Source organism: Oryx dammah, unplaced genomic scaffold, assembly GCF_014754425.2.
Source record: "Oryx dammah isolate SB20612 unplaced genomic scaffold, SCBI_Odam_1.1 HiC_scaffold_27, whole genome shotgun sequence".
NCBI lineage: Eukaryota > Metazoa > Chordata > Mammalia > Artiodactyla > Bovidae > Oryx > Oryx dammah.
The window spans coordinates 17,452,313-18,029,028 of record NW_024070211.1 but is presented as its reverse complement, the minus strand read 5'-3'; the positions used below and the strand labels follow the sequence as shown (position 1 = coordinate 18,029,028).

Sequence of the window (576,716 nt, the reverse complement as noted above, 5' to 3'; positions counted from 1 at the left end):
CCTTGTAATATGCCATCTGCAAAAGTGGAAGGACAGAAAGAGAGGCTTAAAAATGTATCTTCCCAGGTGATATGAATTTAATTTCAATCAAAACATCCATAGATATTTTCTAATTATTGAAATAAATTGATCAAATGCAGGACTTATCTATGAGGACCTGTTAAACCTGTAGCCAAAAGTCTAAAATAAAACAAAAATCCTAATAAGAATTATATCTTTTCACTACTAAGTCAGATGGCCCTGCCCACCAGAGCAAGATCCAGTCTTCCCCACAGCCAGTCCCTCCCATCAGGAAGCTTCCACAAGCCTCTTATCCTTATCCATCAGAGGGAAGACAGAATGAAAACCACAAACACAGACAACTAACCAAACTGATCACATGGGTCACAACCTTTTCTAAATCAATGAAACTATGAGCCACCCTGTGTGGGGCCACCCCAGACGGGCAGGTCATGGTGGAGAGTTCTGACAAAATGTGGTCCACTAGAGAAGGAAATGGCAAACCACTTCACTATTCTTGCCTTGAGAACCCCATGAACAGTATGAAAAGGCAAAAAGATATGACACTGAAAGATGAACTCCCCAGGTCAGTAGGTGCCCAATACTCTACTGGAGAAGAGAGGAGAAATAGCTCCAGAGAGAATGAAGAAACAGAGCCAAAGCAAAAACAAGGCCCAGTTGTGGATGTGACTGGTGATGGAAGTAAAGTCTGATGCTGTAAAGAACAATATTGCATGGGAACCTGGAATGTTAGGTCCATGAATCAAGGTAAATTGGAAGTGGTCAAACAGGAGATGGCAAGAGTGAACATCAACATTTTAGGAATCAAATTTAAATGGACCAGAAAAGAAGAATTTAATTCAGATGACCATTATATCTACTACTGTGGGCAAGAATCCCTTGGAAGAAATGGAGTAGCCCTCATAGTCAACAAAAGAGTCCAAAATGCAGTATTTGGGTACAATCTCAAAAATGACAGAATGATGTCTATTCATTTCCAAGGCAAAGCATTCAATATCACAGTAATCCAAGTCTATGTCCTAATCACTAATGCCAAAGAAGCTGAACAGTTCTATAACGATCTACAAGACCTAGAATTAATATGAAAAAAAAAAAGACGTTCTTTTCATCATAGGGACTGGAATGCAAAAGTAGGAAGTCAAGAGACACCTGGAGTAACAAGCAACTTTGGCCTTGGAGTGCAAAATGAAGCAGGGCAAAGGCTAACAGAGTTTTGCCAACAGAATGCACTGCTCACAGCCAACACCCTCTTCCAACAACACAAGAGATGACTCTACACATGTACATCACCAGATGGTCAATACTGAAATCAGATTGATTATATTCTTTGTAATAGAAGATGGAGAAGCTCCATACAGTTAGCAAAAACAAGATTGTGGGCTGACTGTGGCTCAGATCATGAACTCCTTACTGCAAACTGCAAACTTAAATTGAAGAAAGTAGGGAAAACCACTAGACCATTCAGGTATGACCTAAATCAAATCTAGATTATACAATGGAAGTGACAAATAGATTCAAGGGACTAGATCTGATAGACAGAGTGCCTGAAGAACTATGGACAGAGGTCCATGACATTGTACAGGAGGGGGTGATCCGACTCATCCCCCAGAAAAAGAAATGCTAAAAGGCAAAATAGATGTCTGAGGAGGTCTTACAAATAGCTGAGAAAAGAAGAGAAGTGAAAGGCAATAGAGAAAAGGAAAGATATAACCATATGAATGCAGAGTTCCAAAGAAGAGCAAGGACACATAAAAAGCCTTCCTCGGTGACCAATGCAAAGAAACAGAGGAAAACTATAGAATGGGAAAGACTAGAGATCTCTTCAAAAGAATTAGAGACACAAAGGGAACATTTCATGCAAAGATGGGCACAGTAAAGGACAGAAACGGTATGGATGTAACAGAAGCAGCAGATATTAAGAATAGGCAGCAAGAATACACAGAAGAATTATACAAAAAAGATCTTCATGACCCAGGTAACCACGATGGTGTGATCACACCTAGAGCCAGATATCCTGGAATGTGAAGTCAAGTGGGCCTTAGGAATCATCACTATGAACAAAGCTAGTGGAGGTGATGAAATTCCAGTTGAGCTATTTCAAATCCTAAAAGATGATGCTGTGAAAGTGCTGCACTCAATATGTCGGCAAATTAGGAAAACTCAGCAGTGGCCACAGGACTGGAAAAGGTCAGTTTTCATTCTAAACCCAAAGAAAGGTAATGCCAAAAAATGGTAAAACTACCACACAATAGCACTCATCTCACACATTAGCAAAATAATGCTCAAAATTCTCCAAACCAGACTTCAACAGTATGTGAACCGAGAACTTCCAGATGTTCAAGCTGGATTTAGAAAAGGCAGAGGAACCAGAGATCAAATTGCCAACATCCATTGGATTATAGAAAAAGCAAGAGAGTTCCAGAAAAACATCTACTTCTGCTTCACTGATTATGCTAAAGCCTTTGATTGTGCGGATTACAACAAACTGTAGAAAACTCTTAAAGAGATGGGAATACCAGACCACCTTACCTGCCTTCTGAGAAATCTATGTGCTGGTCAAGAAGCAACAATTAGAACTGGACATAAAACAACAGACTGGTTCCAAATTGGATAAGGAGTACATCAAGGCTATATATTGTCACCCTGCTTATTAAACTTCTATGCAGAGTACATCATGCAAAATGCCAGGCTGGATGAAGCACAAGCTGGAATCAAGATTGCTAGGAGAAATATCAATAACCTCAGATATGCAAATGACACCACCCTTATGGCAGAAAGTGAAAAGGAACTAAAAAGCCTCTAGATGAAGCTGAAAGAGGTGAGTGAAAAAGCTGGCTTAAAACTCAACATTCAGAAAACTAAGATCATGGCATCCAGTCCCATCACTTCATGGGAAATAGATGGGGAAACAATGGAAACAGTGACAGACTTTATTTTCTTGGGTTCCAAAATCACTGCACATGGTGAGTGGTACCATGAAATTAAAATACGCTTGCCCCTTGGAAGAAAAGCTATGACCAACCTAGATAGCATATTAAAAAGCAGAGACGTTACTTTGCTAACAAAGGTCTGTACAGTCAAAGCTGTGGTTTTTCCAGTAGTCATGTATGGATGTGAGAATCGGACTATAAGGAAGGCTGAATGACAAAGAATCGATGCTTTTGAGCTGTGGTGTTGGAGAAGACTCTTGAGAGTCCCTTGGGGTGCAAGAAGATCAAACCAGCCAATCCTTAAAGAAATCAGTCCTGAATATTCCTTAGAAGGACTGATGCTGAAGCTGAAGCTCCAATTCTTTGGCCACCTGATGCATGGAGCCAACTCAACAGATAAGAGCCTGAGGCTGGGAAAGATTGAGGGCAGGAGGAGAAGGGAATGACAGAGGACCAGATGGTTGGGTGGCATCACTTACACAATGGGCATGAGTTTGAGCGACCTCCAGGAGATGGCGAAGGACAGGGAAGTCTGGCATGCTGCTGTCCAAGGGGTTTCAAACAGTTGGACACAACTGAGCAACTGCATGGCAACAACCAAGGCAGATAGTCATTTCTTTGGAACGAACTCTCAGAGATTATGTAGAAAACAGTGTTGGAGAAATAATCTCATTTAACCCACTCACAGATTTGAGAAATTATTTCTGAAGCAATAAAGGCAAAGAACCCAAAGCCTCAGGGCCAGGTGTCCAGGCTCCTGCTCCAGGGTGAGACTCAGGGAGTTTCTCAGAGTGTCTGCCACCACATGCTCCACCTGCCCCAGAGCCACCCAGAACCCCTGTGACAGGTGGACACCTAGGCCCCATCCCAGGCTCCTGAATGACAGTCGATGGAAGCAGGCCCAGCTTTACTGACCAACAGCACTCTCCAAGGAGGACTAATACACATGGAATTTAGTGCCTCTGTGATCATACCCTCCTTCATGGATCACAGCCTTGTCATGGTGAAGGAGTTTGTGTAACTCGATGAATCTGTGAGCGAAGCTGTGCAGAGCCACCCAAGACAGATGGGTTATAGTGAAGAGTTCTGATGAAACATGGTCCCCTGGAGGAGGGAATGGCAAACCACTCCAGTATTCTTGCTGCGAGAATCCCATGAACAGTGTGAAAAGCCAAAATAGATATGACATGGGAAGATAAGCCCCCTAGGCTGGAAGGTGTCCAATATGGTTTTTCAAGTAGTCATGTACAGATGTGAGAGTTGGACCATAAAGAAAGCTGAGCACCAAAAAATTGATGCTTTTGAGTTGTGGTGTTGGAGAAGACTTTTGAGAGTCCCTTGGACTGCAAGGAGATCAAACCAATCAGTCCTAAAGGAAATCAACCCTGAATGTTCATTTCAAGGACTGATGCTGAAGCTGAAGCTCCAATACTTTGGCCACCTGATGGGAAGAGCCAAGTCACTGGAAAAGACTCTGATGCTAGAAAAGACTGAAGGCAAAAGGAGAAGAGGGCAGTAGAGGATGAGATAGTTAGCTAGCATTACTGACTCAATGGACATGAATTTGAGCAAACTCTGGGAGATAGTGAAGGACAGAGGAGCCTGCCATGCTGCAACCCATGGGTTTGCAAAAAGTCAGATACAACTTATTGACTATTGAACTTATTGACTTATTGAACAACAAAATGATCATACCATGAAAGCTCCAAGAAAAACACATAAAAACAAGACAAAGCTATGGGAAAGCAACTTTTGGAAATGAGAAAACAGTATTTCTTATTAGAATACAAATTATCCTAGACTTTTTTCTGACAATTTTTTACATGTTGAAATGTCTTCTGAGGAGACCCAAGGACATTCAGTAAAGAATAAGAACACTGAAGGTAATTTCTAAAGATATTATAAAACTAAAAATAAGCTTTTGAGGCTTTATCTTGACATCCTGAAAGTGGCTAATAGCAAAGCTCTTATGAGGCTGGGACCTCAGGCTTCATCCACACAAAACCTGAACAGTTGGCCAAAGGATGGGGATGGAGCCAGGAAGTGAAAACAAGGCCTCAGACCCTCAGGACTCAGGAGCAGGTCTCTGACGGCAGCCTGGTGTTGGGCTCCGGAGTTCCCAGAACTTGCAACTTTTCACCAGTTAAGTAACAGAAACCACAAGTTCTGGCTTCCTCCTCCAAGGCACAGCTTCAGTTTGAATCTGGATCTTAATTACCAACAGGTATTTATGAAAGAGGCCTTGAAGAAAAATTACATCAGCAGACGCCCCCATGCCCCACACCAGCATCTATTTCTTTTCACAGCCTGTGCCCTCTTCCAATGTTCCACCTACACTACAGCACCATGAGAACCATGCAGAAGCTATTTTATTTTCTATTTTACTGAAATATAGTTGATTGACAATGATGTGTTAGTTTTGGGTGTACAGCAAACTGATTCACACACACACACACATACATACATAAGTATATAGGTTCCTTTCCATTAAAGGTTATCACAAGATATTGAGTAGAGTCCCCTGTGCTCTACAGTAGGTCTTTGTTGGTTATCTATTTTATATATGACTTCAGTCTGACTCTTTGTGACCCCATTGAGTGTAGCCTGCCAAGCCTCTCTGTCCATGGGATTCTCCAGGCGAGAATACTGGTGCAGGTTGCCATGCCCTTCCCCAGGGGATCTTTACAACCCAGGGATTGAACCAATGTCTCTTATGTCCCCTGCATTGGCAAATGGGTTCTTTACCATTAGCGCCACCTAGGAAGCCTGTTTTATATATAGCAGTGTGTATATTTTAACCCCAAATTCCTAAATTATCCCTTTCACCCCCCATCACCTCTGCAGAGGCTATTTTAAAAGCTTATAAGACCAAAAAAAAAAAAAGAACTATAAAAGGCTAATATGGACCCAGGTGTGTTTTCACAAAACAAGGTCAACTCCGCTTTGCTCCTATTGTGGCTGGTCTTCGTCTTCTCAGCTCTAAGCTCTGATCTGCACGTTTCAAGATTACACTACAATACCATACTTCCCACTCACAGACTCATAGCTTTGTTGAAAGGATTAATATAGAATTCTGCCAAATTATTTAAAGATAAGTGAACAGGGAGCAAAATATTATCATTAACTGATACACGAAGAGAAAGTAGCTCAGCATATCCCATAGGGGGGAAAAAAACCTTCAGAAGAAACACTTTTTTCTCTGCTTCTGCTTTACAATGAGGTTCAAGGCAATTTCAAATATCTATGATAATTTCTAGAATCAAAAGACAATTCCAAATCAATTTATTTTTACTATGTTTCTCCATCATGGTCAACACAGAGAGAGAAGAAATATCACAACATGCTCTCAGCCTCTGAGGCACTAATTGTGTCAGAACAACGTATGTATGATGGAATGAGGCCACACCAGAGACTGGATGTCACAGACAGGTCCCTGGGATTATGGATGGCTCACTGGGCGGTGCTGAGGACCCAGGAGAGGTTGGAGACCAGGAATACCTGGCAACACCTGTCTCCAGACTGGGTGACTTCTCCTGGCAAAGCTCATCAGCCTGGGTTTGGAGCAAGGAAGGTTAACATCTAGACAGATGTGGGTTGTGATTTTGCTGAGCTGGTGCAGCAGAATGTCCAAAGGAGTAAGGATGCTGAGAGCATTGGCAAGAGGTTGGGTCAAGTGATGGATCACGGGATTCTAGCTGGCAGGTGGGAAGGGAAGATAGGAAAGAGTTCTCTGGAGTGTCTGGGAGGAACTAGACAGGAGAAAATGAAGACTTGAAGGCCCTGAAAGGGTCTCTCTCCTTCCAGGTCTCTCATATTGTATGTAGGCAGATTCTTTACCACTGTGCCACCAGAAAAACCCCAGCCCAGAAACATGTAAGTTTCTTTCATGTTCATTCAATCAAATATCTTCTAGGTGCTGACCTTCACCAGGCCTGTTCTGCATCCAGAACAGGGTTGCTGGAGCCTCTGCCCCTCATGCTGCAGGCTTCTCTTAGCATCTAAGACACCACGTGCCACATGCAATGGGAGAGGGCACAAACCACAGACACATGGGCCTGAAGGACAAGTTGGGAAAGAGGGCTAGGCCTCCCCCAGGTAATCAACCAGAAGCAAACTATCCTGAGGAAATCTAGTCCTTTCACCACTTTCCAGGAGACCAAGGGATAAACCAAAACCTTGGCCACATGGCTTTTAATCCTTTTCCTATATGAAATGAAAACATCTCCTGCCATATTAACCAACAAGAAATGTCACAGGCAGCAATTTCCAGCCTCCAAATGTGAATAAGGGCTCTCAAAACTGGGATCCAGCTAATGCTGCTACCCACCACAGTGACTGCTGAGGAACTGGGGAATGCAAGAAGCAAGGTAGACAATGAAACAGGGCTGGTCACAGATAGCTGAGGGGTGTATGAAAGGAATGAATTCAGTGAGCCTAGAGGCTTGCATCTTCACATACTTGTTCAGTCACTCAGTCATGTCTGACTCTTTGCGACCCCATGAACTGCAGCACGCCAGGCTTCCTGTCCTTCACCATCTCCCAGAGCTTGCTCAAACTCATGTTCACTGAGTTGGTGATTCTATCCAACCATCTCATCCTCTGTCATCCCCTTCTCCTCCCGCTTTCAATCTTTCCAAACATCAGGGTCTTTTCAAATGAGTCAGTTCTTCCCATCAGGTGGCCAAAGTGTTGGAGTTTCAGCTTCAGCATCAGTCTTTCCAATGAATATTCAGGACTGATTTCCTTTAGGATTGACTGGTTTGGTCTCCTTGCACCCTAAGGGACTCTCAAGAGTCTTCTCCAACTCCACAGCTCAGAAGCATCAGTTCTTCAGTGCTCAGTCTTCTTTATGGTCCAACTCTCACATCCATACATGACTACTAGAAAAACCACAGCTTTGACTATATAGACCTTTGTCAGCAAAGCAATGTGTCTGCTTTTTAATTTGCTGTCTAGGTTGGCCATAACTTTTCTTCCAAAGAGAGTTAAAAGTGTCTTTTAATTTTATGGCTGCAGTTACCATTTGCAGTGATTTTGGAACCCAAGAAGATAGTCTGTCACTGTTTCCATTGTTTCCCCATCTATTTGTCATGAAGTGATGGGACTAGATGTCATGGTCTTTGTTTTTTGAGTGCTGAGTTTTTAGCTAGTTTTTTCACTCTCCTCTTTCACTTTCATCAAGAAGCTCTTTAGTTGCTCTTCACTTTCTGCCATAAGAGTTGTGTCATCTGTATATCTGAGGTTATTGATATTTCTTCTGGCAAACTTGATTCCAGCTTGGGCTTCATCCAGGCTGGCATTTTTCATGATGTACCCTGCATATAAGTTAAAAAAGCAGGGTGACAATATACAGCCTTGACATACTCCTTTGCCAATTTGGAACCACTCCACTGTTCCATGTCCATTTCTAATTGTTGTTTCTTGACCTGTATACAGGTTTCTCAGGAGGTAGGTGAGGTGGTCTGGTATTGCCATCTCTTGAAGCATTTTCCACAGTTTGTTGTGATCCACACAAAGGCTTTAGTGTAGTCAACTTGAAACAGAAGTAGATGTTTATCTAGAATTCTCTTGCTTTTTCTATAATCCAATAGATGTTGGCAATTTGATCTCTGGTTCCTGCCTTTTCTAAACCCAGTTTGAACATCTGAAAGTTTTTGATTCACATACTATTGAAGCCTGGCTTGGAGAATTTTGAGCATTACTCTGCTAGCATGTGAGATGAGTGCAATTGTGCAGTAGTTTGAGCATCTTTGGCATTGTCTTTCTTTGGGATTGGAATGAAAACTGACCTTTTCCAGTCCTGTGGCCACTGCTGAGTTTTCCTAATTTGCTGTCATATTGAATACAGCACTTTCACAGCATCATCTTTTAGGATTTGAAAAAGATCAGCTGGATTCCATCACCTCCACTAGCTTTATTTGTAGTGATGCTTCCTAAGGCCCACTTGACTTCACCCTCCAAGATGTCTGGCTGTAGCTGAGTGATCACACCATCGTGGTTATCTGGGTCATGAAGTTCTTTTTTGTATAGTTCTTCTGTGTATTCTTGCCACCTCTTCTTAATATCTTCTGCTTCTGTTACGTCCATACCATTTCTGTCCTTTACTGTGCCCATCTTTGCGTGAAATGTTCCCTTAGTGTCCCTAATTTTCTTGAAGAGATCTCTAGTCTTTCCCATTCTGTTTTCCTCTACCTCTTTGCACTGATCACTTAGGAAGGCTTTCTTATCTCTCTCTTCTGCTATTCTTTGGAACTCTGCATTCAGATGTGTGTATCTTTCCTTTTCTCTTTCACCTTTCACTTCTCTTCTTTTCTTGGCTATTTGTTAAGACTTCCTCAGACATCCATTTTGCCCTTTTGCATTTCTTCTTCTTGAGGATGGTTTTGATCACCACCTCTTATACTGTGTTATGAACCTCTGTCCATAGTTCTTCAGGCACTCTGTCTATCAGATCTAAATTCTTGAATCTATTTGTCACTTTCAGTGTATAATTATAAGGGATTTTATTTAGGTCATACCTGAATGGCCTGGTGGTTTTTCCTACCTTCTACAATTCAAGTCTGAAATTGGCCATAAGGACTTTATGATCTGAGCCATAGTCAGCTCCCAGTCTTGTTTTTGCTGACTGTATAGAGCTTCTCCATCTTCAGCTGCAAAGTATAATCTTCCCATACATAGAATGCTAAAGTCCTTAACTTGATATCTGATCTTTGATGCTCAAACTTCTTGCTCCCTTTATTGCAAACATGTGTATAGCCTGACTTCCTCCCTGCCTCCTTAGAGTAGTTCTCTCAGAGCTACTAATATGATGTCTCCCAGGCTTGGAGTCCTAAGCATTCCCACCAAATGACTCTCTACCTTCAGGTTGTGACTATATTTTTTCAGTTCAGTTCAGTCAGTCAGTTATGTCCAACTGTTTGCAACCCCATGGACAGCAGCATGCCAGGCTTCCCTGTCCATCATCAACTCCCCAAGCTTGCTCAAACTCAAGTTCATCGAGTCGGTGATGCCATCCAGCCATCTCATCCTCTGACTATATTTTTGGTCGACACCTGTTAGCACCTGAATCTGAATCTCCACTTCCACTTTCCTTTCCACGCCTTTACAAAAGCCACAGTGAGCAGATGACAACCAGGGCTCATGTGCCCAATAATCCCACCGTGAGTGTGGATTATTTCCACCTGCTAATTTTAAGACATTACAACAAGAAGGTGACTAAAAAAAGTCCCACCAAGTGCAGGCTAGCACCCAGCTTGGACTGCCAAGAAAAGTCTATAATAAATAATAGTGAAAAAAAAATCCTGATATGGAAAAACACTGTAAACACAGATGGCTCACTATGTACAATAAATAATGAGATCCTGGTTTAATTCAGAATCCCAAACATCAAAACTGGGAAGTCAGATAACCATCCACTTCTATCTGTGTTTTGCTGATGCCAAGCAAGTGCATTATGCTTGTATCTGCAATTGTGCAGTTGACATAATTTACAAGAGAAAGGCCTGAGCCAGCCATCTCTGAGTTACTAATGGGATGGACGAAACATCTGACAGTTGCTTGTTATGTAACATTACACTCGAGTTTTCTGAAGGAATAAAAAAAGAATTAACAACATAAAAGCAATCACATTCATCAAGTATTTTTGTGCATCCATTTAACACCTGCTGACTGAACACTCTATGTGCTGGGGAACCAGACAAGCTCCCCGCCCTCATGCAGTAGCCCAGAGGCAATAGATAAGTCATAAATATTTAGTACCAAGCAATGCCAATAAGAGGGCTTCCCAGGTGGTGCTAGTGGTAAAGAACCCACCTGAAAATACAGGAGACATAAGAGACACGAGTTCGATCCCTGGGTCAGGAAGATCCCCTGAGGAGGGCATGGCAACCTACTCCAGTATTCTGGCCTGGAGAATCCGATGGAGAGAGGAGCCTGGTGGGCTACAGTCCATAGCGTCTCAAAGAGTTGGACACACTGAAGTGACTGAGCATGAGCACATAGTGGTAATAAGAAAAAAATAAAACAGTGGGGAGAGTTGGTTGGAGGGTTCCAGAACTGTCTCTCGTAGGGGTTGGTGTGTAGAGAGAGCTGAATGTAACAGTGATTTGGAGATGAGCAATTCAGGCAGTGGGAACAGCAAGAAGGATCTGTCTCACTGCTATAAAACTTAATCATTGCAAAATGTTTTATTTCAACCATAATTGAAAAAGACACATGTACCCCAATGTTCATGGTAACACTATTTACAATAGCCAGGACATGGAAGCAACCTAGATGTCCATCAACAAAGGAATGGATAAAGAAGCTGTGGTAGATATACATAAGAGAATATTACTCAGCCATAAAAAGGAAAGTATTTGAGTCAGTTCTAGCGAGATGGATGAACCTAGAGCCTGTCACACAGAGTGAAGTCAGTCAGAAAGAGACAATCAAATATTGTATATTAACACATCTCCACGAGCTTCCCTGGTAGCTCAGCTGGTAAAGAATCCGCCTGCAATGCAGGAGACCCCGGTTCGATCCCTGGGTCGGGAAGATCCCCTGGAGAAGGGAACAGCTACCCACTCCAGTGTTCTGGCCTGGAGACTTCCATGGACTATATAGGCCATGCAGTAGCAAAGAGTTGGACACGACTGAGCAACCTCCACATCCATATTATTCGCATTCATTCACATGGGATCTAGAAAAACGGTACTGATGAATCTACTTCCAGGGCAGGCTATATAGACACAGACGTAGAGCAAAGACTTGGGAACACAGCAGGAGAAGGAGAGGACGGGACGAATTGAGAGAGTCTCACTGAAACACATACATTACCATATATAAAACAGGCAGCTAGTAGAAAGTTGCTGTATAACAAGAGAGCTCAAAACGGTGCCGTGACAACCTGGAGGGGTGGAATAGTTCAAGAGGAAGGGGGCATATGCATATTTATGGCTGATTTACGTTATTGTACAGCAGAAACCAACACAACATTGTAAAGCAATTATTCTCCAATTAAAAAAAAATTAAATTTTTTTACTCAAAATTCAACTTCCCCACTTGTATCTGCTACATTAATATTAAAACATACATTTGAGAATATCCACATCATTGCAGATGGGTATATAAACTAGGAAACACTTGGAGAATGCAGTCTGGAAATATGTATCAAAAGCTATTACAATTATCATAATTGTATGATTCAGTAACTCTGTTCCTATGATACGATAGAAATGCATTCAGAAATGTGCACAAAGATTTTTATACAAGGGTATCTATGACAATCTACATCAAAGCTATCTATAACTTATAATAGCAAAAAAATCAGGAATGACCTCAAGGTGTAACAACAGAAGAAATGTTAAATGGTTACAACAGCGTGTAATGAAATAGCCAATAATTAAAAAGCAGGCTTTCATACAAAATTTAATGAGATTCAGAAATGCTCACGAGAAGTTGAGGGGAAAGGCAGAATATAAAATCATATAAATGATTCCAACTTGAAATCAATGATATACTTCAGTTCAGTTCAGTTGCTAAGTTGTGTCCGACTCTTTGCAACCCCATGAATCAGAGCACGCCAGGCCTCCCTGTCCATCACCAACTCCCGGAGTTCACTCAAACTCACGTCCATTGAGTCAGTGATGCCATCCAGCCATCTCATCCTCTGTCGTCCCCTTCTCCTCCTGCCCCCAATTCCTCCCAGCGTCAACTCTTCACATGAGGTGGCCAAAGTACTGGAGTTTCAGCTTCAGCATCATTCTCTCCAAAGAAATCCCAAGGTTGATCTCCTTCAGAATGGACTGGTTGGATCTCCTTGCAGTACAAGGGACTCTCAAGAGTCTTCTCCAACACCACACTTCAAAAGCATCAATTCTTCGGCGCTCAGCTTTCTTCACAGTCCAACTCTCACATCCATACATGACCACTGGGAAAACCATAGCCTTGACTAGACGGACCTTTGTTGGCAAAGTAATGTCTCTGCTTTTGAATATGCTATCTAGGTTGGTCATAACTTTTCTCCCAAGGAGTAAGCGTCTTTTAATTTCATGGCTGCAGTCACCATCTGCAGTGATTTTGGAGTCCAAAAAAATAAAGTCTGACACTGTTTCCACTGTTTCCCCATCTATTTGCCATGAAGTGATGGGACCAGATGCCATGATCTTCATTTTCTGAATGTTGAGCTTTACATACATATATATATAAATAATATTCTGGGGAAAACATGCTAAAAGGTGATTACCTCTGACTTTAGGAGATTACAAGTGATTCATTTTCTTTAGAGTTCCCTAAACATTCTCTTTGTTCCACAAAGAGCATGATTGACATTTATAAGGAAAAAGCTAAAGAGATAAAAGTATACAGTGTTATAGCTTTAGATTTTTTAGGTAAAAAGAGGAGCTCACAGTTAGAAATGTGCTAGGAAAATATTAAAATGTCCTCAGGAAAACATAGAGTGTAATTTTAGTGTATTGGGGAGGCACTGAGTTCTTCACCTCTATCCTTGAGTTTGGATTTTTCTCTCTCATTTCTGATGCTGTTGCTTTCCCGTCACAGTCCTGTGGGCATCCTGAGGTCACTCACTGCATGTGGTTCATAGTAAATGCTCAATAAACGCCAACTGAATCATGTAAAGTTCCAAGTTGGAAGTAATCAGTCCTACTATTTAGAATCTTTTATCCACTGTCTAAATGGAGATCATTGTTTTGCATTTAAGTCAAAGCATATACTATTCTTAGAGAAACACTTAAGTTGTTTTGCATCAGATTCAGCATTTAGGACTTTCTCTTTGCAACATCTTTGAGTGCCTGGAATAACTGCAAGCTTTTTTGTGTTACGAGTAGGTTCTGTACTGAGTCTGTCCAAAGGCACTGTAGTTAGTCCGTTTCTTCACATCTTTCTTCATTTCTTCACCTCAGAGATATCAAACGACTTAGCTGTTTTAGAATATCTCATTTTTCTAAAGAATTCTCTTTTTTCAGTCTTGAGTCTTGTGTTGGGAATGGTAAGGGTATGCCTAATAGTCATTATGATAATGAAAGAAGTTATAGCAACTACTAAATGGTAAACAGGCTTTCCTCATGGCTCAGCTGGTAAAGAATCTGCCTACAATGTGGGAGACCTGGGTTCAACGGTAAACATCACTCCATATATATGCTGTGATTATCTGGGACATTATTTCTTTCTGATTCAAATATAAAAGCTAACAGACCTTTCTTTGAAAAGTAGATTTTGCCTCATAATAACTCATCTCCTATATACTCACTGTTCCAAATACTTTTTTTCATTAATGTGCAAAATCTTCCTCTGTTGAAAACGTGCTTGCAATTAGAGTAGGCTTTTTCCCTCCCAGAGATAATATGTCCCTGCTAACCTGTGTCAAGAGGCCAAAATCCATGAATGAAGTATACACTGTCCTGAACTCATTAAACTGAACAGATGGCTGACACTTGGAATTCTTCCCAGTAACAGAGACCAGAAGAGAGGAGGAGGTGAGAAAAGTCTAGACCACAACTACAGGTTAAGAGGGTCTCGGTTAACACTCTTGACTCATCTAATCCTCATCTAATCATTTCAGGATGTATTTCTATTGCAATCAGAAACAGCATTTTCTTATTTTAAGGTTAAAAAGAGCTAACAGCAAAGACTGAGTACAAAGATGCTTTGTAAGCTTAACTGTACGTTTATACACTTATCAGTATTATTTATTAAAATGTTATCCTCCACAGGAGGGAGAGCATTAGGTATGTAAAAGCAATACTTCAAAATGAATTCTATCCGGTTATATGCAGATAAATGTTTAACAGTCAACCTTTAAAAAAAAATCCTGCTTTAAAAGATTTCCAATTTCCATGGTGTAAATACTCCCACCATGTCTAATTTTCAGCTAGCAATGTGATGTCAATGAACTCCAGCTTGTAAGGAGACATCCGGGATCATCCTTGCAAGCCAGTAGCAGCCGGCTCCAACACACCTTTGGCTTTAGCTAAGAGTATCTCTCATAGGGATGTGAGAGTTGAACCATAAAAAAGGCAGAGCACCGAAGAACTGATGCTTTTGAACTGTGGTGTTGGAGGAGACTCTTGAGAGTCCCTTGGACTGCAAGGGGATTCAACCAGTCCATCCTAAAGGAAATTAACCCTGAATACTCATTGCAAGGACTGATGCTGAAGCTGAAACTCCAATAATTTGGCCACCTGATGCAAAGAGCTGACTCACTGGAAAAGACCCTGATGCTGGGAAAGACTGAAGGCAGAAGGAGAAGAGGGCAACAGATGAGATGGTTGGGTGGCATCATCAATTCAGTGGACACGAACTTGGACAAACTCCAAAAGACGGTGAGGGACAGGGAGGCCTGCATGTACAGCAGTCCATGGGGTCATGTAGGGTTGGACATGACTTGGTGACTGAACAACATCGTGGAACTACACCAGGACTACAGCAACTGAGACCATCAAAAGGAGGGAATATTTACATCCTTCGATGTGATGATAGAAAATGTCTAATACCTGAAGGTCACTACACTTTATATGCAGTAAAGGAGAATTGTCCTTAACTCTTTCCTTTCTGTTCTCCTTTTTCACGCCTTAAGGAAGTGCATCAAAATCAACAGTTCAACCTCCAGATGATCTCCATACCCACAAAACAAAGTCACTTGTTACCTTCTCTCCCACATATGGTAACTAAAAAGATTCCATCAGCTACAGATTCAACTCTTATAACTTCCCCACTTCTGGTGAAGAATGCAAATATCCCCATTAAGTTATTCTCTGACACTCATACTGTAGTGTGAATAAAGCATCTGAGAAGGGGTTTTGAAGGCAGTTTAGAGGGGACATAATAAAAGAGTATCTTCTACTCTCTGCTTTAATGGAGACCATCATCACCAAAGAAAGGGAAAATTTTAGAAATGAAAATGTATTTCCCTATTTGGTAATCTTGCCTGGGGCTGCTCCTGAAAAGTGGCTTCACCCTGGTGGCTCAGATGATAAAGAATCTTGCCTGCAATGCAGGAGACCCAGGTTCGATCCCTGGGTTGGGAAGATCCCCTGGAGGAGGGCATGACAACCCACTCCCGTATTCTTGCCTGGAGAATTCCACGGAGAGAGGAGCCTGATGGGCTACAGTCCATGGGGTCACAAAGAGTCGGAAACGTCTGAGCGACAAATACTTTCACTTTCAGTTTTGAAAAGCAGCATTCCCCCAGACCCTGTCAGAACAGAGCTTCTTGGGTAGATATCAGGCTTGCAATGCCAGATTTCTCTGGAAAAGAGGGACATACCAGCCCTTCCCTCCTGCTACTGTTACTGAAAGGTAGGGGTCTGGCTGCTCACCACTCAAACGCCAATAAACAAGCCAGGTTGGGGGAAAGGAAACTTGACTTTATTTCAGATGCCCTACTGGGGTGGGGGGAGGGTGGACATCTGTCCAAAGGCCAACCCCCACCACTGACAAATCAGTGGGCAAGAGCCTTTCTTTATAGGCAGAAGAAGGGGGCTACATGCAGAAACAGCACAGTTGGCTGTCACAGTCACCGTGAAATTGGTCATCAGTGGTCTGACTAGCAGCATCTTGACTGTTCTAGTTACAGTTAATCTTCAGGTCCAGGGTCAGTTTGTTTCCATTTTCTGAGGCTGGTTCTCAGAATTGTGACACCTTATGTCATGGTTACAGTCTGGCCATCAGGTGGTTAACTTCTCCACCTGGGGTTTCAGTATCTCTAAGACAGTTCACAGGATATGGCTCAGAACATTATCTATAGCCCATGAGGGAAGTATAGGTCCAAGTGGTTCAGATGGTAAAACGTCTGCCTGCAATGCAGGAGACCTGGGTTCGATCCCTGGGTTGGGAAGATCCCTTGGAGAAGGAAATGGCAACCCACTCCAGTATTCTTACCTGGAAAATTCCACAGATGGAGGAGGAGCCTGTTGGGCTACAGTTCATGGGGTTGCAAAGAGTTGGACATGACTGAGTGGACTTCACTTTCATGAAGGAACTAAAGGTCCTAGGTTATGCTTAATGACTACGTTATTATTATTTGGTCTCCTCTGACTGTTTTCCTGGTGGCTCAGATGGTAAAGAATACGCCTGCAATGTGGGGGACCTGGGTTCGATCCCTGGGTTGGGAAGATCCCCTGGAGGAGGGCATGGCAACCCACTTCAGTATTTTTGTCTGGAGAATGCCCATGGACAGAGGAACATGGCAGGCTACAGTCCATGGGGTTGCAAAGAGTTGGACACGACTGAGCGACTAAGCACAGACTGTTTTCCTTTGTTTTCACATGTTCTCACTTCTCTGCTCAAACTTGTTCTTTGACTAAAGCTTTCCACAGACAAAAGGCAGGCAGAAGACATGGAGAGGGGAGGCAGGGGCAGGCAAGGACCATAGGGTCCTGCTCTGTTTCATGACCCTCCATGAACCCACCACTTGAACATTGCTTTCTGTGCCATTTGCTTTACCTGGTACCACTCTCTTGCCAGAATGCACTGTACCTGCCTGCCCGGAGTTACCCACCATGGTCCACTGTGACTTCCAGTTGGTGCTCGCCTCATCTGACAGTGTCTGATCACTGAGTCTCTTCTTTTCTTCCCTGCTTGTATGGAAAGGCCCTAGGACTGGTCACCATGGACAGCTGTGAAATGCTTTCCGTAGAATCTCCAGTGAAAGTCGCTCAGTCGTGTCTGACTCTTTGCGACCCCATAGACTATACAGTCCATGGAATTCTCCAGGCCAGAATACTGGAGTGGGTAGCCTTTCCCTTCTCCAAGGGATCTTCCCAACCCAGGGATCGAACCCAGGTCTCCAGCATTGCAGGCATATTCTTTACCAGCTGAGCCACCAGAGAAGCCCAAGAATACTGGAATTATCCCTTCTAATCTCCAGAGCTGGGGATAAATACAGGGTATAGGGGACATGTAATGGTCTTACTTGCCTCTCCTCCATTTGTCCATCTGCCATGAGCACCAAGATTTCCCTTGGGGAGGCTCAGTGGATAGTTAGTCTAGCCCTAAGTCTGGTCTATGACATGGCAGACCCATTAAGTCTTTCCCTAATTCTAGTCGTGAGTCAAGGGACTCCAAGACAGAGCTGAATTGTCCCAAGGGCAGCTTCAGGAAAGGACACTTCCTGCATCCCCATGCACCCTGGCTCCCCTTCTTGCCAAGGTCAACCACTCAGCTTCATTTTCAACTCTGAGAGTGGCCCTGCAGTCCAGGGCCTTAAATTTTCTTTCCTTAAATTAACAGATTCCTTTTTCCTTAACAGCAGTGCATTTTCACTGCTTGTAACCAAAAGACTTCTATTGACATAAACTCATTTATGAATGAGTCCTGGACAGATGGGGTAAACGAGAGTGAAGTCTTAATCATCCATGTTTTCTTACAGTTCTCAGAGGACCCCTGAGTGTCTTCGTCCCTGCTGTGGCCATGAGCAAGCCCTGGAACCAATCTCTCTCTCTCTTTTTGCTCTGTAGAATCTCAAGACACTATCTGGGTCTCAGAGAAAGCAGAACTGCAGGAGGAAACCCCTTTTGGGAAGCAGAGGTAGAGAAGGAGCCATTCAGATCTGTTAAGCTGCAAGCCCCTCCCTTGGCTGCCTATTGCAGTCTGTCTCAGGTTAACTCAGCACGGGGCAAAACAAGAGAATAAACACACATTTCACCAGAATAGTGATCGAGGAGTCTTTTATTCCCAAACCATAAATAAGCACAGTATCAACCAAGGGGACTTCAAGGACCTTCTGTAGGTGACACCTCAGAGTAAATCTCTGAGTTTCAAAGGGGATTATGAGGAAGCAAAGAGTAGTCAAATGGAAACTTGACATGGAGCAACATACAGGTTAGCACGATCCATGGGGACAGTTCTAGTGTCCAAGCGCCAACAACCATGTCTAGTGCCAACAACCATGATGCTCTTAAGATTCAGCGTTATAGCCATAAAGCAGCAGTAGGGACAATTAAATCAGGCACCCTGATGGCAGAGAGAAAATCGGTGGGGAGTATCATGGATTTGTCTCAATTAGAAAAGGCAAATGACAGGCCTTTGACATCTGAGCTATTACTGGTCATTACTGCAGCACTTCATTAAAAGGAAAACTGTACTCAAAAGAGATTTACTTCATGATAGAATCAAAGCGCTAGAAGAAACATCAAAAGAAAAATGGAGCCCTGTCCCCTGCAGTCAAGAACGATTTGAAATTAAGTCAGTGAGAAAGGCAGCAGGAAACATGAGGTCTTAGATCAGAAAAAACCTAAGTTCAGTCTCAAGTTTGGCCTCGACGAGGCAGGTAGGCTGAGCTGGTTTCTCAACCTCTCCAAGTCCCCTTTCCCACATTCCTCATCTGTGAAATGAATAAGACCACCACTTTGCAGATTCACTCTGCAGGATACAGGAAATAACAGGTAAAGCCAATTTTCATACGAAGTTCTCCATGTGATCCGGTGGGGGCACCAGGCCTTCCTCAGAACACCACAGAGGGGATGAACCAAGGACCACCTGCACACCAGTAAACCAGTCTCCTCAGCATTATGTTAAAGAGCGAGATGGGAGAAAAGAAGAGCAGTCGCTGTTACAAAGAGCCATCAAGTGGGGGTGGGAGAGGAGCCATGAAAAGGAGGTGACCCGGCCCTGCAGCATCTCTGGTGACAGAAGGAAGCTCCAGGCAGAAAGCAGCATGTGAAAGACAGCAGAGAGCATGAGCTCAGCTGAGGGGGCAAAAATCCATTTTTCTCAGCCTCCTATCTTGTGTGTTTTGCAGTCGTCAACGTTGAGCTTGCAGCGTGTCTAAAAATAGTTCTTCACCTGCTGCTGCTTTTTCCATGGGTTACAAAGGCTATTGTTTATTTCAGCAGATGGAAGAGAAGCTGTGAAAAGCTGTTCACAGGGTGCAGAAGGGAGCACACAGAGGCAGGGGCCCAGGGAGTATGCTAATGAGTGGGGTCGGGACGATTAGCGCCATCGCGAACACAAGATTTTTCTTCTCCCGGAATCTGTTAGAGCTTAAGCATCAGCATGCTAATTTGGACCTGCGTCTCAGTGGGCACGCCGCGAGCATGTCCATTAGCTTTTGCAGGCTTCCAAATTGCACTCGGAAAACCCAAGGTTTCCTTTCATGTGTCACAGAGTAACTCAGAAGCTCCTAAGAGCCTGAGAGTCAGAGGTCTGGGGAGAAAAATCATTTGTCATTTCTGGCTCTGGGTGGCAGCGCCCCTGCTGTTGACAGCTGCCACCCATTCTGGATGGAGCTGGTACCCGAGGCTGAAGCATCTCTGGGGGGAGAGCAGTGGGAACGGTCTTTGCTCTCTGCAGCCTCAGAGTCACCCATGAAAAGTACTGAGGTTTTTGTTTCAGTGGTGTTGAGAATGTTGGCGCCAAGCCCATCAGAAGCTCATGGCTTCCCTGGAGCCACTTGCCACGAAAATAAAAAAGTAAACAAATGCTCCATCTAACTTTCTCTGTGGAGGGCCAGTATCTTCCATGTGCTCTTTTCATAAATATATGAACCAAGCCATGCTTGATCACAAATTGTGATTATCACCCCACTGTCAATAGCTCCCTACCAAACCCAAGTGTTTTCCGCTCCTTCCCCGAGCAGTTCAAATTGACGAGAAAGAATATTAACTGAGGCTTATTTTACACTAAATTAGCTAGCAAAACAAACACCCTCCCCATCACCAAGCAGTAAACAAAGGGGTAAGGCCAGCTCCTGTTAAGCTTCCAGAAATCCACCTCCTGAGACTGACTTCTTTCCTTTTCCTGCCGTTTCTTAACATTCACAGCCACACACGTGCTTCATAAGCCTAACACCATCTGGTTAGTCTAAGAGGAAGTAAACAGCAGAGGGAAAAATATGAGGCATTAGGACTGGCTAATGGTTGAAAATCCCCGCTGTACAATTAGCCATACTGCAGAACACCAAAGAAAAACATGAACGAAAGTCATGAGGAAGCATTGCAAGGTTGCCCTAAATCCATATTTAGAGGGAGTTTTAGGGAAAGAATATGGCAGGGGTTGGGTTTTACCTTGATATGTGTTTATTACAAAGACAATAATAATGCCTAAGGAGACAATGAGTCGTTTTGGAAATCCCATGCCGAAAGTAATTTTTGTCTGGTTTGTTGACAACTACCAGTCGTTGCAGAAGTTGATCCCTTTCCCAAGATGGCCCTGACTTCCAACCATCTGACCCTTGAGTACTATTAAGCTTATGGGCTGGATGAGTCTCAGATTTTGGCTTTTGGTTTTTGTTTTGGCTGTACTGGGTCTTCCTTGCAGCCTGCAGTCTTCTCTTGTTTTGGCACTCAGGCTTATCCCTGCAGCCTGTGAGCTTCTCTGGTTCTGGTGCATAGGCTCTTCAGTTACAGGTTGCAGGCTTAGTTGCCCCTCGGCAAGTGGGCTCTTAGTTCCTGGACCAGGGATCAAAACTGCATCCCCTGCATTAGAAGGCAGATTCTTAACTACTGGGCCACCAGGGAAGTCCCTCATGTTTGGGATTGGAATGCTGTTGTTCAGTCACTCAGTCATGTCTGACTCTTTGCAACCCCATGGACTACAGCATGCCAGGCCTCCCTGTCCCTCACTATCTCCTGGAGTTTGCCCAAGTTTGTATCCATTGAATCAGTGAAGACTCTTGAGAGTCCCTTGGACTGCAAGGAGATCAAACCAGTCAATCCTAAAGGAAATCAACCCTGAATACTCACTGGAAGGACTGATGCTGAAGCTGAAACTCCAATACTCTGGCCACCTGATGCAAAGAGCCAACTCATTGGAAAAGACCCTGATGCTGGGAAAGATTGAAGGCAGGAGAAGGGGATGACAGAGGATAAGATGGTTGGATAGCATCATCAATTCAATGGATTGGAATAGAAGGCTCCAATCCCTACAACAAGACCAAGGAATTCTTAGTTACAGAACTTGCCATCAAATTAACACATTTCACAGCTTTGAGATTAAATCAGTATGTCCTAGGAAACCACCTGAAACTCAGCCTAAATATATTACTGAGGTCATATTAACCAAAACACCAGCATGTCACTTCACAAAGTGAAAAATTTAGTTTGAACCCAACTGGAATGTTGAATTTTATAGTCTCAAATTCTATAAGGAAAAAAAAATCTACATAAAGAAATAGCAGCTGGCAACTTGTAGAAGATCTTTCAAATTTGGTACTGAGACAGATTTAAGAGAATGAAGAATTTACTGACCTAGTTCTAAAACACTGCCAAATCCCAGGACATTTCCCCATAATTGAGTGGCACTCACTGAAACTTATACTGGATCCATTATAACTATAAGCAACAACCCTCAAAGCTGCAAAATGTCTTCAGTATAATAAAACCAAGCACAATCAAGAATAATCAAAAAGAATGGAATCAAATATATAAAAAACAGCAAAAAGAATTCTTAAGTTTAAAAATTAATAAATAAAAAAAGGATGTAAAAGAAATGAAATCAAAGGAGGGACTATTAAAAGTAGGAAATAAAATGTTAATAACTAAAACCAGAAAAGCATCTTAAAGAACTTCTCAGGGGAAGGAGGAAATAGTCATTTAAACACCATCAGATCCAGGAAAAGAAATTTCCCAAGGTCTTCACAGTCCTAAGATCTAGGATCATAGAGACAAAAAAGAGGCAGTTCAGAAGGTCTAAATGAGTAAGACAAGGAATATGTTATCATGGCAGACAAGGTATTCACAGCACAGGAGTACTTTTGCTCTTTCAAAAAAAAAAGTAATTTGGTTTCATTTGGGGTACAGGAAAAGGATGAAAAGGTATACTGGGGTGCATTGAATGGTGGCCCCCAAAATGCTATGTCCATCTCCTAACTCCCAAAACCTATAAATTGTGACCTTATTTGGGAAAAGCGTACTTCAAAGGTAATCAAAGATCTGGAAATAAGGTGTGTCCTAAATCCAGTGACAAGCTAAGAAAAGATGAGATGAGATGAGGGGAGTGGGCGGGGGAGACAGGCAGAGACACAGGAAAGGCCATGTGAAGATGTGAAGACCCATGCAACGATGAAGGTTCAGAGTAAGTTATGCTACCAGAAGCCAAGGGACTCCAAGAACCACCAGGCCCTGGAAAAGACAGAGGAGGATCCTCCCCTGGAGTGTGTGGAAGGAGAGTGACCCTGCCCCATGTATATCTGGCTCCTGGCCTCCAGAACTATAAGAGAATCAATCTCCATTGTTTTGAGCCACCACACTTCTGTGGTGGTTTGTGACTCTGCAGCCCTAAGAAACCAACGGGCCTTCCCTGGTGACTCAGTGGTAAAGAATCTGCCTGTCAAAGCAAGAGACATGGGTTCAGTTCCTGGGTCGGGAAGGTCCCCTGGAGAAGGAAACAGTGACCCACTCCAGTATCCTTGCCTGGAGAAGTCCATGGACAGAGAAGCCTGGCGGACTACAATCCACGGGGTTGCAAAAGAGCCGAACACAACTTAACGACTAAACAACAGGAAACTAACACAAGCACCTTAGCTATTAATTACGTACCAAAAAGCCATCCTGTGCCTGTCGTTACCATCTATGATCCAGTGGGAAGCAGAAATCCTAGTGGCTGGAAGCAAAAGCTTTCAGATTAAGGAGACCAAGGCTGAATCCAGATTCTGCCAATCACTCGCTGTGTGACCCTGGACATGTTTCTTAAACTCTCTGTGCATCAGTGTCACCTCCAAAATGGTGAGTAGTATAAACAGCCCCTATCTCACAGTGTTGATGAGAATAAACAAAATCATCACTGCAAAAGTGCATGGTGCAGGGGCAGATGAATGGTGAAATACAGTTCCCGCGACTGACTCAGTGCCATACTCCTGGATGTGAGCACTGGGGATTCATAAATAAAATGAAAGCTCACTGTTAATGACATCTATCTCTTTGAATCTGTTCTTCTCAGCAAACTTCTTGTCAATAATTAAAACAATCCCACAGTCTTCATATCCACACTTCTGTTTATAATACTTAAAATTATCAGCTTCACTCTCACTATCACACCTAAGCACTTATTCATTAATTCTCGCAGGAGGAGTTTAATTTCAGGAAACATGTTTTTGAGATGTTTCAGTGTCCTGGAGTTATGAAACGATAATGTGATTTATTTACTTTCTGAAAACAGGAAGGCAACAAATTTTCAGTTTCAACTTTACTTTGTTGAAGTAACAAAAGTCATTATGATCCTAAAGATATTTACCCTATGATATTTGATCATGGTTAGCTAGGTAACAGTCACCATTCATTCAAATGTTTGCTTAGTACCTACCGTGTGACAAGACCACAGGACACAAGATTGTGATTTTTAGAATGATATTATTTTTGGAAACATACTTCCTTCAACTAAGCTTTTGTGTACAGACTCAAAGGAGCTTCTCCATCTCAGAGTTAAAATACTTGCCTGGTGTGACAAGCAGTTATACATAGGCTAGTCAGCCCCTCTGCTAAATTCAGGAGAAGGGAGAAATTCATTTAAGAACTGGAGTCAGGCTTGCTACTCCCTAATTTTGAGGCATGCCTGCTGTGTTAGTCAGTTCTCCAGAAAAACAGAACCAATAGAAGAGATAGATAATAGATAGCTAGAGAGATACGTGATATAGATAGATAACAGGTAGACAGACAGGTGATCGATAAATAGGTAGGATATATATGTGATATAGATAGATACACAGATAGGCCCCATGGACCCCGGTAGCCTGCCAGGCTCTTCTGTTCATGGAGTTTTTCAGGCAATAATACTGGAGTGGGTTGCCATTTCCTCCTCTGAGGGATCTTCCCAACCCAGGGATTGAACCTGAATCTCCTGTGTCTCCTGCACTGGCAGGGGAATTCTTTACCACTGCACCACCTGGGAAGCACACACCATATGTGATATAGACAGATGGATAGATAATAGATAGGTAGATAGATATGTGATACAGATAGATAATAGGTAGATAGACATGTGATAAGTAGGTAGACAAATATGTGTTAGATAGAGAGACAGATAGATGTAAGAGGAGATTTATTACCGGAATTGGCTTCCGTGTTTACGGAGGCTGAGAGGTCTTCTGACCTGCCATCCATAAATTGGAGACTCAGGAAAGCAGAGGTTTAATTCAGTCGAAGTTCAGAGGCCTGAGAATCAGCAGAACCAACAGCATAAATCCAAGTCCAGAGGTCCCAAAATGGAGTAGGGGAACCATGGTGTAAGTCCGGGTCTGAGTCCAAAGGCCCAAGAACCAGAAGATTGGACGTCCAAAGACAGGAGAAGCTGGACTTCCTACCTCAAGCTGAAAGCGAATTTTCTGTTCCTCTACCTTTCTGTTCTATGTGGGCCTTCAACAGATTGGACAAGGCCCACCCACACTGCCTCCCTAAATGATATGTTTGTACTCAAAGTCTACTGATTCTAACGCTAATCTCTTCTGAAAACACCTTCACAGACATACCCAGAAATATCTTTATTTTTTTCCCAGCTATCTGAGCATCCCTTTATGTGTTAAGTTGACACATAAAACTAACCATCACACCTGCATTTCAAGTAAACTTCATGGTAGTTAATAAAATACAGTTCTTCATTACAGCCTTAGAGACATTTAAAATTTCCCAAGCCAATGTTTGAGCAAACTCTGGGAGACAGTGAAGGACAGGAAAGCCTGGTATGCTGCAGTCTATGGATCATAGAGAGTCAGACAAGACTTAGTGACTCAACAACAATAAGCCAATGATTAGGGACAAGAAGTGAAAAAAAGAAAACACTGAATTAAATTGGAATGAAACAGAATGCTGCTGAATCAAACACAACCAGGTGAAGTTCTAGGAAGACCTCATTCTTTCTGGTGGGAGAGAAATGTTCAAGTTACCTTAACTGTCTGGTAAGCCCAGCCTTCACAAACATATAGGCTATAGATGTGAAGGAGTCTGATTTGACTGTTTCCCTTCTCACTCTCCCTCCTGAATTCATCACCTTAACAGAAGCAAATTTTATCCAGGTGTCTTCTGAAGCAGTTTTCATTTTGCCTGAAAATGTCAGAGAAGCCAGGATACCCAACTGACACCATTGGTCTCATTTGATCTGGTTCATATGCTCTGACCAGGTGGCAGAGAGGTAAAGAATCTGCCTGCCAATGTAGGAGATGCAAGAGACGCTGGTTTGATCCCTGGATCAGGAAGATCCCCTGGAACCCACTCCAGTATTCTTAGCTGGAAAACTCCATGGACAGAGAAGCCTGGTGGGCTATAGTCCACAAGGTCACAAAAAAAGAGTTGGACACAACTGAGCAATTGAGCACACACACTCTGACTGAGGATGCAAGCTGCCCAGTATCTTGGAGTTGGGTGTTAATGAACATGTGCTTCCTTCTGAAGAGCCCTTCGCAGCATTCTCCTACAGCTCTGCAAGCCCAAGTAGGACCTCTCCACGGTAACAGCCTGACTGAATCTTGGAACGATGCTTCCAACGATTCATACAAGCTAAAAATGAACACACGTCATTCAACACGAATTCACTCACATGAATTCATTCATTATAAGACTTTATTAAGCACTAACAATGTGCCTGTTATTAAAGGGTATTTAGGAAAGGAGGAAGGGTTTTATTTTCCAACTGCCCATCAGAAAGACCTTTGATAAACCCAACTTATTGACTGAACAACAACAACAACCCCCTAATCTAAAAGACAACCAATTCAAAGAATCAGTACCCAGACACCAAAAATCTAATCAGAAAACAGCTTGCTTTGATCCCCTATCTTTCTAGTTTTAGGAACTATTAGAAACATTCTGGTCAACTTCTAAGACTATCTTAGTTTGGGGGGGAAAAAAAAGGGCATAACTTCTGTAGTTCAAATTGCACAGCACGTCATTGAAAATGAAATAGTAATGGAAGGTTTAAAAAGTAGACCTTAAAAAAAAATAGAGGCCGCAAAATTAGCCAGCTTCCTACTGAAAGAAATGTGCTACATTTTTTTTTAACATCACTTCGCTACATCTGAATTTTGTCCTGAAGGATGCAGTGACCTACACAGAACTGACACTCTCATTATCAGAACTCTGCAGCCCCAGCACTGGCCGTCACTGATGAAGAACAGAGAGACATCCTGGAGTTGCAAAGCTAAACAAGGTTGTGTTTTTTGTCCTGAGACAAGGATGGAGTGTCCTTTCAAGGTCTCTGAAACTAGAATTCAGTAAACAATGGAAGGGGGCGATAGAGAACAAGATGGTTGGAAGGCATCACTGACTCAGTGGACATGAGTTTGAGCAAGCTCTGGGAGATGGTGAAGGACAGGGAAGCCTGGCGTGCTGCAGTCCACAAGGTCGCAAAGAGTTGGAAACGACTGAGTGAGTGAATCCTAAACACTGGAAATGAGGACCACGTGGAAGAACTAATTTTTAAGCCATTAATCTTCTTTCTAAAAGGGTAAATTTATTTCTTTACATACTCACTATAGACACATGTGTAAAAATTACTAAAAACCTCAAGAAGATTCTGAAAAGCTTATGTTTGCACAAAGGATAGCTTCATATCCGACTCAGTGGTGAGTCCGAACTCCTGACACTTGTAAGCATTTGCTATTTATGTAGGACAGAAACATTTGACCTAATTTAACCTCACAATGATATAAATACTTCTAATTTGTAGTTTGGTCACAAGATGTGAACTCTGAGTCCTGGACCTTGAGCCCAAAACCATGTGACATTGAACGAGTCAATATTTTTACCACTCAGATCTGCTATGATCTGATCTCAATGAGCATTGCTTAAACAGTCACTTTGAGAGACTGATATGAGTTATAGATCATCTCCACACAGACATTAAAGTTTACCATCAATTCTGCGATAGTCAAAAGGAGCCACAGATGAAAAACAACGTTATCTAAACAATCTCTATGATCCCTGCAGAGCTGAAGTGTTATTGTTATTCAGGAGGGCAACCCATTGTATAAGTTATTGTGTATGTTATATATTATATACCACATAGCAGAATAAATGTTAACGTCTGTTGTTCAGTCACGTCCCACTCTTTGCAACCCCACAGACTGCAGCAGGCCAGGCTCCACTGTCCTCCGTTATCTCCCGGAGTTTGCTCAACTTCATGCGCATTTAGTCATTGATGTTATCTATCTCATCCTCTGCCGTCCCCTTCTCCTTTGGCTTCAGTCTTTCCCACCCTCTGAGTCTTTTCCAATGACTTGGCTCTTCACATTGTGGCCAAAGTATTGGAACTTCAGCTTCAGCACCAGTCCTTCTAATGAATATTCAGGGTTGATTTCCTTTAGGAATGACTGGTTTGATCTCCTTGCAGTCCAAGGGACTCTCAAGAGTCTTCTCCAGCACCACAATTTGAAAACATCAGTTCTTCAGTGTGCAGCCTTCTTTACCATCCAACTGGAAAGCTATGACAAACCTAGGTAGACTATTTAAAAGCAGAGATATCTCTTTGCCAACAAAGGTCTATATAGTCAAAGCTATGGTTTTTCCTGTAGTCATGTACAGATGTGAGACTTGGACCTAGGTTTTATAACCAGGCACAAAATGGAAAGCTGCTTCTCTAAATTTTTGGCATATCAGCCTGGAAAAAAAAAAACAAAAAACCTAGTCACACTGTACAAGGTTCACTGCAGCAGAATAGTACATGCTAAGGCTTTCCATGGAACCCAAGAGCCATCATATATTGACCCTAAAGTTCCAAGATCAAGAATTCTCAAACGCAGAAAAGGAGATCTGATTTTAACTGACTGTTCAGAATTAAGCTCTTTAAGGACAACCCAAATAAAGATGAGCTGGATGACAGTCCTCAGTGAAACGTAAAATATCAAAGAGACTAAAGAAAAGACTTCATAAGAAAGACATTCATGAAAAGAAACCGAATGTTAAGAAAACAAGCAAATATTTGATTTCTAATGCAGCATAAAGTCAAACCCACCAAAATTAACCTTAAAATCAGAGCAACTAACATAAGACCGTGGGAATGCAAATGTATTTTTTAATTAAATGTTTATGTGGAACATTCAGATGCCATAACTCCATAGTGACCCCCTCCCCCCACTTTGAGAAAAGGGGAGGAAATGTGTGATCTATTGGTGTTAGGGTTCATGACTCATAACTGAGAGAAATGTGATGCTCAAAATCCTCCAAACTAGGCTTCAGCACTATGTGAACCAAGAACTTCCACATGATCAAGCTGGGTTTAGAAAAAGACAGAGGAACCAGAGATCAAATTGCCAATATTCATTGGATCATAGAGAAAGCAAGGGAATAGAAGCAGAAAAAAATCTACTTCTATTTCATTGACTACATGAAAGCTTTTAACTGTGTGGATCATAACAAACTGTGGAAAACTCTTAAAGAGGTGGGAATACCATACCATCTTATCTGTCTCCTGAGAAACCTATACACGGGTCAAGAGGCAAGAGTTAGAGCCTTATATGGAACAACTGACTGCTTCAAAACTGAGAAAGGAGTATGATAAGGCTGTTTATTGTCACCATGTTTATTTAATTTACATGCAGAGAACATCATGTGAAATGCCAGGCTGGATGAGCTACAAGCTGGAATCAAGATTGCCAGGAGAAATATCAACAACCTCAGGTATGCAGATGATATCACTCTAATGGCAGAAAGAGAAGAGGAGCTAAAGCTCCTTTTGTTGAGGGTGAAAGATGAGAGTGAAAAATCCAGTGTAAAACTCAGTATTAAAAAACTAAGATCGTGGCATCCGGTCCCATCACTTCCTGGCAAATAGAAGAGGAAAAGATGGAAGCAGTGACAGATTTCCTCTTCTTGGACTCTAAAATCACTGAGGATGGTGACTACAGCCATGGAATTAGAAGACAACTGTTTCTTGGCAGGAAAGCTATGACAAACCTAGACAGTGTATTAAAAAGCAAAAACATCACTTTGCCAACAGAGGTCCATATAGTCAAGGCTATGGTCTTTCTAGTAGTCATGTATGAGTTGGACCATGTGAGAGTTGGGCCATAACGAAGGCAGAGCACTGAAGCATTGATGATTTCAAACTGTGGTGCTGGAGAAGACTCTTGAGAGTCCTTTGGACTGCAAGAAGATCAAACCAGTTAATCCTAAAGGAAATCAACCCTGAATATTCATTGGAAGGACTGGTGCTGAAGCTGAAGCTCCAGTCCTTTGGCCACCTGACACAAAGAGCCAACAAAGACCCTGATGCTAAGAAAGATTGAAGGCAGAAAGGAGAAGAGGAAGACAGAAGATGAAATGGTTCGATGGCATCACCAGTTCAATAGACATGAACTTGGGCAAACTTTGGCAGATGGTGAGGGACAAGAAGGCTTGGCTGCATTCTGTGGGGTTGCAAAGAGTTGGACATGACTTGGCAACTGAACAACAACAGCAACAGTTGAGAGAAATGAAACTCCATATCTACATCCTCATGGTGCCATGCCAAGATCTAGACATGGGAAAATTCTGGCTTTTTTTGTCCATGACATCAAATAATTTGTTAGACTGATTTTTAATCCAATTAATATTTGGTTTAGCATCATATAGCTACAGCCAAAGACTTGTAATAATCAGTTGCACTAAATTTGGTCCTATTTGTGTCAATTTTGTAAGAGTGTACTATTCCCCAAAATGCTAGGTTGACAAAGAAAATCAATAACCTCATTGGATAAAGAAGGGCACAATGTCATCAGAGGAACTAGGGCAGGACTTTCCGAGTCAGCACAGAGAAGACATCCAAGGCCACTTCTGGTAGGGATGCAAGCTATAGTTAGTTCACTGAGGCTGAGACCTGGAACAGTGCTATCTAAGAGGGCACACGTTTGACAAACAAAGGCAGACCCAAGGAGAATGACAAGTAACTTCAATGGAGTATCATTATCTGCCAAGCACCGTTCTGAGAGGTTTGTATGTAATTAATTACTAATTATGTTGCTCCCATTTCTAGATGAGGAAATGAAAGCATAAAGAGGCCAAATAACTTACCCAAGTTCACCCAACTAGTAAGTGGCAGAGACAAGACACAGAACCAGGCAGTCTAGGTTCAGAGTCACTCTTACACTATGGGAATGACTCTGAGGCAGGAAGTAAACACTCATTTCATCTCCTCTCCCAACTCAGGGCCTCCAACCTAAGCTTGTCTCATAATCTAGGACTGGCTCAGCCTCCTAAAAAACCAAGGACAGTACAGCTCTCCGTCACCTCTGCTGATCACAACAGTCACACCAGACTAATCAAGTTAACAGAGCTGAACCAAACCAGGCTTCAGGTAATCAAACTTCAAAACCTGTTAAGTAAGATGCAAAAGCAAACTCACCTGTGAAATAAGGTAGACTTTTCAGAGTGGGAGACCACTAACATAGACCAATGCACTGACATTGGATTGAACTAAAATAAGAAACCTGGGCTATCTCTGCAGCTGCCTCCAGCTACAATCTTGGTCTGTTCTTCCTGTTCTGGACGTTGTCTTATTAGCCTGTAGCATGAGAGGGTGGAACCAGATAGTCACTAATATCCCCTCCAAAGCTAAGACTCCACAGCACCTCCCCAGGGCTTTGCCTTAAGGAGACACTGGATCCATTGAACCAGATTGAAAGCAACCTTCAATTGCTCTTTCCCTATCAGAATAGTTAGCTTTGATCAAACACAAAAGGAAAATGCCACCACAGTTTAATTCTTAGCTCTTTCTTTGATCTACCAAAAAAAGGAAGTGCAATGAAGAGTGTAATTGATTTGTGACTTTATAAGCACAAGCTTCCCCCCAATTAAAGCACTATTCTATGTTACAAGTCAATCAAAAGGAGTTTTCACCTAATGTTAAAAGTAAATACACTTGTATCATTCCAAAGTCAACTGTTTTCTATTACCTGATTTGGTCCCAGGACTGATAATGGCATTCACTTCCTGAGTACACCACCAAACCAGTCATCACTTACCTAAACAAAATGGTTTGTATGTTGCATTCTTGGGGGAATTACAATTTGACATACTTGGACCCTGCATAGACAACCTACTGCTGCTGCTAAGTCACTTCAGTCGTATTCGACTCTGTGTAACCCCATAGACGGCAGCCCACCAGGCTCCCCCATCCCTGGGATTCTCCAGGCAAGAACACTGGAGTGGGTTGCCATTTCCTTCTCCAATGCATGAAAGTGAAAAGTGAAAGGGAAGTCGCTCAGTCGTGTCCGACTCTTCGCGACCCCATGGACCGCAGCCTACCAGGCTCCTCCATCCATGGGATTTTCCAGGCAAGAGTACTGGAGTGGGGTGCCATAGCCTTCTCTGCATAGACAATGTAAATGGGTGCAAAATGAAGCCTCCGTGTCTCGAGAAGATTTCACTTTTCATACTCATTTTTCTATAAAATTTTTAAAAGTAATACCAATAAGATGAAATCTCGCTTGTATTGTGCAAAGCAGAAGTGCCATCTGTTTACGTCTCCCGTTGCTATCTAGCATCTTCACTAATGCAGTGCAGGAGATTAAGTGACAATGTATCACAGAACATTCCTTTTAGAGAAGAGTTAAGATTGCAGCCATGAAATTAAAAGACGCTTACTCCTTGGAAGAAAAGTTATGACCAAGCTAGATAGCATATTCAAAAGCAGAGATATTACTTAGCCAACAAAGGTCCATCTAGTCAAGGCTATGGTTTTTCCAGTGGTCATGTATGGATGTGAGAGTTGGACTGTGAAGAAAGCTCAGCGCCAAAGAATTGATGCATTTGAACTATGGTGTTGGAGAAGACTCTTGAGAGTCCCTTGGACTGCAAGGAGATCCAACCAGTCCATTCTAAAGGAGATCAGGCCTGGGTGTTCATTGGAAGGACTGATGCTAAAGCTGAAACTCCAGTACTTTGGACACCTCATACAAAGAGTTGACTCATTGGAAAAGACTCTGATGCTGGGAGGGATTGGGGGCAGGAGAAGAAGGGGACGACAGAGGATGAGATGGCTGGATGGCATCACCGACTCGATAGACATGAGTTTGAGTGAACTCCAGGAGTTGGTGATGGACAGGGAGGCCTGGCGTGCTGTGATTCATGGGGTCGCAATGAGTCGGACATGACAGAGCAACTAAACTGAACTGACTGAAGGTGTAAGGAGAGTATTGAGACCAGGAGATATGGTTTGTTTTTTAATTTTTCACTGTGAGTTACAGGAAGTTAAAAAAATAGGTCTGCAATATTTCCTTAGCAATATGTGATGGTCAGCTTCCATTCATAGCTACTGATCTCTACAGTGGATCCTATCCTTTTTGCACATGCAGCCCAAGTGGAGACAGGGGATTGGTAATTGCTGCCTATTTGAAACACAGCTTCAACTAGAAGGTAATCTCCAAGAATAAATTACCAAGAGATTCCATCAGAGCTCTGGGACTCCATAAAAATATCTCCATTTCTGACCTCCATATTCAAAATGCATCTGACATTGAAAAAAATCCTTTAACTGGCATTGTACCAGTAATTGCTTCATTGTCCCTGCTCATATTTCGGTTCTTGCCTTGCATCGATGCTGAGGGGGATTCATAAAACCATATGCATCTGTCTTTTTTTTCAGCTGCAAAGATTTCTATTCAATGCTGAATTATTCCAAACTGAATAGGAATGTCCTCCCAAAGTATACTTTGAGTAAGCAATTTGCCCAATGTCAGCAGTCAAAGAAAAATTGCTAAAATAAATACAGCTTTCACTAAGAACCATTTTACATACACTGGTGGGATGCAAGTACCATTCAGAGCATCAAGAATGGTATGGCCAACAACTGAACTAGAAGACACATCCTCTGCAAAGAGCCCCACTCTAGAAGCAGCAATAAAAAACTGACCAAAAAGGGACTTCCTGGTGGTCCAGTGGCTAGGACTCCACACTTCCAATGCAGGGGGCCTGGGTTCAGTCCCTGTTTAGGGAACTAGATTCCACATGCCACAGCTAAAGATCCCCATGCTGCAAGTAAGACCTAGCACAGCCAAATAAATAAATAAATACATAAATATTAAAGAAAAATATGAAATATTTTTTAAAAAACTGACCAAAAAGGCTAGCTTATTCCTCTGCAATTTTTTTGGAAGAGTTGAGAAGGATGAGTGTAGGGAGGTCCAAGGCCAGGGCAGTTGGACCAGTGGCGGGGTGGGGAGGATATATATTTACACATAGCTGATTCACTTCATTGTGCAGCAGAAACTAACACAATATTGTAAAGCAATTATACCTCCCCCCACCAAAAAAAAGACGAGCTCATTATGCTTGTCCCAGAGAGGCACATGGAAGCACAAAGGAGCTCAGTAATTTAACTTTAAAATGATAAATAAAGGATCTAGAAATTGATCCCAACATCCATGGTAAGTCTATTTCACACTGTCTTCCTTTAAAAAAACTGGCATCCAAAGTGAAAACAAAGCATTCTGCAAAGATTAGTGGATTCTTTTACTGGATCCAACCAGCCCATTCTGAAAGAGATCAACCCTAGGATTTCTTTGGAAGGAATGATACTAAAGCTGAAACTCCAGTACTTTGGCCACCTCATGTGAAGGGTTGACTCATTGGAAAAGACTCTGATGCTGGGAGGGATTGGGGGCAAGAGGAGAAGGGGACGACAGAGGATGAGATGGCTGGATGGCATCACTGACTGGATGGACGTAAGTCTGAGTGAACTCCGGGAGATGGTGATGAACAGGGAGGCCTGGCGTGCTGCGATTCATGGGGTCGCAAAGAGTCGGACACGACTGAGCGACTGAACTGAACTTACTGGGTAGAAGAAAGGGTACTTTCACATCACTCTGGCCTGAGGCCACAAAGTCATGCAATGAAAAAGCACTGGGCCTGGGTCAGGACACATGGTATCTTACTCTGTCTTCCCAGTTTCTTGGCAATTCCCTTTAAGCACTAGTAATATATAATTTTTAACTTCTAAAGAAATGAAAAAGAAAATGAAATTGAACTCTGGGGGGGAAAAGAAAGCTACATTGAACTATTTAGTCCTCTGAGCAAACTTGAAAATTCTTTATCAGATAAAATAGTAACACAATACTCCCCTCCTTCTGTCAAATAACTCAAGCAGCTTCAAGTCAGGTTCTTTAATTTGTGGACTGGCTCCCTAACCAGCTTCTCGGGTCACGTTTTCTTGGCGACCATGAACCTCACTAGAGTGGATTTCCTCTTGTATGAGAATTGATGCTACTGTCCATCTAGACCAGATTCTGAAAGCCTGTGAGCTAAGAAGCTCTCATAAGATGACCCAAGTGGAGATCCTAAGAAAAGTCATCAAGGTGAGAAAATGAATTCAAGACAACAAGTCTTGCCAGATTTAAGACACTCATTAAAGAAGGATCCAAAAGAAGAAAGTCATAGTACCAGAAGATTCTAGGCAAGCCAGTCACTGTTTTACGTGTTGATCACCAACTCCATGAGTAGTCAGGGCAGGCAGGGGACAGAGCTGGCCAGCATAGCTGCAGAGCACCACAAAGAGCAGAGGAAACAGACAAGTCATCAAAAACAGAAACAGAAAACAGCCAACAGTGCCATGATTTTTTAAGTGATTCTCTAAAGCATCTACTGAAAGTGAAACTGCTAGGCGCTAAGTCGTGTCCAACTCTGTGAGACCCCATGGACTGTAGCCCGACAGTCATGGAATTCTCCAGGCAAGAATACTGGAGTGGGAAAAGAAAAAGAACAGAATACTATAGTGGATTGCTGTTCCCTTCTCCGGGGGATCTTCCCAACCAAGGGACCAAACCCGGGTCTCCTGCATTGCACACAGATTCTTTACCAACTGAGCCACCAGGGAAGCCCAAAATTAGAAAATAAATATAATATGGGGGCAATATGTAATTAACAATGTAATAAAAATTTGAATATGTAATTAAATGTTGACCTCAAAATAGTTATAATACAATGTTAAAAAATGCCATGTCAGTGCTTAGCCTTTTCACCCTACTCAGCACTAAATATAGGCTCTATTCTGACTTCAGATCCAGCTCTGCATTTCCTTAGTGGACTATCTATATCAAGGTAAAGATGACACATGATACATTGAGCAGTTTTTATCTGATTGAAACTCCAGTACTTTGGCCACCTCATGCGAAGAGTTGACTCATTGGGAAAGACCCTGATGCTGGGAGGGATTGGGGGCAGGAGGAGAAGGGGACAACAGAGGATGAGGTGGCTGGATGACATCACTAACTCGATGGACACGAGTCTGCGTGAACTCCAGGAGTTGGTGATGGACAGGGAGGCCTGGCGTGCTGTGATTCATGGGGTCGCAAAGAGTCGGACACGACTGAGCGACTGAACTGAACTGAATCACATTCACCAGGAGAGATACAATTTCCTCAGCTCTGAACTCAGAAGAAATTTCCAGGTGTAATCATTATATTAAATACATTTAACATGATGGATAACATCCACAAAACTTGTTTTATAGAAAGCAAAAACCCATAAGGCTATTTCTTCCCATGACCTTCAATAAAAACTGAGGGCATATTTGCAGCAACAGGATGGACCTAGAGATCATCAAACAAAGTGAAGTAGACCAGACAAAGACAAATATCATATGATATTGCTTATACATAGAACCTTTAAAAAATGGTACAAATGAACTCATATAGAAAACAGAAATAGGCTCACACATATAGAAAACAAATTTATGGCTACCAAAAGGGGAAAAGGTGGGGGGGGGACAAATTAGAAGTTTGGGATTAACATATACAGACTGCTGCTGCTGCTGCTAAGTTGCTTCAGTCATGTCCGACTCTGTGCGACCCTATAGACGGCAGCCCACCAGGCTCCCCCGTCCCTGGGATTCTCCAGGCAAGAACACTGGAGTGGGTTGCCATTTCCTTCCCCAATGCATGAAAGTGAAAAGTGAAAGTGAAGTCGCTCAGTCGTGTCCAACTCTCAGTGACCCCATGGACTGCAGCCCACCAGGCTCCTCCTTCCATGGGAGTTTCCAGGCAAGAGTACTGGAGTGGGATGCCAATGCCTTCTCCGATATACAGACTACTATATATAAAATAGATAACCAACGAGGGACCTACTGTATAGCATAGGAAACTATCCTCAGTACTTTGTAATAACCTATCAGTTCAGTTCAGTCGCTCAGTTGTGTCCAACTCTTTGCGACCCCATGAATCACAGTACGCCAGGCCTCCCTGTCCATCACCATCTCCCGGAGTTCACTCAGACTCACGTCCATCGAGTCAGTGATGCCATCCAGCCATCTCATCCTCTGTCGTCCCCTTCTCCTCCTGCCCCCAATCCCTCCCAGCATCAGAGTCTTTTCCAATGAGTCAACTCTTCGCATGAGGTGGTCAAAGTACTGGAGTTTCAGCTTTAGCATCATTCCTTCCAAAGAAATCCCAGGGTTGATCTCCTTCAGAATGGACTGGTTGGATCTCCTTGCAGTACACGGGACTCTCAAGAGTCTTCTCCAACACCACAGTTCAAAAGCATCAATTCTTCGGCGCTCAGCCTTCTTCACAGTCCAACTCTCACATCCATACATGACCACAGGAAAAACCATAGCCTTGACTAGACGGACCTTAGTCAGCAAAGAAATGTCTCTACTTTTGAATATACTATCTAGCTTGGTCATAACTTTTCTTCCAAGGAGTAAGCGTCTTTTAATTTCATGGCTGCAATCACCATCTGCAGTGATTTTGGAGCCCAAAAAAATAAAGTCTGACACTGTTTCCACTGTTTCCCCATCTATTTCCCATGAAGTGATGGGACCAGGGGAAAGAATCTGAAAAACATATATAATATGTGTGTTTAACTGAAGCGGGCTTCCCAGGTGTCACAGTGGTAAAAAAAAAAAAAAATCAGTCTGCAATTCAGGAGAAATGGGTTCCATCTCTGGGTTGGGAAGATCCCCTGAAGGAGGAAATGGCAACTCACTCCAATATTCATGCCTGGAAAATCCCATGGAAAGAGGATCCTGGCAGGTTACTGTCCCTGGGATGGCAAAGAGTCAGACAGGACTGAGCAACTGAGCGCACACACATAACTGAATCACTTTGCTGTACATCCGAAACTAATACAACATTGTAAGTCAACTACACTTCAATTTAAAAAATTTAAATAAAACTTTAAAACCCAAGGGCATAATGGTAACCTGATTCTATTAATACAATTCTATTGGGAGCTAGAAAAATACCGGGTGCATCACTTTATAGCTCTGAGACTTGGTACAGGAACAGCTCCTTCTAACATCTGCCCAGAGTGAGACAGCAGGTGACTCACCACAGACATCACCAGCAGACACCTGAAAGGAACTGACCAAATGCTAGTCGTCTGAGGACAAAGCCAACAAATGTTTCGTTTGGGAAGGAACATTGTAAGAGTCACCTTGACGGAGGCCACCTGATATCCTCAGGGAAACGTGTCACCAGAGAAGCCTGGTGATTAATCTAAGACTATCTCCAAAATATCTCCATGTTGTGTCTGATGCTCAAACAAGCACTCAGCTGCCCTTGACTTGTCTTCTACATCAAACACGGAAAAGCTTCAAGGGGCAGGATGACCCAAACTCTATTCTGTCACAAACGGCCCAGAAAATGACTCCTGTCCAATATTTCCTTTCAGCAGGACTGTAGCAACCAGGAGTCATCAGCAACAAAATGCCCACTGGAGTCACTGCCAACTGGAAGTGACCACCCAGCACTGTCCTTCGAGATGCAGAGCCCAAACGAGCACTGTGGTTTGACCGCTCTATGAAGTGACACACAACAACCTGGGAAAAGGAAGCAACAGATGAGCCAGCAGAGAGCTTCTGACAAACCCATGTCTTCAGTAACGCTGAGTATAGCGGGGCTTTGTTTGGGGTTTTTAATTATTTATTTATTTTTTATGTATTTGGTTGTGCCGGGTCTTAGCTGCAGCACGTGGAACCTTCCATCTTTGTTGTGACGTGTAGAATCTTTAGTTACAGCATGCGAACTCTTAGTTGTAGCGTGTGGGATCTAGTTCCCCAACCAGGCATCAAACCTGGTGCCCCTGCATTAGGAGCCCAGAGGTTTAGCCACTGGACCAGTAAGGAAGTCCCTGAGCATAAAGGTTTTAATTGAAAAGTTCATGGGAACAAAGAGATACCTTTAATGACTATTACAGAAATTGTTCAGGGTCATGTACATGGGGGTGCCCATGTTTAACACTAGCATTTTTCTTAATTGTTTCTTTGGTATTATGCTTTCACAATTTAGGGCACAGTTATACCATCATACATACCCCAATAAGTGACAGCCATGTCAGAGTTCTGTGTCCCCCAGGCTTGTCTTCTGCCTTTTCTGACAAGGGTGTTGTATGTTAAAATGACAGCTGAGATACTTCCATATGGCTTAAACATTTTCAGCAACACAATTATATTAAGTGTATAAAAAAGAGAGAGAGTAAAATGTTAATGTAATAAGGAAAGAGGTGGGAGGAAAGGAAGAAAGAAAAGAGGAAGAAGAAGGAAGGAGGAGGTAGGTGGGCAGGTGGGTCTGGAAAAAGCAGAGATGGGTCACTGTCTCTCAGTCAAGGTGACTACAAGCTCTGGCCTCCACACTGGAATGTGAACAGAGCAGTCTGTAAATGTGGCCACAGAGGGGTCCACAGGAGATGACACGTCATCTGGGGACCCTGAACTCAGAGAACTGACGCCATCCTGTAGCCAACAAAAGACATGTGCTGGAGCATTGAGTGTTTCTGAAGCCCAAACTATGCCAAACGGTGTCCGTCACTTCATCCAGACTTAGTGTATTTTACAGAATAGAGAGGATTTGAGGCCATGCTCTCGAGATGGTGTCCAGCCCCCTTCAGACACAGGCTCTCCAACCAGAGGAGGCAGCTGTGAGAAGCACTGCTCCTTCAGTGGGTTTGGCCTCGAATGAGACGCCTCCTTGAGAGGCTGCCCCAGGGGTGGGGTACAGAGCCAGGATGCTCTCACATGGCGTTAATCTGATCTGCTTTCGTACTCGTCCGAGGAAAGAGTGTCCAGGCAGACCATGCATGACTTTGTTTGCACAGAAGGTGAAGGAGCAGCTTCTAACACCTCGATTGGGAAAGGGTACACGGTCTCCATACCAAACAAGAACAGACCTGAGAAGCAACTGAGGCACGAAAAGGAAGAAATGGGGGAAAGATCACAAAATTTCTTATTAATTTGTATTGGTCATTACAGAGTATTGAGTAGAGTTCTCTGTGCTAAAACAAGGGTCCTTGTTATTAATAGTTGGCTCCTCTAGTGGGTCAGCAATAAAAAATCCGCTTTAAGTGTAGGAGATGCAGGAGACCTGGGTTCAAACCCTGGGTTGGGAAGATTCCCCTGGAAAAGGAAATGGCAACCCACTCCAATATTCTTGCCTGGGAAATCCCAGGGGCACAGGAGCCTGCTGGGTACAGACCATGGGGTTGCTAAGAGTCAGACACAACTTGACACTTACACAACAACAATTCCAGCTAGGCTCATTCATCTCATGGAGAATGCCACCAAGACTCTAGAGAAGGAGCTGGTGTGCACCCCTGGAAAAATACACCTGCGGCATTCAAAACATCAGATGAGCTCGACTGTGGGAATGAAACAGATATTCCATGGGGCTCCCCAAGGAACCAGAGCCTTATAAAGAGAAGTCGATGTTATTGCATGAGCCACGCATATCTAAACAGTAGGCACCATCAATTTTGCAGTAAAATTTTATAAGAACCACAAATGCACTAAGAAAAAAAACTCTTACACCAGAAAGTCCAGAAGCAGGCTTGTGTTTAGCACTGCACTGTCCACTAGAACTTTCTGTGGTGATAGAAAGATTCTACTACTCTGCACTGTCCATATGGTAGCCACCAGCCACAATGGCTATTGGGCTTGAAGTGTGGCTACTGGGACTGAAGGACTGAATTTTCTATTCTTTTTTTCCAGCTAAGTTCAGTCGCTCAGTCAGGTCCAACTCTTTGCGACCCCATGGACTGCAGCACGTCAGGCTTCCATGTCCATCACCAACTCCCAGAGTTGGCTCAAACTCATGTCCATCTAGTCGGTGATGCCATCCAACCATCTCATCCTCTGTCGTCCCAGTCCCCTCCTGCCTTCAATCCTTCCCAGCCTCAGGATCTTTTCCAGTGAGTCAGTTGTTCACATCAGGTGGCCAAAGTATTGGAGTTTCAGCTTCAACACCAGTCCTTCCAGTGAATATTCAGGACTGATTTCCTTTAGGATGGACTGGTTGGATCTCCTTGCAGTCCAACGGACTCTCAAGAGTCTTCTCCAACACCACAGTTCAAAAGCATCAGTTCTTCAGCACTTAGCTTTCTTTATTGTACAACTCTCACATTCATACATGACTACTGGAAAAACCACAGCTTTGACTAGACGGACTTTTGTTGGCAAGGTAATGTCTCTGCATTTTAATATACTATCTAAGTTGCTCATAGCTTTTCTTCCAAGGAGCAAGCATCTTTTAGTTTCAAGGCTGCAGTCACCATCTGCAATGATTTTGGAGCCCAAGAAAATAAAGTCTGTCACTGTTTCCATTGTTTCCCCATCTATTTGCCATGAAGTGATGAGACCAGATGCCATGATCTTAGTGTTTTGAATGTTGAGTTTTAAGCCAATTATTTCACTTTCCTCTTTCACTTTCATCAAGAGGCTCTTCAGTTCCTCTTCGCTTTCTGCCATAAAGATGTTGTTATCTGCATATCTGAGGTTATTGATATTTCTCCCAGCAATCTTGATTCCAGCTTGTGCTTCATCTAGCCCGGCATTTCACATGCTGTACTCTGCATATAAGTTAAATAAGCAGGGTGCCAATATACAGCCTTGACATACTCCTTTCTCAATTTGGAACCAGTCTGTTGTTCCATGTACAGTGCTGTTACTTCGTGACCTGCATACAGATTTCTCAAGAGGCAGGTAATGTGGTCTGGTATTCCCATCTCTTTAAGAATTTTCCACAGTTTGTTGTGATCCACACAGTCAAAGGCCTTGGTGTAGCCAATAAAGCAGAAATAGATGCTTTTCTGGAACTCCTTTGCTTTTTCGATGATCCAACGGATGTTGGCAATTTGATCTCTGGTTCCTCTGCCTTTTCTAAATCCAGCTTGAACATCTGGAAGTTCTCAGTTCATGTACTGTTGAAGCCTGGCTTGGAGAATTTTGACCATTACTTTGCTAGCATGTGAGATGAATGCAATTGTGTGGTAGTTTGAACATTCTTTGGCATTGCCTCTCTTTGGGATTGGAATAAAAACTGACCTTTTCCAGTCCTGTGGCCACTGCTGAGTTTTCCAAATGTGCCAACATATTGAGTACAGCACTTTCACAGCATCATCTTTTAGGATTTGAAATAGCTCAACTGGAATTCCATCACCTCCACTAGCTTTGTTCGTAGTGATGCTTCCTAAGGCCCACTTGACTTCGCATTCCAGGATGTCTGGCTCCAGGTGAGTAATCACACCATCGTGGTGAGTGATCACACCATTATTTTTTACAATTAGTTTAATATTAAATAACCATACACACGTGGCTACTGTCTACTGTACTGGACAGGCCACATCTGATGTCAACTGTGAAAAAAGGCACAGTGAAAAAGACTGGCAAAATGTGTGAAATGATAATAGTGGTTACCTGGGGGCTCATTTTGTCTTCTTTTTTATGCTTTTTCTATATTTCTAATTTTTTTCTTATTGGAGTGTAGTTGACTTACAAAGCTGTGTTAGTTTCAGGTGTACAGAAAAGGGATTCTGTTTTATATGTGTGTGTGGTGTGCGTGTGTTCTGTTTCAGATTCTTTTCCATTATATGTTATTACAAAATACTGAATATAGTTCCCTGTGTTATACTGCTGTACAGCATAGGAAACTATATTCAACAGCATCTTGCTTATCTGTTTTATATATAGTAGCATGTATCTGTTAATCCCAACTCCTAATTTGTCCCTCCCTTCCCCTCTCCCCCTTGGTAACCATAAGTCTGTTTTCTGTCTGTGAGTCTATTTTTGTTTTGTAAATAATTTTGTTTGTCTCATTTTTTTAAGATTTTTTTTTTAGAACATGGTCTAACACCATTGCTCAGTTGCAAAGTCACGTCTGACTCTTTGTGATCCCGTGGACTGAAGTCCGCCAGGCTCCTTCTGTCCATGGGATTTCCCAGACAAGAATACTGGAGTTGTCATTTCCTTTTCCAAAGGATCTTCACAACCCAGAGATAGAACCTACATCTTTTGTGTCTCCTGCATTGCAAGCAGATTCTTTACCACTGACTCAAAACCAGATAAATGAAAAACCAGATACTACAGAACTCCTAGAGGAAAACACAGGCAGAACACCCTTTGACATAAATCATAAATTAGTAATATTTTGGAAGATCCATCTCCTAGAATAATGGAAATAAAAATAAACAAATGGCACCTAATTAAAAGCTCCTACACAGCAAAGGAAACCAAAAACCAAAATAAATAAATAAATAAATCATAATCAAATTTTTAAGACTACCAATGGATGATGAAACCACTGCTGCTGTCCACGTAACCATCACTCACCGAGAGGCAGGTTCAGATCCACCTGGAGTCCATAGTGCTCCAGCCACACTGGATTTCCTTTGAGCACTTGAACATGCCAGGCCTGTCTTATGTAAGCCAGCCAAGCTTTCTCCTGCTGTAAGCAACATTTCCAAGTCTCCTCTCTGGCTCCTTAAAATTCGCTTTTCAGGTTAAACGCCATCTCCTGCCAGTGAAGTCAGCCAGTCCCCTACCACATCGCCAGTTCACTTCATTCTCTGCACTGCACTATCTGCTATTTTCTAGTTTATTTACGTGTTTACTCTCTGTCTTCCCTGAACTAGAAGATAAACTCCAAGAAAGCAAGAGTCTTGTCTGTTCTGCTCACTGCCCTCTGCCCACCACCAAGTACAATGTCTGCAACTTATTGGTTCTCAATCAATATTCACTGAATGAATGGCTACAGTCTCCAGACTTCATGGAGAACTCTGTTTTTTAAGACTTTACATGTGAGAAATGGGTGGGTCCTGGGGTCCAGCTGCCAGGTTCAATCTGGGAAGATAATCACTACCTCTTCTCCATATCCGTTTCTTTGTTTGCTGCTCAAGTAATAAAAGTAATATTACTGGACAGGGGCTGGACAGTATTACTTGGGGGCTGGACAGTAATAAGAGACCTTACCAAGCTGTGAGAATTCACATGAAATAACAAAGGTAAAGCCCTGAGCCCAGTGTCTGACACAGACATGCTCAACATCAGCTGTTACTAGACTTCAAAACTCTCTGCTTTGTGGGAGGAAAGTAAGACAAATTTGCAGAAATCGTTGGTAAGAAGAAAGGGAATCAAAACTTCAAGCAGCAGCTTCTAAGGTGACTCCTTCTGATTATTGTCTATTGGCATGAAATGAACCAGGCCAAAATCAAGGCTTAAAAAAATGGTAACATTGACTTTGACCACATATCTATGATTTGAATCAAGCTCAGCAGAAACAGCCCATCTCTGCTCTACTTGGCATCAGAAGTCAAAGCTAGGCTGGCCTTGTATGCAGACTCGCTCATCTCATGACCTGGGACATCTCTCTCGGTCTCAGTGTAGTCTCCCCAGCATGGCAGACTCAAAGCAGCCAGACTTCTAAGATAGCAGCTGAGGGCTCTAAAGGTACAGAGAGAGAGAAAGACAAACAGAGAAGAGGTGGAGAGCTGTGTGACCTCTTCTAACCCAGAAGTCACACTCTCTAAACAGAAGCAGTCACAACGCTTGCACATGTTTAAGGGGAAGAGATATGGACTCAACACCTCAATGGAAGAGTGGCACATTTCTAGAAATATCTATGGGACCAGAAATATTGTTGCGGCCATTTTTGGGAAAGACCATTTCCCAAGATTGCCAACTATTTGCTAAATATTCCTTCACCCAGTGGCCACATCTTTGCAAAAGAATCTTTTGGGAAAACCCATCACTGACCCCTCTAAGCTGATCTCAGGCGCACGATGCCCAAGGAGATGGGGGCACCAATGCCCACTGCTCAAGTCCATCATGAACCACAGAGAGTTGTGCAAAAAGTGACAGACTGAGCGGGAACATCCTGCCCCAGTGCTGAGGTGGGCACGGGCAGCTACCTGCGGGCTGGTGCCCAGGCTCCCTTGCCTCTGACCGCAGGGGCACTGGCTGAGCCCACAGGGAAGGAGGGAGGAGGCTGAGGGAAGGATGTCTGTTGGGCCAGCTCCCCCAAGCAACTCTCCCCAAGCTGTCTGCCTCCATCCATGAAGGGCTCTCACTCCATAGCTTTGGTCTCCAGGTTCAAGACTGGCTTCTCCCTCCCTCACCCCTCAGACCTGTGACAATACAGCAGCCATCGTTAGCCCTGGGGCACTGCAGCGGCCCCTGTGGCTTGTTCTACATCTTGCTCACTTCCATGCAAATGGCTACCTTATTAAACTCTTCTCAAAGTGCACAAACTCGAGGAGGTCATCTGTTTCCGGATGTGCCCCGGCCTTGCCCAGACCCTTCTCCTCTGAACTAGTAAGTGGTCCAAATCCCTCTTCCTTCTCTGTGCTCCACTCTTTGGAGGGGTGTTCACCAGGGTTATACCTTAATCAGGTCACACCTGCTCATTTATCCATAAATAACTTTGAGCACTAACAGTGACGGCAACAGCTAGATTCGGGGGTGAGGGGAAACCTTGTGGATGCCTACTTTCATGGAGCTTACCATTCACCTGCCATGTTGGGTTTTATTTGGCCAATATATGTCAAGCAGCCAGAAGAAGTGTCTAGTTTCCAAAGCACTGAGACCTAAGGTATTATGACAGACTTTATTTTCCTGGGCTCCAAAATCACTACAAACAGCGACTGCAGCCATGAAAATAAAAGATGCTTCTTAGAAGAAAAGCTATGACTAACCTAGACAGCATAGTAAAAATCAGAGACATTACTTTGCCAACAAAGGTCCATCTAGTCAAGCTATGGCTTTTCCCAGTAGTCATGTATAGATGTGGGAGTTGGACCTTAAAGAAGGTTGAGTGTCAAAGAATTGATGCTTTCAAACTGTGGTGCTGGAGAAGACTCTTGAGAGTCCCTTGGACTGCAAGCAGATCAAACCAGTCAATCCTAAAGGAAATCAACCCTGGATATTCATTGGAAGGACTGATGCTGAAGCTCCAGTACTTTGGTCAAGATGAGAAGAGCTGACTTATTTGGAAAGACCCTGATGCTGGAAAAGACTGAAGGCAGGAGGAGAAGGGGGAGACAGAGGATGAGGTGGTTGGATGATGTCACTGACTCCATGGATCTAAGTTTGAGCAAGGTCTGGGAGATAGTGAAGGAAGGGAAGCCTGGCGTGCTGCAGTTCATGGGGTCACAAAAAGTTGGACATGACCAAATGACTGAACAGCAAAGATAACACAGATTGCCAATGGTGACCTCTGCCTTTAGTTGTCACCTTCAGAGTGACATGGCACTAGAAGGGAAGCTAAGAAGTGAAGGACACTCACAGCCATCGGCATCATTATCTGCCCATAAAGCTCATCTTTTATGTAAAAATCACACTATCCTGGAAAGTGTTGATCCTGTTACACTGTTCAAACCCCAGGTGGCAATCAGGGGATGGTTGACACAGAGAGTGACATCTGTGAGTCTTCATGTTGGTTGGGGTGGGGCCAGCCAGGGCTATATGAAAACAAATCTAATTTGAAAGTACACTGGAGGGTCAGTACACACTATGCTATACAACAGAAGTCACCAACGACACCTTCCTCCCATGAGGACAAAGCAGGCTTACAGAGGAAGCTTTATTGTTTTCCCTGGGCCAGTCAGAGGAGGAGCTTCTGAGCTGCTGTAGCTGATAGATCAGCCTGATAGACCCAGCTCCACTCTCTGCCTTTTTAACCCCACAAGTCCCACTCTCTGCCCCTTCCACATCCACGATCTGCCAGCAAATGTCAGCTCTGATCCTGGGCCTGTATTCACCGTGGTCCAGTTCAGAGAACCTGTGGACACGGAGCTTATCTCTACTGCCAAGTTTCTGCCTCAACACTGTCCAGAAATCAGCTAAACTTCAAGGTGGCACAAAGCACAGAGGATGGGCCAGAGGAGACAAAAGACGCAGGCTCTGCTGACTTCTTGCTTGCCGTGTCCCTCCATAATCAGGAAGCAATCTTGTTATCTCATCAAAGGGACGGCACTCAGGTCTCACCTCAGCCATCTCGGTTCACCCATCAGGGAGGAAATGACTGATGGGCTCCTGTCCTGGCTACTGCTCCACCTGTATCTCCTCTTTACTCTCTCTTTTTTTCTTTTAATTTTTATATTTGCCTACGCTGGGTCTTTGTTGCTGCACAAACTTTCTCTAGTTGGGTTGCCATTTCCTTCCCCAAGGGATGTTCCTGACCCAGGGATCAAACCCATGTCTCCTGCATTGGCAGGTGGATTCTTTACCACTGAGCCACCAGGGAAGCCCCATTTGTATATATATATATATATATTTTAAAAAACTACTTTGGATTCCAGAAAAACATCTACTTCTGCTTTATTGACTATGCTAAAGCCTTTGACTGTGTGGATCACAACACACTATGCAAAATTCTTCAAGAGATGGGAATACCAGGCCATCTTATCTGCCTCCTGAGAAATCTGTATGCAGGTCAAGAAGCAACAGTTAGAACCAGACATGGAACAACAGATTGGTTCCAAACTGGGAAAGGAGTATGTCGAGGCTGTATATTGTCACCTTGCTTATTTAACTCCTATGCAGAGTACATCATGAGAAATGCTGGGCTGAATGAAGCCCAAGCTGGAATCAAGATTGCCGGGAGAAATATCAATAACCTCAGATATGCAGATGATGCCACCTTTATAGCAGAAAGTGAAGAGGAACTAAAGAGCTTCTTGATGATGCCATCCAGTCCCATCACTTCATGGAAAATAGATGGGGAACCAATGGAAACAGTAACAGACTTTATTTTCTTGGGCTCCAAAATCACTGCAGATGGTAACTGCAGCCATGAAACTAAAAGATGCTTGTCCTTGGAAGAAAAGCTATGACCAACCTAGAGAGCATATTAAAAAGAAGAGACATTATTTTGCCAACAAAGGTCCATCTAGTCAAAGTTACGGTTTTTCCAGTAGTCATGTATGGATGTGAGAGTTGGACTATAATGAAGGCTGAACACTGAATAATTGATGCTTTTGAACTGTGGTGGACGACGGAGGATGAGATGGTTGGATGGCATCACCGACTCGATGGACATGAGTTTGAGCAAGCTCCGGGAGTTGGGGATGGACAGGGAGGCCTGGCATGCTAAGCCCATGGGGTCGCAAAGTGTCAGACATAATTGAGCAACTGAACTGAACTTGGATAAAACAAGCTAAGGTAAAACCCATAACATTTTCTGAACAGAAACAAATGCATTGCATTGGGAGGGGTTGTTCTGCGACTTAAGGATACTTGGAGAATTCAGGTAGCGGCAACTGAAAAGACTGGGCAGACGAGGCTAAGGAAATCAGGTCACCCAAGAGGCACTAACGAGCAAAGTGGTGCTGCAAAACCTAGACCAGCATTGTTCAACCAGAAGGCGTCAAATTCTGCCAGCCACCTCAGTTCTGCTAATCCCGAATCGTCTTTGGAACTTAAGGCCTCAGAAAAAAAGGAATATCAACATATTCCAGCAGCCACAGGCCATACGTCACACAGGTGCCCTGTACAGAGATTAGGAGGGGAAGTGATTGACAGAAAGATACCAACAGTCACAGTTAGAAGGATATACAATGTGATTGTTGGGAAATGATGCAGATAGGCATTGAGAGCTCTTTCAAATGGATCCAGGGAGCAGGCAGACAGAGTGCATACTATTCTCAGGCAGAGTGACAACTTTCCAGGCTCTCCAAGGTTCCCTCCACAGCCTGTGAGGATTTCAGTCTCACACCACACTCAGCGTGAAAGATTCACCGTATATGAGAACCCCCCTTCCTGAATACTCCTGATAGCACCACTTCTCTGCCCACCAGGAACAAACTGCCTGCCTGGAGTCTATTCCCGAGCAAGACTATCCGAGGAGAAAGGAGGGGGAAATTACTCCGATATTTAGGATGCAAATCATCTTTCACTGTAATTTCTCCCTAAGATAGTCCAAGAATTCATCTTCACATTCTTCCTTAAACAGTAAGGTACGTAAGGGGAGAAGGAATGAGTAGTTATAAAAGGTACTAAATGAGACTTCCCTGGTGATCCAGTGATTGAGACTTTACCTTCCAACGCAGGAGGTGAGGGCTCCATCCATGGGCGAGCAGCTAAGAACCCACATGCCTCGCAGCCAAAAAACCAAAAACACAAAACAAACAATACTGTATCAAATTCAATAAAGACTTTAAAAATGGTCTACATCAAAAAGAAAAACTTCTATAAAAGATAATAAATTATATTTTAAAACATATTTAATATGAAAACATTATTATAAAAAACTTCATTGATCTTTAATTTCACCTGTGCAAAGTTTCTCATGGGAACGTCTCTCTCTACTAATCCTAGCCTAGTCCATGTTTTTTGAAAACTGAAAACACAATTATAATCATTTGTTAAAGCTCCAACTCTCATATCCATACATGACTACTGGAAAACCATCCATACATGAGTACCAACACAGAGTCTGACAGAAATAGTTATCTCAGGTATAACGGGTACTTCATCCACAGAATCTTATTGTCCAGACATTCATCTAGGCAGAAAGATTCTCAAAACCCACTAATGCCTTGTTCCGCTTGCCTAATGGTTCATCTGGTCTTGGATCACATTTGGCAACTGTCTTCACGTTTCCTTTGACTCTTCTGCATTTGCTTGCCCATCTGCCATTCACTCAAAACTGAGCTTCATTATGTGGCAAATTAGTCCACTGATCACCTGTCCCAATATCTCTCACACCGAACCTGAGGCCGATTTCTTTGTTCCTCAGGAGCACAACTGGCCCAAACCCTCCCACATTAAAAAAAAAAAAAAAAAAAAAGATAGGGTGATTCCCTTTCAGTCTAGAGGGTCCCGCTGTGCAATGAAAGCAACCTGACTCATTAGAAAAAAGGGCTGTAAAAGTTAGGTCTCAGATTTCCCTGGTGGTCCAGTGGTAAAGAATCTTCCTGCCAGGGCAGGGGACATGGGTTTGATTCCTGGTCCAGGAAGATTCCATGTGCCATAGGGCAACTAAGCCTCTGCGCCACAACTACTGACCTCACACTCTAAAGCCCAGCAGCTGAGCCCTCCTGCTGCAACTACGGAAGCCCGTGTGCCTAGAACACAAGCTCCCCAACAGGAGAAGCCATGGCGATGAGAAGCTCATGTACCGCAACTAGAGAAAGCCAGAGCACAGCGATGAAGACCTAGCACACATAAAACTTAAAAAAAATTTTTTTTGTTAGGTCTCCTCCAACTGCAAAGAACTGGAAGACATCTGATTCAAACCTTCATAATCATGAAGCACATGATCATGAATGATTCTGGATTCATTCACCAAATCCTAAAATACTAGACTATGGGGGCAGGCACCCTGTACAACTTCAAGAATAGGACAAATAAAGGGAAACTCAATGTTCACATAGAGTAATAACAGTATGAAACTCATTCATCTCAAGATGTGGTCCCAGGTATGTAAGATAAAGGGCTAAGAAAGAGTCTACACATTTGGCATGATTAATTGTTAATAGTAATTGATATGGGTGGCTATTCAAAAAGACCTCATCTGTAAAGCCATCTCAGAGAAGAGAGCATCCTCCCATGGTACATCCTTGGGGGTCCCGTTGGCCAACTCTTATGTTAAATGGTCCATGGATCTCACTCATGCTGATGACTCCTGTGTCCTACATAGCAAACTGGATGCAACTGGTAATCAGGAATGACTGGAGAAGAACCACTGACCCCCAGATGCCCATGTCATTGCCAATTTCATCCTTCATTGGAAGCATAGGTATCACACGAGCGCTGAATCTGATGGGCTGGCAACTTGGTCCAACACTGGAACACTAGGCAGGCTAAAGCCTGCATCTTCCCCACCAAAGGTAAACAGGCAATTTCTATGTGCCCTTTCAATCAATGCTGTGTACCAGTGGCTACAAAATTAGTCAAGGGACTTATTTAACTTTTTGACAAAACTAACTTTTCATACAGCTTATCTTTCTCAGCAATATCATTTCTCTTGAACGTAATAATCAAACAAATTCCTTTTCCAACAAGTGTACAAATTGGACAATGTGAGAACAGAGAACAGTTCCAAAAGACCAGTGGATATTCAGGCAATGAATATCCAATTAAACCTACTATGTGCTAGGGCACTGTGTGAGTAGCTGAGGATACCTTATGAAGACTGCCTTTGTGAAGAGGTTAGCTTGGGCAGGAGGAGTGAGAGTGGGGAGGATGGGCAGGTATCAAGGAATTGAAGAAACTATTAATCCACAACATAATAGAATCTCCAAAGGAGAGGTATACATAGTGGTGTGCCAATAAAAGCTTAACAACCAGCTTTCTGGGAGAAAGGAGCACTGATCTGAAACCTCTGCAAATTTCCATGGTGCCAACAGTCCCACCATGGCTGATTTCAAATTACCAGCATGACATCAAGTGACTGGAAAACCTAACAGTCAGCTCTCAAAGACTGGCACACTCCAGCTCCAAAAAAACCACTGATAAAATTATGAGGCAATTGACCTGAACAAGTACACAAGAGGCTGGAGAAACAATAGACCATGCTGAGATTCTAACACAAAGTCACAGACCCTAAACATCCCATGCTTGGTATCATAATAGTGCAACAGTTCACTGGATGCACCTGGGAATATTAATACCCACAGAAGAACCACTGACTCTCGGATCACAGTGGGAGATACAATGACAGGTCAAGGGCCATGCTTTCTCCACCCTGGTGTTGCTCCTTTACGTCAGTCATGTTCTAAGAAAAGGAGTTTGGTCCCTCGTAGAGAAGAGCATCCAAACTCAAACAACCAGGTATCCTATAGATTACACAATTTATAGTAAATTCCTTCCCGGTTATCTGTGGATGACCAAAAACCATCTCGGTCATTTATTAAGTAAATCCTATATCCGTCACATAGTTACCCAACTCAGTTCCTGAGTCCTGGGGAAGTCATGGAACACCACCTGAGAGGAAAGAGACTCAGCAAGTTTCTCTCAGAAGCCTTATTCTTTCAAACTTTGGGAATCCTTATCCCATTTCCTCATTCAAATTCAGTGGAGTTCATTAAGCAGGTTATGGAATATTACACCCTCCACTAAAACCCATGCATCACATAATACATTTATAATTATAAAAACACAATTATATATATTTTTTTAGTTTAGCAAATGTCATCTCAAGAAATTGGAAACAGGCACGACAGATTGCCAGATGCTATGCACACATTCCAGAGAAAATCATGTTAGAGGGGAACAGAAATCATCCAAAATGTAAGCAAGATGAGGGGTGGGGAGCTGGCTCATGAGAAGAGAGAGTTCCAAGAATCGCAAATCTAAAGGCCACGGCTAAAGGCTACACCGTGTTTAGAATGAAAATGACATTTGAACAGGTGAGAACATATTTCAAGACTAGTTTATACATTTATCCTGCACTCTTCCCCCCAACCCCAGCATAAAATTCAGCAGACTCTAGACTGAAATTTCCTAAGAAACCTTACACATAGAATTTTTAAATTAAGACTTGGTTAGTATTTATTCAGCTCTCAAAAACTTCAGCATAAAACTCAATATTTTCTAAATACAGTTCAGTTCAGTTCAGTCACTCAGTCATGTCTGACTCTTCACAACCCCATGGACCACAGCACGCCAGGCCTCCCTGTCCATGAGTAAACTCATGTCCGTTGAGTCAATGATGCCATCCAACCATCTCATCCTCTGTTGTCCCCTTCTCCTCCTGCCTTCAATCTTTCCCAACATCAGGGTCTTTCCAAATGAGTCAGCTCTTCGCATTAGGTGGTCAAAGTATTTGGAGTTTCAGCTTCAACATCAGTCCTTCCAATGAACACTCAGGACTGATCTCAGTAACCAAGGGCAATTTTCATTTGCCTAAGTTTGCTTATTGAACTGTAGCCGAATATTTCATGGAGGTCATTAAAATATTCAGGAAGATGTTACTGATCTTATTTTCAAATACTTCTTACTGATATAACCAGCTAAAGAAAGTGAAAGTGAAGTCATTCAGTCATGTCCGACTTTTTGCGGCCCCATGGACTGTAGCCTGCACCAGGCTTCTCCCTCCATGGGATTTTCCAGACAAGAGTACTGGAGTGGGTTGCCATTTCCTTCTCTAAGCAAGTAGCATTTGAAAAGTTATACCAGTCACTTCATCAAGTAGGACAGAGAAAACAGTGAAGAAATGAATGAGTAATGGCAAGAAAACCAGCCACAAGGAAAGGTCAAGACCCGATAATCAACAAAGATGGAAGACTAATTGTAAATGTAACTGCTTTCCATTAGACTGAACTACAAAAATGCAAAGATGGGCAACAATTTCCAGACAGACTAAGGAAACAAATCTATTTTGTGAGGTAACTAATTATTTAACATCTTAATTGCAGGATATAATAGCATGAAGTTTGACTCATATAATAGCTAAACAAGTACCAAAAAAAAAAAACAATCCAGACCGATGACAAAGTGTCATCAACTGAATTCCTGCTAAGTACTAGTGGTTCAATTGGTGGTTTTTACACATAATTTAAGTCTTACACCACCTTCCTAGACACATAGTTACTCCCATTTTATGGATTCGGAAAATGAGGCTTGGAAGTCTTCGGTCATCTGTCAGTGGTAAGTAATTTTAAAGTCTGAATTCCAAAGTGGGTATTCTGACAGTTTGCTATCTCCTCTATAATTAGAGCTCTTACTTTTAATAGTTATCTAGTATTTGCCAAGAAATCACAGAATCCATAAATTAAAAATGTCAAAGAGAGTGTGATGTAAAGAAGACTATGATTTCCTCAATTTGAAAATCCGTTGTGCTTAAATTTTTACATTGGTTGTTTAGAAATCAAAGCATGTTTTCCTAAAGAGGAAAGGGAAGAGAAATAATTGGGTTATCAGATTAGTCCAGGAAAGCTAAATTTGTAATGATGATGGTGATGGTAATGATCGTGATGGTGACGATGGTGATAGTGGTGACGGTAATAATGATGGTGATGATGGTAATAGCGATGGTACCATGATGATGATTTGGTGATGATGGTGATGGATTAGAGTGACGATGATAACACTGATGGTGATGGTGATGGTGGTGACGATATAAGCATGTCTGTCACTCACCCTGTGCCAGGCACTCTGCTAAGTACCCTTTCTAACCACACTGCCTATCCTCAGAGCCCTTGAACATATACATGACCAGCGATCCTCAACCAGAGGCACTTTGCAATGTGTAGGTATGATTTTTAATTCTCATGATGTGAACATATCAGGAGAGGGAAGGAGGCATTTATTGCCCAGAGTCTTGGAGGCCGAACTCGGAAAACAAGCAGGATGGTTCTGGTGGACTATTACTGTGAAGGCAGTCAATGAGCCACACTTCCCACAACCGAGGCCTTGTGTAGACCCCTCCTCTTTAGTCTGGACTGGAGCTCTGATCTGCCTCGACCCACAGCCTGCAGTGGAAGTGACACTGTGCCAGGCCTGGGCTTCCACTTTAAGAAGCCCCAGAGGCTTCTGCATTTCTGCCCTGGGGGAAGCCAGCTAAAAGTCCCACTCCCCTGGGCCTGCCATGCTGTGAGAAGCCCAATCCACCTCACAGAGAAGTCACGTGGAGGAAGACAGAGGTCTCGGCTACAGCCCACAGAGCATCCAGCCAAAAGCCAGCACCAACCTGCCTTTCATGCAGTCACATGGCCCTGCAATGATTCCTCCAGCCCAGTCAGGCCCAGTGGACACCCTGCCTGAATTACATGTTCGTGAGCAAATCAATAAAACGGTTGTTGAGTTAAGCTACTACATTTTGGGAATCATTTGTTTCTCCACAATAGATGATCAAAACAATGATCGCTGAGCCCCCAGACCCAAATAAGCCTCTGCTTATCAGTGGGGGTGGTAAAAGATGGCAGGAAAGAGAAGGGGTCTCTATAAACTCTCCAAAAGCTCCCCAGTATCTTTAGGATGACATAAAAAATTTACAAAGTTTCCATCATTTGACCACAAGGCACTTCTCGGATCCCATCCACTACAGAAGCTTCCTGTTTAAGAGAGATGCTGTTGTTTTTCCATTTTACAGATGAAAAAACTAAGGCTGACTGAGTTTAAGAAACCTGTCCAAAGCTGCCCAGAGAGTGACAAGGCTGCCCTGGGACCTGTCTAACTCCTGGCATACGGCCCCCAGACCTAGTTTTCATAGGCCACAATCTGCAGGGGAAAAAAAACAAACAAAAAAATCTCCTACCAAATCTGGCCTTCATGATTATGACCTACTTAGAGCCTATGGTTCATCACAAATCAAAGCATCATGGGCTATTTTCCAACTGAAACTAATTTAAAATAATTTACTTTTTGAGAATTATAATGAGAATCCACAGTTAAAGATAATTTAGATAAAAGCTGTTCCCGTGACCTAGTAAGAAAATAAAGAGACTGAGCATATGGTTTGGAATAAATGTGATTCTCTAGAATGCAATCGGGATAATCACTGAATTATTATAATCATCCTGGGGCATGTTTTTATCTTTGTTGATTTGTTCCTATCCACAAGGGCTGTGATTGGGCAATAACTCAACAAGTTTAGAGGACTCTGGTCTTCAGTTGCCTAGCAACCCACAGCTCTGAAGAGACTGAAGAATGACGGGTTCATTGGTAAAATAATGCTGTTTTCAATTCAACAGTTATTTGAAAGTTTTAGAATTATTAAAACTATTCTGTCTAAATAAAGTATGTAAATGACTCTTCCACAAGACCCATTGTCATTTTTATTTCCATCCTACCCTGAATTTGGAGTTAATCACTAAATGGATGATGCAATTTTACTAATTTGAACAAAAATATGATGAGAACAGTGTTGAACATGGCTGTTTCAAATGCTGAATGTCATTGTTCCTTTGCTAGCAGAGCTCTCAACATTGTTGGAAAAATTGAAGGAAAAGATGCGTGTCGATGACAAAGGCAATGCCTGTCAAGCTCACCCAGCGAGGTTAGCTGTTGTCACCACCAACATTCTTTATAAAAAATATATATACTTATTTATCTGGCTGCATTGGCACACAGTTGCAGCTCATAGGATCTTCACTGCACAGTGCAAGTTTCTCTAGCTGTGGCTCATGGGCGCCAGGGCATGGGAGCTTAGTAGTTACAGTACACAGGCTTAGCTGCCCTGCAGCATGAGGAATCTTAGATTTGCAACTAAGGATCCAAACCAGGTCCCCTGCATTGCAAGGAGGATTCTTAATCATTGGACCACCAGGGAAACCCCAATCACCATCATTCTTATCTCAGCAAAGAAGAACAGATCAACTGGCCTGTACAGTTCAGTTCAATTCAGTTCAGTCACTCAGTCGTGTCCAACTCTTTGCAACCCCATGAATCGCAGCACACCAGGCCTCCCTGTCCATCACCATCTCCCGGAGTTCACTCAAACTCATGTCCATTGAGTTGGTGATGCCATCCAGCCATCTCATCCTCTGTCATCCCCTTCTCCTCCTGCCCCCAATCCCTCCCAGCATCAGAGTCTTTTCCAATGAGTCAACCCTTTGCATGAGGTGGCCAAAGTATGGAGTTTCAGCTTTAGTATCAGTCCTTCCAATGAACACCCAGGACTGATTTCCTTTAGAATGGACTGGCTGGATCTCCTTGCAGTCCAAGGGACTCTCACTTCTCCAACACCACAGTTCAAAAGCATCAATTCTTCGGCGCTCAGCTTTCTTCACAGTCCTATACAGAGAACTTAGCAAATAACATATATTCCACAATAAGCACTTGTCCATTCATTCTGGTGATTGTAAATCTAAGAGTCAGTTTACACACTCTTCATTCATTCATTTATGATTTATTCATTCAGCAAACAGTCATGCAGCAACTTCAGGTGCCATGCACAGAGCAATCACTCCAGGAGACATGGCAACCAGCCTCAAGGGAAGATGAGAAACAGGTAAACCAACAGTCTCTCAGTCATGATGAGAACTGTGATATGGGAGGCTCAGAGGTAAAGAATCTGTCTGCAGTGCAGGAGCCCCAGGTGATGCAGGTTCGATCCCTGGGTTGGGAAGATCCCCTGGAGGAGGGCATGGCAACCCACTCTAGTATTCTTACCTGGAGAATTCCATGGACAGAGGAGCCTGACGGGCTACAGTCCATGGGGTCACAAAGAGTCAGACATGACTGAAGCAATTGAGCAAAGATCTCTATAAAGTGGTCAGAGGAGGACTCTTTCAAGAGGTGCTATTTAATAGTATCTGAAGGAGAGCCAGCCCTCTCCTTGATAGAGTCAAGGAAAGAGAAGTTTTCTGGAGGAATGTCACATACAAAGAGCTGGGGCAGAAAAGTGTGTTGTGAGTCTCTCCCAAGATGGAATGCACGTAGTAGGCACAGATTGGAGGGAGGCAGGAGACGGAGATGGGCCTGTGTCTTCATGAAATTCCAAAAGTCCCATTTTACCAGCAAAAAACCACCCCACTTTCACTCCGTGCAGAGTGGAACCTACAGGTGGGAGGTTGCTGTGCACGTGGCATGGCTGTTGCCTGCCCTCCATCCCCATTCCACCCCCCACCCACCCAGTCAGCTGGGCCCGGCACCCAGGTTCCACGCCAGCTTTCACCAGCCTTGGGTACAGAGAGGCAGAGTCCAGGAACAGCCAGCCAAAGATATGAGTCTGGGCCAGCTCAAGCTGGGAGGAGGGAGCAGGCAGGAACTCCAGAAATTCTAATAAACCTACAGAAGCAAACCCCTGGGTTTCTGCTCTGGTACCACATTCTGAGCCTCACTCGGCCCACCCTCCGTGTTTGTTCAGAGACCAGCAGACCCCTTCTAACCACCGACCAAGAAACCCAGCTGCAGGCTCCCATTCAACTAGAAAACAAAACCCTGTGAGTGGAGTGAGTTGGTGGCTTAATACCACCCCCCCCCCACTCCCTAAGAGTCTAGACAAGGACCCTCTGGAAGTCCTAATCCAAACAAGTGACTCTAATCCTGGAAATCCCAGTCACACCAATATGTTAGGGAGGAATAACTTTCATGGACTTTGTCATCAGCTCCCTTCAAATCACAATGAAGTATCAACAGACACACTGCAAAACACCCAAATTTCTAAATAACTGAGAGGCACAGAGTTCAACTGGTTTTATAGTCAGTCTGTCCAAAGACAGCGTGTGTTTCATTCCAGTGTTATTTTATGTGCCTTAAACTAATTATGACCACAGCACTGGTTCAACTTTTCTTTTTTTTTTTTCTTTTCCATTTAATATCTTAAGTACAAGTTATCTTTAAAAATACCTTTTGCAATGTCTGGGGCTTCCCAGGTGGCTCAGTGGTAAAGAATCTGCCTGTCAATGCAGGAGACACAGGAGATGAGTTTGATCCCTGGGTCGGGAAGATCCCTGCAATAGGAAATGGCAACCCACTCCAGTATTCTTGCTTAAGAATTCTATGGACAGAGGAGCCTGATAGGCTACAGTCTGTGGGTCGCAACTGAGCACGCATTTGCAATGTCTATATAAATCTCCATCACAGAGCTACACCATTACTGAAACAATCTCTTATTAACTTGACACTTTGGAACTTCCCTGGTGGTCCAGCGGCTAAGACTTGGAGTTCCCAATGCAGGGGACCCAAGTTCAATCTCTGGTCAGGGAACTAGAACCCACATGCCTCAACTGAAAGACTGCATGTGCCACAACTGAGACCTGGCACAGCCAAATACATATAAATATTTTTCTAAAACTTGACATATAGCCATTTTCTAATTTGGGGTTATTGTAAATAATGCTGTGAGGACTCTCTGTTTATAAAATTTTGTTCAAATTTCCAACAACTTTCTAAGAACAAACTCCTAAAAGAGGTAATACAGAGTCAACAGACATCAAGATTTTTGATCCATATAGTCTAGTTGCTTTCCAGAAAACTAAACCAGTTTTTACAACCCAACATCCAAAAAAGTGCTCATTTCACTTCTAGGGATATATTTTTAATGCAACTTGAAATTATTTTAATCTGTCACAATATTTTAATATCAGTAGCTGCCAAATTGAATGATAAGGCTAATAGAATAATTTCCCATAATGTTTGTATATCTGGCACTGCTTTGGGCCAAAATGATCTCCAGATGGATTCTCAGTCAACTTTATCTTAACTATCATCATTTCTTTCCTCCTTTTCTGTCCTCTTAGTCTGGCTGGTAATTAAAATTGGCCAGCAAGAGTTTGACAACTTTTAGTCGTGATGTAGAATCTATGCCAATCTTCCACCGTAGTAAACTCACATCAGCAAACACGTGGCCTGAAAACATCTCGTCTCTCATAAAATTTACATAAATAATAGTCTTCCCTAATGTATTTCACCAGAACAGCACAGGCAGGGGATTGTGAGCCCCTCCTATGACTAGAGACACCAAAAGGACCTTCCTGGAAAAGTCTAGTCCTGTCCCTGTATAAGCTGGGTCCTGTTGAGTCACCTTGAAGCCCAAACTTATCTACACTAGCAGGTAACCCCTCCCACCCTGGATTCTCTGAAGCAAACATCAGGTGAAGTATGACTTTCATGCAACTTTGAACTTTATAGCTTTGGCTACATTGAACAGGCCACTTTCCTCCCCTTGAATCATGGAAATGAGTGAAGAAGATGGAAATTTCCCCCGTGTTGACTTGAAGACTGAGACGCAGCAAAGTGTGAGTTGCTGCTGCAGCCACTCCCACCCTGTCAGGACCGGCTTTGGGGTCCTGGGATCCTAGGTCTGTCATTGTGGCAGATGCCTCTAAATGCTGGACTCAATTGTCTCTAGGAGCTTGACCCCTGAGGCAGCAGGATGAATCCTGAATGAAACATCATGTCTCGAAGACTGACCTTTAGCACGTATGAGAATTTCATCTATAAGACCGGTTCCTGGGAGAGATCAGAAAACATGTGTCAGCTGAACACATATTTTAAACAGATTCAAGAATCCAAGCTGAATATATACGCTGGAAGCTGAAGGTCCCTGTGTTCCCCCTCTTCCCCCTGCTTCACCCTCCCCACCTTGGCCTTGGTTTAGAGCTATCTTCTTTCACCTCAGAGGGAGTTAGTCGATTCCTATCTTGCTTCTAGCAGGTGGCTTTGGCAGAGCCATGACTTTCTAACGATGCAAAAGTTTAGACATATTTCTCCTGTGAAAACCCATTTAAACATATGCAAAGTTTAAAACCATTTTAAAATGTGTTTCTTCACACAATTTATCTTAGCCTTAAAATATCCTGGAAGAAAAGAAGCAAGATGACAGTGTTCACATCAGCATACCAGCAAACGCTGGAGATGTAACCTGGCAAAAAAACAAGCCAGAAAAAAAAAATGTTGGTCCCATTTAATTCAAATTGGATGAAGAGGAAATGCCACCACCTACCAGTGTGAAACTCTCTTGGCACTCCCTGCCTTCTGAAAGTGCATTCACAGACAGGCATACTATCATTAATTGGAGAGACTGGGCCAATGGAGGGGACAGACACCACCAAAGGCCCCCTCTGGCCCCACTGGACAAATGTAAGAGCTCCTACCACCAAAACGATCACAGCCTTCAATGGAAACTTGGAGAAGCTGAAAGCACTGATACGATGTAACTAAGACCCAGAAAGGTTAGGTGGTTTCCCACTGCAAGCTAATGATGGAATCTAGCCTCCTTATGGGCTTCCCAGGTGGCGTAAATGGTAAAGAATCCACCTGTGGAGGAGACACAAGGGACACAGGTTCAGTCCTTAGGTCAGGAAGATCCCCTGGAGAAAGAAATGGCAACCCATTTCAGTCTTCCTGCCTGGAAAATTCCATTGACAGAGGGACCTGGCAGGTTACAGTCCATAGGGTCACAAAGAGTCAGACATGAATGACTGAGTACACACACGCACACAGCCTCCTTACTCCCCACTAAGAATTCTTCCTAGCTTACTACCCTGGTACCAAGACTAAAAAGTTTGTTCTTCTGTTCAAATGCAGGATTCCTAATGGAACAACCGTTGGCAAGCATAACTGGAGTAATTAAATTTGAAGGCTGCAATTATTTTGCATCAGTGGGGTCATTGTAGTCTTAAGATGTTTACAAGTAAACCTTCCAAAGCATGTTAAGCCCCATGTTAAAGCTTCTCTTCAACGCTCAGATATCAACTAAGTACTCAACAGTGCAGCCAACTAACTCCAGTAATTTCCCCAAAGAAACATATGCAAGACGAGAATGTGTCATGTTGATTAATCATTTGTCAAGTTTTATAGAAAATAATGCATAAAGGGAATTACCAGACAAAGCCCAACTGATCTGATTCAGACAACAGTATAACAAATATCTTACTTTCTCTCGAGCAACAAAAATTGAAATTTGGAACACAATAAAGCAATGGAGCCAGTATGAAGCCTTGAGAGACATCATTACAGATCATGTAGGCTCTAGCAAAATGCTTCATTTGTGCTATAATATTGGCCCTTATGAAAGGCCAGAACTGTTCTTATCAGTGGAAATACTGAACCATAAAGCACATATTCAGGATTCAGTTTGAAGACAACTGACTTTCCACCACAATGATTCTCATTTAAAGTCAACACGAGGGTGACAGAAACAAAGAAAAGTCATCTTCACCAATCCACTCCAATCACCCTTGCAGAACAAAATAAACAAAAACAAACTTCTCTTCTAGTTGCTTCTAGAGGGGTCTCAAAGAAAGGAACCAGGAAAAGTATATCCTTTGATTCTTTTTAGAAACTATATTGGATGATTCTGCAAATATTTGAGTCCACTTTCTACAGGTATTAGAGCAAAATGCACATGGAAATTTATTTTTGAAAAAGAAAAGAAAGAAACAATTTAGGAAATTTTCCTATAGAGAAGGAAAGTTCCTGGGCTGGCAGATGATGGATCAAAGCCATGTGTTCAGTTGGGACCTGAATCACTGTCACCTTCATAGCAACCAGAAGAGATACACTTGATGGGGTCTAATTTAGGGCTGAGGGTAACAAGGCTCAGAGACAGCATGTAACTTGCTCAAGGTCACAGAACCAGGATGAAAATCCCTGGATCCAAAGAGTGAAGGGACTGAATACGTAACGCGGAATCCTACGGCTGGATAAATAAGAGGAGAGGACAAGAACATAGAATCACCAATTTAATTTGATCATGGCAGACCTGAACTACCACAATTTTCAGGGAAGGCTTACTTTGTCTTGGAGCAGACCAACACAAGCGAAGAAACCAAACCAAGCTCTCAACCAAGAAAGCAGAAGAAAAGTGATATTCCAGAAGGGAGAGGAATGACTTGAAAATGTGCTATGTAACCAGGCCAGTGGTCCTGGACCATAGCTGCCCTTCAGAATCACCTAGGGGGTCCTTCATCAAAAGGCCACCCAGACACCACCCCCATCCCATGATTCTGATATAATAGGTCTGGAGTAAGGTCCAGGCATCTGTACTTTTTTAAGAGTAAATAACATTTTTTGAGCATTTAGTACACAGATATTTGCATTTTTAAAGATCCCCTGGTGGTGGTCGTTTAGTTGCTTCCGACTCTTCCGACTCCATAGACTGTAACCTGCCAGGCTCCTCTATCCATGGAGTTTCTCAGGCAAGAATACTGGAGTGGGTTGCCATGCCCGCCTCCAGAGGATCTTCCCTACCAAGGGATCAAACCCGCATCGCCTGCATTGTAGACAGACCTTTACCACCTGAGCCACTAGGGAAGCCTCATCCAATATGTAGCCAGGGTTGAGGAACACCGATGGAGGAGGCAAGATGTTTTGTCCCCCTTTGCCTACAAGACAAAATATGCCTTACGGATATCCCTGAGTCTCAAGGAATGACAGACTTTTGCTCTTCTTTGGAAAAATCATTCCACCTCCCTGAACCTGCTTTAACATCTGCCCAATAACAACCAGGTGCAGAGAACACATCTAATTCATCTCGGATCTCCCAGTGCCAGGGCCTGGATGGAATCAGAGTTTGATAAAATACTTTTGGCTGAAGTGAGGAAAGTTCATTTTCTTTAAGTAAACTTTTTTTATTTTAGAATACTTTCAGATTCACAGGAAAGTTGAGAAGAGAGCACAGAGAATTAGCATACACTCCATAACTTGGTTCTTTTATCACTGATATCTGGCATTAGTTTGGTACCTTTGTCACAATAAATGAACCAATACTGACACATTATTACCAACTAAAGTCTATTCTTTATTCAGGTTTCCTTCGCTTTTTCCTAATGTCCTTCTCCTATTACAAGATCCCATATTACAGGTGGCCTTTATGGATTCACAGGCTCTTCTTGGATGTGACAGGTTCTTTCCCAGACTTTCCTTGTCTTGATGACTTTGATAACTTTGAGGAGATTTTGTAGAATGTCCCTCAATTAGGGACATTAGGACTTATCTTCCTGCTGATGTCAGAGCCACAGGAGTTGCGAGTTTTATCCTTGGGTCAGGAAGATCCCCTGGAAGAAGAAATGACAACCCACTCCAGTATTCTTGCCTGGAGAATTCCATGGACCGAGGAGCCTGTTGGGCTACAGTCCATGGGGTCACAAGAGTCAGATATGACTAAGCAACTGAGTACACACACAAATGTTTCTATCAAGGACTTAACTGCCATTTTTATCACAATTGAACTGGGATTGTGGATTTGGGGAGAGGAAACCTGTAGGAGTAAAGTGCCATTTTCATTACATCATGTCAAGGGTTGTTGCTGTTGTTCAGTCTCTAAGTCATGTCCCACTTTTTTTCACCCCATGGACTGCAGCACGCCAGGCTTCCCTGTCCTTCACTATCCCCAGGAGTTTGCTCAAATTCATGTCCATTGAGTTAGTGATGCTATCTAACCATCTGTTCCTCTGCCACGCCCTTCTCCTCCTGCCTTCAATCCTTTCCAGCATCAGGGTCTTTTCCAATGAGTTGGCTCTTCACATCAAGTGGCCAAAGTATTGGAGTTTTAGCTTCAGAATCAGTCCTTCCAATGAATATTCAGGGTTGATTTCCTTTAGGATTGATTGGTTTGATCTCCTTGCAGGCCAAGGGACTCTCAAGAGTCTTCTCCAGCACCACAGTTTGAAAGCATCAATTCTTCAGCACTCAGCTTTCTTTATGACCCAATTTTCACATCTGTAAGTGACTACAGATTGAAGGTGGGAGGAGTAGGGGGCGACAGAGGATGAGATGGCTGGATGGCATCACCAACTCAATGGACATAAGTTTGAGTAAACTCTGGGAGTTGGTGATGGACAGGGAGGTCTGGCGTGCTGTAGTCCATGGGGTTGCAAAGAGTTGGACAAGACTGAGCAATTGAACTGAACTGTACATGACTACTGGAAAAACACAGCTTTGATTATATGGACATTTGTCAGCAAAGTGATGTCTCTGTTTTCTAACATGCTGTCTAGGTTGTCATGGCTTTTCTTCCAAGGAATAAGTGTCTTTTAATTTTGTGGCTGCAATCACTGTTCGCAGTGCTTCTGGAGCCCATGAAAATAAAATCTTCTACTGTTTTCACTTTTTCCCCAGCTATTTGCCATGAAGTGATGGAACTGGATCCCATGATCTTAGTTTTCTGAATGTTGAGTTTTAAGCCAGCTTTTTCATTCTCCATTTTCACCCTTATCAAGAGGGTCTTCAGTTTCTGCCATGACAGTGGTTCCATCTGCATATCTGAGGCTGGATGAATCACAAGCTGGAATGTCAAGGGTGCATGCTATTACCGTGACTTATCACCACTGCTGATGACCTTGATTGCCTAGCAGAGCGTCTGGTTGCTCTTAAGATCGCTCATTCACCTGATCTGCACAGTGTATTCTTTGGGAGGAAGTCACTCTATACAGTCCACAGTTAAGGAGGGGGGATTAGGCTCCCTCTTTAAGGAACAGTATATCCATAAACTACCTGCAATTCTTCCACAAGGGAGAGTTGTCTGTTCTCCTCCATTGATTGATGGATTGCTCTGTGGTCCTCTTTTCTAGCCAGTTATGCTAACATCTCTCCCACAAAACAACAAGCTGTCTCTCTGTCCTAAGAAGTGGCCAAGCCAGAATCTGGGTCTTCTGATGCCAAGTCTCAAGCCTCCTATGACATCAACCACTGACCTGTTCCAGTCCCTGAAATAATCAATCACTCTTGCTTCAGAGTCCATAAACTGATGAGGGGACTTCAACTCATTATTGCCTGTGATCCTTTTATCAATTTAAATATCTGTGTCATCAAGATGAAATGCATATCAGCTAAACAATTCTGAACAGCACTAGAACACCAGATATCGAAACACATGCACATTTTCTAACATTGTGTGTGTGTGTGTGTGTATGTGTGTGTGTGTGTGTGTGTGTGTGTGTAAGGGTGGGTGTAAAAATAGATACTGAGAGTCCTCCTAAAACATAGAGCACAATATTTTGAAACTACCTGATCCACATATGCTCTCCAATCTAAGATATTAAAATCACTTTAAAAAAAGAACAATAGAGATTAACATGGCAACAAAATTTACACACAAGCATCATAAAAATTACCCTTCCAGGAAGTCCCAAGGAGACAGAATGCAAAGAGGCAGACAGGAGGAATTCATTTTTGGAGAAACACCATTCAAGTATGAAGAATCATCACAAAGAGAAAGGCAGCGGGCATATTGGGAGTCCATTGACTTTATTCTCAACAGCTATTACCCCTTGTTCTGAGAACAGTATACGATTTCCTTAAAAAAGCATTCCTTCCAATCTTGGTCCCCAAAGTCTGACTAGGGTCCTGTGCTGGACATATGACCCAAGGCTGGTCAATGCTCAGAATCTAATCTCTGAGCCACAATGATTGGCTCAGAGACACACATTTGACCTATGTCAATCAACCAAAGCTAATTTCAGGACTTTCCCAAGCAACTGGAAAAAGAGGCTCTTTTGTCCCCTTGGGGTCACTGGCAGTAAGGATGGTGTGAGCCTGGAGCTGCCAGAGGTCACCATCTGGAATCTGAGAATAAAGTCAAAACGGAGGAAAGTGGGGCAGAGAGATAGAGAGACTCATGGCCCAGATGACATTATTTGAGCCCCTGATACCATAGTGTCTACACTTTTCAGTCCCATGAAACTAGAGACTTGCTTTCTTGCTTGAGCTATCTGAGCTTTCTGTTGCTTGCAACCCAAGGAGTTTTAATTAACACCTGCTACAAGTGTGAAAGAATCTTGATCTGGCCTGGTTTTCAAACCTCTCTCATCTTCATTTTTCTCATCTATAAGATAAGAACCTCAGACATAATCACTGAAGTCCTTATAAGAGTGCTTAATACATTCCTATTTAAGACTATGAGCTTCCCAGGTGGCTCAGTGGTAAAGAATCCATCTGCCAATGCAGGAGACTCAGGTTCAATCCCTGGGTTGAATTTCCTCCTTCCCCTGGAGAAGGAAATGGCAACTCACTCCAGTATTCTTGCCTGAAAAGTTCCAAAGACAGAGGAGCCTGGAGGGCCACAGTCCATGGGGTCCAAAGAGTCGGACAAGATTGAGCAATTGAGCATGCACACACACAATTATGTCTACTTAGCAAAACATTTAATTGTACTTCTGGTCTACTCATACTCATGAAAACATACAAAATTCACAATCATCTTAAAATTAGTCATTTTACTGGCTTTTAGCTATGGTTATTCAAATTACTGAATTTTGTGAATTACAAGTGATTACTGCAAGTTAATTATTATTCTAATAGAACTCAATTTATTTTTAGAGGTTTTCTATCAGTTAAATTACAAAATTACACTTTTAACAATGATTTCCGAAGGTGTTAGGCAAAAGCATTAAGCCATGCAAGAAAATTGTTTCTGATCCAGATGAAAATGGTTTTATGTTGAGGCCATCTTAAAACAATGGCCTGCTTGTCTAAGATATCTCTTAATTGCCAAAAAATAAAATGATACAATGATTACAGTGAGTATTTCACCATTTTAAGTCTTCAACTGAATGGGATAAATTTCAGTACTGAGCTCAACATCATGTATAATGAATTTTTCTATACACTGAAGGATGAGCAGTAGACAGCTGTGGTAACAGGAAGGCAACACTACATATGTAGACAGGGGACTCCAGGATCAACCCAGCCACTGTGTGGCCTTGGGTAAATCACCACGATACTCTATCCACTCGTCTCCTCACCTATCAAGGAAAGGAAGTGCCTCCTCCAAAGAAATGTGAAGATTAAAAACACATAATACAGAGAAAGGAGCCTCACACACAGCCAGGCACATAAGTAGCTGAATACTGAATGTGAATCTGAATGCCCGTAAGAACCTACATACACGCTTATGGGCAATTCCCACCATACTTGCCCAGAGGACTGTCCTTGTGATTCCAAATGTCTAAGCTTAAACTCTTTGGTGAAGAGAGCCCAGAGATGGGAAGTAAGCAATATTCGACTCCTGACTCTGACATTCGTCTCTTTGGTCTTCACTTTCTTCTGCAAAATTAGAGAAATGGCCAAGATGAATTCTAGGATGGTTCCAAGCTCTAGAAGTCTGCAAAATGTGTTGCCATCTGTCAGTTTGAAAACTCGTGAGCTTCCAGGGTGAAATCTGAAACTAGCCCCTGTAGAGTGAGGACAAGGCAGACCCCTGTGGATCAGCAGGTGGCAGATCAAATAAGCAAAGGAACTTACTTATGAGGTATATCTTGGGCATCACAAGACAGATTTCTATCCCTGCCCTCCAGAATCTCAAAATTTATGTAGAGGTTCAGCCATGTCTCCAGTCCAGATGGTCTCAACAACACGTTGCTCTCAAGGTCATGTCCTTGAAGACGGCTCTCATCATGGTAATGGCGGGCAGAATGCACACTCCAAGGATGAGATGGGATGGGTGAGGAGCTACCAATTGCTCAGGGTAAGCTGGAAAATCAGCTAGCAGTCTGATTCTCATTGACCTCCTCCAACACCATTTTAATCAGTGCCCAGAAACTGGCTTTCCTGGTGGCTCAGATGGTAAAGCATCTGCCTGCAATACAACAGACCTGGGTTCGATCCCTGGGTTGGGAAGATCCCCTGGAAAAGGAAATGGCAACCCATTCCAGTACCCTTGCCTAGAAAATCCCATAGACAGAGGAGCCTGGTAGGCTACAGTCCATGGGGTCGCAAAGAGTCAGACAGGAGTGAGTGACTTCACTTTCACTTTCAGAAACTGCCAGTGAAAGGATGAGTTCCTTAGATTACTAACCTTGCTTTGAAAGACAAAGAGCATCATCTCCTCCCCCTCCCCCAGCATTCTACAAAAAACGTGTTTCAGTGTCCGACTGTGAGTAGGTCAGGCCTGGAATATTCCAAGTCATGGAAATGGAGGGACGAATGGGAAGCAGATGGTTAGGCTGAGCCCTTGACCTGAAGATTCAGTTTGTTTTATGAGCTTCTCTGGGCCACAAACTATCCAGAGTTGCCAGAACTGCCAGCTCCTTGAAGGTATTTGTTTGCTTGTTTCTTTGTTTAGGGTAGAAGGCTGTGCACCAAGGGCCATATTAAGCTTTGTTGTTACTTTTTAGTCATGAAGTTGTGTCTGACTCTTTGCAACCCTATGGACGGTAGCCCTTCAGGCTTCCTCTGTCCATGGGATTCTACAGGCAAGAATCCTGGATGGGTTGCCATTTACTTCTCCAGGAGATCTTCCCAACAAAGGAATCGAACCTGCATCTCCCGCATTGGCAGGCAAATTCTTTACCACTGAGCCACCAGGGAAGCCCCCATATTGAGCTTACAGAACACCCAATTCTCACTCCTTTCTAAACCAGGCTGCCCGAATCCCAATCCCTGAGGATATTACCTAGGTTCAGGCTGGAGGAAACAAAAAGCCTGGCAGTGGTTGCTAAGCAACGAGTGATCTCCAGCCTGCAGCCCTGCAGGCCCATCACCAAGGGCAAGGGGTCCAACCTCCTTGCCCACTCAAATTTCTCATTTATACTGAGCTCATTAAAAAACTAGCTATGTCAGTGCTCTACATAAACTCACAGGAGCTAGCTCCTTAACAAACAAGCATGCTCAGATGATACAGCAACCCACCATGAGGACCAGAGAGACTCCACACCGTGCCACACCAGGCACACTGCATGTGCCCCATGGGTGCCAGGGCCTAGAGAAGGGGACTGAACCAGGCATGTGAAGGTCAACCAACCAGATGCCAAGACCATCCTCAAGCTGTATGTGGCTACTTAGGATCTGGATGGCCCTGCATTATTATTATTTTTTTTTTTTTTGCACTTTCTGGCCTCAATTTTCTTCTCAGTGAAGTGAAGCAAGAGGACCAATGACATCTAGAGCTGCTTATTCACAGTGGTTCCAGTTCTCCTGGCCAGCTCCCTCCTTCTCCCAAAGGAGTTCAGCAGACACAGGTACTAGAATGAGGCTTGATCGCTGGGGTCGACGAGCAGGGCTCGGAGCCCGGGCTGAGTCAGAAGACACAGCTCCCCAGTGCACGTGTCTTCCTGGGAGGGAGCCCCAGACACTGAGCTCTTTCGGGAAGAGACAATGGCATGGGCAAGCAGAATGTCATGAAAACTGGGGCCACAGACCAGGCTGGGAATGGACTACCTGCGATGCTGTGTGTCTGGGCAAGGACAGAAGCAAGAAGACATCAACCCTGGCATATAAGATCCCCTGGAGGAGGGCATGGCTACTGACTCCAGTATTCTTGCCTGGACAATCCCATGGAGAGAGAAGCCTAGCAGGCTACAGTCCAAAGAGTCAGACACAACTGAAGCAACTTCACATGCACTCAAGTACAGCACAGGGAACTCTACTCAATATTCTCTAATGGCCAAATGGGAAAAGAATCTCAAGTGTGGATATATGGATATGGATATGGATAACTGATTCACTTTGCTGTACATGTGAAATCAACACAACATTATAAATCAACTGTACACCAATAGAAAAAATTTAAGCCTCTTCCAAACATGCAAAACCTCTCAAGGGTCCACTGAAGGTGAGGGAAGCAAGGAAAACCTCATGTAAGAGATTTTTTTAAAGGAGTCAGCACACTGAGCATAGTTTTTAGCCCTCTTAAGGCTGAACATAATGATTTTTTTCCTTAGAAAACAAAAACAAGAGTGATTTTTCTTTCAGTCAGTATAGCCCCCAAATTTCCATCCTACCCCCATCCTACTCCTTCTTTATAAAAGAAAACATAATAATATTAAATTTACTTCTCTCCAGCTGAGAGTTTATTTTAAGCCTCATAGAAATGCTAATATGAGTTCTCATTTCTCTGTCTCACTTATTATTTCTCTCATTATGAAGCTTTTCTACAGAAATAAAAGAATTCCCTTTTGCACAACCAAAAAAAACCCAATGGCCAGTTTTAAAGAGTGAAAATGAAGATAGAGGACCACAAAAATTCCTGGTCAGGAAAAAAAGGGGTTGTTCTCAAGGGAAAAAGTGCTAAATATATAACATGAAATTAAAGCATAAGGGAAATTTGCATTTTGCTGAATATTAAGATGAGTCTTTTTCTGCCCAAGCCTGGATAGAGAACACTTTTTGAAATCAGACCATTACACCATCAAGAACTTCTAAGAAATACTCTGTTATCCAATAATGCCGTTAAAATTAACTTGGTGATTTTAACAAAATACTAAGAAACCCATGCCAATTATTAAAAGGGAACTTTGCTGAATAGTTCTTTTTTAAAAATGAATGAAGCATGTTAATAAAATGGTTGCAGTGTTTCAGCTTCAAAAAAAAAAATCAAGACAAATTATAAGTATTTAAATATGATTTAGAAGATCCATGCCAGCCTTTCTTAAAATAGCCATAAACTAGGGCTAGTTATGTTTAATTATACATTCTAAAAAGACAATAGGATCAGTCCTGTCAATATAAATCTTGGCCAAAACAGAATTCTTTAAAAGCAAACTCCTGGTTCAAATTAGGCAGTTCTCAAAACATTGTACAATATAGTACTGGTATCAAACATTAGAATTCTAATTAAAACCTATTGACCATGATGAACTTGGATTTATAAAGAAGGACAAAAAATGATAAAATTCTAAAGGGCAAAACAATGAGCATAAATAGAATCAAAAGAGAAAAGATAAGTAGGGGAAAATATTAACAACACAAAGGACAAAGGGCTGATTTTCTCATTAACAATGAGCTACTGCAGATCAACTTTTTTTTTTGGCACACCAGACAGTAAGCAGGACCTTACTTCCCTGACAAGATGTTGAACCGATGCCCCCTGCATTGGGAGCATGGAGTCTTAGCCACTGGACCACCAGGGAAGTCCCACAGTAGATCAGTTTTATTTATTTATTTTTTTTAGTAGATCAGTTTTAAAAATGAACAACCCAAAAGAAAATCAGGCAGAAATAAAAATAGGCAATTCATTTAAAAAAAAAAAGTTTTCTTTCATTCACAATTTTTAAAATGCAAAGAGAACCAGGAAGACACCATGTTTTATCTATCGGTTAACACATAAAAATAAATCAAAATCTGGGATACCAGGATTAACAAAAATATACATGAACAGGCATTCTCAAATGCTGTGAGCAAATGAGCAAAACTGTTCAATCTTTTTGGATGGCAATTTAGCAATATTTATTAAAATGCTTAATATATGTAACTTTTGACATACATATACATATATATACACACACATATGTCATTGCATATAATTATGTACTCACATATATAGTCATTGCAACATCATTTATAATGGAAAAATGAAAATAGTGCATTTTAGTAAAAACTGAGCACATAAATAATCACATAATGGAATATATTTATCCATCAAAAAAGACCAAGCTTGCTTTCTGTTTTAAGACATGGTAAGATTTTCACAATAGATTAAGAAACATATCTGCAGAATAGTATGCATAAGATTATTTCTTCTTTATATAAAATAGCTGCATGGATATATGAGAATTTACATATGCTTCACATATGCATATATGTACAGAGAGGACAATGTAAAACTACATACCAAAACATGAACAATAATGACTGCAGAGGCGTGAGACTAGCAGAAGAGGTGGGAAAAGGGTAAGATAAGTTTATCAGTGGCCTTATTGCCTATATTTTTACACATTTTTAATGTCGTAACACAGTTTGACAGTTGCCCTTGAAAGGGACCATGAAGATGTAAAACTGTGAGCTAAGTTATTATTTTAAATGCAAGCTAATAAAATTGGCCTTGTGTAACTATTTGGCAAGAATTTAAATTGTCATTGAGGAACTCTTCAGAGCAAAGCTGGGAATCAGAGTAGGGATTAGTTAGGATTTTCAGGTAGGGTTGTCAGACTAAACAAATTAAAACTACAGAACTCCCAGTTAAATTTGAATTTCAGAAGAACAATGTGCGATACGTGGGACACAAAGGAAACAAAATTCATTTTTATGTGAAATTCAAATTTAACTGAACGTCCTGTATTTTACCGGGCACCCCTATGTGGGAGCTCCTTCGTGGTCCCAGAGTGGTTCTTGGTACATGCTTTAGTCCACGCCCAGAAGTTCCTTGTGCATTTAACTAGTTTCTTCTTCCTCTGTTCCAGTAGTTATTTTATTTTATTGGCGGAAGACTTCTTCAAGAGTCTCTAGGAGAACAACTACATACAAAAGTTGGAATCTCAAGACATCGACATACTCTTGAAACCATCTGGAGGTTCCAGGTTAAGAACCTTAATTTCTATCTAGATGTGACATGCTATCCTGAGTCTTGCATTTCATGTCTTCTCAACAAATTTAAAGGACTCACACAACCTGACCTCAAGGCTTACTCTAAAACTACAGTAATCAAGGTTGTATAAAACTAGCAGAAGGACAGATATACAGAGTCAATGGAATGGAATAAAATATACCCACATATGTATATTCGAATGATTTTCAACAAAGATGCCAAGATAATTCAGCGGAGCGTCTTGTCAACAATTATTTCTGGAACAACTGGATATTCCTATGCCAAAAATAAATAAAAGCTACTCATACACTAAATCATACACAAATACAACTATTATCTCTAAATGGGTCAAAGGCTTAAATGTAACACCTAGAACAATACAAGTCTAGAAAAAAATATAGGAGAAAAATTTTCTGCCCTTGGGTTAATCAAAGATTTCTTACATAGAACAGAAAAAGAAGCACAAATCAAAAAAGGAAAAAATTATACATTACATTCCATCAGTTCTAAAAACCTGCCCTTCAAAAGACACTGTCAAGAAAATAAGAAGACAAGCCACAGATTAGGAGAAAATATTTGCAAATCACATACTGACTAAAGGATTTGTACCCAAAATATAGAAGGAATTCTCACGACTCATTTGAACAAATATTTCATCCAGGAAAAGGTATGGATGGCAAACAGCACATTAAAAAATACTCAATATCATCCATTGCTATGAAAATGCAAATTAACACAGCAGTGTGATACTGCTACACACAGGTATTAGAATAGCTAAAACCTAAAGCACCAATGATACCAAGAACTGATAAGGATGCAAGCAACTGGAGCTCTCACTTAATGCAAAGTCACATGCTGGGAACCAGCTTGGCAACTTCTTGTAAAGTTTAATATGTCCTTACCATGTGACCCAGCAATCCCACTCCTAGTACTTACCAAAGAGAAATGAATACCTGCCCACTTAAATGTAGATGAATGTTTACAGCAGCTTTATTCATAATCACCAAAAACTGGAAACAACCGGAAAGTCATCAACCAGTGAAAGGGTAAATGAAACAGCGGTGTATCCATACAGTGGGATACTACTTAGCAGTAAAAAGAAAAACTATTGATGCGTAGAACCTCAGAAGCCTTACACCAAGTAGAAGCAGCACGCCTATTGTGTGATTTAATTTATATGATGTTCTGGAAGCCACAGATCAGTGGAGGCTGGGGATGGGGAGATGGTTCACCACAAAGGGGCAAGCTGAAATTTATGAAGGTAATGAGCTAGTCTATATCCTGATTATGGAAACAGCTATACAACTATACTTCAAAAATCATAAAACTGAATGCTTAAAAGGGTGAATTTTACTGTATGCAAATTATACCTTAGTTTTTTTAATAGAGTCTGAAAGCCCTGCGTGTAAGGAATAATCAGGAAGGTCAGTTTAAAGTTAGAGAGTTTGGTTGTTTTTTTCATATTTCCTATATCTTCCCTTTCTTGGGTAGTATATGGAAGATATACGTAGCATTTTCTTATATTAATACACTTCACTTTGCTTAAAAATTAAGGATGCTGTGGGAGAGACAATGATACAGCCTTAGGATTGGACCCTAGAGCCTGGCTACAAACACCCCCTGAGAAGAAAAACTGTGGAAGGACTTGGCAAGGGGGACCAGGACCAGTCTTTAGCTCAGTCAAATAAAAATGGAAAAGTAAATTCTTTTCACCAACGTTTATGAAAATAGTCAGTCAACCTCTCCCTATGTCATGGGCCAGATAAATATTTTCAGCTTTGTAATCCATCTTGTTTGTTGCAACTAGTCCACTCCGCTGTACTTAAATGAATGGACAGTACTTAAACCAATGGGCGTGGCTGTGTTCCACAAAGCCTGATGGATATTGAAAATGGAAATTCATATCATTTTCATGCATCCCCAAACCTTATTCTTATTTTTGTTTCCAATCATTTTAAAATGTTAAAACCATTCTTGGCAGGGGGCCTGTCTGCTGTAGGATGCCTAGTGCTCCTGGAGTCCTGAAGCTGGCAGTCCTGTCTGGGGTCCTGTTCTGCCCTCACTCACCCTGGGGACCATCAGTGGCTGACTTAGAGAATCCCCTCCTCTTAAAGACAACTGCACTCCGACTCACATTGTGATTGTTGACTAAAGATAGGTCAGTGTTCAAATGAAGCAATGAATGATTCCATAAAAGGCTAGGCGGCCTGCGCATGCTCAGGCCACATTGTTCTCTGTTGTTTGGCACCTACCTGGTAAGGGGGCTACAGAGGAGAAACTAACAAAAGTGAATGCAGTGGGGAGTCAGCACCAAAATCAGAGCTTTCTAGTATCTGATATATCACAACCAAAGAAAAGAATCTCTACTGGTGGAATTTTAGTCTTTTTTGGAAATCAGGTATATATATATATATATATATATATCTCCAAGGGAATAGCATGAAATAAACAAGATTCCTCTTACAGATATACACAATGGCTACTAGCTCTTAATAGGTGTCTCCTCTGGGCCAGTCACTGGGCTGGATACTTTTCTAATCCACAACAAATCTCAAGGTTGGCATTGGGATCCCATTTTCACAAAAGAGAAAAATAAAGCTGCAGAAAAATGAATTACTTATCCAAGGACCTTCAGAGTCCACCCTAGGTCTGATTCCCTCACCTGGACTCTTAACAATCCAGCACATGCCAGCTTCTTGGAGACTTCAAGTCCACTTTAAGATGCAAAATCTTTGTCATTGGAGGAAAGCATGAGCCAGAAATTCCAGGCCATGTGAAGCTAGGGGCTTTTGGATGAGAAGGTCCAAGAGCAGGTTGGGATTTGTACTCTTTTTCCCTGCCACATGCCACATGCAGGGCAGGCTGCAGGGGAGATGTCCAGAGTCTAGAGGGGGCTTCTCAACCCTGGTCCTACAGTGGAATTACTTGGAAGACATTTTAAAATCCCAGGTGCCCAGACTCCACCAATTAAATCAGAACCTGGGGGTGACAGTAGAGGGATCCAGGCAGTCATTGATGTTAAAGCTCCCAGGTGACTCTAACATGCAGCCAGAGTTGAACACCAGTGTAAATAAATAAGGAAGGAGGAAATATAAAGAAATTCTAGGGACCTCCCTGGCAGTCCAGTGGTTGAGACTTCGCCTTCCAATGCAGGGGGTACAGGTTTGATCCCTGGTTAGGAAACTAAGATCCCACATTCCTCGTGGCCAAAAAATTCAAAATATAAAACATTGTATAAAAAATATTGTAACAAATTGTATGTAAAATATTGTAACAAATTCAATAAACACTATTAAAAATGGCTCACATGGAAAAAACAGATAAAATAAAATTTCTCTTTAAAAAAAGCTTTTTAAAAAATTCTATCCACAAACTTTACTGTGCTGTTGGACTTTCTGTTTGGGGGGCAAATTTTGGACGTTCCTGCCTCTGGGTTAGGCAGCACTGACCTAACACTGACCACAGCCGTCTCCTGAATCAGTAAGAAGATCTAAAAATATAACTCAGCCATTCCGTTTTCTGACTCAAATACCCTTCAGCTTCAGATAGGTTTTCTTTCCTGTTTGATGCCTGAAATGAGGGCATAAACAAAAGCACTTTGGATGGTACTGTGTCACATGAGAAGCTTAAGCAAAGAAGCTAAAGACAGAAATGCATCTTTGTCAGGTGGCCAAGCTGAGAAAAATGATGTTTCCTAAGAATGCACCAGATAGACCAAATAAGAAATCACTCCATTTTCATAACGCCAAGAAAAACAACTGTTTCTTTCCTTTCTTAAAATCACTCAAAGGATTTAGATGAGCTTTATCTGTTTGTTTCAAAAGAAAACTTGAAGTCACTGAGAATTTTCTGAGAAATTGTCTCTTTCATAATAAAAAGAACCAAACATTTATCAAATGTTCAGCACAATGAATTTTTTCATTCTAAAAACTGAGGTTGTAGTATAACTCATCCTAGTAGGGAGAAAAAGTTGTCTGTTGCTTGAAGGGAAACAATCACAGACACCGAATAGATTAGTGTAATCATATTTTATATGAGAAACATAATCTTTCTCCTAGCAGTATACCTTGTTTTTATGCAACATTTTACTTTTTTACTCAAAAAATTTTGAAACAATTTGCCCATACATCTTTATAGTTATTGAAAAAAAATTCACAATTTCCCATTTATTAACTGCACCTTTTCTAAAAAAGAAAATAAGACAAGCATTACTAGCCCATTTTGGAGATATGAACACTGAACTTCGGAGATGTTCAATTTCTCTCACAAGTTCACAAAACATGAATACCTGTAGAGAAGTCAGAGGAAGGAGCAATGTCTCTTGACAGCTGACACAGAACATTTTGTACAATCACAATGTGAACTGCTGCACTTGCATGCATGTGTGTGGATCTGTGCAAAGAGTTCAGTAGAGAAGGCTGATGCTGTGCAAAGTGCTAGAATCCCTGGTTGTTTGTTAGCAAACTTCAATCAAAAATTCATCAGAAGCAGAGCCATTATTTCAAGTTAGTGTGTTTAATCAAAGAGAGGATTATAGAATCAGCTTAGTGGGTAAAACTGCATAAAAAGCAGCTCCAAAAACTCCTTTTTCCTCCAGCGGAAGAAACTGACACATTTTCATTTTAATCCCAAAGGGTAAGATTCCCAGGGAACATGACAAGAAAAAACAAACAGGTGTCTGCCTGTTTGAATATTTGACAAAGAATCCTTTCATTAAAATAAAAAAGCTTTCCAAGCAAAATAACACAGCTTTAAATAATCCTTACATGTGATGGAAGGCTCAGTGGAAGGGAGGCATTCCTGTACCACTCATTGAAAAGAAAATTTGGCCCAGCAGCTGCCACCTGTGATACCTGCCTGCTTCCCCAAATGAACCAGGAAGGCAAGAACAGCAGTTTCAATAATTTTTTTTTAATTTGAAGTTTTTTCAAATCCATCAGAAATACTTAGGTGTCTTTTATGTGGTATCCATATGCTTTCATGACAGCAAAAAATAACTTCAGCCAGGCAGGACCTATGATTCTAACTCTGCAGGAAGATCCTGCTTGGTAGGCAGCACAAGGAGAATTTTCTGTGTCTTTATCAGTCCTGAAGCTTTTCGTTCCAGCTGGGCACAGCCATCTGAACTGTGTTTCAGAGCAAAACAGGGTGTTTTAGAGGAAAGCCAGACTCAGAAATCACTCCATCCCCTCTTCACTGATAAGACTCAAAGAGGTTATGGTGCTAATTTAAGGTCACATAGCTAAAAATAACAGGGACAAGACTGGACTTTCATCTTGGCATCCTTCAGACTCTACAGCTCTATTAATAACATCAAGCCAGCCACCTGGTTCAAATCCTACACTGACTAGCAGGGTGACCTTGGGGCAGTCATTTAACTTTTCTGCACTTCATCTAAATAATGGGGATGGTTCTAGCTCCTAGCTCACAGGACACTAGGAGAACTCGGGAGCTACACCTGTAAAGCCCCTGGAATAGCACTGGCACATAGCAAGTACTTGAGAAAAGAGTTTGCAATCGTCATCATCGTCACCACGTCTCTGCAGGTTGGATATCCATATACATCTTTAGAATCCATTGGATCCTTAGGGTTTCATACTTTTCAGTCTGTTCTAACACTTTAAAAAAGATGTATCTTAAGATGTATCGCAAGTCTGGACAGGGTCTTGCATGGCTTGAACCTCTAGCCAGTACCAATGGAAAGAGCACCTAGGCCATCTTATCAGCTTGCCTCCATGTGGGCAGAAGGGGAAGAGGGACAGATGACGCTTGACAGCAATCAAATATCAAAAAAACAGAATCAGACCATTCATCACCAACCCTATGAGGCAGATCCCATCCTCAAAGACGAGGAACCTGAGATGTGGCTTAGATCGCCTGTAACAGGAGGTTCAGTGGGGGCAGCTCATCTTCAAACCCACAGATTCTCCTTTACATTATTCACACCACTTCCCAGAGCCTGGGTACTTCCGTCACCAGCTGATACCAGAAGCACTGCCTGGAGCCATGGCCTTGCCCGAACATCAGCCAAGTGACCACACAGAAGCTGAAGACAGCCTTACTCCATTTTAAGCCCAATTAGTGGTTCATGGCTTTCTTAACCTTGCAACACATACCCAAAATAGAAGGAGAGGGAGGAGGGAGAGGAGAAGAGAAAGAAAGAAAGGAAGGAAGGAAGGAAGGGAGGGAGGAGGCAGGGAGGAAAGGAATCTCAGAGTTAGGTTCGGTGTTTCCATTGCTGACATTATTCTCTGTAGCTGGGGGAGGGGTGACACTTGCTGTCTAAAGAATTCTCTTCACGTACAGGTAGAATTCCATATTCAATTTACCCAGCAAGCATGCCGGTCTGTTTCAGCAACCATACGGTCTGCAACCGCTAACATCCATTTCCCTTATCTGTAATTGAGTATGTGTAAGGGGCTTTTTCCTCTGTTTAACGTCTCTATTCAGATTGCCGTTTTCCCCCTCAATAGAAAATGAGTCTCGAGTGTTACTGCAAGATAATGAAAGATTAAGTTAGAATTAACAGGAATCCATTTGTTATGGGTTTATAAGACTCCAAATCATCTCAGTTAAGTTCTCCTGGGTAACCAAGTCAGATCAGGTTCCAAATTTGCTAAGCTTTCCTGTTAGAATTACAGTAACTCCAGCTCTCTTCAACTCAGAACTCTGGACACCCAGTACAGCTTCTCCTCACATTCACACAGCTAAGAACTTCTCAGATCAGAGCTAGAGATCTGACTGTTTAGACCAATTGTTCTGCAATATTTGTGCATCAGTTCATGACTCGTCTCTGAATAAACGCTATCTATGTCAAACCCCACTTTAGGACAAAAAATATTTATGCTTCTCTGTGAATCATCTTTAGGAAGAACTAAAGAGGTTTTTCTCTCTCTTAAAGATTTCTTTTATTTTTAGAGTTACCAAAAGAATAAGTCCCAGAGTTGGGTTAAATTCCCTATGTTCAGTCTTTCCTCCCATATACTTCAACTGATGTGCACTCTAACCTACCTTCTCCTGTGCCTCGCTACTACACTCTGAGTCCAAATCAACTATTTCTTTCAAGGACAGATTTCAGACATGGAAATGTGAGAGTGGCTTGATGGAAGCAATTAGGCACCTCATTTCTCCAGTAAACACCACACACATCATCAATCAACAGGGGAGATCAGTGAGCAGGATTTCGTCCTAATGGCTCATTTGGCTCCAACTGGCATCTCCCCAGAGTCCTCATTCCCCAAATTTACTCCCAGGTTCATTCACACACTCATCATTATCCCCTCTTCATCCTATCCTTATCTCATCAGCTCATTGGAACCAGCTAACAAAGAAGAGCCCAAAACTGGAAAGATAGGGTCAGCTTGACAATTTGCTACTACCCAGAAGGAAAAAAAAAAAATTCTAGAAAATAGCAAAAATTGTCTGTCAAGGTCAAGCTTCTCAGTCCTATTCACCTCTAACTAAAAAATATTAAAGCCTAACCCACCCTATCCTATCAAACCACATCATACCACATGTGGCCTCTTCATCACAGGAACGAAAGTGCATCTAAGCATTCTCAAAGTAACTTTGGGGGCATTCTATCAGATTTACATGAAATAAACTCCTCCCCTCCAAGTGGAGGGAAGAAAGCATTTGATTCCAATTATGTTCCACGTTCACTTGGTTTAATTTCATCACTTCAGATAAATCCACTCTTTGCCCCTACCTTGGAACCAAGACTTGGGGGTTTTCTACCTGCACACCCAGGGCTGCCAAGTCACCTACTGAAAACGTTGGTGTGAAGAGTTCAGTAGGTTTCACCGAGCTTTTAACATTCTTTAAACCAGCCTCGTTTATTATCTGCCAAATTCTCGAAATCCCAAACCCACAGGCAGTAGCTGGCCATCTCCCGTCCCTCGCCTGGCCCCATGCTTCCTCGAAGCTTCCCTAAGCCTGGCTGCCTGCCCTAAACGTGCGCCTCCAGGAGAGTCGGCCGGGAAGGCTGCGTACCAAGCCCCACTCGCCACGTCCCCTCGAGTGTTTCCTACGGCTCCAGCACTTCCTCCTGAGCTCAGAAAGGGCTGGCCGCGAGGAGGCAGCTGACCTCTCGGGATCCAGCTGCCTTGTCAGAGCCCTCAAGGGGATTGGAAAGGAAAGGAAATGCCCGACCACCGGGCACGGAGCCTGCCACTCCCTGGCGGTCTTACAGCTCACCCTCAGGTCCAGAGGGACAAAGAGTAGGGGTCACCTAGACACGAACATCCCTCCAGGGTCGCTCACAGGCTGGCCCTTCTTTGCTGCCAGGGAGGGCACCAAGACCCGGCTCTAACGGAGGTGGCTCGGCCCGGGCGAGAGGGGCGCGCCACTTGGCGGCTCACGGTCGTGCCAGAAGTATGAGGGCCAGAGTAGCCACCAGGCCCTGGAACGGAGCGTCCCGAGAGTCCCGGGCTGGCACGGCCGGAGAACCAGGATAGGCAGAGAAGAGACGCTTGCAAGGTCGGCCAGGGGTCCGCGTTCACGCGAGCCAAGAGGCCACTTCCATCGCCCACCCCGAAAAGGGAGAAGCTTGGGTCAGGTCCCTGGAGCCCCGCACTGGACACCGCGCAGTGGCCCGCGCCGCGCCCGCCGCGTCCACTCACCTGGCAGTTGGTGCCAGAGACCCCAGCGGGGCAGGTGCAGCTGTAGCCAGGCTCGCCGGCGGCGGCCGGGGACTGAGAGTCAGGCGCAGGGAGCTGGGAGCACACACCCCCGTTCTGGCAGGGCTGCGCGCTGCATGGCCCGGGCACGGGCAGGGGCGCGGCGGGCACTGGGCTGGCCAGGCAGCCGCTGCGGGGCCCCGCGCCGAGTAGCAGCAGAAGCAGCAGGGCGGGTGCCGGGGTGCGGCGGGGCGGCATGGCCGACGGAGAGGGCGAGGGAGCGGGAGCTGGGGCGCGGCGGCGATGCTGGCGGCGAGAACACAGCTCGGTCCGGCCGGGCGCCTCCTGCAGATGCGGGATGAGCGGTTCCCGGGGCAACGGCGGGCGGGGCCTGTGGGCGGGGCCAGCGGGGGCGGGGCTCCGGGCGGGAAGGGGAGGGAGGGAGGTGGGTATCCTTCCCCGCAAAACCAGGAGTTGGGGCAGGCGGAGCAGAGAGGCCGACAGGGGGCCCCCAGCCACGAGGGGTGGGTCAGAGTCGGGGGTGTGTCCAAAAGCGGCTCTAGGGGACAGCGGTGGTGATGCGGACCTGGCGGGGAACTCGGAGGGGCTCGGGAAGAAAAGAGGGGCGGACGGGGTCAATGCCAGCGCGGGGAGGACTTTACGGGCTTCCAGGTGCCGAGCAGCGCGAGCCCGCCGCGGGGCGAGCAGGTGCCGGACTGGCCGCAGCCGCCCGCGGCGCCTCGGCGCGGAATCTGCGAGGCCGTAGCAGGGACCGGCCTTACCTCGTTCTCGGGGCTCCTTCTCCACCCCATCGCCCGCCACAACACTCCCCGCGACACACACAGCCCTCCCCGCGCCGCCTCCCAACCCCGGCGCTCCGACACCCGCAGATCGGCGGGGCTGGTTAGAAAGTGACCTTGCGTTCTGCGCAGCGCTCCCCGGGGCCCCTGTCCTTGGTGCTGACCGAGAGCCTTCCCTTTGCCGAGGGCGGAGCCGGCCGCGCCGCTCGGAAATGTCTGGCTGTGGCGTGGGAGAGCTGAAAGAGGCCTCGGGATCAGGGTGTCCAATCCTGCCTTTGAACCGAGGAGGAAACTGAGGCCTAGTCGGGCTGGACTAGACCCCAGTGGGTCACTTGACTCCCAGCCCAGGACACGGTCGGTTTTCTGAAAGAGCAGTTCAGAAGTGCAGGTTCGCAAAGGTCCTGCCAGGGTTTACTATAGAGCCCTGAGTAAAGGGAATGTTCCTCCCGACCTACTTGGGTAGGGGGGACGGAGAGGGGAGGGGGAGGCTCCTCTAAACATCCGAGTTAGGCTGACTCGTGCTTTGACCGCTGGGCGGTCAGGATCCGCCGAGGAGATGAAGCCCACCTTGTCTCCCCATCTGACCTTTCACAACCTCTGCTACGGATGGGCTCCCAGGAGCTAGTCACCTTGTCTTTAAGGTGGCCATGTGAGAAAAGAAAATGGGACCCTCTTGGATTAACAGGATTGCCCGAACTGAATTAACAGTTCAGGCAAATTTTCTAGACCACACAAATAAAGTTTTGCAAAAGCTGAGCAAGTAAGAAAGTAGAGATGACTCGTGAACCCAGCATGAAGTTTCCACAGTTGAGCAGCCAGGGGCTGATAAAAGTCTCCAGTGAAAATAGGAGCCAAACTGCCGGCCTCTCCCCAGCTCGCTCAGACACAGGAGCAAGTGTCAGGCAGTTGTGCTTTAAAAGGTGTCTAAAATCCATGTGGCCATTACAAAACAAATCACTGAAACCCAGACTAATCTGCCTGCAGCTGGAGAACTCACACCTCCAAGTGGACCCAAACAGTTATTACATTTCCCTCACACCTGCTGTCTTCTAGCCCAGACCTCCTGGTTTGTTTGCTTGTTGTTTTTTTTTTAATCTTAATTTTGTGCCGCACCAGCACCCTCTGCTGGTACTCCTCTCATCATTCAGGTGTTTCGGTGCCGGTGGAGTGGCGGTGGAGTGACGCATTCTTTCCTGAAACTAACTCTTACCTTAAATTCTGGAATGATGAACTAGTGCTGCTCATTCCTTTCCATCAACACACACACACATACACACACACACAATGAAGTGTAAGGTTGTGCGCTAATTAAAATCACACTTTAGTTTGCTATATTTTTGCCTAACCAACTCTCTTGGGGGTGAATTTCATATCACTTTGAACTATGAAAGAAGTAACTGGTTTTATTTTCTGGGTGCTGATTTCTGAATTTTCAAGCTAACACTGAACTTTTATAAAAATATATTCTCTCTGTCTTTATCTTTAAAGGCATATTATGAAAGAGACAGTACAAGACCATTTTTATCCAAGTTAAAAAAGACTAAATCCAGCCCTCTTGATTGTAAGAGGAACTATGCAATTATTTCTGGACAGCAAAACATGGTATTATGTGCCCTGGCTGCAAAACATCCACGCACTAAATACCATGCAAGTGTTCACTGTTATTATTGCTGTTGTCTCTCGTGGAGAAATGGGTCTTTTCTTTGGTTCTGAAGGTTGATTTGGTGTTTGGCTGACAGTTTCCAACCATTGGCAAGACCTCTAAATACCTAACCAAAGAGCCCAACTAATATATTACTATGTCTTATTAACATAGTTATTAAAACAATGCTGATTCTATGTTTAAACAAAAGCTCAAAGTTCAATTATCCAGACCTTTGGTTCATATTATTCCAAACTTAAAAACATCTAATCTTCTCACTAGCTCACCTTATTTCCTTTTTTGATAGAGATCCTACTTTAATAAGTCAAAGGCAAAATACCCAAATAACATATCTAGATTTCAGCAAACCATGTGATAGAATTTCCCAAGACCCTCTCATGGAGAATGTGGATTTGAAACCATTGAACAACTGTAGTCTGAACATACTAGTCAGCAAATCACTACCAGGCTAGAGGAAGTTTTTAGGGAAATGCCATAGACTCTCAAAATTTGGCAACTAATACAATTCATATCCGAATCAAGATATAAAAATATTTCAACCAGTTAAAATACTGAACTAAAATAAAGAAAAAGGAATATTAATGAATGACTGTGTGTTTGGCCTTAACTGCTATTTGCCAATACTTTTACCTCTATTCCTTCCAAGAACTTCTTTGTGGGGTTGTACTTTTCAGACCTCTTGCAGTTAGGTGTAATCACATGACTTGTCTTGGCCAATGAAATGTGAGGGAAAATAGCACACACCACTTCCAGATGGAAGCCTTTAAAATCCAGTGGAAATTCCCTGGCATCCAGTTGTTAAGACTTGGTGCTTCTACTTCAGGGGATCCAGGTTCAATCCCTGATAAGGGAACTAACATCCTACAAACTGACATGTGGCCAAAACTAAAATAAAATCCAGTGCATGACTCGTAACCATGGTGACCCTTAAGATTCTGAAAGTTGGAGACTGTGTCCCTGAGCAGGGGCAAACGTGAAGCGATGGGGACCTGCAATAGACATTGTGATGTAAGACATAAGCCATTGTAGTGTTAAGCCCCAAAGTCCCAGTGATGTTAAATAACTCCAGACCACACACAAGAAAATGTCAAGGCAGAACTGACTGTTACCAGTCGGGCCATGCAGCTCAACCAACTATCTTCAGTGTGATCTTTCTGCAAGATAAAAGGCTGCATCCAGTTATGGATTCCAAGGTCTCTGAATTTGATGGAACAGAGACATTTTTAAGAAACAGTTTGGCTCATTTCTTTTCCAGAGTGATAGCTCAACTCAATATACTTTAGATGTTATAAGAATGTTACAAACCCATGCACACATGATGCTTTTTATTTTTTGCCTTTTGTCACAACAGGAGAAACACATCTTCCCAGGCCAGCCCAGGTTCCTAGGCAGCCATCTGGGGATCACTTGCCTCAATGAGAACAACACTCATTGTAATAGTGAGGTTCCCAGGTTCCGAACTCCAGAGCATCCTGTGGGAATGCTAACCTGACATATGGTGTGATGGTCCATAGACTCAGAATCTTGTATTTAGAACAATCTGCAAAGGTTACCTGGTATGACCTCCCAGGGTTTGAACTAAGGTCCAAGCAGGAACACTTATGTGGGGTGGTATATCACCTTCAGCTCACCTGGAGCTCCACAGGCACTGACATACAGGCATAGCTCATTTCATGAGTAAGTAAAGCACTTTGCTTTACTGTGCTTCACAGATACTGCATTTTTTACAAATTGAAGGTTTGTAGCAACTCTGCTTCGAAAAAGTCAATTAGCATCATCATTTTTCTAACACACTTGCTCACTTCCTATCCTTGTCACACTTTGGTAATTCTTGCAATATCTCAAACTTTTTCATCATTGCTGTGTTTGTTATGGCGATCTGTGATCAGTGATCTTTGATGTTATTACTGTGACTCACCGAAAGCTCAGATGATATTTAGAATTTTCTAGCAACAAAGTATTTTCAATTAATGTATAGAGGTTTTTCTTAGTCATTATGCTATTATACACAACAGACTACAGTATAGTGTAACCATAACCTTTATATGCACTGGGAAACCAAAAAATTCCTGTGACTTACTTTATTGTGATATTCACTTTATTGTGGTGCTCTGAAATGGACACTCAGTAGCTCCAAGGTGTGCCCACATGCATCTATTAATGATTAAGCATTTACCGCCTCATTCAAGGAACCAAAGTTTTCCGCAGTCATCAGCAAGTTGGACCCTATGCCTCTCTCTGCACCCAGAGTTGCCTGTCGATGGTGACGTCATTACTGCTGCCTCTTTCCACTTTCAGTTACCTGCTAAGGGTACACAGTACATTCTTGCCCCCTGCAGAGGGTGGGCCTGGATGCTGGATTGAACCTGGAGTCAGCTTGAAAGAAAAAGTCAGCCCCACAACCCAGACAATGGACACATTGCCTGGTGTCAATGTTCTGCCATAGAGAACAGCACCAAACTGCCTACTCCGACCAGAACAGTAGTATCAGGACCCACAATGATGTTGAGCAAATTAGGCTCTTTGACCTTCAGATGCCACGTGATATGGAGACAGAAATGCCTTTGCTGGAGGAGGTCAGTAAGAGGATGTGACGCTGATTGAGCAGAACAGGGCAATGGCTCCTTACTCCCTCCTATCCTTGAAGTATATTTCCCCACAAGCCCACAGGAAGCCACAAAGTCTCATAGACAGAGACTTGAGAGAGGAAAGTGCTGTTTGAGATCAGCTGGACCAAATACGAGACTGAACTGAGTTAAGGCCTCTGTATCAACTTGGAAGATTCTAGTGGTGGGTGCATGGATCTACTTGGTCTTGCAGTGCCCAAGACATGCCTCATATGTACCTTCTCTTGCTTATTCACGTTGCCATTGGCCAATCCAGAGTGGTCCACCTCCACTCCTTTCTCTGCTTTGCCTTGCCCTCTGGGTTATAGGACCAGTTTCACATTTCACCCAAGAAGTCCCTGATATTTTGAACCAATATTATACTTTATAAAGATGTTGGGAGAATTAAATGGGATGATAAGAGCCATTAATGTGGTCAGTTCAGTTCAGTCACTCAGTCGTGTCCAATTCTTTGCGACCCCATGGACTGCAGCATGCCAGACTTCCCTGTCCATCACCAACTTCTGTTAATATGGTACCATTAATATGGTAATGAGCATTAATATGAGTATGTTTCACATATTACCTCTTTGAATCCTAATGCTAGCACAATGAGGTACAAACCAGGATTTGTGCCCAATTTTAAAAGGACAAAATTGAGGGGCAATGAGATTAAGTAAAAGATCTAAAGACTTCTGCCCAGGGGTGCAGCACATGAGTTCGGTGCTGATTAGGGCCAACTCTTCCTCATGGTCGTGTCCAGGTGGACAAGCTCAGCTTCTTCACTGACCAGTGCAAGCCTTTCAGAAAACTTGATGAGAAAGCCTCACTGCACTAGGACCAGAAGATTTAGAAAAAGATCTAAAGTCATACAAGTAGAGTGGCCAGGACTCACAGAGAGGATTCTGGCTAAAGAGCCTGCACTTTGAAACTGCACTCTGTATCTGCTATATGAATCTCCTGCAGTGCAGGTCTGATACAGGGTAGATACTACCATGTAAATATATATGTGCATGTGTGTGTGTGTGTGTATGCTGTGCTGTGCAAGTCACTCAGTCGTGTCCGACTCTTTGTGACCCCATGGACTATAGCCTGCCAGGCTCCTCTGTCTATGGAATTCTCCAGGCCAGAATACTGGAGTAGGTAGCCGTTCCCTTCTCCAGGGGATCTTTCCAACCCAGGGATCAAACCCAGGTCCCCCACATTGCAGGCAGATTCTTTATTGTCTGAGCCACCAGGGAAGCCCATACACACACACACACACACACACACACGGTATACGGGCTTCCCAGGTGGTGCAGTAGTAAAGAATACGCCTGCCAATGCAGGAGATTCAAGAGATGCGGGTTCGATCCTTGGGTCAGGATCCCCTAGAGGAGGAAATGGCAACCCATTCCAGTATTCTTGGCTGAGAAATCCTATGGACAGAGGAGCCTGATGGGCCACAGACCATGGGGCTGGAAACAGTCAGACACGACTGAGTGACTGAGCACACACACAAACATATATGGTGTATATGTATGTACACATGTATATATGCGTGCATCTGTGATGTGTGTGCATCATATCTCTATATTGTGCATGTTTCATATACAGATGTGTGTGCATGCTAAATTACTTCAGTAGTGTCTGACTCTGTGGCCCCGTGGACTGTAGCCCAGCGGGTTCCTCCACCCATGGGATTCTCCAGGCAAGAACACTGGCGTGGGTTGCCATTTCCTCTTCCAGGGGATCTTCCCAACCCAGGGATCAAACGCACGTCTTTTAAGTCTCCTTCATTGGCAGGCGAGTTCTTTACCACTATCACCACCTGGGACGTGCTCACGTGTGGATATTCGATGTGTATCATGTATGTGGTGTCACGTGTCTATGATTTATGTACTATATGTATGTACCATGTGTATGTATGAGTGAACATGTAATATGTGCACAGTGACCGCTGGGCTTTGGTTATTGTTGGCGGAGGCTCTGCAAGGGTTAGTCTGTTGCTCACTTGCTTTCCTTGTAAGATGCACTACCGCTCCTGCCTTGCAGAGTCATAGGATGTGAAAGCGGGATGGGACTTTGACCATCTTTCCTGAGGAGTAAGATGAGACACAGAAGAAGTGAGCCACTGCTCCAGACTGGGCAGCGCAGAACCCGAGCGAGACCCCAGTCCTCTGCCTTCCACAGCATATGCTCTTGCAGTAAGGCGCCTTCTGCCTTTCCTCCACTCTCAGTATTTCCTGCTTAAATGTGTGAAAGCAAAAGTCACTCGGTTGTGTCTGACTCTTTTGTGACCTCATGGACTGTAGCCTGCTAGGCTCTGCTGTCCTTGGGATTTCCCAGACAAGAATACTCGAGTGGGTTGCCATTTCCTCCTCTCAGGGATCTTCCCAATCCAGGGATCCAGCCTGGGTCTCCCGCACTGTGGGCCAATTCTTTACCTTTTGAGCCACCAGGGAAGCCCATTTAAGAGGCAATCAAATCAAAAGGCAATGTAAAAATGTACTACTAACTACATGGGAGTTTTAAGCGCCATTGAAGAATCTTCACAAAGGATAAGTATGATTTGCGTACATTCCAGTCATAAGTACCAGAACCACTTCTTACTCTTTTAATTAGTAGCACCCTTTTTGTAATTAGTCATTGAAGTCTTTTAGCATATGTGCTGTGTGCTTAGTCGCTCAGTTGTGTCCGACTCTTTGTGACCCCATGGATTGTAGCCCACCAGGCTCCTCTGTCCATGGGGATTCTCCAGGCAAGAATACGGGAGTGGGTTGCCATGTCCTTCTCCAGCGGATCTTCCCAACCCAGAGATCGAACCCAGGTCTTCCATATTACAGGCATATTCTTTACCATCTGAGCCACCAGAGAAGCCCATTTTAGCATATATATCCAGGTTATTTCACTCTGAATTATCATTGAACAATTCCTAAATGCCATGTTTAAGATATGCTCACATTTACTTTCTTCCCACTAGACTTGTCCTGATTTGAATTAAACCACTATTCTAGCAGCTGTTTAAAACAGTTTTAATTTCTTTTACATTATTACTCTAATATTGATTTGATCTAGGGCAAGTTTAAATGAGAAGTCTTGAGTAAAAACACAGCAAGGAAGTATATCTTTCCTCTATAAATATTTCATAAAGCACTTCAACTACCACCAAATGGAAATCAGATCTTTTCACAAAGACCCCTGAGAACATGAGAATTATGTTAAACTCAATAATTGTTTTTAGTTTCAACTTGCTGTTATTATGACAAATGTACCATACTGGAAGACAGGACTGTTTTCAAGAAGGAATCCACATCTCCTGGCTTGAAAATCAAGAGGTTCAATTCCAAACCTCCCCTTTGCTCCTAAATTCACTCCAGGACCATGAAATAGAACACCATGATATAGCTCTAATGCATTCCCCCTTGGCAATGCCCACACTGGCTTTGCTGACATAAAAAAACACTTCATATTTTCAGTTCCATATGGAAGATTTTTTTCTTAATGACTTAAACAAATTAGGAGAAAATGTGTAGTATTCCCTGTTTTCATCTCCATCATAAGACTCTATCAGACTTTTTGATCTTTGAAAATCTAATAAGTGAAAAAAAATCTCAGTGTACTTTTCAAATGTATTTCTCATCATGAATCAAACTTAACATCTTTTTGTATACTTCAGAGACATGTGTATTTTTTTTTCTGTGAGCTGATTATTCTGAGAACCAAAACCATCCACCTTCATACACAGCTTGAACCTGAGATGAAACAACCCCCGCACACATATACACACCCTACAATCGCAGTGTAGACTCCACAGACTTCACTAGTCCTCTGTCTTCCCTTGCATTGCTTTACTATTCCAAGACATGCCTTTCCAGGCGTTATCCATTACAGAAACTTCTTGAAAAATCCATCTATTCTTTAATAAAAACCACCAACACTTCAAGCTCTAAAACCCTTTGCCTCAAAATACTCGCCTTGATGCTTCCACCTACCCAAATCCTGGTGTATCACAAGTCTCACTCAATCCCCACTAAGCGCCTTCATTGAAAGATTTGCCTTAAACCAAACTTTAAATTTGCTGCAGAATCCAGCTTTTCCTCTCCCCGTCTAAGACCATTGCCAACACTCTGCAGTGCAGTAAACTCAGTCTCTGAACCACTGCCTATTCTATTGTGTTATTATCTTCTTTGTCTTTATTTGTAGGAGCTGGTTCATGAAGCCAAAAGAAACCCAACTTGGCAGCAGGAACACGAAAAAGAGGGAACTAGAAAGAAACAGGATTGTGGACCACAATTTGGAGCTTGGGTTTTTTTTTTCTTTTCTTCCAGAGGGGAAGCCAAGGAATGATACAATTGAATTAGCATTTTAAGAAGATCAGTGTGGATGGAGAGACTAACTGCCAAGGAGAGTAGACAGGAGAAGTGCTTCTTGTTTGATTGTTGTTATTTAGTCGCTAAGCCATGTCCAAATCTTTTGCAACCCCGTGGACTGTGGCCCGCCAGGCTCTTCTGTCCATAAGATTTCTCAGTCAGAAATACTGGAATGGGTTGCCATTTCCTTCTCCATGGAGTCTTCCTGACCCAGGGATGGAACTCACGTCTCCTGACTTGGTAGGCGGATTCTTTACCACTGAGCCACCGCGGAAGCCCCAGGGTAAGCAGTAGAGGGCAGCTTAAACTAGGAGCATAGCCGTGGAGATGGAGAGAACAGTTAAATTTGGGATGTATTTGCAGCATGGAAGACAATTTAGATGCACTGGCTGGGGGTTGTGATTGAGAAAGAGGAGTCAATGATGACCTCCAGATGTGGGTCCTGAGTGAAGTGAAAGTTGCTCGGTTGTGTTCGACTCTTTGCGACCCCATGGACTATACAGTCCATGGAATTCTCCAGGCCAGAATACTGGAGTGGGTAGCCTTTCCCTTCTCCAGGGGATCTTCCCAACCCAGGGACTGAACACAGGTCTCCCACATTGCAGGTGGATTCTTTACCAGCTGAGCCACAAGGAAAGCTAGATAAATGGAGTTGCCATTTCCTGAGATGGTGAGCAGTTAGGGGAAGCAATGGGCAGGGGGGTGAGGGTGTTGTGATGGAGGTAGAGTAGATACTTCTCTAGGGGGTGGTTGGGCCACCTTTACCAGCAGTGTTGAGTGACAAGTGATGCTGCTGCTACTGCTACTGCTAAGTCGCTTCAGTCGTGTCCGACTCTGTGCGACCCCATTGACAGCAGCCCACCATGTTCCCCCATCCCTGGGATTCTCCAGGCAAGAACTCTGGAGTGGGTTGCCATTTCCTTCTCCAATGCATGAAAGTGAAAAGTGAAAGTGAAGCCACTCAGTCATGTCCAACTCTTAGGGACCCCATGGACTGCAGCCTACCAGGCTCCTCCATCCATGGGATTTTCCAGGCAAGAGTGCTGGAGTGGGGTGCCATTGCTTCTCCAGACAAGTGATGAGTTAAGCTAAATAAGGGTTGAGCTAAATAAGGACATAGCTAAAGGTTAATTTCTATCTCATGTCCCGTACATAAAGTGTTTATCTACTTCTGATTATTTTATCAGTAAGGATAAATTTGACCCTTGAATTACTATTTTAAACCCACAAAATCATTTTATGAGGTCCACATAGTACTTTCCTATCACAAATTTCCAAAAATCGTGCCAGGGTTCGGACTCATGTCCTTACCCAACAAGCCTTGTGCTCTTATCAAAAGGACAGTGTGTCCCTTTGCGTATCTGTTAGAAATCTTTTCAAAGACACTAATGAAATAAGAGGAGGTTGATTTGGGAAGAAAAAAAAAAAGAATCTAGAAAATCTTAGGTTTAACTGCTCTCCAGGTAAAATCAGCAACTCAGAAGATGGCTTGTGCACATTCTGTTTTTGCTGACAGTGCACAAGAGAAGGCAGACTTATTTTATATGGAATCTAATTAAGTTATAAAGAAAAGCTAAGGGGTGGGTAAACGGCAGGAGTTTTTCTCTGTGAGTCTTGAGTGCTCTAGCTTTCCTGGGCTGGCGTCACTGCCTGGTCATTAGCTCAAGCACTAGGTCCGAGTCACCATCGATGTCATCACAGCATCATGTGACCTTCTCTGTGTCAGGGGATAGAACGTAGTCCCAAGCATCCATCAAAGATGTGAATATTAAAGAACATTAGCATAACTGTGAGCCATACCAACTGTGATATTTTTCTCAAGATTAAACCAATTTATTTAGATACAGATGTCACAGACTGATTAAAAACTACTCAGTAGCAAAGATTCTATTTGCTGCCAAGATGGAAATTAATAGGCACAGGCCAGACAACATTTATATGTGCGTGACAGCTCGTCAGAGGCACACAGCACACGCTCAGTCATTTTTCTGAATGTACAAATTAGCCCAAGGTGAGCCCGCCCCCTCTTCTACGGAAAACTGCTTAAACGAATGCTCATAATTTCAGCTTTTACTACACTGCTTTATGAAACACTCAGGATTTTGTATCATCGTCCTAGTTATCAACTACGATGAATTTTTAGAAATCCAGTATTTAGGAATGCTCACCACATAATCCAGGGTCCATGGGATATTTTTTAATTCCAGGAAAAAAGAAAACCAAATTTTTTTTCTTGGTGCTGACTCATGCTTACATTCTGGGAATAAATCCCAAAGGACCATGGATGGAACTAAATGCTTTCAAACTGTAGGGTTTGAGCAGGGCTCGGGGATGATGGCTGGGTTACAAGGTGAGCTAAAGGTGAGGCATTCAGGAGACAAAGAGTCCAACCAAAAGGTCAGCTCACGTATAACACAGGGAGCTCAACTCAGTGCTCTGTGACAACCCAGAGTGGTGGTTATGGGATGTGGGGTGGAGGGAGGTTCAAGAGGCAGTGGACATATATATATTTATGGCTGATTCATGTTGTTGTATTGTTATTGAAAGAGTGTGTGGGTTCTGGTTGCTTGCCGCTCAAAAGCCAATAAACAGGCCAGGTGGGTAGAAAGAAAAGTTTGCTTTATTTCAGATGCTGGCAACTGAAGCAGGGGGAGGGTGGCAGATGTTTGTCCAAAGGCCACTACCCCCCAGTGCCCCGCTCACCAACAAGCAGGGGGGTGAGAGCGTTTATAGACAGAGTGTGGGGTGGGTGGTGCTGCCTGCAGAAACAGCACAGTCACCTCTAGCAGTCATCTTGAAACTGGTCACTAGTAGTCTCATCAGCACCGAAAAATTGATACTTTTGAACTGTGGTGTTGGAGAAGACTCTTGAGAGTCCCTTGGATGGCAAGGAGATCCAACCTGTCCATCCTAAAGGAAATCAGTCCTGAATATTCGTTGGAAGGACTGATGCTGAAGCTGGAACTCCAATGTTTTGGCCACCTGATGCAAAGAACTGGCTCACTGGGAAAGACTCTGATGCTGGGAAAGATTGAAGGCAGGAGGAGAAGGGGACAACAGAGGATAAGATGATTGGATGGCATCACCGACTCAATGGACATGAGTTTGAGTAGGATCCAGGAGTTGGTGATGGACAGGGAGGCCTGGCGTGCTGCAGTCCATGGGGTCGAAGAGTTGGACATGACTGAGCAGCCAGACTGAACTGAACTGAGTCTGATCAGCATCAGCTTGGCTGTTTTAGGTACAGTTAATCTTCATGTTCCAGGGTCCATTTGTTCCCATTTCTTTACTTCCAATTCTCAGAACTGTGGCAGCTCATATCCTGGGTACAGCCTGGTCATCATGTAGTTAACTTCTCCACCTGGTGTTCTGGTATCTATAAGACAGCTCACAGTATATGGCTCAGAATGTTGTCTATAACCCTTGAGAAAGAACTAAAGGTCCTTGACTGTGTTTAATACTTACATTATTATTATTTAGGAACTTCCCTGTAGATCATATGGTAAAGAACCTGCTTGCAATGCAGGAGACCCGGGTTCAATCCCTGGGTTGGGAAGATCCTCTGAAGAAGGGAATGGCAACCCACTCCAGTATTTTTTTGCCTGGAGAATTTCATGAACAGAGGAGCCTAGTGGGCTACAGCCCATAGGGTCGAAAAGAGTTGGACATGCCCGAAGCGACTTAGCAGGCACACATTAAAAATTTAAAATTTTAAATTAAAAAAATTAAAAAATCAGAGGAGAATTCAGAAAAGGGGAATATTCCAAAGGCCAATAAATATGTGAAAAGAGGTTCATCAGCATTAGTCATCAGGGAAATGCAAATTAAAATAAAAAATCTTACACATTCCACTGGAATGGCTAAAATTAAAAAGACTGACAATGACAAGCATTGACAAGGATGCAGGGCAGTGAGGACTTGCAGACGCTGCTAGGGGGACGTAAATTGGTACGACCACTTTGGACAACTTTTTAGTGGTACTTGCGAACATCAAACACAAACATTCCCTGGGACTTGGCCATTTCACTCCACGATTTTACTCACATCCCACAGAAATACAGATCAGAGGCTCCAAAAACCATCATTGCAACTCTGTTTGTAATAGCCCCAAACTGGAAACAACCGAAGTGTCCATCCAGTAAATAAATGAACAAATTATGGTATATTCATTTCCTGAAATAAAAATTAACAAACTATAACTCCATGAAACAACATAGTTGAATCTCAGAAAATGTAGAACAAAATTAATACATAATGTTAAAAGTCAGGGGTTTCCCTGGTGGCCTAGTGGTTAAGAATCTGCCTTCCAATGCAGGGGACAGGGATTCAGTCCCCAGTCAGGGAGGATTCCACATGCTATGGAGCAACTAAGCCTATGCACCACAACTACTGAGCCCCAGTGCCTAGAGCCCGTGCTCCAAAGCAGAAGCCATCGCAATGGGATGCCCACACACTGCAACTACAGAGGAGCCTGAGTGCCCCAGTGAAGACCCAGCGCAGCCAAAAATAAGTAAATAAATACAGCTTAAAAAAAAAGTCAGGTTAAGGGCGTCTGGGTGTCTTTGCAGGGAGGGAAGAGCTGACAATGGGAGGAAGGAATATCAGCATTCTGGGAGCTGGTGTTGCTTCCATTAAAAAAAATTTTATTTATTTTTAGTTATTTAGTTGCAACGGGTTTTCTTTGTGGCATGTGGGATCTAGTCCCCTGACCAGGAATCGAACCCAGGTCCCCTGCATTGGGAGCTCAATGTCTTATCCACTCGACTACCAGGGAATTCCCTGTAGCTTCCATTTTTATGTGGGCCGTGGTAACTTATGTGAGAATTCATGGAGCTATGTCCCCTTATGATTTGTGTACTTCTCTGTGTGTTCATTTTACTTTGATAACAATTTTTTAAGTTTAAAAAAATTGGAGGGAAAACCTATAAAGGGCAGTTTCAGGGTCCTGTAGGAAAGCCCCAATGACCACACAGATTTTTCCCTATTTGTTGAGCCTTCCGACTTGACCACTAGATTCTTTCCTTTAAACTGTGTCTCTATGCAACATACATGAATTCAACAAATTGAGAACTGCCAGAATACAAAGATGAATATGATTGATTTAAGAATTCACACCCTAAGGAGGCAGAACTGCTTTCTCATCCCACACTCTTCTGAACATTTTACACACATCTTCTCATGTAATCCACATCTTCTCTTTCATTCTCTCATTAATGAAGTTTGTAAGTCAGTGGCAGAGCTCATACTCAAACTTAGACGGTCTGCAGAGCAGATATCTGCCTTGTACACCAGGCTCAGCTATGCGTCATGTTCACTGTGGTAACTCCTGCTAATCCATAGCAGACATCAATAATCAATCACGATACTCTTCACTCCCAGGCTGTGATGTGGGACTCCCCGTCCTCCCATCAAAGCTCCCTTGACAATCGTGACAGAACAATGAAGATCAGCCCATGGGATGTCATTTCTCTGCTGTTCTTGATACTTTGTTACTTTGTCCCTCTTCATTTGAAAATATTCTTGGGAAGATTGTTCGTTTGCCTCTGTCCATGAATGGAGAATTTGAAAGTAAGTGTGGATGAAAGAGCAGAGCAGAAAGCAGGCACTCAACACAGGTCAGGAGCTTTCAGGGGGTGCTGCAAGGTGGCTAAGGCCCTGTAGGAAATTTATTTAACTTACTATATTGTCTTAAGTAGAATTAGCCTTGGAAATAAAACATAAGCTGATAAATTAATCCTCTTGGAAATTAGGGGCAACTGAGAGAGTCGGAAGTCATCAGTGTGAATTTAAGTTCCAATTATGTGCAAAAACTCTGTGGTGTTAAAAACCCAACTCCTGATGTCAGCAGAACACCTGATCAGTTCTCAAGTAAGAGGATATGATCTTAGGAGGCCTTGGCCTGCAATGGCTTGGAGCAGGGCTTCGAACCAGAGGCTTAGGCTGGGTCGTGGCTGTGAAAGCACCAGATCCTAGCCACTAGACCAGCGGTCAGCGACAAGAGCCCTGGCCCTTCAGCTTTGCAGAAAAGAATTTCCACAAAGACAGAAAATAATGAAGCCGGTAAAGTATTTACTAGGAGGAAAAGAGTACACAGTACTTGTAGATAAACACACGGGCAGACTCAGAGGGCGAGTTCCTAAGCTGCTAAGTCTCCCCCTCAAGGTAGTTTGAATTACTTTTATGGAGTATTTCTTCTGGGCTTATGGGGTGTTCCTTAGGCCAATCATCGTGATTTGCCCGGTTCACAGTCTATATTTGGAGTATCTCAGGATCCTCCCACGTGTGCAGGTGCATCTCCTAGTCAAGATGGATTCTACCACAAAGGCCTATGGGTAGAACATCTCTTGACATGACTCCCCTTTGGCTTCCAAGGAGCCTTATCTGCTCATGTGTGGTTGGGGGGGGGTGGGTCTCCTGACTTCAGGAACGAACCTCCTCCCTTAATTGTCCTGCTATTCTTGTCTTGGAGTTTTGATCAATAGAGAATGAATCTCCAATTGCTTTACCCTGGGAGGGCTGAACTTCCTCCTGCCTCAGATTTACCAACGTGTTTTATTTGTGCCCTCCACAGTCATTCATCTTTCATTATTTATATTGGTGACTGACCCATCCTATCTGCATGTAATCTGAACTCAGCTGAGCAAGAGGCTGCTTCCCTCGTCTAATGAGACTTTTCTTTCTGGGGACTGACCATGCTCTGTCCCCAGAAAGACAGGCAACAGGACAGTTGTTCCAACACTAAAGGTAAACAGTAAAGATGTCACAGCTCAGGAACTTCCCTGGTGGTTCAGTGGATAAGACTCTGCACTCCCAATGCAGGGGCCCAGGTTCAATCCCTGGTCAGGGAATTAGATCCCACATGCTGCAACTGAGACTGGGTGCAACCAAATAAATATTTTAAAAAGATGTCACAGCTTAGTGTGGAATTCAGTAGATTTTTGTTTGTTTGTTTCCTTGTGTATATAAAAGGGAAAAATACTTCCAAAATACGTTTGAAAAGCTTTCAAGCTCTTGCTGCTGCTGCTGCTGCTGCTAAGTCGCCTCAGTCGTGTCTGACTCTGTGCAACCCCATAGACGGCAGCCCACCAGGCTCCCCTGTCCCTGGGATTCTCCAGGCATGAACACTGGAGTGGGTTGCCATTTCCTTCTCCAATTCATGAAAGCGAAAAGTGAAAGTGAAGTCGCTCAGTCATGCCCGACTCTTATTGACCCCACGGACTGCAGCCTACCAGGCTCCTCCATCCATGGGATTTTCCAGGCAAGAGTACTGGAGTAGGGTGCCATTGCCTTCTCCAAGTTCTTACTAGGTCACTTTAAATGTGATTTGCTATATTTTGCAGACTTCTACTTCATTGATCTTTAGGATTTCTGGCCAGAAATACCTTAGACTAGCTCATTAGCACTGTTTTCATGGACATTAAAACTGAAGCAGAAAGAGGGACCCAGTCAGAGACACATGACTTAGAAGAGCAAGTTATCCTGCCTTCCGACTTTCAGTTGGGGATGAAGAAAATTGCCTGCCGTTGTTGTTGTAGTAGTTCAGTCATTCAATTGTGTCTTCATTCAGTTGACTCTTTGAGACCCCATGGACTGCAGCACACCAGGCTTCCCTGTCCTTTACCATCTCCCGGAGTTTGCTCAAACTCATGTCCATTGAGTTGGTGATGTCATCCAACCATCTCATCCTCTGTCATCCCCTTCTCCTGCCCTCAATCTTTCCTAACATCAGGGTCTTTTCAAATGAGTCAGTTCTTCGCATTAGGTGGCCAAAGTATTGGAGTTTCAACTTCAATATCAGTCCTTCCAATGAATATTCAGTGTTGATTTCCTTTAGGATTGACTGGTTTGATTTCCTTCCAGTTGCCTGCCGAATCAGTAAACAACGGATGTGGTGTCCACCAATCCATCAACCACTACAGTCAACATCCCTCAACACCCCCGCCTCCTCAGCACCCCACCACTGTGCACCCTGAGGGGATTCAGGATGGAAAAAAAATAGATAGCTAAAGTGCATATCAAAGGAATGATTTCAATGAGCTCAAAGTCTTGCATATTCCCATACAGAGAAAAACACTAAATTCATTAACTTGAGATGTCTAGTTTTTCTTTAATTAACAGTTATCCTTTGATGCCGACCACCTGGTTTCTGTTGAAAAAACTTCTACATATCTGGGCTCCACCCTTACCACTTCAAAAATGTCCCTCAGAGCTGTCTGAGAGGCTGCCTCCCAGGGAAAGTCTTCAGAAAGTCTGTCAAAATGTAATTCTCAGCTTTTAGTTTTGGCGTTTTTTTCTGTTGACCGCAGTCCAGGAGCCTCTTTACCTCCTCTTCTATGATCTTCTAACCATAAACAAACACACATGTGTATGGATGTGCACACACATACACCACCTCCCAATCTACACGGAGGGAGTTTTCAGGAAATCTGGAAAACAGAAGATCTCTGTCTTTAGCACCTGTCCTCTGTGTCCCCTAGCCTCTCCTCCTGACTTCTCAACAACCCCCACCTCTACTCAGGTCAAATTCTCATTCAGAGAATTTCCTTCTGGCTAAGCAAAGAAACAACTGAGTGAACTCTACCTATCTTTCTGATGGTTCTGTTATGTGCATTAAAAAAAAGAAGTTAGGTAGTACACACATACCCACACCATTCTCACCGTAAGAACTGCTCCCAAAGCATGGAATTTTAGATACAAGCAAGGAAGTTATTACAATCAAACCTCCATATGTGTGGGTTATACATGGAGAGGCAACTTTACTAAATATAACATCTTATATAAGGGACGAGCATTTGCAGATTGGGGTGTCCCTAGGTGGGGAGGGGTCCTGGAACCAACTTCCAGTGTGTATCAAAGGATAACTGCACTTTTATAGTGAGGTGGGGGGAACTTCCTATTGTAGCCATGCATTCTGGAAAACAAACCCACTCAGAAGGACAACGCAGATAGTGAAGTACAGTTTATTACACCGGTGGGCTCAAGGTAGTCTCCTCTTAGCCAAGGACCCCAACCAGTTTTTGTGAAAACCTTATATACCCTAAGTGTATAGGTTCCCTGAAACTAGTCTGAACAAAGGAAAAAGAAAGATACAATCAAAGTTAACCCGTGATCATATGCCTTAAGCCTAGGTAGTTAACAGTGACAATTATCAATAGGCCTGTGGTCAGACCTCAATAAGCATAATAGATGTATGATTCTATTTGGTTACACAAATAATTAGGGTATTCTTTTAGGCAATGGAGAGCCCTGGGGCTCTTCCTTCCAGGGGCCTGGTTTTCCAGTTGGGAGGGACTGGGGGCAGGAGGAGAAGGGGATGACAGAGGATGAGATGGCTGGATGGCATCACCAACTCAATGGACGTGAGTCTGACTGAACTCTGGGAGTTGGTGATGGACAGAGAGGCCTGGCGTGCTGTGATTCATGGGGTCGCAAAGAGTCAGACCTGACTGAGGGACTGAACGGAACTGAACTGATGTCTTTTCCATAAATACTGGGCATATAGCTCAAAGTCCACAGTCTGGCCCAAGATGGAGTCCTGCTTTCAAGATAGAGCCTGTTCTGTTTCCTCCTTCATTTCTACAAACTGCTCCTACCATGGTGGCTTTGGTCTACAAATTCAACTATATTCACACCCACCCTATGATCTCTCCCCACTTCTTCACACACACCCATCTATTACCTAATCACTGTAGAAACATTTCTGAAATCGTGGAATAAGGACGTCAATCCATGCCTCCATAAAAGCAATGAGAACACTGGGAAAATTGTCAAAAACAACTTTTTCAGAACTCTGGAAATTAACCAAAGATGTGCAATCATCAAGATACATGTATTCAAGAAAACCTGCTGAATCTCAGTAAGAACAATGAGCTCTGTCCTTTCCCTTGTCCCAGTCCTATCCCCATTTCCCCAGCTCCCTGGTAGCCTTGAAAACTAACAACCCCACAACTATGATCACTGTGAAAATGATCAGCCTTGCAACCACTGGAGGGAGGAAAAAGGGTCTGGAGCTCCTCTAAGCCTAACCCCAGAGAACTTTCACCATTTGACCTACCTAGAAGCATCCTGAAAAGTACTCTTCTCAAGGTTATCACTGGGTGACCTTACTCAAAACTCACTCTGTTCAAATGACCCTACTCCCAGGGCATTTGCAAACAAACAGAAGACAATATATGTCAGTTGTTTAACACTGCAGATGCCTGAGGTAGAAATAGCACTTGGGACTGACTGAAAAACTTTTTTAAAAGCTGGGAAATGAGATGCCCATGTGTTTAGTCATTTCAGTCAGGTCTGACTCTTTGCGATCCTATGGACTATAGCCTCCCAGGCTCCTCTGCCCACAGGGTTCTCTGGGCAAGAATAGTGGAGTGGGTTGCCATTTCCTTCTCCAAGATGTCCACAGGGGGGTTGGAAAAGCTCTGACATATTCCTGGGAATCTAGTAGACTGCGTGCATTTTCAGTCCCATGCGCATGCCTAGGAAAGACATGAAAAGACCGTAATCTCTCCCTTCTGTCTGACTTTGAGTCACTCTGGAAGCCAGAGAGGAAATCTAAGGTAGAACTGTAAACTGCAAGAACTAAAGAGCCTCTTTATGAAAGTGAAAGAGGAGAATGAAAAAGTTGGCTTAAAAATCAACATTCAAAAAACAAAGATCATGGTATCCTGTCACATCACTTCATGGCAACAGATGGGGAGCCACTGGAAATAGTGACAGATTTTATTTTCTTGGGTTTCAAAATCACTGCAGGTGGAGACTGCAGCCATGAAATTAAAAGACGCTTGCTCCTTGGAAGAAAACCTATTATCAACCTAGACAGGCTATTTAAAAGGAAAGACATTACTTTGCCAACAAAGGTAAGTACAGTCAAAGCTGTGGTTTTTCCAGTAGCCATGTATGAATGTGAGAGTTGGACCATCAAGAAAGCTGAGCGCTGGAAAGTTGATGCTTTTGAACTGTGGTGTTGGAGAAAACTCCTGAGAGTCCCTTGGACTGCAAGAAGATCAAACCAGTTAATCCTAAAGGAAATCAGTCCTGAACATTCATTGGAAGGACTGACGTTGAAGTTGAAACTCCAATACTTTGGCCACCTGATGCGAAGAACTGACTCATTGGAAAAGACCTGGATGCTGGGAAAGATTGAAGGCAGGAGGAGAAGGGGACGACAGAGGATGAGACGGTTGGATGGCATCACCGACTCGATGGCCATGAGTTTGAGCAAGCTCTGGGAGATGGTGATGGACAGGGAAGCCTGGCATGCTCCAGTCCATGGTGTTACAAAGAGTTGGACACGACTGAGCGACTGAACTGAACTGAACTGCCTGAGGATTGAAGGCATGTCCCAATATACATACATCCCCACAGAGGGAAAGCAAAGACTAATAGACTTACTGTTTCATGCACTTAAAGAAACCTGTGGGACTTTCCTGATGGTGCAGTGGATTGGAATTCACTCCTGCCAATGCAGGAGACATGGGTTCAATCCTTGGTCCGGGAAGATCCCACATGCCCTGAAGCAACTAAGCCTGTGTGTCACCAATGACTGAGGCCATGCTCCAGAGCCTGAAAGCCACAACAACTGAGCTTGCATGCCACAACTAAAGAGGCTCTACGAGCAATTATTGAAGCCTGTATACCTAGAGCCTCTGCTCCATAATAAGAGAACCCACTGCAATGAGAAGCCTGGGCAATGCAACTAGAGAGCAGACACCACCACCACCTCTGCTCTCGCAACTAGAGAAAGCCCGTATGCAGCAACAAGGACCCAGAACAGCCAAAAAATAAATAAATAAATATAGCAGTGTACGTGTATAGTACATGTCAAAAAAGTAAATTAAAAAATAAAACCTGTGTCCAATCATTAGCTGTCCATCAAACTAACCAAGCAGAGACTACAGTGACCATATACGAACAAAAATACAGATTATGCAGAATTAGCCCAGAAAAGCCACTAAAGAAACAACAGCTAATGGTAACAACATCAAACCCTACAGAAGGGGTGAATAGGATTTCCAGAATTGCTATATTGTTTAAAATATCAAATTTTAAAAAATGCAAGGCATGCAAAGAAACAGAAAAGCATGATTTATACACAGTAGAAGGAGGGGGATTCATCAGTAGAAACCTAGACATTTGACTCGTTAAAGATTTTTAAAGAGCTATAAAAACATATTCAAAGAATTTTTTTAATGTATCAAAAATTAAAGGAAGGGCTGAGTAAAATGTTTCTAAAATAGAGAGTATCAATTATATGATATGAATTATGATAAAAAGAGAAATTCTGGAGTTGAAAAGCACAATAACTGAAATGGAAAATTCACTAGTGGGTAAATCCATCAGGAAGACATATAAAGTTATAAATATACATGGTTGCTCAGAGGTTAAAGCGTCTGCCTCCAACGAGGGAGACCTGGGTTCGATCCCTGGGTCGGGAAGATCCCCTGGAGAAGGAAATGGCAATCCACTCCAGTATTCTTGCCTGGAGAATCCAATGGATGGAGGAGCCTGGTAGGCTACAGTCTACAGGGTCGCAAAGAGTCGGACATGACTGCGCGACTTCACCTTACCTCATACATGCTCCTAAAAACACAGCCCCCAAACCATGAAGCAAAACTGATGAAATGAAAGGGAGAATGAAACAATATAGAGATTTCATACTTCACTTTAATATTGAATGGACGACTAAGCAAAAGATCAGAAAAGAGAAAGAAACTTTCAAGAACAGTCTACAGGCAAAGCAAGGGACTTCCCTGGTGGTCCAGTTGTTAAGAATCTGCCTTCCAATGCAGGGGATGTGGGTTCAATCTCTGGCTGGGGAATCACCATCCCACGTGCTGCAGGGCAACTACTGAGCCAGAATACCACAACTATGACCCAAGGTGGCCAAAAATAAATAAACATACATATTTCAATAAATAAATGCAAAGCAAGAAGGAAGGACATAATAAAGCTTAGAATGAAATAATAGGCACCGTGTGTTATCTCTGTGGAGAAGGCAATGGCACCCCACTCCAGTACTCTTGCCTGGAAAGTCCCATGGATGGAGAAGCCTGGTGGGCTGCAGTCCATGGGGTCGCTAAGAGTTGGACAAGACTGAGCGACTTCACTTTCACTTTTCACTTTCATGCATTGGAGAAGGAAATGGCAACCCACTCCAGTGTTCTTGCCTGGAGAATCCCAGGGACGGGGGGAGCCTGGTGGGCTGCTGTCTATGGGGTCGCACAGAGTTGGACACGACTGAAGCGACTTAGCAGCAGCAGCAGCAGTTATCTCTTAGAAACTGAGCAAGTGAGAAGAGACAACCATCTTCACAGGCAATGTGTCAGGGTATGGGTAGCTTATTTCTGAACTGAGAGCTTGGGGTATTATATTTCAGAGAGTATAATTGATACAAAGGCACTTGAGTAAGGATAAAATAGGAGATAAAGAGTTACACTGTGCATTTTCTCTTTCTAGGGGCAAGGTTCAGACTCCACGCTTATAGCTCTAAGGGGGTCATACCTCAGATTGTCCTGCCTGTGTTCTCCTCGACTACCATCTCTAGCTACTCTCACTTTAGACCATTATAGGAGGCCTTTCCCCGTTCTCTGCAAAACCATTAAGCAAATGGCTGAATCAGCAGAGACAGGATGATGGGAGACCCTTGACAGAGAAACTCCATTCCTGCAGGGGCAACGGCAGAAGTTGCGGAGAATATAAGGAACACATTATAGACAAGAGTATAGAATCTGAATGGGAAGCAGGGATAAGCAAGCAACTGGAAATGTCTTTAGTTCTGCACAGTGAGGAGTCCCAGGTTCAAACACTCCGTTATCCACACTGAGTCCTAGGGAGCATAACCAACCCCAAATATCTCTGAAGCAAGGGTAAATGAGTGTTTGTATGAATCACTGCTATGCTGCAGACCACCCAACCCACTGGACACCTAGGCAGGCTCTAGAACATTCCCTCTGCAGCAACACTGATTAGCTTTATTATTGTTCTCTTATTCACCCATCAAGACCAACATTAACTATTGATACTTCTTTGTCCTTGAACCTTTCCTCATATTTCCCCCAGGTCTTAGCTCCCATCAGTTTTTCTTCACTGAGGTTTCATCACTACAATAATCATATATCCTGGATGTGTTTTTAGTAAAGGTGATTTATATTATTTTATCACATTTAATCCTCACCACAAATACAAGGCAGATATTATGACTCTTGTCTTCTGACTTAAGAAGCTGAGAGGTCAGAAAGTTTCAGTAACAGGAAGTGAGAGGCAGGCTTGGATGAGAATTAAGGAATAATTCACCTCAAAACTTATCATTTTCTCATCTAACCAGCCTCCCATTCCTGTAGCCCTATAACCATGCTTAACTCTTTCTAGGGAGCCCTATTATAAAATGTATATTCTCCCAAGAGGGAAAAAAAGCTCTCATAATCAAGAGTGAATGTATGAAGTTAGCCAAAACCTTCTAATAAAATCAACCTCAAATGAGCATTAAAATGTAGAACACCTGTGGTGGATTCATGTCAATCTATGCCAAAACCAATACAGAATTGTAAAGTAAAAATTAAAAATAAATAAATAAATTAAGAAAAAAAATGTAGAACAAGCTGAGAGCAATAAATAGGCAAAAAAGCAAAGAAGAGTGTTTTTATTTCTTTCTTTCCAATCTGTAAACCTTGTATCTTTTTCTTGCCTTATGGCACTAGTTAAGATCTCCAGTATTATGCTGAATAGGAGTAATAAAAAGAGCATCTTGAGCAAAAAGCATCTAGATTCTCACCATTATGAATGCTAGCTGTACATTTTATATATATATATATTTTTTTTTTATCAAGTTGAGGAAACTTTACTCTTAGTTTTTTGAGTGTTTGTGTCATGAATGGGTCTTGGATTTTATTAAACGCTTTTTCTGCATTGATTGGAATGACCGTAAGACTGAGTTTTCTTACTGGGCTTGTTGATGTAATGGATGGTGGTTTACTCGTGTGTACTAAGTCACTCCAGTCATGTCCGTGGACTGCAGCAGCCCCATGGACTGTAGCCGCCAGGCTCCTCTGTCCATGGGGGGATTCTCCAGGCAAGAAGACTGGGGTAGGTTGCCATTTGTGATGGATGGATTACATTAACTGTTTCATTTTAGCACATATCTGGAATAAATCCCCACTTGTTTGTGGTATGTCATTTTTTTCCATAAATTACTAGATTCAATCCGACAAGATACATCAAGATAGAAAATGCTGCTGTGTTGGACTGTCAGCAGTACTGTTGTGAAAAGACTTGGAAAGAGACTAGGTATAGAAGAAAACACAGCAGCACGATTGAAGAGCAGGAGAGGTCAATGCGTGAAGAAGAAGATGCTGGTAAAGGACACTGGGATACAGATTTCACATTGACGGGGAGGAGGGGGCAACTCTGATGCTATGTCATGATCTTCTCAGAAGGCCAGGTCTGGCAAAGGGAGCCCAGGGCTTGAAGTATTAGCCTCTATCTATGGCTCTTACCAGCAACAAGATCAAGTCCCTGCACCTTTCCTGACTTCTTTTGCCATCTGAAACATGAGAAAGCTGGGCCAGATGATTGCTGAGAACTTTGCTAGCCCTAAATGATGGGGCTCAGAGTTGCCAGAGAGAAGTCTGCTCTACACACATCCATTTCACAATTAAACCGGACAGATGCTGAAAGAGTTGCCATACTACAATCAAGAGAACAACTAAACCAGGATGAAATGAAATTCTACACGAAAATGCTTATACACCTGTTCAAAACTGATGTCACCTTGAAAAGGACTATGACCCCGTAGGCCAGTGAATGACATCCACTCGTAGCTACAAAGGTAACCAAGCCCTTTGACCAAATAACTCCTTTTTAAGCTATAAGTGATTCACAACATAGTCTGTCACCTGCACATGGAAAAAAGAAATGCCTCTGAATATTTGAACATGCTTTTAAAATATTAAGCATCTCCTCCAGGTGGTGTAAGTGATATGTGGTATGTTTATCTGATGTCAGTCTCTCTCTGGGGATCACCTGCACCTGCTCATGACCTGCAAACCTGCATTGAATGTCCCTTTAACAGAAGGAGGATCCCACCCACCTAGGTGCCGGGGTCCAGCCCCGGTGGGTCCAGGGTAATTCGAAGGGGAGACGGAGTAGGTGTCCTAGGAAAAAACTTATTTCATTACAGATATATAGAGAGATTAGAAATGGATAGTGTAGTAGGAAAATTAGTGGAGAAAAAGAGGCTGAATAACTAGGTTTACGTGGAATACCAATCACCACCTATGTAGGCCACAGGTGTCTTTCCGTTCTCCCGAAGGAGAGGAGGCACTGAGGCCTCCCCAGTCCGATCTTAGAAGCCCAGGCAAAATTAGCAGGCTTAGTGAGTACCCACGTACCAGATGGGAATTCAGCCAGAAGGGAAGAAAATGACACGGGGGAATCAGTCTTTCCAGAAACTGATCCGATTTCTTTATTTTTTAGGTTTGTTTATATACCTTTTGTTATACATAGGGATGAATACAGAGTCACGCAGGGGTCAGCAGACCTGACCCTTGTCACAATCAGGTGCTTCATATAAAATTATACAAAGGTCTTATGGGTTTTACATCATCTTCTGGCCATGAGGCCTGCTGACATTTTATGATCCTTTCTTTCTGATAACCAAAAAACTTATTTTTTCCAAGGGTGTTTTTTCTTAAACCAGGCGCCACCCTCTGAAGGTAGCAGATAAAGTTGCATTCCTATAGGGTGAGGGTGTAGCGGGTTACAATCAAGAAAGTAACTTATTTAGCCTAAGGTTTAACATGATTCATCTTAAAGGTTAATACTTATTTTTCCTATATGCTAGTTATATTCATTATAAGGGCAGGGAACATGGAGATTTAGCAGCAAATATTGGCTCAACAAATGAAAACCCTTCACCAATGTTCCCCTTAAGATCTATTTAGTCTTAAGATAGTGATAAAGTTACATTTTTGCATAGCAAGGACGCAGTGATTTATAACAAAGTACAGTGATCTATAACAAAAGAGAAAATTCATTAACTCAAAAAGTCTAGTATTGCTAACATCAAAAACTACTATATTTCCTTTTTTATATTCCAAATACATTGATTAATATATTCCCAGGTGCCTAAGGATATGGAGGCCTGGGGGCAATCATTGACTCAACAATGAGAAAAGCCCTATGCTAATTAAGACTTTCAAAATACTCCAAACTCTCTGTGCTGTTTATGGTTGAGAGGTTGTCACACAAGCTAGTCTGTTAGCAGAGAGGTTTGACCTGAGACACCCTTGTCACACCCAGGGCAGGGAATTAGCGGTAATTATTGGCACAATAAATGAAAAACCCTTCACCAATATAATTCCTAATCAACACACTATACTATACTAATAATTTTCTAACTTTTCAAAAGAGTCTGTATGTAGAAAATTTAAAGCATCTTGTGCCTCTCACGGTTGGGAGGATGTAAACAATCACATGTGGCCGGACGAACCCGCTCAGGCAGGCTAGAGAAACTTCAGAGGAGTTTGTAAGTTGAAACACTCTTGTCACGCCCAGGAATTTTTATTAACTGGGGCTGCAAGTTAACTCCTTCTCCGAGAGAAATGGTGATGGGGGAGAGCCCCCCATAAAGTCAGAGGTGAAGGTGAGAGCATAAAACAGACTCTGGTTTTGGGGGTAGATGCTCGGGAACAGGGGGTTTCCTGAAGCTCGATCCTGCCTTTGCGTATGCCGAGCCTCCTTCCTCATGACCTTTGCCAAGGGTGGAGTTCCTCACGCTGGCTCCTGGCACCTAGGAGCATCCCATTCGCCTAAGTGGCTGCTGAGGTCCAGTTGACAGACGCAGTACATGGTTAGGAGTCGGCTTGACCAGGCCTGAGACCTACTGCCCCAACGCTACAGGGACCTGAACAAAGGGGTTGAGGAAGGGCCCTGCTCTAGAGTTTTCCTACTTAAGCTAGAAACATTTTTATTTTCCTTTTCTCAGTTTTTAGTAAGTCCCTAAGAGAGGGTATTCCTTTTTTTTTTTTTTTTTTTTTTCTGGTATGACAGAGAGAACGTATTCATTTTCAAATTTAGATGATGCCAAATTTTTTTTAAGTCAAATGATTGGTTCTGAGGGTAACCTTTGTAACACTTCCGTACCATTCAGCTAGAAGAGGCTGTCACTGTCACTGTTTTCTGTGGCTGTGACTTGATTTATTTTACGCACACACACAGAAAGACACAAACAACTACCTTATTATTGTCTTTCAAATAGAACTGGGACTCAAACAATACTAACCAAAGAGGAGAAAAATAAGGCTGAGCCCTCAGTTGCTTTGCTAATTTCTCCCTACAGGGTGCATGGTATACTGGAATCTAAAATAAACACCTTTGGGAATTACCTGGCAGTCCAGTAGTTAGGACTCCACACTTTTACTGCTGAGGGTACAGGTTCAATCCCTGGTCAGGGAACTAAGATCTTGTAAGCTGGGTGGTGCAGACAAAAAAAAAAAAAGCCTTCAGCTCCCACTCATATATCATATCTTGGAGAGAAAAGAGAAGGAAGTGAGATTTGTTTTCTCTTTTTTGAGAAACTGGGAGAAAGTCAATTATAAGTCTGTGGAGCAGGAAAGAGTAGATTAAAGAACCAAAGTTTTGTGGCAAACAATCTACAAAACAACAAGCAGGTTATGTTCAATGCAGGGTAGGTGTGTGTGTGTTAGTTGCTCAGCTGTGTCCGGCTCTGCAGCCCGCCAGGCTCCCCTGTCCATAGGATTCTTCAGGCAAGAGTACTGAGTGGGTTGCCAGGTCCTTCTCCAGGGGATCTTCCAGACCCAGGGACTGGACTCGGATCTCCCACATTGCGGGCAGATTCTTTACCATCTGAGTCACCAGAGAAGCCCCCAGTGCAGAGCCTGTGATTCCTAAAAGTAAAAGCTCATCTTGGCAGCCCTCATCCTATTCCGCATCCTATTCCGTTGATTTGTGTCAACAAGAAAAGCAAGCTCATCTACCACGTGGAGTCCCAAATAAGCTGAATTTATTTAGTTGCTTCTTTGTTCTGGTAAATGAAAACAATGAACACGTGAAGGGCTTTTCTGTGGTTTCCATGGAAAGCTGAGAGCCAGGGACTAGAGGAAGGTGACTCTGTCAGCAAGTCCAGCAAGACTGACAAGCCACTGTCCCCGGTCCTGTCGAGGACTCAGCCTTGGGGTGTGGATGCTGTGCGACTTCTCGGGGACTCATCATAATTTAATCCTCATCATTTCCTGCTCTTTCTCCCTAGTCTGCACACGGATTCTTTACCAGCTGAGCCACAAGGGAAGCCCAGTAATACTGGAGTGGGTGGCCTATCCCTTCTCCAGTGGATCTTCCTGACCCAGGGATCAAACCAGGGTCTCCTGCATTGCAGGCAGATTCTTTACCAACTGAGCTATGAATCAGCTATATGTATACATATATCCCCTCCCTCCTGGACCTCCCTCCCACTCCACCCCCATCCCACCCACCTAGGTCATCATAGACCACTGAGCTGAGCTCCCTGTGCTATACAGCAGGTTCCCACTAGTTAGCTGTTTTATACCTGGTATTGCATTTATGTCAAATGTAATCTGATTCATCTCACCCTTCCCTTCTCATCCTGTGTCCACACGTCTGTTCTCATTTTTTAAAATAGAAGTTTTATTTACCTTTCTAATGACACTCCCAGGTCTGAGAAGCTGTACATCTCTGAGTTTTGATGAAGGATCTAGCCAACAGTATCTGTTATTAGCATCTCAGTCCTAGCCAACCCCACTCCCTAACCTGCCACCTGGTAGCTAAACAAACCAACAGAAAATCCACTGGAACTAAACACTAAGAAGGATTTTAAAGACCCAGACATGGAATCAAAATATTTCCTGAGCCATTTTAATACCTGGTGTTAATAGGTGACCAAAAGCAGCTTCAGAGTATTTTCAAAAAGACTGGTACTTTTGGTAAATTCAACCTATGTAGGAAACAGTTACATTATTTTGTTCAGCTTAACTAGAAAAGGACCTATGTACCCTCTTAAACCAGTTAAATTGGTCTGAAAAGTTGGTGTAAGAACTGTGACAGGTATTTGAAGCTTAGAGTTTGAGAGCAGGATGTTAATCTCATCTACTCCCATAATTTCACAGATAAGGAAACACTCAGTGAAAGTTACATGACTGCTCCAAAGTCAGATTCAAAGAAGAAGAACCCCTGTTCTCCAAATTTATAGACCAGGCATCTTTCTAAATACCAAGGCAGGGGCTTCATTGGTGGTCTAGTTGTTAAGTCTATGCTTCCGACAGAGGGGGCGCAGGTTCCACTATGGTCGGGAAACTAGATCCCACATGCCACACATCCTGGCCAAAAAATAAATAAAATTTTAATAAGCTAAAAGACTGCAGCAGATAAAAAGAAATCTTCATAACAAGCTTTATGAACATCAGAAAAAGGTTTAATATGGCAATTTCACAGTATTTTATCAATAGTTGCAAACTCTGAATTGAAACAAATCACATCTTTGAGTTTAAAAATTTTGTCATCAAAAAAACTAACAAACAAACAAACATAATTGATAGACCCAGATCCTTTAAATGTGTCAGCCACCAGAAAAAAAACCTGTTTTTTGATGTTCTCTCTCTCCTGGGTTGTCTGCACTGACTGTGTTGCTGCTGCTGCTGCTAAGTTGCTTCAGTCGTGTCTGACTCTGTGCAACCCCATAGATGGCAGCCCACCAGACTCCCCCGTCCCTGGGATTCTCCAGGCAAGAACACTGGAGTGGGTTGCCATTTCCTTCTCTAATGCATGAAAGTGAAAAGTGAAAATGAAGTCGCTCAGTCATGTCTGACTCTTAGCGACCCCATGGACTGCAGCCCACTAGGCTCCTCCCTCCATGGGATTTTCTAGGCAAGAGTACTGGAGTGGGGTGCCATTGCCTTCTCCGATATACACACTAGTATATATAAAATAGTTAACTTATAAGAAACAGTTGTATAGCATAGGGAACCACTCAGTACTCTATAATGGCCTATAAGGGAAAAGGGTCTGAAAAAAAAAGTCAAGAGTGAACATATATATATATATATATATATATAATAACTGATCCACTTTGCTGTACATCTGAAACTAATACAACATTGTAAATCAACTCTACTCCAATAAAAAAAATAAGAAAACAAAAACATTTGTAGTATGTTCCTTTGACCATGCAATCTTAATGAAAATCTCCATGTTAATGAAAAAAAAAAAAAGATTAAGAAAAAACTACTTTTTCCCCTAAATGCATCCACTTTGTGGTGAATGTCAGGTTGGTTTTTGAAGATTCCCTGTCTCACCCCTGCCCATCCCCAAGGGTGCTGTGAGACGGGCAAGGAACATGGTTATGTTGGAGAGAAAGAGCACAAAAATCTCAGCTTCTTACTTCTGTTTGTCCAAACGCTGTTTAGTGCTTTGGGAGGAAATGGATTCTGTATGCTGTCAATCCACCTGGAATGTCATGTGTCAGAACACTGGGAGCACACAAGTCTAAGACAGTGCTTCACTGTCCGTGGAGAAAAGCAAGCTTATTTGGCTTACTCTGTTAGCCCATAACTCGGTGCTGAAAGACCGACTTCTTTGTAAAGTAATTCTAAAATGTTGTAAACAATGGCTTGACTATTTACCTAATAATGTCCTCTAACATCAGCTAGAACTGCTGAACTTTTCTCAATGAATTTAGTGAAGACTGATTTTAAATTGGAAAAGGGACAATGGCAATGATATTTCCTGAATTTAAAGTTCTCTCAAAGTTAGTTGTATTGGATACAAGACTGAGGCTATCCTTTTCCCAACACAGTAGGTCTCACTGCAACTGGATGTCAGAGCGGTAAGGAAAATGAATTCCTCCTTATGGGAGGGAGAGGTATAGTGTGTGTGTGTGTATGTGTGTGTGACCTTATGGGAGGGAGAGGTATAGTGTGTGTGTGTGTATGTGTGTGTGACCTTATGGGAGGGAGAGGTATAGTGTGTGTGTGTGTGTGTGACCTCATGGGAGGGAGAGGTATAGCGTGTGTGTGTGTGTGTGTGTGACCTCATGGGAGGGAGAGGTACAGTATGTGTGTGTGTGTTTGTGGAGAGGGGGAGGACAGAATTGTGGCTTTTTCTGCCTAAATAATTGTTAGTTTATTTTTGGCTGCACTAGGTCTTCCTTGCTGCCCAGGCTTCTCTCTAGCTGCAACGAGCAGGGCCTCTCTAGCTGGTGTGTGGGCTTGTCATGGTCGTGGCTTCTCTCATTGTGGAGCACAGGCTTTAGGTGGGCAGGCTTCAGTAGTTGTTGCTCGTAGGGTCAATAGTTGTGGCACATGGGCTTAGTTGCTCTACAGCATGTAGAATCTTCCTGGAGAAGAGCTTGAACCTCGGTCCCCTGCATTGGCAGGCAGATTCTTATCCACCATACCACCTTATCCCTAAGTTGTGCCTGCTCCTAAGTGCTGCAAAGTTTTGACTTGTTATTAACCACAATTATTGGCTGAATATAAAACTTTCCAAAAGCTTTCCAAATATAAATATAAAGCTTTCCAAAAGCTGCCACACACAATCAGTTTCTCAGCTGGAGTAGCACCCTGATATCTGGGAGGCTTCAAAGCATTAGAGGATATTTCCAATTGCCCCAGTGACTAGAGTGTGAGTGCTGCTAACATTTGGAATCAGGAGCCAGGGAAGCCAAATGCTCCACCAGGAAGACCTTGCCAACCAGGATGATAGGGTGACTTTGTGGAGAAACACCAGAAGGCATTGCAATGACTCATACTGAAGATTGTATGAATAGTGAAAGTGAAGTTGCTCAGTCTGTCTGACTCTTTGTGACCAGTGGACTGTAGCCCACCAAGCTCCTCCGTCCATGGGATTCTCCAGGCAAGAATACTGGAGTGGGTTGCCATTTCCTTCTCCAGGGGATCTTTCCGACCCAGGGATCAAACCCAGGTCTCCTGCATTGCAGGCAGATGCTTTAACCTCTGCACCACCAGGGAAGCAAAACCTCCTATAGAGACACAGAACTTCAGATCCAAGTACTAACATCAAAGATTTCAAGGGAGGAAAGGAAGCCAAGTTGAAAGAAGAGGGAAGAGGCAGGAGAGCAGGGGTGAAAGGGGTGCTACCTACAGATTGTATGAATATTACCACTAAAATGAGACCTGAGAGAGGACTGAACTGGCTTGACAAATGCAGAGGACAAACACCAGCAAGGTTAGGGGTCATGACCCTACCCAGGAAGAGGGGCCAGGGCCAGGGCCAGGGCAGGCCTGACTGTCCAGAGCTCTTCTTGCTCCAGCGCATGTTCTTCCACAAGGCCTTCTCATGGCTCCTGGCACATTACTTGGACTCCTGGATTCTAAGAGCTGTTAAGTCTTGGTCCACCACATGACATCAGGATACACTCTGGGATCAGAAAGGCCCAACTGGATGAATGGGTCTTTACCGAGGCCCAGATTCCCTAAGGCGTGAAAGCCAGATGCAGCACGTCGGGCGTTTCCTGTTAATTTTCTATGATCATTTCAAATAACCACATCTTCACATCAACGGTGCACATAGCATTTAACAGTGTAAACACGGGCCTGTCCCTTTAGCCATCTCATGTTCTCTGTCCTCATACTCCTCAGCACAACTTTCTTAATAAACTCTTGGTATAGCATCCCTAACGAATGTTTCGATGTATCTTAATCACAGAGAGGATATTAACATCTATTCCTGAAGCCTGAATTCCTAGGGAGAGTACAGTCATCCTTTGTGCCTGGGCCTTGAAGCCACATCAGGGTATCTGAGGTATCAACACCTCTGGTGTCCATCAAGGTTACCTGGAATCCCCAGGCTGACTCTTGGGGGTTCTGGGGCCTGCTCCCTTGCAGCTCCTTGCAAAGGCAGGGCGGCATCATTTCAGGTACCAGGGGCACCACTCTCCCAGACCTCCCCACATAGAAGGGGAGGGCCGGAAACAGATAAGCTTGAGGTTGCTAGCCTGGCTGAGAACAAGAAGGGATGGCATAGGCTTTCAGCGAGCATGGGAAAACTGTTCTGAAATGCACCCCTCCCCCATGTGCTGGTCTCAAGAGGGTCTGTTTTCTATTGGAAACAACTGTCATTAAGATTTAAACCTTCTGCATAACTCAACATGCCGTCAACTCCACAGAACTGCATCAACCAAAAATGTGATCCTCTGAGGCCCACCCCCACCCTGGAGTGAGTGATGCAAACATTCTGCACAGACTTTACACATAGGCCAGCCCGGGGGAGCTTGTACTTTGCAGGCCCCTTCATCTGTGATTTAGTCATTTTATAGACCAAGGGACTCATCAAGGGAAAAATGTGGTTTGGCCCTTTGGTAGTTATACTAAGACAATACAGAATATACGTTGTGTGTATGTACATGTGTGCTGTGCTGTGTATATCTATGTGTGTGTGTATGTTGGAAAAGACCCTGATGCTGGCAAAGACTGAAGGCAGGAGAAGGGGACAACAGAGGATGAGATAGTTGGATGGCATCACCAACTCGATGGGATGCGAGGTTGAGCAAGCTCTGGGAGTTGGTGATGGACAGGGAAACCTGGCGTGCTACAATCCTTGGGGTTGCAGAGTCTGACATGACTAAGCAACGGAACTGATACATATATATATTTCATTTGTTCTCTTAAAAATAGCAACAAAACGCTCCCTAAACTCAGTCATCACTCTTAAAAAAACAAAGACAGCAAGAACCTATAGCACATGGAAGTCTGTTCAAGTTATGTCGTAGCCTGGATGTGAGGTGGATTTGGGGGAGAATAGATATATGTGCAGGCATGGCTGAATCCCTTCACTGTCCACCTGAGACTACCACGAAATTGTTCATCGGCTATACCCCAGCACACAAACACAAAAAAAGCACTCAAACAAAACCCCCACTTCCTTTGCTTTCCTAAATCAATTTGATATTTCTTTTTCTCTTTCAGTGAAATAGGCTGATGATCCAGACCTTGGTCAAGGGCAGAGTAGCCAGTCGTGAAAGCCAGAACAGTGACTTAAAGGGGTTTCAAGAAGGAGGCTTTAATGTCTCTGCACTGTCAAGCACCTCCTGACCCCAGGGCCCCGCTTCACCACTGCAGAGTTTTCAACTGCCATCTCTCTCTACCAACAAGCCAAGTACTCTGGTCATCTCCCTGAATACATCCAGCTCCTGTAACTTGCTGTAATCTATTTCCCAAAAGGCTAAGATTACTGTTACTTACCTCATTAGGAAGCTTTCCAAAAGCTGCCCACACAAGCATACCCCTTCTCAGAAGAACCTTCTAGTTGTGCATAATTTAATAAAACTGACCATGTAGGATAATGCTGTTTATTAAAAATATATTCAGGGAGAAGGAAGTCAGTGCATTTATGCAATTTTACATACACATCTGTATTTTGAGGTTCCATTATTCCAACAGTTCATATAAATCACTGTTTCAGATAAGAGAAAAAAAAATGCTTTACACAGGAGATCAGCAATTGGTTATAGGTTTGGTAGTATGAGTAGGCTTGTTGTAAAAATAAAACCACCTCTTCCAATATTAAAGAGTATCTCCTTGATGCAGAACAAGTCTTTAGAGTTAAGAACTTTTTCTTGCATAAGAATTAACTTGGAGTTCTTGAAAACAGCCAATTCTCCATTTTCTATAAATATAAATGCTGTATTTTGTCCGGATTCTTTTTTCTTTTGAGGTAACAAAGGAAGCATTTTCAGTGATTTGTCACTAGGTTATCCCTTACCAGGTATGTCAACTACTGCAACGTCAAACCTACGACCCATACAAAAGCATTTCTCAGAGTCAGAAATACAGAGTATGACATTTTCAAACAATGTTCTCATTACAGTAGGGAAAATAAAGTGGGTCAAAACCACCAAAGCCCAAGATAACTCAATTAAAGGCTTGCTCATCTTTGCTGATGAAGAATGAACCTCAGCATCCAGAACCTCTCCCAGAAGGACTTGGTTTCTGAATGCAGTTAGGTCTTTCCCCAGCAAGTCTTCTTTTTCATCACATTTTTTTTCCCCCGTGGAATATCAGCAACATTCCCATTTCCTCAGTCTACTCACTGACAGGAATCGGGAGCAGTCTCAACACCTGTTGGACTACCAGGAAGACACGCTCAGTTTGCTGGCAATAATCCTTACTGTGGAAAAAGCAAGAGCTGAATCTCATGTCTTAGGTGGGGCTGTCACTCGGCCTTAAACAGCCTTTATGCACAGGATGCCCCAGAGAAGGATAGGAAGTGACATCAGCCAGCCAGCTACACCTCTCCTTTCCACGTTATGTGCCAAACTCATAAGAGCCAAACGTCGGACACAAGGGCTTTAGGACACCACCTTCTTCAGAGAATGCTAAGTTGAAGGGCAGTTCCCCATCACCGCCAACACAGGGAAGCAGAGCTGAAGCACGGGAAGAGCAGAAAGTGTCCCGTGGACTGTGTAGAACGGTTTGGCTAAAGCATCTAGAATTCTCTCGTCTGTTCCTAATGAGACTACCGGACCCTCACAATCCACTTTGGAGGTGGAAGGGAGAGGCTGGGGGGAGGGGAATACATGTCACTAACTCTTTCTTCTTAAACAGTCAAAAATGTTTTCATCTACAGAACAGAGCAAATCGGTCACTATCTGAATGTCAACCCCACAGTCGGTATTAGCTATGACTAACATCTGACTGATTCCACCTCAGAGAGAACTATAAAGGACAACAAGGTCTTAGTCACTATCCAACTGTCTATGTGTGTAAAGCATCCTTAAGAGAGCAGTGAGTGGTGACAGGGTTACTCAGCAAATAAATTTAAGGCATAACTGGAGTAACAGCAAAAGAAGGGTATTTTTCCCTATGATGCAGTATTAAGGCCTCTGCTAAGGCAGATTGCTTGAAAATGGCAAGAGTCTTCCTGCCCCTAATTAACCAAGGACCAACCCCCCCCACCCCCAAATTAAGGAGTTAAGCTGGACTGAAAGCTTTTAAACAGGTTAACTACTGACTTTGACACAATCAAGCTCCAGAGTGTGATTTAAAAACCATCTAACGTACTCATTAGATGCTGACATCAATGAGGCCAAATTTGCCAGGGCCATGAAATGACTGAAATGGTAAATACAGATATCCAAATAGGAAACACTGTTTATACACATGTGGAAATTTTAACAGAATCCTTTAAAAAACAAGGAACAAAAATGTTATGTTCAGGCAAAAATCTTTTGTGCTTAAAGTTTGTAAAAAGGTAGGTTTCAGAACAGTTTAAAAACAAATGAGTTCATTCATTAAAACTAGTTTTGCTTGATTAAACTGCACAGGTCCTGGTGTTGTTAGAACTGCAGAAAAACAGCTCCCTCAAGGCGATGCCAAGGTGAAGCCCTTTGGTCGCCAGAGCCTCTGCGAGGACCCAGGAGGTGCCTCAGTCTCCACTCACTGTTCATCCCACCTAACTCACCCAACCCGGGTCACTGCTCAGGTTCATGAAGAAGATGCTCGTATAAGGCCATTTGAGTGTAAAACGACAAAGTAATCTAAATAAAACAAGCCACTGAATTTCTTTAAGGTTGAATAGGGAACAAAGGAGTTTCTACATCAATGAAGTAAGACTTTAGAACAAACAAAATTGATTTCTCAAAGTCCAATTAAAAAAAAATTAGTTCATCCCTCGTTTTCAGAAAGATGAACTATGGAAATTCTCTCAAATTTTATGCAACTGGGTTAATTTTGAACCTTAGGAAGGAAGGAAGGAATCTCCTCCCACTTTTTATGTTCTTCAAGTTGCTATTCTTAATTCTTTGAATAGCACAATCAGTCATGATGCAAATCATAGAGCTGTGATGATCTGCTTGCGTTGAGATGCATCTATACAATTGAGAGTTATGCATACAGCACAGAATATAAACCAAAAGGTGAAGCAAACTTTATTTATTTTCAGGTAAAAACAGGAACCTGATGAATTATTGCAGATTTGAGAAATCAGCACATAAAACAACTGGACACAGCACTGCTTACAGGTGTTCGATCTGTGTTGAGACAAAGGCTGGGATGTTTGTCGCAAGTGAGCACTGGGAGGAGGGGAAGAGGAGATTGGAACAATGCAAGACGGTGGGGAAAAAACTTAAAAACGAGAACAAAGGGGAAAAGAAAAAAAATTTTGTTTTTTTACTCCAACAGGGAATGAAAACTGCTAATTTTGCTTAAAACCGTATATATCAATTCAAAATGCTCTGGCCATAGAATAATAAACATTGGCCAGCCCAAGTTGCAGAACTTTTTAACCGACACAGAAGAAACAAACAAGCTCTCCCTGCCTCCACTAAGGAGGGGGTGGTTGCAGGAATCATCATGTAATGAACAGTCCTAGTGTGTCCCTGGTGTTAAGGCCAGTGATACCCCACAACTCTGTTACATCTAAACTCTTAGAAAAAGCTACCTGGTTATAAGGGCTGAATTATACTGACAATATACTTTAATTCCATGAACTTTAAATTGTATCTTAATTTGAGAACATGGAACAACAAAAGCCCATGGCTGACGAAGATGTACCAACTGTGGATTTTGTACACAAAAAACCTGTGTGAGCGGCACAGACAGTACATGGGTTGGGGTGGGGAACTCGAGAGGGGTGGGAGGGCACGGAGCAGAAAGCACAGAGCTCACCTGCTCAACTGTTTCTGTCAAACACAAGTGAGCCTAAATTTCTGTACAAGAGTTGTCTTTGGAGGAAGCAAAACTGCAGACTTAGCTAGATGGATACACACAGCCCAGAATTAAACTGCACAGCGACATTTATTGTTTCAGCCTGGAAAAACATCCCTTTTTTAAATTTCACACAGCAAAGCAAGTTAAAAACTTCACTCGTCAAATAAATGATAATTTAAACAAGAACTTGCTAAAGAAACCTCATCACAACAACGTTTTAGGGCCTGATCACTTTAAGTCCATGGGGCCATTAATGAAGAACCAAGTGTCTCTTTTATATTCTGCAAGCCATTTTCCTACAACGAGAAGGCGTAACATGTTTCCTTGACTCAGGTGACACATTTAGAAAAGAAATCATGATTGCTGTCTTTTGCTGTAACAGGCAGTCACCACCCTTCCTGATGTGATCAGGAAAGATGGAACGACTGCTGCCCTTCTCTCGCGGCCATCAACAACTTTTCCCGCATTATCTCGAGGCTTGAATAGTCCGGCAACTTAAGATAGTTCACACAGGTCATGACAGAGGGTAGGAAGTCATCTGGGTTCTCTGTTGACTCGAAGGTCTTCCGGACAATGGTCAAAGGTGGATTCAAGCTCCGGAAGCCTGATGAAGAGGGAAGGAAGAAGGACAAAGGAACGTGTTAAGTTTACAGGACGCCTGCCAGAGAGCACAGGGAAAACTCGTGTCTCAACCATGAGGAGAATCGGTCTGGAATCACAAGCATAGGTACCCTTTCTTATCTATTCCATCAGAAAATGTCCCACACTGCTCTGTTGCACAAAATGACCACACACAGAAGGCACTTTTTCTTCCTGGGTAATGAACTCTACCCATTCAAGATACACTGAGTGTAAGGACTCTGGTACCTGCTTTAATTACCATTCAAAGTCATTATAACATGACAGCCAACAGTGCTTTATGCTTTCCTTATGTTTTTCAAAGAGTGTCAACTCAACCCATATTAGGATTCATTTCTGAAAAAAAAAACTTTAGAACCACTTCTCATCTAAGGGTTTATAAAATGTACAAATGCCTGAGAATCTGAATAGAGGGAAGCAGCATTACATGTACATGAACAATCCTACTTCAGTTTAAGAGTCTCTATGAACTGCCTTGCTAGTGATCGCTCTTATCTCTCAGTTCACTAAAAACTCAACATTGCAATATTATATAACTAGAAAGAAGAAAGTGTTAGTTGCTCAGTTATGTCTGACTCTTTGCAACCCCATGGACTGTAGCCCTCCAGGCTCCTCTGTCCATGGAATTCTCCAGGCAAGAATACTGGAGTGAGTTGCCATTCCCTTATCCAGGGGATCTTCCCAACCCAGGGACTGAACCCAGGTCTCCCACATTGCAGGCAGATTCTACCACTTGAGTCACCAGGGAACTAAGAGGCACTTGTAAGTCAAAAAACATATCCTGCTGTTGGCACTGAAGTTTTACATGCGCACACACACACTCTCTCACCACCCCCCTCCACACAGCTACAATAAATCAATAGTTGTACCCACCTCCAACAGGCAATCGTGGGCTACCTGTCACAAACTGGAGAAATAACCTCTGCTGTTCATTATCAAAACTACTGAGAATCTCAAACAAGAACTTCACAGCCCGACTACAACAGAAATAAATACATCAGTTATCTCATCATATTAAAATATACTTCTGACTTACAATGAGCTAGAGACTCTTAAATGTAAATATGACTACATATGAATTCACTTTATAAATGCACACAAATTTGTTCTGTTGTTACAGCTGGAATTCAAATGGAATGGTTACTCTGGTGATAAATGAGACTTGTCTGGGACTGTACAGGTATTTCTACTCTACTGTACATAAAATGGGTAATGGGGTGACATTGGCATCCCCATCTTTGCCTATTCTGCCCATTTTCATAGAAACACTTGTGGCAAAAAAGCCCAAAACCCCTTTCGGTCCTCAAGTCCCAGTCTTGAGAGAAACGAAGCCGAAATATTGGAAAGCCTCCTTTAATAGGTAAACAAACTTTAAAACCTAGACCTATGTGTGCGTCTGAAACCTGGCAGAGCCCAGGCCTTACCTGTCATGAGTGTAACCGTGATCTGGCCTGCAGCATTCCATCAGTGTCTTTGCATCCCAAGTGTCTGCTTTACTACCACACAGAAGCTGATCCAGCTGTGTGTTTAAACAAGAGCAACAGATTACTAAGGACACAACTGAGCGAAGCAGCACATGTTCTGCTTTGTGCTGTGCTGAGATGAAGTCCACAAGCTTCTGCCTGGTGCTCTTTATACAACGTGCTCTTCCACTATTAATCACAGATTCACTCTCCTCTGTAGCTGACAGTAACGGGTGCCCTGACCATCTGCAGGGACTAGGCTCTAGAGAAGCCATTAATATGAACCAAAACCTACCTAATTCTTCTCATTTCTTTAGAGGCTTTAACTTCATAATCTACCTCTGACCAGAGAGATTTTATAAATCCTGACTTTTAGAAACACAAGGGCACACAATGACGGAAGCTAACAGAAAGAATATTGAGTGGGAGACAGAAGTGGGAGAAGAAAGCTGAACCAACAGCAAACGGGGAGGTTTTCCCACTTTGCAAAGGCACTTCTATGCCAGATGGTTGTCTAGGACTAAGACAGTCACTAGAAGACAGATGCTGGAAAGAAATGCTCATGCCTTAGGATAAAAATCTAACATCAGTATCCAATTAAACCATCTCTCACCTGGTTGACTGCCCATTTGCAGAATGACTTGTCTACTTTGAGAAAATCCATTCCACACATGTGAAATTTGGTATCTGTACATGTCACTCAATGTCAGGTTCTTTATGTATCTTGTTCAGTGAGACAGAGTTTACCTCAATTTTATGAACGAGTCAGTCAGGTTATATACAAAAACCTGGATAAGGTCACATAGCTAAGCAGTGAGGTTGTTGTTTAGTTACTAAGTCATATTTGACTCTTTGCAACCCCATGGACTGTAGCCTGCCAGGCTCCTCTGCTTGTGGGATTTCCTAGGCAGGAATACCGGAGTGGGCTGCCATTTCCTCCTCCAGGGGGTCTTCCTGACTCAGGGTTGAACCTGCAACTCCGGCACTGGCAAGCAAATTCTTTATTGCTGAGCCACCTGGGAAGCCCCAGGTAGTGGGGACCATCATCCAATTCCAAAAGAAACCCTTGCTGTTTTCAACTCCAGGTGACACTTAGTGCCTGAAAGTGCCAGGTACACACATTTTCAATAAGTAGCAAATAGAAGTGGACTTAAAAATAATTGAGATTAAAATGCTAAGTTGTTCAAAGATTTGCAGATTCAGCCAGAAAATGTACTATAGAAAAAAATACATCATACTGAATATTCTTCCTCACTCAGGAAATGATCTTATTTTTCCCAAACTACCCTCTTAAAGCACCACGCTCCACAATTTTATTTGCTCGTAACAATAGGGTATCTGACTAAAAAGCACAGAGATATCTCACTAAGATAATTACAGGTATGGAATTAGAGATGACCATTTCTTTTGCACACAAGCTACTCACTTCTTCTGGGTAGAAGTACTGGAGATGACTGAGTGGAAAGACTGATTCAAATCCATCTCTAAATGAATCAAATTGCCTGGAAACACCTTCGTTTAGTGCCCAAAATATAACCAGCTGCAAAAAAAAAAAAAAAAAGGAAAGAAAGAAAAAAAAGTCTCTTTAAAAATCTGTGACCAGAGTTCAAATTTCTTTCCTACTTAATATTTGGCAAAGTACAGTGACATATCCTTCCTGATTACTTAAAAAAAAAAAAATTCCAAGGTCTTTAGAATATGTTCCAGAAAACTGTGTAAGTAACAGATAGGTCAGGTCAACTTCTGATTCTGGGTCTGGCCTTTAAGAAAATGTAAAAAATGCCACATGCATTTATATTTAGTGTGTTTTAAAGATTTATTTATATAATATCCCTGTGAGTTACAAATTACCTTATCAGATGAAAAACAGATGAAACTTCCCAGGAGGATGAAATGTTATTGAGAATTAAAGATAATGTTTCAAGAGTCACAATTACCATCTTTTGGAAAAGTCTGGTCTCAGAGCTGTAGGTGGCTTTCTGTCTAGAACCCAATGCTCTTTCCATTCAATGTCAGGAATAAACAAAAGAAACTTTTCCAAAAGTAGTGATGATAAAGACATATAGATTGCAATCTAAAATATAATTTGGATCAGTACAAAACTGCTTTTCCTTAATAAATAGGGTCAAGGATGGTGAGAGGGCAAACAAACATAAACATCTCTACACAGGTATGGAGAGCATCAAAGGCAGTGAGGTCAAGTTAAGTGGCTTGAGAGACAACACAAGGGATGTTCCTTTTCACTGATGTTTTTCTTAAACTAAGAAAATATGATGTTATTATATGGCATTCAAGCTTGAAGGCAGAGAGTTCACAGCTATACATGAGGCACTGTGAAATATCTGACAATGTCTCAAGTGCAAACAGAAGTTAAGGCCTGAAAAAAGGGACTTCATGTAGTCACCCCAGGCACTGAAGGTCTCAAACCAGTCTGTGCAGCAGCTCCCAGACATGCACCTGTGCGCCCGTCCCACCCTCTCCCCTTCACAGCAGTCCGCCCCGCCCCACGTGACCACCGCTGGCCTTCTCTCCAGGGGATGTAGCCAGTACGCACTCTTAGATACTCCTCCAAATTGTGGATGGTGACCGGTATATCCTTTCCTCCTTTCTTTAGTTCAATGTTAGGAAACCCTGGCAGAGTGAAATCCAATCCCAGATCCTCCACGGAGCAGCCGTTCATAGTCAGGGTTTCTAATGCATACTGGAGACTCTCTTTGGTCTAAAAAAAAGTGGGGGAGGGTGTTTGTCACAAATAATAATTCACTCATTTATGTTTGTGTTTATAAAATAAAAGATAGGCTAATAAACTGCACGGGTTTCTTTAGCTCTTAGGCTGTTATTTGTTATAATCTACACAAAGTCACTGAGATCACATAGGAAATAATCATAAACACTTCAAAATCCAACTATTTTTATATAAGAAAACAAGACTGAGTGTTCCTTCAAAATGAGATGTTTGCTACTCAGTTTGACCATACTCAAACAGATTTCACAGGTCATAACAGATAGCACCATCAACCCAATGACATGAGTTTGAGTAAACTCTGGGAGTTGGCAATGGACAGGGAGGCCTGGCATGCTACAGTCTATGGGGCTGCAAAGAGTTGGACACGACTGAGCGACTGAACTGAATAGTCTGCATAATGGTTGATTTAAGAGTGCAGGCTCTAAAGCCAGACAAACTTTTCAGAAATGTTCAGCTAATCTTAATGAATCCAAGGGGGAAAAAAGTAAGTCACTCAGTTGTATTCGATTTTCTGGGACCCCACGTACTATTTGTTGCTTGCCAGGCTCCTCTGTCTATGGAATTCTCCAGATAAGAATACTGGAGTGCTAATTCCAATATATGTATGTAGCAAATAATAAGTAATACAACACAGTTAGGAAATTGTAAATACAAATAATGTACTTTCTAGTCAAAGTAGTTAACTTGTTTTCTCTGCAAGCTCAAGTCTAAAGAACATCCAGAGATCCTTCATTCAATTACTGCAGGCCCAGCAATAGCAACTCTGTATTCATACAGCAACCCTGCGATGAAAAATGGTTTCAACGAATTCCTAAGAAAAGTCAAGTCCCATTCTAAAGGGAGAGGCATGTTAATAGCAGTTTGTATTACTCATTTTTTTAAAATGCTTAAGATTTTGAAGGCCTTATATAAAATATTATTTCTGAATCAAAGACCAACACACACAATTACAAATTCTCTTTGAAAATAAGATGTCAGGAGAAAGAAAAAGAAGTACAGGAGAAAGAAGGTTGAGTTTCTGAATTAAAGATGCCCCTGGGTATGAAATTCCTAGCGGTTAGACAGTCAAGAGGCAGAAAAGTAATCACTTAACAACAACAAAAAAGACTAGGAAGTTCTGGTTAACAGTCACTTTTTAAAAGAGGAAACTGAAAGCTGCTTAGGAATCCAGATAATTTAAAACATAGAGCTGGGGCGGGGCAGAGTTATTTAACATTAAGGTAAAATACTTTGTTGAGAATTTTTGCTTCTCTGCAAAAACACATGCTTAAGTCTCAGTGTGGGTACATCATTTCATGACACACAAGGAAGGTTTTCCATTTTTCATTTGAAATGCTTGTCAGCAAAAGGACTTAATAAAAACTCTTCACTTTAACGTTCTCCCACTGGAAAGCTCTCAACAATGCTATTATTGACAGGAATCTAGAATATACAGTATGTCCTTGAGATGTTTAAAAGGGATTAGCCGTTTTACACATTACATATTAAATTAAGAGCTACGCTTTAGCCCATTTTCCACATATTTTTCAAGAATTTAAATTACCAAGTGGACGCTCAGCTTAGACACCTTGTTCCATCTGTATGCTTTATAAATAACGAGGTAAGACATTTGAGAATACCACCAGTCTTCAAGTTCTGGTTGAAGTTTTCGGGATGTGGTTCTTTTGCGATGCATCTTACACTTTTAAATTGGTAACATCAGGATAATAAACATTAGAAGAACAAATCTCAAAAGATCTGAGGAAGAGAATGTAGCAGACTACACAGGAGACAAGGATACATAAGAGAGCTTGTAAAAGCTCTAAGACCATGGCCTCCAGAGCAGAGAGCCTGGGTTTTAAGTCCAGCTCTTGGGTATTTCAGCTAAGTGACCTTGGGTAGGCAACTCAAACTATCTGCCTTGGGTTTATCATGTGTAAATGTGTAAAGTAGGGATAACAAAAACATGTGTATTTCACAGTGGATTCAATGAATTAGTACATGTAAGGCTCTTGGAAGAGGGTCATGAATTGTACTTTATTGGTGCGGGGAGAGGTTTGAGGAGGAGTGGTCTGTGGTGGTACAAACCTTAAGAGTTTTACCTAAGAGATGATCTTGAATAAAATTATAGTAGTTTAAATTTTACAAAGTTGGTAAGCATAAACCTAACTGGTTCTAAAAATCCTAAAACAACAGATCTTACATAGAAAAGATGGATCTGGCTTCTTTAAAAACGAATTTCTCTTAATAAATGTTTACCCAAAAATTACCATTAATAATTATCAGTAAATATGGGAGATAAAATTCTTACAAATCATCTTCTTTCTTGATAAAAAGGTACTCTAAAAGCCCCCATGGCAAATAAGCTCCTGTCTATCTTATTGAGAGACATAACCTTTTACCTAGCTGCTGCTACTGCTCTCTAAGTCACTTCAGTCGTGTCCAACTCTGTGCGACCCCACAGATGGCAGCCCACCAGGCTCCGCCGTCCCTGGGATTCTCCAGGCAAGAACACTGGAGTGGGTTGCCATTTCCTTCTCCAATGCATGAAAGTGAAAAGTGAAAGTGAAGTCGCTCAGTCGTGTCCGACCCTCAGCGACCCCATGGACTGCAGCCCATCGGCCTCCTCCATTCATGGGATTTTCCAGACAAGAGTACTGCAGTGGGGTGCCATTGCTATAGAATCTTAATTCTTTATTCTTATTTTATGCAGTTTACAAAATGTATGAGTTGCTTTATCACTGGTCCATGTTACTTGCCCCAATATAAAGACATCTGACTCTATGCCGCTTCTCAAAAACTAAAATTTTGTCTTCTTCCAATGTCAGATACAGAACCCTATTACTCTCAGACTGAATCAAATTATTTAATTTTGTTAATATATGAAGAATATACATTAATGATATAAAGATCAGGATTATTCATGAGATCTAACAGAGAAATCTCAACAGAAATAGTGACACCACCATGACCTTTAAAAATACCTTCCTGAGATTTCTCTAGAAACAAATGGGTTGTTCCTAAATTAAGCCATCTTTTCAGAAAATCAATCTGTTGTCCTGAGAATAGCTTTATTGATTCAAATGCTTACTGAAAGAATTTAATATGACAGAGTATCTACCCAGATACATAATGTCCACCTAAAATGTAATAAACAAGCCCTATGGTTTTAGTTAGGGGTGTATTTTATTTGCTGGTCAAGTTGCTTATTCATCATCTGCTGTTATTACAGGCCATTTTGTCCACTGTAAAATCATATGTTTCAGCTGTTATAATAACAATTAAACTCTTCCAATATAAAATAATAACCAGGTCGAACAGAAATCACTTAACACAAACCCCATCTTCTAAGCCTACCTGGGATTTATCTTGTTCAAGTCTTTTCTTCTGTCTGACGATGTCTTCGAGGTGATACACTGACCTGGCTACAACTGGGTCAATGTCAAACAAATCGTGTGATGTCAGCGAAGTTTCTTGCCGGAGCATCCATTTATAAAAAGGTAAGCCCAGGGGAAGGTCCACCTAAAAGAGAAGATGCAAATGCTGTAACAGTCAAATTAAGCTTCTAGCAGTGCCTCCATTCTTTAAGTGACACTCCAATAAGTCATTTTAAAAGGTGAAGTAATCCCCGGGGTGGGGGGGGTGTGAAGACGACAAATTTTAAAACGGTTTCTCTTATTACATAAAACTGTCCCCATTTAAACTCAATCTGGGCCCCTGACAGTGAAAAAAAAAAACTGAATACAAAAGATTTCTATTTAAACACTGACCCTAAAAAGGAAGCTTTCAATGATGGACATATATTCTCCATGAGGACCTCAACACCAAGAGATGTTCAGAGGCAGCTTACTCTATTTTGGACCAAGTGAACATAATTCTACTTTAGTTTGTATTACTGCATATTCAGAAACAAGAATTTTAAAAGAAACAATTAGTTGTAATTAAAATGAAACTTTAAAAATAATTAACAGCTCCTTTTTTTCAACCAAGATCCCCCAGAGATCAAGCCACCCTTGACTCTCTGAACCTCTGCTACCACAGGAATGGTCCACAGACTGGCATCTGAGTATCACTTGGATACTGGTAAGGAAATGTGGAAACCTAGGCCTGACCCATGAGCTGCTGAACCAAAACTGGATTTTCAGAGAAATTCTCCAAGCAATTCATGTGCACATTAACACTTGTGAAAGCGCTCTCTTAAAATACAGCATTAAGTGTAGGGGATTAAGGGACTGGCATAGAACAGAAGTATAAAAGAACTGAAGAAAAACAACTTTAAACTTACCAATCTGAAATCCATGATAGCCTTGGCCATTAGTTTTCCTAAGAAGCGAAACTTCATCTTAACCTTTGCAATATGAGCTGGCTTAGCTGTCCTACCAAAGGGAAGCGCAAACAGGCCTTGGAGATTTTGAATATACTTGGTCCCTTCTTGGCTTCCTATAAAACGAGTAAATCAAACTTTAGGTGTCATTTCACAAAACAAGGCAAAACCCGGCAATTAACATTTAAGAAACTCAGTATTCTCAGGATCAGTCAGTAGATCACAGAATGAAGTCCTCTGGAGCTGGAAGGGTCTGCCTCTCTTATTTGATAAATGAGAAAACAAAGGTGAAAAGAAATGTCAGAGGTCCTGGCCCTCCACTGTAAGCTAAACATATACAATGAATTGTTATGGGCCCTTTACCTGATAATGACAAACCGACACACTCACAGATGAGATATTTACCTTTTGGATTGCTAAGAGTTACTTCCTCCCCTCTCCAGAGACCCAAGTCAGCTCTCTGCAGTTCCTGAGATACAAGTGCATAAAACTCCAGTGTAGGCCCAAGACCTGTGCCAACCTACAGAGGAACAAAAGCAGGACAAGGTAAATTTTACAATCTGTGCTGTCCCCTTTTTTAACCTGTTGACCATTTGGCAAAGTTGATACTAATAGCGATTGTTTATCAGGATGTATTCAAGCCTACCCCCCAAACTGTTGTCTTCCCTCAGTCCTGGTCATTTGGATGGAGAGCCCTTTATCAGCACCCTGTGGTCCCAACATTTAAATTGTATGGTTTAAGTTGTCTTGCAGCCTCATGCCCTGGCCTCAGGGATAGATGGCAGTGTCTGGAAGGGATCCCCTTCCCTTCTCTGTGAACTGTTCCCCTGGTCCAAGAACAGTTCACATGTCCACGCTGCAGCAGAAGCCTCTGTAGCTTCCCAGTTACTTTGCTCCTTTTTCAGAACTTACATTTTGGCTGCAAAAGGACTCACCACCTTACACTGCTGTGATTTCACTCTATGATAATGGTGTACTTCACCTGGGTTAACTTTAGTTCACCTTGTATCCTTTATAGTGCCTGGGCACATATTAGCCATTTAACAGAGGTTGCTGAATAAAACACACACTAAAACATGAAGGTCTGAACCCGCATCAGCACCCACAGGGCTAACTCAGAGTGCGTTGGTGCAGCTTCAGATCCGGGGTGCCCTGAAGTCTCCCAAGAGCCGGGATACATACATGGGGGTGGCATGCCTTGGAGAGTCTGATTTGGGAGGTCTGATTTACAGCCTGGGCACTGATATTTTTAAATAAGTTCCAGAAGGAGAGCACTGAGTAAAAACCCCTCCTCCATGAGAAACATGATCCTGGCAGTCATCATCAACTTTCGTGTCCTATGTGCTCACACCATAAATCAGATATGCAACTAATGACAAGTTAACACCATAGTTTATAAGCTTATTCTAACCACAGTCCTGTTAGCAAGGTTCTATTTCACTTACTGATTACTAGTAAATAATGGGCATTATCTTACCATTAACACGGTTACTTTCTTTAAGGCACCCCCACTAGCTTAGATCTAGTCCACTGAGTAAGTTTAGCGTAACCTTCCAAACAGCTACCTGCTTGGACCTGGCAACGCTTCCTGCCCCAGCTCACGTCGGTCAGTACAGGGTTTTAACTGCTATCAGCATTTACCTCCTGCTGCAACCAAAGCCTTGGAGCCATCCGTGGCTCTTCCCCTTCTTGCACCCCATGTAACAACCCTCCATTAAACACTGGAAACCCCATCTTCAAAATCTGTGCTAAACTGGTAACCAAAGGATCTCTCATCTAGCCCAGTGCTGGAGCCTGCTAAGTGGTCTCTTGCGTCTCTACACCTCACATCCTACTCGAACAGCTCGAGAGTGATTCTTGTACAGCCCAAGTTCACATCATTCCTCCATGCCCTCCAAAGGCTCCCCATAACTCATTCAAGCAGAAGCTCAGATTCTGAGCTCGGCCTGCATGTCCTGTGTGATCCCTTGACACCTTCTAGCTACCATCATCCTTTAGCAGGACAAGAATTCTGCCTTAGGGCTTTTTGCTTCACTTTTCTTTTGCTAAGAGATAGTCTTTCCCCTAGATAGTAATGCTAGTGGTGGTTTAGTTTCTAACTTGTGTCTGACTCTTCTGACCCCAGGGACTATAGCCCACAAGGTTCTTCTGTCCATGGGATTTTCCAAACAAGAATATTGGAGTGGGTTGCCATTTCCTTATCCAGGGAATCTTGCCAAAGCAGGGATCAAATCTGTATCTCCTGCACTGCAGGTGAATTCTTTATACCTCTAAGCCACCAGGGAAGTAACAGTACTGACTGTTGCTCAAGTGTCAACTTACACCATCCTACCCCCAACCGCCATCATGCTCTTATTTTGCTTTAGTTTCCTTCAGCATACATCCTAACATATATATATGCACATGAGTGAGTGAGTGAGTGTATTGGCCTTCCTAAACTAAAAGCTCTGTGGTAGTAAGGACTTTGTCTCTTTTGTTCTCCACTCAATTGTCAGCTCTGGAGAAAGGTGGGAAAAGGCAGCAAAGAAAAAAACTGCATTAACACCTGGCGTCCACCAGATGGTGCTTTAAAGCAATTATCTTTATCTCCTTTCAGCCTAATTACCCCAGGCTAAACAGAAATCATAGATCAAAGCAGCCTATTTTCTTCATCCCAATACTGTTATTTCTAACAGTAAAACAGACTCAACTTAAAATATTAAATGACATGGGAATCACTGCATCTACCTTCATTCTAGCAAGTCTCTGTGATAGAGGAAGGACCAGGGCACAGCTGCTCTGACAAGTCACCCTGCACTGGGTGACCAGCAACCCTGCAGACCAACCTGACCTTTTCAGGGATCTTCATCCTACCCAGCCATTCCTTAAAAAAAAAAAAAAAAAAAAAAGCAGATATCCTGGTTTTGCATAATCAGTTTTTAAAGGAATGTGGAGGTACAAAACTTGCCAATCTCAAAATGTTTCTTTGGCATGTGGATCACTTACAGCGGAAAACAATCAAGGCCCAAAAGACGGAGAAGAAACTTTGATTCACTCTCTAACTGCCTAGAAGAATTAGACAAAGGGCCTGTCCCCAGAATAGAGCTATCACCAGTGGCATCTGCAAAGAATACAGGCCAGAGACGGCCAGGGACAGTTTAGGGGGGTGGCGCGGCGGGGGACACAGCCTTGAGAGCAGAGTCCATTCTTGAGTCCCATTGTCACTGCCTGGCCCAGCAAATATTTGTTTACAAAACATCTGCTCCATGTGAATTGCCTTCCTCTCCTTTGAAGTCTGAAACCACTACCCCCACATCCTCTTTTGTCTTTGGGCTGAAGGTGGTATTTAAGATGAGAGCTTTGACCGTTTTGATGAGTTAAGAGTCTGTTTCAGTTTTTCCTGTAATCTGTCCCATGCCAACTTCGTTGACAAGCCAGAAGAACCTAGAAGGGTAGAGGAAAATGTCTTCCTCTCCAACAGTCAGGAAAAACATAAAGGTCTAAAAACAAACACTGAAAATGAAAAAAAGTTGGACAACTCTCTTACTTGAAACTTTGAAAGTCTTTTTCTTTCCAAAATTAAAGCTTATATACTAACATATAGTAATACCATGTGACAGATAATGTGCTTTTTATATTTTAGCTCATTTAATCATTTTAACAACATAATGGGGTAGGTACATTTATTGTGCCCTTTGCTGGGTTATCACTGGGGAGTTTACATAACTTGCCCAACTTCATATCGTCAGTAAGTGGCAGCACCAGACGTGCCAGTCTAGGCTCCTAACCTTTCACTGTTGGGGCGGCTGGGTCACCTGTAGCTCCAAATCCTGGGCTTGGGTGGTTTGCTGAGCCCAGAGACTGGCTTAGTTTCTCCCTGGCTTACCAGTCATCTCTATTTGATAATGGAGCCCATTTTGTTCTGACATTTTAGATCAAGTTTCTTCTAGAGCTAGTGAGAAAGACTTCCTAACAGGCACCAGCTGACTTAAACAGCTGAATTTGGCTTATAACCTGAGGTCCTGGGCACATATGAAGGCAGCACCCCTCCCAACTCCTCTTCCCCAACGAAGCCAGCTCATATACTCTTTGTTTCCAGAATCATCAGGAGAGACTCATTAATGAAAATCATAAAATTATGATTTCTCTATCAGTAATTCAATCCTGTCCCCTGGAATAATCAGTGTGATGCTATTCTGAACTTGTTTAGGACTCATGTAAGATGCAATCTGAAGAGAGGTATTAAGGATGAGAGAGAAAGGACACTCATGCCTGGTGAGAGGAAAATATGGAGTTAAAAAAGTAGACAAAGCATGTAAATAACCAAGCAGACCAAGCTGTGACTAAAGCAAAGAGCTTACAGTTTTATAAATAAGAAATCTGGGTTTGTAAACACTTTAAGTACTGTATCTCTTCAGCCTGGCAGATTACAGTCTGTGGGGTTGCAGAGAGTTGGACATGACTGTGTGACTGAGTCAGCTAGCAATCAGTATAACTGAACACTATATGTTATGTTCATGCGTTTTAGAAATCTAAAGACTTAAGTTTTGTCCTAAGGAAAAAAAAATTAAGGGAAAGAGGAAGGAAAGCATCCCCAGGAGACTCAATACTTCTGGGTCAAAGTAGACAAAAAATCATTATTTCTGTCAAAATCTGATTATTTCTGTCAAAATCAGTGAGCCTCTGGTGCACTGGCCTGGCTATTTAAAAACATCTCAAAAGAAACAAAAGACAAAAGACTAAAAAGAAAAGTTGTCTTTTTGCATTGATGACATGACTGTCTCCAACGTGGATCAGTTAACTACAGCTCACGCCTACTGCCTGCTTTGTACAGTCTGTAAACTAAGAACGAGTTTACAGTATTAAAAATTCTTGAATAATATCTCATAATGAGTAAAAGTTACATGACTTCAAATTTCAGTGACTGCAAATAAAGTTTCACTGTCACACAGCCACGCTCGTTTCGTGTCTGTATTGTGCAGGGCCGTGTTCAGGCTACCAAGGCAGAGCTGAGGTGTTCTGATGAAGATCCAAGGGCCCACAAAGTCTGAAATATTTATTTTCTTGCTCTTTATAGAAAAGTTGCCCAAGCCCTGTATCTACAACCCTCCCAAATGATCAATTTAGAAATTTCTAGAGCCAATAATTAAGTTTATCAAGGTCATGGGAAACAAAGTCAAGGTGAATAAAGGCTGGGGACTGACTGTAAAATGGTCGAAAAGAACTTTTTGTGGTGATGGGATTTTATCCTTTATCTTGATGTGGCAGTGGTTATAGACTGCATACATCTGTCAATTTTCAGAACTGTGTAACACTGATAAATGTGTGAATTTATTATATATGAGTTGTAGCTCAGTAAACAGTAGTTGGAAGATTTTTTAAAAGTTATATTTAAAACCTTTCACTTTATCAACCTAAACAAACACTTGCTTTTATGCCAGGAAAAAAAAACCCTTGTCTTTCATTATACAATGTAACCTCAAAAAATGGAGAACTTGGAACAAATCACTGAAGGGAAAACAGACTAAATCTCAGGTTCTGAGATAAATTTCCCAATCGTCTTTTAGAATTTCACAGGACCAAGAAACTCCAGTGCCATCTTGTCACAAGCACAAGTCAACAGGCTCCTAAGCTCACCTCATTTTCATACTGGATTTCTAACATGGCCCGTGAGCTGCCAAGATCCTGCATCACAGACTCCGCTTGTTTCAGCAGCTCCTCTCTGTTCACAGTGCGCTGCAAAAGCAAGTACAGACGTGAGGAGATTTTAATAAACACATGCATTTCTCTCGGGGTGGGGGAAGGAATCAATTCAATTATTAAAAACTATTTCTTAAAAAAACACACCTCAAAGTGTTTAAGACACACTGCAGTGCTACAAACAGAAACAACATCCTGCTATTGTGAAGATAAGCTGAGTGTAATTACGATCTTGAGCCCATGGGATATTCACAAAATTCAAGATGGTAAAGGAAGGATCTCTGTAACCTTCTCAAACATCAGTGGAATTCAGGGCTGTGGCTCCACAAAGTCTCACTGGGTAGGTACATTTACAGATGATGGAGAAGTAACCGTGCAGGTGACAGGTGAGCTGCAGACCGACTGGCTCTGACCTGCAGAGATCCTACAAGCACTACTGCAAACATCTACTGAGGAGATTCATGGCGCCAAGAAAGGCACTGATAGATTCCCAAATTCTACCATTGCTTTGTGTTTCAGAATGATAAATGATGCGAATAAAGACAGGATTAAAAAAAATGTTTTCTGTTTCACTTCTCATTCCTCCCACTCCCCCCTCTTTCATGCTGTTACTAATGGCTTTTCATGAGACTTCTGGAGAGAGAAGTTTTTATTACAAAGACAGACTTGAATAAGACTCCTCAGCAAGGAAGACACAGATGAACACAGAAGTCCTAAGAAAAGGCAGTGCAGTGTGGGAAGTTCAGGACAGGTCTTCCATGGAAACAGCCCAGGGCTGTGTGGTTTAGAGCTATCAATGTGAGGCCAGGATTAGAAGCACAAAAAAATGAAGTCAGCAACACAAGGCTGGCTTAGAGACATGAACTACATCAGGGATGTGATGTATCTCTTCTAGTTGAACTGATTCACCAAGGGAATGATGTGGATTTGATTAATTCTACCTATAGCATAAAGGCATCAGTTATATAAGGGAGACAGAGTTCATAATTTAGAAAGAAAATGAAGTCTCAATTAAAGAATACAAGATTCTTCCTTCACATAAGAGTTATGGAGACTAAAAGAGAAAAACAATCACAAAAATCATTATAGAAACTGAGGATGGGAGAGGACTCTTACTGGAGTAAAGAAGAATCTCAAGAGATTCTAAGAGATTGACAGGAAAATATGGAGAACACATTTGGATAAGAAGAAAACCAAAGACTAAGGCAGGTCCATGAATCAAGCTCCATGTTAGATCCATGAATCAAGGCAAACTGGAAGTGGTCAAACAGGAGATGGCAAGAGTGAACATCAACATTTTAGGCATTGGCAAACTAAAATGGACTGGAATGGCTAAATTTAACTCAGAAGATCATTACATCTATGACTGTGGGCAAGAAGCCCTTAGAAGAAATGGAGTAGCCATCATGGTCAACAAAAGAGTGAGAAATGCAATACTTGGATGCAATCTCAAAAACGACAGAATGATCTCTGTTCATTTCCAAGGCAAACCATTCAATATCACAGTAATCCAAGTCTATGCCCCAACCAATAATGCTGAGGCAGCTTAAGTTGAATGGTTCTATGAAGACCTACAAGACCTTCTAGAACTAACAACCAAAAAAGATGTCCTTTTCATTACAGGGGACTGAAATGCAAAAGTAGGAAGTCAAGAGATACCTGGAGTAACAGGCAAATCTGGCCTTGGAGTACAAAACGAAGCAGGGCAAAGGCTAACAATGTTTTCCCAAGAGAACACACTGGTCATAGCAAACATCCTCTTCCAGCAACACAGGAGAAGACTCTACATGTGTACATCACCAGATGGTCAATACCAAAATGAGATTGATTACATTCTTTGCAGCCAAAGACAGAGAAGCTCCTTACAGTCAGCAAAAACAAGACTGGGAACTGACTGTGGCTAAGATCATGAACTCCATATTACCAAATTTAGACTTAAATTGAAGAAGGTAGGGAAAACCACTAGACCATTCAGGTATGACCTAAATCAAATCTCTTACGAGTATACAGTGGAAGTGACAAATAGATTCAAGGGATTAGATCTGATAGACGGAGTGCCTAAAGAACTATGGTCAGAGGTTCAGGGCATTGTATAGGAGGCAGTGATCAAGACCATCCCCATGGAAAAGAAATGCCAAAAAGGCAAAATGGCTGTCTGAGGAGGCCTTACAAATAGCTGAGAAAAGAAAAGCTGTGAAAGGCAAAGGAGAAAAGGAAAGACATACCCATTTGAATGCAGAGTTCCAAAGAATAGCAGGGAGAGATAAGAAAGCCTTCCTCAGTGATCAACGCAAAGAGAGGAAAACAATAGAATGGGAAAGACTAGAGATCTCTTCAAGAAAATTAGAGATACAAAGGGAACAGTTCATGCAAAGATGGGCACAGTAAAGGACAGAAATGTTATGGACCTAATAGAAGCAGAAGATATTAAGAAGAGGTGGCAAGAATACACAGAAGAACTATGCAAAAAAGATCTTCATGATCCAGATAACCACGATGGTGTGATCAGTCACCTAGAGCCAGACATCCTGGAATGCGAAGTCAAGTCAGCCTTAGGAAGGCATCACTACGAACAAAGCTAGTGGAGGCGATGGAATTCCAGGTGAGCTATTTCAAATTCTAAAAGATGATGCTGTGAAAGTGTTGCACTCAATATGCCAGCAAATCTGGAAAACTCAGCAGTGGCCACAGGACTGGAAAAGGTCAGTTTTCATTCCCATCCCAAAGAAAGGCAATGCCAAAGAATGCTCAAACTACTGCACAATTTCATTCGTCTCACACGCTAGCAAAGTAATGCTCAAAATTCTTCAAGACAGCCTTCAACAGTACATGAACTGTGAACTTCCAGATGTTCAAGTTGGACTTAGAAAAGGCAGAGGAACCAGAGATCAAATTGACAACATCTGTTGGATCACTGGCAAGGCAAGAGAGTTCCAGAAAAACATCTGCTGCTACTGCTAAGTCACTTCAGTCGTGTCCGACTCTGTGTGACCCCATAGACGGCAGCCCACCAGGCTCCACTGTCCTTGGGATTCTCCAGGCAAGAACACTGGAGTAGGTTGCTATTTCCTTCTCCAATGCATGAAAGTGAAAAGTCAAAGTGAAGTCGCTCAGTAGTGTGCGACTCTTTGCGACCCCATGGACTGCAGCCCACCAGGCTCCTCCGTCCATGAGATTTTCCAGGCAAGAGTACTACTTCTGCTTTATTGACTACACCAAAGCCTTTGACTGTGTAGATCACAACGAACTGTGGAAAATGCTTCAAGAGATGGGAATACCAGACCACCTGACCTGCCTCCTGAGAAATCTGTATGCCAGTCAAGAAGCAACAGTTAGAACTGGACATGGAACAACAGACTGGTTCCAAATCGAGAAAAGAGTACATCAAGGCTGTATATTGTTACCCTGCTTATTCAACTGTATGCAGAATACATCATAAGACATGCTGGGCTGGATGAAGCACAAGCTGGAATCAAGATTGCCAGGAGAAATATCAATAACCTCAGATATGCAGATGATACCACCCTTATGACAGAAAGTGAAGAACTAAAGAGCCTCTTGATGAAAGTGAAAGAGGAGAGTGAAAAAGCTGGCTTAAAGCTCAACATTCAGAGAACTAAGATGATGGCATCCGGTCTCATCACTTCATGGCACGTATATATGGAAACAGTGACAAACTTCATTATTTTGGGGGGCTCCAAAATCACTGCAGGTGGTAACTGCAGCCATGAAATTAAAAGACACTTGCTCCTTGAAAGAAAAGTTATGACCAAACTAGACAGCATATTAAAAAGCAGAGAGAGACATTACTTTGCCAACAAAGGTCTGACTAGTCAAAGCTATGGTTTTTCCAGTAGTCATGTATGGATGTGAGAGCTGGACTATACAGAAAACCGAGCGCCAAAGAATTGATGCTTTAGAACTGTGGTGTTAGAGCAGACTCTTCAGAGTCCCTTGCACTGCAAGGAGATCCAACCAGTCCATCCTAAAAGAAATCAGTCCTGAATATTTATTGGAAGGACTGATGCTGAAGCTGAAACTCCAATACTTTAGCCACTTTATGCAAAGAACTGACTCAATGGAAAAGATCCTGATGCTGGGAAAGATTGAAGGCAGGAGGGGAAGGGGACGACAGAGGATGAGATGGTTGGATGGCATCACTGACTCGATGGACATGAGTTTGAGTCAGCTCTGGGAACTGGTGACATGACAGGGAAGCCTGGCATGCTGCAGTCCATTGTGCTGCAAATAGCTGAACATGACTGAGCGACTGAACTGAAGTCTCTAAACCAAACCAACAGGGAGAATTAGATGCATCACACGTGTAGTTTTCCCACTATTTTAAAAGCTCAGTATGACTTAACTTTAAATACTTATGGGAGAAACTTACTTTTTTTCTGTCCAATCTAGGTGCAACTCTGCTATCTTGAGAATCAGACTGGTTGATCTCTGGGTTGGTATCAAGTAATCTTTGCATTGCTCGGTCCCGATCAAATGCAGTTACATAGAAAAGCATTTGCCGGGTATCAAAAGGGAAGAAAAATGGGCTGTAAAAAGATGTGATATAAATTTATTAACTGAATTAGAATCAGAACCCACTTAAAAATCCTATCTTAGAAACAACTTTTGATATGATACAGATTAATAATTATAATGTAATCAATAAAAGTGATCTACTCAAACTAATTTTGAATAATTTTCATAATTCTTGCATGAACTAAGTGATTTAGTATTAATACATTAAGCAGCTATTCACTATGAAATCTGAAATTCAACCACAAAGATCAAGTCCATCCAAGATCATCTTAAATCTACCCAACAATCTCTTAGTAAATATGTATAACATGATTAAGGAAGACTAAATTTTAAAATATAATCACCACTTCACCAGGTTGCCAGCCCACCCCATTCCACCGTACACACACAAGTAATGGTTTTACTAAACTTATGATTTTCCTCTTAGTTTCTGCATTTGTCAAGTCACGTCACTCAAAACTGCCAAAAGGCAGCTGGTGGTTTTTAAAAAAATGAACGCTGCAGTAACACAGGCCTTGCTACTGATACATGATTTTGGAAGACCTTCACATGGAGCTGCCAAGAGCATTTCTTAGGGCTTCTCTGGCAGCTCAGAGGGTAAAGCGTCTGCCTGCAATTCAGGAGACCTGGGTTTGATCCATGGGTCAGGAAGATCCCCTGGAGAAGGAAATGGTAACCCACTCCAGTACTCTTGCCTGGAAAATCCCATGGACAGAGAAGCCTGGTAGACTACAGTCCATGGGATCGCAGAGTCAGACACGAATGAGCAACTTCACTTAAACATTCAGTATCCATCACTGAGCGACTTCACTTAAACATTCAGTATCCATCATGTCCAATATGGAAATTCAGGCAAGGATGTGGAGAGAGTGACTAGAAAACTCAATTTTCTTTCATTTTAATTCATCTAAATGTAAATACAGACACATGTGGCTGTGGTTACTGTATTCACCAGTGTAGTCCTATTGTCTCTGAGAATGTAGGTCTGGACCCAAAGAGGCTTGGACAATCAACCAACTCCCACCTTTGTTTTGCAATTTTATGATGGAAGACAGTCGAATCTCTTCGGTCAAATATCCTTCTGTTCTTTCCTATTTCACATATAAAGACACTATCAAGTAGACCCAGGACTGGCCCCAGTTCACCCTGTCTGGCCACTAAAGTGACACCATTAAATAGGCTCAACTAAAGACTATGCTTTCATAACAAATTATGTGGAGACCAACACAAATGGTAACACTCTCGAGCCCACCAGGACAGAAGTGATTGTCTTACCAGGTTTTTCCTAGTTCAGTGAGCCATGTAGGGATGTTTCCTGTCATGATTACTAAAGGATCTTGAAGCTGCCTATTTGCTTTTGCTGTCAACTTACTGTTAATAAATTCACTAGTTGGAATAATCTCCTTGCACATTGCATTCTGGAAAAAAAAAAAAAAAAAGTCTATTATGTAGTAAAACATGAGGATTACGTTTCTGATCGTCTCCTTTACCCCCAAAACATACACAGAGTGCTTAGATATCCCCTGCTGGCTTCTAACATACAGCTTCTCACTAGTATGTCCCAACCCAAACAACAATTTTTACAATGCATAGCTGAAACATCCCAACCCCCAGAGGCCGCTGGCGCTAGCTCAGCCATGGACACACCAGCTGATGTTTTAAGCAAGGCCAACTCCCCTTCATTCTTCCCTCCATTATTTTTATGTTTTGAAGACAGCATTCAACTTTTGCCTGACCTCATATACATCTTAAATAAATGGACTTTAAGGTAAACGTACCTAAAGATTTAATTACAATAAATTAATGTTCAATTTTTACTGTTTGCTTGATTTGACAAATTATAGCTAGAGAATAATTTATGAGTCTGCCAAGAAAACTAATCCAAGAACATGGGGTGGGAGCAAGGAGGGAGAGGGAGGGAGAAGCTCCCACTGACAAGTACACTGCAAGTCCCTGGGCTGGGATTCCCGCTATTTGGCTGAATCACTGTTTTTCTTTCTAGTACAACAGGAACTGGATCAACCACTAGAGAGAAACTAAGAGATAACGTGACAATATGACAATACAACAGGAAAACTTCAAAAGCAGACAGCATTACTCACATCATACAAGTAATACCAGTATCTACTGACGGCGTGTAAAACTCTTAAAAGAAGAATCACATCTAACGACGGGTCTTCAAAAGTTATATTTTCAGGTGCTGTGGGTATGAGGTAAACTTCTAAAGGATTTGATACGGATGGGCACACTCCATCTAGAGGGCAAGAATTCAAAGTTAAGTGCTGATCAAAGTTAGAAAGTTGTAGCTAATGGAGCCAGCATCATCTCATTGTGCCTAAGACAGTGACCACAAGTGATTAAGGTTTAACGCTCAGTATCTTATTAGTAAGTACTGATAGCTTAAACATTTCTTCCTCCTTATCTTATAGATAAATCATCCAGGCTTAGGAAAATTCCACTTTTCCTCCCATACAAATACACTGTAGAGGAGAAAAACTGACTCCTTTGCATTTCCTCTTTACACTAGAAAAACAGTTAAGAAGAAAATGGCCATAGAGGAGTAAAGACAAAACATTTACATTCACAGTTATAGATATTTCCTGGATTTTTAAATATCCAGTTTTAAATGACCATATAAAACAGTGTGACAGTTTCAAGCAGGAGCTGAAATTCCTTTGCTGTTAGATCTCACAAAGTAATAGCAATTAAAAAAAAAAGATTGAGCTGTTATCACTTACTTTTACCAAGCAAAGAAATTAAAAAGTACATCACCACTGCATAAAAGGGCAATTTTTTAATATTGAAAGCACAGAGACAAATATCTCAAAATAAAGACCTTATGTTGAAAAAAACTTAGTTCTATGAAAAACAAAATTGCTATGATCACTTACTTCTGTGGACCAGGGAAATTTCAACACCACCAGTGACTGGAAACCCCTGATAGGGAGTGGTCCCCCAGGAAAGCGGCCTATCAGTAAGGCATGGTTACCATCATATAAAAAAAAAGTCTGAGCAAAATCAGACTGGAAAGAAATACTACAAAGGAAGGTAAGTCAACTGGGAGGTGTCAACTACTTTCGGTAATCATTTTATAACCTGGCAAAACTTTCTATTCCTTCTATTAACTGTTAGATCATACTATTATAACGAGTAACAATAAAAGCTAAGGGACACCCTGCCAATGACTAGTGTCTTCTTTAGTGAATATGTTCTACTAATGAAATTTGCTTTTGATTTCATGAAAAAGTTTTTCCCAATATTCTCTGAAGATAAGGTTTCATACGGTTCAATTTAGAGCAACCAAATGTTTGTAGTAATTTATATCTTTATAAATTATACGTAAAACTTCTACTACTGGATATAAAACACTGTTAAAACCTTGAGGGCAGGAAGTCTACTGCCCCACGGCAGTGGCAATCCACTGCCCCGTCGGCATCGCTCACCATTCCACAGCTCATCATGCTTTTTCGCATTTCTAGGGGAAGTTTTTGTTGGAGCTGTCTGGGCTCTTCCTCTTTTACCACCAACACAATCTTTATTACTTTCTTCGTCCTCTCGCACAGGTTTGTACCTAAAGTAATAGAGTACGAAAACCAAAAGTAGGTTTTGAAACTGCAAGTTATTCTCCAAGGCCAAAGTGCAAGCCACTGATACCACAGTTACCAGAACAATTCTCTGAAATCTAGCCACTCTCTCCCTAGCTGTGGATTTGGACAAATGTCAATGGGACTGCTTCCTAGAAAAGACCCCCTGAGACCACCATCCTAGGAGGGGCCAACTCCAAGGGCTGGTTCTGGGAAGAATTACTCTCTTTCAATAAGTATGCAGACATTCATCAGCAACGTAGGAAATTGCACCCAAATGCCTCTAAGGGGTAACAGGTGCCAAACTTCCTACTACCTACAGGAATATCATTGTATGTTCTTTTTTGACTTATTTAAAGGCTTGAAGCTACTATTAGAGACAAGTTATGATTATTTATTGCCCAAACACATTTTCATGTAGATTTAATGAGGAAGCTAACACACACACACACACACACACACACGCACACACACACACACGCGCACACACACACACGCGCACACACACACACACAAAAGATGGAATGCTAAAAGTGGCTTTCAATAACAAACTACAGAATTTAGAGTCCATTCTCTCCTTATGCAAGCCAGCCAGTAATAGGAATTCCAAAACACATGAATACTGTTGATGAAAAACCACTCATTTTCAGACTTGCCATATCGTATGAGTTTTCGTCCAAATGCCAGCTCTTCCTAGAGGATTGCTCTCATCATCCGTGGACTCCCGTTCATCTTCAGCCTGTATACTGAACTGCCGTACTGCCTGATACACAGTCATGTTATACGGTAGCAAATGCTCTCCGATGTAAAACTGTAGCCTGTGTCTCACATTTCCAGAATTTAAGAACTGAGCGGCCTAAACAGAGCAAAAACAAAATCCATTTAAGCTATCGGCCCTGAACTCTACACATTAAAACATGGTGGGAATAGCACCCTACCAGAGATTCGTCTATTTCCTCATCAGAGCCATCGTCGTCACTGTCTTCGTCATCTTCTCTTACTCTTCCATACCCTAAGGATCCAAGAAGTCTGTTAAATTCCTGGCAATTTTGGGTGGCAAAGAAAAACCTATATATATACTTGTTAAACTAACATACTCCTAGAAAAACATGTATATTATATTTTGATCTAATCATTCCTGGAAAAACATATATATTACATTTTGATCTACAAAGCAGAAAGATCTAAGAAAACTGTCAGGTACAAAATGTCACTTCTATTACATTACATTACAAAATGTAATTTCTATTACACCAGCATAAATTAACCCATCACCCACTCAGTCATCCAAGTAAGCAGTCAACCCCTAAAAAAATTTAACGTTTCTAAATACTACATATAAAATAAGTAATGAGCACCCAAGTTCTTGATGCTAGGTTTTGACAAACACAGCAATGAACAGGGAGATAATTTATATATCCCTTAATGTTAATTTCATCCCAAATGTACACATAAACACATAATATACATATATAGAAAGTACCTCTAACTACAAGATATCTCTCAATAGCCTGCACCAAAGCCAGGGGGTCAATCTTGACAGGTCCACCTTTCCACTGCTTCACATTTGCACAGTCTGGATGTCTTTGTAACTGGCATTTTAACTGATGTGTGTTGAAAAATTTTAAAGCCTGTGATCCTCTGTTGAGAGAGAAGCTCAAGATAATTTGTGAAAAAGAGTTATTCTATTATTTTCAAAATCAGCATACATTAATTAAAATAAAAGCACGATAATACAAACTCTGCATTTTCGTGAGGCACAAAGTAACTATGTAAATAGTACAGCCAGCAATTCCAAGTTATTGGAAAAGACTTATCATAAAAGAGGATGTGTACACATGCATATGAGAACATTCAATCAACGTTTCACCTCTGTCCCACCATGAATCTATGTGAGCAGAAATACCTCACCACTGGGAATGAATTATTTCCCCAGGATAAAAATTCCTGAACCATTTGAGCATGCTCATTTCTGCAATATTTTGCCATTACCTACTAAGTCCTCTTTATTTAAAAACAAACAATAAACCCTCATTTTTTGCTTTCAAAGATTTCAGCTACAAAATTACTTTAAAAACTAACCTTTACATTTTACTTTGCTACAGTCTTTTGAGTGAAGCAGTTTGACAGCTACATCAGTCTAGACCTGGTAATGATATTTAATTACTCATTTCTGAAAAGGTCTGGCAAGAGTAAGATACAGAGGAGTTTAAAATGCAGCTAAGAGGTTTGATAAGGCATGCAAATAGGGGTATTGGAAAGAATATTCCATTATATTGATACATACATATGCAAACATACATACTTTACACAAATTCCGATAAAAATGAAAAACATGGTTTTCTCATGTATATATTAGAAAGTACCCCTTTAGTTCATAAAAATCTTCCAGGACAGTTTAATAATCAAAATTAAATACCACTCTATACATTAAGTTTCAAAGCAGGAAAAAACCTAGACAACACTGATCACTTCATTATTCAATATTGCATACCGTTTTAATTCAGTCAAAACTTTAAATATCTTTACAACACACCAGACTATATTTTTAAAACCAAACTAATTTTTTAAAAGTTTTTCAGGCTGCTAGCCATAATATTCCAGGAAGCTTGTAACATTCTGTAAAAACACATCAAGGAATTTAATGTATTCTTTCTATACTTGAGTCCTGTAAAGCTACTACATTATGGGAAAAAATAAACATTTATTCGTCAAAACCCATTAAAATGCAAAGTTATAACCACTTGGATCACATATGAAATCACATTATTACACAGAATGTAATCATTTTGTCATCTGCAACTACAAACTTCTTGGAGAAAAGCTTTATACATTAAAGTACATCAATTTAAGGAAAACTAAGCCTAAATTTAAGGAAAACTAAGCCTATTGTGACTTGCCAACACAAGTTGGTTTCATATTTTCAAAACATATTTAAGATACAGGATATGATTTTAGGAATAAAAGTTATTTGATTCACATATTAGAATATTTAATCTCCTCAGTCCTTATAATGAGTTTTCTTTGAGCAGACCATGATGTCACGAGACCTCTTGCCACTTTACCTCAACCAAAGTATAAAATCCAGTGGCAAGGGCACACCTAGGCAAAGATCCTTACCTGCCTCCTGTCCCATTTCCACTGGGAAAGTCATGCACTTTGACTGGAAATTGTTCCATCTGGCTGAGGCAGTTGTTCATTTTGTGAACTAATGCCAACAAAGGTGCATTACCCACTGGTTCTACTCGTTCAATGGGCTCTTCTCCAGGAAGCTAAAGTTATAAATAAACCAACAGGTTAAGCAAGGCCTCATGAAATGGAACCACTCAATAATATTTAATAGGCAGTTTTATAAAAGACTTACTCTATTGTATTTTTTTGTGATGGATTTAGCTGGAACAATGCTTCCAAATAAATTATTTCAATAAACACTTTTTATATAGGCACACAATCCCGTATTCACAATTCCTTAAGTCCAAAAGGCTTGAAAACACTACTCATTTGGTGGCAAAATCTGACCCAGACAGATACATGGCTGTTTGAAGTCTTTATTTACCTTTATTTAGTCGGAATATTCATATGTTTTGTTGCAAAAATACTTAATGTGTATGGAGTACTATTCAGAATCTACTGGGGATTATCAGATAATAAGTGGTGTATGTACTGTATGGCAAAACTCATGAAACCCATCCAGCCCCAAGGAATTTCCGGTTAAGTAATTACAGACTGTACATAATTTTAGCATGGTATAAAACTATATCCAGTATTAACTATACAGCTAATGAGTCACAAATAATTATCAATTCTGCTTTAGGTCATGGAACAAGTTAAAATAATGCAAGCAATGCCTGCAAACAATGACCAGACACGGTGAGTTTCACTCACACACAAGTGAGCTGTCCTTAGCCCTATTACACAGTCGATCCAGAGAATCGCCTTCTGTTAAGCCATTATGAACAAGTAGAATGGTGTTAAGTCACCAGTGTCTGGGTTACTCTTTTGCTTTCACTCACTGAGAGTGAAGAAAGTGAAGCTGCTCTGTGGCTTCTGGTCTTATGATCCACATTATACATGGTGATCAACCATTCCTCAACGAAATTGTCAGTTCTGTGTCTTACATACAAAATAGAAATGTTTACATATACTCTATCTTATGCCTATAGATACATGATGTCTACCATATTTCTATTAAAAAATATACTGAAAACTGCAATATGTTTAACAGCAGATATTGAGAATCAAATACATTCACAACTATTAGTTGTGTTAGTTGCTCAGATGTGTCTTATGCTTTGTGACCCCATGGACTGTAGCCCACCAGGCTCCTCCATCCATGGGATTTTTCAGGACAAGAATACTGGAGTGGGTTGGCATTTCCTTCTCCAGGGGATCTTCCCGACCCAGAGATCGAACCTGGGTCCTTCCACATTACAGGCAGACTCTACCATCTGAGCTATCAGGAAGTGAAAGTGAAAGTTGCTCAGTCATGTCTGACTCTTTGAGACCCCATGGACTACACCATCCACAGAATTCTCCAGGCCAGAAAACGAATGGATTGCCCTTTCCTTCTCCAGGGGATCTTCCCAACCCAGGGATCAAACCTGGGTCTCCCACATTGCAGGTGTATTCTTTACCATCCGAGCCACCAGGGAAGCCCAAACAATTAATGGTCTGTCTTACACAAAAACACAGAATCAAGATACATCAATCACAGCATAGGCACTTGCTTCAGTAAGTGCACTTGCTTCATCATTTTGTTGTGTTACTGTTTACCTAACGCATAAAAGACCAAGGAATCCAAATGTGTATAATATCCAAGTTAAAAACTGTACCTCAGTATCTTGACCAAGAACTATTAGAAATTACTCCTGGGATGAAAATTATCTGCATGAGTAAAAATTACTCTCAAAATAAGACACACTGGCATGATTATTAGGTAACTTACTGGAGAAGAAAAAAATACATGAAGGAATCTCTTTAATCTGATCTCTCTGCTCACAGCATCCTTTTCACTTTTAGATGTCAAATAAAGCAACAGCTGCTTCACAAATCCACTGTGTTGGATTTCAAACGATGAAACATCGGACTCTGAGACTATGCTACGGATTTCTACAAGGCACTCAGCTCCACCATCCACCTGAAAGAGATGAAAACAGTATTCACTGATTTAGAGAGTCCTTAATAAATACACAATTCATATTTCCACCAAAGCAACCCGATACTTAAACACCTTTAAAAAAGAAATCAGGGGCAGGTGGTACATACTTGGTAGATCCTTGAAAAACAATACCTTACAAACACACACATTCACAAAATGTTATTATTTCATGACAGAAAACCAGTGTCCACTCTGACATTAAAAAAAACAACAACAAAACTTCACATTTAACCAATGTAGTTGTACTAAAGAAAAAAAAAAAAGACAAAGGATGAGAAAGCAAATTGGAGGAACAGAGATATAATACCAAAATGAAAAGACAGAACAAGAGTTTAAGGTGTGGCTTTATAGTACATTTGAAGTCTTAATGAAATAGATAATTTCTCAGAAAACATGTGCTACTCACAAAGATCAAAGTACATCAAAAATGGAAAAAGGATGAGATGAAACACAAAAGGTTTATGACACCTCTATCCTCTCTGAGCACTCTTAGGGAACAGGTAAAGAGCGGTGAAGGAGGGGCTTCTCCTTCACTTAGGAAACTGCTAGGTTGTAGACATTAGAACTGTGGGTTTTTTTTTTTTTGGTCTTCATGTAGTAACATGAAACGTATTTTTAAGTATTAACTGTGCATCTCTCTAAGTATATCTTAGCCCATTTTCAAACTGAAACTTAAGTGGTCTAATGTGGAATCTGGATTTACTAGTCTATAAACATAGGCTAGTACCTGTAGCTGCAGACACCTGAGAGGAGAGATGTGCCCGAGGGACACTTTATTTGTTAAGAGATCTGGGAGGTGAGGGAGAGAAAAGTCAAAGACCAGATGTCTAGCACACTTAATGATAAGATGAGGAAGCACGGAAGTCAAGAGACAAGTTAAAGAAACGTCAGTGCCAAAGGAGCAAGTCTGGTTAGAAAAGTTGCTCTAAGACAAATAAATCCAGGGAAATCCAGGGTCACCAAGGCAAGGAGGAGCCGGATGGAAGAGTCCAGAGAAGCAGCTAGGTGCACTGGCTGCGGTACCTGGAGGTTGAGTTGTTCGGTCGCAGCACAAAGTCTCTGAAGGACATTCAATGCAGGGTTGCTTCCATCCATGTTCTCAGAACTGAAGTAACGCTCTACAAATTTATGTGCCTGCTCTTTAATCCAACCTTTAATTTTTTCTCTGCAAGAAGGAAAAAGATATTAAAAACTCAGTGTACACAGAAAAGCTTTCAATTAAAACTTCTGGTCAAAGGCAGATAGCTGCTATATTTAAAATCCTTTTTTGGCCTATGTTTATAGACTAGTAAATCTAGATTCCACATTCACTTAAGTTTCAGTTTGAAAATGGGCTTATACCTAGAGAAATGCACAGTTAATACTTAAAATACATTTCATGTCACTACATGAAGACCAAAAAAAAAAAACAAAACCAGTTCTAACATCTATGGACTCTACAACCTAACAGTTTCTTAAGTGTTAACCTGAAAGCAATTTTCCAAGACTGTTTTCTAAGGTATAGACATATCTGCACTGTCCCTTATACTCCTATAGGCCAGAAACATGTACCTATTAGGTGCTAGGTGCATAATAAACTATGACAACTGAGGCCTCACTGTTAAAATAACAAATTCTAATAACTTCAGAAATATATTTGCTTATTACTACCTGAAATTGAGAACCACCCACCAATGAAGGCAATAAACCAAACAAAAAGAGCTTGTTTTCCCAATGGAATTTGCTTTTTAAAAATTTCTTATTTGCAGAGGAAGTAATCCCTGTTGGTATGTTACACCCAGGAGAAGGAAATGGCAATCCACTCCAGTACTATTGCCTGGAAAATCTCATGGACAGAGGAGCCTGGTAGGCTGCAGTCTATGGGGTCGCAAAGAGTCGGACACGACTGAGTGACTTCACTTCACTATGTTACACCCAGAGTCAAACAAAACAAAACAATCCTTGAGGATTTTAAAGGAATAATTTTTTTAAAGCCACAAATTGGTGTGAAATGGTTTAACTGACAGTTTTACATTTCCCAAAAAGGGCTCTGCTCTAAGATCCTTATGTTCCACTGTGAAGTGCAGAAGAGGGCTATTATAAAAGAGCATGTGTACGTTCGGAAAATACGTCAGTTTTCCCTTTTCCCAGAACAAAACTAAGGAACAAATTCAAAGGGAAATCTATTTGCTTGGTTTTGAACATACACAACTCCCAACTAGACATGTTGAAATTGTAAAATATGAGAAAAAGTCAGACATCGGGCTCAAGAACTGAGAATCTGCTCCATCCTGGAGCTATGCGACCTCTGAGCAAAAATTAAAGGCCTGTGTCCATGTTTTGATCTCTATGTAATAGGTACACTGACTAGAATAACATGAAGCTTTTCTTAATCTAGAAACAGAAGTAACACAGAATCCCCCCACCTCACCTATTATTGGAGATGGTGTCCTTTGAGGCGGCCCTGGCAAGACCACTAACTCCTGCAGTTCGTGCTGGTTCAATGTTGTTGCTATTAGACTGTGCACTTAACCTTCCCCACGTTTTTGGATTCAAGCTTGCCAGGAAAGAAGACTTAGGTGACTGAGTAGTGGTGGGGCTTTTAGCTATGGAGAGAACAATACTTAAATCATTTTAGTGTAAATGATGAAAACCAACAGAATTTTAAGACTTCTGCTCAACAGATTAATTAGCTACAAGAACTAAGAGCACTGGGAATTCAGCAAACTCAGGCATGATTCAAAGCTGTCAGCAAAAATAAAGTATGTGTCTTTAGCCGCTAGTTCCTTTCCCTTCACCTCCCCATGGTTTCATCACAAATTACCTTGATTGTCTACTTTGTCATCATCTCTTGGAGGTGAATACTTTGGCCTTCTTGATCCTCGTTTTGGCAGTCGTTTTCTCTTTAGAACATCACTTAATCGACTATCACACGGGAAAATATGAAGTAAGTTTAGCAATTATCATGATCTAATATCATCATTCACTTAAAAGCAAGCCAAAATGGCAGAAACAATGTGTTATAAAATACTGTCGTAACAGTATTTTCCATTTAGTGATTATTTAATGCCAACTCTGCACCAACGTTCTACAAGTGTATAGACACAGAAATTGATTACTTCAGAAAATACCTAGCTATATAAATACCTTGACTACTGAATTACTAAAAGAAAACCAAATAGACAGAGTATCTCATTAATCCTTGTTAAACTCCATTGTTAAATGCAGTACATAAAGTATATAAAACAAATATACAATGCAAAGAAAGAACCATGCAATCTTAAATCAGAAAAAAGAATATGTTAAACTTGAGTACCTTTTTTCTTCTCTAATCTAAATGACAGTAAGTAAAATAATAATCACAGCACATTAAGGTTAACATTATCAAAATACTTTCCAATATTACTCAAAGTAATTTCATGGTGTGCAAAGATAATAATATCCAAAATGAATGCATTTATAAATACTTTTATAAAAAACTCAGTTATCTGTAAACAAATGTAGTAGAGTGATAGTGTAAACAACCTATTTGAATTAGAATATATAAAATACAACACATATGGCTTTGTGCACTATTTTCACTATATTTAACAACTTTAGAAATAGTTTATACTATCATTTGTAGAATAACAAAACTACGTAAGATGGAAATGATAAAAAAAGTTATGGTTCAGTTTAATTATAATCCAAGTAAGAAAAATTTTGAAAAAAAAAATTGAAGTCTTCCAACATCTGACATGTCTATTGAAAACACTTAATAGAGTGATCAATATACTTGACAATTAGGACAAGTGAACTGTCAAAGAATAAACTTAATTCCATTTACAAATTTTTATGAACTTCTCATTTAAAACCATATTAGAAGAGAAATCTATCACTTAGAGCTCTGAAAGTCTCTCTCTGAAAGTATTTCTGTTTCCTTAGAAGCACTGACTGTCAGAACCTATAATCAAGTCTAGTTCCTTGATTTAAAGTAGCTCAGGAGCATTGCGTCTCTGTGAGCTGCATCATATTTTACTAAGCACTTGTGCTAGAGCTGAGGCACCATGCCTATGCTATAGAGTAAAACCCTGCAATGACCTCAGGTTGCCACAGCAGCTGGGGGAGGGAACTGGGCTGGTGAGGAAAGAGAGGTGGGCAAGGCTGGGAGAGAAAATAGCAAGACAATTCAACTAGACAACAGGGAAGGTGGAGGGTCCCTGGTAATACCTCTAGGTCCCAAAACCCTGGACTGTGCTCATTACATGGTACCACTTAAACCCAGCAGCTTCCTAAGATAACACTACCAGGAGTCACAGAACTCTCAAAACTCATATATACATCAGGGTGGACAACTGCCACCAGGGGGCACTAAGAGCAGCTAGGATTCTGAGCTTTGCAGTTCATAAGATTAAATTTTTGGACCCCACTTATTAAATATACACTTTACCAAGATCGACTTTTTAGCTTCCATCAAAGGAACAAAAACACTTTTAAGAGTGTGATTTGTTTCAATACAAAATGGTAACCGACATGAGGGCTGGTAACGTTCTCAGCAACAGAGTACAACAAAGGAATTAAAAAAGAGGTGCAAGCAGAGAATTTTCTTAGAATTCTCATTAGCCTTTATTAAGAGCAAAAGTTCCGATATGCCAGTAAAAGACAGATGGGAAATCAGCTTCTTTTCTTATATTCTACAAGTTCCAATTTTTAATATTTTCACTATATCAATATCTAGATGTCTCTGAAAGTTGGTAATATATGATGCAACATAATATAGTAAATAATCATTAAGATTATGGTATCAGAAATGAGGCTCACATCCTTCATCGTTATAGTAAGTTCAAGACATTATGCCAGTCACTTAGCTTCTCTGAGCCTTAGTGCCCTTGTAGGTCAATGTAAATACTATGTCTCTACTGTGGTTTCTAAACATGGCTCAAAACAGCAGGTTTTCAGTAAGTGTTCAATTTTCTTCCCATTCTCATTAAATACTTAACAAAACATACATGAAAAAATGGAAAATGTACACTCTCTGTAGTGCCCTACACCGTTCACTTCCATGGGTGCGACTCAGAGACCAGGGCAGAGTTCCAAGCGAAGAGCACAAGAGTCACCGCAGGACTCTGACTTACCCTTGAGGGCTCAGGTCTAGAGAATCGTCTCTGCTGTGCTGCAAGCTGGGGGACCCCAGGTCAGCCGAGGCATTGGTGGCGGCCGTGGCTGTTCCACTGTTGACCAATGGCGTGGACCCCAAGGATCCGGACCCATTTGTACATGCCTTTGGTGGACTCGTCAACAATGACTCAGATTCTGCTAAGTGTTTTACTTGATGCATTACACCTTTATAGAACAGAGGTTAGAGTGTGTGTTAATCAGGACTACCTCCCCACCATTACAAGATCCCTAAACGCTAATGTTGATTCACAAGGAATGAATAAAAAGTACACCAAAACAGGAAAATAATTGAGGTGCCAGAGTCTTCAATCTGACTCCAAAAAACAGAAGGAAGTAAATTCAAATTTAAATAAAGATACTTATACTGAGGATGAGATGGTTAGACAGCATCACCAACTCAATGAACATCAATCTGAGCAAACTCTGGGAGATGGTGAAGGAAACTCACTGGAACCTGATATGTTCCAGTACATGGGGCGCAGAGTCAAATGCGACTTAGCGACTGAACACACGTCTCTTCTGAGGCCTTCCAATACAATCAAAATGTTAAATGGGGTCACATATAAAGTCCTACCAGAAATTTACCCACTGTAAGAATCAAAAACAATTACAAAACTTCAGTGTACCTGTGGCTAGATAGCCAAAAGATAAGAAAAGGACCTACAATTAACAACTTCAAATGCTACAAGGAGACAAGATTGCAATAACACTACTGCCAATAAACAGAACACCAGCTATTGAAGGATGGAGATTTTCACATCCCTGCAAGTGTACGAGGAGACGGAACAATAACCCATTAAAGCAGAGATTTATATTTGGGTTCGATTGTGGGAGGAAGCACATAGGACTGGAGGGGGCGTGAAGGGAGACAGAATACAAAGGTGTGTGTTCACATGTTCACAACATTCACATTTTTCTGGTGAAGAGTCCACAACTTTCCATAAGATTATTTATATTAAAAAAAAAAAAAGATTTTTGAGTGAATTCAAACTTCAGGCATTCATTCCACAAGTATTATTTGCAACCATCATATGCCCAGACTGTGAGCAAGGCACTAAGAAAATGGCCATGGCTAAGAAAAACGTATTCAGGGCACTTACTAACTAATGAGAAAGATGTAACAAGAAACTAAAAATACAGAGTGAACTGCTTATGAGAAATAAAATACAGTGCTGCTGGAGCATACCATAGGGAGATCTAACAATTCAGGAGGCAGGGTAGATATTTAGCAATCAGTGATCTTTAAATGGAACCTCAAAGAACAGTGAGACAAGCCACATGCAAAGGGGGAGAACCAATCTAGATTTCTCCACAGACCTCACCATGTATACGCTATACAAGCACTTGGGGGTGGGAAATTCAATCTGATGGCATAGTTGATTGATAGGATCAAAAGTTTTTTAAAACATCACTGACAAAAAAAGACCGATTCTCATATTCTCATATATATATTCATATACCAATTCTCAAATCGTAAAGCAACTAAAAGCAAATGACAACAAACAGAATACCTAAAACAAAATAAAAATGCAAGATAACCTAAGGCTAAAAATAAGAATATACACCAAGTGTTTATGTAAGCACAGAACAGGTACATAAATCTGGTTTGTTAACCATAGTTATTGCCTCTGGGATACGAAGAGAGTTTGCCTTCTATTTCATATAAACATGTAGTGTTGGATTTTTTGAAAACCCATTATTATTTGAACAGAGCTAACAATAAACCCTGAGAACTTCTTCCCATTTGACTCAATATTATTTTTACACTAGTGTGTCTATTATACTCTCAAGATGTAAAGAGAAATGAATCCCACGTAAGAAAAAGTGATTATGAGCATAAAGAACTGGGATTGAAGACAAAGTATTACATGCCAGGAGAATACCATTATTTTCTGCATCCTCACAAGACCTAAGTAACCTGATAGACCACAAGACCCATAAAGAGATTTCTGTTGATGAGAAAGAACTTCTTTTATTATCTTTGCAGGTTTAAAAAAGGATAAACACCCTGAATGAGTGACACAGTTTCATCTTTCAGGTTTTCAAGAAGAGAATGCTAAAATACCATGTCCCCAAGGCTGATTTCGAAACTGAAATTCCTCAAATTAGAGGACCAGACAAACTGCATTCTGAAGATTATTCCAAGTCTTAAAATATTTCATTATCTACACAATGAAGTAAAAAAGAATCCCATATACAGCTGTACTGATCTATTAAAAGGATTCCTTGGGGGAGAAAGTGACCTCTGACTTTTTCAAAGAATCTTTAGGGCAACTGTATGCTACCAGCATAAAAAGAAAAGTTAAGAAATTGCTTCTAGGCCATAAACACTCAAATCACTGAAACTTAGTAAGTGTTCATCAATTAACAAGTGAATCTCATACAATTGTAATAAAAGGTTTTAAAAAGATGCATGATACATTCTTAAGCTGGAAGCATGTAAACTATATAAAAGTAACAATTTTTGTTTCACAGATTATAACTATAATTCTACTAAAATAATATTCAGACTAAAAGATTAACCATCAATTAATTATCATGCATGGAATTACCTTCTCTTCTGAAGTAAACACTGAAAATATCAGGTAACTTCTGCATTAAGATCTCTGCCATTTGAAGGGCTCCAACTACTATCTTCAGGTCTTGGCTTGATAGCATGGAAGCAATATGACTAAAAAAAGAAAGCATTTGTATGTAAAACATCTGCCTGAATCTGATAATTACTGCTGGCCACACAACTTTAAATCTGAGAGCAAAATATTTTAGTTTTGAAACCTGTCCATTAAAATAAGAATTTTTCTTAAATGCTCAACTTTTCCATTTAATCTATTTCTTATTGAAGGTGTCTGTGAATACAGAAAGACAACTAAGGGCTCAAGATACTCCAGATTAACTGTTTTGTGCATTTTATACTATAATATGGCTTTAAAATTTTCTGAAGTTAACTGCAGAGACTTGGGTTTCACACACCTTGAAACAGCATGGTTTTTCAGGACATCTTTTAGAAGTTCGGCATCCGCGAAATAAATTATCCTAAGAATTGCTCTAAGGCACTTATGTCTGACCGCAGGTCCTGCTGAGGAGCTATACACTTCATAAAGAACACCAAATAATGTCTTAATAAAAGACTTAGCCAGTTCCGGATCCTCTTTCATAAGCTGTGCTCGAGCATCATCCTTCTTTAACTCTGAATATCCACCTGCAATAAAAAATGTAAAATCTTAAAGGCTTCAGAAATACAATAAAGCGAGCTAACATAAAATTCAAGTGGATGTACAATACTATAAAGGAAATTAACTTATCTAATGCAATCAACTGGGGTCTATTAAGGTGCCCCAAACAACATTAAGACAAATTTAAAAATTAAAAAAATTTTAAAAAACCACTGACTATTTCCAGCTAGCTGCAAAACACAAGGTAGCACGACACTGTACCTCTTATTTTTACTAATATCTGTTTCACAAAATGTTGGGGACATTTGAGTACTAACCAGTTAAAACTACTGGTAAGAAATAAATGCAGCTGAAGAAATGAATATTGAGTATGCAGGAGTAGCTCAGCTGGTAAAGAATCCACCTGCAATGCAGGAGACCCAGGTTCAATTCCTGCGTCGGGAAGATTCCCTGGAGAAGGAATAGGCTACCCACCCCAGTATTCTTGGGCTTCCCTGGTGGTTCAGGCAGTAAAAATTCCGCCTGCAATGTGGGAAACCTGGGTTCGATCCCTGGAAGAGGGCATGGCAATCCACTCCAGTATTCTTGCCTGGAGGATCCCCATGGACAGAGGAGACTGGCAGGCTATAGTCCATGGAGGTGCAAGAGTCGGACACGACTAAGTGACTAAGCACAGTATACATACAGCAAGAAGCTGGAAAAAGATGACCTATCACTGGGCTTAAAGGGAGTAAAGTGTAGGAGAAAGGTAACAGATGAAAAGCTCTAGAACAGGGGTTGGCAACGTATGGTTCGAAGGCCTAACCTACCTCACTACTTATTTTCGTAAATAAATTTTACTGAAACACAACCACTTACATTTGTTTACATACTGTGCATGGCTGTGTAGGGGCTACAAGAGCAGCTCTGAATACAGACTGAGTGGCCTGCAAAGTTTAAAAGTATGCTGACCCTTATACTCTGGGGTACAACTACAAAAGCACTGAAAAGCCCTCCAGAAACGGACAAATGACAGAAACTTGAGGGTAAAAAAATTCTCATGAATTAAGAGAATTTTGATGCCAAAGTATAAAACATAAGATTAGAAAGAACTGATCTCATGGGGTGTGACTGGATCTAAATGTAGAATAGGAATAAAAAGATCAGATTTTAAAAACTGCCTGGGCTTAGGGGGTCGGGGGTGGGGAGGGCAAATAGGTTGGAGGGGAAAAAGAAACACGTGAGGAAGATTAAGGGGTACAAACTTCCAGTTGAAGAATAAATGAGTCACAAGTATGAATGGGGAATACAGTCAATAACTATGTAATACCTTTGGTGACATCATAAGTAGACTGATGGTGGTGACTATTTTGAAATGCATGAAGTACTGAACTCACTATGTTGTGTAACAGGAACTAACACAGTGTTGTAAGTCCATTATACCAAACTCAACATAGTATTACTGGGGGTGGGGGTGGGGGTGGGGGACTGGATGAAGGCAGTTAGAAGGTCACAAGATAGACAAATACTAGGGATGTAATGCACAGCATGACAAAAATAATTAACACTGCTGATAGTACATGAGAAAGCTAAGAATTTCTTACCACCCAAATTATCTTTTTTCTCTTTCTTTAATTTGTATCTGTATGAGAAGATGGATGTTCACTCTAACCAACTAATGTGGTAATCGTTTCAGGATCTATGAGTCAAACCATTATGTGGTACGTCTTAAATTCACACACTGCTGTGTCAACTGTATCTCAATAAAACTGAAAGCAGGGAAAAACGCACAGGACAATTCTGACTAGAGTCCAGGACACTGCAAATCACAAAAGTAGGAAAATCTTGGGGGAAGATACCAGTCAAGCCATGTTGGCTCATCTACCAATTAAAGCACATGATAAAACAAACAAAAAAAAACCTATTTACTACCATGCAACTACCTCAATTTAAGAAAAACACTCAATAAAACAATTATATGTTACTGCAAACACTACTCACTAGACAACATGGTACTACTTTTGACTCAAAAGGTACTTACTAGTGTTAGTATTGGCTAAGGGGTTAGGTTTTCTCTGAATGGCACGTGCTGTTCCCGTGTCCTCATTGATTTGCTGCATAGAATTAAAATCAATAGTATAAACTCGTCCCAGAGTGGACAAGCTTATCTCATCCTCACCGACCTGATGGGCTGCCTGAGAGCAAAGAGAGAGAAACCTTGAATATAAACATGGAGAAATTTATTAACTCAAGACACAGTGGGGACCTCCATAAATGCTAACTTACATATTTGTTTCATCAGGTTTCAGACAGTGAGTAACAGAACGTGGAAGTTTTAATACTGTGGATGTGACAAAACTTACCCAATCAACAAACCATTTTAAATTAAATACATATATACACCCCCAGAACCGTTAGGTCCCCTGAGACAAATACAGGTAAAATCCAGTCATGCAGGATCGCTGACATGGAGAAGAAGATACTATTTGTGTTAAAAAGGCCTTGAAGACATTGCTGACAGGAAAAAAAAATCAGTTATCCTTTGGTATAACTTTTGGTACCTAATTCTTAGACTAAAATATTATTTACATCATGGATTCCTAGCAGCCCATCAAGATCCTCCTTTAAACAAAATGATCCTACAAAATTATCCTTAGGTCATCAAAACAGACATTTACATTGAAATGATGCCCTAAGATCAAAAGGGACACAACCGGAAGTAGAAAAAGTAATCCCAAGGGGTGGCAAGCATTACACAGTATGTATTTCAAATGAGACAACGTAGTTAACACTGGATTTAGACAGCCTCAAGAAGTGACAAAATATACATTTTTATGGAATTCCTTGGTTGAATGGAAGTCAGGATTCTCAGAAAATACCAGAGTAAACTAACAGGGAAAATCCAATTACTGGGAAAAAGTTAAAAAGAATGCTCAGCATTAGAGACCACAAGCAGCTTATAAAGTAAGGCTAACAATTACAGAAGACTATTCACCTCTGACTTTCTCAGAACAGCTGGTCCTGAGTTTAGATACTGTCATAAGAAGTATGATTTTATAACATAAATTAGTGGTTCCAAAGTTTTCCAAACATTCTTTTAGAAACTAGTGGAAGATACCTTAAAGAAAAAAAGTCTATGTGTAAATGTCCTAAAACATTCTAATTACACAGGCTGAAATTAGAAAATATATTAATACTTGAGTATCTTATAGATGAAAACATTAGTAAATGATGCATGGCATCTCAAATAATGCAGTGACCAATGCTTCCTAAATAAGGGCAAAAATTTTCCTGACCTGAGAAATTTCTGAAATATTTCAATGCAAATTTAATATGGAAGTATGGAAATAAGAATAAAATCACACATAAAACCTTCACAGAAAAATCACTGTAAATATTGTGGTATATTTCTTTCCTTTGCTATTATTCTTTTGCTGAGTTTCCATGAGTCACACAGTTTTGTTTTCATTTATAGCATATCACGTTGTAAGTAATTAAAATTTATCCCAGTAAGATCTGTACTACATATAAGCTTAGGTGTATACCACAATTTACTTATTCACCTAGAGCTAGATATTTAAATTCTTTCCATATTTTTGCTCTTTTAAAAAATACTGAAAAGCAGCTACTTGTATGTAATCTTTGCTTTTGAGAGATTTCTTCTGGATAGGAGACTGAAGGAACTTTGTGAGACATGTAGCCTAACTCCTCCTGTGTTTCCTTTCAGAAACGAGGAAACCATGGAACAAAGAACTTAAATTACTTGCTCCAAGTCAATCAGGTAGTGAGTAGCAGAAGCAGGACTAGAACACCATGTTTTCTGACCTGAACAGAAATGAGGACCTTGTTCTCAGGAGACAAAATGAGAGAATCGTGAGTTAATTTCACGCTAAGCACATTTACGTCCAAATGCCCCCTCCCGACTCCAGCCCTACACCCATGCTCCATCAAAAGACATATTTAAACGGTACGAGGAAACTACTACCTCAATGATCCGGCTGTCTATCCTGTTATAGGGGTGCCAGAGGCCCCGGTCATCCCGCCACTGCCATATGGCCCCATCCGTGTTCTGTGCATTGCCCTTCTTCAGCATGGTATCAACTGCAAAAATGCCTTCCTTTGGTAAACACGGCATAAGTTCACTGAAAATGAAAGGTGCAATAACTTTAATAAGTAGCTTTCTAAGTTGTCAGTAAATACCAGGTCTCTAAAGCAAAATGCCCTCCAGTTATTATTAACTATCGGCCCAATCTTTACCAAATCAGAGATGTCAGTTCATACAGTTCTTGAGGACTTCGCGGAACAAGATCAATCTGCTCCTGACAACTTCCATTGGAGGCACCACACAGGAGAAAGTGAAGCGTTTCTGCAATGTCTGTAAAGCCAACAATGAAAAGCCAAAGCCTATGAAACTACTTGTATTGCCGTATTTAAAAGGCAATCATTCCCAAGGGGAAAAACAAAAGTATTTTCCTATTCAGCCATACCATTCAAGATAAGGTGAAAATAATTTGTAATTAAAACCTTAAAAAAAACTATGAAAATTTAAACAATTTCTTTTTGAGGACTTAAGTCCTAAGTTCACTGCAGAGACTTTAGGAATCTTGTATTACTTTCCTTAAGGAGCACAGAGTTTGCAGAACAAGTGCACTAAACATTTTATCCTTGATTCACATATATCTGTGTATTTTCTTCAATTCAAATATAATATACTGAAATCATGTGGCCAACAGAATAAAACACAGCGATTAAAAGCACCTGAATCTTGCCATTTTGTAATCAGGAAAACCTTTACTTAAAAGACAGTAAGCATGCCAACTACCTTTAAAAATCAAGAAAATATCCTCTACCACAAACTTCCATTCCCAGAAGATCTCAGTTTATGGAAGAACTGGGGTGAAAACTTGTCTAATGCATTGACACAGTGAGTGGAAGATGTTCCCAGTCACCAAGGTTTTGATCATTCTAATAACCAGGACCTAAAGACAAGGCTGTGTCTCTGTTGGTTGTGGCATATGGTTCTATATGCATATACAAAACATGTATAAATATTTCACTGAAATGTCCTGCCAGTAATCAGTATATTCTACTGTCAAGAAAGTACTCATCATTAATTCTGGCAGAAAGAAAGTGAAGTTGCTCAGTTGTGTCCAACTCTTTGTGACTCCATGGACTATAGCCTACCAGGTTCCTCCATCCATGGGATTTTCCAGGCAAGAGTACTGGAGTGCCATTTCTTTCTCCAGGGGATCTTCCCAACCCAGGGATTGAACCTGGGTCTCCCACATTGCAGGCAAATGCTTTACCTTCTGAGCCACCATGGAAGCCCCAATGTGGTCAGAGGAGTTATGAATAGTTAAATCTCTGCCTCATAGAAATTTCGTAAGTAGTGATTAAATCTTTAAAAAATTTTGAAAAATTCAGTTTGCCAACTTTCTTAAGAAACAGGTATATATGGCAATGGTGTAATAGTAACTAAAAAAAAAAAGATCAGAGACTGAAAAAATAATAGAAAGAACAAGAAAAGTCCATGTTTCCTTTGTGTTACTGAGGGAGAGAGAATGTAAGTCTAGTGGCCTCTATGTGACCAATACGTGGCAAACTTCCTAAGATATGCAAACGAGGTAACATTCATATTAAAGAATAAAATTAAAAACAAAACTTAGATAGCAATTTCCCAAACCAGGATATAGGAAAAATGCTGGGCTATATGGTAACAAGAGATAATCTATGTGCAAACTTCAGGAAACCAAAATTCAAGGGACTTCTAGGAATTTTAATTAGGAAAGTACATCATGACTACTCAAAAAAAAAAAAAAAAGGGGGGGGGGAGTTAAATCTTTCCCAAACTTATTTTGGCAGAGAGGACTTTGCTCAGGGCATAAGCAAAACAGTGTTCTCTAGAATACTAAGTTTAGGAATGACAAAATGCTTTATCTCTTCAATAAATCACCTCAGCAACACTATTTTTCTACAAAGAACTATGCCATCTGCTAAAATTCACAACTAATATGACTAAATTTAAACCTGAGTTCCCCATCCTCCCTCCTCAACAAGAAAAGTACTATTATACCACTTAGTAATCTACCTGAGGCAGAGGGACAAAGACTGCTTTGTCAGTGAATGGCATCACTGACTCCCAAGATAATATTCTCAGAAAGCAAAATTATGCATATACAACTATGGCAACCCACTCCAGTGTTCTTGCCTGGAGAATCCCAGGGATGGGGGAGCCTGCTGGGCTGCCGTCTATGGGGTCGCACAGAGTCGGACATGACTGAAGCGACTTAGCAGCAGCACAGTTATGAGAGTTTCATAGAAAAGTGATCAATGCTCTACTAGCAATAATCAAAATATACAGATGTTCTCTGAAACCCCCAGTCTTCTGACATTAACTTGTGAAATCTAAAGTAAAGACAGTAATGGGCAACTGCAACAGCAGTGTGTGTGTGTGTGTTCAGGGGTGTGTGTGTATACATGTGTGCACACTCAGTCACTCAGTTGTGTCTGACTCTTTGTGACACCATGGACTGTATAGCCCACTAGGTTCCTCTGTCCATAGGATTTCATAGGCAAGAATACTGGAGTGGGTTACCATTTCTTACTCCAGGGGATCTTTCTGACCCAGGAATAGAACCACATCTGCACTGGCAAGCAGATTCTTTACCACTGAGCCACCTGGGAAGCCCACTAGAGACTGTAATAGTAGTGGTGATAAAATGTTAATATTCTGCACATGGTAAGGTTGAGAAGGGCTTAGAAATGTTAAAGCAGCGAAGATCAAAGCCATTCATCTGTGTAAATAAGTTCCAACATTTTGAGGGAGAAAGCATTCTGGAATTATAAAATGCTGGAAAATCTAACATGGGCAAAAGGACTACCTATAAGCAGAAGAGAAGCAGTTATTGGTAACATAAACTCAGAATTCTCCTAATGAAGCATCATTGCTGTTTAGTCACTAAGTCGTGTCTGACTCTTGTGACCCCAGGAAGCATCATTACTTAACTGATTGTATAGAAAGCAAGGACCTTAGTCCTCCAACAGTAAAGTTTTAATACACTATGTACTTTAAAAACTGTATGTAGAAAGCATTACTATATTGTCACACCCAGATTTGTTACACAGTAACATTTTTCTTCCTTTACTATCCAGTGCCTACATATTAGTGATTTCTACTTGCTTATGTTGACTCTACTTATCAACAGAGGTTAAACACACACACAATTTTTCTTGTTTAAAACAGAATAATAAAATAGCACTTACTTTGCTTCATAAGTTGAACTGCTAAAGTTGGACAATTGGAACACATCAGAGAAAACATGCGAACCACCATTATAAACATCCCAGAACTTAGAATTGGTGGAGTTACTACCAATAGTTGTTGAACATTTGTTAGCAGATCTTTGGAAGCAACCTGCTGGAGTAAATTCTGCAGAACACAAGGGAAAAAAAAAAAAACTGTTACATCCTCAGTTAGCAGTTTAACAACTTCATGAGAATATCAACAGACTAAATGCTTACCTCCTCATGTTGGAAGTTGTCCACTAGACGTGCAAAACAAAGGCAAGTGCTTTCTACTGACTTTTTGTCCTGTTTGGTTTTTTTTTTAAATAAAGGAAAACAAAGTTTGTTAATATAAAACATTTTCACTGTCCTATATCACTGCCTTATCTTCTTCCTAACCCCCAATTCTTCAAAGATGTGAGCTTTGAAAATGCTGTGAACCTAAGCAAGCAATAAGTAAAGTCATGATTTTAATGCAAAGGGAAATCATACTGATAAAATCTGTACCTCCTGTAAGACCTCAACAAATAAAAAGCAAGTTATATCAAAAAAGAACAACTTCTGTGCGTCTACAATTTCAATACCTAAACAAAAACTATAATAAAAATAAACATCCTATCATTTTAAACAGCCTTACAAGTAGAAACTTTTAAAACATTCTTGTGACGCCCTTTATTGTGATCTTTTGCTTTACTGCAGTGGTTGGAACCAAATCCACAGTATCTCTGAGGTATGCCTGTATGTTTTATGTATCTAATTTTCTCTGAGATGCTTTTAAGCATATTTTATAAAGATGACTTAAAAGCCAGATCTCTTAAAGTCTCTTTAGCAATAACAACACTTTGAAACATTACAAGAAAATTCTATTTCTCTACAACCTTCAAACTTGGATCATCTGTCCTGCAACAGAGGCTACATGAGCTCCGCTTATCATTATCGCACACCAGGCCCACTGATGCCTTCTCCTCTATAGCTGCTCCTGTTCTTTGCCCGTCCCAGACAGCTGCAATCTAGATTTCTTATTTCATTTTTATATGGAACATACATAGTCTCATCTCTTCTCTGATCTTGATCCATACCCTTCTCTGGTCCTGTCTGCCTAACTCAACAGCTTTCAGGAAAGGGTGATCTTTACAAAAGGAAATTCTCATCATATTACATAGGAAACACTCAAGTGTCTACTGAAATAATAAATTCACCCCTAATGTCAAAATAGTTGATACCTTGTCATTTGGGTAAATCCATTAAAATTTCATAAAGTAACCTAATATGGTCCATGACTAGTTAACAGGAAAAGACAAAGATCAGAACATTTCCAATTTACATACCCAGTTGGAAGATTTAAAACTCCAGGCGAAATTGGCATTTTAAAAAAAATTTAATAAAAATGTTTTATGCCATATAAGATAGGTTTGTATTTTACCTGGTGGGTTAGCCTTTGGGTAAGCAATGGGAGGGAATCCGCCACAAAATGAAATTCATCTGGCGTGATACTCTGGCAGCAATTGGCTGCAATTGCTAATGCGTTTCTTTGGGCATTTATGCTGAAGAACTCTAGATACAGCAAGCAGTCTGCCAAACCACCCTAAAATATAGGAAAACTGTTAAAAGCAAAGAAGTACTCTTTTATCAGCAATTATGAAGAAAAGAAAAAAGTCTAGCACATCACTTTGGAAACAGCATGGTAACCTTACAGAGGTTGCGATCTAGAAGCTAATACAAATGTGGATCTAAAATTCAACATTAAAGGAAATAGTCCTTTGGTAACAACACTTACCGCCTGGAGAATGGCTTTACTGTGTCTACGTGATAACATCTCCAAGGCCGTCAAGGCCTGCTCGGCCACATCAATACACTGAATAACTTGCAGCTGGGAACATATAAATAAGGAACAAGGTTATCATTCAAGTGCTCTACTTGCTACTCATCTTCTATGGGAATAAACATCTCTAATTTTCATCAATCTATACTGCCTCTATGCGTCCCTGGTGGCACAGTGGTAAAGAATCCACCTGCCAACGCAAAAGGTGACAGGTATGATCCCTCGGTCGGGAAGATTCCTGGAGAAGGGAATGGCAACCCACTCCAGTATTCTTGCCTGGGGAATCTCATGGACAGAGGAGCCTGGCAGGCTACAGTTTATGGGGTTGCAAAGAGTCGGACGTGATTTAGCAACTAAACAATAAATATTGCCTCTAACCTGAAACCCACCACAGGAAACCAATGACTTATGCATGTAAGTTGTAACATATTGGCAATATAGCTTCCCTCCAACCACTTTATAAGATGTTGAAAAATATGTTTTATAAAAAGAATAAACTAAATTCAATTATATAACTTTAAATCTTCAGATTTAAAATAAACGGGTTGGTTTATGGAACAAACTTGAAAAGTCAAGTTTTACAGTTTTTAGCATATTTCAAAGTTTTCAGATAATGCAAATTTTATTGTGCATTAAAGAGAAAAAGGTCCTTAAAACAGACCAAAAACAACCTACCACAGACCATATGAAAAAATTTCCCTTCTCCACTGCCTCACTTTATGACCTTGAGCAAGGCATTTTGTCTGGCTCAGCCTCCTCAGCTGTAAAATGAGGGTATAAATAGCTATCAACCTCACTGGGCTGTTTTCTAGAAACAATGAAATCATTTTAAATCAAGTGCTTTAAGTTCTTCTCTGAAAGATTTTCACACTAGTGCAATAACTGCCATTATTAAAAATTTTAACACTGGGATGATATAACAAACGCTTTACTAGCATCAGCTTTAAACTACAACTCTGCTAAACACAAAACATTTTTCTGGAATCTTGGCTAAAAAATATACTTTAGTTAGATAATGGATGCTAAAATATGTCTTTTAATGTGGCCTTACAATCTGATATACAACTTTAGAATTCAGTAGTCAGGAGGTCCACTGATTCCTCTATGCCTGCTTTCGAACAGCTGGGCAAAAGTAGGATTACCTTTTCTAAAAAGACTGGAATTGCATCTACTACCACAGCCGATGATCGAGGAAGTGCTTCCATCATGTATGTTAAGGCTCGACAAGCATGGTTCATCTAGAAAAGAAGCCATGTTCACTCAATTAAAAAAAAATAAAATAAAATAAGTTTGGAGTGAGTCTTTTAAAATATAGCATATACTTACAATATCAAAATTATGCTCCATCTGTAGCAATGTTATCTGTTTAAAAAAATTTAAAAGTATTAGAAGCTATATTCTTAAAATGCTAGAAGTATGTCTTCTATTTCAACTGAAATAGGAACAGTATGACTCACGAACTTTACCATTAAAAAAAATAACCTCAAGTTAAAACCTAGCATGCATACACAAGAAATGCTTATGCTTAGGATGACATGACTCGCACACTGAAGCTCTGACAAGGGATAATCATCACCTCATGATTTGGGTCAAAACCAAAGCATTCACATTGCTTACAACCAACCCTCCCAGTACCACTGTTTCCCATTTCAGAAGCCCATGAAAACATCACTGAGGATTTATCTGTCAGCAAGTACTTCGTACACAAATAAACGGACCAGTAGCCCACAGAAATTTGTTAAATTAACTATCAGTACAGATTTAGTATCATAGCTTCAACTCTTACAGATCAGCTTCTCTAAAAGTTGAGCTAAGCACCACTTAATTCAGCTGTAAAATACACAGCAGTATAGATCTGGAACACAATATTGATCACATGAAAAACGCATTAGGCACTAATTAAAACTCAATATAATTATTTCACAAACACATGAATTAGTCCAAACATCTGATCTGATCTTAGTTTTTCTTGTGGAAAAGACCTTAAGCAGTTTCCAACTGCGTTTTTCAAAAGAGGGCAAGCAAAACCACTACAGATACACACTCCATCTTCTTTAAGCAGTAAAAGCTACCAAAGAAACTTCCTACTTGGGGAAGCAATCATTGCAGTTCAATGGAAAAGTTTAAATGTGTCAAATTTAAGCTGTAAAGTACCAATTAAATATATGATTATAATAACAGACATCAAATATTCTAACATAATATTCATTTAATACGAATTCTTACAGAGCTGAGTAATTATATCTATACATGAGAGGTCTTGATAACTATTTCCATTAAATATACTACATAAACCCACAAACACATGCAAGCATGCACACTCTGTCTCATATCACCTGTAAATCAGTCACAAAAAACATATACTCTAAATTCAAAGGAATTGTTGTGTTAACAGATAAAACAATAAGTTCTCCAATTCTTTAAGGGGGAATGACCCTTGTAAGACCACATTTGAGAACTGCTGGAAATAGATTCTTCACCAAAATGACTGTTTATGGTCATACAAGTGTATGGTGATTGATGGATCTGTATTTGTAATATTCAACTGTTATGAAAGACAAATCTGGACAACTCACTACTAATAGCATGAACTGACTTGCAGAGGTCCACTAAGTACTCAAATCTAATCAATAACCAGCAAATTAAGAAAACCAGATTGTGTTAATGTTTCAGCCCAGATTTAACAGCTTCTTTATTTAACTAAAAACTGCAGTTTAAAAGAGATAGTATTGCTACATGGTAACCTAGTTCTTTATTACTGTTTATTTTTAAATGAACAAAAACAAACAAGGAAGTTAATTCAGGTCATAAAAGACAGCTATTAAAGAAATCAATAACTTGAGCATGCATATAAACATAGGTGAACGTCAGAATACAAAGGATAATATCACTTTCATGAAATGTTAAAAAATATTAATATGCAAGCCTGTGGGATGGCACAGGTAGGCTTGAGAGCCAGCTTCTGTTAGCAGGAGGTCTGCATGGGAAGAGAGACTGCTCCCTCCTTCACTACTCTCTGCTAGAGCAGAGCCAGCCAACAAGTGAGAACAAGCAGAATGAAGACTGTATCATCCTGTATTTGACTGGCTCTCCACTCAGCTCTCTCCGTAATCTGATAATGTGATCAAATGAGACAATCTGACACCCCAATCCTGGTTCCATTTTTGTCAACTTTACAAGATGTGTAAACAAAGACTTAAATGATATTTATTTTAACTTGCAATGTAATATATGCTATGAATATATTCATGTCTATGTTAATCTTATCATGATTTTATTCAGACTTAATTTTAATCTTAAATTATAATCAATTTCTTTAATCCTGCATTGTGAGTATTACCAAGCCACTACTTAAAAGACGTATCATGCTCAACGGCCTACACACTTACTAATGGCAATTTCTCTTTTTGTTTTCACATTAAAAAGCTTACGGGATTAAGATGTTAAAAATTCTAAACTCATCACTGTGTTGAAAATCATTAGATTTTTTTCTATTGCCGAGTACTGTTGTTTTGTTTCTCCTATTTCTATTTAACATAACCCCCCTTTTTAAGCTGGAGAATCCATTTGGTCTTCCGGCTGGATTGCATGGCCATGCACACAACTATCAGGCAGGAAGTACTGACTGCCTACAACAACAACCCACAAGTGAGCTGTTTTGTTACTGTCCCATGAATCACCAGTTTAAAAGAAAAAAAGCATGTGAGTTTTGTCATAGGAAGTCAAGTTACCACCTAAATGGGATAACCACTTAAAACGGAAAACCACATGGGTCACTTAAGTATCAAAGATAAGGTAACTATTCACCAAGAGATGATTTAGAAATTTTAGTCATTCATCATTACGTCACGCACAATCTCTATAGGCCTGAAATAAAAGGATAAGTAAGCCACACTCTACTCTTAGTTCTATTATATTCTAAAGTTCCTAATGACAATGATCATGCTTTTATAAAAATAAGAGCAGCATTCAGGGCATGAGTGGGATGAAATGGGAAAATTCTCTTACCAAAGCTGGAACCACACTCTTGACAGGAAACCCTCCCAGCGTCTCCTCATTCCCCATGACCAGTAATTGACACATCTCAATAACGGCCTGGAGCTGCTGGCTTTCGTCGCTTGCTTGTAATCCTTGCAGAAGCTGCTGGGCCTTAGAACCTGCACACAGAAATAAAATCAATACTTTTAAACCTTTAAGAAAATTATTACTAAGTGTTAAGTGTGACTTCACACAGTCAGCTGGCTACTTTTCTTCCTTGGATCCCAACAAAAGAGGGATTTACTCTGCCTTAAAGCAATGTCACAGTTATTTACATTCTCCTCTTTTACTTTTTATCTTTTTTAATGAGAGATGTTGACTGGTTTTAACAGATGCAACAAAAAGTAATATCCCTATCCCTAAGACTAACACAGACTGACTACATTTAACATGTATGTACTTAGTTGCTCAGTTGTGTCCAACTTTTTGCAACCCCATGGACTGCAGTCTGCCAGGGTCTTCTCCCCATGGGAATTCTCCAGGCAAGAATACTGGGGTGGGTTGCCATGCCCCTTCCAGAGGATCTTTCCAACCCAGGAATCAAACCCAGGTCTCCCACACTGCAGGCAGACTCTTTACCGACAGAGCCACCAGGGAAGCCCAGGAATACTGGAGTGGGTTGCCTATCCCTTCTCCAGGGGATCTTCCTAACCCAGGAATTGAACAGGGGTTTCTTGTACTGCAGGCAGATTTGTTATCAGCTGAGCTATCTGCTTTTTAAAAATATGTATTATCTAGTGAGCAAAAACTCTTCTGCCATAATAAAAACCTGGTAAACAATGATGCCCAGGCATCAAAGGAAATGTTATTTACCTCTGAACACCTCCATCAGAATAAATGGAATCGAAGTAACAGTGAAAGCATAGAAATAAAGACAAACAGAACAATAATGCATGTAACAAAAGGGAATGCCAAGAATGATTTCCAAAAACATCAAAAGATGGGCCTTTTCACCTCCTCTCACTTCATGTGCATATGCTGCTATCACAGTGCTTTAGAGAACTTCTACTTTCAAGGTTTAATTCCATCCTCAAAACATTTGAAAAATGCTAAGACTCAACTACCACAATAAATAAGTTATCAATAAACTAAGTCAAAAATAAAGTCTACAAATGTGTTTCAAATCTTCCTGGACACCCTCCTTCTTGTAACCACTATTAACTCCATTAAAACTTACAAATGTAAACCTGATGTTATTCAAACCCTTTCATTCTCAAGACCTTTTTCAATTGCTCCTTGTATATTGGATTTTTTCCCACTTAGTACTGAAATGAAAAAATCCACTTACTACTGAAATGCTTAGAAATGATACACATTTGGAAACTGTCAATGAATGCAGAATTCACAGGAACAGCAATTTTTTTTTTTTTTTCAATTAAACACGAATGATCTTCTGGGAGGGCAAATACCTTTCAAAGGGATGCACAATAATCCTCATCTGTTTTCTCTATTATTTAAGGCTGTGGCTAACGAACTGCAGAATATCACTAACTCCTTTCATCATAATAAGAGTCTACCCAGAAACATACTACAAGAAATTCCAGTTCAAAGGGACAGCATCTTTAAAATTCTTCAAACTAAATAATATCAGTTCCACTTAGGGCAGGCTTCTCATTTTTGTGTTGAAATAATGTGAGAGAAAAAAAGAAAAGAAGGGAAAATAACTATGAAAACAAAAGAATCCTTAGCTGCTTCTGGATTTGTTTTTAAAGAATGAAATCATTCAAAGTATACCCTAAAAACCCCAACCTAAAGTAGGAAAAATTAACACAAGCAATGGTATGTCTTGTAAACATTGAGGCTGGCAGTTCTAAGCATATGTATCATTTCAGCATGATCAAAGTAATCATTAAAAAAATTTTCATAATGCCACTGCTCTTTTGGGATGGTCATAAAAAGACCTTATTCCAAACTGAAAGCAACAACAGAAAGTCAATGCCATTATTTTCCTTTGCTATATGAAGAGATATAACCTTAAACAGATCAGTCAATTTTGGTTCTAAGGATTATTTTATACAAAATTACTGAGAATCCCTCCCCAGTCCTCAAAGCACTCTTGTGTATGAGGTTTATATCTACTGTTATTTATAAAATGTGTCGGGAACTAAAAGAGAAAAAATTTTAAGTACCTGATTAATTCATTACATATTGATATAAACAAACTTTTTGTGGAAAAGGCCATATTTTTCCAAAACAATAAAAATGTAGTAGCACTATTTTGTTGTTGTTGCAAATCATTTAAACGTCAAGCTTAATAAAAGAGCTGTACAGTCACTTTCACTTCCACTCTCAACCTATGATACAAGGTTATCTGAGATAAGTCACGAAGATTATTTAAAAGACATGTACCTATTTAACATTGTAGAATAATATGACTGCCAGTCATTTGGTGTCTCTGCCTTGATTCTTATTAAGGTACCAGCAGTTTTACACCCACCACAGCTTTTACACTTTTAGTTCCAACAAAAGAAAAGGAAAAACCTTACTAATTACCATCAACCTTGGCCTTATGAATTCAACGTAAGGATTTCAAGCATGACCGAGGAACTCACAAACCACACTTCGGAAAAAACCACACTATCAAAGGTTGCCGAGAGGAGCAACCCACGTCCAAGAAGCACTGGCTGCATGGGTGCAGGAGGGCCAAGAGGAGCTACTCCACATTCAAGGTCAGGAGGGGCGGCCAGTGAGGAGATACCTGTCGTCCAAGGTAAGGAACAGCGGCTGTGCTTTGCTGGAGCAGACGTAAAGAGATACCCCACACCCAAGGTAAGAGAAACCCAAGATGGTAGGTGCTGCGAGAGGGCATCAGAGGGCAGACACACTGAAACCATAATCACAGAAAACTAGTCAATCTACTCACACTAGGACCAGAGCCTTGTCTAACTCAATGAAACTAAGCCATGCCCTGTGGGCCACCCAAGACGGGCAGGTCATGGTGGAGAGGTCTGACAGAATGTGGTCCACTGGAGAAGGGAATGACAAACCACTTCAGTATTCTTGCCTGGAGAACCCCATGAACAATATGAAAAGGCAAAATGACAGGATACTGAAAGAGGAACTCCCGAGGTCGGTTAGGTGCCCAATATGCTACTGGAGAAAAGTGGAAAAATAACTCCAGAAAGAATGAAGGGATGGAGCCAAAGCAAAAACAATACCCAGTTGTGGATGTGACAGGTGATAGAAGCAAGGTCCGATGCTGTAAAGAGCAATACTGCATAGGAACCTGGAACGTTAGGTCCATGAATCAAGGCAACTTGGAAGTGGTCCAACAGGAGATGGCAAGAGTGAACGTCAACATTCTAGGAATCAGTGAACTAAAATGGACTGGAATGGGTGAATTTAACTCAGATGACCATTATATCTACTACTGTGGGCAGGAATCCCTTAGAAGAAATGGAGTAGCCATCATGGTCAACAAAAGAGTCCAAAATGCAGTACCTGGATATAATCAAAAATGACAGAATGATCTCTGTTCGCTTCCAAGGCAAACCATACAATATCACACTAATGCAAGTCTATGCCCCAACCAGTTACAGTGAAGAAACTCACGTTGAACAATTCTATGAGGACCTACAAGACCTTGTAGAACACCCAAAAAAGATGTCTTTTTCGTTATAGGGAATTGGAATGCAAAAGTAGGAAGTCAAGAAACACCTGGAGTAACAGGCAAATTTGGCCTCAGAGTATCGGAATGAAGCAGGGCAAAGGCTAATAAAGTTTTGCCAAGAGAACACACTGGTCATGGCAAACACCCTCTTCCAACAACACAAGAGAAGACTCTACACATGGACATCACCAAATGGTCAACACCAAAATCAGATTGATTATATTCTTTGCAGCCAAAGTACAGTCAGCGAAAACAAGACCGGGAGCTGACTGTGGCTCAGACATGAACTCCTTACTGTCAAAGTCAGGCTTAAATTGAAGAAAGTAGGGAAAATCACTAGACCATTCAGGTATGATCTGAATCAAATCCCTTATGATTTACAGTGGAAGTGAGAAACAGATTTAAGGGCCTAGATCTGATAGATAGAGTGCCTGATGAACTATGGAATGAGGTTCGTGACATTGTACAGGAGACAGGGATCAAGACCATCCCCATGGAAAAGAAATGCAAAAAAGCAAAATGGCTGTCTGGGGAGCCCTTGCAAATAGCTGAGAAAAGAGAAGCAAAAAGCAAAGGAGAAAAGGAAAGATATAAGCATCTGAATGCAGAGTTCCAAAGAATAGCAAGGAGAGATAAGAAAGTCTTCCTCAGTGATCAATGCAAAGAAATAGAGGAAAAGAACAGAATGGGAAAGACTAGAGATCTCTTCAAGAAAATTACAGATACCAAGGGAACATTTCATGCAAAGATAGGCTCAATAAAGGACAGAAATGGTATGGATCTAACAAAAGCAGAAGATATTAAGAAGTGGCAAGAATACACAGAAGAACTATGCAAAAAAGAGCTTCACGAATCATGATGGTGTGATCACTCACCTAGAGCCAGACATCCTGGAATGTGAAGTCAAGTGGCCCTTAGAAAGCATCACTACGAACAAAGCTAGTGGAGGTGATGGCATTCCAGTTGAGCTATTTCAAATCCTGAAAGATGATGCTGTGAAAGTGCTGCACTCAATATGCCAGCAAATCTGGAAAACTCAGCAGTGGCCACAGGACTGGAAAAGGTCAGTTTTCATTCCAATCCCAAAGAAAGGCAATGCCAAAGAATGCTCAAACTACCGCACAATTGCACTCATCTCACACGCTAGGTAAAGTAATGCTCAAAATTCTCAAAGCCAGGCTTCAGCAATACGTGAACCGTGAACTTCCAGAGGCCCAAGCTGGTTTTAGAAAAGGCAGAGGAAACAGAGATCAAGTTGCCGACGTCCGCTGGATCATCGAAAAAGCTAGAGAGTTCCAGAAAAACATCTATTTCTGCTTTATTGACTATGCCAAAGCCTTTGACTGTGTGAATCACAATAAACTGGAAAATTCTGAAAGAGATGGGAATACCAGATCACCTGACCTGCCTCTTGAGAAACCTATATGCAGGTCAGGAAGCAACATTTAGAACTGAACATGGAACAACAGACTGGTTCCAAAAAGGAAAAGGAGTATGTCAAGGCTGTATATTGTCGCCCTGCTTATTTAACTTATATACAGAGTACATCATGAGAAATGCTGGGCTGGAAGAAGCACAAGGTGGAATCAAGATTGTCGGGAGAAATACCAGTAACCTCAGATATGCAGATGACACCACCTTTATGGCAGAAAGTGAAGAGGAACTAAAAAGCCTCTTGATGAAAGTGAAAGAAGAGAGTGAAAAAGTTGGCTTAAAGCTCAACATTCAGAAAACAAAGATCGTGGCATCTGGTCCCATCACTTCATGGGAAATAGATGGGGAAACAGTGTCAAGACTCCAAAATCACTGCAGACGGTCACTGCAGCCATGAAATTAAAAGACGCTTACTCCTTGGAAGGAAAGTTATGACCAACCTAGATAGCATACTGAAAAGCAGAGATATTACTTTGCCAACAACGGTCCATCTAGTCAAGGCTATGGTTTTTCCAGTGGTCATGCATGGATCTGAGAGTTAGACTGTGAAGAAAGCTGAGCACGGAAGAATTGATGCTTTTGAACTGTGGTGTTGGAGAAGACTCGAGAGTCCCTTGGACTACAAGGAGATTCAACCAGTCCATTCTAAAGGAGATCAGTCCTGGGTGTTCACTGGTAGTACTGTTGCTGAAGCTGAAACTCCAGTACTTTGGCCACCTGATGTGAAGAGCTGAGTCATTGGAAAAGACCCTGATGCTGGGAGGGATTGGGGGCAGGAGGAAAAGGGGACGACAGAGGATGAGATGGCTGGATGGCATCACGAACTCGATGGACATGAGTTTGAGTGAACTCCGGGAGTTGGTGATGGACAGGGAGGCCTGGCGTGCTCAATTCATGGGGATGCAAAGAGTCGGACACGACTGGGTGACTGATCTGAACTGATCAAAGATTATGGGTCAGAAGGCAAACATTTTTTTATAAAGAGCCAAGACAGTAAATGTTTTGGGCTTTATAAGCCACAGGGTTGCTGTTGCCACTAGTCGATCCTGGCATTGTGGCATGAAAACAGATACAGGCAATAAGCTGAAATTTGAATTTCATTTAATTTTCATGTAACAAAATATACTTCTTTAAAACTTTTTCAGCCATTTAAAAATCACTTTTAGTTCATAGGCTATATCAAAACAAGCAGGAGGCTGATGTGTCCCATGGGCAGGAGTTTACTGACTGTTGATAGTGAAGAAAGAGAAGTCCCAGCATTTCAGGGAGTCACAGGAGGTTGGTGTGTTTAAGTGTGAACTGGCCCCACTGGACAGCTGCTAAGTTCTGAGGCTGTGAAGAGGACCATGGATTGAGTCAGAGGTTCTGCTAAGACAGTGCAAACACCTGCAGTCTCAGGGTACTCAGAGGACAAAGTCCCCACAGAGGGAGGAGGCCTGACTCAAACACACACAGCCAGAGCCCCCCATCCTCAAGACATCTGCAACATTTTCAAACTCCATAATGAATATAGTCTAAGTAGATGTAGATCTGCAAGGTTCTCAACAGCACAAACCCTGGGAGAGGGAATTTCCTGGCGGTTCAGTGGACAGGACTCAGCTTTCAGTGCCGAGGGTGTGGGTTCAATCCCTGGTCGGGAAATGAAGATCCCACAAGGTGAATGGTATGGAAAATTCAAAAAAGAAAACAGGAACACCCCCGCCGCCCCACCTCTGCAAAAACCCCTGGGAGGCTCATGACAAACAGGGATAAGCCACAGGTGAAATGAGCCATATATGAAACAAGCTACAGCCCTGACTGGAGCAAAGTGGTCAGCTTCTGACAGTGTTTAACACTGAAGAAGAGGAAACACTAATAGAAAATACCATGTAGGATCTCTTCAGTTCACATAATCAATTACCAGATATGGTTGAGGAGTATGTGACTAACAATCAAAAGGTGGGAAGAGACAACACAAGCAGGCTAACACCACTAGAAACTATAAACTAGGTATTCTGTAACTATGATTGTGTTAAGACATTCAGTCATGTCTAACACTCTGCAACCCCATGGACTGTAGCCCACCAGGCTCCTCTGTCCATGGAATTTTAGAGGCAAGAATATTGGAGTGGATTGTCATTCTCTTCTCCAAGGGATCCTCCCAACCCAGGGATCAAACCTGGGTCTCCTACACTGCAGAGGGAAGGCTCCATAACTATAATTAATAAATTGCAAATGTAAGCAATAGAGGAAGTGATAGTTAAAGAGCTTGGGATCAACATGCATGCACTGCTATATTTAAAAGATAACCAAAAAAGTCCTACTATACATATACAGCACAGGGAACTCTGCTTAATGACATGTGGTGGCCTGGATAGGAGTGGAGTTTAGGAGAGAACAGATACATGTATATATATGGATGGTTGCGTCGCTTCGGTGTCCACCTGAAACTATCACAAATAGTTAATTGGCTATACTCCAATACAAACTAAATAAAACAAACTGCAAGGATAAACAAAGATGGACAAAAAGGAATGTAATGAATTTCAAAGAGAACTGGAATCTATTTTTAAAAATCAAGTAACTACCTAGAACTGGAAAACACACCTGATATCTAAAATTCATTGATGAATTTAACCAAAGATGGAAGAAGAAAACAGAAAAAAGAATTAGTGAATTTGAAATGTGGTCAACAGAAAGTTTTCAAACTACGCATAAGAAAAAATTCTGCGAAAAACAAAAACAGAGCTAGAGAGACCCAGCGGATGAAGTGCAAAGTCTGAACGTGTACAATCCTGATACTCCCAGAGAAAATGAAGGAGAACACTTGAATAGACAATGAGATAAAGAAACAATATGTGAAGAGATAATGGCCAACAATTTTCCAAAACTGATGAAAGGTATCAACTCACAGATTCAAAGGTTCAGTGAAACTCAAGCAAATTGAAAATGAAAGAAAATGTCACATGGGCCTAATATAGTCAAACTATTAAAAATTAATACAAAGTAAATCTTAAAAGAAGCCAGGGGAGAAAAGAATTGCCTTGAAAAGGTTATAGTAAGATTTTTAAACAGAAACTATGGAAACCAGAAGAGACATTACAAAGGGCTAACACGAGATTTTTACACCTGGGGAAATGATCTTTTGAAACTTAAGGCAAATCAAGAATTTCTCAAACAAAAGCAAAGAGAAATCACTATTAGCATTTATAACGATGTAAGAAAAGTTCTTTAGGCTGAAGGGAAACAATCTAGATAGGAGAAAGGAACTGCAGGAAAGAAGTTAGAGTACTGGAAATGGTACATATATGTGGGCAAAAATAAAAGAAGATGGATGTTTTAAAACAAAAGATGCCCCATTGTCTTTCTAACACATGTATAAGCAAAACAAAACAACAACATAAAGGATGGCAAGAGAAAAAGTTAAACTGCTGCGAAGTGCTTACACTGTTTGGGACATGATAACATTATTACTATAAAGTAGGTGATGTATAATAGCCCCAAAGATATGTATTATAATCTCCAAAAGAGGCTGATTTATCTACATCTGCCAAAATGTTGTATGCCTAGACCCTTTATACCACAATCCCCTTTCTAGAAATCTAGCCTAAAGATAAAAGGAAAAAATAGGAAAGCTGTATTTCACTGCAACACAACCAAGACTGGAAGTCACCCAAATGTGCAACACGGGACTGGTTAAGAAACCATACATCCACACACTGCAGCATTATGACAGCTTTACAAAAGGCATGGGGGACCCTCCCTTCCCTCTCTTCCCACCCCCTTCTCTCTGTGCATGAGGAGGACAGCATCTATGAACAGTGAACACCAAGATTTACTGTCAAAAGGAAGGCAAAGCAAAGTTTACTACTCTTATCTAAGAAAGGCAGTGTGTATGAAGTAGACAATATGGATTTGTTTTTGTTTTCTTAAGTAAACAGCAAAAGGACAGGCCATAAAATTACAAAGGTTATTTGTGTGGGAGGAGGAAACAGGCTAAAGGGATTGTAAAAGATGTTAAGACTTCTAAAAATTTATAGATCTAACTTCAGGAACCATGTAAATAACATGAATTATAAAAGCCAGATAACATTTTAAAGTCAATACCTAAAAATTATAAGGAAAATAAACCAAAGGAGCCAAACCCACCTGGCACCATGAACATTAATTATTTCAAATGACTCTAAAATATAAAAAGCTGACCATAAAGTGAGATATAACCCAAGAACAAAAAAAAGAACTACTGCAAAATTAAAACTTTCTCAGTGAGACTATTTTTGTTGTAAAGCTGAATTCTGTACTGTAGGATTAAGTAAATAAATAAATAAATGAATGAAAGTGACATTCACTCAGTCGTGTCCAACTCTCTGTGACCCCAGGGGCTGTAGCCTGCTGGGATCCTCTGTCCATGGAATTCTCCAGGCAAGAATACTACAGTGAGTAGCCATTCCCTTCTCCAGGGACCGAAGCCCATAGAAAGAATATCTCTCATTTCTATTCAGTTACCCAGGAGAATAGTTGGCATAGGAAAAATATCTCCTACCCTGTATTTACCAGTTTTCCATTCAGAGTGCTGTTGTTATTAAGTATCATTGTCAAGCAGGTTGAAATGTGTTTTAGACATTTCAGTGATTTTCATTGATGATTAAATTTTCTACTCTTTGATCTTTTTGGTGTGATCTCAGTAGTTTTTGAAGCCCTCTTTGCTTTCTGGTGAGTCAAGCTCAATAACTCCAACCCCCCACTTGAAATCAGGCATTGCCTCAGAGAGCCCTGGTTTCCTTTATAGGAAATGGTGTTTAGATCCCACAGTCTCAGCTGTAGGTGTATTTGCTACTGGATTGATCATTGTTATTAGACTTGTTTAACAGACAAACTTAGGAACTGATTATACTTAATCTTTTAAGATAAAAATAATGAGTTCATACTGATAATGCCAATTCAAATTCAGGTCTTCAGGGGTTTTATTTATCGGGTATTTCATACCAAAAGTTTCAGTTCCCAGGAATAGTTATTTATTTATTAGGACTTCCCTGGTGGCTCAGATGGTAAAGAATGTGCCTGCCATGTTGGAGACCTGGGTCTCTCTCTTTGGTGTCATCTCTGGGTCGGGAAGATCCCCTGGAAAAGGAAATGACTACCTACTCCAGCAGTCTTGCCTGGAAAAGTCCTTGGACAGAGGAGCCTGATGGGCTACAGTCCACAGGGCTGCAAAGAACAGGGACATGACCCAGTATATATTTCAACAAAATTACTTATTTTATTCCTAATAAATAGAGACTGATCATTAGATATGAAGTACTTTCATTTGTAATCCCTGTTATCTAGGAACCAAGTTTTGATGGCTTAGGAGGTGATCTGACTTTGTATGCTTCCTAAATATGAGAAAACACTACCACTTGGGCAGTGTCTTTCCTCATCAGAGGAGGAAAATAAAGACTCAAACTTGAACCTGAAAAAGTCTCTAGACCCAACTACCAGTTCACAAGAAACTTACTTTATTTATTTATTCATTTACTTTTGCTTTTCCATTTGAGACAATGGAAATCTGACTGACTGGCATCTATTAAGAAGGAATTACTGGTTTCTTTTTCAGATATAACAACAGTAATCTAGATGTATGTGCCTATGTGTATGTGTGTTTTAAGAGGCATTATCTTGGCTTATATGCAGAGTACATCATGAGAAACGCTGGACTGGAAGAAGCACAAGGTGGAATCAAGATTGCCGGGAGAAATATCAGTAACCTCAGATATGCAGATGACACCACCCTTATGGCAGAAAGTGAAGAGGAACTAAAAAGCCTCTTGATGAAAGTGAAAGGGGAGAGTGAAGAAGTTGGCTTAAAGCTCAACATTCAGAAAACGAAGATCGTGGCATCAGGTCCCATCACTTCATGGGAAATAGATGGGGTAACAGTGGAAACAGTGGCAGACTTTCTTTTTTGGGCTCCAAAATCACTGCAGATGGTGACTGCAGCCATGAAATCAAAAGACTCTTCCTCCGTGGAAGGAAAGTTATGACCAACCTAGATAGCATATTCAAAAGCAGAGATATTACTTTGCCAACAAAGGTCCGTCTAGTCAAGGCTATGGTTTTTCCAGTGGTCATGTATGGATCTGAGAGTTGGACTGTGAAGAAAGCTGAGCGCCAAAGAATTGATGCTTTTGAACTGTGGTACTGGAGAAAGCTCTTGAGAGTCCCTTGGACTGCAAGGAGATCCAACCAGTCCATCCTAAAGGAGATCAGCCCTGGGTGTTCATTGAAGGACTGATGCTAAGGCTGAAACTCCAATACTCTGGCCACCTGATGCAAAGAGCTGACTCATTGGAAAAGACCCTGATGCTGGGAAAGATTGACGGCAGGAGGAGAAGGGGACGACAGAGGATGAGATGGCTGGATGGCAGCACCGACCTGATGGACAAGAGTTTGAGTGAACTCCGGGAGTTGGTGATGACAGGGAGGCCTGGTGTGCTGCAATTCATGGGGTCGCAAAGAGTCAGACACCACTGAGCGACTGAACTGATCTTGAGCTACATGATGAAATGTTTATAGATAAAATTATAGAATGTCTAGGATTCATTTCAAATTAATCCAAGAGGAGAGGATGTTGGTGAGTGTAAAGACAAGACTGGCCACAAAGCAGGCACTGCTGAAGCTGAGTCATGGGCATGGGTGTGTGTGACTGTTTTCTACTCAGGTTCTAGTGTATAGTTTACATTAATTCCACGTGCAATAGTCAAGCGTTAATATGGAGTTCTGATGTTTAATGATAATATGCTTAGGTAGCCCTGCAACAATTTTTCTTTCCAGAAAAAAAAAAACTTCCTCCAAAATAAATGAAGTGGCAAAATAAATGAAATCAAAGTTCTATATAAAAAAAAAGCACACACATTAACTTATGGCAAAATATAGATCTTAATATAATCAGAACACTGTCTAAAAATGTTAATATCCTTACTTTTATAGTTAGAAAATTCAAATATATCCAGGTGAATAAGTTAAAAAAAAAAAGTTTGGGGGAATGGGAATGGTATAACTGAAACAATGGTTGTGTGGACTGATAATTGTTGATGGGCTTATGGAACTTATGCTACTAATACTTTCAACTTTCATGTGTTTGATCTTTTTCATAATAAAGATAAATCCTGATTATCCTCAGGATAAACCCCACATTTGCTGCTGACCTGCAAAGGTCTAACATGACCTGCCAAGTACCTTTACCTCTCAGATTTCATCTTCTACCACTTTCCTTTCACCTTCCTATCCCCCTCCCGCAGTCTAATGAGCAGACTAGACTTATTTCCACCTCTGGCCATGCACTCCTTCTTCCTTCAGATCCTCTGCAGAGCTGGTTTTCTCACTTCATTTTATTCAACACAAAATCCCCACACCTCAGAGAAGGTTTCTCTAACCGGCCTATCACCACACCAGCAATCTCCTTCTGTTGTCTGCATTGCTTTCCTTCACTGCAATGACACTACCTGACATTTTACTATGTAATGATTGTCTTCCTTACTGCAAGGGTCACACTCTAACAGGGAAGCTTCCATGTGGGAAACAACTCTGCTTATCATCCCATTCAGGACTCTGAACAATCCCAGTGCCTCACAAATGGCACTGAATAAAAAAATCAATATTCCAGGGTCCTCAAGAACTCTGCAGGAGAGTGTTATTTGAGAGACGAGTAACACGGCAGCAGAAACAAAATAAAAACAAAAATACGAACTGCTTCTTAAAACCCTCAGGTATTTGGTTGGTCAGAAAGTTCAAGTTTTTCTGTAAGATCAAGTTAAGATGCAAGTACATTAGAAATCTAGCCTTCTATTCATATTAAGTCAACAGCTTAAAAAAAGAGATGTGCAACAATCAACAAAGATTTACAGTATACACTGTGTGAGCGTATGCTTAGTCACTCAGTTGTGTCTGACTCTTTGCGACCCCATGGACTGTAGGCTGCCAGGCTTCTCAGTCCATGGGGATTCTCCAGGCAAGAATACTGGAGTGGGTTGTCATGCCCTCCTTCAGGGGATCTGCCCAACCCAAGAATCGAACACAGGTTTCTCATATTGCAAGCGGATTTCTAACCTGTCTGAGCCACCAGGGAAGCTCACTACAGTCAGTATCTTGTAGTAACCAATAGAAAATTATCTGAAAATAAATGTATATATGTATAATTCAATCACCTTTGCTGTGTACCTGAAACATAAGTCAACTATACTTCAATAACATATATATATAAAATGAAAAAAAAAAGATTCAAGCACACATATATGAACACATATACACACACTGCATTACTTTTTAAAAAAAGAATATTTTATTGGAAATTATATGAATATGTATTTTTAAGTTCAGAGCTAATAAGCTTCGGTACACTTTAGAAGTTTTTGAAATTAAGACTGAAGTCTGCAAATAGCCTACTGACTCTATGGAAACATTATAGATAAGTAAAAAAGAATGTATATATGTATGTAAAAAAGAATGTATGTATAACTGAGTCAATTGGCTGTACATCAGAAATTAACACAATACTGTAAATCAGTTATACTTCAATTTTAAAAAATGTTTAAATGTAAATTTTTTACTGCTTAAGGAAGCTAAAGGTAGTATTCTATACCAAACGGAATTTAATGGAATTTGTAATTATGCAAAATCATACTCTTAGTTACAAACTAAGACTTAAAGAGTCACTCTTATGTCTACCATATATGATAAGATTTCTGGGTTTAGTTACTGGTAATTCTGCTGAGAAATCTTTCCTCTTGGGCTCATTGTATAATCAACTCAACTGCCTACTGGGTTAAATTTTATTATACCATAAAAAACACAAGACATTAATCTATGCAAATCATGCAATCAGATGTTACAATAACCAAAGTAATCACCTGGGAGTCTTTACTCCTCTACAGCTCAAAAAAAGTGTCTTGCTGTTAACTTTGGATGGTTTTCCAGTGGCTCCAATTTAGTAATCAAACATAAAAGGACAGAAGAAAATCTTGAAGAGTTGCTACTATTTAAGGTAAGAATATCCACAAGCTCTATTTTTTAAAATAGGTTAAAGTTCATGAAAAGTTCCTAAGTGAAAACTCTCCTATATGAATAGATAAACAGTTTAAGAATAGCACTCAACTTATAAGCGTTTTGAGGAGAGGACAAATTTAGAAGTATTTACTTACTAGCTCCACTTCCAATTGTTCTATGGAAAAGCTGTGACATCCGAGGACCAAGAGGACCAAACAGGTGAGGGGGAAGACCCCTGGCCTCTAACAGAGCTAAGAAAAAGAGCAGAGCAGGAGGGACAGTTGAGTTGTTAATACAACTTACCTCATTTAGAAGCTTCCAACAACTGATTCATCATATAATTCATTTAAACAATTCTACTTTCAATTTTAAACTTTAAGAGAAGCTACATGATATATTATCCTATGTGAAACGGATCGCTAGTCCCGGTTCAATGCATGAGACAGGGTGCTCAGGGCTGGTGCACTGGAATGACCCTGAGGGATGGGATGGGGAGGGAGGTAGGAAGGGAGTTCAGGATGGGGAACACATGTATATCCATGGCTGATTCATGTCAATGTATGGCAAAAAGCACTACAATATTGTAAAGTAATTTACCTCCAATAAAAATAAAATTTAAAAAAAAGAGAAGCTACAAGAAACTTTTCAAAACCACATTTATATATACTAATGCAATTACTATAAGTTATAACACCCATATGTGTCAACTCCAGGGCATCTTAAAGTTTTATGCAGATATTAAACATCAGTGCCAGCAGGAACCATGTAAATAGTTCAATAAAAACCTAAAGTAAACATTTATTTTGAAGAAGTTATATGTTAAGCACATTTGCTCTATTTTCACTCTATTACCTAATCAGATATGATCATGAGATTCTCTTAAAAAAACAGGAAAAATCATTTTTATCAGTTTCCAAAAGTGAGAAAAACTGTTCATGAGAGTTTCACTCAAAAAGACTATCTGAAACTCATTCATTAATGTTTCTTGTAAGCCTCACATTGGGGACTGACTGGATAAACAACTGAAGACAATAAAAAACCCATGCACTTGTAAACAACAGATACATAATATGAAGCTGCTTTTTAAAAAGCACTTACAACATTATAATGCCTAGAATTTATGTATATACTCTACATTCATTTTGAAACAGCTGATCAAGAACTCAAAAGAATATAGCAAAAGGGCATCCTACCAGATGTGCTGTTGTTAGGTACCAGAGAATAATATATGAAGCGACCCCTTTTCAGTATCATCCTTAACTGATTAATAGCTGCATATGTAACCATAATGGAAAAAAAAATTAACAACATAAATATACTACATAAGATTTTATCTATCTAAATAGCAAAGATGAAGAAACAAATGGGTCATCTTCCAACTCCAAATCAGTAAATCAAGAGCTTTTTTTGGAGATATGGGTGGGCACTGCTAGATTATAGTTATACGAGCTTATTCAAATTAATTTCAACAAAGAACACAGTGACAGGCAGCCCATGACCATTGCTTCATATAAGCTTGATAATGGTCTTTACCTTGTAACCGTCCCATCTCGGAGTCATCAGATTCGCTCTCCCCAGAGGTGGTCATGCCTACAGCCCCTGCAACAGAACTAGAGGCTGGGGGCAGGGAGGGAGTGGAGAAGGTTAGGGTTAGGAGAAGAATATTTAAAACTCATTATGTCTGGTTTATCTTTAAAAAGAAAAAGCAGAGTTTTACAGACAATAATACATTAAAGGCAAACGTGCACACTGCACACCAGCTGTTCTTCTAGACTTCATCATGTAGCTTTTATGGAAAAAAGATGGCTTGATGACAACAGAAACAAACATAACATTCAAGCCTTGCATTTCACTCATTTATGATTTTCACAGTTTCCTCCTGTCTCTGAAACTGTTCCTCAATTCATCTTATTCTGAACTCCTCTATGAAAAGTCCATAAATATAACTCTGCTAAAGCCACTGTGATATTTAATAAACAGGAAAATAATCACAAACATAACATAGGGAAAATGTTCCACAGGGATGTGTGCCTTCTTCAATCTGCTCTATTTCTGGACTAGTCTTGAGACAATCATTTGCCATGTTTTCTTCCACTTCAAGAGTATGCAAAGATTATGCTCTTATTTTCAGGGCAAAACACTAAAGATACACATTACAACTAACAGAAGACCACAAAACATTTAAATTTAAGTACAAAAGAGAAAGCAACCAATACGTAAAAACAGAGGAAAGAAGAAGTCAGATTCAGAAGCATTCTACTACCCCAAATGCTAACCTGATCAATACTTCAGTCTAAGTAAGCAGTAGTCGATTCTATTACAAATCTGACCAAAAGATGAAAATACATTCCTGTAAAACTAGCACTTTTACTGCCCCTTCCTCTCAGTGTCTGGTGAGTCCCAAAGCATTTTTTGTACAATTCATCTACGTATGACCACATCATCCACAATATTTTACTATGTCCATGTGACAGATCAATGACAGAACACAAGCCAAGACGAATAATTTTGTCATTATTAAAAGAGGCACATGGATCACCTATGTGAATATAACAAATTTTCCTGAAGAAAGAGATGCTAATATACCAGCCACCAACTCCGTGTTTTCATAATACTTTTTTTCACTCCTCATTTAAGTATCCTATCATTTCACTAGAATTTTTTTTTAAGCTTGTAAAAAAAAAAGAAAAAAAGTATGGTTTAGAACACAGCACACTGTGGTCCACAGGCCACATCCAGTCTAGCACATCACTATGTAAATAAAATTTTGTTAAAATACACCCAAACTCATTAATTTACCTATTAACTGTGGCTACTTTTGTGCTACAACCACAGAGTAGTTCCAACAGAGCTTATATAAAGCTTAAAACATCCATTATCTGGCCCTTTACAGAAAATGCTGGCAACCCCCTGGTTCAGAGTTACAGGCTAAGAAGAAATGGTAATATAAAGAGTATCAGAGTTTAGTAAACTTCATATCTGTTGAAAACAAACAAACAAAAATAAAACAAAACTGGAAATAACCATGACTATACTTTGTAATGCTGCCTAAAGGTACTAATTAAATGCTAACTCCATGGAGAATGTGTCCATATGTTTCCTCACAACCAAAGAGGTATTACAAGAGGAAACCTAGGCTTTGTGTGTACTTGCTCAAGATCAGAAAACTAACAACAGATATGAGATCTGAACCCAGGAAGTCTGACTTTACAAGCTGTATTCTTATTAACTATACACTATCAGCACCTTCAATATATTCTTCAGTACTAATTTTTAATTTATGTACACTGGCTCTTTCACATTATACAGAAACCATATTAATCAATTTTTCTGCTGCTAAGTCACTTCAGTCGTGTCTGACTCTGTGAGACCCCATAGATGGCAGCCCACTGGGATCCCCTGTCCCTGGGATTCTCCAGGCAAGAACACTGGAGTGGGTTGCCATTTCCTTCTCCAATTCATGAAATGAAAAGTGAAGGTGAAGCTGCTCAGTCGTGCCAACTCTTAGCGACCCCATGGACTGCAGCCTACCAGGCTCCTCCATCCATGGGATTTTCCAGGCAAGAGTACTGGAGTGGGGTGCCATTGCCTTCTCCAACCAATTCTGCTATTGGGTCCCAATTATTATTAACTTAGCAAAGTGGCTCTTAAACTTGCCTTGAAACTTTTACAAACTGTGGAAATCAAATACAAAGTTGTGATAGACAAAATTGCTGTTATGTATTTTCTTCCCCTCAAAAAGCATACTCTGGAACCACATATTTTTAAAGAAAAAACGTAAAAGTTCACTTAAGGTAATGCTGGAGGGTTTTATAAGAGGGTCTACTGGTTTTACTTTAAACCATTCTAGAGATTTACAACTTCTGATTTTAAAGGTTTAAGTTACTTCTTAAAAGAGTATTCTAAGAATTTACATAATGAATAATAAACACCTCAAACTGCCCTGCTACAAAGACCTTAACCGAGACATAAAACTTGTAAAAGCACAGAATTAAAAGAGCTGTTAAGATTATTATAGTGCAGTCCCAACATTCAGGGAGACACAGATCCTCTACAAGAAGCAGCAGGGATATTCTCATTTTTAATTGAGATGAGTGCCTATTTGGACACAAATCATTGAACCCAAAGCAAAAGATCCTTTCGAGCTGCCATACCTTTGATGTATGTGTTATGCTTAGTCACTCAGTCGTGTCCAACTCTTTGCGACCCCACAGACTAGAGTCCGCCAGGTTCCTCTGACCATGGGGATTCTCCAGGCAAGAATACTGGAGTGGATTGCCATGCCCTCCTCCAGGAGATCTCCCCAACCCAGGGATCAAACCCAGGTCACCCAATTTGCAGGTGGATTTTTTTAACCACCTGAGCCCTCAGGGAAGCCCAAGAATACTGGTGTGGGTAGCCTATCCCTTTTCTCCTGAGGATCTTTCCAACCCAGGAATAGAACCAGGGTCTCCTGCATTGCAGGCGGGTTCTTTACCAGCTGAGCTAGCCATACCTTTGAAAACAAATATTAATAAGCATTTGCCTACTGTAGCTCCCTTTTTGTAAGTTTTACAAAATTAGATAAACCAAACTAGCTTATCCTATGAGTGGCTGTTTGTAGTCATGCAGGTAAGGAAATGTATTCCATTCCTAGGAGTCAATGACACAGCAATTCAATGAACACATCAAATGTTGGGCTATACACACAAAATCCATCCCCAGACACAATGCATTAATAAAAACAAGGTAATCAAGCAGAAAGAAAAAAAAAAAAAATCCAATCTCAGATTTTAAGAGATGTCAATCTATTCTTTTAAATTGGTATCTTGCCCATCGAGTCTCTGCAAATCAGAGTACCATGTAAGGCAGTTTCCAATATACAGTTAAAGCTGACAGAATTCACTTTTACAGGAATGGCTAAGGGTTTACCAGATACCCAAGTACAGGAGGCAACAAGAATACATTCTTAGTGTCATGAAAACTTTTGAGCAAGGCCAAAAGAATGGTTGTTGAGAATACGATTACACATTATACAGGTGCATGCTAAAAGATGCTCTAAACTAACACCATCAATTAATATTCAACACAAAAAAAAAGTGTTACAATTTTCTTTAAATTCCAATTTTATATACTGAAAAACTAAAGCACATTATACTGAAGAACTTAATATAGAGCTTGTAAGAAGTTTGCCTCTTCCTCTAGAACTACCTGAGTGAACTGGCAGTGAAAGCCCCACAGTATACAAATGGAGCCTCCAAAATGTAATCAAGTTAGTGCTTTCTAACATCAGCGAACAGGCCACATGTATCTTTGACATAAACTTGGACAATACCGAGATTACACTGTAATTTCAAATATGGAGGCAGGCCTTTAAGGAGGGCAATCTTATGAATCTAATCCCTTAAAGCCTTCATCCTCTTAGGTGAATATACCAGGGAACAGAATTTTACACACCGCCCCTTCATTCTGGCCTCCAATTACACTCATATGAATTAAACCAACTAGTAACCGTGGGGAAGCAGAACAACACAGCTGTTGTTACAACTGTGCACTTCAAGAGTCACACATCCAGGCCTGTAATCCTAGCAAGCTTAACCATTCTGTATTTCAATTTTCCTCATTTATAAATGAGGATAACAGTGCTCACACCTCAGCAGGTTGCTCCAAATATTAAATGAGAATACATGTAAAATGCTTAATAGTGTGTATGCAATGGGGTGTACCCTGTGTAAATGTTAGCTATTATAATTATCATAATGAGTCCACTTTAAACACACTCTCAGCAGCTCCATCTCGAAGAGTCATCCACACAGGAATTGCTCTACTTCCATATTCAGACTTGCAGCATCAGCTGTGTTACGCAGAGCTTCAACGAGCTGCACGTGTGATGCACTTTATTTTTCCAAAACTCTACCACTTAACCCTTCAGAAAAACTATTCTAGGAGAAAGGCACTATCAGATGAGATGCTGTTAAGTTCACCATGTAGTTTATTATACAAAACCAGGAAAGACTGGTTGGTAAAGATGTTAAGCTGGACAGAAACTTGAGACAAAAGGCAAAAAAGATGGACAGTAGTGGGCAAACCAGAACCTTCCCGTCAAACCAGGACATATGATCGACTTGTAGGCAATAAAGAAAACTGGCACTTATTCTGATATTAAATGATAATACATGAAAGAACTTTATTCAAAAGAAAGAATATATATGCCTACACCTATAGTTATACATATTATCTAGATTTAAGGGACTTATAACCATATGTTCATAATGCTGAATTTTAATATTTTTGTATCTGTTTTAATATTAGTGACAAATGCTTATAACAAACTACTTCTTAAACTTGTTAGCCACAATCAAACACTGAAGTCTTAGCCTGCTTTATGCATTGGTAATGGATACATACTTGGTGTGGGGTGACTTAATTTTTGCTGTGCTAAGATATCAAGAATAAAAAACCCATAAAAATAGGAATATATTTCTTAAAGCTGCGTTCAAACCAAATATTTATTTTTTACAGACTGTAACACTCTAAATTAAAATCTGCACATGCATGAAGCAATTTAAACTATATCCGTACATTTTTATTATGAATTTAATTTTTTCAAGCAAATCAGCAGGCAACTATTAAATGTACCCGTCAATATTTAAGAAGCTTAAACAGAAAGGGAGTTTCTGCTTCTTAAAAGCCCTTTGAACTTAATTAGTACAAATTTGGATTTGTAAAAAAAAAAAAATGATACAAAAAAACAAATGAATACAAGTAATCAAAAACCAAATCTATAAAAGGAAAGAAAACAAGTTTGATGGTTATTAACATCTTAAGATGTAGCTGTCGCCTCTCTTCCATTATACCTGGTATACCTAGATAGTAATTTATCTCCAAATAAAGCTGCAAGATACATAAACACATTTTAGGCCTAAGAAGTGCCCGTCTACCTGCTGCTCCTTGGGGAGTCTCATCTGTCCGTGCAGCTGAAGAGTTCACCGTCTCCTGGTTGCCTTCAGGGTCGGCCATCTTCTCCTGTCGACGAGCTTCAGCTGCTCCTCTTTTGCCCAGGCCAGAGCCTCGCCGACTACGACAGAAAAATGCCATCATAGGCAGCACTCTCAGTGACCAGGAGCAATGTCCACACAGCACAAAGCTCCAATGCATGGAATACAAAGCGAGTTTCTTCTTTTTACATAAAAATTGTTGCAGAAAATCACTATGGGTAACAACCAAGACTTTGTATATTTAAAACTCTTCCAAGCTATATCACATTGACAATACAAGCTTTTGTGAGGCTATGAGCTGTTGTCATCCTTTCAGACAGAAGTGATCTTTAAACACTTCAACTAAATGGAAAAGTGACTGCTTTAGCAGAAACAATTCATTGAAAATAGATCTCTAATTCTTGGGTAAATAGTGGATCAATACATGGAGTTTCAGACTGATAGTTGAAAATGGGGGACGGGTAAGAAGAGAGAAGACAATAGGCAAAATTCCCATCACTTAAGTCCCAGATGACTTACATCATCAAAAAAGTTACTACCCTCATCATGGACAATAGCTTCTCCTTTAAAATAAAGAACTAAATATTCAATATTTATAAATAGATACAGATTAAATCTGAGAACACACCTGATGCACACTGAGGCATCACTATAAGATGTGGAAAAAATAATTATTAGTCATTTATCATCAAGCAAACTACATTTCATTGACACTTTTTCTATTTTAATAAGTGAAATCAGTAAGCAAATCATGCACAGACAAAAGACTTCCAAAATTATTACAACTTAATACTGTTTAAAACAGCAGCTCCCCCAAATGACCTTGGAAGTGCAAAAACCTACTACTAAATAAATATTTTAGACTAAAGTCAAGCTACAGTGAATAATGCTGCTTGGTAAAGAACAAGGAGGAAGTAGGCATAAGTGCCCTGGAAATGAAGGCTCTGAATTATCAGAGTTGTAGAGGAGTTTATTCTTCCAATTAGTTAAAAAAAAAAAAAAAAGTATGTCCCTAAACAGGGATTTACTCAGCCAGTCTTTCCTTTAGGGGAAAAAAAAAAAAAAAAAAAAAAAACCTCATTCCAAACCCAAATTACCAAGCTACGAATTACTGCTATTCAAATTGAGTCACTTATTTAACATTTAATTTGCATCAATCATGTGACACGCTCTGTGCTGAACATTTGGTTGCTGCCCTCAAGTGTGTTAGTCTACAGAGCGATGAAACTGCAGCTGTGAGAGGCTATGAAAATACTAAATTTAAGAGGAATTTCAGCAAATTCAGAAAAGCCTGAGATGAAGAATGCTGCAGACAGGTGGGTAGACAGCTTGTGTGCAGCATGTAAGCAAATAACTCCTAGTGCATTAAGACAGTACTACTGGGGAGAAGCAAAGAAGGCTGCAGAGAAAGACAGGACACTAGACTACCTGACGCCATGAACAGTTCATACTTAATTTTCAACCACAGTGAATTCAGTTTATATCTAAGATTATAAACCTTGGGTAAACTTGAAACCTTGGGATTCAAAGTCTGGTTCAAAACAGGACAAAAGCCTGAAAAACCAAGAAATCATCTCAGATGTCCTCATAAAAGTACTGCCAACAAAATTCAAAGGCAAACAGGTATACTAACTCCAGATATTTAAACAATATTTTAAACAATCCTCACAGAACCAGAAAACAAGTGGAAAAGCAGAGCTTAAAGGGCTTAGAGTCCTTTCCTTATGACTATTAGGCAACAAGTCCTTCTGTTTCCTTGTGCTATTACTGTACCTGCAGTCAAAGGTATAAAGTTGATTACCTTAGAGAAAAACCAAAGCAGCACTAAACCGTTCCATTGACCTGAGATGGGAAAAGCAAACTAAAAATAACCCATGCCATCACTGGTTTTTGGCACATTTAGGAGAGAGAAGAAACTATATACAAAAGGAGCAAATTACACACAAAGGAGGGAGAAGTCCCATATGGTCATGATAATTAGCAGCACAACACCAGAACTGACCAAGCCTGAAAATCTGACATGAAACTGGAGTAACAAGGTTTTTTTAACTTCAACCTAAGACTCTCAATCAGTGAACGAAAGTATGGGAAATAATATACTATATCGTATGTCAAAGGTAGACGATTTTCTGAAAATGGGCTCCAAGTGGGAAAAATGGAGATGTGAAAGAACACAAACAAAACCCACATTTTCCCCTGAGGATGGGTGTTGTAAGGCAAAATAAAAATGAAGTACATCTCTCGCCCTCACCCACTAAACTCAATAACTCGTGCCAACACTTTTAGAAACTAATTAGGCAATATTACAGCCATTACAACAGGCATCCCTTTTGATCCACTCATCACACAACTGGGAAATTTAGCTACCTTTAAAAATAACCCAAATCTGCATAAAGATGCTCATTAGAGAGCTCTTTGGCAGACAGGAACTCTGAAAACAACCAAATGTCCAACTGCTGGCAGTAACTCTGGGCAAATAACGTAAAACAACAGAGGAAAAGGTAGAAGACAAAGGTGTTGCCCCTAAAAAGGCATGATTGAAGCTTAGCAAAAAAGGAAAAAAAGTTAAGTTAAATATTGGGGAAGAATTCACAGAAATAATAGTTCTATTTAGAATCAATTTCTTTGCTCGATTTTCAAAAAGAAAACTTTCATGCAATTTTTTTAAACACTCGTAAACTGAAGGCCTTTGGAGAAAGCTGGACCCAGGCACTGAACTGATCTCACACAGACAGGCCCAAATCATTACCTGGCACTAGCGCAGGAGCCCGTGGTCTTCTGGCGTGTGCTCCGCCTCAGACTGGGGAGCTCGGCAGGCGGGGATTCGCTGCGCTTCTTGGTAGATTTTCGTAAACCTACAAACGTGAAACGCAAGAGGGACATGTTTAAAGGAGTCATCTTAAATTTAAAATGACAAAATTCTTGCGGCCGCCCTCCAGGGGCTCCCCAGCAGCTTCTAGGTCTACTCGCAGAGTTGGCCTTCACTGCACCAGCCACACCAGGGAGGTTCCTACAGTGCCTGGCACGGCTGTCCAAGGAGACGTCTTCTCTCTCTGGCCTAACCTTGACTCGAGCTTTCCGACACCAGGAGTGATGGTCCCTCATCCCTCAAATCCTCCTCTTTTAAAAGTTCCCATCACATCTCTACTCCTCCACTGCTTTTCTCTACTAACTAAAGCAAATAGATTTTTTTAAATTTTTGTATATACTATATATTTCAAGACTTTCAGTATTTCATTTAGCACTTTATTGCTACATTATCTTTGCAGTACCCGACGGCACCTAGTTTCTATAATGCTCATCAATAAGACCAGAAAAGAACAAAATGTTTTCTTTCACCACCCCGTCTGCAAGGAATACACATTTGAACTGAAGCCTACCAGAACGTCCAATTTAGACAATACTATACAATTAGGGGGAGAAAGTTAAACAAGCACAACCCTTCACATGATAATCTGCAATCTCACATCTTTATAGGATAACAGATTCTAAAAAGGTATAGCAACTAAGTAAAGTTTATTGTTATCTTATGAACAACGGGGAAGCCACCAGAGCATTTTAAACTGCCGCCTCCTCAAACTATGTTGTTACCCTACGCCCGTACATGACATGACAACATCCTGGGTGGTGTGCTCTACCTAAACACAGAACCCCAGCAGTGAAAGATCTCCGAAGTCAACAGACCGTATTTCATTAGAACTTTGGGGTCATCTTGAACACATGTTAACTTTCTCAGAGACCAACTGTACAATAACAATTCTCCAGATCGCCTGTTCCTTCTCAAGTTTTAATTTTTTTTCCATTGAAATCTGAAAGATGGACATGGTCTGCAGACAGATTATGAGGGAATGATTGCTCAGTTGCTCGGTCATGTCTGACTTTTTGCCACCCCATGGACTGTAGCTCGCCAGGCTCTTCTGTCCATGGGATGAGTATCCCCGCAAGAACACTGGAGTTGGTCGCCATTTCCTCCTCCAGGGGATCTTCCTGACCCAGAGACTGAACTCGCCTCTCCTTGGTAGGCAGATTCTTCACCACTAAGCCACCTGGGAAGTCCTACACAGCCAATGGAGTAGGCTTCATATGTTCAGCTAATAACGTCACCATTTTTTAACATTTAAAAAATTTAGAAATTAAGTATTTCAGAAAATGTTACACTTATCTCTCTATCCGAAATATGCAATGAGGTTGGAACAGACAAAAAACTGTTCAATTTAGAGGGAAAAAATCATCAGTGCACATTACGTTAAAACTGCAATTAAAAAAATAAGGTACTTTCACTTATCGATTCAGCTCAGCCACTCACTCATATCTGACTCTCTGCGAGCCCATGGACTGTAGCACGCCAGGCTTCCCTGTCCTTCACGAACTTCCAGAGCTTACTCAAACACATGTCCGTTGAGTCAGTGATGCCATCCAACCATCTCATCCTCTATCATCCCCTTCTCCTCCTGCCTTCAATCTTTCCCAACATCAGGGTCTTTTCCAATGAGTCAATTCTTTGCATTAGGTGGCCAAAGTATTGGAGCTTCAGCATCAATCTTTCCAATGAATAATATTTAGGATTGATTTCCTTTAGGATTAACTGGCTTAATCTCCCTGCTGTCCAAGGGACTCTCAAGAGTCTTCTCCAACACCACAGTCCAAAAGCATCAATTGTTTGGCACTCAGCTTTCTTTATAGTCCAACTCTCACTCACATTCATAACATTACTACTGGAAAAACTATAGCTATGACTAAATGGACCTTTGTAGGCAAAGTAACGTCTTGGCTTTTGAATATGCTGTCTGGGTTTGTCATGGCTTTTTTGCCAAGGAGCAAGCATCTTTTAATTTCATGGCTGCAGTCATAATCTGCAGTGATTTTGGAGCCCAAGAAAATAAAGTCTGTCACTGTTTCCATTGTTTCCCCATCTATCTGCCATTTTCCACTTTTTGCCACTTTCACTTATAAAGCATTTTAAAAACCTGTAAATTATTGTCACTGCAGATGGTGATTACAGCCATGAAATTAAAAGATGCTTACTCCTTGGAAGGAAAGTTATGACCAACCTAGACAGCATATTAAAAAGCAGAGACATTACTTTGCCAACAAAGGTCAGTCTAGTCAAGGCTATGGTTTTTCCAGTAGTCATGCATGGATGTGAGAGTTGGGACTATAAAGAAAGCTGAGCATGGAAGAATTGATGCTTTTGAACTATGGGGTGTTGGAGAAGACTCTTGAGAGTCCCTTGGACTGCAAGGAGATCTAATCAGGCCATCCTAAAGGAGATCAGTCCTGGGTGTTCATTGGAAGGACTGATGTTGAAGCTGAAACTCCAATACTTTGGCCACCTGATGCGAAGAACTGACTCATCTGAAAAGACTCCGATGCTGGGAAAGATTGAGGGCAGGAGGAGAAGGGGATGACAGAGGATGAGATGGTTGGATGGCATCACCGATTCAATGGACATGGGTTTGGGTGGACTCTGGGAGTTGGTGATGGACAGGGAGGCCTGGCGTGCTGCGGTTCATGGGGTTGCAAAGAGTCAGACACGACTGAGCCACTGAACTGAACTGAATATGACTCAATTCATGTAATACCTAAGTGTCTTTATATATACTATGATATATAGTAATGGACACTAGCACAAATTTTCACAACTATTCTGTGACATTCAATATTTAACAACGTTAATGGCCTACTGCTTTACTACTAATTTCTGGTGACAGCATACTTTTGGACACTTTCACTACTCAATGCCCTATTTTAGACTTCTGTGTTTAAACTCTCTTTTAAACTTCATTCAAAGGTAATTTCCATATGATAAAATGTACTCATTTTAAATGCGGTTCGATGAGTTTGACGAACATATTCACTGGTGTAACCAACACTGCAACTGAGATATCAAACGTTTCCATCACTTTAAAAAGTTCCCTTATGATCCCTGCAATACATCCTCCACCCCCTCGCCCCTGTCCCACACACCTCAGATCTCTGGCAATCACTGGTCTTCTTTTCTGTTGCTATTGCCTACTTTGGAGTTTCTCACAAATGGAATCATATGCTTTGGATGACCTCATGCTGTTGCACATATTGGTCCATCCTTTTTTACAGCAAACTGGTATTCCTTCTCTATGGCCATGTCACAATGTCTATCCATTCTTGCTGTTAAACTTTAAAAGAACTGTACTAAGTTACACAGAAATAGGGCAAAGAAAAGTCAAACCAAGAGTGAACAGAAAAATATTTAACTGATGTCATAATATCATAATGTAAAACGACTCTCAGGCTAATTAACATGACTGCATCCAGCCTGATAAACTAAGAGAGAGAACCTCAAATATTCTGCTCTCTAAACTTTGTTACAGAACTATATAAATTCCTCCAGAAGTCTAAAATGTGTTTAGAACATAGAAAGGTCATAAATTCTGGAGAAAAAGAAGCTGAAACTTCAGGTACAGCTTAACTTCTTTTGGCCATTCAGCAAACTGACAATGTTAAGCTATGGAGATTTGCAAAAGCACTTTCAGATACAAAGTTATTATAATAATTGTTTTTCATACACAAAAATATTAACTCACTTGCTTAAAAATGCATAATTCAACACCATTCTAAGCTTATTTTTGAAGCAGAACTGAGTACTACATCTTCAGTACACTTGTGACAAGATGTTAAAATTTTGCTTTACTGGTTCACTTATAAAACTCAAAAACTCTCGGTATAAAAAGAGTATGTTTGTAGAAAACAAGGTGAAAAGACAACCCTCAGAATGGGAGAAAATAATAGCAAAGGCAACAACTGATAAAGAATTAATTTCCAAAATACACAAGAATCTTATACAACTCAATACCAGAAAAGCAAACAACCCAATCAAAAAGTGGGAAAGGGATTGGAAGCGACATTTCTCCAAAGAAGATGTACAGATGGCTAACAAGCACATGAAAAGATGCTCAACATCATTCATCATGAGAGAAAGGCAAATCAAAACTACAGTGAGGTATCACCTCATACCAGTCAGAATGGCCATCATCATGAAGTCTACAAGCAGTAAGTGCTGGACAGGGTGTGGACAAAAGGGAACAGACTTGCACTGCTGATGGGAATGTAAACTGACACAGCCACTATGGAAAACGGTATGGATACTCGTTAAAAAGCTAGGAATAAAACCAATATATAACCCAGCAATCCCACTCCTAGACATATACCCTGAGGAAATCCAAAGTGACAAAGACACATGTACACTGCAGCACTATTTACAATAGCTAGAACATGGAAGCAGCCTAGATGTCCAGCAACAGATGAATGGATAAAGCAGCTGTGGTACATACATACAATGGAATACTACTCAGCCATAAAAAGGAATACATTTGAATCTGTTCTAATGAGGTAGACGAAAACTAGAACCCATTATACAGAGTCAATTAAGTCAGAAAAAGAAATATAAACATTGCATTCTGACACATATATATGGAATCTGAAGAGATGGCACTGATGAATTTATTTTCAGGGAAGGAACAGTTACAGAGACAAACCTATGGACATGGTGGGAGGAGGAGGGGGAAGGGGAGATATATAGAGAGAGTACAAAGAAATTGACAATACCATGTGTAAAACAGATAGCCAATGGGAATTTGCTTTATGACTCGGGAATTCAAATAGGGGCTCTGCAACAGGCTGAAGTGTGGGAAGGGAGGTCCAGGAGGGAGGGGACATGGGTGTACCTATGGCTGATTCTTGATGACAGAAAACCACAAAATTCTGTAATGCAATTATCCTTCAATTAAAAACAAAAAAGAGTATGTTTGTAGAATGAAAGTGTTTCCGATCATTCTACTGGTCAAATATGGAGGATTTTAATAAAGGAGGAAACATGGAAAGGTCTAAGTCAACAACCTACTGTTGTTGTGTGTACAACACATACAACATACACCTCTCTGTCCCAGGCTCTGTAATGCAGCAAAACTGTACCTTATCATTTATTTTTACAATGCCACTTTAGCAGCAACCAGAATTATCATGGATCAGATTAATATATTCTTATCCACAAAGTCTTTGTATAATAAAGTCAGGTATAAATCTTGTATCAAAGCTCTTGACCTTTGAACAATTCGCGGTCCACTTATACTCGGATACTGTTCAATAAATTTTAAATAACTATAGGACAAAACAGTTTGCAGTTATTTGAATCCAAGGAATGTGGAGGAACTGTGGATAAGAACAGCCAACTATGAGTTACATGCAGACTAACCTCCTTATTGTTCAAGGATCATCTACGTATTGGTATAAGGAACCCTGCCTGCACTTGTTCCTACAATATATTCCTATTATCTTTATTCCTCTGGATAATGGTGAAGCTAGCGGTATTTTTTTTTTTAATAGTTGATTTGTTTTCTAAAAGATAGATATCTCTTACTTTTTTTTTTCCTTTTTCAAAGAAGTATTCCTAACCAAAACTGACTTATACAAAGTCCAAAATAGTCTTTTTTCCTGAAGTATGACATTTTGAAAGTGTGACATTCGATGGTTTTTCCAGTAGTCATGTATGGATTTGAGAGTTGGACTATAAGGAAAGCTGAGTGCCAAAGAATTGATGCTTTTGAACTGTAGCGTTGGAGAAGACTCTTGAGAGTCCCTTGGACTGCAAGGAGATCCAACCAGTCCATTCTGAAGGAGATCTGAATATTCACTGGAGTCCTGAATATTCAACTGGAAGGACTGAGACTGAAGTTCAAACTCCAGTACTTTGGCCCCCTGATGCAAAGAACTGACTCACTGGAAAGACTCTGATGCTGGGAAAGATTGAAGGTGGGAGGAGAAGCAGACAAGAGAGGATGAGATGGCTGGATGGCATCATTGACACAATGGACATGAGTTTGACTCCAGGGGTTGTGATGGACAGGGAAGCCTGGCATGCTGCAGTCCACGGGGTCACAAAGAGCTGGACATGACTGAGTGACTGAACTGAACTGATTGATGTTCAAGTACATACATTGCTATCAGTGGCTACTTTTCTAAAAGAAATTCATAAAAATTGACCACATAATAAGGGGTCATAGATGTTTATTTAAAAATCACTCAGAAACAATAAAAGATAAGTTGTGCAGATGAATGCCAGTGAGCTAAAATCCAAGTGGAATTTTCTAAGCCAAATTTTTATTTCCTAGTCAATGCATAGCAATTGCAGGCATTGATTTGACGCCGTGAATTAAAACTTAGAAATATGCAAGGATACTCGTCTAACCACTGTAATAAATAGAAACTGGAAAAGCACTAAATGTTAAATAATAGGAAATGGTTAAATAAACATCAGTACAGTAACAAAAAGTGCAGCAACACAATGTTAGCTAATGAGGATGTGAACAAATTGGCATTTTTACACTGCCAGTGAGAATATAGGGGTTCCCTGGTAGCTTAGACGGTAAAGAATCTGTCTGCAATGTGGGAGACCTGGGTTCAATCCCTGGGTTGGAAGATCCTCTGAAGAAGGGCATGGCAACCAACTCCAGTATTCTTGCCTGGAGAATCCCCAAGGACAGAGGAGCCTGGTGGGCTACAGTCCATTGGGTTGCAAAGAGTCGGACATGACTGAGCAATTAAGCACAGCACACAGTGAGAATATAAACTCATATTTCTGGGAGGAGTTCAAAGCATATATTAATATTTAAATGAAAAATAACCAGTGACCTAACAAGAAAATAATGAATTACTGAGCTAGAATCAATTTTTAAGTTTATAACAACTTAAATAGGAATGGGCTAAGAGGTACATCCATATGCTATTAAAATGATATAGCTTATTTTGTAAAAGGAAAAATGTCAGTTAAAATCAGTTAGGCAGATAAAGCACTCTGGTTTCTTCATTCCTAAACATGGTAACTACGACTCTGTGTCATCATGATAATGAAATTTAATATAAGTCAACTGTCTCGTATGAAGCCAGTCTTGTAACAGGCACTCAAAAAGCAACACCCACTGTTATGTGGAGTGAGTTTCTACTCTTGATAAAAATATATGCATACACATAGAAAAATGTCTGCCTTCTAGGTAAAGACAAAGACTTGACCACACATGCATTTGCTTCTGTCCTCTGGTGAAACTCCACTAAAATAGCTTTGAAAGGATCTGAGGCATAAATTCACAAGGGTGGGAAGAATGGCAGAGACAACTATCGCAACACAAGACAATTTCAGAAGATGAAAAAGCAGTAATTCCAGTGCTAAATACACGGGAAAGACAAGAAGACTAAAGGTAGAAAATGGAGATAAACTACCAACTAGACTGACACTCAGAATCCCACAAAGGTCCAGGAGTTGATGGTACCAAATACCTCTGGGACAACTGCAGAGTTTAAACTGAGGACTGGTTCACAGGCTGTTTATGAGCAGTCAGAGTCTAGATCCCCTCCCCGACTTGTACAGCTGTGTAAATGTCACTCTCCTGAGGCAGGTATGCCTAAGACCTTTATTCTTCAGAAAGTGCAAAATACAGAAATTCTAGGTTAAAGTACACAGCTGTGAACAGGTGCAAATCAAAAATGAGAAAGGGGAGGTGATCAAGAATATATAGACCAACTGGATGACATATGGCCTCTTTCCTAGGCATCTTCTCTCACTAAGCCCCAGAATTCTTCTGGCAGTTAGGTTTTCACTTCCAAGCAGGAGTCTGAAAGAATCTTCCCTGTGGAATTTTACTAAAGAAAAAAGATCTGAAAATGATGATCACCCAATTAGTTCATTAGACAGTGAATCTCAGTCAAATCTCATCTATGTGCTCAGAGCTTACAGGTTACATACTTGGTTTCCCTACTCTTGTTAATGAGGAGACAGCCAGCAATTACCAGAATTTTAATAAAGTCTCTAGTATGAAGTCAAAAGCAAAGTAAACCTACCTTACAAAAAAGTACTTAAGAGGTTTCTGCAAGAAAACTTATTCTGAATGGGAGACAGAGACACAGACAGAAAGACATGTATCTATTTAAAAAAAAAAAAAAAGACGATGCTCAGAGCAGGACTGTTTTCAACAGCCAAGACACAGAAGCAACCGAAATGCCTGTCAATAAATGACAAGAGTAGGGAAATGTGATGTGTACACACACACACACACTACTGTTACTTAGCCATAAAAAAGAATGAACTAATGTCATCTGAAGGTATATAGACGAACCTAGAGAATATGATGCTTAGTGACATAAGTCAGACAGAAAAGGACAAATATAATATGCTATCACATATACGCAGGATGTAAAAAATTAACATAAATGAATGTATATACAAAAAAGAAACAGACTCACAGAAACAGAAAACAAACTTGTGGTTACCAAAAGTGCCTGTGTGCTCACTCAGTCGTGTCTGACTCTTTGCGACCCACAGCCCGCCAGGCTCCTCTGTCCGTGGCATTTTCCAGACAAGAATACTGGAGTGGGTTGCCATTTCCTTCTCCAGGGCATCTTCCCGAACCAGGGATTGAACCCGCATCTCCTGCACTGGCAGCTGGATTCTTTACCACTGCACCACCTGGGAAGCCTAAAGGGAGGACAGGGTGTGTGGGGGGCGGCAAATTATAGACTAGCGGTACCGGACTAGCAGCTATAAACTACTAAATATAAAACAGATAAGCAACAAAGATTTACTATATAGTGTGGGAAATAATATCCAATATCTTGTAATAACCAATAATGCAATAAAATAAAAAGGGCAGCCATCCAGGTCTCATTACTTCAGGAAAATGAAACAAAATCATGTAGACAGCTTGAGAACAGATGTAGACAATCAATAATTAGTCTGGAGTTGACTGATGGGGTCAAGAAAGGGTAAAGAACAAAATAATTATTAAATTCAGTAAAAACAAACCTGAGTAAGAAAGAAAATTTCCTACAGACTCAAGTGTTAGCTGAGGAACGATCGTGAGGGGGGAAATGGAAAGCAGGTACCGCATGCGTTTGGTGGGTGAAGTGGCAGGGTAAATTTCCCATAAAAGGCACACACGTGCTCAAAGTGAAAAAATTCCAACAGATAAACACCAATGAGCACATAATTAATACATACACAAATAAACACAAAATGATCAGCTGCGTGGAAGGGCAATGTGACAGAAAGAATACTACTTTTAATAATAAATTTTATATCACTTGACTGAAAATAACTATACTGATTAATATGAAGGAAAAAAAATGTTAGCAAGATACACACAGGAAGAGAGAGTCCCTAGGGATGGGGTTAAGTGATTTTTTTTCCTTCTTTGTTAGGTTTTGGTATTTTTCTGGATTTTTCATTTTTACTAACAAACATTTTATAATCATAAGTATCAAAGTATTACAGAATACAGAGGCATGAATACGAAAGAGCATTTTTCATTTGATTTATATGTAAGTTTAGTAAAGAGCAATTTGGCTGAATTAATCCTCATTCTGACTTGGTTGTTTACAAGTCAGAGTATAAAAGAATGCAAGCCTAAAAGAGGCCAATAATGTTTGCTTCCATTTAAAAGTCCTTTTTTTAATATCTGGCAACTATTTTTTTTTAATTTATTTTTTAAAGCCTCAAAAATGTTAAGAAAACACTGTTGGTAATATGTGGTTACATTTTAGAACTATTAGAACTACTAAATTACTTCAACACTTGCCTTATAATATATAAAACTCTTAATACTCAATTCTTTTTCCTTTAAGCTTCTTACCCATTACCTCACCAGGCTAAAAGATAATTCATTTTTCTTCAAACTCAGCAGGTATGGCCCTATAAGACCCAACAAGATAAAACCAAGAGTTTATTTTTATCAATAAATTCTTCTGTCCTGCTCAACTCATTCTTTCTTCTCTCCATGCTAGAGACCCAAAGTACCCTGTTTCAGACTGATGGAAAGAGTCCTAATCTTAGCAGAATTACCTTCCCAGAATTTGACATCTGCCTGGTTCTTGTCTAGTTCTAATAATGGCTACAGGCTGCATGCAAGTCACAGAAGAGCATGAAACTCAAGATGAAAATAAGCTAGTAACTATGGCTATGTTATTAATAATGTGCACATGGTGGCCACTTTAAGTAATGAAGAGGAAACTAGAGCTACAAACAGATACTGCACTCAAAATATAACTTTAAATTTTCTATAAATACATTCCATAATTAATCCCAGATTTGATCACAAACTGTTCCTTATAGCAAAGTCTATGCCATCCATCACCTTCTACTATTAAGACAGTATATACTTTGAACTAGTCAAATTACTGAAAAATTAGCCTAAAGAAAAGGTAGGCAGATTAAGCAGCATATCATAAGAATATTTTTTAAAAGTATTTGTATCATTACACTGCCCCACTGGTTTTACATTTATGCTACAAAATACGTAAGACTGCTAAGGTTAAACAAGTCACAGCAAGAAAAGTTTCCTCAGGCAGATTAAAAATTGTCAAACACCACCATCCCTCCTCGGGGTATTCTCAAGACTTCTATCAGTTAACACAAGGTGACCTCTGTTCCAGGGCCATTCTGATCAGCTGTAGCTGACAAGCCACAGGCTTCCAGAAGCCCATCACAAAGTAGCTGCTTCTCTAGTTTTCCTGCCTGCCCTAGTTCCTCCCCAAAAACTTGTTCAACAGTTGCCGAAGCAGCATAGCAGAAAAGCTCTTCCTGCGTAAGTGATCTGACTAAACACATCATTTCCAAAGTGAGTTCCACGGCCCACTGTTGTCTCCCAAAGTAACAGGTGGTCAAATATTTATAAAATAATGGGTTAAGGAGATGTTACCTTAAGAATTCTTGCAGAATTCAAGGTGTGAAAGCATATCCTGAATCTCCTTGAGTAATATTTGGCCATGGCAAATGGTTTTACACAAAAGCATCAGGTAAGTACTGCTCTTCCTACAATTTGGAAACAATTTGCTTTACCAGGAAGCTTTACTGAAGCCAACCAAATCTTAGAATAAGCCTATACCTGAGGAAACATATCACCTTCAAATTAACAGGTTCACTGATTCTTAAAAGTTGAAGACAATCAATAATGTACCAAATCTGGAATGCTTTCTAACTCACAAAATATCCACTCCATTTTTTAGTTAACTTACAGAAATTTTTCACCAGAGCTGCTCATCCACTGAATGACTGTAACCACTGGAGCTAATCCTGCCTCCAGATTAATATTAAATTAAAAAAAAAAAATCAAACTAATTCCCGATGCACACAAATGCCCTTCAAATCTATCACAACAATTCAAAATTCACCATTGCATATTTATATGGCACTTTAATTTCACAAAGTTGTTTCCGCCTACATTCTTTCATTTATGCTTCATCAGAATGAATATTATCATTCTGAGACTTGGGATTAGGTAGCTATCATAATTGCAGTTCAGTGATTTGCCAATGCCACAAAACTATTTTTTGGTCTTCCAAATCTAAACGTAGCCACACCTTCAATTAATCAATAGCTAGGATGTGTATCAATCCTACAATTCTCAGAACAATGTTCTTGAATGCTTTAAGTCACTCAGTTTCAGTTATACACCCTAAATTTAGTGACGCATTCTTACGTACTATAAGCACTGTGCTATGTCTCTTCACATATATATTCATTCATCAAATAACTATTGCGCCTATTTTATAATGAAAAGGTTACCAACTTTCTCAGACAGCAGATGATAAAATGGCAGAACTAGGATTCAAATTTAGAATTTTTAGCTCCATATTAAGAGCTCTCTCTCCTCAAAACACCATTACTTGAAATCCAGGGATTCCTCTAAGATACCTCATCTTGCCTCTGTATTCTTAAATTAAATTATCAAGTACTGCCAATCCTCTTGCAGTACTCTCTTGAAGAGACCCATTTAATCATGTTAAAACTCCCCCTGCCCCGATGACTGCAGAAGCCTGTCTATATTGAGCTCATCCAATCTATCAGTTCTCCGCACCCTAATCTCACCCTAAACTACCTTGTGGAATCACATGACCTGGGTTTGACTCTTGGCTCTATCACTTCATAGTTCTGTGACCCTGGACAGGTAACTTGATAGAACTGACCCTGAATCTCCTTGTCTGTAAGATGGGACTATTACTACCTGTCACACAGCACAGGTAAATGAGATGATCCATGTTGTTCATGTACTATACGCGTAAACTGGTGTCTGAGAAAGTTGGTAACCTTTTCATTGTAAAATAGGCACAATAGTTATTTGATGAATGAATATATACGTGAAGAGACATAGCACAGCGCTTATAGTACGTAAGTACTATAAAGTTGTAAGGCACTAGGAAGCACTTTAAATATTTGCTATTATTTCATCTTGAAATATTTTTCACTTAATACTTGTAAGGAAGCAAACATGCAGTTAATGCTACAATATGAATCTTTGGGTCAACCAGTATTATTCATCCCTATAGATGAATCGGTACTAGTAAAGAAGGATCAAATAAAAGTTCATCTCCTCTGGGAGATCCTGTTTGGATCATTAACATCTCTTAATGATCCAAATAGGTTGCAAGAGCAAAACACAAAGAACAATGGGTGAAAAATAAGTGAAACAGCAAAGGAAATAAAGGTTTCATAGGCATACATACCCCTATCTTCAAATCCTAACTCTTGACACTTAGGAGATATGCTACTTTGGCAAGTTATTTCAACTCCCTGGAATACATTTCCTTAGTAACTATTAACAAGCACCAATTTTTCTGAAAATTAAATGAGACTGCATTTGTAAAATACTAGGCACTTTTAAATGTGAAACAAATGCTGGTCCCATCTCTTGTTTCAGCAGCTTAGGCTATAATTAGAGCTTAGAAGTAGGATAGTGGCAATAAAAATGGGAAAGTGATATCAGTGACCACAGAACACACATAGATTTTGTGAATATAAGAAAAACAATTACGAAGTGAGTTGTAAAAACTACTCCGTCAGATGTGATCATGTGCAGTGAGTACAGCAGCATATCTGGGCGTGGTTTCATGATGGCACAGTGGCAGCATCAACACCGTGGGGCTTTCTGTTTAAGAGCAACCGCACAACCAAGGGAATCTGGCTGGTTAGTCACTGACATAAGGGACTTCCTTTGTGGTCCAGTGACTGAGAATCTGCCTGCCAATGCAGAAGACGTGGGCTGGATCCTTGGTCCAGGAGGATCCCACATGCCTCCGAGAGCAACTAAGCCCCTGCACCCAACTACTGAGCCCACACGCCCTAGAGCCTGTGCCCTGCAACAGAAGAAGCCACTGCAGTGACAAGCCCACACACCGCAACTGAAGAGTAGCCCCCCAACCTGTTTCAACTAGAGTAAACCCGTGTGCAGCAATGAGGAGCCATTGCAGATAAAAATAAATAAGAAATAATAATTTTAAAAAAAGCAGACACAAGAAGAGGTATAAAGGTGGAGATAACTTCAATTCTCAAGAAAGCCTTGTCAGGACCAGTGGACAAACTGCTGTCCCTTTTTATTGAACCTTTTATTTCCTTCTGACTTTAAGATATAGATCCTAATCTTCACCCAATATTTAAATTCAAATTCAAATAGTTCAGTGGTAAAGAATCTGCCTGCAAATGCAGGAGACAAGGGTTCAATCCCTACTTCAGGAAGATTCCCTGGAGGAGGAAACCCAGTGAGTGCAGTATTCTTGGCTGGAGAATCCCAAAGATAGAGGAGCCTGGCTGGTTACTGTCCATGGGGTTGCAGAGTGGGACACAATTTGAGCAACTAAGCATGCACACACACACTGCATATTTAAAATACCAAATAGAACAGTTTCTATGACCTAAGAGTCAAAGAGGTTACCTTCAAATAACCCTATGAGACAGATTAAACATAAAATTTTATAATAGTGTCTACTAATATTCTGGCCAAAGTTTCACTAATACTGAATCAACTGAATTAATAGTTTATTGACTGCAGGATTCAACTATACAGAGCTAACAGCGTGGATTCAACACTAGGTTAGGCTGATTCAATATGACTGATACTTTGACAACAACAGAAGTAGATACAGTATAAAATCTTCCAATAGCCAAAAAATGGTCTATGCATATGAAAACATGGATCTGAAATTTTCCAAGAGGGCTCAAAAGGAAAAAAGATGGTCAACAACATGTTTCCAGGTTCAATATTACAAAAACGAAATGCTTTAAAAATCATAGATAAGTGCTGTATTATTCTCTGTATTTGTGCCTTTTAGATTTCTCAAAATAGAAAAAAAAAAAAGGCACTTCAGCATTATAGTAATCATAATTGAAGAGGGTCCCCATCATTTCTAATCAGTTCTAATAAAATGAACATCTGGCTTCCTGAAGTTGATCTTTTCTCTTTAAAAAAAAAAAAAAAAAAAGAGGAAGAAAAGTGCCTCAAGATACCTTTCTCTTATCTAGTTTCTTTGCTTGGATGTATTATTGTCAAACATTATTAGTTTTTTCTACTCCACTATACGCTTCAAGAAGGCAAAATTCTCCCCCATTTACCTAGGAGCCATAGCCCAGTACCTTGTAACACTGAGGTATTCATTTTTAAACTAAACTCCTTAAAGGCCATAAAATATTACCTATGAATGAGGTTTAAAACTAACATACATTTATATTCTAATAATGTAGCTCAGAGTTTCCACACATCAAGAATGTACAATACCAAAAAGGAATGTTTGATCTCCAATTGTGGTCATAACCATCTCATAACAAGGAGTTATGTTTCTGGTTAAAGGAGAAAAACTAACTTGCTGTCCTACTCTGACATTAGAAAATAAGCAGCAAACACTGTAAAGATAAAGATACAGACACTAAAATATGACAATTCACTAACAAGGCGGTAGCATTCCTTATCCATCTCCATAAAACCAAATGTGGTAAATCAATTACTAGACACTATTATGTAGAGATACAGGTACAGTAATAAATCTAAAACTGCCTTGGATGCGCCCAACTTGAAAACCTGACAAACCAAAGGAAATTTTCTTTAATTAAAAAACCTTTCCAGTAAACTTACTTGCTAATTTGGCCTGTAATCCGGAAGGTCCAGGTTTGGATGCCTCTGACTTAGAAGACCCTGGAAGAGACAGTTTTGTTTTAGGAAGGCTAACTTTAGGGCTGAAGCGAGCAGCCCAATCGAATTTTGAAGAGCCACCAGTTTTACTCTGTTCCTTTTCCCTGCTGCTTCTTCTGGGACTGGGACTGGATGCTGAGCGGGAACGCCTGGCCTTGTTCTGGTCTTTTCCTTGTTTCACCCTGGCACCTGGTGGAACAGCAGAGGAGGCCGAGGCAACGGCAGAGGACGAGGAGGAGGTCGAGGCAGCGGACGACGAGTCGGTGATGGTGCTACAACCAGCTTTGGCTGAGGCGGCCGATTTTGAAGCCAGCTTGGTAGGTTTTGCAGATCTCTCTTCGGCACCAGTGGCTTCAGACACAGAAGCACTCTTTATACAAGAACTCTCTGTCCTCTTTCTTTTCTGACTCCGTGAACCAGCAGCGGCCCCACTCTTTCTGGTATGAGCCTTGCTCGTGGATGGAGATGGTGCAGGTTTCAGCTGTAGCTCCTGGTCTAAGTGTCTCTTCTTTGACTTACTATGTGGCTTACTCGTTTCTGAGGGAGATTCAGTATGCTGAAGTGCTTTGGGTTTTTTGGCAGAGCTAGGAGAATTGGTCCTGTTGTAGTCTGGACTAGCACTGCGTTTCACTCCTCGAGAATTGTCTTTCTTAGGCACCTGCCCCGTTTTCTGCTTTTCTGAAGTATTGGCTCTGTCTGGATCCTCTGGTTGTGGGACTATGACAACAGATGACGAACTGCAGCTTCTAAGAGGTTAGATAAGAAAAGAGTTAGTATCAGCCCGTCATCATAAAACCTGTCCTAATACACTTACGTTAATTTCTCAAGTCCGTGGAAATAAGATTTTTTTAAGTGCTAATGTATTCCTGGTTAAGTCCAGCAACTAAACAAACACAGGCTTGCAAATGGTTCAACATTGCAAAAAAAAAATAAAGGGGAGGGGCGGACAGGGAGATACTTTAGAGGGTAAAATATTAAAAGGTCAGGTTCATTCTTTGGCCCGAAGATGACTGACACCAATACTCCTAATCACAACACAAAAATTAGGATTACCAAAAAAAAGGATGCTTTTTTGGTAGTTCAGAACCAGTTTAAACTAAAATCTTGATACTTACAAGCGCAACTTCTTTGTTACAGCTTAAAGTAAATAATCATTTACATACACATTTATAAAATGAAGGTTAAAAAGTTTTTTACTGTGGTATCAAATATTTACAGTTATACTCTTTTCTAAAGACTCCTATCAGTTAGATCTTAAATCACTGACAATAAAAAAAAAAAAAAATAAGAAAAATGGATTTTAAAATGGCACTGCAGATGCCTATAATGGTTTGTCAAGCAAAAGGAGAAACTCAGGCAAAGGGAGAAACCTGCAGGTCTCTGATTAAGGAGAATCAAAGCACTGCTTAGGGGATGTTGCACTGACATCACTGCAGAGGTGATACACCGTTCCTCCTAAAGTTACATCCACAGAATGACGAAAACACATATCACAACATTTTGGCATAACCTGGTATGTTTTAACATTAGGCAATGATTCAAATGCAAATAACTCTGCCTTGAAAAATGGATAAGCAATGTGAAGTTTTACCTTTTAGAAAGGTGTCCCCTTGACAGTTCAGAAGTAGTATTAGACTGCACTTTGGGTGCCTTAGAATTAGATTTTCTACTCTCAGGAGGGCTATATCCCTTATGTTTTGCCTGCCCTAAATGTGACCTGTCAGCGGAAAACCAAAACAGAAATCTATCAGGAAAAGGAGATGCAAATACAACACTGAAAAGTGAAATATTTTTTCATCCAAAAAAAAAAAAAAAAAAAAAAGCCTCCCAATTCATTATTGATCCTATCCTTTTCCCAAATATTTCTATAATCAATTATTATATCAAATAATCTGGCCAAAGAAATTACCTTTTAGAACCAATCCCCTCAATACCCAAGAGTTAAGATTTTTTTATAACCAGTTGCTTAATATCGTATAGCAATATTACAGTTGCTTAAGCAATAATGAATTTTCAGCAATTAAAATACTCAAATATGTCCAATTTTTGCAAAACACAAATCTAGGCTTTAGATCTAAACACTCCTTTAATAGACACTGTAACTATAATAGCTTAAAGGGTTTACAGAAAATGCAATTTGTGATCCCTACAATGATACTGATCACTGATTTGTACACTGTTATTCAGGTTCACACAATAAATGCAGAAGCAGATAAGAGTCAATTCTCAAACTGATTTTACACAGAAAATCATTAAAAGCACTAAAAACAGTTAACAAGCTTACATGAAATCAATGGTGTTATTTACTATGAATTTAAAGCACTAACTAGTAGAAAGTACACCAAAACCAAGTCCTAGATAAAGAGATAAAGAATTTGCCACAAAATATTCCAAACACATTCATATCAATTGTACCATTGATACATGGTTGGATTATATTTATAGTAATTCAAATCCTGATGCTGCACTGTTTTAAGAGCAAGTTCGAGGGATATGAAGAAACTTTTCAGTTGTTAAGATTTTTTAACCTCTGGCAAAGGTCACATGAGATTTACACAAGCAAAAGCAGCATGCATGAATATATACCCTTGAAAGGCTGGTGTTTCAGAGGAGAAATATTAAGGTTAATAGATTCAACTTATGTAATTCACGGCCAACATCCACCCTTCATGTAAATAACATAGAAGAGCATATTCTAATGAGAGCAACAAAGTTTCATTAATACTAAAGCTGTTTGTTTAAAATTTTTTTTTCAAGTCTTTCATTTTGAACATGATCTCAAAGGAATTAGAAATAAGTCACCAAACACCTCATATGACAACTCCATCTAAATGTACCAGGATGCCATACAGTTCTCAACGTATCATATATGTTCCATCATCTCTTCAAAAAGTTGATCTAAGGTTTCTAGTCTCAGTGTCTTTTTTTCTTTCATTTTTGAAGAACTACTCAATACTGGATTCTTGAAAGAAGATATGACATTAGCTTCTCAGTGAATATTTCTCAGGTTCATACTATTATTTTCTTTTTTAAGGTTCTAATCCATAACACAATAGTATTCTCTAAACATTTAACTGGATGAACTACTAAAAAACTACAGTAACCTATAGGCTTTCATGTATCTTAGTCTTTGATGATTTTTCCTTCCAGGGTATATGTTATATTTTCTGAGTGTATCCAAGCTGAACCTTGTAGAATTTTATACATTGTAATTTAGTCTTTATTTTTCCTATATATTCTTACACTGGCAGACATATTTTGCTTTCTCCCATGAGTTTCTTATCAAGAGATTTAGTTTCCAAAAGCTACTTTTGTTTTTGTTTCATTTCTAGTTTCAGATATGAGAGTTCTAATAGTTTAGCCACCTGATGTGAAGAATCAACTCACTGGAAAAGACCCTGAGGCTGGCAAAGATTGAGGGAAGGAGGAGGATGAGATGATTGGATGGCATCACCAACTCAATGGACACCAATTTGAGCAAACTCCAGGAAATAGTGAAAGACAGGGAAGCCTGGCTTGCTCAGTTTATGGGGTCCCAAACAAACAGTTACGACTTAGCAACTGAACAACAACTCTTTTTTAAAGGAGTAAGATTGAGCAAGTTCTCAAATCACTTCATAGTTACTTTTTAGGAATGAAAGTAAAATATTGTTTTCAGGTATACAATTTACTATCCATGGCATACAATTTACTATCCATGGAATAATATTTATAAATTATGTCATTCGGGTTCTCTACATTCTTATTTTTTTTTAAGTCTGCTGTAATCTTTTAAATGAATCACAATTTCTAATTCACTTCATAGTAAAATTTAAATATTCCTTGAAAATTTTAAAATCATGTTAAAAGAAAATCTTATCAGTTCAAAGCTAGACAACTTTGTGATAATGTTCAAGTAGTTAAGCATTTAAATGTCAATCCCAGAAAGAAAAAAAAAAAGACATAATATATTTCTAAGTATCAGTAAGTCTCACACAGTAGAGGTAGCAGTCTTCCTTTCCTACACCCAAATAAATCATTCTCTGGTTTTAAAACATATTGAAACTTATAGCCACCCAAAACCACTCCTGCAGTTTTCACGTCCTTATTCATCACCTTCAAGGAACTAAAGAACATAGCAGGTAGTCTCAATGTGTATGAAAGAAGAGGAGAGAAGGGAGGGGAGGAGAAAAAGAAAGAAAATGATGTCCAATCATTCAAGAAAGTGAGGCTCACAAAACTGGCTTCAATCCCATACTGATCTGATTGGATTAATAACTTTCCTAAAATTATTTTAGGTGTGATATTCTTACTGAGGCCTGGTGAAACAAATATTTTTAAATATTACAAAATAATGATCTTTATGTCCTTCTGACCATTCTTTGGTGGTGGTGGTTCAGCTGCTCAATTGTGTCCCAATTCTTGCAGCCCCATGAACTGTAGCCTGCCAGATTCCTCTGTCCATGAGCTTTCCCAGGCAAGAATACTGGAGTGGGCTGCCATTTCCTATCCTCCAGACTCAGGGATCAAATCCTCATCTCCTGTACTGCAGGCAGATTCTTTACTGCTGAGCCACTAGGGAAGACCCTCTGACTATTGTTCAGCACGGTCTAATACATTTTCTGTAAAAGGTAGTGAATACTTCCAGTTTTGTCATGGTACTACGTGTCACAGAAGCAGGTATAAATAACACATAAACAAATGGGCACAGCTATGTTCTAACCAAATTTTTATTTACAAAAGCAGGCAGTAGGCTGGATCTGGCCCGTGGCTTACCACAAGAGGAGTAGGCAACCAGATGGTTACCATAAGTAACAATGTGTGCCTTCCCAAAGTGGGACTCTATTTTAATTATGCCCATTTATAAATTGTTAATGCTCAGACACTGTAAAGAAATCTCCACAAAATAGTAATGCCCAATTAGAACAGCCAATGAGAATATAACAGCATTCAGTGCTAAAGGAGTCTTGATGCCTGTTAGCTCATTTTACCAACTCCCTCATTTATCAAACTTTATGTTTAATATTAATTTTTATTGAAAAGCATGATCTCTTTAAGATCTATAAAATTTATACCTACTATAAATCAAATTTGCAAGACAGTAAAATTCAGGACAAATTGTTAAGTAGCACTAGAATGAGTCCATTTAGTGAATTAGAATCCAAGATAGTTGGGTGGATGGGTGTGGGGACTGAAGCTTCTCAACCTATGGATGTTACTGGGGGAAAAAAAAAAACCCTCTTACTCTGCAATACCACCCACTAAAACTAACTAATAGTAAAAATATGATTAGAAACACAGCATTCAAATCTATGTTATTATTTTGCAGTTACAGTCCTAACAAAAATATCACCAATTTAAAGATTAAACCTCCACTAACATTTGCACCAATAATCACAGATGGTCCACTCATTAGAGTCTTATTTTTGTACTTTCTCTTTTAAGGTATTTTCTTTTAGGACCAGCTTTGACAAAATTAAAAATATAATTCTGGGGAAGACTTCCTTTTTCTCATTTTCCTTCTTTATAAAAATAGAAGAGTAAATAAATGGTTTTGAGCTTCCTGAGAGTGTCAAACAGTGCAAAGTGTGGTGGTTCTGGAAACCAGTGAACTAGCTATTTCTTGCACTAAATGATTTCTTTAACTCATTTCTGCACCATTTCCATGTATTTTATAAGAGGGACATATATTTCCAAATCTTACTCTTTTAATTGAAATGTCTGTCCCAACTGCAGTGCATATATTAACACTACAGAAAAAACTGCCTCTGAACCAACACGATTTCCACAGCATATTGACATCATTTCCAAGTGGATGTGGGCCAATTTAGGTTAAAGAAATCTGTGCTGCAAAAGAGCATGCTATTATCAGCTCTTGGTTGTCTGCTTTCAAGATTAACTTGAAACCAAGTTTCAAATGCCTCGTGGTGACTTTCAGGACAAACTCTAGTGATTGTCTCTTCTAGAAACTTCACTTTTACTATGCTTTAGTAAAATCTTTGGTATCCTGAAAGATTAGAAACCAACTCTGGTTCAGAAGACATCTAAAAAGCCAAAACCTGGTAGCAAAGAGCACATTCCTAATCTAATCGGAGGCAAAATGAGGAAAGCGGTTCATTACAAGCAGCTAGTTAATTCCTTGTATTACAGGTCTCAGATTCTGTTTGAAATTATTATCTGTGCCAGCATATGTGTTATCAAACAGAAATGATTTGTATATAATTACACCGCTAAATGTATGTATGTCCATACAGATACACAGACATTTTTATGCCTTTATGTTTTACATGCACACTTATAACATTTAGTTTTATTTTCTATAAATTAAATGCTTGCTTATAATGCTATAAAATGCATGTTATAAATAAGCCTCTGATTTTCACTAATCAAGAGGGAAAGTTCATTCAAAACACTTAAAAAACTCAACTAATGTCTCCTGTAAAATGTACTAGTTTCTATTTCAGTCACAAAACAGAAGTTAAGTAGTCTGACCAATGTTCCTATGTTGAGTTACAGCAAAATGCTGGCTCCAAAAATTCTCTAATATAGAACTCCTTATTTATCTTACAATACAGTGTCTTTAAAAAAGAAAAGAAAAAAATAGTGGTTCCTCCTCTAGGGAGTATTTTCAAACCATTTTGGGGAACAGTGGTGCTATTGGCATTTTTAGCAGTTAAGCACCAGAGGTAGAAGATATCATGACCTAAGGGAAAAATGGGCTTATAATTAATTTCTCAGCTTAGATTTGTTTTGCATGGTCCTCCACATACTTAGGAATTCCCTGATGGCTTAGACAGTAAAGCGTCTGCCTACAGTGCAAGAGACCTGGGTTCAATCCCTGGGTTGGGAAGATCCCCTGGAGAAGGAAATGGCAACCCACTCCAGTTCTCTTGCCTGGAAAATCCCATGGATGGAGAAGCTTGGTAGGCTACAGTCCATGGGGTCACAAAGAGTCTGACACGACTGAGCAACTTTACTTACTACATACTTAAAGCTTTCCAAGAATGAATGGGAATCAACAAGATTGTATTTTCTTTTTTTGCAGCTTTATCAAGAGCCATGCACCAGTTTGGAAAAGTTTATAATAAAAATGCTGCTTACAGCGCTTAAGTCTGTTGTTGCAGTTGTCACATTCAACAAATAAAAATAAGGATGCAAGAATCTGAATATAGTGTCATCTTGCATCAACTACCCAAGCATTTACTTACTGAGATAATACTTTGTTATCAACTGTTTTCCTTCTACTTGTTTATTGTTACCTTTGTAAAATGCTCAAATATTATATCAATGTTTCTAAACTGTGCAGGCAAGCATTTTATATACTTCCTAATTCAAGATACTAGAAGGGCATCAAAGTAAAGATACTTACATTATACTATACACACTATACAGTGGGATTGACTGCTTTGATCTCCGTGCAGTCCAAGGGACTCTGAAGAGCTTCTCCAACACAACCAAACCAGTCAATCCTAAAAGAAATCAACCCTGATATTCACTGGAAGGGCTGATGCTGATGCTCCAGTACTTTGGCCACCTTATGTGAAGAGCCAACTCATTAGAAAAGACCCTGACATTGGGATAGATTGCAGGAGGAGAAGGGGACAACAGAGGATGAGATAGTTGGATGGCATCACCGACTCAATGGACATGAATTAGGTAAACTCCAGGAGTTGGTGATGGACAGGGACGCCTGGCATGTTGCAGTTCATGGGGTTGCAAAGTGTCGGACACAACTGCATGTGCTAAGTTGCTTCAGTCATGTCTGACTCTCTGCGACCCCATGGACTGTAGTCTGCTGGGCTCCTCTGTCCCTGGGATTTTCCAGGTGAGAATACTGCAGAGGGTTTGCCACGCCTTGCTCTAGTCTTTCACATATGACATTATAACTTGCTGTTCAATTACTGAAGAAACATTTGTATATATTTTTTTTAGTCGCACTGATATCTCTTCTAGGGAAAGCGTTCTTCTCTTCTAGGAAAGCATTCTGAGACTGAGAACTGAGAAAGCATTTGCCAAAAGTGGTGAGGGACATCAGATTCCTTCAATACTGAGGGACAGGAGAATCAGAGTAAACCATCAGTGAAGATATGAAATAATCCACGGCAGCTGATGGCTTATAGGCTTCCAGTATGCTTGAGAAGTGACAGCTGGGAAAAATTTCACACCTGATGGTTAAAGGCAAATAATCTATAATGCAAGGAAAATTGCACAATATATAAAATATTTCTCTACTGGTCCAAGAAATAACAGGATACTATTAAGAATCCAATGTGCATAACCTCTACCTAGAAAAAAGTAGCCTCTGTTCCTCTTGAGGCCATGACAACCACGCTGAACGCAACATTGTCAGTCTTGCCTCCCAGCCCAAGGCCTGAGGGGATACACCACCCTTTTCAGCATTACCAAAGCAGCCCAAGAAGTGAAGAGTGTGTGCACATGCGCTTCTGCTGGTGAAACTCAAAGTGAATAATTACGCTGTAAGATTTGCCCTTACTGAGAGGAGTACGTCACAAATTACCTGGCCAACTCTAGTATAAACTGTTTGAAGTGTTTTCAATTTAATCATAAGAAACAATAAAGTTGTTTTCACATCACACCATGTCTCCCTTCTCCCAAAGATGAAGAAGCTTCCATCTGACTGAGCAAAGGTCAGGACCAAAAAAGATGGAAGGAACATCAAAAAACGAATATTTAAAAAGGCATCCATACTGGTTAATCAGGCAGAAGAAATGAAGAGAACACACAACTATAAGGGCATGCTGCACTGAGGAGAACTGAGGGAAATAAATGGTCTGGTGTAGATGTTTAACAGCTCTGATAGCTACCAGGTGCTGTTTACAAATATTCCACTTTCTTTCCAGGCAGACGGTAGGATAATACCTGCCAAACCACCTGGAAGTTACATGCTGCCATGTAGCTTGCTCTGGTCAAGGGAACATGAGTGGAAACGGATCACTTGAGGGAAGACTTGGACAGCCAGAAAGCAATTCAGCACTTTCTCTTGTCACCAGAGCAGTGATACTCAAATACCTGAAGTGCGGACAAGGAGCAGGGCCTGCAGGCAACCCAGGAGGAACAAATCTAATGGCTAGATGATACGCTAGGAGCTGTCTGTTACCGCGGCATAATCCCTGTAGCATACCCATTTAAACTGGGCTCTATTTCAACTCTGCCGTCACTCCAATCACCTTTTCACGACCATGTCCATAAAAGAAGTGACACTTCTGCACCTACAAATGCCAAGGAAGTAAATCCCCTTATCTCAACACTAGTATTTGTTGAACACCTACTACTTGGGAACAAAGTAACAAGAGAAACAGAAAAAAGAACTAAAATCTACTCTGGAAGTAACTAATGACTCTACTTTTGAAGTACAGACAAACATGGCTGAGGTGTACCCTATGTTTTACAAGTGCTTCCTCAGCCTTCAAAGCCCACATCCATGAGGCCATTATTAGAAATATCTCTCTGACTTCAATAACCACCTACATGCCAATTTCCCTTACTGAGCTGGAAACTGCTTGTGACAAAGGCTATTCTACTCTCATTTTTATAACTGCTATCTAGCATGTTGCATGATGTTCTACAAATGGATGAATACCATCTTACACTGTTTATACTGCCAAGAACACTAACGCAGGACTTGTTAAAACTCTAAAGCCAAAAAATAAAAAGAGGCTTTATTAAAATAAGGCATGCATATCTCCACAATCAAAACAGTTAAAGAATCAAGCCTAGAGAAAAGATTCAACACAGATCTGAAAAACTAAGGAATGGAAACTAGTCAGAACTTTAACCACACATACTCTAATACATTTGCTTTTCTCTGTCCATCTTCTTCCATAAATAAGGCAGGAGACCGTACAGCTGGCAACTTCAGATTCACACCTGCCCTTTGCAATCAGAAAGGCAAACACTTCCAATTTTTCCCAGCTTGGATCATGTGACCACCCTAGTACCATCCCTGAACTCAGAATAAATGACTGTAGATTCTCCCAGCTTTGGCAAAAGGCAATGGGTAGATCCTTGGAAGGAAAGCTATGACAAACATAGACAGGGTATTAAAAAGCAGAGACATTACTTTGCCAAGGTCTATATAGTCAAAGCTATGCTTTTTCCAGTAGTCATGGATGGATGTGAGAATTGGGCCATAAACAAGGTTGAGCAACAAAGAATTGATGCTTTTGAACTGTGGTGCTGGAGAAGACTCTTGAGAGTCCCTTGGACTGCAAGGAGATCAAACCAGTCAATCCTAAACCAGTCCTGAATATTCATTGCAAGGACTGATGCTAAAGCTGAAGCTCCAATACTGTGGCCACCTGGTGTGAAGAACTGACTCATTTGAAAAGACCCTGATGCTGAGAAAGATTGAAAGAGGAAGGAGAAGGGGAAGGAGAAGGGGACGACAGAGAATGAGATGGTCAGAAAGCATTCCAACTCAATGGACATTAATCTGAGCAAACTCCAGGAGATAGTGAAGGACAGAGGAGTGGCATGCTGCAGTCTGAAGAGCTGAACATGACTGACTTAGTGACTGAAAAACAACAATGGGGGACCTGGGGCAGAGTAAAATCACCATGGAAAAGATTAACTATCACACAAAACACATGGGTGAAGAACTGAGAAACGCTTTCACAAGAGAAAGCGTTAAGTGACTCAACCATGTCCAATTCTTTGTGACCCTCATGGACTGTAGCCCACCAGGCTCCTCTGTCCATGAAATTCTCCAGGCAAGCACTGGAGTGGGGAGCCATTCCCTTCTCCAACGGATCTGCCCGACCCAAGGATGGAAACTGGGTGTCCCAGAGAGCAGGCAGATTCTTTACCATCACAGCCACCAGGGAAGCCCTAATCTCAGATGAACAAATTAAAAGGTCAGTTCTCCTGTATAGTGGGGTTCAAAGGGACATAAACAAAATAGGAAAACTTATTAGTACATTTACATCAAGAAGTACTCTTACTCAGCTCTCACTCCTTAAACCTATTTTTCTAGGGTTCAACATCTCATTACTGTAGAAACACCAATAAAATGAAATTAATGCAATCTTTCCATATCAAATTAGCAGGAAAATGGAAATGGAAATAACACAAACAGAACGATGAGAAAATGCACTTTTTTTCCTGATGGTGATAAGTAAATTGGAGGGCAAAAGATTTATGTGAAATAAGTTGACTATAAAAAACTCACTCTGACGAAGCAATCTCATTCCTTGGAACATATTCCTTGAGAGATACCAAAATTACAAACATCTAAGCACAAGCAAAAACTTTTCCCACTGCAACCATCTCACTATCCAAAAAATGAAAATTAATAGTGGAAAATACTGCACATTGATTCAGCAAATCATGTGACCATTTGTAAACAACTGCCAAAAAATCATAATGATAAAATGTTCATGTTGGGATATTGAGTGGAAAAAATAGTAGGATCTAAAAGTATTTACAATGTAATCAGCTACATGCTAAATGGTGCTTTAAAGACAGACAGGGAATTCCCTAGAGGTCCAGTGGTTAAGACTCCTCGCTTCTATTGCAGGGGGCACAGGTTCAATAACTGATCAGGGAACTAAGATTCCCCCCACCAAAATAAAGACAGATAAAAGTCAAAACAGACTTAATCTCTGGATGATATTTATTTTCTGTGTTTTCCTGTATCCCAACCCTTTGAAATAATTTTTTAAGCAAAATATTAATACAAATCTGTATCTTCTATAAAGTTAACCCTGGCTTTAAAAACTCCCTGCTTTGCAATGTTAACAGAAAACAATAACCTCTAGATCTCATAATATATTACTCAGTAATAAATAACTAGTAAAACTCTGCAGACAAATTTTGTAATGGGAGTGCGAAGGTGGAGTGGATTGGATTCAGGCATTTTTTCACACCATTAAAAAAAAAACACTGACAGAACTGAGAAGAAAATTTTATTCTGGGAGAAAGCAAAGGAAGAAAAGAAACAAAGAGCTGATATACCTGACTACCTAAATTTAAAATCTACCATAAATCAGTACTAGAACAAGTAATAAAAAATAGTAGCCCATCTCTGTAGGTTGAGTCCCTTTTCATAAAGGGTTCTAATAAAAGAACAAACATCCTCAAAATTAAAAGAGAAAAGGGACACTAAGACAGCTCACATAATATATAAAAATGGCCACTATGTGGGGAAGACCTTCAACTCTATGGTAACCAAAGAAACAGTAACTTTAACCAAAGGAATCCCTTTTCCCACAAACTTCTACTAAAAATGGTACGCTGTTTGACCAGGATTTGAAGAACTAGGCAGTCTCACAAAGTGTTAGTAGGAGTATAAATTGGATTAATCAAAACAAGAAAAAAAAAAAAAAAGTGATTCAATCTTTCTGAAAGACAACTTAGCATTCTGTTAAAAAAGTCTTCAGGGACTTCCCTGGAGGTCCAGTGGTTAAGACTCTGTGCTTTCAATGCAGGGGACATGGACTCAATCCCTGGTAGGGGAACTAAGATCTCAAATGCCATGCAGCACCAAAAATAAAAGTCTTCAAAATAATTCATATCCTTGGATCCTACGAACCTATTGCAGGAATCTGACTCAATAAAATCAGAATCATACTCAAATGTGATAGGCATGGAAGTAATATATTTTACAGGAAAAAAATCAGGGATAATTCAAATCATGGAGTAGAAATACGAACCATCATTATCTCTGGGAAAAAAGATTAAATTTAATTCTTTAATTCTCCCGAAGCATCCAATTTTCTGTTCTCATCATGCTGTGTTTCTATAACAAAGTCAAACAAACCTTCACTACAGCAACCTTAACTGAGGTTGCTGTAAAACTGAATTCAATCCTACCACTGACATTTGAGAAAAACAAAAAAAATGCTAATGAAAATGCTAATGAATGGCCAAAAGGGAGGGATAGCCGGCAAATACCTGTGCTAGCAATGGGAAGGCTAGGTAATATCTCTCAGAGCAAGCCCACACACAAGTAGAAGAGATGAAGGATTTCCTGAAGAAGAAAGAGAACACACAGAGAGGAACAGATCAATGGTAGCCCAACAAATTATGGAAGAAGGGAGAAGAGAAAAACAACAGAAGAGGGAGAAGATATCTACTTTCATTAGGAAGAGAGATGAAGAATGGGTGAAAAACAACAGAGGGAATAATCAAGAGAAAATAAATATATCCCAAAGATCCAAGTTTCTTTTACCTTATGGATGAACTAAACCTTTTCTTCTTAAAGCAAAAAAAGGTAAGTGACCTTGATTTGGGAAAAAGACAAAGTGGTCACAGAAAGGAAGCTACACAAAAAAAGACACATTCACCTAAGTTGGGAAGGAAACAGAGCAAATCAAAAATGAATGAATTTAGAAATTCTAGGAGGGAAAAATCTTAAATTCTAAACTCAAAGAGTTAAATAACCTTCAGTTGTAAGTACTTCATGCCCTCCTCTAAGTCTTTCATCACCTGGATCAAGTGGTTTGTGCAATAAGAACAGTTGGCATAAAGAAAGGAATCGGACTGGAGAGTGAAGCAGTCCGGAATCAAGCCCTGTCTCTACACAGCAGCTGTGTCAAGCTGAGCAAGCATTTATAAAACAGGGACTTCATATTCACTAGCACACAATTTCTGTGAGTCTCGAAGTGAAAGAATATGTAGATCTGCTGAAGTAGATGCTGTTATTATTGCCACTATTTCAATCACTGGACCACTGTGAATACATCCACAAGACCAAAGCCACTGTGTTTTGGAAACGAAAGTCACAATAATAGTAGTATTTTACTTAGGAAAGCTAGGCAACAGGAATCAGGTTAAAAGAATGGAAAATACAGTCACAACTGCTCTCTCCCAATTAATGCCAATCCTCTCACTCCCCAACATCCCTGGAAAGGCTTCTCAGAAGTTACATAACTGGTACTACACCACACTCCATTGGGGCTTCACAAGTCAGTCTGGGGTTTGAGGTCCCTTCCAGTCCTGATAATCTATCACAAACAAAAGTATCAACCTTGCTAAAATGGCAAAATGAGATTCAGATGTGCAAATATACTCTCATTTGCATTATTAGCCAAAATGATTAGACTTTTTGGAGGAAGTTCCAAATTCCTACGTACTGATCATAATTATACTTCTCCCCATAAAAACACCTAAGCAATCAATATTACTAAGTGAAGTCACTCAGTCGTATCCGACTCTTAGTGACCGCATGGACTGTGTAGCCTACCACGCTCCTCTGTCCATGGGATTTTCCAGGCAAGAGTACTGGAGTGGGTTGCCATTTCCTTCTCCAGGATCTTTCCAATACAGGGATCGAACCCGGGTCTCCCACATTGTGGGCAGACGCTTTACCGCCTGAGCCACCGGGGAAGTCCCAATATTACTAAATTATGGTATTAACCACACTAGACATGAAGACTTTTAAAGACAGGAAACAACACATATGATACTAGACTTTAGCATACTATTTTTGCCAGGAAATGTTTCTTCAAGACATAAAAGTTGAAATCGTGACAGATGAAATGAGGCTGCATTACTGAAAGGGAGGAAGGATTCAAGTCTTACAAAAACTCTTAATTACACCTTGCTTTATGTATTTTGGCATGTTTCTGCCATTCCAAAGAAACTTAAATTTCATTATTTTCCATCAATTGAGCAGTTATCATTGACTGGCTTAAGGCACATAAACTTTAGGGAAAGATCCATTCTACACATCTAATTGAATTCAATCTTGAGCACAACTTCGCTATTAAAGCCAATGCATCTTAATCAACTAGAATTAACTGTGTCTATTTGTTTTCCACTCACATTTTTAAATACATAATACAGGAGAATATTTAAGTAATTTTCCCTATTACTGACATGCAAGATAATGGTGCTGAAATATCACTGTATTTACAAGTAATATACTGTGTGACAGTGCAAAATGTTTGTCAATCATATCAAGAGTCTAAGCATAACCTGAGGATTAATATGTACAAAACTCCGTTTGAAAAGTACAAGTAACTTATATGCTTATGCATGCACATCTAGAATGGCTCAGCAGGTAAAGAATCCGTCTGCGATGCAGGAGACACAGGAGATGTAGGTTCGATCCCTAGGGTGGGGAAGATCCCCCTGGAGAAGGAAACGGCAACCACTCCAGTATTCTTGCCTGGGAAATATCACCAACAGAGGAGCCTGGGGAGCTATGACACAAATGAAGCACTAAGCACACGCACGTGCACGCACATGGAGGAACGGGTCAATGCTAGCAGTGATTCTAAGTGGACTGTGAAAATAGGACGTTTTTCTTTATACTTCCCTGTATTTTCCAAGTTCTCTAAAATATGTAACATTTTTGTAATGGGGGTTGATATTTTCTAATCAGCAGCATAAACAAAGTATGCCACTTTATTTACATTTAGATTTAATTTAAATGTAAAAAAAGCAAAAAAAAATTAGAACAAAACTCTGTACTAAGCATTGTTCTAAAAGTTTAACATACTGTAATACTGAAATTAACTAATAACCCTGTAAAATAAGTATCCTCACTGTATGGACTAAAAAAAAAAAAACTGAGGTTTTCTGAAGGATATATAACAAAGGACACACAGCTATTTCACAAGAGACAAAAATTACACACACACTGTCCTAGCCCAATGTCCAAATGTTAAACCACTAAAATAGCCTGACATGAGCAAGATGTACTTCGATTTCTTCTTTATATTTGACATTTACCTTTTATAAATATATAAAATATTTATAAATTATATATAAATTTTATATATATTTTACTAGGCAATATACTGGAGAAGGAAATAGCAACTCACTCCAGCATTATTGCCTGGGAAATTCCATGGATTCTGGTGGGCTACAGTCACGGGGTCACTAAGAGTTGGACATGACTTAGTGACTAAACGAGACAATATATACATGATAATGCCTCAAAATGCTGCAAAAGGTAATCTTATTAGAGTTTAACCATAATCTACTTTAATCTATGATGCACTGGAAAAGTAGGTCCAAGCAAATCTGAGTATGTTATGCATAAAATGAGAGTACTTAGCTAAACGAGACATGGAATTCAACATGCAGCAGAATGTATCTGATTCTTCATATTACCTCCTATACAATGACTCCAACTAAAAAAGACCAACTCAACATCAAACACTGAGAATGGATATGCTAACAGACAACCTCACCAGCCTGTCAGCATCCATGTGTTGTCAGAAAACAAGATGGGGACAAAACTCAAAAGCTAGGTAACAAAACTCAAGATCTTAAAACAAACGAAGGTTCCTTTCAAATAAGGTAAATAAACCAAGTCACAACACACATGAAGGAAGGGATCACAAATGGTTGAAAGGTATGTTGTAGCCTGTGTATAAGACAGTGAGGAGAAAGAAGAGGCCAACAAAACATGATGTGCCACATGTTAACAAACCGGAGATTCAAGTTTTGATAATGACTGACAACTATTTTTTGAGCCTGGGGGTGGGGATGATTAAATAATCACTCTGAATTCCAGTTTTGTGCTACCTAGCTCAAAAATTAGAAAAGAAATTCCCATTTACAGTGAACCATTTAAAGCTCTGGTCCACATACTGAGGTTTTAAAAAAACTTTCTTGAATACCAGTTTCTTTTCAAATCGCCATTAAATACATACCTTCCTCCTATCGAGTCGTCTTGTGGTTGGGCCCCGGCAGTGTTCCTCTGTGAACGTCGCAGTGACCCCCCTGGATTGTTATTAGGCCGGTTGGACATTGGCACCTCTCTCTTGAAGGGACATACCCTTACTAGACACTACCATTCACTAAAAGGGAAAAAGAGAGAAAAAAAAATGTCAACTATATATGATACAACACCAAAAATGAAGGAACCGTAAAAGAGGAAACTCTAGATATACAGTTTGATCAGACAGCCTTCACCAATGCTGCACTGTCTTAAACTCTGAAGTCCGGTCCATTAAGGTGTCATAAAGTGTTGCTCAGTCATGTCCGATTCTTTGTGACCCCATGGACTATAGCCCACAGGCTCCTCTGCCCATGGGGATTTTCCAGGCAAGAATACTGGAGTGGGTTGCCAGTTCCTTCCCCAGGGGATCTTTCCAACCCAGGGATCGAATCCAGGTCTCTCCACATTGCAGAGTCTTTACCATATGAGCAACCAGGGAAGCCCCATAAACTGTCAGGACTACATCAAATTCAAAGCATTAGGTCCAGAACCCACCAGCTAAAATCTATTTGTATTTCTCATGGAATGACCAAGAAACTCCCAATTCAAAAAAAAAAAAAAAAGTAGAAATCTTTGTTTCCACATTTCTAGTCAAAGAAAGGGTCACTGCATCTAAAGTCATAACACCTTGGTTGAAGTTGTGTCACAGAACAAGTTTTAAAGGGGTCTGCCTTTGTACAATCCACAACCTCTAGCCTCAGATTCCCCAGCCACAGAATAGAAACAATATATGCCATGGGTACTTCACAGTACTGCTGTGGCCAAATGAAACCACGAATACAAAGGAAATGGCAAAGCTGTAATATCTTAATGGAGAAACCAGGAAAAAGCAGCTCAAGTACAGTAAACTGAGAAATGGCCCCAGATCGACTGGATTTCAACATCAGCTGTGCTGGCTCTGACTCCAGACAAGAAACTTGCTCTCTAGATTTGTTTACCTCTTCTGTAAAATCAGTTATCATCTACCTCATGGAGATGTTAGCAATAAGAAATTTGTGAACACAGTTTGTAAGTGTAATAACAATTTAGTTCAAAACAGAGTTCTTAATTTGTTTGAACTTTTTATCTTTCTATAAGAAACTAATACACAGGGAAAAAGGCTGATACTCAAAGAAAATAAGTTTAGCTGATAAAATAGGTCAAAGTTACTACAGAGAGATAAAAAACTGCAATTTTATAAGTCAAATCTGACACTGTTTTTAAGTCTCCAGTCAAATTCCAAGTACAGTTCTTCAGTTAACTTCTATTTATTGGGGAGGGAACAAAAGGACTAATCATATGACATTGCAAGAGTTGTGCCGAAAGGAATATAAATTAATCAAAACTCCATCTATTACTGGATTTTAAGAGATTTCCATCCACTGTAACAGCAAAGTGGATTTTCTTTTGAGTCACATACTGACCCAATTCAGTAGAAAGGGGCTATTTCTATCACACATTACCACACCACCAGTTAATATACTAAATAAACTTTGGTTAGAAGGTTCAAATTACTAATAGAATTACCCTCAATTTTATAAAGAAAAAAAGAGAAAATACTATGCAAACATTAAAAAAGAAAGAGCAAAGTTCAATTTACATGAACTGATAGAAAGGTCTCTCCCAGATATGCTACAGGAAAAACAGTATAATTTCCATCTATGTGTACATATAAATAAATAAGCAGGGTGACAATATACAGCCTTGACGTACTCCTTTTCCTATTTGGAACCAGTCTGTTGTTCCATGTCCAGTTCTAACTGTTGCTTTCTGACCTGCATACAGATTTCTCAAGAGGCAGGTTAGGTGGTCTGGTATTCCCATCTCTTTCAGAATTTTCCACAGTTTATTGTGATCCACACAGTCAAAGGCTTTGGCATAGTCAATAAAGCAGAAGATGTTTTTCTGGAACTCTCTTGCTTTTTCCATGATCCAGCGGATGTTGGCAATTTGATCTCTGGTTCCTCTGCCTTTTGGAAAACCAGCTTGAACATCAGGGAGTTCACGGTCCACGTATTGCTGAAGCCTGGCTTGGAGAATTTTGAGCATTACTTTACTAGCGTGTGAGATGAGTGCAACTGTGTGGTCGTTTGAGCATTCTTTGGCATTGCCTTTCTTTGGGATTGGAATGAACTGACCTTTTCCAGTCTTGTGGCCACTGCTGAGTTTTCCAAACTTGCTGGCATATTGAGTGCAGCACTTTCACAGCATCATCCTTCAGGATTTGAAATAGCTCTACTGGAATTCCATCACCTCCACTAGCTTTGTTCGTAGTGATGCTTTCTAAGGCCCACTTGACTTCATATTCCAAGATGTCTGGCTCTAGATTAGTGATCACATCATCATGATTATCTGGGTCATGAAGATCTTTTGTGTACAGTTCTTCCGTGTATTCTTGCCACCTCTTCTTAATATCTTCTGCTTCTGTTAGATCCAGACCATTTCTGTCCTTTATCGAGCCCATCTTTGCAGGAAATGTTCCCTTGGTATCTCTAATTTTCTTGAAGAGATCTCTAGTCTTTCCCATTCTGTTGTTTTTCCTCTGTTTCTTTGCATTGATTGCTGAGGAAGGCTTTCTTATCTCTCCTTGCTATTCTTTGGAACTCTGCATTCAGATGCTTGTATCTTTCCTTTTCTCCTTTGCTTTTTGCTTCTCTTCTTTTCACAGTTATTTGTAAAGCCTGCCCAGACAGCCATTTTGCTTTTTTGCATTTCTTTTCGGTGGGGATGGTCTTGATCCCTGTCTCCTGTACAATGTCATGAATCTCATTCCATAGTTCATCAGGCACTCTATCTATCAGATCTAGGCCCTTAAATCTATTTCTCACTTCCACTGTATAATCATTAAGGGATTTGATTGAGGTCATACCTGAATGGTCTAGGGTTTTCCCTACTTTCTTCAATTTGAGTCTGAATTTGGTAATAAGGAGTTCATGATCTGAGCCACAGTCAGCTCCTGGTCTTGTTTTTGTTGACTGTATAGAGCTTCTCCATCTTTGGCTGCAAAGAATATAATCAATCTGATTTCTGGTGATGTCCACGTGTAGTCTTCTCTTGTGTTGTTGGAAGAGGATGTTTGCTATGAGCAGTGCATTTTCTTGGCAAAACTCTATTAGTCTTTGCCCTGCTTCATTCCACATTTCAAGGCCAAATCTGCCTGTTACTCCAGGTATTTCTTGATTTCCTACTTTAGCATTCCAGTCCCCTATAATGAAAAGGACATCTTTTTGGGGTGTTAGTTCTAAAAGGACTTGTAGGTCTTCATAAAACCGTTCAACTTCAGCTTCTTCAGCATTACTGGTTGGGACATAGACTTGGATAACTGTGATATTGAATGGTTTGCCTTGCAGATGAACAGAGATCATTCTGTCGTTTTTGAGATTGCATCCAAGTACTGCATTTAGGACTCTTTTGTTGACCATGATGGCTACTGCATTTCTTCTGAGGGATTCCTGCCCGCAGTAGTAGATATAATGGTCATCTGAGTTAAATTCACCCATTCCAGTCCATTTTAGTTCGCTGATTCCTAGAATGTCGACGTTCACCCTTGCCATCTCTTGTTTGACCACTTCCAATTTGCCTTGATTCATGGACCTGACATTCCAGGTTCCTATGCAATATTGCTCTTTACAGGATCGGACCTTGCTTCTATCACCAGTCACATCCACAACTGGGTGTTGTTTTTGCTTTGGCTCCATCCCTTCATTCTTTCTGGAATTATTTCTCCACTGATCTCCAGTAGCATATTGGGCACCTAACAACCTGGGGAGTTCCTCTTTTGGTATCCTATCATTTCGCCTTTTCATACTGTTCATGGGGTTCCCAAGGCAAGAATACTGAAGTGGCTTGCCATTCCCTTCTCCAGTGGACCACATTCTGGTAGAAAGTGAAGAGGAACTAAAAAGCCTTTTGATGAAAGTGAAAGAGGAAAGCGAAAAAGTTGGCTTAAAGCTCAACATTCAGAAAACGAAGATCATGGCATCTGGTCCCATCACTTCATGAGAAATAGATGGGGAAACAGTGGAAACAGTGTCAGACTTTATTTTTTTGGGCTCAAGAATCACTGCAGATGGTGACTGCAGCCATGAAATTAAAAGACGCTTACTCCTTGGAAGAAAAGTTATGACCAGCCTAGATAGCATATTCAAAAGCAGAGACATGACTTTGCCGACTAGGGTCCATCTAGTCAAGGCTATGGTTTTTCCTGTGGTCATGTATGGATGTGAGAGTTGGACTGTGAAGAAGGCTAAGCGCCAAAGAATTGATGCTTTTGAACTGGGGTGTTGGAGAAGACTCTTGAGAGTCCCTTGGACTGCAAGGAGATCCAACCAGTCCATTCTGAAGGAGATCAATCCAGGGATTTCTTTGGAAAGAATGATGCTAAAGCTGAAACTCCAGTACTTTGGCCACTTCATGCAAAGAGTTGACTCACTGGAAAAGACTCTGATGCTGGGAAGGATTCAGGACAGGAGGAGAAGGGAACGACAGAGGATGAGATGGCTGTATGGCATCACAGAGTCTGAGTGAACTCCAGGAGATGGTGATGGACGGGGAGGCCTGGCGTGCTGCAATTCATGGGGTCGCAAAGAGTCAGACACGACTGAGCGACTGAACTGAACTGTAGATATAAATTTAGAAGGTTTGCATATGTATGTTTATATATTATTTACACATTAAAAAATGGTAGAAATAAATTCATAAAACAGGCATTGTTAATTTAACCCCTTCCCTCCAGCCTCATCACCAGTTTCACTTTCCATGGTTTCAGTTACCTACCTGATCAGCCATGGTACAAAAATATTGAATTAAAAATTAGTATTCAATTACAATTTTCAAATTAAACTTTTCAATTACAATTTTCAAAGTAAAGTTTTCAATTCCAAATAGCTGGTGAAACCACATGCCATCCATGTCTGTCCCACTCAGAATGTGAATCATCCCTCTATCTGCTGCATCCACTATATATATGCTCCCCACCCATCAGTATAAGAAAAGCACAGTAGATGTACAGAACTCAGTACTACCTACAGCTTCAGGAATCTACTAAAGATCCTGAAATGTATCCCCCTGAAGATGGTACTGACTGACTCTGAGAAAGAGGACTGGGTCTGAGATGAAAGGAGTAATTTTGTTATCTTTTTGAAAGCAATAAAGTAGGTCATTTGATTGCAAACGTTGGGCTCTTGTGTCAAACTGCCTCTGACTGAGCTCAGATCTTCACTCTAGTATCAACAACAAGTATGACCTTGTATGGCTTCCCTGGTGGCTCAGATAGTAAAGAGTCTGCTGCAATGCAGGAGACTGCCTGCAATGCAGAAGACCTAGGTTTGATCCCTGGGTCCAGAAGATCCCTTAGAGAAGAAAATGGCAACCCATTCCAGTATTTTTGCTGGGACAATCCCATGGACAGAGGAGCCTGGCAGGCCGCATGCAGTCCATGGGGTCACAAGAGTCGGACACAAATTAGCAACTAAACCACCACCACCACCAAGAACTAAATAAAAGACCCATCCTATTTCAGAATTCATCCAGGAAGTTTTACCACTTCAAACATCATCTCTATGCCATCTTGCCTGGACCCCCAACAGTGTGGACACAAGAGAACAGCATGATACTGTTTCTTTCACTTTGAAAAGCAAAGAAAACTGTTATTAAAGAGGTTTAGGAGATCTTACCTGCCTATTTTTGGCTATTAAATGCCTACTGTATGTCATGGGGCGTTAACTGATTCAAATAATATAGAAGTCATACTGGTTAATTTAACCTATAGTTAGTAAAGTAACCTTAATAATGCTCCCAAAACCTTCAGAGTTTGTCAATCAGCACCAGGCGATTCACGGATAATTCTTGAAATTTAAGAGAGGAAAAGTGGCAAGTAAGAAGACATTTATCAAAGTGCTATCTACTTTTAAAGCATAAACTGCTCTTTAAGTAAGGAGGCCAGGCTCTGTAAAACTATGGAGTTTAAATTGCCCAAAAGTAAATATAAGAGTAACATATAATACACATAGATCTTCTCCTCTGCCAGCTATCAACAAATTCAGAGACAGAAGGGACCCTTGGGGGTGATCAAGTTCAATGCTTTACGTTACAGACAATTTCAGATGAAGAAAGTTCAAGTCATCTGATGAAGAACTAGTTCTCTGAACCCTGATATGCAGGCAACCAATCCCCTCTATAGAGTTCACTACAACCTGAAATTCTCAAAACTTAACTCTTTGGCTCCAGACTTGAGCCCAAAAATCAGCATGCAATAATTTCCTTCTTGCTATGTGAGTATTCTGTGCTATCTTCACCAATTAGTATACCTACCACATTTTATTAATTAAATTTTAAAACACAAAGTTAGAGTTACACTAATAAAAAAAACTACATTGCTGAAAATTGTTTTGACAAACTGAAATGAAAACGAACTCAAAGATTTCATCTTAATAGGCATCTCATAATTCATTCATCTCATAATGAAGCTAGAAGGTTTAAGGTCTAAGTCCAGTCTACTAATAACTCTTTCAAGTACTGAAATACATGAGTCTTCTAACCATGGATTATATGCCTTCACTTCAGTGGAAATAATCACCAACATTTTCTACATGAAACCTTTGACATTAATTCCTAAAGCACTGAAATCAAAGAGATGGCATATATGACTTTGATTTCAATAGAAAAAGCATAAAAACACTGATATGTTCAAGACTGAAAGCAAACTCATAGAACAGATAGATGGTTACCAGAAGCAGGCTATAGGGAGTGGGCCAAATGGGTAAAGGAAGTCTAAAGGCACAAACTTCCAGCTGTCAAGGAAGTTTTATTATTATAGGAATTTAATATACAGCATGATGATTAAGTTAATATTACTGTACTGCATGTTTGAAAGTTGCTAAGAAAGTAGATTTTGGAAAAATTCTGTATATATGGTGATTGATGTTAACTATACTTTGTAATCATTCTGCAATATATACAAATATCAAATCATTGCGCTGTGTATCGGAAACTAATACGATGATGGATGCCAATTATACCTCAATTTAAAAAAAAAAAAACTTGCCCTGCAAACAAACTCATAACTTTGTTCATATCTCTAAGCATCAACAATTTTACCCACAGTATTGATTAAATGACATATGAATTTTATGTAAAAATGTATTTACCTCTCAGGCAAACAGAATTTCTTCAGGAAAAAAAGAACTGTATTATTAATCTACATTTTAAAATTCATTCTCAAAGTTTCATAACAAGGACATTCTTTCAATAAAACTTCAACTGTAAACATTCTGGAAATTAGGTTTCCTTTAATTTCACAATTCAAAATGATAGAAGATAGGTTAAGGCCAGGGGAAAAAATTAACTCAAGTTATATAGTTAACTTGGTATATAGAAGATATGGTACTTCTTCCTAGTCAAATGGCCAAAAGAGGTAGGAAAATACAAGTTAGCATTTGTCCAAAATTTTTATCACATGAAGGAAGCTGGACAGACTGGGGAATACATCTCTAATTTAGTGACCAAGAGCAGTCATGTACAGCCCCAAACCAAGCTAGTACGTTTACGTATGTAACCACTATCACCTATTTGACAGACAACTCTTAAACACTGAAGAAAAGTTCTATTATTTTCACAATAAAGATAACATTTTTCTAAAAATCTAATATCCCACAGAGTATTTGTAGAAAGTTTTCAGCTTTCAGAATTGACACTTAAAGGGAATTTTATTTATCCAACGTGTTTCCCCTCCCCACTCCCCAATTTCTTATGCTTTCATTTAGATATGGTCCTCCAAAGAAACTTCGTTTGGCTTCAGATTATAAAACTGGGGTTTAACAGCAACAGTAATTAACACAATTTCCACAGCACTTTATTCATTTGTTTATCCTAATAAACAAAATTTAAATGTGCCAATGAGTCTTATTAACCGTGCTGCTTATTATTCCTATTTTACAAATAAGGAAACTGCAGCATTACAAAATTAAGTTGCCTGCATTCAACAAGTATTAGCATCTGGACATGTAGGCTGCAAGGAACAACATCCAGAATTGTGGAGGTAAACAACTGCAAACACCAGATCAAAAAGGATATGACTCACTACTATCTTAGGAGAAAGGACAGTAAGTTAAACGCACCAAGAGCAGTATTAAACAACTCTACAGTAAAATGGAATGGAAGCTACCCTAGCTTTTAATAGAAATCACTATGGCTTAAGTAGGAAAAACAGCATCAAACACAATTATCTTTAAAATGGGAATGAATATCCTTTAAGCTTCCTTAAAGCAAGGGATTGAGAGGTGCTGAGATACAGAGGCAAATAAAACAATCCATGCTCACAAAGAGCTTATCCCCCTTACTCTATATCCCCCTTACTCAACTATCCTACAGAAAGGCCGAGGCTCAAATCCTAGCTCTGCGACTTAATAACAATAAGACATACAATGCCTGACCTTCATCTCTGTTTCCTTCTCCGTTAAACTATAGAGATAATACTATTAGCTTAGGGTTTAGGAAAAAAACAATTATAAGGCTCTCGGAACAGCGCCTGACACATACAGGAGCCATTTAATGGTTGCCTAAAAAGTACAATAAATGATTGGTGAATCTGGGGGAAAAGGAGGGGATTCACGAAGTCCAACATCTTGAATAAGAAAAGAATTAAAAAGAAAAAAAGAAAAGAATTAGGAGAAAAAGAAAAGTAGAGAAGGAAAAATAACCCCTAAAATTCTATAAAACCATTTAGAACTGTTCATATTTCACTCTGATTCAGGAAGGAGGTAATTAAAAAAAAAATACATATAGCATAGTACAGTTACAAGTCAAATGTCAAACTCTTAGTAGTTTTATCTGAGAACAGTGCAATGTGGCTTATGAATCTTTAATGAACTAAACATCTGTTTAGCAAGCTAAACATTCTTTTCCATTAGGGAAGACAGAAATGTATTTTCTTTCTTCCAGTTATCAGAAAAGTTCTGTAAGAAATAAGAGCCATTGACTACAGGGAAAGGAGTAGGTTATCTGCAAATGGGGTCTGTTAAGCATTTAATTCAATTTAGGGGCATTTGAAACCATTCCGAAGTCATGCTGAAATACTGTGCAACACGTAAAAATAGTATTTCCAAATTATATTTTTTGTAACTCTAGAAAGTAACATTTACTGATAAAACTACAGATTTGAAAGTGAACACAGAAATACAAATGATTATGGGTAATGTTTATTTTGTGTTTACCATGTCTCAGGGAAAGTACCTCTCCAGGTAATTTTCACAACCCTACAAAATTGGTATAGACTGGGAAATAAATTTCTTTCAGAGAAACTGTAGCACATAGTACACTGTAATCAACGTAAGGCTACAGAGCTAATAGGTAACAAGGCCAGCAAACATGGGTTTGATCGAAAGTCCAGGCTCCTTATGACTATACTGTGTGCCTGAACAAAAGCAGAAAAATATTTTACATTTATACCTTTTCTAAAACATCAAAATATTAAGAGAACATGACATTCCAAGCTAGGGGAATACCTAGAGACTCCTAATCCTTACATTTCTATAAGATAACCAGTTTAATGGAACAAACCTTAAATGAATAATTATCATGAAACATGCTAAATGGTATGAGAAGCACTATCAAGGTAATATTGGAAACAAAAAGGGTAACTTAAATTTGCCCTCAGCAGGCTGTAAAGGTCCAATTTAAAAGGTTAGAGCTTAACAATGAAATATGAGAGAGAGAAATTAAGGAAATGATTCCATTTGCCATCATATCAAAAAGAATCAAGTACCAAAAATAAACTCTACCTAAGGAGACTTCCCCAGGTGGTGTTAGTGGTCAAGAACCTGCCTGCCAATGCAGGTTAGACCTAAGACTCGCCAGTTCAATTCCTGGGCCGGGAGGATTCCCTGGAGAAGGGAACGGCAATCCACTCCAGTATTCTTGCCTGGAGAATCCCATGGACAGAGGAGCCTGGCGGGCTACAGTTCATGGGTTTGCACAAAGCTGGACACGACTGAAGCAACTTAGCACAGCATGGCACTACAAGGAGACAAAAGAGGGCTTCCCCGACGGCTCAGCGGTAAAGAATCCACCTGCCCATGCAGGAGACAGGGTGGGGGAGATCCCCTGGAAAAGGAAAAGACAACCCAGTCCAGTATTCTTGCCAGGAAAATCCCATGCACAGAGGAGCCTAGTAGACTACAGTCCATGGGGTCGCAAACAGTCAGACATGACTTAGTAACTAACCAACAACAACAGGCAGTAAAAGACCTGTACTCTGAAAACTCTTTAAGATGCTGATGAAAGAAATAAAGACAACACAAACAGATGGAAAGATATATTATGTTCTAGGATTGGAAGAAATTGATTTTGTTAAAATGACCATACTACCCAAGGCAATCCACATAGTCAATGCAATCCCTATCAAATTATGAAGGGCACTTTTCACAGAACTAGAACCAAAAAAAATTTGTTTTAAATTTGTATGGAATCACTAAAGATCCCGAAGAGTCAAAGCAATCTTGGGAAAGAGAGCTGGCAGTGCCAGGCTCCTTGATTTAAGACTACACTACAAAGCTAGTCATCAAAACAGTCTGGTATTGGCACAAAAACAGACATATATATCAATGAGACAGGACAGAAAGGCCAGAAATAAATCCATGCACCTATGGTCAATTAAGCAATGACAGAGGAGGTAAGAATATACAATGGAGAAAAGATAACCGCTTCAATAAGGGATGCTGCAAACATGATGGCCACATGTAAAGGACTGAAATTAAGACCATTCTCTTAACACCATATACAAAAATAGACTCAAAATGGATTAAAGACGGGAACCTGAGACCAGATACTATAATACTCCTAGAGGAAAATATAGAAATGTAGAACATTCTGTGACATAAATTGTAGCAAAACTCTTTTGGATCCAATTCCTAGAGTAATAGAGTTGCAGAGTCTGACATGATTGAGTGACTGAACAACCTAGAGTAATGGGAACAAAAGCAAAAATAATTAACAGGACCTAGTTAAACTTTGCACAGCAAAGGTAACCATAAACAAAAAGAAAAGCTACAGACTAGGAGAAAATATTTGCAAACAATGAGACCGACAAGGAATTAACTCCCAAAATATGCAAATAGCTCATGTGGTTTAATATAAAAATACATAAATAGGCAGAAGACCTATACAGACATTTCTCCAAAGACATTCAAGTGGCCAAAAGGCACATGAAAAGACGTTCAATGCTGCTAACTTAGAGAACTGCAAATCACAACTACACTGAGGTATGACCTCAGACCAGTCAGAATGGCCATCATTGACAAGTCTACAGATAATAAATGCCAGAGAAGGAGGGTGTGGAGAAAAAGGAATCCTTCTACCCTGCTGGTGCGAATGCAAAATGGCACAGCTACTATGGAGAACAGTATGGAGGTTCCTTAAATTAAAAACAAGTGTTATCATATGATCTTGCAATCCCACTCCTGGACATTTATCCAGAGAAAATTGTAATTCAAAAAGATACATATTCCAATAGTTATAGTAGCACTATTTACAATATCTAAGACATAGAAGCAATCTAAATGTCCATGGATAAGGAAGACGTGACCAAAAAAAAAAAAAAAAGAGGTAGCACTTATCTATAAAATGGAGTATTACTCAGCCAGAAAATAGAATGAAGTGATACTACTCACAGCACCAAGAATGGATATAGAGATTATGAGATTAAGTAAATCAGACTGAAAAAAGATAAGCATCATCTGATATAACTCATATATGGGATCTAAAAAATGATACAAATGAACCTATTTGCAAAACAAATAAACTCACAAACATAGAAAAAAACTTAGAAGTTCCTAATGTGAACAGCAGGAGAGTGGCGGGGGAGGACAGATTAGCAGCCCGGGGTTACCCAATACACTACAATACAGAGAGCAGACTAACACCAAGGACCTAGCAGCCCGGGGTCACCCGATACACACTACAATACATGGAACAGACTAACACCGAGGACCTAGTCTACAGCACAAAGACCTATATTCACTATCCTGTAATAACCTACAATGGAAAAGAATCTGAAAAAATATACAAGCATGTACAATGGAATCCCTTTCAGTTCAGTTCAATTCAGTCACGCAGTCGTGTCCGACTCTTTGCGACCCCATGAACCGCAGCACGCCAGGCCTCCCTGTCCATCACCAACTCCCGGAAATTTACCCAAACTCATGTCCATCGAGTCAGTGATGCCATCCAACCATCTCATCCTCTGTCTTCCCCTTCTCCTCCTGCCCCTAATCCTTCCCAGCATCAAAGTCTTTTCCAATGAGTCAACTCTTTGCATGAGGTGGCCAGAGTATTGGAGTTTCAGTTTCAACATCAGTCCTTCCAATGAACACCCAGGACTGATCTCCTTTAGAATGGACTGGTTGGATCTTCTTGCAGTCCAAGGGACTCTCAAGAGTCTTCTCCAACACCACAGTTCAAAAGCATCAATTCTTCAGTGCTCAGCTTTCCTCACAGTCCAACTCTCACATCCATATATGACCACTGGAAAAACCACAGAATCACTTTACTGTACACCTGAAATTAACACAACACTGCAAATTAACTACACTTCAATTTTAAAAACGGTTAAAGAAAAAAAAAAACGGGGCGTGGAACTGTGAGGAAAGGCACTGAGGAATAAGAGAATAAGATACAATGTAAGGGATGCTAGGTAAGTTCATCCCTGGGGCTGAAACATGAAGTACAGGAAGAACATGGACCTAGAAATAAGTCTAAGCTGTATCATGAAGGGCCTAAAGATAATAACTTGGGATTTATGACCTACAGATAAGCAGATCAACTATTAAGTCACCAAACAGACTTAAAGATGGGTGTTGTTTAGTCACTAAGTCACGTCTGACTCTTCTGCAACCCCATGGACTGGAGCCCACCAAGCTGTCTGTCCAACTAAGCCACCAGGGAAGCTTGAAGGATGGATAAGGGTCCAATAACAATGGAGGCTGAAATGAAGAGATGGGAATCAAGAAACATTCAGACAATACAATCTATACAATGAAGAAAAAAGTCTAGAATTATGTTTATCAAACTTCAGCAGACTTTGCATTAAAATGTCACTCCAGTTTCTGGTGCTAAGGGTTAAGAAAAGTTTTTTAAAACATATAAAGAATTTTGGTAACTGTTTATCTTTTCAATGCCATATGACAAAAACTAACAGGCTCACTTAAGAATTACTAAATATTTCTAAAAGAACATTAACTTTGCTATTTCCTATTAATTCAGGTTTCAGACAATAAATTTGTATGTTGGAACTCCCCTGACGGTCCAGTGGTTAAGACTGTGGTTCCAATGCAGAGGTGCAGGTTCCAAACCTGGCTGGGAAACTAAGATCCAACACGCAACCAAGTCCACAACCAGAGGGTACGGTGCTGCAACAAAAGATCCCACATGATGCGACGGAGATCCTGTGTGCCAATATTAGGACCTGACACAGCCAAATAAATAAATAAAAAGTCTTGAGCATATTTATATACGTAAAGAAAATGAATGAAAGAAAAGGACTAGGAGGAAGGTACAGCTTACTAACAAGATCATACAGGAGGAAAAGAAGAATTAAGAGCACACTCTTAGATCACAAGAAAAGCACATCAATCTCCAAGACAAGAAATGACAAATGGCAGCAAGGAGGTACATGCCTAGCTTAACAAAACCTGGATTTTAAAGTATGAGACCAGTAAGGGAGAATGGAGATTTCAAAGAGTTCCCTTACACCGAAGAGGGAAAGGAGCTGACTATGGGAACAGAGGACTGCCCAGCGGCATGAAGAACCTACCAAGATTGGAAATCACAAACCTAAGTGCCAGTCCATACTTGATGTAATTTTCTCATTTATGTAGGAGGAGACTCTCATTCAGAGTGAACTGCTCCAGAGCAACATCTATTCAGAGATGCACCAGAACAGCTGAATCCAGCTCTCCAGAATAACGGGACAAGGTACACTTTCCACGATGCCATTCTACTTCTAAACATGAATTTAACCACTTTGTATGTATTGATCTGTCGACAGTCAATCAATTAAGAGATGGAAAAGGTCAAAACTGACCCTCCAGAGTCCAAACAGTAATTTCTATAGTATGCCTTCATTTACAAACAAATCACAAACTAAAAAGCCTGCAGCCAACACTTGATCTTCTAAGCATTACCCAACACTGAACAACGGAATTCAACACTGGGCACACATACTGATGCCAGCACCCACATTTTATGACTGCAATAGGCCTTGAGACTCTACCTTATTGCCATCTGGCAAAAGTCAATGAGATTAATTTTGGCATCATTTTCACAAAGAGTACTGTTTTTTTGGTATTAAGCCACACACTTCATGCTGTAGCTCTCTTAAAAAGGTCCTATTTCTTGTTCAGTAGAAATTAAGATTCACAACTATCTCTATTAACAGACTGCTGCTGCTCAGTCACCCAGTCGTGTCAACGCCATGGACTGCACCATGCCAGGCCTCCCTGTCCCTCCCCATCTCCCAGAGTTGCCCAAGTTCATGCTGACTGCATCGGTGATGCCGTCCAGCCATATCATCCTCTGATGCCCTCTTCTCCTTCAGCCCTCCATCTTTCCCAGCATCAGGGACTTCCAATGAGTCATCTGTTTGCATCATCAGGTGACCAAAACACTGGCACTTCAGCTTCAGCATAAGTCCTTCCAGTGAATATTCAGGGTTGATCTCCCTTAAGATTGACTGGTTTGATCTCCTTGCTGTCCAAGGGACTTTCAGGAGTCTTCTCCAGCACCATAGTTGGAAGGCCATCAATTCTTTGGCATTTTGCCTTCTTTACGGCCCATCTCTCAAAACCGTATGTGACCAGTGGGAAGGAAGACCAGAGCCTTGACTATATGGACCTTTGTCAGCAGAGTAATGTCTCTGTTTTTCAACAGAGAAAATTAACATATTAATTACACAACAGCTACAAATACTCGAGCCTAAGCACACTTGAATTCAAAAGATTTTTTTTTTAATTTAACCAAGATATTATCACAAGAATAGAAATAGGAGATAGCAGGGAAATGGCTCCTTTCTTTACTTCCTCCCTGAAATCAAGAAAAATTAGCATCTGTTTAAAAAATTAAGAAATCTTCACTTACAATGAAACTAGAGAAAAGTTGGCTACACCCTAAATCAGAGAAGAAAACTTGCCAGATACAATAAAATCTGTACCAAAAAAAGGGAAGAGATAAAGACTATGGAGCATTAAAAAAAAAAAGGAGGGGTAAGGAAATAATCTTAGAAGTTCCTATCAATGACCCTTTCTTTGAAAAAAACTATAAACTGTGAACCAAGGGCAAGAAAAGATCAAAATACCTCCTGCTAGGGGCCAGGTTCCCATGCCAGATTGTCATGGGAAGTGTTGTTCAGTAGCTAAGCTTTGTCCAACCATTTGCGATCCCATAGTTTTCAGTATGCCAGGCTTCCCCGTCTTTCACTGTCTCCTGAAGTTTGCTCAAATACATGTCCATTCAGTTGGTGAGGCCACACAACCATCTCATCCTCTGCCATCCCCTTCTCCTCCTGCCCTCAATCTTTCCCAGTAACAGGATCTTTACCAATGAGTCAGCTCTTCACATCAGGTGGCCAAAATACTGGAACTTCAGCTCCAGCATCAGTCCTTCCAATGACTAGTCAGGGTTGATTTCCTTTAGAATTGACTGGTTTGATCTCCTTGCAGTCCAAGAGACTCTCCAGAGTCGTCTCCAGCAACACAGTTCGAAAGCATCAGTTCAACACTCAGCATTCTTTATCGTCCAACTTTCATCTCTGTACATGACTACTGGAAAAATCATAGCTTTGACTATATGGACCTTTGCTGGCAAAGGGATGTCTCTGCTTTTGAATACTCTGTCTAGATTTGTCATAGCTTTCTTTTCCCAAGGAGCAAGCAAGCATCTTTTACTTTCATGGCTGCACTCACTGTCTGCAATGATTCTGGAGCCCAAGAAAATAAAATTTGTCACTGTTTCCATTGTTTCTCCATCTATTTGCCATGAAGTGATGGGATCGGATACCATGATCTTAGTTTTTTGAATGTTGAGTTTCAAGTCAGCTTTTTCATTCTCCTCTTTCACCCTCATCGAGAGGTTCCTCTTCCCTTTCTGCCATTTGAGTGACATCATCTGCATATCTGAGATAATCGGTATTTCTCCCGATAATCTTAATTTCAGCCTGTGCTTCAGCCAGCCCAGTATTTAGCATGATGTACTCTGCACAGAAGTTAAATAAGCAGTGACAATATACAGTCCTGACGTGCTCCTTTCCCAATCTGGAACCAGTCCATTGTTCCATGTCCAGTTCTAACTGTTGCTTCTTGACCTGCAAACAGGTTTATTGGGAGAAAAGTAAGGTGGTCTGGTACTCCCGTCTCTTAAGGAACTTTCAACCGTTTGTTGTGATCCACATAGTCGAAGGTTTATAGCATAGTCAATGAAGCAGAAGTAGATGTTTTTCTGGAATCCCCTTGCTTCTCCTATACTCCAACGAATGTTGGCAATCTGACCTCTGGTTCCTTTGCCTTTTCTAAATCCAGCTTGTACATCAGGAAGTTCTCAGTTCACGTACTGCTGAAGCCTAGCTTGAAGGGTTTTGAACATTACCTTCTAGCATGCCAAATGAGCACAACTCTAAGGCAGTTTGAAAATTCTGTGGCAGGTGAGAATGAAGGTGAGACAACTAAAAAAGGAGGCAGGCAGGCATTTGTATTTAACGGGCCCTGATTAATCAAGACAAAAACCAGCCCAGAACCGGAGGAGAGAAGCAGGTAAGAGAAAGATTAAAAGGAGGATCAGCTGGGCAAACAATCACTAAGTCACCAAGAAAAAGGTAACACAACGACTTTCTACGAAGATGATCTGCTCTGCTCAAAGGTAGAAAATAACCAAAAGCAAAACTGAGAATTAACTAACAGGCAGAGGAAGCAATTCAAAATGGTGAAGAGGTATTCTGAAAACATTTGAAGGCCACAAAAAGGGAGAATATGGTTAAGAGAGGAAACAGAAAAAAAAAAAAATACTATTGAACAATTGTAAAAAAATTATAATAGAGAAGACGACAATTTTAAAGAGTTTTAACTCTGCCACAGTTAGAAGGAAAATACTGTTTACACTAAAAATGGAACTCTATTGTCAAGGTTTAGTTAAGCAAAAAAGCAGGTACAGAATACTGGGCACAGAATATATCAACACATGTATTCCTATATATGTAATAATCATTGGCTTTAAATTATCAATAGAGAATACAAAAATAGAGAATAAAAAAATTATTTAAATCAGATACTTTTTAGAATGGGACCCTTTAAAGCCTTTTGCATTCTGAATCATTTGCTATTTCCCTATACAAAAAATTATTTAAAAATCTATGTATATTGCAAGTGTAGCTCTATAGTGGGTGTTAGTGGGTAAAAGAAACCAAAAATAATACCTCAAAAAATTAAACATTTTTAGAGCATTCTTTTCTCAGCTTAATTTTCTTTTTAAATTATGTGATCTCATTATTAAAAGCTGGAGAAACACTCTGCTTATTTCACAGGTTTCTAGATCCCAGGCACATGTTCATGTTTAAAAAAAAAATAGTAATTTTGTAATATAAATCCTGTTTCCAAGAAAATGGACTTTTTAACTGCCTAAAACACAGACTACAGAGAATGACATACTACCCTAGAGCTTGAATCTATCTCTGGCACCAGTTCAATATCATAATACAATCACCAATCAACTGATCACAGTGCAGCCCAGCCCAGCTACTTCTAAGACACACAGCAACTCAGTCCCTAATATAAATCCTATCTTAATGCATATAGCTTGTATAACCTTTCAGACTACTAATTACAGTTAATAGATTTTTTTCTTCTTTGTAAAAGTCTCAAGATTAGAGTCAGCAACTTCTAGCCCATACGCCAAAGATGGCTCATAGGTCCAGTTTTAACAAGTCCCAATTCTGTTGGCTACCGTAATTAGCTAGTCAGTGGGGGTTGAAGGTCAGCTTACACTAGCATTTTTAGTACATCCTCTTAAAGATGTTCCCCTCTACCTAGCCAGGATGAACAGACAAAAGGGAAAGGTTATTGAGCTGGTAGTTTCTAAAATCTGATTCAGCTCTAATTTTATAAAACCTAACCCAATATTTATTCTCACTTTTCCTAAATGGAACACTTCTTAAATTGCTCCTTATAAAGACTTAGGAACACTACTCTTAGAGTGATTATCAAAAGGGAAGAACTATTGAGGGAGGGAGGAGAGAATTATTTATAAATGCCTCTCCACCAAGGGACAGAGAGATGCCTGCTGGGTAAGAACCACCCTTACTGGAAATAAAATGCAGGGAAGCCTACACATTACACCAAGGTGCTCCCTATGGACAAGAACAATTCTATGTTTGGCAGATGACCTTTAGAGCATAGGGACATACATAATAAGGCAATACCTTCAGAGTATTTTCTTTAATACATATTCTTGTTAGTGCTGTGTACTCCACCATAATAATGAAATCACAGAGGTTCATTTCTTTAACATAGCTTGTATGAGGAAGTTTCCCTGCCTTGCAACAAATATTATTTCAACACTGTGATAATCACAGATTAGTACAAACTCCTGGAAACAACAGGTATGTACCCTGTCATAAATAGTATTCAATATGGAGAATTTTCAGGAACAAATATTACTAAATTTGTGGTAAGGCTCAGGAGAAAGAAGGCAATGACATGTAATTCAAAGTCAGGGAGAAAATACACAGTCCATTACTTTAACACAAGGTGAACAGTGTACAGTGCCAAATGTGTGCTTAAGATCATGTATGTCATACGGATTGCACCTAAATTCAGAAACAGTCTCAGAAAATATTTTTTAAAGGTTTATAAAAAACAAAACATAGAATGACATACTCAAGTACTCCCTTCAATAGCTCAGTTAGTAGAGGTTGTAGTATTGCCCAGAATGTCATACTCTAATGACCAGTGTCTCACATTTCTACAAACAGTAGCATTTTCACCAAAAATAAATATGTGCTAATGACTGTTTCTATATTGAGCCAGAACATATACAAACCTATAGCCAGGACAAATACAAAAGTTGTTATTCCTAAGACTGAGTTTTTAATACAGATTGCAGGGCCCTATCAGATTAACTATTATTCAAAAGCCCGTACACTCTTCTAATTACCTGCTAGGTTTAAGAGCAGGGAGTTACACTTGTTATGCTATCATTACATATCACCTAACCCTATACAATCTTTACATGACTCCCATAGCCCATAATTAAAAACTGCCACTCATGTCCTTAGAATTCACAATTCCACTCCCATGAATCTTCCAGGAAGCCAGCCTAAAGAGACACTTGCACAGGTCTGCAAGAATATATGTAATCAAACTTCCCTGGTGGTACAATGGTCAAGAATCCACCTGCTAGTGCAGGGATGGGTTTGGTCCCCGATCCCAGGGGATCCCACATGCCACAGGGCAACGAAGCCCGTGCGCCACAACTGCTGAAGCCCGTGCGGCCGAGAGCCCACACTCCGCAACAAGAGAAGTCACCGCGCAAGAGGCCCATGCGCCCCAACGAAGAGCAGCCCTTGCTCACCACAGCTAGGGGACACCTGAGCGCACCACCGAAGACCAAGTGCAAGCAAAAACAGTAAGTGATTTAAAAAGGAAAAGAATATACGGAACCAAAATGCCCGCTGCAGTATGTCACAGAGGGAAAAAACTGAAGACTGAAATATTCTTAGGAGAGAAATGGTTAAATAAGCATTTTATAGCAATTCTGTGGTACGCTACATGTCTTTAAAAACAGACACAGATTTGTAAATATTACACTGATATATGGAGGGCAGAACACTTAACTGCTTCAACAGATACTTGGAAGCCTATCCGGCAGGCATCAACAGGCATCATCTTTGCCTTGAAGAAGCCTGCACTCAACGGGGAAGACACAAAATAATAAAGCTTTTTGCACACTGTGGTAAGTGATATGAAAGATGGAATAGAAGAAATACAGGAGTACAGAGAATAAGGAAGGGGGAAGAAAAAAGCTACTTGAGGTTGACTCATCAGCTAATACCTCTCTGAAGAGATATTTTAAGCTGAGACCTGAAGGAAGGGGGAAAATTGTCTGTATTTGTCTGAATATGCATAGGAAAAAAAGGTCCTGAAAAAATATACCTAAATGTCTACAGCAAAGAAAGAGGAACTCATGTTAAGTGCCTAGGTCTTCAGTCTGTTCAAAACCTGGCTCCACCAGAAACCTGTTACTTGGAGAAATCTCTTAACCTAGCAAAGCCTTAGTTTCCTCATCTATAAAAGATTAATATAAGTTATGTAAATCAACTGAAACACAGAAAATATAGTAAACACATTACAAATGTAAATCAACTGAAACACAGAAAATATAGTAAACACATTACAAGGGGAAAAAAGGAAGAGAGAATCTACACATTAAGTTTTAAGAAAAATATCAACAAAACAAGGATGGAAAATATAGACATTTTTGGATATTTACAAATATTAAGGACCTATCTTTTTTATTATACTACCATGGTATTAGTGTATGTCTTTAAAAAAAAGTAAACTTTTAGAGAAGCAGTATGAAATATTTACAGATCCAATAAAAACTAGAATTTGCTTCAAAATAACTGGGGTAGGGATAAAAGTATGAGTGAAAAAGAGTAGCCACGAGTTGATGATGTTGTAGCTGGATCCTGGGCACACTGAGGTTCTTTATACAATTCTATTTTTGTGTATGTTTGAAATATCCCATAATAAAAGCCTTTTATAAAAAGAATAAGCACTCAATTCTCTGCTGTGATTATCTTTGGAAAGAGGAAACTGTTGCTTTTGTTTGCTTTCAAAGAGTCATCACCACTTGCTTTTTTAAAAAATATGCCCACAGAGATTTCACCTTTGTCAGAAATGAGAAAAATTAAGCTTCTGGATATAGAGCAAATCATCCTTGATCTAAATGCGCCAACCTACATTTCATTAATTCATCCTTTAAATTCCTTGTCTCCCAATTCTAACACTGTATAAGATTATCAAAGAAAACATTGTTCCTTTCAGAAGATATGAGAAAAACCCTATCACCCACCCGCTGGAGAAGAGGCCACAGTGACCCTATGCATCTTCCAATGGTTCTGTTTTCAGAGCTCGAGTGTAGAATTCCCTCCTCATACAAGAAGTCCCCAGTCAGGTGGGAAGCAGCCACTTAATGAACTTAGAGGAGGCAGGATCAATTCAACACTTGGCCTAACTCTGTGCAGTAGTGCTAAACAGGCATTATGCCACTCCATCACAGCCCAAGAAAAACATCTCCACTTAATACTGCAGGGTTAGTCACTGAGTCGTGTCCAGCTCTTGGCGACCGCATGGACTGTGCAGCCTGTGTCAGGCTCCTCCGTCCATGGGATTCTCCAGGCAAGAATACTGGAGTGGGTTGCCATGCCCTTCTCCAGGGTATCGTTCCAACCCAGGAATTAAATCCAGGTCTCCCACACTGAAGGTCGATTCTTTACCACCTGAACCACCAGGGAAGCCCAAGAAGTAAAGTGAAGTCGCTCAGTCGTGTCCGACTCTTTGCGACCCCATGGACTGTAGCCCACCAGGCTCCTCAGTCCATGGGAATCTCCAGGCAAGAATACTGGAGTAGGTTGTGGATATACTGTTTTAGCTTCTAAACTAACCAAAATCTAGAATCATATCTCTATTAAAAATAATAAATACAAATGAAAGCAACAAATTAAAAAATAAAATGGTAAAAATGCAATCTCTACTGTTTTAGTTTCTAAACTAACCAAAATCTAGAATCATATCTCTATTAAAAATAATAAATACAAATGAAAGCAACAAATTAAAAAATAAAATGGTAAAAATGCAATCTCTAGTTAAGATTATCAAAGTGGACTTCTAAAACATTTCAACTATAAGAGACAGAACTAAACACAAGGACATAAAAGAAGATAGAAAAAAATCATACAAAATTAGATAAAAGAACGCTGGTGTAGCTATTTTAGTATCAAAAAATGTGACTTTACAAATTTTTTTTTAAGGCATTACTTGGAGGTAAAGGGGTACCTTCATAATGATAAAAGGTTCAATTCATGAAGATATCAATTTAGTTTTTTTTTTTAAACTTTAAAACAAAAAATTTTTAAATATACTAATCCAGGGTGAATTTTAAAGCACCTCTCTCTGTAGCTAACATCAACAAGACAACCAAAAAACAAATCAGTAAGGACACAGAATACCTGAACAACACTCTTATCAACAGAATTAACAGACAACTGCAAATACATATTCTTTTCAAACATACTTAGAATACTGACAAAAACTATTCATATTCTGGACCTCATTAAAGCAAATCAACAAGTTCAAAAGAACGTAAATCATATACAGCATATTCTTTCACCACAATGAATAGAAATCAGCAAATCAACTACATTTCAATAAAAAGTTAAAAAAAGAATGATACACAAAGGCAGACTATAAATAATCAGGAATCAAAATAAAGAGAATATAGTTAATATTCAAATGTATTTTAGAAATAAAAAATCAAATCAAGATAAAGAGGTTGTCATGCCAAGAAAAAATAAAACAAAAAAGGTAACCATAAAAATCCCACTGCTGGAAACTAAGCACACTTCTACAGTGACTATGTAAATACTTTAAACGGACAAATAGCAATTCAACTCGAGTTCACTATCCACCAGCAAGGTTGTGATTTACTGTCCCCTAATTCATTATCTGTACCTGCCCCCACAAAGTTCATCTGAAATCTTGTCTATTCAAGTTTTATGAAATACGCTTGCCTTAAATTTCTCAAAATGCACACTACAACTCTGAAGAGTTCCATGGCACTTTGTAAAACTAAGACATTTCATTACACGCTACTACAACTACAATTTGGAAGGAAACTTATGACCAGCCTAGATAGCATATTAAAAAGCAGAGACATTACTTTGCCAACAAAGGTCCGTCTAGTCAAGGCTATGGTTTTTCCCGTGGTCATGTATGGTTGTGAGAGTTGGACTGTAAAGAAAGCTGAGCACCAAAGAAATGATGCTTTTGAACTGTGGTGTTGGAGAAGACTCTTGAGAGTCCCTTGGACTGCAAGGAGATCCAACCAGTCCATTCTGAAGGAGATCAACCCTGGGTGTTCTTTGGAAGGACTGATGTTGAAACTGAAACTCCAATACTCTGGCCACCTCATGCGAAGAGTTGACTCATTGGAAAAGACCGTGATGCTGGGAGGGATTGGGGGCAGGAGGAGAAGGGGGACGACAGAGGATGAGATGGCTGGATGGCATCACTGACTCGATGGACATGAGTTTGCGTAAACTCCAGGGTTTGGTGATGGACAGGGAGGCCTGGCATGCTGCGATTCATGGGGTCGCAAAGAGTCAGACACAACTGAGCAACTGAACTGAACTGAACAAGTACAATTAAGTGTTTGCAGTCTTGTTTTCTCTATGAAATTTCCTATGGATGAAACAACAGTTATACTGAACAAGTATTTATACTTAAGTAGTTGCATCATACTGAAATGAAAATTTAGCATGAAAACAAACTACTTGTATAGACAACCATTTGTAATATGCTGCATGTAACCATCTGCCTCTTTCTATCCACTGTATCCCATAGAGCCTACGGAAGCTGGCACATTGTAACAAGTCCCCACAGCCCACAACACAGGTGAACTAGGGTTCAGTTCAGTCGCTCAGTCGTGTCCGACTCTTTGCGAGCCCATGAATTGCACCACGCCAGGCCTCCCTGTCCATCACCATCTCCTGGAGTTCACTCAGACTCACGTTCATCGAGTCAGTGATGCCATCCAGTCATCTCATCCTCGGTCGTCCCCTTCTCCTCCTGCCCCCAATCCCTCCCAGCATCACAGTCTTTTCCAATGAGTCAACTCTTCTCATGAGGTGGCCGAAGTACTGGAGTTTCAGCTTTAGCATCATTCCTTCCAAAGAAATCCCAGGGCTGATCTCCTTTAGAATGGACTGGCTGGATCTCCTTGCAGTCCAAGGGACTCTCAACAGTGTTCTCCAACACCACAGTTCAAAAGCATCAATTCTTCGGCACTCAGACTTCTTCACAGTCCAACTCTCACATCCATACATAACCACAGGAAAAACCATAGCCTTGACTAGATGGACCTTAGTCGGCAAAGTCATGGCTCTGCTTTTGAATATGCTGTCTAGGTTGGTCATAACTTTTCTTCCAAGGAAGTGTCTTTTAATTTCATGGCTGCAGTTACCATCTGCAGTGATTCTGGAGCCCCCAAAAATAAAGTCTGACACTGTTTCTGACAAATGACCTATGACGGACCAATGAAAGTCATCCCCCAAGACCCTTCAGGTACCAAGACTGTTAAGGATAAAGTCTGGCATCAAAACGGTTATGTTTAACACAGTCACACTGTGAAACTGTCTTGCGAGAGAGATAAGTAGACAAATCACAGTAAAGACAACAGGTATCTGAATTGTTGGCTTCATTTCTCTGTTCCTAAGACCCAGCTACCTGATTTTATCCTTAAAGATTTCATTAGACACGCATAGCCAATCGATCTCAAATGTGACCAAAGTCTGCATTTGTTTTTTACATCCTACTTTACCCTTTTATGCTTCAAAATCTGTGGCACCGCTGCTCTTTAAAACCAGACTCATTTGTGAAGATTCAGTATTTCCTTCAATAACAAAGGCAAAACTATTAAGTCTTTGTACACTGCTGTTCCATACAAATCCTCTGTGTTCTTCTGACATGTGTCTCTCTAATTCTAACCACCCAGAATTACAGAAAGAAAAAACTTACTCATATTTAACAGAAGAGAGGCTCAAACAAAATTCATCTAAACTCAAGAACCTAAGTCGAAAATCAGATTAGCAATCTCCTGACTTGCAGGCCAATTATCTAATACAATGTCCTTTAAAAGGATAAATCATACCCACCGAACCCAGTTTATAACTTTCCATTTGAAGTATGTTATATAAATGTTTAAAAATCAACATTAAGTGACAACATAAATATCCTTAAAATAAGGTTCCATTCTAAAATCTGTACCAAACAGCATAACCGAATACATGAAAATCACGCATAAAATTTAGTAACTTCTTTCTCCATCCTTTATTAAACTTTAAAGAAATGAAGATGAAACTTGTATTAGACAAAAGGAGCTGAACAAAACCACAGCCACCAAATTTCTATGCTCAGTTATGTCTTACTCACAAATGACAGAAAAATAACGAAAATAATCCAGAGGGAGAAATAGCAAGTGCTGCCACACCTCCAGAATGTAAAACAGGAGCCTTAAGTTTCTTCTGAGAAAAAAAAAAAAATCACAAACACCAACAGTAAACCAGAAGTGCCAAAGGTGTCCTGAAGATTTTACCCTGTGCTGAGACCTCAGCCTGCCCTCGCCTTCTTTATATAAAGACGACTCAGAGGTGAGCAGATTGGAGACTTCGCTAGGATGCATGCAAGATTTAAAGAGACTCTGAGAAGCTCAGAAAAATGGAAGACCAACATAAACAAGACAAAAAAAAATTTCAAAAAACAGAAGCACTATCGTAACAAATTAAATAAAGGCTTTAAAACTATGATCCACAACAACAAAAAACTTAAAAAAAATAACAATAATTTTAAGCAGAAACTGTAAGTCAAAATGGCCAAAAGGGATGAGTGAGCCCTCTTAAGAGGAGAAAGCCAAATAACAAATAGTTTCCACTGGTAGGCCTACAGTACCACACAGCGGAGCAAGAGACTGACTAAGATGTTTTTTTAAAAATAGCAAGACAGCACATCACAATGGAATGGTCAATTCTAAAACATAGAATCCAACAAATAAGAGGGTTTCTTTTGGAGTGATGAAAGTTTCTTCAGTTAGATAGTTGGGGATACTTCTACAACTCCAAACAGCCAACACGTTTTACACTTTCAATGGGTGAACTGCCTGGCATATGAATTTTATCTCAATAAAGCTATTTCTTAAAACCCACTTTGCTCTGAAAATATATCCTGCCTTCCAAAGTATTGTATAGAAAGGAAACCCTTCAATCTGTTGCTTTTAAACCTTCAAATATGCCAACCAAGTATGACATGCCAGACTCTTTCCCCGCAAGTATTAGGAAGTACTACAAACCAACTGACTTTTTAAAGATAATCATCATCTGTGAAGAAAGAAACGACTCCTAAATATAGCGGACTGCGTTTCTAAGGCAGGTACTAAAACCTCACTGAAAACCTGATTTCTTTATGACTTACACCACATCTTCCTATTCTGTAAACTAATGACATTTTCTCTACTCCAGGAGTTGGTGATGGACAGGGAGACCTGGCGTGCTGCAGTCCATGGGGTTGTAAAGAGATGGACACAACCGAGTGACTGAACTGAACTACTTCACAGTCCATTAAACATAAAAATAAGATGAAAACCAGAAGTATTTAACATAAGAATTAACAAACATTTTAACTGTTAAATTCCACAGGACTTAATGTTGAATGAATTTAAGCAATGATTTTTTTCTAAAGCAAACAACAATAAACCCAACATGGATATAACGTCTCTTGCTGTTGTTCAGTCGATGTCATATCTGACTCTTGGCAACCCCTTGAACTGCAGTGTGCCAGGCTTCCCTGTCCTTCACTATCTCCAGGAGTTTGCCCACACTCATGCCTGATGAGTCAGCGATGCTATCTAACTATCTAATCCTCTATCACCCCCTTCTCCTGTCCTCAAATCCTTCCCAGCATCAGGGTCTTTGCCGATGAAACCCAGCTGGCTCTTCACATCAGGTGGTCAAAGTACTGGAGCTTCACTTACTTGTCCCCCAAGAAGTTCTTCTAGGATTCACAAAGCCCTGTGATCCAAAACAAAGTACTGGTTTACCTTTTAACTAAGCTTTTTAACTAAACCTGAAGATTGAGGAGGAGATATTCAAGACAGTTATGGGGACTGGAAAAAAGTGTATTTATTCTATCAACATATGTTCATGTTCTAACTACACAAAGGGTACTGATGTGTCTTATAAGTCAGGAATATTGCTTGAAGAAAACCTTAAAATAAGATGTGACTAACCACCAACTTAAAATGAATGCTGCTGCTAAGTCGCTTCAGTCATGTCCGACTCTGTGCGCCCCATAGACAGCAGCCCACCAGGCTCCCCCCATCCCTGGGATTCTCCAGGCAAGAACACTGGAGTGGGTTGCCATTTCCTTCTCCAATGCATGAAAGTGAAAAGTAAAAAGTGAAGTCGCTCAACCGTGTCCGACTCTTAGCGACCCCATGGAGTGCAGCCTACCTACCAGGTTCCTCCATCCATGGGATTTTCCAGGCAAGAGTACTGGTGTGGGTTGCCATTGCCTTCTCCAAAATGAATGCTAGCAACCAATTCTTTCAGCACTTTCATTAAACAGGTTTGCTGCATTTTAAGTCAACTCACTTTAAAAAGGAAAGAATGCCTGCTGGGGAGAAAGCAGATAATTTTAAGGTTAAAGGGGGTTGGGGGACGGGGGATAAAAAGGTTAACTCCAGGGACATTTAATGTCCTGAGACTACAATTCATTACCAAGAATAATTTCTTTTTATTCCTCTATACCATTCTTCAAAAACATGTCTGCTCCTGAAGTTTACAAACTATCTGAGATATACCCTACACTTCTAAAAATGCAAGGAGAGGAATCATATGAACACAAGTCAGTTTACAATCTTCCATTAAGGAAAAACATCTCATTTGTATAGCACTTCATAGCAGTGACTTTACATAAATGCTCTCACTTTTAAGCCTTTACATCAGTTGCACCTGTTTTCGGGAAGGGTGGCAATGAGAGGACATCCAGGCCTCATCTTGTTACCTCTTAAGCAGGACTGCCAGGTCTTACTCAGCTACTTAGCAAATATTTATTGATTACCCTACTTCAAAGGTTTTAGGCACTGGGGAAAAAGGTCAGTAAGACAGTCTCTCCTCTCTCAGAATTTATATTCTACTAGGGAAGGCAGCTGCTGTTGTTTAGTCCCTAAGTTATGTCCGACTCAATGACCCCATGGACTCAAGCCCACCAGGCTCCTCCGTCCATGGAATTTTCCAGGCAAGAATACTGGAGTGAGTTGCCATGCCCTCCTCCAGGGGATCTTCCCAATTCAGGGACTGAACTCCACGTCTTCTGCTTGGCAGGTGGATTCTTTAGCACTAAGCCACGTGATAAGACCCTAGGGAAGGCAGACAAACAGCAAATAAGGTAATATTGTGAAAAAAATAAGCAATCAGGAAAATGAAGGAGGAAACTACAGTCAGGAGAAGGGAGAAAACAGTATTCCCTACCGAAACCCCATTTCTCCTTCCTGCTCGAAGAATCCTGCCTTACAAGGAGTACAAACTTCCTCATCTCCAAGGAAGTAAGCTACTCTACTCCCCTGGCTGTAGGAGATGAGTCATGGCTGGGCCAGAACCAGTGTTTTCCTCAAACTGCAAGATTAGCGCCTTGAAAGCAATTTACACCAGGGGTTTATAATCAGAGGTTTACAAACTTGGACTGAAAAACTTTTTTCACTAACCTCTCACTGAAATTTAACATTTCTATCATGAACAGGCAACAAACCACAATATTATTGGCAGTACCTTGACTTTGCACCAAGAGAAATCAGATATTATCATATCACATTACAATTGTTGAAGATACTTCAAAATATCATTTACACTCATCACTACTGTGAACAGCTGCTAGATTATGTTATTGAAAGTGCTAATAAAGAAACATTACAACAACAGATTAATTTAACAGTTTGAGAGCTAGAGTTTCAGCTTTACAGATGGCGCTAGTGGCAAAGAATCTGCCTGCCAAGTGAAGGAGATGCAAGAGACACAGGTTTGACCCCTGAGTTGGGAAGATTCCCTGGAGGAGGAAATGGCAGCCCACTCCAGTATTCCTGCCTAGGAAATCCCACGGACAGAGGGGCCTGGCGAGCTACAGGCCATGGGTCACAAAAGAGTCAGACACAACTGAGCACACAATCACAAGCTAAATTGTAACATTATGATATATTTGGGTTTCCTCTTATGCGTTGACTTTATGAGTTTAAAAATATTACTTTGAGGAGCCTACAGCTTCAGACTGCTAAAGCTCTTATCACAATAAAGGTTAAGAATCCTCCATCACAGAAGGTCATAACCAAAAATTCTCCTCAAAATAGAGAACAGAAAATATCAATAGCAGCATGTGTAACAGTTAAGAATCATGAGAAGTTTATTTCAGTTACACACATGTATCTTATCATGTACTGCAGTTCAAAGAATTTAAAAGCCAAGTGGTCTAAAACTACCTCTGCACAAAAATACTTTGGAGTTAAAAATTAAAAATACATTAGTATTTTGTTTTTGCCAGAGGTATGACTCAGTTCTCCCCAGTAAGAGGTATGAGGAGGTATGCTAGGAAGAGTTCTGCTTTCTGAAGTGAAAAAAAAAAAAAAGCCCTCCTCTTCTTCCTGCCTTGAATGTGAAATAGACAAGCCATGACATACTTCAAGCCATGATCGTTATCTGGTGTCCAAGAGAACCACATGCTATGAAAGGCAAAGCAGGTTCGGACAGAGCCTGGTCCACTGTATAGCTAAACCATGTTGCGTGAGGAAAATAAACCCTGATCTGTTTAAGACCCTGTTAGTCAAGTTTTCTATTACTTGCAGGTGAAATGTTCCTATCCGATAAATGACTGACTACAGATAGGGTGACAAAGTAAAGCTGCTGTGAGAGCTAACATCTGAGCCAAGACCTCATGCACGAGACAACAGCCAGGTAAGATCTAGAAGAGCGCTCCAGGCAGAATGCTGGAACAAGCTGAACCAGTCAAAGGCGAAAGACACAGGAGATGATGTCAAAGAAGTGGGCAAGAGCCAGCCTGCACAAGACCCCTGCCTTCCACCTCTTCCATGGAGTGCCACAACACACAGGGACACCTCACACACACAGTACGTTTCCCAAGTTAATACAAGACACAAGAGAGGGAGACACCTGGTTTAAAAACTGGCTTGAGGTATAGAACTATTCCTTGAAACATAATAATAGTTCTTTTAAAAATCTAACAAAGGACTAGAAATTGGATAAATTATGTTATCACATAAATACAAAGTAATAAAGGACTAATAATAAGTTAGGTAAATGTTCATCACACTAGCATGGGTAGGGGAAAACATAATATGGACCCATTTTTATTAAAACAAAAGCTAGAAGAACATACAAAAATGTTTAAAGCAAGTGATAAGATATGTGTTTCTTAATTTTCCTTTTTCTTCATTTAGATTTTAACTATCACTCTGTACTTTATGATCAGAAATACATGCCTCCAAAATTGAAGAGTTTTTAAAAGCTGCTCAACAAATGTAACACGGCACCCTGGTGCGTCCTGGAACAGAGACATCACGTGAAGACTAAGGAAGCCCACCTCAAGTATGAGCAGTAGTGATGCATCGGTACTGGTTCACTAGCTGAGTCAAACTTATCATACAAGATCTTGCAAAAAAAAAAAAAAAAAACTGGGGAGGAGTATAGGGTAACCATCTTCACAACTTTTCTGTAAATATGAAACTAATGTAAACTTAGAAGTTTCTTTTTAAAAATGTTTAAGTCCTCTTACCTAAACTCTTCAAGCGGCAAGTACAGTGGGGAGCCATTACTAACGAATGGTAGGCAAAGGGAAAGACATCTAGGAATTCAGGAAATTTAGGAATGAAATTAGGAATTTCAGGCATTTAGGGAGCAATGAAAGTTAAAGACAACAAGTTCTGCATATGTCTGAGTGGTATACAACAGGCCCTTACTGCAGATAATACAATACTTATTTTTTTCTTTACTATTTTCAGAAACCAGAGATTTAATCTATTTTAAAAAGGCCTTATTGATCCCCTCAACTTAAAAAAAAAAAAAAAAGGAAGTGCTGAGAACTAATATACTTTTTACAATACCTTTGAGTTATAAGAATTTTCACTCTTAAAACCGCAGGAGGACTTCCCTAATGGTCCAATGACTGACTGAGACTCCTAGTTCCCAATGCAGGAGGCCGGGGTTTGATCCCTGATTGGGAAACTAGATCCCACATGCTCCAACTCAGAGTTTGCATGCCTCAACTAAGACCTGGTGCAGCCAAATAAATATTTTTATACAGGGGGGGGGGGTGGCACAAGTCTTCACTCTCAACTTACCCACTTAATACACAATTCTAGCAAGTAGTTTTGTAACTCAACACATAAGAAAAACTAGAAGGAGAAGGTCTAAACATAGCCAAGTCCATTGACTAGAGAGGACAGGGAAGGCACTTACTATACAAAGCAAAGCAAGTAAGTCTCTTAAAAAGCAGGGCATTTAGGAATGTCCAATTGCCAACGAGAACCTTAAGATTCAGGGTAATAATGTTCACCAACAACAGCCAGGAGTCAGGAATGAGACATTCTGGTCCACTTACAGCACTCTGAGAAGCACGTAAACACTGGGAAAGAGCCACACTGAAAAACGACGTGTTCACCATACTTTTTTTTGCAGTAGATTCTACATCCATTTCTTTAAATTTTTACTAACAACAACAAAACCCTGACCTTGACAGTGGATAAAGGGAACATGGGATACTCCTTACTCTACTTTTACAACATTTTTATAGACCTGTGAACCTGGATCAAAGGTAGAAATTACTCCTCAAAAAGCCTTTCAAAACATTTAATGTACGTTAATACCAGGTCAGGGATATTTCTCCTTTCAAAGTTTCATTTTAACCATTAAATTTACTCAACACCAAAATTATAACATCTTAAAAATAAAAAATTTACACAGTCAAGTGTAACTTCATATACTAAAACAATGTGAAAGTAAGTCATCATTTAGAAAAACTACTAGAATAAAAGCTACTATTAAATTTCTTCTAGAAGCCAGTATCTCAGTTAAAATATACATATATAATACAGTAACTACTTAACTATGAACCAGGCACTGTGCTTAATACTTCACTCATTAAAAACTCAAAGGAATTCTATAAATTTTGTACTGAGTTGGCCAAAAAGTTCATAATGTCTTATGGAAAAATCCAAACTCACTCTTTGGCCAACTCAGTATTTTCTATAATTTGCATGTTAACCAACTTGCCCAGGATCAAACAACTAGGAAACTGGAACCCAACCAGAAACTATCTCATTGCAGAGTCTACCAATACTTCTGCTTCAAACGATCCTCCTGCTTCAAAACCTATAACGCTTGTCACTCAAGTAATTCCAATATATCAGAGACATCCATCTTCTCTTTCTCAAACCTGTTGTTTTATCAATATAAGAAAATAAAAATGCTTATCAAAAAAAGAATGATTACTAATAACAGTTAATACACTGAGCACTTACGCTGTACCAGGGGTTGTTCTAAAACTTCTATATATTAACTAATTCTAAAAACAAGCCTAAGATAAGGACCATTATTATTATTCCCATTCTACAGGTGGGACACTGAAGCCAAAATAAGGTAACAAAACAAAAGTCACACTGGTAATAGTATCAGACCCCAAATTTAAGTTGAATCCCAATGTCTGCTCTTAGCCACTTACCCTGAACTCCTTTTTCATTGAGACATTATCATGTTATCTTTGAAAACACACAGAGAGCATTTCAAATTCCTATGAACAAAGTAAAAAAGCAGCTAGTAATATTCTGGAGCAGAGGTTGGCAAATTACAGCCCGCAGGCCAAATCTGGCCAACCACCTCATTTTGTAAAGTTTCAAAATGGCTGATTTGGCTGCTTTTTTTTTTTTTAATCCTTTAAGAGCTGACCTAAAAAACCAAAAATATTAACCATGTGGCACCTTGCAAAAGAAGTTTGCTGACCCCAGCTCTGAAAGATGACACTATGTAAACCTTCCCCTAAATAGTCAAATTAACATACATTTTTTTCTTTATTATAAATAAAAATAGCAGCAGCTACTATTTATCAAGTGTATACTATTTATGAACGATCCTAACAGCACCCATTTATAACCAAGTAAACTACAACTCAGAGTTTAAATGACTTGCCCAAGATCACACAGCTAGAATATGAGGACCTTGTTTAAACAGTGTCTAGCCTTGAAGTCCATAATCTTTCTATATGACACTTCCTTCAAAACATATAAATGTGCATAGCCATGGGAAAACAACATTTTCTGTAAAAACTGATTAAAATTACATGATAAAAATGTCAACTTTCAGCCTGGATGGAGGGGAGTTTGGGGGTGAATAGATAAATGTATAGGTATGGCTGAGTCCCTTTGCTGTCCACCTGAAACTATCATGACGTTATTTGTTAATCAGCTATACCCCAATACAAAATAGTTACCAAAAAATGCCAACTTTAAGGAGAAATAAAATGTTCATGTAAATGTATGCACAGGTATTAATCTTATTTTCTACTATATTTACATTTTTGCTGTTATTCCAACTGCGTAACCCAGGGATACACAAAGCATAGTAAGAATATGGCTATCTTCCTTATGTAAAAATATGGGGCAAAGAACTCATTAAAATAAACACAGAAAGCAAAATATATTTACTTAGTGCATTTAACTCTCCTCTGCCACTTCTGCAAACTGACACCCTCTTCTGCTACAGCCTCGCCTACCCTCACACAGCCCTGTCTAAAATGCCCAGCTCTCTGGCTCATCCACTCACCTGTCCATCTCCACCCTACCCAGCTCCCCACCCTATCCCGAGAGACTCTGTTAACATTAACCTATGTAAAATATTAGTGTACCAAGGAACGAATTCAATAGAAGGGAGCTGCTGGTACACTGATTCATAAGTCTTTTTTATTATTATGCTGTTAATCTCCCACACTACTGGACTGATTTAGCTCACTATCAGACTATATTATACATATTTACAGTGAAAGCCACATCACAAAGATAATAAAGAACTGAATTCAGAACTCAGTGTGGGCAAGTATGGATGGATGCAGCTAAAACAACTATTCTGAGAAACACCTTGGTAATATTTTTACTATACTGTCCTTTCCAAACAGCTAGTCACCTGATGAGGCATCTGAGTAATGTCTCAGAATTCAGCTTAAGAGTTTCTATGATTAATCCTGTCCCTGAGTTTACCGCCCCCCTCCTAATAAAACTATAAACTCAAGGTCAAGGACCACATCTGTCCATCCTCATAATTCCAAACCTTAACCTAAGGCTTGAAACAGTGACCAAAGCTGCTTATAAATACATATCATTTGCTTATTATTCACATACATTAATTGCATCTCTACTGCTAACTTCAGACTAACTTCACTGAGAACAGAGATGTTTTAAATGGTTGTTTTCTAGGTTTAAGAATATTGCTAATACAATTCAAGAAATAACTTTAAAAGATCAATGCACACACACAAAAAAAAGATCAATGTAGTCGATGCTGAAACCAAGATAATTTCTTCCCTTGTATCATGATGCTAGTAATAGCCCTTAAACAGAAATAATTGCAGAAATTTTTTTAAAAATGGTTTTACTAAGTCCTGGATTTCACTTTTGTTAAAAGAACTATGGATTAATCCACTCCTAACTTTAAAATTCTTTTAAGTAATATGGAAACTTCCCAAATCCTTTGTGCGTGTGAAAGTCGCTCAGTAATGTCTGACTCTTTGCGACTCCATGGACTACACAGTCCATGGAATTCTCCAGGTCAGAATACTGGAATGGGTAGACTTTCCCTTCCCCAGGGGATCTTCCCAACCCAGGGATAGAACCCACATCTCCCGCATTGCAGGCGGATTCTTTACCAGCTGAGCCACAAGGGAAGCCCAAGAATACTGGAATGGGTAGCCTATCCCTTTCTCCAGGGGATCTTCCTGACCCAGGAATCAAATAGGGTCTCCTGAATTTGCAGGCAGATTCTTTACCAACTGAGCTATCAGGGAAGCCCAAGAAATACCTTTAAAAGATCAATACGCACACACACAAGAAATACCTTTAAAAGATCAATACACACACACACACTCAATGCAGTGGTTGCTGAAACCAAGATATTTTCTTCCCTTGAACCTACTGGCCCAAATTCTTTACTATAGCATTAAATGTTTAAGTAAATTCAGCAGGTATCCTGAAAAAGTTTTGACTTTCTCTAAATATAGTAAACTCAAGTTAACTGCATAATTATGAATCATTTTAATTTTATTTTTAGTAACAATATACTGATTATAAGTAAACACATGACTGAAGCTGAAGGCCCATTCCAAAGAACAGAAAGAAAAGCAGCTATTCTAGCAAACATTAAGTTTCACCAAATCCTCAGCTGATGCAAGAAATATAAACTGAGTATCACCTTAGAGGTGCTACAACGAAAATCCCGTAAGATGGGCTATTATCTCCAATAATTCGTCTCAGTTGATTTAGTTTGTGTAATGAGAAGACATCTGGAAAAAAAAAATGGCATGGCCTAACATGCAGGCAGCTGAAAGTAATACTAGCTGGTTAGAAAAGGCAGCAGCAGATTACCTTACAGTGCCACACCAAAGGCTGAAATTCCCCAAGTCTTACCTCACAGCAGCAACTGAAGAGCAAAACTTGTTAAAAGGCAGGGCGAAAAGATGAACTCTGCAATTAAGTCTAGCTTTATAAGAGAAGTATTTTGAGGTCAAAAGGTAAAAATCAACACTAACATAACTAATGAGAGTTGAGAAATAACTAGCAAACAGGTCTGATCACAAAGTTAAGAATTACTCAATCTTCTCAGAAATGAGCCTAATTTTTGTTGCCATCTACTGGGAGAAGGGCCCAAATGCTATTGGTAGAAACCAGGTCTAATATCCTTTGGAGACTAAGCTGCTCTCCCTGGGTGAGTAAAAGAAATGGAAATATGTGCTTGATTGATAAAGGAAAAAACTGGGAAGCTACAGGACTGTCTTGCAGAAAAATAGGCACTACTGCCTGTTGCAGCAATAAAATACTGACACTTCACAAATGCTTCAACTCGAGCTCACAGAACCCCACAAATTTTGGCCTCTACAGCCTTAACAGATACTATTTTAAGTCATTATTTGCAATAACAGCTAGCATCTCTGCTGTCCCCACATAAGGAAAAAGATCAAATTAATTCAAACTACAGTCATCAAAGTCTACAAGAACATGCTAGAAACAAAAGCTGCTAAAGAAAGCTAAATATTATGGCTACCATACCCCCAAATATTCTTTTGCTTTAGTTTCCCTTCAGACACATCTAACCTCATTTTCCATTTTTGAAATCCTGTTGTATGTACTTTTGTAAAAGTATTAATAAAATGGGTAACAAATAATCTACTGTGACAGCAACCAGAGAGCAAGGGAAATATTTTACTAAAATATTTCACTTGATTAAACTAGGTAATATTAATTTCCACCTTTAAAAAATTAAGTGAAAGTCACTCAGTCCAGAATACTGGAGTGAGTAGCCTTTCCCTTCTCCAGGGGATCTTCCCAACCCAGGGATCAAACCCAGGTCTCCTACACTGCAGGCAGATTCTTTACCAGCTGAGCCACAAGGGAAATCCGAGAATAGGATTTTCCCAACCCAGGAATCGGACCAGGGTCTCCTGCGTTGTAGGTGGATTCTTTCCCAACTGAGCTATCAGGGATTTTATATGTACATACTAAAACCACAATCTACTTTAGTTTTAAACAGTTTTCTAGAGCAGTAGACACTAAACAAAAGGTTTCCCATAAATAAGACTGATTTAAATAACTCAGAAGAAACATGTATTCTTAAACACTACTTTTTTTTTTAAATCTCTTGAATAAACAATAGTTGAATGTGTTAGGATTAGATGATTGCCAGCTTGCACTAAAGGAAGAACTCTGTGACTGAACAGAGGGGCAGTGGGAATCATTTAGATACCAGCTCCTGCCTACTGAACAAAACTTCTTAATCAAGTAGGGAAACTGAACAAGAAATAAGCTTTACCTCCACTGCTTCTATTGCCTCAAAACTTACCACAAAGACCCTTATATGCAGTCCTGGAAAGGAAGCAATTTCATAAAAAGATAAGTAAGATCTGAAAACACTTTTAGTTTTCTTTTCAGTTCATTTACAAATTAAATATTTTTGTACATTTTTTTCATGTTGTCACTGCCTATTCATCTATCAACCATAACTTCAACATGTCTATTTGTTATACTGAATTTCTTAATCTCCCATTTCAGAACCTCAATAATCTCAGCCCAAATTTCATACATGTGCACCCTCCCCTTCAGAGGGCCAGTTTACCTTACCATTAGATCCTTGTCAACTCCACTTTTAAGCTCCCCACCCTCCTACACCTATCAAAGTATCAGGGCCAGCTCAAGCCCCTGCTCTGTTCATAAAGTCTTCCTCGATAACTTCAATCTCTCTCTAAACTTGAGTATTCGCTATATAAAACTCACCTTTGCACTTAAAAACAAATACGTACGATGTTATATGTTGTGTTCTTTTGACATAGTCTGAACTCATCTGCAATATTAGTATATTCTGAAATAAAACATCTCATTTTATAAATCTTATTTCTCCTCAGCACTCTACAAGAGGGCAGACCTTATATGGAACCAGAAATGCACACGCGTTTGTTGCTCATGAAATATTTGGGCAATGGAGGCACTTCAAACAATTTATTCAGCAAGGTCAAAAAAGCATGCCCTAATTCATCTGTTTCTTAATTTAGATTCTCCTATCAAGTTTTCTAAATGCAGAACACCTGCATTTAGAATATCTACAAAATAGCCCTCTATGCTAATTATACATAGTTATCAAGTCAGTTTGATTACCAACTAAAAGAAACATAAGGAAAGGAAGACAAAAACTACATCTTAAATCCCTTTTGTATTTCCTCAGCACAGCCCTATGGTGCACAGTAAGCACCTGATAAAACGTGAACGGACAAACTTTCATCTACTAAGAACCATAATCCCCAAATGCTAAACCTGGGGTATCCAAGTCACTAAACAGTCTAGAACTTTAGCAATCCCTTAAGCAGCTAATTTTAATGAGCCTAATTCTGAAAAATTTATATTCTAGGATCCTACCTTCAGCTGCCAAACCCTGAAAAACTAAAAATAAGCAAGTTGAGGGAATTCCTTGGCAGTTCAGTGGTCAGGACTTTGCACTTTCACTGCTGAGGGCCCAGGTTCAATCCCAGATTGGGGAACTAAGACTCTCCAAGCTGCCAATAAAATAAGCAAGTTGACAGCATGTGCATGCATGATCAGTCACTCAGTCCTGTCAGACTTTTTGCAAACCCCTGGACTGTAGCCCACCAAGCTTTTCTGTCCATGGAATTTTCCAGGCAAGAATACTGGAGTCAGTTGCCATTTCCTACTCCAGGGGATCTCCCCAACCCAGGGATCAAACCCTTATCTCCTGCATTGGCAGGTGGATTCTTTATTATTGTGTCACCTGGGAAGCCCAAGCTAACAGCAGACTATGTCAATACTATTATTTCACAATATAGTTCTTTAATGTGTCACCAGAATGAACTCTACCACTGCCATCTACCATGTACGATACATTATATGGAGACTTGTGCCAGCCTCTGTGAGGAGAGAAGAATGAAACCTCTACTCTCAAGAAGCCAAAGATCTCAAAGAAAACTAGTAAGACTGTAAAAGCCATCAGTGAAACAAATACTGCAGAAGGGAGCAGAAGAGTGAAGACTGAAAATCTTAACAGGAGCTACTGAAAGAAAGTTAAGAGTGTATGCAGCTACAGAGATACAAGGTTAGGGAAAGGTACTAATCCAAGTGGACAGACAATCAAAGCCACTGCACGAATGAAGCTCCCGGGTGTTTTCAGAGAGGAAGAGGCAGCTCCTCTGACTGCCCGCAGCCAAGAGTGCAAAATGAGATTATAAAATACTGGAGCCACAGAAGAAATTATAGCATTTTCACACATTTGCTGTTTACAAGGCAAGTACAAGCACTGAAGTTTTAAGATAAGGGAGATTGGGGAAGTCCCCTTCATATGATCTCCATGAACCTGGTCTCTAAGGACACAAAGCAGCTTATATTACAACTCAACAGTGAATTTCAAACAGGTTATCCATACAAATTCACTTTGGGTTTTCAGGGCATCACACGTTTACCAATATGAGGACTTGAAGATGAGTTAATGTGACCTTAAGACCTGGTGGCTCTTAAGGGTAAAGCGTCTGCCTACAATGCGGGAGACCTGGGTTCAATCCCTGGGTTGGGAAGATCCCCTGGAAAAGGAAATGGCACCCCACTCCAATACTCTTGCCTGGAAAATCCCATGGACGGAGAAGCCTGGTAGGCTACAGTCCATGGGGTCACAAGAGTCAGACACGACTGAGTGACTTCACTTTCACTTTTAAGACACAACACAAGGTCCATCTATTTATTCAGAATGCTGCCCATGGGTGGAATGAGTAGGAGTTGTAAAGTTAGGGTGGAACTCATTCACTGGTTATGAAGCCAACAAGCGATTAAAACACACATTAAAATGCTGTAATTTCAAGTCTTGAAGGCTTGCTGATAGACACTTCAGCTTATAAATAATAAATAATTCAAAAATCCATGTACGGGTAATAACATCATATTTATAGAAATAAATATATACTTTCTAAAAAGAAACAGAATAAACTAAAATGATGTGTAAAATTCAGTTCTGTACTTAAATATACAGTCTCAAAACATAAGTCCTCAATGAAGCATTTAAATGATCAACTATTTCATGCAAATAATGGACAATTAAATAATGTGAAGTGGCTTGCCCTAATTTTTTTAATATGATTCAACTTGCAGTCTCTAAAATATATATCAAGAGATTAAAGAAAACTCCCAAAACCTTGTTAGCATAATGGTGATCCAAAATGCTTATCAAAACAAATCAAATAGGGCATTACATTAAACCATTACAAAATATTTTCACTTTCAGAATCTTATTCTCACAACTTATTCCTTCAATAAACGTTAAAAGAATCTTTACTATGGGACAGGCCCTGCGCTTGCGTCTATGGATAAAAGGGCAAAGACTAACTTCAAGAAATTCATAATCTACTAAGGAATACTATTCTATACTCAAGTATCTTCAAGTAGAACACCTACATACATTATAAAAGTATGTTCTAGGTAGAACAGTGTAAATAGATCAGGCAGTAGTGATCAATGCAGGGATGAACCAGGGGAGTAAGGGCTGTGTTCCAATCCATCTTTGTAGCCTCGTCTCCTGAATACAGTGCCCAGCACTGACACGGTGGCCATGACCACGTTTTTCAGATTAAGCACCTGAAGTTCACAAAGGTTGTATTATTTGCCCAAGGTCACAAACACAGAAAACGCATTGCCAGAACTGGAACCCAAGTCTTCTACATTCAAATCAGATACCCACTTGAACAGCACTGTTCCTTAATAAGAGATCGGAGCAACAGGCAGCTTTTTAACTCTAGGCGCCTAGAATGACTTTTTAAATCACGCCTAACTCCAAAACGGACCATTAACAGCTTCTTGGCACACTCAAGACAAAATGCTACTGCTGCTAAGTCACTGCAATTGTGTCCGACTCTGTGAGACCCCATAGATGGCAGCCCACCAGACACCCCCGTCCCTGTAGAATTCTCCAGGCAAGAACACTGAAGTGGGTTGCCATTTCCTTCTCCAATGCATGAAAGTGAAAAGTCAAAGTGAAGTTGCTCAGTCATGTCCGACTCTTTGCGACCCCATGAACTGCAGCCCACCAGGCTCCTCCATTCATGGGATTTCCCAGGCAAGAGTACTGGAGTGGGGTGCCATTGCCTTCTCCACAAGACAAAATGGGTTAAGTCTAAATAATGGACTACTCGAGTAGCTTTTTCTTCTGGCCAATCCAGTTTCCTGAAACTACAAGAATTACAAAAAAAGACCTAAAAGTCCTAGGAGAAAAACTATCTAGCAGACTTATTTCAGTCTAGAAAACAACTTCTTTTGCCCATACCCTGAAACTAGCAATAAATTGGGGATTTTATTAAAGAACTGCATTTGTAAAAATCCAGGACATTAGCCAAGTTCTACTTAAATACAAATCAAAAGACTGGCTCGATATCAGTATACAGATCTATTTACCATAAATAACAGCAAGCACCCATTGTATACAAAGAAATCTAGTAGACTGGATAGAAACTAAAGAACAATTTGCTAGGGGCTAGGGGTTTATTTCTGGAGAAGGCAATGGCACCCCACTCCAGTACTCTTGCCTGGAAAAACCCATGGATGGAGGGGCCTAGTGGGCTGCAGTCCATGGGGTCGCTGAGAGTCAGACACAACTAAGCGACTTCACTCTCACTTTTCACTTTCATGCACTGGAGAAGGAAATGGCAACCCACTCCAGCGTTCTTGCCTGGAGAATCCCAGGGACGGGGGAGGGCCTGGTGGGCTGCCGTCTATGGGGTCGCACAGAGTTGCACACGACTGAAGTGACTTAGCAGCAGCAGCAGCAGGGGTTTATTTCAGGGGCTTCCCTGGTGGCTCAGAGGTTAAAACATCCGCCTGGAATATGGGAGACCCGGGTTCGATCCCTGGGTCGGGAAGATCCCCTGAAGAAGAAAAATGGCAACCCACTCCAGTACTCTTGCCTGGACAATCCCATGGAGGGAGGAGCCTGGTAGGCTACAGTCCATGGGGTCGCAAAGAGGCAGACACGACCGAGCAACTTCATTTCACGGGTTTATTTCATGGGAAATAGATGGGAAAAGAGTGGAAACAGTGTCAGATTTTATTTGGGGGGGCTCCAAAATCACTGCAGATGGTGACAGCAGCCATGAAATTAAAAGATGCTTACTCCTTGGAAGAAAAGTTATGACCAACCTAGATAGCATATTCAAAAGCAGAGACATTACTTTGCCGACTAAGGTCCGTCTAGTCAAGGCTATGGTTTTTCCAGTAGTCACATATGGATGTGAGAGTTGGACTGTGAAGAAGGCTGAGCGCTGAAGAATTGATGCTTTTGAACTGTTGTGTTGGAGAAGACTCGAGAGTCCCTTGGACTGCAAGGAGATCCAACCAGTCCATTCTGAAGGAGATCAACCCTGGGATTTCTTTGGAAGGAATGATGCTAAAGCTGAAACTCCAGTACTTCGGCCACCTCATGAGACGAGTTGACTCACTGGAAAAGACTCTGATGCTGGGAGGGATTGAGGGCAGGAGAAGGGGGACGACAGAGGATGAGATGGCTGGATGGCATCACCAACTCGATGGACTTGAGTTTGAGTGAACTACGGGAATTGGTGATGGACAGGGAGGTCTGGCGTGCTGCGATTCATGGGGTTGCAAAGAGTCAGACACGACTGAGCTGAACTATGCCTTTAAGAGACCTATATAACAGAGCTGTCTAAACTATACCCAGACACTTCAAAAATAAGAAAAAAAACACAAATGTAAAGCTAACATTACATGTTAAGAGCTAAAAGCACCAAGATTATGTAACAACCTACAAATTATATGTCTTATATAATATTAAATAATGTTCAAAGAAATAGAGGAAAACAACAGAATGGGAAAGACTAGAGATCTCTTCAAGAAAATTAGAGATACCAAGGGAACATTTCATGCAAACATGGGCACAATAAAGGACAGAAATGGTATGGACCTAACAGAAGCAGAAGATATTAAGAAGAGATGGCAAGAATACACAGAAGAACTGTACAAAAAAGATCTTCACGACCCGGATAATCACAATGGTGTGATCACTTATCTAGAACCAGACTACCTGGAATGTGAAGTCAAGTGGGCCTTAGAAAGCATTCACTACAAACAAAGCTAGTGGAGGTGATGGAATTCCAGTAGAGCTATTTCAAATCCTGAAAGATGATGCTGTGAAAGTGCTGCACTCAATATGCCAGCAAATTTGGAAAACTCAGCAGTGGCCACAGGACTGGAAAAGGTCAGTTCATTCCAATCCCAAAGAAAGGCAATGCCAAAGAATGCTCAAACGACCTCACAATTGCACTCATCTCACACGCTAGTAAAGCAATGCTCAAAATTCTCCAAGCCAGGCTTCAGCAATACGTGAACCGTGAATTCCCTGATGTTCAAGCTGGTTTTCGAAAAGGCAGAGGAACCAGAGATCAAATTGCCAACATCCGCTGGATCATGGAAAAAGCAAGAGAGTTCCAGAAAAACATCTATTTCTGCTTTATTGACTATGCCAAAACCTTTGACTGTGTGGATCACAATAAACTGTGGAAAATTCTGAGAGATGTAAATACCAGGCCACCTGACCTGCCTCTTGAGAAATCTGTATGCAGGTCAGGAAGCAACAGTTAGAACTGGACATGGAACAACAGACTGGTTCCAAATAGGAAAAGGAGTACGTCAAGGCTGTATATTGTCACCCTGCTTATTTAACTTGTATGCAGAGTACATCATGAGAAACGCTGGACTGGAAGAAACACAAGCTAGAATCAAGATTGCTGGGAGAAATATCAATAACCTCAGATATGCAGATGACACCACCCTTATGGCAGAAAGTGAAGAAGAACTAAAAAGCCTCTTGATGAAAGTTAAAGAGGAGAGTGAAAAAGTTGGCTTAAAGCTCAACATTCAGAAAACGAAGATCATGGCATCCGGTCCCATCACTTCATGGGAAATAGATGGAGAAACAGTGGAAACAGTGTCAGACTTTATTTTTTTGGGCTCCAAAATCACTGCAGATGGTGATTGCAGCCATGAAATTAAAAGACGCTTACTCCTTGGAAGAAAAGTTATGACCAACTTAGATAGCATATTCAAAAGCAGAGACATTACTTTTCCGACTAAGGTCCGTCTAGTCAGGGCTATGGTTTTTCCAGTAGTCACGTATGGATGTGAGAGTTGGACTGTGAAGAAGGCTGAGCGCCGAAGAACTGATGCTTTTGAACTGTGGTGTTGGAGAAGACTCTTGAGAGCCCCTTGGACTGCAAGGAGATCCACCCAGTCCATTCTGAAGAAGATCAACCCTGGGATTTCTTTGGAGGGAATGATGCTAAAGCTGAAACTCCAGTACTTTGGCCACCTCACGAGAAGAGTTGACTCACTGGAAAAGACTTTGATGCTGGGAGGGATTGGGGGCAGGAGAAGAAGGGGACGACCGAGGATGAGATGGCTGGATGGCATCACTGACTCTCAATCGACGCGAGTCTGAGTGAACTCCAGGAGTTGGTGATGGACAGTGAGACCTTGCGTGCTGCGATTCATGGGGTTGCAAAGAGTCAGACACGACTGAGTGACTGAACTGAACCGAACTGACCTGAATATTCACCAAATTCTTACCCTTCCACCCTATCCAAGGAACTCTGATAGCACAGCAGTCAGGAAGATGTGAGACGCTGAGCACTGAACCAGACAGCACCCCGAGAGACTTGTTGAAGCCAAGAACTTTCCAAGCAGGAAGACTGGCTGCATAGCTGGCATGGCCAGGCTACCATCGCTTTAGAGTGGGAAGGAAAAACGGGTGTTATTTTCAATCACGTTTATGAGCACACCTTCAGGCAAAACACAAGGACACTGAGATAATCCTTGCCCTCAGGAAGCCCATAATCCAGTCAGGGAAACAAAAGCAATGCTTGTCAACAAACCTAACACCTTAATTCCCAAATGAAGCATATATAGATAACAAAGAAATAAAAAGGAAAGATCATGGAGTAGAAATTTTTGAGTAAGTACTTGTGAGTTGAGGTGAACTGAAAATGACTCAAAAGAAGGAAAAAGGCATGTCAGGCTGGCAGATCAAGAACCTGAAGATGAAAAAAAAGCAACAAGCAGGTTACTTTTTCTATTTGAGTTCATCCAATTACCTCAGCAAACATGCAAAAAACAAATGAACAACTGGTATCAGTTTGTTCGAAAAGATTCCTACCCACATTCCCTTTAAAGAATTAAAAACAAAAACACCCCCAGATTCTGTGAAAGAAACCAGACCAAGATTCTGAAATAGTTTTTCTTAATTGTGGTGGTCACTTAGCTGCTAAGTCGTGTCCGACTCTTGAGACCCCATGGGATTTTCCAGTCAAGAATACTGGAGTGGGTTGCCATTTCCTTCTCCATCCTTAACTGTCGTCTCTGATATTAGAAAATCAATTTCACAAAAGCCACGAACCAGAACAGGAACAAATTTTTTCCACAATAAAAACACGAAGCAATCTGCCTGAACTTTCTCTCAGCAGAATTAACAAGGTATGGTGAACAAGCATATCGCTGCAAAAAAAAAAGTAACATAACAATCGGGGTCCAAGTTCCACTACCAATTAAGCAGCAATTTCATATTATAAAGTACTGTAACTTCCTATCTCCAAGCCAGCTTACACTGACAACTTTCCACCACTGCAACTGATGAAAGTTTTGTAATTACCTCAAAATAGATAATTTTCTAAAGCTAGTAACAATTGTCTTACACTTATTTAGCAGTTTGTATTTCTTCTCAGCCATTATATCCACTGGATCTCACAATCAGCCAATAGGAAAGAGAGGGACTATCCATTCCCATTTTACAGATTAAAACAAATGGAGATCAGATAGGGTCAGAGAATAACTCAAGATCACACAGCTACTAACAGGCAGTGTTATGAATTCCTAGGCCAGCATGTGTCTTCTTTGCTGGGATGATGACTCAGACAGGATCATACAACCACAGCCAGATAAAAATGCACTAATCTCAAAAGTTAGAATGGAAAAGTAAACATTACTTCAAATTTACTTTGCTACATGAAAGCACTGCTTTTATCCTGACCAAGCATCCTCTTCTCCACTGTAAAAAATAATTGTTTAGCACCTTCAGAAATTCTAACTACCAACATGTTCTAACTTTAAGAAAGTAAATGAAAAGTAAAATGCCTGTTTACAGACACAAAACAGTAAATGTCAGCTGAGCAGACTTAAAAACCGCTCAAACTCCTGAAAAGCTGGGAATCAAATGGAAGCAGTGATAATCTTAATTGTTCTTGTTTAGACTCTAAGTACTCTTGTGACCCCATAGACAACCGTAGCCTGTCAGGCTCCTCTGTCCGTGGGTTGCCATTTCTTTCTTCAGGGAATCGTCTCCACCCACGGATTGAACCCAAGTCTCTGGCACTGCAGGCGGATTCTTTACTACTGAGCCACCAGAATAATCTTAATTATGGTTCTTCAATTCTTATGGATATTGGCACATTCATAGAAAGGGTGATGTGGACAAAGCCCACAACCCTCAGCCATTTTAATGTGCTCTCTCTCAACTTCAAATAAATGAAATAAAAACTCCCCAAGTAATTTCACAAAGATGATATAAAAGCCACACGAGTTCAGTACTTCTGAGGCTGAACGTAGAGCAGGAAGTTTCTAAAACAATTAGAAATGTGTTTACTCTAAAATCCACACTTAATACTGAGTTCTTTACATGCTCTATGTATGAAAAAAAAAAAGGCCTCAATAAAACCCTCTGCCATGTACTGTTTCTAGTCCTCTGATAATTCCACTCCATAACCCTAACTGCTGTCCCTCCTACCCTACTCCCCAGTAAATGCGACAGGCTTCATATATAGGCATCTTGCCTTTTTCTCTAACTAGGACCTTTGTTCCGAACGTCAGTTTTTTACCCCACTCAATAGCTCTTTCAAGTTTCTATCCCGTATTTTTTTGTTTTGTTTTGCTTTTTTGAGAGGAGATTATGAGCCTCAACTTGCAGGCTCTTTTTAACAAATGAAACGCCAAAAATAGCTAGATACTGGAGAGGAATAAAAAGTTCAACAACACACCACAGAAAGGCCTACAAAACCAAGGAAAGCCCGGGGATCGGGTGATCTGGCAGCCCAGGCAAGACCGGGGAAGGCCGACGAGGGAGACAGCAGGGGAGCAGTTAGACATCCACTCGGAACAGGCCCACTGCGCCACTAAACGGCCCCCCCCCCCCCCCCCATTCCACACACACCAACGTTCCCCCTGACACATTCTGTCCCCCCCAATTACCTGACGAAGCAATTAAACCATACCCACCACCAGATACCAGGCTTAAGCTAAACCTTCCCCCAGACAAAGTAAAAAAAAAAAAAAAAAAAAAACGGCATTATCAAAAACAAACAATTCTGTTTTAAGGGTTTGGGAGCAGCCCCTTTCGTCCTCTCCTCGCCACACGGGGCACCCAATTCCCTCTCGTCCCCCTGTGCCCCCCGCAGGAGTTCAAATGTCTAAGCGTCCTTCGACTTCCAGCCACGATTTGCCTGTGTGTTTAAATCTTTCTTTTTTTCCCCTTCCTCCAACAAATGAAAAGATTTCGCTATTTCTGAGGATGGCGACACGGAGAAAGGACAGGATGGGGGACGCTATCACCTCCGTTATTTGCACTCCCCTCTAACTTGTTCCACAACTGGAAACCCACTCACTGTGGAGGAGGATGGAGAGAGGGTGAACTGAACGGACAGACGTTATAATAGGTTTTATGTAATCCACATATAAATAAATTAATCGCCTGACTCGCTCTGAATACTAATACGACAGAAGTGACAACCGGTCCACCTCCCTCCCCACAGGTCCTAACCCCACCCCTACCCCCAATTTCCACGCCGATCAATGGAGAAGGATGCTCCGCTCCTCTCGGCCAAGTTTCTCGGCCTGTTTCACGCCGCCCCCCCCCGCCGCCCTCCCCGCGTCCTCTCTCGGCGTCCCCTCTCCGTCAAGCGTCAACTTCCCACGGGCTGAAAAAACAACTACCCCGCGCAGACCCCCGTCTGCGGCCTCGCCCGCCCTCAACCGTCCCCCCCGCCACCGTCGGCAGGAAACCTCTTACTGCGGTCTAAAAGTCACTCCGGCCGCTCCCTCCTCTGACCCTCGCTTCCCACAACTGTTGTCACTCGAGCTGCTCCCTAGTTTCCATTTCCGGGCCGTTCCCTGGCCCCGGAGCCTCCCCTCTCCCGGTTTCCGGGCCCCCCATCCCATTTCCGGGGAACCCTGGCCGTCTTTCACACCCCACCTGCACTTCCGGCCCCCCACTTTCTGTCTTCCTAGACGCCCTCCAAGCTCCAAAGCCCACTTCCGGCCCCCCCCACACACACACAAGACACTCTCCGGGCTCCCCCAGACCCCGCACGCCTTCACCCCCCGGGTTCCGTGAAGGGGCCCTCCTCATGGTTGGCAGGGGGGGGCACCTAGCGCCCCGCCCCCCTCACCCCCCACCCCCGCTCCCGCCCAGCCCCGGGTCCCCTCCAGCCGCGGTCTCTCTCCCTCGAGCGCCTAACCCGTCAACCCCTGGCCCGGTCCTTCAGAGGACCCGCCACCGCCGCCGCTGGAAACAGGCCGAGCGTGGGGGGGCGGGGGGGCCCCGAATCTCGGCGATGACACAACCGGGCTTCCTGGGACTTTCTGTTCCAGCTCCTCCCCGCCGCCACCACCACCCCCCCCCCCCACCTTCAACCCCTCAACGCAGCCCCCTCCCCCCAACCCGGGCCTGGCCCCGCCGCCGCTCGGAACTGCTCCCCAATTACCTAGTTGGGCCCCAAAGTCTCCGGTCCGGACTCGGTGGCGCGGCAGTAACTTCCTCCTCGCTACCCCCACCCCCCCCAAGCGGCGGCGGCGGCGGCTCCTCGGGTCCCTTCAATTATCAGCTGAGCCGCAGCACCGCTCCCGGCGTGCGCCTCCGCCCGCGCCGCCTTCTTCCCTCCCCGCCCGTTCCAACACCCTCCGGGAACTACTTTGCCCGCCGCGGCTTGGGCTGACGGTGCTCGTCCGCGGGACAGGCCCCCCGCTGCCTACTCGCGGCTCCTCACATCGCCCCTCCCCTCCCCTCCCCTCCCCTCCCACCCCGCCCCCCGCGCGGCCTCGCCACTGCCGGACTCGACTTCCCCCAGCGGCCTGCGACCTCCTCCCGATCCCTTCGAGGGACCAGGAAGGGGAATGTAAGACTTCGCTTGGTATCCCTCCGCCGGGGTCACCGCCCCCCCCCCCCGTCTTCCCCACTCCCCCTCGGTGGTAGCAGGAACTAATTCCCCTCCGGGTCACCCGGGACCTCAAGGTGGATATTTCACGGCGCAAGAGTTCCTGCTAACCCTTGGATGAAGGAGATAATCATCCCCAAAACTAGAAACACCCCGCCAGCTCGAAAGTAGGGTTCGGTTTTTTTAAACCACGGCTGTAGCCCCTGTGACCCCAGGCAGGTCCCGCCCCTTCCTGGTTGTCTTAGCGACGGCGGTGGCGTCCCAAGATGGCGTCGTGGCTGCCGGAGACTCTGTTCGAAATTGTAGGACAAGGCCCAGCGCCGAGCAAAGACTATTACCAGTTATTGGTCACCCGGTTCCAGGCAAGTGCGAACCGCGGTTTCCCTTCCTACCAACTCTCCGCCCGCCCCGGCGGAGCGCGGAAGGCGAGCCGCGCTAGGCCCGAGAGCGACCGGTCGTTAGCCGGAAGCCCCGGGTTCCAGCTGCGAGCCGGGAGATTTCCCCTTGTCACCTCGACCTCCCGTGCGGGCCCTGAGGCCCGCGTCGTCCCTTGTCCCCAACCCCTAGCCCCGCTCGTACCCGGCAAGCCTTCTTGGCCTCCTCACAACGCCGCCCGCTCCCTTCCCGCCACTCGGCGTTCCTACCCGTCGAGTTCCCTCCGCGCGAAAAAAAAAAAAAACCAATCGTCCGCGGCTTGCGTGCAGCCTCTCCGTCAGCGTGGGAAGGAGGGAAAGAAAAGACTCAGCCAAGTGTCCCAAGGAGGAGCCGGCCAGGGAGGGGAGAAAGGGAGGATTTCTTTTCCATGGTAGGGTTTAATTACGGGAGATTTTGTACATCTTATCGCGGGCTTTTACGTATATACAAAGGCCAAGGCCACGTCAAAAAAAAAAACTTCCTTGTTTCTGGGAGGAATTGAGCGTTGGAAGCTTTCCCCTTACCTTTTTGGAGCCCCTTTTATCCCATTGGAAAGAGCGCGGGGCGGGGGTTGGTACAAAAATGTTTCAGCTGCTCTGCGCGTCAGCCCCACCCATAAATGACATCTGCTCTACAACAATAAGACCGCGGATTAGGTTATCGCTCGAGTAACCATCGGCCTATTTTTCTGACTACTTGAGATGTTTAAGGTGGGCTTTTATGAATGATTTATTGTGCCCACGAAACTTACAAGTTGAACTGGGTCTCCACTCGGAACTCGTTTCTGATTTTCTCGCCGAGTTTACTTAACATCTGTCACCGAGATACTCGTGCACCTTGCACTTTTCCTAGATGGTATTTCTGTAAAATGAAATTTAGAATTCTGTATAACGTACTTATTTTGGTGCACGTATTGACTGTTTCATCAGTTTTTCCAAGAGCACTTCAATAAAATAAACTGACTTTTGTAGCTTCAAAAGCATCTTTTAAAAAAGGAATAATGTGTATTTTACTTTTGTATCTAAGATTTCTAAATATTACATGCGTAATGTCAATATTACAAACATGATAGCTTGTCGAACTTAAATTTTTCGTTAAACACTTTATAAGAAATGTTTGCACATTTAACTGGGATTTCCTAACGGCTGAAATTTACTTGTTTTGTACATTTATTTTAGAATTGACTATTTTCCATTTGCTTTAAGATGTATGAACCTAACAGTTCTTCACATTTAGCATGAATGATTGAACAATATCATGTATTCTGACTTCATTTTCTATTTTATCTACTTTAAGTTAGAATGTTCTGATTTTCATTTTGCAGTCATTTCCGTAACTTGTCTTTAAAACTTGTTTTTGAGTGTTTCTTTTCCTGTTATACTCAATGTTGCTAAGCCTCAACAAACTAAATACTGTTTACCTGGTTTGTTTTTTTTTTTTTTTTTTTAGAAAATTAACCATAAGAGTTCTCCTGGTATTACTTTCCCCCAAGAATGGTTCTGTTGTTGATGTTCTTCAGACTTTACTCCCTGGTCTAACTAGGGCACATGCCCTCCTCCAACTTCTCTCATGAAATTTTTCTTGCCCCACCCCCCAGTATTATTCTTTTTTTTTCTTTCTTTTTCTTTTTTTTAAACACATCAAAAACCCTTGTCTATTTCAGGCCCTATATTTTTTCTGTCTGTTGCTTGTGTATTAAATTCTTTTCAAGTTCTGATTCCTTTATTTTTTTAAAGCAGACTGAGTATATTCGAGTTCTGCCAGTGAGAATTAATCTCAAATCTGATTAATTCACTCTCTTGTTAAAACTGCTTGTTAAAAATAGTAAACCCCAAAAATAGTCTTTTCAGTCAAATGTCTTGAGAATATGTTATTTTCTAACCACAATATAATTTTTCTAAGTCTCAACCCAAGAAACTAAACATCCAGTGAGAGATGATCTGACATAAATAAGTACTAAAAGACTAGAATTACAATGTGTTTTATAAAATGGACTTTTTTCTGGAGTGACATTTTAAAATTGATTCCTGTGCATTTCTTCTCTCACTTTCTTTCTGCCTTTGTTCCCCGAAATGATGTATATTATCCAAAATATGCTCCAGATTTAGATGGATGCTTCTTTTACTGTGATTCCCTTTTTAATTCTTTTTCATTGCTTTTATTTTTGTTTGCTTTAAATCCAAATAGCTGCACATTTGACATGGATTTAAAGACAGACAGATCTCTCATTAGAGCATCATACCATTGTCATAGTCCAAAATATATAAATATTGTACGTTACTATTTCCTTTGTCTTCTTGCTTATACAGTGACATCAAGTACATGCTTGTAGAGACATTCCCAGTTAACAACTTGATGCCATGATTTTTTTTTCTTTCCAAAAAGGAACTTAGAGAATATAGCTTGAGGTTAATATAGCTTAATTCTCACATCTGATCTTTTTAGTGATGATCCAAAGGCATAGAAAAATCTGTGTCCTGCTTTCTAAATCAAAGATTTACCCAAGTATTCCTACTCTAGTTTTAGTAGTATATATTATATTGGGTTCTAATCCTTTGAAAACTAGCAGATTCATAGTTAGGGCCAGAAGGAATCTTGAATATAGTTCAGACCAGGGATATTTCACCTAGTTTCTAAGAAAAGTCTTATGTTGTGTTTCTGAATGAAGATCCTTCCTTTATTTTAAATCAGCAACTTGTAATTTATTGTGGGGATACAAAATATAAGAGGATTCCTGCCTTCAAAGAGTTTATCATTCCTTCAACAAAAATTGAGCACCTTTAATATGCCAGGTACCTTTCTAGATGCAGAGAATCATCAGTGAACCAAACAAAGTCCCTCCTCTCCTGAAGCATATAGTCTAGTGGGTAAGTGACTTGTTTTCTATAAACACTCTAATGCTTTAACTTTTGTTTTAAGTACAAAGGAGATTCTTGAGGAATTGCCAAGTTAATGAATAGCTCAAACATTTTAAAATCTATGAGTCCAAAGGAAGCAAAAATCACTTTAGACTGTGAGGTGTAGGAGAGCACTATGACAAATTTTTTACTCTTGAAATTCTGTCTTATCTGTTCCCTTGAAATAGAAGTGTTGCTTAAGGTGGTCAGAACTAGTGACTTGGATTTAATGTGACAAATACTGGAAAACTGCTAGAAACACTAGCCATGTGCTAAGTAGATAAGAGTTGGCAGATATGGCCTGTTGCTCCTAAAAACACAGGTGGTTGCCCCAAGAACACAAGTATGTTATAGTCACTCCAGCAGATGAAAGAAGGATGAAGAATTATGAAATAGATTAGTCTTATTTTATCTATCTCATTAAATCTTAGAACTCCCAAAAAGACACCTGAAGCTAATGTCATCTGGGAAGAAAAAAAAAAATCTGAAAACTCACTCCCCCAAAGTGGCAAATATTTTTGACATGCTTTAGAGCTGTAGCACTGATAAACTGAGAACACCTGAGGTCCCATGCCAGTCTGTGACAGGAAGCTGTCATTTCAGTGACTTCTGAAAATGGAATTAAAACTAGACTTGGTGGCAGTTGTTTGAAAGAGACTTCACAGCAAAGAATTGTGCTGCTGACACTTCTATCCACTGACCAATTTGAAATATTTAAAATTTAGTACAGTCTAATAAAAATGTCAATCCAAACACCCTTTGGCCAAGCATATCCATATCTAGGATTTTATATCCAAAAATGTTTTCCCATGTGTACAAGGATATGTGAGCAAGAATGTCCACCAGTGCTCGCTTCAGCAGCATATATACTAAAATTGGAAGAATACAGAGAAGATTAGCATGGACCCTGCACAAGGATGACGTGCAAATTCGTGAAGCGTTCCATATTTTTGTTTGACAAAACAATAAAATTTTGTAAAGCAATTATCCTTCAGTAAAAAATAAATCACACCCCCCCAAAAAAAAAGAGAATGTACACCAAAGTAAATAATTGTAAAAATATCTTTCCATAAACTACTATGCAATCTTGGGCCTTCCCAGGGGGTCCAGTGGTTAAGACTCCACCCTTCTACTCGGGGCAGGGGTTTAATCCCTGGTCTGGGAACTAGGGTCCCATATGGCACAAGGCACTGGCAAAAATAAAAAGATGAAAAATATTATGCAGTCTTTCGAAAATGATGTGCTGGATCTCTTATTTTTTCAGGTGACTAAATAAAATCTTAAGCAAGGAAAGCAAGGGTTAAACTTGTATGATCCCATTTTAAAAGAGAGCACCAATAGTTTTTATTTTGTTTTGAATAAATGTTAGAGGGAAAAGCTAGAGGGATTCCCTCTCATGGATAGAGTTATGGATTGCTTTTGCTTTCTCTGTTACGTTTTTCTGACAGATCTGCAGTTTTCCTACAGAAATATTTTTATAATCCGAGAAAAACAATAAAGGTTTAAAAATGAAGACACAGACAGAGAACCCTTAACTCTTGAGAAGTTGCGCTCCTCCATGTATCGTCTTCCTCCTGTTTCACCAGTGCCACCTTAGAGCACCTCCCCCACTAAACCATGGGCCACATCAACAACTCTGTCACCAAGATCCTGCTGTGTTGTACTTGTGAGGGGGGTGGGCGGGGTTCACACAGTACGGAAGTAATGTTTATTCCAGAAATTCAGAGGAGGTGCAAGTTGGGTTAATGGTTGCTTGTAAAATTTTAAGGAGTTCTTACTGAAACTCCTGGTCTTATGTTTTTGCTTTCGTTTTTGCTTTCAATGTAAGTAGTAATTACTTTTGAAAAACTAAGGGACAGCCCACCCTTGCCTTGTTGGGTGTGTGATCATACTAATGAGCTATAAAAGAGACGTGGAGGGAATTCCCTCTTGGTCCAGTGGTTAGGACTCGGTGCTTTCACTGCTGTGTCTGGATTCCATCCCTGGTGAGAGAAGTAACCTGACTGACTAAACTAACCTTCAGTGCCCTGGCTGTGATTCGAGCATCGAAGCCAAAAAAAAAAAAGAGAGAGATGTGGAGAATAAAGTAAGGCAAAGATGGTTTGCTGGAGATTTATTTGCCCTCCAGTAAAGCTTAAAGAGGGCTTCTCTGGTAGCTCAGACTGTAAAGAATCTGCCTGTAATGTGGGAAACCCAAGTTCGATCCCTGGGTTTGGAAGCTCTCCTGGAGAAGGGAATGGCAACCCACTCCAGTATTCTTGCCTGGGGAATCCCATGGATAGAGGAGCCTGCTGGGCTCCAGTCCATGGAGTCCACAAAGAGTCAGACGTGACTGAGTTATTAACACTTTAAAGCTTAAAGAATGAAATTTCATAAGTAAATTGAAATCATATCAAATAGACATCCAGATTACACATTTTTGGGAACTTGAATGGGATGCACTCAGCTTGATATTATGTTGGTATTTCCCCAGGGGACTCAGGCACCCCTAAATCACGCTCTGCTATAGCCGTGCCCTCCTCCACATAAGAGTCACATGAGTGGAGAAGATAAAGCAGAGGCAACTAAACAAGTCTGCCCTTACCCCTTCCTTGGCCTTAGTGGAACTTGCTGCTGATGGAACTTCACAGCCATGGTGCCTCTTCTACCCAGCGCCCACCAGCCACCACCAAAACGTTCCTACGCAGAAAGAGCTGCTGCTCTTCTTCAAGTCCAGAGAACAGCAGCACGCTTGCATTCACGTTTTCCTCTCCCCAAGTGCTGAAGGCCAGACTCACCCCACTCTTCTTCAGGTGTCTCTCAAAGGCCCTCTTCCTCTGTCTGCAAAGATGAGCTTTTCCCTTCTTCACTGCCTTTTAGGACTTCCTGCCCAGCCCTGCACCCTCATCCAGCAGTGTTTGGGTTTTTCCTCCCACTCCTCCTGACAGCAGCACCTGAGGTGAACGTACCCTTCCCTGCCCTGCAGTTTCAGCCAGGTGTTCATGCCTCCCACATGATTCCTCTTCTCTTCCTCATATCTGAAACACCAGAAAAATGATCCCCAGCCCGGGACACTTCAGAATGGGCCCCACTCGAGCCGTGAAATCACTTTTAATCAGAAATGTAAATTCCTTTTCATTTTTTTTAAGTGGCCTATGGCACTTTTCAGAGGAGAGGGAGGAAATAATACCAACAAGGTGGTTAGTTTTTAAAATAACAATATTCAGTACTTTATTATAACCTAGTCTTCAAATGGGCTCCTAAATCCTCACTTCAAAATTAAACGAGAACTAGCCAGAGCTCCAGGATCGGCTTCTCCCAGGTAAATCGTTCATTCAGCATCTCTGAGTGCCTACTCAACCTGGGCAGTTAATTTGGTCTCACCCTCCATTGACCAGGTTTGTCTCCTAATTATATAGGGCAGTAGAGCACTTAATTGGGAGTCACTGAGTCATGGGTCCTTTTATTCCTTCTGCTAGCCTGCAAGCCCTTGACCTGGGGCAAGACACTTAATTTGTCTCAGCCCCAGTAGCCTCACCAACATAATAAGGTTACTAGTCTAAGAGATCACTAAGGTTTATTCCATCTCTGAAATGCTGTTTCGTGTGAAAGTAGTGTTCGACCCTAGGAAAAAAAGCACTAAAAAATTTTTTTTTTCTTTAAATTAAGCGTGCTTTGCAGATCTTTAGTGGCTCTATGACCTGTTGTAAGTTTCACCTGCCTGAGGTTTCGTGTCTTCATCTGTAAAAACGAGCAGTTCATCCCTGGGCTGCTTCACACATCATAGTGAGAACCAAAAAATGTCAAAAGCACTCCGGGCCAGGGTTTCTCAAAGAGAGGTCATGATCAAATAAGACTGGAAAATCCTGGGTTCAGCACAAATCTATTTGCTTTTCTTCTCCAAAATTTCTCAGAGGCTTTCAAGTCCTGCTGTGCAACAGGATTTCTCCGAGAGGAAACAGCAGGGTGAGCTTTTCCTACCAGCACGTGACTCCGAACCCCTTTTCCTCTGAGCGTCGCAGGATCTGAGGTTCTATGGTTACCCTTTGGAAAAGACCCAGCAGTGGGCCTGCTATACAACACCGAAGACTGAAGAAATGTCTGTTGGGCATTTGTGTCGCCTTACCTTCTTCCAACGCCAAACCAAACTTCACTTTTCCTTGAAAACGACTATTGTAACTGGTTAGTCATCTCAGGACTGTGTTACTTTATTTATTCTTACCATCATCTTATGTTTCCACGGAAATATCTATTGATGTCTTGATTGGGGTTGTAAAGCATGTGTAGGTTCCATTTGTGGTGAACGAACATCTTTGCAATGCCAAATTTTCAATCCGAAAACATAGTATTTCCTTCCTTTTAGAATTTTTTAGATATACTGAAGTTTGCTCAAAGATTTCTTACAGTGTAGAAATGTTACATATATCTTGTTAACATTCTAGGTGTTTGACTTTTTTTGTTCTATTGTAAGTTAAACTCCTTTTTACACTTGGATTTTCTGTTGTTTTTTGCTCCTAGTAAATTTCCTTTCATCTAGTAATCTTGCTAACTCACTTACTAATTCTTGTAGTTTGTGTTTCTTTTATTTTTCTTCCAGTTTTATTGAGATATATTTGACATACAGCACTGTATAAGTTTAAGGTGTACAACATAATGATTTAACTGACATACATTAGGAAATGACTCCCACAGCAAGTTTAGAGAATATCCATCTTATATTGACACAAAATAAAAGAGAAAAGATTTCTTAGGAGAACTCTTAGTATTTACTCTTTTAAAACTTTATTATAACATACAACAGTTTTTAACAGATCTAGTTACCATCTGTCACCATACAACGATACTACGTGATTATTAACTGTATTCCCCACTCTGTACATTTCATGCCTGTAGCTCATTTATTTTACAACTGGAAATTTGCACCTCTTAATTTCTCTTATGTATTCCATTCATACTCCCACCTCCTTCCCCTCTGTCAACTCTTAATACCTCTTTGCTCTCTGTCTATGACTATGTTTTGTTATATTTGATTATTTGTTTTTCAGATTCCACATATAAGTGAAATCATACAGTATTTGTCTTTTTCTAACTTTTTTCACTTAGCATACTACTCTCTTAAGTCCATTCATGTCACAGATGGCAATATTTCATTCTTATATGGGTGAGTAATACTCCACTATACATGTAGGCCACATCTTCTTTATCTGGTTCATCTGATGATGGACACTTAGGTTGCTTCCATATTTTAGCTATTGTGAATAATATTGCAGTGAACAAAGAAGTGCATATATCTTTTCAAATTAGTGTTTTTGTTTTCTTTAGAAGAATACTCAGGAGTAGAATTGCTAGATCAAAGACGCTTGCTCCTTGGAAGAAAAGCTGTGCCAAACCTAGACAGAATATTAAAAAGCAGAGACATTACTTTGCCTACAAAGGTGCATATAGTCAAAGCTATGGTTTTTCCAGTAGTCATAAGTGAATGTGAGAGTTGGACCATAAAGAAAGCTGAGCACCGAAGAACTGATGCTTTTGAACTGTGGTGTTGAAGAAGACTCTTGAGAGTCTCCTTGGACAGCAAGGAGATCCAACCAGTCCATCCTAAAGGAAATCAATCCGGAATATTCTTTGGAAGGACTGATGCTGAAGCTGAAGCTCCAATCCTTTGGCCACCTGATGCAAAGAACTGACTCACTGGAAAAGACCCTGAGGTTAGGAAAGATTGAAGGCCGGAGGAGAAGGGGACAACAGAGGATGAGATGGTTGGATGGCATCACTGACTCAATGGACATGAATTTGAGAAAGCTCTGGGAGTTGTTGATGGACAAGGAGGCCTGGTGTGCTGCAGTCCGTGAGGTCACAAAGAGTCGGACGTAACTGACCAAGTGAACTGAACTGATGGTAATTCAGTCCTTAAGAAAACCAACCCTGAATATTCATCGGAAGGACTGTTGATGAAGCTGAAACTCCAGTACTTTGGCCACCCAATGCAAAGAGCCAACTCACTGGGAAAAGGCCCTGATGCTGAGAAAGATTAAAGGCAAAAGAAGAAGGGAATGGCAGAGGATAAGATGGTTGGATGGTATCACTGACTGTAGATGAATCTTCACAAACTCCAGGACGTGGTAGAAGACAGAAGAACCTGTCGTGCTATAGTCCATGAGGTCGCAAGGAGTTGGACTTAGCAACTGAACAACAACAAATGGTAGTTCTGTTTTTAATTTTTGAGGAACTTCCATCTGTTTTCCATAGTGGCTGCAATCATTTACATTCCCTTCAACGGTTCCCTTTGCTCCACATCCTCACCAACACTTGTTATTTGTTGTCTTTTTGATAACCATTCTGACAAGTGTGAGGTGATATCCTATTGTAGTTTTGATTTGCCTTTCCATGATGATCAGTGATGTTGAGTATGTCTACTGACCATCTACATGTCTTTGAGAAATTGTCTGTTTAGACCCTCTACCCATTTTTTACTCAGGTTACTTGTTTTTACTGTTGTTGAGTTGTATGAGTTCTTTGTATATTTTGGATATTGACCTCTAATCAGATGTAGTTTGCAAATATCTTCCCCCATTCAGTAGGCAGCCTTTTAGTTTTATTGATAGATTCCTGTGCAAATGTTTGTTTGACATAATTCTATATGTTTATTTTTGGTTTTGTTTCTCTTGCCTGAGAAGACAGATACAAAAAAGAATTACCAAGACTCATATCAAAGAATGTGCTGCCTGAAAGAATCTATAATTCTTTTCCATTTTCTGACACATTCATGTCATCTGAATAATAACATGCATCTCTTTCTTTCTGACCTTCATGTCTTCTTTATCCTTGCCTTATTGCATTGGCTAAGACTTCCACTAAAATGCTGAAAAGAAATAATATCAGGCATTCTGGTCTTGTTCTGACTTTGGAGGAAGACTTTCAATATTTCACCATAAAGTATGTTGTTTGCTGTAAGTTTTTTAAAACTCAGATAAACTATGTTTCCTTTTAAGTTTGCCAAAAGTTTCTGTTTTGAATGGATAGTGAATTTTATTTTTAAAAAATCTTTTAGCTGTATACTAAAATTTGCTGTTTTTCTCCAAATCTCTTTAGATCATTATCAGTTGTTTGCTTCCTGGCCCAGGCCCCTGTACTCAGCATTCCTAAGTAACACCTATTGCTTTTCCATGCTGCTGCCCCATTGTTCTTGTTCAGTAGCTGAGTGGAGTCCTACTCTTTGCAACCCCATTGAGTGCTGCATGCCAGGCTCCTCTGTCCTTTGCTATCTCCAGGAGTTTGCACAAATTAAATGTCCCTTAGGTCGGTAATGCTATCCAGACATCTCATCCTCTGCGGCCCTCTTCTCCTTCTGCCTTCAATCTTTTCTAGCATCAGTCTTTTCCAATGAGTCAGTTCTTCACATCAGGTGGCCAATAATTGGCGCCTCAGCTTCAGCATAGTCCTTCCAATGAATATTCAGTCCTTTTGGATTGACTGGTTTGATCTCCTTGCAGTCCAAGGGACTCTCAGGAGTCTTCTCCAGCACCACAGTTCAAAAGCATCAACTCTTCGGGGCTCACCCTTCTTTATGGTCCAGTTCTCATGTCCATACACGACTACTGGAAAAGCCATAGGTTTGTTGATCTTTGTCAGCAAAGTGATGTCTCTGCTTTTTAAAATGCTGTCTAGGTTTGTCATAGTTTTTCTTCCATGGAGCAAGTGTCTTTGCTGTGTCACCAGTCACTGTCTTGGCCCCAGTCACCCAGGGGACTTCCTATTAGTCACCCCACATCCAAATCCCATCCTCTTCAAGTCTCATCTGAAATGTCCTCTTGACATTTCAAATCAGTAGGGAAATGGAGAACCATTCTATAATTATCATGACAATTGGCTATCAAATTTGTCACAGAATAGAAACAGTTAACTAAATCCCTATCACACATTAAAAAATCTGTACTCCTGTACTATATATTTAAAAATTTTATATGGATTTAAAAACTTAGTGCTATACACACAAACATACACTATGAAAGTTCCATACAAAAATAAGACAGGATAGCGTTTCCATTTGGAGGTAGAGTCTACATAGTATTCTGAACCTGGAAGCCATAATGGAAAAGAATGGCAGATCAAGTACGTGTGAAATAAAATTTTTTCTTCATGAATGATACTTCAAATTAATAAATTGCCTGTGGAAAGTGTTGGCCACATATTTACCAGGCAAACGGTTAATATACCCCATGTCCAAAGATTTTCAACCCGACGATAAGAAAAACCACCTTATGGAGAAATGGGGGCTATGGACGGTCACCTGAAGAAATACCACATGACTAATAAGCATATGAAAAGATGCTTACTAGTAACCTTACTGAGTGATCAAGGAAGTTTGAAAACCACCAGATTCAGATTTTTCCACTGGCAAAAACCATCAGGTTGTCAAGGCTGTGAGAGGTGGCTTCACTGAGTGCCTTCAGCTCCAGGACCAGGCCAACAGTACCAGAATGGAGCACCTTCCCCTCCAGAATCTTGCCGTCTACAGGGAGACAGGCAGACCAACTACAGAATGTGATCTGTACAGAAGAGAGATGATCCCTCTAGTGAGGGCCTTGTAGGGAATCCCGAGTAGTTGGCAGTGATCAGGGAAGACTTCAGGAGAACTAGACATGTGGCACTAGTGGTAAAGAACCTGCCTGTCAATGCAGGAGACACAAGAGACTTGGCTTGGATCCCCGGGAAGATCCCCTGGAGTAGGAAATGGCAACCCACTCCAGTATTCTTGCCTGGAGAATCCCACAGACAGAGGAGCCTGGCGGGCTACAGTCCATGTGTCTCGAAGAGTTGAACACAACTTGAGTGAGCACAGATGTGAGCTGAGACCAAGACAAAGAAGAGGTGGGGACAGTCCTGTGGGCCCAGGACGCAAGAGCACAGAGCCTGTCCCCAGGATGGGTGGTGGTCACGCTCTCTTGTAGGGGGTAAAGCTGGCTGGGACCACCACGAAGCAGCCTGGTAAATCTTGAAATAAGACTTGATTCAGCCAGTCAGTGGTTTTCACATTACCTTTTGGTTTTGCAAATAAATGCACTTGGGAGGCTCCACAAGCATTTTATTCCAATCTGCTCTTTAGGAATATTTTTTGCTAGTTTAAAGCTTGTAAAACCAAAGAAATACCTGCACCCTCAAATATTTTGTATACCAAATTTTATTACCTTAACTGTGCTTCCAAAAGCTAGATGAACATGTTTTGGTGCAGACTACAGAGGAAAGCATCTGTCACCGCTGTAAATACAAATCTTACAAATTTGTCATTGTTTGTGAAGGTGGAGCTCTCACCAATTCTTTGGAGTCCTGCCCATACAAGGCAGGTATAATCAGAACAGAGTTAGCCTGAAAATCAGGAGAGGCTAAGGAGCACCAGCTCTGCACAGAATCTTCAAACACTGAGAGTTCATAAAAACACATGAGCCAACGTGTGGTAGAGTTTCAACACACAGTAAGTGGTTTTCAGTGCTTTTTGTCTGAATTTGGCATTTGTGATGAGGCAAGAATTTAGTAGATAATTGTTAATCCCATTCAACTCTGAAACAGAAGTCTTAAAAAAATTTTTTTTGACATGGACCATTTTTAAAATCTTTATTGAATTTGTTACCGTATTGCTTCTATTGTTTTTTTATGTGCTGGCGTTTTGACCATCAGGCATGTAGGATCTTATCTCCCCCAGCAGGACTTGAACTCACATCGCCTGCATTGGAAGGCGACGTCTTAACCGTTGGACCACCAGGGAGGTCCCTGAAACAGAAGTCTTAACTATTCCCACACTTCTGGATTTCCTGGATCCTTTGAATTGAAGAGCACTTATTCTAAAATCAGCCATGTGAATTTTTTTTAAATGTGATTTCAGTTCATCCATTCAACAAATATTTGAGTGCCTCCTGTCCACCAGGTGCTACCGGGCACCGTGCCAAGCACAGAGGATACAATAGAGTGCAAAAGTTCATGTTCTCAGGTCCTCATGGAGCTAGATGCTAATCAAATAAACCTTCAAGCCAAATTAAGATGTCAACCAAACAAGATGTCAGCCCTGGTAAGTGCTGTCACGGGGAGACACCCACGTGCCTGAGGATGTGGCCTGGTCAGGGAGGTCATGGGAGGTGCTCCAGAGGAAGTAAAGCTTAGCTGTGGTCATGAAGATGGGTGAATGGAAAGAGGAGGACAGGGAGCAGCTGGCTGGGCCATGCCAGCTTCCAGCTTTGTCCTGATACGGAGAGAACCAGAAGCCCTTGATTTTGAAGAGGATGAAGGGGCATACCCTATCCCAGTGATTGCAGGGCACACCTTTTTTTTTTTTTTTTTGCATCTTCATATCTCCAAAATCAAAGTGTAATTAGCAGTTTTTTCTTTCTGAGCTAGACATAAATAATGATACATACAACTAGAGTTGATGAAGTATGGTGATCAGGTTTTGCATTTTTAAGAGATTACTCTGGATGTAATGTGGAGAACAGACAAGATTATCTGCATGGATCAGGGTTTTCTTTATATTACAGTAAAATGCAGAACCCTGCTCCTGCTGCTGAGTAACGGTAATTTCACTTTCACCTATACTTCACTGTCTAATTTCAAAGTTCTCCTTTTTTCAGAAGAGTTTCTTTGTTCTCATAATTATTAATCTGAAATTATCATAAGATCTACATTAAAAAAACCCTTTTATTCAATAGATAAGTTTAAACTGACAGATAAAAATCTGTACAGAATGTCCCTTAATAAAAGGGTTTTGGGGGCTTCCCTAGTGGTACAGTGATTAAGACCCTGCACTTCCAATGCAGAGGGCGTGGGTTTGATCCCTGGTCAGGGAACTAAGATCCCACTTGCCCCCACAGCTAAAAAATAAAGGACAGAGAAGGGGAGTTCTGCTATGGAAAACTATGGTAACTATACTGTTCCAGGTGATAAGGATCCCTTGAGGATTTTTGCAGAGAAGAATTATCAAAACTGCCAACAAAACTCTTAACTCTGGCTACAGCAAAAAGAAGTCATGAGTGAGAGGGAGGAAACTTCATGGGAATGAAAGGAGGGAAGTGGGTGATGAAACTCTTGAAACTCCCATTTTCTAGCTGGGGAAGAAGAAAAATGGAGATAAAACTTTTAATCTTATAACCATCTAAAGGACTTTGTGAAGTAAGATATACAAATGATTGACATGATTCCCTTCCCTTCTTTATCCTAGGAAGCTCCTTTAATTCCAAGTTAAGTCTTTTCTATAAAACCATTTTGTCTCTTTGGGTTTGTTTGTTTAAGGAAGAGATTAGCATTCAAAAGTAAAAAACTGTATACACATTCAGACCCTTTCACACTGCCCTCTGTTTCAGCAGCCACCCCCAGCCCCTCAGTGACTGGTGCTCCAAGTAGGACATTCTGAAGAGCCTAAGAGACAGTTGGGTACATTTTTAGTGCTTTAGTATTTTGCTTACTCTTTCAGATTTATTTTTCCCAATAAGTAGACTTTAAGCAGTGACCATGGGGCTTCCCTGGTGGCTCAGAGGGTAAAGCACCTGCCCGCAATGCAGGAGACCTGGGTTCGATCCTTGGGTCAGGAAGTTCCCCTGGAGAAGGAAATGACAACCCACTCCAGTATCCTTGCCTGGAGAATCCCATGGGTGGAAGAGCCTGGTGGGCTACAGTCCATGGGGTCGCAAAGAGTCGGACACGACTTCACTTCACTTTAAAGAATCTTAAGTGAAATATAAATCACTCCTCAACATTACCTTTGAATACTGGTTTACTTTGTTTTGTTGGTTGTTTCTTGGAGGGAGGTTGGTAACACCAAGCTCCCTCTATTAGAGACACAGCAAACACATCTTCATCATGGTGCCCACTGTAGTGTCATATGCCTTTCACATAAGGGTTGTGCGTTTGGGAGTAATTCTGCCAAAGTAGTCAGGTGTGTATCTGATTTGTGGAGAAATTGGCCATACAGCCCATGTAGCTATTGGTTATGGATTGAATTATGTTTTCCCCAAAAAAAGATACTTTGAGGTCTTAACCCTATTACTTCAAGTGGTGACCTTATGTAGAGATTGCAGATGTTACTAAAGTAGGGCAGACCCCAAAGCAGTGTGACCACTGTCTTTATAAAAAGATAGAAGGGAGTGTCATGACCAGGGCAGAACTGGAGTGATGCCTCAAAGAATGCCGAAGGTTGTCAGCAAACCACAGAAGCCAGGAAGAGGATTCCTCTACAGGCTACATAAGGGAGCGTGGCCCTGCCAACGCTGTGGTTTCAGTCTTCTAACCTCCAGAACTGTGAGACAATACATTTCTGTTATTTTAAGCCAGCCAGCTTGTAGCGATTTGTTAACAGCAGTCCTCAGAAACCAACATAGTATATTAGGATATTCATGCCCACTTACTCAACTCAACTGAAATAGGTCGGTGGAAAAATATAGTTGTATGGATCCATCAGTCATTGCATACCTCGTCTTAAGTCGCCATCTGCCGCGTGTGGTCCCCCATCCCTCCCCTTGTCACAGGTAATTGGACCAAGGTGGAATCTGTCTTTGAGCCCATGGCTCCCTTGGCTAACCAGCAGCCATGTGACGTGTGTGGCCTGATGTGGAAAAGATTTGAACTAAGAGTCTCAAGGGTATATGATCAGTTAGCTGCAGGGAAGTGAAATAGAAAGGTAAAGAGGAAGCTTGAAAAGGCCTCTCTTAACTCTAATCTACTGACCGAGAGAGGAGCAGAAAAAAAGACACCCAGAGCAGAAGAGAAAGGACCATGGAGGTGGGGGGTGGCACAGAGTAGGGGGCATGGAGCTCAGCTTTGGTGAGTTGGCAACTTGCCTCTCTACACTCATCCTCACCTTTTAATGAAGAACTCAACTTTGGGAGTTCTCTGATGGCCTAGTGGTTAGGATTCCAGGCTTTCACTCCCGTAGCCAGGGTTCAATCCAGAAAAACAAACAAACAAACCAACTTTTAGTTGGGCTTAAAGTTGCCCAGCCAATAGAGTACACGACCCACCATCCTGGAAATTGAGTTGTTCAGTAGCTCAGTCACGTCCAACTCTTTGTGATCCCATGGACTGCAGCACACCAGACTTCCCTATCCTTCACCATCTCCCAGAGCTTGCTCAAACTCACGTCCATTGAGTCAGTGATGCCATCCAACCATCTTGTCTTCTGTCGTCCCCTTCTCCTCCTGCCTTCAGTCTTTCCCAGCATCAGTGAGTCAGCTCTTTGCATCAGGTGGCCAAAGTATTGGAGCTTCAGCTTCAGCATCAGTCCTTCCAATGAATATTCAAGGTTGATTTCCTTTAGGATTGACTGGTCTGATCTTGCAGTCCAAGGAACTCTCAAGAGTCTAGGTGTGGCCTTGAAAGTAAGTATTCAGGACTTTTGGGGGGTGAGGCAGGAAAAGGGCGTGGCCTTTCCATATGGCTGCGGAGAATGAAAGCCAGGGGCCAGGGATAGGTGGACAGGGAAGTCAGCTCAGCCCCTGTCTCCTCTAGCACAGCAGCCAGGCTTCCCAGAGCACAGGAAATAGCGCTCTCTGCCAGTCCACCTTCACCACATGGTGTCCCTTTGTCTCTCTTCCTTCTTATGTCTCTTCTGTGCATGAAAGCGTCAGTCAGGTCCTTTGGATTCCTCCTCTCACAGAAGGCCCTCAGTCTTCATCATGAGGAAGCCTCTGGAGATAATGACAGACTTCTTGGCAGTCAGTCTTCAGTCTTGAGGACCCACAAGAGGCCAGGAGGGGAGGGTCTGCAGCTCTAGGCTGGCTTCCCTCCGCAGCAGGAGTCGGTCCCGTCTCCCCTCCTCCTCTCCCCGGGGCCTCGGCCGCTTCTTCTTCCTCCCTGTCCCTGGGCCTCCCTGTCCTGCTTGATGCTGCCCCTGCCAGGTGCCCAGTACTGGGCCTCAAGTTCACTTCCTCCAGAGAGAGGACCTCATGTTTTCTTTCAACCACTGGTCCCTGTTGGGGAGCTTTTTTCCATTAGACCTCCCCACTGGCCAGACAATCCTGTGTATTGCTCCTCCTTGGGTCAGGTGTCAAGTTGACCCTTTTGCCACCAGCATCTGTCTTCCTTTTTATAGTAACGGTACCCAGATTTTCCTCTGAACAACACTTCCCTCCCCCTCATTGCACGTGATTTGAATAGCTGGATGCCACATTGTCAATGACCAGGTGACATGGAGAACCCAGTCCCAGCCAATTAGATGCTTAGACTGTTGAGAAAGGAGCATTCCCTTCACCTCTGCTGGGAGCTGTAATGATGTCAGCCAGGGCGATAGGGGAAGAAGCAGCCAGGAGGTAAAAGGCAGAGCAGGTCTTTGTGGTAGGGTTTGGCAGCTCCTGGAGCCTGCTGGTCCCACTGCAGTATAAGCCAGTGAGGTTCTCTTTTTCCCTCAAACCAGTTTGAGAGGGTTTTTCCATCACCTCAAACTGAAAACATTCTGACTGGTCCAGGTCAGATGGCCCCCTCAGTCCAGTCGGGAGTGGCTGGGGTGGCCAGCCAGGCGTCACCTGTAGAGCACAGTGTTCTAGGGGAAGGGCAGCCTCGGAGACAGGAGGCTGGGTGAGACGGGCATTTTGACATTCAGCATCTCCAGTGTGAATAAGAGCCTGCAAGGCAAGATCAGATGGCTATTGTTGTGAGACAAAAGTTAAAAAAAAAAAAAGTAGCTGTGAAAAGCAGATGAGCAGATACGTGAAGGCTTCAGAAGCCCTGGCCCATTGGTAACTTAGCTGGCGCACTGTGGCTCTGTATGTGAACCTAGACCAGCTGTCTAGTGGACGGCTCCCAAGATCTGGTCATAAAAACTGCCTGAGTTTATGGGTTGAACAGAGGGGCCCGATGCTGAGTAGTGTGTTTGCTGAATTAAGTTCCTCCCACCCTTCTCTCTCAAAAACTACCTCTCCCAGATACTCCCCACTAGAGATCAGCTATGTTTGAGAAATCATAGCTCAATTGAAATTAAAGCAAGCAAACAAAGGAGATATTTGTGTAGATGTTGTAGGCAAGTTTACATTTCACATTAAAATACTTGCATTTATTTAACAGTTCCATTTCAGCTGTTTTATAAATATTATTATAGTATTCCAACTAGAAAAATAGTATCACTCCTTTAAACACGATCGACTTGCTTAAAGCAAACAAATAGAATTCTTTTATTAGTACCTAAAAATCCTAGATTTTGTTACCATTTTAAGTATAAAAGAAAAAATTTCTGATAAAATCTCGCAAAACTCATCTAAGTGTTAGAAAATTGCGAGGTTAGTTAGACTGATTCAGAAGAGAAACTTTATGAAGGTTTAGGGATTTATGAGCTAGTTTGAACTAGGTCTAGACAGCTAAAGATCATTGTTTTTTTTTAGAAGCAGTTTTGGCAAAGCCGTAAATCCAGTGGAGGGGGAATGTGGGAATTATTGAGATGGGGCCCAAGGGAGGCAGGAAACAGCAATGTGGTCAAGGAGAGTTTGTAAATAGTAACCAGTTTTAGTAGTCTGACATAGTAGTTAAACATACGGATTCTGTAAGCCAACTCCACCATTCTCTAGTGATTGGGCTACAGGCAAGTTACTACCGTTTGCCTCAGTTTGTTCAACTGAAAAATGGGTCTATTAATGATACTGCAGAGGCTATGAGAAACAAGCTAATCAACTTCAAGAGGCCAGGACAAGGCCTGGCACATTGTAAGTGTGCTATATATTTAGTAGTGCTCAATCATTCAGTTGTGTCTGACTCTTTGAGGCCCCATGGACTGTTACCTGCCAGGTTTCTCTGTCTGTGGGGATTCTCCAGGCAAGAATAATGGACTGGGTTGCCACTTCCTACTCCAGGGGATCTTTCCAACCCAGGGATCAAACCCAAGTCTCCTCCATTGGCAGGTGGATTCTTTACCACTAGCCCCACCTGGGAAGCCAGTATTTAGCAGTAGTAGTAGTAACCAGTTTGAGTTTTTTTTTTTTTTAATATTTATTTATTGGACTGTGTTGTGTCTTAGTTGTGTGTATCAGATGCGATCTTTTGTTCTGTGCACGGACTCAGTAGTTGGGGCTCGTGGGCTTAGTTGCTCCATGGCATGTGGGATCTTAGTTCCCCAACCAGGGATCGAACCTGCATCCCCTGCATGGCAATCTGTACTCTTAACCCCTGAACCACCAGGGAAGTCCAAGTAATGAGGTTTTTGATGGGAAGTGGAGAGATTTAGTAGTAGAACAGTACTCATTCCTTTAAATAAATAAATAATGCAAGCCCTTGCATGGAATGCTAAATTTATTGAGCTACTGATGCTCAGTTATACAGTATTGCACCACTTCAGTTAAGGCTTTTAGTTTGCATTTGGCTCAAAAGTAGTTGTAACCTTAGGTTGGTCAATTTAAATACTGTGATTCCCTGTTGGATAGATGCACAGTCTTTACACCCAAACGTTAATGCATACAAAGCAATGAGGCATTGTTAAATAAAACAACAATGGTTACTGTACCTTAGACTCTGTGACCAATTACACATGATTAAAATTACTTCCCGAATTCATATCCACAGTACTCATCCCCCATCTAACATCTCAACTAAAATGTTACACTTTCGGAGACTTCCCTGGAGGTCCAGTGGTTGAGAATCCACCTTACAATGCAGGGTACTCAGGTTCAATCCCTGATTAGGGAACTAAGATCCCATGTGCCACAGAGCTAGTGAGCCCACGCACCACAAACAGAGAATCTGTGCACCTCAACAAAAGACCCTGCACGACTGAAGATCTCTCGTGCCTCAAGGAAGACCCGACATAGCCAAATAAATAAATGTTTAAAGAAGAAAATTACACATGTGAAACAAAGGCAAAAATACTAAACCTGTGCGTTTGGTATGGCACATGCACTATGCATGAGCAAGCAGGGGGTTCACAGACTCTGTAGCTGTAGAAGCTTCAGGAAAGGATTCACAAAAGTCGTGTTCATAGTCGTGTGTGCACTGGGGGGTCTACAACAAAAAGTATATTTTCAAACAATTCTTTTACCATTTATTTTTGACTGATGGTTGCTTTACAATATTGGTTTGATTTCTGTGATACGCCAACAAGAACTAACCATAGGTTAGTCCTCTGTACAGTCTTAATGATTTCACTTGTTACTTTTTAAGTCAGTTAAATGTATACTTAAAAAAAAAAAATCTCAGTGAAGAACACATGGCATCTGACAGGACTAAAGCCTCCTTTCAGAATTGATCACCTTGCACCTCAAAATCAGGTTCCCTTCCAGACAGACTGGGTTTAGCATTTTTCTAGGCTCCAGTCTGGCTTCTCCCTCCTTGAATTTACCCTCTTCCTTCCTTTATGTCCAGCTGGACAGTTGGAAGTGGAATCTTGTCCTTCCTCCCTCTGGACTCTGGTGTTCATCCCTATCTCCCTCTCCACCCCCGCCATCGCTCTTTCAGACCCTCCACCTGGTGGGACTACTTTGCACTTAATTTTTCAAATACTGAGGGGAAAAGGCCGTTGATCCTCATTATTCACAGACTCCACGTCTGTGAATGTGTCTGCTCCCTTGGGAAATAACCACCACCACTGCCCCCCACCATCAGTGTATTCCGGATACTTTCCCAGTCACCCCCAGGGCTCACACAGAGCAAGGATCCATATCGAGGTCCACCAGCAGGTTCCCAGCTGACACCAGTCAAGGTGATGCTCTGCCTCCTTGTTTCAGTTCATTCTGTCAACAAGTGTCCTTCTCACAGTCTATTTAGTGCCATATTTTTCTCATTTGTGTGCTTTTTGTTGGTGATTTTGCTCTTTAAAATGGCCAAATATAGTGCTGGAGAGCTGTTCGGTTTTCCTAAGCACGAGAAGACTGTGGCGTGCCTCACAGAGAAAATATGAGTCAGATAAACTCCATTCAGGCCTGAGTTATAGTGCTGTTGGCTGTAAGCCCAGGGTTAATGAATCAACACCATATATTAAATAAAGTGTCTTTAAGCAAAAACACACACGAAACAAGGTTATGTATTGATCAGGGGAAAAGGGGACCAGAGGCTCTGGGTACCCGCCTCTGGGGTTCCTCTAGGGCAGAGATTTGGGGACCAGAGGCCCTGGGTACCCGCCTCTGTGGTTCCTCTAGGGCGGAGATTTGGGGACCAGAGGCCCTGGGTACCCACCTCTGTGTTTCATCTAGGGCAGAGATTTGGGATCCCTCAGTCTTGCAGGTGACTTGATGGTGTTCATTGGAAGGACTGATGCTGAAGCTGAAACTCCAGTATTTTGGCCACCTGATGCAAAGAGTTAACTCATTTGAAAAGACCCTGATGTTGGGAAAGATTGAAGGCAGGAGGAGAAGGGGATGACAGAGGATGAGATGGTTGGATGGCATCACCTACTCAATGGACATGAGTTTGGGTAAACTCTGGCAGCTGGTGATGGACAGGGAGGCCTGGTGTGCTGCGGTTCATGGGGTCACAGAGTCGGACACGACTGAGCGACTGACCTGAACTGATGGAACCTAAATAACTGAGTGACAAGAACCAGCTGAGCATACACGTACACACATGCACCTGAGCTTTTCAGAATATGTGGTGTCTACATTTCACCTACAAGATACTGATCTACACAATCTGGCCCCATTTCTTTTTCTTTCTTTTTTTAGTTGCAGCATGTGGGATCTAGTTCCCTGACCAGGGATTGAACCTGGGCCCCCTGCTTTGGGACTGTGGAGTCTTAGCCACTGGACTACCGGGGGAGTCCCTGGCCCCATCTCTTAATTTGGGTCCTAATACTCTTTGCCACAAGGTCTCTGTTCCAACAAAATGGGCACATTTTTTTCTGCTCTGAATTCATTTCAGCCACTGCCCCTCCCCACTCTTTCTACCTCGTCTCCTTTGAGGGGATCTACTGGGGTTCGGTCACAAGGACAGGCACATGACCTAGCCCAGGCCAACTATTAACCCACCTGCCTCCAGGACACGTGTGGGGAGTGACACCAACCAGACGAATACGATCATTCCCTGGGATTTTTCACCCTCAGAGTTATTTTGCTTTGGTGGTTTAGTCGCTAAGTCATGTTCGACTTTTGTGACTCCATGGAGTCACAAAACCTGCTGGTCTCCTCTGTCCATGGAATTCTCCAAGCAAGAATACTAGAGTGGGTTGCCATTTCCTTCTCCAGGGGATCTTCCTGATCAGCAATTGAACCTGAGTCTCCTGCAGGGCAGGCAGATTCTTTACCAACTGAGCTACAAGGGAAGCTTTGGGAATCCTCAAACTGGGTGATGTAGGCTTGGACTTCCTAGCTGCCAGGCTCCCCTCTGCATGAGGGACATGCACCTGTGGTGGAAACTCATGAGGCCAACAGCAGAGAGGAGCAGAAAACGGGAGAGAGTGAGCCACTGATCTGATGCTGTCATTTTGCACCCCTGGACCATGTCCTGCCTCAGGCCAGCCACACCAGTGTCTTTCCAGGTTACACAAGCCAACGCGATTGCCTTATTACTTAAACTACTCAGGATTGAATTTTTGTCTCTTAAGACCAGCAGTCATGAATAATACACCCAGACCTTTCTGATCTACCAGGAATGGCATTGCTCAAAACCACACATTTCTGTCTAACTTGGATTTATTTCTTTGCAAAAGTTAGTATACCTGGATTTCCTTCTGTGTATCTTCTCAAGATTGTTTTTGTCTGGAAAGGACCTACTGTATAGCACAGGGAACTCAATTCAATGCTGTGTGGCAGCCTGGGAGGGAGGGGTGTTTGAGGAAGAATGGATACATGTATATGTATGGCTGAGTCCCTTTGCTGTTTACCTGAAGCTATCATAATATTGTTAATCAGCTATACTCCAATATAAGATACATTTTTAAAATTATAAAAATATTTTTAAGGCTTTTGTTGTTTGAGATAGACAGTAAAAGAGAAAACTGAGAATTGAGAAGATGAAAAGGAAATAAAACAGGAATAGAAATTTTGCAGCGCACCCCTAAGGGAAAGTAGAGGAGCAGAGGCAGAGGTAGAGGTAATCAGGACCTTAGAACTTCACTGAGCCAGGTGGGTGCAGTCATGTGTCAGCGTTCTGTTGTGTCTAAGGTGTCTGTGAGCTAAGCCCCTGCAACCTTTATAGGGGTCCTAGGTCTGTCTAGTCAAAGCTATGGTTTTTCCAGTAGTCATGTATGGATGTGAGAGTTAAACTATAAGGAAAGCTGAATGCTGAAGAATCAATGCTTTTGAACTGTGGTGTTGGAGAAGACTCTTGAGAGTCCCTTGGACTGCAAGGAGATCCAACCAATAAATCCTAAAGGAAATCAGTCTTGAATTTTCATTGGAAGGGATTGATGCTGAGGCTGAAACTCCAATACTTCGGCCACCTGATATGAAGAACTGACTCATTGGAAAAGACCCAGATGCTGGGAAAGATGGAAGGCAGGAGGAGAAGTGGATGACAGAGGATGAGATGGTTGGATGGCATCACGAACTCGATGGCCACGAGTTTGAGCAAGCTCTGGGAGTTGATGATGGACTGGGAAGCCTGGTGTGCTGCCGTCCATGGGGTCGCAAAGAGTCATACCCGACTGAGCAACTGAACTGAACTGATCCTCAGGTAAGGGCTTCCCTGGTGGCTCAGTAGTTAAAAAAAAAAATTCTGCCTGCCAAAACAGGAGACATGGGTTTGAAGCCTGGGTTGGGAAGATCCCCTGGATTTGGAAATGGCACCCCAATCCAGTATACTTGCCTGGGAAATCCCATAGATGGAAGGAACCTGGCAAGCTACAGTCCATGTGGTCGCGAAGAGTCGGACACGATTTAGCAACTGAACAACAGCAACAACAAATCCTCAGGTAAACATCTCTTTAACTCAGCCAGTGTCACCTCTGTCTTGCAGTCTTTGCTTATGATACGCCTCCACCTGGAACACCCTTTCCCCCACATTTGCTTAGTTACCCATCCTGTTCTCAGATCTACCTTCATCTCTGCCCAGAATCCCCTTAACTGGCCTTTTTAGGAGGGTAAGTTTGAGAACAGAGCTTGAGAAATAATGGATCAAATATAAGTTACCCCCAAATTTTCCATTTAAACATCCATGTGACCCTGGATAGTGGCAGTGAGCAGCATGGAGTCATCAAAGCAAAAATAAACATTTGAATAAGCAATAAAACACTGAAGAAACTGTCTCTTGACATGGTCACCAACAAGGCAACATCCATTTCTTAGCATCTCATTGAGGTTGATGGTGGAAAGAAAATAACAAGAGACAGGAAGTGGGAATTAGCCTTTATGTACATAAACTGTATTGATTCTAGGCTGTGAGAACCTAAGTCTACATTCAGCTCACACATGGCCATGAATCTAGCTCTTAGCACAATGGTGGAGATTCAGTAAATATTTGTTGTATTAGATATTAATCCTATTTGCTAGAATATTTTAGGAATAAGCACAGAACACATAAATGGCACAAAGAAAGGAATTGGCCCTCATGGTAGGAAGTCACATCATAGGAAGGGTTTCTTCAAGATGTGACTCTGGGATTTGGATTTTAAAAAAGGGGAACAGATCTTTTTGAGGGAAAGAATTCTAGGCAGGAGGATTGCATTTTAGCAAAGTCACCGAATTGTGATACTACAGTTAGAAACTGCAAGTGATGTGTTGAAATGTGAAGTGTAGTCAGGGGTTTAGCATGAAATGATGCTGAAGGTCACTATCTCAGAGCCCTTGTATGCCACACCAAGGATTTCAGTGAAAATTTAAAAATCACATTCATACTGGCATTCTTCGTATACGCATGACTAAAGACTGATCCAGGGATGCTCATCCTCTTCAACCGAGTACGTGGAGCAGTGAGGGAGGGAGGAAGGGGACACCCACCTAGCCAGCCAGATCAGCCAAATCAGATCAGGGGACTTCCCTGATAGCTCAGTGTTTAAGAGTCCGTCTGCCAATGCAGGAAACTTGAATTCGATCCCTGGGTTGGGAAGATTCTCCTGGAGAAGGAAATGGCAACCCACTCCAGTATTCTTGCCTGGATAATCCCTGGACAGAGGAGCCTGTGGGGTATAGTCCATGGCATTGCAAGAGTCGGACAGGAGACTTTGTCTTGATCCTTAAGAGCACAGTGGAGCTGAAGGGAATGTCAAGGGTTGTTAAGGAAGTTGAAATTAATAGAATTTGATCATGGAGTCAGTGTTCTGTAATGGCAGAGAGGTAAGAGTCTAGAATGACCCAACTAGTGCCACCAAAATAAGGAGTGTGAGAATAGGTAGGTTTGTAAGAGAAGATGATGAGATTCAAATTTTTTATAGTTGATTGCAAGATGCTGTTGGATTACCCAGTAAGCAACTGGTGAATTTAGCAGGACTTTGGAGATTAGAAGTGCAGATACAAATTTTGAGTCAGGGATATTTACAGCTGTGGATGAGATTACTAGGAGGGAGGGAGGGGAGAAGTCAGCTAAGGAGTCTTCAAGGCAGAAGAATGCCCGCGTCCCCATGTTTGCATCTTCTTACTTTGGGGAGGAGAAGTGTACATCACCGATACTAGTGGCATAAACTACACAGTTCGTTTGAGGATGGGTTAAACCTTTTTCCTTTCAAGTAATGAAATGCATTTGCAGTGGAAATGGGCTGATAGAACAATGTTGATAAAGGCAGAGGAAATGGCTCCTTTTGGGCGTTGTTGACAAGAATGTAAATTAGAACATCCTTCCTATGGCAGAAACCATTTATTGTCCCTAGTATCTATTTTCCAAAGAAGGCAATGGCACACCACTCCAGTACTCTTGCCTGGAAAATCCCATGGACGGAGGAGCTTGGTAGGCTGTAGCCCATGGGGTCGCTAAGATTCGGACATGACTGAGTGACTTCACTTTCACTTTTCACTTTCATGCATTGGAGAAGGAAATGGCAACCCACCCCAGTGTTCGTGCCTGGAGAATCCCGAGGACGGCAGAGCCTGGTGGGCTGCCGTTTATGGGGTCACACAGAGTCGGACACAACTGAAGCGACTTAGCAGCAACAGCAGTATCTATTTTCCCCTGTTCTTAGTAAAAAATTACCTGATTTTTAGCTGAACATATGAACATTGCGGGGGGGGAGGGGGAGGGGAGGAAGGGTGTGGGGAAGACTACATTTCTCAGTCTTCTCTGCAGCTAGATGTAGCCACATGACCAAAGTCTGGCTGGTGGGATATTGGGAGAAGTGGTGGGTGTGACTTCACAAGAGTCCTTAGAAGCTGTATCATTTTGTGTCCCTTCCTCCTTCCTGCTACCTGAAATACAGATGCAATGACTGGGACCTGAGCAGCCGTCCTGTGCCATGTAGAAAAGTCAGTTTCTAAAGATGATGAAATACCCCAAATGGAAAATACCTGGTCCCTTGGGTCATGTACTGCTTCCTCTCTTATATAAACTGTCTGTAAGCCACCTTTGGGTGTTCTGTCACATTCAGCTAAACCTAATCCTGACCTCAGAGAAGGCAATGGCACCCCACTTCAGTACTCTTGCCTGGGAAATCCCCATGGATGGAGGAGCCTGGTAGGCTGCAGTCCATGGGGTCGAAGAGAGTTGGACAGGACTGAGCAACTTCACTTTCACTTTTCAGTTTCATGCACTGGAGAGGGAAATGGCAACCCACTCCAGTATGCTTGCCTGGAGAATCCCAGGGACGGGAGCCTGGTGGGCCGCTGTCTATGGGGTCGCACAGAGTCGGACACGACTGACGTGACTTAGCAGCAATCCTGACCTATATGCTTCCCTAAAGCAGTCTAGCAATATTTAGTCAGATACTGTATGTATGTCCTTTTCCCTGGCATCCCACTTCAGGGAATCTGTTCTCAGGAGATAATCACACAAATTTGAAATGACCCATAAAATGATTCATCAGAATGTTCTTTATAATAAGCAAAAACTGGTGGTGGTATGGGGTTGGGGTGGTGCAAACCAGAAGTCTTTCACCACACACAGACACACACACACACAATCAATCTATAGATGTATATAGAGTCTGAGAAATGTTTGAAGAATGTCTAAGAATATTCTTTACCACTAAAGCTATCTGAAAAGCCCTCAAGAATACTCTTTAATGCCTGGAAATGAGATTAAAAAAATTTTTTTTATCTTTCTCAACATGTTTTAAAATATTTGAACTGTATACTATGAGCTTTATCATTCTTACAAAAACCATAAAGCCTTTTTAGTGTTTTTAAATGTTCTCTTTTAAAAATACCATTAAGAAAGTAGTGTGAGGAGTTTTGCCAGCTTACTGTTCAGGAAGAGGTGTGGCCACTGTTGCTCAAAGTTAAACAAATGACAACACACTCCAGGAAAACTGACTCAGCTTTTTGAGGTAGTCCATGGTAGGTGGAGACCTCCTAATTGGAAGGTTTTTAAACTTTCTACTGAAAAAACATCTGGAACATAGATGATCTCCTTAATGATGAATATATTTCCATTCTTTCATTTTACTTTTGTAGGTCTGAGGAGTTGAAGTGGGGAAAGGAAGTATATTGATGATGTCAGAGTAAACTTAATCATCACAACGTAAGAACTTCTTATTGTCATTGAAACTTTGGGTTTTTATAAATGGCTTCCTCCGCTACAGTAATCCTGTGTAGCTTTCCTCCCCATTCCAGCCTCAGGGCATTTATTGCTTTTTATGTTTTATTTCATTTCACTTTATTTCTTTTTTAAGAAATTAATTCTGTTCAGTTCAGTCACTCAGTCGTGTCCGACTCTGCGACCCCATGGACTGCAGCACGCCAGGCTTCTGTGTCCATCACCAACTCCCAGAGCTTGTCCATCGAGTCAGTGATGCCATCCAACCATCTCATCCTCTGCCATCCCCTTCGCCTCCTGCTTTCAAACTTTCCCAGTATCATGGTCTTTTCCAAATGAGTCAATTCTTCGCATCAAGTGGCCAAAGTATTGGAGTTTCAGCTTCAGCATCAGTCCTTCCAATGAATATTCAGGACTGATTTCCTTTAGGATTTAATTTTGGTTGTGCTGGGTTTCTGTTGCTGTGCAAGCTCTTCTCTAGTTGCCGCGCGCTGGGGTGCTACTCTTCGTTGCCGTGCGAGGGCTTCTTATTGCAGTGGCTTCTCTCCTTGCAGAGCGTGGTCTCCCGGGTGCTCGGGCTTCAGTAATTGCAGCACATGGGCTCAGCAGTGTGGTGCCCAGGCTTAGTTGCTCCACGGGATGTGGGATCCTTCCAGACCAGGGATCAGACCCAAATCCCCTGCATTGGCAGGCAGATTCTTATCCACTGTACCACCAGGGAAGTCCTATTTTGTTTCCTGTGTTACAAAAAGCTAACTGTATTTACAAAGAAATGAGATGCATTAATACACTTCAGAGCAGCTAAAAGGAAATAAAATTGTAGGGCACTTTGAAGAAGGAAGGCTACTTGTAATCTATTTCCTGGTAGACCTGTTTAAGGCAGCACTTCCCAGTTCTGAAATTCGACAGCAATAAGTCACCCTCCTTTCTTTAATTTGAGAGATTGCCTGCCAGTTTGATTGGAAATAGTCCGAAGCCCAGCCAGCAAAGTGCTCAGCCCTTTTGTGAAGTTTAATATCTTTTTCTCTTTTGTGGCCATTTATTAAATAACGCTGCATGAGAATTCCTCCCTCCCTTTTATCACAATTTCCCCAGCACCTGCCCTTACTTAGCATTTCAAAAAAGAAGAAAAGCAGCAGGCACCAATGATTTAGCCCCTTTTTAAGCCCTGCTGTAAAATCAAATGTGGCTGAATTATAGTCTTAATTTTTAAATGTATTCAACATGATTAAATATGATTAAAATACTAAGCTTCACTTATCAGAAAATAGCCTGCTCATTCACAGAAAAGTGCTTTTGTGATAATTCCATAATACTAAGGATTTCTGATCTATTAAATTGCTTGGTATCTTTAGTTCATTCTCTTTGATGTTTAAAAGAAATACATAAATGCATAATGAGTATATGTATAAAGATATGTTTAAATACAAGTAAATTAATGTAAAGTAAATCTAAAATGTTTACTAATACAACTCTGTAAATAGAAGTTAAAATATCAATATTATTTACGTAAATAAAAGTGTGTATCTTTCAAAGTATAGTTCTATGTAGTTTATATCACACATTTGATGAGTTCTGATAAAAACTTTGTGTCACTTTCAACAATATAGACTATTGGAAAAATCTCTCACCTTTCTTTTTTTAATTTTTTAAAATTTATTTGTATTTATTTATGTATTTAGCTACACCGTGTCTTAGCTGTGGCATGTGAGATCTAGTTCCCTGACCAGTGACCCGTGCATGGGAAGGTCAAGTTTTAGCTACTGGACCACCAGAGAAGTCCCATCTCTCACCTTTCTTGATAAGCTGATGTTTTAATTTATTCAATAATTTATTCAGTAACCACTGACCAACTTCAACTTTGTGCCTTTCACCATGGGCACTTGGCAGGTTAAAAAAATAATAATAATAACTAAGACTTGCAGATGGCTTTGTAGTCTAGTGGTAGTAACAAAAGATAAACAGGGTTTAGTGGACTCCATGCCCCCTGCATAAAACTCTCCAGTAGATACAGGGGACTGTTCTGGGAGGAGGAGGAAGAAACCAGCAAGGACAGGTATCCCCCGATTTTCAAAAGTTTGCTTTTCGGAAAGATAGACATCAGTATCTGCTTTCACTAACTGAAACAAATCCAAAGTTTTTCACTTTTATGAAAAAAAAAAAGCGAAAAGCAAAAATAATGCAGGGCATCATTTTACAGTGGCCCTTTATAGAAGCAGCTCACACCCCGAGCAGCCAGAGTGGCGCTGCCAAGCTCCTTCCCCTGGAACCACACTCAGCATCTCAGCAGCAGTCACCATAGCTTTGAACTGTGTCTGTGAGCATCTGTGCTTGATCTCGATTTATTTTGTGCATCCATTAACAAAGTGTGTCCCGAAGTCATCACTGCTTCTTCACTTTATGCCATTCCAGTTTAGGAAAGATTGCATAGGAACTCGGTACTTCCAGATTGGCGGGAGGGGTGGAGTAGCTGTAAAATAAAGATTGGTGTGCCCTTAGATACGGAGGTTGACAGGATCCTAGTATTTGCAAGATGGATTCAGTAACATGATGCGTGAAAATGAAAAATGAGGAAATAATGACAAGGAAGATGGTTGCTTTTCCAAGAAATTTATTTATAAAGATAGGGAAAGCATGATCAAAGAACTGTTGTAGTTATTGGAAAGGAAAGGTTTGAGCATGTGAAGGCTAAGAGGAAAGAGCCGATGGAAAGGGAGAAGATGACAAAATGGTATAATTAAAATAACATGAACTTTGGTGTCAGAACTGAGTTAGAATCTTGTTTTTAAAAAAAAATCTTGTGCAACCTCAGCCAATGAAACCACCCCGTGAATCTCACTTTCCTCAACTATAACGTGAAAACTCGGCATACAAATGAAGTTTCTTCACTCATTCATGTAATTATCTTTAATGGCAGGTGCCGAACATGCGGTAAAAAGAAAATACTTGTCCTTGCTTTCTGGGATGATGTAGACTGGAAGATGTAGTTGTAAAGAATATAAAATCAGCAAATGTAAGGGAGATGTTTAGGAGGATAAAAAGTTTTTGAAGACCCGATTATTGTTTGGATTTTGGTTTTTGGAGTTTGGTTATTGTTTGGAGTAAGAGAGAAATTTGTACAGTAGACAGTGGTGTGGGCATGTGTGTCCTAATTGGATCAGAAACATGGGCAGGAATTCCTCCTTTTCCATGGTTGAGAGAGAATAAAGTGAAATATGTAGAGCACTTAGTGTCTCAACAGGGTCAAGTCAATTTTGCTAACCATAATTATTAATACTAGTCATAGTATTAATAATACTAGTAGTATTATTAATATTATTGTTGAGTCCCATTTGGCAAACAGTGATGCCTGAAGGTCAGCAAGATTTTTCTCTAAAGTGTACCAGATAGGAAATATTTAGGCTTTGTAGGCCATATATGGTCTCTGTTGTATACTCTTCTTTGTGTTTATGTTTTTTTGTTCTTTCCTTTTTTAAAGTGTAGAAACCATTCTTAGCTCAAGGTGTGAGCATATTTGGCCTGCTGGCTGGAGTGTGCTGAGTCCTAGTAATGCCATTTCCCGCACAAGAATCAGGAAGAGGGGACTAGAGGAGAAGGCACTGGTGGCATATCCAGGTAGAGATGTCCTTAGGCCACAAGATCAGGGCTGGAGATACAGTGTGAATCATTGACACATAGATGGTAAGAAGCCAAGGAAAGAATCTTCGAGATGGAGGAGATGACCTAGAAAGACTGTAGAGTCTACCCAGGAAGAGGAGGAAAGGGCCACGGATAAGACTACAGGGAGCCCTGTTCTTCTCTAGGATCGGAGCCATGGTCAGAGCCCTGAGCAGGTTAACCAGACACTCCACAAGAGGTGAACCAATTTCAGTGCAGTGGCTTACATGCTGTCACAGGTTATGCATGGGGTCTCCTGGGAAGGCACGTGGGAAAGGCATCTAACCAGCCTGGCCTTGAAACGGGAGCTCAAAATATGATACCTTAACAGTCTTGTGAGATGCCCAGGAATTAGCTGAGTATTCCAGGTGGAAGGAATAGCCAGAGCAGAGAGGAGAAGGAGACAAATACAGGTGCTGGTTTGTAGACAGATTAAGGCATACATAAGGTATAGGCTGGGACAGATAAGTAGGACCAGATCAAGAATGCCAGTGCCTTGAAAGGGATGGGGAACCCTGGAAGAGTTTTAGGTGGAGAGTTGACACAATCCCATTGATGTTTCAGAAGGAGCACCCTGGCAGCAGGAGTATTAAGGATGACTTCCAGGAGGGTGAAACAGGGAATGGTGGATATAGAAACATCTGGACCTGTCCAAGAGGAAAATACTTCGGGTTCCTTCATCCACAATAGTCTGGTAAATTATTTTCAACTGGTTCTCCAAGAGAGAAAGCCCTGGTGCATAACAGTTGTCAGTTTCTGTGGTATAAATGTTTCCATTAGGACCACAAGTCCATCTAGTCAAGGCTATGGTTTTTCCAGTAGTCATGTATGGATATGAGAGTTGGACTGTGAAGAAGGCTGAGCGCCAAAGAACTGATGCTTTTGAACTGTGGTGTTGGAGAAGACTCTTGAGAGTCTCTTGGACTGCAAGGATATCCAACCAGTCCATTCTGAAGGAGATCAGCCCCAGGTGTTCTTTGGAAGGAATGATGCTAAAGCTGAAGCTCCAGTACTTTGGCCACCCCATGAGAAGAGTTGACTCATTGAAAAAGACTCTGATGCTGGGAGGGACTGGGGGCAGGAGGAGAAGGGGTTGACAGAGGATGAGATGGCTGGATGGCATCACTGACTCAATGGACATGAGTCTGAATGAACTCCGGGAGTTGGTGATGGACAGGGAGGCCTGGCGTGCTGTGATTCATGGGGTCGCAAAGAGTCGGACACGACTGAGCGACTGAACTGAACTGAACTGAACTGAAGGCAAATAGTGGGAATACAAAGAGGAGGTGGATTAGAGAGAGAAGTTGAATTGATATATAGTGACTGATCAAATTGATGTGAAGAAGTATAGACTTGCCCAAGCTTTTGTGGGATTGAGATGGGGATATCACTGAAATAAGGACAATAAATGGAGAAGGAAATGGCAACCCACTCCAGTGTTCTTGCCTGGAGAATCCCAGGGATGGGGGAGCCTGGTGGGCTGCCATCTATGGGGTCACACAGAGTCGGACACGACTGAAGTGACTTAGCAGTAGCAGCAGCAGCAAGGACAATAAAAAATAAGTAAATCTACATAGTCTCTCTGCCCCTACTGGAGTGTCAACTCCATGAATATAGGGATTTTTAATTAATTCCTACACTGCTGCGTCCCTAGCACTAGAACAGTAAGTATGGGATGGCCTGTGGTTGATACACAGTTTTGGGGTGGGGGGGAGTTTGTTGTTTGTTTTAATTTTCTTGTTTGACCACGCCACAGGCTTGTGAGATCTTAGTTCCTTGACCAGGGATTGAACCTGGGCCCTCAGCAATGAAAGCACAGATGGACTCCTAACCCCTGGACAGCCAGGGAATTCCCTTAATAAAAATTTTTGAATGAATGAATGAATAAATATTTCCCAATTAAACCACTGCAGGGATCACTGTTAAGAAGTAGCTGTGCCCATGAAGCATTGTGGAATTGTTATCTGAAAAACTGGGTTTGTCACTTGGTAGGTGTTGAGCCAAAATACACAACCAAGCCAAAGGTCAGGAGAATGAAGGATTTATTATTACTTGCAATGAGTAAGGAGAACATGGGGGACTTTTCCCAAAGCACCATCTCCTTGAACAGCAAAGCAAGCTAAGTTTTAAGCTAAGGGTACATGCACATTCATGAAGGAGCTTGGGTGGTTGGTGGACAGAGTCCAAGCTTTAGTTGACTGAAGTCACCAGGGCTGGAAAAGGTCAACATCATCATCTCAGTTGATCTGGTTGTTGAGTGCTTCAGTTGACACAGAACTGGGAGTCTTTACCACTGAGATATCTTTGCTGTTGTTACTTTTCTTGCCTGATAACTTTGTTTCTGCATTGTTTTGTTCGCTTAAGATCATTCATTGCTAAGACCCTGTTCAAGGGCAAGCATTTCAGCCAGGCTTAGATCACAAAATGGCTTAGGCCCCAGTGGCTTTTGTTCTGATGAGAAAGGAAAGAATGTGCCTGGTTCTCTTTCTCCAGGACCCCCCATTCTCCCCTCTGCCCCCCATCCCCCCCTCCACGCTGCCCCCCTCCACGCCCCCGCCACCCTATCTGCTTACAGAGCTAAGGTGTTGTAGGTTAAAAAGAGATGGGATGTGGAGTTTGAGACAATGCACAGAGAACATCTCTGAAAAACAGGTGACACAATGGATGGCAGCCAACAGGAGGAAGTTTTACGTTACTTTGTCTAAGGAAAAGTGACTCTTCACACATAGCTTCTGGGAGCTTCTCTGAGCCCTAGGACTGGGGAGCTAAGGAGAGATTTGGGACAAAGTCTTGTATTAAAATCACAGCCTAAGTGAAAAATGTAGAGTTGAGTCTGCAGGCGTGTGAAGGACAGATAGGGGGTGTGGAGGTAAAGTGAGTTCCCCCGGAGGTCAGAAGTCAGAGCCTGGAAACCAGGAAAGATCTAGATTGTATAGCTTGTCAGATGATTTTGCCGTCATTGTTTGGTCAACTGAGAGTCAGGTTCTTTTTCGACCCCATGCAGTGTAGTCCACCAGGCTCCTCTGTCCATGGGATTTCCCAGGCAAGAATACTAGAGTAGGTTGCCTTTTTCTTCTCCAGGGAATCTTCCTGAGTCAGGGATCGAACCCACATCTCCTGCATTGGCAGGTGGATTCTTTACCACTGAGCCACCAGGGAAGCCCCAGCTGATTTTGCTTGATTCCAGTTTAGATTAAACAGAAAGAGTCTGGGATGCTTTGGCCAGCTGTTACGCTTGAGCTCAAGAATGGAACTTCATAAATATTGACATGCAAACTGTCGCCCAGGCTTGCATTGTGGTCATGGATGTAACTTGGTAAAAGAACTCTTTGAATACGATATGTTTCTTTTTTTTTTTCCTTTCAAGAGAAAATGTTTTCTCTCCCCAGGAAAACATTTGATATAAATTATTTTAATTTCTGTACCTCACAAATATATTTAGACATTGCTTTATTTTAAATTGTATATTTGGAAGTTGATGCTATCATACCAGACAGCAGGCAAGCCAGACAAAACTTAAGGTTTGAGGACTTTTTCTTGAATTATTTTATCTTCTTTTCCTTTAATAACTACTTTCCTCCCTTAAATCAGCTTCATTCCTAGCCTTCAGGGAGTTCCCCAAGACCAGGCTTTGAGATTCAAGATTGTTTATTCCAAAAGCCCATACTTTGGGTGGGGAATGGAGACAAGTTTTTGGCACAGACAATAGATTGGTTAGAATGCACAGAGCAACTGCCTCCCTATTCTCCAGTCCAGGAAACCTCCCAGATTGTAGGTGGGAGTAGAAATGCAGAGAGGAGGGATGAGGAGTCAGATGCTGCTGATCCACACAAAGAGTCCTTGCCTAGTTCCTTCCAAGCTGGCTTGGGGGTGAAGGTCAAAAACCCAGCAGACTCTCCAGGTATATTGAGGCTCCAGGAGCTGACTTCCACCCTCCTCCTCCCCTGCCCTGCCAGGTGAGGCATAAGAGAATCTGCTCAGAGGTCCAGGTGCCTCCCACTGCCAGCTTGCTGCAAGAGAAGGTGATGGTAGACAGACCTCAGAGCTTCCTGGCCCCTGTGCAGGGATATGAGGTCACCTCCTGCATCTACCAATGAAGGAGGGGTGTGTTGCCAAAAGGGGACTGGAAGAAGACTGAAGCTACCCTTACCTGTTGCCATGGTAACCCAAGAATAGATGGGATGGGGATAGCTCCCCTGTTGCTGGCTTGTAAATAATCAGTCGCATGGAGGACTCACCTCTCCTCTGAAACTTAAACTCAGCCTCAAACAGAGACAAGAGGGACATGCCAAAGTCACTGAGATTAGGTTTAGGAAACACATTCTCTTGGAGCTGGGACAGGGAAAGATGCTTTCCTTGTTTACCTTGTTCATTTTGGCATGTGCATTTTTAAAAATATAAATTTATTTGTTTTAATTGGAGGTTAATTACTTTACAATGCTGTATTGGTTTTGCCACACATCAACATGAATCCACCACAGGTATACACATGTTCCCCATCCTGAACCCCCCTCCCTCCTCCTTCCCCGTACCATCCCTCTGGGTTGTCCCAGTGCACCAGCCCCAAGCATCCAGTATCACGCATCGAACCTGGACTGGCAATTCGTTTCATATGATATTATACATGTTTCAATGCCATTCTCCCAAATCATCCCACCCTCTCCCTCTCCCACAGAGTCCAAAAGACTGTTCTATACATCTGTGGCTCTTTTGCATACAGGGTTATCGTTAAAATCTTTCTAAATTCCATATATATGCATTAGTATACTGTATTGGTGTTTTTCTTTCTGGCTTACTTCACTCTGTATAATAGGCTCCAGTTTCATCCACCTCATTAGAACTGATTCAAATGTATTCTTTTTAATGGCTGAGTAATACTCCATTGTGTATATGTACCACAGCTTTCTTCTCCATTCATCTGCTGATGGACATCTAGGTTGCTTCCATGTCCTGGCTATTATAAACAGTGCTGTGATGAACATTGGGGTACACATGTCTCTTTCAATTCTGGTTTCCTCAGTGTATATGCCCAGCAGTTGGATTGCTGGGTCATAAGGCAGTTCTATTTCCAGTTTTTTAAGGAATCTCCACACTGTTCTCCATAGTGGCTGTACTAGTTTGCATTCCCACCAACAGTGTAAGAGGGTTCCCTTTTCTCCACACCCTCTCCAGCATTTATTGCTTGTAGACTTTTGGATAGCAGCCATTCTGACTGGCGTGAAATGGTACCTCACTGTGGTTTTGATTTGCATTTCTCTGATAATGAGTGATGTTGAACATCTTTTCATGTGTTTGTTAGCCATCTGTATGTCCTCTTTGGAGAAATGTCTATTTAGTTCTTTGGCCCATTTTTTGATTGGGTCGTTTATTTTTCTGGAATTGAGCTGCAGGAGTTGCTTGTATGTTTTTGAGATTAGTTGTTTGTCAGTTGCTTCATTTGCTATTGTTTTCTCCCACTCTGAAGGCTGTTTTTTCACCTTGCTTATAGTTTCCTTTGTTGTGCAGAAGCTTTTAATTTTAATTAGGTCCCATTTGTTTATTTTTGCTTTTATTTCCAATATTCTGGGAGGTGGGTCATAGAGGATCCTGCTGTGATTTATGTCAGAGAGTGTTTTGCCTATGTTCTCCTCTAGGAGTTTTATAGTTTCTGGTCTTACATTTAGATCTTTAATCCATTTTGAGTTTATTTTTGTGTATGGTGTTAGAAAGTGTTCTAGTTTCATTCTTTTACAAGTGGTTAACCAGTTTTCCCAGCACCACTTGTTAAAGAGATTGTCTTTAATACATTGTATATTCTTGCCTCCTTTGTCGAAGATAAGGTGTCCATAGGTGCATGGATTTATCTCTGGGATTTCTATTTTGTCCCATTGATCTATATTTTTGTCTTTGTGCTAATACCATACTGTCTTGATGACTGTGGCTTTGTAGTAGAGGCTGAAGTCAGGCAGGTTGATTCCTCCAGTTCCATTCTTCTTTCTCAAGATTGCTTTGGCTATTCGAGGTTTTTTGTATTTCCATACAAACTGTGAAATTATTTGTTCTAGCTCTGTGAAAAATACCATTGGTAGCTTGATAGGAATTGCATTGAATCTATAGATTGCTTTGGGTAGTATACTCATCTTCACTATATTGATTCTTCCGATCCATGAACATGGTATATTTCTCCGTCTATTACTGTCCTCTTTGATTTCTTTCACCAATATTTTATAGTTTTCTATATATAGGTCTTTAGTTTCTTTAGGTAGATATATTCCTAAGTATTTTATTCTTTTCATTGCAATGGTGAATGGAATTGTTTCCTTAATTTCTCTATTTTCTCATTATTAGTGTATAGGAATGCAAAGGATTTCTCTGTGTTGATTTTATATCTTGCAACTTTACTATATTCATTGATTAGCTCTAATAATTTTCTGGTGGAGTCTTTAGGGTTTTCTATGTAGAGGATCATGTCATCTGCAAACAGTGAGGGTTTTACTTCTTCTTTTCCAATTTGGATTCTTTTTCTCCTCTGATTGCTGTGGCCAAAACTTCCAAAACTATGTTGAATAGTAGTGGTGAAAGTGGGCACCCTTGTCTTGTTCCTGACTTTAGGGGAAATGCTTTCAATATTTCACCATTTGGCATGTACATTTATTATCTACTCTAATATGAAATAATGTTCACTTAAAGAAAAAGTTTTATTTCTCACCCATGAATGTTAAGGAAATGAGAGTCCTATGTCCTACATTAATGTAATAATGTTGAGTCCAAGTGACGAAAGCTGTATATTCATCTTTGACACAGCAACACAGATAATAGTTTTATATTACTTTGTGTTCATATTCTGGCTCTTACAATTATAACCTTGAACAAGGCTGTCTTCATTTTTTACACTGCCCTCCTCCCATGCACAAGACAGTTGCCTGGTTCACTGCTTTGCAAATAGCAGAGACACAGTAAATAGTTATTTGATTGATAAATATATTGACCTAATGAATATGTGACCATCATTACAAACCCTTTGAAGATTTGATTCAAATCACCCTGGAAGTTTAATCATATATCAAGGGCTAAGTGTTTTGCAGAGAGCAGAGAACATTGATTAATCCAGCAAGTCATGTGGATGGAGAACAAATAAGATCTTTTACTGACTATCACGATATGATAAAAGTTGTTCAGCTGATCAGTCATGTCTGACTCTTTGTGATCCCATGGACTATAGCATGCAGTGCTTCCCTGTCCTTCACTATCTCCCAGACTTTGCTCAAACTCATGTCCATTGAGTCAGTGATGCCATCCAACCATCTCATCCTCTGTCATTCCCTTCTCCTCCTGCCCTTAATCTTTCTGAGCATCAGGGTCTTTTCCCAGGAGTCAGCTCTTCTCATCAGATGGCCAAAATATTGGAGTTTCAGCTTCAGCATCAGTCCTTCCAATGTGTACTCAGGGTTGATTTCCTTTAGGATTGACTGGTTTGATCTTGCTATCCAAGGGACTCTCAAAAGCCTTCTCCAGCACCACGGTTCAAAAGCATTAATTCTTCAGTGCTCAACCTTCTTTATTGTCCAACTTTCATCTCTGTACATGACTACTGGGAAAATCATAGCTTTGACTGTACAGACCTTTGCACCAAAGTGATGTTTCTGCTTTTATATACACTGTCTAGGTTTGTCATTGCTTTTCTTTCAAGGAGCAAGCACCTTTTAATTTCATGGCTGCAGTCACCATCCACAGTGATTTTGGAGCCCAAGAAAATAAAATCTGTCACTGTTTCCAGTTTTTCCCCATCTATTTGCCATGAAGTGATGGGACAGATGCCATGATCTTCGTTTTTTGAGTGTTTAGTTTTAAGCCAGCTTTTTTACTCTTCTCTTTCACTTTCATCAAGATACTCATTAGTTCCTCTTCACTTTCTATCATAAGGGTGGTATCATCTGCATATCTGAGGTTATTGATATTTCTCCCAGAAATCTTGATTCCAGCTTGTGCTTCATCTAGCCCGGCATTTCACATGATGTACTATGCATAGAGATTAAATAAGCAGGGTGACAATATACAGCCTTGACCTACCCCTTCCCCAATTTGGAACCAGTCTGTTGTTCCATGTCTAGTTCTAACTGTTGCTTCTTGACCTGCATACAGGTTTCTCAGGAGGCAGGTAAGGTGGTCTGGTACTCCCATCTCTTTAAGAATCTTCCACAGTGTGTTGTGATCCACATAAAGGCTTTAGCATAGTCATCAAGCAGAAGTAGATGGGATATTACTCAGCCATAAAATGGAATGAAATTGTGCCATTTGTAAAGATGTGGATGGACCTAGAAACTGTCACAAAGAAGTAAGAGAAAACAAATATCATATATTAACACATATATGTGGAATCTAGAAAAATTGTACACATGAACCAATTTGCAAAGCAGAAATAGAGACACAGACATAGAGGAAAAATATACCGACCCAAGGTGAGAAAAGGTGGAGGTGAGATGAACTGGGAGATTGGGATTGACTATGTATAAAATAGATACCTAATGAGAACGTACTGTATAGCACAGGGAACGCTACTAAATGCTCTGTAGTGACCCAAATGGGAAGAAAATCCGAGAAAGAGGGGAGATTCACTTTGCTGTACAGCAGAAAGCATAACTTTGTAAAGCAACTATACTCTGATACAAATATATATTTTTTAATTTTAACAAAATGAAAACAACGCAATGGCAAATATTAATTTGTGGATCAGCACTGTTAGGGTTACAAATATCATTGCTTCTCTCAGTGATTATGGACATTGAAGAGTTGAGGCTTTTTATCATTCCAATTAGGCAACAGGTTGACCAGATTTAGAGGCTTTGGGGTCAGATAGACCTGGATTCAAATTCCACTGAATGAGCTAGGGCAAGTTTTTCCTAAACTTCCCTGAGTCTTAGTTTATTCATCTATAAAATGTACAGTGATACTAACCGTCTAGGGTTGTTGTAAAGACTGGCTGGAGTAAAGCCTGCAGCACCCTACATGTGGTGCTGAGGGTATCCTAAGTGAGACCTGTTACTATTTTCTCATGATCATTTTTGGAGCTGTTAGTCTGCTGGGGCTGCCCATAATAAATTACCACAAACTGGGTGGTTTTGACAGCAGAAATTTGTTTTCACATAGTTTTGGAAGCTAGAAGTCCAAGATCAAGGTGTTGGCAAGTCTGGTGTCTTCTGAGGCCTCTCTCCTTGGCTTGCAGACAGCCGCCCTCCACTGTGTCCTCACATGACCCTTCCTCTGAACCTATGCCTCCCTGGTGTCTCTTCCTCTCCTGAGGAGAGCATAAGTCTTATTGGATTAGGGCCCCATCCTCATGACCTCAAGTCTTCGAAGAATCTGTCCCCCAGTATATCTGCCCCCCCAGAATGAGAGTTTCAACATAGGAAATTGGGGTGGGGGCAGGGTAGTGGGGGGGCACATTTCAACCCATAACAGATGGTAAGGAACTTTCAACAAAATATTTCCAATTTTGATATTTGTTTTGTTTTGTTTTTTAACATTGTCTATTTAGTAAATATTTAATTCACAGAAACAAAAGTGTTTTTTGTTTTGTCTCTACTAGTAGATAGGCACCGAGAAGGGCATAGATAGAAGTATATTTAGTAGCTGGTGCTCCTTTTACAAACGAGAAGAAGGGAAGCCAAAGGAAAAGGGAAACATTACATGGAGAGAACCAGAAAGAAGACACAGAAATAAATATATGAGGTGGGCTTCTTACTGAGTGGTAGGGCTCTACCCAAGGATGCATTTGAAGAGAACAGCAACAGGAAACAAGAGGAAATAGAAGTGGCTCCCACTGGAGAGAAAGAGGGGAGAGAGAGATTGAGAGACTGTTTTCTCTTTTTTGGGGGTGGGGGGGTGGTGCTGCCGCACCACATGTGAGATCTTTCCCGACCAGGGATCAAACCTATGCCACCTGCACTGGAAGTGCTGAGTCTTAACCATTGGACCACCAGGGAGGTCCAAGAAACTGTATTTCTGATGGTGAATGTGTGTGTGAGAGAGAGAAATTGTATTTCCAATGGCAAATGTTTGTCTAGTTAAGAGATACACAGTCAGTTTCTTGGCCAGTTGGGTCTGATGTCCCCTCCTTCCCAGCCAGGGAGTTAGGCACATGCAGAGCACAGCTACTTCTAACTAGACCCTGAACAACTTGGGGGAGACTTTTTAAGAAACTTTTTTTTTTTTTTACCAGTAGTTACTATTTTGTACTCAAAGTGAAACCATAGGCATCTTCCAACTGTAAACAGTAATTTTATAAAGAAGCAGCTTACAGGCTTAGGGGCAGATCCATGCTGAAATTCGCTCAGTGAAATGCAGCCTTGGACACTTGAGCCTTCCTACCTGCTTAGTCACTTTTCCTGCCCGTATCCAGGAAGGTTTTGGCGAGGGGGTTCCAGATTGTATTATTTTTTCCAGGCATTGTTCCAGAAGATTATATTGTAATAATGCAAAAGGAAAAAAAAAAAAGAAAAGAAAAGGCTTCACTTGCATCTGCGTTCAGAGCTTTTTTTTTTTCTTGGTTTGATCTTACTGTTCATAGAGCACTTTGAGTTCTTTGAGATTTCTAGCACACCCATCTGGCAGACGCACTTAGTATTTTGGGGTCAGGCCTCTGCAAAGTGTGTGTTAGAATTGACTGGCGTGTCCTTGACTCACACAGCCTTCCTACACTTGGGAACGGTCTCACCATCTCCAGACTTAGAAAATTGTGGGTTTCATCCAGTTCTTTAACTGGAGCTGTAAGAGTGGATCTATGCATCTTCTAAACCTAGGAAACTACATCTGTATTCTTAGCCTGTCATATTAACAGATTCCGGTAATAATTCAAAAGGTAAAGAAAATAAAAGTGTGTCTGGTAGTTTGCTAAGCGCGAGTATGCTTATCAGTTCATGTTAAGCTTCCCAGAGGCATGAACAATGAGAGCAGGCAAACAGAGATTATGAGCTCCACCCAAGGCCATCCGCTAGTAAGTTTTCAGCTGGAATGTCCCTGGGTACAGGACACCTGCTCCAATATGCTTGAAACCCCATCTGTGCCTTCACCTTTAAGAACTCAGTGACATCCATCTACTTTGGTATGATGTCCATATTTTATCCTCTCACTACTTGTATGACTGTTTCTCTCCCTGAATCATAAGTACTCATGTTGGATTTCTATTGGAAAAAAATTTTTATCATCAGTATATATAGTTTTCTTACTTATTTTCTTTCCTTTTGCAAAATATTATACAAGTTTTGCTTTCAAGGAATCTGCTGAGGGACTTTCCTGGTGGTCCAGTGGTTAAGAATCCGCCTTCCAATGCAGGGAACCTAGGTTCAATCCCTAGTCAGGGAACTAAGATCTCATATGAGTGGGGCAACTAAGGCTGGGTGCTGCAGCTACTGAGCCCACATGCTCTGGAATCCATGCTCCACAGCTAGAGAAGCCACCTCGAGCCACAACAAAAGATTCACATGCCACAACTAAGGCCCAACACAGCCAAATAAAAAAATACATAAATATATAAAAAAAGAAAAAATCTGCCTGGTATGAGATTGTGTCTGAGGTGTAAATGGCCAAGTCAAGATATATGGTAAGGAGAAAATGATGTAATTATGAGTTCTGTAGGGCCTTCAATATGATTTATTGTAGTACAATGTTTTTTAATAGAGACCAACATCTGCTGGATCATGGAAAAAGCAAGAGAGTTCCAGAAAAAAACATCTATTTCTGCTTTATTGACTATGCCAAAGCCTTTGACTGTGTGGATCACAATAAACTGTGGAAAATTCTGAAAGAGATGGGAATACCAGACCACCTGACCTGCCTCTTGAGAAATCTGTATGCAGGTCAGGAAGCAACAGTTAGAACTGGACATGGAACAACAGACTGGTTCCAAATAGGAAAAGGAGTAAGTCAAGGCTGTATGTTGTCACCCTGCTTATTTAACTTATATGCAGAGTACATCATGAGAAATGCTGGACTGGAAGAAGCACAAGCTGGAATCAAGATTGCCGGGAGAAATATCAATAACCTCAGATATGCAGATGACACCACCCTTATGGCAGAAAGTGAAGAAGAACTAAAAAGCCTCTTGATGAAAGTGAAAGAGGAGAGTGAAAAAGTTGGCTTAAAGCTCAACATTCAGAAAATGAAGATCATGGCATCTGGTCCCATCACTTCATGAGAAATAGATGGGGAAACAGTGGAAACAGTGTCAGACTTTATTTTTTGGGGCTCCAAAATCACTGCAGATGGTGATTGCAGCCATGAAATTAAAAGACACTTACTCCTTGGAAGAAAAGTTATGACCAATCTAGATAGCATATTCAAAAGCAGAGACATTACTTTGCCAACTAAGGTCTGTCTAGTCAAGGCTATGGTTTTCCCTGTGGTCATGTATGGATGTGAGAGTTGGACTGTGAAGAAGGCTGAGCACCGAAGAACTGATGCTTTTGAACTGTGGTGTTGGAGAAGACTCTTGAGAGTCCCTTGGACTGCAAGGAGATCCACCCAGTCCATTCTGAAGGAGATCAACCCTGGGATTTCTTTGGAGGGAATGATGCTAAAGCTGAAACTCCAGTGCTTTCGCCACCTCATGAGAAGAATTGACTCATTGGAAAAGACTTTGATGCTGGGAGGGATTGGGGGCAGGAGAAGAAGGGGATGACAGAGGATGAGATGGCTGGATGGCATCACGGACTCGATGGACATGAGTCTGAGTGAACTCCGGGAGTTGGTGATGGACGGAGGCCTGGCATGCTGCGATTCATGGGCTTGCAAAGAGTCGGACACGACTGAGCAACTGAACTGAACTGATTGCTTACATCGGGCTTCTCAGGTGGCACAGTGGTAAAGAATTCACCTGCCAATTTGGGAGACATGGGAGCTGTAGGTTTGATCCCTGGGTTGGGAAAATCCCCTGAAGAAGGAGACGGCAACCCAATCCAGTATTCCCATGGACAGAGGAACATGGCTGGAGGCAGTTCAGAAGTTCACAAAGAGCTGGACATGACTGAGCATGCAGGCAATGCAACAAATTGCTTCAAGTTACATTTCTCGATCTCAAGAACCCAGAGAAGAAGCAAATCTGATAGCTACCACCTCTGTAGTGAATTTTTAAGTCTAAATAATAGAATTCTGATTCTAAGATTTCAGCCAGAGAATTAGGATGATACTAAAACAGATCTAAGCATTCTTTTTTTTTTTTAATCATTCTTAGTATGGTGCTATCCCTCATTCCTGTGCCATTTTATGAAGTAAAAATAATAATATTATTATTTTTAAAGTAATAAATAGTCCATCGTAATATCCATCATAATAACTTATCATAATAGTCCATCTAGATTTTATTTTGGAGTGTATTTGGAGGTAGGAGTTTAAACTTTCTTTTTAGGTGGATGCCTTACCATATCAACATGCATGTGTACTCAGTTGCTGAGTCATGTCTGATACTTTGTGATGCTATGGACTGTTGCCCTCTGTCCATGGGATTCTCCAAGCCAGAATACTGGAGTGGGTTGCCATGCCCACCTCCATCCGATCTTCCCAACTTAGCAATAGAACCTGTGTCCCTGTTTCCTGCCTTGGCAGGTAGATTCTTTACCACTGAGCCAACTGTGAAGCCTAAAATATCAACACTATTAACTAAATCAGCCTTTTCTTTCCAAGTTGAAATAATACCTTCACCATATATTAGTTTCCCATTTACATCTGATGATACTTCTGAACTTTATCCTATCAGTAAATTTATTTATTACATAGAAATACTATACTATTTATGTATAATTGCCTTATATTATACTCTGGCAATTATAAATAAATATTGGGCTTCCCTGGTGGCTCAGACAATAAAGAATCTGCCTGCAATGCCAGAGACCTGGGTTCAATCCCTGGGTCAGGAAGATCCCCTGAAGGAGGAAATGGCAACCCACTCTAGTGTTTTTGCCTGGAGAATTCCATGGACAGAGGAGCCTGGCAGGCTACATTCCATGGGATCACAAAGAGCTGGACATGACCGAGTGACTAACACACACACACACACACATAAATAAATATTACATTCTAATAGGCTTCCTGGGAAAAGACAATGGCACCCCACTCCAGTACTCTTGCCTGGAAAATCCCATGGATGGAGGAGCCTGGTAGGCTGCAGTCCATGGGGTCTCGAAGAGTCGGACACGACTGAGTGACTTCACTTTCACTTTTCACTTTCATGCATTGGAGAAGGAAATGGTAACCCACTCCAGTGTTCTTGCCTGGAGAATCCCAGGGATGGCGGAGCCTGGTGGGCTGCCATCTATGGGGGGGTCACACAGAGTTGGACACGACTGAAGTGACTTAGCAGTAGCAGGCTTCCCAGGTGACTCAGTGGTAAAGAATCTTCCTGAAATGCAGGAGACCCAGGTTCGATTCCTGGAGAAGGAAATGGCAACCCACTCCAGTATTCTTGTCTGGAGTATCCCATGAAGAGAGGAGACTGACGGGCTACAGCCCATGGGTCACAGAGAGTTGGACACAACTTAGTCTCTGAGCAGACACACATACATTCTCACATATTGCGAGATATTATTCTTTTTTTCCCAAGATTTTCTTGGCAATTTTTTCACACATTTACTTTACAATATGAATTTTACAAAATTTTGTCCTCTTACCCAAATAGGAAAGTGAATTTCTGATTTGTGTTGCATTGGGTTTATATATTTTTTTGGAAAGGGTGTGTTTCTTTTTTAATGATATTGAAATTTTTTATCTTAGAATATGAAATGTCTTTCAGTTTGTTCAGATGATGGTATTAGGACCATCAATAAAATTGAATAACATTTTTTCATTAGGTTCTATAACCTTTATGCTGGTTATTTTAGGTATTTTCCAGTTGTAAATTATTGCATGTGGGGTGCAATTTTTCCATATCCATTTCTAACTAGCTTATATTATAAATGTTATATCAATTATTTATTTTAAATAAGTATGTATATTTCTTATGAATTCTAGTAGATTAGTAGTATCATATCTATTAAAATAACTTCTCTTCCTTCCAGTTATTTTCTTACTTTATTGTACCCCAGTGGCTCATGGTAAAGAATCCACCTACAGTGCAGTAGACACAGGAGATGTAGTTTGATCCCTGGTCCAGGAAGATCCTTTGGAGGAGGGAATGGCAACCCACTCCATTGTTCTTACCTGGAGAATTCCATGGACATTGAGCCTAGCAGGCTAGAGTCCACAGGGTCTCAAAGAGTCAGACACGACTGAAGCAACTGAGAACAGCACAGCTAGAAAAGTACTGGTTTTTTTTGTTTTGTTTTGTTTTTTCTGCGCTAGGTCTTTCTGGCTGTGCTGGGGGTTTGTTGCTTTGGGTGGGCTTTCTCTAGTTGAGGTGAGTGGGGGCTACTCTTTGTTTTGGTGTGTGGGCCTCTCATTCCTGTGGCTTCTCTTGTTATGGAGTACAGGCTCTAGGCTCTCAGGCTTGGTAATTGATGCCGGCAGCTACTCCAGGGCATGTGGAATCTTCCCGGACCAGGGATTGAGCCTGTGTCCTCTGCATTGGCAGGCAAGATTCTTATCCCCTGTGCCATCAGGAAGTCCTGAAAACCAAAAATATTGTTGAATAAAAGTGGCCTTTTCCTGATTTAAATGTCAAGACTTCAGTGGACTTCCTTGGTGGCACGGTGGATAAGAATCCACCTACCTGTGCTGGAGACATAGGTTCAATCCCTGGTCCAGGAAGATTCCACATGGAAGGGAGCAGTTGAATCCATTCGGCACAACTACTGAAGCCTGTGTGTGCTACAGCCCATGCTCCACAACAAGAGAAGCCAGCACAGTGAGAAGCCCGTGCACCTCAACCAAGAGTAGCCCCTGTTTGCTGCAGCTCTAGAGAAAGCCCCTGTGTACCAACAAGGACCCAGTGCAGCCAAAAATAAATAATTAATTTTTAAAATGTCAGGGCTTCAGTATTTTACCGTTCAATATGATGTTTACCTTGAGAAGGAAATGGTAACCCAGTCTAGTATACTTGCCTGGAGATTTCCATGGACAGAAGAGCCTGGCAGGCTATAGTCCGTGGGGTCGCAAGAGTTGGATATGACTTAGCGACTAAACATGAGGTTGACCAGGTATATGGGTTTGTGTATATGTGAGTGTGTGTGTATAAATAAATTTTATCATATTTAGGTAGTTTCAATCTATCAGTATTTTACGTAGGATTTATTAGGAATGGCCACTGAATTTTGTCAGCAATTTGGGGCATTGATTATGCTAACACTAGGATGTTTTCTCTTTATTATTGCAATGAATTATATTGATATTAAATATCAGAATGGTAGTTTAGGAAAATATATGAGTATCCTTCCAGTGTGGGAGGCTTTCTTACTAAGCTGTGCTGTGTTTAGTTGCTCAGTCATGTCCAACTCTTTCTGACCCCATGGACTGTAGCCCCTCAGGCTCTGATGTCCATGGGGATTTTCCAGGCCAGAATACTGGAGTGGGTAGCCTTTCCCTTCCCTTCTCCAGGGGATCTTCCCAACTCAGGGATCGAACCCAGGTCTCTCGTATCACAGACGGATTCTTTAATGTCTGAGCCACTAGGGAAGCCCAAGAATACTGGAGTGGGTAACCTATCCCTTCTCCAGCAGATCTTCCCTACCCAGGAATCGAACTGGGGTCTCCTGCATTGCAGGCGGATTCTTTACCAGCTTAGCTACCAGGGAAGCTCAGAAAAGCCAAAAGGAAAAAGATTTCAGGAAAAAAGTTTAGGCAAAATTGTTGGGGCTTCCCTGGCGGTTTCAGCGGTTAAGACTTTGTGCTTCCATTGCAGGGGGCACAAGTTCAATCCTTGTTTGGGGAAAGAAGATCCTACTTGCCACACAGCACAGTGGGGAAAAAGAAAAAAATATTTTCACCAACCCCCAAAGTTTACCCATGTCGCTTTGCAGTCAGTCCCCTTTCCCTCCCTCATCCCCTGGTACCACTGACCTGATTTCTGTTTTGCCTTTTTCAGCATGCTCTAAATAGAATCATACAGTATATATGGTTCTTTTTTAAATCTTGTTCCTTCCTCTTAGCATAATGCTTTTGAGATTCAACCATGTTTTTGCATGTAAGAGCAGTTCTATTTATTGCTGATTAATATTTTTTTCATATTGATGTATTTATCTATTTACCAGTTGATAGATATTTTGTTTTTCCCAATTTGAAGGCGTTATGAACAAAGCTGCTTTAAACATTTCCATACAGGTCTTTGGAGACTTTGCCATACACAAGTTTTTTATATTTATGTATTCAAATGTATAAATCAATTTTCTTTCTTCAAGTGGCCACCCAATAGTTCCCAAACTCATAAATCAATCATTTAAATCTGATTTAAGAAACATTATTTTAGAATTATTTGTAATTATTTATAATTTACTTAAAACATTTTAAATTTATTATAATTATGTATTTATCACAATATTCAATTATCACATTCAATCAAACTTAGGAGTTACAAAACTATTTTTCTTTAAACCCTCAAATACAACTTGCAACCTAGTAAATTCAATTATAAACCAAGTAATTTTGTGTAAAAATTAAAAACACTCATTTTCATTGTTCTTTGATTAATGTTTAATTCACTTATACATTTAACAAGTTGCAATCCTGCAGCCATGAAATTGAAAGACTCTTACTCCTTGGAAGGAAAGTTATGACCAATCTAGATAGCATATTGAAAAGCAGAGACATTACTTTGCCAACAAAGGTCCATCTAGTCAAGGCTATGGTTTTTCCAGTGGTCATGTATGGATGTGAGAGTTGGACTGTGAAGAAAGCTGAGTGCAGAAGAATTGATGCTTTTGAACTGTGGTGTTGGAGAAGACTCTTGAGAGTCCTTTGGACTCCAAGGAGATCCAACCAGTCCATCCTGAAGGAGATCAGCCCTGGGATTTCTTTGGAAGGACTGATGCTAAAGCTGAAATTCCAATACTTTGGCCACCTCATGTGAAGAGTTGACTCATTGGAAAAGACCCTGCTGCTGGGAGGGATTGGGGGCAAGAGGAGAAGGGGACGACAGAGGATGAAATGGCTGGATGGCATCACTGACTGGATGGGCATGAGTTTGAGTAGACTCAGGAGTTGCTGATGGACAGGGAGGCCTGGCGTGCTGCAATTTATGGGGTCGCAAAGAGACACGACTGAGCTACTGAACTGAACTGACTGAATCTCTTAAACATTTAAGCACTGTTTACAAACTTAATCAAATTACCTTGAGATTATAAAGTCACAAAACTTATAAATCTAACACGTTAAATTCTCTTAAATTTAAATACAGTGTGCCCCCTACATATGAACCTTCAAGTTCATACACGAACTTTCTATGTCTAATCACGTAAGTTAGTTCGTGTGCACTCATCCTCTACCAGTGGTTGTGTTTGTGTGCTTTAATACAGTACTGTGTAGAGTACAATAGTGCTGCATCTGTGAGTCCAGGGCGTCCAGAAGCAAGCATAATAGCAGTGGTAATGTATGCTGGCTGTTGTACTGTCCTACGGTACTTCTCAAGATATTACACTGTAAAATTAAAATTGGTTTGTTTATTGTTTGTATTTGTTTTCTGTGCATCATTTGTGTGAAAAGTACTATAAACCTATTACAGTACAGTATTATACATTTGATTGTGTTAGGTGGTACCTAGGCTTACTTTGTTAAACTTACAAACTGGACTTACGAATGTGCTCTTGGAAGGGAATGCATTCATATGTAGGGGACTTACTATAACACTGACAAACTCAATTAAATCCTCTTAAGATTTTCAATCTATATCAAGTATGGTTTTCTCAAGCACTTCTGAAATCTAAAGAGATAGTTACAAATCTAACAAAATTAAGCCACATGTTTATAGTGAAGTAAACTTAAAAATGTAGATAGTCAAACTCTTTTAAACATTTAAACATCTTAAAATCATTATACACTTAATACATATTCCTGAGTTTAAACATTGACTAAGTTTGCTAGTGCAAACTTAATCATTTGCATTAACCTATGTATTTAAATTAAAATGATATATATAGTATGTCAGGTTCTGGACAGCATTTTAAACATCTTAAGGATACACAAAGCACAGCTTCTAGTTAAAGTCCTATTATATATCTTCCCTCCCTCTGGCAACGCTGCTAAAATAACAATTACAGGGTTTTTCTAAAGCATAAACCCACAAGACAGAGAGACAGGGAATGGTGATGAAGGCAACAATTTTGCATGCTACAAAGATAACTTAGCGGTAGCTGGCTTAACAGTCCTGAAAAAGCTGAATTTTAAGCTAGTGGTAAGAAGTCAGGAAGTAATCAGATTTCTACCCCAGAACCTCAAAGCAGGGGCAATTCAGAAACAGGGAGAAACAGGTACTTTGAAGAAAGTGAGAAAGAACCTGTGAACAGGAGTGATGATCCCATTTAAGATGTGGTTAGAACCAACTTCTTCATCCTCTACTCCCAACCCCCTTTCCTCTGCACAACCAGCAACAGCTTTCCCTCACCCCTCAGGAGAGGACTGGAAGTTTGGTCTCTGGAGGGGCAGACTAAGGATTCAGTGGACTCCGGACCCCAGGTCACTGGGGACAGAGGAACTCAGAGCTAAAGATGGCATGGAAGTAAATCCAAATCCAAATGCTGAACTGAGAGACTCATTCTGACTTCCCAGTGGCTCATGGAAAGCTTCAGGCAGTGAGGCTTATACCCTCCAGGGAGAAAGCTGGAAGATGCTTCACCAGCCAAGAAGAGATCTTACAATTTTAATAGGATCCTCCAACCAAAGAGCTTCAGCAGATCACCCAACAGTGAGATCCTCACTGGATAATCCCTGCTCAAATGCCCAGAACCTCCACGCAGCTACCTAGCACTCTACTCCTAAATAGATGTGAATGGTGAAGAATTATCAAGCTTTTGTGTTTGTGCTCAGTGGCTCAGTAGAGTCTGACTCTTTGTGACCCCATGGACTGTATAGCCCACCAGTGGGATTTTCCAGGCAGGAATTCTGGACTGGGTTACCATTTCCTTCTCGAGGGGATCTTCCTGACCCAGGGATTGAACCCAAGTCTCCTGAAGCCCCAGCATTGGCTGGTGGAGCCACTGAGCCATTTGGGAAGCCCCTATCAGTATTTTGAGGAAAGCCAGAGCAAGTCAACAACAAAAACATATAGGAAATGTAATTTTGGAAAAAATGACTACAATAAACAAAGAAGAAATAAAATACTCCTCAGTAATATCCTTGGAAGGATAAGAAAGTTATTATAGCCACAAAACAAGAGCATCACACAATAAAAAAGAAACATTCGGAAAACTAAGAAGAAATTTTAGAAAAAAATATAATAGGAAAAATGAAAAACTCCATGGAAGAATTGGAAGATACAATAGAAAAAATCTCCTAGAGAAAAAGAACCAAAAGTAAGAAATAGACAATAGGAAAGGAAAACAAAATAATAAAAGAATTGGACCAGGATGTCCAGATCTGGAAATAAGAAATTCCAGAAGAAAGTGTACAAGAAAGTCTTCTAGATGTGAAGTATTCTCAAGTTCTAAGCTCTCACCAAGTACCCTGAAAAATGAATGAAAAAGGATTCATAACAGCTGTCTCAAGCAAGGTCCACTGAGGAGGCAGAAATCATCCTTATTTTATCAGAGACAATTTATTATTAAGAATTGCTAAGTAACAGAAGACAGTTAACAACATAAAGAGGGTAAAAGTAGGCAAAAACTTGTACACAGATGTTTATAGAACTTTGATTTGTAATAGCTAGAAACTGAAAACAACTCAGGAACCTAAGCATCAAAGTAAAGTTTGGAAGAAAATGCAGACACTGTGGGAGAGCACAGTTTGAGACGGGAGGGAGTGGGGGTGAATCTGAGATGTTCACAGCATTCCCAAAGCGGAAGTCAAAAGGAGGCTAGTCGAAGTGACTACAGAGCCAGCCTAAGAGCCAGCACCTTATTGCTGTGATTGCCAAGCTCTTGATGTCACAGAGATAACATTCTGAGTAAAACATTAAAGACTCAGGTGTTGAATATGGGAAAGTGTTAGGAATACCTTCATCTATTTATTCTACTGACGTGTGTGTGTGTGCGTGCGTGTGCGCGTGCTAAGTTGCTTCAGTTGTGTCTGACTCTTTGCAACCCCATGGACTGTAGCCCGCCAGGCTCCTCTGTCCATGGGATTCCCCAGGCAAGAATACTGAGTGGGTTGTCATACCCTTCTCCAGGGGATCTTCCTGACCCAGGGATTGAACCCGAGTCTCTTAAGGATCCTGCATTGGCAGGCAGGTTCTTTACCACTAGTGCCACCTGGGAAGACCCTTAGGTATATATGAGAGTAATATAAATTTATTATATTAAAATTAATGTAATATACATATTGTATTAATATAATTCATAAAATTAATGAAGTACAGTTGACCCTTGAACAGTGTGGGAGGTGGAGCATCAACCTTCCCTGAAGTTGTGAGTTCTTTTATAACTCCCCTGTCCATCCTCCCAATTGAACATTTTATACTTGTGGATTCAATCAACCACAGGTCATGTGGTACTGCAGTAAATATTTAGTGAAAAAAAATTGCCTATGTATGAATTTGTATAGTTCAAACCATGTTGATCAAGGGTCCACTGTAATATAACTGCTGAAAATAACATAATAAAATGTATGTCTAGTAAAGAATAAAAGAGCTCTTTCAATGTAAAATAAGCGATAAAAATCAATTTGGTTTTAGTTTCCTTCACAGTGTTATTTCTTTATACATAATATATTATGCTGTGGCATTCAGTATATGGTATACTAGATCTGGTGGAATATGGCATTATTTCACATAAAAACACATTTAAAGGAAAAGAGATTCCCAACACCGTGATGGTGCTCTGGCTTCTCCTCTCAACAATCTATTGGTTCTGTCTCTAGGTGACACTGTTGTCACCTCAGGCTGGTGACATTCAACCTCATAGTGACAAAATGGTTGCTGCTACTCCAGTGATCACATCAAAGCACAGTAGCCAGTGCCCCCAAAGAGGCTGTGTTTCTCATGAATGAAAAATGTCAGCTGCCATATATAGGATGTTGGGAACTCAGGATGGAGACAAATGGATTGCCTGCTGTCAAGCCCTTAGTGACTATAGCCACCCCCAGCAGTGTACCATGAGGGGACTCAGGATGGGAAAAAGCATGATACCAACTCTAGATAGCTAAGGTGCATATCAAAGGAATGATTACAGTAAGCCCGGATTCTTGCATCTTTCCATACATAGAAAAGCACTAGTCATTAACTTGAGATGTCTGGTTTTCTTTAATTATTGGTAATCTTTTAATGCTCTGACTACCTAACCAGTCCATTCTAAAGGAGATCAGCCCTGGGTGTTCTTGGAAGGAATGATGCTAAAGCTGAAACTCCAGTGCTTTGGCCACCTCATGCGAAGAGCTGACTCATTGGAAAAGAGTCTGATGTTGGGAGGGATTGGGGGCAGGAGGAAAAGGGGAAAACAGGAGGAAAAGGGGACAACAGAGGATGAGATGACTGGATGGCATCACCGACTCGATGGACGTGAGTCTGAGTGAACTCCAGGAGTTGTGATGGACAAGGAGGCCTGGCATGCTGCGATTCATGGGGTCGCAAGGAGTCGGACATGACTGAGTGACTGAACTGAACTGAACCTTATTTTTGTCACAAAACTATATGTCCTGTCTCCTTACCTCTTCAGAGCTCTCTGAGAGGTTGCTTCCCCGACTTGAAGTCCTCAGAAAGTCTGCAAATAAAACATAATTCTCCCATTTAGTGAAATTTTTTTTTTCAGTTGACATTCCTTATAAGTGATAAAATCTATCCCAGAACTTTCTGGAGATTTCTCCTGGTGTCTCACATGCCTGCGCTCACACTGATCACTGGCAGGGGGAAAAACCTACCAAGAATGGTTTACACCAGGACTTCCCTGGTGGTCCAGTTGTAAGACTCCATGCTCCCACTGCAGGGAGCCTGGGTTCGATCCCTAGTTGGGGAACTAAGATTCTGCATGACACACAGCTCGGTCTAATAGAAAAAATAAAGGAAAAAAAAAAAAAAGAATCGCTTAGACCATTCATGTCCTACCCCCTGGATCTAGAGGTGAGGCCTGTGCCCTGAGCACCAGCAATGCAGAGGAGAGAGGCCATAGGATAAATCAGGATTCCTATAGGAAGAGCAGGTAGGCAAAAGAATACCAGGTAGCAACTGGCAATGTCTGCCACTGGTTGCTAATCACATCCGCTGTGTTGAGGAGTTAATTCTCCAAAGACAACTTCATTTCTGAGTTCCTAAAGGAAGAAAGAATTTCAGTGCAGTCAGTTCTCCTTTATTAAAGATTTCAGTTTATTCCATTCTCATTTTAGCCTCAGACTCATTTTTCCTGTAATTCATAATGATGCTTTTATTCCCAATATAGAAAAATTCCTACTATTCCAATTTCAATAGCTGAAAATCTTAAGTTTTGCTGTGTCTAGACAAATTGAGCCAAACAGAAGAATGCATAGTTGACGTTGTAAATGTGGATCAAAGCACATCATAATTGTTTATAATTTAAATATGCATTGAAATAAAATATCTTCATAATTCATTTTTTAAAATAATGTCCTTCTGTGTTTTGGAATGCCAGTACTCTGTGAGCTTTTGAGTAATATCAAAAGGTAAAATTACTCACAGTGTGCCCTTGCAATTCTTTGCTTCTCCATTTCTCAGTAGACTGTTCAGATAACAAAATCCTTCTTTACTAAATAGAAGATCTAATTTTATAAACTCTCCCTGACACAGTATCTCAACCCCATTCTTTAAAACCCCCTAATCATATATTATTTCCAAAACAGGGGAAAATTTGATCTCATGGAGTAACACTAGTCTGCAAGGAGAAAGCAGAAATAGTCGTGTGCTAAATTACAATCGTATTTCCTGGGCAGATGCTTCGAAAGATTCAGAATGCCTCATTTAGTCTGTGTTATCTGGCAAGTCACCCTAATCCTTCACAGACAGATAATTATGCTGTGGGGAAAATACTTAGAGCAAAAGATGTGCAATTCTTAATGATTATTGATGATCAGAAAAGTCAAATACCAAGTCAGAATGAAATAAAGATTTTTCGTTTTTTTTGTCCATGTCATGCAGCTTTTGGGATCTTAGTTCACTGACAAGGGATAACCCTTTCCCCCCGCAGTAGAAGCTCAGAGTCCTAACCACTGGACAGCCAAGGAATTCCCTAAAGATCTTTGAAGAATACGATTAAGAGAGCAGAACTGAATGACGTGTGATTGAATATTGTTAGATAGTCGATGAGAACAAAGATAAGGTTCTGGTCTCTGGGTATTTGGAACTGAACGTGTTATAAATACGAAGAACTGAGCAGCAAGGGAACAGGAAGGCAAAGGGAGAAAGAAAGAGGCAAAGACCCTCCTCCACAGAGCTCACGTGCTGGCCTCACGCACTGGCCTCGTGTCTGGCCTCCTACTGGGCACTTTGCACTTATCCCAGGTCATCCCTCAGAAGTTCAGTGAAGTGAGCATAGGGGGTTATCTTGGAGAGGAAGAAGCTGAGGTCCCAAGAGATTAAGACTTTTGCCTAATAAACATGACAGAAACCAGGCTTTAAACCCAGGAGAAGGAAATGGCAACCCACTCCAGTATTCTTGCCTGGAGAATCCCATGGACTGTAGCCTGCCAGGCTCCTCTGTCCATGGAGTCGCAAGAGTTGGACACGACTTAGCAACTAAACCACCACCACCATTCCTAATACCAGAGTCTCTTCTGTTGTCCCAGTAGCAGGAGTTTTCAGCCAGGTATAGGGATGGGAGTAGGATGGTCTCTGATCTGGGGGACTGGGATTGGGGTGTGTGTTGTCCAAATATATCCAAATGCTAAGATAACTGCTGTGTACAACGTTTCCCAGTGCCCCCTGGAGGGCTGCCTTGTGAGTCTCCTGTTGGAAAAAGACTTAAGCTCTAGGGACTTTCACTGGGTGAATGACAGACACCTCATTGTCTGGATAATTTGTGCAGAAAAGATGTTGGGGGATTAGTGAGGAATCTTAGACCTCTCTTTTGGAAGTTAGCTCAGTTTTCAAATTTATTGAAATGATTCCCTGGGAATACATGAGAAATCTAAATATATGCTAAATTTAACCAACAATTTTAAAGAATTCTCACAGATCACAGGATTTCTATTAAGATACAAAATGATAACGAGGCTGACTGCTCGCCCCTCCTGGAGAGGGTATGAGGCAACGAAAAAGAGCTAGACTCTTTCTAGGTCAGCCTCTGCCTGGTAAGAGATGCTGGGGCAAGTTATTTTACTCATCTGAGATCCACTTCATAATAAGACAGTCACGCACTGCTCACTGGGAGATTGATGAAACCCTCATTCTAGTCAGGTCTGTTGTAGTTATTCAGTCGTATCTGACTCTTTGTGACCCCATGGACTGTAGCCTGCCAGGCTCCACTGTCCTTGGAATTCTCCAAGCAAGAATACTGGAGTCGCTAGCCAGGTCTAAACAGTCACAAAACCCCTGGGAAGTGCCTCTGTGGCTTTTCTTGCAGGCAGGATTCTTCATTACCAAAACATTCACATTTGATAAGAATATGTTCAAAGCAGTATTTACAGATTTTAAGGTTTTCAAAACAGAGATAAATGTATAAGAATAACTTTCTATGTGTTCTCACTTAAGCTAATACTATGAGAGCTGGTACCCAAGTCATAACTCCTTAGGGATCCTCTTTGGCTTCCTTCAAGCTGGATCTGTCATGTGAAATGGTTGCATTTACTGCCAAGCTAATGCCCCTTCTCCCTGCACATATATTTTCCTTTAAATATTTGGAGCTGTGGTGTATATACTTTCAAGCCTTTTGACCAGTGATCGTTAGCAGTGATCTATGTTATTAGTCATTTCTTCACAAATTATTTTATTGGTGACAGAGTATTCCATCATTTAAATGTGCCATGATTATTTAATTACTCCCAACTATTGGACCCTTAGGTCAGCACTGATTTTTCATTATTATAATTAGCCTACGGGCTTCCCTGATGGCTCAGATGGTAAAGAATCTGCCTGCAATGCAGGAGAACCAGATTCAATCCCTGGGTCAGAAAGATACCCTGGAGAAGGGAATGGCAACCCATTCCAGTATTCTTGCCTGGAGGATTCCATGGACAGAGGAGCCTGGCAGGCTATAGTCCATGGGGTCACAGCTGAGTGACTAACACAGACACACATAAATTAGACTACAACAAACTTTCTTATATAAAAAATGTCGTATACATCTCTGATAAATTGAGAGTAGAATGTCTGGGTCAAAGGGCATGGATGATTTCAAGGTTTTGGAGAGATATTATTAAGTCAATTTACACTCCTCTGAATGAGTGTTGAGGGCTCCCATTTTACCTTGTCTTCACAAATATTGAGTTTTGTCACTTAAAAAAAAGCTTAACTAATTTGAGAGACAATGTCTAGTATCTTTTTCTGTTTTAATAGGTTTGTTAAAGAATATTTATTTGTCCGCATTGGGTCTTAGTTACAGCACGAGGGATCTTCTTGCATCATGAAGGATCTTTTATTTTGGTACATGGGCTCTGACAATCCAGTACTTCAGTCACCTAATGCAAAGAGCTTACTCATTGGAAAAGACCCTGATGCTGGGAAAAATTGAGGGCAAGAGGAGAAGGGGGTGACAGAGGATGAGACAGTTGGATGGCATCACTGACTCAATGGACATGAGTTTGAGCAAACTCAGGGAGATGGTGATGGACAGAGAAGCCTGGCATGCTGCAGTCCATGGGGTTGCAAAGAGTCAGACATGACTTAGCAACCGAACAACAGCAACAATGGGCTTGGAGCACGTAGCTTTCCGTAGTTGTGGCACACGGGCTTAGTTGCTCTGCGGCATGTAGGATCTTAGTTCCCTGATCAGGGATCGAACGTATGTCTCCTGCATTGCAAGGTGGATTCTTAATCACTAGACCACCAGGGTAGTCCTTTTAACAAGTTTTAATATCTCACATAATAGAGTCTTGACAAGGCTAAGTAATGGTTCCAAGGATCAGCTTTCTGTGTACTGCTCTGATACACAGAGCAGTGTAGATTTTATGTAAAGAGAGCTTTGTGACTCACAACAAGCCCTGTGTTTGCGAGTGAGGAGTGAGGAGGCTGGCTTCTGGTTCTAGTCAGCCGTGTTTCCTTAGGCAAGTGTTCTGTTCTCAGGCATTTATTTTAAATACCTCAGAGGAGCCAGTAGGATGCTTGTCTGTGTTGCAAGGTAACTTGGGTCTGTGCCCTGAGGAGCCTCCCTCCTGAGGCTGTTACAGCAAGCACTTCAAATATTGCCTTCTAAATCAGTCCCTGAGGGTTTAATTAATTAGCAGAAGGAATGTCAGAAATAATTTTTAATTTATGAAATGATTGATGTGCAAAATATGAAGCTGACAAGTAAGGCTGTAATGTGTCTTTCTGCATTTTTTTGAACAACATAGGTAAGCTTAGTAATCAAATGTTTCTGGAGTCACACCCTGTCTAGAACTCCATGTGTTCCAAAATCTTCCATTTTACCTACAATATAGTTGTTTGATCTGGCTAGAGGGGTAGCTGATTAGATTATTATAACAGGTGCACTTGCCCCAGAGAGAAACTTTGCTGTGAAGTTTCCTGTAGAATGTTAAAGTGGGCTGGGGCTGCGGGGCACTCCACTGAGCTTCCAGAAACATGTTTTGGACTCCTGTAGTGTCTGTCTTCCTTCTGTCAGAATTCAATTGTAAGATAACATCTGGTAGGTGTAGGCTGTAGGTGAAACCGGAGGGAAGGGAGCAGAGCACAACCTTTAGAGGAATGGGACGTGACAAAACTGGTTAGAACCAACTAGATCCAAGATGGCAGGTAAGTAGACTTCCAGTGGACCTTGAGCTTCGTTGTAAGATCACTGTAATACATTAGCATGGTAAATGACACCCACCAGTACCGTGACGGTTCTGAGGCCAAACATAAGAGGTCCAAAGTGGGCAGTTGCCCAATTCGTGGAAATCTCTGTCCCCTCCACCCAAAATAGTTGGAATAACCCTCCCATTCATTAGAAAATTACCCAGCCCATAAAAACTAACCATGCCATATTGTGGGGCCCCTCAGCTTCTGAGATGGCCCACACTGTCTGTGATGTGCATTTTTCTCTAAATAAAGTCACTTTTCACCTATCATTTCATCTCTGAGTTCCTTCATGTCCAGGCAAAAGCTTTAAATTCACTGGGAATGTAAGGAGGGACACCTATCATTTCTGACTTAACCTCTTTGAAGTGTTTTCCTCATTCAGATGAGTGGCAGGAAATGAACTAAATTATTTCTGAGATCACAACTAGCCCTACAAGTTCTAGATTATGTACATAAAGAACACACATATATTCAAATGACCTGGCATATCCAATAGAAAGGAAATATTTGTCATAATATTTAATATTAATTTTAATGATACTTAATAGAAGGAAATGGAAAGGAAAATAGAAGTGCAGAGAGATTAAATAAATGGGCTAGGTCTATCTTTGCTCCAAGATTCATGCTCTTCTACTGTATACTGTAACTCCTGATACCCTTTCATTATAAATTGAATTGTGTCCCTGGTGGTTCAGATGGTAAAAATATGCTTGCAGTCCTGGAGACCCAGTTTTGAACCCTGGGTTGGGAAGATCTCCTGGAGAAGGGAATGGTTACCCACCCCAGTACTCTTGCCTGGGAAATCCCTGGACAGAGGAGCCTGGAGGTCTATAGTCCATGGGTTCATGAAGCGTTGGATGTGACTGAGTGACTAACACACTTTTTAAATTCTTATGCTGAAAACTGTATTTGTAGATAGGACTTGTCTAGAACTAAATAAGGTTAAATAAGGTCATAAGGATGGGGCCCTAGTCCGACAGAATCAGTGTCCTTAAAGGAAGAGGAAGAGACACGAGGGTTGCACATGCTCAGAGGAAAGGCCGTATGAGACACAGTGAGAAGATGTCACCTGCAAGCCAAGGAAAGAGGCCTCAGGAGACACCAAACTGGCCAACACCTCAATCCTGCACTTCCTGCCTCCAGAACTGTGAGAGAATAAGTTTCTAGTGTTCATACAACCCAGTCTGTGGTATTTTTCTATGGTAGCCCTAGGAGACTGATAAACCCTTATCTTTATGCAGATGGGGCAGAAAGATGCTTAAGAGAATGATTTTGGTGAGCCTCATGCCAGGAAAAAAACAAAATAGGAAGGCTAAGGGATTTTCTGAAGAGAATCAGCTACCTCAGTTTTATGAGATTATGGAGCTCTGAAACTTAAGTAAATATTTTCCCCTCAGCTCCTGTGGTGGTGGTTTGGTCGCTAAGACATCTCCAACTCTTGTGACCCCATAGGCTTTAGCTTGCCAGGCTCTTTGTCCATGGGATTCTCCAGGCCAGAACACTGGAGTGGGTTGCCATTTCCTTCTCCTGGGGATCTTCCTGAACCAGGAATGGAACCCGTCTCCTGCATTGCAGGCAGATTCTTTACCAATTGGGCTATGAGGGAAGCTCCCATAGAGATTAGCAATAAAATCTAAGTGAAAAGCACTCTTTAGTTCATCCCATCCCATAGGGCTTCCCTGGTGGCTCAGACGGTAAAGCATCTGCCTGCAATGCGGGAGACCTGGGTTTTATCCCTGGGTTGGGAAGATCCCCGGAGAAGGAAATGGCAACCTACTCCAGTACTCTTGCCTGGAAAATTCCATGGATGGAGGAGCCTGATAGGGTACAGTCCATGGATCGCAAAGAGTCGGACACGACTGAGCAACTTCACTAGTTCATCCCATGAGTATTTTCTGAGGACCTAGTTTCTAGTGGGCAGGGAGCTAGGTAAGATGGCATGAAGGGTCTCTTCCCTCCTGAGAGAGAGTTGCGCCGTCTTTCAGAAATCAGAAATGGGGAGTGGTTGGGGAGATTGGAGGAAGGGGACCTCAGGAGATGTTAGGGCATTTGGAGGCAACTCTTGAAGGGGAGGAAAGCTGGCTGATGCCCAGACCCACAGGCAAGGGGAAAGGGGTGAGGAAGAATGGAAATTGTGCAGTTCATAGGCTGCAAGGATGGGCTTCCCAGACCAGCACCAGGAAGGCCTCCAGAAAAGAGAGGAGAGTGGATAGAGACCAGGGCAGTGGCCCAGGGAGGTGCACCGGGATCTGTAAGGAGCACCAGGAGTGCTGAATGGACAGGGTGGATGAGAGGAAACTAAACAAAGGGAGGCCTCTTAGTGAGTTTCACTTGCTTAACTATTTCCCCTTGAGTAGAAACTTGAGCTCATTTTTAATCTGACATGGTAATGCCAGTGAGGGAAGAACCCAGGACTGGGAAGACAACCAGTTTCTCAGTACTGTCTATCTCCTTACCCATCTTTTCCCTGGCAGCCCTGGTGCAGAAAGAGTTCACTGTCATGAAATCAACACTGAATGTAAGTGCAGTCCATAACTGTGGAAAAGAGGTTGCTTCTGATAAACCAAAATGCTCATGCATTATCAGATTATCATTAACATGATAATGCATCAGTCAAATGCATTATCAGATTACCATTTTCAGATCCATTACCGAGATGTGTCCTGGGTAATGACACTTTGATGCATCAGTCAAGGCATGATGGTGTTTTTCCTGGCTCTGCCCAAGTACCTGTCATTCTCTATGAGAAAGATATCCATTCCTTGTGTCTGCCTGGTAGACAGGACAGGGAGGAGGAGGAGAACCAAGCAATTACTTTGGAATTGGCTCCTGTACATAAAGAATCTGTGTTCTCAGAAACACCTATCCTTTCAGCTCTGGGTGATTTTAGCATCAACTGACTTGATAGATTTTTTAAGATTCCTTCCAGCATTTTGGTTTTGTGCCCCTAATCTCTAAGGAAAATGTTCCCTGATGCACAGACCTCATTTTTAATTTGATGTGACACCAGTTCGCGAAGTTACGGCTGATGTTGGACACACAGCCTTATGTGCCTTCCAAGATAGTGATTTTTTTTTTAAAGACCCCAGACCTAAACTTGGCTATTGGCGTTGCAATTGGTTTTAACTCATCTCACCTTCAGTCTATTCAATTGCAGGTAATTTTTAGATGGTGGAAGATCTCTCTGAGGAGTGAGTATCGATCAACAAAACCTGGAGAAACAAAAGAAACTCATGAAGACTTCCTAGAGAAGTCACATCTTCAGGGTAAGGAAGGGAGTGTATTATGTACTTGCTACTGTTAAGTTTTCTTTAGTTAGTGACAGAGTTTGTCAGTGAAGTAGCAAACATCTCACCATTTGAAATATTGATACGTAGCTATATGCTTAATTGGCTATAACAGATATGATAGAATATTGGGTTCTTTAAAAATAGAAAATTGTTAATATATCCTGAAATTTCTTTTGGAAAAAAAATCTCTGAGGGACTTCCCTGACTGTCCAGTGATTAGGACTCCAAACTTCCACTGCAAGGGGCGTGGATTTGATTTCTGGTTGGGGAACTAAGATTCCACATGCCAAGAAATGTGGCCCCCACAAAAAAATCGTTAATAATCTTTTTTTTATTTGGCCGTGCAGCTTGTGGTGTCTTAGTTCGCCAACCAGGGATCCATCCTGTGCCTGCAAGCCATGTGGATGAAAATGCTGAGTCCTAGCCACTGGACTGCCAGGGAATCCCCATCATTAATAATCTTAAATCATGTAGTAAATATGATTTTTTCCCCTAATATATAATTTAAATAGCTTTCCTTTAGTTAAAAATAAGTTAAAAGATTATTCCAAAACATAAATTATCAAGTCCTTAAATTCTTATGCATTTTGGCATTCATTTTAAAATCCCTACCATTTCTTTTAATAGCCAGGTTTTCATGAGAAGCAGTCTTTTTTTTTTTTTTTTTTTTGCCATGTCACATGGCTTGCAGGATCTTAGTTCCATGACCAGGGATATAACTCAGGCCCTAGGCAGTGGAAGCATGGAGTCCTAAACCCTGGACCTCCAGGGAATTCCCCAAAACCAGTAGCACTTGGACTAAATTGTAGAAATTGCCCTTCAATTTCTCCTTTGCTTTTTTTCTTCTCAATGTGAAAATTTCAAACATAAATGTAGACAGAATGTTTGTTAAAAAAAAAAGCTCAGATGCACCCATAACCCAATTCAACAATACTCAAAACACAAACCTTCTGTTCCCATTGGATTATTTTTAAGTAAACCTCAGATGTTACATCATTTCATCCTAAACTACTTCAGTATTTGTCTCAGAAAGGACTCTCTTTAAACTCTTTAATAATTAGTTCTTAATAATAAAATCTTAAAGCTAAAAGACTTTTTAGAGATTCTCATTTTATTAGGAGTAGGTAGCAAGCAATGTTCGGAGAAGGCAATGGCAAGCCACTCCAGTACTCTTTCCTAGAAAATCCCATGGATGGAGGAGCCTGGTAGGCTGCAGTCCATGGGGTTGCTACGAGTCGGACGTGCCTGAGTGACTTCACTTTCACATTTCACTTTCACACACTGGAGAAGGAAATGGCAACCCACTCCAGTGTTCTTGCCTGGAGAATCCCAGGGACAGGGGAGCCTGGTGGGCTGCTGTCTCTGGGGTCGCACAGAGTCAGACACGACTGAAGTGACTTAGCAGCAGCAGCAGCAACAGCAAGCAATGTTAATAATATTAACATCAAGCACTTTCATATACATACTCTCATTTAATTGTTATAATATTCTTGTGAAATAGTCTTATTCCTATTTCTCAAATGAGATTCAGAATGGGTATGACTTTCCCAGATCCCATAGCTAACTACTGACATTGCTAGGCCTAAGCATTGAGAGTAGGAAAAAAAAAATCTTATTTTTATTATTTATTTACTTTTATTTATTTATTTGGCTGAGCCTGGTCTTAGTTGTGGCACGCAGTAGCTTTGGTTGCAGCATGCAGGATCTTTTTTTTTTTAAGTTGTGGCGTACAAACTCTTAGTTGTGGCATGTAGGATCTCGTTCCCCAACCAGGAATTGAACTCAGGCCCCCCTGCATTTGGAGTGTGAAGTCTTAGCTACTGGACCACCAGGGAAGTCCCCCAAAATCTGATTTTTAAAAGGCACACTCTGGTCTAGTAATTTACTAAGGAGAAATTATCACCAATTAAAGCATATCATCAATTATTTTACATTAAATAACTTTTATTATTTCCATAGACAATTTTAATAATGATGGAAGACTGCTTTTTATTGTTTTCTCTGAGATTCTAACAAAAAAATAAACTAATGACATATGATCAATGTCATGGCTTTTTATATACCATCTCCGTGACTATTTTGTGCTCATACATGCAGCTTTAAAAGAGATTTTATTCCATAACTTTGATTGAAAGGAACTGTCAAATAAAAAATGCAAATTAAAAAAAAAGGCACATTCTAGGTGGATGTTTGATAATCAAAATTCTTAAAGATTTTCTCTCTTTTAACATTATATCATGTGAATAGGTTTGGTTGGGTTTTGCTTCCTCAAACAGTTAAACATCTGGATTGATTGTCCTCAGTTTGTGGTTATGAAATTCATTACCGGCCTGCAAAGAACCATGCTGAAGACTGTCTACTTTTCACTGAACAAAAATAAGTCCATGCATGCCTTACTTATTTAATTGTGGAATAGACAGGTTTCTGCAAAGATAGTTATAAAATAAACTTCTATAAAACACATTTTGTTTCCGAGTCAGGTTCCATTTTATTTTCTAAGCACAATAGTACCTAATCTGGAGCTATATGACTAGGGAGTGCTGAGCATCCATTGACATGGGATTTTCTGACAGCTCTCGACAGAAACCTGAAGATGGGGGTTTGGGCCAGAGAGATGGGAGGTGATTGTCTTTTTTTTTTTTTTTAAGAACTTAGCTGTTTTATTTTATTTTTATATTATTTATGGCTGCACTGGGTTTTTGTTGCTGGGCACAGGCTTTCTCTAGTTTTGATGCACGGGCTTCTTATTGCGGTGGCTTCTCTTGTTTCAGGACTTGCACGGACTATAGGGTGCTTTGGGGCTTCACTAGTTGCAGTGAAACTGCACAGGCTCTAGAGCACAGACTCAACAGTTGTGACACACGGGTTCAGTTGCCCCATGGCTTGTGGACTCTAAATCCACCCAGAGCATGGATTGAACCCTGTACTGGCAGGCGGATTCTTATCCACTGGACCAACAGCAGAGTCTGGGAGGTGATTGTCTTTTGACTAGAGGCGTGAGGGCCAAACCCTTAGCTGTTTCTTGCATCCCCAGGCGTCTCCAACACCCTTGCCCCTTCATAAAACACCAGAGTGGGGGCAACATCAGCTTCAGGACAACCACTTGTGGATTTCCTGGTCCTGGAAGAGTAGGCAATAAAGCGGGAGTTTATGAGTCTGACTGAGGCCTCCTGCTGGCTCCATTCCCCCCTGGAGAGAGGCGAGTTGAGGAGTTCAGTTGAGGAATACACCCAAACAGGCTTTTAAAATTGCAGCCTTGTGAGCTGCAGTCTCATGCCAGGAACAGCACAGAGATAGCAAATTAAATCGGCCTGGCAAGTTCAAAGATGTCTATGTCTCACTTTGTAGACTTCCTATAGCACTGGAATCTTGACAGGAGGGAAACTCTGAGCCTCACTGCTGTTTCCCCTCCTCCCCGCCCTCAGTTCTTAGGGAATCCCTCAGAACCCCTCAGAAAGCCCTCGGCAGCAGAAGAGGGGTGCACTGTGGCACAGAGTGGGGTCAGGGGTCAGAGCCAGGTTTGAATCTCTGCTGCCTCTGCCCAGCTGTGTAACCCCTCTGTGAGCCCATTTCCTTCTCAAAGTGTGCTAAGTGGCTTCAGTCGTGTCCGACACTTTGCAACCCCGTGTACTGTAGCCCGCCAGGTTCCTTGGTGCATGGGGATTCTCCAGGCAAAAATACTGGAGAGGGTTGCCATTTCCTCCTCCAGGGGATCTTCCTGACCCAGGGATCGAACCCGAGTCTCTCGTGTCTCCTGCAGTGGCAGGTGGGTTCTTTACCACTAGTGCCCCCTGGGAAGCCCTTTCCTCCTCGTATTAGGGGGTCAAATGCTTGCTCTGTGGGTTCGCTGTGGGCATTTGATGACCTGACATTTGAAAGGTTTTTAGAATGGTACAGAATCAGCTCTTTAATCTTTGTTTGCTGTTCTTAGTAAGTACAGGATGTTTGGATTTATTTTACCCACCCCCTCTTCATCACATTTCCAAGATCCCCTCAAAGTTTTTTCTTCCAAAGGTCTTCTCCTGCTAACATCCTAAAGACCAGTGGGAAGTTTCTAGAAATCGCGGTCAATGTTGGTGTCAGCCCAGACAGAGGACCAGAACCATGTTCTCTTGGTTTGGGTGACGTTTTCTTCTCTGGCTTCCTGAAGCACCTTGGTCTTGGTCCTCCTCCAGCCTCACTGGCATCTTCCTGGTCTCCTTGCTGGGTCCTTCTCATCTTTCCAAATCTAAATATGGGGCCCTGGGTTCAGCTCATGAGCCTCTTCTCTTGTCAGCTGGTCAGTCTGCACTTATTCCCTGGGAGGACTGGCTCAGTTTTCTGTTTTTAATTTTTATTTATTTAACTATATCGGGTCTTAGTTGCAGCCCTTGGGATCTCTAGTTGTTGGCTTAGTTGCTCCGTGGCATGTGGGATCTTAGTTCTCCCATCAGGGATCAAAACCGCATCACCTGCATTGCAGGGTAGATTCTTAATTACTGGACCACCAGAGAATTCCTGTGGCTCCAGCTTTAAATGCAGCCCATAAGCAGAAAGTTCCAAATTGGTATCTCAAGCCTGCACCTCTCCCCATAACTCCACACTCAGATATTTATGTAGATGCCCCCTTGCTATCTCTACCAAGGGTATCTAATAGGCGCTCAAAGGTAACATGTCCAAAAATACCTCCTAATCCTCCCCCTGCTAAAATATGGCCCCAGTCCTAAAGTTATCCTTGGTTCCTTTCTTTCTGCTTCGTGTTTGATCTAATCCATCAGCAAAACCAGAATCTGAACTGTATTCCTCTGTGTGGATACCCTCCCTGGGGTCTCTCTGTGTGTCCACATTTCCTCTTCTTATAAGAATCCTAGTCAGATCAAATTAGAGCCCACCCATGTGACCTACTGGGCTTCCCAGCGGTGCAGTTGATAAAGAATCTGCCTGCCAATGCAGGAGATGTTTCAATCCCTGGGGCTGGAAGATCCCCTGGAGTAGGACATGGCAACCCACTCCAGTATTCTTGCCTGGAAAATTCCATGGACAAAGGAACCTGATGGGCTATAGTCCATGGTGTTGCCAAGAGGCGGACATGACTGAGCACACACACACACACACACCTGTTTAAAGGTTCATCTCCCACTACAGTCATACTCTGAGGTACTGGGGTTTAGGATTTAAATACATGGATCTGGGGGAGTTTAGGAGGGCACAGTTCAGCCCATTACAAGATTGTACTGTAATCTTTATCACAGACTGTATCATTATTAAGTTAATAATTATGGTTATATTGGTCTTCTATTTCTGGTGTGACAAATTACCACAAATTTAGTGGCTTAAATGATAAAAAATGTATTTTCTTAGGTTTCTGGACTGCTGAAGTGTCACTGGACTAAAATCAATGTGTTGGTAGGACTGTTTTTGTGGGAGGTTCTGAAGGAGAATTCATTTCCTTGCCTTTTCCAGGTTTTAGAGCTGCCCATTCCTTAGCTCAAGGTCTCTTCCTTCATCTTCAAAGCCAGCAGTCTTTATTAACCAGACACTGCTTCCGGGCTCACATCTCGTTCTCTGACCCTGCACTTCCTGCCTCCCTTGTTTCCTTCGCAGAACGCCTGTGATTACACTGGGCCCTCCGACTTCATCCAGGTTATCTCCCTTTGTTGTTCAGGTGCTAAGTCATGTCTGACTCTTTGCGACCCCATGGACTGCAGCACATGAGGCTTCCCCTTCCTTCACTATCTCCCAGAGTTTCCTCAATCTCTCCCAGTATCAGGGTCTTTTCCAATGAGTTGGTTCTTCACATCAGGTGGGCAAAGTATTGGAGCTTCAACTTCAGCATCAGTCCTTCCAGTGAATATTCAGGACTGATCTCCTTTAGGATGGACTGGTTGGCTCTCCTTACAGTCCAAGGGACTCTCAAGAGTCTTCTCCAACACCACAGTCCGAAAGCATCAATTCTTTGGCATTCAGCCTTCTTTACGGTCCAACTCTCACATCCATACATGACTACTGGAAAAACCATGGCTTTGACCATATGGATCCTTGCCAGCAAAAGGATGTCTCTGCTTTTTAATATGCTATCTAGGTTTGTCATAGCTTTTCTTCCAAGAAGCAAGCATTTTTTTAATTTCATGGCTGTCCTCCTTTATCAAGATCTTAATCACGTCTCTAAAATTACTTTTGCCATGTAAAGCCACAAGTTCTGGAGATTAGGATATAGGACATCTGAAGGAGGGGAAGGGTGGTAACATGATTCTGCCTGTGTGCATGCTAAGTCACTCGTCGTGTCAACCCCATGGACTGTAGCTTGCCAGGCTCTTCTGTCCTTGGGATTCTCCAGGCAAGAATACTGGAATGGGTTGCCATGCCCTCCTCCGGGGATCTTCCTGACCCAGGGACTGAACTCTGGTCTCTTAAGTCTCCTGCATTGGCAGGTGGGTTCTTTACCACTAGCGCCACCTGGGAAGCCTGTTATTCTGCCTACCATAGTGATATGTGTCACAGCAACCTAAATTGTAAAATCAAAAACTTTGCTGTTTTTTTTCCCCAAATTTGTATTTTTTTTGGAAGTATCCCTTTATTACACACATATGCTAGGTGCTGTTGCCTTTATTGTTATCATTACTTAAAAATTTTAATGTTTAATTAAATTAAATTTTATTTTCTGGCCTTACTGGGTCCTTGTTGTGTTCAGCCTCAGAAGTTGCCACACACAGGCTTAGCTGCCCAGTGGTATGTGGGTTCTTAGTTCCTCTTTCAAGGATTGAAGTCATGTCCCCTGCATTGGAAGGCAGATTCTTTACCGCTGGAACACCAGGGAAGTCCCCAGATTTGTACATTTAAAAGACAAAAATTATATATTTTTTATTTTAAAAGTCATCTGTACACTGAAAAGTATAGAGAACTGTTAGCATGGCAATTAAGAGCGTTGCTTAACATGGATTCCCTCTGTTCAAATTCTGGCTCCAAATTCACTAGATATATAGCCCTGGGCAAATATCTTTGTATCTGTTTCTAGAAATATAATAGTATCTACCTCATAGTGTCCTTATGAAGTTTAGTTGAGTGAAGTGCTTAGAATTTGCCTAGCATATGAGAAGAACTCAGTAAATTCTAGCCATTACAGGTTTCTAAAATTTTAAAAGTGAAAATTCCTCTCTTCCTCCAAGTTCCATTTCCCAGGGATAACTAGTATAATAGCTTTATTTACATTTGAATTCTTTCTGCTTTGGATTTTGTGTGTATTTGTTGACAAAAATAGAATTTGTAATTCATAAATTTGTTTTTGCACTTAATCTATTGTGAACATTTTTCTGTTAGCATACATAAAGATGTACCTTGGTCTTTTCTAAGACTGGTGTTCCAGTGTACAAATACACAATCTTCAATTGGTGGGCATTTTTAAAAGCCTTTAGGTACATTCTGGGACATGTGTATCTTTGCTCAGTTATGTGAGAATGTCACTAACCTAGATTCTTAGTCATGGAATTACTCAGTCCAGAGATATTTACATTGATAGGTATGGAATATTTTATTTGAGGAGTGAACTCTTGAAAACCTTGTGTGAATCAAAGTTAACTTGACAAAGATGGTGCTTCTGTTAACCAGCTTGAGTGGCACTGTCAAGGAGGCAGCACAAATGCCATCTGCAACTCCTTTGACCTCTGTAATTATGCCAACTTTATAATTACGCTGTTTTTGAAGGAATTTTAAGTTGAGTAATTTACATTATTTCAGAATTTATTCATGAAATGAGACAGCATTAATATTTTGATATCACCATATTTCAGTTTTCAGTAATTAACGCCTTACATAAGATGCCAGTCTCAGCTACACTCACAAATTGCTTTCCCCAAAAGTGTTATTAAATATTAAAGTACTGAATATTAATATGTCCATCCAACAGGATATAGGAATTTTCTTACACTTTTGCCATCACTAATTTAATATTGTTACTCTTTTTAATCTGTCCCAGTCTGATGGTAAAAATAGTATGTTTAATTAGCATTTTCCTGATAACTAGTAAAAATCCCATCATATTTAATTGCCATTTACATTCTTTCTGTAATTTGCCTGTTTGTACTCTTTGCCCATTTGTCTATGAAGTTGGATTCTTTTCCCACCTCTGAGGACTCTAAAAATCTGAGGAAATAGCTATAGATTTTTTTTTTCTCGCTAAGCTAAATAGTGGTCATGTATGGATGTGAGAGTTGGACTGTGAAGAAGGCTGAGTGCTGACGAATTGATGCTTTTGAACTGTGGTGTTGGAGAAGACTCTTTTTTTTTTTTTTTAATTTATTTATTTATTATTTTACTTTACAATTCTGTATTGGTTTTGCCATACATTGACATGAATCCACCACGGGTGTACATGCATTCCCAAACCTGAACCCCCCTCCCACCCCTCCTCCCCACAACATCTCTCTGGGTCATCCCCGCGTACCAGCCCCAAGCGTGCCATATCCTGCATCGGACATAGACTGGCAATTCGATTCTTACATGATATTATACATGTTTCAATACCATTCTCCCAAGTCATCTCACCCTCTCCCTCTCCCACTGAGTCCAAAAGTCCGTTATACACATCTGTGTCTTTTTTGCTGTCTTGCATACAGGGTCATCATTGCCATCTTTCTAAATTCCATATATATGTGTTAGTATACTGTATTGGTGTTTTTCTTTCTGGCTTACTTCACTCTGTTGGAGAAGACTCTTGAGAGTCCCTTGGACTGCAAGGAGATCCACCCAGTCCATTCTGAAGGAGATCAACCCTGGGATTTCTTTGGAATGATGCTAAAGCTGAAACTCCAATACTTTGGCCACCTCATGCGAAGAGTTGACTCATTGGAAAAGCCTCTGATGCTGGGAGGGATTGGGGGCAGGAGGAGAAGGGGACGACAGAGTATGTGATGGCTGGATGGCATCACTGACTCAATGGACGTGAGTCTGAGTGAACTCCAGGAGATGGTGATAGACAGGGAGGCCTGGCGTCCTGCAATTCATGGGGTTGCAAAGAGTCGGACATGACTGAGTGACTGAACTGAACTGAACTGAAGCTAAATAGATAGGAACAACCAGAAATTTAGCTATCAGAAATAGTTTTAAAAATTTAGTTTAGGGCAAAGGTGTGCCCACATAACCTCAGTTGAATGTGCTGATTCATGCATGGGTTGAGGTTGAATCCCACCTAAAAATAAATTGTTTTCCAACTTATCTCCAGTTTTAAGTTGGTTGCTTAGATCTTATTATAAGTTGTGGTTAGGTATTTAGCCCAATCCACGGAAATCCCTGACATCAACAACCATATTTTCTGAAACAAATGGCAAGGGCAGGGTTTTTTAAATTTCTGCTATTGCATGTGAAAGAAATGTGGGAGACAGGGTTTAGACGTCAAAGTGTTGAAATTCTTTAGATATTTAGATGATTTATGGGGAGAATGGGACAATGATTGAAATGGGAACTCTAAAGGAAAATGATAACACTAATAAAAACTAATATCCTAAAATACTGGCCTGAGTTCTAGATCCTAGGAATATTGGTTCACCTTGAATCTGAAGGTGGAAAAGAATATAGTCTTTACCTTCTTCTCCAAGCTGGGCCAGCACCATTCCATGGATCCCTGATCCCTTATCTGTAGGTCCTTTCTTGAGGCCCATGTCTCCACCACTGACCTGGGACTTCATTATCTTAGTCCATTCTTCTTCTCTCTGTCTTCCCTAACCAGCTGCTCCTTGTCTTCAGTCTGAATCTCTAGAATTTCTGCAGAACTGGGATCGGGTTCCTTGGGTGAAGAGGGAGGCAGAAGGGAGCAAGAGATAGAAGCATGGGAGCCTGGCTCTGGGATACAGAGCAGGGGAGACAGATCTAAGTAAAGCTCTCTTATTTTACCACTTATATTACCTAACTTTTGAGATATTTTAAAAAACACAAATAAAATGCATGTAGTAAAACAAAAGATAAATCAGTTTTAAAGGTATAGGATAAAAATAAGTTCTCTTCTGGCCCCAAGTTCTCAGTTCCCATGACAACCATCACTAACAGTTTCATATATACCCTTCAGGAAATAGTCTATCCATATATACAAAATATGTTAACACAAAAAGAAGAATCTTGTACATTATGTTCTATACCTTTCCCTTTAAAAGTTTTAAAATTCAGAAATATCTTAAAGCTACAAAAAAGAACAGAAGGTAATATTTCAGATACCCAACTGCTACTGCTAAGTCACCTCAGTCGTGTCCGACTCTGTGCGACCCCCTAGATGGCAGCCCACCAGGCTCCCCCATCCCTGGGATTCTCCAGGCAAGAACACTGGAGGGGGTTGCCATTTCCTTCTCCAATGCACGAAAGTGAAAAGTCAAAGTGAAGTCACTCAGTTGCGTCTGACCCTCAGTGACCCCATGGACTGCAGCCTACCAGGCTTCTCCATCCATGGGATTTTCCAGGCAAGAGTACTAGAGTGGGATGCCATTGCCTTCTCCAAGATACCCAACACCACTAACAAAAGATTTTAAAATTTGTCACACTTACTTCTTTTTATTCAATTTATCAAATATGTGGGTGTAAGAGCCAACTCACTGGAAAAGGCCCTGCTGCTGGGAAAGACTGAGGGCAGAAGGAGAAAAGGGCAACAGAGGATAAGATGGTTGGATGGCATTACCAACTCAATGGAGATGAGTTTGAGCAAACTCTGGGAGATAGTGAAGGACAGGGCAGCCTGGTGTGTGCTTCAGTTCATGGGATTACAAAGAGTCAGACGCGACTTATCAAGTGAACAAGAACGACAAAGTTACTCATACATCCTCTTCTTTCCAGTGTCTATAGCATCTGTAGTGCTGTTCTCTTTTTCATTTCTTGATAATAGTAATTTGAACTTCCTCTCTTTTTTCTTGATCAACCTTGTCAGCAGTTTATTCATTTTATTTGTTTTTTCAAAGACCTAACTTTTATCTCCATTGATTTTCTCTATTGTTGTTTACTTTTATTGTTGATTTCTGTTCTTTCTTTTATTATTTTCTTCCTCCTACCTTTCTTAGGTCTGATTTGTTATTCTCTTCCTAGTTGCTTGAGATGAAAGCTTAAATTATTGTTTTCAGCCATTTCTCCTCTAAATTTTCCTTAAGTGCTGCTGTATCTGTATCAGGAAAGTTTTGATATGTTGCATCTTTATTCTCATTCATTGTAAAATATTTTCTAAGTTTCATTTTGATTTCTTCTTTGATCCACAGATTATTTAGAGACATCTTAAGTTCCAGATAGTTAGGAATTTTTTTATTACATTTTTTCTTGATTTCTAGCTTAATTGCATATGATCCAAAAATCTACTCTGAATGGCTTTAATTTTTTTGAATTGTCTTAATTTTGTGTTATCCTTTCTTAGGACCCTAAGAATCTTCTCTTTATTATCCCAGTTTTAATACAAATGCTGTTGAAGTGAGACCCATATTTACTTAATGTCTTTCAAAAATGTTTAAAATTTTACACATATAGTCAAATTTCTGCTCCTCACCTAGTTTTGCTCTATTGCCTTCAACTAACTGTTTGAAATTGGTATCATTTCCAAGCATGTTTTATTATACATAGTCACATACATAGTCACAAATACAAATAATACATACTACCTTTGTAAGCTTAAATTTTTCATAAGTGGTATACTATATTTTCAACTTTGAACACTTTTTGAGATTTATCCATGTTGACAAATATATATATATATATCTCAAGTTCATTCATTTCAATGGCTTATGGTATTTTATATTGTAAACCACAGTTCACTCAATCATCTCCCCTACTGAGGACAGTTAGGTGGTTTCCACTTTTTTGCAACAATAAATCTTCATTTATCCTAGTGCAATGTGTAAACATTTCTCTAAATCTAGCACATTGTGGTGTGTTTGTTGAGTTGTAAAATATGTGCCTCTTCAACTTTATTAGGTATTGATAGTCTGCTCTCCAATAAGTTAAATCATTTTAAATGATTTAAATATATTTCCATTTGCATTTTATGAGAGAGATGCTATTTCCCCACATTCTCACCAACATTTAGTGTAACCAGAGATACATGTTAATTTTGCCAAGCTGGGTGTGCAAATTCCCTGGTTAGTTATGATGTTGAATACCCCTTCTTATATTTATTGACCAGTTTCCTTCTGAGAGCTGCTAATTCATCTCCTTTGTCTATTTTTTCTGTCTGGTTGTTTGCCTTCTTTGTGTTCATTGTAGAAAATTTTTCGTGTATATTTTGAATACCAATTCTTTGGTTTGGCTATATGTGCTACAGATATTTCACCAACTCTTTGGTTTATCTTTTCACCTTGTTTATGAGTTTTACCCATAAAGAAGTGTATGGTTTTAATGTAGTTCAAATTTGTCAGTCTTTTAATATATGACTTGTACTTTTGTGTTTTGTTTAAGAAATCTTTTCCTACCTTGATTTCATAAGAATATTCTCCTATGTTTAATTATAAATATTTGGTGACTTGTTTCTCATATTTGGTCTTTAAGTTATTTCAAGTTTGCTTTTGGTTATGATATGAAATATTATTATTTTTCTGTATGGCCTGTCAATATGGCCAGCACCATTTATAGGACAGCTTATTATCCCACATTGTTTTGTAATCCCATCCTTACATGTTGCAAGTTCCAGTGTACATCTGCCATTTCCAGGGATATTTAATTCTGTTGGTCAATTATTCATCTTACACCAACTACACTGCTCTCATTGCAATTTTTATAGTAAGTTCTCTTACCTGTCGAGATGAATTCATCTGCCTCCCCCTTCTATTCTTTTTTTAAAAAAATTAATTAATGTATTTATTTTTAATTTTTTGGTTGTACTGAGCCTTTATTATTGCAAGTGGGCTTTCTCTAGTTGCGGCAAGCAGAGGCTTCGCTTCATTGCCATTCATGCACTTTTCATTGCGGTGGCTTCTCTTGTTGTGGAGCACAGGCTCTAGATGCATGGGCTTCAGTAGTTGGAGCATGTCAGCTCAGTAGTTTTGGCTTGAGGGCTCTAAAGCATGGGCTCAGAAGTTGTGGCACAGGCTTAGTTGCCCTGAGGCATATAGGATCTTCCTGGATCAGGAATGAAACCAGTGTCCCCTGCGTTGGCAGGCAGACTCCCATCCACTGAGCCTTCAGAGATGTCCCAGTCTTTTTAAAATTAATTAATATTCATTTTTTGGCTGCGCTGGGTCTTCTTTATTGTGCAGGCTTTCTCTAGTTGCAGCGAGGAGGGGCTGCTCTCTAGTTACAGTGCGTGGGCTTCTCCTTGTGTTGGCTTCTCTTGTGGAGCACGGGCTCTAGGGCATGTGGTCTGCCGCAGTTGCAGTGCATGGGCTCAGTAGTTGCAGCTCCAGGACTCGAGAGCAAAAGCGCAGTAGTTGTGGTTCATGGGCTTCCTGGATCTTCCTGGACCAGGGCTCAAACCAATGTCTCCTGCATTGTCAAGGCAGATCTTTTACCACTGAGCCAGCAGGGAAGCCCCTCATTCTATTCTTTACATGGGCTGTTCTTGACTTTTTGTTCTGCCTCTGAGCTTTAAGATCAGCTGGTAAATCTATGCAGAGCTCCCTGCTGAAATTCTAATTGGATTTGGATTGACTTTCTAGGTTTTTGACAGAACTGTGATCCTTTGGTCTTCCCAACATGAGCATAGTATTTCTCTCCATTTATTTAGATTTAATATTTTCTTCATTATGGCCTGATATATCTTTTGCTCAAATTCTTCTCAATTACCTTACAATTTTTTATAGTTAAGAATAGAATCTTTTAAAAAAAGTTTAAGAAATTCTGTTTTGAGTTTTGACTATAGCAAACATGCATGTGCTTTCCTTTAAAGTCAAAATTGTAAAACAATGTACATTCAGAAGTTTGCAAAACTTTCTGCCACTACATAGCAAGGATTCCCTTTCCTCCAGCTTTTTCCTCCCTTTTCTCCAGTTTTCTTTTTTTTAAATAATATTTTCCTCACTTTTCTTTAAACTTACCCTGTAAAGCCTCCTCAGAGTCTGTCACACTTCTGTTTACTCAGTATAATATTTGGGCTTCCCTGGTGGCTCAGACAGTAAAGAATCTGCCTGCTATGTGGGAGACCTAGGTTTGATCCCTCAGTTGGGAAGATCCCCTGGAGGAGGCCGTGGCGACCTATTCCAGTATTCTTGCCTGGAGAATCCCCATGGACAGGGGAGCCTGGCAGGCTACAGCCCATGGGGTTGCAAAGAGTCGGACATGACTAAGTGACGGAGCACAGTATAATATTTACTGAAGGTTTTTCAGACTTTAACTAACACTCTCCTCAGTTCAGTTCAGTCGTTCAGTTGTGTCTGACTCTTTGATGCGATGGACTGCAGCACACCAGGCCTCCCTGTCCATCACCAACTCCTGGAGTCCACCCAAATTCACGTCCGTTGAGTCAGTGATGCCATCCAACCATCTCATCCTCTGTTGTCCCCTTCTCCTCCTGCCCTCAATCTTTCCCAGCATCAGGGTCTTTTCATATGAGTCAGCTCTTCTCATCAGCTGGCCAAAGTATTAGAGTTTCAGCTTCAACATCAGTCCTTCCAGTGAACACTCACGACTGATCTCCTTTAGGATGGACTGGTTGTATCTCCTTGCAGTCCAAGGGACTCTCAAGAGTCTTCTCCAACACTACAGTTCAAAAGCATCAATTCTTCGGCACTCAGCTTTCTTTATAGTCCAACTCTCACATCCATACATGACTACTGGAAAAACCATAGCTTTGACTAGTCAGACCTTTGTTGGCAAAGTAATGTCTCTGCTTTTTAATATACTGTCTAGGTTGGTCACAGCTTTTCTTCCAAAGAGTAAGCATCTTATAATTTCATGGCTGCAGTTACCATCTGCAGTGATTTTGGAGCCCCCCCAAAATAAAGTCAGCCATTGTTTCTACTGTTTCCCCATCTATTTGCCATGAAGTGCTGGGACTGGATGCCATGATCTTAGTTTTCTGAATGTTGAGTTTTAAGCCAACTTTTTCACTCTCCTCTTTCACTTGTGCTTCATCTAGCCCAGCATTTCTCATGATATACTCTGCATATAAGTTAAATAAACAGGGTGACAATATACAGCCTTGACTTACTCCCTTTCCTATTTGGAACCAATCTGTTGTTCCATGTCCAGTTCTAACTGTTGCTTCCTGACCTGCATACAGATTTCTCAAGAGGCAGGTCAGGTGGTCTGGTATTCCCATCTCTTTCAGAATTTTCCACAGTTTATTGTGATCCACACAATTGAAGGCTTTGGCATAGTCAATAAAGTAGAAATAGATGGTTTTCTGGAACTCTCTTCCTTTTTCGATGATCCATCAAATGTTGACAATTTGATCTCTGGTTCCTCTGCCTTTTCTAAAACCAGCTTGAACATCTGGAAGTTCACGGTTCACGTATTGCTGAAGCCTGGCTTGGAGAATTTTGAGCATTACATTACTAGCGTGTGAGATGAGTGCAATTGTGCAGTAGTTTGAGCATTCTTTGGCATTGCCTTTCTTTGGGATTGGAATGAAAACTGACCTTTTCCAGTCCTTTGGCCACTGCTGAGTTTTCCAAATGTGCTGGCATATTGAGTGCAGCACTTTCACAGCATACTGTCCTCAAGCTCACTCAAAGTTCCACTACTTTCCAGTTTCAAAGCCATTCCCACATTCTAGGTTTCCACAACAGTTTCAAGTACCTAAATCTTTATTGTCTATGGTTGTGTAATAAATTACCCCCAAACTCAATGGCTTAAAACAGTGTGTGTGTGTGTGTACGCACGCGTGTGTGCTCAGTTGTGTCGACTCTTTATGACCCCATGGATGGTAGCCCACCAGGCTCCTCCGTCCGTGGGATTTCCCAGGCAAGAATACAGGAGTGGGTTGCCATTTCCTTCTCCAGAAGATCTTCCTCACCCAGGGATCAAACCCTCTCCTTTTGTGTCTCCTGCACTGACATCTGGATTCTTTACCACTGCACCACCTGGGAAGCCCTAAAAAATAATAAACGTTTATTAACTCGGAGAGTTGGGTCAGGAGTTTGAGAGCAGCATAGCTCAGCAATGGCACCCCACTCCAGTACTCTTGCCTGGAAAATCCCATGGACGGAGGAGCCTGGTAGGCTGCAGTCCATGAGGTCTCCAAGAGTCGGACACGACTGAGCGACTTCCCTTTCACTTTTCACTTTCATGCTTTGGAGAAGGAAATGGCAACCCACTCCAGTGTTCTTGCCTGGAGAATCCCAGGGACGGGGGAATCTGGTGGGCTTCCGTCTATGGGGTCACACAGAGTCGGACACGACTGATGCAGCTTAGCATAGCTCAGCCATTCTGCTCCAGGATCTTGCATGATGTTGTCTGAACCCGAGTCATCAGAAGGCTTGGTTGGCACTGGAGGTTCCAGTTCTGCCATGGCTCACATGGGGACACACACACACACACACACACACACACACACACACACGGCTCTTTCAGTTTCCTTCCCCACAGACCTCTCCACGGTGCTGTAGAGTAGTATCAGGTCATGGCCCTTGACTTCTCCTAGGGTGAGTGATCCGGGACAGCAAGACAGAAGCCCCAATGTCTTCGGTGACCCAGCCTTGGGATATTTTTGCAATTCCTCTTGGTTACCTAGGCCAGCCCTCATTCACTGTGGCTGGGAACACACAGGGGTGTGAGTCCAGGAGGAGAGATGCAGGGTCTCTCTGGAAAGCTGCCTGTCACACAATCCAACACGAAGAAATTTTACTCTTCAAAATGGAGTTTGTTCTAACCTTGTTTTCCTTATTTTAAAAGAAGTTAAGGTTGGTGACCTGTTGGCTATAAACGCACACACACACACACAAACAAACATGCAAAAAATTTTTTTCTAAGTACCCCCATACCTGTATACTTTGAAACTACCCCGTTATATACTTAGGGACTATATGTCCTTTTATAAACTTTAACTTTTAACTTTCATAACTTTATATCTTATAGCTTTTATAACTTTAACTTAAAAGACCTTATTGGTAGAGACTTTCTTTTTTAAAAAAGTGCTTATTTATTATTTTGACTGTGTTGGGCCTTAGTGGAGGCACACAGGACCTTTGTTGCAGTGTGCAGTCTTCTCTCTAGTTGAGGCTTGTGGACCTAGTTGCCCCACAGCACGTGGGTGGGATCTTAGTTCCCTGACCAGGGATTGAACCCACAGACCTTGCATCGGAGGGAGGATTCCACCACTGGATAACCAGGGAAGTCCTGGTAGAGACTTTCTAAAGTACATCTGAACATGTACTTTGAGCATGCTTTCCTGGCATTTTAAAATGTTCAAATATCTCCAGTTATTTTAAAGAAATGTATTATACTAAAGGTTTTGTTTTACCAATAAGTAAGTGCCTCTTTTTCCTTCTTATTCTGCTGGTGAGCCGGGGGTTCTTCACAAAAGTACCCTGTGAGGATGACTTTTTGAGGGGTTATTTTCCTCCCAAGAAAAACCTTGGACTTTAGAAGGGCTTTGAATTTAGAAGCAGCTAAAACCCTTAATGCCTCTAGAAAGCTGGACTGACCAGTTTTGGAGAGAAATCTTATATGGCTGGCTCTTCCAGGTTACCACAATCAGAGCTTTTACATAAACATAGCCCTCACCTTACATTCATTTTGAAATTGGAGAGCCATCAGCTTCTAGGATCACCAGTCTGCCTGCTTATGCAAGGAGCTCGGTATTCTTGACAGCTTCATCCCACTTGCCCTGGAAGGAATGTTCCATGTTGGGAAGGAAGTGTCCCCAAATCTTGGACACTTAGTCCCCTGTAGAGAATCTATTCTGTCTATTCTGAGAGAAGTTCTCTAGAAAGGCCAGACATAGTGGTGCTTTTGGAGGCAGAAGTGAAAAATGAGCTTCAAGAAACAAACTCCCCAGTGCTGGAACCACTGTGATCCACATGCATAAAATCCTCTGTTGTAACCCCATTTTTCTTTCTCATAAAAAGGCGGTAGCCTTCTTCCCTTCTTTCTTCCTCCCATCCATTCGTTCTAGATTATGAAAAAAATTACATTGGTAATACAGAGTTTATGATAAAAAAAGATTGCAAAATACAGATAAGCAAAAGGAAGAAAAAAAAAATCACCCCTTGGATTTAACCACTCATAATTCACAATTTCAAGAGAATGAAAGAAGGTGAAGAAGGAAGTTTGGTAGAGAAACAATGTATAACAAGAAGAGAACAAAAATCGATCAAAATTAAGGGCTATTAAAGTGTTTCACAGCAATTTGGGGGCGGAGGGGTAGAAAAAAAAATGACACGGACCAGCATTCTGCCTAGTCTCGGCGATTGGGAGGATGAAGATGGGGATGACATGAAGGCTAGTTAAGTCAGTTGTCTGGACTGGAATTTGGTTCATTTCATCACTCTGTTCAACACTGAGTATACCTAAAAGATTTTGATCTCAGGGCAAAGGCAGCTGTTGGAAACAAATACTTTGTAAATACATACCACTGGTCCCAGAGACAGCTTGGTGAAAGTAGGGATGACTCAGCAAATCTAACATTGCTCTCAAGGGCAAAATGCCTCAAAGCTTGTCTTACTGATACTGATCATAGTTTTTATGTGACTGCACATGATAACCATGTTGTTTTGTTGGTTTTTTTTTGTATTACAGTTCAAATTGCCTTAATATTTGGTTCAAAAATATTAGACTATGTCTTCAATTTATGTGAAGGTAAATTTGACTTCCTTGAACGCCTCTCAGACAGTTTGCTGCTGAATATCATTTCTTATCTGGATCTTGAAGACATTGCCAGGCTTTCTCAAACATCACACAGATTTGCAAAGGTAACAGATTATTTTGTGTCTCTGTAGAATTGTCCTTGTGCTTCCTCAAAACTGTTTAATTTTGTTTCAGGTTTTCTTATTGTTAATTATAGAAGTGGTTTGTTATTTACATTTATTTCAGCAAGCATTTAACATGTGTTGAATTCTTATTTTTTGACAGATACTGTCCTAGGCACAGAAGCAACAGAGTTGAAAAGACATTATTCTTGCACTTAAGAAACGTACAGTCTAATAGAAAGCCATACAAGTACAAATCATCACAATGTAGTGTTAGCAATTCAACAAGGGAAGTGTGAAAAGGCACAAAGAGTGCCAAGTGGTTTCCTCTGCCTGGTTTCACAGAAATGGGTTACTTTATCTGGGTTTTGAGGGGAAAATAGGAGTTTGTCGTGTGGTCTGGCCAGCAAGGGACATTCCAGGTCAGAGGGGCATTCCAAGTCCAGGCAGGAACTGGGCAGAGGAATGGTGGCATAAGAGAAGAAGGCAAGTAGTCATTACTCCCCATCCACTTCCATTTCTTCCAATAAGAGCCCTTTTCTGAATTACCTGTCCTCTCACTATCAGTGATTCTCAGGCACTGTTCATTGTAGTGCCTGTTTTTTGCCCCATGCCCCAAGCTCATCAAAGCTCTCTTACTAACTCTGGATCCTCAGCAGAAGGACACAAGAATGGAAAATACAGTGGTAATTTCAACCAACATTAGGACCCTGATGCACCTATTATTAGTTCCTCTCCCTAGATCTTGGTTCCTGCCCTTTCAGCCATTCATTCTAGAGTGCTGCTGTGAACTAAACACACACATACTATGCTTCCATTATGGGGCTTCCCTGGTGGCTCAGTGGTAAAGAATCTGCCTGCAATGCAGGAGCCACAGGAGACGTAGGTTCAGTCCCTGGGTTGGGAAGATCCCCTGGAGGAAGGCATGGAAACCCACCTCCAGTATTCTTGCCTGGAGAATCCCATGGACCGAGGAGCCTGGCAGACAACAGTACATGGGGCCGCAAAGAGTCAGACGTGACTGAAATGATTTAGTATGCTTTGGGGCTTAAGTTGGACTTGCATCACAGTTCAGTTGGTAAAGAGTCCACCTGCAATGCAGCAGACCTGGGTTTGATTCCTGGGTTGGGAAGATCCTCTAGAGAAGGGATAGGCTACCCACTCCAGTATTCTTGGGCTTCCCTTGTGGCTCAGCTGGTAAAGAATCTGCCTGCGATGTGGGAGACCTGGGTTCGATCCCTGGGTTAGGAAGATCCCCTGGAGAAGGGAAAGGGCTACCCACTCCAGTATTTTGGCCTGGAGAATTCCATGGACTCTATAGTCCATGGGGTCTCAAAGAGTCAGACACAACTGAGTGACTTTCATCATCGTCATCATGAGCTTAAGTTAATCAGAGTTGGAGTCTGTTGTTTGCAACTGAAGAACCCTAACTCAGTATTTAGCTGTAACGTACCAGGGCAATGTCTGTTCACAAGAGAGTGTGCAATCTCTCTCAAGGTGATTCGAATCATAATCTTATTATCTAAAAAGTCAACAGTTTTTCCATAGTTATACAATAAAATTTCTTCATTTTTATATATTAATTTTAAGTTATACAGTCTGTATTACTTAGTATACCCCTTTTTAGTACAAAAACATATATAGTGATTTCCCCCCACCGTAAAATTGAGGACCAGAAACAAGTATTATGAATAATCATCATACCGTATATTTTTTTCCACTTAATAAAAGGTATTAAAGTTAAGAGTTTTGAACTTGTTGCTGCTAGGAAGCTGATTATTCATATTTTTAAAGGAAGGAGGATTCTTGTTTGTTTGCTGTTTGGTTTTTTGTCTTTTAATTGATATGTAATTGACTTAAAACACTCTGTTAGCTCCAGGTGCATAGCGTGGTGACTTGCTATTTCTGTACATCACAAGATGATCACCACTGAAGGAGAGTTTTAAGTGAATAAAATATAGGAGTGGGAATGTATGAAAAGCTTCTTCCGGGGCCTGGGTCTGTCCTGAGAGTCAGTGGAAGGATTTGATAGAAAATAACAGCAGCTGCAGTAGCTCGAGGAATCGATTCCTTACATGGAGCAGCTGTCTTTCCTCCGGGTTTTGCTCATTTCCACTTGCTAGTCTTCTCCCTCTCAATGTCCTGCCATTATTTTAGTGCAATCTTGATAATAGCCTCCATAATTTACCCAGAGCTCTAAAGTAGGGCTTTTCTAGGTTGCTGATTTCAGCCCTCAGAATCCTTGCAGAGCAGAATTATTCCAAGATGGAACATGATCCAAGGCTGCTGCTTTTTTTTTTTCTTTCTGTGTAATATTAACCTTTCATTTCTGTTGTTAGTCTGAATATTGTGGTCATTTGCCTATTTTCCCTTTCATTTATAAACTACTTTCATTTTTGTTTTTGTCCCATCAATTATTACATTATTTTATTAAGAAGTCTTCTATTTCAAACTTTGGGGGCATTTTTTAGTCATGGAATTGATTTATTATCCATGACCATTTCCTGAGCACTGACGACATAGGAAAAACCCTTCTATACGTTGCAGGCAGCCACATGAGTCCATCAGTCCCTGACCCCGGGGAGCTCATCATCCTGAACTGGGGGCAGGTTTACTGGCAAATTATTCATGTCCCTGTCCCGCCCTTTCCTGTGGTCCCACGGAGGGAGGTCTCCTTCTTCTTCCAGGTCAGTGCCACCTGCCATCTGGTGCCAAGGTCTAGCCGGAGGGATTTCAGGTTGTCACTTACCTGCTTTTTCTTTCTTTTGGAAAAAAAAATTTTTATTTATTTATTTATTTCTTCTGACTGTGCTGGGTCTTCGTTCTGCACTCGGACTTTTGTCTCTAGCTGCAGTGAGCAGGGGCTACCCTCTAGTCGAGCTGGGAGGGCTTCTCTTATTGTGGAGTGAGGGCTCTAGGGTGCACGGGCTTCAGTAGTTGTGGAGTGTGGACTCAATAGTTGTGGCTCCCAGACTCTAGGGCACAGGCTCAATAGTTGTGGCCCACGGGCTGAGTTGCTCTGCGGCAGGTAGGATCTTCCCAAATCAGGGATGGAACCCGTGTCTCCTGCATCAGCAGGCAGATTCTTGACTACTGAGCCACCAGGGAAGCCCTTTTTCCTCTGTGTACTTGTTGTTACGTGTATTTTTGCTTTTTATTTATAAAAATTTTAGATTTATAAAAGTGTCATAAAGATAATACAAAAGGTTTGAATATGACCTTCACCCAGCTTCCCCTAACCTGGGACATTTATCAAAACTCGGCAGTTAATGTTGCTACAATACTATTAACGAAACCACAAACTTGATTTATATTTCATCACTTTTTCCACTAACGTCCTTTCAGTGTTTCACAATCCAATCTGGAATACTACGTTACATTTAGTTCTTATTTCTAAATCTTTCAATTGTTTTTTCCTCTCAGTATATTGATTTTTCTCAAATCAGCCTCATCCTTCATAAAAAAAAAACTCTTCACTATATTCTTATTAAAAAACTTTTTGGCCTCCAACACTGCACAGCATATGGAACTTCCCCAACCCTGGATTGAATTTATATGCCTTGATCCCTGGGTTGGTAAGATCCCCTGGAGGAGGAAATGGCAACCCACTCCAGTATTCTTGCCTGGAGAATCGCATGGACAGAGAGAAGCCTGGTGTGCTACAGTCCTTAGGGTCGCACAGAGTCAGACACAACTGAAGCAACTTAGCACGCACAAAGTGGAAGTGCAGATTCTCAGTCACCAACCACTAGACAACATGGGAAGTCCTCTTGGCTCTATTCTTATTCAATCTCTTTCCTTCCCTGTTTGGGAAAAAAAAAAAAAAAAGGATTTACATGGCGGTTCACACTCAGCAAACCAGCATCATTCAGCGGACTGAGATTTTATAATCCCTGAGAAAATGGGAACAGTAAGGGTGTGTCCTGGTGACACAGTGTGAAGAATCCACCCTCCAATGCAGAAGATGCAAGGGATGTGAATTTGATCCCTGGATCGGGAAGATCCCCTGGAGGAAGAAATGGCAACCCACTGCAATATTCTTGTTTGGGAAATACCATGAACAGGGGAGTCTGGAGGGACTAAAGTCCATAAGGTCGCAAAGAGTCAGACATGAGTGAGTGACTGCACACACACACACACACACACACACACAGGTGATAATATAAATTTGTTTCATATGAATGACCATTCTTTAACAGAGGTCAGCCCTTCCTACTGGGGGGAGATTTAAAATATCCCTTCTTTTATAAAACAATGGTATTAAAACATGATAATTTTAGCAAATTACCCTTACTTGGCAAATTACAAAGTGAGCAATCTTTTGGTTCTTAATTGTTGTTTTGTTTGATTTCTAAAAATTTCACTGATCTTATCCAGAATTCTGGGAATCCCTGGTCTTCTGTCTGCCTACCCCTCCTCTCTCATCTCCCCTCTGTCTACGCCTCCTAATATCTCTGGCCTCATTCACAGTAACCTCTCGGTTGTCACATCCAAAGGATGAGGCCTCCCACTCCCTGACCCATCTCCGCTTCCAGGATTCTCTGGTGGGTTTCTTCCTGGTGGCTTGCTCGCTGATTCATTGGCTAAACCTTTCGTGCGGGCAGAAGGTGGCTTTCTAAAATACACGCTGGTCATGTCACTGCCCTGCTCAGTGACCCTTAGCGATGTCCCATCATTTTCAGAATGAGACCCACAGTCTTGGCTAGCACTTCACGCCACTGTGTCCCAGCCCCAGTTCCCGCCCACAGCCCCAGCAAGGCTGACCATTTGCTGTCCTGTGTGCTCAGCTCTCTGTGCCCCTAGGCCTTTCTTACGTTGTTCCCTTCAGCTCAGACAGTAAAGAACCTGCCTGCAAAGCAGGAGGCCCGGATTCAATCCCTGGCTCGGGAAGATCCCCTGGAGAAACGAATGCCAACTCACTCCAGTATTCTTGCCTGGAGAATCCCATGGACAGAGGAGCCTGGTGGGCTACAATCCATATGAGTCGCAGAGTCCATGACTGAGCGACTAACACTTTCTTTTGAAGGAATGTCCTCCCTTCTGACACACCACTCTTAACTCCTGAATGTCCCCTCCCTTGTTTGGGTTTTGTGTTATGTCAATTTTGTTTTATTTTTGAAAAAGAAAATTGATTTGTATTACAATAACCAGGTTGACAATTGAAAAAAAAATTATGTCTTTTAATATGTAGTAAAAAGTAAATTTCCCTCCCATTCATGATACTCATTCCTCTAATTCTCACCTCCAGCAACAATCATATTACCAGTGTCTTGTACGTCCTTCCAGAGAGAGTCTATGCACATGTAAATGTGTGTGTGTGTGTGTGTGTGTGAGCATATAAACATATATATACACACTCTTTTAAAAAGCATAAAAGCATATAGTAGCACTTTATATATTGTTCTCTGTCAGTGTTTTTATCTAAAACATATTTTAGATACTCTTTCATGTCTACATCTAAATCTTCAATTTAGAAAAGTGATTTAAGTTATTGTTATATGGACAAGTTGTAATTTTTAAAACTAGATCCCTAATGATAGACATTCAAGTGGTTTTCCCTCTGCTATTTATAAATAACTCCCCAGACTATGGCCAGAGCAGACTCTGCAAAATTGAGTTTGCCTTGGAAGCATAAAGACACACGAGAGACACAGAGGGTGTGGGGACTCTGGTGGGCGGGAGTCCGAGCCTGGGAGAGCCCGTGGTGCTAGCCCACAGCCAAGTCCGTAAGTTTCCACTTATGCCACTTAATGCCACCAGTGATGAGGGCCATCTGGCTGCCTGGTCTTGCTCTGATTTCACGTTGACTAAGCCATGGAGCCTCCAGGGATGAGCATCTAAAGGTCTGGTGAACTGGAAGGTTGTATTTCTCTGGGTAAACCAACATAGAGGCGCCCTCTTTATTGTTGCTGTTCAGTCGCTCTGCGTCCTATGTGCTAAGTCGCTTCATTCGTGTCCTACTCTTTGTGACCCTGTGGACTGCAGCCCGCCAGGCTCCTCTGTCCGTGGAATTTTCCAGGCAAGAATACTGGAGTGGGTTGCCATGTCCTCCTCCGGGGATCTTCCTGACCCAGGGATCAAGCCTGCATCTCCTGCACTGGCAGGTGGATTCTTAACCATCTGAGCCACCAGGGAAGCCCCTCCTCTTTATTGGAACTTGGCTCAGATGAGCACACTCTTGAAAGGTGGATCCTGTGTCACGGGACACCAGAACGTCACACCGAGGGCCAGCCCTGAGGTTGTGGTGGGCTCACTGAGGTGAGGCTGCCACGTGGGACCTTCCTGGGGGCTGCTGAGGTCCCCACGGGAGGAGGTGGGTACGACCGTGACCAGCAAATGGACATATTTGTCGTGTCCAGAACTCAGGAACAGGCCCCCATGAAACCCACTGAGGAAGAAAGTCTCTCCTCTGTCACGTTTTGGCCTATGGAGAGCAGATTTTTCCTCATGGTCCCAAATTCTCAAGGACTGTGTGTCCCAGGTCTGGCCAAGTAGGCAAGCCACCTGGGGAGCCAGTGGATACAGCCAGGCCAGGCTCCAAGTGTTGGGTTAGGTAGTTCTTGGTGGACCCGGCAAGTGCATTTATTTATAACCCAATTCTAAGCATCTGGAACAAGAATCTGACCACTTGCTATTAAAACTCTACAGATAAAATATCTCATGAGACTCTGAAAGGCTGGAAGCCTGAGGTGGGGGTAACGGGGTTATTTTGACATCTCCACTGTGTACAGAGAGTGTGGGTGTTTAAATCAGCTTGATGCCAGAGAGCTGGGTTCTGTTCTTCTCTCAGTGACTCCCCACCATGAACCCTGGGCAGTCACACCCTTATCCCCTCTCAGCCTTAACTTTCACATTGTAAAAGGAAAGATTTTAGCTATTAATAGATAAGTCCTAGGATCCCTGATGCGAAGAACTGACTCATTTGAAAAGACCCTGATGCTGGGAAAGATTGAAGGCAGGAGGAGAAGGGGACGACAGAGGATGAGATGGCTGGATGGCATCACTGACTCAGTGGACATGAGTTTGAGTAAACTCTGGGAGTTGGTGATGGACAGGGAGGCCTGGCGTGCTGCAGTCCCTGGGGTCACAAAGAGTCAGAGGCAACTGAGCGGCTGAACTGAACTGGGCTGAACTCAAGGATCCCTTAGAACGTCTGCATAGTTCATGTATGTTAAGTTCATGCACCACCACCAGGGGGAGCTAAATCCACGATCAGCTATGTTTTGGATCCAAGTGGCTAGAATCAGTCAAGATGGGTATTTTGTGTTTTGCACCCTGAGATGTATCAAGCAAAAGAGCCCTAGGGTTTGTGAGTCCTGGCTGGGGGTATTTTGTGGACCAACTTATAATGCAAAATAAAACTAAATATTTTCCTTATGAAATATAATGATCCATAAATGAAGTTACACTGGTGGAAATTTCAGCTGTAAGAATTCCTTCCTTTCCCCCCAAAACCTCATCATTTTCTCCCATAATTTCTGTTATATAAGATACACTGACACCCTGAAATGTATTGTTCTGGGAAAGAAATAATCATCTAGAGTTCATATTTTTAAAAAGAGGTTCAGATCTGTTTGTTTTTTTTTAATACTAGGAAATCTTTTTAAGTTTTCCTTTATTGTTTATATTTAGAATATGTTGTAATCTGAGTAGAGAAACTGGACCTTGAAGGACTGTTGAAGGTGGGATTAAAACAATGAATGACCTGCCTAACATCAAAATGTCTGGAGGGTTGTCAGTATCATAAGATTCAGTATTGCTGTTTAACAGTAACGTTCATGATGTGAACATAATAGTTTTTGCCTTTAATATTTATGCAGAAAGGGTCTTAAATGATGATGCCCTATTATTCTATTCATTTCTATTTGTAATTCATTCTTTTCCTTTATTGAAATATGTTGAGACCAGCATGAAGTATGAAAGTAAAGACTATAGCCTGCTTTCTGCTCCAAAGTGGGTATAATAGTATCATGAACAGAGATAATGCTTACATGCTTTTTCCCTTCTCCAGAAAGAAAGCAGAATGCATGGAGCAAAGCAGAACTCCACTAAGGCCAGGCCAAGGGTGGTGAGAGTGGACTGCTTGGCCTCCTGAAATTATAGGTGGAGTGGGTAGTGGCAGCTGGTACGACCAGTTGGGTCCACATGGTCAGTCAGTCAGGCACATGGTCAGTTCACCTTCAGACTGCTGTCACGTGGTAGCGAGAGCTCTCAATGCTGGTACTGGACCTCCCCAGTCTCCCAACCCTGGTGACTGAACTGGCCCCCCAGTAGCTAGGTGCCCATGGGAACTTTCTTTCCTGTGTCTTCTCAGAAATGGGTGAGGTAGCATCTGTTCCGTCTCCCTTTCCTCCCCATCAATTACATCTTTCCATGTACTTTACCTGTGTTACCCCTAGTAACTTTCACAGCACTAGAAGTTTAACATCATTTCCATGTAGTCACAATAAGTACCACTTATTGAATACCTACTATGTGCTAAGCATTGGCTGTACATAATCCAGTGCAGTCCTCAAACAGAGCTGTGGGATGGATGGGTAGAGGCCACCCAATCTTGATTATCAAGGCGGAAATAGAGACGCAGATAAAGCACACAAGTAATGAGCAGTGGAGTCCGGTGCTGTGCCCAGGCAGCCTTACTCAGTGGCCAGTGTGCTTAAATCACTTTATTCTGCTCCTTAGATGAGCAAATGCAAGATCGGATGTGGAGACAGGCTTAGAGCAATAAGTAGAATGCCCAGGAGGACTTAATTCTTAAGTGTCGGGGCCAGTGCTCAAATCAACTGTGTTTGCTGTTTCCCTTGTCTACCTTGGTACCTGAAGAACATAGGAAAATGTTCTCTCTTATAAGATGGAGTTAAGCATGCGAATGTGTTTTTTCACTCAGTGGAACAAGAGCTGCAGCAGGTAGGTCCCACAATGACAGGCCGTGGCCTTGAAAGAATTGTCCTCAGGTCACATGGGAGCACCCATGAGCAGTAAGGCAGGGGAGGTCCTCACGCCTCAGAGCATGCCGCTGTCCTTCTGTGTGTGTTGCGCTTCGTTGCTCAGTCGTGTCCGACCCTTTGAGACTCAATGGACTGTAGCCCACCAGGCTCCTCCGTCCATGGGGTTTCCCAGGCAAGAATACTGGAGTGGGTTGCCATTTCCTTCTCCAAAGGATCTTCCCAACCCAGGGATCAAACCTGGGTCTCCTGCATTGCAGGCAGATTCTTTACTATCTGAGCTACCAGGGAAGCCGCATCCTTCCTGCTATGTTACTATATACTTGTGAGAGCTCAGATTCCTCTTTAATACATCTTTAGAATATTTACCTCTGAGTCATTTCTAATGACAGGGCTTCTCCAGTGGCTCAGTGGTAAAGAATCCGCCAGCAACTCAGGAGCCTCAGGAGGTCCCTGGGTTCATTCCCTGCATGGCGAATATCCTCTGGAGAAGGAAATAGTAACCCACTCTAGTATTCTTGCCTGGAAAATCCGCTGGTCGGAAGAGCCTGGTGGGCTACAGTCCATAGCATCGCAAAGAGTTGAACATGACTGAGTGACTAAGCAACAGCAACAGCATTTCTGCTGAACCAAGTTTGCAACCTTGGAATTTGAACTGGTTGGTGGTTTAGTTGCTAAGTTGTGTCCAACTCTTGTGAACTGTAGCCTGCCAGGCTCCTCTGTCCATGGGATTTTCCAAGCATTTGTACCAACAGAATGGATAAAATCAGAGGATGGCTTGAGTCTATACCAGTTTCTCATATCATTGATGGGATTCCCCAAAGGTGATCCATCCTGAATGAGTTTCTCTACAAGAAGGACCCCATCATTATCTTGTGAAGGAGTCAAAGCTTGTAGTCATCCTTAAATAGCAGTTACATATCAAACACTAGGAAAGTTCTCACTACTCATCATATTAGGATAGACCAGGTGAGAGATTGTGACTTGGGGTCACAAACCACCCTAAAACTCCAGGGGCTTGAGATAATAATAGATGTTCATTTCTCTCATGATTCATACCCACTGGAGGCTGACAGGTGGCCCTGCTCCACAAAATCCCCCAGGGATTCAGGTTATTAAAGGCATCACTGTCCTGTGACTGAACATGATTTACATAGCTGTTCAAGTCAAAGAGCTCATCTTTAATTCTTCCTTTTCCTCTTGCTTCTCATTTAATTCATTAGCAAGTCACATGAACCCCGCCTTCAAAATATATCTACAGTCTGATCATTTCTCACCTCCTACCTTGCCACTACCTGTTACGCACCCTCCTTATATCTTCCTGGATTTTCCAGAAGGAATGCCGCAGGAGATTTGCCTTCACCTGGTGAGGATAGCATCGCACCTTCATCATTTTGCCTGAGTACTGTGTCAGCTCTCCAGCTGTGAGTCATACTTACATCGTAGAAATATTGACCCCTTTACCTTCTTACATGCTATTCCACACTGATGACATCATGCTGCTGAGCAAGGGAAGCAGATACCTTAGGTGCCTTGGTGTAAGATATGTATACATGAAAGAGTTGGAGATGAACTCAAAAACTGAGAGGCCTGCCATCTCCATGTGTTATCCAGAATCCATTGCCTTATTGTAACTTGCTACTCAAAAAGGCCTTCCCTGTGGCTCAGATGGTAAAGAATCTGCCTGCAGTGAAGGAGACCTGGGTTCTATCCCTGCGTTTGGGAAGAGCCCCTGGAGAAGGGAATGGCAACCCATTCCAGTTGATTCTTGCCTGGAGAATTCCATGGACAGAGGAGCCTGGTGGGCTACAGTCCATAGGGTCACAAAGAATCGGAAATGACTGAACTGATGCGTGCTAAGAAAGCAACACACCTCCTTGTGGATCTTTTTAGTTTTCAAGGTGACATATAACACATTTGAGTTTGCTTCTCTGATTGATTTACCAAGTACCCATAAAGCTGCCAGATTTAAGTGGGGCCCAGCAGCTGGTCCAGAATGCAGGGTAAACAGATGAATCACTCGCTCCTTACGATCCAGCAGGTTGGTACTTAGAGTGCCTGTGGCCTGTATGGCTATGGTCTATCTTGATTGTTGCATCATCAGGAAAATTACAGCTCATATCTCTGAGGTTTTTAGAGTAAAGGCATGGATGCTTTTGCAGATAATTGTTCTGCTACTGAGAAACAGCTCTTGAATTCCTGTGGGGCAAATGCTGATATTTTGCATAGATAGTCTTGAACAAGATTTGGAGATCAATGTGGAATTTGGGGAAAGAGGTATTTGGATTGACTTTTCAGAATAATCCAAAGACTCAGGATATTTGTGTCCCATGTGACTGTTCACCAAAGAGCACGCAGTGCCGAGGACATTTTCAGTAATGAGATGGATGAGGGGGTCTGTTCTATGGACGTTAGTTATCTCCTATCCCCAGCTGGGTTCATAAACCAAGTGCCTAGGTGGCAAGGATGGAAATTGTACACGGACTCAACCACGAGTCTCCTTTTTTCAAGATTAATCTGGCCACTGTCACAGGAGAGGCAATGCTGAGCCCCCAGGAAGGTACTCAAAGGGGGGATCCAGTCACTGACAAAGTGCTCAGTTGGTTACACAGGTTTCTAGGTGGTGCCAGTGGTAAAGAATCTGCCTGCCAATGCAAGAGAAGCAAGGAATGCGGGTTCGATCCCTGGATCGGGAAGATCCCCTGGAGAAGGAAATGACAACCCACTCCAGTATTCTTGCCTGGGAAATCCCATGGACAGAGGAGGCTGGTGGGCTATAATCCACAGGGTCGCATAAGAGTCGGACGTGACTTGACGACTGAACACCACCGCCAGGTCAGTTACGCTTGACCCTCTCCACCGTGGAGGAAGCAGTGCCGTGTCTTCCCTGGGTGAGGTTCCTACTCTGGGTCTGGTTCTGCTTTCCTGGCACACCATGCTCCTTCAGCAACATCGTGTATAAATTGACTGAATGCCTTATTTTTCCATCATGGTAGCCCACACAAGATTGCTTCAGATGATTTTTTTTCTGAAATAAATAAATTCACTTATTAAATAAATAGACATAAATACATAAGATAATGAGTACAAAATTTCCCACTCTTAGCATATACTCCACTATCTAGAAATAGTTGTTTCCAGGGAATGAGGGAATGGCTTTTTGGAGGCACTTACTCCCTCATCTCATCAGCTAACAGACAACACTTTGGAAGGTTGGAGCGCAGTCTGACAGGATGTAATACATGCTCCCAGTCACTGAGGGGAGTGTGGTCCTCTTTCTTCTGTAGCTACAACCGAAAGATGGACGTGGGAGAACCCACTCTTGGAGTCACACCTAATCACCAATGTGAAAAAAAATGTTGCTTTCTTCTTCACAGCTTTGGCTGCTACTAGGCTAGAAATGTTGATGGTCAAAGAAGCAATACATTCACTTAAAGAACAAGAATGAGTCCGCCAAACTAGAAATTAAAAGTGTTCCCAGTCTATCTGGGGCTCCTAATGCCACTGAACAAACAGGCCAAAAGAAAAGAAAAAGAAAAAACTACCCAAATGAGAATTACTATATTGACTCAGGTGATTAATCCTATTTACCAGAGAAAAATAGACTTGCTGGTTCACAAGAGAATTACAGATAAGTATTTCTAGGACTCATACCATCCATGCACATGAGCTGAGTTTTTTTGTTTCTATATATATATATATATATATATATTTTTTTTTAATTGGGCTGCACCACATGGTTTTCAAGGATCTTAGTTCCTCCACCAGGGATCAAACCTGTGGCCCCTGCAGTGAAAATACAGAGTCCTAACCACTGGACCACCAGGGATTTCCTCTGGCAAATGCCTTCTAATACTGGCACATTCAATGGCAAAACCTAAATAAGAAAACTAAAATCTCTTCTACCTATAAGATCAAGAAGTGTTTACACCTGGCAGGAACTGGAGAAGGTTTAGATCACATCAGTAGGTATAGAATCTTGACCAGTTCAGGTACTCAGTTCAGTTCAGTTCAGTTGCTCAGTTGTGTCTGACTCTTTGTGACCCCATGAATCGCAGCACGCCAGGCCTCCCTGTCCATCACCATCTCCCGGAGTTCACTCAGACTCACGTCCATCGAGTCAGTGATACCATCCAGCCATCTCATCCTCTGTCGTCCCCTTCTCCTCCTGCCCCCAATCCCTCCCAGCATCAGAGTATTTTCCAATGAGTCAACTCTTTGCATGAGGTGGCCAAAGTATTGGAGTTTCAGCTTCAGCATCATTCCTTCCAAAGAACACCCAGGGCTGATCTCCTTCAGAATGGACTGGTTGGATCTCCTTGCAGTCCAAGGGACTCTCAAGAGTCTTCTCCAACACCACAGTTCAAAAGCATCAATTCTTTGGTGCTCAGCTTTCTTCACAGTCCAACTCTCACATCCATACATGACCAGTGGAAAAACCATAGCCTTGACTAGATGGACCTTTGTTGCCAAAGCAATGTCTCTGCTTTTGAATATGCTATCTAGGTTGGTCATAACTTTTCTTACAAGGAGTAAGCGTCTTTTAATTTCATGGCTGCAATCACCATCTGCAGTGATTTTGAACCCCCCAAAATAAAGTCTGACACTGTTTCCACTGTTTCCCCATCTATTTTGCAGGAAGTGATGGGACCAACTTAGTTTTCCGAATGTTGAGCTTTAAGCCAACTTTTTCACTCTCCTCTTTCACTTTCATCAAGAGGCTTTTTAGTTCCTCTTCACTCTCTGCCATAAGGGTGATGTCATCTGCGTATCTGGGGTTATTGATATTTCTCCTGGCAATCTTGATTCCAGCTTGTGCTGCTTCCAGCCCAGCGTTCCTCATGATGTACTCTGCATATAAGTTAAATAAGCTGAGGACAAAAGGAAGATGGAACAGGTAGTAGAATGAGAAAATCACAAACACAGCTCCTGCTGGTGACCAGTTTCAGAATCCAGGACTGCAGTAGCTCCCTGTATTTTCTTCCTCACCCAGTGATATATGCATGTGTATGTAAGCCAGTATCTCCTCTTTCCCTTTTGCCTGGTATTTTAAGTAGGGCAAGTCGGTACCCATTGACTTTATAATTCTAGGATACAAAGATGAACTGGGATTAGCTGGAAGGAACAAGTCTCATCCAGAGGTCTGCAGTGACTGCTGGGATTTGGCAGGAATGGAGTGGCAAGAGTGGAAGGCAACGAATAGACACATTTTCCCCCGTGGGAGGACTAGGTGGAGTATGTCGTGCTGCCACTGTTGTTTGGATGTTTAAGTGGGAGGAGAAGCGTATGTGTGGGGAAGAGCCTAGAGGCCAGGCTGAGGAGCACGTACGGGGTCGGCAGTCATGGTGCGTGGGCTCAGTTGCCCCTCGGCATGTGGGATCTTAGGTCCCCAACCAGGTATCAAACCCGAGTCCCCGGCACTGGAAAACACATTCTCCAGTCCTGGGTGACTAGGGAGCTCCTGCTGTTCTTTCCACTGCTGGATTGCCACACGTGATGGCCACTAGATGGAACCCATGAAAGGGGGAATCAGGTTGACGACGAACTCCCCTGAGTGTCCAGTTGGCACAGGAAGAGTGGAGCCAGGAAGTGTCCTGGGGCCCACGTGGGACCCTTCTTCAAGCACATTTTGAGTTGCTGGAGTTATCACTGTGCAACGTCAAAAATCCAAGCGTCTTTCAATGCTCCGGGTCTTGCATACACACACCAAAAAACAAACCATGGCCATTGCTAAGGTCAGAGATAATAAATTTAATGGAAGCTTTAAGAAGGATTTGGGGGCACGGCAGCAAGGGGTCAGAAGATCTCTATGGTAAGAATGTTTAGTAGCAGGAGGCTGATGAACAGCGTTGTCATAAATGATGGTAGCAATTGGAAAAGTCCTGCTGGGAAATCTTTGGTTAATGGAAGCTGAACTGTAGCAGCTTTGAGCTTGAGGGAGGGCAAAATGGTCTTGTGAAGATACTAGGCTGGAGGGGTCTTGTCTATCCTTAACCTCCTGGCCTCAGGTAAAGGACCAGACAGCAGAAGGACATCCTGGGGACGGTATTCCAGAGAACAGCTCTCTTTGCCCTGTGCCTACAGGCTCAGGGAGCAGACTGAATCTTTCAGGCCACTCTGCTGCATGGTGTGATGTCAAGCATGCAAAGGACTTGGAGAGAAACTTGTGGACAGGACCCTGGGCCCAGGAGTGTGTAAATTTTAGGTGTGCTGGTTGGCAGTCTCCAAGGGCTGCTTGTCTGTTTCGATGTGGTTCACTACTGAGCAGCCCGTAGTGAGCTAAGGTGTCCGCTGAACAACCCTGGGGGAGAGGTGACTTATCTGTTGTTGTTTAGTTATTAAGTCCTGTGCGCCTCTTTTGTGACCCTATGGACTGTAACCCACCGGGCTTTTCCATCCATGGGATTTCCCAGGCAAGAATACTGGAGTGGGTTGCCATGTCCTACTCCAAGGGACCCTCCCGACCTAGGGATCGAACCCACGGCTCTCCTGTGTGGCAGGCAGATTCTTGACCGCTGACCCACCTGGGAAGCCAGAGGTGACTTAAGCCAGGGTTTAACATGAAGGCACCTGAGCAGAAGTTAGCAATGCTCCTGCAGCCCTAGGTGAAGAGGGGTCAACCACACATTGTCAGCCTCTGCTATGTGGCTAGTCGGGAATTCACCCTACCAGGCTATCTGCATAAACTATGTTATGTTGTATGGGCACTATTTATAACTAGCTGGCATTTTGCATCTCAAATGAGATCAGGACTCACTTTACTCCCTTAATTGAGTATTGCTCAGTCCTTTAGATACTTGGGTGCTTGCCTCTCTCCCCACAGAGGAAATTTCAGGAACTGGAACTTGCACCTCTCCGTGCATCCGCGGTCTTTCCTCCCAGGTCTCATGGGCAGCACGAGCTGGACACCGATGTTGAGTGAGTGAGTGAATGACTGTCCCTTCATCCGCGTGTGATGTCACCGCCCTCTGACTGCTTCCACCCACAGCTGTGCATGTCGGACGAACTGTGGGAGCGGATCGTCCGGAGCTCCTGTGACCACGTCACCCCCGACATGCGAGCCTTGGCCCAGGACATGGGCTGGAGACGGATGTACTTCACCAACAAGCTGCAGCTCCAGCGGCACCTCCGCAAGAGGAAGCAGCGGCAGGGAAGCCAGCGAAGCAGTCAGCCTTAGACGCACAGGTTCCCGCCGCTGGGGAGTAAGAGGCGCGGTGTGTTTTCCTTCTGTGTCAGACCTCTTCCGCTGCCTTCCCTTAAGTGCTAAGGCCTTGCTGATTCAAGGAGTCATAGAGTATTTGCACACACACGCAGCACCACGCCTGCCTCTGCCAGGCCTTTTGCCTGAACCACAGTCTCGGCTACAGGTCAGGGAGGGTCAGGTCATGACCCTGGCACCACTCGGGGGTGGGGGCCTGCAGGACAGGAGGCCCCCATGTCCTGCCACCACATTAGAAAAGAGGCTTCTGCTGTATGGAAACAATAAATGATTATTGGCAGGTTTTTATTTCAGATATATTTTATCTAGGCGTTGGAAAGGGGGAAGTGGGCTTTTGGAGTTTTTCCTGGTGTTGTGTCATCTGAGCTCACCCACGAGTAGGTGGCTGAGTGTGCCCACAGGGAGCCGTGAGGGGACAGGGGCCACGGAGTGGAGGGGAGTGCTCCCATGAGGGCAGCTGCCTCCCGGACTCTGCTCCTCGAAGTTGGTATTCAGGGCCCCCACTCTGTGGACCAGGGATGCCAGGCGTGTGTCCCCCACGTGGACAGCCTCTGACCTGGCCCCCTGGGACGTGGCTGGAGAGAAGCCTAGACATTTTGCTCGTAAACTAGGTGCAGAATTTAACTTCCCAAGACTTTATGTTGTCAAATAAACCTGTAGATATTTCTTAGAGAGATGCTGCTCCCCACAAGGAATCTGGAGTATCATCACTTTCATAACAGGGATATTTTTTGTGTGTGTGGGGAGGGTATTTGATCTTTATTTTTATTGAAATATTTTATACAGATTTTTAAAAGTTACTTTCCACTTATAGTTATTGCCAAATATTGGCTGTATTCCCCATGTTGTACAATACATCCTTGAGCTTATCTTTTCCCAGCAGTTAGTACTGTCCACTCTCCCACAGCTATGTTGCCCCTCCCCTTCCTGCCTCCCACTGGTGACCGCTAGTTTCTTCTCTAAACCTGTGAGTCTGCTTCTTCTTTTGGTAATATTCATCAGTTTGTAGTGTTTTTTAGATTCCATGTGTGAGTATAACAGGGAGTTTTAGGAACACAGGCTGGGACTTCCCGGGCGGTCCAGTGGTTAAGAATCCATCCCGCAGTGCAGGGGACATGAGTTTGATTCCTGGTCGGGGAACTAAGATCCCACATGCCAGGGAGCTAGCCACAAAGAAAGATCCCTTAGGACACAACAGACCCGAAGAAATAAGTATTTAAAGAAAACACACACACACACACACGCACACACACACAGGCTGTGGTAATGGAGGTTGAAAACCCAAGCACAGTTTGTATTCTGTTAACTTGGCAGAGGGGCAAAAGCAATACAGTTTGCAGGGAGGAAAATTCTACCTCCTTGAGATGGGTTATTTTAACAATTGTTTTCTTCCTGAGAGCTCATACCAAGTAAGTACCCATACAGCGAATAGTCTCATGACTCCTTTCAGGGTACAGAACAAAGTAGCTCTCAGCCTCCCATCACCTTATCAACCTTATCAGTGCTTCTTGCCCGCAATCTCCACTTTGCTACCTAGAAAAAAAACAGCCCCCTCCCCAGGCCAGAGGACCTTCCTGTGATGCCCTGGGACATCCTCAATGGGAGCCAGAGGTGGGCTCTGGCTTTTCTCGACACCTCACTCCTCAGGAACAGCTCCATAGCCATGGCTTGGCGACACACTTGTTTCCTGTCTCACTAAACCTGGATTCCTACCAGAGCAGATTTTAACCTTCATCCACGCGCCCTTAACACTCAGTCTTGGGTTTCCAGGGATGTCTGTGAATCAAGCGCAGTCTGCTTCCTGGCAGATGAAGCGTCTGTCAAAGTGGCGTCTGGATTTAGTCCAAGCACAGAGCAAAGATTTCATTGGCGAGAGACCCAGGCCTCCGGTCCTGCCCAGGAACGAGGCAGGGTGGCTGGCAGGCAGGCAGAGGGCTCGTGCCTCTGTGTGGCTCCGGCTGCTTTGCTTCACTTGGAAGTTCCAGACTTCACTCCCGGCCAGGTTTTCAGTGACAGGTTAATACCATGTGTGTACAGCAACTGTGTGCATGTACCCTGTGGCCAGTCAACATAACTGTGTAAATATCAAATTACAGCCCATTTGTGACCTTGATGCAAAGTGTCAACAGCTTAAAAATTTCATGTGTAATGTTTTATCAACTGAGTTCTGAAAGCTTATGGGCATGCATAATAAGCTAGATTCAACCTGCATTAATAAGAACACAAATATGGCTGTTTAAAAACTTGCTATCTATATCAAAGGTTATAAGATAAAAATAGATGCTAAAAATGAAATAATTAAAAATGAATTATTGTATGTTGGCTATTATTAATAAACAACATAGGTTATTAGCTGATTTTAATAATTATTCACCCTCATAATTTCACTGCCTTATTACCTAATTGAAATTATTTTTACCAAAATAGGGACCGTATCATCAACCTAAAATCCTGTAAGACACCAGCAACCTCAGTGGTCGATCATTCTGCCTCTCTCTCCCGCCTCCATGGGGAGGCAGTTGTGGTTTTGCCTCTCCGCCTCTGCTGACAGTTTTTATGTGGACGGATAAATCTGCTTCGTTCATGACACATCATTTCAGAGTGAAATGTCACAGCAGTTTATACTTTTGTCTTTTTTGGTCTTTTCACTCAAAAGTGCTTCTGCCTGGCTATCATTCACCATTGTAACTGTAAAAGTAAAATGCTGATATTCTCCAATGACTCATATGTTTAGTGTTATAAAAATAATTTATTAACAGTTGCATATGTGAATAATTTATAAACTAGAGAAATATGTATATTTTACTCCATGTCAACTTCTAGTACTGCTTTTTATTCTTGAAGAGGTTAGTATATTACATGCATTAAACTTTGATTATATGGAATCTGCAATAAAAAATAAATAATTTTATTTCTTTTTGGCTTTGCTGGATCTTTGTGCGGGCTTTTCTCCAGGTGAGCGGGTGCTACTGTCTAGTTCCGGTGCACACGCTTCTCATTGTGGAGCTTCTGTTCAGGGGCTTCTGTTGTTGGGGAGCACAGGCTCTAGGCGCACAGGCTCAGGAGTTTGGTTCGCGGGCCCTAGAGTGAGCAGGCTCCAGCAATTGTGGCAGACGGGCTTAGCTGCTCCGTAGCATGTGGAACCTTCCTGGACCAGATGGAACCCATGTCCCCTGCACTGGCAGATGCATTCTTATCCACTGTGCCACCAGGAAGTCCCTGTTCCAAGCTTTTGATGAACTAGATCATTGCCCACCTTCCCACAAGCGTACTATTATACGTGCATGTGTGCGTGCTCAGTCGCTCAGTCGTGTCTGACTCTGTGCGACCCCACGGACTGTAGCCCAGCAGGCTCCTCTGTCCATGGGATTTCCCAGGCAAGAGTACTGGGGTGGCTTGCCATTTTCCCCTCCTCCAAGGGATCTTCCCGACCCAGTGATTAAACCCGTGTCTCCTGTGTCTCCTGCACGGGCAGGTAGATTCTTTACCACTGCGCCACCTGGGAAGCAAGCATGCTATTACACATTTATTTAAATAATAATCAGCATATGCTTCTTCAAGGCCCCCGCATGCTCTAAGAGCAAACCAGGTAAAGGACTGAGTTACAGAGTGGAACATGTCTCACTGGTACCTTCCCCAATTCAGTCCTCTCTTCTTCCTGCTACTTTCCTCCACCAAAGACCAGGCCTTCCCAAGAACTCGCACCTCTTCCCACTTTACCTGACATTGGAAGAGGCTCCCCAGTGCCAGTTTGAGACCCTCAGGCCAATCCTGCTTTGACTGCTGGAGGTCCACACAGTTCCTTTATGGCATCTTTAATGCATTGCCAGTGATCTGCTCTCTGCACTGACTCAGTTTCCCTTTCCTGATGCCAAATGCTGCTGCTTCCATCTTTGCAATTCAACATCAGCCTTTTCTCCCCCACCACTGTTGCCCCAACATTTTGGCTTTATAACCCTCCATTCACTGTTACGTTTAAGTCACACTCCATTTATTGTTATATTTAAGCATGGATCATTAACTTTAAGGGAGATTAGAAATCTTGTTTCCTTGGTTCACAGCTGTACCATCTAATTGCAAAGATGCTGAAAAAGATGAATCTAAAATCTACTGAAAAGTATAGATTTGAAACAAAATGTGACTTAAAAGCTATCTATTCCTTGGCTTTACAATGTTAAAATTTTACCTTTGTGTTACCTCATAAGTTGTGGCATCATGTTAAGAGAAATCACTCAGAGTCCAAAGAAAAAGGGGGAAAAAAAAAGAAAAAGGAATTGAATATTTTAAATGCAGATGTGATGAGTTCATTAAATGCCAAAAACTGTTCATTATAGCTTTTCAACCCAGGAAGGCAAAGCCACTGGAGTGCCCTGCAGGTAGGCAACTTGTGCAGTGTGTGCCATCACAGAAAGTTCCTCTGGCCGAAAGGCATGTGAGCCTGCAAGCTGCCACTGCTGACTGCTGGCTGGCCAGAGAGTCAGTAGAAGACATCACAGCGGCGCCACTTTATATCATACAGGAGCTTGTGAACTCAAAGATGAAGCTGCAAACAAGAAGGCTGAGTTAATACCTTCTCTGCAGAATGGTACTTTTGTCTCACAAACGGGCAAATCAACAGATGTGTCCAGACTTGCCATTTTGCTTGTGTTCATCCAGTGTTACACCAACTAGACAAAGATCTTTTATGTGAATGCTTAGCAGCAAACACAAGGGGTGCTGAGACGTTCCAAATACTGAATAACTTCATTCAGTCTCATGGTTGGTCCTGGAGTCACTGTGTTGAGGTTTGCACTGATGATGCAGGGCAATGGTGGCTGCTGTTAGCACCTTGGCACAAGTTGGAGCAGGGCCACTCAGTGTACCAGAAGTTGCTGTATTTTTTATTGGCATGCTTGTAGTCAAATAAGGTTCACTTAAGGACATCCTTGATGAAACAGTAAAAATGATCACTTTTATGAAATCTTTACTCTTGATTTCACATCTTTTTGAATAGCCTGTGTGACAAAATTGTTACTGAATCAAACTTGAGTCTGATAGAGCAGCAAAGCCAATCTACTGACACCTGGTTGTGGTGAAGGAAAATACAGTATTTACTTGCAAGGTGCAAGAAAGGAATACAGGCAGCTCATGCTTAAAAGACCCAAATTCTTCTAGCTTTCTGGGGAGGTTTTTAAAAAAAGTATGAGGTAACAGATTGAATGCAGAAACAAACATGAGAACCCTATCTGTTCTCAAACATGAGAACCCCCAACTGTCTTCTATTAATCCAAATATTAAAGAAATTTGCAAACATGTAAAACAATGTCATTACTCTTACTAAAATTTTTTGGGGGAAATATGGTTACTTTTCAAAAAATGTTTCATATGAATGTGAGTTCACTGTTATTTTAGAATGAAGTAATAACAAATATTTTTTAATTTTCTTAGTTTTTTTCCTAATATGGTAAATATCAACAAGATATAGCCTATGAAAACAGAAGATCTTTGGAACTTCATTGGGGACCTGAAACGCAAGAGTTTGAGAAGTCTGAGTCTAGGATTTGTAGTCTGTGTCTTTCATTTGACAAGTAGACATACCTAGGGATGGTTCTTCAATTGTTTTCTTGAGCCTCTATGTATTTTACACTATTAATTACAATTTCATTTAAGCAGGTCACAAGTCTATTTTCCCTTAGCTTCTTTATCAAATTGTCACTTTTAGCAACAGTAGCTTCCTTTGCATGCAGGCAAGCACTTTGCATGAGCTGGCCTTGTTTTATTAGGAGCCCAGTTTACATCTGTTGAGTGGAAAGGAACTATGGAGGCACACAGTGGAATAAAAATACTGTGTACTAGGAATGCTCCATAGATAGTAATTGACCAGAATTTCATCCTGAAAGAAGGAAATAATCAAAGCAAGGGAGTTAGGATGAGCACTTGAAATCAATTGAAGGTTGACAGAAGTATTTATCACCACATTACATATTACGGTTAAAAATCAGAAACAACCTAAGTGGCCAACGACCAAGAATTTGTTTTTATTTTTTTTAAAAAAGATTTATGTATTTTTGGTTATTCTTCATTGGCTGGACTTCATTGCTTTGCTTGGATTTTCCCTAGTTGGGGTGAGCAGGGGCTTACTCCCTAGCTGCAGCCCACAGGCTTCTCGCTGTAGCGGCTTCTCTTGTGCAGAGTATAGCCTCTAGCCTGGGCTTCAGCAGCTGTGGCTCGTGGGCTCTACAGTGCAAGCTCAGTAGTTGTGGCACACGGGTTTACTTGCTCCATGGCATGTGGGATCCTCCTGGATCAGGGATTGAATCTGTGTCTCCTGCATTGACAGGTGGATTCTTTACCGCTGAGCTGCCAGGGAAGTTTGTTTTTAAAACATTATAATTTATACAATCATTAAAAGTGATATTACAGATAGGTATTTGTCACATGGAATTTATTTGGACATAAATTGACCATTTTTTCTCCCTCCTTGCTGCCCCATCTCCTTGCCCTTTAAAAAAGAGTTGACATAGAACACCATTATCAAAACTATGTTTAATCCCTCAGTTGTGCTGGAGTGAAAAAGCTGGTTGAGACCACTGGACTGAGGACGCATATCAACTGATACAGAGAGATGTCACTGACACAGTGTTCATGCCAAGAACACATTATAATTTGCTTCATAGTAACATTTAATTATAAATTATAAAGTATAAAAGTGATTTTTGTGAAACACCCAAAGAGTAAGAAGATATAAAAGATATCACAATGTCTATATCAGAGTATTGGAATTGCATTAAAATTTTTTTCTTCTTGTTGCTTATTTTTATTCTATTTTCAGTATACTAATACATACTTATGTGCTTATCAAATTCAGTATATCAATGAACATGTAACATAATACTTTTGTAACATAAAACTTTTTGTTAAAATACAATAATAACTCACAAGTTTCTCTTTATCAAAGTGTTACACTGGTAGTGACTTAACAAAAGGAAAAAACCATGCTAATAAACTCACTGTTGCTTTTTCAAATTGGCTGGAATGCTTTATATTTTGGTTGTGCTGAAGGGCATGCAGGATCTTAGTTTCCTGACCAGGGATCAAACCCACAACCCCTGAAGTGGAAGCATGGGGTCTTAACCACTGGACCAGCAGGGAAGTCCCTGGAATGTGTTACTCTTAAATATCCTGAAAGCTGGTCTCCAATTTTAGTGACCATAAAGGAACTGGAATGCAAAGGTAGGAAGTCAAGAGCTACCTGGAATAACAGGAAAGTTTGGTCTTCCCTGGTGGCTCAACTGCTAAAGAATCCACTTGCAATGTGGGAGACCTGAGTTTGATCCCTGGGTTGGGAAGATCCCCTGGAGAAGGGAATGGCTACCCACTCCAGTATTCTGGCCTGGAGAATTCCATGGACACTGTATTCCATGGGTTCACAAAGAATCAGACACAACTGAGCAACTTTCACTTTTTTCACTTGGCCTTTTAGTACAAAATGAAGCAGGACAAAGGCTAACAGAGTTTTGCCAAGAGAACCCACTGGTCATAGCAAACGCCCTCTTCCAACAAAACAAGAGATGACTTTACATATGGATATTACCAGATGGCCAATACCATAATCAAATTGGTTATATTCTTTGCAGCTGAAGATGGAAAAGCTCTATACAGTCAGCAAAAATAAGACTGGGAGCTGACTGGCTCAGATCATGAACTCCTTATTGCAAAATTCAGATTTAAAAATTGGAGAAAGTAGGGAAAACCACTAGACCATTCAAGTATGACCAAAATCAAATCCCTTACAATCATACAGTGGAAGTGACAAATAGATTCAAGGGATTAGATCTGATAGAGTGCCTGAAGAACTATGGACAGAGGTTTGTAACACTGTACAGGAAGCAGTGATCAAGACCATCATCAAGAAAAAGAAATGCAAAAAGGCAAAATAGTTGTCTGAAGGGACCTTAAAAATAGCTGAGAAAAGAAGAGAAAGAAAGAAAGTAAAGTCGCTCAGTCGTGTCCAACTCTTTGCGACCCTGTGGACTGTAGCCTACCAGGCTCCTCAGTCCATGAAATTTTCCAGGCGAGAGTACTGGAGTGGGTTGCCATTTCCTTCTCCAGGAGATCTTCCCGACCCAGGGATTGAACCCAGTTCTCCCGCATTGCAGGCAGATGCTTTACCGTCTGAGTCACCAGGGAAGCCCAGAGAAGCTAGAGGCAAAGGAGAAAATGAAAGATATACTCACCTGAATGCAGAATTCCAAAAAATAGCAAGGAGAGATAAGAAAGCTTTCCTCAGTGGTCAATGCAAAGAAATAGAGGAAAACAATAGAATGGGAAAGACAGAGATCTCTTCAAGAAAATTAGAAATACTGAGGGAACATTTCCTGCAAAGATGGCACAATGAAGGACAGAAATGGTATAGACCTAACAGAAGCAGAAGATATTAAGAAGAGGTGGCAAGAATACACAGAAGAACTATACAAAAAGGATTTGAATGACCCAGATAATCACAATGGTGTGATCTCTCACCTAGAGCCAGACATCCTAGAGTGCAAAGTCAAGTAGGCCTTAGGAAGCATCACTACAAACAAAGCTAGTGGAGCTTATGGAATTCCAACTGAGTTATAAATCCTAAAAGATGATGCTGTGAAAGTGCTGCACTCAATATGCCAGAAAATCTGGAAAATTCAGCAGTGTATACAGCACTAGAAAAGGTCAGTTTTCATTCCCATCCCAAAGAAAGGCAATGCCAAGGAATGTTCAAATGATTGCACAATCGCATTCATTTCACATGTTAACAAAGTAATGCTCAAAATTCTCCAGCTAGGCTTCAATAGTATGTGAACCAAGAACTTCCAAATGTTCAAGCTGGATTTAGAAACAGCAAAGGAACCAGAGATCAAATTGTCAATATTCGTTGGATCACAGAAGAAAAACAAGAGAATTCCAGAAAAACATCAATATATTCTTCATTGACTATGCTAAAGCCTTTGACTGTGTGGGTCACAACACACTGCGGAAGATTCTTAAAGAGATGGAAACACTTTACCTGCCTCAGGTAAAGAGGCAGGTCAAGAGGCAACAGTTAGAACCAGACATGAAACAACGGACTGGTTCCAAATTGGAAAGTAGTACGTCAAGGCTGTATATTGTCACCCTGCTTATTTAACTTATATGCAGAGTACATCATGAGAAACGCTGGGCTGGATGAAGCAGAAGCTGGAATCAAGATTGCCAGGAGAAATATCAATAACCTCAGAAATGCAGATGATACCACCCTAATGGCAGAAAGTGAAGAGGAACTAAAGAGCCTCTTGATGAAAGTGAAAAAGCGTGAAAAAGCTGGCTTAAAATTCAACATTCAGAAAACTAAGTCCATGGCATCTGGTCCCATCACTTCATGGCAAATAGATGGAGAAACAATGGAAACAGGGTCAGACTTTATTTTCTTGGGCTCCATAATCAGTGTAGATGGTGACTACAGCCATGAAATTAAAAGATTCTTGATTCTTGGAAGAAAAGCTACGACAAACCTAGGCAACATATTAAAAAGCAGAGACATTACATTGCTCACAAAGGTCCGTGTAGTCAAAGCTATGGTTTTTCCAGTAGTCATGTATGGATGTGAGAGCTGGACCATAAAGAAGGCTGAGCACTGAAAAAAATTGATGCTTTTGAATTGTGGTGTTGGAGAAAACTCTTTTGAGAGTCCCTTGGACTGCAAGGAGATCCAACCAGTCAATCCTAACGGTAATCAATCCTGAATATTCATTGGAAGGACTGATACTGAAGCTGAAGCTCCAGTACTTAGGCCACCTGATGCAAAGAGCTGACTCATTTGAAAAGACCCTGATGCTGGGAAAGATTGAAGGTAGGAGGAGAAGGTGATGACAGAGGATGAGATGGTTGGATGATATCACCAACTCAATGGACATGAGTTTGAGCAAGCTCTGGGAGACAGTGAAGGACAGGAAAGCTTGGAATGCTGCAGTCCATAGGGTCACAACGAGTCAGACACAACTAAGCGACTGTCAACAACAAGAATCAACTGATAAGCTTATCTACAAGGAAGATTTATTGGCCCAATCCTCCAAGATTCCAATCCACTAGGTTTTTATGTAGCTCCAGGAACCTACATTTAAAACAATTTTGGGGACTTCCCTGGCAGTTCAGTTGTTAAGACTCCATGCTTCCAATGCAGGGAGTGTGGGCTTGACCCCTGGTAGGAAAACTAAAGATCCTACGTGCCTTGTGGCCTAAAAATAAATAAATAGATGAAACACGAAAAAAAAAAGTCTGGACACAAGTTTTGAATTGGAAAAACATCCTGTGTATAAGGGAAAATGTCAGTCCCACCCCAGAACCCAAACTTATTCCTCCCTAGAGCTGAACATTGTTAATGTCTTTTTGTGTTTCCTTCCAGAAATGTTCTCTCTCTCTCTCTATGTATATATGTATATATATATGTATATATGTGTATATATATATGCACACACACAAGACATGAATCACCTTTTTTGTAGTTGGTAAAAATGTAATTGGGAGTACATTAGACATCTTGATTTTTTTCTCTTAGCAATATATCTTGAATACTGTTTTCTAATTTTATAGATGGATCTGTCTCTTTTTTTGTAACATTTGCATAAATACCATACTTTATTAAGCAGTTCCCACTGATGGACATTTAAATTATATCCAGTCTTTTATATAGCAAACAATAAATTAAACAACTCTTATTCATTTGTCTTTGTTCATGTACAACAAATTTTAGAAATGTAGTTGCTCAGTTAAAAGGTTTTTAATCTTTTAAATTTTGTAGCTAAACCTGGCCCTTCTAACAATTAATGTCAGGGGATTTTCTCCAGGTGGTTTGGTAACCATGCATGCATGCATGCTCAGTCACTCAGTCATGTCTGACTCTTTGCAACTCCATGTAGCCCCCACTAGGCTTCTCTGTCCATGGGATTTTTCAGGCAAGAATACTGAAGTGAGTCGCCATTTCCTACCCCAGGGGATTTTCCCCACCCAGAGATCGAAGCCGTGTCTCCTGTGTCTCCTGCATTGACAAGTGGATTCTTTACCACTGCGCCACCTGGGAAGCAGGTTTGGTAAGCACACCTAGAACCGAACTGATAATCATCACTTAGGAATTTTCCTCTTAAAACCAAGAAAATAAAGATTTTGTACAGAAACTCACTGACCAACTTTAAAGTGGACAAAATTTATTTAGTTATATGTAAATAAAACTATGTGGATACATGAGGGAAAACCTATAGACCATATAACATTACAATCAACTCTTTATAAGATCTTCAAAGAACTGTAAATAATATTTTAAACAGGATATATTAATGTACTTGCTGTAATTCTTTACAAGCATTCTCTTTTTTTCTGTTGGCAACATGAATATCGCAAGTAAGATTTACTTTGTTTTTGTAAAATGAGGACTTGATTTGGAAGAAATCATCACTTCCATAAATACAGTAAATCAACAAACAACTGGATGGACTGAACATGAGAAGGTCTAACTTGGATATTTAACCAAAGCTGGACCATCGGATAAAAAGTTTGTATTTTGTGATGCACAACTAACAGTGCAAACATTGACATTGGCTATTTAGCACCATTCCAAATATATAACTGCCTGGAGAAGACTCTTGAGAGTCCCCTGGACTGCAAGGAGATCAAACCAGTCAATCCTAAAGGAAATCAATCCTGAACATTTATTGGAAGGGCTGATGCTGAAGCTGAAGCTCCAATACTTTGGCCACCTGATGTGAAGAGCCAATTCACTGGAAAATATCCTGATGCTGGGAAAGATTGAGGGCAAGAGGAGAAGGTATGACAGACGATGAGATGGTTGGATGGCATCATCGACACAGTGGACATGAATTTGAGCAAACTCAGGGAGATCGTGAAGGACAGGGAAACCTGGTGTGCTGCAGTCCATGGGGTTACAAGGAGTCAGACACAACTGAGTGACTAAACAACAACTTGTTAATTTGATCGTGTCAGTAAATGAAAGTAAGGAAGCAATGTCATCAGTTTTAAAACCCACAATATGATTTTCAATCTATTCATCCTAAATTAATAGTAAATATATATTGAGAGAGAAAAAACACTGTGTCAGCATTGAACATTACCTTTATCAAAAACAGGCAGCAGGATCCTTTCATAGCAACCAAAGCTGTCACGATAACAAACAGGTCGTGTTGGACCAAATGGAGTATGACATGCAATTTATTATCTATCATAATTTACAGACAATTCTCGAATCAGTGGAGGTAATATTGTGAGTGTATTAGTCATGCTTTTGTTCCTCCTTTCCACTAGCTGCCTTTTGTTATTATTGTTATTTTGGTCGTCCCTTTCATTACACAACCCCTCCCACTAGACATTAGAGCAGGAAATAATGGAGATGAAACAAAAAGGAAATGTGTGCATGTAATCACCAGTTAACAGCTCTGAAGGGTTTGGTGGAGTCAAAGACTGAAACAGCTGGCTAAAATTAGACTGGGGTAACATTCTGTGACTCCAGTTACTAGTACCATTCCTGTCTAATCATCAAGGATAATTGAGAATGGTCTGTACTCACTTTAGATAAATTTGACCCGAGACACTGGCAATGATATTAAAATATTTGTGTGTGTGTGATAAGCAAATCGTGAGTGAAAATTTAAATAGTTCTAAAATATGTGTAAACAAGTAAGGCAGCCAGAAATTTCAAAATGATTCTCGGAAGAACATTTTGCAGTCTGAAAAATGTTTGGCTTAGAAAAATAGAGATCTCCGATAAAGGAAGAGCATTATTCAATGTCATGAATCATAGTTATCGTCTGTATGAAATCAATCAAGAGAACCATTTTAAAAACTGTGCTGAGCTCAGGCAAATGAATTGTCCAGAGCACACCAAGAGGCACTGGAGAAGGGCTATTTGTTACCACTACTCCAATGTCTAGTGCACAGACGTTTGGACCAAGGGCCTTTTGTTTATTATCCTTACAACATGATAGTCTTATATTTAGGATTAGTAACATGCTTTACAAATGGTTTAAGCAACCAGCTTTACATGTCAATCAGCAATTAGTTTTCTACTTTATTTACTGGGTAAGAGAAACCCAGAAAAAAATTTCTATAGGCCCCAGAGCATGCTGATAAACTAAGAGGCCAATAAAACGAATAAAACTGCTTGAATTTTAGCCCTTGACACAATGGTTATATGCACAAATATGACTTTCACTAAGGAGATTATTTATATTATTTATTTATTAAGATTTGTCTCAGATTCAGTTTATAACTATATAATACTGCATTAGGAGTAATGGCAAATGCTATTTTTAGAGAAAGATTTAGAAATTGTATGCCTTAGCTGCAGAATTCTTTAATAAAAATATAAACTGTGTTTCTTTAATTGTACTAAATGCATTGCCTTTGAAATTAGGGTCTGCCTTTGTTTTACACTGGTAGAGTGATTGCTCCCTGTAATACTTTCTGAAGTCTAGCATTTTTTTGTGCTTAAAATTCATTTACAGGTTTCCTCCACCATCTGAAAGCAGAGAACATTCTATGAAACCTTAATCGAAATGGCATAAAGCAAAGAAGCCATGACCTCCGGACACATCTTGCTAATGGATGCACAAATAAACTGAGATCAAGCACGGATGCTCATAGACACCATCCAAAGTCCTGGCGACTTGATGCTGAGATGCCTGTGTGGTTCCTGGGAGTGAGCTTGGCGCTGCCTCTGCAAACGTTCTCAGCAAAACAAACGCTGAACAAGGTTCCCCTTTTTTCGTAAAAGCAAAAATCCTCCTCTAGTTTCTTCCTGTGAGCAAAAACTAATGCAGGTCTTTCGTAAAAGCAAAGTAGTGAAAAATGCTTTCAAAAAGCAGGCAAACCTTTAACTGTTAAGTTTTTCAGAAGCACTTAGACACCTTATTTTCACCTTACAAAGAAGTAACTAGGTTGAGAAGCTTTCATTCTGTTTTAAAAGCTTTATCTAAAACCCTAGTCCGAGTATGGATGATGAGATAGTTTTTAAAAGGGAATTTCTACCAGTGATTCAATTGGCTGTCTTTGCAGGACACTGGCATCTCTAAGGTGTGCGTGGTCCACAGCGCCTCTCCCCACACGGACAGGCAGCGCTGCTTTCACATGAAGCCATGGCATTTAAAACAACAGTTCCAGTTACGGGACAACACGCTTTCCCACGATATGTCACAGGCTCCTCACAGTAGCCATGTGAGGTATGCATGAGGATGACAACATCACAGGACACTACACATTTGCGCCATCCATGTATTTTTTTCTGGACTGTTCTATAATTTGAATACACGGTTGAATGAGTAAAAAGAGGATTCCTACCATGTAGAGTAAACCGCTTATATAGAAGGAAAAGTCATATTTTTGGGTGATGTCGTAGATCCACCCTACAAAACAGAAAAGAATATATTCAGCATAATGAAGTTGAGATAAACAAAGTCAAGAACACAAAGCAAACATTTATTGCTACTATAAGTAATTTTCTAAGAATGTATTATATGTCATTTAATGCCCCAGACATTTCATGTAGCCATTTTTTAAGTCTGGGTGCTGTTGGAACCTGAGTTCTCAGTACCTGAGAATGACTACATTTACCTTTAAAGCCACTGGGGTGCTTTTAAAGGCACTGAAACAGTAGCTGGCAGACGTATGGGAAAAATGTGGCTCATAGCCCTTGGGGCTAAGTTTTAAGCTGGCAAAAAGCCAACCGTGAAAAGTGACTCTAATGATTTTCTTTTTTACACAAATCTTTTCTAAAACCTCAAAACATTTCAGAAGAAGTTTCTAGTGTGTATCCAAAGAGGCTGAGCAGAAGATACTTGAACTTTGATTCATTCTGAAGTATATGAGGGTAAACATCTGTTCGAGAAGGAATCAAAATTTCTAGGTTTTCTGAAATTCACATTTATAGCTATAAACCTTAATATATATTTAAACTTATGAAAGTTTAAATTGCCAAAGACATAGCCTTAAACGGTAAGTTATCAGTTCTTTTATTTTATTTATTTTTAAAAATTATTTATTATTATTATTTTTTTTACTTTACAATACTGTATTGGTTTTGTCATAAGTTAAGTCACTCAGTCGTGTCCGACTCTTTGCGACCCCATGGACTGTAGCCCAGCAGGCTCCTCCGTCCATGGGATTCTCCAGGCAAGAATACTGGAGTGGGTTGCCATTTCCTTCTCCAGGGGATCTTCCCAACCCAGGGATCGAACCCAGGTCTCCTGTATTAGATGCTTTAACCTCTGAGCCACCAGGGAAGCCCATACATTGACATGAAAACACTTTACTCTTAATGTTATAGTCTGATGGGTTTCCCTAGTGGCAGGGGTAAAGAATTCACCTGCCAATGCAGGAGACACGGGTTTGATCCCTGGGTTGGGAAGACTCACTGGAGAAGGAAATGGCAACCCACTCTAGTATTCTTGCCATGGCTTCACAGAGGAGCCTGGTGGGCTATAGTACTTGGGGTCGCAAAAAGAGTTGGATAAGACTTAGCAACTAAACAACAACATTAGTCTGATGCTTTCATATAATGATCTTACTAAGGACTTCATAAAATTCTGCCATATCTCATGAATTCTAAGATACTGTGAATTACATGATGCATCATTATCTTTCTATCAATAAAAAAGGAATACTTGTCAATTAAAATATGACTTGATGTTTTCTTAGAACTATGTAAAAGGCATTCTGACTTCAGAGATGTTAAAATGTGAAAAAGAAAAGTTTCAGAAACTATGAAACATGATGTTTCATTCACTTCAGTGATTAAGGGTCAGTCACGGTCCCCACATTGCCAGTTATGCAAACTGAGAGGATTAAGCTAGACACAGAATTTTATTTATGATAAAAATGTAAACATTCACTTTTTCCATTTCAGCAAGTGCATTAATTAGCAGAGGCATAAGAAAAATATAAATTATTTAATGACCAAACAGTATTCCACGGCCACTTTAAAAAAGTATCTAATGATACTGCAAATGAATGGATAAATGTAACTTAAACCCTCTCCCACCAACAAACAGCTACACAAAACCAGCTGCTAAATGTGTCAACTACTTCCTCTGACTTCCTGGGTGTTATCTGTATCTCCTGCTTATCGTAGCCAGTGCTTAATGTTCCTGAATGAGTCAAGGCCATCATAAAGAAAAACAAACACTTAATAGCATCAAAATTGTATACTTTTCAAAAATCCCCTCAAAAGCTATGAGTTCTGGACATACTTTAAAAGTAAACCAAGCTTTTGAGTCTGTCATTTGATACATAAAAGAAGAGAATATCAGAATCTTTAAATGTGGTTTAGTAAATGTTCTATCATCTTTTTTTTACTCTTCAATTTGAGACAAGAGGGGCAGATAAGATTATGCATATAATCCAGAAACAGTGATTCAGCTTCAGCACTGAATCAGAAAGTTCACTGACATATGAACTAAAATACATCCAGCTTTGCTTGTGCCTCCATCTGTTAGCTGTGGACTACTATGAATTATGATGAAGTGAAGAATTCACTGGCAGATAACGCTGAGTGGCATGTCTTCACAAGCAGAGTACAAGACAGCACTATCTTAAGTTATAATTTGTAAAAAATCAATACATATAAACGAGGTTCTCGTAACAGTCCACTCATTCCAGATGAACACTGATCTTGTCAGTTTAACAGTTCATTCCTCACTTTTCTATGATCAAGTCATTGGGAGTTAGAAAGTGATGCCTCTAAGCAACCAATAGCTCAAACAGGTTGATTTCCCACCACTGCTTTCATGAACTCGGAGACAGGATAAAATCCTCATTACAAAATTAATATGTACTTAGTTCAGACTATTTACTTACTTTTTTGTTAGAAGTGGTTGAGTACTAGCTCCAAGGCTCTGTGATATGGCCCCTATCCACCTCTCTTGCTGCCCCAAACTCAAACACAGGCACAAGCCATTCTGAATTTTTTGGAGTTTCAAGCACATTTGTCTTGGCACCCTGACTGTACATGTACTATTACTCATTCTGGGGGGACAGCAATAAACCCATCACCCTTAGAGAACATCCTACCATCTCCTTCCACCACTCCATCCTCCCTGATGCCTGCAGACTATAGAAAACAGGACTAAGTATTGTTATAGCCTTACATTGAATTAGTTATATTTTAAAGTCTTTCACCTTTCCTCTAAAAGTATAAACTTCTGTAAAAACACCTTCACATGTCCCAATCTTTAAAATTAACTCAATTTTTCAAAAAGTGCAACCAACTTTACCAAACAATTTGACAGTGCAAATTGTTAGGAGCGGCCCTAATTTTTACATTAAATTAATTCCATGGTTTTCTCCAATCTACCTTTAGGATTTATTCTGAAATGATTCCAGATCCTGCCATCTCTGCTAGTTTGAACTCAACCCAGTCCTGAGTCTGATGCCAAAGCAGGTCGGGAGACAGCACTTTTATCACGTGCTTCAGTCCAGCACATGGGGACAAAACTCTTTAGAAACGACACGTTTCAGAGGAGACACCCACCTCATTCATCCATCACCCAACTCTCCCATCCATCACCCATCTCTCCCTATAGGTCTGATCTCAGTCCCTTGGTTTGGAGCTCGGAATTCTTGGCAGTCCTGATCCAACCATCAACTGAAATCAACAGCTTCAAAGTAAAAACCTGGTTACTTATTAATTTGCATTCCTTTTTCATTTGAGTCTATCAAATGAAGAGTGATGGCTGTTTTTCTTAATAAATAAGTGTTCCCAGTTCTTGGTGAAAAAAATTACAAATTATTGTTAGCCTGTTCCATTTTGTGTGAATACTGGAGATAACTGTGGATGCTTGGTCAGTCAAATCTGGTGGCTGAGTTTCACTATACTTTACCCTGGAAACATCTAAAAAAGGATCTACTATTACTACGTCTTTTAAAAGAGACAAACTGAATGCCCAGAACATTATACAATGAATTACATCAAGAAGTTTGTGTTGCTAAATGACACGGTTGAAGTGACTGTTCAATATCTTTGATTGCATATTCTTCTGCTAAATGGATATGTGTGATTATCTAACATGCTACTAAATTGTACCAGATTTTTTTTAATGCCAGTAGAAATCGCTTTGAAAAATGGAAAACACATTCATTTTTAAACCCATTAAAAAAGAAAAAACTAATGTGAACAGTAATTTTCTTTATAGCACTTCAAGCTAAGTAATAATTTCTAGCCCACCTGGAATTTCTAGCAAGAATTTAATGTGGTTATTTAGTTACTCATATTGCCAGCCACTGCTATAATGCATAAAGGCTGGTCTTGTGTCTCATTGCAATAGTGGCTCCTTGGCCTGGAAAATAAATGAATTAAACACAATGCAGTTAGCCAATCATGCTGCTCAGCATTTCTCAGCACATAGGTTCAGTGGAAGAAAAAATAAACAAAAAGAAGGAAAGGCCCCTTTAGGTTGCTGGCCTGGAGATGTACATCAGAACATTGATTTTAGCATTTCCATGGCAGCATTTTGAGGATTCCCTGGTGGCTCGGATGGTAAAGAATCTGCCTGCAATGTGGGAGACCCAGGTTTGATCCCTGGGTTGGGAAGATCCACTAGAGAAGGCAATGGCTACCCACTCCAGCACTCTTGTCTGGAGAATCCCATGGACAGAGGAGACTGGGGGGCTACACTGTGGCTGCATTTCATACACATCCACCATTAACACAGTGCTTTCTACCATCCATTGTGGATCAAATTCAGCTACAGACTCCACTTCTAGGGAGGAACCTTGAAGCAGAGATCAGACCTGAGGACTGAGAGGAATTACATCTTCTAGTTGTAATTCCTTTCCCTTCCACTCAAGAAAGTGCACTAGAATTCAAATGTGTGAAAAGGAAATGACCATAGGGATGGGATAAGAAAACCATGCTGTCAAACTTTGGTGCTTTAATTAACACTGATCATGAATCAGCTGCTTTGTGATAGCGCTATTGCAATCTAATGAAAAAGTAAAAGTGAAAGTCGCTCACTTTCTTTTCACTACTCTTTGCGACCCCGTGGACTATAGAGTCCATGGAATTCTTCAGGCCAGAATACTAGAGTTGGAAGCCTTTCCCTTCTCCAGGGGATCTTCCCAACCCAGGGATCAAACCCACATCTCCCGCACTGCAGGCAGATTCTTTACCAGCTGAGCCACAAAGGAAGTCCAAGAATACTGAAGTGGGTAGCCTAGCCCTTCAAGGGATCTTTGGGACCCAGGAATCAAACTGGGGTCTCCTGCATTGCAGGTGGATTCTTTACCAACTGAGCTATCAGGGAAGCCCACTGCAATCAATGGATCAGTATAAAGTAATTCCAGACTGACCATTAGAAGCAGAAAGTACCCCCTGATCATGCAAAGAAACATCTAATGGCAGATTCTAGTTCCACATACAGTATACCTGAAGGACTTCCAACAGGAGGTGGATAAGCCACTGATTAAGTCCCCATCCCCTTAATGGATATTTAACTTCTTTGGAAGTTACCACTGGTTGATTAATCCAATTCCCATTCCAAATCTTTTCTCCTTTCCTTCCTCTAGTCCAGAAGCTAGAACAGAAAGCTCTCCAATTTTCAGTTTTCCTTGAAGCTTAGACTCTGTAAGACATAGTTCTGGCCAATTAGATATAAGTGGAAGACTGCTGGGACTCTCATCCCTTCCTCTTTCTTGTTATAAATAAGTTTGTAGTGACTGGATCCACTGGAGCCTTATGTGACTGTGAGCAATCAGCATGAGTAAAAGGCCAAGAGGATCTTGAGACATTGTCTCAATATCATCTAGTTTCTGAACTCGATTTCTGGTCATGTGATGCAATTAAATCTCTATTTAAGCTACTATTGTTGGGGTGTGATTTTACAACCAAATGCACCCCTAACTGATAGAAAATTCTATACAATGAGATCACTGAACAGTTCTGACTTTTCAGCTGCCAACAGTCTACTGCATTGCTATAGATATTCACTGTCACCTAAAAACGCTGGCTTGCACTTCTGTGTATGAGCAGAAAATAGGAGCAGCCTGACTCAGAAGGGGCCCTATATGTAGCCTCTGGGTTTCCTAAAGCAATTCTTGCATTTTATTTATTTTATTTTTTTCAATTCTTGCATTTTAAACCTTTAGTCAGCCAGCTGCCAGCGTTGTCAGCTGAACCGTTATTGCTCAGTCGCTAAGTTGTGTCCAACTCTTTTACGACCCCATGGACTGTAGCCTGCCACGCCCCTCTGTCCTTCAGTATCTCCGGGAGTTTGCTCAAACACTTGTCCACTGATTCGGTGATGCCACCCAACCACCTCATTCTCTGTTGCCCCCTTCTCCTCCTGCCCTCAATCTTTCCGAGCATCAGTTGAATTAAAAAAAATAATAATATATATATATATATAATTTCTGGAGCTTCAAATCTTGTTGGGTGGGACATAAAGATGGGTGTGTTAGTTAGCACAAGCCCTCTGCCAGTGGGGCCCTAGGATAGGAGATGACTGTGGGTCTGCAGGGAGACTGGGAAGAAAGAGGTGGGAGGGTTTTGGCCTGAATCCACGAGTTTCCCCAGCTACTGGGAACAAGTATTTATGCACAGGATATGAAAATAAAGGGCCAGGAGCAGCCAGAAAGGAGAGAGTGGGACATCTGAATAGGTGAGGCTCCTCTGCTGAAAACCCTGCCCAAAACTTCTGGTAGCTCTGACAACTGCTGCCAACCCTGGCCTGGATGCCTCAACAGCCACCTCCTGAGACTACCTTGGTGTTAACATTTGACCCCAGCCTCTGTCATGCTTTGCAGGCTCCTGCCTTCAATCTCAGGACTGCGGGGAGACTCTGTGACTTTGCCCAGCACCTGGCTTCTTGGGGACTGGGTCAACCTGCTACGAAGCTTAAAACCCGCCCAGAATGACAGCTTCAGAGGTACCTGCCCAGGCACGGGACTCCTCCTGGGTGCCTATGGCTTCTGGGATGCCCTATGCAAGTAGCAAATTCTCCACTGAACTGAGGTGAACATATGTGAGAGATCTCACCCTAGATGTTGGCAACTGGAGGCCTCTGGGCCTTGGGTAAGCATAATGTCCCAACTCTCCCCAAATGTCCACACGCTAATCTCTGGAACCTGTGAAGTTACCTTAGGTGGCAAAAGGGTCTCTGCAGATGAAATTAAGTTTAGGATCTTGAGATGGGTTTTTTTCTGGATTATCCAGTGGACCCAATGTCACAGGCATCTTTAAAAGTGAGAGGAGGTAGCAGAGTCAGAACCACAGAAAAACGAGAAGATGTTCTGCTGTTGGCTTAGATGATGGAGGAAGGGGTCAGGGGACAAAAAAGCAGGTGGTCCCCAGAAGCTGCAAAAGGTAAGCAGAGTGCCCCAGAGAGTTCCAGAAATAATGTGGTTCCACCAACACCTTGGTTTTGGCCCACTGTGATCCAGTCCTTGGAAGGAAAGTTGTGACCAACCTAGACAGCATATTAAAAAGCAGAGAAATTACTTTGTCAACAAAGGTCCATCTAGTCAAGGGTATGGTTTTTCCAGTGGTCATGTATGGATGTAGGGTTGGACTATAAAGAAAGCTGAGGGCCAAAGAACTGATGCTTTTGAACTGTGGTGTTGGAGAAGACTCTTGAGAGTCCCTTGGACTGCAAGGAGATCCAACCAGTCCATCCTAAAGGAGATCAGTCATGAATATTCATTGGAAGGACTGATGTTGAAGCTTAAACTTCAATACTTTGGCCACTTGATGTGAAGAGCTGACTCATTTGAAAAGACCTTGATGCTGGGAAAGATTGAAGGCGGGAGGAGAAGGGGATGACAGAGGATGAGATGGTTGGATGGCATCACCGACTCAATGGACATGGGTTTGGGTGGACTCCAGGAGTTGGTGATGGACAGGGAGGACTGGAGTGCTGTAGTTCATGGGGCTGCAAAGAGTCGAACACGACTGAGCGACTAAACTGAACTGAACTGAACTGATCCAGTTTAGCCTTCTGACCTCCAGAACTGTAAGATTATACATTTGTACTGTTTTAAGCCACTAAGTTTGTCGCGATTTATTACAGCACCAGTAGAAAACTCCTGGGCTTCTCAGGTGGCGCTAGTGGTAAAGAACATGCCTGCCAATATGGGAGATGTAAAAGAAGCGGGTTCGATCCCTGGGTCAGGAAGATCCCCTGGAGGAGGGCATGGCAACCCGCTCCAATGTTCTTGCCTGGAGAATCCCATCCCATGGACGGGAGCCTAGTGGGCTACAGTCCATGGAATCGCAAAGAGTCGGACATGACCGAAGCGACTTAGCACACACACAGAAACTTCTACAGGGATAGCTCCAGCCCACAGATCTGTTGAATCTACAGATGTGTTTTGAAAATCTGGAAAAGTCACCTGAGAGGGCAGAGTCCTAGCTTCCCATGGGTTGTCGGGGTGGGGAGGGGGCTAACAACAGAAGGGCTAGTCATGATTTTCTGTTATTTCTTGGTGAAATCAGCTTGAATTGGCAGAGACTGCCTCCTTCTAATGGGGCACAGGCTCTGCACTATGGCACTGTCTGTTTTACCAGCCTGGTTGTTTATCTCACAGGTTAAGGACCAAAAGTTCATCCACATTCTATGTGCAAGATTGACCTTTAACTTGCTAAAATTTATACACAAGAAATTGGAGGCAGGAATGGGGGCAGGGAGAAAGGAGTGTGTGCACACATGGAAACTTACTTCATATTCATCCTGGACTTTTAATATAAATGAAAACCCGATCTTTCTGCATGCACTCTGAGCTCTTAATGCCTTGAAGCGTTTACCTGCAAAAGGCGGTCCCAGCAACGCGGAGATGCCGTTAGCACAGATGATGATACCGTAGGCATTGGCCAGGTGCTCGATCCCCACCAAGTCTTCCGTCACCACGGGCATCAGGGAGAAATAACCGCTGGAAAAGCCTATCAGGGCGCAGATGACTGCCAGGCCGGCGTAGGTGTGCATCAAGGGCAGAATAAAAATACTGAGGACCAGGGTGAAGTTGGCCATCAGGAAGACATTCCACACGCTGATGCAGGGTAGGTCGGCCACAACGCCCAGGACCACTTTGCCGAAGATGTGAACTATGGCTATGATTGAAGTCAGGGGGAACACGTTGTTTTGCTCTGATAAATTGTACAAGTTGACTATTTCTGGGAGGTGAATGAAAGGGATGACGAAGCTGCTGTAGGCAAACAGAGCCCAGAAAATAAAGGCGACAAACATCCGATTAGTAAAGAGCGAGGCTGTCCCAAAATAGCCCGAGTACCAGTCCCGGAAGCCTCTCCTGACCCTCATGGTCAGCTGGCTCACCGTCTTCAGAAGCCGGAAGGCGCACATGTCCTTTCTGTGCGCGGCTTTCTCCTGGCACGCCTGGGCGGGCGCGTCCCCGAGGGAGCTGTCCTCGGTGCCAGGGCCTCCCTGCTTCTCCTCGGCGTCCCCCAGTTGTCCACTGGACCTGACCGATTCGGTGGAGTGAGCCGGCAGGACGTGGTGCGGCGCCTTCCCTTCCGGATCTTCGCCGTCCATCCCAGGAGAGAGGGGCCTCATGAGCGCCCCGCACACACACAGGTTCAGGGACACGGCGCCCTGGATGAACATGGCGTTCCGCCAGCCGTACTCCGCGCACAGGTACTTGAGCAGCACCGTCATGAGGAACGTGCCGAACCCGGTCCCGGTGGTGCTGAGACCCTGGGCGAGCGCACGCCTCTTCTGAAAGTACCTGCCCACCATGACCACGGCCGGCAGGTAGGCCATCCCGCTGCCGAAGCCTGCGGCCCCGAGAGGGGAGAAAAGGCAGACAGCACAACGTAAATGGCCACAGCCCCAACTGGCAGCCTTCAAGATCATCTGTATCTCATTACCTTCATCTCTGTAACTGTTTTTGAATAACTACAATGGTTTAGTTGCTAAGTTGCGTCCCACTCTTGCAACCCCATGGACTAGATATAGCCTGCCAGGCTCCTGTGTCCATGGGATGTTCCGGGCCAAATACTGGAGTGGGTTGCCATTTCCTTCTCACCCCCCCAAATAACAACTATGCTGCTGCTGCTGCTGCTGCTAAGTCAGTTCAGTCGTGTCCGACTCTGTGCGACCCCATAGATGGCAGCCCACTAGGCTCCCCCATCCCTGGGATTCTCCAGGCAAGAACACTGGAGTGGGTTGCCATTTCCTTCTCCAATAATAACAACAATAGCCAGTACTTATTGACCACTCACCGGGATCCATGTGCTTTACAGACATTACCACAGATAATCCCCTCTATAAAAGGGTAACATCTTATACAATAGATGCCATTATGCCCATTTTGTACTTGGAGAAGCTGACACTCAGAAAGAATCTGAACCTAACTGTGTTTTTGTCATCCAAAATTTGGGCTTTTCCTGCTGTGGCCTACACCCACCCCGAGTTTTCTCTTCTTTTGTGTAACTTTTAAAGATATAATCATCATTGTTTTTTAAAAAAAGGAGCTTGGGAGGTAAGTACCAAGACCTCACCCACAGAAGTCTGTTTCTAGTCCATCATTTCTCCCAACAGGCTTTCCGCATAGGTTACACCAATAATAATAATAAATTATATTAGATAAATTATATATACTAAATAAACAACTAAAGTCTGCATTCTCACATGAGAATATAAGCTCCACCAGGGCAGGACTGTGTGTATTTTAGCCCCTGGTATGCTGGGCATTGCCCAGAATATATAGCGCCTGCCTAATGATTTGTTGAAAGATAGCATGCATTCTGAGCGCTCTGCTGTCAGTGCTAATCGCACTTAATACACAGGAAGTACTCATGGACAAGGGGAGGAAGTGATTCCAGGAAATTTACAGAAGCCTTAGGAATGGGCCAATGTGTTCCCAAATTCATCAGAAGAATAAAAGGAATTAAAATGTACCCATGAGTATACATAGCTACTAGACGTCAAAACCACCTAATACTCATTTGTAGCTCTGATTTTTTTAATTGTATTTTTCTTAGAAAACAGGAACAGCTGGTCGTTTGCATGGACAAAATTAAAATGCTGCTGGGGAAGGTGGTGTGTGTTGGAGGTAGGGGGTATTGGGAACACTTTGTGCTTTTGCACAATTTTGCTGAACCTAACAGTTGTGGTGCTGTGCTCAGTTGTGTCCGACTCTTTGTGACCCCATGGACTGAAGTCCACCAGGCTCCTTTGTCCATGGAATTTTCCAGGCAAGAATACTGGAATAGATTGCCATTTCCTTCTCCAGGAGATCTTTCTGACCCAGGGATTGAATCCACATCTCTTACGTCTCCTGTAGTGGGAGGTGGGTTCTTTACCACTGCAGCGTACCTCGGAAGCCCTAAAATGGCTCTAAAAATGAAGTTTATTTAAAAATAAAATAAATATGAAATCAAATTAAACATTGGCCAAGAGGTTGAGGGTTGTGTTCTCAACTTCTAGGTACAGATGGAGGGAAACCATAAAACCCCGCTTCGGTTGTTCAAGGGGTTCCCATTCTGTTCTAATGCTTACAACTTCCTGACATTAGGATAACAGCTTAATAGCAGAGAAGAGGCTGTGACCAACAGCATTCCCCAAAGCTGAGAAGCTTCCGTAGTTCAGCATCATTTAACAGTTTCAGAATTACTTGAATTTGGAAGGAGACCAGAGCAGTCATACACACAAATATAATAAGAAGCTACCGCTGACTGAGTGGCGATGATGTGCCAGCTGCCTTTCAGGTTTTATCTGGTTTAATGTTCACAATAACCTGAAAGCTACCTGTGGTTATACCCAAATTTTTAAAAGGAGCATTGAACCTCATGGAGATTAAGAAACTTTCCCTGACCTTGCAGCAGGTAGCCGGAGAATCTGGATTGGAATGCAGACCCAACTGAAAGGTCTGGTCCCTTTCCATCGTCCGTGCTCTGTCTCACCCTTAACTGCTCATCCCTCGGCTGCCAGGATGGAGCTGCAGAAGCTTTTTGCTCCAGCTTTTAAAATAGATCAATTCTTTAAACTGGATAATCTCATCATTATCTTATCTGAAAAATGAATTATTCCTTGATATCATAAAATATCCAGAAGGTATTTAAATTTCTAATTGTCTTATGCTGCTGCTCAGTTGCTTCAGTCATTTCCTACTCTTTGCAACCCTGTGGACTGTAGCCTGCCAGGCTCCTCTGTCCATGGGATTCTCCAGGCAAGAATACTGGAGTGGGTTGCTATTTCTTTCTGCAGGGGATCTTCCCGACCCAGGGATCAAACCCATGTCCCCTGCATTTGCAGGTGGATTTTTTTTTTTTACTGCTGCACCACAGGGGAAGACCCTGTCTCAAAAATGACCATATTTTTTAAAAATTTGTTTAAATCAAGTAAGGCCCACATATTGCTATTTGTTGATCTATATCTATATATATATATACTTTAAGTCTCTTAAGTTCTCTATTTTCCTCACAATTTACTTGTTGAGGAAACTGGATCATTTGTCCTTTGAAATTTGCCATTCTGCATTTTGCTGGAGGCACAAAAGTTTACTTTTCAAAATCTGATTTGTCACTGACAATAACCAACATCCTAAATTAAATGTGGTTATGGATCGCTAAATAGCAGCAGAATGAAATGACTAATAAGGAACCAAATCGAGAGACCAAAGCATAAAAGTAGCACCAATTATAACATCATTTAAATAATAAATACTCCCATGACGTGTGAGAAAAAAAAAATCCGTGCCTGATGCTATAAATATCTATTACTTCTCCTTGTCCTGAACAGCATCCCCCTTCCTTATGTGACTTTGTGATTCATAATCAGCACAATTATTCTATGAGTGTGTAGGACAGGCCTTGGAGCTACTGAGGCCCAAGCCCAGTGGTCAAGCAGGACCCTGGAACAATTCTTCACCACACCAGGTCGATTCCCTGGTGGCTCAGCCAGTAAAGAATCCGCCTGCAATTCAGGAGACCAACATTCAATCCCTGGGTGGGAAAGCTCTCCTGGAGAAGAGAATGGTAACTCAATCCAGTATTCTTGCCTGGAGAATTCATGGACAGAGGAGCCTGGAGGGTACAGTCCATGGGGTTGCAAAGAGTCAGACTCTTTGCAAAGAGCCAGACTGAGCGACTAACACTTGCACTTTGTACCCAGATAAGCCAGGAAGAAGAAGAGCAGGGGAGAATCAATCCCATGGTTTTGAGTAAAAAGCTCGGATTGGAGGGAAAGGTTCTTCCAGGAGCCGAGTAAGAAAACGGAGCCCTTAAATGGCAGAGCTGAAGAAGTTTGTCCAGACTCTCCTGGGTAAGTAAGATCACTCAAACAGATGTTAATTTTCTGCTCATTAGGAGGATATCCATGCAATTTTAATTGCCTAGTGTTAAAAAAACAAATACAAATAAATCTGCCTCAAATGCTTCTTGTAATGAAGGATGTCACCAAAGTCTCTTTCAAACATAAAGAGATATGTACATACAGATATATAAATGTTTATCATAAACATGCATACACACATATATATCTCAGTAACTTGCCTTTAAAATTTTAAAAATTAATTTAGTTTTGTTTTTGTTGTTTCAGTCACTCACTTTTTGCAGATCTTTGCATCTAACTTTTTTTCTTTTCTATAAAATAGGGTCAATCAGTTTCAAAATGTCTCACTAATGACAGCCCAACAGTATACAAGCTAGCTGATTTAGCTGGATTTTCCACTTAAATATAATTATATTTGGAGAGAAAGTGGATACATTTATTTTCAGAGACTTTCTTCAAGTGTTTCTTGTATAAAAAGTGGGTGCAATAAAGTGTTTCAAGAAACACTTTCCTTTCACTGGTCTCCTGATCTTTCTCCTACTTCCTTGGATCCATAAATAATTGTTGAATAAATAAGTAAATGAATGAATATGGAGATTGTTATTTGAGGATCAAAAGCAACTAATTGCAAGACATAAAATTCCATTTAAACAAAGAGTCTGAAACAAAGAGTCTGACCATAGGCATGTCTAAATGATGGGAATAAATTTCAAGTCCTAGTTTTTTCTTTTGGCCATGCTTGTGTGATCTTAGTTCTCTGACCAGGGACTGAACCTGAGCCATGGCAGTGAAGGGCAAAGTTCTAACACTGGTAAACCCCCTGGACCACCAGGTAGCTCCCTCAAGTACCAGTTTTGGGGATCGATTCATAGTACATATGTCCAGACAACATGGATCAAGTTCCTAGGGGCTCCCATGTGTCTGCCCAGAGACCCCGGTGTGACTCCCTCAGTTTTAGCAGAAGTAAAATCCCTGTGCCAGCTCTATTCATTGGACTGTTTTGGGGAAGTTTCTAAATCGCCTCAGGAAAAATATTTTGAATTGTTCTTTAAGAACCGTTGTCAAGTCCTTCACTTCAGATCAATGATTTCCAAACTAGGCTTCACAGCATACAGAAGTGCTTTTTACACCTAAAGATGTATATGTGAACACATCACAGAGAACCAACTTGTCAGCTTATGTGGACAATTGGTTTTTATGTTCACCTTCTCCTGCTACCTTAAAGCATAAACTTAAGCTTATAATAAAAACATGGTATTATATATAATAGCAATTATATATTAGCTAACATTTGCTTAAGACTTTATTATGTGCCAAGCATTGTGCTAAGTGCTTCATACAGATCATTTCATATAACCTGTTCAACAATCCTGTAAGCCAAGCAGTCAATTATTCCATTTGCAGATAAAGAGACTGAGGCATAAACAAGTTAAGTAATTTTCCCAAAGTCACACATATAAGTGGGGGAAAAAAAAAGCAAGGGTTCCAATTCTAACTTTGAACTCTTATGAAAACACCACCATCAAGGTGCCATTTATGACGATTATAGCTCTGTATTCAAAAAGGTCAGGCTGGATCTGGTTCACTGAAATACAATTGTATGAGTAAGAAACTACTTATCCATGTGCATTCTGCTATCTGTTGATAGAAGAAATTATGGCTGGGAATACATTTTGCAAAATAGATATGCAAACTGTGCTGCCTGAGCTAATTTTTATATATCTCCTGGGGACTGCCACTCTGCTCTGGATTTGATTCTTACAGTCTCTAAAGCTGTGTGGGTTTGGCTGCTATTTCTTTATTTTGAACAGAGCCAAAGGAGGACATGATTTTTCTCTGATTCACACTGGATTCTGCAGTTCTTAAATGAGAGAATGTTGTTAGTACGTGGGATTTGTTACAAGAGAAGGACTAGCACTTAGAACCAGATATAGAAAATTTAATTAAATTCTATTAGGGAGGCCAAGTACAGCTGTTTGGTTGTTTCCTCAAGCTTCAGGCATATTTAATATCTTATATTAAAAGTATTACCTGGAGGATAGGATATGGGTAGGGTGGGATGGAGACAAAGGGACTAGATATTTAATAGGTCTCTTTTCTCCACGATGAAGTTCATTGCCCAAATGCTCAACAGAAACACAAAAAGTCAAGTTTAGGAAAACCACTTATGGGGACTTCCCTGGAGGCCCAGTGGTCAGGACTCTGTGCGTCCAAAACAAGGAGTCTGGGTTCCACCCCTGGTTGGGAACCTAAGATTCCACACGGTATGCGGAGTGGCCAAAAAAAAAAAGAAATCCACAATGCTTACCAGCTGCCAGTCCAAAGGTGATAAAGAGATAATACACGTTCACGGCGTAGGCACTCAATACCCAGCCCAGCGAGTTCAGGAGCCCTCCGATGATGGCCGTCCGGCGGCACCCACAGGTGTTAATGAACAAGCCGATGAAAGGTCCTGTCACAGAACATTAAGAAAGGAACTGACTAGTGGAAAGTTATGACCAACCTAGACAACATATTAAAAAGCAGAGACATTACTTTGCCAACAAAGGTCCCTCTAGTCAAGGCTATAGTTTTTAGTTTTTAGTTTATAGTTTTTATAGTCATGTATGGATGTGAGAGTTGGACCATAAATAAAGCCGAGCACCGAAGAATCAAATGTTCATTAGAAAGACTGATGCTGAAGCTGAAACTCCATTACTTTGGCCACCTGATGCGAAGAACTGACTCATTTGAAAAGACCCTGATGCTGGAAAAGATTGAAGGCAGGAGAAGGGGACAACAGAGGATGAGATGGTTGGATGGCATCACCGACTCAGTGGACATGAGTTTGAGTAAACTTCGGGAGTTGGTGATAGACAGGGAAGCCTGGTGTGCTGCAGTCCCTGGGGTTACAAAGAGTCAGACATGACTGAGCGACTGAACTGAACTGAACTGAGTGGCATTTTATTTTCATTTTCTTTTCTTAGGGAATCTTTATATGAAGACAAAACATTACTAAGGCTGTTAACTGAAACAAACCAAACCCCCCACCATGCCCTTATGTGCAGAGAGCTTTTGGCACGCAAAGACAGGTTTCAATAATATCCCCGAAGAACGCAAGGTTCTAGATTTTCAGGGAAGACAGACCTGAAATAAACAGACATGTTGATTCATTTTCTGATCTACAACAGATCCTCCACTAGAAGTCCAGGGGCTCCACCAAGCCTGTGTATACATTTTGTTTATTAAGAACAAAGTTTTAAATGTTTTGAGTCAGTTGCCAACATTTAAAAATTAGGATTATTCATAAAAAATGCAGGGGCAACAGATCTTCCCATATGGCCCAAAGCAGCTGGCTCTGTACGGTAGGTGATCCTGTTTGGCTGTGCCACACCCTCTCCAGTTTGCCGCAGTCCCCACCCAAATGTTAGTCTCTTATTTGGCCTCCTGGTCTCATGTACATTGCTTGTTTGGCTTCCGTACACATTTGAGTTTTTTCTTCAGACTTTAAGGGAGTATGGAAGGGGGCTCTCAGGACGTCCATGCTTCAGGCGAGGCACCTGTAGCTTGTTTTCATGTGGACATCTAGCTGCAAACCAAGCTGGAAAGAACTTCTCATGACTTCACACATACTTCAGGCTCTGCTGACTCTCAGTTCCAATGCGGCCTATCAGGCTATGCATTTATGACACTGTGTAGAGATTCAGGAATACACTTTGCTCTATTTTCTTTTTGTCAACGCTCTTTTCCTCCTGCCTTTCTGGTGACTTGTCTTGGGATAAGAGATTCCTTCTTCAAACAGCAATCTATATTTTAGTAATACCATTTGAGGCTATACTCAGCATTCAGTGTTGCTGTTGTTGTTCAGCCGCTAAGTCGGGTCTGACTTTGCGACCTCATGGACTGCAGCGCACCAGGCTCCTCTGTCCTTCACTATCTCCTGGAGTTTGCTCAAATTCGTATCTACTCAGTCAGTGAAGCTATTTAACCATCTCATCCTCTGCCTCCCTCTTCTCCTTTTGCCCTCAGTCTTTTCCAGCATCAGGGTCTTTTCCAATGAGTGGGCTCTTCACAACAGGTCGTCAAAGTATTGGAGCATTCAGTAAGATTATCCATTTTATTTATTTATTTTTGACTGTGCTGTGTGGAATGTGGGATCTTAATTCCCCAACCAGGGGTGGAACACAAGTCCCCTGCATTGGAAGGGTGTAGTTTTTACCACAGGACTACCAGGGATGTCCAAGATCATGCATTTTAAACATCATCTTAGGGAATTCCTTGGCAGTCAGTGGTTAGGACTCAGAACTCTCATTGCAGTAAGATCCCTCAAATTGTGCAGTGTCACCAAAAAAAATAAAAAAGATGTCACATTTTTTGATCATTATTACTTTATGTAGTTATGAAACCCTGTGTTCAGGTGGGACTATTTCAGGTTAAAAATTTACTAAGCTGGGACTTCCTGGTGATCCAGCAGTTAAAGAATCAGCCTTGCAATGCAGGGGACGTGGGTTCAGTCCCTGGTCAGGGAACTAAGATCTCACATGCTGTGGAGCAATGAAGCCCAGGCAACTACTGAGCTTGTGTGCTACAACAAGAGAGTCTGTGCACTGAGATGAAAGACCTCATATGACACAAGGAAGACCTCAAGTGCTGCAACTAATACTCGACGCAGCCAAATAAAAAAAAGAATGAATTTACTTAATTTCCTATGTGCGAGTCGCTGCCCAAGAGAGTGCTTTCAACTCTGTGACACGATTCGTGGAATTTTTAAATTTAAAAGCGGTAACTCAGTGTCCTTACAAGGATGAGAAAGAGAAAACAATTTATACTTATTCACTTCAAATATATTTTTGGTTCTCATTCAATGTCATGGCAGGCAGGATGGTAGAGTGGGCACCATTTTGGATTCCAATGGATCCCATTTGAAGCCTGTCCCTCACTTACTGGTTACAAGTTAACTTCAGTAATGTAATGTCTCTGAGTGTTGCCTGTTGAGATGAAGATGATGGTCTGGCCCCCAGGCTTGCCAGAGAATCAAGAGATCACGTATGTCATATACACTTGGCATGCGCATGAATTCATGCACGCTAAGTAGCTTCAGTCGTGTCCGACTCTTTACAGCACTATGGGCTGTAGCCCACCAGACTCCTCTGTCCGTGGAATTTTCCAGGCAAGTATACTGGAGTGGGTTGCCATACCCTTCTTGCCGACCCAGGGATTGAACCCACCTCTCTTACATCTCCTGCATTGACAGGCATGTTCTTTACCACTAGCACCACCTGGGAAGCCCACACTTGGTGTGTAATAAGTGCTAAATAAAGGAGAGCTGTTTTTGCTGGCTTCTGCCTTGGAAAAGCACTCAGCATATCTGCTGCCACCTGTATCAGGCACCTTAGATAATGAATAGCAATTTAGGGTCATGATAGACAGAATAAAAGACCTTTCATTTATATAACTATGAGCCTTGCTGTGCTATAATTTCTGAGCGCAAGATAAAAGATGTTTATCTGGCAGTTACCTTTCCTGAAGAAAGGTTATTCTACTGTCAGAAGCTCCACTGTCTGGAATTCAAGGACTCTCAGAATTCAGAATCCACGGTTACCTCCCAATTAAAGGTGACAATCACATTTCATCACCACTGTTGAGTTAGGTGTTGTGATTTGGGAATCATCTTCAGGAAAGTGAAAGTGAAAGTAGCTTAGTTGTGTCTGACTCTTTGTGACCCCCATGGGCTATACAGTCCATGGAACTCTCCAGGCCAGAATACTGGAGTGGGTAGCCTTTCCCTTCTCCAAGGGATCCTCCCAACCTAGGGATTGGACCTGGGTCTCCCGCATTGTGGACAGATTCTTTATGAGCTGAGCCACAGGGAAGCCCAAGAATACTGGAGTGGGTGGCCTATCCTTTCTCCAGGGGATCTTCCCGACCCAGGAATCGAACCAGAGTCTCATTGCAGGCAGATTCTTTACCAACTGAGCTATGAGGGAAGCCCAAGAACCACATCCAAACACTTGAGGAATGATTTCCATTGTTTATGCCTGTGGAACTTGTGAAACGTGAATTAATACCAAAGACAATCTTACTGGATGGCTTGGAAAATATTGGGACAAATATCCTGGCCTTTGGCTGAATTTTCTTTTTTGTTGTACACACACACTTCCTAGTTTGAATCTGAAAGTATTTTGTTCTACCCTCTAAATGTTCATTTTTAAAAAGGTAAGAAAATGGATTGAAGTATTTCAGAAGACTAGTTTTCCTTTACTTACTCATTGAAAAGGTAAAATTATATCCAACATGAAAGTGTTATTCACTCAGTCATGTCTGACTCTTTGCAACACCCTGGACTGTAGCCCACCAGGCTCCTCTGTCCATGGAATTCTCCAGGCAAGAATACTGGAGTGGGTTGCCATGCCCTCTTCCAGGGGATCTTCCCAACCCAGGGATCCAACCAGGGTCTCCTTCATTGCAGGCCGATTCTTTACCATCTGAGCCACTAGGGAAGCCCATACCCAACATAAAACTAGCAAACTCCCTGCTCTAAGATTAACCTACTTGCACTTCTCATATGATACAACAGTCCTGATTTGAACAAGGCCCCGGCAGGGTTGAAGGAGTCAGTTAATTACAGTTACAGGCAAAAATGATTTATCAACAATTCACTCACACACATAATGGTGCCCTTATTTAATTTTAAAACGATCAGTAACCACTCCCTGTGATAAACACATACCCCCTGCACACATCTTGAGAAATAACACTCTGTCCTTGTTTTCTGTCATTAGCACTGCCACTGTTACTAATGTTACTGGTATTATCCAAAAACAAACTGGCTGAATACCAGCCAAGATCAACAAACCTCTGAATTAAATTCAAGCAATTAATTACCAAGGTGGAAATCACTGACAAGGCACAGACTCTCGTCAAACACACATATGCCTGTCATACACATACTTTCACAAAACCAGGAAGATGTTTGAGGCCATTTATGTTTTCCCTGGAGAAGGGCAGGGCAGTATTCTCCAGTATTTTTGCCTGGAGAATCCCATGGACAGAGGAGCCTGACGGGCTACAATCCATGAGCTCACAAAAACTGAGTGACTAACCACTTTCACTTTTTTTCCGCTTTCTGGTTTACTATCTCCAGCTAGATAAGAATTGCTTTTATAGACTGCTGAGTGGTTAGCTTAAACTACAAAATACAAGAATATGTTATTATTCCTTCCTGTTAGCTGTATCTATAACCTTTCTAAAAACAGTTTAATAGATTTTTCAACCACGTGGGATCAATATTTCAAATTTAAAACACCAGGGCTCTGAAATAAGATGGCTACTTACTTTTACTGTGTTTTCTCTAAGTTTTTTATCTTTTAAAAATATTGATAAGTGTTTAAAAACAGATTTGTAATCGTAATGATTTATAATAGTTAAGAAAACAGGGGCAAACATTTTTAATGATCAATTTTTTAAATGCTCAAAATGTTTCAGTTCAGTTCAGTTCAGTTGCTCAGTCGTGTCTGACTCTTTGCGACCCCATGAATTGCAGCACACCAGGCCTCCCTGTCCATCACCAACTCCCGGAGTTCACTCAAACTCACATCCATTGAGTCGGTGATGCCATCCAGCCATCTCATCCTCTGTCATCCCCTTTTCCTCCTGCCCCCAATCCCTCCCAGCATCACAGTCTTTTCCAATGAGTCAACTCTTCTCATGAGGTGGCCAAAGTATTGGAGTTTCAGCTTTAGCATCATTCCTTCTAAAGAACACCCAGGGCTGATCTCCTTTGGACTGGCTGGATCTCCTTGCAGTCCAAGAGACTCTCAAGAGTCTTCTCCAACACCAATATTTACAGTACTCAAACAGGAGTATCACACAAAAGAACAAATATTGTCAGATTCTATTTATTCAAGGTACTTAGAGTAAACAAATTCATAGAGACATAAAACAGAATGACCAGAAACAGGGGGCTGAGAGGAGAGGTGGCAATGGGGAGTTATGGCTTAATTGGTAGGATTTCAGTTTAGGAAGATGAGAAAAGTTCTGGAGATGGATGGTGGTGATGAATGTACTCAATGGTATTGAACTGTATACCTAAAAATGGTTAAAAGGATAAATTTCATGTTACATATATATGACCACAATAAAAACAAGAGTAACATCCACTAACATCTAATCTCTGGTACTTCAACTAGAGAAAGCATGACTTGCAGTGAGGGACTGTCATACTATAACTGACAACAGGTCACGCGTGAACATACCCACAATCAAGGTGACGCCCATGCTGAGGGAGCTGACCCACGCCGTCAGGCCGCGGCTCTGATGGAATTCTTCAAGCCACTCCACGTTAAGGACGCCCAGGGCCATCTGGGAGCCCATGATGAGGATGTGCACAAAGAAAGAGGACAAGACCATCATCCAGGCCCAGCCGCCATCGATATCTGGGTGGGGTTTAAGTGTCTTCTTATCTTTGGGGTCATCTTCAAAATCATACCCAATGTCTTCATGACTTGTATACATTTTCCAAAATGTTCTGAAATACATAAGGACAAGTAATTTCATGGAACATCAGAACAAAAAATATCTCCTTCTTCTTTGTACAGCACTACCTCTCCATCAAAACCAAAGTCACCCCACCGTCACACTGGATCTTTAGTCTTCGTCATTATGTAGATTTGGGAACACACCTTGCTTTTTCACAAGACCAAGTGCTTTTATGAAACCTGTTTCATCTTTACAGTCATCCTGTATATAAGTACTATGATGGTTATTTCAAAGAAATGAAAATCGACTCAGAGACGTTAAGCACCTTTCCCAAGTTCTCAAGGCCAGTAGATAGTATGGCTAGACAGGAACGTGGGAATTGAACCCAGCTATTCCTGATTTCAAAGCCCAAGCCTTGTGTCCTTTATTGAGGTGGAAACTGACAGATAACACAGGTGTCAGAGAAGGAAGGCGCTTGGCCTTAGGCAGAGTAGCTAGGTCCTGTGCAGGCTCCTGGCAGAGGATATTGTTCTTAGTTTTGTGGGTCCAAGTGTTCGATTTGTTCAGTACAGTTACAGGGGGTTGGCCTCAGGAGGACTGACTCATACGAATCCGACTCAGGGGAGACTGGTAAAGAAGAAGCTAATTTGTTATCTGACAATGGGAGATAGAGTTTTCTAATAATGGTGATGCTATGTCTGACATACAAGACTTACTTTTATCCCCTCTGTCCACCCCATTCTGAGCATTTATCTGGGAAGCTAGAAAACTGATAAGACAATAGGAAATCAGACTAAAGAAATTTGGACACTACAGTGATGTTCAGGTTACCAGAAAGCCAGGGGCTATATGTTGAAGCGGAGAAGGCAATGGCACCCCACTCCAGTACTCTTGCCTGGAAAATCCCATGGACAAAGGAGCCTGGTGGGCTACAGTCCATGGGGTCGCAAAGCATTGGACACGACTTCACTTTCATGCACTGGAGAAGGAAATGGCAACCCACTCCAGTGTTCCTGCCTGGAGAATCCCAGGGACGGCGGAGCCTGGTGGGCTGCCTTCTATGGGATCGCACAGAGTTGGACACAACTTAGCAGCAGCAGCAGCAGCAGCAGCAGATCTTGAAGACCCTTATGTGTCAAAAAAGGATCTTGGAGTTTGTCTTTACAAAATGAACAGTTGGCAGCTGCATTTGCACAAGGAAGAGATAAGATGGGATATGTGCTTTGCATAGACCCATCTCTCAAGTTGTTCGATCAAGAGGATGGAGGTTGGATGGAGCTAGAGGGGAGATGATACCAGGTCAGGGAAGGTCTCTGGTTTTATCTTGTAGGATGAGATTGAAGTATGTGCATAGGAACTGAGAATAAAGAAAAAAATAGAGATAGAGATAAAGACAGAGACAGACATAGATGCATGCGTGCTAAGTCACTTCAGTCATGTCTGACTCTCTGTGACCCCATGGACCATAGTCTGCCAGGCTCCTCTGTCCATGGGATTCTCCAGGAAAGAATACTGGAGTGGACTGCCATGCCCTTCCCCGAGGGGATCTTCCCAACTCAAGGATCAAACCCAAGTATTTTGTGACTTCTACACTGCACGCAAATTCTTTACCCACTGAGCCACTTGGGAAGCCCAGAGAGACAGAGAATGACTAATCCCAGAGGTCATGGGACAGGGTTAGTCTTGATCAGGAAGGGTGACCAGTCCTCTAAGACTGGAGGAAGCAGCAGGTAGATAGAGATAAGATGGTAAGCATGGGATGGAAAGTTATGCTTATTAGTGTAATTTCTTTGGTGAAGTCCAGGGAAGCTAGCTCATTGGTTGAGAATGAGGAGGATGGTGGCTATGTTGGGGCCTCAGTGTTCAGGACAATGAAACAAACTACTGTCTACAACAAGTGGAAAGGATTGTTGGGCAGCTGAGCCCTGCCAGGCAGTGAAGCACCACGGACAGAGCAGAGGCCCCAGAAACCACCACCGAGGACAAAAAAGGCAAGAACACACGACTAAAAGTTGGTCTGCTTTTTTGTCATCACTGTTGTGCCAGTAATTCTAGATGTCACTGACAAAATACTCTTCCCTGAAAAAATCCTTTGTTGGTCAAAGTTTCAGACGATGTTTTCATATTACATCTGTAAGCATCGAATCAGCATCATTTTCTAAACACTGTGCTCTACATGGAAGTTATTTCAGACAACTAATGGTGATATTTTGGCTTCGGCCACCTGATGAGAAGAACTAGCTCACTGGAAAAGACCCAGATGCTGGGAAAGATTGAGGGCAGGAAGAGAAGGGGATGACAGAGGATGAGATGGCTGGATGGCATGACCGACTCAATGGTCATGAGTACAAGGAAGCTCCGGGAGTTGGTGATGGACAGGGAAGCCCGGCGTGCTGCAGTCCATGGGGTCACAAAGAGTCGGACACGACTGAGCGACTGAACTGAACTACACGTATAGGGCCCCAGCTGCACATATCTGGCTTTTTTTCTTTACTGTCTATTTCTTAAAAAAAAAATCTTTTTATTGAAGTATAGTTGATTTACAATAGCATGTCAGGAGTACAGCACAGCAATTCAGTTTCCTTCATAGGTTATTATATAATATTGAATGTAGTTTCCTGTGCTATACAGTAGGTCCTTATTGATTATCTATTTTATATACAGTAGTGTGTATATGTTAATCCCAAACTCCTAATTTATCCCTCCCTCTGACCTTTCCTCTTTGATAACCGTTAAGTTCGTTTTCTAAGTATGAATCTGTTTCTGTTTTGTGAATAAGTTCATTTGTTTCATTTTTTAGATTCCACATGAGTGATAGCATATGATATTTGTGTTTTCCTGTCTGACATAAGTCACTCAGTATGACAATCTCTAGATCCACCCATGTTACTGCAAATGGCATTATTTCGTATTTTTTAATGGCTGGATATTATTCTATTGTATATATGTACCACATCTTCTTTATCCATTCCTCTGTTGATGGACATTTTGGCTACTTCTACGTTTTGGCTATGATAAACAGTGCTGCAGTGAAAATTCGGGTGTATGTATCTTTTTGAATTATGGTTTTCTCCAGATACATGCCCATGAGTGGAACTGCTAGATCATATGGCAACTCTATTTTTAGTTTTTAAAGGAATCTCCACACTGTTTTCTATAGTGGCTACACAAATTTACATTTCTACCAGCAGTGTAGGAGGGTTCCCTTTTTCTCCACATCCTCTCCAGCATTTATTATTTGTAGACTTCTTGACGGTGGCTTCTGACCACTGAAATTTTAATTTGCATTGAACATCTTTTCCTGTGTCTTTTGACCATCTGTATGCACATATCTGTTTTGACAGTAAGAGCTTCTAAGAATTTAGAACTGCTGACACTCACCTCAGCTCAGCTGGGATCTGCAGTGCCTGCAATGTTACACATCACTGCCTTTAGCAGGACATTCGAGATGGACCCTGACATCACATGATGGCGGAGATGAAGAGCAGAATGCCAGCTACTTGGCTTTTGCCCTCCACATGCCCACCTGCAGTCTTTATTTTTGTTTAAAATTTAAAAGAGCGAAACAGGAAACAGAGTGCAAGACCGCAGGGTGAGAAACTTGGGTTTGGAAAGCAGTCAATGCAAGAAATGTTTTACTCAGTTTGAATAATGTCTTTAAAATGCAAATGCATTCTTTGTTTCAGGTCATTATTTTAAAACAGAAGAGCAAATCAGAAAACAATTATTACTGACCTTGCCATGTGATCATTATTGAAAATCCTGTAGTTGCAGTGGAGGAAGGTGATGCAAGAAACGGTCCCAAATACACTAGGAACACCTCCAACTGGGGGGCTTTTCTGTGCAGTACTGGCACATGGACGAGAGGACAGAGAAGCAGATGTGGCAAAGCACCCAGAGCCCATCCTCCTTTAGGGAAGCACCCTGTGCCGTTTGCACCGCCTCTCTCTGGACACTCCTGAGCGAAGAATTGTTTTTACCTTTTTGAAGGCTATGTGACCTGCAGAACTTAAAATGCTTACTCTCTGACCCTTTATAGGAAAAGTTCACTAATCCCAGACTAAGAGTTTGTTGGGAAGAAACAGGCACTAAAGGATAAAAGATGCTAGTGGAAGAGCAATTTAAAGGATCTATCCTGGGGCTCATCGTGACTCTTCTTTTCTCTCATACTCATTATTTTTATCTATTGGGCTTCCCTGGTGGCTCAGACAGTAAAGCGTCTACCTGCAATGCAGGAGACCCAGGTTCGATCCCCTGGAGAGGGAAATGGCAACCCACTCCAGTACTCTTGCCTGGGAAACTCTACAGAGAGCCTGGCAGGCTACAGCCCATGGTGTTGCAGAGTCGGACACCACTGAGCAATTAACACAGCTTGACTCTTCCTTTCGTATTCACTGTTTTTATCTTTCAGATGATTCTATCTCTTAAACAGCTGGGCAGTTCTCAGCCACTGCACTTCCTGCCCACGGTGCTGCTCTCTGCTGGGTTCTTCCCGTCATCTCTCATTTACCCAGGCTGCTGGGAGCGATAAAATGCTATCTTACTGTGTAACTTCCCCACCCTGTCAGGTTTTCTTGAGGATCAAGTTCAAACTGCCCTGTCTGCCCCCAGGTTCTCCTCTTGTGTTATCTGCCACTCTGCCAGCTCCCTCCTCCCATTCTTCACCTTTGCCCTCTACTTTCCAGACTGGTGGAAGCACCTGCAGCTCCCTGAACCTGGCACAGCCTTGCGAGGTTTCCTGCATGACGTTTTCTTCTTTCGGGAACTCTCTTCTCTCCTTCTAATCTCCTGCTCCTCTTCTGCTCATCCTTCAAGGTTTAACTGAATTCTAATAGTGAAATTTTGAAAGAATGAGGAAAAAAAAAACACCTTACAGATATCTCTAATATCCAACATTACAGTAAGTGTTAAATCAGTCACTCATGCCATAGCTATGCAATGCCAGTGCACCATCAAAAATAAAACCACACAGGCTCTTTGAAGACATATAAAGGTCACACTAAGGTGTGAATTATACTTGGGGGGGGTCACAAAACGGGGTGCATGAAATAACTCCTTTTTGGTTGTTTTTAAAAATATGTTATCCTTGGCGGAGGGGGGGAACAGACTGGAGTGAAACAAATCTGTTGATGGAGATTATTCTTTGAATGATGGTCTTTCAAGTAATTTCTCTTTAGTTAAATTTTTGGGGAAAGTTCTAAATAAATATATATCAAGGAGATCAAACCAGTCAATCCAAAAGGAAATCAACCTTGAATATTCATTGGAGGAACGCATGCTGAAGCTCCAATACTTTAGCCATCTGATGCAAAGACCCTGATGCTGGGAAGGATTGAGGGCAGGAGGAGAAGGGGGCGACAGAGGATGCGATGACTGGATGGCATCACCGACTCAATGGACATGCGTTTGAGCAAGCTCCGGGAGATGGGAAGGACAGAGAAGTCTGGTGTGCTGCAGTCCATGGGGTAGCAAAGAGTCGGGCACAACTTAGTGACTGAATAACAAACTTTATTATAAGAAAGTAAAGTTCCCTCTATCTTTTAAGCATCTGCTGGTTCAGCTTCTTGCCTCCAGTAGACTGGTGGCAATTCAGAGCCCTTTCGCTTGGGAAGACTAGTCTGCACTGGGCTGTAGACTGGTGTGTGTACTTCCCCAGCACCCTCGTCTCCCACCATGAGAGGACAGTCTGCCTAATGATAGAAAAGGAAGTATAAAATGTAACCCATTCTAGGCTCACCTACAATAGAAGCCCTGCCTGTCACATTAGGGCCTTGCACTGAAGAAGCTGAAGGAAGGAAATGGGAAGATTAGGGACCAATAGTCACCTTCCCACCTTCCCTAAAGTGAGTTCATTACCAGTGAAAGAGAAACTATTTATGGGGTAAATGAAGTAACACACGCAGGCTATGACATGGAAGTCAGCTACATATTTACCTGGTAACAGGCAGAAATGAAAATAATTCAGAGCCTGTGGGAGTGTTTCAGAGATGCAAAGGAAATTAAACTTTCCACACCACTGTTAGGGGAGTAAGTTTTATAAGCAAGTCATCGATTTTTAATTTGACTATTGTGATGTTGTTGTTTGGTCCAACTCTCTGTGATCCCATGGACTGCAGCATGCCAGGCTTCCCTGTCTTTCACTATCTCCCAGAGTTGGCTAAAACTCATGTCCCTTGAATCAGTGATGCCATCCAACCATCTCATCCTCTGTCGTCCCCTTCTCCTCCTGCCCTCAATCTTTCCCAGCATCAGGGTTGATTATGTTAGCATGTAAGGAGTTCACTATAAATGAGAAGTGACAGGGAAAGCTCCAAAATAAAATATAAAATACAGTCTTCCCCAGAGGTGGACAGTTATGCTGTAGCAGGTTCATCATTAGATGTAGGTGTGTAGTGGGCCCCTCTGTAATCTGGCTTTATCAATATTTGCACTCTAGACCTGGTATGCACTGGAAATATCCAGCCTTTGGAGGGTGCACTTGAGGTCAACAGGTTAAAGAGCCTGGAGCAGCTGAGCTAGTGTGGAGACCACAGCACACTAGAAACGACTGTCGGGTACATTACTTTGCCAACAAAGGTCCGTCTAGTCAAGGCTATGGTTTTCCCAGTGGTCATGTTTGGATGTGAAAGTTGGACTGTGAGGAAAGCTGAGCACCGAAGAATTGATGCTTTTGAACTGTGGTGTTGGAGAAGACTCTTGAGAGTCCCTTGGACTGCAAGGAGATCCAACCAGTCCATTCCAAAGGAGATCAGTCCTGGGTGTGCTTTGGAAGGACTGATGCTAAAGCTGAAACTCCAGCACTCTGGCCACTTCATGCAAAGAGTTGACTCATTGGAAAAGACTCTGATGCTGGGAGGGATTGGGGGCAAGAGGAGAAGGGGATGACAGAGGATGAGATGGCTGGATGGCATCACCGCCTCGATGGACAAGAGTTTGAGTGAACTCCGGGAGTTGGTGATGGACAGGGAGGCCTGGCGTGCTGCGATTTATGGGGCGGCAAACAGTCAGACACGACTGAGCGACTGAACTGAACTGAACACATAAATTAGAGGGAACTGAACACCTGAGTGCCTCCTATGGCCAGGGATTGTGCTTGGTGGCTTCTCCACCACGATTCTGTCCAGTTGATACTAATGTTCCATTTCACAGATAAGGAAATCAAGGCTACTTGTAGAACGGGGGCCATGCAGCTTAGAGAGGCCAAACTACCAGGTGCATGCATGCGCGCTAAGTTGCTTCAGTCATGGCCAACTCTGCGACCCTAGGGACGGTAGCCCACCAGGCTCCTCTGTCCATGGGATTCTCCAGGCAGGGAAACTGGAATGGGTTGCCATGCCCTCCTCCAGGGGATCTTCCCAACCCAGGGATCGAACCCACCTCTCTTAAGTCTACCTGCATTGGCAAGTGGGTTCTTTACTACTGGCGCCACCTGCGTGGTAAGCCAAATTTGGACCCGGGTCTGAGGGATTCCAAAGCCTATTTTATCCACCATCACTAGTGAATGGAGAATAACTAACTGACTAACTGACTGTCTCATACACATACACATCACAGGCAAAGCGAAAAGGAACCTTTCCAGTGTCCAATAATAACCCTCACTCATCCTTGCTAATGAGCCTAGATCAGCTTTTCCGTGGAAAGAAAACGGCTTAATTGTTAAGCAGAGTTGAGCTCCGAAAACGCCGGCCGAGGCCTCAGCGGCGTCCGGTCCCGACAAAGCTGCCCCCGGCCCCTCGCCTCATTTTTGTCTCCCCTTCCCTTCCTGAGGGGCCTCGATCAGAACCGCTCTGAGGGACCCGAATCTCACGCCAGGGGCTGGACCCCCGCGGTCCGGCCTCCCCGCCGCCTTCCTCCCCCGATCGCCGCCCTCTTCGGGAGGGACTCTCCGTGCTCCGCCTTTCCCAGCACCTCAAGACCCCCTCACCCCCGCTCCATCCCGTGTCTCCCCACACGCTGGGAGCCCGCCAGCTCTGCGGGGAAGCGGGGCCGATCGCAATCCCTGCAGCCTGCCCCAGTAGTCCTCCCGCAACCCTGAAAGTCCTCTGACCCGGGTTCCCCCGCCCCCTCCTCCCCGCACCCCATCACTTGTAGTTCGAATCCCTAACGGGGGTCGGGAGAGGATGCTGGGGTCGAGGCTGGGCGCGGGGCCGAGGGCGCCTCCGGGGCCGGGTGGGAGTGCGGAGGGGAGCCGTGCGCCCTGGACGACGGGCGCGGGGCCCTGGCCACGGTGGGAGCGACGCGCGTCCCCACGCTCCGCCCCGGCCCGGCGCTAGCCCGCCCGCCCCGAGGTGACCTCACCCGGGGCTCCCGAGCCCCCAAGCGGGCGGCCTGAGCTGGACTACCGCGCCTCTGCGCAGCCCTGTCCTCGATCGCCCGAAACCCCTTCCCCGATCCGGCCCGGGGACCCGCGCCGCCGCTTCCCGGGCGTCTCGGGGCGCAGCGGCCACCGCAGTCCAAGATGCCCCCGGCGCCTCTCCATCCCCGGGCCCGCGGCGCAGCGCGGCCCGGCATACTCACCGCCCACAGCCCCCCGGGCGGCGGCCTCACTCGGCTCCCGGCCCGGATCTCCGAACTCGCTGCCTTCCTCGGAGCCCCCGGAGCAGTTGGGCGGAGAGATTTGTGGCGATGTCGCGGATCATCCCGGAGCTGCCTGCGCCCGCGGCTCGGCGCTCCGCCTGGCTCGGCGCGCAGTGCGGGCTCCCGGCGCCTCTGCTTCTCGCTGCCCGGCCAGCTCCGTCTTGGGGAGCTTGGAGATCGAGACCTCAGTCCAAGCGGCTTTTAAAAAAAGAGGGTGGGGTGCGTTTGGAGGTGCCCGAACCTAACCTGAGTTTCCTTCCAATCCGTGCAATTTCAAATCTCCACGCTGTTCATTCCCATACCGGCTAATTCTGGTTTGGCAGGAAAAAAAAAAAAAAAAATGCAGTCACCTCACGTGCACACTCTTGTGGCGGGTTGTAGTTTCCAGCTTTGACTGAGGTTTTCAAATGCTCTCGGCACGTTTATAACTGGAGGAAAGTACCTGAAACCTAACATGCAGGTGGGAGTAGAAAGACCTTCTATTTCTCTGAGATAGGAGAGAAGTGATGGGGGAAGAAAAAAAAAATCCTCACTGAAGGCTGGGCCACATAATATAGCAGCTTGTAGGCAGGCCCTGCAGTGTTCACGACCCAAACCTGCGTGGTGGGTTCCCTTGTGGCTCAGCTGGTTAAGAATCCGCCTGCAATGTGGGAGACCTGGATTTGATCCCTGGGTTGGGAAGATCCCCTGAAGAAGGGAAAGGCAACCCATTCCAGTATTCTGGCTTGGAGAATTCCATGGACAGAGGAGCCTGGCGGGCTACATTCCATGGGATCACAAAGAGTCGGACGCGACTGCGTGACTTTCACTCACGTCGCTTCATCCTGCGTGGTACCTCCTCTCCTTGTTTTCTTCCCAGTATCTGACCATTGTCTGGTTCCTACAGTCATGGGCACCATGGATTTCATTTCCACCTGTACCTGCTTTGTCCCCAACAGGGTACCCAACTCAATGCTTTGCCCAGGGAGAGTTTTCAGTATTTGTTAAGCGAATGTGTGAATAAATGAAACCAGTGCTATTTTACTTCACTGGACACACTCTGTTCTCTATTGCTGTTCTAATGGAGCATCACCATCTTTGTGACTGAAAGCAGTAGCTTACTATTTCATAATTCTGGGGGTCAGAAGTCTGAAAGGGATCTTGGCTAAAATAAATGAGCTGGCAGGTTTGTGTTCCTCCTGGCGGCCCTAGGGGAGAACTCAGACTTCTGGAGTCAGCCCACATTCCCTGGATCCCCACCACGTCTTCTGTCTTCAAAGCCAGAAATGGCTGCATCATTCTGTACCTTTCTACACAGTCGCAGCTCCCACAGACTCTTCTGTTCTGCTCTCTCCCACATTTAAGGGCTCTTGGGATTTACATTGGGCCTACCCCAGGGTAACTGGGTTATTGGATAATCCAAACAATCTCCCCATTTTAAGGTCAGCTGATTAACATTCTTAATGACACCTACAACCTTAATTCCCCTTTGCTCTGTAAGGTAACATATTTACAGGGTCCAGAGTTTATGATGTGGATATCTTTGAAAGTGAAAGTGTTAGTCGCTCAGTTTTGTCGACCCTTTGCGACCCTATGGAACTGCAGCCTGCCAGGCCCCTCTGTCCATGAGATTCTCCAGGCAAGAATACTGCGGTGGCTTGCCATTCCCTTCTCTAGGGATCTTCCTGACCAGGGATTGAACCTAGGTCTCCCTCATTGCAGGCAGATTCTTTACCATCTGAGCCACCAGGGAACCCAGTGGACATCTTTGAGGGACTATAATTCTACTTATCATAAATTTCCATCTTTCTTCCTAGTTCCTTTTTTTTTTTTTTGCAAAACAAAAATATTCACATTGCTCCTTCTTATATCAAGCCTTGATTAAAAATAATTGAGAACATTACAAGAAATTGTGGTTAAGTGAGAACATTTTGATGAGGTACCAGGCTTATGTGGTTCATATGTTTTCCTTTTGCTAATCAGAACATGAGCAAATGGATGGTTAGTATTCTTGTGGGCTGACCTTCTCAGATACCATTCATTTCAACCTGGCTTTTGACAATAAGTCAAGATAGAGTTTCTGGCAAATACCTCAAGTGTAGATGATCCATCTTGTTTGGAAAGATCTATGTAAGATTTTTTTTCTCTGTAAGACTAAGTCTTTTTTTATCCCTCTGAAATATCTTAGATTTATTGAGGTATAATTCATGTAGCGCGAACTGTATATATTTAAATGTACAACTTGATGAGTTTTAGCATAAGTCTGTGGAACCATCAGCTCAATCAAATAACTCCAAAATTTTTCTGTGCCCTTTGAAAGCCAGCCACCTCACCCCCTACAACCCCAGGCAAACTCTCATCTGCTCTCTGAGAAACTTCTCCTCTGGACCATGGGTATTTTGCATCCAGAATACTCAAAAAGGCTTTTCTTTTTTTCCCCTTCCAGCTTTATTGAGGTATAATTGAAATAAATTATATATACTTAAAGTGTACAACGTGATGATTTGATACACATATGTATTGTGACATGACTATCACATCACAATCAAGTCAATAAAAACATCTGTCATCTCATGTGTCAGTTGTTGTTTTGTGTGTGTGTGTGGTGGTGAGAACGCTTTGTCTACTCTCTCAGCAGATTCCGTGCAGACATTTAGTGAAAGTGTTAGTTCCTCTGTCATGTCTGACCCCTTGCATCCCTATGGACTGTAGCCCACCAAGCTTCTCTGTCCATGAATTTCTCCAGGCAAGAATACTGGAGTGGGTTGCCATTCCCTTCTCCAGGGATCTTCCTGACCCAGGGATAGAACCCAGGTCTCCCTCATTGCAGGCAGATTCTTTACCATCTGAGCTACCAGGGAAGCCCTAAGCATACATTACCATATTGTTAACTATAGTCACCATGCTGCACCATAGATTTCTGACCAACATTTCCACATTTCTCTCACCCATGAGACCCTGGCAACCACCGTTCTACTCTCTGTTTCCATGAGTTCAACTCTTTTTTTTTTTTTTTTTAGATTCTACATATGAGTGAGACCCTACAGCTTTTGTCTTTCTCTGCCTAGTTTATTACACTTGCCACAATGTCTTCGAGATTCATCCTGTCACAAGTGGCAGGATTTCCTTCTTTTTTAATAGCTGAATAATATTCCATCAGTGGACACTTTCCATCAGTGGACACTTACTTAGATTGTCTCCATATTTTGGTTACTGTGAGTAATGCTGCAGTGAGCATGAGACTACAGCTGTCTCTTCAGGACACTGATTTCGTTTCCCAGAGAAGGCTTTTTCCAAGAAATCATTTCATCTTCACAAGTGTCATTGCTCTTAGCTGTCTGGCTCTTAGCTGTTTGTTGACACAGCTAGGTTGAGAGCAGGCCTGGAGCACAGGCGCTTACTATCTGTGAGTCACAGATTGATGTGTCTGGGTTAAATGAATAAAAAGCCATTCTAAATCAGAACATGAAAGGCAAGCGCTGAGCTCTTTTCATGTATCTGAGGTGGAAGACCCTGACATTATCTCTTGAGTTCTAGGCAAATCACATATCGTTTCACAATAGTAATCTTACTTTAAACTTCATTGTATCAAGTAATAACCTTGTCCTTTACGGAGATAAAATGATTCAAGTGCTGCTTCTAAAAGCCTTTCCTCTTAGTTTTTATTATTTATTCAGCTGCTTTCAGAACTCATGGTTGAAATTGGGGTGGAACTAAGGCTGTGAACAACCTGTGCTTCAATTTTGGGGCCTTGGTAATATGGATTAGACAGAAAGTGGGAGCAAATCAATTTTTGAGGAAGTTCTAGCACAGAATATTGAAAGTTTTAGGGTAAACCAGTGCTCTCCAACCTTTCTTGGCACCAGGGACTGGTTTCCTGGAAGACGATTTTTCTACAGACCAGAGAAGGGGAGGGATGGTTTTGGGATAATTCAAGTTCAGTATTTTTATTGTACACTTCCTTTTTGTTTGTTTTTGCTGTACTTTATTAATTAGTTTCTTCTGGAACATACACAATTACCATCTCGATATAATTTTGAATGAACTTGTAATTAGCAAATTATTCATATGTTCCATTTATTTATAAACTTATATACTTAAGCATTACTAGCAAGGTAAAATTGTTGAGCAAAGTGTGTAAAATTTTTTTTTCAATTTTTATACACACATACACATAGAATCAGTTCAGTTCAGTTGCTTAGCTGTGTCCGACTCTTTGCAACCCCATGAACTGCAGCACGCCAGGCCTCCCTGTCCATCATCAACTCCAGGAGTTTATTCAAACTCATGTCCATTGAGTCGGTGATGCCATCAAGCCATCTCATCCTCTGTCGACCCCTTCTCCTCCTGCCTTCAATGTTTCCCAGCATCAGGGTCTTTTCCAGTGAGTCAGCTCTTCGCATCAGCTGGCCAAAGTATTGGAGTTTCAGCTTCAACATCAGTCCTTCCGATGAATATTCAGGACTGATCTCCTTTAGGATGGACTGGTTGGATCTCCTTGCAGTCTGAGGGACTCTCAAGAGTCTTCTCCAACACCACAGTTCAAAAGCATCAATTCTTTGGCGCTCAGCTTTCTTTATAGTCCAACCCTCACATCCATGCATGACTAGTGGAAAAACCATAGCCTTGACTAGACGGACCTTTGTTGGCAAAGTAATGTCTCTGCTTTTTAATATGCTGTCTAGGTTGGTCATAACTTTTCTTCCAAGGAGTAAGTGTCTTTTTATTTCATGGCTGCAGTTACCATCTGCAGTGATTTTGGAGCCCCCCAAAATAAAGTCTGCCACTGTTTCCACTGTTTCTCCATCTATTTGCCATGAAGTGATGGGACCAGATGCCATGATCTTTGTTTACTGAATGTTGAGCTTTAAGCCAACTTTTTCACTCTCTTTAACTTTCATCAAGAGACTCTAGTTCTTCTTCACTTTCTGCCATAAGGGTGGTGTCATCTTCTTTAGGCTTTCATTAATGTGCCAGTTGTGCACTTTATTTCTAATCTAATGCTGCTGCTGATCTGATATGAGGTACCTGTCTGCAGTCTGGAGATTGGGGACCCCTGCCCTAAAGTGTCAGCTTGACGAAACTGTTTTTATAGCCAGTCCAGATATGAAGGTGACCTAGAAACTACATAGTTATCCCAGACCGTCATTCTGCCCATCTGTCAGTATAGAAGGCAGCCCACACACACCCTTCCAGGCTTAATGCAATAGACTGTGATGGTTGATTTTATGTGTCAACCTGACCAAAATGTGTTGGTGAGGATACGGGGAAATTGGAACCCTCATATACTTTGCTTTGGAAAAGAGGTTGGCAATTCCTCAAAAGTTTAAACATAGAATTACCATATGGCACAGCATTTCCACTCCAAGGTATATGCCCAAGATTAATGAAAACATATGTCCACTCAAAATCTTATACATGAATATTCATAGCAGCATTCTGCATAAAAGCCAAAAGTGGAAACAACCTAAATGTCGAGCAACTAATGCGTGGATAAATAAAATGTGATATATCCATATACTAGAACTTTATTCAGCAATAAAAATAAATGAAGTATGGACACATGCTACAACATGGATGAGTCTTGAATGCATTATGCTAAGTAAAAATGGTCAGTCACAAAATAGCATGTACTGTGTGATTCAATTACATAAAATGTCCAGAATAGGTACAGAGAGACAGAAAGTAGATGAGGGGCACCTAGGCTGGGAATGTTGGGGAGGAAATAGAGTGTCTGCTAATGCGTACAGAGCATGTTTGGGACGATAAAATGCTCTAGAAGTGATTTTGGTGATGGCTGTGCAAGCCTATGAAAGGAATATAAGTAACTTCTACCTAATTAAACTTAAAAGCTTTTGCACAGCACAGTAAACTGTGGACAAAGTGAAAAGACAACTTACTGAATGGAGAAAATATTTGCAAATGATATGACTGATAAGGAGTTAATATCCAAAATACATAAACAGCTCATACAACTTAATATCAAAAAGCTTATCAACTCAAAACATGGGCAGAAGACATGAACAGACATGTTTCCGAAGAAGATGTAATGGATGGCCAACAGGCACGTGAAAAGATGCTCAGCATCATTAATCATCAGAGAAATGCAAATCAAAACCACAATGACCTAACACTTCACACCTGTCAGAATGGCTGTCATCATAAAGACTACAAGTAATAGATGTTGGCAAGGATGTGGAGAAACGGGAATCCTTGAACGCTGTTGGTGGGAATGTAAATTGGTGCAGCCACTGTGGAAAACAGCATGGAGGCCCCTCAGAAAACTACAAGTAGAACTACCAAGCGATGCAGCAATTCCACTGCTAGGTATGTATCTGAAGAAAGTGAAAACACCAATTTGAAAAGAAACACACACCCCAATGTTCATAGCAGCATTTAAAAAGCCAAGATACTGAAGCAACCTAAGTGTCTATCAACAGATGAATGGATAAAGAAGGTGTGGTGTGTGTATATATATACACACACACACACATACACACACACACACACAGTGGGATACTACTTAGGCATAAAAATGAATTCGATTTTTTCATCTGCATTTGTTACAACATGGGTGAAGCTGGAGAGTATTATCCTTAGTGAAAAAAGTCAGACAGAAAAAGACAAATGCTGTACGTCATCACTTAAATCTAAAAATTTCCTGGACCAGGGATTGAACCCACATCTCTTGCATCTCCTGCATTGGCAGGCAGATTGTTTACCACTGAGCCACTCAGTTCAGTTGAGTTCAGTTCAGTTCAGTCGCTCAGTGGTGTCCGACTCTTTGTGACCCCATGAACCGCAGCACGCCAGCCCTCCCTATCCATCACCAACTTCCGGAGTTCACCCAAACCCATGGCCATTGAGTTGGTGATGCCATCCAACTATCTCATCCTCTGTCGACCCCTTCTCCTCCTGCCGTCAATCTTTTCCAGCATCAGGGTCCTTTCAAATGAGTCAGCTTTTTGCATCAGGTGGCCAAAGTGTTGGAGTTTCAGCTTCAACATCAGTCCTTCCAATGAACACCCAGAACTGATCTCCAGGGAAGCCCAAAGCTTAATTATTTTTAAGTTCATCAACCTCTGTCCTGCTTCCTGGTTCCTACAGCCTCCGCATTTGTCTCACTGCCAGCACATACATAACTGATAGACGTGCTACAACAGAGCCCTCGTGTTTTCCTGCAGGTCCAGTTCAGGAGACCGTGTGAGAAGCTCGCTTGCTTTTCCCAAGGGATATTTATAGCGAGCAGGATGGAAGAGAAATCCTAAGTGCTTCAAGATTTTCTTCCTGGTCTAGGACTTCCCCAGTCTTTATTCCAAAACACCTTCAAAACTTCTCCTGCCTCTGGTGATAGTTACAAGCTTACATTTACCTTGGCTTCAAATTCAAATAACAGATCAAGGGTGAAGAGATGCATAGCCAAATTAGCGATGTGTTCCTGTCTTTACATTCCTCTTCCAAGTTCGTTACATTTTTCTTTCTGATAAAAATAACCAATATCCTCACATAGTAGCATATGCTTTCATAAATGTACAGGTCTAAAATGCCAGTTCTGCCATTAATTTGGAAATCAAACATTTTCTCACACATATGTCTTTAAAAACTAATGCTTGGTTCAGGGGGTTGTATAATAGTTTTGTTGGCTAATATTATAAATTGTTTTCAATTTTTTAAAATGAAATCAGTGATACTAGCAAATGATTATGGCTTTTTTTTCTTTGCAGCTGTAGATTTTTGTTCTTTTCTTTAATACCCATTTCCTTGACAAGTGTCACATAGATCAAATCTTATTAATATTTTAAATGCTGTCAGGGTATTCGCTAATGGAATTTCAGGGAATCCTTCTGAGGCTAGAAGAATCCTCATATACTGATATGTTTAATAGATATGCGCTTAAATTTTATTCCCCATGAAACAGAGCACACTTGTAACTTATACTATTTTTTTTTGTAACTTATACTATTTTAAAAGTATTTTGTGGGTTCAAAAATGAGTCATTGGCATCAATCATGTTTAACATTCAAAAGTCAACTCCAGAACATATTCTTTGAGAAGGTCATCAATAAATAGGGCTAAGTCTGGATGAGAAAGATCTAGTGCTTTTTCCTGTCAACCATGACTTTAGTGTGCCTTTACTTGCAGGAGCAAATGGTTCTGATGAAAGCAGTTGAAGATATGAGATGTGAACGCCCTAACTTTAGGAGGAAAGGAGTTTGGGAGAAGCATTTGCACCATGTTTGTGGGATAAATGTGTTATCTGGTAAAATTAGTACAAGCTATTGAAGAATAATGTACAGATGGTTTAAGGGAGAATCAGTAGGCAGGTTCTTTTACCTTACATAGGAGGAAGATGATTCTCTTTTATATGAACATTTTTTTTTGATGGATTTCTTATGCTTCTACTCTGTACCTTTAAGCTGGACAGACAAACCTAGGAAACCTATTAGCCAGAAATTAATCAGAATGGGTTGCAGCTGTCCAGCCCTATTGTAGCAATGATCTTGGACCTCTTTGCTCTGTCCTGCCCGTGACCTTGGACTTTCCTCCTGCCTCTTGCTCATGTTGATCCGGCCTTGTGTCTCAAATCCCCAGATTTCTCTTCACCTTGAGAACAAGTTGAGCTTCTGGTGCTCTGAGATACCAGTGGAACTTCCAGCCCCAGGCCTACCCTGGCTCCTCTGCAAGGGAGGATCGGATGATTTCAGTGTATTGTGAAGGCCGAAGGCTGGCGTGAGGAAACTCTCAAGAATGTGTAACCAGTGATTATGAAAGCCCAGGAGCTGTCCTTATCCTGGTTGCGAAGCAGCAGAGCCTGAGTGCAGAAGCCAAGAGAAGGTCATGCTTGGAGGTCCACGTGCTGAGGTCAAACCCAAGCGGGGAACCCTGTGCCTCCCCTCTGTTCTTCGGAGCCTGGGCATTCAACCAGAGTGGGTATGATGACAGAACTATTTCGAAGGGATATTGAAAGCATTCAGTAAGAAGATAGTACATGTAAAGCACTGTATTGGCACAGCGGTTGGTACATAATTGAGACTTGTTTCTAACGTTGTGATAACAGTGTCATTGAAACCTATAACCTCTCAGAGAAAACTGCCTTCCAGCAGAGGACTTTGGAGAGGCAGCAAAAATAAGTGGTTCAGAGCATACACCTGGAGCTTCATTTGTGTGTGTGTGCGCGTGTGTGTGCACATGTGCTCCATCGTGTCTTTGCATCATGACTCTTCGCAACCCCATGGACTGTAGCCTGCCAGGCTCCTCTGTCCATGGGTTTCTCCAGGCAAGAAGACTGGAGTGGGTTGCCATTTCCTCCTCCAGGGGAATCTTCCTGACCCAGGGATCAAACCCTCATCCAAAGATGTGTCTTCTGCATTGGCAGGAGGATTCTTTACCACTAAAGCCACCTGGGAAGCTGCTTGCATGGATTCAGACCCCAACTTCCATCACTTATTTCACCTTTTAATGAGGTTAGTTAGCATTTGTAAATCTCAGTCTGATCTGTAAAATGGGAAGCAGGGAAGGGGATTGAGGAGGAGGGGGTAGAAGAAGAAGAAAGGGGAGGAAGACGAGGAGGAGAAGGTTTACCCTTTGGACTCTGGTGGGGTGTAAATGACTGAAACTGTATGAAGTCAATCAATGTGCCCCCTGTCCCCCCAGAGTGTGATACACTAAGCACACAACATCTTTTCTGTGAGACTCTTGACAAGAAGGATACATAACCTCCATCTGATTGTGAGGATGCATCAGATAAACCTGAATTAGGGACATTCTGAAAAACCACCAGCCTGTACTCTTCAAGAAGGTCAGCCTCATGCAAGATGAATGAAGATTCAGGAACGGTCCAGGGTAAAGGAGAAGAGAGAGACATGACAACATAACACAGCGCATGATGCTTAGATTGCTCTTACCAGTCAGAGGCGGACAGCGCCCGAGTCCGACTCAGGGACAGAGATTAGGTAACTGTATTATAACTTTACTAAATTTTTGATTTTGAAAACTTTACTGTAGTTATGTAAGAAGAGTGTCCTTATTTTTAGGAAATGCTCCCTGAAGTATTTAGGAGCAAAGAAGAATTTGGAAAGCATGTAAAGTCCTTAGAACAATGCCTGGCAGGTAGCAGGACAGGAGCGTTCTCTATCCCTCTCTAACTGAATTTTTCAATGCTGAATTCCATATAGTATCAAACAGTGTTCATATGACCTTCGTTAACAGTGTTGCACTGCTTTTGCTTTTCTTGTTTCCCAGCCTTTGATTTCAGATCTTCTGCAGACCTGAGAAATATATCAGAAAGTTACGAGGAGTTCCCTTCCCTCCGAGAAGTAGTATCTCTTAGTTCCTCTGGGTTCCTCCTGCGCCCTCCACCCCTCTCATGACTCTTTCGTGAGGCTCCTTGTGCATTCAGATTGTGGAAGGTGAGCTCACCTGTGACCCCTGGAGTGAGATAGAGGGAATCAGACATGTCGACCCCAGTGGAGCAACCTGCTGCTGGGCACTGAGAGGGCTGCTCAGCTGAAGAGTGAAGGTTTGCAGGAAAGAGTGCCCCCCTTAAGTACTTAGAGAAATGTCCTCTAAGTACTTTACTGTGGTCCCCCTCTCCTCTTGTGGGATGAGATGAAAGTGCGTTAGTCACTCAACCACGTCCAGCGCTTTATGACTCTGTGGACTGTAGACAGCCAGGTTCCTCTGTCCATGGAATTGCTTTGCAGGCAGATTCTTTGTAGGATGAGATAATCAGGTGGAAGATGGGGAAGGGTGTTTAAATAAAGATGTTGACCTATAAGTCATGTGCTAGTTCCCAATTCATGGTGTGAATAGCTCCATAGGGACCAAGGTGGCCAGACATGGGAGTTGTCTTTCAAAACTTGTCATGAATGGATGGTTCAATCTTGAACCCAGCCCTCAGTGACTATTACCTTGGGGTGAATAGACTAATGATGGGGATTCCTTTGGCTACTTAGCTGCTCCTACACAAAGCATGGTTGACTGGGCTTCAGTGTAGTTGAAGTGAACATTGTGCACAGATGTGTAACTAGCCTGAGATCCCACCTACTTGAACCACAGTGGGGTCTTTAGGATAGATGGGGTTAAAAAAAAAACAAAAACACAAAAACCTACCTGTAATCAAATGTGCTTCATGTGATCTTAAACCTCCATGGAGAGAGGTGTGTCAATGGGAAGGATGAGAAACATGGTCTGGCCCACCTCAATTTGGATATACCTAAGAGGAGTGAGAGTGACGTTGTTCCTTGAGATTGCGTTGCAACATTAGGAGGAGGTGCTTCTTGGGTATCAGGACTGGCTGTCAGAATGACTTGAGACAATATCTTCTAGAGAGGGAGATGGGAACACTGGTGATTTTCAACTGTGCAATACCTAGCAATGGCTAACACAGTCTCTCTCATACATTGCAAAATATTATTGAGCTCCTATGAGGTGCTGGACACTGTTTCTAGATGCTGACAAGTCAGTAATAAACACATGCATGTCCAATTCCTTTTTAGTCCTTTGAATAGAGAAGAAGAAAGTCTCAGGAGTTGAAAGGCTTTAACACCTCTCTGGTTAAGGGCAAGAACAGGCTTCAGGCTTAATAGTCATCTCCCAGTAGCCCTATTAGCTGAAATTTAACCAGCTTGTTTGTTTTCATTTATTTATTTATGGCTTCCTTTATTTATTCAGGGCTTCCCTTGTGGCTCAGCTGATAAAGAATCTGCCTGCAATGCAGGAGACCTGGGTTCCATCCCTGGGTTGGGAAGATGCCCTGGAGAAGGGAAAGGCTACCCACTCCAGTATTCTGGCCTGGAGAATTCCATGGACTGTCTAGTTCTTGGGGTCACAAAGAGTTGGACACTACTGAGCAATTTTCACTTTCACTTTCTTTTTTATTCAGCTTCTCTGATGGCTCAGTGGGTAAAGAGTCTGCCTGCAATGCAGGAGCCACGGGAGATGTGAGTTCCATCCCTGGGGTGGGAAGATCCCCTGGAGAAGGAAATGGCAGCCCACTTCAGTATTATTGCCTGAAAAATCCCATGGACAGAGGAGCCTGGAGGCTATATAGTCTAAAGGGTTGCAAGTAGTTGGACACAACTGAGCACAAGTACCTTCCTACCTATGTGTTATTTATTCACTTATTTAACAATAGTCATTAGTTACTAAGAGCTTATCATGTGCCATGTTAGTTCCCATGGTGCAGAATGGTACCCTGGGCAAAGATGGCCTGAGCCTCTGCACTCATGGAGCCTATATTCTAGGGGAGAATAAAATGTGCAATATTTCAGGTGGTGTGTGTTAGTGTTAGTTGCTCAGTTGTGACTGTAGCCCACCAGGCTCTTCTGTCCATGGAATTCTCCAGGCAAGAATACTGGAGTGGGTAGCCATTCCCTTCTCCAGGGGATCTTCCAGACCCAGGGATCAAACCCGCATCTCCTGAGGCTCCTGCACAGCAGGCAGATCCTTTACCACTTGAACCAGGTGTGTCAAGTGTTGTAGAGTAAAACAAGGACTTCCCTGGTGATGCAGTGGTTAAGACTTCGCCTCCCAATGCAGAGGGTGCAGGTTCGATCCTTGATTGGGGAGCTAAGATTCCACAGGCTTTGGGGTCAAAAAACCAAAACATAAATCGGAAACAATATTGTAACACATTCTATAAAGACTTTAAAAATGGTACATCAAAACAAATCTTTCAAAAAAGTGAAACAAAGGCGGCTGAGGGCAACAAAGAGAGAGTTCTCTTTGTTCTTTTGTGTGTTTAGGTAGGTTTGGCAAAGAGTAGGCTTGTCTTCTATTTACACTAATGATACGACACTTCCTTTTCATATAAAACCTAAGTTAAAAGCCAGCTTCAAAGAGATTTGCAAGTAGATAGCAGTTCAGCAAGATGGTAGTCAAATAGCTGACATTTGGTATGTTTACTTTAAGGTAATGTTCTCAAGCACTGGCTGAATGTTAAAAATCCCGAGGTGAGTTTTAAAAAAATTCCAGATGGTCAATCCACACTCCAGACTAATCCTTTCAGATGATTAGCCAAGCAATGCCCATCTCCTAACCCGCAGTGGGGTTATCTTCTGGAGAAACTGAACTTGAATTTCAGTTTCAGGCAGAGAGCTGGAGAAGGGGGTGCAGTACAGTCTGCTCCTTGAACAGTGGGATCCCCCCACCTTTCCCCAGCATCTTTCACCTGCCCTGCCCCCCAGATGCCAGAGGTCTGGATCATATTTCCCAAACTTGAGACAGGATGAATCTCCCTTTTGTTGTAATTGAATGGGCCCAAGAAGAATAATTTGCAAATAATGATGTTTTGGGGGTACTTGATGAAGAAGTTGACTTTCTTCCCAATCATAACCAGTAAAGCATAGCCTTCAGCCCTTGAACACAGAGCTTCTAGGCAGCTTTCCAACAAAGGGATATGGGAAGGAAGTCCAGATGGACACATGCTAAGTTAATCGAGTTTGAAGAAGCTGGTTACAGGAGTGGAACCGGAGGGCTGGCCCTGTCAGGAATAAAGTAGGTCACACGGGGGTGTGGCCTGTAGGTGATGCCACTCAACTGGCCGGCCCCTGGCGTGTGCTCGCTCAGAAGAGGACTTACAGCGCTATGCACTGTGTTACACAATCCTCCTATTCCCCTATACACAGGTGAGTAAGCAGGCGCACAGACAGGTTAAGGAATTTGCCAGATCCACACAGCTGAGATTTGAATCAGGGCAGTTTGGCTTCAGAGTCCCTGTACTTCATCCCACCACTGCATCCCATATTCTCCTGCTGAGTAAGTATTTCTAGACCAAAAAAAAAAAAAACCCACACACAAAAAAGGCAGGGACACACTCCCTGGTTTCTGCGAGTTACAGTTGCCTTGAAGAACAGGCATACCAGTTTCCCTAACGAACTGCTTAAAGATCTCAATCCGAGCCCAGCTCATTTTCTGATGTCGTCTCCTCTATATCTCTGACATAGGTGATCCAGGCAAAGTGGATTTGCCTGAGTTTATGCCTCTGTGTTTCCACGTGCTTTTCCCTTCCTTGGCCTGTTGTTCAATTGCTCAGTCATGTCTGACTCTGCGATCACATGGACTGCTGCACACCAGGCTTCCCTGTCCTTCACTATCTCCCTGAGTTTGCCTAAACTCATGTTTAGATAAGTAAACAAATAGATGACTTAACCAGATAGAGATAAAGGCAGAGAAGTGATAAATGGAAGGAGATGTGATAGGGAGAGGAACTTGAAGGCTAGGAAATGTTTTCCTGATCACTCTTATATGATACACATCACAGATATCTTGCATATTCCCAAGCTCAAAAGCATTTGGGGAAGATGAATAGAGGAATAAACAATGAGACATATTGTAGCTCCCTGAGAGCTATATTATTTTCACTGATTCTAGATAAAGAATCTGCCTGTCAGTGCAGGAGAGGCCAGAGACACAGGTTCAAAGGCTGGGTCAGGAATATCCCCTGGAGTAGGAAATGGCAACTTGCCCCAATATGCTTGTCTGGAAAATTCCCTGGACAGAGGAGCCTAGTGGGCTACAGTCCATGGTGTCACAAAGTGTCAGACATGACCGAGAGACTGGGCACGCAGAGAACACACATGGACCCTTGTAACTTACCTTTAGAGAGCCATTCACAGCAGTTCTTACTCATAGATTTCACTGGGAGAGCGCACTCTTCTGACTGGGAGCAGCTAAACACAGATGATTCCTGTTTCTTAGGAGAGCAGAGAACTGAGGGGATGAGGCACAAGGTAGGGTTTTTATATAGGTTGAAAGTTTCAAGAGCATGGGATGCTACATGGCCACTCCAGCACGGCAGCCTCGCCTTAACTGAATGACATATATGGCAGCTCCAGCTCCGAGGATGAGTGCTCCAGAGTGCTCAGAAGGTTCTCTAGCAGTTGAAGCAGTCACAGCCCACCCTGATTCTGGGAGGAGTGTCGCCCACCTCTCAAGGGCAGGGGTGGCAAAGTCAACACTGCTTGTGGAGGAGCAGGAAGAGTGGAAGATTTTGCTGTAACCATCTGCCAGGGGTATTGTCCTGAAATACTAACCCCTGCTTTTTCAGAACCACCTCCAAAAGATGGCCCAGCTGGGAGAGGAGTTTTAAGATGCTGACATTTGGCAGAAACCCAAAAAATTCTGTAAAGCAATTTTCCTCAATTAAAAATAAATAAATTTAGAAGAAAAAGAGGTTTTCTCCACTTTCCTTAGCCCTGCCCCCCTCTCAGTTGCTTTCCGGCCTCTGCACAACAATGGTGCCATGAACGACCCGGCAAACCCTAGACTGATTTCAGTTTGGACTTCGGTGGCCTTGTCATTTCGTTCCTCTGTGCTTTGATAGTGAATATATGGTTTTGCACAAGTGGTACTAGTGGTAAAGAACCCTTCTGCCAATGCAGGAGAAGGAGACCTAAAAGACGTGGGTTAGAAAGATCCCCTGGAAAAGGCAATGGCAACTCACTGCAGTATTCTTGTCTAGAGAATCCCACAGAGGAATCTGGTGGGCTACAGTCCAGTTCAGTGCAGTCGCTCAGTCATGTCCAACTCTTTGTGACCCCATGGACTGCAGCATGCCAGACTTCCCTGTCCATCACCAACTCCCGGAGCTTGCTCAAATTCATGTCCATCGAGTCGGTGATGCCATCCAACCATCTTGACCTCTTCTGCCCCTGCCTTCAATCTTTCCCAGCCTCAGGGCCTTTTCCAATGAGTCAGTTCTTCTCATCAGATGGCCAAAGTATTGGAGCTTCAGCATCAGTACTTTCAGTGAATTTTCAGGACTGGTTTCCTTTAGGATGGACTGGTTGGATCTCCTTGCAGTCCAAGGGACTCTCAAGAGTCTACTCCAACACTGCAGTTCAAAAGCATCGATTCTTTGGCGCTCAGCTTTCTTTATGGTCCAACTCTCACATCCATACATGACCACTGGAAAGACCATAGTCTTGACTATATGAACCTTGGTCCATAAAGTAATGTCTCTGCATTTTAATATGCTATCTAGGCTACAGTCCATAGGGTCGCAATGAGTCAGATACCACTGAAGCAAAACTTAGTATGCAAACATGCATCATTTATTCATTAAAAGAACAACAACAAAACCCTAAATTTATGGCTTTGCCCAATCGTTTTCTCTATTGCACGGTGCTTAACAGCTTTGCCTTCTTGATTTTAGAGTGGGGTTAGAACACAAGAGAGGCCATTTGATCATTTTCAGGAAGGTCTTTTGGAAAATTTCCAGCAAGGTGAGAGGACTCATTTTCCACCTCTTTCCTCACTGCCTTCTGGAGGAAATTGTCTGTCTGCTTCAGGAAGGCCATCTGACTCTGGGAATCTGGGGAGCTTGGCCATGGCCTCTTGCTCTGCAGGGCCCCTGATACAGGCCACAAGACTCACACCTGCCCTTCCTCCTCTCTCTCACTTTTCCCTGGCCAACAATTATCCTACTGGTTCTGAGAGTTTTTGAGTAGTTGCTTTGGGAAGAAAACTTATTATATGAACATTGGAATCAACACTTTAAAATATTCCTTACCAGTACCAGCAGTTTGAGCGCTAGGCAAGCTGTTTAGGAGAAGAAGGAAAGAGCTTTTAGGAGAAAAAGTGGATTATTTACTATTAACTGTCTTATTTATCATTTGTGTATGACTGAGCCATTTTGTAACTTGATATAATTCAAGTCTGTATCAAAGGGAGGAGAAGGAAATGGCAACCCACTCGAGTATTGTTGTCTGGAGAATCCCATGAACAGAGGAGCCTGGCAGGCTACAGTCTATGGGGTCACAAGGGTCAGACATGGCTGGGCAACTAAGCATACATCAAAGGTAGAGCTTATCAGAAAGAAATAAAACTTGTGGTCTTTAACAAAGATATTAGGCAAGTATGTATGTATGGTTTATTTTTAAATTTTTTCTATTTTTCTTTTTTCAATATATATTATTTATTTATTTTGGAGTATAATTCCTTTACAATGTGGCATTTCTGCCGCACAACAAAGTGAATCAGCTCTATGTATACGTGTATCCCCTCCCTCTTGAACGTGCCTCCTCACTCTCCCACTCTGTTCATATAGTTTGTAAACTGAATAGTTTCTACTCCCTTCGCTGTGGGAAACCCCCTGTGAGTTATCCTCAATGCTGTGATGTCACCGAGCCCGCCTTTATTTGGTTTTCATCCACTGGGGCACATTCCATTGCAGCTGTGTGCCAGTCCCGGCCAGTCTCTGTCCTTCAGAAAATCTGGGCAGTAGGAGGAAGATGTATCTAGGGACCTGTCATGCCCAAGATCTCATTTTTCCATTCCTGGAATTGGAGACATTTTCTTACACTACCAAGGCACCTAACTTTATTTGCATTAAAATCACTGCAGGTGTTTGTGAAAACACAGCTTTCTGAGCTCCATCCCTGAAGAGGACCTATGTTGTAGGTCTTGGGTGGGGCAAGGAATTGTTTGCCATCACTTGCAAACTGCACTTTGCTAAGGATTTTGCCCATCTCAGCTTCTGTACCTTTTGCTACACTGACCCTCAGGTGAGGCGCTACTTTCTGCTGAACTATGACCTGAGTGTTTTAAAGATAGATAAATAGATAGATAGTTAGATGATAGAGACATGCAAGGGGCAAAGATATAAATCCTCTGCCTTCATGCTGTGGTTGTTGTTCATTTGCTCAGTCATTTGCCGACTCTTTGCAATCCCTTGGACTACAGCATGCCAGGCTTCCCTGTCCTTCACCAACGCCTGGAGTTTGCTCAGACTCATGTTCGTTGAATTGGTGATGTTAACTGTCTCATCCTCTGCTGCCCCTGTCTCCTTTTGCCTTCAGTCTTTTCAACACTGGGGTCTTTTCCAGTGAGTCAGCTCTTCACGACAGATGACCAAAGCATTGGAACTTCAGTTTCAGCATCGGTCCTTCCAATGAGTATTCAGGGTTCAGTTTTTTTAGGATTGACTAGTTTGATCTCCTTGCTGTCTAAGGTTCTCTCAAGAGTCTTTTCCAGCACCATAATTTGAAAATATCTGTTCTTCAGCGCTCAGTCTTCTTTATGGTCCAACTCTCACATCCATACATGACTACTGGAAAAACCATAGCTTTAACTATATGCACCTTTGTCAGAAAAGTGATATCTCTGTTTTTGAATACACTGTCTAGGTTTGTCATAGCTTTTCTTCCAAGGATCAAGTGTCTTTTCATTTCGTGGCTGCAGCCTCTGTCTGCAATCATTTTGGAGCCCAAGAAAATAAAGCCTGTCATTGTTTCCATTTTTTCCCTATTTATTTGCCAAGAAGTTGACAGTGCTGAATATTCACTGGAAGGACTGATGTTGAAGCTGAAACTCCAATACTTTGGCCACCTGATGCGAAGAACTGACTCATTTGAAAAGACCCTGAGGCTGGGAAAGATTGAAGGTAGGAGGAGAAGGGGATGAAGGAGGATGAAATGTTGGATGGCATCACTGACTCAATGGACATGAGTTTGAGTAAATTCTGGGAGTTGGTGATGGACAGAGAGGTCTGGTGTGCTGCCGTCCATGGGGTCTCAAAGAGTTGGACATGACTGAACTGAACTGAACTGAACTGAGCATAAACCTGACTGTTTAGCCTGCAGGGCCTCTGACTAGGGGTGGAATTCAGCTAAAATAAGCAGTTTGTCAGAGGAGCCCTTCTCTTCCTCCTCTCTCCACCCTCTTGCTGAGAGGCTCTTGTGCCACCTCTGGAATGATTGGGCAGCCAAGCAGCCATTTCAGGTTACGTCTAGAGAAGTGGGAGGAGGTACAGCTCTTTTTCCTCAGCCTGAGAGCAAGAAGTTTCTTCCGTCTTTCTGAGCTCACAGCGGGGAATCAGGCTCATTTTCACCAAAATCTCTGTGGCCTCTGAAACTTTCAGGTGCCTATGTATCACCTAGGATCCTGGCAAATTGCAGAGTCTGATTCGCGGGGTCTGGATGGGGGGGGGCGGTGTGAGTGCGTGCTAAGTTGCTTCAGTCAGTCCAACTCTTTGCCACCCCATCGAACTGTAGCCCGCCAGGCTCCTCTGTCCATGGAATTCTCCAGGCAAGAATACTGGAGTGGGCCACCCGTGCCCTTCTCCAGGGGATCATCCCAATCCAGGGATCAAACCCAGGTCTCTTAGGTCGCTTGCATTGGCAGGCAGATTCTTTACCCCAGCACAACCTGGGAAGCCGCAATGGGCTGGTGGTTCTGCCTTTCTCACGAGTCCCAGGACTATTCCAATGCTGCTGGTCCTCAGACCCCGCTTTGAATGGTTAGGTGGTGAACACCAACAAGGGTCTCATGAAAGAGTACACCGAGTCTGTCCTGGGAGGCCCCGACCTGAGAGGACTGGCCAACCAGAGTAGGTGGGTAATTAAATGAGTTTCAGAACTGAGATCTCCTCTGAATTGAGGGCAGGTAAGGAATGTCGGAGGACCCAGCCAGCAAGCAGAGAAACAGGATGAAGTGAGGAAAATAGTCTGGGGGAAACAAGAGGGCTGACTTCCAAGGAGGGCTTCCTACCAGCTTCATTTGTAGGGCTCACGGTGAGGCAGCGGGAGGCAGGCTGAGGGCACTGCTCACCCCAGGACCCTTCTCCCAAGTGCAAAGATGCCAAATTAAGCAAATAAAACATGGGATTCCTAGTTAAATTAGTTTCTCACCTAAAGAGTGAATAACTGTAAGTATGCCTCAGGTGTTGCGTGGGACAAACTTATATGAAACGATTACTCATTCTTTACCCAAATTTAAATTTAATAGAGCAGCCTGTGGTTCGTTATCAATAAATTGATTCATTGCTGTTAGGATAAAGTGAGTGAAACATGTTTGACATTTGTACTTGCACATAATATGACTGAGCACTATTTTTCCTGGCTCTAAAGATTTTTTTTTTCTGATCTTAGACTTCTTTGTTCAGGGTATAAAAGTCAGTGAGGCCCATAGTCACATTTATACTACAGAGAAAGTCATCAGGAAATGATGTGCTTATCAATGATTTTCATAGCCTATTAGATGTTGGTCTTAATCAGTAAGAGTGATTAAATTTAAACATGGCAACAGTACTGAAGATTGCTTTTAAAAAATACACAAATTGCTTTTGCTTGTTTATAAAATATCTTTTCAGAGATTTCTCTGGATTCCTTACTATAGGCATGCAAGTCAGAAGGAAGGCAGATTTGGGAGCTCTAATTTGAGAACAAGTTTCTGTTGAGAGACTGAGTCACTGGTATTCAAAGATGAACAACCCAAACAGAGCTTTTCTGACATTTCTGCACATTCCTACACTCTGGCAAAGATGCTCACTGATGCTCAGAACCCCATATTCCAATGTAGTTAAACAAACTTGTAGATCTAATTGAAAGGTTGTTGTTGAATCATGACGCCGGGATTCTTGGCCCCTGGAGGAGAAGAATTCAATCTGGGGCCAGAGATGAGGCTTGATCGCTCAGAGCTTTTGTGTAATAAAGTTTTATTAAAGTATAAAGGAGATAGAGAAAGCTTCTGACATAGGCATCAGAAGGGAGCAGAAAGAGTACCCGCTTGTTAGTGTTAGCGATGAGTGTATATACTCTCCAATGAATCCAAGAATGTCTGGAGGTTGTAAAGACCTCACCAGACCTACTCCCATAATTTACATTTTAAGATAACAGAATTAGCCAGAAGGTTTAATCCAGAGGCTGTCCTCAGGCAGAATACATTGTTGTTATATAATCCTTGTAAAGAGCAGGTTTACTCCCATAATTTACAGAATTAGCCAGAAGGTTTAATCCAGAGACTGTCCTCAGGCATAATACATTGTTGTCATATAATCCTAAGGAATGTAGAGAAGGAAAAAAAGTTTGTCCTTTCTTCCTCCTTGAGAATTCCAGACCCCTCTCTCCTTGGGGACCCCTAGACTTCTTATCAACCTGCCTAGGAAATGACTTTCTCATAACGGGGCTTCCCTAGTGGCTCAGACCATAAAGAATCCACCTGCAATGCCATATAGGACAAACGCCAGGCTGGGTACCAGAAGTGATGAGATAATGAAAGGTGCTGGAACCTCAAGGAGGTGACAACCCAGTTTGTAGAGATTAGCTTGGTACCAGGGGGTCCAGCCCCAGGGGATTCTTTGCTTTCCTTAACTCCTCCCATACCTGCTCCCATCAGTTCTATTAACAGTTGGAGCTCAAAAACTTACCCTGAATCTGTCCACTGCTCTCCCTTCACCACCATCATCCAGGTCCAAGACATAGACATTTCTTGCCTGGATATGGGTGATGGCTGCCAATGGTCTCCCCAGTTCAGCTCTGGGGCCATGTAGTAAGTTGAATAGTGTCCCCCAAAGACATCAGGTCTTTCACATGTTGCTTTTTTTGGGAAAGGGTCTTCACAGGTGTGATTAAGTTAAGAACCTTGAGACTGAGAGATTATCATGAATTATAGGGTAGGATTGTGTGTGTGTGTGTGTGTGTGTGTGTGTGTGTGTGTGTGTGTGTTAGTGGCTTGGTCCTGTCCAACTCTTCGCGACGCCATGGATTGTAGCCTGCCAGACTCTTTGGCCCATGGAATTCTCCAGGCAAGAATATTGGAACGGGTAGCCATTCCCTTCTCCAGGGGATCTTCTCAACCCAAGGACTGAACCCTGCTCTCCTGTGTTGCAGGCAGATTCTTTTCCATCTGAGCCACCATCAGGGAAGGGGCTAAATACAATCACAAGTGTCCTTATAAGAGGGAGGCGAAGGGAGCTTTGACACATGGAGAAGAGAAGGCAATGGGATGGCAGAAGCGGAGGCTGTAGTGATGCAGCCACAAGCCGAGGAGTGCCAGCAGTCACCAGAAGCTGGAAGAGGCATCTCCTGCCAGAAAGAAGATGGCCATCTGTGAACCAGGAAGCCAGTCCCCCCCCCACACTGAATCTGCCAGAACCTGGATCTTGGACATCCCAGCTTCCAGAGCTGTGAGAAATACACATTCTGTCGTTTATAAACTGTGTTATTTTGTTTTAGCAGCTCAAATGGACTAGACATTCTCTCTCACTGTTCTTTTTAAAATAGAAACCAACTTGTTTGCTATGACTCCACCCTTTTAAGTTCCCTATTCATCAATCTAGTCCTTATGACAGCCCCAGGAAGCAATTACCTGATAAAGCGTCAAGGCTATGAGGCTAGAAAAGCCCTCTCTCTTCTGTGCTCCCATGACACTCTTTAAAGATCCTGCGATTGCACTTATTTCTCCCTTTCATTTTCATTCCACAAATATTTCGTTAATAGCAGTTAATTAATATGTTTCGTGTGTATTTGTTGGTACATTTATTACTTATCTTTTCCTCTTATCCTATAAAGTTTGTGAAAACTTTTCTGTGTTGATTATCTTTGAATACCCGATGCCTCAAATATCACCTGGCACATACTGGCATGGGTGCACGTGTGTGTGCATACTCAGTCATGTCCGACTCTTTGCAATCCCATGGACTATAGCCCACCAGGCTCCTCTGTCCATGGAATTTTCCAGACAAGAAAACTGGAGTGGGTAGCTATTTTCTACTCCAGGGCATCTTCCTGACCCAGGAATCGAACCCGTGTCTCTTGCATCTTCTTCATCTTCATGCAGGTGGATTCTTTTACCACTGTGCCACCTGGGAAGGCACATACCGGCACTCACGAAATATTTGTGGAATGCAAATGAAGGGGAGAAATAAGTGCAATAGCAGGATCTTTAAAGAGTGTCCTGGGAGCACAGAAGAGAGAGGGCTTTTCTAGCCTCATAGCCTTGACGCTTTATCAGGTAATTGCTTCCTGGGGCTGTCATAAGGACTAGATTGATGAATAGCCAGCCTGTGTGCTCTGTGACGTGGTCTAACAAAGTAAACTCCTGACAAAGCCTAAAGACACACCAGTCTTCCTGCCAACAATTATCTGTTGCTAGTTGCCACCAGAATTCTTCTTTAAATTTTTGAAATGGTCCAAAGTGCACCTGGCTCCCTGCTGTCAGACACAGCTGCACCCTTCACAATCTCATTTGTGTCTGTAGCCCCCAACTCCCCTGACCCTATGCCCCTCCCCCATAGCTCGGAGACAGCCAGCAAATCTGCCTTTCAGTAGTGGGAGGGGGCAGAAATTGCTTACGCTTTTCAACCCAGAAATATACTTTTGTCTAAAGAATCCCCCTGAATTCCTAAATCCTGGGGTGCTTTGGAAGTCTCTGGAGATGCTTTGGAAGTCTCTGGAGATGAGTCCTCCTATATTCTGCCTATGGAACCTCATCTTATCTCTCTTATCCACATTTTGTCCCTGGGGTATTTCGTCGTGCTCAAATAGATCAAGTGTAGACACCTGTCATCTTTGGCTAAATCCTGTAGGGAGCTCTGAAAAGATCCAATGCTGCGTGGGATCCATGAATGAATGGTAGCCCTGGCATCACCTGGGAGCTTATTAGAATTTAAGACCCAAGACTTCCTACATTAGAATCTGCATTTGATTCAATCTCCAGCCAATTCATCCGAGCCTGAAAGTGTAAGAAGCAGTGGTATTAAATATACCTTGGAGCTGTCTTCATTGGGCACAAAGAAGTTCCTGTATCTGCCAGTGCCAATACAAGACTGCTCCCAGGGTGGGTGAATTCTTCCCAGGGGGCATCTGGTTTACCAAGTGCCGTAGGCAGGTGGACTTGGGCAACCTGAGGGTAGTCTTCCAACAAAGAAACAGAAGCTGGGTGCTGGGAGGGAAGGCATATAATTAGGGAAAATAAAAAAGGAATTGAAGAGTGTGGGCAGAGCGTGGATTCTGCTTGCCACACCTCTCATAGGAACAGCTTGGATCCAATCTCATCTCTCCTGACTTTATCCATTACTGCCCACAGTAACCTCCTCTGAGAGGAAGTGAAAATGCTTGAAACAAAACATCCTCCCAACTAGCAGCCAGGCTGCCAGCCTTAAAACAAGTGTGTCCAGGTTGGAGGAAAGAAAGAGAGACAGTCCTAGCAAAGCTAAATTTTTTCTCAAAAAAAGTAAGTAGTCTGTCGCTAAAAATGTCTACAATGCTGGTGTTGTGTGAATGTTCATAGGTGCTTAACTGTGTCTTAGAAACTGAAGATCTGGAGCAGGAAATGGCAACCCACTCCAGTATTCTTGCCTGGAGAATTACATGGACAGAGGAGCCTGGCGGGCTCCAGCCCATGCAAACAGTCAGACACGACTGAGTGACTAACACAGAGAACCTGAAAAGGGTTTCCTTTTCTCCACACCCTCTCCAGGATTTAATTTTTGTAGATTTTTTGATGATGAACACACTGGTATGAGATGATACCTCACTGTAGTTTTGATTTGCATTTCTCTAATAATTAGTGATGTTGAACGTCTTTTCATGTGCCTCTTGGCCATCTGTATGTCTTTTTTTAAATTTTTTAATTTAAATTTATATATTTTAATTGGTGGTTAATTACTTTACAATATTGTATTGGTTTTGCCACACATCAACATGAATCCGCCACAGGTATACACGTGTTCCCCATCCTGAACCCCCCTCCCTCCTCCCTCCCCGTACCATCCCTCTGGGTCGTCCCAGTGCACCAGCCCCAAGCATCCAGAATCATGCATTGAAACTGGACTGGCGATTTGTTTCATATATGATATTATACATGTCTCAATGCCATTCTCCCAAATCATCCCACCCTCTCCCTCTCCCACAGAGTCCAAAAGACTGTTCTATACATCCGTGTCTCTTTTGCTGTCTCTCATACAAGGTTATCGTTACCATCTTTGTCTATTTAGATCTGCCACTCATTTTTTGATTGGGTAGTTTTTTTTTTTTATATTGAGCTGCAGGTGTCGTTTGTATATTTTGAAAATTAAGCCGTCTGTTGCTTCATTTGGAAATACTTTCTCTCATTTTGAGTGTTGTCTTTTCATCTTGTTCATTTGCAAAGATGTGGATGGATCTAGAGATACATAATGATTTAAGTCAGAAAAAGAAAAACAGATATATTAATCTGTATATGTGAAATCTAAAAAAAAAAAAGGGTACAGATGAGCTTATTTGCAAAGCCAAAATAGAGACACAGATGAAGAGAATAAATGTGTGGACACCAAGGGAGGATGGGGAGGTGGGATGAATTGGGAGATTGGGATTGACATATATACACACTAATATATATAAAATAGATAACTAATGAGAGTTTCCTGTACAGCACAGGGAACTCTACTCAGTGCTCTGTGGTGACCTAAATGGGAAGGAAATCCAAAAGAAGAAATGTATGGCCGTATACGCATGACTAAACAACTATACTCCAACTGTTGTTTAACCACTAAGTCATATTTGACTCTTTGGACCACATGGACTGCAGATTGAAAGGCTATTCTGTCTTCCACTGTCTCCCAGAGTTGGCTCAAATTCACATCCATTGAGTTGGTGATGCTATCTAACCCATCTCATCCTCTGTTAACCCCTTCTCCTCCTGCCCTCAGTCTTTCCCAGCATCAGGATCTTTTCCAATGAGTTGATTCTTTGCATCAGGTAACCGAAGTATTGGAACTTCGGCTATAGCAACAATTCTTCCAGTGAATACTCAGGGTTGATTTCCAATAAAATTAGCAAAAAAAGAAAATGAAGAGTGTAAGTTTTTGAGGAAGTAAAGCTACCTGGCATTCTTTCTTTATGGTAATCTCCTCACATTAAAAATAATAATAAGTTTCATTAGTTTTTTTTAGAGAGAGGAGGTAGATTAAGATAATATGGTTAGTTTTTTTTCGAAAATGGATTTATTGAAGTATAATTTACATTCAGTAAAAAAGTCACCCTTTAAAACATACAGTTCTCTGAATTTTAACAAATGTTGACAGTTGTATAATCACCAGCACAATCAAACAATAGTACAGTTTTATCAGAATAAAAGTTTCCTTCTGCCCCTTTGTAGCCATCTTTTTCTTTACCCCTTTTTCTTTTCTAATTCTTGGCTACTGCTTATCTTATTTCTGTCTCTACAGCCTTGGAGTATCTCCATATGATATTCTTTTGCAGAATATCATAAAAATGGAATTAAGCATTTGGTAGCTTTTTGTGTCTTGCTTCTTTCACTTGACGTAATGCTTCTGAGATTTACTCACATTGTGTGTGCAGGTATATATATAGCTTAACTATTTCTTCTTATGCTGAGTTATACTCTTGGTATGGATGTACCAAGATTTGTTCATCCAATCACCAATCAACAGACATTTGTATTGTTTCCACTTTTAGCTATTTGGCAAATTCGGCTATGAACATTTGTGTATAGTTTTTTGTGTGAACACGTGTTTTCATTTCTCTTGGGTAACCATCTAGAGTAAAATGGCTGGCTCATACAGTAGCTGTATGAATTTTGTAAAAAGAAAATAATTTATTTATGGCTGTACTTGGTCTTGGAGAAGGCAATGGTGACCCACTCCAGTGCTCTTGCCTGGAAAATCCCATGGGCGGAGGAGCCCGGTGGGCTGCAGTCCATGGGGTCGCTAAGAGTCGGACACGACTGAGCGACTTCACTTTTACTCTTCACTTTCATGCATTGGAGAAGGACATGGCAACCCACTCCAGTGTTCTTGCCTGGAGAATCTCAAGGACGGAAGAGCCTGGTGGGCTGCCGTCTATGGGGTCGCACAGAGTCGGACACGACTGAAGTGACTTAGCAGCAGCAGCAGTAGTACTTGGTCTTCCTTGCTTTGGGAGGACTTTCTCTAGTGGCGAGCAGGGGCTACTCTTCATTGTAGTACTCAGGTTTCTTGTTACGGTGGCCTCTCTTGTTTACAGAGCACAGGCTCTAGGCACAGAGGCTTCAGTAACTGTGGCTCCTGAGCTCAGCAGTTGTGGCTTGTAGGCTCTATGGCATGGGCTCAGTGGCTCTGGTGCATGAGCTTACTTGCCCCATGGCATGCGGAATCTTCCTGGACCAGCCATCGAACCCGTGTTCCCGGCGTTGGCAGGCAGGTTCTTATCCACTGCACCACCAGGGAAGTCCGTAACTGTACAAACTTTTAAAGAAACTGCCAAGCTGTTTCACAAGCTGATTGTACTATATCACCAGCAGAGGATGAGAGTTTCAGTGGATTCTCATATTTCATAGTGCTTCGTACTGTCAGTTTCCCGTCTGTAATTTTAGATATTCTAATAGGTGTGTAATAGGTCTCATTGTAGTTTAACTTATGTTTTCTTCATGACTACTGGTGTTGAGCATCTTCTGATATCCTCATTGACCTCTCCTCTTATCTTTTCTGTAAAGTATTCAAATGAATTTTAAAAATGGAATTGTTTTCCTATTAAATTCTGAATTGTGATAGATCTTTTATATTCTAGTTACCTTTCTTTTATCAGATGCATGCTTTGAAAATATTTTCTCTCGGTCTCTGTCTTACCATTTTCTTAATGTCTTTCAAAGAGCCGAAGTTTTTTGGTTTTGTTTTTTCTAAAACTTTTAATTTTGTGTTGGAGCTTAGCCAACTAACAACATTGCTTGTGATAGTTTTAGGTGGACAGCAAAGGGACACAGCTGTTCTTAGAAGGTTTTTTTTTTTTTTCCTCTTTAATCTGTTTCTTTTTTAAAAATGGAGCTAAAATTCTGTTTTAAAGTATACAATTCAGTTGTTTTTAGTATATACACAAAATCTTACAACCACCATCACTATCTACAGGGCATTTTAATCCAAAAAGAAACCTCAGACCCACTGGCAGTCACTCCTCGTCCCCTCCTCCAGCTAGATCCTGGCAACTGCTAATCTACTTTATCTCTTTAGATTGGCTTATTTGGGATATTTTATATAAATGGAATCACAATATGTGGCCTTTATTTTCTGGCTTCTTTTACTTAGCATAATGTGTTCGAGATTCACACATGTTGTAGCATGTATCATTCCTTTTACAAGCTGAATAGCATTTCACTGTAGAGTTATAACCTACTTCATTTGTTCATCCGTTGATGGACACTTGGATTGTTTCCCTTTTTGGCTATTATGCATAAAACTGCATTGGTGCACAAGTTTATGTGAGGGGACATATGTTTTCTGGGTATATACCTTGGAATGAAATTGCTGGATCATATGGTAATTCTGTCCTTTATTGTGCCCATCTTTGCATGAAATGTGCCCTTGGTATCTCTAATTTTCTTGAAGACATCTCAAGTCTTTCCCATTCTATTCTTTTCCTCTATTTCTTTGCACTGATCATTGAGGAAGGCTTTATCTCTCCTTGCTATTCTTTGAAACTCTGTGTTCAGATGGGTATATATTTGCTTTTCTCCTTTGCCTTTTGCTTCTCTTCTTTTCACAGCTGTTTGTAAAGCCTCCTCAGACAACCATTTTGCCTTTTCGCATTTCTTTTTCTTAGAGATGGTCTTGATCACCACCTCCTGTACAATGTCACAAACCGCCATCTAAAGTTGTTCAGGTACTCTGTCTATCAAATCTAATCCCTTAAATCTATTTGTCACTTCCACAGTATAACTGCAAGGGATTTGATTTAGGTCATACCTGAATGGTCTAGCAATTTTCCCTACTTTCTTCAATTTCAGTCTGAATTTGGCAATAAGGAGATCATGATCTGAGCCACAGTCGGCTCCCGGTCTTGTTTTTGCTGACCATATAGAGCTTCTCCATCTTCGGCCACAAAGAATATAATCAATCTGGTTTCAGTATTAACCATCTGGTGTTGTCCATGTGTAAGTCGTCTCTTGTTTTGTTGGAAGAGGGTGCTTGCTATGACCAGTGCATTCTCTTGGCAAAACTCTGTGCCTTTGCCCTGCTTCATTTTGCACTCCAAGGCCAAATTTGTTTATTATTTCAGGTATCTCTTGACTTCCTACTTTTACATTTCAGTCCCCTATGATGAAAAGAACATCTTTTTTGTGTGTTAGTTCTAGAAGATCTTGTAGAACAGCGTAGAACTGTTCAACTTCAGCATTAGTGGTTGGGGCATAGACTTGGATTACTGTGATATTGAATGGTTTGCCCTGGAAACAAACAGAGATCATTCTGTCATTTTTGAGGTTGCACCCAAGTACTGCATTATGAATTCTCTTGTTGACTATGATGGCTACTCTATTTCTTCTAAGGGATCCTTGCCCACAGTAGTAGATACAATGGTGATCTGAATTAATTCTATGTTTCTGGTCCATTTTAGTTCACTGATTCCTAAAATGTCGACGTTCACTCTTGCTATCTCCTGTTTGACCACTTCCAATTTCCCTTGATTCATGGGCCTAACATTCCAGGTTCCTATGCAATATTGTTCTTTACAGCATCAAACTTTTCTTGCATCATTAGTCACATCCACAACTGGGCATTGTTTCGCTTTGGCTCCGTCTCTTCATTCTTTCTGGAGTTATTTCTCCTCTCTTCTCCAGTATCATATTGGGCACCTACCGACTTAAGGAGTTCATGTTTCAGTGTCATATCTTTTTGCCTTTTCATATTGTTCATGGGGTTCTTAAGGCAAGAATACTGAAGTGGTTTGCCATTCCCTTCTCCAGTGGACCATGTTTTATCAGAACACTCCACCATGACATGTCCATCTTGGACGGCCCTACAAGGCATGGCTCATAGTTTCATTGAGTTAGACAAGGCTGTGATTCATGTGATCAGTTTGGTTAGTTTTCTTTGATTATGGTTTTCATTCTGAAGTCAATGAAACAGAAGCAGGAGATATTAAGAAGAGGTGGCAAGAATACACAGAAGAACTATACAAAAAAGATCTTAATGACCCAGATAACCACAATGGTGTGATCACTCACCTAGAGCCAGACAACATGGAATGTGAAGTCAAGTGGGTCTTAGGAAGCATCACTACAAACAAAGCTAGTGGAGGTGATGGAATTCCTGTTGAGCTATTTCAAATCCTAAAAGATGATGCTGTGAAAGTGCTGCACTCAATATGCCAGCAAATTTGGAAAACTCAGTAGTGGTCACAGGACTGAAAAAGGTCAGTTTTCATTCCAGTCTCAAAGGAAGGCAATGTCAAAGAATGTTCAACTACTGCACAGTTGCACTCAACTCACACACTAGCAAAGTAATGCTGAAAATTCTCCAAGCGAGGCTCCAACAGTATGTGAACCCTGAACTTCCAGATGTCCAAACTGAATGTAGAAAAGGCAGAGGAACCAGAGATCAAATTGCCAACATCTGTTGGATCATAGAAAAAGCAAGATAGTTCCAGGAAAACATCTACTTCTCCTTTACTGACTACGCCAAAGCCTTTGACTGTGTGGATCACAGGAAACTCTGGAAAATTCTTCAAGAGTTGGGAGTATTAGACCACCTTACCTGCCTCCCGAGAAATCTGTATGCAGGTCAAGAAGCAACAGTTAGAACTTGTTTCTCCATCTATTTGTCATGAAGGGATGGGTCACATGCCATGATCTTAGTTTTCTGAATCTTGAGATTTAAGCCAGCTTTTAGCTCTCCTCTTTTTCTTTCATCAAGAGGCTCTTCAGTTCCTCTTCGCTTTCTGTGTACTGTGCCCTTAAAAAAAAAAAAAACGTCTTTTTATTGTTAAGTTGTGAGAGTTCAGAGAGCAGAAGTTTTAGATAGTGGAAAAAATTATGCAATTTTTATTTTATGGTTTGAGCATCTCATGTTCTATATAAGCAATAATTGCCTAACCTAAGGTGGCAAGGATTTTTCTTTTTTTTTTCCTATAAGTTGTAATGTTATTAGTTTTATATTCAGGTTTATGATCCATTCAAGTTGAATTTTGTTTATGATTCTGGGTACAAGTCAAAGTTCATTATTTTTACAAATGAATAAATAAATATTGCAGCACTATTGAAGACACTTTCCATTTGCTTTTGATTTACGTTGACATCTGTGTCAATAATCAGTTGCCGCGTGTGTATGAGTCTTTTTCTGGACTCCACTCTGCTCACTGATGTCTAGGTCTCCTTGCTCACTCATTTCACATTATCTTAATTATTGTAACTCCTATGCTGCTGCTGCTGCTGCTGCTAAGTCGCTTCAGTCGTGGCCAACTCTGTGCGACCCCATAGACGGCAGCCCACCAGGCTCCCCTGTCCCTGGGATTCTCCAGGCAAGAACACTGGAGTGGGTTGCCATTTCCTTCTCCAATGCATGAAAGTGAAAAGTGAAAGTGAAGTCGCTCAGTCGTGTCCCACTCTTAGCGACCCCATGGACTGCAGCCCACCAGGCTCCTCCATCCATGGAATTTTCCAGGCAAGAGTACTGGAGTGGGGTGCCAATGCCTTCTCGCATTGTAGTTCCTATAATAAGTCTTAAAATTCAACAGTGTTGGGGCTTCCCTGGCGGTCCAGTGGTTAGGACTTTGCCTTCCAATGCAGGGGATGTAGTTTCAATCCCTGGTTTGGGGGACTAGGATCCCACAATGCCTTGAGACCAAAAAACCAAAACATAAAACAAGTAATAAAGACTAAAAATGGTCCACATCAAAAAAATCTTTGAAAAAATATCCTAACAACCTAACTGAAGTAAGTATAAATAACATGATGTTAAAAAAAATTCAATAGTGTTATTTCTTCAACTTTGTTTTGCTTTTCCAAAGTTGTTTTGTGTACTCTAGGTCCTTGGACTTTCCACATAAATTTTAGAATCAACTTCCTGTTTTTAAAAAGAATTTTTAAAAATTTGAAGTAAAAATAAAAAGAATTTTAGAATTTCTGTTTTTTCAAAAGCCTGCTAAGTTTTGTTCAGAATTGCATTGACCATATAGATAAATTTGGGGAGAAATTAACAATATTGAGTTTTCTGATCTTTGAACATACCCATGAACAGATAATTCTTTTTTTATTTTTGCTTGGCCATGCCACATGGCTTGCAGGAATGAACAGATGTCTTTGGAAGGCTCATTGCTAGTCCCAGTTCTGATATGTTTATCTCTCACGATTGATGATCAGTCAAAGGGTCACTCCCCTCTTCTTGCAAAGATGGGTTCAGGAAAGGCTTTGTGACTCGATTCTGGCCCATGAGGCTGGAGAGAAATTGGCTCTGAGAGTTCTGGGAACAGTGTCTCTGTCCTAAGAAGACACAGGAAGAGAGGCCCCTTTCTTTCTCCGGATGTTGTGATGTCTAGATATGATGCCAGGAATCGCTGCGGTCATCTTATGAGGGGAACCAGAATGAGGCCAAACTGCCAACATGCAGAGGATGATGAAGCAAGAAGACAGAAAGACCCTGGATCCTGACGCCCATGCTGAGCCAGGCTCCAACCAACCTTGGAGCCAACAGGATGCTTCCTTGTTAGGTGAGAAAAAGATCTTCAAGACAGTCAAGTCTATTCGCATTGGAGTTTTCTGTTATATGCAGTGGAAATCATCTAATATCTTATCAAACTGCTAAAACACAGTCCTGGAAAATCTATAAGCTATAGATTTTTCATTTAAAGAATTTGTTGGTTTATTTTTCCTAATCTTTATTTAAAACTTTTGTACTCTTTTCCATTATGCACTCACTATATGAATTCAGCCTCATTATAAAAGTACAAAGAATATAAACAATATAAACCAATAAAAAGTCAGATGTCGGTGGAAATGTAAATTTGTGCAACCTCTGTGGAAAACAGTATGGAAATTCCTTAAAAAATACTAATAATAGAACTATTATAGAATCCAGAAATTCCACCCCTGGGTATAAATCTAGAAAAAATGAATACTTTAATTCTAAAAGATACATGCACCCCAATGTTCATAGCAGCACCATTTACAATAGCCAAGACATGGAAGCAACATAAAGTGTCCACAGACAGATGAATGGGTAGAGAAGATATGGTGTATATATACAGTGGAATATTAATCAGCTGTGAAAAGGGTGAAATAATGCTATTTGCAACATGGATCGACTTAGAGATGATCATAAGTCAAGTAAGTCAGACAGAGAAAGACAAATACCATATGAGGTTACTATGTGTAGAACCTAAAAAAAATTATATGATGATACAAATGAACTTATTTTCAAAACAGAAACAGACTGATAGACACAGGAAACAAAGGTATGGTTACTGAAGGGGCAAGAGGAGGGATGTATTAGAAGTTTGGGGTTGACGGAAATACACTAGTATATGTAAAATAGATAAACAATGGTCCTACTGTGTAGCACAGGGAGCTTCATTCAATATCTTGTAATAACCTATAACAGGAAAGAATCTGAAAAAGAATACATATACAAAACCGAATCACTGCTGTACACCAGAAATGACAACATTGTAGATCAACTACAGTAAAAAAAAGTCGGCTTCCTCCAGCTCTCCTTTCTCCCAAAGGTAACCTGATGCCCTTACTGGAGAATAACCATTACTATCAGTTTGCTGTGTATCCTTCTGGATTTTTTTCTATGGGTGAGAGAGTGAAAATATACATATTATATACCTATTTTAAAATATACATATTTTAAAAACATAGCTTATTTAAATATTTATAGGTGCAGGTGAATGAATAAAATTTACAAGGACTTTTTTTAAAATATAAGAACTTTTGTCACATGTATATTGAAAGGATTTTGAATATTTTTCCTTTTACAAGGAGAACATTATGTATTGAGATACATGTGTGAAAGTGAAAGTGTTAGTCACACAGTCATGTCTGACTCTTTGTGACCGCATGGACTGTAAGTTGCCAGGCTCCATCCACAGGATTTCTCAGGCAAGAATACTGGAGTGGGTTGCTATTTCCTCCTTCAGGGGATCTTCTCACCTCAGGGACTGAACCCAGATCTCCTACATTGAAGGCAGATTCTTTACCATCTGAGTCACCAGGGAAGCCCTGCTGAGATACATATTATATGTTACATTTTAGAACCCAGTAGAAAGTCCTGGTAACCTTTAAAAAAGATAAAAATGGAAATCTAAAAAGAAATATTGGTCCAGAGTAGTTATAAAATACACATTCATTACTAATGATATAGTTCCAGACTCAACCAATCCTGTTAGAAGTAGACTATTCCACCTGTCATATTCTTGCACCCTTTCCTCAATTACGCTTTTCTTCCACCCATTCTGTCTAAGGCTGTGACTTTACATGAAAAGGAGCTGTTAAAAGAAAGTGTTTAACCACCTTGGGTCATGCAAGTTATTGAGTCAAAACAACCTGGATTAAAAATTCATAATTCCCCCACCCCCAAATTCCTACAGTCTCATTCCCTGAACTAATGCTAACAGTTTGATATGTCATTTTCTTTATCTTCTCTTATGCTGGTGTGAGTGATTGTATATTGTTGTTGAGTTGCTCAGTTGTGTCCGAGTCTGTGCGACCCCATGTACTTCAGCACTGCAGGCTTGCTTGTCCTTCACCACCTCCCAGATTTAACTCAAATCCATGTGCACTGAGTTTGTGTATGTATGTGTGTAAAATGGGGTCACGCATTACCATTTAATTTAGAATATGGGTTTGACTGTAATAAAGACCCAAAACAGTGGCTCACACCTAACAGAAGTTCATTTCTCATTTACAAAACAGTCCAGTTTTAAGTATTAATAGTCTAGGAGATACAGACATTCCCCAATGTTGGGGACCCTGGAGCCTCCTGGCTTGTAGTTCTGAACTTGCTAGGTATTGTACTCATCTCTATGATTACTGTCACTTGTTCACTCCAACCTAAGCAAGAAGTGAAAATCTAAGGAGAACACATTTCCCTTTCTAAAGAGAACAACCTTGAAGTTGCACGCATCTCATCAGCTCTCATGCTGCCGGTCGTACTTTAATCACAAACCACCTCTGCGAGGGAGGCAGGAAGAAGCAGTCAGGGATGGAGGGATGCAGACAGCTTCCCGGCTGCCTCTCAATGGGACAGAATCTCGGGCACCCTGAACATCAGTGTGATCATGCCAGATCATTTTTATGAGCAGAGGCTGAGGCTGGAGGACTGCAGGTTCTCTGATTAAAGAATGACACAGAAAGGGCAGAAACAGTAAAGGGAAGGATTGATAAACTAAAATTCACAACTTCAGAACCATCAAAAATACCATATGCAAGTGAAAAGCACATGGTGTGCCGTGAAAACTATTTGCAACAGATATAATAGGCCAATGCTTAGTAATCTCAATATATTAATAGCTCCTACACACGTGGAAGAAATAAACAAATGCTCTAGTTGAAATCGGCAAAGGATATCAGTGACAACTCAGAAAAGGAGAAATACTGTAAGCAAATAAATATATGGGAAAAATCCTCCAAGCACTGTATATGGTTTTTAAAAATGCAAATTAAAACAGCAATGGATTACCATTTATCACACACAGTCTTTGTGTTGAAACTTTATGTATGTTGAGTGTTCTGGGCTGGGAGAAGTGAGGGAGCTTTTTTGGCATTCTCATGCTCTGTTGGTTGAAATATAAATAAAATAACCTTTTGGGAGAGCCATCTGGCAATATGAATCAAAAATCTTTCAAAAAGGACAGACTCAGAAATTCTACATTAGAAACGTGTCCTGGGGAAATAACTGTGTTTTCTAATATTTAGGAGACTCAACACAGAATTGTTTGTATAACATGGAAAAACCTGGAAATGACATAAATACCTCACAATAAGGGATTAGGTATTTAATTTTTGTCCCTATAACAGGTTCAGTTCAGTTCAGTTGCTCAGTCGTGTCCGACTCTTTGCGACCCCATGAATTGCAGCACGCCAGGCTTCCCTGTCCATCACCAACTCCCGGAGTTCACTCAAACTCCATCGAGCCAGTGATGCCATCCAGCCATCTCATCCTCTGTTGTCCCCTTCTCCTCCTGCCCCCAATCCCTCCCAGCATCAGAGTCTTTTCCAATGAGTCAGCTCTTCGCATGAGGTGGCCAAAGTACTGGAGTTTCAGCTTTAGCATCAGTCCTTCCAAAGAACACCCAGGATTGATCTCCTTCAGAATGGACTGGTTGGATCTCCTTGCAGTCCAAGGGACTCTCAAGAGTCTTCTCCAACACCACAGTTCAAAAGCATCAGTTCTTTGGCACTCAGCTTTCTTCACAGTCCAACTCTCACATCCATACACGACTGCTGGAAAAACCATAGCCTTGACTAGACGGACCTTTGTTGGCAAAGTAATGTCTCTGCTTTTCAATATGCCATCTAGGTTGGTCATAACTTTCCTTCCAAGGAGTAAGCATCTTTTTATTTCATGGCTGCAATCACCATCTGCAGTGATTTTGGAGCCCCCCAAAATAAAGTCTGACCCTGTTTCCACTGTTTCCCCATCTATTTGCCATGAAGTGATGGGACCAGATGCCATGATCTTCATTTTCTGAATGTTGAGTTTTAAGCCAACTTTTTCACTCTCCTCTTTCACTTTCATCAAGAGGCTTTTTAGCTCCTCTTCACTTTGTGCCATAAGAGTGGTGTCATCTGCTTATCTCAGGTTATTAATATTTCTCCCGGCAATCTTGATTCCAGCATGTGCTTCTTCCAGCCCAGCATTTCTCATGATGTACTTTGCATATAAGTTAAATAAACAGGGTGACAATATACAGCCTTGACGTACTCCTTTTCCTATTTGGAACCAGTCTGTTGTTCCATGTCCAGTTCTAACTGTTGCTTCCTGACCTGCATACAGATTTCTCAAGAGGCAGGTCAGGTTGTCTGGTATTCCCATCTCTTTCAGAATTTTCCACAGTTTATTGTAATCCACACAGTCAAAGGCTTTGGCATAGTCAATAAAGCAAAAATAGATGGTTTTCTGGAACTCTCTTCCTTTTTTGATTATCTGGCGGATGTTGGCAATTTGATCTCTGGCTCCTCTGCCTTTTCTAAAACCAGCTTGAACATCTGGAAGTTCATGGTTCATGTATTGCTGAAGCCTGGCTTGGAGAATTTTGAGCATTATTTTACTAGCATGTGAGATGAGTGCAATTGTGTGGTAGTTTGAGCATTCTTTTGTATTGCCTTTCTTTGGAATTGGAATGAAAACTGACCTTTTCCAGTCCTGTGGCCACTGCTAACAGGTTACTCTGAAGGAATTAATAATTTTGTAAAAATATATTTATCTTGAAAATGAACGATGATTATGACATATTTTTAAATAGGAAGTTATAAACAATATGTTCAATATGGCCTCAGTTTTATAAAAACATCAAGATGGATACACTCAGTTACAAGTCACAAAAAATTACATTTAAACTGATTTCAACAAGCAAACTTACTGGTTCATCTAACTAGTGACTCCAGAAGTAAGACAGATTTGGGTGTTATCTTAACTTAGCAGCTCAGAAAGCTCTTTAAAAACCTCATTTCTTTTTCTCTCTCTTTTTTAACCTCTGAAGCATCTACTTCACCTGAGAGCCGGTTTGTCTTGTGGAGGCAAGACGGCTGCTAATAGCTCCCAGGTCTCTGAGTCCAAACCCAGAGAAGGAGTGAGTGAGTGTCTCCCCTACCTCTGCACCACCCTTTAGCAAGAGTCCTAGGCTTCCCTCTAATTGGATCATCTTGATCACGTGACTTTCCTTGTGGTCAGGGAAGAGCTTTGTGTTGATGATTTAGGTCTGGGTTAGATGCTGGTCCTTAAAACACTGTGGCAAGAGTATGTAAGTTAAGCGAAGTCGCTCAGTCCTGTCCGACTCTGTGACCCCGTGGACTGTAGCCTACCAGGCTCCTCCCTCCATGGGATTCTCCAGGCAAGAATACTGGAGTGGGTTGCCATTTCCTTCTCCAGGGGATCTTCCCAACCCAGGGATCGAACCCTGGTCTCCCGCATTAAAGGCAGACGCTTTAACCTCTTAGCCAGCATGAGGTGATTGTAATTGTGTTTAGTCAAATCAGGATCTATATGGGGGCTAAGAGTGGGCAAATCCCAACAAAACGGTGAATGTTCCATGATGGTATGGCATGGAATGGGTGTTGAGAAGCTTACACCAAAATCCACCTAAACACAGAAAAATGTCTGGAAGGATATACACCAAAGTGCCAACGGAGGTTATCTTCAAGTGGCAGGAATATGAGGAATTAAAAATCTTGCTTTTTAGGTTTGTCTGCATTTTTCATTTTTGACTGCATGAATGCATGATTTGAATAAATTTTAAAAATGAAAACTCTAAATATGAGGAAAAGTTGACACATAACACTTGCGATGCAATTAATTGCTTGAGAGATTTAAAGCAGACATGTTGGCAAACAGGAACTATGAGTTTTCACAGTGGTACCAACTGTGCTTTGCAGAAGTTTCTAACTGTCTTTCTCTTGCCTCTGTTATGAAATTGTGGTCATTTCTAAAGGCGTAATCTGAGATCTTTGAAGGTTAGTCTGGTTTGAAACCACTGGTTCCAGTGGTTAGAATTTTTCTCTAATGTTAGGGTAGGAAATATTTTAGCTTTGTCTAGAGACATTTTCACTTGTCACCTTCAAGCACTATGAAGGGGGTCCCAATACCACATGGGGTGCAGAGCACATGTGTCTCTTTGCAGAGGAGCCTCTGTGCACAGAAGGGGAGGAGCTGGCCCTGTTCTCCCACTTCCTTCTTGGACAGAGGGTGCTGAGTGTTCCTTCAGGAAGTGGCCACCCTAGAGAGTCCCCAGCATTCTCGGCACCCTGAATCAGTGTGACACTGGCTGTAGGCACCACAGAAGGGGCCCGAGGTCTGAAGACTCAGGGTGCAGGGAGAAATCAAAGTGGAGTACGTGTCTGGCTTCACTTCTGTTAGATGCTGGGTATCGGGAGTTCTTCCTACAATTCATGAAGAAACTCCTGCTGCTCTTCCGCGTACTTTATCCTGGAAAAGAGAACTTGTTCCCCTGGCAGAAAAGACTTCCACTGGTGAAAGAAGGTAAGGAAATCTCTTGGCAGCCTGGGCATCCCATGACTCACTTTTATTTCTGCTTGAAATTGATTCCCAGCTATGCATTTTCAGAAACTTGATTTTATCTGATCTTGTACTTCCAAAATTATTCTCACTGCAATGGGAAGAAACGAACTGGCAATTCTGTGTCATGGTGAGAGCTGTACTTACCAAAAGGATCAAAATGCTCCCGTTTGAGAGGTCAAGGCACTCTGGTCTCAGTCGGAAAATATATGTGGGAGAGGAAATGAAGCCAGAGGGTGGATATTGGGTGGTCTGAAGGAACATTCTGTGTTTCTCCTGGTAATGTCATCCACTCCCTCCCACAGGAATGGATTAAGTAAGTGCCACTCAGGGAGGAACCTTGTCTGTCTTGTTCAGCATTGTACCACAGCATCTAGAGTGATCAGAAGTGCTCAGCACATCCATGATGAATGAATGGAAGGGCAGCTAGTTGAATGGATGAATCTTTATTAATTCCTTGGGGCGCTGCCTATGAGAATTTCCCCTGATGCTTCTGGGAAGATTAGACTCCCTCCTCTGGGTTTCCATGACATTTTGAATTAAACGTCTTAACTCATAGTGTCGAAACTATTTGCTTATGTATCTGTTTTCCTTAAAAGACCGTGAGCTCCACAAACAGGGATTCTGTCTTATTGTTCTTTTTTCTTAAGTGGGATGTTGTTTTCTTTTCTTTTAAACTTAAGTTAAGTCGCTGAGTCCTGTCCGACTCTTTGCGACCCCATGGACTGTAGCCCACCAGGCTCCTCCGTCCATGGGATTCTCCAGGCAAGAATACTGGAGTGGGTTGCTATTTCCTTCTCCAGGGCTTTTAAACTTAATTTTATTTATTTATTTACTAGTTTTAGTTGCAATGGGTCTTTGTTGGTGCTCACGGGCTTTCTCTAGCTGCACTGAGCGGGGGCTACTTTTCCTTGTGGTACACACTTCTCATTGCGGTGGCTTCTTTTTTCGCAGAACACGGGCTCTGGGTACATGGCCTTCAGTAGTTGAAGCTCACAGGCCCTAGAGTACAGCCTCAGAAATTGTGGCTCACAAGCCTAATTGCCCTGAAATTCGGTCTTATTTTTCCAGATAGCTAACTATAAACATTTCACATAGTACTCTAGTACATGGCAAATATTCATTGAATACAATGATAATACTGTGGCAGCCTTGTGAATATCTCAGCTTGTGGGAAGTACTTGTTGAGTGGATCAGGATATTACATTAATCAAGGCCCCTTTGCTTCTTTGGTGTTGGCCTTTGCTTTTTGCTGCTTCCCAGGGAAAAAGTATCCTTCTTCTTATTATTATTTTTCAAAAATATTTATTTTTATTCATTTGGTTGCTCCAGGTCTTAGCTGTGGCATGCAACTCTTAGTTGTGGTGTATGGGATCTAGTTCCTCAACTGGGAATTGAACCTGGTCACCGTGCATTGGGAGCACAGAATCTTAGCTACTGGATCACCAGGGAAGCCCCAGAAATCCTTTTATTTTCAGCTGTTATTACAGTATCCTCTCTGCTCAGGATGTAATACACGGTTTACGTTATCTATTTTCAGCTGTTATTACAATATCCTCTCTGCTGAACCCACAAATATGCTGAACGGTTTCCATGGTTTACATTGCCAGGGTCAAATTAGTCACCTCCTGATGTTATGCAAAGAGACACCTTAATCTTATCATCAAGCCATCTCTGTGTCTTAGAATTTCCACAGTTTGTTGTGATCCACACAGTCAAAGGCTTTGGCATAGTCAATAAAGCAGAAGTAGATGTTTTTCTGGAACTCTCTTGCTTTTTTGATGATTCGATGAATGTTGGCTATTTGATCTCTGGTTCCCATGCCTTTTCTAAATCCAGCTTGAACATATGTAAATTCACAGTTCACATACTGTTGAAGCCTGGCTTGGAGAATTTTGAGCATTACTTAGCATGTGAGATGAGTGCAATTGTGTGGTAGTTTGAACATTCTTTGGCATTGCCTTTCTTTGAGATTAGAATGAAAACTGACCTTTTCCAGTCCTTTGGCCACTGCTGAGTTTTCCAAATTTGCTGGCATATTGAGTACAGCACTTTCACAGTATCATCTTTTAGGATCTGAAATAGCTCAACTGGAATTCCATCACCTCCACTAGCTTTGTTCGTAGTGATGCTTCCTAACGTCCACTTGACTTAGCATTCCAGAATGTCTGGTTCTAGGTGAGTGATCACACATCATCGTTGTTATCTGGGTCATGAAAATCTTTTTTGTAAAGTTCTTCTGTGTATTCTTGCCACCTCTTCTTAATATCTTCTACTTCTGTTAAGTCTCTACGATTTCTGTCTTTTATTGAGCCCATCTTTGCATGAAATATTCCTTTGGTATCTCTAATTTTCTTGAAGAGATCTCTAGTCTTTCCCATTCTATTGGTTTTCTCTATTTCTTTGCATTGATCCCTGAGGAAGGCTTTCTTATCTCTCCTTGCTGTTCTTTGGAACTCTGCATTCAGATGGGTTTTCCTTTGCTTTTCTCCTTTGCCTTTAGCTTCTCTTCTTTCCTCATCTCTTTGTAAGTCATTTTGGCTCATCTCTATTATCACCTACTTTATCCTCTTTTCTGGAGACTGCACTTCCTCCTATAGGGACATTTGCCTTCCAACCAGGTCACAGTTCCCTGGGGACCAGGTGGGGATTTACATGGCATCACCGGTAACTCTGAAAAAAGCAAGTGGTCACATGTGGGCATCAGTCCTCACCCAGAAATAATATTCAGTGTTCTGAGATCAGGAATCTAAAAAGTCAAGACTTAAATTGAGTGGCAGACACACATTTGTGAGCGGGGCAGGCTAACCAGTCTGAAACAAGGTAAATACTCAAGTAGGGTAAAATCGGCAATAACCAGGAAATGGTGATGGAGCCTGACGCTTTGGCAGAGTTTGCTGCAGCAGCACACGTGCACAAGGACCTGATGGATAGGTTCCTGGAGCCCATGGACGTGGATAGTTTAAGTGGCCGAGGAGGTGGGGAAAGGGAAGGCTGGAAACTTAGAGTTATCTTGGAAGTTTCTTTGAGTGCTGGTGCAAGGCTGACTAGACCAGAGTGACACAGCTGTGCATTTATTGGGAAGAACCAGTTGTATGTATTCATCTCAGCCATTGTATTCTTATTTAAGGCCTCCCCCTACCCACCCCCCCACCTGCCAGGGCTTCCGTGGTAGCTCAGCTGGTAAAGAATCCACCTGCAATGTGGGAGACCTGGGTTTGATCCCTGGGTTGGGAAGATCCCCTGGAGAAGGAAAAGGCTTCCCACTCCAGTGTTCTGGCCTGAAGAATCCCATATAGAATCTATGGGGTTGCAAAGAGTTGAACTCAACTGAGCGACTTACACTTTCACCTCACCTGCCAGAAGGCCTTGCATCCTGCACTTGTATTCATCCAGTTGTGTTGCACACGGAGAATCCCTGTGATGACTGCTCCTTGCTCCTTGAGGAGGTAGCTTCTCTGTGTCAGCATCCTGAAGGTTTGGAAACCCTCTTAGTTATTTGAGCCAAACTCTAAAGCTGGCCAGAATCTAGATCTAGCTAACTGCACCCTTCATGTGTTTCCTAAACCAGATACTTTCCTGACTGATTCTTCCTCTGTATCATCTGTAAGTTTGTCTTTATCAGGTTTGTCCACAGTGCCAACCTGTTTTTTTTTTTTTTGAGCAGTTGTAGTTTCCTAAAGGCCTTCTTTGGGCTTCCCAGGTGGCGCTAGTGATGACCCACCTGCCAATGCAGGAGATGCCGGAGACGTGGGTTTGATCCCTGGGTTGGGAAGATCCCCTGGAGGAGAGCATGGCATGGCAACACACTCCAATATCCTTGCCTGGAGAATTCCATGGACAGAGGAGCCTGGCGGGCTACAGTCCGTAGGGTTGCAAGGAGTTGGACATGACTGAAGCGACTTAGCATGCACACACATCAAAGGATTCTTTACAAGTTTCTGTTTTCCTCAAACAGGCTTATTAAAGGTTTTGACGCCCTTAAGTTTTCTAGGAGGTTTTCCCTGCTAGCCCCATGTCTGTACTGCCGGGGATTCATCTCAACATCTCCCAGCCTGATTTTTCATGCAAGAGAAGAAAGAATACCTTCTCTAGAACCTCCTTTTGGGAAAAAGAGAAAGGAACCCACCTGTCTTTACTTTAAAGGTTTGTGGTTTCATGTATATTCTTCAAGGCAAAATATTTGAAACTTGTCCATGTTTTTGCCATCTTTCTCATAAATGATACCAAGTTCTCAGAACAGGGAAACAGTTAAGACATTCCATGAATTTTCACTTTCAATTATTAGATTTGTTTAAAATCTTATAGTTAATACATTTTTCAGGTCTAGAGAGTTGATTTTGAGTGACGTGTATAATACAAATGGCACAAAGATATCTGATAAAGATAATACTGGGACTTCCCTGCTGGTCTCGTAGTTAAGGCTCCCAGCTTCCACTGCCGGGGGCACAGGTTCAGTCCCTGATCAGGGAAGTAAGATCTCACATGCCTTAAATAATTTTTTTTAATAAGAACTATTTTAACCCAGTAATGTTTATTATATGTAGATTTCAAAGTCTAAGGAGTTCTTTTCCCATAAAACCAATCACACCATACAAAAAAAGCTTAGTAAGACTAGTTAAAATTCAACTGTACTTTAATTTGGGGTAATGAAATCCAATCTGACAGAAAGTTTACGATCATCCCAAGGCAGAATCAGAGAGAGAAAACCAAAGCATTTCATGAAAGCTGCTGATTGCAACTTTGCCGAGAGTGTACTAATAAAACATCCAGTTCACTGCTAAAGCCAGGCGTGGTCGTTTGAAACAGAAAGAGTGTGTTTATTGCTTAGGATGGGTCAATTACTGTAACTGTGCAAAGAAAGGAAACCAAAGGAGGGCTGCCTGCTAACAAACACAAAATTCACCATTCTGGCTGTTGTATGTTATTTTATAAGCTTTAATAATGTTAAAGTCATATACAGGTAAGTTAACTTGCAACTAGCTTAATAATTGCAACAAAGTGACAATAAAATCACCACAATATTGTAATTAGCCTCCAATTAAAATAAATTAGTTTAAAAAATTAAAAAGTTAGCTTTAGCATGTTTCAAAAGTAAATGCCGCAAGGTGAACTCTTGTTATTAATAGAAACTGATAGACCAAGGACAAAAATCCTTTCAGATTCTGAGAAGTAGTATTGAGAATCATTTTCTCAGCAGTATTTAGATTGCTGCTTGCTTTTTGTGCTTTATAGACATCGTATTGACCTTTGGCACCCGGAGAAACAGGCGGGAAGGGAGAAAGGCCAATTATTTACTACCTGCCAGAAGATTCAGGATTGTGTAAATGCCCTAACTCCAGAGCCGTGGTCTGTGTTGGTTTCTGAATATCTGCAGCTCTTGATCTATGCGCATAGGCAATTGGAATTCACCAACCTATTGAGTAACTGTTCATCTCTACCAGTTTTGTTCCTTGGCTAGTCCCATATCAATGCAGAGAGCTCCATCCAGCTAGAATTGAATGCCTGTTTTATTTTAACCAGTGTACCTTAATTTCATATACATTCATTACTTAAGTTTCTATGATATGTGAAAATGCTATTTTCATATGATACCATGATAATTAGCATTGCATAATCTTTTTCTGAAATTCTGGAATGACCCCCATGCTTTATTTCTGTTTTCATAGTACATAGATGTACGTAGTACAGTGAGATCTCTCATTAATTTGTGTCCTCTTTGTTCATACAGATATCATCATTACTGTAATAAGTTAGATCACACACATCTATCAATAAGTTATAAAATGAAAGAGCTTCATCACCATTTTTATGAGCAACCTTCTTTCCAATACTTTTTGAATATTTATTTATATTCCAGGTCTGGAGATTTGTTTCAACCTGCCCTCATGAATGGGCTGCCTGGTGTTTCAAAAATCTCAAGGTATTCAATAAAGACGTGAGTGCCAAATTTTTTTATTATTATTAAAGTACAGTAGACTTACAATGATGTGTTAGTTCCAGGTGACCTGCAAAGTGATTCATGTGTATATGTGTATGTGTTTGTGTGTGTATACCTTTTCAAGTTTTTTCTGTTATAATCTATTATAAGATATGGAATATAGTTCCCTGTCCTATACTCTAGGTTCTTGTGCCTTATCTATTTTATATATAGCACTGTGTATCTGTTAATCCCAAACTCCTAATTTATCTCCTTCCTTTGCTCTCCCCTTGGGTAACCACAAGTTTGTTTCCTATGTCTGTGAATCTGTTTATGTTTTATAAATAAGTTCGTTTGTATCATTTCTTTTTAGATTCTACATAGAAGGAATATCATATGATATTTGTTTTTCTCTGCCTTACTTCACTTAATATGATAATCTCTGGGTCCACCCAAGTTGCCATAAATGGCAGTATTTCATTATTTTTTATGGATGAGTAATATTCCCTTGTAGATATATACCACATCTTCTTTATCCATTCATTTGTCACTGGACATTAGGTTGCATCCATGTCTAGGCTATTGTAAATAGTGCTTCAGGGAATAATTAATAATTAATCCAAGTATACATGGATTAATATTATTTTGAATTATAGTAAGTATTTTCCAGATATATGCTCAGGAGTGGGATTTCTGGATCATATGGCAACTCTAGATTTTTAAGGAACATCCATAGTGTTGTCTCTGGAGAAGGAAATGGCAACCCACTCCAGTACTCTTGCCTAGAGACTTCTGTGGACAGAGGAGCCTGGTGGGCTGCTGTCCATGGGGTCACACAGAGTCGGACACGACTGAAGTGACTTAGCATGCATGCATGCATTGGAGAAGGAAATGGCAATCCACTCCAGTGTTCTGGCCTGGAGAATCCCAGGGACGGGGCAGCCTGGTGGGCTGCCATCTATGGGGTCGCACAGAGTCAGACACGACTGAAGTGACTTAGCAGCAGCAGCAGCATAGTGTTCTCCAGGCTTCCCTCATAGCTCAGTTGGTAAAGAATCCACCTGCAATGCAGAAGACCTGGGTTTGATTCCTGGGTCGGGAAGAGCCCCCAGAGAAGGAAATGGCAATCCACTCCAGTATTCTTGCCTGGAGAATCCCATGGACAGAGGAGCCTGGCAGGCTACAGTCCATGGGATCGCAAGAGTCAGACATGACTTAGTGACTAAACCAGCACCATACTGTTCTCCACAGTGCCTGCATCAGTTTGCAGCCATTTCTTCACATCCTTTCCAGCATTTGTTATGTGTAGACTTATTTTTTTATCTTTTTTTAAAAATTTTACTTTACAATACTGTATTGGTTTTGCCATACATCAACATGAATCAGCCACGGGTGTACACCTGTTCCCAATCCTGAACCCCGCTCCCAGCTTCCTCCCCATACCATCTCTCTGGGTCATCCCAGTGCACCAGCCCCAAGCATCCTGTATCCTGCATTGAACCTAGACTGGCGATTCATTTCTTATATGATATTATACATGTTTCAATGCCATTCTCCCAAATTATCTCACCCTCTCCCTCTCCCACAGAGTCCAAAAGACTGTTCTTTATATCTGTGTCTCTTTTGCTGTCTCACATACAGGGTTATCATTATCATCTTTCTAAATTCCATATATGTGTGTTAGTAGACTTTTTGATGATGGCTGTTCTGACCTGTGTGAGGCAAATCATTATGGTTTTGATTTACATTTCTTTAATAATTAGTGATGCTGAGCATCTTTCCACATACCTGTTGCCCATCTGTGCATCTTTGAAAAAAAAGTCTGTTTAGTTCTTCTGCTCATTTTTGATTGGCTTGCTTTTTATTTTATACTGACCTGTATGATCTATTTGTATATTTTGGAAATTAAGCCCTTATCTGTCACATGGTTTACAAATATTTTCTCCCAGTTCATAGGTTGTCTTTTTGTTTTATTTATGGTTTTCTCTGCTGGCAAATGCATATAAGCTCAATTGTGTGTTTAGTTTATTATTTTTAAAACTTTTGGAGGGTAGGCTGTGCAGTGTGGTTTGTAGGGCCTTAGTTCCCTTACCAGGGATCATCTCATGCCCTCTGCTATGGAAGTTTGGAGTCTTAAGCATTGGACCCCCGTGAAATTCCCTCATTTATTTTTGCTTTTATTTCTTTTGCTTTGGGAGAGCAGCCTAAGAAAGTATTGGTATGACTCTTCTAGAGGTTTTATGGTGTCATTATTTATAATTAAGTCTGCAAGCCACCTTACGTACGGTGTGAAGGAGTTTTCTACTTTCATTGATTTATATGCAGCTGTTCAGCTTTCCCAAAGTCACTTGCCCAAGAAACTGTCTTTTCTCTTGCCTCCTTTGTCAAAGATTAACTAACAGTAGGTGTGTGGTGTATGTCATTTTTTAGGAAGTGTTTTTGAGCATTAAGGAAAGGTCATGTTTCTATTAAAACAAGGTCTCTAAATTAAGGAATCTTAGCAGTGCTTAGAAGAATGTCTGTAGATCAAAGTTTTAATCAGAAAAAAATTGGGGAAGGAAGCTGGAGGATTTCCGTTTTTATTAAAAAAAAAAAGTTGGGGAGGGGGCAGGTTAACAAAAGTTCACTGTGTGGGAAAACACTCACTAGAAAAAATGTGATTCTCCTGTCTTTAGAAGTCACAAGATATACCTTCATGGCTTTGTGATTTCACGCAGTTCCCCATGTCACCTCTGGGAGCCATTACCAGATGGTGAACACTCACAGCTAATACTAAGTGCTTATTCTTGATGTCAAGTGCCCGGTGTTCAGTAAATACGGGCTCCCTCCCTTCCTTCCTGCCCACTTGGAGAAGAAAAACAGAGGCGATCACAGAAGCTTCACAGACTGAAGTGATTTTTAAAGTACCAAAGAAGTAAGGCTGCAATTAGAGCAAAGGGGAAGACATGTTTAAAGAGAAGGTTGTAGGTTTATTGTGGGAAAGAAGGTCTCATCATTTGGGAAGGTTTTGGGGGCCATTCTGGAAGCATCTACTCTTTTTCATTGGCCTTCTGTCAGCAGCCATTAGCTGCTGAGATCATTTCTGAAGTTTGTTTTCGGCTAATGAGGACTTCTCCTTTGCAGTAAGTCTGCACTGGCCCTAGTCTTGGCAGACACTGCCCGACTGACAGTGGGCACCCAGGAAGGAAAGGCTGTCTCCCTCTCAGAGAGCGGAGACTTTTCCTCCTTCAGAAATTCCCAGGTGCAGGTTCTGGGTTGAGCGGGGAGGGGAGTCTAGCTGGATCTGAGAGAAGTTGTCCTCAACTTCCTGAAAGTAAGTTAAGTTCTGGCTTCTCGATGCCACCATTGCCTGCATTTTGGCAGAGAACCACAGACAGGCAGAGGAGTGGGAGAGCTCTCTGATGGAAACAAAGGAGGGTTTTTCAGGTACCCTGATGGGGAACTGTGAGCCCAGGGAAGTGGGAGGTGGCCAACAGGAAGTGGGGTGTCCTGTGTGACCGGTTGTTATCATTGTCGTTTATAGTTACCCAGTCATGTCCGACTCTTTGTGACCCCACGGACTGTAGCCTGCCAAGCTCCTCTGTCCATGAGATTTCTCAGGCAAGGATACTGAAGTGGGTTGCCATTTCCTAGTCCAGGGGATCTTCCCAACCTGGGGATTGAACCCACTTCTCCTGCATTAGCAGGCAGATTCTTTACTACCGAGCTACCAGGGAAGCCCCATGTGATCAGTTAGGGGTGCATATTTGACTTCTGCTTGGTCCCAAGTTGGAAGCAGGGACAAAAATTAGAGAAGTTGGCAGCTGTTAACCAAGTCTGGCTGTTTGGATTTCACAGAAATTGCTGATTGGTTTCCTTTGTTGTCGGAGACCACCATCCAACTTCCCCCAAGTCTGACGTGCCACAGGCAGACTGCCTTCCCAGGCCAGTTACTGTAGATAAGGGCTTGGTTTGGGGGCAGGGTGCTACAGGTGGTAGGTGAGAGCTGTGTTTTTATATATGGTCTGGCTACATCCATTTGTGGATTCAGTCTCTTGCTGAGGGTGGCATGTTGCCCTCAGGGGTTGGTCCTAAGCAGGGCTTTTAGGACGAGACCCAGGTGCTTCACTGGGCCTGAATGGACCCACTCCAGCCCTTGCACACATCTATTTCCTACAGGATTTGCGTAGGGAGGGGTGTCAGCTGATTCTGATTTTTTTTTTCAGGACAGTTGTGGACATAACATTTAAATCTTTGCTGAAGTCTCTTAGCTTCAGTGTCTTATTTCAAAACTGAAGCCAAAGTAGCATTTTGGGCTAGAAGGAAATTTTAAAACTTCAGAAGGAAAAGACTTTAAGAACTGTCATTAAGTGGAGGTTGTATGTAGAGATGAGGGCTGATTATATGGGTTTGGTAGCTGTGGGTTCTTGATATGCAAATATACCTCCGAGAAGGAAATATGAATCTGGAGACTGGGAGATTTTTCTGGCTGCATGATCCTGAATAAATTGCTGATCTTCTTGAAGTCTCATAAATATATTAAAGCCAGTATTATTGCCCTTGCTAATTTTGCAGAGTTGCAGCCTTCCTGGAGATTTCATGTGTTTAAAAGAGTATTTGAAGCCCTTTGCTATGATTGTACTGTCTTCATTGAGCACATTTCTGCCTTGCAAGCTGCCTGCTCTGCAGAGTGATTGAGCATTAGTGAGTGTTAGACGCTCAGTCATATCCAACTCTTTGCAACTCCATGGACTGTAGACTGCCAAGTTCGTGGGAATTCTCCAGGCAGGAATACTGGAGTGGGTTGCTATTTCCTTCTCCAAGGGATCTTCCTAACCCAGGGATCGAACCCAGGTCTCATTCATTGCAGACAGATTCTTTGCTGTCTGAACCACCAGGGAAGCTCCCTGCTCAGCAGTTCAGTTCAGTTCAGTCACTTAGTCAGGTCCGACTCTTTGTGACCCCATGAACCGCAGCATGCCAGACCTCCCTGTCCATCACCAGCTCTTGAAGTTTACCCAAACTCGTGTCTATTGAGTCAGTGATGCCATCCAGCCATCTCATCCTCTGTTGTCCCCTTCTCCCCCTGCCCTCAATCTTTCCCAGTATCAGGGTCTTTTCAAATAGTCAGTTCTTTGAATCAGTTGGCCAAAGTATATGAGTTTCAGCTTCAACATCAGTCCCTCCAATGAACCCCCAGGACTGATCTCCTTTAGGATGGACTGGTTGGATCTCCTTGTACTCTTAAGAGTCTTCTCCAACACCACAGTTCAAAAGCATCAATTCTTCTGCGCTCAGCCTTCTTTATAGTCCAACTCTCACATCCATACATGACTAGTGGAAAAACCATAGCCTTGACTAGACGGACCTTTGTTGACAAAGTAATGTCTCTGCTTTTTAATATGCTGTCTAGGTTGGTCATAACTTTTCTTCCAAGGAGTAAGTGTCTTTTTATTTCATGGCTGCAATCACCATCTGCAGTGATTTTGGAGCCCCCCAAAATAAAACCAGCCATTGTTTCCACTGTTTCCCCATCTATTTTCCATGAAGCGATGGGACCAGATGCCATGATCTTAGTTTTCTGAATGTTGAGCTTTAAGCCAACTTTTTTGCTCTCCTCTTTCACTTTCATCAAGAGGCTCTTTAGAGTTCCTATCAAATACCGCTCTGTAAGCAGAAGTGGGCATATCTTATTAACTTCCAACTTGGGGCAAGTGCTACTCTTAATTTTAATCATGCAAGCCTCCTTATTGCCTACAAAATGAATCTGAACTCTTAGAATGGTATCAAGGCCCTTCAAATCTAGCCCTGGCTTTAGTCTGTCTGTAGGCCTCTCAGCAAGCCTTTACTCTCCCTAAAGGAATCAGAGGTTGGGTCTCAGGTCTTGGGAGGGGGCCTGGCAAGGCAAGGCAGGCCTGTCCTAGAAAGCCAGGGTCACTCCAATTCCAAAGAAAGGCAATGCAGAAGAATGCTCAAACTATCGCACAATTGCACTCATCTCACATGCTAGTAAAGTAATGCTCAAAATTCTCCAAGCCAGGCTTCAGCAATACATGAACTGTGAACTCCCTGATGTTCAAGCTGGTTTTAGAAAAGGCAGAGGAACCAGAGATCAAATTGCCAACATCCGCTGGATCATGGAAAATGCAAGAGAGTTCCAGAAAAACATCTATTTCTGCTTTATTGACTATGCCAAAGCCTTTGACTGTGTGGATCACAATACACTGTGGAAAATTCTGAAAGAGATGGGAATACCAGACCACCTAACCTGCCTGTTGAGAAATCTGTATGCAGGCCAGGAAGCAACAGTTAGACCTGGACATGGAACAACAGACTGGTTCCAAACAGGAAAAGGAGTATGTCAAGGCTGTATATTGTCACCCTGCTTATTTAACTTATATGCAGAGTACATCATGAGAAACGCTGGACTGGAAGAAACACAAGCTGGAATCAAGATTGCTGGGAGAAATATCAATAACCTCAGATATGCAGATGACACCACCCTTAGGGCAGAAAGTGAAGAGGAGCTAAAAAGCCTCTTGATGAAAGTGAAAGAGGAGAGTGAAAAAGTTGGCTTAAAGCTCAACATTCAGAAAATGAAGATCATGGCATCTGGTCCCATCACTTCGTGGGAAATAGATGGAGAAACAGTGGAAACAGTGTCAGACTTTATTTTTGGGGGCTCCAAAATCACTGCAGATGGTAACTGCAGCCATGAAATTAAAAGACGCTTACTCCTTGGAAGAAAAGTTATGACCAACCTATATAGCATATTGAAAAGCAGAGACATTACTTTGCTGACTAAAGTCCGTCTAGTCAAGGCTATGATTTTCCCTGTGGTCATGTATGGATGTGAGAGTTGGACTGTGAAGAAGGCTGAGTGCCCAAGAATTGATGCTTTTGAACTGTGGTGTTGGAGAAGACTCTTGAGAGTCCCTTGGACTGCAAGGAGATCCAACCAGTCCATTCTGAAGGAGATCAGTCCTGGGATTTCTTTGGAAGGAATGATGCTAAAGCTGAAGCTCCAGTACTTTGGCTACCTCATGCGAAGAGTTGACTCATTGGAAAAGCCTCTGATGCTGGGAGGGATTGGGGGCAGGAGGAGAAGAGGACGACAGAGGATGAGATGGTTGGATGGCATCACTGACTTGATGGACGTGAGTCTGAGTGAACTCCGGGAGATGGTGATGAACAGGGAGGCCTGGCATGCTGCGATTCATGGGGTCACAAAGAGTCAGACACGACTGAGCGACTCAACTGAACTGAACTGAACTGATATTCAAGTTAGTGAGATGGGGAATAAGATGAGAATGTTCTAGGCATAGAGATGGGGCAGTCTTGTTCTCAAGAATAAGGTACAGGCCCAGATACTCCAGAGCCCTTGAGGATGTATGTGAGGGTGACTCTGTGCCTGTAGAGAGATAGGATGCAGAGCTTGGTGATGCTGTCTGGCTGTGATTTAAGGAACCCAAGACTGGAGAAGTAAAGTGAGTTTGGCATCCAAAGTCATATTCCTCACTGGCAGCAAAGCTAGGCTTAGAGCTCCGTTCATGTGATTCCCACAGGCTAGGGGTAGAGTGTTCCCTCTCCGGGGTCTTCACACAGTCACTTTGGGGGCTCTCCGTTTCTCTGGTGGTGCTCCATGTGCTTTGGGAGCGAGGGATTAAGGAGGAGGCATTTAATGCAGGCAGGTGTGCATTTTCCAGTTTATTATTGACAGGTTCTAGGGTAAGATTTTGATGGAAAAATCTGCAGCTGAAAGAAAGCCTGACAATGACCATTACAATTTCTAGTCCTCTCTGAAGAACTGGAGAATCCAGAGAATAAAAGCCTGGAGCTCAACAGCGCGACACTGGTCCACAAATCTATCAGAACAGGGCAGATTCTCCACAAACGAGGACAACACAGTATGTACGAAAAACGTATGCCTTCAGTAAGGGGTTTCATGAGGAGCTTCGGCATTGGCAATTCTCAGGAAGGTGCCTAGCTGTGACTTGCCATTATCTCCATTGTGACTTGCCCGTTAGGAAACCACTAGCATTTACTGTGCCTCTTCAGGGTCCATTTTATATATTTTGCTCTCTAGGAGCCAGAGTAAAGGAACAGAAATCTATTTCAGCTAGCTCAAATAATCCGGGGTGTGTGTGATATTTTTAGAACCTAAGGCAGAAAATGCAAGGCATCTTATTGGAATCAGAAACCCAGGTTGCTCTCTGTCTTGCAAGGGCCTTTGTGGTTCCACTTTGCTCCTCTCCAACCTCTCTCTCTCTCTCTCTTCCTCTTGTCTACACTCCAACATGAGTGACAGGTCAATTACATGACATCACGGTCAGACTACGTTCTCTGAGAATCCTTTGGTTGGATTTTTAAGAGACAGGCTCTGATGGACTCAGCACGGTCTGCAGAACAACTTTCCCTGAGACAGATACTCCCTCACTCCCGGCCCAATCAACTCTGATGGAGGAGACGGAGGTCTGGAGGAAGTGAGACAGCAGATGACTTCTCTCCTTTCTTTGGTCCATGCCAATACTCTTGAAAGTTGTCATCGCCTATAGTGAAAAACGGGCAGCCTGTTCCTTGGGACTGTACGCAAGGTCAGAAAGTCAGAAAACCATGCAAGAAGCTTTAACACAGATTCATTCTTTTTTATTCTTTTTTCCTGCAGGAGCCAGGTTGCCCTGAAGACCATGAACTTGTCTTCTGAGCACTGCAACATGTCAGACTGGCTGAGGCTGGAAGCAACCGTGAAGATCTCCGTGTACGTGGTGGCTTTCTCCTTCACCACGCTCATCACAGTCATCATTATCACCATCGTATCACAGAATTCAAAACTGAGGAAAGAGGTTCGATACATCCTCCTCTGTCACCACCTGCTGTGCATCTCCTCCTACTGTGGCCTGGGGGTGGTTTTCCAAGGGATGCGAGCCTTCCTGGCCGACAGCCCCGTCCTGGTGTGCTGGGTGGTGTTTGGGGCACAGCTGAGAGTTGGAGAAGGGATCCTCTTCACTCTGGCCTTGATGGCTGCCCATACGTACCTGGTGATCTGCTGGCCCTTGACATCTGTGTCCTTTATAGATTCCATTAAGTATAAGATTCTGGCTGGGACTTGGCTCATTACTATACTGAAGAATGCTTGCCTCTTCCTCATAGAGGGCACTGGCCCTACTCAGATTGCTCTTTTAAAATCTGAACCCCTTTGCCCAGTGGTCTTGAATGGCATTCCTGCCAGAGCCATTGGCATGGTTTTCCTTTTCCTTCTTCTGTCTATCATTCTTGTAAGTTACTCCCTGATATACAAAGAAGGGAAACGGGCTGGCCATTTTAATAGGTCAAATATCAAAGCAAGGAAAACTGTCCTTATTCATTTAGTACAATTGGGCTTGCACGTAATACCAACTCTGTTATTCATTGGTTTGGGAAAGATGTGTGGAGTGTTTTTCTTTGCTTTAAATCTGGTGCTTTTTGGAGTCTTTGCCTTTGCCCAGTGTTTCAACCCTCTGATCTATGGGCTCTGGAATAGAGAGTTGCAAAGCAGATTATACCACTGTATGTGCGGTCAACTGTGGTGTGGTCACCGTGGTGTGACTAGCAGAGTGTCAGTTTAAATAAAAATTCAGCCGTTTTGAATCAATAACGCTAGTCCTAATGGACCACCAGCTAGGGGTGAGCATTTGCTATTCTCTCAACCTAAAACTGAGGCCTTGATTTGATTTTGAGAGTAATATGAGTAAATCAAAGGTATCAATCTGCCTTACAAACTTTGACTACTGTGTCCACTGAATTGGACTCAGAGAAATCATTTTATGTCTTTAATTCTATACCCAGATTAGCATTTGGGGCAACATGCCTCATTGTGTTTCGGGAGTTGAGCAGTTTTTTTGGTGAATGCACTTGTTTCTAGAAACCAAGAAATGGACATGGTTGATAGGGAGGGAAGTTTGGCTGTTTCACTTGTATTAAGTAGGGGCAGGTTTGGCTCCATGTGATAACAAGTCAGCAACAAAATGAGAGTGACTTTAAAAAGTTAGAGGTTGATTTTTTTCCTTATGTAAAAGAAATCTGGAGCTACACAATCCAGGCCTATGTGGTAACTCTGTAGGCCACAGAGATGATTCCCTTCTACTCTGCCATGATTAGTGTACTACCTCATGACCCAGGATGGCTGTTAGTGCTCCTGTCATCACACTCACACTCCAGCCAACAGGAAGGAGGAAGGGGCAAAGAAGTCTCTGTACCTTCCTTCTAAAGACACTTTTCAGAAGTTGCAAAACACTTTCTCTTACATCTAACTGGCTAAATTTTAGTCATTTGGCTATGACCTAGCTTTAAGGGAGAGTAGCAGTGTAGCAGTGTTCTGTTAAAAGTTGGGTTTCTTAATACTAAGAAAATAAGTAAGAGGAGATATTGGATAACAAAATTATTTCAGGGACCATTTTTCTCTTGACCAAATAGAATACAAAGAAACACAATGGATAGATTATGATCATCATAAAAATATACTCTACCTTTTAAAATGATATATAGATACAGAGTTATCTGTTCTGGATCCCATAAAACTTTAATTGTATTATGTCAAAGAGAATGGCATCAATAAAGAGATCACTGAACTGGTTTAAACATGGGAACTCATAATTTAAGTCTAAGTAAGTTTGGGGCCGTAGTATGAAATAACTTCTTTCACAGAAGTCTCCATATGATATTTATTTAGATAAAACACCCATTTCTGAATCAGTCAGGATTCAGTCTAGAAACAGGAATTGTTACCATAAATATATTGCCCCATAAAGATTTAATACAGGAATTGGATGCATACAAGTCATTGAAAGGGCTAGGGAGTGGAAATCAGGGAACAGCATTTATGGATGTCAAGAGCCAACCAATGCAGCTATAACCTGGAGGTCAGGCAGGTGCTTCTTCCACTGCCTGCCCCACCTCGCCCTGTCCCCTCATGTTACTCATGACTGTGCGACTTTGTTTGGGGAAGAAACAGCAATAGGAAGATGGCCTCCACCTCCTCCATCTTCCAGATCTCATGTGATTGCCTCTAACTGGCAGAACTTAACTGGCACCCAGACTCTAAGAACAAAGGAGTCTGGGAAATGTAGTTCCTAGTTTCACAGAATTGGCAGTACAGAAAGGCACCCTGAAAGGTGTATAAATGAGGACTGAATGATCCAAATCATGGGATCCACCATTATGACATTTATATTTTCAGCTAACAAAACAACAACAAGGACAACAGATGCCATGTATTGAGCAATTCTTATGCTCCTGATACTATTATGTAAACTCTTTTATATACACTATGTCAAGTCCTCCCAACAATTTTCTATGTAGAGATTATTATTCCTGATTTACAAATGAAAAAGGCTGATGCTTATAAAGGTCTTACAGGAGCTTAGGAGGTCAGGATCATCCCTTTAAATTGCCATACACATGACTTGACTCAGGGTGATCATTTCGTTACTGTTGAGAGCTGGACCTTTTGCTTGGGAAATTGGGGCCTTGGTTCTCCACTTTGCTTTGGGTGTGGACAGCTGGCTTGTGGAAAAAAGCTCCTTTTTACTGATTGCTTTGACCACACTCTACACCCTTAGGCCGCCTTGGTTTCAGATACTAGCAGCTGCTGAATCATGTGTCTGGACTCCATTTTGGCTTCCAGTTCTTCTTATGTCCTCTCTGGGTATTCATTCTAAATTTTCCTTCTTCCTCTAAGAATAGCTCTGAGGCTTCAAAGCACCACCTTCTCTTTCGCTTGTGCAATTCTCTCTCCAGGGCAGGCGCGAGTCTCTTACCCTTATCTCCCAGCATCCAGTACAGAGCCTGGTAGATGGCAGATCTCAACAAACGATAAACTAGACTCATCAGTCAGTGAGACATGCCTTGGTACAAACTCTCTCCCCACAAAAACCAAGTTGTTTCTTTGTTTTTGTTGAACTATTAAGCAATCTGAGAGCAGAAAGAGGAAGAAAAACAAAAAAATTGCCCAGGCTTAACTTAATTGTAAGACCTAAATCTAATACTCACAATTTAATTTAACCTCAGAACTTTTAAAACTGTTTTCTAATATCAAAAGGTAACTTCTGCTTGTACCACTGATCATTAGAATGGTTGTTTTATACTTTCAAATGTAAATCATTGCTTTTTAAAATTAAATATTTTGAATTGGGAAGGTATAGTATAAAATTCAAAAGGCTCAAAATGGTATTTAATGAAAATTAAGTCTTCTCTGGGCTTCTCAGGTGGTGATAGTAGTTAAGAACCTACCTGCAAATGCAGGAGATGGACCCTGGAGGAGGGTATGGCAACCCACTCCAGTATTCTTGCCTGGAGAATCCAATGGACAGAGGAGCCTGAAAAGCTATAGTCCATAGGGTCACACAGAGTCAGACACAACTAATGCAACTTAGCCAACAAGCACACATCTTCCTCCTCCCCATTTTTTGATATCTTCCTTCTCTTCCAAGAGTCAACAGCTGATCCGTTTCTGAGCTTTCCTCACAAGATGATCAACGAAGGGGAAATTATTGAGAATTTTTCATTTGTAAGATAATTTTGGTTTTCATTTCCTGGACTTGCATTTGAAAGTTGTTTAAACTGATATTAAGAATGATAGTTTATGTCATGAATGACATCAGCAATAATGCTTCCCATAATGTGAAAATTCTTTGAGAAACTTAAGCTTGGGAAAGGGGAGAGGCTGACATTACTTGCAATTATCTGAGAGTTCCTGTAAACTCTCCTTTCCCCTATAGTCATGGTGCCATTATATTGAATTTAAAGTCAGGGAGCATAGGAGTTTAGGGGAAATGTTCAACGAGCTCTAAAAAACAAATTACTGAAACAAAAATGTGAATTATCTTGAAGTTCCAAAGTTCTTGGAAACATTTCATTTATTGCAACTGTTACCATATTATCACGGCATGAAACAATTTCTGGCTTAACTATAGATATGCTGTATAAACACATTGACTTATATGTAGATATGCTCTATAAACACTTATTCTAAAAATGAACTTGGGCAACATTTTAAAAAGTAAGAACAGAAAAGTAGTTTATAATATCATCATAAGAAAATGTAGAATGAATCCAGTCCATTGTTTAGAAGAAGTTCAAGAAGGTAAGATCAGCCACATTAATGTATTTTAAGCATTTTTTATTTCTAGAAAGGTCAAAGACTGTGGCTAGAATTGCCTTCGTGGTGGCCAAGTGAAGACATTATCTCTGCAGTGGAGAGAAAATGGCACATCTGTCCCTAGGGGGAGTGGAGAAAGCATGCCAGAACATTCCAGTGAACCAAGAGGACTGTGGGAAGCATCTGGCCTTGGAACTGTTGGAAAGGCTTGTTCTAAAATGCTTCATGCCTAAGTGGAGGGGCTTTCATCAATAAGAGAATGGACGTTACCACTGGCTGCAGAAGATGAAGATGGGGTGAGAAGCAGTCAGCCAGAGACAAGGATTGCCCAAGGGCTCAGAGGGGATAACTTTGAGGACCCCACATAGTACTACAGACGAGAAAGAATTGTCATTGGAAATCTATCCCACACAGAAGATGCAAAGGTCATACTAGATCTGCCTTAGACAAGGATAATCTTTGCTGTCTCATACATGTCCTCCCAGTTTCCATCTCTTCTACGTCAGGAAAAGTCATAGGCAATCTGGGGGTTTGGAGAGGGGTGGCTGTAGAGACCTTAATTCCATCTGCAACCTTCATTCGTCCTTGTAAGGTAGCAAAACATCCATGGGTTCCAGTGGTTAGGGTATCTTTGCCGGGGTAAAGGATGTTACTCTGCCTATCACATTTATAAAGTGAGATTGTTCCTTCTAGCTGAAAATGACCAAAGGACGTAAGAATTACTTAAGAATGACTAGCCAAAATGCATATCAAAATAGCAACAAAATAATACCTCATTCTCATTTGGATGACTACTATAAAAATAGCACAAAATAAGTATTGGCAAAGATACGGAAAAATTGGAACCCTTGTGCACCCTTGGTGAGATGTTCCCATTTCCCAAATGGGAACTGTACAGCCACTACAGAAAATGAGTTCCAAAAAATTAAAAATAGGACTATTCCATGATCCAGCGATCCCACTATTGGGTATAAATCCAAAAGAATTGAAAGTAGAGTCTAAAAAAAATATTTCCACATCCATGTTTATGGTGATGCTCTTCACAATAAGCCAAGAAGTAGAAGCAAATGAAAAGTCCATAAATGGATAAGGAAACAAAATGCAGCATATCCAAACAATGGAATATCGTTCAGCTTTCAAGAGGAGGGAAATTCTGTCACACGTTCCAGTATGAATGAACCTTGAGGATATTAAGCTAAGTGGGTTCCCCTGGTGGCTCAGTCAGTAAAGAAACTGCCTGCAATGCAGAAGACCCACGTTTGATCCCTGGGTTGGGAAGATCCTCTGGAGGAGGGAATGGCAACCCACTCCAGTATTCTTGCCTGGAAAATCCCATGGAGAGAGGAGCCTGGCAGACTACAGTCCACTGGGTCATAAAGAGTCAAACACGACTTAGCTACTAAACCCTCACCACAAAGAGACAAATCTTGTCTGCTTCCACTTATAGGGGATATACAAAGTAATCACATTCATAGGAACAGAAAGTAGAATGGTGATTCCCAGGGACTGAGAGGAGGGGGGAAATGGGAACTATTTAATGGGTAGAGTTTTAGATGAACTTTTTTTTTCAGATGAAAAAGTTCTGGAGATCTTTCACAACAACATGAATATACTTAACACTACTGAACTGTACACTTAAACATGGTTATGATAGTAAATTTTATGTTATATTTTTAATAAACATATAATAAAAAAGAATGATAGGCAGAAGTGTGAAAGCCAAGATCTCACCCAAGTTTTCATCTAAGGTGGAGGGGTAAAGGTTGAATCTACAAATGGGGTATGAATGGGCCCCTCTTTTATAAGGCCCTAATTCCATGGCTTAAGCTCCTCCCAAGCTCTCCCCTACTAATATCATCATATCAGAAGTTAGTGTTTCAGCATATGAATTGCTGTTCAGTTGCTGAGTCTTGTCCAACTCTTTGCAACCCCTTGGACTGCAGCACACCAGGCTTCCCTGTCCTTCACTGTCTCCTGGAGTTTGCTCAGATTTATGTCCATTGAGTCAATGATTCTATCTAACCATCTCATCCCCTGTCCCCACCTTCCCCTTTTGCCTTTAATCTTTCCCATCAGCAGGGTCTTTTCTGGTAAGTTGGCTCTTCACATCAGGTGGCCAAAGTATAGGAGCTTCAGCCTCAGCATCAATCTTTCCAATGAATATTCAGGGTTGATTTCCTCTAGGATTGACTGGTTTGATATCATATGATACTGAACAATTGCACTCATCTCACAAGCTAGCAAAGTAATGTTCAAAATTCTCCGAGCCAGGCTTTATTAGTACGTGAACCATGAATTTCCAGATGTTCAAGATGGATTTAGAAAAGGCAGAGGAACCAGAGATCAAATTGCCAATATCCATTGGATCATTGAAAAAGCAAGAGAATTCCAGAAAAACATCTACTGCTTTAACGACTATACCAAACCTTTGACTGTGTGGATCACAACAAACTGTGGAAAATTCTTAAAGAGATGGGAATAGCAGACCACCTGACCAGTCTTCTGAGAAATCTGTATGCAGGTCAAGAAGCAAGTTATACCGAACATAGAACAACAGACTGGTTCCAAATTAGGAAAGGAGTATGTCAAGGCTGTATATTGTCACTGTACTTATTTAACTTATATGCAGAGTACATCATGAGAAATGCTGGACTGGATAAAGCACAAACTGGAATCAAAATTGCCAGGAGAAATATCAAATAACCTTAGATACGGAGATGACACCACCCTTATGGCAGAAAGCGAAGAACTAAAGAGCCTCTTGATGAAAGTGAAAGAGGAAAGTGAAAAAGCTGGCTTAAAACTCAACCTTCAGAAAACTAAGATCATGGAATCTGGTCCCATCACTTCATGGCAAAGAGATGGGGAAACAATGGAAACAGAGACAGAGTTTATTTTGGGGGGCTCCAGAATCACTGCAAATGGTGACTGCAGCCATGAAATTAAAAGATGCTTGCTCCTTGGAAGAAAACCTATGACCAACCTAGATAGCATATTAAAAAGCAGAAACATTACTTTGCCAACAAAGGTCGGTCTAGTCAAAGCTGTGGTTTTTCCAGTAGTCATGTATGGATGTGAGAGTTGGACTATGAAGAAAGCTGAGCACTGAAGAATTGTTGCTTTTGAACCGTGGTGTTGGAGAAGACTCTTGAGAGTACAAGGAGATCCAACCAGTCCATCCTAAAGGAGATCAGTCGTGAGTGTTCACTGGAAGGACTGATGCTGAAGCTTAAAGTCCAATCCTTTGGCCACCTAATATGAAGAACCATCTCATTTGAAAAGACCCTGATGCTGGGAAAGATTGAAGGTGGGAGGAGAAGGGGATGACAGAGGATGAAATGGTTGGATGGCATCACCAACAAGATGGACCTGAGTTTGAGTAGGCTCTGGGAGTTGGTGATGGACAGGGAAGCTTGGCGTGCTGCAGTCCATGAGGGTCACAAAAAGTCGGACATGACTGAGCGACTGAACTGAACTGATATGATACTAATTTGATATGAATTAGACCATAGCACTAGGTCATAAAAATGATACCTTCACCTGGTGCAGGTATCAGGTGCACCTGATACCTTCTCTTTCTCTCTCAGCTCACTCTGGTGAAGGCCAGCCATTAAGTCATGAGGACACATAGGCGTCCCTTTGAGAGGTCCACACATGGCCAAGTTCATGTGGACAGGAACCAATGCACCAGCACCAACCTGCTGGCCATGTGAGTGGATCCTCCAGCCTTATGAAAGAGGCTCCAGTGAGATCCATAGCCCCATCCTCCATGTGAGGGTCTGGACAAGAAGATCCAGAACAACCTGAGCCATGACTTACGTCTCATAGCACAGCTGATTTCATGGGCAGTCCTACCATATTTTTGGCACTTACAAAAATTTTTTTCTCTGGGAATCTTAGGAGCAGGGGCATATGGAACACCATTTCTCTCCTCTACACACACACTCATGCCCCATGGCAGTGGAATTCTTGGCTTGATGGGCTCTACACTTGAAGGAAGCTATGAAAAGATCCCCTGGCTCCTCCGTCTTGCTTCTTTGGGGGTGGGGTAGGCACTTCCTTGGGAACATTTAAGAAGAAGGTATGTTGAAGAGGGACAGCAATCTTTGGGCTGATGGGATACAGGTCAGAAACTCAAGGCAGGATTGGTCAGAGTGGGTCAGTTCTGGACAGATGCTATGCAAAGGTAGATGATGTGAGAGTGAGGCCCAGACAGGATTGGGGCCTGAGCAGTAGATAGAAAAGGAATCAGCTAAAATGGTGGAAGCTCGGACTTCTCTGGTGGCTCAGTGGTCAAAACTCTGCCTGCCAATGCAGGGGCCATGGGTTCGATCCCAGGTCTGGGAAGATCCCACATGCCGCGGAGCAACTAAGCCCTGTGTGCCACAACTACTGAATCAATGTTCTAGAGCCTGGGAGCCACAACTGCTGAAGCCTGTGTCCCCTAGAGCCTGTGCTCAGCAGCACGAGAAGCCACCGAAATGAGAAACCGGAGCACTGCAAATAGAGAGTGGCTCCCGCTCATTGCAACTAGAGAAGAGCCCACACCGTAACGAAGACCCAGCAGAGCCAAACAGACACCAAAAACCTATGGAAACTCAGGCAGATCACAACATGTGCCACTCACAACAGGAAGTTGCCTCTTTGTAGGCCATGGCCCGCACTTGGCTCTCTCAGGGGTGCTGGTATCAGAAGAGACCCATTAAAGAGCCTGACTCCTAATGTGAAAATACACAGCTGGGCTCATAGGCCAGCCCGGTCTTCGGAATAAGTCATAGACAGATCAATAGATGAGGTGCAGAGTCTTGAATTCTTCTTCTTTTTAAATTATTTAGTTGCTTTTGGTTGCACTGGGTCTCCATTGCAGCGGGCAGTCTCATCGCGGTAGCTTCCCTTGTTGCATAGCACAGACTCTAGGGAGAGAGGACTCAGTAGTTGTGGCACATGGGCTTAGCTCCCTGCAGCATGTGGCATCCTCCCAGACCAGGGATCGAACCCATGCCCCTGGCATTGGCAGGTGGATTTTCAGCCACCAGGATCACCAGGGAAGTCCCAAGAGTTGTGACTTCTTTATCTATTTTTTTTCCTGAGTAAAAATGAGAGTTGCAGCAGCTAAGCTTACTGAGTCTAAAGCCTCTTGTTTCTTCCTCAAAATCCTTGGGTGAAACAGCCTGAGGCAACTGTCTCCAAGTAGAGGTCAGAACTGGAGGTGACCACAGGGGTACTTGAGATGACCCCTGAGATTTCAGCTGCAGGCATGAGGGACTGACAAGTATTTCAGTGATTTTTTGCTTGTCTTTCTGACTGTGCTGCATGGTATTCAGGATCTTAGTTCCCCTACCAGGCATCGAACCTGTGTCCCTTGTAGTGGAAGTGCAGAGTCCTAACCACTGGGCTGTGGGACCTCTGAGAAGCTATTCAGTGACCTTTGGGAAGCTGTGGGGGGCATTCTGGCTCCCCAGCAGCCCGGTTCTGTATTGCCCCACCCCGTCACCCACTGCATTATCTGGAGGCTGTGGGTGGTGGACAGCTAGGACTGGGTGGGAGCCAGTTCTTCACCCCTGTGGGATGTTCTTGCCCTGACTTGACTGGACTGGCCTGTTCATCAGGGCAGGGTAGTAAGGGTGGACCCAGCCTGGAGCCAGACCAAGTGAGGTAGGTACCAGTGGCACCAGCAAAGGACTCTGCTTGCCAAGGTAAGGATGGGGTCTCTCGCCTTGACCAAACCTTACTCAGGCTCCTCTAAGCCTTTTTTGACCTTGGACTTTAGTATCTCTCCTTGTTGGGCCTGGATTGCCCAGTTTCAACAAGAATCCTGCTAAGTCAGCTTGGAGAGAATCCCTCATCCTTGTTACCTAATTACCCTTGATGTGTGATCACCCTCAACAGCTGGCCAAATTCTTCACACCCGCCCTCCATTTTGGTATCTGCTCACCTTCAGCAAGAATCCTGTTCTCTTTAACCAGAATCCACTCTCTACTCCCTGACCCTCGATATTTCTTGTTATTAATTTTCCACCCACAGAACCCCCTACCTACTCCTTGGCTATAAATCTCCTCTTGTTCTTGTTAGATTCAGATTTGAACTTGGCTCCATACTGAGGTGTCTTTCCACCTATTGCAATGCAAGTCATGTCTGACATTTTTGCGACCCCCATGGACTGCAGCCAACCAGGCTCCTCTGTCCATGGGATTTCCCAGGCAAGAATACTGAAGTGGGTTGCTATTTCCTTCTCCAGGGGATCTTTCTGACCCAGGGATCACACCCTCAGCTTGGTTCCTGTGTCTCCTGCTTGGCAGGCGGGTTCCTTACCACTAAGCCATCAGGAAAGCCCCCTATTGCAATAGTTTCTGAATAAATGCTGTTTTTCCTTCGTTAATGACTGCCAGCCTCTGTTTTTCTTTTTTTTTTTTTTTTTCTGGAGTGGGAACACCTCTCCGCCAGAGCTTAGATGAGCAGCACAGACAAGTAAAGTAGGCCAGGCTCCCACAGCCCCCAGAGCCCAGCTGGACCACAAGGTGGGTGACAGTGAGAGTTAGATGCATCCATCCAATTGAAGCAAGGCTCTGGGTAGGGAGGGAACAGGGCTCAGACAAGACAGGCACGGGCAGAAGGGGGTCTCGGGGCAGTTAACTGGCCCCAAAGCCTGGCTTACCACGTGGGGACCCGGGAGTGAGACCCCCCTCCTAACAAATGGTGTGGAACCATGGGAAGCAGGAGGCTTGCTCAGATATGCTGTGGACCCCCCAGGCCAGCTGGCCCAGACTAACGGGGTATTCAGTCAACAAATATTTATGAAGCGCCGAAGAGCTCGAGAGGGGTATTCTGGCAAACAAGATAGAGAATTTTGTCCCCAAGGAACTTAATAGTGGTGAGAGACAGCCACTGCAAACAATACATAGACCACATGAAGTGTTAGAACATGCTCAGTGAGGCTCTGGGAAAAGCAAGCCAGCAGGCAAGGCAAGGGAGTGGGCAAGAGATGAGGGTTCCTGGATTGGCCTCCCCCAGAGGTGGTGACATTTGAGTGAAAACCTCAAGGACAGAATGAACCCTGAGCATTTCTAGGGGGAGGAACCTTCCAGACACAGGGCCGAAAGGCTGGCAGAAAGGCCTTGAGCAGGGGTGACCTGGTGTTCCAGGTACAGTGAGGAGGCCAGAGGAAAACCCACCAAGGGGAGCAGATGAGAGGAGGCCCCCCCACCCCGTCGAGGACCCTGGGATTTCACCCTGCAGGGGCGGGGAGTAGGGAAGAGTAGATGGGTTGAACCAGCCCAATCTGGCTGCTGAGCTGAGAATAGGCTTTGGGGTGGGGGTTGGGCAGGGTAGAAGTGGGGCGACTAGGGAGGCTGCTGCAGACCCAAGCAGAGGTGGGGTCCGGAGGGGTGGCGACTGTGGGCAGCTCTCACTTAGAGGCAGAGCCAGCAGATCAGGGGCCAGCTCTTTGGGGCTGCGGCTGTCGGCTGTCTTCCGGATGCTAGTCTGGAATGTCCATGGAGCTGGACCTCGAACAGATCAGGAATTTCCACCCTGGGGACTTGGGGGAGGAATGGGGTCGGAAGGAGGCAGGGATGACGCCAGGCCGTGAATGCCTCTGAGAAAAACATCCTCTCCTTTAAAAAAAAGGTTTTCCACAATATAAACTACATTCAGGAAAACAAAGCACAAGAGGCAGCCAACCTCAAGAATTCCAGTCTTACAGTTTCCCTCAGTCCCCAGTCCCCTGGGCTGGGGCTGGGGGGTCCCTGTTCTCTTTGGGGTCCCCCTATCTGAGCTCAGTGGGGGTCATGGAGCCTGGCTACCATGATAGAAGCTGGTCACTTGTGCTCTGCCTGGGCAGAAGCATGGAGCATGACGGGACTTCAGCCCCACAGGCCACTAACTGTGGGGGGAGTGGTGGCGGGGGACACCCTGGACACACAGGTCAAGGGCAAGGAATTCTGGCTGTCTCCCGATGGCAATGACTTGGCTCTATTGAGATGCCAGTGTGTGCCAGGCACTTTGCATATGTGGTTGGATCGAAAGACACTTCTTTCCTCCTGAGAAAATCGGGATGATTAATTTGGGGCTGGGCAGCTTCTATTATGTGTCATTGAAGGAAAACTTGACATACCCCGGGCTGAAGGCGTGTTCTTTCAGCAGAATAAAGCTTAAGCCAGGCTTAGCAGTTCTTAAGAAACGGTCCCCTGGAGGAGGAAATGGCAACTTAATCCAGTATTCTTGCCTGGGAAATCTCATGCACAGAAGAGCCGGGTGGGCTACAGTCCATGGGATTGCAGTCAGACACAACTGAGCGACTAAACGTGCATACACGCAGAGAAGAAAGTTGAGTAGACATACTCTGCCAGCTGAAAGAACTAGGAATCTTACCTGGGGATCAAGAATGGGGGTCAAAAAGAAATGAACTCTTCTGGGTAAAAGGTGTGCCTTGATTATAGGTGTAGGTGTTTTACGATAGAAAATGAAAACTACGGTAGGCCCATCCCCCCAGTACGTCATCTCCCCTTCACCTTTCCTGGAACAATGTTCCTTCTCCCCAACCCCACTTCACCCCCGGAAGAAGCCCAAACAGTGGGAACTTGATTCTTTGCAGCACTAAGAGGTGGTTATACCAGGGGCAACCCCAGCCCCCTCCCTCATCTCCTGTCTCCGCTCCTCGCCTGGTTCCTAGACGGCGGGTGTTTTCAGCATCTCCCTGGCGCCCCTGTTCCTTGTCTCTGGGCCCCTCCTGTCTTTTCTTCTTGCTTCCCTGTGCAGACACTGCAGCGAAGCATCTCTATCCCAGACCTGTCAATATTCTGAATTCTGTGTTTTTCACAATTGCCTGTAGCCCCCGTACAACGAGGGTACCTGGCAGCCACTTCAGGGTAATTTTACATTCAAGGATGACACCAATATCCAAAGAAAACTTCATAACGAATGTAAACATTTCAACTCTCTTGCGACTGACCCACAGCAAAACGTCTTAAAGACCCGTCTCTCTGATGTCCTGTTGACAGCTGCTCAGGAGTGACCTTTCTTGCCCATCTCTCGTGTATTTCTGCCCCTCCCCTTCTCCAGTCTGGCCCACTGGGCTGCATTTCCCCCTAGCCATCCCTTCCCTCTTACTCTTAGCTGCCTTCTCTTCCTGGTTCAGTTTTTTTCTTCTGCAAATGGCTTCATTCTTATCACTGTTTCTGAAAATCAATTATACTTACATTAAAGTTAAGTTCAGTCTCTAAGTCATGTCCCACTCTTTGTGACCCCTTGGACCGCAGAACGCCAGGCTCCCCGTCCTTCACAGTCTCCCGAAATTTGCTCAAATTTATGTCCATTGAGTCAGTGATGCAATCCAGCCATCTCATCCTCTGTCGCCCTCTTCTCCTTTAGCCTTCAATCCTTCCCAGCATCACATTAAAGTTAAAATAACCACAAAATCAACCAAAGCACACACAGAGGGCTGATACAACTCTGAATATTAAGTTGCGGGCTCCTCAGCTACTGCCCACACCGCCGATACATTCGTCAGATTTGTTCCTTTGTTGAAAGATAAAAACCAGTCTTACTTAGGACGATGGATGCCAAACATAACTGGGGCAAAAGAGGATCCCTTAGAAAATTTGTGGTGTTACAAACACCACTTCCTAGGCCTTGATCATAGGAATTCTCCTCCAGGGCCAGGGACCTTGCAATCTGCATCTTCACAAGCTCCCCGTTGATTCTGAAGTGATGGTCCATGGACCCTTTCCATGGGAAATAGTCAGACATGCAGCTGTCTCAAGGGGACCCTCTTTAAACAGCGTCTGGCCAAATTCACTTTACTGGGACTGAAGACTCCTTTACTGGTGCGGTTTCTTCAGCAGATCCCTGCCCTTCAGCCTCCTGGAAGAGCAGATCTCATGAGGCATTCTTGAAAATGGAAGAGTCTAGAATGCAGGCCTGAGGATGCGGCCAGCTATCTTTGGAATGGGCCTATCTCCAGACTCCAACTTGTTCAAATGAGAAAACAACACCCCCACGGCCCTCTCTCCACCCACGTTGCTCATCACAGCTCTGCTGTTACATTGTGCTAGCTGTGAGGTTGGAAGTTTGTGGTGAAGAACAGAAGGGACCTCCTATCACAGTAAGGAAATTCTCCCTTACATGTCAGAGGCACAAGCATGTGCCTAATCGTGACTGTCCAGCTGGTTATTCTTTATTTTTTAAAACCACATATGATTCTGTTTATATGAACTGTCCAGAGTCGGCTACAAGCTATAAAGACAGAAAATAGATTGAGTGGTGGCCAGGAGCTGGGGTCGCAGAGGGAAATGGGAAGTGACTTAGGGGTCAAGGGTTCTTTTTTTTTTTTTAATTGGAAGATAATTGTTTTACTGTGTTGTGTTAGTTTCTGCCCTACAGCAACTGAACCAGTAGACACATATCCCCTCCCTCTTGGACTTCCCTCCCACCCCACCCCCATCCTACCCCTCTAGGTCATCACAGAGCCCTGAGCGGAGTTCCCTGTGCTGTGCAGCAGCTTTCCTCTTGCCATCTGGTTTACACCTGGTAGTGTATATAAGGGCTTCCCTGGTGGCTCAGTGGTAAAGAATCCTACTAGCCAATGCAGGGGACTTGGGTTCTATTCCTGGGTTGGGAAGATCCCCTGGAGAAGGCAATGGCAACCCACTCCTGTACTCTTGCCTGGGACATCCCATGGACAGAGGAGCCTGGTGGGCTCCAGTCCGTGGGGTCACAGAGTCGGGCACGACTGAGTGCCTCAGCACCAGCACCAGTGCATACATGTCAACGCTACTCTCTCAGTTTGTCCGGCCCTTGCCTTCCCGGGCTGTGCCCACAAGTCTATTCTCTGTATCTGCATCTGTAATTAATTAACTTAATCTGTGGACGTCCTTGGTTGGCTCTCCTGTTCCTCGATGCTCAACTACAGAGCCTTTGGGAGCTCCTTTGACCCTTAAAAACCCTCGCTACTTCTCCTAGTGCCCAGTTCCTACAGGGTTCTTCCCTCGTAGCTCAGTCGGTAAAAAATCCACCAGCAATGCAGGAGACCCAGCTTTGATTTCTGGGTCAGGAAGATCCCCTGGAGAAGGAAATGGCAACCCACTCTGGTATTCTTGCCTAGAAAATTCCATGGACAGAGGAGCCTGGCAGGCTACAGTCTGTGGGGTCAGAAGAGTCAGACACAACTTAGGGTCAAAGCAACAACAAAGTACTAACATGTGCCTGTGAACTTGAAGCCCCTTTCACTGGCCGCCTGAACTCACCTGCTTGTGGGCAGAGAGACCAGGCTCCCTTGCTCCCCAGGGCACTTTTGTGGGCCCATGAATCAATTCAGAAGCTAGTCACAGGGTCAGCTGATTCATCTCCTCCTTCTGCATCTTGACCACCAGGCACAGTTACAGCCTTGGATCTGAATGTTGCGACCGCGGAGCCTGGATGCTCTGCCCGGGGCTAAGGAGCCTGGAGAACCATTGTTGTGCCTGAAACTAGAACCCTTGATGTTGCCCTTGTGAAGGAAGGAAGTTTCTGCCTCCATTCATCCCCTACAGAGTTTATCCTGTCAAACTGTCACTCACATTAAACAGACGCTGCCTAGGGTGGCCTGGCAGATGAGTTCTGGTATCAGCTGAGACCCTGGACATGCACCCGCCCCTTTTTGCTGTTCCTCAGGTCCTGTGTCCAGGTCTGGGTCACTGTCCTCATTGCTGAGTTCCTGCTTGAGGCCTTGTGCTGTCTTTTGGAAAACTGGCCTCCATGTGACATCCGGATGATGGCGGAGGGAGTTCCTGTAGGGTCTGTCCAACCTCTCTGTACATAACCCGGTGCCAGGGGCTGCTCATGGGGAGAAGTGCCTCCAGTGCCAACCGTGTCCTAGCTCTGGCTTTATCCAGTTGGCATGCCCATTGGCACTCAGCCTGAGGAGTCCAGGCTGGCAGGGCTTCACTGAATGGTACTCCCTTTTCTAGATGGTTTTTGAGATGCAATGGCCCCTTGAGACCAGAGCAGAAGTGTGTAAGACCATGACTTCTTGGATTTCATGATCTAAAGTGTCACCCCACAGTGCTAAATTGATAGTATGTGTGCTTTTTGTTTTCCCCAGGGATGATAACAGAAGGGAGAGCTGAGATTCCTATAGCCCTCACGCTCAATTGCAGGCAGAAAGATTCTAGGGAATGGAGTGGGAGCATCTTTAGGAGGAAAGAGAAATAGTCAGGGTCCTCACGGCTTGGGGGAGTGAAGAAGAGGGGTCATGGCACCCAGCAGGACTGACCAGGCCAGCGGGAAGCAGGTCCCACAGCTACATGTGAGATGTGAGCTTCCTCAGCCAGGTCTGGCTCAACAGAAGTTTGGAAAGCATCTAAGAAAGGCACTCAGCCCAGTCTGCTCTCTCAAGAGCAGGTATTCTTGACCAGGAAACCACGCCTGCGCAGCTCCTAAGAATGACTTTTCCAAGGCTGAATTTCTGGAATCAGCTGGAGAGGACACTATATTTTTATATATAATTCCTCCAGTCACTCTGTAAAGTTTTCTTTATTCAGTTTTTGAAGCTGTAGCTCTTCCTAGCTTCAGAAGATCATTTAAGAGTCATTTATTACCTCCTGCAGCCATGAAGTTAAAAGATGCTTGCTCTTTGGAAGTAAAGCTATGACAAACCTAGACAGTGTATTAAAATACAGAGACATCACTTTGCTGACAAAAGTTCATATAGTCAAAGCTATGGTTTTTCCAGTAGTCACATACAGATGTGAAAGGTGGACCATAAAGAAGGTTGATCACCGAAGAATTGATGCTTTCCAACTGTGATTCTGGAGAAGACTCTTGAGAATCCCTTGAACAGCAAGGAGATCAAACCAGTCAATCCTAAAGGAAATCAACCCTGAATATTCATTAGAAGGATTGATGCTGAAGCTCCAATTCTTTGGCCACCTGATGCAAAGACTCATTGGAAAAGACCCTGAGGCTGGGAAAGATTGAGGACAAGAGAAGGGTGTGACAGAGGATGAGACTGTTGGATGGCATCATTGAATCAATGGACATGTGTTTAAGCAAATTCTGGGAGGTAGTGAAGCCTTCCCTGGTGGCTTAGATGGTAAAGCATCTGCGTGCACTGTGGGAAACCCAGGTTCTATCCCTGGGTCTGGAAGATCCCCTGGAGAAGGGAATGGCAACCCAATCCAGTACTCTTGCCTGAAAAATTCCATGGACTGAGGAACCTGGTAGGCTATAGTTCATGGGGTTGCAAAGAGTCGGACGTGACTGAGCGACTTCACTTTTCACTTTTTCACTCAGTGCAGGACAGGGAAGCCTGGTGTGCTGCAGCCCATGGGGTCAGAAATAGTCAGACATGATTGAGGGACTGAACAACAGCAACAACAACAGTCGCCGCCTGTGTCACAGCTTGGGAGGAGGCAGCCCCGAGGTGGCCTGGATTCTCAGCAGCTCTGGCCAGTAGGGAATAGGACCATGCTGGACCAGGAAGAGAGAAACAGCCTGGGTACAGGACTAGAAGAGGTTTCCAGGGACACACAAATCACACTGTCTGCAGGGATGTCACTGACACTGATTTCATTAAGAGTTTTTATTTATTTGCCTATGCACAACAAATTGAACCTGTGGCCCCTGCAGTAGAAGGTCTCAACCACTGGACCACCACAGAAGCCCCACACTAAGACTTTTTATTGTTTAAGGAGATGGGGGCCCAAACTTGGTGGGCCTGGGCAGTGGGAGAACAAAAGGAGAATGGATCTGTCTCCAGCTCAGAAGGACTGGGGGAAGATATGGACCACTAAGCCTAGCAGAATAAATCAAACCCCACTCTTTCAAGTAGGAAAGAGAACAGCAACAAAAGGAAGTTAAAGGGATAGATGGTCCCAGGGATAGGGGTCTTGGTTGTCATGGCAACTGAACTGATAGTGGCTGAAACTTTCATCCTGAAAGAAATGACTCTTGAGTGGTTTCCTTTTTTTTCCCCCAATAATAGAGCAATCCAGAGCCATGACAGAACAGAGTGAGAGAGACCTGATTCAGCTTATCAGTGCCAGAATGAAAGAGAAGGTCACAAATGGATTCAAGGTAATTTAGAGCACAGCAATCCTGCCTACTGGCAAACCAGTGGGGAGAAGGGTCGGAGACTGTGCTGCAAAGAGAAGCCTTTAGTACTCCCGCAGGAGGAGTTGGAAATCCAAAGCCATCATTATCTCTGGAATCCATCATGCTCTCCAGGAAGGGCACCAGAAGTCCTTATGGCCATATTTGTCATCTTCCTTTCCAACTATAAAAGGAGCTCTGTTTCATTACATGCTTTTCTTTAAGTGCCCAAATTGCTTACACCCCTTTCTGGATGATAAGTGAAGTCAGCCCATTTCACAGTTCACACTATTGTGGAAACAGTGGGAAATCAGAACCAAAGGGATCTCTATGCATTTCCTGTTTATTAGTCTGTGACACTAGGTACCTAAATGGGAAGTTGCAAGATCCTGTTGAAGAGCTTTCAACTTGCTATGGGAGCAGGGATGGGGGCTCTGATGATGGTGTTACTCGATTTTTATCTGTCAGCTTGTGCTGTCTAACAAAATCTCACAGACTGAGTAGCTGAAACTGCAGCCATTTATTTCTCACAGTTCTGGAGAATTTGGGTAGAGCAGATCAGAGCAATCTAGTAATTTGCACTGACTTCCTATTTTTGTCTTGAGGGAAGAAAACCACTGTGATAAGAAAAAGTTTTTATCCATTGAGGCTTTGTTAATAGATAGTAATTAGCAAAATGGAAGTGCTAAAAGATCATTGTTTAAAATATTGACCATAGAATTGCAATTAAGTTAGTATATTTAAGTCTCATCCTAAGCGCCTAAGAAGAAGAATGTTTTTATGAAATTCTTTTTTAATGATAAATAGCGAGGACCAAGCAAGGATAAAAGATGTTCTTGACAGTAAGCCCAGAACTAGTGGATCAGAAAGATGTAATGGAGCTGAAAATAGAACCACATGTGTATACTGAAAAGGCTCAGTGTGCCAGGCAAGACCAATGATAAGAGTATTACACTGAATCCCATCCTGTCAAAAATAGCTAAACATATAATTACAGAGATAAAGGGGGAATTTCATATGTGTTCACACACTAGAAATATAATTCTGACTGAAATCAGACAGTCGAGTTGCAGAACAAAATACTCAAAGACAGTGGAACAAAGTCTAAATCAATTTTGAAGGTGAGAAATTGTGAGAAAATATATATTGTAGCACAATAAGTTGTTAGTTAATGAAAACAACCGAAGACATTCTGAGATATGCAAAGACTCAGAAAACATATAACAGCCACGTGCCCTTCTTTTAAAGTTTCTTTAAAAACATATTTCAGTCAACAGAAAGATGTATCAAAAAAAAGAAGTATGGAAATGCCATGGCAAGATAAGACCAGATAGGAAACTTAAACAGTAAGAACAGAAAACATTACTATTGTTCTCAAAAATCACTGCAGATGGTAACTGAAAGCTATGAAATTAAAAGACACCTGTGGTGGATTCATGTCAATCTATGCCAAAACCAATACAGAATTGTAAAGTAAAAATTAAAATAAATAAATAAATAAATAAATTAAAAAAATAATAAAATAAAAAAATAAAAGACACTTGCTGCTTGGAAGAAAAAATATGACAAACCTAGACAGTGTATTAAAATACAGAGACATCATTTTGCTGGCAAAGGTTCATAGAGTCAAAGCTATGGTTTCTCCAGTAGTCATGTATGGATGTGAGAGCTGGACCGTAAAGAAGGCTGAGTGCTGAAGAATTGAAGCTTTCAAATTGTGATGCTGGAGAAGACTCTTAAAAGTCCCTTGGACAGAAAGGAGATCAAATTAGTTAATTCTAAAGGAAATCAACCCTGAATATTCGTTGAAAGGACTGATGCTAAAGCTGAAGCTCCAATACTTTGGCCACCTGATGTGAAGAGATGATTCATTGGAAAAACTCTGATGCTGGGAAAGATTGAGGGCAGGAGGAGAATGGGGTGACAGAGGATTAGATGGTGGGATAGAATCACCGATTCAATGGACATAAGTTTGAGCAAACTCTGGGAGACAATGAAGGACAGGGAAGCCTGGTGTGCTGCAGTCTATGGGGTTGAAGTCACGACTCAGTGACTGAACAACAACAGGGTAACTCTAAATCTGACTGTGGCAATATACAAAAACTTGCAGACCTAGCTCATTTATAAATACAAATGCAAAGTCCTAAAAAATACCCTGTGCAATGGTATATTGAATACACAACAGAAACAAAAATTCCACACAAATTTAGAATTCAACTTAGTTTTTTTTCATAGTGTTATGAGTGTAGAAATTCTGAAAATATTGTTGTAGTTTAGATTTGAGAAAATGAGTAAACGTACTGTGGGAGAAGACAGGCACAGATATTGCCTATAGGAAGACATGGGAGAAGCCTGTGGTGTTGGATGGGAATTAGAGGGATATAATATTTATAAATCAAGGGATTATCAAGGAATGTTCTCTGTCCTGCCGACACACACCTGATTGGATTTCTGAGTTACCATGGACCAGTGACTGCTATATACTATCCATTTCCCCCTGTTTGAATCCAAGTGTCTACAGCCTGTGTCATCATTATATTTGGAAAGTGGAGGAGACTAACTTGTCCTTTAGTTCACAGGTCTTTGGTTCCACAGAAGATGTACCTGCAGGGCTGCATCCAATGGACCACACCTAAGGAACGTACCTGATTTAAATGATGAGGTCCTGGACTTTGTTCCAGTCCTGCAATGAGTGAAACTTATTGGGATGGGGTGGGGGGTGGGGGTCGTGAGTGTCCTTTGCATGTGGGAAGGATGTTAATTGCTGTGGTCAGAGGGTAGACTATGGTAGGGTGTTTCTGAAGACAGTGGCAACATTTCTTGCCAAATAACATTCCCTTTGAAACATGGCTTTGCCATTCATCCTATCAAGAGGTACAGCCCATTTCCCCTCCTTTTGAATTTGGTCTGGTGATTTGCTTGGACTGACAGTATGTGGCAGAAGTAACACTGTACAAGCATGAAGGGGCTTGGTCAATACCATGTGGAACAAAGATAAGGCATCCACACGGAGCTCTTCCTAAATTTCTGGCTCACAGACAAGTGAACAATAAGATGACTACTCCTTGAAGCCACTAAACTTTGGGGTCATTTGCTACACAGCAATAGGTAGCTAATACGTGATCAAAGAGTCCTGGGGTCATTTCAAAACAACTCAGGAGCCAACGTGAAGAGACTTTCACTCACTGATAAGCAATTTGAGCAGCAATAAAGATATTAACTGCAATGGTTTGGAGCACATTAAATATTTAAAGCCGTGAGCTCAAGATACTTTATAGAAAAAAAAACAAACCTCCGTGTCTATCTTTAGAGGCTATTAGGGAAACAACTCACTAACTTGAACATTTTAAATAAAGAATCCAGAATTAATCCTTTATTTCCTATACAAACTGTACTTCAAGGCAGCCAAATATTATTGAAGGGAGTCCTTTGCAGAAGAATTCTAACTAATAAATGTAGAAGGAATAGAGCGCTCATATGCTCAGTCATGTCCAGCTCTTTGCAACCCTTTGGAGTATAGCCTGCCATTGTCCATTGGATTTTTCAGCAAGAATACTGGAGTGGGTTGCCATTTCCTCCTCCAGGGGATCTTCCTGACCCAGGGATCAAACCCACATAGAAGGAGTAACAGAATCTAAATATCACCATTTTGCAAACCCTATTGAAATAGGTTTAGGCAATAAGCATCAGTGGCTGCTAAAATCATTAGAGGAAAGGATGATGTGTAACAGATGGGTCAAGTTGATAACACCTGAACCTGCTGTAAGATCTTAATATTACATATTAATACACAGACCCCCCCCCCCCGGGAAGTCTCTATACTAACAATCAACTCGAAACAAACCTCCCCCAAAACTGAATCCAAGTAAGCCTCTAGATCTAACCTCTAGGTCTGAAAAAAAAAAAAAAAAGCCAGATAGAAAAACACATGCCACTAAGAGCATGAGGGCTTCCCTGGTAGCTCAAATGGTAAAGAATCTGCCTACGATGCAGGAGACCCAGGTTTGATCCCTGGGATGGGAAGATCCACTGGAGAAGGGAAAGGCTATCCACTCCAGTATTCTTGCCTGGAGAATTCCCTGGACAGAGGAGACTGGCGGTCTATAGTCCATGGAATTGCAAAGAGTAGGATACCACCCAGCGACCAACACTTTCACTTTCACAGGGGATGTAGAAAAACCCAGAACATGGGAATTCCAGTCTAGTGGTTAGGACTGTGCTCTCACTTCAGAGGGCACAGGTTCAATGTCTGGTCAGGGAACTAAGATCCCACAAGCGTAGCCAAAATTGAAAACAAAGAACTAAGGCTCCAAAACTTTGGCCACCTGATGCAAAGAACTGACTCATTAGAAAAGACTCTGAAGCTGGAAAGCTTGAAGGCAGGAGGAGAAGGGGACAACAGAGGATGAGATGCTTGCATGGAATCACTGACTCGATGGACATGAGTTTGAGCAATTTGTGATGAGTTGGTGATGGACAGGGAAGCCTGCCATGCTACAGTCCACGGGGTTGCAAAGAGTCAGACAAGACTGAGCAGCTGTACTGAACTGAAGGTCCCACAAGCTGCATGGTGTGCCCAAAAGGAAGAAAAAGAAAATTCCAGAACATGAAAAATTGCCTAGGGCAAAGACCCCAGGTTGTCCAATAAGTAGACAGCAAGGAAGAAAGGAAGTGCGGAATATACAGATAAAAAGAACCTTAAGAGACAGATTAGCTAAATTCAGTGTGTGAAAGTAGTTAGGATCCCAATTTAAACAAATCAATTGGAAAAGGATTTATGAGACAATGAAGAGAGTGTGAACGGTGGTGAGGTATTTAATGGTATTAAGAAACTATTAAATTGGGGTGGGGGAGTGAAATACAAAAAGAATAAAAGGAGGTGGAGGACGCAATGATTCTTTGCAAAGTCTGGATTTGAATGACGAGGGCAGCCAATAGCATCCCAGAGTTGTTGGCAATCTAAGGATGGCCATTATATGGATCCTGAAACTGGGATGATTTAGTCCATGCAGAACAGGATCAAGGATGAGCCTGGAAGCTGTTCTCACTGGCTTCATGACAAATAAGCAGTTCTTTGAGGTCCTTTTCAAATTCTGCCTCTAAATCCAGTCCTACTTGACCAAAGTTGGAAGCCTGAAAGAGAGAGAGAAAAAAAAAGCAAGCACACGGGGGCCTAAGGACAAAGAATTAGGATCATGGATCACTCATGCTTTCTTAGGAGATCTGCTCTCCCTGCCTGAAAGCTGCACTCCCCCAGGTGGCAAGCAGAACAGGAGGGAGAGGCTGCCACTCAGATGTTCAAATGCACGAGGCTCTGCCTGGTTAACCTGGACCTGACAGGTGGTCTGGACCCTAGCAAAGCCTGACCTTGGGGAAAACCAGATAAAGCTTTTCTTGAAAGCCCATTCTCTGAAGGAAAGATGACCCCTTCCATTCTCCAAGGCTAAGACTGTGCCAGGCATTGAAGGGCTCCCTGGGCTGATTCTTCCCCGCTCCAGCTCCACGGGTAGACACCAGTTTACAGTCTGTGGCTCATGAACACGTCAACTGGTGGCAAGCAGGGAGGGAAGGAGGCTGGGTAGAATTGAGAATTCGCTTTATATATGTCCCAAGAAATATCTGGACAAGTGAGAGTAAAAAATCAGAGTAAACGCAATAAAGTTAAGAATGCCTTGGATTGCAATACAGTTCAACTAGTTGCTCTTCCTACCAATGAAAGATGGAACCAACACCAGCTGAGCAAATCTGGGTGTTTGAGTCCACTGGGAAACTCAGGAGTAAGAAAATCCGAGCATGAGCATCCTGAAAGTTTAATTCATTTCATCTTAATTAATTCATTTCTGTATTTCTGAGGCGTGAAGGACCATGTAAGCATAAACTGCCTCCCCCTCCACCCTGCCCCACCCCATTTGAACAAGGAAGCAGGATGAAATTGACCATTCTCAGTGGGTGTGGCCTGTCCTTCTGGGACTGAAGATGAATTTTTTTTCAGGTATCATTTACAAGGACCCTGCTTGCTGTTCTTTTTGACACCCTCCTCTCCACCTCAGGGGCTTCCCCGGTGGCTCAGTAGTAAAGAATCCACCTGTAATGTGGGAGACCTGGGTTCGATCCCTGAGTTGGGAAGATCCCCTGGAGAAGGGAATGGCTACTGATGACAGTATCCTGGCCTGGACTGTATAGTCCATGAGGTCGCAAAGAGTCAGACACGACTGAGCAACTTTCAGTTTCTTTCTCCACCTCTGAGATTGGGAGACAGTTTCCTTCTATAATCCTTGCTTTTTGACCTCTCCCCAGGACAAGACTAGGCACGATTCTTGCAAAGCTCTGCTGTCCCAGAAATGAGGGGGAAGTAGAAAGGATGTGAAAGGGAGGCAGGAAATTCCCTTTACCTTGTAAAATGTTTTATGGTTGTGAAATATCAGGCGCATGTCCCGTAAAAACCAAGCCATTGTGTACACTTTCTCAGTCAGCCTTTCTTTAACCAGGTCCAACCACATGGCTTCCCTAAAGGGCTCGCCATAATCTCGAATCTAGGGGCAAAGATATCAAAGAGACGATGTGAGCACAGGCATTGTCCCTGGAATGGATCCAACACCAGCCTTTATTTGCAGGGTAATACCCAAGGGGCTTAGTGGGTAAAGAATCAGCCTGCCAACGCAGGAGATGCAGGCAGATGCAAGTTCGACCCCTGGGTTGGGAAGATCCCCTGGAGGAGGGCAGGACAACCCACTTCAGTATGCTTACTTGGAGACTCCCGTAGACAGAGGAGCCTGGTGGGTTACAGTGCATAGGGTTGTAGAGTCGGACATGACCGAAGTGAGCGAGCACGCACGTACGCACTGATAATATCTGATGTCTATGTGCCAGGCATCGTTCTAAGCACTGCTGATACATTAATATATGATCTCCACAACAACAGTAAGAGATTGTTACTATAACAATAACAATAACTACCCCAGTGTTATTGATGAGAAACCAGGGAATGGAGAGGTTAAGTAACCTATCCAAAATTTCACAGCTAAAAACTGGTTGAGCTACATAGAAGCTACATTCAAGTCTCCTGAGTCTGTATCCTCAACCCTATGCTCTCTGTAAGGAAGACATTCCCACTGAAGAGAAAGAGAAACTAAGATACTGTGTCCCAGAGCTGGTATGCAATGGGGTAAACTTTGAAGAGGCAGCCCCACTCCAGAGCCTGCAGCTAAACCTTTCACCCTCTACAAACAGAGATGCCTGCAGGACGCACACTCCACATTTCTAAAATGAGTTTAATAGCAGAGAGATGTCCAGAGGATGAGAAATGTCGAACAGAACTTACATTACATGGGGTCTCCGCAAAGAAAGAGCTTTGTGGATGACAGTAGGCTTTCAAGAGGAGAAACTCACATTTCTGTAAAATACGAAGAGAGATTTAAAGGCAAATGCAGTTTGGAGAAAGTGAGGCCAAGCCTTTGCCCAGAAACCACATATCGGAGCAGCCAGACACAATCAGCCTTCTGACTGCATCTGCCAAGGTGCCGTGGTGGGGAGGTGAATGTTGAATTCTGCCTGTCCTCCACGTTTGAGCGCTGAAGCTCCATCCTCAGAAGTGAGACACTGAAGGCTTTCTTTGGGTGCCCTTCCCTGGACCCTCTGCCTGTTTGAGGGGAAAGGGGAAGGCTTGGGTCCCCATCCCACTCACCAGCTGCTCCTCCGGCTGCATGGACCTTGCCCGAACCTCAGATTTCTGGAGACCCTGCTGGTTTCCTGAAGACTCCTTTATTCTGCAGAAGGTGCAACTCCATGGGCTCCTGCGGGGCCAGGCATAAATGAGCGAGGACAAGGTCCTTGGAAACAGCCACCGTTTTCCTTTTCCTGATGGATGCAGCCAGGGAAGGAAGGGGCCACCTCCTCGAATCTCCAAGACTCCCAAGGCGGAGGGGGTTGTGGGTGGGGGGATAGGTGGGTGGGAGTGGAGTGCAGGAAGGGGTCCCATTGAGAGAGCCACAAAGCAGTCCGAGCGTGGAGGGCAGGGTGAGAGGTGGGTTCTCCTTTCCTCCTCTGCCCTCCTCTGCCCTGCACACCTGCTTGGAGTGCCAGAAACTGGGTCTTAACCCGCTAGGTGACTGAGGCTGCATCAGCCTGTTGAGACTGCGGGGGAAATCGGAGAAGCAAGCCATGTTTCCTGCCTTTCCTGAGAAATCACAGAGCACAAATGGTGTTTTTCCGCCCTTTGGACAGGAGTCTGGGTTACGAAACCGGGAAAGGACAACTCCCAGCGGCAGGGGCAGTGTGGGGGTCAGCGTGACTCAGAGGCACTGATACCACGGGGAACACAGGCTGCGGGCCGATGGGGCTACGCGGGGTCATCCTGGGCTCTGCCGGGCCGGCGGCTCTTCCAACCCGAGATGAGCGATCAGAGGCGGAGCCCGGGCGGGGCTGTGTCTCACTAACCTCTCAGCCTCCGAGGGTGGGATGTGACAGTCCTCGTGAAAGAATCGTGGGCAAGTGTCACAGCGGAGAAGTGAGCCCCCTTTACAGCACACCTCACATTCCTTGGAGTTTTCCTGCTAAAAGGGGATTGGTACCTGAGACAGGTTGCCCCCCTTCCCGGGCCTGGCCCAGAGATGCTCTCAGCCGCTGCGTGCAGGCCCAGGTAAGCTCGTGGGCACCTCCGAGAACAGTCCCTGAGGTTATGCTGACACGTGGAGGGACGTACAGAAAGGCACAGAGCTGTTGTGTCAATGGGTTGCTTGGCTGGGGGCGGGGGTGTGTGCTGAGGATCCATAGGGGTCTTTCTCATGGCCGTAGAATGTAACCCAGTAAATTTTACAAGTGACTTACGTGAGAGGCATGATCCTTACAGCTGGATAAAGATTCAGATGGTGCTGGGAAAGACTGAAGGCAAAAAAGGAGGAGGAGGAGGAGAAGGAGTGCCAAAGTGCTCCACCGTGGTCCTTTCCCCCGAGGACAGATGGTGTCTCGGGTAGACCACCAGGAGCTGGAGCAAAGGCTCAAAGCAACTGAGAATCAGCTACACCCAAGGAGAAGACCCTGCCACCACCCACCACTGTCCCTAACACAAATATGAGGACGCTGACCAAGGGCATCAGGGACGGGAACGTTTAGTCCATTGGCAAAACTGGCCACCCAGCCAAAGGGAAACGTCTTCCTGATCTGGGATGGTGTTCATCTCTCTTAGCTGGGAGGCTTCCTCTCCACTTCCTAAGCCCCAAGGCCTCCTAAGGAGTTCCATAACCCTGAAGGTCAAAGAATCTTTCTGGCCTTCCCCTCCTGAACCTGCCAGTCTGCCTCTCTCTGTCTTTAGGGTTGACACCCAACAGCCATTCTTGCCTCGATGACACCTGGCCTGCGCTGGTCCAGAGTATAGATGCCAGTGCAGACCTACCTGCTTCTCCTGATGGAGAACATAGTTGGGCCCAGAGCCCTGCTACCCCTGTCCCCTACCTCCGTGTTCTGGAGTGAAAGTTTCCAGCACACATGATATGACAGGGAAATTACAGAGAAAAGACACACATACCCACGGTCACACTAATAAAGACTCTGACTCTGGTTTTTATATTTGCTGACTGGTGTTTTCTCTAACCCACCCCTCCCTCTTCCCCTCTTGGCACATCTGGGCAAGGTGCTAAGAAAACCTCATGGGCTCCCTCTCTTGGCCACAGTGAGAAGTTCAAGTAGGACAGACCTCGCCCCAGCAAGGGAACCCTCACCTCAGCCACACGATATGAAGTGAAGTGAAAGTCACTCAGTCGTGTCCGACTCTTTGCGACCCTATGGACTATACAGTCCATGGAATTCTCCAAGCCAGAATACTGGAGTGGGTAGCCTTTCCCTTCTCCAGGGGGGTCTTCCCAACCCAGGAATTGAACTGAGGTGTCCTGCATTGCAGGCAGATTCTTTACCAACTGAGCTATCAGGGAAGCCCATGGCCACATCCCTAACCATAATAAACCCATAATAAATACCTTTTCTTGGGGCGGCTCTAGTGATAAAGAACCCTCCTGCCCATGCAGGAGACATAAGAGACTCAGGTTCGATCCCTAGGTTGGAAAGATCCCCTGGAGAAGGAAATGGCAACCCACTCCAGTATTCCTGCCTGGAGAATCCCATGGACGGAGGGAACCTGGCAGGCTGCAGTCCATGTGGTCTCCCAGAGCTGGACACAACTGAAGTGACATAGCACGCATACCCTTTCTTCACTCCAGCCACTTTCAGACCAGCCTGGGTGCCTGCCTTGCCTCTCCCCAGAAGGTCTCTGTATATGAGCAATAAATCTTTTATTCTCTCTTGGTGCTGCATCATTGGTTTCAACATCTGAGCCATCTGAACCCAGTTTTGGTGCAGGGCTGAGCTCACTTACCTGCAGGCAACCACAAGATAGCTGGGCTGGCAAGCAGGAGACTGGGTGGCCATTCCAACCTAGGGGTCTCTCTTTGGATTGCTAACTGGCTCAGGTCACACTGACTTATGCTTGGAGTTATGTTGTTCTCTTCTGGGCACTGAGGTTGCCATCATCCTCCAGGAGGCACCATCCATTCTTTCCAAGTTTAAGAGCAGGCCAGATTGGACATTTAAATGGATGAAAAGTAGAGATAATCACTCTTGTGCTAAATAGATCTTATATGGGCTTTCCTGGTGGCTCAGTGGTAAAGAATCCACTTGCCAATGCAGGACACTTGGGTTTGATCCCTGGGTCAAGAAGGTCCCCCTGGAGAAGGAAATGGCAACACACTCCAGTAATTCTTGCCTGGGAAACCCCATGGACAGGGAACCTGGCAGGCTACAGTCCGTGGAGTCGAAAAAGAGCTGGACACAACTTAGGGACTAAATAACAATACAACATGACAAATTTCTGTTCTTCAAGGCTCTGCTTTAATTTCTACTGAGTCCTATTAACTATTTTAACAGAGGACAAGGTCCGTGGGCTCCATTATGTAAAACTGATTGTGTCAAAGATTTAATTTTATTTCACTTCATCATTTGTTAGCTCAAAGTATCCATGCCCACTACAGGATAGTTCTGAGCAGTGGGTGTTATGCCCCTGGGGCACTAAGGTGAGGTATACCTGTTTGTCCTCTGTTTTGTGTTTGGCAGGTCCCCTGAAAGGGTAGTAGGTACCTTGTTTAAATTTAATGGGATGCAATTACTCACAAAGGACCCCCACGATATAGCCAATATTAATGCCGTTACTGATGCCATCCACTTAGCAACTGGCAAATGCTTTACATTCACAGATTTGGCTCTTATGTTCTGTTCAGTGCCTATCTCAACAGCCTCCCTGCTGGAGTTGGCCTTCACCTTTGCAGGCATACAACACACCTTTACCTGGCTATCCTGGGGTACCTTGACAGCTTTGCTATCACACACAGTCTCTGCAGACAAGATCATAGCTGTAGCCGACTTCCCCCAGGAGCAACACAGGAATGACACCACATAGATGCAACCCTTCTCATTTGACATATTCAGAATATACAACTACAGAAAGGAACTCAGGAGAAGGGATGGGCTATCACCCCACATGTAGAACAAGGCCCTACCTGCTCAGCAAATTCCTAGGCATTGTTTGGTCAGTTGAAGGCTGCTCTATCCCTGACACTGTCAAGAAACAATGACTGACCCTCTTAAAACTCAATCCTACAACAACTGCCCAACATTTTAAAGCCTTTTGAGTTCTGAAAGTAACACCACCCCCGTGTACAGAGTTTACTTATACTTATTTAAACTGTTGGTTGCAAATCAGCCCACTTGAATGGGGTTGCTGCTGTTCAGCACCCAGTCATGTCTTTGCAACCCCATGGACCGCAGCATGCCAGGTTTCTCTGTTCTCCACTATCTCTGGAAATTTGCTCAAACTCATGTCCATTGAGTCAGTGATGCTATCTCACCATCTTGCTATCTAACCTGAATGTGGACTCCTCAACAAAAAGTTCCAGGATTTGTTCAAAAAGTTAAAGGAAAAAAAAAAAAGGCAAAAAGCAGAAGCTGTCAGTTTCACGCTATATGCCACTTCTATAGCAACTGTAGTCTGCATACTGGGCCCTTCCAGTGGTGGAGATTCTCACAGGCCCGGAGCCCCTGATTCTCTGCACCAGCTGCTCAGGTTGCCCTGGGGGCCTGGGAGCAGTAACCTGCAGGCCAGCCACAAAGCAAACGTTTGCAGTATTAGGTTGGCCAAAAAGTCCATTCAGGGTTTCCCATACAATGTTATGGAAAAATCCAAATGCACCTTTTGGCCAACCCCACGTCAGCATCAGATCTCTTGCTGGTACACAGAAGCAGAGCAAGGTGCTAGCAAAGACTTGGTATACTGCAGAGCAACAGTGGCGTGTTGGGGGAAGGGCCTGCATTGGTCCATTTGTGATCAGAACTAAACTTGGTTTTCTTTACCTCACTGTGATCCCATGGATGGAGGAGCCTGGTAGGCTGCAGTCCATGGGGTCGCTAACAGTCGGATACAACTGAGCAATTTCACTTTCACTTTTTACTTTTATGCATTGGAGAAAGAAATGGCAACCCACCCCAGTGTTCTTGCCTGGAAAATCCCGTGGACAGAGGAACCTGGTAGGCTGCGGTCCATGGGGTCACTAAGAGTCGGGCATGACTGAGCAACTTCACTTTCACTTTTCTCTTTCATCCATTGGAGAAGGAAATGGCAACCCACTCCAGTGTTCTTGCCTGGAGAATCCCAGGGACAGGGGAGCCTGGTGGGCTGCCGTCTATGGGGTCGCACAGAGTTGGGCATGACTGAAGTGACTTAGCAGTAGCAGTGACTCCTGATGGGGTGGGGGTGGGGGGGGAGACTGAAAGGTCAAGTGTGCCCCTGGTTGTCATTTGCTGACATGTAGCATTATGAGTAAGAAGGAACTATAATATTGGGGCCATTAATTAATGATCTGGATTTTTAAAATCTTTATTTCTTTCTGGTTACAAGAGTAATAAATGATCATTATAAAAATTTCACCTGTATATAAATATATAACATGGAAGGCAAATGTCCCTTGTCATCCCATCCCAGAATAACCGACTCTTCCAGATATTTTTTGTCATAGCCCTACACATTCACATAAACAAAACTGCGCTCCTTCTGTACATGTTATTACCCGCTTAAGCTTCTTGAAGCTTTCCTGACCTTAACACCCTTATACTTGCAAAACATGCATTTAAAAAAATGACCATTCTGTTGATTATCAGTATATTTTAGAGTACTGATGGACATCAATATTCTTATTCTTTTTGCTATTACAAGGAATCTCCCTAAACATATCAAGGTATTTCAAATCAGCATGGAAAAGATGATTTATATAATAAACTACTTTGGGGGACTTTGGGGGGACCTCATTGCCTTATCAACTTCAAGAGAATCCAGCCAAGGGTCAGGTTAACCTCCTGGACAAGATGGAAGAGGCATCATTGCCTCTGTTGGAGGTCCATATCTAATGGGAAGCCCATGAATGGGACTCGAGACTGGAAGACCTATCTATGTAAGTAAAGGCACCTGAGGAGGAGTAGTGGGTACAGCCAATGAATGAATGCCATCATGTGGCTCTGCAGAGACAAAGCTCAGTTCAAACACATCATTCCATTCTGCTGTTACCAACAAGGAGCATGTCAAAGTTAGGAATACTTGGAGTTCAATCAAGGACGATCTTCTTACTCTTACTTCTTACTATTTGTCTATTCTTGTCTATTTCAATACCGTATTCACTTTTCAAGCTAGAGCACTCTATTTCTGACACATTTGGTTGCTGATATTCCCAATATACAAATATTTTTTGTAGAACACATGCCACTCCTAATGTTCATTCTAAAGAGTTATCTGCTTCCCTGTCTTAACTATGAACATAAAGGCAGAATGTACAAGCATCAGTGTGCTAAAATAGTAGTCAGGAAACCGCAGTGCTGTAATGGGAAGGTGACTCAGGCCTAGGAAGGTCGAGGATGCCCAGGCCAGCCTTGGCACATGGAAAGTCTGCAACATGGTGGCTGAGAATGTAGTAGGAATTCACCTGCTATTTACCTCTGTCTTGAGATGTTTTCTTGAAGGACAGATCAAAATTCCTTTCTGCAAGAGAGAATGGGTCAGTGAATGGGACTGTTCTGAAGGCTTTTCTTTTGTAAATATCCAAGTCCCCACTTGTGAATGAATATTTGTACATGGACAGCCTACTGGGTACAAGAGAGCAGGAAGAATAACTAGCTCCCTCCTCCCATTGGCTCTTCTTCTGGACGTTATTTATTCTCTGTCATTCAAACTCAAGACCTGTTCTCTCTCTGCCAGCCTACCCACTCCTTTTCCTTCCCGTTTCTTCTCTAGATAACATCCTTACGATTTCATTTCAGGGATCATATTCCGAGTGCTATGGAGCGGTTTCGTGTTGGGACCTGGGATCACAGAGACTATTACTCTTGTTTGTTGCTCACGGGTTGGAACAGTGTGCTGGGGAAGTGGAGAGGAGGGACTGGCCATGGGCAGGATGGTCTGGAAATGCTTCACCGAGGGGCCCACGTGGAGTGTAGTCTTGAGGAGGTGTTTACTGGGTGGTGGGCACAGGGAAGCTTTCAGAGGGGTCTCTCTCTTCATCTAGTTTCCTTGAAGCCCACCCTCTCCCATACCAGCAGGGTAAGCTTCTTAAATCTCTCCATCTTGTATTTAAAGTTTCCCCTCATCAGCACCAGTCTGGGTTCCTAACTTCCTCACCCACAGTGTTTTTCTATGATCGGTTAGCTCTTTCTCAGTCCCGCTGTGGAATCCTGATGGGAATTTCCTTACACTTCTGTTATTGTAATTCCGCTCATCCTTCAGGGAATTAAACTCACCACCTATGTGTCTCTTGTTATTACAATACCTGCAGCAGCTTTTGTAGGCTCTCTCCTCCACAAAACATACTCCGCTTCCAGTTCTTAGAATGTTTCCGCTTTCCTTCAATTTCAAATTCTTTTGGTGTGAACCAAACTCCCTTCTCATTCTGAATACACTTCTCTGAGGATCCTGGAAAGTAAAGACAGTCCATCTTACATCCACTCGCATCCGCGGTGAATTCACCCTAAACCTCCACCCCCCCTACTCATGGTGCTCTACCGTTCTGGGTTCAGAGACTCCCTGTGAGGTGGGAGAAGGAGCAGGGAAACCCAATTCCTCCTCTCTGATTGAAGGAAGCCCTGAAACCCAACTGAGTGGTGAGGGATTGGGACAGGATTTGCCTTTCACGTGGCAAGGACATGTGTTACAGGTCCATGGATGACTTCCATATGGAAAGGCAGTGGCCTGGTCACCAGATATAAAATGACATTGAACAGGTGGAAAAATCCCTTCATCACAAGCCCAGCTTTTTCTAAAACAGCCTTGCTTGCAGGGTCCACACCCTGAACAATGACACGTGGATATTCTCTTCCCTTCTAGTGATTCCTTCATCGCGGGGTTCCAAAGGGCAGAAGGTCAAGGAACTCACCTTGCTTCATTTTCTCCTTATATAAAATCCCCTTTGCTTCCCCACAGGTCACGGGGAGTTCAGGAGAGTGAAAATCAAAAGTTTCATCTTTGGGTTTTTCTGAAAGTAAAAAAGAACAGGTTGGAGTTCCCTGGTGGTTCAGGGGATAAGAATCTATCTGCCAGTGCCGGGGATGTGGTTTCTATCCCTGGTCAGCAACTAAAGCAAGTGTGTCACGATCACCGAAGCCCGTGCACTCGTGTGCCTAGAGCCTGTGCTCCGTGACAGAGTAGACGGCCCCCAGGCACAACTAGTGAAAGCCCACTCGCAGCCACGAAGACCCAGCCCAACCAAAAACCAAATAAATACATTATTAAAAAGGAAAAGAACAGCTTAGTGTTCTTCAGTCTTCATTCTGTCTCCCCCTTGAATTTTCCATGAATTCTAATAATAAGAGCAATGACCATAATAACATAAAGAATGCTGCGGGGCATTCTCTGGTTAATTCACAGGAAGTCTTCCATTTTGAGTGGCAGACTACATGGGTGTACCGAGGGGTCCTTAATAAACAAAACGACCCCCGCCAACCCTACATCACATAAAATACCTTAATAAACATATTGTGCTTCAATTGTGTGAATGTGTTTAAATTTACAGACTAATCACAATCACCCAACGCTCCTTTATTCCATAAGCATCCTGTTTGTCCCTCTGTGCTGATGGGAGTTGCCAGCCCAGAATATTCCTTTGCATTCATGTAGTTGGAGAATATTTCTCTATGATTTTTTTTTCCTGATTCAAACAAAGATGGGGGTAAGTGAAGCAGTTAGCACTGAGAGGAGAATGTTAACTCTTGTCCCTTTTCATTTGATTGCTCTCCCATTTCTTCCTCTAAGAGGAAAAGAAAACCCCCAAGTGTTCTAGACTAGTCTGCACATTGCCTGTGGAGAGATTAGGCAACTTAGAGCCTTAGAGTAGGGATCTGGGGTTCTGATTCAGGAGAAGGAATTGTAAAAGTAGAAGGGGTAACATAAACATCAGGCTTCCCAGGGGCACTGGTGATAAAGAACCCACCTGCCAATGCAGGAGACATAAGAGACTCAGGTTCGATCCCTGGATTGGGAAGATCCCCTGGAGGAGGAGAAGGTAACCCACTCCAGTAGTCTTGCTTGGAGAATTCCACGGATAGGGGAGCCTCTTGGACTACAGTCCAAGGGGTTGCAAAGAGTTGGACACGACTGAAGCGCCTTAGCACGAACACAACAAAAACATCAGTAATTCTTGCTTCCCCCCTCCCCTGCCAACCTCACTCAGGGCGAGTTCATTCGAGACAGACGCAGGAGCTGTTTCTCGGGGTGGGGGTGGGGCAGAGAGAAAGGGCTCCCCAGAGCTGATGTGCGCTCATACTGGATGTGGTTGCATCTGCAATGAGGCAAGGAGAATATATAGCCCAACTCTCACCCTGGCCTCGAACACCTATAGAAAGATCTACAGGAAAACACGAAAAAGCAAGCGCACCACTGGGGAAAAAAACCGAAACAGAGCTGCATCAACGGCAAGGAAACCATGAGTTAGTTCAGAAAGATACGAGCTAGGCAGAGTCAGATGAGAAATGAGAAGTGAGGCGAAAGTTGCCTTCTACAGAACCCAGAGGAAGCTCAGCCTTGCGGAGCAGGGGTTGTAGCAAGGTAGGTAAGAATAAGGGGTGCGAAGACCTTGGTGGGAAGAACAGCTGGCCAGTGCTCTTGCACAGAGTAGCTGGCTCCACCACTGGTCCCCAGCACCCGCCCACTAAATACGACCCAGTGAATGAGAGCGGGGCACTGGGAGCCAGACTGGGTGGGCTTGTAATCCTGGCTCTGCGATTCACTAGCAAGCTTACAACAGCGTATGCTGATGTCATCAAAGCTGAGTGGGGCATTTGCTGACAAGGCGGAGTCACGGGTAACTTTGAATCACTGTGAAGATCCCAAGGGGGATTCGGATGGCAACAGGGACCTTCCATAATTGTGTCACCGAAGGATCAAGTACAGCCCAGTGTGCAGAGTGGTGGGCACGGGCAGCTCCCTCTCCTTTGCCTGATTAGGAGGGACCTTGTGTCTTTAATGCTTCCAAAGCCACCCCCTCACATACCCCCCTCAGGGAGGGTAAAAGTTTTCTGATCTGCTTCCCGTGATCTTTCATTTGGTTCCATCCTGCCTCTCATCTCAGTAAACAGACGTTAAGGATGGAAGCCTGGGGGGGCGGAGGGCGGTGTGAATGCAGCTCTCTCAGACCTATTAGGTCAGCGCTAGTAAATGCGAGCAAAGACGAGGAACCTGCTAGGAAAAGGAAGCAATTAAAGAGCAAAGGGAGGGACTTCCCTGGTGGTCCACTGGCAAGTGGTACGAGTTCGATCCCTGGTCAGGGAACTAAGATCCTGCATGCTGAGCAGCGTGGCCAGAAAACAAACAAAAAACAACCCCAAATCAACCAAACAACAAGCAACAGCAACAGCAATAACACACACAAACAGAAAAAGAAACCCAAAGGGAGTTCATAGAGATGAATATGAAAAGCCTGGTGGAGAAAATGAAAAGAAAAGCCAAACAGAGACAAAGAAGAGCGGAATGGAGAAACCCCCATACGTGATGGGGAAGACCACCTCCAGGGATTCTTACAGAACCTAGGAAAGAGGCACAAGGTGAACACTATACCTGGGGACTTCCCTGGTGGGTCAGTGGTTGAGAATCCACCTGCCAATGCAGGGGCATAGGTTCAATCCTTGGTCCGGGAAGCTTCCACATGCCACGGAGCAACTATGCCTGTTTGTTGCAACCACTGAGCCCATGCTCCAGAACCCTCGGGCAGCTGCAACTACTGAGCCCATGCACCCTAGAGACTGTGCTCCACCACAAGAGAAGCCACCGCAATGAGAACCACAACTAGAAAATAGCCTGCTTGCAGCAATGAAGACCAAATGCAGTCAAAAATAATAATAATAAATAAAAATTAAGACAGAAAAACCCATCATGGCCTGGGGAAAAGTCTGGACCTCTGTGGTCTGTAGAGGAAGGGCCCGTGTGGCGATGGAGTGGCTAGTAAAAGCAGCACATACGTTTTCTTGTTTATTTGCACAACAGCCTTAAGAAAGGGAAGGCAGTGGTCATGGACCTCATTTTAGAGTTGGGGACTTTGGCACAGCTTTGGAGAGAGAATGCCTGGTAGTCACCACACTGTGAGATGAGGCTGGCATTGGAATCCAGACATGCCAGCCCCTATGTGTGTGCTCTTTCCATGCCATCAGGAACAATGCAACAAGATCCCACATCATTTAACAGCAGAGTGTGTGGAGGGGCACTCAGTCATTCAGTTGTGTCCAACTCTTTGTGACCCTGTGGACTGTAGCCCACCAGGCTCTTCTGTCCCACACAGAGTGTGTGTGTGCCTCCTAAGTCACTTCAGTCACGTCCGACTCTTTGCCACCCCAAGACAAGGTGTTAAATCAGAAGTCAAAGCCGGGTGGGCGGACATGCTAAGGAGGTGGGAGAAGCTGATGCTGGCGGACAGCTGTCAGTGTTTGCCTAGACTCTTGCCTCCTTCTTGTGTTTCCTACAAAGACCTGGAGGGGGAGTATTTAATTTTCAGCGTAAAACAAAGGACTTGAGATTAAAACACCTAGGTTGGTTTCAGCTCATGCAAGTCCTTTATGTTCTAATAGAATCTGCAAAATGGGCTGGAAAATACCTACTTGAGGATTAAATGGCAGAGTAGAACAAATCGGTTGCCAATTGTAAAGTGACGTACACACTTACATATCGTTGGCAGGGCTTCTGTGTATGGTCGTGTGGAACACACCCTGAGCAGAGAGTGCCCCTTTAAGGTGGGGGGTGGGGAGCTCCTAGTGACATCAGAGCTATAGTCCATTCGCACACTTCTGGCCTCTTTCCAGCAGGGGGCAGTAAAGGGCCTGGTTACAAGAATCACCTCTGCCAGATATAAGTCAAGTGTGTCAAGGAAGGGGCTCTTTTCTAGTTTATATGGGTCAATGGAGGTCCTGATATAGGTATTCATACTTGATGAGGAAGAATGGATAATGTATTGATCTGACAGCTATTTAAGCACAAACTGCAAGGCGCAGAGGAGAGCTGGAGCCACGAGCAAGGCCTTCTGACCTCATTTGATTTTCCCGAAGTGAATAGGATGTACAGACAGTTAATCACACATGTGATAAAACACACAAACTCATAGCCTTAGAGAAGAACTTACGGTTACTGGGGGGAACGGCGCGGGGAGGGATAGTTAGGGAGTTTGGGATGCACATGTACACACTGCTGTATTTAAAATGGATAACCAACAAGTACCTTCTGTATAGCACAGGGAACTCTACTCAATATTATCTAACAACCTAAATGGGAAGAGAATTTGAAAAAGGATACATGTATAGGTATAACTGAGTCAGTTTGCTGGACATTAGAAATTAACAGAACATTGTAAATTAACTATACTTCTTTTCTTCTTCTTCTTTTTTTTTTTTAATAAAGAGATCTGAGGATTTCCCTGGTGTCCAGTGGTTAAGACTCTGTGCTTCCACTGTAAGGGGTGTGGGGTCGATCCCTGGTGAGGGAAGTTCTGCCTGCCTCAAGGTATGGCCAAAAAAATAGAGAACCAAAAAAAAAAAAAAAAAAACCTATCAAAAAAGAATTTTACTTGTGATAAGTGCTGCCAAGAAAAAACACTGTACCTGCTGAGTTCAGGAGGCTTTGTTCAAGGTGAGTCTGAAGCTGTGTAGCAAAGAAGGAGGATGGAGGGGTTGGCTATGGGGATGGAGTGTGTGATGGGGGAGATACATGAGCTGGCCCTGAGCAGGATGGAGCAGGAAGCGCTGGGTGATGCTCAGAGAACCAGGCTGGAAGAGACCCTGGGGGTGTGGCTAGGGGTTGGAATATGGGTGTGGATTATGTCCTATTTCTTGACCCGGTTGTTGGGTACACCTGGGCTTTTCCTTCGTGTGAGACCCTCAAGTTGTACACTACGCACCAGCATTTTTCTGTAAGCACGGTGTACCAGCGCTCCTTAAGATGTCGACCTGCGACGAGCTTGACCAGAATAGGAATCAATGCAGGGCTGTCTATGATACTATATATAAAATAGACAACAAATAGAGACCTGCATTGCACAGCACAGGGAACTCCACTCAATACTCTCTAATGGCCTAGATGGAAAATAACCTAAACTGGAGTGGATATATGTATTACGTATACCTGATTCACTGTGCTATGCAGCAGAAAGTGATACGACACTGTAAATCAACTACACTTCAATAAGGATTTTAAAAGTAATAAAAAGAGTGCGTGCTACGTCTCTTCAGTCATGTCCACCTCTGTGCTAACGTATGGCCTGTAGCCCGCCAAGTTCCTCTGTCCATGGGATTTTCCAGACAAGAATACTGGAGTGGGTTACCATTTCCTCCTCCAGGGGATCTTCCAGACCCAAGCATCAAACCTGTGTCTCATGTCTCCTGCATTGGCAGGTGGATTCTTTACCACCAGCGCCGTCTGGGAAGCCCCAGATGAAAACAGGGATGTTAGTAAATGAGGCTAGAGAATGCTGAAGTCATTTATGGTCCTCCCAGAACTCAGTGGTTTATTATAGATGTCAGCAAACTACGGCCCAGGGCAGCAAACTACGGCCCAGGAGCCAATCGGCCCAGTGTCTGTTTCTGTAATGAATGTTTTATTGGAGCAGAGCCAGGCCTACTTGGTTATGTTTTTGCCTCTGCCCGTTTCCTGCTCCCAAGAAAGGGTTAAAGTAGCAGCCGTAAACCAGTGTAGCCAGCCAAACCTAAAAGACTCGCTCTCTGGCCTGTTTTAGAAAAACCGTTTCAAGCTTTGGCTTGCAGTGGCCCCCTCACTTCTGTCCACGTTCTCTGGCCAAGTCACATGGCCCTTCTTGAGTACACAGGGCAGGAGTATGTGACCTTCTGAGATGCTGGCGAGCAGTATTGTGACCTCCCACCTCGGGCTTAACCCTGCGCAGTGCGCAAAGAAGTTTCCAGGAAAACACTGGCAGACTCACTCTTGGCCTGTGTGTTCAACAAATGGAAAAGGCTTGTTATTTCTGTGCGTGTGTGTGTTAGCCAGTCGTGTCCAACTCTTTGCGACCCCATGGACTGTAGCCCAGTAGGCTCTTCTGTCCATGGAATTCTCCAGGCAAGAAGACTGGAGTGGGTAACCATTCCTTTCTCCAAGGGCTTTTCCCGACCCAGGGATTGAACCTGGTTCTCCTGTGTTGCAGGAAGATTCTTTATCGTCAGAGCCACCAGGGAAACCCTTGTTATTTCTAGCGCTGGTGAAGACATAGGGGAAAGTGTGTCCACACCACATTCGTGGGAGTCTAAACTGGTAACAGTTTGATCATCGGATATGGCATTATTTATTTTTAATTTAATTTTTTGGCCACACTGCACCATGCCACTTATGGGATTTAAGTTGCTTGGCCAGGGATTGAATCCAGGCCCTCAGCAGTGAGAGCACAGAATCCTCACCACTGGATGACCAGGGGTTTCCCAGTATGGGATAATCTTATTTTAAAAAATATTTATTTGTTCATTTGACTGCCTCGGGTCTTAGTTGTGGCACACAGGCTCAGTGGTTGTGGCACGAGAGCTTAGTTGCCCGACCAGGGACTGAACTCATGTCCCCTGCACGGTTAGGTGGATTCTTAACCACTGGATCAACAGGGAAGTCTCGAGATAATTTTAAATATGCAGATTCATGCATTAGCCTATTTCACCTCCAGAGACAAACCATGAAGAAATAAGCCAGAGAACGTGTCCACTTCGAGGTTTGCTGCCACTCCCGTCACTGGGCCGGCCCGAATCAGAGAGGAGCCCCCAGACTCCATGGAGCAGAGGTGACTCTGCTGATGGATATGTAAACAGCAGAACCTGGGAGAGGTGACCTGCACCCTGGGGACACGATTACTTCTCCCAACAACCACACCCAGACCCCAAGCCCCCTGCTGTCTTCATGCTGCCTCACCAATGCTTCTCCCTCCTTCTAGTGGTCACTTTAGATCTGCATCACCTGTGCGGGCTCCATGAGAGACCCTCCCATGCTGAGCATTCAGGTGACCAGTGCCACCACCAGCTTTATCCTTTTGTGCAGGCTTTCGGGCACCTTCAGCCTGTGCCTTTTGGGCTCTCGTCATGACCTTTGAATTTCCGGTTGAGTCGTCCTTCTTTTGAGTCTCTTGGATTCTGAGCCCTGATGAGGCTGCTCCTGGACCAAATAGAGATCTGTGATGAGTTTTCGCTAGGGTCCCAGTGGCCCTCCCGTTAGCGACCTTCCTCTCACATTCCCAGTCCCCTCACTTTGAGTTCCCTTTGTACCCCTGCCTGCCTCTTACTGCTACTGCTAAGTCGCTTCAGTCGTGTCCGACTCTGTACGACCCCATAGATGGCAGCCCACCAGGCTCCCCCATCCCTAGGATTCTCTAGGCAAGAACACTGGAGTGGGTTGCCATTTCCTTCTCCAATGCATGAAAGTGAAAAGTGAAAGTGAAGTCGCTCAGTCGTGTCCGACTCTTAGCGACCCCATGGACTGCAGCCTACCAGGCTCCCCTATCCATGGGATTTTCCAGGCAAGAGTACTGGAGTGGGGTGCCATCGCCTTCTCCACACTATTTCTCTATAATTACTCCTCTCTTTTTCTTGGATGTATCTTTCTTCTCCTCCCTAAGCCCTGTTTCTCTTTTCCTCCTTCAATTCTGACTCTTCATTACATGTGTATCAGTGAGAATATAAGTGAGGGCAGGGGTCTTATCTGTTTTGCTTGTTGCTAAGTCCTCAGAAGCTAAGGCATGTGGCCAGAACACACCTCAGCTCAATGCATCTCTGTGGAATGAATGTGTAACAAGCAGCATAGTTTAGAAAATATTCAAATTATGTATTTTTCATCCTTATACATTGTATAGTCCATGGAATTCTCCAGGTCAGAATACTGGAGTGGGTAGTCTTTCCCTTCTCCAGGGGATCTTCCCAACCCAGGGATTGAACCCAGGTCTCCCACCTTGCAGGCGGATTCTTTACCAGCTGAGCCCCCAGGGAAGTCCCTTGTAATGTCAGGGTTCCCTAATTATGAAGTTAATCAATTTTCGGGAAAGGGCAGAATCTAGCCCAGGATCTCAGTTGAGGCCACTTTGGAGATACTACACAAAATCTCAGAAACACAAGAGTGAAAGGGGATTTCTATGTTCCAAAAATTATTTTTATACACCAACAAGAAAAGCTCAGAGGTCTGAAAGTCAAGTGTTCCCAGAAGTTGTTGGTAGAGAGAACTCAGCATGTGACAAGGAGGCAGCGGGGCTGGGGATTGGGAAAAAGAGTCAAGGGGAGGAGAAGGGTGAGGGAGGAGGTTCTGGTCCCTTCCCAGGTCAGACCCCAAGACTGAGGGGTATTGGCAACAAGCAGAAAAATTGGGAAAATGTCCAAAGCAGTGAAATGCCTGTCATGATTCCAGTTTGGGCACTGAGAGGAGATTCCCTCCCAGGGTGCCACATTCCATCCTAAGGGCTGGGAATCCAAGACAATCCCCACCCATGGGCACATCTTGAACTAAAGAAACAAGGAGAAAGGAGAGGGGCAGGGGAAGAGGGAGAGAGTGCAGAAGAAAAGGATAAAAGGTGATGCGCATGAAAAGGAATAAAGCAGAGAAACACAGAGTTACATATAGTTTTGTTTCTTGTGCTGCAAATAACATGCTTTTTCATGCATGGAGTCAATGGCATGCTAAGCATCTCTGGGGGTGGTTTTGAACACTCGATGACCACAAATCTAACCCCAGTTTGGGACTGGGAACCTGAATCCTGCCTACACATTCAGGGTTTTGCTTTGTCTGTTCTTCTTGGCTCTGAACTTGCGCTGGACATTGTGCGTGCTAAGTCACTTCAGTCGTGTCCGACTCTGTGTTATCCTATAGACTGTAGCCCCCCAGGCTCCTGTCCATGGGGGTTCTCCAGGCAAGAATAGTGGAGTGGGTTGCCATGCCCTCCTCCAGGGGGTCTTTCCGACCCAGAGATTGAACCCGTGTCCCTTGTGTCTCTGGCACTGGTAGGTGGGTTCTTTATCACTACTGCCACCTGGGAAGTCCCATATCTCAAAATTGTCTGATGCCTCCTGTCCACCTCCACCTCATTCCTTCCCAGTGATAAGATAAAAGAAGCCTGTTAGAACCAACATGTTTCTCCCTTTGTGAGATGGTCTAGGCACTGGGGTGGAGTCGGCCATGTGGCTGGAGAGAAGAACCCTAATGAACACCAAGGGGATGACAACTTCATCCTTCTTGCTCACCTTTTGAGAGACATTTTTTCTGTCTTTTTTTTGAACTTGACCAGTTATATGTTTTTCTCTTCTTTTCTGAAACAGAAAAGAAAATCATCTTTTATGGCTATCTATAGTGATCTACAAGTTTGAAATTTTTTTAAATTTAAATTATTTATTTTAATTGGAAGCTAATTACTTTACAATATTGTATTGTTTTTGCCATACATCAACATGAATCCGCCACAGGTGTACACGTGTTCCCCATCCTGAACCCCCCTCCCTCCTCCCTCTCCATACCATCACTCTGGGTCATCCCAGTGCACCAGCCACAAGCATCCTGTATCCTGCATTGAACCTGGACTGGCAATTCGTTTCTTATATGATATTATACATGTTTCAATGCCATGCTGGAGAGAGTGTGGAGAAAAGGGAACCCTCTTACACTGTTGGTGGAAATGCAAACTAGTACAGCCACTATGGAGAACAGTATGGAGATTCCTTAAAAAACTGGAAATAGAACTGCCTTATGACCCAGCAATCCCACTACCGAGGAAACCAGAATTGAAAGAGACATGTGTACCCCAATGTTCATCACAGCACTGTTTATAATAGCCAGGACATTGGAAGCAACCTAGATGTCCATCAGCAGATGAATGGAGAAGAAAGCTGTGGTACATAAACACAATGGAGTATTACTCAGCCATTAAAAAAAATACATTGAATCAGTTCTAATGAGGTGGGTGAAACTGGAGCCTATTATACAGAGTGAAGTAAGCCAGAAAGAAAAACACCAATACAGTTTACTAATGCATATATATGGAATTTAGAAAGTTTGAAATTTTTGAGTAAAATCTTTTCTATCTTCCCATCACTTTGGGGAGGAAAGAGAACCATGAGTCAATGTGAAGAAACTACTTGGAAATGAAAAAAGATGGAATAAAGAATAACAGAGATGTGGCAAATTATTAACATTAAAATATGCCATTTTTTCTAATAACTAGTTTTTTCAAGACTAGAAGAAAATATAGAGAGATTGTTATAAGCCATAGATATAAATGATCTTCTTAGCCAAAGTCAAGGCCAAAAATCATAAAGGTAAAAGATGAACAGATTTAACCCTTTAAAAAACTCAAATGCCCATACTTCAAAAAGTACCCATGCAATATTAAAATAAAACTGGGAAATTCCAATATATGTAACATTAGAGGATGAATGTCTTTAATAGATAAAATAAAAAATGAATAGTATACTAAGAAAATGGACAAAAAGCATAAATTGAAAGTACATAAATTAAAGCATAAATTAAAAGAGGAAATACAAATGAAAAAAATTTTAAAAAGCATCTTTAGACCCCCTTAAAAGTCCAAAAAATTCATTGCTTGGTTTGAATTATACCCAAACTTGTAAAAATTTCTATCATATCTGGGTTGATGAGGATGTAGTTAATGAGCGCTTGTGTTGTTAAAGGTAACAACAACAGCAAAACAGTATTTTCTGGAGAATAGTTTGGTAACAAATATGAAATCTAAGATATACAGACTCTAACCACGTAATTTACACTTAGAAATTAACTCGGAGGAAATTATTGGGCAATTGTGTAAAGATACCAACACATGCAATATGATTTCTATTTTTATATAAAAATGGGAAATATCCTAACTTACCGCCAATAGGTTATTATTGAAATAAATTGTTAATCATGCAGTAATGAGCTGTATATCCCCTCCCCTCCAAAAAGGAAAATAGATAATGGATAACATTGATACAATGAGAAAAATGTTTAGAAGTGTTTATAGAATAGACTATGCAGAATAAGCATGTGTGTGTATATATATATATAATGTATATACATATAAATATATATATGTAAAGAATGTATACATATATATGTACATGAATGCAGACCTTTTTGTAAGGTGCAAAAATAAGGTGGCAGAAGCAGATTAAATAGATATTTCATTTCCTGATTAATAACTTTGCATACTGTTGGCAGATTTTATGAGGAACTTTACATGGGGCTGGACAGGATGGGCTACTCTTCAGTACAAGCTGAACCAGATCTTGGCGGCTTAACCTGCACAGTGTATTTCTCTGCAGGACAGGGGTCTCCAGGACAGCTGTCTGCTATGGATGGTGCTGAAATCCATGCTGCTTGGCAATGAAATGGTAGCAGAATTCTAAATTTAACCTGCAGATAGAGTCCTACAGTGGAGGAGGTATGCCTCTCCTTGACCTTGCCTCTTTCCTTTCTTGTGGGCTGGAGCCCAGTAAGGGGGATGCCGCATGCTAAGGATGGTGGAGCGACAGCCAGAATGAGCTGTGTATGGTGCCAGCCCCGACCACCTACTTCTGTATAGGAGAGAGAAATAAGCCTTTTTACCTCACCCACTATTGGGAGGGGGAGGGTAAGTGGTGGTTTTCTGTCACATTCAGCAAGTTAGTCTTAATGGCCACAGCATATTGCTTTTATAGTACTTTTTTTTTTTTTAATGTTGCAAAAAGTTAAATTACTCTTGTAAAAAACACACATCTTTTCCTGGCTTGGATGTCCTAAGGACATAACAATCATTAAAAATAATATCAAATCTACCCTGCTGCTGCTGCTGCTAAGTCACTTCAGTCGTGTCCGACTCTGTGCGACCCCATAGACGGCAGCCCACCAGGCTCCCCCGTCCCTGGGATTCTCCAGGCAAGAACACTGGAGTGGGTTGCCATTTCCTTCTCCAATGCATGAAAGTGAAAAGTGAAAGTGAAGTCGCTCAGTCGTGTCCGACTCTTAGCGACCCCATGGACTGCAGCCCACCAGGCTCCTCCGTCCATGGGATTTTCCAGGCAAGAGTACTGGAGTGGGGTGCCATTGCCTTCTCCGCAAATCTACCCTACCAGAGACGAAATAAGTTCTTTACATTTACACTTTTTCCTGGGAGATTTTCCCAAAGACAGTTTACTGTCATCATCCATGGAATCTTGAAAGTAATAAGAAAGAAACTTTTGAATAAGCAATCTTTGTATTCATTTCCATCAATATTGAGTTGGCAAAGCTTTAACAGCATTATTTCTATCCCTTAACATAATGGGCTTCCCTGCTGGCTCAGAGGTTAAAGCGTCTGCCTGCAATGTGGGAGACCAGGGTTCGATCCTTGGGTTGGGAGAACCCCATGGAGGGAGGAGCCTGGTAGGCTACAGTCCATGTGATTGCAAAGAGTCGGACACAACTGAGCGACTTCACTTTCACTTTATTATGATGGAGAATGGTGGCTCCTCTAGAGTGCTCTAAGGACCACGATTCTCTAGTCCTGCACGTGCGCACAGCAAAGTCAGGGGCTCATGCTCAGCCATAGTATCACATTTGTGTTTATGACTAGCTGTTCACTTCCCAGAAAGGTCATGCGAGAAATATGGTGATTGGGGTCTTAGGGAAAAACTGGATGGCTTGGCAGTGTAATAAAGTACCATGAATATACCTAGAGCATGAATTCTTAGTGGCGGTGAAAGAAAGTGAGAGTCACTCAGTCATGTCCAACTCTTTGTAACCCCATGGACTGTAGCCCGTCAGGCTCCTCTGTCCGTGGAACTGGCCAGGCAAGAATACTGGAGTGGGTAACCATTCTCTTCTCCAGGGGATCTTCCCTAGCCAGGGATCAAAACTGGGTTTCCTGCATTGCAGGTGGATTCTTTACTGTCTGAGACACCAGGGGAGCCTTAACAGTGATGGGTTGCCCCCTAATTGGTTCTTGGGGTGAAAAACTTAACTCTTTTCATGTATAAAGCATAAATAAATATATCCAGTACAGAAATGGATATATAATATACCTGTGTTATTAAAATACCCTGGGGAGTAGGGTTCATGATTAGAAAAAAATATCTAGATGGGCTCTCTGGAGCAGCGATAATGAACAAATGGCTGAGAAACACTGACGCAGAGTAAAACAGCTCTAAGTTTGGGTTCCTGATTATGCACTGTGAGACTTGCGATCCCTCACCTTTGCCATGGGTGATTCTTGGTGGTGCGCTGGGTGGCTCCTGGGGTCTCTTCCCTTCATCCATTTCTGAAGTATTATCACTGATCTCTGAAAAAAAAAACAAAAAACCAGCATTCATGTCACTTTCCCCTCTGGAAAGTCAATGGGGAATCTCCCAGAGAACCAGGAAGGACTTTGAACACTCTGGAGTTGAAGGCTGGAGGTTCCAGTCTTGCTTGAGCCTCCAAGACACCCTCCTGAGAATAATTATACCACTGATCTGTCTGCCAGTCAGGGGAGGGCCATAGCTAAACTGGGCAGTATTGATTCCACTACTGACACAATGTCCTTTGGGGAGCAGTCATTTGAGCCTCTGGACCAGAGATTCAAAGTGAGGTTGTGAACCCCTTGGAGAGTCCTGGAAACTCTTTCAGGAGAACTTCCAGGTCAAAATTGTTTTCATAATAAGATGTTCTTTGCCTTTTTTTTGCTATGTTGGCTTTTGCACAGATAAAGCAGGTAAAAATGCTGGTGCTTCAGTACAAATAAAGTCCCCAAATCTTAGAATTACCTGTTGCATTCTCCACTACCACTTACTCAACATGAAAAAAACAAAGAGCAGTTTCATTTAAGAATGTTCTTGATGAAACAGTTAAAATTATTAATTGTATTAAATTTCTACCCTTGAGAACACTTCTTTTTAATAGTCTATGTGAGGACTTCCCTGGTGGTCCAGTGGTTTAGACTCTGCCTTGCAGTGCAGGGGACACGGGTTCGATCCCTGATTAGGGAACTAAGATCCCACATGTTGTGGAGTGACTAAGCCTGTGCTCCACAATACAGTCTGTGCACTGCAATGAGAGATCCTGCATGATGTAACTAAGACCCAATGCAGCCAAAAGGAAAAAAGTCTATGTGAAAAATTGGGGAGCACATAGAAGGTAGTTTGTTGCACCTTGAAGTACCATGGTTGTCTCAAGAACAATACTCAGGTGACTGAGTTGTAAGCTCACTGTAAAATCCAGTAAACCAATACTTCCCAGTTGTATATGATATTATAAAATCTGGCATGAGTAGGAGATTCATTTGAAACACAAGATAGTATGAAACATCTTACTATAAGAGAGTACGAAAAACTCATTGATGTGGCTTTAGACTGGTTACAGCAAACCTTTAAGAAACTATCACTTGTTGAGTTTTGGTATAGTATCAAAGGTGAATAACCACAGATATCTCAAAAGACTGTTAAAGCACTCCCCCCTTTTGGCTACAAATTTGTGTGGGGTTGGATTTTCTTCCTATGATTCAACCAAAGGTAAAGGGGATTAAGAGGTACAAACACCCAGTTATAAAATAAATAAGCCAAAGGGATATAACATATGGTATAAGAAATAAAGTCAATAATATTGTAATAATTTTGAATGGGGTTAGTTAATAAGTTACTAGACTTATGGTGGTGAGCATTTCATAGTGTATGCAGATGAAACCCCTATGTAGTGTACCTGAAACTAACATAATATTGTACACCAAACATATTTCGATGAAAGAAAAAAAAATTAAAAGAAGCTTTAAAAACAGAAAGCAATTGTTAGCAGGGTACAGACTGATGTTATTAAAAATGTTCTCTCAGCTCTCAATATAATACAGTAAAGATATGTACAAAAATATTGAAGAAGCACATAGTTAATAAAAATTTTTAAAAGAATCCAGCTTTGATTAAAGTAGACATTAAAGAGAGTTGCAAAAATATAAAATGATACCACTCACCTAACTAATATTTTTATTTGAAAAGTGTGCTATTTTTCATAAAAATATATTATTTGTAGTGATAAGTTATTGGTCTATTGTGGGTTGAAGGAGAGAGCCTTCCACACTGAGTGTTCAGATGACAAATTCCATCACCAGCCTTACCCTCTGATTTAGGCATCTGGGCACATTCTGTCCATCTCTTTTGTGCCCTTGTCATGACCTTTGTATTCCTGGTTGAGTCGTCCTCTGTATGAGTCACCTGATCCAGTCCTTGGAGTGTCTTTTGGATCCCATGCCCAGGTAAGGCTGCCCCTGGCCAAACAGTGATTTGGGTACAGTTTTAATTGGGGTCCCAGTGGCCCTCCTCCTTCCCCGAACAGTGATTGCCTTCTCATACTCCCAGTCTCCCCACTGTGAGACCTTGGTACCCCTGCTCTGAACCTCACTTTTCTCCTGCTATCTCTTTGTAACGAGATATATATATATATATATATTTTTTTTTTTTTTTTCCTTGTATGTACCTTCCTTTCCCCTGAAAACTTACTGTCTATTCTCACTCTCTGTGCAAACTGTTGAAATCAATCAGATTAATTTGGGTGAATCCCAGAGCACTGGGGCTGATTTCCTGTTTCCTGGCTTCAGATCCCTGCTGCCAGAAAGTGCCACATCCAAGTAAACATGGTCAGATGGTCTGTTTCAGCAGAGAAGGGGTCTTGTAAAGCACTTTTCCCAGTTTCCTAGGGCCTGTGTGTGATACAGGAGACAAGAGAGACCCAGGATGACTCTGGTAGGGAAAGGGCAAAAAGGTATCAAAGAATTGAGAGGTAGGGGCCCTGCAGTGGAGGATGAGGCTGAGACCCAGAGGATGAAGGTGGGTGGGAGTGGGAGTGTTAGCACTGGGGCTCTCTTCTCCTTTTATTTTGCCAATGGATTTTGTATTTATATCTTTGGACTAGATTTTTTTACTGAGTGCCAAATTGACTTCTCTGGTGGCTCAAATGGTAAAGAATCCATCCACCTGCAAGGCAGGAGACCAGGGTTTGATCCCCGGGTCAGGAAGATCCCCTGGAGAAGGGAATGGCAACCCACTCCAGTATTCTTGCCTGGAGAATCCCATGGACAGAGGAGCCTGGCAGGTTACAGTCCACGGGGTTGCAAAGAGTCAGATAGGACTGAGTGACTTGCATTTTCAAATTGGTGTACTGTGGGGAAATTGTCTCCTTGATTTCTCAGTGCTTCTGTGAAAAGCTCTAGCTTCCTGAGACACAAAAGTATATGTGATATAAAAATAGGAGATGTTTTCTTTCACTTTCCCTAGAATTATTTTGCTTTTCATATACCATAGAAATTAAATCTCTAGCTAGTTAATTACTGCCTAATCCAAAGAGGTGATAAAACTTCTCATTCTGGTCATGATCAAATGGTTGTGGCCAGGGCTAGGCTCCTAGGTTAAGTCCCACAGTACCAGGGACATTGGAGCACTCTATCCCTAGGTGTTTACATGTCAAAAGGGATGAAGCCCAGAACTTGGAGAATCTTTAGTAAAAGCTGGAGGCACCTGGGGTTTCTCTGGCTCTTAGAAAGAGGCATTTTCATTCTCCCAAATTAGGATGAAGACTCAAGATCTTTTCAATCTTATCTCAAAGCAGTTTTTAAAAAATTGCTTTTCTCTTTTCAGGAGCAGAAGAGGATGACTGTCCTTGTCCTGTATACAAACAGAAAATCCATCCTTTTTTCTCCTGTGTCTATAGGATGTAATCTGCATTCACATAGAAGATTCCATCAGCTCTCTCCTCATTCCTGTGGGTCTGCGTATGAGAAATGCTACAATGTCGAACTGGTTGTGAATATCAATAAAGAATTCTTCTTCCTGACCCAGGTGCTTTGTGGTTTTACAATATTCATAATCTAAAGAACATCACTCTGCCAGAGCAGGTAATCTCAGAGCCTCATGATTCTTGACAAACCACACACATGCATAGACAGTTAGCACCAATCTTGAAATGAATAAGTCAAAAATTGAATTCTAAAAATTTCCCCCAATATATTTGCATCCTTCCTCAGCAACAGCATCACCTACCATTCACCCAGCCGTTTAAGCCAGAAACTGAAGAATAAGCCTTGATTTCTCTCTCTCATCCTCAGCTTCCAATTTACCAAATCTCGTCAACTCTACCTCCAAAGTGATCTTGATTAGACCTCCTCTCCAACCACTGCCAGATCTGAATCCAGGCTGCTGTCAGCTCCCACGGCATCTGCCCCCTTAAAAGGGTGCCCTATATCCATTCTTTTCTATTTCCAATTCATTCTTTACATAACACCATAATTTTTTGTTGGTGAAAATTGAATCATGTCATGTACACACTGCTATATTGAAATGGATAACCAACAAGGCCCTACTGTACAGCCCAGGGAGCTCCTCTCAATGCTGTGTGGCAGCCTGAATGGAAGAGGCGTTTCGGGGAGAATGGATGCTGAGTTCCTTTGCCGTCCACCTAAAACTATCACAACATTGTTAATTGACTATATATTCCAATATAAAATAAAAAGTTAAAAAAATTGGATGATGTCACTTCACAGACTAGGTCTCTTCAGTGGCTCCCTTTTGCACTTAGAATAAAATCCCATCTCCCACACCTTGGCCAACAAGGATGAGCTGTCTCTGGCCTCCAGCCCCTTCTTGTGTTCTCATCTTACTTCCTTGGTGGCTTTTTTTCTGCTGTCTCTTCTTTGAGGTGGCCCAGATACATCTTTTTCTTTTCTTTCCTGAAAAGATACAGGTCATCTTTTATAGCTACAAACATTGATCTACCAACGTCATATGTCAACAATGCTTAGCTTCAAATCACAGTGGCCAGGAGGTCATTGGTGATCTTTGGTGATGCTGAAATTCTAAAGCGGCAGAGGAGAGAGAGATGTAAAGAAATTGAGGCAATAAGTCTGGGTAACTCATTTCTAGAAGTTTCATTGTGAAACAGAAGGGAGAGCGATGGAGGTGGCTGAAGTGAAAGGAGGATCAAGAGAAAATTCCTTTCATGAACTGTGATAGGATTGGGCATTGGTTGAATGAATATCCTTGTGAGAAACTGAAAGTCGCTCAGTCATGTCCGACTCTTGTGACCCCCATGGACTGTAGCCCGCCAGGCTCCTCTGTCCATGGAATTCTCCAGGCAAGAATACTGGAGTGGGTTGCTGTGCCCTTCTCCAAGGGATCTTCCTGACCCAGGGAACCTGGGTCTCCTGCATTGCAGGCAGATTCTTGATCATCTGAGCCACCAGGGGGAGATGCTGAATTCTCAAGAAAGAGGAGGGACCATGGAGATGGTCAGGAGAGGTGGAAGGGTTGCTTTGGAGAGAAGGAAGGTACTGGAAAGGAGCGGGCAGATGCAGGGTTTACCGGGTGGGAGCAGAAAGAGAGGGAATTCCCATCTGATGGTTTTGTACAAAACAGGAGGAAAGGTCATCTGATGTGCAAAAGGGAAACAGTGAGATATAAGAGGTTTGAAAATAAAAAACTGGTTTTTTTTAGATTTGAGAGGATCTTGAGAGGATCACAGGAAGTGGAGTGGTCACACAGTGTGGGGGGTCATTTATGCTGGAGTCATGAAGACACAGTGAGAACATGCTGCCCAGCCATGTGCCTCTCTCCAACTGTGCCTGACTTCTGGTACAGTGTGCTGGAAGCAGCTAAGAGTCTCCCCCAAGTTCTAGGAAAAGACAAGAAGCAAAGCAGGTAAAGATAGCAGAAGGTTACTGAAACAATGGATCTGGCACTCTAAACTGGTAAGAAGGGTTACGAAGAAAGGCAGATAGGACTTCCGTGGTGGCTCAGTGGTAGAGAATCTGCCTGCCAGTGCAGGAGACAGGGGTTCCATCCTTGGTCAGGGAGGATCCCATGTGACTTGAAGGAACTCAGCCTATGCAGCACAACAACTGAGCCTGTGCTCTAGAGCCTGGGATTGACAACTACCGAAGCCCTCATGCCCCAGATCCCATGCTCCCCAACAAGGGAAACCACTGCAGTGAGAAGCCCATGCACTGCAATGAAGAATAGACCCTGCTCGCCACGACTACGGAAAAGCTGGAGCACGGCAAGGAGAACCCAGCACAGACAAAAATAAATACAGAAATAAATAATTCAAACAAAGGCAGAAGACTGAATGGAGAAGGGAAAGGTCAGTGGACTGCTCACCCAACTGATATTGAAAGAAAGCTGCAGAGGAAGAAATTGTAAGGAAGAAATCAGGGGGGGATACTTCTGAATTTATTCTTATAGCCTGGGGTGAGAAGGAGAAATCAGAAGTTGAGCAATAGCTATAGAAGGAGCAAATTTCCAGCACTGAATGTCAAATCAAGGAAATCTCAAACTATTGGGAAGATGAGCTGGATTTACATAATGAAAAGGCCCACGGGTCACCTTTGGGTTCGGGAGGCCAAAAATGGGTTGGTGGAAAAGTCACTGGAAATAAGGAGTCGATTTGAGAGGTCAGTGTCTTGGATGGATCTGTTACTCACATGGACCTTGCAGGTGTCCAGGGGGACAGCAGGACTGGGAAGCGACAGAGAGACTCTAAGTCAGCCTTGAGGTCCTCCAGGGGGTGGAAGTCAACGTATGACAGTGATGAAAAGGGAGAGAGCCCTTCACCTGATGGCTAAGCCTCAAAGGATAGGGAGCAAGGGGCTGGGTGAGGCAGTGGGTAGCCAGGGGTGGCATTCAACCTGCCTTCCTACATGAGGAGAGGGTAGCAGAGAATATGCAGTCTTGTCTTAAGAGGAAGCAGGGTCCTCTTGGGGAACCAACTTTCCATGAAAGAGGGAAATGTAACTAACCCTATAAGAAGTTGTGTATGTAGGAGACCTTGATGATTTTGGAACAAACAATTCCAATGGGTGTGTATTTCAACGGCCCCAAATGCCTTCTCATTTCCCTATAATTTTCATGAAGGCCTTAGAGGAAGATGCAGTGAACCAGAAACAAACTGTGTTGGGCATGATATCTACAGTCACCTAGTGGGTGCTCATGACAAGATGCAGCCTCAAACCCACCCTCCTGAGATCTGCAGGAGAAAGGCAATCCTTACCTTTCTTGCTGAGTGTCCTGGATGCCTCCTGGAGCTCCTTTGGGTCACTTGGTTCAGGGACATCATCTCTTCTCACTGACAAAAAAATAGAATTCATTTTAGAACTCAGAGCGGGCTGATGAGAAAGTGCTGAAGGATTCTGGTGGGAAAAGCAGAGAGTGGAGAGCACCCCTAGCACAGATCTGGGGACTCACCAGGTTCTCTGGCTTGGCCTGGGTTTGATCAACTTGTGGTTACTGCTCCCTGTGTGATTATCACAGTGAACCTGGAACAACTGTCCCACAGAGGAGGACTCAGTCTGAGTTCTTTAGAGAGATTCCCCTTTCCCAACGGAAGAAGAAGAACAAAGACTCTCAGCAGCCAGCCTTTGCCGTATGAAAGGTGCATGCTATTGCTTAGATATCTGTGATGGGATGTTTTTAAACTGCTGTATCTGTGATTATTCATCTTGAGAAATAATGAAGAAGAACTAAGTGTCTTATATACTTCCATCTATCTGCTGTTGAAGAAAACAGGAGTCAGCTTGTGCTTGCCAGCATTTGTTAGCCGCAAGAATACCCAAAATTCTGCTAGTTTTTGCTTACATAAGAAAGACAAAAGGGCCTGAAGCCATATCAAATAAGGGCCCATCTCACAAATGGCAGTCACCGTCTTGCTTACACAGTGCTATGAGATTTGTGTCGTCAAGTTCCAGCCTACAAAGGAATAGCTAACTGAGGCAGCTAGCCAGCAGCCCTCAGGCTTTAAAAATGATTTGTTGCATTTCAAATTATTTAAATACCTTAAAAATCCAAATGATGTATAAAAGGATACAGTTTGCAAATGAAAGTTCTCACAGTCAAGGTGGGGGCTGGAAAGGAGGACCATCCACGTCTGGGGTGCTGATTCAGTGTTAGGGTCACAGAGTATTTTTGTTTGCTTTGCATTCTTTTTTGTCTGGTTTTCCTTTACTGTTCAAGCTACAGCTCAGGATAACCAGAATAGCTGATACGGGGAAGTTTATTTTTCCAGAAGCAATTCAGAGAGTTGAGCAGATTGGATGGACACGTTAAGCAACATCACGGAATGCAATTTGCAAAACACAACCTGTGTAAATATAAGGGGTAAATGACCCAATTTCAAAGAGTAAATTGCAAGGGAGAAAAAAAGGCACAAAAGTTGAAACTTGCCATAGTGGCAGAAGGATGGTGTCTTTTTATATATTTATTGGCCACCCCTCGATGCCTGTGGGATCTTAATTCCCAACCAGGGACTGAACTCGCTGCCTGAGTTGGAAGGCAGAGTCTTAACCACTGGACCACTGAGGAATTCCATTTTTTTTAAAATTTATTTTAAATTGGAGAATAATTGCTTTTGCTTTGCATTTTGATGCAGCAATTTGGAGTTTTATCTACTCAAGTGGCCTCTGGGAGTTGCTGAGCCAACTAGCCCTTCTCCACTGGGATTCACACATCACCTGGCAGAGGAATGTTCTCTGTTTGCAGACTCCTTAGTGATGTTTGGAGTCCAGGTCTTGATACTGTGCAGGACCTGAGGGGCTCCTGGGCACAAAAACTTTTCTCTGTCCCCCATTTCTTGAATACAGGAAATAGACTTCATCTGACATCCAAGGCCTTCCCTCAGTTCCAACCAGGAGGTTCAAACAGATGCTAATTAGGGCAGGGAGTTGGGTGTGGAGGTAAGGGAGAAAGGAACAATAGTACAGCCTTCCTGCAAGGTCCGGGGTTCCCCCTCAAGGGATATACATGACGATATTGTGAGCTGTTTTGCAGATACTGAAACCCTCACCAGGAGGGAGAAATTAACAGTTTGCTGCCCATAAGCACAGAGACCCCAGAATGGTAGCAATCAGAGGCGGATGATGCTGTCTCCCAATTACCTCACCACCGACCAATCAGAAAAGCATCCATGGGCAGATGGCATCCTCTCTGAACCACTAATATAAAACTTCTCACTTTGTCCAAACTGGGACACACAGTTTTGAGGACATTAACCTGCTGTGGTCCCTTTTGCCTGGCAAAGCAATATAGCTATTCTTTTCTACTTCATCCAAAACTCTGTCTCTGAGATATATCAATAATTCGGTGTCAGGGTACAGAGGCTGGATTTGGCTTCAGTCGGGCAAGTACTAGTGGGGTTCCTGTCCCTCACCCTCAGTGTCCCTTCTCTGTCCACCTTTCCCAGACCCATCTCCCTCACCCCACCATCCATCCCCACCCCTGGGACTCTGTCTCCTTTCAGGAGCTCTGGTTTCCTATCTGTTCAAGCTCCTGAGGGCAGGGAGTGAGCAGCAGTGGGAAAGCTGGACCACAATGGTGATGGAGAGTGGAGAGAAGAGCCCTGGGCATGGATGTTCCGAATGGCTTTTCCTCACGGTAGATACAAAAATTAAAGTGAGCCTGTGTGTGTGTGTGTGTTAGTTGCTCAGGTATATCCTACTCTTTGCAACCTGATGGACCTGCCAGGTTCCTCTGTCCATGGGGTTCTCCAGACAAGAATATTGGAGTGGGTTGCCATTTTCTTCTCCAGGGGACCTTCTTGCCCCAGAGAGCCTGGATCTCCTGCATTGCAGGCAGATTCTTTACTGTCTAAACCACTAGTGAAGCTCCAAGGTGAGGCTGAGTAGTCCAAATCCAGATTACCTGGCGCAGGGTCTGAGGAAGTGCAAGGCATCTCTTGAGGGTCTTCTTTATCTTTTATTTGAAGGATCAGGTTGTCACTGGACACTGAGCAGAGAAAGAAAAGAAATTTCAGATCCTAGGACCCACCAGCAGGAACCAGAGGTGGAAGGAACAAGAACAATCTATTCTAGCAGGTAAAAATGATGGGTCAGCTGAGTACCAAGACTCCTCGAGGGTGCGATAGGCAGGGAGGGAGAACAATCCTTTCCTTTCTTTCTCCCCCCCCGCCACCCCCCGCCTCACCTACTAGCCATGCTGCATGGCTTGAGAGATCTCAGTTCCCCAGCCAGGGATCAAATCCAGGCCCATGACAATGAAAGCACTGAGTCTTAATCACTGTACCGCCAGGCAATTCCCCAGTCATTTCCTTTCAATTAGTCTCTTATTGATGTAAAAATAGCACTTATTTTGTTTTGAATCTAGAAGATGGACTCTTGTTATTGGCTTCGTGATTATGTTAACCTTGTGTGCATGCACGCATGCTCAGTAGTGTCTGACTCTTTTTCGACCCCATGGACTATAGACACTAGGCTCCTCTGTCCATGGAGTTCTCCAGGCGAGAATACTGGAGTGAGTTGCCATTTCCTTCTCCAGGGGTTCTTCCCGACCCAGGGATTGAACCCACATCTCCTGCATTGGCAGGCAGATTCTTTACCACTGTGACACCTGGGAAGCCCCTATGTTAACCTTATTTGGGTGGTAATTTTAGATGAGTGGATAAAACATTTGGACCAAATAGGACCCTTTATTCCCAGTAGGAGAGAGCTCAGAATCCATGATACCATTTTTAACAGTGGGCAATAATATCCCACGGTTACATTTTACATAATCAAAGTGCTTTATCCTGATGGTTGGGGGAGATAAATGACATAACTGTAGAAGTGAAATCAGGCCCAACAACCTTTAAACATTTGATCATCTTTCCTAATAACTTCAGTAACATTCCTCGTAGAATCCAAGCTATATGAAAATGAATCTGGTTCAAACAGGTGTCCCTGTAATCAGAGGGTGAGCAATCTGTGAAGCATTGAGGCTGCCTGTTGCCCAAGTTACTTGTCAATTCAGAGCAGTATGTTTTGAGTGCTGGGTGGGCAGGGCTCTTGACATCACAGTGTCAAATGGCTGTGACAGCATCCCTGACAAGAGGTCAAGTGCATTGACCTCTGCTTCTTTTTCCTTGTCACACTGGTTCTTTTTCCTGGGGTTCCTGCTACAGCCCTCTTGACTTACAGGCAAGCGTTCTCCCTTCACAGCCACCTTGAACCCAGGCGAGTCAGCTCCAAGCAACATTGCTCTGAACAGGGACAGGGGAGTGTGGGCATCCTTTACGAATATTCATCACTTACTTGGGGTGTTGTCATTGGTCATTTATGTGTGAGTGTTAGTCACTCACTCATGTCCAACTCTGCGACCCCATGGACTGTAGCCCTGCCAGGCTCCTCTGTCCATGGAATTCTCCAGGCAAGAATACTGGAGTGGGTTGCCATTTCCTTCTCCAGGGAATCTTCCCAACCCAGAGATCGAACCTGGGTCTCCTGCATTGCAGGCAGATTCTTTATGGTCTGAGCTGCCAGGGAAGCCAGAAGAAAACCACTGTAGGTTACAGGGACAAGATGTCAGGGAGAGGAGTGGACAGTTAAAATGCCGGAGCCAGCAGAGTACAAGAGCCGAAGAGCAGAGGCTTGGGCTGTTCTAGGGGTGGGAAGCAGGTGTTCTGGGCTCCAGGCCTTACCCCGGCTCCTGGCAGTGCCCACAGTCCTTCTTGGAAAGAGCTGTGTATGGTAGTGGGAGCTCGGGAAGAAGCAGGTCAACAAAGAGACAGGACCCTGGGGTTCTGGGGCCACAGGCACCCTAGGCTGGGGAGGCACTCGTGTTGGATGGAGTCTGTGTCTCACCTGGACGGAGCCTTCCTTCCTGGACGGTTCCCTGTAGAGCCATGGTGAGGCCCGTGGGGCTGGGCAGCTCACGCAGGACCTCAGAGCTGTGCTGGGCAGGTGCTCCGGGCTTGCTGACGCTGGGTGCACAGGGTGGGAGGCTCCGTAGGGGATGTCGGCAGGAGAGACGCGGCAATAGCAGGGTCCTCGGGGAGCTCTTTCCTGCTGGGTTGGCTGGGGCTTCAAGAGGGATGGTTGTGATTCTGCTCCAGCCTCCATGGGAAGTGACGACTGAGATTGGCGAAGGACCACACACAAGTACATCGGAATTGTTTGGGGAAGAGATTTCTTTTCTCTTTTTAACTTTATATTTTGTATTGAGGTATAGCTAATTAACAATGTTGTGATAATTTCAGGTGAACAGTGAAGGGACTCAACCACACAGATACCTGTATCCATTCTCCCCAAAACCCCACTCCCCTCCAGGGGGATATAACATTGAGCAGAGTTCCCTGTGCTATATAGGAGGTCTTTGTTGGTTATCCGTTTTAAATACAGCAGTGTGTACATGTCCGTCCCAAACTGGGAAGAGATTTCTTTATACTTCACATTCAGTAGGACGAAGTCACAGAGGTATTCACTCTCTCACAGATGTGTAGAGCGAATCCATCACGCATTCGTGGACCTGGTAGATTTTCTTTCTTTGATGTGGCCATTTAGTGCGATACAGCTGTTAACCTCTGATGTGACACCAGAGTGTTTTTCACACATGAACTTGAGATTGGTTTTCTACCCAGGGATTTAATTTTCTTTACTTTCTCTCTAGTTTTGGCTTCAGAATTTAGACAATTATGTCCAATGCTATAATTTTAAATGTTGTCCTTGTTTTAAGAAATAAACATCTCACACCTCTCTGGAGCAAATAAGAGAAAATATAAATTCCTTCATGCTTCCCTGGTGGCTCAGTGGTAAAATAATCCACCTGCCAATGCAGGAGATGAATGTGCATTTGATCCCTAGGTCAGGAAAATCCCCTGGAGAAGAAAGTGGCAACCCATTCTAGTGTTCTTGCCTGGAAAATCCAATGGACAGAGGAGCTGGGTGGGCCATAGTCCATGGGATCACGAAAGAGTTGGACACAACTTAGCAGTTAAACAACGACAACAACAATTCCTCTGCACAGTGTATGTTTTTCTTTGTGTCCAACTCTTTGCAACCCCATGAACTGTAGCCCACCAGGTTCCTCTGTCCATGGGTTTCTCCAGGCAAGAATCCTGGAGTGGGTGCCATGCCCTCCTCCAGGGCATCTTCCCGACCCAGGGATCAACCTGGGGTTTCCTGCATTGCAGGTGGGTTCTTTACCAGCACAGTGTACTAGTACCCCTATATTCCAGTTTCTGCTCATTTCTGCAGACTCAGTTTCCATGCCTCCTTGCCTTGCACCTTGAGATCTGGCCACATTGAACTTCTCTCCCATCCCATAAACCCAGGGCCTGGGCTTCCTGCCTGCTGCTCCCCTGCATGTCCAGGGCTGGGTTTCTTTTATGATTCTTGTCCATTTTGTCTCAAATCAGTGAAGAAAAAAAGGAAAATAAGGCCAGATTTTGGAGAGGATCCTAGAACAAAATCGCAGAGTTGGATCCAGAAAGACGCTCCAGCTCAGTCCGCCCCCCCCCCCCCCCCCCCCCAGCAGTATATTCAGTGTGTGCATCCCTTTGACTCTTAGGCTTACTTAGCCTGTCCTTTGAGAACTTGTTTCTCCCAGAACTACCCTGCTGCTGCTGTGATCTCAGGCCCACGTGCAGCTGTGCCGGCCTTGGGGAGGTCTCTTCTCTTCTGCTGCCCTTTAAGCTCAAGGAATCATTTCTCCCTTTGAGAAGGAGCCTCTTGATGGTAAAGTGTCAAAGAGCAGATGAAGAGCTGTGAACAATGGCGACTCCAGTAGTACGAATGCTACCATTCAGTGTGATTTGCTGATCCTTTCCTTGTGGTTCTCAGATAAATGAACCATATACTTTGACTAAACTAAGTGATTTAACTGCCTGCTTCTCTTACTCTTGTTTCGCTCTTCCCAGCAATGTCATTGCTCTTTTAATTCCACTTTATTAATTCAGTGCTTCTCTTTCTTGGGGAACTTCATTTTCTGCTTCTTACTCATATTCTCTCTTTTTATCTCTGTGTCCACAATTCCTTCTCCTTTCTTCTTTAGCTAATTTTCTTTCCTCATTTAGCTTTATAATCTGCCCTCTAGCAGATTGTTTAGAATAGTGATTAAGGGACTTCCCTGGCAGTTTGGTGGTTAAGACTTCATTCACTTTCTAATGCTGGGGGTGTGGGTTCCATCCCTGGTCAGGGAGCTAAGATCCCACATGCCTCATGGCTAAAAACCCCAAAACATAAAGCAGAAGCAATATTGTAACAAATTCAATAAAGACTTTGAAAATGGTCCACATCAAAAATAAATCTTAAATTTAAAAAATAGTAATCAAAATCTTGGACCCTAGTATTAGGAGATCCAAGTAGGACTCCTGGCTCTGCACTTAGCAGACAAGTAACTTTGGGAGAGTTATTCTGAGCCTTACTTTCTTTATATGTCACATGGGGACAAGAATGACTTCAAAGGATTGTTTTAAAGATGACATAAAATAATCGTACAAAGTGCCTGGGATAATGTCTGGCACACAGTAAGCCCTCAGAAAAAAACAAAAAACCCAGCAACAAGGACCTACTGTGTAGCACAGAGAACTATATTCAATATCTTGTAAAACCTATATTGGAAAAAAAATCTGAAAAGGAATATAAATATATAACTGAATCACTCTGCTGTATACCTAAGACTAACATAACACTGTGAATCAACTATACTTCAACAAAGAAAAAGATGCTTATTGTTATCCATCCATATCCATTTTTCTTCCTCTCTTCCTCATTTTTCTTCCTTTATGCGTTCCCTTCCCTAGAGATTGTCCACTATGCTAAATTGTACAGTCACCTCCCCCGCTCCCTCCTACCCCATAGAACATGTAAGACTGAAATGGTTGTGTCATCTAGAAATTCACTTTAGAGAACCAGAGCCAGGGGCTGTTTTCCTGCCATACTCATGAGAGAGAATGGTCCATCTCTTCCCAAAGAGAAAGTGGGGGGTTAAAGTGCATACTCCTCAAGGCAGAAAACCAGTTTGAACTCTTAGTATAGCAACTTCTATCCTGTCCCTAAAGCCCCAGAGGTATTCATGAAGCCTTGGACTTCCCTGGTAGTCCATGGGTCAAGAACACACCTGCCAATGCAGGGAATGTGGGTTTGGTCCCTGATCTGGGAAGATCCCACATGCCACAGAGCAGCTGAGCCCATGCACCACAGCTACTGAGCCTGTGCTCTAGAGGCCCTGCGTCGCAACTGCTCAAGCCTGAGTGTCCTAGATCCTCTGATCCTCTAGAAGAGAAGCCACTGTATTGAGAAGCTCAAGCACAGCAACGAAATCCAGACCCTGCTCACTGAAACCAGAGAAAGCCTGCTCAAAGCATGAAGACCCAGTACAACCAAATGATAATAAATAAATAAAATTTAAGAAAAAGAAGCCTCATACCTCTTGTGAAGCTACTGAGAGTCGTTATCAGGTTAGGGTATTCATTCAGGTTAATTTGGCTGAACAATATCTTCAGAAATGATAGACTAAATGTCTTCTCCAGTTGGGTAAGAATGTTGTACACAACTTTGGATAAAGGGACCAGATTTTCCCAGGCTTCCATAGATTCCTTAAAAAGCAAAATAAAAGATCATTATACATGATTATAAAATGGAATGGAGATTTATTACACATTTGTGGTTTTCTAAGCTGTAAGAAACCAAGATCATGGCATCTGGTCCCATCACTTCTTGGGAAATAGATGGGGAAACAGTGGAAACAGTGGCTGACTTTATTTTGGGGGGCTCCAAAATCACTGCAGATGGTGACTGCAGCCATGAAATTAAAAGACACTTACTCCTTGGAAGAAAAGTTATGACCAATCTAGATAGTATATTCAAAAGCAGAGACATTACTTTGCCAACAAAGGTCCGTCTAGTCAAGGCTATGGTTTTTCCTGTGGTCATGTATGGATGTGAGAGTTGGACTGTGAAGAAGGCTGAACGCCGAAGAATTGATGCTTTTGAACTGTGGTGTTGGAGAAGACTCTTGAGAGTCCCTTGGACTGCAAGGAGATCCACCCAGTCCATTCTGAAGGAGATCAGCCCTGGGTGTTCTTTGGAAGGAATGATGCTAAAGCTGCAACTCCAGTACTTTGGCCACCTCATGCAAAGAGTTGACTCACTGGAAAAGACTCTGATGCTGGGAGGGGTTGGGGGCAGGAGGAAAAGGGGACGACAGAGGATGAGATTGCTGGATGGCATCACGGACTCGATGGACATGAGTCTGAGTGAACTCTGGGAGTTGGTGATGGACAGGGAGGCCTGGTGTGCTGCAATTCATGGGGTCGCAAAGAGTCAGACACGACTGAGCGATTGAACTAAACTGAAGCTGTAAGAAAGCAATTTTTGCTCTCTTAAGGAATTTAATGCAAACTGTGTAGCCAAACTCCCTAACATAGAGAAATCACATTTCTGTATGTTTACATTTGGAGTTTCATACATATTGATATTTGGGTGGTTAGTCACAGGAGTTTATCATTCTGGAAAATAAGCCTCTCTCGTGAACCTTATTTTAGGTACATTTGAGGGAAGAGAGAAATGTTAAGGAAGAAAAGTGGAGACAAAGACTGCTCCTGTCTAATTCTCCAAGAGTCTGGCCAGGACTCTTTAGCTGTGGACCTATGAATTGGTCACAAGTGGCAATTCTATGGATTTCTTTTCAGCCTCTGCTTTCCCTTTCCTTTTCTCATGAACTTGAAATGCCCTAAGTGGGAAATCAGAGAAATCCTCCTGAGAGGTTGGCCAAGAGGAGAAACATGGCAGGAGAGAACTGACTGAAAAATACTTGTTGACCAATGACTTGGTTTGGTGAGCAATGGCTGGGTTTGGGTATCTAGCAACAGATAAGACCAACATGGTGCTACCGTCTTGGGGGAGGGGTGCTATTAGGTTGAAATGATAAGCATTATATAATAAATGCAAATTAAATACCCAATTCCTATCAAAAGCAGTGTTATGAAGGAAAGTGTAATTTGCTATGAGGAAGAATACTGAGGGGGACTTAATTAGATGAATGGGCCAAGGATGCCTCTCTGAGGAGTGATGAGAGAGTTAATTCTTAGGTAGATTGATAAGGAGTCCAGGGCCCTCAAGGAAGAAGGGGTCCGGGGCCCTTGAGAAGGAGAAAGGGGTCTGGGGCTCTCAAGGAGGAGAAAAGGACAAATGCTTTTCTCTACACTGCTTTGTCTTAGTCACATAGATGTTATTTTCTTTAAGTTCAGAGCTAATGATTACACAGTTAGAACTGGACATGGAACAACAGACTGGTTCCAAATAGGAAAAGGAGTATGTCAAGGCTGTATATTGTCACCCTGCTTATTTAACTTCTATGCAGAGTACATCATGAGAAACTCTGGGTTGGAAGAAACACAAGCTGGAATCAAGATTGCTGGGAGAAATATCAATAACCTCAGCTATGCAGATAACACCACCCTTATGGCAGAAAGTGAAGAGGAGCTAAAAAGCCTCTTGATGAAAGTGAAAGAGGAGAGTGAAAAAGTTGGCTTAAAGCTCAACATTCAGAAAACGAAGATCATGGCATCTGGTCCCATCACTTCATGGGAAATAGATGGGGAAACAGTGGACACAGTGTCAGACTTTATTTTGGGGGGCTCCAGAATCACTGCAGATGGTAACTGCAGCCATGAAATTAAAAGACGCTTACTCCTTGGAAGAAAAGTTATGACCAATCTAGATACTATATTCAAAAGCAGAGACATTACTTTGCCGACTAAGGTCCATCTAGTCAAGGCTGTGGTTTTCCCAGTAGTCATGTATCGATGTGAGAGTTGGACTGTGAAGAAGGCTGAACGCCGAAGAATTGATGCTTTTGAACTGTGGTGTTGGAGAAGACTCTTGAGAGTCCCTTGGACTGCAAGGAGATCCAACCAGTCCATTCTGAAGGAGATCAACCCTGGGATTTTTTTGGAAGGAATGATGCTGAAGCTGAAGCTCCAGTACTTTGGCCACTTCATGTGAAGTGTTGACTCATTGGAAAAGACTCTGATGCTGGGAGGGATTCTGGGCATGAGGAAAAGCGGACGACAGAGGATGAGATTGCTGGATGGCATCATGGACTCGATGGACGTGAGTCTGAGTGAACTCTGGGAGTTGGTGATGGACAGGGAGGCCTGGCGTGCTGTGATTCATGGGGTTGCAAAGAGTCGGACACGACTGAGCACTGAACTGAACTGAATGATTACACAACAAAGCTCATCTTGAACTCTCTACTAAGGATTATATAACAACAATGTATCTTGCTCGAGGACATGTTTCTCCTTCTTAAAAGGAACCTTCTGACTTATCTTGTTATCTTAAGACTGTATGTTGTGGGAGTGGGTCTGGTAAGACCTTTCCACTGTTAGTTCTAATCTTGTTAATTTAAGATATATGTTGTAGGAGTGGGTCTGGTAAAAGTATATAAGGCCTTGATAAGAGTAGTGGATGGGGCACTCTTTGTCCCCCTTCTGATGTCTGTGTCAGAAACTTTCTTTGTCCTTCTTCACTTTAATAAAACTCTGCTACACAAAAGCTCTTGAGGGATCAAGCATGGTCCCTGGTCCTGAAGCTTAATCTTCTTCTTTGGAGATCACAAATCCAACATCATTCACTATAAGCTATCAGTGACACCCTGATCATGATCTGAAAAGGGGTTGGATCCAACTGGGCCAAGACTGGGGGAAGATTGTCCTACCACTGCTAGCATTTTTCTGGGGTTCAGATTCTAGGGGCTCAGGAAATGCTTTAAGCAATGTAAATTATATGAAAAGAATCTCACTTTGTCCACATAACCATATCTCCCACTGTCTGCCTTGCTTCACAGCAGAATGGACTTTGAGTGACAAACTCTTATGGATTGAATGGTGCCTCCTTCTATCCAAAGATATGTCTGCTTGAAACCTGTGAATGAGACCGTCTTTGGACAAAGGGTCTTGCAGATATAATTAAGTTAAGAATCTTAAAATGAGACCATCCTGGATTACAGTGGGCCCTAAATCACAGTGACAAAGTGTCCTTGTAAGAGAAGAAAAAGGGAGAGGCACAGAAGAGAAGGCAGTGTAGGGATGGAAAGAATGTGTGAAGTGAAGTTTCTATAAGCCGGGTTCACCTCAGAGTGCCGGCAGTAGGAGAAGACAGAGGAATTCAGGGAACGGATTGCCCCTCAGAGTCTTGAGAAGGAACCAGCTCTGCCAACACCTTGATTTTGGACTTCTGGACCTCAGAACTGTGAGAGAACATATTTCTTTGTTTTAAGCCATCTAGTTTGAAGTCACGTACCTTGGACACCTTTTTTCCCTGGTAATGACCATTTTAGTCTGGAACTTTCAAATTCTAGAAGCTCTGGAGTATTGTGGTTTGAGATCTCAACAGTCGGGCATTCTTGGTGGGGGTGGGTTGCCATGGCAAAGCGCCAAGTGACTCACCCTGTACAGTCTCTCAGTGATGAAGGAGTTGTCTCGGAGGCCTTCGAAGAAGGGAAATGGCTTGTTGATGGCATAAGCGATCTCCAGCTTCTGATGTATGAAGTGCTGAAGAAGAGCCTCTTCCAAGGCCCTGGTCATGGTGGCTCTCCTACAAAAGGGGCACAAGAAAGCAGAAGCAAAGATTTTGCAGAGTTATGGGAGCCACTCTTTGTGTTGCATAGGCATCTGGAGACAGGCATTCTGGTCCCCAAAAGCATCCCTTAGCAGTCCGCAAAGCCACCTCTGCTGAAAAGACTCATGGGCATAGGAAGCAGTGACAACGCTCAGCAACACAGAGGGCAAAGTGACCCACAGTGTGATGCAGGAATCCCGAAGGGGCAGCTGGTAATAAACAGATCCACTATGTACCGAGTGCTTCCTGTGTCCATTTCACATCTCAGAACAGACATGGCTGTGGGACATCACAATAGTTGACCATTTATAGGCCATGCAAAAGTATCAATAAGTTACAATAGGAAGAAAATGCACCTTTGATATTCTTAAAAAATTGTTGAGAAAAGGGAAGCAGTAACAAAAAATTCAATCACTTAGAGATTTTTTTAAAAAACAAAATAAACACAGATCTTTTTTTCCAACTTTGTATCGAAGAGAAAATTGAACTGTAATTAAGGAGACACAGGAGAGTCGAGTTCAATCCCTGGGTCGGGAAGATCCCCTGGAGTAGGAAATGGCAACCCACTCCAGTATTCTTGCCTGGGAAATTCCACGGACAGAGGAGCCTGGTGGGTTGTAGTCCATGGGGTCGCAGAGTTGGACATGACTGAGCAGGCACACATAATGATTTTCTAGGTATTTAATCCTAGTGGCAGGTTGAGCACCCCTGTCTCTTTCTCCTCATTCCCAAATATGTTAAGTTTAACAGAAAAAAAATATGTTGCAAAAAACAATCATCACAACAGTACTAGAAAACAAGAGAAGATGCTATCAGGATAATTGGGAAGAAATCCTAGAAGATAGAGAACCAATGAGAAAGGAACTAACTGTTTACCATCTGCATAGGGGAAGGATGTTGCAAAGATCAGCACAGAGCCAGAAAGCACCAGAACGACCCCTTGCTGAGACGAGGAAGGGGCCCTGAATGACTAATTATACCACATCGTTCAGAAGAGAACATCCATCATATTCCTCACTCTTCATCTGTTGTGATTGCCAAGGAAGCACTTGAGGCACAGAGAGGTTAAATAACTAGCCTAAAGTATTTGGTGGCCAAGCAGAACTCATCTGACCAAAATCCCATTTCTCACTAGTGCAAGATATGGCAGGCATCTCATAGAGGAGTATTCAGGTCCGTATTATGTAAAAGGGTCATAAAAATGAATGAGCAAAGACAAACATTCAGTAAGGGAAAAACAAAACAAAAGACATACACAGACAATTGAGTCAAATGCACAATAAATATATAAAAAACATGGTAACTCTATAGTAATCAGAGCAGTGTAAGCAAAGACATCTTGGTAACTTTTGCCTGTCAAGTTGGTCAAGATACAAATAATAGCAATAATCATAGACACTCCTGGTCCAGATACAAACAGGTCCCAACATTCTGGAGATTAATTTAGTAACCAGTACCAAATACCCTAAAATATATACCCCCTTGAGTCCTAAATTCCATTTCTGGGAATTTATTTCAAGAAAATAACCATGAATGTGCTTCAAGAAAAAGTATTGAAAAGTGGATACACTAGAGCAGAAATGAAATATCCTCTCTTGAGTTTCTCTTTCCCACTTGCTTTCCAGCTACTTCTAGTCACTTGTACAGTGAATAATGAATGAGCTGCCCGTCGGGGTCAGAGTGCAGGATCACCCTTCATGGACAATGAAGGTAGAGAGCAAAACTTGAGTTCCAACCACAAAAACAAACTAGAATTTAGGGAAAAAAGGACTGAGCTGCGTTTGCTTCCCCTCGTCATTTGTTTTCTTTTTAACTGTCTCCTCTTAAATCCCACAGCCCCCTCCCTCTCTGATTCTTTGGAAAATACTATTTTACAAAGAAAGAGAGTCACGGTTGAAATTACTTAGTTTTATGCAGCAGCTGCTGCTGCTGCAAAGACATGAACGGTAAAAGCCAATCACCCAAAGTGAATAAAGCAGCCTAGATGAAAACTTACCTGGATGCTGAGATGGCTCGGTGTTTGGGCCCCCTTCCAGATCTAGGGGCTGGTTTGGGGTGGCTCCCGGGAGACTGAGAAAAGGGCAGAGAGATACCAGTGGGCAAAACAGGAAGTCTCTGCTTTGCTACACTCGAGGAGGGCCTGGCTTCCAAGAAAGGAAAGTGAAAGTACTTGGGCTGTTCCCGCAGAGCTGCCTGGGTGTCAGCAGCCTCCCTCTACCTCCGGAAACTGGTGAGATTCCCAGGGCATGTGGGGGCTGGGGAGGGGGATTGCGAGGATCGCTGCTTATCGGTACCATCCTGGGAGGCGGGTACAGAGGGGAGGAGGCCTCGGGGTCAGCCCCTGGGTCCCCAGGAATTGGGAATCTGCCGTCTGTTTGCCTCCCTACCCACTTCTGTATTTCCCCAGGACTCCTCTTCCTTCTATACTTTTTGGAGTAATGAAAATGTACCTAAACTGAATTGTGGTGATGGTGACACAATTAAATAAATTTACTAGAGATTATCAAATTTAAGGGAAAAAAAACAAAGCAGCGGTGAGGTGACTCAGAAATGCCTGTACTTTGTCAGGATAAAATTACTACCTAAGAAAACTGAAATCAAAGGAAACCCAAACACAAACTGAAATCATGCTGTGGCGGGCAGACCTCCAGGCAGAAAAGTGTCTTTGAATAGGCTGGCAGGTGGGAGCTGGAGTGTGTAACCCAGATCTAGGGCAGAGTCTGGGCCAGGAGATGCCTCCAGGGAGGCAGGGAATGCCCCCTCTGTACAGCCCGTTAAAGATGTATGGCAAAACCAATACAATATTGCAAAGTAATTAACCTCCAATTAAAATAAATAAATTTATATTTAAAAAATAATAAAATGATCTGGAAAAAAAAGATTTCTAATATGCAATGTTGTGTACAGTCTATGAGAAATCCTTTAATGTGAGAATCTCTTTAACTTTCTTTAAATCACTGCTTACTCCTTGGGAGAAAAGTTATGACCAACCTAGATAGCATATTAAAAGCAGAGACGTCACTTTGCCAACAAAGGTCCATCTAGTCAAGGCTATGTTTTTTCCAGTAGTCATGGATGGATGTGAGAGTTGGACTATAAAGAAAGCTGAGCACCGAAGAATTGATGCTTTTGAATTATGGTGTTGGAGAAGACTCTTGAGTGTCCCTTGGACTGCAAGGAGATCCAACCAGTCCATCTTAAAGGAAATCAGTCCTGGGTGTTCATTGGAAGCACTGATGTTGAAGCTGAAACTCCAATACTTTGGCCACCTAATGTGAAGAGCTGACTCATTTGAAAAGATCTTGATGCTGGGAAGAATTGAAGGCGGGAGGAGAAGGGGACAACAAAGGAAGAGACGGTTGGATGGCATCACTGACTCAATGGATATGAGTTTGAGTAAACTTGGGGAGTTGGTGATGGACAGGGAGGCCTGGTGTGCTGTGGTTCATGGGGTCGCAAAGAGTTGGACACGACTGAGTGACTGAAATGAACTGAACTGAACTGAACTGAACTGAAATCACTGATGCTCAAATGTATTCAGTCCACAGGTTCCCCTACCAGGACACATATGGTGTCCTATCCCTCAGAAAAAAGAAAACAAAACAAATGGGAAACACAGTTCTAAGGTCTAAGAATCCTTGAAACCAAGGTTATCCTACATGGGCAAGAGCTCAATTTTATTGAAGTGTAAAATACATACATTGTTAGTGTGCATATGATGAGTGTTTACAAACACAGTTACAACTACAATTAAGATACAGACCAATTCTATCACCCCGGAAAGTTTCTTCCTCTCCGACCCCAGCATCAGGCAATCGCTGATCTACTTTTTCTATGACTGTAGATTTGTTCTGCTTGTATTAAAGTTTTACATAAATGGAAACACCCAGGATGCACTTTTGGATGTCTGGCTTCTTTTGAATCACAATGCTTTTGAGATTTATCCTTGTTGTTGAAGGGCCAGTAATATTTTTCCTCCTTAGGTGTGCGGCCCCACCTCATCCCGTCTGATCACCACCATGTCACCAAGATAATCGATCTGTGTGATGTTCTTTGAGAGACCCAGGTGATCCAGATCTGTTTTGACTGTGTTATGACAAAGGACAGGTGAGTTAATATAACTCCAAGAAAAGCTGTGAATGAATAATCTTATCTGTCCTGTGAGAATAAAAAGTTTCTGATCCCCCTTTTAAATCAGAATGGAAAGAATATATTTGTCAAATCAGTGGCCACATACAGGACATGGGCTGAGGATCTTACTGCCTAGACTGCCTATTTTCTTATTCCAGTCCTCCAGCCTTCTTATAAATTCATTGAGCTACCCAATATACTTCTAAGAAATTGATTTTCTGCCTGAGTTAGTCTGAGTCAGTTTTGGTTAATTGTACCCCCACATCCCAACTAATTAAAAAGTTGGTTGTTGCTTTTGAGTTGCCAAGTCATGTCTGACTCTTTTTTGAACCTGTAGACTGCAGTCCACCAGGCTCCTCTGTCCATGGGGTTTCCCAAGCAAGAATACTGGAGTGGGTTGCCATTTCTTACTCCAGGGGATCCTCCTGATCCAGGGATCAAACCCATGTCTCCTGCTTGACAGTCAGATTCTTTACCACTGAGACACCCAAAAAGCTGGTAGCAGAGAGTGAATTGTGGGCAGCAGATCTTCACAGAACTGTCATCAATCTGAGATGGGTTATCTGACCTAATAAGACATAAATAAATAAAATAAATAAATAAAAACATAAATAAATAAACCAATAGTGTTCAAAGATGAGTAGACATTGGTAAGTTAATAGCAAATTAACTAATAACATTGGATTGTGATCAGGACTCTGCAATTCACACGTCTATTCCAAATGTCAGATCTTAGCACACTTAACAAAATGTAGGGACATTTTTTCAAGTAGCAACAAAGTGTTAACTTGCCTTCAGAGATTATCACCTACTAAGTCTGGGTGGGAGAAAAGAGCAAGGAGGCAGGTCAGAATCTCCTCATCCCCCAGGTCATATGGAAGAAAAAGGAGACAACGCTACCCCTCCATTATGAGCCAGGGACCATCTGATGGTCATCGGTGGGCTTGCACCAGACATCCTTGATCTTATCCTAGAGACACTAATTCTCTAGTGAACATGGAGAAAAATTGGCAGTGGGAAAACAGAAGCTAAAGTTCCTATCATTATCTGGCTAATGCAAAATATTGCCAAGTAACGTTTTCTTGTAAATTTGGCAGAAATACCCCCTAAGCCCTAATCTTACCACCATTAGCTGAGGAACACCAAAGACCTCGTGCTTATAAGCAAAAAAGGTGGCATATTTATGCCAGCTGGTCTAGTCTGTGTCCGACTTTGTTGGGGCCACTGTGGCCAATGGAGTTCAAAACCCAAGGACAGCAATGCCCGACAGAGGCAGAGTTTACTAGCCTCTTTGCCAACAAGGTGAGGGAGAGAGAAAGGCAGGCAGTCCCAAGTATGTCAGCACCTGGTAGGCACACAGACCCTGCCCACTGGTCTCATCACGTCCTGGCACCTGGAATCTGGCCCAGCCAGATTTGTGTTCACTTTTTTGGGGGAAAGAGAACAGACGAGGGTATAGAGGTAGAAATCTTCTGCCCCCTATTCTTGGAAAACATATATATGCAGATTTTCGAGCATACCTATAGTGAGCCAGAAGCACTGGAATTCAGTGAGACATACTTCAGAAACATACTACTTGGCGGTTCCCAGTTCTCACCTACTTGACTCTCAACAAGACCCTGGATTCTATAGACACCTTGACTCTCATTCACCTCTATCTTTGACCCATTGTCCTGCCTGGATTTCTATTCCTCTGGTTTTATTTATTTATCTGTGTTTTGGCCCTGTTCCTTTATCTTTCAACTTTACGCTGATGTGATGTGCTTTTCCTGAGTACCTGTTAAGTCGCTTCAATCCTGTCTGACTCTTTGAGACCCTGTTGGGCTCCTCTGTCTGTGAGATTCTCCAGGCAAGAATATTGGAGTGGGTTGCCATGCCCTCCTCCAGGGGATCTTCCAGACCCAGGGATGGAACCAGCTTCTCTTATGTCTCCTGCATTGGCAGGCGGGTTCTTTACCACTAGCTCCACCAAACTTTTCCAAAGTTGCTTCAAATCCTTTACAAAATGAGAGCTGGGTATAAATGAAAAAATTATATACAAACAAACATGTAACACACTTGTTGCTAGCATCATCACCCCGTTAAGATGTAGGGAGTCTCAGTTCTAAACCATGCTCCCATCCAATGAAAAGCCTGTCACTTTGAGATTTCAGAGACTAGTTGAAGCTCAATTTTTTCCCTAAGCACTCCTGGCTGCATTTGAAAAGTGCCCATAGATTCAAGAAAACTTAGGATTGCACATCAGGCTTCTCTGCCCAAACTTAGCTCTTCCTTCTGGTTGTAGGAATTGGGAGAGGTCTTTCTGGCCTCTGGCTGCTTTCCAGAAATTTGAAGAATATTTTCTCCAGCATTTCAGTTCTCTCCAGTCCTGGGTCTGAATACTGGATCTGAATACTGGGTCTGATTCATCCAATCCAGGCTCACTACTGTGCCGGGTCAGCCCTTGAGGCCTATGAGAAAATCTGAAATGTCTGGCTTTCCTTTTTTTTCTTCTCACAGCCACCTTGGCAGGGGGCAGGAGCAAACGTGGTTTCTTCCTCCTAGTCAGCACTGTGCCACTTCACCTCAAAACCCGTCTGATCTGTTTGAGTTCAAGAGTTTTCCTGCCCTCTCTTCTTTGCAGGAGCGAGAGGCTCCCTCCCCTCTGTGGGTGCTCTCCTCCTCCCTGGGGGCTGAGACTGGGAGGAGCAAAGACCAGCGTGTTGAAGGCACCCAGTTCACCTATTTCACTTTTCTTTTACCCTTTAGGTGCCGCACCCAAGGGGCTGATAGATGGGCAAACTTTCTCGTCACAGCTCCGGGAAAGGACAGAGGCAGCGAAAATCTAAGCAAGAGTGATCTGGGGCTGGCTCCAAGGTCTAAGAAGAAGATGGCAAGTGCAGGCAGCCCCTCTAACCGCAGGTTAGTCCTGGCCTCCTGTGTCCTGCATCTCTCCTAAGGAGAGAGCATGTCCCAGTGTCCATGCCCGTTATTTCTGTCTACCCAGTCTCAGCCTGTAGGTACAAACAGAATGAGACAACAAATCAATCAGTTAATGAGTGAAGGTGATTTCAAAAATGGCGGTGGGTTAGCCGTGGGGGAAACTGAAGGATACCTTGACTGACGCCCCCTTCTTACTTTCCTGTGACTGCCACAAAGCTGGGTGGGCCCTGTCGGAATTCCCTGGTCCCTCGGAGGCTTGCAGCAAGGCTGGGTGAGCCCTCTGAGCCCTCTCATGTCCCCCAGTGCCTTCTCCATCCCTACCTCCAAAGACAATTCTATCCAGGAAGCATCTTTTTAGAAAAATTAACATCTAAATCGATTGCCCAACTGTTGCTAAAAATGTTGTGCAGTTTCTGGGTAGTGAGGGGTACCAGTTTTGTCAGAGCCTCGAGTCTGAGGGTTAACTCAGGAACTCGCTAGAAGGAACTGAAAGTAGACTGGGCTCAACATGAACGAATGCAAACAGGCAGGGAGGGAGCAGCGGTCTTTTCTATTCTGGGATGTTTTACACATCCAGCTAGAGAAAGAGGGAAATTGTCTTTGAAAAAGAGCAGACTAATTGTCAACCATCAATCTATTTTTCGTGGTAAACAATTTCAGCAATGTAAAAGTGTATGATAACTCCTCTAACCTGGGCTGCCAAACTGAGAATATTCAAATGCTAGCTGGGCGCCAGCATTTCTACCTACAGTGGTGCAGTTTGCCAGGTCCTTAGTGCCCAGCGCCATTTCTCCTGGAGGCTGACTGCATCCCTGCTCCCGCTTGCCCCTGAGAGATGGGAGAAAGAGCCAGTGGAACTTGAAGTCCAACTAGCCTTTGGCTTCCTGGCAGGAAAAGAAAAGCTCTGAGAGGTGAGGGTGGGGTAATGCTGATCTCATAGAATGAGCTAAGAGGGGGTACATCTACTTCTATTTTCTGGAAGAGGTTGTAGTTGAAGTGGTTTGGTAGAATTCACTAATGATACCACTGGGCCTGGTGCTTTCTTTTTTGGAAGGCTATTAGTTATTGATTTAGTTCCTTTAATAGATACAGACCTATTCAGATGAGCTATCTCTTTGTGTGAGTTTTGGTAGTTTCTTTTAAGGTTTGCCCATTTTATCAAACTTGTAGGGATAGCGTAATCTGTAGTATTATTTCTTTATTATCCTTTTAATGTTCATAGGATTAATAGTGATGAGCCCTGTTTTGTTTTTGATATTGGTAATTTCTGCCATCATTTTCTTTATTAGTCTAGATAGAAGTTTATCAATTGTATTGACTAAAAAAGTTAGCTTCTGGTTTCATTGGTTTATTTCTGCTTTCCTGTTTCAGTGTTATTAATTATTACCTGATTTTTATGATTTCTTTTGCTTGATGTAGGCTTAAATTTCTCCTTTTTCTCTAGTTTCTTCAGATGGAAGCTTATATTATTGATTTGGATCTTTCTTCTAATATGCGGTTTAACACCACATGTCTCCCTAAGCACTTTGTGCTGCATTCTGTAACTTGTGAAAGTGTGTTTTCATTTTAATTTTGTTCTAAATAATTTTAAATTTCTCTTGAGACTTCTTTGATTCTAGAAATAGGCTATTTTGTCTTTAAGTATTCTGTAATTTTCAAAATACACAGGTATATTTCTGTTATTTCTTTTATTATTATCTGAGAATATATATATTTTTTGATTCATTTTCCTTTTAATTTGTTAAGATAAGTTTTACAGTTCAGAATGTGGTACATTTTAGTAAATATTTCATGTGAGCATAAGTGGTGTGTATATTTTGTCACTGTAGAATAAATAGTCTTTAAGTGGCAAGTAAATCAGATTGGTGGTGCTGTTCAGGTCAACTATATTTTTACTTACTTTCTGCCTCCTTGTTCTAGCAATTACTAAAAGAGGGGTATTGAATTCTCCAACAACAGGAGTGGATTTGTCTATTTCTTCTTGTAGTTCTATCAAATTTTGTCTCGTATTTTGATGCTACTTAGATTAGTTGCGTATACATTAAGGATTACTAAATCTTCTTGGAGAAATTTGCTCTTTATACAATACTTCTCTTTGTCTCTGAAATTTTCCTTACTCTGAGGTTTTCTCTGAAATTAATATAGCTACTACAACTTTCCTGTGATTAATGCTGGCATGGCATTTCTTCATCCCTTTACTTTTAACCTGTCTGTGTTTCATATTTAAGATTCCTTTCTCAAAGACAATATATAGTTGCGTGTTATTTTTTCACTCTGTCAACCTCTGTCTTTTAATCGGTGTATTTAGACCATTCATATTTAAAGTGATTATTCCTGTGGTTGGATTAAAATCTACAATGTTTGTAACGGTTTTTTATTCATTGTGCTTATTTGCTTCCATTTTTTCCATTTCTTTTTCTGCCTGTTTGTTTAATTGAACATTTTATTGAGCATTTTGTGATTTTATTTTCTCTTCTCTCTTAGTCCATCAATTCTACTTCTTTTAGAAGATTTTATTGGTTTCCTTAGAGTTTGCAATATATATTTCCAACTAACCATATCTTGGAGAAGGCAATGGCACCCCACTCCAGTATTCTTGCCTGGAAAATCCCATGGACGGAGGAGCCTGGTGGGCTGCAGTCCATGGGTTTGCAAAGAGTCGGGCACGACTGAGCAATTTCACTTTCACTTTTCACTTTCATGCTTTGGAGGAGGAAATGGCAACCCACTCCAGCGTTCTTGCCTGGAGAATCCAAAGGACGGCAGAGCCTGGTGGGCTGCTGTCTATGGGGTTGCATAGAGTCGGACATGACTGAAGCGACTTAGCATAGCATAGCAACCATATCTACTCTGAATTAAGCTATATTGCTTCCTGTTTAGTGCTATACATCAACATGTTTTGTCTTTCCTATTTTCTTTGTATTCCCCTAAGAATTTATTAAATAGAGCCTTGCAGCTCTTTCAGCTATAATCCTCACTTATTATTATACTGGAGCCCTCTTGATGAAGAAGTAAGGTACAGAGAAAGCATTCTTTAGTCTTTATGATTAAATTTCAATCTTGTAGAGGAACTGTGTTCCTAGACTGTAATTTTTAGAATGACTTCTTACATATTTTCCCTTTCCTCACTCCATTAAATGAGATAGAAGCCTAGAAGGAGCTGGATTTTGAGGTAATTGCCCTTCCTCTGGGTCCCCAGGAGTTTCTCATTTTCCTGTAAATCCACGTTCAGCCTCCATTTAAACTTACCATTCAAGTGTTTCTGAGGTCTGTGACTCTACCTGGCTTCTACCAGATAGCTGGTCTCATCTGTAATTCTCCGCATTGGGGGTGACAGTTTGCCCTATCACCTCTGTTTTCCTGTATGTACATGAAATTCATTGATTTTCAGGTTGTTTAGCTTTTTTCTTTTTGTAAGGATGTCAGTGATGACTTCTTAGGTCTTTGCATTGTTAGAACTGAAACCAAAAGTTGAACTTTTAAAACCACTACAAGTTAGATTTTTGTTCTTAAAACTTTTATATTAAAATTATGGTTCTATTGTAATATTATCTTATAGCCAGAACATGTAACCTATTTAATTTCTCCTTATTATTATTTATCTAGATCAATTCAGGGCCCAATACTTGGTACATTCTTGTATTTATGACCAAGTTATTAATACATATATTTTGCAATTTAAAAAACTTATATCCCATATATCTTTTGAAATACACTTGTGGAGTTAAAAATTGAAAGTAAAATTTTTTAACAACCTTGAAAGATTTGTCTATTAGTAGTCTTAAATGTTATTAAAATACAGATAATGTGAATTTTGCTCTCTGTCTTGTTTACAGTTCTTTAATGTCACTTGCCCATTTTTTTACTTTTAACATTTTTAATGTCACTTTGTTTTTGTTGTATCTTTGGTAGTTGTATCATAGCTAAATTGTATCTTTGATAGATGAAAATTTAATCTACATAAAATGATACATATCTTCTTGCTTACAAATTTTGAGGGAACTTTTAATATCTAATGCCTCTCCATTTTTCTCCATTTAAGAAAAACAGTATGTTTTCTTTACTTTTATCTTTTGTAAGATTTATAGTCTCATTTTCATTCTATTTGTTACCCTTATGATTTCTAATTAATTGTCAAGTATATGTTTCTCTAATTCAGCACATCAAATGTGAAGCCAGCCCATTTGAGTTCAGTGTCTTTGAAATAATTAATTTAACTCAGTTTTTTAACTTGCCCAGATTTGGTTTGTTAAAATTTTTGATATACCCTGAAGTTTTGGATTAAGTTTACTATAAGTTTAGTATAAGTTTACTGCATTTATTTCTATATGCAGTATATAGCCTCTCTTTCTAGAACAGGTCTTCTGAAATTTTTTTTGTTTTTGAACCCTCTATATTCTGAAATATTGTTAGGAATTCCAAAGAGTTAGCTTTTGCTCATGTAGATTATAGCTATTAATATTTACTATATGAGAAAGTAGAACTTTGGACAATTAAAAATATTTATTCATTCATTTAATAATAATGATGATGGTGAGGAACTCATTACTTGCTAACATAAATGACATATTTTATGAAAAATAACTGTCTTCTAAAATAAATTAGTGAGATTAGTGATGTTCACATTTTTGCAAATCTAATAGCTGATTCTGTAGAGTACAGCTTGGTTCTCCTATCTGCTTCTTCGTTCAATCTCTTGTGATACCACTGGCCATGTATTCTCTGGAAAAATTTACTGTACATTTGTAAGAGGACGAGAGAAAAAAAGGGTAAATAACATCTTATATGAAAACAGTTTTGGCTTTGATGACACCTGAAAGGGTTTTCCACAAAATCCCCAGGGTCCCCAGACCACACTTTGAGAATTACTGTTGTAAAATAATTTTGAGATGTACTTTTTGTTTTCAAATGAAATTTACAGTTTTTAGACATTAGTATTTTAGCTGTTTTTAGTAATGCCTTCCACTTCTTGTATAACAGAACTTGAGGGTGTTGATTTCCTGATTCCTTATTATAGACATCAGCAAATAATTTGTCCCAGACCATGTGTCAGTAAGACTGGAGTAGATTATTGTATTGTAATGAGCTTCCCCAGTGGTTTAACGGGTAAAGAATCCATCTGCAACACAAGAGCCACAGGAGACGCAGGTTCGATCCCTGGGTTGGGAATATCCCGTAGAAGAGGAAATGCTGACCCATTCTAGCATTCTCTTGCCTGAAAAAAATCCCATGGATCAAGAAGCCTGGTGGGCTACAGTCTAAAGGGTTGCAAAGCGTCGGACATGACTGAGCGACTAAGCACCATGGCGCATTCCTTTGGAACAGACAGTTCTAAAAATCTCACGGGTCCCTGGCTGCTTCCTCATCCTGGGCTCTCTGACTGGTGAAGAGCCATCATCCAAAGTGACAGCCACCACAGCAAGCTGAGGTACGGTGAGACGACTCACACGTGCTGGCTCCGAATTCCTCTCCCAAAGTGACACCTGTCAGCACAAGAAGACAAGAAGGTGCAACCCTACCTTTGCCCAGAAGGAAAGAACTGGAAGGGCTTCCCTGGTGGCTCTGACAGTACAGAATCCGCCTGCAGTGCAGGAGACCTGGGAGACCTGGGCTCGATCCCTGGGATGGGAGGATCCCCTGGAGGAGGGCGTGGCAACACACTCCAGTATTTTACCTAGAATTCCATGGACAGAGGAGACTGGCTACTACTGTCCATGGGGTCACAAAAAGTTGGACACGACTGAGCAACTAAGCACACACACAAAGAATGTTGAGCATTGAAAACCGTGTGACCAACACAGGAAGCACGCGAGTGATGTGTTTTCTGAGCCTCGGTACAGCTATTTTCCTTTCACACTTCACACACGAATGACTGAAGAGGGCATATATGTTTACTCATTTCCTTTTAATTCTGAATCTACACACTTGCATGCGAAGAGTTGACTCATTGGAAAAGACCCTGATGCTGGGAGGGACTGGGGGCAGGAGGAGAAGGGGACGACAGAGGATGAGATGGCTGGATGGTATCACCGACTCAATGGACGTGAGTCTGAGTGAACTCCGGGAGTTGGTGATGGACAGGGAGGGCTGGCGTGCTGCGATTCATGGGGTCGCAAAGAGTTGGACACGACTGAGCGACTGAACTGAACTGAACTAAACACACTTGCATAACTATGTTAGACAGTCAGATGTTTCAAATTTGCTTTCCCTTTCTCCTTTACAATTTTTTTCCAGCTATGTTCTGGAAAAATTCTGTTGTCTTTATTTTATGATCATTTTAGTTAACTTTTTTTTTTAATTCAGTAATCTTTTAAAATTTCCAGGCCCATTATCTTACTTTCTGGTCTTTTCTTCTTGGCATCCTGGACATAATATCGTTTCCTATGTGTATGAAAATTGTTGTTGTTTTTTTATTAAAGAAACTCTGTTTCCTATAACATTTCTGTTTATGCTGGAGTAATTTTTGCTCTCTGATCATCTTGGTTCTGCCCTTTCATGCTGTTGGTTTCCATGAATGGCTGTGGTCTATAATTGTTTGTTCATTCTTAAGGGCAAGGCACTGATAAGCTAGCTTGGGACTCCATTTAATGAGATGGGCTTGAAAACTTGTGGTTTTTCTGAGTGAATCCCCAGTGCCCAAAGGCGAGGAAGTTTTTTTTTTCCTGAGTCATTTACAGTTTTCTTAAGAAACCTCTCGTCTCCTGGCTAGATGGAGAAGTTCTGTGTTGGGGTCAGGGAGGACTAAGGGAGCACATTGATTTATATTTTCTCCTTTCAAACAGTCCCTCTGTTTTCATCCTTGTGTCTTCTTCCCTGCCTGCTCTACCTCCCCAGGGGCCTCTAGGGCACACTGGGCACCTCTCTGACCCCTGGGAGCATCCACCGCCAGTAATAGTGATCACTTTTTCAGACTTTGGTTAAAGTATCCCATCTCATCCTTTTCTCTTTGTCATTATGACTTTAATTCCTTTACTAATGTTTTATGGGGCTCTCTAGCGAGAGAGGAGAAAAACACTTGTTTTCAATCAACTCTCTTTAACCAGAAGTCTTTTTCATTTTTTAAGGAATTCAATGAAGAAATAGATTTTTTTTCTATCATGATGTGTATTTGGAGAATGGGAAGTTCCAATGACTCTCTTACAGTGGAATAAAAAATAATCCTATGAGTCTATATACCTTTTAGCAACACCAAGAAGTGGATTAAGAAATTATCAGCAAGGGAAACAATTTATCAAGCAAGAATCAGAATTACAAAGCTTTTTGAGTACTAAAATTACTTCTCAGAGATGTGGTTATATCTGAAATCCAGAGCTCTTATAGTTCTTCGTGCATAGAACACTTCCACAGACAGGTTAAGATACAGAACAACCCTGTCCTAGTTTTGAATATTCACACATACCTCTATATCAAACCAAAGAAAAAGACATATTCTCAATATTTAGTTGAAACTTTATCAGAGAAGAGTCTTTGACCTAATTTTATGATGTGGAATGCCATTCCTGCCTCTGCAGTTACAGATGGGAGTGGCCTATTTCTTTTATACCTTCCAGAGATTTCTTCTATTTGTTATTAACTAAGAAGAGTTTCAGTTCCGTGGTAGATTCTGTAGTATTATCTCAGTTGATTTTTTTCTTTCTTTGTAACTTTTTTTTGATGATGTATATTTGTCAGAATTCTTCAGAGAAACAGAATCAGTAGGCTGTATTGTGTGTGTGTGTGTGTGTGTGTGTGTGTGTGTGTGTATGTGTGGAGAGAGAGAGATATCTATTAATAAGGAATCGTCTCACACAATAATGGAGGCCAGCAAGTCCGAAGTCTTATGGGCCAGCAGCCCAGAGGTCCTGCAGAGTATCTGAAAGTAGTCAGCTGGAGAATTCCTTCTTAGTCAAGGAGGTTGGTTGGTCTTTTTGTTTTATTCAGGCCTTCAACTGATTGGATGAGGCCCAGCTCACATTATGTAGGGCAAACTGCTCACTCAAATTTCACAAATTTAATATAAAATAGTAGTCTTATCCTCCCAAACCCTCCAGTTTGACACATAAAATTAACCATCACAATATCATTATAAATTCCTATAAAGCTTTATCATTTTAAATTTCAATATTTTCCAAAGAGAGTTTGGGTGAAAGTCTCTTTACAGTAGTTTTAAGTAGCACAGGGTGAACTCTTTCTAGGTGCAGGTCCTCCTTAAGCCCAGTATGTTCTATTGCACCCTTGGTTATTCTCTAAGTTAAATAGAGTCCATCTGTTCTGGTCCTTCCACAAGAGCATAGTTTTATCCATGTGGACTCTCCACTGAATATCTATCATCAAAAAGGCAAATAACACATGTTGATGGGGATGTAGAGAAAAGGGAGGCTTCCTATATTGCTGAGGTAAATTGGTGCAGCCGTTGTAGAAAACAATATGTAATTTCCTCAAAAAACTAAAAATAGAAGTACAATATGACTTAGCAATTTCACTCTTGGGTATATATCTGAAAAAAGCAATAACACCAATTTGGAAGATATATGCACCCTAGTTCTTCTAGCAGCATTAGTTGCAATTGCCTTTATATATATATATGGCTTCCCTGGAGCCTCAGATGGTAAAGAATCTGCCTGAAATGCAGGAAACTCGGGTTCAATCCCTAGGTCAGGAAGAATCCCACGGAGAAGGGAATGGCTACCCACTCCAGCATTCTTGCCTGGAGAATCCTATGGACAGAGAAGGCTGGTGGGCTACAGTCTATGGGAGTTGCAAAGAACCGGAGATGACTGAAGGACTAATACTTTAACTTTCTTTTCATATATATATATATATATATATATATATATTCCATATATATATGGAATACTGTGTGCTGTGCTGCGCTTAGTCACTCGACCTTTGTGACCCCATGGACTGTAGCCCACCAGGCTCCTCTGTCCATGGGATTCTCCAGGTAAGAATACTGGAGTGTGTTGCCATTACTTTTTCCATATGGAATACTACTCAGCAATAAAAAACGAATGAAATTTTGCCAGTTGCCACAACATATATGGATACTAAGTGAAGTAAGTCAGACAGAGAAAGACAAATATTGGATGATATCACTTACATATGGAATCTAAAAAATACAACCAACTAATGAATATAACAAAGAAGAAGCAGATTCATAGATTTAGAAATCAAACTAGTGATTACCAGTGGGGAGAAATGGAGGTGAGGGAATTTAGAGTGGAAGACTGGGAAATACAAACTATTGAGTATAACATAGGCTACAATGATGTATTGTACAACATGGGGAATTATACATAGTATTTTTCATAACTGTAAATAGAATGTAACCTTAAAAATTGTATAAAAATATATGCAGTAAATATTCATGTAGAAAAAAGAATAGTCACTATAATATACCATGTCATATATAAAAGCATTCAGAAGCTATAAAAAAAAGAAAATAAAATCTAAGGAAATTTATGACCAACCTAGACAGCATATTAAAAAGCAGAGACATTACTTTGCCAACAAAGGTCCATCTAGTCAGAGCTATGGTTTTTCCAGTGGTCATGTATGTATGTGAGAGTTGGATTGTGAAGAAGGCTGAGCGCTGAAGAATTGATGCTTTTGAACTGTGGTGTTGGAGAAGACTTTTGAGAGTCCCTTGGACTACAGGAGATCCAACCAGTCCATCCTAAAGGAGATCTGTCCTGGGTGTTCAATGGAAGCTGAAACTCCACTACTTTGGCCACCTGATGCGAAGAGCTGACTCATTTGAAAAGACCCTGATGCTGGGAAAGATTGAGGGCAGGAGAAGGGAACGACAGAGGATGAGATGGTTGGATGGCATCAACAACTCGATGGACATGGGTTTGGGTGGACTCTGGGAGATGGTGATGGACAGGGAGGCCTGGTGTGCTGCGGTTCATGGGGTTGCAAAGAGTCGGACACGACTGAGCGGCTGAACTGAACTGAACTTTCATATCGTGTCTTTGTTTCTCAGAATGATCACAGAGGACCTGAACCTGGAGGAGCAGCACGCAGAGGAGCAGCGCTGCTATGAGTTCATATTCAGGCTCTTCAGAGAAAATAAGGTGGAGATCGCAAATGCCATACCAAAGCCATTTCCTTTTCTCATGGGCCTGCGAGATCGGGGCTTCATCTCTGAGTCAATGTACGAGGTAAGTGAGGGGCATTCCCTCTTGATAACCAGACCCACACTATATTCTGCCAAATTTTAAATGCAATGAACAGGCTAAAGGGCCTCCTTTGAACAGGGACCTTCACCATCCTGCTAGTTAGGAGGGAATAGGAGAAGCAGCATCACAGACAATATTTCTTCTTTTGTCATAAATGGGAGAGGGCCATGGCGATGGAAATGTGGCAACACTGGAAATGGGAATGAGACACGGGTGGGAGCGTCTTAGATCCACTGACATAATGTAGTAACAATAACAAATTAAAGTGAATAAGTGAGTTGGGCAACATTTCGTCACAAAGCCCTCTTCTTTTACACGCTTGAATCTGAGCGTGTGAATGAACTCACAGGGAAGTTGTGTCACGTTAGGATGAATTCGGAACACAGTGTGCTTGCTGCTGTCTCCAAACCGTTTGTTGTTCTTTAGACATTTCTGGATGCAGAATGCGCTGTGGGCCTTCCTGGGAATCTGGGGGCAAGTCATCGTTTTGTCTTTGTGAATTTTCTTTGCCCTTTGGCCATGTTCATAGGAGTGGAGAGTGGTTGCCAGGTTTCCTGGAAGCGAGGGCAGTGGTTATTGTCTGGTCAACAAATGTCCGCTCAATACCAGTAAGGACCACTCCTGCATCCTGGCCAGGCTCTTAAAGTCCCCACACCACATTCAACTTTGAACTTATTTTCATTCTACAGAATTGCTCTCTTAAATGGACATCAGTGTCAGAGAGGCAAGTTAACAAAATAAGAGTCTATTCTTACAATGGAGGATATTTTAGATGTCATCCAAATATATGTAGTGAAAGTGAAAGTTGCTCAGTGGTATCTGACTCTTTGCGACCCCGTGGACTATACAGTCCATGGAATTCTCTAGGCCAGAATACTGGAGTGGGTAGCCATTCCCTTCTCCAGGGGATCTTCCCAACCCACAGATTGAACCCAAGTCTCCTGCATTGTAGGTGAATTTTTTACCAGCTGAACCACAACGGAAGCCCGAGAATACTGGAGTGGATGGTGGTGGTGGTGGTTTAGTTGCTAAGATGTGTCCGACTCTTGCAACCATATGGACTGTAGCCCGCCATGCTCCTCTGTCCATGAGATTCTCCTGGCAAGAATACTGGAGTGGGTTGCCATTTCCTTCTCCAGGGGATCTTCGCAGCCTAGGAATTGAATCGGGGTCTCCTGCATCGCAGGCAGATTCTTTACCAACTGAGCTATCAGGGAACCAGTCCAAATATATGTAACATTCTAACACTTTACCAGGGAACAAATTTGTTTATTTCTGATCTGAGTCTCCCATAACCCATACACTCAAAGCTACATAATTCTCCATTCAATATTTTTCAAGCATTTTCAAGAAGCTTATAGAAACCTGGTCCCGGTGGAAAGAGTGATGTATGAAGCTCTCAATGAGCTGGAGAAGAAATTTGACAAGACAGTTCTGGAAGCCCTGTTCAGCAAGGTTAACCTGAAGGCCTATCCTGATTTGCTTCAGATTTGCAATAGCTTCCAAAACGGTAATTAGAGCTTTCAACAACTTTGGGGGACTCAAGTCTACTTCATTCACTGATTCATTCATTCACTTTTCATACATTTGAAAGTTATTTTACTGAGTGACTACCTAGTGGCAGGTAAGATGGGAAAGAAAACATACATAATCTGTGTCTCCATGGAGCTTACACGTAATAGGGGTGACAACTTAACCCAGTAATGCTGCAAATGATTGCTCAGCCAGGATCTATATTTGAAGCTGAGAAGCATAGGATTTGAGTCTCTACTTTTTTGGAGGGAGGCATGAATTATGCCCTTTTGTTGGAAAGGAGGGAGCCTTCCCTAATACTTGCAGACATGCTCAAAGATGAAGATTTTCTTTGTAGGAAAAAATTTGTCATTCGGGGCAGTTGCGTGCCAGCTTGCTTCCCCTAACAGAGTGGAGAACTTGCAGGAGAAGGCCAGTTCCTACCCATGCATTGGGGAGGGGCAGCATGGGAAAGCTACATCAGGAAAAAGAAACAGTAGGCTTGCAGAACCACGTGGCTACAAAAGGGAGCGCGGGTGGGAGGTTTTGGAAGCTCCTTCTGGAAAGGGGAGTTGGAGGGGATTTTTGAAGATTGGACATCCCGTGCTAAGGAATTTGAAATTTATTATTTGAGAAATAAAGAAGTAATATAAGATTTTTGAGCAGAGATAAAGTAAAAGAAGTCAGTATAAAGGATGGGATGTGTTTATTTGTGAAAATTATGTCTTGTAAAATAAGAGCTATCTCATTTTTCCACAGTGCTATATTGAAGTCCAAAAAAGAAATAAAGAAAAGCCACAAATTTCAAGTCAATACTATATTTGTAACCATGGTGTCCCCAGGCCACGGGTAGGAAGGGAAAGGTGGTTACCTTTACTGCCCATATCTCAGGGTCTCTGACTTTCTCCCAATACTATAAGGATTCTCCCCCCTGGACCCCAGCACTCACATTATGTGTGTTAATTTATGGGGCTTCCTGTGCTGAGATGTCCTACCCACCAGGCTTGCCACTGCCCAGCTCCTGGTCCTAATGCAGCTGCCCACCTGCCCCCAGAGGAGGTTGTTGCTGGTACCTTCCAGGCCCAGCTGTCCACAGGAGCTTAGGGTCAGCAGCCCGGAGCCAAGATGCTGGTAGGAGGGGTCAGAGAAACCCCCCCACTCCCATCACTGAAATGCCTGCTTCTGGAGCCTCCTTACATTTCTAAAACCTCTCACCCACACAGCATTTGCCCACCATGTCCTCTTCCAAAGCTGGCCCGGGCATGAAGTCAAGGTGTCCTGAAGATGGAAAAAGCATCTCTTACTGCCCTGAACCCTCAGTGGGTATTGCCCCCCCACCCCCCGCCCCAGGAGGTGTGCTCCTGCCATCCATCCTTCTAGCAGCATCTTCTGTCAGCGTCTTTCTTTATTTCTTCAGTGTTTTTTCCTCATATCTTGTGAGTCTTGCTTTTCCAACTATGTGTGCTGAGTCACCTTGAAATGCAGTTTTGATGTAGGGGTGCCTTGGCCTGGTTTTTCGTGCTTGTTACCATCTCCTGGGTCACTGGTACAGCTTTGGCAATGTTTACTTCCTGTTTGTGCCGTTCATAAAATAGTCACTTCCTGTCTGTGTCTTTCAGACAGTGTCTTTCCCTGTTTCCTGGATCTCTCCCCACCCACCCCACCCCAGGGAAATAAGAGTTTCTCTTCAGTGTTGTGTCTCTATAACCAGATCTTCTTCCCTGGCCCACAATCTTTTTTCCTTCCTTCCTTCTTCTCTCCTCCATTCTTTCCTTCCTCCCTTTCTCTCTTCTTTTTAAAATCTTCATCTTCTAAAGACGAGGCTTTTCTTCTATAACATAGGTCTATTTCTTTAGAAACATTACCTTTCTCTTGAAGAAATCCTTCTGCTTCTTCCCTAGTCTTAGTTGCACATGGAATTTACAAAGCACATTCCACTTTTATTATTTATTTTAAATTGGCTTTCATTGTTTCCTGATCATTTGGAAAGGGGGTTGACCACTGTTTACAACTTTCCACTGTCTATTCTTTTTTAAACCTTGAGAGGGGTGTTCAGTGTGGAACAGCTGTAAGATTACAGGGGCAACATCAAGTCTCACAGGACTTGAGAGACCCACTGAAGCCCAGGGTTCCCTGAGGGCTGGAAGGTTTCCCCTGGACTGTGGGAGTCAAGGATGTGCCTGGATGCATAACTGTGAGATGCAACTCCTGGTCCCCATCTGAGATCTCTGCTTGTCTTTCCTTTCTCTTCTCAGTGATTCGTGACAACTTCTATTACCAAACCACTGATGAAGGAGAGACAAAGGAGATGCTCAACTCACAATTAAACCATGAACAAGGTAATTCTGACTTGACAGAAGCTTGTTGTCTCATCTGCTAAGAAAGGAGATCAGAGGTCAGGGGACTGAGCTCTTGGTGCAGCAGGAGATGAGGAAACCAGAGCAGCAGTGTGTGTATGGGCTCCAGTTAAGCAACCAGTTCTGGAATCCAAGAATATTACCAGGCAGCTGTGACAACCGAGAAGGCAGAACTTAAGTCTGAGAGAGGTCTCACTGTGACCGTGAGGCAGAATTAAGGGGAAGAACTGATAGCAGTCCAGTTCTGTGAGTTAGGAACTCAGTGAACCTGGGAAAGGATAGGGTTTGGTATTATTTTGGGCTTCCCTGGTGGCTCAGAGGTTAAAGTGTCTGCCTGGAATGCAGGAGACCCAGGTTCGATCCCTGGGTCGGGAAGATCCCCTGGAGAAGGAAATGGCAACCCACTCCAGTACTCTTGCCTGGAGAATCGCATGGAGGGAGGAGTCTCGTGGGCTACAGTCCATGGGGTCACAAAGAGTTGGACACAACTGAGCGAATTCACTTCACTTCACTTCACTTCTTCTCTGGTGGCTTAGATGGTAAAGAAGCCACCTGCCAATGCAGGAGACTCCGGTTTGATCCCTGGGTCAACAAGATCCCCTGGAGGAGGAAATGGCAACCCACTCCATTTATCTGGCCTGAAAAATCCCATGGGCAGAGGAGACTGGAGACCACAGTCCACAGGGTTGCAAAGAGTTGGACACGACTGAGTGTGTAACATACAGAAATAGAGAAGTCCAAAGAGGAAGCCTTTGATGTGTCAAAAGAAGGAACTATTGTAACGTTTGCTCATAATAAAAGAGAGGAGGAGAGAAAGAAGTAATTGAATGCAGAAGAAAATGTGGAGGAAATAGTGTTTTGTAGAAAAGCAGAAAAGGAAAAGGGAAGGAGTAAAAAGGAAAGAAGAGAACCAAGGGCAGTAATAAATTTCTAACAATAGTTACAACACACAACATCCATGAACAAGTAGACACACGGTCAACAATTGACATGGATCAACTTGTTTAATGCTCACATATGCAATATGTAATTTTGTAACCGATATGCATGGTTTCTAACTTTTTAATCATTTCATTCATATTATTACTAATAATTATTCATTCTAAGATATTAATTGAAAATTATGATTTCTTTCTAAGTTACTGTAATTCAAATATTTCTTTATCAGGAGCATCTCACTTAATTCTCATAACAATCCTGTCATAAGGACTTAGTTACTCCCACTTTTCAGGAGAAGAAACAGAGGTATGAAGGTAGCTAGAGATTTAGCGAGTGAAAACTCCCTTGAAACCCAAGAAAACTGTCTCCATCCTTAAGCCGAATGGTCAACAGTAAATTTAATTATTTGTTAAATGTTGGTTGGTTTTTTTTCCCCCTTGGAAATGACCAGTGCAAGAAAAAACTGCAGAATGGCTTTGCAGAATACCATGAATATGTATCTTTAATTTGTATTTATACCTCAAAGATTACATATTTTAGACATGTATTAATACATTTATGTAACATTTTGATGTATTTAATAATAATATTTATTCTTTTGAATGATGACCAATTGCTAAAAGTATAAAATGTACATTAAAATGTACAAAGTATGTAAAAAATATATTTAGAGATTCATCTACTACTGGGAATAGTGGAAATGAGAAGGATTCATAACAGTTGTTAGTAAAGAGTAAAAGGTTCATCACATAGAATGATGGAGAATGTACAAAGAATTCCTATGAATGAATAATAAAAAAACACCACCAATTTTAAAAAGTGACAGAAGTCTTGAAGAGACATTTCACTCAGAAGATATAAAATGGCCAATAAGGACATAAGTGAAGTGAACATTAGTCCCTGGGGAAAAGCCACAACAAGCTACCATTTGGTTATTAGAATTGCTAAAATTAAAAATACTGACAACACCAAATGCTGGTGGGACTTATGGAGCAGCTAGAACTCCTTTATGTATGTTGCTGGTTTGAATATAAAGTGATATAACCACCTTGAAAACCTGTTTAGCCATCTCTTATAAAGTTAAACACAACCCACCACCCAGCAGTTCCACTACTAGGTATATTTTCATAAGGAATGAAAACATATGTTCATACAAAGATTTGTACAGCAATGTTATTGTCGTTTTATTCCTAATAGCTAAAATCTGGAACCAATTCAAATTATCATCAATAAGAGAAGGAATAAACTGTGATATATTTATTAAATGCAATATTATTCAGCAATATAAGGAATGAACTACTGATATATGTAACCACAAGGATGAATCTCAGAAACATGTTGAGAAAAAGAAGCCAGTTACAGAAGGACATGCTGTGTGATCATATTGATGTGAGCATCCCTACAGACAAGTCTCTTCTCCGGATACTGACTGAGTTCTCTTATTTCCTTGTTGCTGTCTTTAGTGTCCTTGGAACACTCACCTCTCCAAATGAACAGTGTAAGAGGATTTGAAAGTATGCCCAGACTACTGCCATATAATAGGCAAGGTAACTATCATTTAATTTGTCAATTTCAATTAAATCTGTTTTCTTGTCTTCATGGAAGCAAAGCCTACCTTCTATCTCCTATCCTAAGCCTCTGCCAGATCCCACTTCTCCTACCTGCACTTACCTGCTCATAGATGGAACAGAGACAATGAGAAAAGGAAACTGGACTCCTGAGTAGGTGGAGCATCTGTTGACAGAGAATATAAAAAGAGAAAATGGAAAAAGTATATAAGGTGTAGACATGTGACCAGTTACAGGAATGGATCCAGTTTTCCAAAAGGGACATAAAATCTACGCTTCCAGGCTGAGATAGGAGATAATTTTCAGTTAGGTTCACAGAATAGTTAAGAGAAACTGGGGAACATCACGCCATGTCAGGTTCACGTGGGCGAGCGGGCCAGTTGGAGGTCCTTGGGACTGTGATCAGAGTCCAAGAGGAGAGTTTTGGAGATGATGAGAGGGCAGAACTTGGAGGATGAAATCACGCAGAAAGACAGAAGTTGAGTAGTATGGAGAGACAAAGGTCAAGGTAAAATGGGAGGAACAGAAAGGGAAGGGGAGCAAGTGTAGGACACAGCAGAGGAGAGATAAACTGAAAAATCTCCAAAGAATCGGAGATAAAAATTGAGAGCCAAAAATATAGAAAGAGAAAGAGCAAGAGGAAAATATCAATGCTAAAAATTGGGAAAAGACAGATAGAAGTACAAAGGTAACTGCAGAGAAATAGTTTCAGAATGGATAGAAAACAGGTTGAGTGAAAAGAGGATAAAAGAGAGAGAGGAACAGATCAGGACATTGCAGGCTCGAGGTAAGGGCACTAGGTGTAAGCAACTTGGGGGACAAGGGTTGGCAACATCAGCTGTGAGTTTTCAGTTCAAACTGTCTTTAATCATTAAAGTGGCACTTGGAAAATACTCAGTTTGAAAAAGCCCTCTCCCCAAATATTCCAATGATTCCTAAGACCAAATCACCACCCTAGATTGTTTTCAGAGTGTATTTATCAGTGGACTCAAAGACCATCATCTGCTAGACATTGGCACTTGAGTTCTTTCAAGAACCTTGAACTTGGCACTTCAGGACTGAAAGTAGCTTTTTCATTTCTCAAGCTAGATCTAACTCCTCTTCAGCATGCTTGTCTCAATGACGGGTCACTATTGTCTCATGGGTTTTCACATTGGAAGTCTAGGTGTCTCCAGGACTCCTCTTGCTCTCAAATATATGCCCGTTACTCATCCAGCATAATCATTTCTCTTCCAGAATAACTCGCACCTGTCCAATCTGTCACACCCTCAAGTCTTGAATCCAAATCTCTGTCATGGTTCTCAAAACAGGTTCTATTCATAACTTTCCTCTAACCTTGCTCCCATCAAATGTGTCATTTTTACTTCTACCGGGACCTTTGAAAATGAAAATTAGATTGTGTTCCTACATAATTTCTTACTACACTAAGAATTAAATATATGTTCCTCTGAGTGGCATCCGTGATCACCCAAGGTGAGCCCCAGGTCTATTTTCCAAGCCTCATCACCTGCCTCCTACACTGTTAATTCAATATAGGATAAACTTTTTTCCCCCAGTAATTTTATTTTTAAAATTTGTATTTTTTTCATTTAAAAATTGCTTAAGGAAATATAGTTGATTTACAATGTTGAGTTAGTTTCAGCCAATCACTTTGCTGATTCAGATAAATAATCTGCCTGTCAATGCAGAAAGCACAAGAGACACGGGTTTAGTCCCTGGGTCAGGAATATCCCTTGGAGAAGGGAATGGCAACCCGCTCCAGTATTCTTGCCTGGAAATTTTCATGGACAGAGGAGCTTGGTTTACTATAGTCCATGGGGTTGCGAAAGAGCTGGACATGACTTGAGTGCAATATGGCATGGCATGGCAGGTTGTTTTGGGGAGCAGGGCTTTCCAGTTTCTCAGCCTTTCTTGATTTTCCAGTTATTTTCTTGCTGTGATTCTTCCTTGGTCATAAATTGAAATGCTTGTGGGATCGCAATCTTTTCTGCAGAGAACAGCAACGCCTGGTATGAAGAATGGCTCCAGGAAGCCTCAAGCTTCTCACCAAGATGTGTGCCAGGTAAGGATGGGGAGGAACTGCCAGCCAAGGGTGTCAGGTGGCTGAATTCACAGCAGGTGTTTATTGAGTGTACTCCACAGTCAAAAGATCTACAGTGTCCTGAAATTCCATGAGTCCATAACAGCATAAGTAACATAACAAATAGCACAAATATTCCTAGTGCATTCTAGCAGCAATATGCTGAAGAAAAGGGATGTCTGTCATAGCTATGAATAGTAAAAACTTGCATTAATACCTACCCACCTTTTATCTCCTCTAGAGAATAAAACCTCAGTATTTTTCTGTTTGCTTATAATGCTATTATTTTGTTGTATGTTGTTTGCTTATATATTTTGTTTGCTTATAATGCTAACTTTGGAAACCTCCCTCCCCAAAGAAACATGTCCTCCAGATCAGTTGCTTCCAAGTTTAAAGTGCAATCTTTTTCAACCAATAATATTATTTATTATGTGACTATTATTTTTCAAAGAATCTTGGCAAACAAGGTATCATTCTTATCTCCACAAAGTTATGGGTGTAAACGGATGGACTGTTACTTATTCCTATTGTCTAGGTAAAGAAATAGAAGCACTGAGGTGTGTAAGGGTCTTTTAGCAGTTCAAAACAAGTGAAACAAGCTAGGGGAACCAGCATCCTCGATGACTGACAGTGGTGACTGCTGTGTAGGGCTGGCAGAGAGTCAGGGCAGCTAAAACCTAGAAAGAAAGACTGTCACGAGTAGGAAAACTGATAAAGAATATTGAAGGGCAAAGAAGAAAAAGCTCAGAGGGTAAAGGAGGTGTGTGATCCTTCATGGCACAGAAATGACCATGTGTGAGGACAGGAAAATGAAGAGAAAGGTGACTGGGGGCTAAAGAGAAGGAAACCAGGCAGAGCAAGGCTCCAGCGGGTCTTAAGTGAAGTCCTTGGAACGACAGTATTGTTTTCCCAAGGAGAAGCTCACCCGAGCACTGGACATCGGAATTCAGCATCAACCATGGTCTGTTCCCCATCACAATGTCTGGTTGGTCTTTTCTGTGTTTCTCTTCAGTTTCCTCTGAGCACAAATTTCTCCAAAGGACCAGCAAAGGCAATTCTGAAGAGATGCCCAAACTGCAGCCAGGTAAATGGGGAGCTGGGAAACAATGGACATAGTGGCTGACTTTATTTTGGGGGGCTCCACAATCACTGTAGATGGTGACTGCAGCCATGAATTAAAAGACGGTTACTTCTTGGAAGGAAAGTTATGACCAACCTAGACAGCATATTAAAAAGCAGAAACATTACTTTGCCAACAAAGATCCGTCTAGTCAAGGCTATGGTTTTTCCAGTGGTCATGTATGGATGTGAGAGTTGGACTATAAAGAAAGCTGAGCACCACAGGATTGATGCTTTTGAAGTGTGGTGTTGGAGAAGACTCTTGAGAGTCCCTTGGACTGCAAGGAGATCCAACCAGTCCATCCGAAAGGAGATCTGTCCTGGGTGTTCATTGGAAGGACTGATGTTGAAGCTGAAACTCCAATACTTTGGCCACCTGATGTGAAGGGCTGACTCATTTGAAAAGACTCTGATGCTGGGAAAGATTGAAGGCAGGAGGAGAAGGGGATGGCAGAGGATGAGATGGTTGGATGGCATCACCAACTCAATGAACATGAGTTTGGGTAAACTCAGGGAGTTGGTGATGGACAGGGAGGCCTGGTGTGCTGTGGTTCATGGGGTCACCAAGAGTCGGACACGACTGAGCGACTGAACTGAACTGACCTGAATTAAGTGACCAATGACCTCACTGATCTGGTTACATGTTCCCCCTCCCTCCAAACAGGTACATCTGTTTACTTGGCCTCTGATTGTTTTCTTCCACGTAAGGGAGGCAAGGGGGAAAGAGGGGCTACAGCCTTAATGGAGGGGCTTCTGGGTGGAGAATTTAAGGGCACAGAATAATAAAAATGTAGATTGTGGGCACCACGTGGAATTGCCTAAGTAGGTCTAATTTTATTTAAAAGTATGTGGAATCTAAGGCTTCCTGGCTGGTTCAGTGGTAAAGAACCCGCCTACCAGTGAAGAGCCACAGAAGCCACGGGTTCAATATCTGGGTCGGGAAGATCCCCTGGATGAGGAAATGGCAACCCACTCAAATATTCTTGCCTGGGAAATTCCATGGAAAGAGGAGTCTGGCAAGCTACAGTCCAAGGGATTGCAAAGAGTCAGATGTGACTGAGCAACTAAACAGACAGGCACGCACACACATATGAAATCTAAATACGACCAAACTGGAGTTTAGAACAGAGCAGTCGTTATAAACTTGCTTTCCAGGATTGCATAGGATTAATGAATACTAAGAACAGCAGAGACAAAGAGGAAGTGAATGAAAGAATAAACAGGGATGGGTTAAAGACCTAAATGTAAGGCCAGATACTGTAAAACTCTTAGAGGAAAACATAGAACACTCTGCCACGTAAATCCCAGCAAGATCTTTCTTGATCCATTTCCTAGAGTAATGAAAATTAAAAAACAAAAGTAAACATGTACATTACCATATGTAAAATAGATGACCGGTGCAAGTTTGATGCCTGAAGCAGGACACCCAAAGCCAGTACTCTGAGACAACCCAGAGGGACAGGGTGGAGAGGAAGCTGGGAGCGGGGTTAGGATGTAGGGGCTACATATATACCTGTGGCTGATTTTATGTTGATGTATGGCAAAAAAAAATCACAATATTGTATAGTAATTATCCTCCAATTAATATAAATAAATTAATTTTAAAAATTAATAGATGGGCCCTAAGTAAATGTAAAAGTATTTATGTAGCAAAGGATACCATAAACAAAACAAAAAGACAACCCTCAGAATGGAAGAACATATTTGCAAAAGAAAAAAATGACAAAGGATTTATCTTCAAAATATACAAACAGTTGATGCAACTCAAACTCCTTCGCCCATGGGATTTTCCAGGCAAGAGTACTAGAGTGGGTTGCCATTGCCTTCTCCAAATGATAAAATAGGCAGAAGATATAAATAGACACGTCTCCAAAGGAAACATACAGATAGCCAAAAAAAATATGAAAAGTGCTCAACATAACTAATTATTAGAGAAATGCAAATCAAAACTACAATGAGGTATCACATCACACTGATTAGAATAGTCATCATCAAAAAGCCTACAAACAATAAATGCTGGAGAGGGTGTGGAGAAAAGAGAACCCTCCTACAGTGTTGGTGGGAATGTAAGTTGGTATAGCCATTTGGAGGGACTTCCCAGGTGGTTCACTGGATAAAAATCTGCCTTGTAATATAGGGGATGCAGATTCAATCGCTGGTTGAGGAACTTAAGATCTCACATGCCATGGACCAAATAAGCCTATGTGCTACACCTACTGAGCCCAAGTGCTCTGGAGCTTCTGTGCCACAGCTAGAGAACCTGTCAGTCACTTCAGCCGCTCAGTCTTGTCCATCTCTTTGTGACCCCATGGACCACAGCACACCAGGCTTCCCTGTCCATCACCAACTCCCAGAGCTTGCTCAAACTCTTGTCCAGTGAGTCGGTGATGTCATCCAACCATCTCATCTTCTGTTATCCCCTTCTCCTCCATGAAATTCTCCAGGTCAGAATACTGGAATGTGTAGCCTTTCCCTTCTCCAGGGGATTTTCTCCACCCAAGGATCAATCCTGGGTCTCCTGCATTGCAGGAAGATTCTTTACCATCTGAGCCACCAGGGAAGTCCATACCTCCCCCCAGTCATCCTCCCACCACATCCATTCTCTTCAACTCATCTAGATGACCCTTTGAAAATGCAAGTTGGCTTATCACACTTGCCTACCTTAAATCAATAATTCCTGTCATCATAAGGATTAAATCTTTCCCTTTTTTTCCTTTCCGTGGCTCCAGCCTCATGCATGCCTCTCTGGCAATGACTCTAAAGTTCATGTAAAACTTTGCAGTACTTTCAATTTTGATGAATTTTTCTCATTTGAGCCTTTGTACACACTTAGTCCTATTCTGGGAACAGTTTTATTCATCGATTCCTCTCTCCATTCTGCTCACTAACTGTGAAATTACATGGAAATTATAGACCATCTCAGAGATACCTTCTCTGATCCCTAGTTCTAGAAAGTAACAGTCTGAGAAATGGGGCGAGGACCTACAGATCAGCATCAAGGAAGGAAGGGGGAGAAAAGGCAGGTGGAAACAGACATGGGAAAAGAAAAAATCAGGACAAAGAGAAGTACCAAGAGGTTCCAACAGCAAGATACTGAGGTAAAAATAGAAGAAGCAGAGATGTGCGGAAAGACTGGGAATGACAAAGAGAACAAGATTGGGAGACAAAATGTGCAAGGTCCCTTAGAGTTTCCATTAGATTATTGGATTGTGCAAGCCCTCCTCTCGCCTTCATGAAACAGTAAGACACAGGCATGCAAATTGTCATAACTTCTATTTTATGGCTGGGGGAAATAAAGCACAGAAAGGCATGGAGGTTACTTTAGCAAGGGCAAGGTAGCAAAGTAAGAGTGGCCACCAGCATCCTGGGTGTGTCCCTGAGGACAGCGGTGTGCAAAGCCAGCTGGCAGTCAGGGTGGGGTCATGTGGTCAGAAGACGAAGAGGAAGCCCAAGGAGTTCTGCAAGTTCTTAAAGGAGTGAATTCGGGTCCACGAGAAAATTTTAGTTAAGGAAAAATTTATATTTGTGGGGAGGGAAAGGAAACCACTGAGAGATGGGGAGTATAGAAATAGACCCAATCATTTGTGCTTGAAGAGAAGTAGAAAGGATAACAGGGGAAAGGAGATATACTATCACTGAAAAACAAGCCAACAAACAAACAAAAAGAACGCTCAAGACCTGAAAACAAGAGATGAGGAGAGAAGCCCGAACAATCAAATGGATGCACAGCTAGGAAACAGCTGCATGGCCGTGGAAATGTGGGCAGGACCCTGACAAGGAGACCAAAGGAGAAGAGGTGCAAGCCGATGGCAAAGAAACAGGAGACAGGGTGGCTTTCAGACCAGTGCTTGGGGCAGCCATGGCCCTGTCCCATCGTGTTGGCATGAGTGCGCTGAGGTCTGTCTTTGATCGCCCTCCACGTCCATCACGCCCTTGTTTCTCCACAGTGACCAGAGATCCCGAAGCTCCCAAAGTGCCTCCTGAAGGAGAACCCAAGAAGGTGCTCAGCCTACTACCAGCAGAGGGAGAAGGTAATTATGATTTAAATTCCTAACTGCTTCAATAAATGGGAAAAAAAATCCTCCATGTTTCTCATCTTGCCATTCTCTTCTTCATAGTCACATACGTACACATGGAATTGTGTCAGTTTCTCTTTTTTTCCCCCAAACTGAGAGAGACTAAGGATAAAGGTGAAATAAGCTGGGTGGGGAGAGTGCCCCTGCATGAAGAAGGTAGGGAGACAGGATGTGTCGAAGGTGGCCTGGGGTCCTGAAGGAGAAGTGCTGGGGTGACTTCAGCTGCCTATAAAATTCACATTGATGTATGGCAAAAACCAGCACGATATTGTAAAGTAATTATCCTCCAATCAAAATAAATTAATTAATTTTAAAAATCCAATTTGGCCATTGAGGCAAGGAGATCACGAGCTTCCTTCCAGAAGTCCTAGAAACATGGAAATAAGTTTTGTGAATGATGGACAGGCTTGTGATGTAGAAAGGTAGTGTAGGATTCTTACAATAGAGACGATAAGGGGAGGCTCTCTGGCCCTGTGGTCCATGCAAAGATGGAGGGAAGAATGGGATGGGGAAAGGTGATAGAGAGCAGTGTCAAGGCTGAAAGAGGAAAAAAAAAGAAGAAGACAGGAGCAGAGGAGACAGCACACACCAAAACAAAGAGAAGCATCTAGAGACACTGGCAGAGGAAACAAGGGCAGAGACAGAAAAGTATGCAGAGTCAAGGGGAAGAGGAAGAAGGAGAAAGAGAATTAGATGTACAGGGAGTGTGGGAGAAGGTGGCTGGTTCTCAGCCTCCAGTGGTAATGATGGGAGGGAGCTGCCCTGCAGGTCAGGGGAACTCCAAGGGCAGACCAAGATGGTCTGGGACAGGGACAGCCCCACCCAGGAGAGAACTGAGCCTCCTGGGTCTTCACCATGAGTTTGTTTGTTTTTTGCCATGATTTCCCCTGGTTGTATACTGAGACCTCTGAGGGATTTCATTCCTTTCTGCAGAGGATAACAATGCCTGTTGTGTGATCCATGAAGAAGAAGAGCCCCAGGAAGCCCCGAGCTCCCCATCAAGATGTGAACCAGGTAAGGAAGGGGCATTGTCAGCCCTGAACTGCAGGGTGTCAGATGTCTGAACTCAGAGCTGAACAGCATGACCCTGGTTATAACAGATGAGTTCCCACTTAGAGCGAAATGTTAGTTGCTCCATCCTGTCCAACTCTTTGCAAACCCATGGACTGGAGCCCGCCAGGCTCCTCTTCCCATGGAATTCCACAGGCATGAATACTGGAGTGGGCCGCCATTCCCTTCTCCAGGGGATGTTCCTGACCTGGTCTTCTGCATTGGAGGCAGATTCTTTACCATCTGCGCCACCAGGGAAGTCCTTATGTTGTAGTAGGCCAGTCCTAAAGAAAGCCTTTTGTCCTCCACAATCTTTATGTTTAAAGCTCAACATTCAGAAAACCAAGATCGTGACATCCGGTCCCATCACTTCATGGGAAATAGATGGGGAAACAGTAGAAACAGTGTCAGACTTTATTTTGGGGGGCTCCAAAATCACTGCAGATGGTGACTGCAGCCATGAAATTCAAAGACACTTACTCCTTGGAAGAAAAGTTATGACCAACCTAGATAGTATATTCAAAAGCAGAGACATTACTTTGCCAACAAAGGTCCATCTAGTCAAGGCTATGGTTTTTCCTGTGGTCATGTATGGATGTGAGAGTTGGACTGTGAAGAAGGCTGAGCACCGAAGAATTGATGCTTTTGAACTGTGGTGTTGGAGAAGACTCTTGAGAGTCCCTTGGACTGCAAGGAGATCCAACCAGTCCATTCTGAAGGAGATCAACCCTGGGATTTCTTTGGAAGGAATGATGCTAAAGCTGAAGCTCCAGTACTTTGGCCACCTCATGCAAAGAGTTGACTCACTGGAAAAGACTCTGATGCTGGGAGGGATTGGGGACAGGAGGAGAAGGGGACGACCGAGGATGAGATGGCTGGATGGCATCACGGACTCGATGGACGTGAGTCTGAGTGAACTCCGGGAGTTGGTGACGGACAGGGAGGACTGGTGTGCTGCGGTTCATGGGGTCGCAAAGTCGGACATGACTGAGTGACTGAACTGAACTGAACACTAAAGATTTGATATTGTGGTTTTAACTCTTGAGTACCCTTTATTCCTATGAAGAATAAAGATAGATGTTTATCTAGTGTTTAACAATAATACTATTAATATATTTTCCTAATGTTGGGTAGGCTTCCAAAGGAATACGGTCCTTGAGATCTACGTGTCAGAAAGAAAAACCAATGACCCAAAATCTCACAAGACGGTTTTTGCCACATATTTTTTTAATCAATCTATTGGATTATACAGTGCTTTATTCTTTTCTAAGTACTTTGGCAAACACGATTTCCTTACAAAACTTTAGGACTTAGCTAGGGAAACAGTTATTATTTCTCCTTAGGGATTAGGATATTGAAGCATAGAAAAATGATACTTGTTTTTCCCTGAGATCAAAATAGAAGGAAGGACAAAGACTCACCTGTGTCCCGAGTATCCCATTGCAGGTAGTGGCTATGTGAGGCTCAGCCTCACACAGGGAATTGGGAGATTGGGATTGACATACGTGTGTGTGCTCAGTCACTCATTTGTGTCCGACTATTTGTGGCCCCATGGACTGTAGCTTGCTAGGCTCCTCTGTCCATGGAATTTTCCAGGCAAGACTACAGGAGCGGGTTCCCAACCCAAGGATCTAACCCTCGTCTCTATATCTCCTGATTGGCAGACAGATTCTTCACCACTAGAGCCACCTACCAGATATAAAATAGACTAATAAGAATCTATTGTATAGCACAGGGAACTCTGCTCAATACTTTATAATGACCTATATGGAAAAAGAGTCTTAAAAAAGAGTGGATATATGTATATGTATAACTGATTCACTTTCCTGGGTATCATAAACTAATACAATATTTTAAATCAACTATACTCCAAGAAAAATTAAGAAAGAAATGGATATGAAATCTACATAGAACCAGGCTGCAATATGCTATCAGGGAAGGGAGATACTTTTCAACCTGCTTTCACTAAGACTGTCCCAAGAGCATGGACATAGTGAGAATAATCGTAATACAGAAAGTTCATGTGAAAGACATTTGAAATCAGCCTGCCAAGGGGAAGCAAAGATTCCTGCTCATTTGTCAGTGGCAGAAGATGAGAACTTTGACAATATGGAGGAGGAATATGTGAGATGGACAAAGTAAACAGAAAGGCTGGAATTTTAACTTTTAGATTTAAATTTTAGGTGGAAACACTGCGAACAGAAAGGTAACAATTAGAGAGAAGAGATAGAAGAGAAGAAATGAGTGCCCCAGAAGAAAGGAGTTAAATTCAGTAATCAAACAAGGTACAGAGTTTAACAGGTAGAGAAAGTGATATGAAGAGAAAGACCCTAAAAGGGAAAGTGCTAAGAAGTAGACAGAGTGGAGGAAAGCATGACAGTTATACATAGAGGAAAAGATAAAGGAGAATGAGTGAGACATCCCTAGAGAGGAAACACCATGTACAAGGGATGGAGAAGACAGTTGAGGATGTTGTAGGAACTGAAAGAAGGGTTGCTGCGTGGAGGCAACTTCTAAAACCAGGAGTTGAACGTGTTAGCAGTGAGTGTTCAGTTCAGTCACTCAGTCGTGTCCAACTCTTTGCGACCCCATGGACTACAGCATGCCAGGCTTCCTGTCCATCACCAACTCCCAGAGCTTGCTCAAACTCGTGACCGTCGTGTAGGTGATGCCATCCAACCATCTCACTCTCTGTCGTCCCCTTCTCCTCCTGCCTTCAATCTTTCCCAGCATCAGGGTCATTTCCCATGAGTCAGTTCTTCACATCAGGTGGCCAAAGTATTGGAGTTTCAGCTTCAGTCCTTCCAATGAGTATTCAGGACTGATTTCAGATTACCCCAATGATCAAAGTGGCACCTGTAATAGCCTCTGAGGCAAGGGGCCTCTCCTCAGCCTCCATCTATAAATTAATGATCCCCACATTCCTATCTCTGGCCCAGTCTTGTCTTTTAAGCTCATTCATCAAAATGCCTGGATATAGTTGTACAGGGATCTGTGAGAGTGCTCCATTTGGATGGTTTTGGGAAACTTCAGTAGTAGACACTTCCTTAGTTGCGTGGACCATCTTTCTTGATACCACATCTGCCTCCTTTCCTGGTGTTCTTTGTTTCAGTATGGAACTCTATTGTTCCATTCTTTAGGCAGACGCCTAGGGATCGTCAATGTCTCTTCCCCCTCCTTCAATTCACACAACCCATCAATCATCCAGTTTAATCAACTACACCTTGAACATGTCTGCTGCTCGTCCATTGCTGGCCACTCTCAACACAAAAATGCTCATCAGATCTCTCTTCTCTCTGGAACCAGAGCCAGAGCAATAGTCTCTAGTCTCGTACCTTCCCCCAATCATCCTCCCACCACATCCATCTTCTCCAACTCAACCAGATGACCCTTTGAAAAGGCAAGTTGGCTTATCTCACGTGCCTACCTTAAATCAGTGCTTCTTGTCATAAGGAGTAAATCCTTCCCTTATTTTCCTTTCCATGGCTCCAGCCTCAAGTGAGCCTCTCCTGCAGTGACTTCTAAAGTACATGTAAAACTTTGCAGTAATTTTAGTTTTGATGGATTTTTCTCATCTGAGCCTTTTGCACACCCTTAGTCGTGTGTTGGGAACAATTTTATTCGTCCATACCACTGTCTAATCTGCTCACTAATTGGTGAAACCACATGTCAATTATATTTATTTAGCTATATATTTTTGAGTGCATTGGATCTTACTTGTGACATGTGGGACCTTCATTGCAATGTTTGGGTTTCTTTCTAGTTGTGGCCTGTGGACTCCAAAGCACGTGGGCTCTGTAGTTGCAGCTCATGAGCTTAGTGGCCCCTTGGCATGTAGACTCTTAGTTCCTCGGCCAGGGATCAAACCCACACCCTCTGCATTAGAAGGTGGATTTTTAACCACTGGACCACCAAGGAATCCCTCACATGGAAGTTATATACCATCTCAGAGATACCTTTTCAGATCCTTAGTTTTGTAGTTGATTAGAAAACAGCAGTTTGAGAGATGGGGTGGGGATGTAAAGATCAGCATCAAGGAAGGAAGGAGGAGAAAAGGTAGGTGGGAACAGACATGGGAAAAGAAACAAATCAGGCCAAAGGAAATAGCGAGACATTCCAACAGCAAGACACTGACTGAGGCAGAAATAGAAGAAGCAGAGATGCATGAAAAGGGTGAGAATGAAAAAGAGAATAAGGTTGGGAAACCATGTATGCAAATTTCCCTACATTCTGCATCAGATTACTGGGTTGTGCAAGCCCTCCTCTTACCTTCACAAAACCAAAAGACAGTGTGCAAACTGTCGTAAGCTCTATTTTATGGCCGCAGAAATAAAGCACAGAAAGGCATGACAGTTATTTTTGCAAGGGCAAGGTAGAAAAGGAAGGGTGGGCACCAGCAACTGGGTGTGTCCCTGAGAACAGCGGTGTGCAAAGCCAGCTGGCAGTCAGGCTGGGGTCGTGTGGTCAGAAGAGGAAAAGGAAGCCCAAGGAGTTCTGCAGGTTCTTGAAGGAGTGAACCAGAGAACAGGAGAGGGTTTTAGTTAAGGAGAAAGTAATGCTGGCGAGGAGGGAATGGAAATCACTGAGAAACAGGGAGCATGGAATTGGACCAACCACTTGGACTGTAAGTGATCTAGCATAAGAAAATTAGACTGTATAATAGAGGAAAAGAGACACACTATCACTGAAAAACAAGGAAACAGGAAACCCCAAGACATGAAAACAAGACATGAGGAGAGAAACCCAGACAATCAAATGGGTGCACACCTAGGAAACAGAGCTGCGTGGGGGTGAAACTGTGGACAAGACACTAAGGGAGAGAAAAGGAGAAGGGGTGCAAGTAGATGGCAAAAAACAGCCAGCCTGTGGCTCCCAGGAGCAGAGCTTGGAGCAGACATATCCCTGTCCCAGCATGTTGGCATGAGCCCACTGAGGTCTGTTTCTGATCGCCCTCCATGTCCCTTGTGTCCTTGTTTCTCTGCAGTGACCTGTGATCCCAAATCTCCCCAAATGCCTCCTGAAGGAGAAGCCGAGGAGGTGCTCAGCCTATTACCAGCAGAGGGGGGAGGTAATTATGACCGAAATTCCCAACTGCCTCAATAAATAGGAAAAAAATCTCCTCTTCTCTCATCTTGCCATTCTCTTCTTCATATTCACTTACGTACACAAAAAATTGTGTTGATTTTCTCTTTTGTTTTTCCCCAAACTGTGAGAGAGACTAAGGACACAGGTGAGTGGAGCTGGGTGAGGACAGCACCCCCGGGGGGAGAAGGTAGGGGGCCAGGATGTGCCAAAGGTGGGCTGACGTCCCGAAGTAGGAGTGCCTGGGTGACTGTGTGTGTGTGTGTGCTCGGTCCTGTCCAACTCTTTGCAACCCCATGGACTCTAGCCCGCCAGGATCCTCTGTCTTTGGAATTTTCCAGGCAAGAATACTGGAAAATTTCCTTCTTCAGGGGAGCTTCCCGACCAGGGATTGAACTTGGGTGATTTTAAATGCATATAGAAATCCAGTTGTAGGCAGGTTGTGGCCACCGAGGCAAGGAAATCATTTTCACCTTCCTTCTGGAAGTCCTAGGAACACGAAAATAACTTTTGTGAATGATGAGTAGGCTTGCGATTTAGAAAGGTGATGTAGGATTCTTAGACTAAAGCTGATGAGAGGAAGCTTTTGGGCCCTGTGGTCCATGTGAAAAACGGAGGGAAGAATGGGATGGGGGAAGGCAATAAAGAGCAGTGTCAAGGCTGAAAGAGGAAGAAAAAAAAGACACCAGAGGAGACAGCACACACCAAAACAAAGAGAAGCATCTAGAGACACTGGCAGAGGAAACAAGGGCAGAGACAGAAAAGTATGCAGAGTCAAGGGGAAGAGGAAGAAGGAGAAAGAGAATTAGATGTACAGGGAGTGTGGGAGAAGGTGGCTGGTTCTCAGCCTCCAGTGGTAATGATGGGAGGGAGCTGCCCTGCAGGTCAGGGGAACTCCAAGGGCAGACCAAGATGGTCTGGGATAGGGACAGCCCCACCAGGAGAGAACTGAGCCTCCTGGGTCTTCACCATGAGTTTGTTTGTTTGTTTTTTGCCATGATTTCCCCTGGTTGTATACTGAGACCTCTGAGGGATTTCATTCCTTTCTGCAGAGGATAACAATGCCTGTTGTGTGATCCATGAGGAAGAAGAGCCCCAGGAAGCCCCGAGCTCCCCATCAAGTTGTGAACCAGGTAAGGAAGGGGCATTGTCAGCCCTGAACTGCAGGGTGTCAGATGTCTGAACTCAGAGCTGAACAGCATGACCCTGGTTATAACAGATGAGTTCCCACTTAGAGCAAAATGTTAGTTGCTCCATCCTGTCCAACTCTTTGCAAACCCATGGACTGGAGCCCGCCAGGCTCCTCTATCCATGGAATTCCACAGGCACGAATACTGGAGTGGGCCGCCATTCCCTTCTCCAGGGTATTGTCAGCCCTGAGCTGCAAAGTGTCAGATGTCTGAATTCAGAGCTGAACAGCATGACCCTGGTTCCCTCCTCATGTTCTAGTTGTTGTTTGGTCACTCAGTTCTCTCCAGCTCTGTGTGACCTCACGGACTGCAGCAAGCCCGGCTTCCCTGTGCTTCACCATCTCCCGGAGCTTACTCAGACTCATGTCCTTTGAGTCAGCGATGCCATCCAACCATCTCGTCCTCTGTTATAGAGGATCAGTCCTAAAGAAAGAGTCTGTTTTTCCTCCACAATCTTTGTGCTTATTTACACTAAAGACTCAATAGTGTGATTTTAACTCCTGTGCACCTCTTATTTCCTATAGAGAATAAAAGGTAGGTATTTATCTGGTGTTTAATAGTGATATTATATTGTTATAATTTGTCTATAATTGATAGACTTCCAAAGAAACTTGGTCCTTGAGATCTACTTGTCAGAAAGAAAGACCAATGACCTTAAGTCCACAAACAGTTTTTGCCACATATTCTTCATCAGATTATTGGATTATGTAGTGCTTTATTGGGCTTCCCTGATAGCTCAGTTGGTAAAGAATCCACCTGCAATGCAGGAGACTCTGGTTCGATTCCTGAGTCGGGAAGATCCGCTGGAGAAGGGGTAGGCTACCCACTCCACTATTCTTGGGCTTCCCTTGTGGTTCAGCTGGTAAAGAATCTGCCTGCAGTGTGGAGACCTGGGTTTGATCCCTGGATTGGGATCCCCTGGAGAAGGGAATGGCTACCCATTCCAGTATTCTGGCTGGGAGAATTTCACGAACTGTATAGTCCATGGGGTCACAAAGAGTCAGACATGACTGAGTGACTTTCACTCTTAGTGCTTTATTCTTTTTCAAAGTACTTTGGCAAGTGAGATTTCCTCACAAAATTTTAGTTCTTAGCCCGGGAAACCGTTATTATCCTTCCGTAGCAATTAGAATACAGAAGCACAGAAAAAAGAATATTTGTTTTCCCCTTGAGATCAAAGTAGGAGGAAGGGTGAAGACCAGTGTCCTGAGTATCTCAGTACCAGTGGTGGCTGTGTGAGGCTTGTAGGAAGTCAGTGTTATCATATGATGGGAGGCCAAAGGGAGACCTGCAACATCTCAATCGCAATAGAACAGAGCCTGAACCAGAGAGCCTTCCACTTCTCAAATAGAGTAGGGAGTGGAAGAGATTAAGAGAGAGAGTGAGGCAAGAAATGAATCCTGCTGCAGGGTGTGGGGGCTTCCCCTGTGGCTCAGTGGTAAAGAATTCACCTGCCAGTTCAGGAGATGTAGGTTAGATCTCTGACTTGGAAAGATCTCTTGGAGAAGGAAATGGACACCCAATCCAGTACTCTTGCCTGGAAAACCACGTGGACAGAGGAGACTGTGGGCTATAGTCCATGGGATCACAAAACTTGGACATGACTGAGTGACTAAAGAATAACAATAGGGTTTGAAAGACCTAAAGGAATAGCTTCCCTGGTGGCTCAGAGGTTAAAGTGTCTGTCTGCAATATGGGAGAACCAGGTTTGATCCCTGGGTTGAGAAGATCCCCTGGAGAAGGAAATGGCAACCCACTCCGGAATTCTTGCTTGGAGAATCCCATGGACAGAGAAGCCTGGAGGGCTACAGTCCAGGGGGTCGCATAGAGTTGGACACGACTGAGCGACTTCACCTACTTACTTACTTAGAGGAATAGAGCTGGAGAGAATAAGCAAAAAAATGAGAGTTCAAGATCATCACTGAGGAAAAAAATGTAAAGATAGGAGATGTTGCCAGGGCGGCGGGGAGAGCACACAAAATCAAAGATACATTTTCATAATTATACACAATTATTCTCCTAGTGCAGAAGCAGAAATGTTTAGAGGCAGGTCTGAGAAGCAGAGGGCAGGAGAATGAGGTGAATCAAGTGGAAACAGAGGCAAAACAGGCCTCGTTGGATCTCAGGTGTCGTCCTTGGAGCAGATGTCCTTTTTCCCAAAGGGCAGCTCACTTGTGCTCTGAACGTTCTAGCTCAGCTCATTTCCTTCTTTCTTTTTTTTTAAAGTGGAGTATAATTGCTTTACAATGTTGTGTTAGTCTCTGTTGTACAATAAAGTGAATTAGCTATATGTATACATATATCCCCTCTCTGACATCCCTCCCGCCATCCCACCAGCCTAGGTCATGACAGAGCTGAGCTCCCTGTGCTATACAGCACCTTCCCACTGTCTATTTTACACATGGTAGTATTTTCCAGTCAATCCTAATCTCCCAATTAGTCCAACCTCCCCTTTCCCTATCCCTGTGTCCACATGTCCAATCTGTACATATGTACATTCCTGCATGGAAACAAATTCCTCTATACCATTCCTCATTTCTTTTCAGTGTCCTCTGATCCTGAAGCTTCCGAAATGAGTGACAAAGAAGAACAAGAGGAGCTGCCCAGTCAGCCACTGGATGGAGAAGGTATTCATGATTTCAACTCCTATTTAACTAATTGAACCTTTTTCTGTCTCCCTCTTTCAATCTGCCTTCCTACCCTACTCCCCTTCACATGCGCACACAGAAGAAATACGAGGTGCCACGTGGAAAGGATCAAAAAGACAGAGGAAATTAGTTGTATTAGAAGGGAGTGAGATGGGTTTGTTGTGAGATTATGTTCAGCCTCCGGTGATAGTGTCAGGAGCCTTGTTAACCTCCAGGTCAGCTGAGCTCAAAGGCGGGAGTGTCTATGCGTTGGGACATCCCCACCTTGGAGATTCTTTAGCCACCTTAGTCTTCCTGGTTGTTTCTGGTAGGGCTTTCCTACTATGGTTTCCATTGGTCATACACTGGGTTTCTAAGAGATTTCATTCTATTCATCAGAAGGCAGTGGCACCTTTTTAGAAATAGGTGATGAAGAAGAGACTCAGGAATCCTTGAGCTTACCACCAAAAAGTGGACCAGGTGAGGGAGATAAGGATAGTCTGGGCTGTAAGGCGTCAGGAGGATGGTGTTTCCTAATGGATGCTACTCTGGGAATACCCCACAATGGAAGTTTCAGTTAATTCTGAAATAGTCTTCATGTTTACCTTGATTCTTTGGGAAAATGCCAGGACTTTGTGCGTGCTGTGCTCTGTTGTATCCAACCCTTTGTGACCCCATGGACTGTAGCCCACCAGGCTCCTTTGTCCCTGGGATTCTCCAGGCAAGCATACTGGAGTGGGTTGCCATTTCCTTCTCCAGGGGATCTTCCCTGCCTAAGGACTGAACCCATGTCTCTTTCACCCCCTGCACTGGCAGGCAGATTCTTTACCACCAAGCCACCTGGGGAAACCCCCACCACCAAAGCATGGACCAGGTGAGGAAGATAAGGATTGTCTGGGCTGCAAG

General features: G+C 42.0%; 7 protein-coding genes, 1 long non-coding RNA gene and 3 other non-coding genes across 42 annotated transcripts in view; 7 read left to right on the top strand and 4 right to left on the bottom strand.

The window, feature by feature from the left end:
* DNER (delta/notch like EGF repeat containing) overlaps positions 1-85,372 on the bottom strand; it is a 390,912-nt gene extending 305,540 nt beyond the window's left edge. Inside the window, exons 1-2 of the mRNA XM_040229375.1 lie at positions 85,334-85,372; positions 81,243-82,259 (exon numbers count right to left, since the gene is read on the bottom strand). Coding sequence (XP_040085309.1) covers positions 81,243-82,259; positions 85,334-85,372 — 1,056 coding nt within the window. The remainder of the gene's footprint in view (positions 1-81,242; positions 82,260-85,333) is intronic.
* Positions 85,373-97,436: 12,064 nt separating this feature from the next.
* Positions 97,437-97,508, top strand: TRNAG-CCC. The gene has a single exon. It is a non-coding gene; the product is annotated as a tRNA-Gly (tRNA).
* Positions 97,509-115,982: 18,474 nt separating this feature from the next.
* TRIP12 (thyroid hormone receptor interactor 12) lies at positions 115,983-274,833 on the bottom strand. 16 transcript variants are annotated; one of them, XM_040228167.1, is made up of 43 exons: positions 272,982-273,160; positions 224,504-224,650; positions 209,491-209,616; positions 207,990-208,645; positions 207,843-207,902; positions 192,668-192,773; positions 189,862-189,998; positions 184,475-184,558; positions 183,097-183,192; positions 168,865-169,013; positions 166,183-166,218; positions 165,999-166,094; positions 164,812-164,904; positions 164,458-164,619; positions 163,272-163,340; positions 163,014-163,179; positions 160,008-160,125; positions 159,733-159,892; positions 157,792-157,945; positions 155,569-155,797; positions 155,151-155,269; positions 152,556-152,763; positions 150,266-150,366; positions 149,873-150,047; positions 148,486-148,627; positions 147,250-147,441; positions 145,425-145,576; positions 143,788-143,960; positions 143,243-143,316; positions 142,961-143,160; positions 142,164-142,291; positions 140,823-140,974; positions 139,996-140,138; positions 138,575-138,731; positions 134,122-134,220; positions 128,911-129,025; positions 128,467-128,621; positions 127,539-127,703; positions 124,011-124,175; positions 122,883-122,996; positions 121,418-121,512; positions 120,867-120,970; positions 119,423-119,958 (listed from the first exon to the last, which is right to left on the bottom strand). In XM_040228167.1, exons 2-43 carry the CDS (start codon positions 224,599-224,601, stop codon positions 119,762-119,764), a joined length of 6,120 nt encoding a protein of 2,039 aa, XP_040084101.1. In that variant the 5' UTR covers positions 224,602-224,650; positions 272,982-273,160; the 3' UTR covers positions 119,423-119,761. The 16 variants fall into 16 exon arrangements, with proteins under 16 accessions (XP_040084093.1, XP_040084110.1, XP_040084101.1 ...); XM_040228168.1 differs by having other exon boundaries at positions 119,429-119,958; positions 143,788-143,945; positions 159,736-159,892; XM_040228159.1 differs by having other exon boundaries at positions 115,983-119,958; positions 207,843-208,645.
* FBXO36 (F-box protein 36) lies at positions 273,484-374,376 on the top strand. Of its 2 annotated transcripts, none has more exons than XM_040228185.1 (5): positions 273,484-273,793; positions 335,968-336,076; positions 354,797-354,879; positions 370,810-371,035; positions 373,468-374,376. In XM_040228185.1, exons 1-4 carry the CDS (start codon positions 273,698-273,700, stop codon positions 370,996-370,998), a joined length of 477 nt encoding a protein of 158 aa, XP_040084119.1. In that variant the 5' UTR covers positions 273,484-273,697; the 3' UTR covers positions 370,999-371,035; positions 373,468-374,376. The 2 variants fall into 2 exon arrangements, with proteins under 2 accessions (XP_040084119.1, XP_040084117.1); XM_040228183.1 differs by having other exon boundaries at positions 354,707-354,879.
* Positions 277,588-277,694, top strand: LOC120855254. The gene has a single exon (XR_005719217.1). It is a non-coding gene; the product is annotated as a U6 spliceosomal RNA (small nuclear RNA).
* A 7,842-nt stretch (positions 374,377-382,218) lies between the features above and the next one.
* SLC16A14 (solute carrier family 16 member 14) lies at positions 382,219-415,687 on the bottom strand. 2 transcript variants are annotated; one of them, XM_040228178.1, is made up of 5 exons: positions 415,287-415,687; positions 406,547-406,818; positions 400,621-400,764; positions 393,830-394,813; positions 382,219-385,442 (listed from the first exon to the last, which is right to left on the bottom strand). In XM_040228178.1, the coding sequence occupies exons 2-5, from the start codon at positions 406,803-406,805 to the stop codon at positions 385,291-385,293; spliced, it is 1,539 nt and encodes a 512-aa protein (XP_040084112.1). In that variant the 5' UTR covers positions 406,806-406,818; positions 415,287-415,687; the 3' UTR covers positions 382,219-385,290. The 2 variants fall into 2 exon arrangements, with proteins under 2 accessions (XP_040084112.1, XP_040084111.1); XM_040228177.1 differs by lacking the exon at positions 382,219-385,442 and having other exon boundaries at positions 393,357-394,813.
* A 38,052-nt stretch (positions 415,688-453,739) lies between these two features.
* On the top strand, positions 453,740-469,809 carry LOC120854281 (olfactory receptor 11H7-like). 2 transcript variants are annotated; one of them, XM_040228179.1, is made up of 4 exons: positions 453,740-453,993; positions 458,024-458,175; positions 459,890-459,967; positions 468,601-469,809. In XM_040228179.1, the coding sequence occupies exon 4, from the start codon at positions 468,616-468,618 to the stop codon at positions 469,531-469,533; it is 918 nt and encodes a 305-aa protein (XP_040084113.1). In that variant the 5' UTR covers positions 453,740-453,993; positions 458,024-458,175; positions 459,890-459,967; positions 468,601-468,615; the 3' UTR covers positions 469,534-469,809. The 2 variants fall into 2 exon arrangements, with proteins under 2 accessions (XP_040084113.1, XP_040084114.1); XM_040228180.1 differs by lacking the exon at positions 458,024-458,175.
* A 22,113-nt stretch (positions 469,810-491,922) lies between these two features.
* On the bottom strand, positions 491,923-537,195 carry SP110 (SP110 nuclear body protein). 10 transcript variants are annotated; one of them, XM_040228142.1, is made up of 19 exons: positions 536,994-537,192; positions 534,826-534,973; positions 530,802-530,970; positions 527,237-527,506; positions 525,303-525,386; positions 522,661-522,735; positions 520,217-520,345; positions 517,742-517,891; positions 515,852-515,938; positions 511,896-511,961; positions 509,632-509,826; positions 502,586-502,684; positions 501,983-502,125; positions 501,154-501,198; positions 495,567-495,682; positions 494,815-494,923; positions 494,452-494,523; positions 493,523-493,663; positions 491,923-492,263 (listed from the first exon to the last, which is right to left on the bottom strand). In XM_040228142.1, the coding sequence occupies exons 2-19, from the start codon at positions 534,961-534,963 to the stop codon at positions 492,150-492,152; spliced, it is 2,202 nt and encodes a 733-aa protein (XP_040084076.1). In that variant the 5' UTR covers positions 534,964-534,973; positions 536,994-537,192; the 3' UTR covers positions 491,923-492,149. The 10 variants fall into 10 exon arrangements, 9 of the variants coding, with proteins under 9 accessions (XP_040084076.1, XP_040084081.1, XP_040084077.1 ...); XM_040228143.1 differs by having other exon boundaries at positions 491,928-492,263; positions 534,826-534,987; XM_040228144.1 differs by having other exon boundaries at positions 491,938-492,263; positions 495,567-495,679.
* On the top strand, positions 507,187-519,453 carry LOC120854277. The gene is made up of 3 exons (XR_005718947.1): positions 507,187-507,315; positions 517,688-517,879; positions 519,258-519,453. It is a non-coding gene; the product is annotated as an uncharacterized LOC120854277 (long non-coding RNA).
* SP140 (SP140 nuclear body protein) overlaps positions 537,155-576,716 on the top strand; it is a 79,276-nt gene continuing 39,714 nt past the window's right edge. Inside the window, exons 1-15 of one of the 5 annotated variants that reach the window (XM_040228136.1) lie at positions 537,155-537,227; positions 538,981-539,104; positions 541,877-542,029; positions 552,015-552,192; positions 553,552-553,720; positions 555,978-556,061; positions 558,482-558,565; positions 560,580-560,648; positions 561,679-561,750; positions 565,733-565,816; positions 566,795-566,875; positions 571,896-571,979; positions 573,046-573,126; positions 575,730-575,810; positions 576,210-576,290. In XM_040228136.1, coding sequence (XP_040084070.1) covers positions 539,091-539,104; positions 541,877-542,029; positions 552,015-552,192; positions 553,552-553,720; positions 555,978-556,061; positions 558,482-558,565; positions 560,580-560,648; positions 561,679-561,750; positions 565,733-565,816; positions 566,795-566,875; positions 571,896-571,979; positions 573,046-573,126; positions 575,730-575,810; positions 576,210-576,290 — 1,315 coding nt within the window. In that variant the 5' untranslated portion in view covers positions 537,155-537,227; positions 538,981-539,090. Of the gene's footprint in view, positions 537,228-538,980; positions 539,105-541,876; positions 542,030-542,667; positions 542,962-552,014; positions 552,193-553,551; positions 553,721-555,977; positions 556,062-558,481; positions 558,566-560,579; positions 560,649-561,678; positions 561,751-565,732; positions 565,817-566,794; positions 566,876-571,895; positions 571,980-573,045; positions 573,127-575,729; positions 575,811-576,209; positions 576,291-576,716 lie in introns of those variants that run through there. The other 4 variants (XM_040228137.1, XM_040228138.1, XM_040228140.1 and 1 more) reach the window with 4 other exon arrangements.
* On the top strand, positions 556,383-556,454 carry TRNAS-GGA. The gene has a single exon. It is a non-coding gene; the product is annotated as a tRNA-Ser (tRNA).

Bases quoted from the DNA above. Each gene is read 5' to 3' on its own strand.
- TRIP12 (XM_040228161.1), bottom strand. From the start codon at position 224,601: ATGTCCAACCGGCCTAATAACAATCCAGGGGGGTCACTGCGACGTTCA. The intron at 166,095-166,182 runs GTAAGTATATGC...CTTCTTTTCTAG, and splicing joins TGGAGCATAATTTTGATATT to ATGAACCATGCTTGTCGAGC. The intron at 159,893-160,007 runs GTAAAGATTGGG...TTTCATTTTCAG, and splicing joins GAACTGACATCTCTGATTTG to TGAACTTATGCCGTGTTTAC.
- FBXO36 (XM_040228183.1), top strand. From the start codon at position 273,698: ATGGCGTCGTGGCTGCCGGAGACTCTGTTCGAAATTGTAGGACAAGGC. The intron at 273,794-335,967 runs GCAAGTGCGAAC...ATTCAATTGCAG, and splicing joins TATTGGTCACCCGGTTCCAG to GTAATTTTTAGATGGTGGAA. The intron at 336,077-354,706 runs GTAAGGAAGGGA...TTTGTATTACAG, and splicing joins AGAGAAGTCACATCTTCAGG to TTCAAATTGCCTTAATATTT.
- SLC16A14 (XM_040228177.1), bottom strand. From the start codon at position 406,805: ATGTATACAAGTCATGAAGACATTGGGTATGATTTTGAAGATGACCCC. The intron at 400,765-406,546 runs GTATGTTCACGC...GTTCTGTGACAG, and splicing joins GGGCGTCACCTTGATTGTGG to GACCTTTCATCGGCTTGTTC. The intron at 394,814-400,620 runs GTAAGCATTGTG...TCGGGGCCGCAG, and splicing joins CACCTTTGGACTGGCAGCTG to GCTTCGGCAGCGGGATGGCC.
- LOC120854281 (XM_040228180.1), top strand. From the start codon at position 468,616: ATGAACTTGTCTTCTGAGCACTGCAACATGTCAGACTGGCTGAGGCTG.
- SP110 (XM_040228142.1), bottom strand. From the start codon at position 534,963: ATGACCAGGGCCTTGGAAGAGGCTCTTCTTCAGCACTTCATACATCAG. The intron at 527,507-530,801 runs GTATGAGGCTTC...CGCCAATCTCAG, and splicing joins TCTCAGTAGCTTCACAAGAG to TCGTCACTTCCCATGGAGGC. The intron at 525,387-527,236 runs GTGAGACACAGA...TTCTCTGCTCAG, and splicing joins GGAAGGAAGGCTCCGTCCAG to TGTCCAGTGACAACCTGATC.